Source organism: Cotesia glomerata, linkage group LG7 (assembly GCF_020080835.1).
Source record: "Cotesia glomerata isolate CgM1 linkage group LG7, MPM_Cglom_v2.3, whole genome shotgun sequence".
Lineage (NCBI taxonomy): Eukaryota > Metazoa > Arthropoda > Insecta > Hymenoptera > Braconidae > Cotesia > Cotesia glomerata.
In genome coordinates, this window is record NC_058164.1 from 1,782,719 (window position 1) to 2,232,725 (window position 450,007).

Sequence of the window (450,007 nt, forward strand, 5' to 3'; positions counted from 1 at the left end):
TTGATACTGATCCTCGAAACGAATTGGCCGCTGATTGAACATGATTTTCGTTGGATGGTTGAATTTAAAAAGGGAGAGTAGTAAATAAAATAATAAGAATAAAAAATAAAAAAGTTAAATAGCATATATATATATATATATACATAAAGTGTAGAAAAGAATTAAAAAGAAGACTATAAAGGAAGGAGAAATAAAGTACAGTAGAAATTCCATCTTTTTCTGACCCATGTCGGCGTTGTTTTTTCCCGCTGCCGATCTCTTGTCGAAAGCAAAAGTAACCACAATTCTCTCGGACTTGCTCTTACTCTCTCTTCTATACTGTCCCTTTTAATGGTGATTTTGTGGAGCTGGCAGGGAACAGCGCTCGCTGGATACGGATTCAGAGCTAACATCAGCATCAGCTTCAGCTACACCGGCTGTAAGGATCACCAGCAGAAGCATATAACTTATGCGGATCCTCGGAGAGCCATCACAAGGATTTTGTACCTCCGTCCTCGAATCCTCGCTGCTCTGCAGTCTGAGTCTGTGGTGTGCTCTGGTACTATCTCAACAACGAGATACACAATGCTACAAGACAGCACCACACCTCCAAGGGAATAAATTTACATGGGACACTGTTTAAAAGAGCAATGAGACACTTTGCGGCAATCAGATTCGGTTTTTTTGCTCCCCAAGGCTGCTAGTGATAAAAAAACTCTCCCGAAAAAATCCGAACACATCGAATTACATCGTTGAAAAATTTAAACTCTTAAACAAAGTAATTTGTCTCGTTTAAATTTAAATGATTCCGCCTCTGTCCTCACTCACTCTCCCTTTATTTTAGATGATTTAATACACGATCCTCAGCTTAATCAAATCAGACTCATTACTGGGGTTATGTTCCTTTAATTAACCGTAGCATCCGGGAGGCCTAAGACCATTAACGCCTACTTAACAAGTGTCAAGGGCTGATTTATCTTTTTTATTTATAAATAGTCAACTATATAAGTATAATATAACTACATAAAAAATATATATACGTAGAAATTTTTTTTCTCGAGCTTTGTTAATCAGGATTAGGCCTAGTGTATATTTTATTTATTCGAATCGCCGCATGGGCTTTGTTATGAAAATCACAAACATCTAAGTGAAAAAATTATTGCCAGGAAGAAATGGTTAATGGTTATTTAGGAAGACTACATATGTATATATATATATGTATATGTATATCTGTATGATATATATATATACTTTATACTATAACTAAAGTGGTAAGTTATGTGTCTGGATAAAACTTTTGTCCTGGAAACAACCGACTGACTATAAAATAATAGGACAAAAGCAAGCGGACATTGGTTTAATGAAGAATGACATTAAAATGCAAAAATTTTATCTCCCCTTTGATCAATGCCCGCACGAGTTGAATTCCCTGGATCTGGTGAGGAATATAAACAACGTATTCTCAAATAATATATAACATATATATAGATGTACAAATGTATGAATAAGGAGAAATAAATAAGTGTATCAAATGAATGTTACAGCCGAACAAATTCGGAAAAAAGTTAACTGTAAAATTCACTCGGATTACGGTTAATTTTTATAGTTTCAAACAGTACAGCGAACATCGGGGTGGCAAAAATATAAATATTATAGAAGTTAATGTAGAAAGTGTAAAAGTTACAATTTATAATTTAATATCGAAAATAAGTGATTAGTAGCTGTCACTATAGTAAATAACGACTCTGTTATCTTAAAAAATTACAGTTTCAAACAGTAAAAATTGCCGTTTCGATATATAATCCATTCTATGAGGAGAAACAGAGTCTCAATCTAGAATTTAACATTTGAAACAGTAAAAATTCTACTCCTAAAATATATATTTTATCAGTTGGCAATAGCCTAATCGGCTCGGTACCTGCATTTCGAAAGAGTGGGACCAGGGTTCGATTCCGGCACGCACCAATATTTTTCAATGATTATAAACTAAGAATATGTGCGTTTCATTGCCAGCCTCTGTACCGGTCGGGTTTTCTGTGGTTTTCCCATATAGTTATGGAGGTAAAATGTCATTATAGAAGTACCTCCATACTATTTAAGACCGTAATGCAAATGCAGGTACTGATTATAACGCGTAAGTCGGCCACAGTCGCAGCACATGTGTGTCGGGCATGAAAGAAAAAAATCCCGACATGCAGGGGGGTGGGGACGAAAAAGTGGTTGAGAGTTATATTGACGGGGTTGAGAGACTATATAGCGGAGAAAAAAGTGGAGAGACAATAATTCCCCACCCTCCCTTGTAAAACACTCTACAGTGATACAAGTAAAACCATCCTCAATTATAACCTCAATTATATATTTTATCAGTCCAAGCAAGTCATTATAGTTTGATTTTTAGCGTTGCGTTTAAAATTTACCATTTTACTTTGTAAATATTGACGTTGTTTGTATTGGAAATTTAGTAATTGTATTTTATATTTTTTTTTTTACATATCATGCGATCATTTTTTAGGTACGAAATGATAAATATCAAAGTCAAAATTCTTAATTATTATACTTCAATATTTTCGACATTCACATAGCGAATATTACTGTTTGAAATAGTATTTTCTTCCACACAGAAAGAAAAATTTCTTGACTAGAGAACAAAATTCTTGGCTCAAGAATATTTTCGGGTGCCTGAAGGAAGACCGAACTTGTGTTGGCCGAAGTAAAAATTTTTCTTGAAATTCTATTCTTGGTGGAAGTAATTTTTTCTTAATTCAAATTATCATAAACACTTGAAACAATTCATTTTTGTATTTGATTAAGATTTTTAGATCCTTTAGGGAAGCAGCGCCACTTACTTGAGCTGAGAAAAAAATTTTCTCACCTTGAGAAAAATTTTTTCTTGAATATTTGATACCCATTTTATATTATTTTAGCGTACAATTATACATATTGAATGAAAAAAAAGATTCAATATTTGATCTTTTCACTTGACATGTTAATCAATAAAAATATCAATGAAAATTTACTTCTATCAAGAAGTAAATTTTCTGGAGCAAGAGGCTGAATTTTCTCAGCACAAGAAGATTTTCTTGACTTAAATAAATTTTATTAGATCAAGATAAGTACTTCTTAAAGCAAGTGAATTAATTTTGTTGGAATAAGTGAAATTTCTTGTGTAAAAAAGAAATTTTTTTTTCGCTCAAGAAAATAATTAGGAAGAAAAATATTTTCTTGGCTCAAGTGAACTTTTTTTACTGTGCATGTAAGCTATAAATTGTAGCATTTAAATGATAAATATTATAAAGTGATTGGTAAAATCACGATTTTTCTATTTGAAATGGTAATTTTTAGCAGTTGATCATTACTTGTTATAAATCAACTATTATTTATTACAGTTTACTTTTTTCCGTGAAGAGACTCGGATTAGCGTTTTATTGTTATCAGAAATTAATTCGCTTATATTGACATACGTGATACTGATACAGAGAAAAGTTTAATGATAAAGATGAAATACTGTCTAGTCAAGAGAAAGGTTCGAGAATTCAGGTTTATTTAATAGTTTATACAGTTATTTAGCTAATCTGTCTATTAAACCGAATCGAAAATGGAAATTCCAGGGGGAATAAATTTTTTAAGGTTCTCGAACTTGACGCGTGTTCGCGATCACTTACCACGACAAATGACTTGACACTTACGATGACCTATTTGCAATTCAAACGATAAATGGTATCCCAACACTTCTGTCCTTGTCTGGTTTGTTGTGCGCATTGTCTAAATGTTTCAACAAATAATTTATTTGTTTTGTCTTATTTTATCTAAAGTCCAATTCAATATTCAATATTGGTATGATTGACTTTAATATTAATCTACAGACAAGCATCTGCTTACATGCCATTCACCCAAATTTGATTAGCTCCTTTTCATAACCAATTTAACCGTGAGAATTAAAGATTGTAATTTATATCGGTGTTACGTCAGTGATATTTTTTGCCGTTGCTAATTTTTTACCGTTTTAATCCTAATCTTATCGGTCAATTTATTACGTTTACGAAGTATGTTTTTTATTTCAATAATATTTCGTTTGTATTTGTTGTTTGTGTCTATTTTATTTGTGCCAGCTTTCATTTTTTTTATTTCTTTCGTGTAATCTCTCACGATCCATTAGATTTTTTGTTGTGACATGAAAGGGCAGTAATGAAATAAATTCTCTCGATTTTTTTGGCCAGACTAGACTGAGATTTGATTGAATGGTATCGATATCATTGTCAACCTTTTGACCTTCTATCACATTCATCACATACTTTGTCGTTTCAACAAAAAATTTCGTACCAGCATGAAAGATTAAACAATGTCAAACGTGAGTTGATACTGATAATTTCAGATGAGATTTAGTTATTTTTTTATTTTTTATTTTTATAAATACTTTTTATCAAAATCCCGTAGTAACTATATTCGTTGGATTAGTGTTCATAAAAGTGATAGTAATTAAAAAAAAAAAAAAATACAGTTGAGTCTAAATTATACAAGATATTTATAAGTAAAATTCGTTGACTGTATTCTGTGGAATGTCGAAACAAAAATATCATTCATTAGATTAAAAAATAAACAGCAAAATATATCGTGTTTATCAAAAAAAGTGATGAATTTTTGAATAATATCAATTTTTTATTATTGTGATTGTCATAATTTGAGTAGTAAAATATTATATTAAATTATTCAATTTACTTCAAAACATAGAATGAATTGCATATTAATTTTAGAGAGTAAAAATAAAAATTCTTAGCCATTCAAAATAATTTCAGTAAAATTTTTATATTCTAAACATTTAAATTTACTTAAAAATAAATTTTTAGACATGTAGTCATGTTAGCAAAAAAATTATTAGACAATCTATATAACGAATGTGCTATCACTCATTTTTTAATAAATTTCTATTACCATCTATAGTTCATTAATTATTTATTATTATTATTATATAATTAAATATTTTGTTGAATTAAATTTTTCATAATTTTAAATATTTACTGTATCAGTTTGATTTAATTTTGTAGTTTTATAATTTTTATATAGTTACTCTATATACGTTAATTATTGTATTTTAGAGTTATAACTCGTTATTGTATCTGATTTTTGTAATTGGTTTGAATATTAGAATAATAAATAATAATGATAAAATTTACATAGAAAAAATTCAAATGATTCTTTCATTATTTTTCAAACCTTAAAATCTCATTTTTAAAATTGCGGCGAAAGATTTTTTTTTTAAATCTATAACTAGTTATTATTATAATACCACCTTGTTAATTGTTCAACAATAATTACTAGAGCAGTTAACACTTATAAAAATTTCATTAAATAATTTTTTTTTTCAATTTTCTACAACAGCAACGATAGAAGAAACAAAATAAGTTTCGACGAAATAAACGGAAAATTTTATATTAAAAAATCATAAGAACGATTTTGAAAAATAAATTAGGGAATAATATTTCAAAAAATCCTATAAAAATTGGTATAATGGCACACCTAAAAGAATGTAATAATAAAATACAAAAGGATTTATAACAAACAAGCATTGTACTCATCCTTTTATATTTATTGCACTTTTTTTCGAATGGCTTTCTTTCTGGTCTTTCTTTCGTGCTGGGAGATCCTTTTTGGCGAAGCGACACGAGGCACCGGGCGCCTTGTCGAGGCTCACGCGCCTCACTATTAAATATATAAACATATATACGTGTATATATATTCACAACTCCCAACACATATATAAATATATCTTCGCGACATTAATCACTAAAAAAAGGAACAAATAGTTTTGTGTGAATCGTCACTCACCAGTACAGCATATATCTCGTTTATTTAAACGAGTTTCAAGTTTACTTTTAATGACCTATTTTTGTCTATTACATTCACATAAATTTTTTTCTATTACGTTATCTGTCATTGTAAATTATCTTCGAGCATGAGATATAATTTGCAAAGGGTCAGATAAAAAATAATTTTGACAAGTTCGATCAATGAAATGGGCGATTGCCACCCACACGCATCATGCCATGACTATGATTTTTTATTATGATATTGTATTATATCATTTTACATATATATATATATATATGTAGGGACTATGACTATAGAGTTGAGAGATTGGTTTCATCCATCAAAGTTCCAGGACCCAAAGGGTTCTAAGCCGATGCGAGATGCGGTGATATCTGACAGTGGGATCGTTTCAAGTGTCTACCTCTCTTACGAAAAAAATTAACAACGAAATTATTATAACTCCGAGACACTAACAGCGTGTGAACTTTAGTATTATATATTATCTCTTATCTATACGCTATTTATATTTACACTAAATGTGACATCATCATTTTAAATGTAGACAATTAATTTTAAATAATAATATTATTTCATGCTAATTTTTCCCTCGCTTATATATACTCACCCAGATCGACGTTGTCGCTGTTAATCCACCTACGGATTATTTTACTCTGTTATCAATTAATCACTTCAAACATATATCCTCCGTTCTGAATTTATTGCTCCGATGATACAGATAATCCTTATAAAGGTTTTTGCAACGAAATTGTGCATGTTTAACATTTTTTTGGCAATCAAATCTGAATTTTTATAAGTCCAGCGGACATTAAATAAGATTTCAGAGCTGGAAGTTTAAAGGGGTATCTTAATTTATAAATTTATTGAAATCCAAAAATTTTGTTTTATGTATTTCAAAAGTTTAATTATTTACGAAACTGATATCTTCAGTTTTAATCAACTGATTTGTTTGAAATATTTTCCTCAATAGCCTCTACCATAATTACTTTAAAGTTTTTATTTTTATTATTTTAAAAAAATCAAAAAAAAACAAAATTGGCCTATTTTTTCAAAGATTTTATTTTGTAAAAAAAAATTATTTTTCTTACTACGCCAGTCGAAAGTACTTACGTGGTTTCGGCTGCAATTTCACAGCAGAAAGTCCAAATTTTGTGCCGCGCTGGAATTATTCGTGCGCCATCTATAACAGCGGGCTGAAAGACAATAGTAGCGCGACAATAGTATATTACACCCCTTGGGAAGGAAAATAAGAAAAGCCTCAGATCACATGTAATTGTTGGCCGAGGCGAAGCCGAGGTCAACAAACATGTGATCTGAGGTTTTCTTTTTTACTTCCCAAGGGCTGTATAATATTTTTTTGTCCGAGGAAGGAGGAAAGCGGCAACTTTGTTTAGCGCAGTGAGACCAAAGTTGCCACTTTCCGCCCAGAGGGCAAAAAAAGAGTTTTTTATGTACTGTGGTCACTCGACGCTGTCACTTTGGTGCTTACATATTAACTAAACCTTAAATATGGTTCTTTCAAAGGCCTCAATGTTTTTATTCTAGAAAATATTTCGAGTTAATATATTATTTTGATTAAATTGAATTGATATCCGTGAAAAATTCATATAATGTATTATAAATATAAAAATATGTAAAAACTGTTTCATCGTGATAAGTGTGTAATTTTAGACAAATAATTATTTAATAGTTTTTAAATGAATGGAAAAGTATATAATCTTTGAGAAAAATCTAAAAAAAAGTTTGGAAAATATATATATGTCGGAAAGGCATTATTAGGGGCGTTAGTACAGTCCATTGGATTCGTTTGTTTCATTATTTATTAATTTAGAATAATTAAACTATAACACTGATATAAATTTTGAAATGTAATGTACGCTAACTTGTATAAACAATACTACGATTAATTATCCAAATATAATTAATATACAAGGTAAAAGCGCTGGGGAATAAGACCGAGAACGAATCCGGGGTCAGCAGGATATATTCGATGTCTTTACTTGATCAATGCTCAACGAGAACTACTCGTCTAAGTACCCCAAGTACTTCTGCTCTTAAAAATATTTTGACAGCCCTCATTGTCTGTCGATATCTTTAACTGTATACTTTTTACTTCTATCCTGTGACCTCGGCTACGTTTGGTGACCATTGTCACTCCGGACTCAAGCCCATCGCCATAACCATAAAAATTATAATCGGCTTTAGTCATAAATAATTATTGAATATTCTATGCTTTACAATTTTGCTTAAAACTAACAGACAAACTAAAATATTAGGAATTTCCCTATCTCTAGGAAAACCTAGCTCGATATTATCTCCGACATATATATATATATATATATATAAAAAAGACTGTTCACTGGTAATGAATTTATTCATTTTGTAATTAAATTACATTGAATTAGAAGGTAATTTTAAATAGGCTATTACTCGGAATCATACTGAAGCGAATAAAAAAAAAAAATGGACTCAAAAAGTGAAATTTTTTGGGTGTTATCGTGATCACATACATCATCCGCACATACAGACAACCCAACGTCCGCCGAAATATTTTTTCAAAACGGTTTTTTTTATACTATCTAGAAAAAATAGTGTTTTTTTTAAGTATCTACTGTCATAAAATTTTTTTTTTATTTTTAATGACTAGAAGAGCTAGAGTGATCTCATTTTTGGACCCTCTATTTAACTTATCCGTAACTTTTTTAATTTTCAATTATTCCGTTTAAATACTTTTTAGTACCTATATTCCCAAAATATGAAAGAATGGCAAAAAAAGATATAAAAAATATGTTGTTTTTGTTATTCATGTTTTAAAAAATGTCCTAAATGAATGCTTACAAGAATGCTTTTTTAAAGTTGCAAAACTAAAAAATTCTACTTGAAATAAGGTAAAATTATCCCTGAGGCTTTTAAATATCATATATCCGCTTTTTCTTGTATTGATAATAATTATCGTTATTACGGTGATCACACGTTTACAAGTTTGAAATAGAAATAAAAGTGAGGATAGCAATAAGCGTAAAAGAAAATGTAAATTACTTATACATTTTTATACGAACGCACTTATTTACTCCCGGATAAGAGGAAAGATTGTCGCCTTGGTCTTTAGAGCAAATTTAAATAAAATGTAAAAAAAAGAACACCATGATGATAATGTTAATGATAATGATAATAATCATAATCATAATCAAGGTAATAAAAAAAATGGATTTTTAATGCCTTAAGCGCCGCGTATTCTACCAAGTACCCAGACGAAATAATGGCCGATTATTATCCGGGAATACCTTAACCTATTCCCTCGAAGACACTTTGTATATTCTCGATATTAAGTTGGTTATGTGTTGTTAATAAAAGTTGTACGAGTCAAAAATCAAACGCCCGAGCAAACAAGGTGTATCCGATAAGCAAACACCTTTACCATACCGCTCTATTATTATACTATATAATCCGAGGGTTTCGCGTAAGCTCCACGTGTAAATCGGTCGTTTTATGATGGCGAATCGATTTCTGCATGTGGTACTAAAAAAATATTATCGAAGAACTCGTTACAGAAATTATAAAACGATAATCTACATTTATCAAAGTGTTGTAAGTGTCTGTGTTAGTGGATATGTGTATGAGTATGTGAAGTGGGTTTATGATGATATGAAAAACAAGGTTTGCTGAAAAGGGGTGTAAGCACCTTTGATACATTATATGAAAAAATAAATAAATTTGTTTGATAAAAAGTAGCAAGTGCAGGACAAGAGTTAGTTAAAGTTGTTAGAGAGATAAATAACAGCTGCCTCGTTTATCACAATCAAAAGGCATCATAATGACTAGATTAATCAAGTTAAGACTTAAATCAAGATTGACATTGATTGCTGTATAAAAATAATCATAACAGTAATAATATTTGTACCGTTCGTTTCGGTCAATTTTATTGTTAAGTATGACGTGAATGACGGTTTATAATTGAAATGATCTGTAACTCGACGAATTATCATTTTATCATTTATATTTGCATTCTAAGCTCCTTTTAAAAAATTATTTTGGAGTTTTTATTTATAGGTATCTAGACAAAATACGCTTGTTACTTTTCTGTTAGTTGGTGTAGAAGTCATTTGAATGCCAGCGCAGAATTTTTTTTTATGTAAATAATAATATTTTTCTCGTTGAAATGGTTTTTTTTTACAGCTTACAATTAGACATGAGAAAAATTCGTCCGTAATGTTATGAAACATTTAAAATGCTTTGATAAATTTTCCTTAAGGAAAAATACAAATTTTGTTTTAACACTTATAAATATCATTTCAAGGTCTAATAATAATTTCTGGATTTACTAGTTAAAACGTGTAAGAGTGTAAATTTTTTGCCGGAAGATATCTTTGAGAGAAATCAAGCGATTAGAATGACTTGGTAGTGATTGAAAAAGTTTATCTATGTAGATCTGATTAGATTTGATGTTAATTGATTCAGTAGTTTTAGAATTGTTTGAAGAATGATATCTTGAAAGAAAGAATATGATTTTCGTCTAATTTATATCTATATTTTTAAAAATGAAGAATATCTACTTAATACGCTCTTTCACTGGAAAACTTATATGCGTTAACAATTGGTTTAACACACATGAAGAATGTTTCATATTCAACGCCGTAAACGAACTATACTTATTTGGTCATTTTTTTCACGTTTTATGCTATGTTAAAATCTATAGTTTGCTTACGGCATCAAAGCATAGTATACACTTAATATGTGTTAAAATAACGCATTTGGTTTAGAAGTGGATCTGCACTTTTGCCATATATTAAAGAATCAATTGACGAAATTTCGAGTTTTTGTTTAGTATATTTTGAGTTTTGAGTTTTTTAGATAATTCTTAAGGAAATTTTAAACGTTAATGTTTCCGATAAAAACGAGTAGAAAATTAGGCATCGAAAGAAATTGAAGAACATTCCGCTAGAGGCCCTAGTATTGAAAGTGCATAGTGTTTCTCAAAATTAGGTAAGTATTGTATGGGTCATTATTGATAAAAAAAATGAAATTTGTGATTCTTTGTATACACATTCATGTTATTAGATGACTCTGAATCACAATATTTATACAAATTTATCTTAATTGATAGACTGATAAAATGGAGTCAATAGTGCTCGGAAGACTGATAACCATTGAATTTGCTCTGAAATGTATATGTATATGTTATGTATGTATAAATATAAGTGAAACGATATATTTTTAACGATTTAAAAGCAGTCTGAGATTGAAATCAATTGTTATTGCGCTCCAAAATCAATCAAAAAAGCAAAATATTGCAAAAATGTTCAAAATTTTGAATTTTTTGGTTTTGGAACCTCCAAAATCCAAAAATAACGCCCAACGTGGGGCTCGAACCCACGACCCTGAGATTAAGAGTCTCATGCTCTACCGACTGAGCTAGCCGGGCGACTGAGGCACCCGGGCACTGCGGTTGAACAAATATATAATAAACGAAAAACTTTGGGATTATTGCAATTTTTGAAATTTTTTTGTAAAACCAACCCACCAAAAAAAACTCCAAAATGACAAAATTTTGATTTTGTCAACGAAAATCGACGAAAAAACATCATATACGATGCGACTAGTTTTTCTCTTACTCTCCATATTCATTATATATGATATTTCTAAGTATTTCTTTATTCAAAGTTATCGATTTTTCAAATAAACTTACTTAAATTTCAATTTTTTTGCATTCAACAACAAATTGCTTGGTCACCATCGATGTACAGATTGTCGATCGAACAGAAGAAATGTTTTAAATTAAAATCTTACAGCAATACATAAGACATAAGTCATGGTCTTGAGTTAAAGCAGTAAGCTAAAATTGCTTGAAATTGTAGCGCTTCCATCTATTATTGTAAATGGTATTCCTCTTCCCTACGCCAACATCGTAAAGTGTCTTGGCGTTTGTTTTTCAAGCGATCAGTCATGGAACAATCATGTGTGTTCAGTGAAAAATGTTAATGGGTCCTCACATGACTTGAAGCTGCTGAAAAAAACAACATGTTGAAAATTATATGATAATGATTGCCATTTCCATTTGAGCAATTTGTGTTTATATTTATTTACCTGATAATCATTGCCGTAGAATAATTTCAGAAGCTGTTTATATCTCGATTATGATTATTACAACTGTGAATTACTATATCTTTCTTCGAGATGACATTAGCTTACGTAGGCTTCAAATCAACTGGCAGTAAATAGTTTTATTAGATTCATACTTATATTTTACGACAGAACATCGTAGTCAAATTGTATAATTACCTTGCTCCTTTTTAGCCTTTACCAAGTGAAATAACTGGGATGGAGCTATAAGAGTGACTGTTAAATATAATATTTAAGTTTAAATTGAAGTTCAATTAATAGAATTTACTAATTAGAAAATATATACATGACAAAATATATACAGTATATGAACAACCCTGATAAGTTAAGCTAAATTTATTTAACAACCAAATAAAATAATTTACAATATTCAATATTACACTCATAAATTCGAGTTCCATAATTTTTTAAGTTATAAATTTAAAATTTTACTTTTTAATAATTAAGAATTTAGAATTTACCTTGTTTAATTTAGTTGAATTCCTCAGAAGAATCTCTATTTACTCATTGAAACTCGAAGAAGATTAATATAATTGTAATAGTTGATTTATTTTTTATTTATTAAAACTTCACTCATTCTAAATACAAAGGTCTTATTAAGTTATGAAGTCAATGATTCATAATTTAAAATCGAGTTTGTACAGCAATGTAGACACGTAACTTCTTATCAATGTTCAATGTTCAATGAACAAAAACAATGATGTTTTTTTTTATAGTGAAGAAATTGATTTGTGATTCGTAGAAAAAAAAAAGAAAAAGGGAAAAATATTTTTTCTGTAAATTAAAAAATTTAATAATGAAATTTTAAATTATGTTCAATCGAATAAAGTTGTTGAATAAACTCCAAGTCCTTTGACTTCCCCTTTATTAGATTTCTTTTGGCTCGCGAAGTAGTACGTTATCCTTTGAAGTCTGTTAGACCCTCGTACTTTTCCGAGCCCACCCTAACATAAAGGAATCGAATGTAAATTTAACGTCAATTTAAAGTGAAATAGAAAGACGTTAGCATCAGGTCGTTAGTGTGCGACAAAGAAGTAAAAGCTGCGTATATACAGCGTCAGACTCGAGGGGCAAGTGTATGAGTTAAGATGGAAAAACCTTCGTTGTATAGCAACTCGTCTCATTTCATCCTTTTATTTCGAATCGGATGAAGCGATTCGCTGAATAACCTACCTAGAATTCTTCTTTTAAGAGCAAAAACTTCACAGAGAATTTTTACCTAATGATTAAGCGTATTCGGTTAAGTAAAAACTCGTTATTAAATTAGGCCCGGTGATATTTTGCAAACTGCGAATTTGAAATACCAGCAAAAAAATTTACTATGGATTTTGTTCTTAAATTCATATGTTAAAACAAATTTTTTTTTTTTTTTTTTTTTTTTTTTTTTTTTTTTAATGAATCTATGCAATTTTCTAACAATAATTTATGAAAATTTTTTTGTAACAATAATATCAGAAACTTTCTGCAGAAAAAAAATGATTGCTAGGTCATTTTTCTATATATATTATTAGTTTGGATCAATACGAATTTTACTTTATTTTAGTAATGATTTAGATCAAATTTATAATTGATTACTTTTCTTGATTGTTTTGATTCCTAACAACAAATTAAAAAATATCTTACGCTTCTACTATAAAGTTAGACTCATTAATTTTTTTTTTAAATACTTTTGTAAAAAGATTGAAAATTTTTATAATAAAATCATTTTTGTTTCAAAATACAAATTAAAGAACCGAATCAATCATAAGAAAATAATTTTTTGCACATAAAAATTTGTCTAAAATTTTATTCCATAAAAAACATCAAAACCTTTTAAAAAGGTGCTCAGTGACCGAGTAATTTTTTGGCACTTGAATGTATGTATGAATTCCTCCGCTCATACCTCACGGGTTTTCAGAGACGTAATAGAGACACCATTTGGCACGTAGTCCCAGAAAAAAGGAGTAATGGCCTTTAAAAACAAAAAAATAAAGAGCCCCGTTTGAAATTTGTCTCGTTTTTTCTTCTTAAACCGTAGTGGCTTTTAACGTAATTCTTATCTCAAAGTATTATCAAAGTATCCCAGGATAAATCTGGGGAAAAAAAAACAAATATATTTTATCAGTCCCTTTAAACCCACAAGCCTAATCGATCCAAAGGAATTCTTCTTATTTTCCTTCAATCTATTTTATCAAAATAAAATCCTATTACATTGTTACTTAAAAAATCTAAATTTAATAAAAATAAATATTTTTTTTCTGCTTCCAGATTTGCTGCATACGCAGAAACACCCGAAGAACAGTAATAAAAAATGAATTTAAAAAAATAGCATCACAGTTATGTATAATGCTTGGATAAAAGAACTAGAACATACATGAGCACATGAGCTCATACTATAAAGAAACTTGTTCTGAAAACACTTTGACAGACAACCTTTTGGACGAGGTAAAAAAAGTAAAAAGGTGGATGAAAGGATCACCTAAACAAGGTGCATTGTTATTAGTGATCGATGTTACTGTCATACAAGATGAAATCTCAAAAGATTTAATCTACTCCGGACAAAAATTGTTACAAAACGTACGAAAAATAATACAAATACAAATACGGATAAGAATAACAGCAATAGTAACGATAATAATAACCAACCCTTGGAAGGATTTAAGTGAAAAAAAAAAAAAAAACGGCGTAACGTCAACCAACAATGCAAGAAGCAACTTTCACCATTAAAACTTGTATAACTAGTTCACAAGGGTTATGGTTAAAATCAGTAGTTATGAGAAACGCTCGGATATTAGTTGGATACTGGTTGCAAATAATAAGGACGGTGGTGGCGTGGATACTGGTGCTGTTGGTGCTCCCGGTGGCGTTGGCACACGGTCGATCTTGAGTCTTGAGAGTGCCGACGAGTGTGGTTACTCTTATATATCTTCTCTATACACTACTTATACTTACACTTATCCTTATCCTTCCACTTATACTTATGTACTTGTTCTGTTCGTTGGTTCATCCAACGTCTGCTCTAACGTCGTATTTATCGCTGTCGTTGTACTTATATTTTATACATATATATATTTTACATACATCTGTGTATTAGTGTACTTGTGATCTGTCTGTGCGCCTGACTATGTGCCCCGACACGAGAGTGAACCGACCAAGTGGCCGAGCCAAGCCGAAGAAGACAACCGCGGCACTCGTTCAGTAGTTTCTCGGACGGCGCACCGGCATCATCCGACCTCCAATAATACACCAGAGATAACCCTCTGGTCTTAATTACTATTCATTACCACCTATACATACATATTTAATAAATAAATAAATAAATACATTGATCTATAAATACACTTTTAAATTAAAAAAAAAAAAAATTTATAAAATAAAGAAAAAATATATGTGTGTGTTTCCACCCTTATCACATGGAATTTTTTGATGAGCCAGCTACACGTGACTCCAACTCTGTTCGGAAAAATTTTTCACTCTAAAGAAGAAAAGTTCGAAGGAGCTGAAAGGAGTAATAAATATTTGAATTTAGCGGGAAAAAATAAATTACAAATGAAACGTATGATTTTAAATGGATTGGAGCCGTGTAGTGAATTATGTAAATTAAAATTTTTAATTGGATGTGATTTTAATAAAACAGTGACGTGTGTGTCGAGGTAATAAAGATGATGACTTTATACCGGGACAATGTGGTACACATTACTTGAATTGAGTAAAATAAATAAATAAATAAATTTTTTTAAGTGGTGTTAAGTAATAATTTATTAGTAATAGAAAAATAGTATTTTTAAAAATTAAATTAACGAATTGATGTAAGTAGGGCTGACCGCGAGAATAATCGGGTGGATTTTCAGTAAGGTGGTAAAAAGATATACAAGACCCGTTAAGGCGATCCGTCAGAGTGGGATTGATAGACCGAGAAAACGACCGCGAAATAAAACAAGAGGAAGAAGAAGAAGGAGAAGAAGAAGAGGAAGCTCACGGATAAGTTTCTTCTTATTCTCTATATCTCTATAGAGAAAATAAGAAGTAATAATAAGAGTAAGAATAGTAGAGCACAGCAGGGAGGGAATAGGAATAATCAAAGGTAAACCACTATGAGAAGACACAATAGCTCCACTAGAGCATGAATTCGTTTAATAACTCGCAAGAGGATTTTTATGATTATGATAACGCGGTGGTATCTTCATTATGCTTTTACCAGCGACAGCTGTTTCATTTATTTCCAAACAAAATAATAAAGTGAATATTTGCTTGATAATATTGTTATTATTATTATTATGATTGTTTTTGTTATTATTATTATTATTATTATTATTATTATTACTATTATTATTATTTAGTAGCCTACTGTGTTATTATTACCGGTAATTTTGAGTTTTATTTTATAAATGTATCATGATGGTACAGGATAAAAAAGACAGCGAGGCTAGGTGGATTGCCAGCCGACAGCACGGCTGTCTGATGGAAGAAGCGAGAATAATCGACTTGGTAATCGTTGGTGGTAATTATTATTTGTAGCAAATAATAATAGAGTTAAAAATTCAATAAAAATCTAGTAGCCGCGGAGTAAATAGAAAAATAGCTAAGTAATAGCTGGTGTAATAGTAATAAAGATAATAAGGAAGAAGGAGATTGCAATAAAGAGTTTAGATGAGAGCGTCATGCTTGGTGAGATCGACACGGGCGATCCAAAAGTGGTGAAGTCTCATACCGATAGTTCACGATCCATCTCCAATTCTACTCAACCTTTTTATTACCGAAGAGACTCTATTAGTTTTAGTTTTCACGATAGCAATAACAATAATAATCATTTTAATAGCAATAGTTGTAGTTGTAATAATAGTTGTAATGATGAATTTTCATCCAGTGGACCCTCCGGACGAGGGAGAGACAGAGACAGAAATTGTTATCTTAACCGTAAGTTGTGTAAGAAAAAACTCACCAAGGACAATTTGTATTCTTCAATGGATAACTACTCCATTGATAATGATAATAATGATGATGATGATGATAATGATCAACGAAATTTATTATTAAACAGTGCTGATAGATCCGCGATTTATTGTGAGACGCATTTATGCTACGATGATAAAAAATGTGGAAATGAAGAATCATCATGTAAAAAAAAGTCAGTGTTAACTAGGGTTAGTAATTATTTAACTGAGTCTCCGGTCGAGTCTAGTCAACGCTTCCGTACATTGGGAGATTCCAAAGGAAGAGGCAGTATTGACAGAGAAAAGCTTAGTAGAGTGGAGAATGAATGGTTCGTGAGTTATAAAAGTGACGAGTGTAACTTTAAAGACAATAATATTGATAATTGTAGTTTTAATAATGATTATGATAATGATGATGATGATATTGATAGTAACAGTAGTTTCAAAAGTAACGGTAGCGGTAGAAGTAGTACAAGTTATTACAAATTGAAAGACAAGTGTGACCGTAGAATCCCATGCAGACGGTTTTACATCCAATTTGCGTTTATATTGTTTTTGATTGCATTTGGTGGACAGACGGGTGTCGGAGCGGGCATTGGGATTGGTGTACCTAGATCAAGTGTACTTGGGATTATTACCGTGGGTACGATGTTCGGTGTGACCGGCGTTAAAGCTGCGCCAGTTGACTTGAGTGATGCTGGTATTAGGGCTGAACGCTCTGCTAATTTATCTCATCTCACTGGCACGTCAAGGAAGATACTTATATTTATTAAGAATAAATATCTTCAAATTTTACCCGATGGCACTGTTAATGGGACGGAAAACTTTACTGCTGATTACAGTGAGTCTATTTTTTTCATATTTATTGAGTAAAATAGAAGTTTAATTTTATTTTTAAGAGTTAAAAAAATTTTTTAAATATTATTTTCGCTAAAATTTTTAAGAATTAAAAATTAATTTTCTACAGAAAATAAATAATTTTTAAAAACCGAAATTATTATTTTTATTATTAAATTATCGTAATTTCAATAATAAAAAAATTATAATTTTATTTGCATAAAAATTTTGATATTTAAAAAAATTTTATAATATTTAAAAAAGTCGATATAAAATTTTACTAACAAATTATTTTCTTTAAAAATTTCGGGGATGGTCCATTTAACTCTCGGCCATAAACTTTCATCAACAAATAAAAAATGTTAAAAAACACCAATTTATAAATTTTTATATAAACGATTAATTAAGTAGAAAGTTAATCAACAGCTTAATTAATTTTACCCTTAATAAATATAAAAAATCTGAAAATATGAAACTAATGAGAGGCTAATTATCTCAAAAATAAATTATTAAAAAAGAAATCACAAATGAATAATAACCATATAATTAAAGTTACATCAGAATAAATAAATAAATTAATTAATTACCAAGAGTTTAAAACCTGTAAAGCTGATCGCGTTACCTGTAGATTTAAAAAAGAACTTTTAAGAATCAACAAATTTAACGATTGACGTGTATTCTTGGCGGAGCAGTTGCGATCCAAGAATACACCGACTATCTTGTATTAAACTAGTCCACAGTAGAGTAAGTAACCTTTCCATCAACCTCCCTCATCCTAATTACAGGCGTTAATTCACTCGCCTTCTCACACGTACACGTTTTGTTTAAAAAACAAAAAACAAAAATAAATAGAGCAAAATCAATCAACTAATTACTTGCTATCCTGGCTTGAGACAGCATTCTTCATTCTTTAACTAAAAGATACTAAATAAATGATAAAAATATCTTCCTGCATTTCCAACATTCACAAACGGTTTTTTAATTTTTCTTACACTCCTTTTACATACTCAAGTCGGTTTATTTTATTTTATTTGCCCTTATTATAGTGATGTTCTGCAAATAAAAACTCTCAACACATTGTAAGAGTAATTGCAAAAAGATTATTATGCCTACAGAGCTTGGTAGTGTAAAGGGTTGACGGTGTAAATTACACAAGGGAATTATGCTAAGTGATTGTCTGTCGGTACGCTTTAGCAAGGTTGCTAGAAAATAATGACACTGTATATATTTTAATATGGATTATAAAAGTAGTGGATTATAAAAGACCCAAGTTATATTGGATAAGAACACCTTATTCACTTGGAAGCTTACCAAACGATTCACCGGCTGTTACACTACTTAGTCACCCGTTTACTTTAGCTTAAACGCAATACACAAGTGCTTTAACTAAACTATAGTAACCACAGAGTAACTCAACTTAGCATATTACATAGTAAACTCTGTGTTGTGTATTTTACAAGTGTGTACAGCTGAAATAATCGTATCAGTAAAAGTATAGTAGGAACAGAACGGTAGCGAGTATTATTCAGATCACTTAACTTCATTCCCATATTTAAAACTATTTCAATTGAACTAGAGCTTTGATTTAACTCAAGATTACTTTTTATGATATTAAGTGGAGAGTTTAGTTTAACTTGGTTGAACACGGTCCACGTGCAGACTGATCACCGAGTGAATATAAAAATTTAAACTCTTAGACGGAAGGTATGATGATGATGATAATGGCAGCGGCGGTGATTCGCAATCCTTAGTCCAGTGACGAAGACGACCAGATCGCTTTGGATATCAATCATCGTGGAATCCGGCCTACTTAATTGGCCTCTCCTACCTGGATACATGATTCTTCATTCCTGTACTTATTTAGATTTACTAGCAGTGATCACGTGTCGTTATTTTCTTTAAACGTCTATTGCGACCAACTGATCGCCTTAATTCTCCTCTCATCTCTTCTTTTATACAGTTAATTTTTATTTTTGATGATCTTCGTTATTACTTTGAGTTGTCGGTACTATTTGCTCTGTTTTAATTATCTGTAATGTATTCCGATGATACAAATAGTTTCATTTACTTGATACAGTACATATATATCTATATCTTTATATACTAGAGATGGTTGTTGCTAGTTATTGGTTTTACATACTCTCATACGTATGCAAATTACAAGCGAGAAAACTACGAGATAATTTGATATTTTTTCTTCGGTGAATTTGTAGTTGCAACTTGTTTTTTAAAATTTGTAGTTGTTAAAACTACATTCCTGCTGAGTAAATTATTTTATTTTCTTATAAAGAAAAAAAAAATGTTTTTCCTCATTTTAGATAATTTTTTATCTGGTTATTATTTCAATACCTACTACATCTGATAGGTATTCCCGAGATCGGAAGTATTAATTATACACATTTGGTATATTAATTTATAAATTATAAAATAACATAGTATTTTAGTAATTTAAATTACTGCGTGAAATGTTGATGTATGCTCGAGCATTAATTGAACCAAACGAAAAAGAAGCTTTAAAAATTATGAGTAATTGTGTGTAATTTAAATGGATAAAAATACTTTAAAAAACGTAATAATAATGATGATAAATAAATGAGAAAATTTCGTATGGTGTCGTGTAATCTCGATTGAATATCAAGATAAAGTTACCAGACTTCAATGCGATCTAGCAGAAAGGATAAAATAAAATAAAATAAAATAGAATAAAATAGAATAACTGGAGTTTGTAGTTGTATTGCTCGATTGCTGAATAAGCGGGTATTATAACGCGCGATTAGCTAAGCCGGAACTGCATTGGTAGTTCAAGGGTTATATAGGATCAGAATGAACGCATCACGTACATCGAGACTGCATTCATCGTTCCGCTCCTCCCCATGTTTCCTTGAGTTTTCCTTCAGGCTTTAATCCACCCTTTATACTCTTGATCTTTTTAACTTAGCTGGTGTTTTTTTATTGCTCTTTTCTTCGTAGTTTCTTCAACGTTTACTTCTTCTCGTTTCTATTTATACTTTTAGTATAACTCTATCCTTTAACTCTCTATCCTATCTTCTCATTCTTCTCATCTTGGTTACTGCGATTGATCTACTGCGAATTATATCTAGTCACGCGAATTCTCTGTACTTGATAACATTTTTAAATAATAGTTAGTGCATACTCAACAAATTTAATAAATTTTTTAAAAATAGTAAATATTTACAAGGCTATTTAAATCTCTAACTAATGTAAATACGCTCCGGTTTAATTATTGCTATTAGTGTAAGTAATAATTTTTTATTTGCTTGCAAAATAAAATCAATCCTTGAGTTTATTTAATCTGACTAATAAACTTTTAATTAGTCAAATAAAAAACTATTTGATTTGCAAATAAAAGTTTTGCGAAAAAAATGACTTTTATATTTTAAAATAAAAAAAAAAAAATGTGTGGGCGTACGTCCAAAGATAAAGTAACACGTACTCTGCATATAAACTTGCCATACCATTGAGTATTGACCTACCTCAATGGAGGCACAGGCTGTTGCGTATACTTTTTAAAGTCAAGTGTACTTCTTACATATGTATAAGACTTTTTTATTATTTTATCCGGCAATGTTAATGATTGCGTATTAGAAATTGTTCATTTAAATAAATTATTCATTCAGAATTTTATTGCCGAATCATTTAGAGTTATATGTATTTTGGAGCGAGGAATTCGGGTCAAAATTATCTCGCGATCAATTTAGATGTTTTTTTATTCCTTATTCCTTGCGAGCAAAAGTGAAAATAAAATTTAAAAAAATAATAAGTGGGATTCTTATAAGTGACAGCAAAGTTGAGTTCAAAATTTTGTTTGTTATCCAATCTACAGAGACAAATAGTTACGGAAGGAGAATAAATAAACTTCTGAAGAGTCAAAAACATTTTTCAGAAGAACACTTCTGGATGTTTACCATTAATTTTCTACAAGAACTTTGTCAACTTATTTGAATTATTAATTTCTTTTGTAAAGATGACAATAGTAAAAGAAAATTTATTTTCAATTTCAAAAGAATAGAAAATTGGAGGATTTTTTTGAATTTAGTGATAAAAATATCGGATCTTGTTATCACGTTTATTTTTTTTATAAATATTTGTTTGATTATAATGTATACTCCAATTTTAAATTGTTATTTAAATTTCATTTTTTCTAAGATTATCAATAGTTACTGAAGAAAAAAATACTATTATTATTGTGAAAATTTCATTGGAACAAGAACATATATTCTTGATAATTATCAAGAATATATTTTCTTTTCTGAAGAATTAATCACTAAATTCAAATTTATTTTAACAAATTCTTGAGTTTAAAAATCTATATTTACTCGACAAACATCACTCACAATTGAAGAATAATTCATTTAAAAATACAGGAATAAACTAATTCATATAATTTAATACGTAAATTTTTTCTATGCTTGTATGGGAATTGGAGCTATAATAACATAGAAATTATTATAATTTTAACATAGAAACAATTCCTACAATAACATGCGGGCTTAACGATGTTGTACAGTTATTTTAACTACATCATGCAAAAACAATCGCTGTATTCTTAATATTAGAATACATTCTAAGTATAACAAACAGAAATTTTGACTATTTTATATAATAATTATGCTTATGCTAATTTAATATAAATTTTCGTAAGTTGAAGTCAGAAAAATAATAAATATATTGCTTACTTTTCCCTTCAAATTTAATTAAAAAAAATAAACGCAAAAAAAAATCGAAAAAAAAATTTTCATAAGAAACATAACTGTTTACATCATCTCATACATAAAAATATTTCTCACATATAAAATGAAATTGAAATCAATGGTATTGAATGGAGTGTGCCGAGGTCTTATGCACATATATTTACAATGTATGTAAATCTAATATGATAAATGATAAGTATATTATGTTATTCTGGTGGCTGATAGTTATAGTATCCACGAAGTACGGAAGTAAGTTGCTTTCGCCTGTACTACACTGTTGATTAACCCGACGGTTTATTGTAATTGAAATATCCCGGATGGCCTAGTACGTACTCCATATTAGTCTGCAGATAGAAAGTAAAGGGTCCAAGATAAAAATATAAGCTAAATACTAAAAATACGTGAACGCGGATGCGGTAAAAAAATAAAAGCGCCGGGTAGAGTCGGCCTGGAGTTAAATAAACAAATAAAACAATAAATTTCTTGGCAGAGAATAAAATAAACCTCTTTTAAGAACGTGTCATTTTGCACGTATACGCATCACAAATAATATACAATTGAAGCCTGAGAGTCAATAACCCCGATATCTAGATCAATTGAATAGTAAATATTCTCTCCATCAACGAAGTTGTACTATTGACCCTTAAACTCGAGCTTGAAGTGATGTAACACACTAAATCGCGGCTAAGAAATAATAACTCCGATCATTAATTTTACTACCGACTCATTACACTCCGTCGAATTTATCTTCATTTAGTTTTAGATTCTCCTTTTATTGCCTTTCGACGAACATCATAAACTCAAAGCCATCTTGGTGATTAATCATACTATTAGTGTCTATTTATTAGTTTTTTCTCTTTATTTTTTATCTGTATGTTATGCTATTATCTATTATTAATCTTGACAATCATTGCATCCATGACATTATAGCGCGCATTTGAATGTTAATAGAAAGTTCATTGACAGAGTTCACGGCAGTTTCATTGATAAATATTCTTCGCAGCAGATGAGTCAGTGCCTGTTGGTTATTTAAATTCCATTTTTTCATATGATTGTTTACCGATAGAATTAAAATTTTTACTGTTCCAGTAATTTTTTTTTCGAATTTTAAATTAATTGCTAATTTTGAAAATGAAAATTTTCAAAAATCTTAATAAATTTCAAACCAATATTTCGTTGTATTTTTAGAGAATTATTGAAATTAAACAATGCAAAATCTTGCAACTTTTTACGTAAATCACTTATATTGATTCCTTCCTAAATTAAATTAGTTCATTGATTAAATATTTAATGAAGTTTTTTAATTATAAAAATTTTACTCAATAAAAATTTTTTCTTTGAAAAAATCTTTTGCTTGATTCTAGACAAACAGAAATTTTCATTCAACCTTTTTTTATAGAGTGTGAAACAATTGTCAAGTTAAAAAATTAAAAAACAACAAAATTAATTATTATTAATATTTTTAAAAAAACCTGTATTAAATTTTTATATAAATAAACTTTGTTGAGTAAAAATTTAAACTTTTAAAACTTTTTAAAATAATTTTTTTTTAATTTCCTTTCAACTTTTGTTGATTAAAATTTTACTGTAGAAAAAAATTAACAATTGATTTCAATCCATCTTACAGTATCTTAAATGATTTATGTAAAAAGTTACACGCTTTTTCCATCAAATCTAATCAATAGATAATGAAATACTGAAAAAAGATCCAAAAATTATCATCCAAATTTTTTATTTACGGTATTTCCTGCATCAACAAATTGATTGACATTCTTGTGGTTTCAAGGCTCCCTAATTTCTATGAAATAATTATTCAAAGTGAAAAAATAGTGTTAAGTATACAAAAATAATGAATAAATTCAACGATCACCACAGACAACATTTATAAAAATTCCAAGTATCAACATAACAGATATTTGACAACTTTTAAAAAATTTACGTTTAAATATTTGTGTTACTTTAATCAGTTATTAATAAGACTTGCACAAGTTTAAAAACACTCGCTTACGTCATACGTTTTATTACCGACTTGTAAGTTCAATATAAAAAAAAAAATTGTCTGTTGAATTGTGGAATTTAGTGAGGCATCTGCAAAATTATTGGTAGTAACTGTCTAGTAAACACAAGACAAGAACCGTAAGCTAAAAAATATTTTAAAAAAGTAATATTGTCATGAAGAATTTGAGTGTTTAATTTTTATTATTTATCTCATCTCACTAATTGCCATTAGCGAGTATGTATGTACTTTTATAGAAGACAATGCCATGTACTTTAATGTACTTGAATGCCAAGAATATTTTAAACCTGTAATTCTCATACTCATCATTTTATCTTACCCTCCATTATTAAATGTTAATTGTTATTAATTAAGAATTAAAATCCCAGAATGTGGAGCTTCAAAAAATTTATAATTAATAAATATTTGAATTTACCGTTAAATTGAATTAAAAAAATTATTATAAAATGCATGTAAAGGTTTTTTTTTTATTTTTTAGCCATGTATACTAATATCATTATCATTATAATTATCATTACTACAGGTATTTACGCTCTGTTTTCCTTTCTTTGAGAATGTCTTGAGATGAAAAATTTTTTATAAAATGTACGTAAAAATTTTTTCTATCATTCCTATAGATATTTACGTTATGTTTTCTGTTTTCCTTTCTTTGAGAATGTCTTATATTTTTCTCGGGTTCGTTTGTGTGGTGATCGTTAGATAAACAACTCGGTTGTCCACTTTTTCGTGCCCTTCCGCCCTCAGGTTAACGAGAAAACGGAACATTGGATTTCTTTACGACGGTTTAAGAGTGACTACTGCACGATACTGAAGAATATAATAACGTGTAGGCTGGCTGAGTGTTCTGTAGGCTGATAATGGGTGAAGAAGAGATAGTATTTGTTAGTAGAATAGAAGAAAAGTCATTATGACGCTGAAAGCTCGACTATAAGTCCGAGTCTTACAGTTCATTAGATCTCTAGCACGTATTTAATGAAAGTACGCTAAATGTCACTTTAATACCTGGAAAAGAGTTAACGGCCACCATACGACATAATATAGTAGCTTGGCTTCCATTCGAACCATCAACCATCACAAAGCAGTCGGAATGTCAGTGACACTAAAAATCATTCCCATATAATTTTTTCATTCCATTTTATTTTATATAAATATCATTTTTTTATATTTTTATATTTTAATTAACGATTTACTACAAACAATAATTGTCTCTCTCGTCTATGTCTATGCAATTATAAATTATTATTATTATTATTATCATTATCATTGATAAAAACTTTTCCGTTAAAGAAAAATAAATAACAACTTTCTAAATTAACGTTATTAGAGACACTTTTAAGTTATCATCCATTCGTTCTAGTTAACGAGGAAAATAAAAAATATTTCTGCATGTTTTTTTGTTCAAAAATTTTTTTATTGGAAATTAAATAAAATAATTGAATTTTTTCCGTAGAAAGCCGGATAAATTACATGATCGTTGATTGAATATATACAATAATTTTCTAGTGACCCAGATATGGAAATAATGAATTTTTTATAAACGCCGATGTTTTATTTTATGTAACATATGTGTATAAATATGCATTATATATATCGAGAATGAATTATCAAGAACACCCACGGACACGCGAACTCGGATTCGGACCCTCTTCGAAGGCAAACTCGTTCATTACTAAGATTAAGACATCTCCACGATGGAGGTTTCAAATCAACGATTCTGGCGCCTCTCCTTCTCTTTTTTTTCTGCTCCGATTTATAGATCGATGTTTGCATATTTTATCCTGTTAAAATATGGATTTATGGGTAGATATTGCAGTGTTAAACGTCAAGTGCTAGATCATGGATCATGGGCGTTGTATATCTTTATATATTTATGGATTTTTTTTGTTTATTTTCAGGATTGGCTATCAATTTTGTTTATTTATAGAATATTTAACTGTTTGGTTAGAGGGCAGAATGAAATTAGCCACCGATTTCATTCATATGTGTACATTGTGAGCTATGAATAGCGTGAGAAATTCCTTGCGAAATGTCTATAAGTTGACCGCACAATTAACCGCAGTAAAATTCTAGAAATTAATACGTGGATATACTTTGTGCGTTAAGTAAATTTAATGCAATAAGATGTGAAAATTAACTAATTAACTTTCATTATTCAAATTTTATCATTATTATGATCATTTATTTTTATGAATTCTAAGAAACAGATTAGAATGCTTGTAATATGTCTTGTTTTAATTTTTATTTTTTCTATTAGAGTAAATGAGCGCTAAAATAAGAAAAAAAGGATGAGGAGTTAAAGATTAAATGTGAAAGATAATAGAAAGATTCAATTTTTTTGTTAAATAGTTACAATTTCTCGGTAAAAATAAATTATTTTTGATTATTTCTGTGAATATTGCGAATTTAAATGATAACAGCTAGTGATTAATAAGAAACAAATGAATGATAATTTTATTAAAATCACTTTATGATTTAGTGTATGTCAATAGGTCGCGAAATTTAAATGTTTGAGACTTTTATTTGGAATTTGAAACTTGAAGAATTTTTTGAAGTTAACAAAATTGTTCATTATTTAAGATAAAAAAATTCTTTAAAAATATGAAGATTTTAAATAGAGAGTAACTTAAAAAATTTATATGTATTCGAATGATCAAATTTATGAATTCGCTTAGAGATAAAAAAAAGTTAACGCTGTGTAAATAATTTTATCTGATTTAAAAGTACTTGACTTTGTTCAAATCTGAGGAGACTAAACAAACATTAGTTAGCGTGTCGCTGAATTGGCGCAGTTACTTAGTAAGGCAGTAGAGCTACTGTTTGGAATTTAATGAAATTTGGTATGTTAATAGAATATAGAAATATAAAAATCAAATTAAATTTTTCAAGAGCTAAAGAAAAGATATTGAATTAAAAAAATTTTTGTCTTTTACATTGAGAAATTTTTTTTCTTTTATTAAAAGTACCGTTCAAATTTTGATGAAAATTAAGTAAAATAACATTGAATATTTTTCGTAATTAAAAGTACAAATTCAGAGCATCTAATCATAATTATTAATAAAAAACTATTGAAAATTATTTCTGTCTCTTTTTGAAACTTTGTATTTGAAATTTGACTTTTGCAGTATTGAGAGTACTATACCTTGACAGTGTGACTTTAATACAGAATATTTTTTAAACTAAAAAAAATTAATTAGAGCTAAAAAAAAAACATGTTTTTAATTTTTACAAAAATTAGTTAAAATTTTGTCGACATTAATTTTATTAAAAAAGGTTAAAAAAAAAATTATTTTGTGTATTACAGCAGTAATTCATTAAAAATAATTGTTCAAAAAAAATTGAAATTTAGTGTGCATAATATTTGAAAAGACACTCATAAAATAAAATTTGAATAATCTGAAAAAAGTAACGAAAATAAGTAAAATAAATAAATTATAAACTTAACCTCGAGAAATAATGTGTGTTAAAAAATATTTACTTGAATATAATATTAAATACAAACAAAAGTAAATTCAAGTAGTTGAATAATAATTCTCTCGAGCATTTAGTAAACTATTTTAATGATTATTATACTGGCTGTTAAAACCCGTTTTCGATATTCGTTATACTATGTGTTTCACGGATAATGATAAAATGGCTCATTGAATTTTATAGCTTATACATCAAATTAACCTACGGGCAAACAGTTGATGCAGAACTGATCATCGCTAGCACCATCACCATCACCAGCGTGGATATCACAACAAACTAATAAGCTCTATTGAAATTGAATACACCTGTTTACAGTAATCTGGCTGTTGTAAGCTCTCTCATCTCGATCCCAAGTTTCAATTCACGATAAGAAACTAAATAAGAAGGTGGCCTTTAATCATCAAAGAATTGATAATAACAACTTATCTGACATTATATCGACTCACTATGTATTATAAACCTCGTAGAGCAGATTATCAGTCACTCGAGTAATCACGTTGTCTGCACTTAACGTCAAGTCACTCAGCATCTTTCCACTCAATTTATTTAATAAACTTCTATGAAATTAGTTATTCATTCATAATCGCCTCCTCTCCCTCCCACTCGGGTCTTTACGCGCCGCGGTGTTAATAAAGCGGCAATTCGAGGTTGTCCTAAAATTAATTATCTACAAGTAATCAACTGAACACGATAATTATGTGTGATTGTACGTTTAGTAAACAAGGATATAAATGGTCCGAGTCAATTAATGTGTTCACTTATCTTCGATCACGATAGCGATCAATTTCCCCGATCCTCTCTCTTCATTTCTTATAAATACCGCCGTTAACTCGTTCGACAATTTATATTTTATATTTTATTTTCTTTGCACCGGAGCTTAAACCTGCTGATGACGCCGATGAGTAGCCGAGCGAAATAATATTTTAGATGGTAAAAAAATATAAATAAATATCATCGGATGTAATATAATTTATTATTTTGGACTCCTTTTCTTTTAAAATATTTTAATCTTATATTTTATGCTTAATACTTTCTATTTAATTTATTCAATCAAATTTATGCCCTCGTTCTTCTTCTCGGACACTGTACACCTTTTCCACCGCCAATTATATTAAGGACGGCGTGTACGAATGCTAAATCACCGGGGCGATTATCGACAAGACGGATCGACATAACGAGTAGGTGGATTATACACCGAAAATAAGAAGGAGGAGGAGGAGGAGGAGGCCCACACTGCCGTTGGGGCACCCTCAATTAAATACATATACCTACTGCTCTAATCTCTTTTTTCACAATACAAAGGATTGCCTAATTGATCTTCCGAGTATACTTTCACTCTCATCTCTTTATTTGAGAATTAAAAATTATCTTTCTCCAGGTTTTATTTTTATTCCTGGTGTTAATTATTCCATTTGCCATTTCGCTGATGATAAATTATTTTATTTAAAGATTTATTTCACCAAATATTAACGGAGTATAAGAAAATTATAAATTAAAATAAATATTATTTATGATTATGACAAATAATTTATTGGTAGACAAAATAAATTACTACCTAATTGCAATTAAGTGGCTAATACAGGTGTTAAAAATAGTTAAACTCTTCGCACTTCTATCAACTTAATCAGCCAACGCTATATTATACGTATAGGTATATTAATATATCTTAGGTATTAGCTACTGATAAAATAATAAGTAAAGAGCCCGAGGCGTATCTGACGCATTACGAATGCTCCCATTACACGCAATTCACGCTTCTCACAGGACATTAATTGCATGTCTGCATTATCGGTTCGCCGACACACTCTATGAGAACGAACCGGAATTCAACTGAAAAGTCACAAGCCTCCGGTATTTAAAATCTGTAGACCATCGATTATTAATTAAATTAACTGAGTTGACGACCGTGTTTTGAAGGGTTAATCGGTCTCCCATCTTTTAGTTTTGCAGAAGACTTTATTAATTTACTTTATTTTATTGATATACTACTTTCCTATTTGATACATTGGTTATAATTAGATTATACATTTATTATTTATCCGAACAAAAAAATATTTTATTCATTATTAATTAATTTGACATAAAATTATTCCAATTTTATTATAAAAAAAAACAGTGAATTTAATTGCCTGAAACTCTGCTCATTGTTTCTTTTTTTATATTTTTATAAGAAAGTTATATCATGCCAAATTCATTATAAAGTTGCATTTGTTTAAATTTTAATAATTTTGACAAAATAAAAAAGACTAAAATTATCAAATGCTTTTTTTGTCGAGTGAATTGATTTCCTATTTTTAATTTATTAAAAAATTTTGAGGACTTGGACAAAGAGAACAAAAATTGCCGTTTGGTCCATTATTTACTTATTATTATAACATGCCCATTCGGAAATTCCCGATAAAAAAATCAAAAGTATCATTTAAAGATAAAAATTAAAAATAAAATTTAATCCTTAATTATCGTAAATTAGATAAAAAAAAATGAAACGACTTTAAGACTTAGTCCTTGAACGATTGGCAATTCAAATAAAGCGTATAATCCTTTAGATATTCTGCCTAATTCTTTGATACCTACTTATACATATATATGTATAATGTATGTAGACATGTAGGAATATATATATATTTATCGCAGATAATATTGCATGAATTTTTAAAACGATGGGTTTGTTGGTCTTCAAGTACTACTTTTCATATACGAATTTAACGTCGCCATACCTCATACAAATGACACTGATACGTCCTGTAAATCAACGTTTATTGCGTCCCGCGTTTTAAGAACCACCGTTTCTCCATATACATTTTTTTACCGTAGAATATCTAAGCCTTTGAATTTTTATACTTTATTCTTTTATTTTATTGTGCACATATATATAAATATATGTATATATATTTATTTACTTTTTTTTAACTTTATTTTATACTTCATCTTGTCTTGTCCCAAAACGCTTGACGCCACGCTGGGCTTCATGGTCGCCGAATATTCGTTTATGAATGACGAGGAAAGAAAAAATTTTTTTTAAAAACTACTGCCTAACAAGGAGAAAGAGAAAATAAGATGTCCTGAATTTTTATATATATATACCTATACCTATACCTATACGCACATATTTATACGGTAAGATTTTTTATTTTTTATTTTTATTAAACTTAATTGACGAACCACGAATTTAACGTCAATAATTTCTGCGAGAAATTTTTTATATCGCATCATTAACATATACGTGTCGTCGATTCGATAGTGTTGAATAGAAAAAACTAAAATGTTAATAAAATAATGATAATAAAGGATAAAATACGTGGTAACTAAATGTTTGGACACAACAGTTGCCAATTTAGCAACACAAATTAGTTGCTGAGTCCGCGAAAGATCAGTATCGAGTCGGTCTGTTTGTAAAGTACCGAACCGTGCCACACCTTGCCCAAACTGTTACTTTCTTTCGAGTAAATAAATTTTTTTGCCCATTAATCTCTCATTATCTATCTTTTGCTTCATTCATGTGACAATACTCCCTGATAAACCATTGAAAATTTTACTGAATATATAACAATGAATAATATGCGATGAAGGGCAAAACGTTAAATTTTATTTTTTTTTTTTTTTTTTCGCTAAATGATTTTTTATAAATTTACAACTATGAAAAAAATTACTAAGATCAATTTTTTTGATGACAAAATATTATGTATAAAAAATAAATTTTAAAAAAAGCTAAGGAGCCTAAAGCAAATATTTTTTTATTGTTTAGGGCAAGTTGTAACACCATAAAATTTAGATCTTGAGAACAAAACAAGACACCAAGTTTTACAAGAAGAATTTTTTGTTGTAGAATATTTATTTATGGTTCTGTATCTAATCATTTTGCCCCGGGGATTCCTCTTGTAAAGATATAAAAGTATTAAAACATATTCTATTGTCAGTATAGATATTATTACAAATATTTTACGATTTAGCAGTAAATTTTTTTAGATATAGATAATTTATATTAAATTACTGGTATTAGCGTCTAATTCACTTTTTATTACTTCGTTTCTTTTCGTCACACATTACGTCATTTTTATTCCGTTATTCCCAAAATTACCCAGCTGGCTCATTTCAACCACACACTTGCTGATATTTCTTGAATTTTTTTCAAATTTGCCTTATAGAAAAAAAATGTTAATTCTGAACATGAAAATTTTGATTTCAAACTAGAAGATATATGTAAAAAAAAATCAGATTTTTTATTTAAAGTACTAAAAAATGGAACGAAAAAAAAAAAAATTAAAAATTTTGCAGATACCGGATTTTGAAATAGGATAGCTGCTCTAAAGTATCGAGTTGTGAATTTTACCGATGAGACTAAAAGTCCTGCTGGTAAGAAATCATTGAACTGTTGCCCAATATCATTTCGTTGACATAATTTCATGCCTATCATTTGGCAATTTTTTTCTCTAATGCTTAAATCTCTTCCGTTAGTCAAAAAATAACTATAAAAAATAATGACAAATTAGTGTCATCATAAAAAAATTTGTCAATTCGCTCTACTAAAATCTTTTATTCGAACTTTCTTGAAATATTTATTCATAAAAATTTTGAAAGGCTTATTTTGTATCTTTAAATTTTATTTGTTAAAAATTTTACTCTCGAAATTTTTATAGTAAAAAAATTTATGACCTTTAACGTGATGTCTAAAATTTTATAAACTAATAAAATATAGTAAAAGCTTGTACTAAAAAAATTTATCATCCAGGAAGACTCTCAAACTCCCTACGATTGTGTTGTCCTGTACCATAAATTCAATGTAAAGTTTATCATAAATACAATATAAGGTGAAGAATTCATCGGAGATAATAATGAATAAGTGGGGTTGTTTTATTGTCACTAGAATCCACAATAGGCAATAGTTTTATGATTCAAATGACTGACAAGACAGATGAACTAATTCTCTGAAAAGATCAGGAAGAGAAGTTGTGTGATGGCCGGCAATATAAGAGTAAGACAACTAAAGTTAAGTAGACGTAGTTTCTATTTCGGTGAGGTGAATAAGAAAACAACGCGACCAGTGACATAACCCGCGGGTTAGTGGCCTTCTCGTGACACTACTCTCAATTTAAATTATTTTAAACTAATCATCTAATTAATATTCAAATACCTTCAAATACATTTATACTTATTTATCTTTGTATATAATTATTAAATTTCACGGTACACGATTTTTTATTGTCCATAATTTATACATCTTACTTTTTTTCTCCCATTACACACTTAATACTTATTAATTTATTATATAAGCATAAATATCTGTATAAAATTTCGCACGACTCGTATTAACATATTTTTTGAATTTCAATCTTTCCTACATTAAAAGGCTTTAATTTATTGATTAACTTTTTTAAATTTATTTCAAAAATTTCTATTTTTTTTTTTTTTTTTTTTTCAATTTTAAATATTAAAACTAAAGTCTATTATCTCACGGCAAAATTCCATTAAATTAAATTAAAGGTATATTAAGTCGATTAGTAATAAAAAAATGAAAAAATCCCGTTGGTATTATCATGTAAAAACGGGCAAAGAGTTTGCGTAATTTAACGATAAGTCTAACACGTTAAATCTGTATCAAGGCGCCTTAATTAGCGATTAAGTCTAATGAATATTGCATGAGAACCTTCAACACGTGAGAAATTCGAAATATATTTATATATAATAAATTCATTAAATTCTTAAGCATTATCGTTACTCCTTCGCCGTGCGCGGTATCAACTACTAACTAATATCATTAATTATATTTATTAACAAAAAAAAGGCCAACAATAAAGAATTATAATTGAAAATCAGTCTATATATTCCCTATGTGTTTGAATACTGCCTGGAGACTAAACGATCTCGGAGACTAATTAGACCGGTCGTAGTTTGTTAACAGTTGAGGTCGTTAACTGCAACGCGAACAAAATGTCCAGTTGATTCTCAAGAAGCGTGCCTATACTATATCCTCACTCGCTAGATTTTTCTCAACATATGTTCCGAACAACTCACACATATGTGTCTAATAACTTATGACATATATTAACTTGCTTTGATTACTTGATTAATTCTCGCAATCTATTAATCAACTTTTTTTTTTTTTTTTTTTATTTTTATTTTACAATTATCTTCCAAAGTAGGAAAAAGGACGCGAAATTAACCAATTTAAATTCGGTGTAAAATATTATTTCAAAGTAATGAACGGATAATTGGAAAGTTTTCTAATTAGTTATAATAATATACATAAAAAAAGATTATTTTGAGCTATAATCCTTTTATGCTCTGATGACAGATATATTGACAATTATAATTTATACTGCATTAATTACATTAGATAGTAACTGCTACCATCTTGAGTTAGTAGTATATACAAAACTGATGTAAACGATTTCTTTACCCACAAAGATGTTACTATAGTCATCAGTTATTACAAGATGATGAAAATTTTTTCTATTTTTTTTCCGTGTACTTATCGTAGATGAACAAAAATTTTTGAAAAATTCTTTATATTTTTAGTTTACCATAAAACTAGTTTTCTTTTAATTTCGACATTTTAATCTGTTGATTAAACTTGATTTAATTCATGTTCTTGAAAATTTTCAAGAATATATATTCTTAGCTCAAGAACTTGTTAAATTGATTGAAATAATTTTTACTTAATTTAAATAAAGCTATTCTATCAAATTCATGAAGCCACTAAACAGTTGAACCTAGATGCTCAAGCAGTAATTAATTGGGCCAGAGATAATGGGTTAGAAGTAAATCTACTTAAAACTAAAGCAATGGTAATGGGATCAAATAACAAGGTAAAAGCTCTTATGCGAGAAGGTATTCCGGAGCTAGAAATTGATGGTGTACCTCTCCCATATGTCGAATCAACCAAGTGCCTTGGACTTCATTTTATGTCTAATTTATCGTGGAACTTACACATCTCAAAAACTATAAGTAAAATTAATTCGGCATTATATAGCCTGAAACTCCGTAGAAATATTTACACTTCATCAATTAAAAAATTACTTGTATCGGCAACTATTTTACCATTAATTGATTATTGCTCTATAGTATTATTAAATTCAACTTATGAAAATGACTGTAAGCTCAAACGTTCTTTAAATTCAGCAATACGCTTCATCTTCAACTTAAAGCGAGATGAATATGTCTCGCCTTATAGACGTGAACTGGGATGGCTCTCGATAAAGAGTCGTCGAATTTATTTTACTTGTTGTTACTTTTATAAATTATTAGAAATTGGTAAACCTAGTTATTTGCGAGAATTATTTCAAGAAGACCTTACTGTACCCGTACAAAAAAAATTTTGGTTCATGATGAATTTCCAGATGAACTTCAGATTGTGAAACAAATATGAATTTCATAATGAATTTCACGGCGAATTCCAGCTGAATTTCGTGATGAATTTGAAACAAATTGTGTATGAAACTTACTTTTTATAATCAGTAAAGAAACTTTTGAGTCAATTATATTGGCATTTTTATTTTTATTTACACTCACTTAACATTTATGATTCTTAAGATTCTATTTAGATATTTTTAGAGTAAAACCAATATGCAAAATAATAATTCGAAATTCATCATGAATTACATGGCGAATTCCAGCTGAATTTCATGATGAATTTGAAACAAATTGTATATGAAACTTAATTTTTTTAATCTATGAAAAAATATTCGCAGTCAATTATATTAGAATTTTTAGTTTAATTTATACTGACTCAACATTTACGATTTTAAACTTTTATTCAGATGAATTGTTTGGAGGAAAAGAACACAATATGCAAAAAAATAATTCGAAATTCATCATGAATTACAGGGCGAATTCTAGATGAATTTCATGGTGAATTTGAAACACATTATGTAGTGAAACTTAATTGTTTTAATCCGTAAGAAAATATTCGGAGTCAATTATATTGCAATTTTCAGTTTTATTAACACTGACTCATCATTTACGATTCTTAAACTTCTATCTGGATAAATTTTTTGGAGTAAAAGAACACAAAATGCAAAATAATATTTCGAAATTCATCATGAACTTCGCGGCGAATTCCAGCTGAATTTCATGATGAATTTAAAATATTATTTTGAATATTGTGTTCTTTTACTCCAAAAAAAAAAAAAAATCCAAATAGAAGTTTAAGAATTATAAATTATAAGTCAGTATAAATTAAACTAAAAATTCCAACATAATTGACTGCGAATATTTTTTTATAGATTAAAAAAATTAAGTTTCTTATACAATTTGTTTCAAATTCATCATGAAATTCAGCTGGAATTCGCCGTGAAATTCATTATGAAATTCATATTTGTTTCACAATCTGAAGTTCATCCGGAAATTCACCATGAACCAAAATTTTTTTTGTACGGGTATGACGCTCTGAGAGACTAGCACTTAATAAAAATAATATCCTCTTTAAATTCCCAAATTTCAATACCACTCATTATGAATCTTCTTTCGTAATTACAGTTATACGATTATGGGAAGAACTACCGGAGGATATTATAAATTCATCAAACTTGGAGGTTTTCAAAAATAAAATTTTTGATTATTTATGTAATCTTGATGTTTGATCATAAACTGTTTAATGTTTCTACCTTCGTTTTATTAATCTTCAAACTTTAGTAAACTTTCATTATATAGCTTCTTATAATTTAAAGTTACCTACCTGTCTTTATAGTAACATCAAAGATTCTTAAAATTGTTAGTTAATTCATTACAAATTAAATTTTTATACTCATCATAACGTATTATATATCATTATCACCTATCTAAAAATATTATTAGGTAAAATTAGGAAAACGGTTGACCCTGAAGGCCATCCCTGCAACTTCCCGCTAATTCCATACTTAGGCGCTTAAAATTGCACCAATGACGTTTTTGAGCTCTTCGAGCTCAAAAATACAATTTATGGGTTATTTTGAGCTCTCCGAGCTCAAAGAGATTGCTTTTCTATGCTTTAAAGCACTTCGAGCTCAAAAGTCTGATAGAGATTTGATAAGACACTATTTCTTGAATTTTTAAACCGCAATAACTTTTGAATGAATTAACCGATTTTTACGCAGTTAGAAGCATTCGACGCAGTTTTTCAAGCCTCATAAAGAATCATAAACTTTGAATTGATCGCGCTAGGAATTTTGGAGTTATTCCGAAAAAACACTTTTTTCGGTTTTCTTTCGTTCACGATATCTCTCGAACGAATCAACCAATTTTGACCGGATTGGTGGCGATCGACGTGGTTTTTTGAGGTTAAGAGCTGATTAGTTTTTGGAATTGAACCTTTAAGCCGTTTAAAAGTTATTCCAAAAAAACCACATTTGAAAAAAATTTTTTTTTCAGTTTTTTTAAGATTTCTGAAAATCTATTGATCTGAATCGGTTCAAATAGTTTTCAAAATCTAAGTTTGGTCAAACCCTTTCGAATGGCACCAACCGCGATGAAATCGGTCAAGCCGTTCAAAAGTTATAAGCGGTTCACATACTTTCACACACACACACACACACACACACACACACACACACACACACACACACACACACACACACACACACACACACACACACACACACATACAGACGCCGTGACAACCTCGCGGGGATAGTCAGGGAAGCTTCCTGTGACCTTCAAACGTCGAGATCTGATGAAAACTCGATTTTTGCAAAACGGGGTGAAAACAATAACTTCCCGATTTTTTAAAATCTTCGATTTTCTTAGCGGGAAGTTAAAAATATTCTAAATGTTTATAAGTTAAACTGCACAATAATGTAAAATTGTATGTATATTTACTCTTTGCCATTCGGCAACTGCCTTGGCATAATTTATTAATAAACTAAACTAAACTAAACTATTCTCTTGTTTATCTATTATCCAGAGATAAATATTGATGCTCTTCTCTTCAGAAATTAATAATTAATAATAATATTTGATTGTTATTGAATTTCTCGAACCAAGAAATTGTTAATTGAGTTAAAGTATTTTTTTTTTCAGTGTGAAATTAAAAAATCTGTGGATATTTTTGATATTTTTAGAAATTTCATTTTTATCAAAAAAGTAAAATTTTTTAATCATCATATCAATCAATTCTAATCTCCCTACCGGGATAAAAAAATTAATTTGATTTAAGAGAAAAACATCTTCTACCAAAAAAATTATGTTGAAGAGTTTTATAATTTTGAATCAAGTAGAAGTAAAGTTTATTTGAATCAAGAAAATTTTCTCAGCTCAAGAGTTCTTTAAAAATGATGTTCTTGGTTCAACTTTTTTTTTTTTTCATAAAAGAATCAATGATAAAATTCAATAATTAAAAAATTGTCATTCATAAAAAAAAATAAAAATAAGGATTTAATCTTTTCTCTATTTTTTTTATAATTAGTATAGAAATAACATTAAAAATGACAAATAAATATTAAAAATAACAAAAAATAAGTTATTTTATTGAATATAAAATAAATACTATGATTATACTTTGCTTTTAGACATATTCCAAAGGATTTCCGTATCAAGTGGTCAACTGAAGATCCAAGGAGTCGCGACATGTCTATACCTCTGCATGGATTCCTGTGGTCTTCTTTACGGATCTGTGAGTATTTTAATACTTTACCATAATAAAAGTACCCTTAACAGGAAGTGTAAAATCTTAGAGTAAGAAAAAAGAATGAAACTTGACATAATAACAGTTAAGTTAAGTAGTCAACTTAATTTCAAAATTAATATAAATGGCTCGATAGCACGTAAAGAAAATATCCGCAAGGACGTTTGTTAAAAAAAGGGTGAAAAATAAAAAATGAGGTTATATATAAAACATGATGAAACATGACTTAGTTCGAGTCTAATTGACGCTTTGGACTGCAAGGTGAATGCCAATAAGAATCGTGATTCCTAATCAGACGAAGAGAGCTTGTACAAGAATTACTAGCAGCCATATGTCTCAATGAATTCCCAGAATTTATCCAATCACCTTTTTCAGTTGCGAAAAAAAATAATTAAAATAAATAAATAAATAAATAAAATACGCCTTAGAATTTAATTAAATGTCATTGGCATCGAGAGATCGGGAGCTCAGCTTCCTTGTATCTTTAATTCTTCATTACACGCGGCATTTAATTTATACTCTGCCTCCTATACGGCTCTTTTATAACTTATAACTTCCATGAATTGATCTATACCGCTACCTAAAAGTGTCACTGGCCACATATTTATTATTTTTATTTGCCATGACCTTATAACAACGCTTATTGAGATTTATATTACCACCATACTAAATATAAACTCCCTATGAAAAAAATATCAGCTGAGGGGATAGGATGTAATAAATAGGATATTTTAGTTTAAAAACAGGATTAAAAATAAATAAAAATAAATATCCCGAGTTTTATGAATAAAAAAGTCAAGAATTTTCAAGCAAAACTTTGTAGCGATTTTTGTAATTACAAACGAGTGATGTGGCTTTAGTTAGCTTCACTAGCAGAGTCTTGGATAAAGCAGTATATAATAGGTAAATAAAATTAAAGCGAGATAACGATATGATCGACCAGATGCTTTGGCTGTTGCTACCGGTGAGTTGAAGTTGTCCCGCGACTTCAGAAACTACAACACTCGAGGGTATGAGCTGCTCTCTTATGCTACTTGCTTGTACACACACACAGATGTGCGTGAATAAATGTGTGTGCATAAATGTATCAATGTATTGGCTGCTTGCATAACGCCTGAAGGAAATTCCACGCTAGGCCACACCGTGTGCGTATTGCCTCAAGTCAACTAAACTGTATTATACACAACACCGGAGCAGACGCGAGCCACGCGCGTCGCGTGCACATACGTGCTTCAGTTTCACGGGAAACGGGTATGAGAGATAGTTAATAAGAGGTCACATCACTTTACGTGCAAACTCTATCTATAATATTTTTACACAGCATGTTTTATTACTTAGTTTATTGTTTTTGAAAAATTGGAGGGTGTTTTTGCTCAAAATTTTGGATAAAATTCAAAGGATTTTCTTGTATACTGAGAAAATAAATTTTTTTATTGAGAAAATTTTTTTGACACAAGAACATAATATTCTCCATCATTAAAAACTCGGATTTCAAATCTTGTAACTTTTAACTTATGGTGATTTTTTTTTTTTTTAGATTAAAAATGACTTTATCAATCGCAATTTTAAATTAGAGAAGTCCAGGTTCGATTTTTGGCTTTTTTCTTTTCCCCATATTTTTTCAAAGTTATTCTTTGCTTTCAAAAAATTTTTAGTGTAATTATTCTTAATTTAATACTCGGATACTTAAAATACTCCTAACTTACTAGAACTCAAGAATCGTTGAATTGCACACTGAAAAAAAAATTCTTGACTGGAGGATAAATTTTCTTAGCTCAAGAAAATATCAGGGAAGATTGAAAATTTCTTGAATAAAATCAAAGTTTCTTGAATCAAGAAAATTTCTTCTTGCTCCAAAATAACTTTTGTCTTCCTTAAAATTTTCTTAGTGCAAAAAATTTTTTTTTCTGTGCATGAATTTAAGTTAAGAGAGACAAATTGTTACGATCTTCAGAATATATGAAAATTTCCATTTACTTAATTATTCAAAATTCAATTATTTTAATTTTTAAAAATCAATACAAAAAATTGGTTAGTAATTTTTACACCGAAGGAGAAAAATACTCATTAAAAAAATTTCTTGAACCAAGAACAAATATTCTTAATAATTATCGAGAACATATTATTTTGACTAAAGAATTGATTGAATTAATCAAAATAGTTTTTACTCAATTAAAATAAAAATATCTATATTACATCAAAAAATGAATAAATTTAAATAACTAATTTAAAAAAATTCCTGATCTAAGAAATCCTTGTCTGGACAATAATTTTTCTCTGTCTCACAGTATGTAAGTATGTATGTTAGTATGGCTGATAAATGTAATTCTGACAATCTCGACGATAGACAGTCGTCGGCTGGAAGTCATCTGCTCACTAAAGATACTTGTAGATTATTTTTCCATGAACCAATAATAGTAAGTTAAAGCTCACAGCTCGCTGGCAGCTGGGTAGAACGATTTAGTCCCTCAGGGGTGATTTAGTTGACATTATTCATTGCTGCAATGATCGAGAGTCGAGTTGTACGGATCTACGCCGAGGGACAGATATCGTTTTCTCAAGAATGCGGAATTATTCATCTTTTACTCAAGCTAACATTTATCTTTATTTAGTATTGAGATCCATACAAATGTTATTTTTGTTTATAAAACAAAATGTAGAGTTTGCCGAGAAATTTATATAATTGTTGAATTCTTAGCGGTAAATAAGTAGCTGGTTCTGTTAATAACGACAACTGTAATAACATAATTTTTTAAATACAGTATAGGCGAAAATATTTGATTTAAGTAAATTTAACGAAGGGTAAAAAATTTCTCATTGTTTCGTTGAAATTTTCTCACGGTTGAGTTGCTATGAATTTAAATTGTGAGACTTACACCCACGCATGTTGAACTTGACTTAGATTGAATCGCGATATTCAACATTTACTAGTTAACTCAACTCAAGTCAAAACATATGTATATAAATATAAATATAAATATAAATATGCGCGTGTTATATCGCGATAATAAATTCCAACGTAAATATATATCGTATCCTAATAGCATAAATGTTTTATTTATTATATCGTTAAAGGATCTGTTAGAAAAAAATCTTGATAATAATCCTATATATCGAGAGTATGCTTGTCTTAAAGTTATAAATTAATTCTCTATACCTATATATAATAATATGCCGTCGTAAAATTGCTTCGTAAAAAATTTTCATTCCTTGACGCGACGATAAGAATCAACAATTTTTTTTTTATTTCTAATTTCAAACGCCAACGACTTAATTAAAATTTTTTATTCAATTCCTTCCGTACAATACCGTCTTGAGTTACATTTCGATAAATCATTTTCTTGGAAAAAAAAAAGAAAAAAAAATTGCATCGATTAAATTTGGAATTTCTTCTCTATACTTTGGAATAAAATAATTAATTTTAATAGTCGGACAATTTATCAGAGCGTGAGTTTAGTAATATAAATAGAATCCCCTATTTGATATAATGCAACATAATATGTAATCGCTCAGACAGATGTCAGTTGCAGCATGCCTCTACAAAGTATAAAAATGTATGTAATAATATATCGAGGAAGATGAAAAGTAAACTAGTGCAAAAGTGAACAATAAGAAACTAGAGAATAATTTTGTTTATTTTTCTCATACCGTGATTGATTTCATGTTATTTGAATAATTAAATAGAATAAGAATTTACTGGTTTAGAGTATATAATTAATCTGTCTGCCCTTTTGTAAACAACTTTTAAGAGCAAGTTTTTTATAGTCTCCAAGTTCTTACTTTTCTTCATTTTTTATTCTGTACAAGTTCATTAAAGTTAATTTAACATAATTATAATGCGTGGTTATTCCAATAAACGTATCAATTAATCACAAATGTAACTGATGAAAAATAAATTATTAAAATAAAATAATAATATTGTATAATTCGAAATTTACTTTTTTTTTTATTTTTTAAGAAGAATTGAGATTTTAGATATGAGTTTGCTGGAAGCCACAAGAATCTGTTATAAATTATAAATAGCTTATAAATTCCTATGGTAATTCGTCTAAATAACATAATTTTATGAGAATACATGGAAATTATTTCCCATGGCAACAATTATGGTTTGGAATTCCTATTTATAAGATTCCGAAGATGGGAACTTTATGAAACCTAGAAGCATGCCAAAATACCGTAAGAGTCGGTAAAAAATCTTCATTTAATTTTCTGGGAAATTACCAATTATAAAGGCTAATTATCGTGTAATTATATTCTAATAACTGCACTGTACTTTTGGTAATTTTTAAATATTTTATTCAAGTATCAATTTTGAAAGTAGTAAAATATCTATTGACCGATTATTATTGAGTATTACTACTGAGAGTACAATTAAAAATTATTCTTCTCAACACTGATGATAATTTTTTTTTTCAACTCTCTAAAATTTTTTAATAGAATTTTTATAAAAAATTGAGATAAAGAATTATCAAAAAAAAAAAAAACATTTTTAATAAAAATAAAATTTATTGTTAATAAAACGATAAATTGAAATTTTGTCTTTTTTATTAAGATTTCAATTTTTAAAAAATGATGACAATGCAACCAAATTTGAATTTTCAATACTCAAATTTTTCTTCAGAAAATTAATATTTCTAAATTTTAATTTTTAATTAAAATAATTACCCAAGAATATATAGTGATAGAAGTTGCTCTTTATGCCGACACATTACGAACTTTTTCTCGGCTCATGTGTTACAAAAACAATTGTAACCTCACGGACAAAAAATACAAGACTGATTCCTGTGTTGAGAGGAATCATTACTTTTTACGCAGCAACCACTACCATCCCTTTTTTACTTAACATAAAAGAGTACTGACTACTGTGCGAGATAATAACCAGTCCTATTATTTTTTTCCACGCGGCTTAAGTTTTTTTTCGAGCCTTCACCATATGATAGGATTGACTACCATGCGGGATAATAACCAGCGTTATTTTTTTAGTAGATCGGATGAATAAAATATATTCATTTTTAAATAGACAAAAAGTTATTTTAGTTTCATTCACCAAATTTTAAATACTACGCTTCCTTCTAATTCAATGTGAATGTCAATGGCTGAATAAAGTTAGTTTTTAGCGTATAAATTTACTAATCAAAATATACTAATGCTGACATTCTAATAAATAGTTTACTAGTCTAACAAAATGATCTAGATAAAAATGTGTTACCCTTCAAATTTATGACTCTAAAAAAAAAAAGCTGTTAGAATAATATTAGTCTAATACGAGCGTAATATCTACGCTGGTCTTAAATCAATTGGTGTACTAAATTAGCACCCACTGGCTGATATAAATTTCGTTCTCAGTCTCATATATTCACCATGACTTTAATATACTTTAGGTTGTATACGCCAATTTAATGTACGCCAATTTATATACATTAATACAAATATCATCTATAAATCTTTTTTAGACTTTGTCATTATACAATACAATAATATATATATACAAATTATATTCTTGAAAAAATTTGATGCATAAATATATTTTTTTTATATCTTTTATCAATAATTTTGTCAATAAATTTATTTGTAGATTTTTTGATAAAAATTTTCAAAATTTTGGTATTTCATCTTCACTAAATTTTCACTAATACAAACACTCGATCCTATTTTAAAATCAAAAACGATATTCTATCATCATGATTGTTTTACACATATTTACCACCATTCGTAAGATATAACATCCGAGCGAGTAATTTTAGACTCTAAACAAGGCATTGGATTTCCAAAACATTTTAAATTCGCTTATATAACCACACGTTAATTTCCGTATCCATGTTGACCTCTACAACTCATTCAGTCGCAATAAATGTTATCTGAATACAAGAAAAATGATTCATAGTAAAAAAAAATTCTCTATCATCACTTCAGTCATTGTAATTATTATGATTATAACAAATAACCAGTACTGTACATCTCTATATGTATCTGGTTATTTTATCTTCATGAGATCTCCTGAATGAAAGACTCGTTAAAGTTAACACGTCTGCTCTCTTGTCTCAGTGGTCGTACATCACAAGTTGGTTATTTGGAATTCCCTTAGGTACTTACAAGTAAATAAACAATTGTAAAATTTATGGAAGTAAATAAAAAATGTATTTGTATATTTATTCATAGCGAAAAATAAACAAGCGAAGCTTTCGTCGGGATGTCCGTGTTAAAAGTTTAAGTACATTACATCTTAAAGGTTAAGAAGGTTTGTGAGTCATACGCGTATATTTTAAATGCGATAGGGTGTAATGCCTTTACTCGCCAGAAAATAAAAGCTTATACACATATGTGATGTATAATATAGCAGCAAGCTGAGGCTAAGTATTATAAGTTATAAGTTATAAGGATATGATGGATATGGATACTAACGATATAATTCAAACCGTTGACACGTGCACAAATATTATGATGGACGGTTTAACGTCGCACTCATACCATTGAGACTTGTCTCAGCTCAAAGGCTCAGGAGAATAGTTTTATAATATAATATACTACAGGGTATAAAAAATAAATAAAATTATCCGAGTGAGAGTAAGTGTATAGTGAGGATTAAATGTTGATGTTGATGCTGATGGAAAAAAAAAAAAAATAAATAAAAGGGTTTAGGTTTCGTAAAAGAGAATGCTTTTAAATAATCCCCGTTGATTTTTTTACACGGCTGGTAGGCTGCTATCCTACGGACTCTGACGTTACTTTAAAAGGATAAGGACAAGGATACAGTATCATTGGTATCGGTATCCTTTTGGTTTAGCTTTTAACTTGGTTGCTAAAACCAGCCAGCACGTGACAGTGTGGAAACTTTAACTCTGTGCTAAATAGAATAAATAAAACAAAATATAAGCTGTTTTAATTTTTATAAAAAGCTAGGAGGCTACAGATTGAAATACGAGTCGACACGGTACGGGTGGTAATCTGTTTAACGTACGGTAAACACTGGATGTTAAATTAAAATAAGAGAGAGTGAAAAAAATAAATAATGTAAAATTGGAGCGAACAAAAAAATTTTTGTGCTTAATGAATCAATTTTTAGAAAATTTTTTTCAAAATTTATCGGTATCTTGAATAACTTTGTTTCAGTTTTTTTTGCCGGTATAAATTTATGACGTTATAAGTTAATTCCGAGGATTAAAGGCGTACATGTTTAAATAAAAATGGATAAAGATGTAGATTTTATATCTATAGAAGATAAAAAATAAAGAAATGCGTATTCGGAAGATTCCCATCTGACAATCTTTGGCAAGTCTTTCGACGCTATCGACATCGTATTCTTTCGAACTTTATGATCTCGGCGCGTTTGTATTATCCGATATAATATGCCTTATATGAATAAAAACCGAATCCCGAACAAAATTATTTCGACAGCAGTTTGCCTATTAACACTTAACATCTCACCATTATTTAATACTCTCTAAATCACAAGACAATTTTCTAAATTACTCTAACCGCTAAATTTACAGGAATAATAATTAATATGGATTTTTATTGTTAACCTTCTTTTTTATCAACACGCTTTCCTGTGTATAATAAATTTCATTAGTAGACTTGCTAACACCCTTTATTTTATAAATTCCTCATAGCGCTTTTTTTCAAGTCTCTATTTGGATACACGTCTTAAAGTAGATAAACATTAATTAAGACACAAATCCGCTAAATTAATTTTTTTTTTTTAAAAGTCTTCATTGATATAAAACTTTTTTTTTTTAAAAGAAACATTTTTTATAATTGAGTTAATGATGAATTTTTTTTATCAATTAATTTTTTTTAACTACACTTCTTACAAGATTTTTTAATTAAATTTATAAATAATTTTTTATATTTAATGTATTTTTTTTTTTTTTTTAAGAAATTAACTTTTTTTTTTTTATGAAACGCTTATATTCAAAAAATTTTTTCTATCTCAATTGATGATATATTTTTTTATCATTTAATTATTAAGTTTATAATTAAATTGATAAAAAATTTTTTCTATTTAATGTTGTAATTTTTTACCCAGATTTTCTTAGAAAAATTTTGATCATTATAAAATTAGAATTTTTTAAAATTAAACTTTTGTTTTCTTATCTCTATATTACTAGGGCACTTAGCAAAAAAATGCATTACCTGACCAATAAAATTTATTTATACCGATGGTTACAAGATTAACAAATATAAATTCTAAAATTACACTAGAATATTTCATCTTACTGGTACATTTACCTTAATTTAAGCAAGAGTATAGAAGAGTAGGTATTTAACAATATATCATGTCTGATGAAAGTTACGACTGCCTGGCAGCAGCATCTAAGCAATACGATCACCCACGTGTAGTATAGTTATAAAGTGTGTGGTGCCATGCCAGAGCTACATATACACTGCAGTCAAGAGTAACGTATTATATAGTATACATACAGTATAATATAACATATGTATAGTACATAACAACTAACATAACAGCGAAGACGATGACTGGTGTCCTCATACCTTTTTTTATCCCTTACGTTCGCGTGGCGATTTAATAACCACCAGATAAAAAATTATCCGACATGTCTATAAATTTTTTTTTACAAACATATATCCTCACATTTATAATATATAATAAAAATCTAAATTTTAAATCGGCAACGATTCTTTTGTTCTTCAATTTAAAAGTACTATAGCAGATTAATTTAATATTTTATTTAAACAGAAATGTAATGAATCACTTCTTTGGTTTATGTATATAAAATACCCGGAGGAAATTGACTGACAATGTGTATACGCTTTAGTTTGTACGCTAGTTAAAGTTCTTTATCTTGAACTTGGACATTTCGCTGGTTCCATAAATGTCTTATTGCACGGTTAAATAAATAAAACCTGAAAGTAATAGGACGCGTGACAGCGGAAGAGTCTCGTTAGGGAGTTACGTGATCGATTCAACATCTCGGTTTGTACATATTATCCTACTCCAACTTTATACTACAGGTATTGGTATCTACTTACTCTTCAATCCGGTATAGTACTAAGCTATTTTATACTATACCGTAGAATAAGATGAGAAAACCATTGAATTATATTACAAAGAATTCAGGAAGGAGGAAAAGTGTAGGATTCTCGATTGGCGATACCTAAAAACGATCTATCACCATTACATTGAATTTATTTTATCTCCAACAGCTAAAGCACCAAGAATAAGAAACTAAACTCAAATTATCCTCAGCTAATTTTATTTCTCAGATAATCGGTTAAATATTCAATAAAAAGAGTTTACTGTGGCATTAATATTAACTAGCAACCTGCAGTTCGTATGTGATTGCTGAGAATTGCAAGTTATGAATAAAAAAACTTTGACTTGATGATTTTTTGATATTTTGATTCATATTGTAGGGTAAAAGTACCGATTTTGGCCATCTTAAGACCATTTTTAGCCGATTCAAATTTTAATTTATTTGTAGAAAATTCAACTGAAAAATGATATTTTCGTAGAATTTAAAAATTTTGAAATTTATACAAATAGAATTTATAAAGTTTCATGTTTATAGAATTTATTTAAACAGTAATTTGAATATAAAGTGGCCAAAAAAAGTACACTGGCCACAAACGGTACTTCTACCCTACTTATAATCAACGAACTATTTTAAATTCCTCCAAAAATTTAACATAAAAAATTAATTATAGCCAAAAAATATATGAAATAATGAAAAGGCACAAATTCAAGTCAAGTTTTTCCTGATGGTATTGAAATTTAAATCTTTTTATAACTACTCCAAAAACTTATAGTAAATTAACAATCGCTGAAAAGCATATGAAACCTTAAAAAGGCACACATTCTGGTCGACCTTACTAATTATACTAAATTTAATTAAAAAATTCATTTTATTATACAAATACACCGGAGGCAAAATTTTCCTTATTCTCTTAATTATACACTTAAAAAAGATTAATTTGATTTGAGAAAAAAATTTTTAAACTAAGAAAATAATTTTGGAGAGTTTCATTGTCTTAAATCAAGACAAAAAATTTGTTATCAAGTAAATTTTACTTAAATTAAGAAAATTTTTTTAGTTCAAAAATTTTTCTACTTAAATCCAAACAATGAAGCCCTTAAAAATAATTTTCTTGGTTCAAAATTTTTTCTCTTGAATCAAATTTTTTTTTTTTTTTTCAGTATATATGAGTAATTAAATGAAATAAAATCAATAAGTATTATTACGTGAAAAAAAACATGTTTTTATCATAATAATAATTTATTTTATTTTTATCTGATTCCAGCGGGACTACACCGAGGACTGCGTGTTTAACGAGACCCTTGAAGCACACAATTACAACACATACAGCTCAATACGATGGTCGACACCTCGTAAAACACTTTACGTTGGTTTAAACCGTCACGGACAGCCGCGAAGAGTTCAAGCCCGGGGTCATAATTTAGGCCGGCTTTCAAGTTACGCCCGTGTGATGACTGTCGTGGTATCGCCGGATCGTGTTGAAAATTTGCAAGCAAGAATGATGGGTCTCCAGCACAAAGTACGGCACCATCATGTGAGCCATCAGCAACAACAGTCTCAACATCACCATCACCAGCAGCATCACCAAAATCTACAACAATCGATCTGTCCGAGTTTTCCGACCCAGGAGAAAGACGGCCGCGACAGGTTCCGCTGTAGAAAACGGAGAAAACGGAAAAAACGCAAAAGACGCTGCGAGAAAAATGATAAAGTCGATTCAAACTGTGACACAAACATAAATATTAATTTAAATATCAAGGAAGACAGACCGTGCTCTGATAATGTGACCGAGGACAATATTAATGGGAGCGATGACAGCCCTGCTAAAAGATCATCCTGCGACGATAATTCAACTGCTGTTGATGAATTGTCCAGGCGACAGTTGTTAAATTCGACTGTTGTCCTTAAAAGAAAGTCACGGATAGATTTAGTTAACAAAAATGACGGTAATAATAATAATAATCGTAGTAATAATAATAATAATAATCGCAATAATAAGAAAAAAGAAGGTAAAAATAATAAAAAATTGAATAATTCAAGAAAAGTAATTTTAGTCGACGTTGCGGGCTCGACTCCAGCCACGGAAGTCCAACAGTCTAAAGGACTGGTTTTTAAAGAGAATTTAAGTCCAGCAAAGAAGAAATTTCCAGGAAGATCGATAAGAACAACTGTGCCGGCTCCATCATCGGAGAACTCAAGCGCAACACTGGCTAGTTGGTTCAACGAGCCGACTTCAACAACTCAGTCATCTTGGGAGATTTTCATTAAGCGTAAATCAGCATCAACTCCATCGACACCTGTCACCAATCAAGCCACTAAATCATTTGAGAATCCAAAGATAATTATGGATGAAAAAGAGGACACTGATGATTCAGATGTCGGTAAAGTTGAGGTGAATCCCAGTAGTACGGAAATTTCAAATCTAGATACTAGTCTATCCGCGCTGGAAACTGAAAATTTATTGACCGACGGCTCTAATGAAAGCGAGGATGAGACTCTCGAGGATTACGGGATTTCCCCGGTTGATTATGGCGCCCTGATGACAACCATGGACACCACTCCGCCGGAGAGAACCGAAGACTATGCCAAGACGACCACGCAATCTATTTTAGAGTCTATCGAAGCCAGCCGACCGCTAATTGATTATTTAAATCGGTCTATGATCGATTCCTCGTTCCCGTTTCGGAGACTCGCTATGTGAAAACTCTTGTCGTTTTTTAAGACTTTATGTAAAGTGTATATATTATTATTCTTATTATTAATATTATTATTGCTATTAAAATTATTATCATTATAAAATAATAATAGATACGTAAATAAATCGATGTAATTTATAATTAATTATTGATAAATAATAACGATAAAATATCCCAAATATTTTGCACGTTTTAATAAACTACTAATCAAAATAATAATTATACATATTAATAAATATAATAAATGGGATAAAAGACAACCGAGATTCATTAACTCGCGTTAAGAGAATAATAGAGACTTAAATAATTAAATTTTTTAGATAAAAATAATTAAGTGCGACAGTATGATGATGATGATTATAATTATTACTTTAATGGCAAGAGGCTGATGATAATCTCCTTGCGAATCTCGGATGGTTATATATGTATATGTCCGATTTTATTATAATGTAGCGATTTATTTATTAAAAAAAAAAAAAAATAACTAAAAATAAAAAACATTTTATTTATTTACGTCACAACTAATGTGTGTAGGTATGTGTGTGCATAAATAATCATAAGTGTCTTTGTTTAGGCATTGTGTAATTAAAAAGTAATTTATAATTTTAAAATGCAATGAGAAAAATTATTTATAACTATTAAAAATTTTACAAAGTATTCCTTTCCCCATTGTAAGCATGTTATTGATATATGTATTTTATATTTTAATGTTTTTTTTTTTAAATAATTACTTTAAAAGTCAATAAAGTATGTGTAAATAAAATAGACTTAACACTTAATTGAAAATGTGATTAAGAATATTCTCATGGATCGAAATGATGATGATATAAATATAAATATTTATATATGATATACTTATATATTTAATATCACCAGATCCCACTGCCATTTTAATAGCAACAATGTATTTAATCTCATAGACTGACGAAAAATAAATATATGAACGTTAAACGAGTATTTAATACTAACTTTCAAAATTGCAATGGGGACGTAGGAAATTGTCGACGATTAATAATAATTATTATTATTATAATTTATATTTAACAATAATTAAAAATAATGTAAATAATGTCATGTAAAGTCAACATGTGACTTAAACGCACAAAAAAATTATTATAACTATTTTTTAGTATTAATTAAAATCAATAATTATTATAATATAAAATTTAGATGCCATTTCTTGTGATATTTCATTGAAATACATAGGCTTATAATGGAATTTAAAATTTTAATTAAATATTCAATAATAATTATTAAAAAAAAATAAAATGAAAAAAAAATATATCAACTTCTATTTATTATTCCTTATTCACAATATTCTTTTATAATTATTAATTATAAATTATAACCAAGCGAATAATAATTAATAGAATAAAAATAGAAAACAAAAATGAAGCGGTTATATATAGCTTCATTTATTCTTTGTACAAAAACGATATATTAATTGACTTTAATTATCCGTTCATTGGCCCGATTATAAACTAACAATTAAATCTGTCCATCTGTCAATTATAAACTCATTTCTAATAAATATTTGATGGACATATTGCGATGAGAAAAATATGATACGGTTTTATAGGGTCAGAAAAACATTAAGAAATTATGCCGTCGAATAATTAAATCTGTATCATATATCATATTATAAATATATATCTAAGATCCATTCAGTTTGTTAAGATCGCACAAGAGTCTCACGCGTGGTTTTTATTTTTATTTATTTATTTTTCCCAACCAAGATGAAGTGAAGCAAAAGGACGGCTGGACATCAATAGTGTATGAAGAACCGCAAGAAATAAACTGCTGGAGGAACTTTAATCTGTTGTAGTGCCAGACTTTGCTGTCGGAGTTAAGTTGTATTATTATTTCCAGGCAGGTACAACTACGCAGTATATAAAAGTATCTTTAGATGTACGAGGTCACACTTTGTCTTGATGACATAAAATAGTTGATAGTGATGTGATGAGATCAAAGAGTACACTGGTACAGTACTTTATCTTCTGATCTCTTCTCTATTTAAAGAAAAGTCACTTTAAGCCAATTGAGTATAATACACCACCGGAAATCCCAGATGGTTGAGATCCAGACACTACACCGTTTATCCAGCCAATCCGTACTCAAGACATTGAGATACGTTTTCCGCCATTAAAAGTACTCTATAGTTGTTTGTTTATTTATTTATTTATTTACTTTATTTTTTGTTTACGGCTACTTGTGTAGGTACTCTTTTTGCAAGTAACCCGAGATAAATTTTTCTAAAAGATCTAACAGCCCACAAGGAGAATATCTTACACACACAAGTGGATTCCCCGTTTTATCGCGGTTAACGATTATGAGCAGGACGCGTAAAGTCTCTGGGCTCGTTATGTCCTGCCAGTATACAAGAGAATGTTTCTAACAACTAAACGTAACGAGTTGAGACGCTAACTGAATGGATCGTCAGCCAGGTAACCAACTAACATTACGAATTACCACTTCAACCTTTGCCTTGTCCATTCATTTTTGCTATTATTCCACATTATTTTTTAACTCATGTAATATAATGTATTCTGGTAGCTCAGACAGGCACAATTTTTTTCGCGGGGCTTAAAGCTGTTTTTTGCTTCCTTCCAGCCGGAAATTATCGAGTGTCACTTATCATTTTATAGGTGATTTACATCGAGGTAATATATGAATCCAGACAATTATCCATAGGTACTCGGGTATTATACTGCTCGAGGCGTTAAATTTATATTACCTGAGGTTCAATGCGATTATATTCTTTATAGACATGCTATAGATCATTTATTACGTACCGTAATATGTTATTGATATATAATAAATTTTATAATAACGTAGTTAGAACATCCTTTTTCATACTTTTGTAAGTTTCATACATTACTAAAAAATCTTAAAATTATAAATTACTAATAAAGTTTTATGAAAAATGGTCTCCTGCGGATTTTCTATGAACAATTTTAACATAAAAAATTTATATCCGAAAATGTATTTATTTTACATGCATTATCACCGAAAATGTCCATGAACAATTTTTTATATGCATTAAATATATCGACGGTCTAATTAGCAATTTGTCTAACTCCTTATTTTTTAGAGGGTAATTTTTTAACATTTTGATGTAGCAATAATCCAATTATAAATTATTTGAATGATTCAAACCTAAACATTATATCTCTATGAGATATTAATGATATTAAATGGTTATTTAAAGTGATAATAAATTTTGAACTAATTGTTTTTTTCGTACAAATGAAAGATTCTTTAAAATGAAGTTAGACAATTTGCTAATTAGAACGTCGATATGAAAATTATATTATTTTCGCATGTATTGGATACATCGGCTCATATTATAGAGAGAAGAAATTATTTTTGTGCTTTTAAGCTGGATAAAAAAATTAAGTTAAGTTAAGAGAAAATTTTTGAATCAAGAAGATCATTTAAATAAATTTTACTTAGCTCAAATATTTTTCTACTTCATTTAAAATCATCTATATTATTAAGAAAATAAGAAACATTTAGTTTCTAGGATAGTCATATAATAAAATCGGTTCTTTTTAAATGAAATTTAGTGTCATTGCAAAGACCTTGACTTAAATTTTTGCCTTTCGAAGGTTTTATTTCATTCTCACCGATAGTCAATTTATTGTGAAGTATTTAGGCTGCATTTGAAAATGCTCTATCTCTAGATACATAATTAAGAAATGACCTTTTAATTAACCTTTAAATGACCTTTTATCTTGTAAAATATTGACGTTTTTAAACATATGAGCTCATCTCGATGTTACACTCATCGAAACCTTTCATTTGAGTACCCACATCAATTTTTCATATATTTCATATATTTATATACATGAATATATAAAAAATATATCAAAAATGCATGTGGGTACTTAAATGAAAGCTCTTGATGAGTGTAACATCGGGATGAGCTTATATGTTTAAAAACGTCAATAGTTAAGAAAGTACCGTTCAATTTAACAAATATCTTGTGAACTATTGACATTTTTAACGATATAAGCTCATCCTGATTTTACACTCATCAAGACCTTTCATTTGAGTACCCACATCATTTTTTCATATATTTATGTATATTATATATATGTATATATGAAAAATATATCAAAATGCATGTAGGCACTCAAATGAAAGTTCTTGATGAGTGTAACACCGGAATGAGCTTATATCTTTAAAAACGTCAATATTTAAAAAAGAACAGTGCAATTTAACCAAAGTCATTATTTAATAAAGCAAAATTTTAATTTTTTTATAGTTCACAAGTCACGGCCGTCACATAGTGACTGCAAGGTTGCTATAGTATTAATTTATCCAAAGTGATTTTTTTTTTTGACTCAAATTTTTTTATCAGTTTTTCTTTTCATATATGTTAAAACATAAATTTTTCCATAGAGTTATATAATTTTCTTCTGTGTTTTGAATTTTGTACTTCATTTGATTACACACGTGCAAAGCGTGGGCTCCCTTAAAATATAACTCAAACTATATAGTTTAATGTCCCATACAGTTATAGTAATATAAATATAACAAAAATACTCGTGTAACAACGTAACTTCAGTTACATAACTTGTACTTTATGTCACACTTGTAGACAGTACCTATGCATAAAACAAATCAACTGTCAACAAACGGCCTACCATCTGATTAAACTTCTCATCAAACTGTCAAACCTAGTTACTAACCGCTATTGAGTTTAATTTTAAATCGGTGCAATTCATCTGCAGGCATCTTCCAGATTATGTTTCGAGTATTTTTTAGTAAACCTATTGTATATTATAGTATACATCTAATACGAATGTATATTTAAGACTCGAGCAACGAGCATTCAGTTAATCGCCTGCGGCTCGTAAGCCAATCTTCTAACCGCGTTTTATCCTTATTCTATGTCATGAAATATTATTATTCTAAACTCTTTTCAATTATAATTGAATAATAATTTAATAATAATTTAATAATAATTTAATAATAATTTAATAATTATTAAAGTGTCATTTGACTAGGAAAAATTATTGAGCTATTATTAGTAATTATTTAATGAAGTCAATCTAACTGTAAATAGGTATTCGAACCGATAAATTAAAACGATTTCATAGACTTTAAAATTGTTGAATGTACATATAAAAAAAAAAATATTAATCGAATTTTTAAAGTTTATCAAAGTAATTTTTAATAGTTAAGCACTCTAAGCAAAATAACTGGAAAAATTAGTTTAAAAATAGAGATTTCATAAACTCTCAAAAAATACATAATAAAAAAATTCTTTGTTGAAGATCTAATTTTCCTGACTTAATAAAAAATTTAACAAAATAAAAATTTTATTAGCTGAAGTTAAATTTATCTCAAAATAATTTCATGTTTCCAGAAAAAATTTCAAAATAAGCCTTTTTTTCTTTGTAGATTTTTAAATATTAATAATTAATATTTAGAGTTATATTTTATAAAAATGTTATTTAAAACTGTAATTTTTACAGTTTTAGAATGTATGTCTTAAATTTAAATTAATTCATTGAAAATCAAAGATTAAAGTAAGGATGAAGAAATTGCTATTCGTAAAATTATTATGCTGAGTTATCATCTGATCTGATGACATTAAAATCCTATATTTTAAAATTATTGTTTTTATACTTTAAGTTCCAAGTTTAATATGATTTTTTATTACCTTGTTTATATATAAATAAATTGAATTAATTATAGTGCAATATTATATTATATTATATTATGTACTCACAGAAATTGCTTTCTTGTAAAAACTGTATTTACTATGTAATTGAAATTGCCATTTGGCCTGTGCCTTGGCATTAAATAAACAAAATCTAAAATCTAAATCTTACAAATTTTTTGAAAATAATTTTTATCGGTTTTTAGCTTGGAGCAAGTATTGGATTAGAACTATAAGCTGTATAAATAAATGATTCTGAAATTAAAAGACATTTGATAATTTTTTCGAATTTTTTAATGGATAAATTATAGCAATAAAAAAAAATTCCATATGAAGAAATTGTAAAAAAATATAATTGGATTTTTTTTAATAATTTTTTAAATCTAATTTATTTATTTAAAAAATTCCTAAGATAGTAAAATGTCTGCTAATTTCAGTTTAATAAAAATTAAACTATTTTTTTTCCGTATAATTTTCTTGCATACTCAGATTCCAACAAGTGAATAAGAAATTTAAGAACATACCTTATACTACATTGTAACAAATTGCACAGTAATTAGAATTTCTGTATATATTAAAAAAAAGTTGATAAATAAATAGCCACTAAAAATTTATTAATATCATTACGTAACTAATACTCGTAAGTATCTTATCAGGAGGATGTTTATTCCAGAATTAATCATAAGCACATGTTACATATACTCGAACTTTATAAAAAAAAGTCTAAACAGGTATATTTTGATAACCCGGTTTGCATTCGGAATATTAAAATAAAAGTAAAACTCCATGACGAATAAATATGTAATTTATAACTACATTGTATTCAAATGAGCAACCAAAATATACATATATGTTGCTGTGCTTTGTATATATAATACATATATGTGAGATGAAGAAAGATGCGATCGACTGATTAAGTGAAGCATCCAGCTCGATTTGTTACTTATTTTAGCAGGTACAAGATTCACCATTCACCTATACCAGCATCTAGCATCTTCCATCAATAATTTTATGTCCTGTAGATAAAAAGTGTGGCTGCAGGATTCCGAGTGTAATAAAGAGCTTAACAGGATAACTTACATATATTATTTTATAGCCGTACTACGAGTCTACTCTTCTGACTCCCGGCACATAGAGGTGAGAAATAACAAGTTTTTGTACTATAACATAACAGTAGAAATAAGAAATAGTAAAGTGATGAAAAAAATTAAAATTTTTAAATCCTTAAGGTGAAATTGACGATTAACTGAGATTTTTTTGCAATCGGACGATCATATATCAAAGGCTCGAAGACTCGGTGCGAAAAAGCATGTTCGTTTTAACTAGGAAGCATAAGATACGAGAAGAAATGGAAAAGGGATGCAGCGAATAATTATTTCTGTATTTATAATTATCTTGATAGTCTTCGATTTTTTATTTTTATCTTTTTAGATATTAAATAGATAAGAACTGTTGACTTTGATTTTTTTTAATTGCCAAAGGATAATAAAATAAATTTGTTTATTTCCCACGGTAGCAATAAAGTCATCGAGATTTGATAGTTGATATTAGATAATTAAAATAATTTTATTGGGTTGACTAGTTATCAATGATTGCCGTATTATCGGTATGACTTATAGAACGGTAAAGACTAATAAAAATGACTATATCATATCTACGAAGGGTTTTCTTGTACAAAAATAATTGGCCTTGAAAGTTCATTGTACGGATTATGACTTGTAGATATCTCTGAGTATGCACTTTCTATCGCAATGTAATGGTAATTAATCGACTATTACGTTCGATCGATCAGGACTAGTTTATGTCCACACTCATGGAATGTCCTCTCCGGGAATACAAAATAATAAACCAACCGCCGGCACCCTTCTATTTATCATTTTTTGTTTTTTTTTTTTTTTTTTTTTTTTTACAAGGAAGTACTAACAAATTACCGTAATCATCAAGGTTTTAACTCTTCGCGCGTTGGATAGTTTCCGTTAAAAACTTCGAAAATAGATTAAACACCTAAAAAAATACTAAAACTACAAGGATGAAAAGGATTCACTTGGTTAAAAAAAAATTAGGAAAACGGTTGACCCTAAAGGCCATCCCTGCAACTTCCCGCTAATTCCGTTAATACCTGGCCGCTTTTTTGAGCTCTTCGAGCTCAAAAGTACAATCTGTGTGTTGTTTTAAGCTCTCCGAGCTCAAAAAGATACCTTTTCTATGCTTTTGAGCTCTTTGAGCTCAAAAGTCTGATAGAAATTTCATAGAACACTATTTTTTGAATGTTCATACCGCAATAACTTTTGAATGAATGAACCGATTTTTACGCGGTTGGCGGCATTCTACGTAGTTTTTTAAGCCTTATAAATAATTTCTAAGTTCCAATTGGTCAAACTAGAAATTTCGGAGTAACTCTGAAAAAACACTTTTTTCGGTTTTCTTTCGTTCACGATATCTCTCGAACGAATCAACCGATTTTGACCGGATTGGCGGTGATCAACGTGGCTTTTCACGGTGGGGAGCTAATTAGTTTTGGAATCGATCGGTTGAGCCGTTTAAAAGTTATCCCAAAAAAACCACTTCAGAAAAAATTTTTTTTCCTACTTTTTTTTAGATTTCTCCAAATTTCTCAAAATCTATCGGTCCGAATCGGTTCAAATTAACAGAAAATCTAAGTTTGGCGAAGCCCTTTCGAATGGCACCAACCGCGATGAAATCGGTTCAACCGTTCAAAAGTTATAAGAGGTTTACACACACACACACACACACACACACACACACACACACACACACACACACACACACACACACACACACACACACACACACACACATACAGACATAGTGACACCCTCGCGGGAATAGTCAGGAAAGCTTCCTAGGACCTCAAAACGTCGAGATCTGATGAAAACTCGATTTTCGAAAAACGGGGTAAAACCAAAAACTTCCCGATTTTTTAAAATTTTCAATTTTCTTAGCGGGAAGTTAAAAAAAGTTTTTTTGGACTTAAAAAATTATTTTGGAGAATTTCAATTTTGAATCAAACAAAAAATTTTTTACACAAAAAAAGTCTATTTACACTAAACTAATTAACAAGAAAGATAATTTTAACAAAAAAATTTCACCCAAAATAGTACAAATAGTGATTATAAACTATCAGACATATTGTGTTTTTCTTATCTTTGAAATTTTTTTATAATTTTTTCTTTAAAATTTAATTAAAAATTTTTTTTTTTGTTTTTTTTGATATCTTAAATTTTTTAAATTTCTTAAATTTATCTTCTCTTTGCAGATGCTATGTATTGTATAAAATCATTCATTCTAAACATTCTATACATAAAAATGTAACATATTGTTGTAAATTGCCGAGGACGTTTCTTTACAAATAAATAAATAAATAAAATTGTCTTCATAAACAATTTCTTAAGCAACCAAAAAATTTTATTCTCAACTCTAGAAATAATTTTTTCTATGAATTAAAGAAAATTTTTTTTTAATTTAAATAAATTTTATTTAATTCAAAAACTTTTAAATTTGATTCAAAACTAAAATTTTTCAAAAAAATTTTTTGTTTCCACTTTTTTTTTTTCTCTTTAATCAAGTTAATTTTTCCATCAGTGTAATAATCAAATTAAAAATAAATATAATAATTGAATACGTAATCTTCTATTTATAAACATCAGCATGGGAAATGAAGCTCAAGCTTTATCAGTAATTGCCACGGTGATTAAGAGGTCTTGGGTTCATATCAAGAAATTTGACACAATATAATTTAAATTCCAAGTGATTATGATTATTATTAGTATACTACCAAAATAACTTGATGCCCGATAAAAATATTCCAAGAATATTGAGTTGAATGTTAGTGCATATGAGTAAAATACTCAACTATCGTCATACACTTCTGGTTTATGTTATAATTTAAAAGTTATAATACATAAATGTATGTATGAGCTCAACAGTTCTTTCAAGTGTATTTTTATTCGGTGTTATGTTGTATTCAGTATTGAGGAAACGACAATTAGTACCTATATATCACATATTATCTACATATCTCTCATTTAAATCTATTTATAATCCAAACAAGTTTAAGTAGTGTGAGTACATAACAGTCGATCTTTATAAAGATATTCGGTACGTTCAGTACGCGCGCGCAAACAGTTCACATCGTTTTCCAACAACATTCAGCTCGCTAAGCTATCGTGTCCGTATTGTACCACAAATATGGCGAATATCTCGAGACGTTTATTTAGACCAATTAAAAATTGTTACAGCAACATTGTTACTAAAAATTACACCGTAAAAACAAACGAAAGTATAATTAAATTTATGAAAACAAGTGCGGGATTAATTGCCATTGGTGGCATTGTATTATACGCCGGAAAAAAATATTACAGTGTCAATGTCGTTCATGCAGCTCGGCCACGCAAGGTAACTTTTCTTGTATCCAGTTTGACCGGAAAACATGTTACTTATTTTTATTTTTCGTTGTATCTTATCACAGTTTTAATTTACTATTATCTGAATTTATTAACATAATGCCCATTAATATTGTCTTAATAGCCTACTTACCAAGATATCATTATATTAATTATTGTACAAGTACAAAAAAACGACCCATACAATCTTGTATCAATAATGTTTTGATTTTTCCCTGGTATGCGCGCGCATCGCGCAACATTTTGTGCTCTAATGTAAACTATTTTCGTCTATAAAAACAAAATAGATATTTGTGATAAATTTCAAATAAAAGATAAAAATGATTGAGTATTCTGTAGAGTTTTTGTAAATTAGGGGAAATTAAATAATGTAATTTCTGGTGTAATCTAAATTTTAAATCCATTCAGTCCCTCCATTTACTAGCTATAGTATAGAAGAAATACACGCACATTGTTAAAGTATTTTCGAACATTAATCTTGTATTACTGTGAATAATTTATTTCCTTTTAGCGACAACATTTTTTTTACGAAATTTATCGTGTTTATTAAAAGGATTATTAATCAAACAATAGGCTGTAATATTTCATTAATAGTTAGGAAATTATTTTTGTTTTTTAATTATGGGTTAGATTATAGTTTTTTTTTTTATTCATAGAAATTCCTGGGTGTTATATAATTCTAAATTGATCAATAATCTTTTGACGACTTTCAATACCATTTTTTTCCTCTAACAGTCTTGTTACATCTTTTTAATTTTATAAAAAAAGTTTCAAAGCATTAATACCTCTGATAAAAAATGTATTCCTACTATAACTTCCGAAAATTACAAACATTTATTTGTACACCGAATTATCATTATCATTATTTGCGTTTTTATTTAAGCCATAACAGGTTGTAATTTGTAATTTACTGTATTTTCCTTTTGATGTTTCAACTGCTGGTTATTTCACGCCGCCGGGTGGTCGATAGAAGGAAGTTGTTAATTAGCGTACTGGCTCTGAATTTTCTTTGTCGGTTTACTCAAGTTTTGCATATTTATCATTTAAAATATTCTTTAAAGTTACAAAAGTATCGATCTACAAACATCAAAAGTCGAACGAATCAATATTTAAAAAAAAAAAAAAACTAAATTTATAAATGACGTTATCGAATTAAAATTTTCTCCAAATGTCAATCATCAATAAATCAAGAGTATTATTTATTTGGGTTACGAGCCTTTCACCAATAGAACACGACGATATTATTTTCCCATTAGCGTTTTTAGAGACAGTAACTAAAATTTTATCAGTTTAATTCCATTAAAGCTGAAACATGGGACAGATATTATTAATTATACCATTTCGAAAGAGTACAATTAATTTAAAAGCAATAATTTGTTATTTTTGGTTAATCCGATAGTAAAAAAATTCTAGAATCCCATAAATCTCCGAAAATCTAAATCTAAATTAAAATCCATGATCTTCCTACGCAGACATTAATATAATGTACAATGTTAAGAAAAAGCGACCTCAACTTATCAAATAAAGACACTAACTCAATGAAATGTTGACCAGTGCATCCCACTTGCCACCCAGCTAATGCAGAGATAGTAATGGCGCCTGTCTACTTTATTTTTATTTTATTACTTATACTACTCTAAAGAATTTTTCGAATGACATGGGTAAATTATCACACTCAAGATGCTCATAAACCATCGAGAAAAAAAACCATACATATGTATATATAACATTACAAGTACATAAAATTTGTTGTCGATGGGTTATTGACACTAACAGCATCGCTCACATACAAATTGATTTCAATTAAAGTTCATAACGACTAGAAAAAAAAAAAAAATAATTTAAGCTGAGGCTTTAAAGAGTTTGTTGATACATAAGAGGCTATAATAACGAGTGCCACGTCTTCCACGTGGGTGGGAACGATATAAACCCCCTTGTAGATCGGTTTTCTTTGTCTTGCAAACATTTGTCATTATTTTTATTTTTATTTTAAACTCTCCCTCTCATTTGATTTTATTTTATTTATTCTCAACTCATCATCCACGCGCAAAGTAAAACGAGTGGAGAGGAATTAAATGGAGTGTACGTGTTGCCCTGATTTAAGATCTCAACCGACTCCTAATTGGCCAGTGATATAAATCATCATTTTTACATCAACTTTTATTGTGGATAGAAGCAATTACTATATGCGGAAGGGCTAAAATATAAGATAAATATATGTAATTATAATAACAGAGAAAAAAAATTTGCATCGAGTTTATTCGAGTATATTTTATGTGACATACATATGACCGATAGGGCAACATAAAAATTCATATAAACTTGCCTGATTATTTCATTTTTTTTCATATAAATTATTTTATGTTTTTAACGATTCGATTCGTTAGTTTACAGTTTTATTATTATTACTTTTATTTTTTAGTTTATTATAAGATGTGCGAAAGAACACGCCGTTAAAGATATATGAGACATTTATAGAAATCAATGAATTGAAATACACGATAAATAATAATTATTAAGTGCGATTTAATATGTTAAGTCACGCGTATAACACATTTTAATAATTTATTAAATATTTTATTCAATAATTATAGTTCCTTTTTACAGATACTAGATTTATAAGTAACCGTTGTCAATTTAAAGAAAATCTATCATCGTGCGCTTTTTAATAATAATAAAATAGACGTTATTAATTAAAGATTATTCGAAATTTATCATTGTATCGACTTAATAAAATTGAAATAGTATTTTTTGTGTAGAAAGCAGCGCCACCCAAAGTTATCGTAAATAATATCATCTTTCTTTTTTTACTCCATAGAATCTACGGTCCCTAAAAAGAGGCTAAAAAAATTTTTTTTGTTAAAACGGTTCATTTTCTTTTTTTTTTTTTTTTTTTTTTTTTTTTTTCGAGTATCTAAAACTGCTTAAAATCCGCCGCATCGCTATATATGAAAGGGAATTTATAAAACGTTAAACACGCCGTCGATTCTCTACTGTAATATATATATATGAGCTACAACTTAGTATCTATATACCTTGCTCTGTGATTCATGATTTTTTCGGTTGCCCTTTGCACCGACACTTTTATTCCGCGACTTTTGAATATATATGTTCGTATATATTTATTTCGGATTTTTTGAACTCGATGGGCCCACGCTACTGTATATTTTTATTTATTTCGACTTTTATTATCACTTAAAAATAATTTTTTTCACTTTTTTTCGGTAAAAAATCAAATGGAGTAAATACTAAAATAATTTATGAAAAAATTCGATTTTATTATTATATTTTTGTTCAGTTTGTTTTAATAAATCTTATAATTGATTGAAATATTTTTTAATTAAATCCTAGTGTACTTTATTTTTATATTAAAATTGTTTTAAGTACAGGAAAAAATAATTAAGTAAAGAACAAAAGGATCGTCAGAAGAAAAAGATAAGGGAAAATCGTTTGGAATTTACTTCAAACGGGCTAAAGTGGAATTTTGAATCGGAATGTTTTCTAGTTCGAGACACACGAACATTAGAAAATAACTTTTTACTTTATTTTTAAGAGGGGTAAATACAACACACATTCTTTAGAGTTACAAAGAACTTAATAAAGTCATAAATTCGATAACTAAACATTTATTTTTTCATCAACAAAAGCTGCTAAAGATATCTTCTAAATAAATAAAAAAAAAAAAAAAAATTAATAAAATAATAATTTGATGATTAGTGTCGTTTATAAGTTGATGAAAAATAACAAACAAATAAATAAAAGCAAGGTGCTTTACTATAATTCTCATCACATAATTTAAAAAAGTTTATAGTAGTGACCTGGAGCCACAGGATCTAGTGAATTTAGACATCTTATTCTGCGAACAAAAAAAAGAACCTGAGACACTATCGTGGAGGTCGTGCGGTTCGCCGATGACACACTGCCATCGAGATAAAGTCAAAATATTGTTTAAAATAAAAAAAAAATATATATATTGTATCACTATTTTTCAAACTCAGTTTCTTTTTCTACGGTTTCAAATAAATTTAAGGTAACTTAGTTTTAGATCTTTTGGAAATAATGTGACGTGCGTAGCGATAGTAAAGACCGATTTAATACCGTTCCGCCTTCTATAAAGAACACATGTAATTTGGGGTAAACGATATACATAACACAAGAAAATGAAAGGATGCTGCACGCGATGTATCGTGAAAGACTATAAGTAGACATTTAAATTTTCAATTTTGCCTTTCGCTGAAATTATATATATATGAATGAATGTATATGTATATATTAAATATGTGCGTTATATTCTTCTCAAGTCGTTGACTGTGCCGACCAATTTTCGACTCACTAAATCAGGCAAGCCCGTTTGGTTGGTGCGAAGACTTTGATCATCGCCGTAGATAACACGAGTAAGAGATCAGATATACATTGTTATATATTATTAAATGATGAATATACATAATATACTCTCCAGTACAGTGTTCGATGTATCTAATTTTTGTTTCTATTGAGTTGATTTTTTATTCTTTGGAATAAAAAAACAAAATATTCAAAAATTAAGAAACTAAAAATTAAATTTTTATAACGAGAACAAAAATTTTTAATTTCTTTTTATACATTTTTTTTTGTTCATTTATAAATTCTAATTAAAATTATTTACATTTTTTATAATTTGTTGGGTTAAATAATTTTTTATAAATTTAAATTTGGAGGAAAAATTCATCAAAAATTCAATTTATGATTGAAATTTTATTTTATAATCAATTTTAAAAAACTATAAGCAAAAAAAATTACTTTAAATAAAAAAAATATTTAGGAAGAGTAAAGTTAAGAATAAAAAAAAATTATTTTCAGTTTACAAAAACATTATCAGCTTAAGGTAGTTTGATCGTCGCATTCCGAGGTCAAATTAATAGATATTTTTTTTTTCTTTTTTGCAAGAGATCACTCGAAAAATGGTACAAAATATAAAATTATTTCTAATCAGAATTTAATTGATTAAATTCAATTCATAATTATGGTCAAATAATTATAATAATATAACTATTAAAATATCAACTGACAAGTACTGGGCTGTCACAAAACAATAACAATAACAAAAACAATAACAACTGTTACAGGTTATGTAAGGTCGTTACTTAAAACAGTTGCTCACGGTGTTCATTTATTGTTTAAATTTGCAAATATCACTTCAATATATTAAATCTGCTATAATTTACGTGAACTTTTAATGTATGTTTAATAACAATTTATTTTAATACAAAAAAACTTTATGATTATATTTCAATTTCAAATTCGCCGCGCACCGAGAAGTCGCCATTTTTTCCCTAATAAAGATAGGGGAGTAATGTCTCCGACAAACAACAAAAATAGAAACTAATTTTTTATATTAAAAAATTAATTAAATTAAAACTATGTAGTAAATCGTTATCAAATTTTGATAAAATATGTATGAAACATTGTTCTATCTATTGGAGAGTTTTTTTTATTGGGTCAAATTGGCCGTTTTTTTATAAATCCTCCATTTCCGAAGTTATTGAACAAGGATACTCATGAGAGACCGTGTATTTTTACAAAACTTTAATTAATTATATCTCTTAAACGGTGTGGTAAAAAAATCTGATTTTTTTTCTATAGATGTATTAAATCATAATCTTTTGAATGAATATAAAAAAATATGGTGTCAAGTTGGTCATTTGGAGCCCAAACTACCTTAAGAAAAATTTACAGTAAAAAATTTTGCGTCATTGCGTCAAAAAATTTTGTGTTAAATATTTAACACTTTTCTGTGTTAATTTAACATTTATTGTGTTTAAAATATAAAATATTTAACATAAAAATTTTTAACACAAAATTTTTTGACGCATTGACGCAAAATTTTTTACTGTGTAAATTCGTCCTAAACAAGTCCAGTTTTAAAATAATTTTTTAAATCAATAATGTTTCAGCCAAGAACTCTCATTTTATATAAATTGAATAAAAAAGAAGATTTCGATATAAATTTTCTTGGAGAATTTGGTAGTTAATTTGAAAGAAAGTACCTATCGACACGTCTATTATTCACCAATGAAAATATTTAGATAAACCGTGGCACCATAGTGTTAACCCGACATCAATCATATATTTCTAGGTGAAATAAAATAAACAAAAATTAGTTAGGCGCAAAAAATGGAAAATTTCGTCAACTTCTGTTTTGGGTGGCGCATAGCACACTCAAGTGTTGGTTATTTAAAAAAGAGTGTGGCAATGTCTCTATTATCCGATATATCCGTGAAATTAAAACCATCGCCACGGGTGGTATATAGGTATATAAATTTGTGTAACTTTTTTTCTCCTAAAAAATGTGAACCCCATGGATTTAAGACGCTGAAACGATGGAGTTAATGTTTGAATTATAAATATTCGTGTTTTTTAAGGAAATATCTCATCACAATCTGTGTCAACAGTATAACAAAGTCGTTAAGTAAAAATTATCACACATTAGTTGTTCCATTCTTAAACTTTATAATTTATTATTTTTAATTTATTCAACGTCTAGTTTGTTAAATTCGATCGTAAACGTTTGCTTTAAATTGTTTACAACATTTAAAAACATTTTATTGCCCTTAACTGATATATTGTATTGAAATTTCGATTAGATGTTTTACTATAAAATAAAACCAGAGAAATTAAGTAAACAAGATATTCCCTTGTTATGTGGGCTTTCGTGTTTTCGTAGTAACTTTGTACCGGAAATTCTTTAACACTTCTTCAGATCATGTCACCGGAAAAGTTTATGTCTCTACTGAATACTGAAATGTTCACATTGATCTAAATCGTTTTGGAGCTATAATGTCTAATGTCCCGAGAAATAAAATAAAAATTATAATTATTATTTTTTCTTCCAAGAATACTTCCCATATCTACTTTAAATAATTCAAAAGAAAGTATCTTTTACAATTTTATTTTATTTCTAAAACGGTATTTTTTATTTATTTATAAAATAAACTCAACAGTTGAGTTTAAGTTTTTAGTTATTTTGTTGATTTTATTTTTCAAACTTATTTTAATAGAAATAAATTTGGTGAAAAATAAATGTGAATGGACAAGTTATTACGCTAATAAGAGACGTTAGGGTGAATATTATTATGCTAAATCTCAGACGGAATTTTCGGGCGTCATGTTGATCGTGCTAAAGTGATGTAGAATAACCAGCTTGCAGTCGACGAGGCGCGAAATAAGATAGACAGGTGTAAAGAATTAAAAAAACAGCAAGTGCAATGGGCGAGAAATAAAAGCTGGCTCTGGTATATGAATATCACGTAAAACATGACAATCCTCTATATAACACTAAATATATTCAATTTTCAGCTTACCAATTCATACTTTTTTTTTATTTAATTTTTTTATTCTTTCACTAAAAAATTTCACCCTCCATTCATTATTTTTCGTCACTGCGCCAATTTAAAATAAAATTTCAAGACTTTTATACCGAATTCAACTTTTATGGTCTAATTAGCACAAATTTTACAATCGTAAAATTTAACCGTCATTAACATGATAATTTTATTTTTTGCCTTCTTAAAATACCACATTTTTCGAATTTTATTTAATTGTACCAAACATTTTTTTAAGTAATCTATATTATTAAGAGAATAAGAAAAATTTTGTTTCCAAGATATGATAAAATCGGTTTTTTTTAGTGAAATTTAGTGTCATTACCAAGGTCTTGACTTGAATTTGTGCCTTTTCAAGGTTTTATTTCATTCTCACCGATAGTCAATTTATTACGATAGGTATTTAGGCTGCATTCGAAAATGCTCTATCTCTAGATACATAATTAAGAAATATCCTTTTATCTTGTGAAATATTGACATTTTTAAAGATATAAGCTCACCCCGACATTACACTCATCGAGACCTTTCATTTGAGTACCCACATCAATTTTTCATATATTTATATATATTATATATATATATATATATATATATATATATGTATATATGAAAAATATATCAAAATGCATGTGGGTACTTAAATGAAAGCTCTTGATGAGTGTAACACCGGGATGAGCTTATATCTTTAAAAACGTCAATATTGAAGAAAGTACAGTGCAATTTAACAGATATCTTGTGAACTATTGATAGTTTTAAAGATATAAGTTCACCCTGACATTACACTCATCGAGACCTTTCATTTGAGTACCCACATCAATTTTTTATATATTTTATATATTTATATATATTATATATATGTATGCATGAGCAATATATCAAAAATGCATGTGGGTACTCAAATGAAAGCTTTTGATGAGTGTAGCATCGGGATGAGCTTATATCTTTAAAAACGTCAATATTTAAGAAATTATAGTGCAATTTAACAAAATTCATTATTTAAGAAAGCAAAATTTTTATTTTTTATAGTTCACAAGTCACGGCAGTCACATAATGACTGCAAGGTTGCTAGTTTTCATTAAACATTTTACGCTATACACTGATAAAAAAATTAATTTCATTCAAGGAAAAAAAATCTTAAATAAAAAAAAAATCATACAAATAAATTTTTTCACTCCATTCAAGACAAAAAATTATTTTTTCAATTCAAGATTTTTTTCTCTTGGACCAAGTTAATTTTTTCATAAGCATATGTAACGAATGTATAATAAATGTATAAATTACAAAAGTACACTCTTATCAAGATGTTTAGTTAAATTAATAATCAAAGGTACAGCGTACACAATAATTACAATACATAAAGAATTCCTTTAGAAGGGTAAGGTATATGGTACACGTCTAAGCTAATTTGTAAGCCCACAAACAATTTAATAAAGATATAATTTGAGTAAAGGCTAATAAACCGTATCATCGATGAATCTATGCTTCCAAAAACAAACTTAGGGGCGGAACTAAATATTAACCAATAGATATATCATGCCCTGGAGAGAAAGAGAATATGGTGAAGTTGTCGATTCTCAATTTAGTGGCAGCAAAAAAACCCCAAGAATTTACAGTAAAAAGGGACGAAAAAAAGTTTGATTTTTTAGTTTAAAACAACATTGAATTCTCGTATACTCTTGAGAGAAGAAAAAGTCGACAAGATACAAAACCAGTTATCTCTTTTCCTTGATACATCAATGAGATAACCAAAGAATCACAAAGTTACATACAAATAATAGTAACTAAACGTGTATGGTACGTATGTACTTCACGTAGATGCTAAAATACTTGGATGTATAAACTCGTAAGATTTTACGAGTCGCGGCGCATTGTGCTTTGACGACACACAATCAAGTGTTATTTAAGGAAATGAAACAAGAAAAAAAAAGAGCATGAACACAAGGCACCAACGTAACAACGAGAACACGAGACTCTTTATCAGTGCAAGTGAACCAGGTACAACCCGTACAGTACCTGTACTTATACTTATATACCGAGAACAAGACTCTTGTATACAAGAGCCTGTATAATATGGAATGGGACCAAGTTAGCGATCGCAGACACTCGCGAGACGCCAGTGTCCAGTGTAGCATCTTTGTATTTAACAAATCGCAAATCTTTTATTCACGCTCATTTATTTTTTTTTGAATCTTTTTTTAACATGTCTCGACAAGCCAGAGAGTTTACCAGTTTTCGACGCCTCCGGGTGCGGGAGCGTACGTCCACCCTTTCTCACTCTTAACTTGCTCTACTCATTCTCGTTTAAGCCTCTTTCAGGCCAATCGATAAGGCACTTTACCCTTTTTTATTCACTCTTGTTTTTTAATTTTGTTCCATCATCGATTTACGCCAGAAAAAGCCCACTTGTGATGCAATTTAAACTCTAATTTTTTCATTTTTTTTTATTACACTCTGTATTATTAATTAATTACTTAAATTTCATACTGTCAACACTTAAATGAGTGGAGGCTAAAAGTAATACCAATTAAAAAATTAATAAATGGCGAAATAAATAATTGATAAGAAGATATAATATTTAAATTAATGATACACTTAAAAATGTGTATAATGAAGTTGACATGGTGTCTATTGTCAGCAATAAAAATATTGCCTTCATTATAAATCGCATGTAAGAGACGTTGACAGTTTACAAGTAAATAACATCGTACATTACTCCGATTAAATAAATTAAATATATTCTGATGACATTGCAATTCAATTTTCATCCTTGTGAATCATATAATATATATGTACACATAAGTACTTTCATGCATACGGCTTTAAATTAATGTATCTAGCACTTGGTAACGTGTAAATATATTTTATATTATCATTTAACATTACTCAAGCATCGTCTTTATTACCGAGTTTAAACTTGACGAGCCGCTGAAGTGACTAATGGATCTTGAATGATACTTTTATATTTTATAATCCCCAAGGAAATCTTCATCTTCACTATCTTGTTCATTAATAAAAAATATCTCCAGTTAACTTAAATAAAAACTCAGATAAAAAATTAATAAAAAATCTTTGAGATCAAAGAGCGATTTGCATACACGACAATAAATCTTACTTGGACCTGTGATTATCGGATTACTAAAAATTCCAGCCCTAAAGGCTCCGTATGTATAAATTGTTTTTTTTTTTTATTGTTTTTATTTCTCTTTCTCTTTCTTTAAAAAAAGCTAAACGAGGCAATTGATTGAAATATATATGATACATGTATCGGGTGTGTAATTTAGTGTAACAAAATATTATTAAGTGCTGTGGAGGAATTTTTATAAAGGAATCAATTTAAATAAATCGTTATTATAAATATTTTGAGTTATATTATCGAGTTATCACGTTCACACTTAAATATTTAAAATGAGGCGCGTAAATATATATAAAATATATTCATATATATGTATAGAAGTATGTACATACCCAAGCAAATCCAAGTCATTATTTATAATACCGATGAATAATCTCACACTATACAGAGTAACCACACGCAAAATTTATATTATAATGGCAAATATTATATATTATATTAACGTTTGAATGGAAGATCCCGAATCGCCAAAGGTGCTTTTTTAAATTCATTACCCTCTCAAATATTCAATTATTCTTACTATTTTTGTTTGATTTATCATTACAATAATGAAAAACAAATGGAGTAATAAAAATATACTTGATGTTGTTTTTTATAACTCTAAATTCTCTCTGCAATTTGTTAATTTCACGGCTGATTAGAATACTAAAACTTATTTATTTCGACGGTTATACGGCCAATTAGTCGGACGATAAATTTTAAATTCTTAAAGTATGAAATAGAAATTAATTATTTTTATTTAATAAATTTAATATTTCAAATAAGAATAGAGGTGAAAAATTTACCGTAAATAATACTTTAGTTTTAACAAAACAGTGTACGAATAATAATTACACTAAAAAAAAAAATTAATTTGATTCGAGAGAAAAATTCTTGAACCAAGAAAATAATTTTGAAGAGGGTAATTGTCCTGAATCAAGTAAAATTTCCTTAAATCAAAAAAAATTTATTAGTTCAAGAATTTTTCTACTCAAATCAAGAAGATTAAGTTCCTCAAAATTATATACTTGATTCAAGAACATTTTTTTTCTGTGTATATCATTACTATATTATTTTAGTTATTTTTAGAAAATTTTATTTAGAATAGTATGTAGAAACTTTTAAAAAAAATTTTTTTTTTAGTATTACAAAAATCAAAATTAAAAATTTTTTTATAAGAATACATTTTTTTAAATCACTAATTACGTGTTTTTGTTACAATTTTTCCAATAAACCTGCAACCTATTTTTTAAATTAAAAAAAAAAATCTATTTATAAAATTAAAAATTATTCATTTTTCATTTTTTTATTAAAAATATAAATCGCTTAATTCGCAAAATTAAATTAATATTATTATTATTGCATTAAATCAGATTAAAATTGATGAACTTAAAAGTCACGGAGTATCCTTTGAGCACGTGTTACAAAAAAAACGCGTTAGTAACTTATATATAGCTCGAAAAAGGAATAAAAAGCCTTGGAAGTAGAAGTAAAGTAAATGGATTGAGATTGTTATCCAGGGAACAATTATTTAGAGTCAGTTGTCACCCGTCATTGTTTTGGTGTCCGTTCAATAAAGGTGTAAGTAAAGTGTGATCAAGGTAAGGTATGTTAGGTTGTAAGAGAACCGTAAAAAGTAGCCCATGCAACAGCACCAAAGTCAAGTGAAACAACGCCTGTGTCGGATTGAGAGGGTTGATTTTATCAGCGGCATCAAGCCGTTTAAAGTTATTTCTATAGCACATATATACGTATGTTAATGTATTACACGTACATTCGATTACCATTGATACGATTTCATCTCAGAGATATAATTCAAGTAACGTGGGTGATTAAAAATAAATAACGGACCACCCATGTCAATAATTTCCACTTTAAGAAAATCACTAATATATTATTACCATTATCATTATCGCTATAATTTATTTTTTATCTATTAAAGAACAAGTGTTTTGACTCATCGGGTGACAGTTTTTATTTATTGGACATTCATTTCATTTTTATTCTAGACACCTAAAAATTTTTGAGGCGTTTTAAATATGTCCTTTTTTTTTTTTCACTATTCTGTGAAATTTTTTAATAATTTTCGACCGTTTCCGGGAATTTGAGTGTTTCTGTTAATTCTAAAGTTATTTTTATGAATTGATAGCTGATGGTCTGGTACTCGTAGTAAGAATTGCTATGTATGTATTGGGCATAGAGTGGATTCTACATAAGTTGAAAAGACAAGAGACAAGATACCAATTTATTCATTAGTCGGCGGGGGTTGCTAAAATACACGTGTTATCTTGATATTTAAATTATAAAAAAGAGAAATTATAAATTCGTGGATGTTTTTTATAATAATTAATATATAATAATTTGTCTGTTGTCATAGAAAAAGGAAAAAAATATTTATTGACTTTGGTAATCATAAATAACTCCCATTAACCTTGTGCGACTTCGTTACCAACTGTTGTCTCTTATACCAACGAGTTTTCGGAATATTTTGCATTATTTGTTGGTCGAGTTTTATTATTATATTTGATCTCACCGTGTGGTGTTATGTCTTTTATATGTTATATGTTGGCGCCCCTCGGTGCGCTCGTTAGCTCCCAGAGCGATCGTTTCGACAACCAAACTGGCGCTTCCGTGCGTGTTTAAATTCAATTTCAACGCACGTAACACGTTTACGCGAAAAACACATTAACGAATTTAAAAAAACAAAAAAATCTTTATTATAATTTTTTAAAATAAAACTACTACTATTTTAACTTTGTAAAAATATTTTTTAAAATAAAAAATAAATTAATAAAAAATTAAATACCACAAGGCCGAATGTAGTAATAAAAATTTTTTAGACTTTTATAAATTATTATCGTTAATAAAATTAAATTGGAGCCCGAAATTTAAGATTAAAATTTTTCCTCTAATTTCACCCAAAAAATAATTATTTTTATCTAATAAATTTTTTTATAATAAAATTTAATGTTCCCGTTGGATTTTTTAATAAATTTAATTGTCCATAAATTTTTTTTATTTATTTTATAAAGTGTGTAAAAAGAAGTTTCTTCGCAGTAGGCCCTGTTGAGTTGTCGATAAATCGATCAACGCACATCACTTTAACTTTGACCAATACACTCACACCAATCTCAAAGATCAGCAACCTGAGAAACAAATCCCAGGAATTAAGCGTCCCATCTTGTATTGAGAAGCAGTGGAGGCTAGTAGTCTTAAACTACGACACTTTCTGCCAGGGATCCAGGGACCTTCCTCAGAGCTACTATGAGTTATGCAAACCCTGTAGGTGGCTCCGCCGTGCGGCTTGAAGAAACATTTCCATCCGACAGCGATTTTTCTTATATTCAAACGTACTGTAACAAGACCGCTTGCGAGAAGATTTTTTTTCAAACTTTAAATGGATTATTTATCTATTTTATTAGAATTTATCGAAAATTCCCCGACCTTTCACCTCGAATTTAATAGGTATAATTTTTATTTGACGTTAATCATAAATCATGCATTACATTAAATTTTTTTTAATTACACATAAATCTACTGTTATATAAAAATTTATTATTGTTGCTATTATCCTGTTTCCTTATTTATTATTATTATTACATCGAGTACCGAGATTACTGATTAATAAGAAATTATATATAAACAAAAAGCAATTAAATTTAAATTCTTTACAGCGAGAAGATGATTTTCCCAAGGCGGTTAAATTGACTATGAGAGAACGAAGATTTATCAAATTTGCCTCAGTCGAATTCAATGGCCAGCTTTATATGACACCTCAAGATTTTCTCGACAGTATAATCGAGCCTGAACCAAGACGTAAGTTGTTTTATTGTTTATTTCTCCCGCGATTCATTAAATCTCTTACTCGTGTCATAGTTAACGATAAAATTTATAAAAAAGTAAAACCGTAAACCTTGAAGTAAAAATAATTTTTATATATTTTTAGCTAGATATAAACGAAGAATTCTTGCTAACAAAGATATTGAAATGATTAAAAATACAACGCCTTTATTGCAACGAGGGAATTCTCACATGTTTAGGAATCTCAAAGACAAAGGTAGGTGTTAACAATAACATCCTTTTATAATAAAAAACTCATTAAGTACCAGTTTTTAAGCATAGTCATCAGACATTGATTGTTTATGTAAGATTCTAATTATAAGTCAATTTTATTTGACTTAGATAATCATTTTTTATTATAAATTAACTCATTCATGATTTTTAAAATAAAAATTTTAGTAAAATTATGTTTTTTTTTAATTTAAAAGTCTGACGTTAAAAATTGCTTGATATTAAAATCGAAATTCTTTTAAAAGCTTTAAAAAAAATAATTTCATTTTTATAATAATTTTTGATAAAAATGATAAAAATTATAAAATTTCTCAATTTTTGAATAAAAATATACGAAGTTTTATTTAAAAATGATATTATTAGTAATCTTATCTTTTTCTTTTGACTTCTGAAAGAAATAAAATAACTTAAAATTTGGTCACAGAAATTCAGGACAATAATTTCAAGCTACGTATTGATTCTAGTTGAACGTTTCGTTCTTTTATTAGGACTTCCTCAGCAACTACTTACAAATAAACATAAAAATTGTAACCTTTGTATACAATAATATGTATAAAAAATTTCGTAGTACAATTATACTTTAATCATACTAGGTCACAGTTTAAAATATATTATTGTTGAAACATAAAGTATTAGTATGCATATTATAAAATTTTTTTACAACAATTAACATTTAAAATTTTTCTACCAATTATCACAGAATAATTACACATCAACTAAGAGTTTGTTAATATTACAGCTGATGTCATTAGAAATATATTTAATTATTCTGAGGAAGTCCTAATAAAAGGACGAAACGTTCAACTAGAATCAATCCGTAGTTTGAAATTATTGTCCTGAATTTCTATGACCAAATTTTAAGTTATTTACATTTTGTGGACGTGATTAACATTTTAAGAAGTAAATAATTTTTTACATCAATTAAACATCTTCTAAATTATTAATTTTCACAATACTTTCTTTAAAATCAAACAAAAAATTGAATATCAAGAAAACATAAATCACCGCAGAGTGAATCAGAATACATCCTAATAATTAAACCAAAAAAAAAATCTAGCTTTAAATTACACGTTGTGTAAAACTTTAGAAGGATTGACGACTGCCCCAGTGCTGATTTATTTATTTATAATAAATCATAGACATATACATGATAAATTTATGAGCTAAGACTGTTTATGGTGATTAAATCAACGTAACAACTCGTCAACTAGATTGAAAGTAAGACATATCACATAGACGTACGACATCTGCGAAAGTGATTGATGATTTGATGACCACAAAGAGAATAGAGATCAGTATTAAACATAGACACAGTACATGGAGGACAGTGAAGAGTAAAAGTATATGCGGATATATATCAAAACACATGTCAAGAATCAGCAGAAAATGGATTTTATTTTGTTTAATTTTATTCCATACACGACGACGTGTCATAGAGACATCAAATGTAAATAAACAGGGAGTATAGTATCATATGAGTATGAGATTGGAGGATGGATGTCTATAATTTTATTATTTTATTAAGGTAGATATAGAGCCAGCAGTATAATAATGTAAGTAGAGTGCAACGAGTTTATTGAGCTGGTAGAAAAATCATTGCGGGTAGACGTGATCTTTAAATATGACCTTACTCAGCAATTTATTGCGAGTGTAAGAAATTAACGAGTATTTTTTATTTTTTTTTAGATGGATCGTTTAGTTTAAGATATTCTTTTTGGTTTTAATATATATTATTTTTTGCTCGGTTTCAGGAATAATTTCTTACACCGAGTACCTGTTTCTACTGTCTATACTCACAAGTAAGTATCTCAAGAGTACAGTATTCTATAGTTAATTTATAGCGTAAATTACTGCGCTAAACAAACTTCGAGACACATCGGTTAACGTATTTCCTATACCCTGATATTAAAACCCGTTTGTGTGTACATTTATCTTTGTGAAAAGATCCTTCTTGTGTGTTATAAACGGGCTTATATACTTATACACATCTTTATAATATTTGAATTGTCTTTTTAACTTTATCATATCTTTATTTAGATTTAATGTTTAATAAATATACATTTCATAGTTATTTTTATTATGTATTAGACTTCATAATATCATTATAATTCCCGCGATAAATTTATTTTTCAAATTAGTTTTCTTGTAATAATTAAGATTTCATCGCGACTAGAATTATAAATTTATATATATCAGCATCTATTAAATTACTTGAATTCCGACGGCTGTAGCTTTTGATCAAATTGTCACATCAAAATTCAATAAATTTATTATGTACATTTGATTGTTTTAATTAATATCTTCAAAAAAAGAAATAACTTACTAATTATTGATTAAATTTTTAATTGTAAATATTTTTTTAATTTTAATAAAAAAAAATTGAGGCAGAAAAATTAAAAAAATAATTAAATTGATGCTTTTAAAAATAAACTGATCAAATTTATTGAAAATAAATTTTAAAATAAAACAGCTCGACATTCTATAGAATAAAATTTAATTTTTTCAATATAAACACCGCAATTTACAATTACCGATTTAAATTTAAGTGTAAAAAATAATATTCAATATAAACAAAAAAGAATTTATCATTAAATTTCAATCTAAATATATATATATATATATATATATATATATATATATAAAATTTAATAAATAATTTAAATCTTACAGAACCACAAACTGGATTCCGAATCGCTTTCAATATGTTTGATACCGATGGAAATGAAATAGTCGACAAAGACGAGTTCCTTGTGGTAAGATGAACATAAAAAAAAAAGTTGCACTCAAACGGTTCCTATTTTTAGTGCATTTTATTTAATTTATTTAATTATCATTCAATTAAGACTGAATTTTTATTAATATCCCTTTGAAATCAAAGCTTATATTTTTTTATATTTAGATATTTTATAAAACAAAATTCACGGATACATTACATTCATTATACCAATAAAAGAAACGAACAAATAGTGGGAGGGACCACCATTGACATTAGTCTTTGCATGAAATAAATTTTTTCACAGATGAGGAGGCTGTTCGGTTCCGGAATAAGAAATCGTCAGCTCCACGAGGCAACTGAACGAGTCGTGAGTTGAAGCCGCGGAATTCCAAACGCTTCGCAACGTGAACATAATGATATAATATAATATAATATAAATTTTAAAAAATTTATATAATTAACACTTGCGTATATTTTATCAACATCTAAGTACATTTATATATATAGATTAGATGACGCTACGAAGGAAATCGGATTTTTGCTTTTGAAGATGCTGGAGCCTTATAATTTCTAATCATCTGCTGTTTTTTTACGTGTATGTCCGATTGATCACTTTAATTATAAATTACAACTTTCACTTGTTTAATAATTAAGACTATACGTTTGCTAAATTATAAACAGCTATTAATTGACGTATCAATAATCAACATATTTGATTATTAGTTATTATTGTTAATTACTAACTATTAATTTTCAAATTACCAATTAATGCTTATAGACGAATGTCTGATCAATTTAATTGACACCGATAACAAAAAATTAACAACTATACGCATTAATTAAAATTAATTAATTAATTTTGTATTACTGTTGATTTAAAATTAATTTATAGAAACACTTTGAAATGCATTAGCACTTCACATCCTTTTTCCTTTGTTTTTATAAAATATATTAGCTATCACACAAACATGCTTTATATACTAACATTTGGTTTTTTTATTTGTTTTATTTGTTTTAAACTTAACTACACATATTTATTTTTTTTTTATTTTATTTTGTTTTACTTCACTTGAAATGTAGTTAAGCAACAGCAATATAAAAAGTTTATTTTAATTATGTTTGCTTTATTCAAAAAAATTAGCTGCAAAAACTAGTTACCCCGAGCGAAGAGATGACACTTGCCACGAAAACAATACTGCGAGACAACCATGATAATAATTCATCAAAGAGTCAAAGTATCTCATCAAGTTCATATGTAAGTTCATCAAACACATATCATCAACAAACTCTATCATCTATGTATGCAAATGCAAATTTAACACTTTATTAGTTTATTATAATAGCTGCTAAAATAATTCTGATGGACCAATCCCAACCTTATTGTACTTTATTACTTAAAACCTTTTATATGTATTTAATCCTCTTATTCTATAATTAACTAATTAATTTTATTCCTTAGCTCTAATGCCTCCGTAATAAAATTATTAATTTATTATCAATTAAAACTTAACGCTCATTTATTATTAATGTATTTTTATTTTACGTTTGTGGAATAGATGGAGAAAATTTTTAGTTATGCGTGGAAAGGAAGACACGGTGGTCATGATCAAAATACTAATAAGGATAAAGTTGCCGGCAATGATAATGTTGTTGCTGAGACGCCTAGAGAAGATGAGGTAAATCTATTTTTTTTTTTTTTTTTTTAACTTAAAGTTATTGCTACAAAGTTACTTTTAATTTATTTTTAATGTGTTCTGTTATGATAAATAATTATCTAGGGACTGCAACGAAGGCACGCCGTAGATACGACAATTATGATTCATTTCTTTGGAAAAGACGGGACCAAGGAACTCAAGTATGATGGGTTTAGACAATTTATGGAGAATTTACAGCATGAAGTACTGGAAATTGAGTTTCAAGAATTTTCAAAGGGAAGTGATACTATTTCGGCATTGGACTTTGCTAAAATTTTGCTGCGCTACACGGATTTGGATACTGATGAGTAAGTTTTTTTTCTATTATAATTATTTAGAAAAAAATTTACTATTATTCAAGCCTAATGACGTTATTTTTCATGTTCTAGGTATGACAAATATTTAGGTAGATTATTAGAAAACCCAGAACGTCATGAAGACATTAACTTTCCGGAGTTTAGACTTTTTTATCAGTTTTTAAATTCTTTGGATGACTTTGCAATTGCTATGAGAATGTATACGCTTGCTGATCATCCGATTTCTAAGGGTAATTTTTTTATTTTTTAAAAATATCCAAGTATAAAATTTTGCACGCCTTATAAGCGAAGCGGATGAGGTTGTGCTCTATCTTCGCTTTAAAAAAATCGAGCGATTTTTTTAACTAAAATTGTCTTTATTTATTTTCTATCGCACTTGTAGAACAATAATTACACATAAATGTCATAGAAAAATACTAGTTTCAACACTTCTGACATTTTTAAAAGACATTTTGCTTTTTAAATAAATAAAAAAAATTATTCCGTAGACGTCCGGGTATCAAATGTATGTATGGAAACTGGCGTAGTCACGATAATTGCCGAAAAACTTAACTGATCAAGTCCATTTTTTTTACACGCTTCAGTATGATTTAAAATTTAGTCCTTTTGAAGATCACGGTCTAATTCAATGTAGTTTATTTATAATTAACAATAAACTTAAAATCCACTCATCGTTTGTATATCTATATCTATGTAAATAAGGCTCATTTACAATACATACGCAGTATCTTTTTTTTTCTGGGTGTACAATAGTGCGAAAGATTTAAAAGTATTTTTTTTATTTTATTTAAATCAATTTTATTATGAAAAATGAGATTATGAGGCGTGCACTTTTGGATTTTCCAAACTTTTTAAAATTGAACTTCGTACACGGAAAGAACAAGATGACACTAGATATCATCCCAAATTATACTGAGTGAAAAAAAATTTCAGATAGTAGCTAGTATAATCCAGATTACAATGAGTATAATCCAGATATCACGCAGTATAATCTGGATTTTTTCAGCTACTATTTGAAATTTTTTTTTCACCACAGATATCACTGAGTATAATCGGGGATGATATCCAGTGTTATCTTGTTCTTTCCGTGTATAAACAATTTATTTTTATTTCAAATTCAAATAAAGTTAAATATTTGAAATTTTTGAAATTACAATAATTTTATTATTTTAGACGAATTTCACCGCGCAGTAAGGATTTGTACTGGAACAATTATTCCAATGCATATGATAGAAACAGTATTTGCATTATTTGACACTGATGGTGATGGAGAGCTGTCTTACAAGGAGTTTATCGCGATAATGAAAGATCGCTTGCACCGCGGCTTTAAAGTAAGTATAAAATAAAAAAAAAAGTAAACTAGCTAATATAGCTAAAGTCGAAACGACTAAATAAATTAATATTAATTTTTTTTTAGACTCAACCAAGGGGCGAAGGATGGGAAGCTTTTAAATACTGTTTAAAGCAAGAAATGAAAGCACCCTAAGCAAGATTTATGGACTTGTTTTTTTTTTTTTTTTTTTTTTTAATCTCTTCAATCTCATCAGCGATCATTTTCCGTGCCAAATTTTTTTTTTCGCAATTTAATTAAAATATTTAAATGCAAAACTACTGTAGAAAATTTAAAGTTTTTAATTTTTTGCTAATTTACTTTTAAAGTTTATCATTTATGATGATGTAAATAATTAAACGTATACACAAAATAAAATATATAAATTATGAATATTTATTAACACACTTTTATTGTCAGTCAACAAGTCTTGTTATGTGTGTACTTATCATCCATCTAATTGTCATCTATTAAATAAATTTATTGCGTAAAAAAAAACTCTCACATCCTCACATTACAAGTCTTGAGGAAATTCATAGCATTCCGGTTTAAAGAACGTTGATTTAAACCCAGACAAGCTATTTTAACAATGAATTACATCAATTTTAATAATTAATTTAAATTTAATGACTTTATATAAATTTTATTATTTATTTATTTTTTTGTTTAGTTTAAATTATTAAAGTTCAGAAAAATCTACACCTTACTATAGCACCTGAGTTGTTTTTATGTTAAATTTGTTAATAGATGGCGAAAGGTATAGCCGGAAAAGAGAGAAAGTTAAGTATAATTGAGTTCCCTACAATTGTACCAATCCAGTACCTAGAGTAATTCATATTATGAATTGGAGGGGGTCAATAGTATTGTTGACGATGAGTAAACTAGTCAGTGCAGGTCGGTTCGTCGCAAAATCTGCTTTTCAGTTTCTGTTAAGAATCCACGTGACAAACTTGTACGAATATTTTAATATTCGTAATTATTTTTAATTTGTGTTATATTATTAATGTTAACTCAAAATTTTACTTCTCTCTAGAAGTTTTTTTATTTTTTTTTTAATTTATCAATTGTTAATAGTGTTTTATCGAAGGAATGGGAATGACTAATGTATTCAAATGGTTTAGACGGTAAGAATTTATCAATTAATAAATAAATTTTTTTTTTTGGAGCAAAAAATATTTTTAAATAAAATAAATGTGGATTTAATATTAATATTTAAATAGTAAAAATTTTAAAAAGAAAATTCAAGTAAATAATTAGTTAATAAATTTAACAAAAATAAAATAAAATATATTGAGTGAAAAATAGACGAATCTACCTGAAAAGTGAAACAATATACTAAGTAAAGGAAGTATATAGGCATTAAACGGTAAAAGTGAATGTCATGGTCGTTGGCCAACAATTGTATACTTAAAGTTTAGTTTTTGGGTATTTACGGTTCGTAGAATGAGCACATCTTCAATGCTATTAGGAGCCAAAACTCACTTTCTTGTATAAATCTTAATTTACCTACGGATGAACACTTGTCTACCTAGTAATATCTTTTTCATTGTCTCCAATAATCCAGCTTTACAACTCTAATCCTCTCATTGCCCATCGGCCGACAGCTGGAGGTTTGACTAGATCTGCTAAATATTTCCTTTTTCTTCCGGGGAAATCTCAGAGACCCTAACAAAACTATTTTGGACATTGTAAACTAAAATGTTGACAAATTATCGGTCGATCCGAACGTTTAAACAGTAAAAGAATCGCTTGGTGTTATTTAAACGGCAATAATATAAAACCATTTTATGCTAATGTATATGGGTGATTCTCTGTAAGGATGTTTTTTCCTGTCCCAGGCATTTTTTTTATTAGAAAAATTGTTATTTTGTTACTAAAAAAAATTTATTACGAAAGTAAAAAAACATTTCTATTTAGAGCATTGAAAACTAAAATGAAATAAATTTTGGTTTTTTTGCTATAAATTCGTAAACCACCGAAATGTCAGTCCCCTGGGCTGTCCCATTCCCAAAATTAAAACTTTAAGATTAAATTTTAAGTTATTCGTCAATAATATATAATTTGGTCCATAATGTTTATAAACTTAATTAGTTAACTAACAATCTTCTTCAATAAAAAGTACCGAAAATTAATTTGTTTCATAAAATTCATTAAACCAAAGTTTGTCCCAGGCATTTTAAGATCAGTCCCCTGCCAGAAGTTCAAAGCCAAAAAAAAAAATCCAGCGTGTTATTTTACCTTTTGTAAGGTTTATAAGGATCCAACTAGCCTTGAGTTAATAACCATAGGGCTGTTAACGCTATATCGCCATTTTATTTAGTGTCAAAGCACCGTTTGTGCTGGAAATATGTGTCTAGGCCGCTTCAAAACTCAGTCCCCTGGCAGCTATTTTTATTTATAATTTATTTATAAAATTGAATCCATAAGTCTTAATATTATTCTAATCAATGTAAACATTCATTGAGAACTTAAAAAGTTGAATGCATTGAAATAATTTGCTTTATTTTTCTCAATTTGATAAAAAAAAAAAAACAGTCCCCTGGCAATCAGTCCCCTGTCATGTTATATGGCAAAACATACACAAATATCGAAAAAGCAAAAACTAATTCGGCTATTTATTTATTATAATTAAGCTGATAGTTTTGTAGCCCTAGTTAATTTTTTTTCTAATAAAATCAAAAATAATTTGGTCGGACAATTTTGTACAGATTTAGGACGTCCTTACAGAGAATCACCCATATATTGAATTCTTGCAATAATAATGATAAATAAAATTGATGTTACTCACTCTTACTTGCTGTTTTCAATTCGTTGAAAGTATTTCGAATTTTATAATACAAATCAAACATTGAAGCTTCCGTTTCTGTAAAATTACACAATTAATGTCAGGAAGTGGGTTTTGAATAGACAGGATGATGAAATAAATCGACGAATCCTGTACAATATGCTTGTATACATATACTTACTGTCGATTGAGCAATTGTTGATTTACTAGCTAAAATTCCTCTGCCAATTTTTCCGCTAAAACATTGACAAAAAATATATTTCGTTATTATTACATTAAATATAATATCTATAAACGTGAACATAATTGATAATAAATTTTTTTTTTACCTATCGTAGAGACATGATTCAAAGAGATAGTGGTCGTCAAAGTTTACCATCGAAATTGTCTGGTCTTAATAAGTACGTATTTCTTTTATTTTCTTTTTACTTATTTTTAAGAACTGACTATGAATAAAAACATAAAAGCGTATTATCTAATTCACTGAATAAATAATTAATTCACATCACAAATCACCGGAAATTTATTCGTGAAAAATTGGCACACCTTTTTAGTTAAATTACATTATTTGTTTGTTGATTTAAACATTATCAGGGAAACATCATTGACGATATGCATGATTGATCAGTTTAAACTATTTTTTTTTTTTAATGAAACAATTGATGATTGTCAATTATGATCATCAGGGATAAATTATTCTTTTTAAACAACAATAATTAATGAATGAAACTTTTAGCAATTAAAATTTTTCATAACTCTAAAATTTGAGCAAATAATTCACTATTTTTAATTTTACTTAACAAATAAATTAGTTTTAAAAAATAATAAAAAAAAAAGAAACTAAAATTAGCCGACAGCAAAAAATTTTCATTTTTTTTTATCAATTGAATTTGCAATAAAAAAATATTTTTAAAAAATTGCACGTATAGCTTTTCAAATTTTTTACATGTGCAATTTTTTCTTTTAATTTTTTTTCTAATAATTTTATTAATAAAAAAAATTCTAAAAACTGTCAGCGATTTGCTAACTTTATTTTCATTAAAAAAAAGAAAAATATTTTTGCGAAATTTTTATGAAAATTAATTTAGCATATATTTAATAATGTGAAAAATTCTATAACAAACAAATTACGGCAAAAAAATCATAAAAAAAAATTGCCATGTGAAAATTTTTAAAATAAAAAATGCAAATTTTTAAAAATGATTTTTTGAGACAAATTTTTTTGTTAAATAAAATTAAAAAATTGTTAAGTGACTGCTAACTTTAATGTCATCAATTTTTTGACAATTTATTTGTAAATAAATTGTTTTTAATTCTGAAATGTCTCTTAAGGTAGTTCTTTCCTAACTTATAGTTTATGCTACTGCTGTCTTCGTCACGCGCTAGTGTTGCCTCTCTTACGGGCTATTGCTCACTTACTTCCACGCATGACTTTATTCGTTTACTTTACTAGTTTATCAATGATTTCTCAAAAACTATGTGGTAGGGAATTCCAGAATTTTGTAGGGTAATTATACATGTATTAATCTAAGTAATGTTAGTTTTTCGTGAAATTCTTAAAATGTCTTCAATACAAAAATAATAAAACTCGCGGTTTTCTCTCTCTCTTTTCCCATACCGCCTGTGTAAAAATGTCATTTTTTGCCCTCCGGGCGGAAAGTGGCAACTTTCGTCCCGCTGCGCTAAACTAAGTTGCCGCTTTCCGCCTTCGTCGGACAAAAAAATAGTATACACTCCTCGGGAAGTAAATAAGAAAGCCTCAGATCACATGTTTGTTGACCTCGGCTTCGCCTCGGCCAACAATTACATGTGATCTGAGACATTTCTTACTTTACTTCCCTAGGTGTGTAATATACTATTTCAATTGCAATTATCTTCGGTTAGACGTGGTAAATCGTCTCTAAATTTTAACAGCGTGTGTATTATGTATTTAACTACTTCTATACGGAGTTTGGGAGATTTCTTGAATTTTTGCTTTTTGGGCCTAACTACCTTAAGGGGTTATACGCAGTTGCAAAGCTAAAAAAACAACATTTTTTTATGAATTTTTTCTAGACACAGTTTTTAATTATCAATTACAAGTGATGGTTATTTAAATAGAGCCTACTTTCAAGAATACAATAGCGCGTCAATCATGTAAAAATATAAATGTGCACCGCTCCTGTAGAAGATGTTCTGAACGACCTCTAAAAAAAAGGCGCTTGGCGGTGATCTCCATTTCGGTGGTTTGGATTATCTGAAATAAAAAAATATGGTGAATTCTTTTACAGGATAGATTAATGCAGGTATTGGACGAAGGAATAAGATTCAAAAATTATTACTATTTTTTAACAATTTGGAAAATTGTTTTTCAACAAAAACGAAAAATTTTTTACAAATAGACGCCATTTTGTCAAAAATCAAAATTTTTCTTATTCCTTCGTCCAATACCTGCATTAATCTATCCTGTAAGAGAATTCACCATATTTTTTGATTTCAGATAATCCAAACCACCGAAATGGAGATCACCGCCAAGCGCCTTTTTTTTAGAGGTCGTTCAGATCATCTTCTACAGGAGCGGTGCACATTTATATTTTTACATGATTGACGCGCTATTGTATTCTTGAAAGTAGGCTCTATTTAAATAACCATCACTTGTAATTGATAATTAAAAACTGTGTCTAGAAAAAATTCATAAAAAAATGTTGTTTTTTTAGCTTTGCAACTGCGTATAACCCCTTAAATTATCATAGTTTTTTAATACCAAAAAAATAATTATAAATTTTTAATTATTTTAAAATCTTTTCAATAATTATTTTTGATAATAAAAAAAATACTTTTTATTACTTCATCTCAACAATCAGATTCTACTGTAACGTCAAAAATAATAATAACAATATTAATAAGAAATAATGTTTACTTTTAAATGATCGAATTAAATAATAACAAAAAAATAAATTTTTGGGAAAAAATATAAACAAATAAATATCAAAACACTCTTATCAATAATCTATGATTATCATCAACAAACAAATAAGAGCAAGTGACAAGCATGACAAGAACTTATTTCACGCGTGTGTACGTTAGACGCCATTGATTGAAAATGGAAAACGGCGGGATTGCGAACCCTTTAATACAGACCTATAAAAAAGAAAATTTGTCGCCATCTATGAACCTAGATATCACTTAGTAATTAACCGTTAAAATGTAACATGTGCAAATGTCAAAATGTCTATCGCTCGTAATTATTTATTTAATCATTAAAGTAAATAATTAATAAAATAATAATGTCTGATTTAATTGACGAGCTGATAAATTCAATTGACACTTCATCAGATTATGATTCATCTTCATCTTTATCTTCTTTGCTGTCATATTCTTCCAATGAATATAATTATTGTTATAACAATCGTTTGAGAAAAAAAACTTCACGCCGTCGGACTTATATTATTGGAACGTCGATCCGCGTTAGAAATAAACAGAGTCAGAGGTAAAAAAAAAATTTATGCACCTGATCAATAAATAAATTAATTAAAATTCATGTAAATTTGTGGTTATAATAAAGTTAGCCGACATTTTTTGATTTTGCTTAATTTGTTGAATTAGAACTAAAAATTATTTTTAAGAAATTGCACTTATAGTTTTTGAACTTTTGTACAATTGAAAAATTAAAAAAAAATTTTTTTGTAATCATTTTTTTAATAAAAAAAATTATAAAAATTTTTAGATGTCGGCTAACTTTATTTTCATAAATTTGTAACATAAAAAATTTTATTGGTTAATTATTTTTAACTAATTCAATTTTTTTTTTTTTTTGTTTTCAATAGTGATGCCTACCGTACAGCATTCCAAGCATTTTTGGACCGCCGTCGCAATCCAGCGGATCCAGGATTCATCAACAACACCTCAGAAAAAGGACATACAAATAACACATCAATTTTGTGGAAAAAAAACTACGAAAACACAGCCAAGAATATTGATGAGAGTGAATTTTCATCGGACTTGGTGACTATCTGTGAAATTCCATACGCATCTCCGTCAGAAATATTTGAAATAGGCTGGGTAGCTGGTACCGAGGACCGCAATATTGAAGTGTTATACGCAGAGTGGCATAATATAAAAGTCTCATTACGCAGACATCTCAATGGTGAGTGTAAGAATGCTATAAAAGCTGATATAAAAATTCTCAGTGAAATACGGCATCCAAATATTGTGCTACTGATGGGTACAACGCACACTGTCAATCACAATATCGCTGCTGTTTGTGAACCGATTGATTGTACACTCCACCATTATCTCCACGAGCAGTTTCAACAGATTTCTATCCAAGAGATCGTTAAAAACATAGAACAGCTCGCCGCAGCTTTGAAATACGTCCACATGCGAGGATACGTTCATTCTGCTATTAATTCACACTTTGTCTTCCTGACATCGAATAGAGTTATCAAGCTCGGTGGCTGGGAGCTTGCTGTAGATATTAATAAAGTAAGTTGATTATTTACTTTATGACTATCAATGAATATTCAATGCTTTTATTGATGATGTTGATTTTGCACGACTCATGATGCGAAGCATCAGAGAGTGCTTTACGATCGAAAAATTTCTTTTGCCTCGATTTCGCAACTATTTAATTAATTACACGGTTGATAATCTACGTAGTTTAATTAATTTGCCCACCATTCGATAGATAATTTAATGGAGATTAATTCTGTCACTGGTAAAAATTAATTTAAAATAATAGAACCAGAAAAAAATATCAAAATAGTTAAAAGAAAATTCGTGTCAATCAACTCAATTTTCCGTTTAAAACACGATAACTGGCGTAAAAATTCACGAATTCAATCAGTTTTTTTTATTAGCTTGGAATTCCCTTTGTGGAGATCTCCATTGGAGATGGTTATCTTATTTAATGTTGTTTATTTGTTATTAACGAAAAACTAAAATCACTGAAAGAAATCCACACTCAGTGCACGGAAAAAAGTAAACTGTAATATTCACTCGGATTCCGGTTAATTTTTATAGTTTCAAACAGTAAAGCCGACATCGGGGTGGCAAAAATATAAATATTAAGGTAAAAGCCCCAATAGATGATCACGTACCAGTATATGATCACTCCATGTATTTGTATATCTATATTCACAAATATAGGTATACAAATACATGAAGTGATCATATACTGGTACATGATCATCTATTGGGGCTTTTACCTTACAGAACTTAATGTAGAAAGTATAAAAGCCACAATTTATAATTTAATATCCAAAATAAGTAATTAGTAACTGTCACTATAGTAAATAACGACTGTTCCATCTTAAAAAATTACAGTTTCAAACAGTAAAAATTGCCATTTCAATATATAGTCCATATTATGAGAAGGGAAACTCAGATGAAAGAGAAGGGGGTCTCACTCTGGGAGAATTTAACATTTGAAACAGTAAAAATTATTCTTTTAAAATATACATTTTACCAGTCCAAGCAAGTCAATAATTACAGTTTGATTTTTAGCGTTGTGTTTAAAATTTACCATTTTACTTTGTAAATATTGACGTTGCTTGTATTAGAAATTTACTAACTTTATTTTATACTTTTTACATATCATAAGATCATTTTTTAGTGTACGAAATGATAAATATCAAAATCTGGATTCTTAATTATTATACTTTAACATTTTAGACATTCACATAGCGAATATTACTGTTTGAAATAGTATTTTCTTCCATGTAAAGAGTAAATTGTAACGTTTAAATGGTAAATATTATAAAATAAATAGTAAAATCACGATTTTACTGTTTGAAATGGTAATTTTTAGCAGTTGATTATTACTTTTTATAAATCGACTGTTATTTATTATAGAAATTTAAAAAGTAATATTTAAATAAAAAAAAAAAAAAATTAAATTAAATTAAATTTAAAAAAAATATTCTTTCAGAACATTAAATATTTTTTTTTTATTTATCGAACGAATGAGCATTATGTCGTGCACTTTTGGATTTGCCAAACTTTTGTAATTTAAAAACAAATTAATTCCAGATTACTGTCGATGCACGCAAGTATGAAGATTGCTTGAGAGCTGAGATATTTAGATGGCAAGCACCAGAACTTTTTAACCGTCAGAAACCCACCACGGCTACTGATGTTTATGGACTGGCGCTACTTGTCTGGGAAATGGCTACGATGACTGAACCTTGGGCGGATTTAAATAAAGAAGAGCTTGAACATCAGTATCTTCAATTAAAGCGAGGTATAATGACTCGTAATAATCACTTTCCTCCTCAGCTTCAAAATTTACTGGAATCTGGATTGCAATTGGACGTAAACAAAAGGACACTTGATATGATGAAGATGAGCCGGTATTTGCAGAGACTTGAGATGCAGTATGAAAATCAAAAGCCGCTTTATGTTGATCAGTCTTTGGTTAATACCAATACAATTAATGATTTCAGTTATTTGTCTGAATCTTCAATAATTACTTCCAATACGTCACCAAATATTCTTCGGTCGATATCAATTTCTTCGTATAATCCGCAACAAGTAATTGTTAATCTTAAAACACCTAACTTGCAAAAAATTTCAGTTAATCAGCTAAAATCTCCAGAAATTGAACAAAAAAATTCAGAACAGAAAACTCCTGCGGTAATTCCACAAAAGATTCCAATAGTTCATCAAAGAACTCCGCTGATCCAACAAAAAACTCCACTGACTAAACAAAAAACTCCACTGACCAAGCAAAATATTCCATTGACTAAAAATAATACTCCATTGACCCATCAAAAAACTCCAGTAATTAAAGAAAAAAATTTAACTTCAGTTCAACAAAAAACTCCAGTTCATAAAAATTTTTCAGTTCAACAAACTACTCCGATGTCTAAAAAAAAAGTAGAATCACGCAAACTATTTGAAAATAATGAAAATAGAAATGATAATGTCCAAGATGAATCTTTCAACAGTTCAAGCACTCAAAGTATTGATTGCAATGATAATTCTGAAGTAGTTTTCACCGGTGAATTCCAACGGAGCCCAGTCCTACCACGCAAACCGACTTATAAAGTAAATATAGACAATTCAATACCGAAAGAAACGATAGAAGAGCCTAGGCTTGATCGAGCCAGATTAAAACAAGTTTTAGCCAATCGACGAAACTCATTCTTCACAACTAACATTTCACAAATTAACAATAATCCATTCCAAAGATACCAAGCCACAAAGGCACAAATAATAAACCAGGGAGCCAGCAAAGACTACGAGCCCTATAAACCAGCAAGTCACAAGACCAGCATCGAGCCCAAGATTAATTCGTCCACCGAGCACTCAATTTTGTCTAAAGTAACACCTAGAAAAACTCCCAGGTCGCCTTATTCTTATGTACCACCTCCGATAAGAAACGCTGTAATACAGCCTCAAGTTTTGAACAACAACTCTCAGAGTTTTTTTGAATCGTCACTCTGGAGCAAAGAGAGGTCTCTATGCGCCTCCAGAACTCAGTTTTATGATTCCTTAGAGGAGAATAAAAATTCTTCGCCTTCCAGTAATAAGACATTCACGGTTAAAAATTCCCCTGAGATTATTATGAGCAATAAGAATGGAAACCGAAAGCTGATTGTCAATAAAGGTGGTACTGATGTAACTCTCACCACTAGACCACGTTGTGGATCACTGCAAGTGCTCAAAGATACTTTGGATCGTGTAACTGACTTGGTAAAGTCTTCGACTCATATAAATAATTCGTCATCGCAGTCGCTGACGTCGCCTGAGAATTTCAAAGACTTTGAAAAATACGATGAAGCTCACGATGCTCTGCACTCTCCAGAGTCTGTTTTTGAGGAGCTTTATAAATTGAATGACAATGTTGATGAAGAAATACGTCCGATAGAGAGGTCTGTCAGCGCTGGTACTTTTACAATGGAGATTGAAAAATTTTACAGTAATAGTGACGAAGATTTGAAATGTCAGAAAAATCAACAGGTTGCAGAGAGTTCTGAGCAACGTCCATCTCCAACTTTGGTTGAAGTACAAACTGCTCTTCAGTGCGGAATTCCTATTCGCACTTGCCATGAGTATGTAGGATTTACCAGACATGAAAAGAAAATTGAAAGCGGTAGACTTAAGATCAATGACTCTAACTCTGATAATTTAAAGGAAAAAAATTTTAAGTCTGGTAATGATGACAAGGATAATTTTGAGCTGTTCGGTGATCATTTACAGAAAAATAATGAGTATATGTCTTACTCAGAAATAACTTTATCTCGCAGACGGTCATTACCGCCTGCTTTATGTCAGTTGAGAAATAATGGGAGTAATACTAGAACTGAGTCACCGTTAGCTAAAGAAATTAATAAAAAAATAGACATTGCTGATGGGGCTGTTGAAGACTTTTATATTGACGATGAGTTTACTGAGAATATCCTTGCACCAAATATGCTTCTTTCTTACAGAAACTCAACCACTGACAACGGTATAAGCGGAGAAAATTTTCAAATAGATCAAACTGAGATTATTTAATTAATTAAATTATATTATGTTCTAACAATTAAATGTTTTAAATAATTTTATAAACCATGATTTAAATAAAGAAATTAATACATTTATAAGTCAAATTATAAAAATAATTAAATTAACATGATATTCTATAAATATATACTTGGTAATTAATTTAATAGACTGTATTAATAAATAAGTAGTTGATTTTTATAAGCAGTAATAAAAACATTTTAATAGAAAAGACTCAGATATTTGATTTTAAAATGAATTGTGCACTTTTACATTAAATGTGAATTAATAAATAAACATATTACAATTTTAGTCAATTCGTTAGTGTCAACATTTGGATAATTTTTCTTGATGATAATTGACAATAAGACTGACGATTTTAAAATAAGACAAATACAATTTTTTAAAATTTTTAAGAGATTATCTAAATTGCGAGACCGAAGACGGATACTATGCAATACATTGTTTTATTTTCCCATCGAACTGTACAACTTCCATCGGATGTGTTGTCCCAGAAGCATGAACTTGCAGTATGTAATCCGGCTCCATTTTTTTGCATTATTGTACATGTCACTGGAAATTATACCATGTGTTATTGTGCTTGTACTAATTTTAATAATTATTAACCCTCGTAGTACACACCTCCGAACAGAACTTTAGAGTACACACATGACAATAAAGTCACCCGACATTTAAGATAAGAGACCCAGTTATTGACACTGAACTAGTTATTAATATTTGCAATTTTATTTAACTTAAATAAAACAAATCGACTCTAATAAATTAATAAATATAATTTTTGAATTATAAATTTTAAGATAAATGGTTTTTTAAGAATATTTTATTTTTTTAATTAGAATAAAATTGCAAGTGCCAATCAAATAGGCCAGTGTAAATAACTGGGTGTTTTACCTTAATAACAATTTTGAGAATTTTTTTTATTGAAAAAATTATTACAAAAAAATTTTTTTTTCAATTTCATTTGTAAGAAATTTGAAAAGCTGTAAGTGTAATTTAAAAAAATTTTTTTAGTTCTAATTTAATAAATTAAACAAAATCAAAAATAAAAAATGTCGGCTAACTTTATGAATATAGTACACACGGGGTCAAATTGACTTTCGAAGAATTACATCTTAGAAACTATGCATTTTATTGGAATTCAGGTTTTTATATTTTTGGTAGGTAAAACTGCTCTTTTTAATACAATTATTATTATTCCGAATTAAATAGTTTTTAATGTTGAAAAAATTAATTAAAAACGAATCTATTTTCGAGAAATATTTTAGAATAAAAAAATAATAACACTAAAGTTAGCAGACGCTTTTAATTTTTTTTCAATAATTAAATTAGAACAAAAAAATATTTTTAAAAAATTGCACTTACACCTTTTCAAGTTTTTTACGAATAAAATTTTTTTTTATTTTTTTGTAATCATTTTTTCAATAAAAAAAAATTCTAAAAATTTTTAAATGTCTCCTAACTTAATTTTCATAAAAAAATTCTATGAAAATTAAGTTAGCCTACACTAAAAAATTTTATAACATTAAAGTTAGCTGTCACTTAACCAATTTTTAATTTTATTTAACAATTAAATTAATTCTAAAAAATTGCATATTTAATTTTTTAAAATTTCTACCTGCCAATTTTTTTCCATAATTTATTTGTTAGAAAAATTCTAATAATTGTTAAATGTCTGCTAAATTAATTTTCATAAAAATTTTAAATTTTTTTTTAAATTAAAAATTAGAACTAAAAAACTATTTTTAAAAAATTCCACGGATAATTTTTAAAATTTTCTGCATGTGAAAATTTTAGTTTTAATTTTGTAAAAATTGTTTTTCAATAAAATAAATTATCAAAATTTTCAAATGTCTCCTAACTTAATTTTCATAAAAAAATTCTATGAAAATTAAGTTAGCCAACACTAAAAAATTTTATGACATTAAAGTTAGCTGTCACTTAACCAATTTTTAATTTTATTTAACAATTAAATTAATTCTAAAAAATTATTGTAAAAAATTGCATATTTAATTTTTTAAAATTTCTACATGCCAATTTTTTTCCACAATTTATTTGTTAGAAAAATTCTAATAATTGTTAAATGTCTGCTAAATTAATTTTCATAAAAATTTTAAATTTTTTTTTAAATTAAAAATTAGAACTAAAAAACTATTTTTAAAAAATTCCACGGATAATTTTTAAAATTTTCTGCATGTGAAAATTTTAGTTTTAATTTTGTAAAAATTGTTTTTCAATAAAATAAATTATCAAAATTTTCAAATGTCGGCTAACTTAATTTTCATAAAAAAATTCTGGAGTCAAAATGACCCCCAGTGTACTCTAAGGGTTAAAATAAAATTAAATAGAAAAAAAAATTACCAATATATTTGTAGGGTTTTTGTAATTTAGTTAGACTTCCTAAGCAGCTTTCAACGACGTGAGATGTCCACTGCGCGACTTTATTCTGGTGGTAGGCATCACCACCAATCGCTACTTCGATAGCTTCTTTTATTATTTTACTTACATCATCGACAACAAATTGCGGCTGTAAAAAAAAAATAACAATTAATAATAAATTTATGAGTAAACAAATCATGTAAATGCCATTACTAACCTCTTCTTGCATGTCGTCCATTATGAATCCTTTCTCAATTACTCAAGTGCCTATTTATAAAATTGATTTAATAAATGAATTTTAATTTTTTATAAATATATATTATCTTTTATGTCTATATAAAATTTGACAACAAAATTTAATCCTTTTTTGGTAATCACTATTGTAACAATTTATTCGTTGATTTTTAATTGGTAAAAAATGTTGGAATGTTGATTGTATAAAATAAATTTTTGCTTCTTATAAATAATTAAGTATTTTAATTATTGAAAACTTAAAATATATAAACAATTGTCCTGGTAGATAAAAAAAACAGAGTGGTATTGACACCAGTTGGTATGCTCCTAAAGTCACGAGAAATCACTAGAAAATAACCAAATTTAGAAAGTTGTCCGTGACTTTAAGAAATAACATGTCAAACACGGAGTTTCGTCACGCAATAAAAAAAATTAAACTGACAGCAGACATCTAAAATTTTTAAACAAATAATTTATTATAAAAAAAATTTTTTTATTAAACATGCAGAAATTCTAAAAAATTAAAAATACAATTTCTGAAAATATTTTTTTAGTGTTAATTTATTTTTTAAAAGGAAAAAAATTAAAAATTTTTTAGGAGTCTGCTGATTTCTTCATTATAAAAAAAACCAATTTGTGGAAGCAAGTTTCTCAATATGTCTAATTTATAATCTAATTTAAATAAAATGAATTTTTATTTAATTTATACTTAATGATATTATTCAAACAAAAAGACATAACAAGTAAAAAAATTGACATGTAGAAATTTAAAAAAATTAAAAATGCAATTTTTTAAAAATTATGATATTAAAGTTAGCACTGCAGTCACTTGATAATTTTTTAAATTTATTTAACAGAAAAATTTTTGATAAAAAATTATTTTTTAAAAATGGAATTTTTTATTTTTTTTAATTTTTATAAGTCTATTTTTTCTTTTCTTTTTTTTTGCCATAATTTATCTGTCAAAAAAATTCTAAAAATTAATAAATATCTACTAAATTAATTCTCATTTAAAAATTACTTTTTGGAGCAAATTTGTTTACTAAAAAAATTAAAAATTTGTGAAGCTAAATTTAATGCCATCAAATTTCTATTAAAGTCACAACAGCTCGTATTACAGTAAAAATAAGTAATTAAAATTATTAAACAAAATTTACTTGACAGTACTTACGGCTAAAAGAATCTCTAAAGTAGGCAAGTAAATTTTTTAAACTCGTTAATTACTTATAATTTTATTAATTTTCTTAACAATACCCTAAATAAATTCCGCAAAGTGGAAGAGTGAATTTACTAAATAAGTATAGATATTTAAAAATCGCGCGCAGAAATCAAGCTGAAGGAAGAAAGCAAAAAGGGAGTAAAAGCGCGAAATGAGGCATAAACTGCTCTCAAGTAGTTCAATTTTATAAGTATGGAAGTTTTCTTACCGGTATATTCGCTAATTATGTTAATTATGTCTTCACTAATTTAAAAATTTTTTTTAAATCATTTATAATAATTAATGAATGTATAAATAATAATATGAAATATTTCAAGAATTTATAAAAATTTACCGTGTTAAATTATCGTTCACATTGCTGTTAACTAATAAATTAAGTATTAATAAATTAATAAATAATTATTAAGTATTAATAAATAAATTGTTGGACGTGAACATAATAAAAAATTAATATGACAAAAATAAACTTCACTGATGTAGCTACCATTCCTTAATAATTTTATTATAAAAAAACATTTAACAACCCTGTGAAGAGATTTACTGTCTAAAATTATTCTAAAAAACCATATAACTATTTTTTATATAAACTAATAATTACAGTTAATAATAATACATTGTTAAAAAATCAATACAATGAATTTTGAATATACAAATAATTATCTCAATAAATATATTACAAATATTTGAATAAATAAAATTATTCAATCTAAAAATACGTGTCACTCTTAAAAGTAAAATAAATTAAATATCGTACAGTGCGTTGAAGCTGAGTAAATCTTCGACCTTTTTACCAAGCTATTTATCAATATACATTATAAAAATAATAATAATAAAAAACTTAATTGTTTATTGTTGAGCGTCAAAGACTAATGATAAAATTCAAAAGTCTTAAAATAATAAACAGTTAACAACAAACTCAAGAGCCACTTTGAGCGCTCATTGTCGCGTTATCATGATTCTTGTAAGCGGAAAAGAATGCCAGTGCCTTCATCAGCTGGTAGCTTTTACTGATAGGAATGTTGCTGTCATACAAACTCTTTGATGATTTACAGTCGACGTAGAACCACCAGTTGCATTTGAGAATCGTCTGATCGAAGAGCGTCGATTCAGGACACAGAAAACTTTTCATTATTAAACCTTGATCTGTTAACGCGCATACATGGAATACCATGCAGCCTAGATCTTCATCGGCATACAGCCCAGGAAAATGCTTCTGATCTCCACAGTAAAAACTCGTGTCCGGCAAATCAACTCGGCTTGCGAAATTGTCATCGAAATTTTTGTCATAACTCATTGGGTAATATTCTCGGGGAGCGTTCATTACTTTCGTTGTCCCTGAATTACTGTAACTGCTGGAAAATAATGAACGATCAATTAAATAAAGCCTTTTTAATTAATTATAACTAGCAACCTTGCAGTCACTATGTGACTGCCGTGACTTATAAATTATAAATAAATAAAATTTTGCTTTATTAAATCATGACTTTTGTTAAATTGCATTGTACTTTTTTAACTATTGACATTTTTTAAAATATAAGCTCACCATGATGTTACACTCATCAAGACCTTTTATTTGAGTACCCACATCAATTTTTCATGTATTTATATATATTATATATATGTATATATGAAAAATATATCAAAATGCATGTGGGTACTCAAATGAAAGCTCTTGATGAGTGTAACATCGGAATGAGCTTACATCTTTGAAAACGTCAATAGTTAAGAAAGTACAGTGCAATTTGACATAATTAAGAAAATACCTTGTATCTTGTGAACTATTGATATTTTCAAATATATAAACTCACCCCGGCATTACACTCATCGAGACCTTTTATTTGAGTACCCACATCAATTTTTCATGTATTTATATATATTATATATATGTATATATGAAAAATATATCAAAATGCATGTGGGTACTCAAATGAAAGCTCTTGATGAGTGTAACATCGGAATGAGCTTACATCTTTGAAAACGTCAATAGTTAAGAAAGTACAGTGCAATTTGACATAATTAAGAAAATACCTTGTATCTTGTGAACTATTGATATTTTCAAAGATATAAACTCACCCCGGCATCACACTCATCGAGACCTTTTATTTGAGTACCCACATCAATTTTTCATATATTTATATATATTATATATATGTATATATGAAAAATATATCAAAATGCATGTGGGTACTCAAATAAAAGCTCTTGATGAGTGTAACATCGGAATGAGCTTACATCTTTGAAAACGTCAATAGTTAAGAAAGTACAGTGCAATTTGACATAATTAAGAAAATACCTTGTATCTTGTGAACTATTAATATTTTCAAAGATATAAACTCACCCCGGCATTACACTCGTTGAGACCTTTTATTTGAGTACCCACATCAATTTTTCATATATTTATATATATTATATATATGTATATATGAAAAATATATCAAAATGCATGTGGGTACTCAAATAAAAGCTCTTGATGAGTGTAACATCGGAATGAGCTTACATCTTTGAAAACGTCAATAGTTAAGAAAGTACAGTGCAATTTGACATAATTAAGAAAATACCTTGTATCTTGAGAACTATTGATATTTTCAAAGATATAAACTCACCCCGGCATCACACTCATCGAAACCTTTTATTTGAGTACCCACATCAATTTTTCATATATTTATATATATTATATATATGTATATATGAAAAATATATCAAAATGCATGTGGGTACTCAAATGAAAGCTCTTGATGAGTGTAACATCGGGATGAGCTTATATCTTTAAGAATGTCAATATTTCACAAGATACAAGGTCATTTCTTGATTAAGTATCTAGAGATAGAGCATTTTCGAATGCAGCCTAAATACTTATCATAATAAATTGACTATCGGTGAATCTGATATGATTTATCAATTATATAAGTAATCAATGATATGAGTGACTTAAATTGCAAGACCTTTGTAATGACACTAAATTTCACTAAAAGAACCCGTTTTATCATATAAATATACTAACCACAAAATTTTGCTTATTTTCTTAATAATATAAATTAATAGTACCTTTTAATTGGAGATTGTGTTGTCGTGGTGGTTGTAGTGGTCGTAGTTCCTTGTTGCTTTTCCATCAACTGTTGCTGTCTGAGCAGAATAGCTGCTTCGAGAGCTTCTAATGTTATATTACTAGCTTCTGCAAGAGCCTTCAGAGATGTTCCCATTCCTTGAATCGGTTTTAGTGACGGTAGAGATTGACGTTTTTCATTCTGCTGCTTTGTTGATTCAACAGCTTCTGCTGTGTTTGCTGGATTTAGTGACTGAAGTGTCATTTCATTAACTGATGCCGTCATTTCGTCATTTGGCAATGGAAGCTACCACAAGAAATTCATTTATTAGAATGTCGTCTTTTAAATAATGTTAATTTTATATACTTTTTTATTTTCTTTCATAAAGAATAATTATTGAAGTATATTAACTAATAACATAGTAAATGTGTCAAATAAATAAGAATAATAATAAAAAATATAAATTAGATGTACTTAATGCATAGAATCTTTCTTATAAACATACTTTTATCAAATTTTTAGAATAATAAAATGTTTTTTAATCTTGACCCCGACCTTGATAGGTTGAATTTTTGTCTTTGATATAAAGACTAAATATAAATATTTATGGTAAAATAAATTAGAAAATAAGAATTTTAAGATTATTACACAAGTTATCAAATACGATTAAGTAAATGAAATTATTATTTTTTACCAAAATTAATTTTAATGAAATTAAAAAAATCATTTTTGTGATACTTTATAAAAAAATAAAGTAATTATTTACAAGTGGGGTCCACCTTATTTTTGGCCATGTCTAGGGAAAAAATTAACATTTAAAAATTTTTTTTTATTCTGCTTGTTTTTACGGTGCATTTATGATAACAAATGTCGTGAAAGAAAAAAATAAATATTTCGATAGCTTTTTTGCCTTCAAAAGTTGGAAAAAATTTTGGCTTTCGTGTTTTTGGATAAAATTTCTATTTTATGCTTTTTTGATGTTTTTGATATATATTTGTTTGTAAAGTTCATAAAGAAAATGAACAATTAAAAAAAAAAAGTTGAATATTACAATTTTCTAAAAAATTTATAAATTTTTTTGAAAATTTGTTAAAATTGTGATAATCAACTTTTTTTTTTAACTGTTCATTTTTTTATGTATTTTTCAAAAAAGAAATATATCAATAAAATCAAATAGAAATTTCATTAAAAAAAATGAAAATAAAAATGGTGGACCCCACTTGTAAATAATTACCAAAAATAAAAATCAAAGGGAATCAATATCTTAAAAAAGTAATTAAAAAAAATTCTTTTCGTGCCTATCAGTAAAAAAAAAAATTAATTTTAAACAAGAATATAATAAAAGTTAAAGTTATTTCTTTTAAAATTAACTTTAATTATGAATTATTTATAAATAATTAGGTATTTTACCTGAATAAAATTGTCCTTAGATAATTGGTTATCAGAATCTTGAATGATAGCTGGACTGTGACTAATACGATCAGTCAATTGGGCAGATGATTCAGGCATCGCAATAAAAGGTAACCCACTATTAGAAACAGATACCACACTTGTTAAAGGTTTTGAATTACTTGCTATTTTATTGTTCATGTTAACAATGCTTCCAGCTGGAGGTATAGCAGCAACGATGTGTGGCAAAGGTTGAGCGTACGAAAGATCGTTGACATTCGTTGCTAAGCTCTGCGGTACCTGCAATGATTTCATCAAATAATTAAACGATCGTGTCTAATAAATCACTATAAGAAGAGAGAAGAGATATTTGTAAAGATAATGAGAAAGAGGAAAATTGGTTGATAGAATACTGAGATAAAGCTGCGTCATCTTTAGAAAGTAGTGACATGTTTTATTGACACGAGACGATAGTTAAAACATAACGGACGGGTTATTTAATTTAAGAATTTCATTATACGAGTTTATTACCCTGAGTCGAGTAAGCATACGTCGAAAAATTGGCACGAGCCAATAATTTAATTGACTATTGACTATTGATTACCTGAACACGCTTGTTCTGGAGAGCCAGTGATTGCTGAATGGCCTGCTGACGTTGCAACGCCAGTTTTTGCTGTTGAATAAGAGCCTCTTGCTGCTGTTGTCGTTGCTCTTTTAGCACTTTTAAAGCCAACGCTTCTTGTTGAATTCTCTGCTGCTGGCGCAGCTTAGCTTCGTACTGCGCTCTTTGTTGCAGCTGCTGTTGCTGCAACGCTAATTTTTGTTGCTGTTGTAATTTTTGCTGGCGCACTGCTGCTGCTTCTTGCATTGCCGACAGCGATGGTGCTGGAATTGTTTTCAAGGCCGTCGAGTTTCTTTGAACAACCAGTCGCTGGAGCTCTGGTTGAGCTGCCATTGGACGAGATGCTCCTGGAGGTAATGGTTTGAATGGAGGTACTACTTTCGGGTTTGTTCTCATGTCATCTCGCTTGGTGAACTAGAAAATTTTTCGGTAGTTAGTTTAATTTCATTATCACAACTAGCAACCTTGCAGTCACTATGTGACTGCCGTGACTTGTGAAATATAAATAAATAAAATTTTGCTTTGTTAAATAATGACTTTTGTTAAATTGCACTGTATTTTCTTAACTATTGACGTTTTTAAAGATATAAGCTCATCCCGATGTTACATTCATCAAGAGCTTTCATTTGAGTACCCACATGCATTTTGATATATTTTTCATATATACATATATATAATATATATAAATATATAAAAAATTGATGTGGGTACTCAAATGAAAGGTCTTGATGATTGTAATGTTGGGGTGAGTTTATATCTTTAAAAATGTCAATAGTTCACAAGATACAGGGTCATTTCTTAATTATTGACGTTTTTAAAGATATAAGCTCATCCCGATGTTACATTCATCAAGAGCTTTCATTTGAGTACCCACATGCATTTTGATATATTTTTCATATATACATATATATAATATACATAAATATATGAAAAATTGATGTGGGTACTCAAATGAAAGGTCTTGATGAGTGTAATGTCGGGGTGAGTTTAAATCTTTAAAAATATCAATAGTTCACAAGATACAGGGTCATTTCTTAATTATTGACGTTTTTAAAGATATAAGCTCATCCCGATGTTACATTCATCAAGAGCTTTCATTTGAGTACTCACATGCATTTTGATATATTTTTCATATATACATATATATAATATAATATAAATATATGAAAAATTGATGTGGGTACTCAAATGAAAGGTCTCGATGAGTGTAACATCGGGATGAGCTTATATCTTTAAAAATGTCAATAGTTCATGAGATACAAGGTCATTTTTTAATTATGTATCTAGTAATAGAGCATTTTCGAATGCAGTCTAAATACTTATCATCTTAAATTAATTATTGGTGAGAATATGAAACTAATAAAAGGCACAACTCCAGATCAAGACCTTTCCAACGATACCAAATTTAACCATAAAAACCCATTTTATCATATAAATACACTGGCCACAAAATTATTCTCTTAATAGAATAGATTAAAAAAAAAAATATAATTTTATGATTAAGGCGCGCAGTAGCCCTATCGGATCCGGCCCTTGCTTACCAAAGCATTGGACCGGGTTCGAGTCCGGCGTACACCAATGAATATTTTCAATATTTAAGTGTATTATTCTGCTCAGCCCAAAAAATAAAACGAGTTCCAATCTCAAAAGTTTACCCCCTACCGTAGTCGCTCATGACCTTAGTAGTTTATGCGACTTTAAACAAATTAAAAAAAAAAAAAAAAAAAATTATGATTATTTAATTTTAATATTTTATTCTATTTAATGGAATTGCAATAGAATATTTTTGTACAATATTCTAACAAAAATGAAGAAAAATATATCAATTTTGATTCCTCAATTATTAAATTCTAATTTTTGATAAATTAAAAAATTTACTGGACCAAAAATATTAAAATCAAGTAACTTTTAATTCTATTAAATTTTTTATTTTTTTCAACAATTGATTTTTTTTTACTTAATTCAAGCTCCTATAAAGATTCAATTTAAAGAGTGTGAACATTGTAAATATTTTAAACTTTCATGACCAATATTGAATCTGTTAAAATTTTTTTTAAATAATAAAATAAAAAAAAATTTTTTTCTGACATCTCTTTTAATGCAATTATTTGAATGAATGTATTCATAATTTATTCTATACATAATAATAATAATCTAGAGTTAACTGACCCATAAGACAATGACATAAATTAAAAAAAATAATTTATTGCAAAATTATAAATTTTTATTTGGTAACAAGGTAATTTAATACTTTCATAAATATTACTAAAATAAAAAATTAAATATCTTGGTATCTATAATTTAAACTTGTATTACGAAAAAATTATATTTTTTAACGAGAAAAAAAATGATTGACTGAATAACTAGTATGGTAGGTAAATAATTAGTGTCATGTCAACTTACCCCACTTCCTATACCAACAGTATTTCTTCCATCGGCTTGTACACTACGTCGCTTGCTGCTCTCCAAATTGGATAATGATTCTTGAAATCCGAGTTCATCACCGACAGAAAAGCCTGTAATTTAAAGTTTAATGTCATTCGTCATAACTTATAATATAATTTGTCACACTAATTCATCCAAAGATTGTATTTTTTTTTATTTACTCAATAGAAATAATTGTCGATGTAAGCTCGGGTGATAATTATGAAACTTATTTATACCAATAGCATAAAAGGATAATGTATATTAATATTTATCTATTACTATTATAGTACATATATATATCTTCATATCTTCACATATAATACATGCAAACACTTTAGCGGCAATGAGATATTTTTTACATGCATCTTTTATTGATATTACAGATGAGTTTAAATGTTTTATGAATAATTCATATCAATAAATAATGTAAAAAAGTTTTATTTTTATATTTTAACACAAGAGATGAAAAATATCTAGGTCGAAGAGCTGTATCTGTCGTAATCTTTGTACATAATGTGTAGATATTTTACCTGTTATTAAGAAATATTAAAAAAAAAATTTTCTTTTTATTTATAATAGATAAATATTAGCAAAGTGTTTGCTTGAAAATTAAAAATTATTTTTTATTATACAAAAGTTAATAACCATGCAGAGAATAGATAAATTTGGGTTTATAAAAAGAAGAAATTTTAACAGATTTTTATTGTTGTTAGTAAGCAATAAATTAAAGTTAATATTAAATTGTTATATAAAAATAATAAACTGTTAATTTATAAATTAATTTTTAAAGGACGCAAATTTCCTTAATTACTTCGTTTCTAAAATCACCGAGAATTTGGAAAGTGCCCTCGAATAATTTCCAAGGTCACTTTGAACTTTGAATGACCTTATTTCAGTTATTTACTAAATAAAATCGACGAATTGATATTAATAACAATAGCAAACAAACAGTCAGAAAAAAAAATTCTTAATTCGATGTCGGACACTCACCGAGGCCGACGTAACCTTTGACACCGCCAAGATTTCTTACTCGAAAGAGGGATGATTTTTTGAAGACACAGTTAAGCATGAAACCAAAGTCCGATTCCAGTACACACGTACTTATTGTCTCTCTCCATGTACATCCTAAAACACCAAACCGGCAATACCATTTTTTTTCCTCATTTATTATCAAATTTAATTTATCAAATCTCGTCAATTTTTTTTTTTTATTTTATAATCTGTGCTATGATCTTTTTTATTTTTATTCTTATTATTATTATTTAAAAAAATTATAATTATTATTATTATTATTATTTATTATTCAAATTATTTGTATTAGGAAATAAATTGCAAATCATTTCAATTTATTAATTACACGTCTTGCAATACTATATAATTATTATTATTATTATTGTTATTTCAATTATAATTAGTACTCAAATAATCAATCAACGCGTAGCAATAGCATTTATTAATAATTATCAATAATCGATATATCATTATAAAAATAAGAGAAAGTATATTTTCCCTTTCGTCGTCATAAGGCCACCATATCATAATAATTACGATTATGTGTACTTTAGTAGCAATAACTAACTATTTAGCTATTAAATTATTTAGCAATTTAGCTACTTGTACTTTTGATTCACATGTATGTGTTATTTGTCTATAGTATAAATAAATAAATAATATAAAGAATAAATTTTAACTTTGCATGTAGATAATTATATACTTATAATTTATAATGATGAGTATTACTAAAATTATATTATTGAACTACTCATCAAATCCTGGATGAGTAACATCAATACAATTCAAGCTTAGTCAACTTTTCTCACCGACCACGCGAATTACCGTTATCTTAAATTTATAATTCACGATATTTTTCTATTTAATACTTTAATTTCATTTACTTTCTTGCTTTTTTTCTTTCTATAAATAATTTTCTTTGTACAAATAATTTTTTGCGAGTTATAATTTCCAAAAAAATGATGAAAATTGTAAATCATTGTTTTAAAGACAAGTGAATAAAACATTCACAATAAAATACAGGTGTGCCATTGGCCATAGCCTAGTGACCCACTTGGTGAGATTGTACTCCGATGACCCGCTGACAATCTCGATGACCTGACAATGACCATTGATCGATTTTTTATTTAGATATTATTTTTTGTTAATAACAAATATTAATCAACTTTAAATTTTTTTATCTAAGTTAATTTAATTCAGTTCAAATTTTTTTGAAGAAAGTTAATTGCTTTTATTAAATCAAAAAGTTGACTAGAATAAAATTAAATTTTCTTTTTAAGGTAATTTTAATTAAAAGAAATTAATATCTTTAACTAAGATTGAAATTCCAAAGAAAATATTGGTTATTATTTACAAATGGGATCAATTCTATTTTGAGCTATAACTAGGTAAAAAATTAAAATTTTTTTTTCTACTTTTTATTACGGCGCATTTATAATAAAAAATATCGTGAAAAAAAAATAAAGATTTCGATAGTTTTTTTGCCTTCAAAAGTTGGAAAAAATTTTTGCTCTCATATTTTTGGATAAAATTTCTATTTTATCTTTTTTTATTTTTTTTGTTGAATATTAAAATTTTCTAAAAAATTTATAAATTTTTTTGAAAATTTGTTAAAATTGTGATAATCAATTTTTTTTTTAAATTGTTCATTTTTTGTATGTATTTTTCAAGAAAAAAAATCAATAGTCAAATAAAAATTTCGTTCAAAAAAATGAAAATGAAAATAGTTGACCCCACTTGTAAATATTTACCAATAAATATTCATTTTTTGCATCTCTTCCCTCCACAAAATTTAAATTCTTTAGTACATTTTTTTTTTTTTAATTTCATTATCTAACTTGACAAGTTCGTTCACTTGCAAAAGACATAATTATGGAGAGTAATTCAAATATAAATATATAAAATACTTAATTATAGTAAAAAAAATAATTGTCGAGAATTAGATAAGTGAAATTAAATGTCCGCGGTAAACACAAGGGTCAGTATAAAATAAACACTGAGACAGTTTTCCGCAGATTTTTTTTTAATAACATATCAAATACCTTTCTATTTCACTTGCCAGCATCACGCGATAGTGTAATTATTTTTATAATAAAACTATATCTAATATTTAGGTATTTTATTGAACCAATTTTCATTTGATATTTTTTACTAATATTTTTTATTAATAGATCATTTGTTAAATTGGCATCGTTTGTACCTAATGATTACACCAAAGTTTCAATAATCCATACAACCTATTTTTTACAGCTGAGTTGATCGAATTTTATTTTTTTTATTTTCATATTACCAATACTAGCGATTAATTTCCACTTTCTAGTACTAAATCCTTGTAATCTAGTTTGTAAAATGGACAGTTTTTATTTTATACAAAAGTTTTGCTTTTTCAGCCCGTAAACAATGAAAGTGCGGTTTTATAGATATTTTTGATTTTAAATCTAAAAATTAAAAAATTAAATGAAAATTAATCTAGCAGACATTTGGAAATTTTTAGAAGTCTTGTTAACAAATAAATTACGGCAAAAAAAAAAGAAAAAAAAATTGACATGTAGAAATTTTTATAAATTAAAAATGCATTTTTTTAAAAATAATTTTTCAGAATTAATTTAATTGTTAAATAAAATTAAAAATTGGTCCAGTCACAGCTAACTTTAATGTCATACAATAAAATTAATAGAAGTAATTATTATTTATAATTTATAAGATGATTTAATGTACATGCAACTTCAATAACTAAAGTTGCTTAAATGTTTATATACAGACTATTTAATAAAATAGTAAGATGTGTTAGTGAGAAAAAGTCAGAATATTTTTTAGATAAATAATAATAGTCATGAGAAAAATTTATGATAGATTATAGCACAGAATAAAATATATTTATACTTTTTACAAGAAGAAATATCCCATTATTTTTATATATATTTTTTTACCGTTGATTAAAATTTAAGTTACACTTTTTTTTATTTTTTTATTGAGCATTCAAGGACACATTGATATGCGAACATTCTAGATCTTACGGTACAAAAATTTACTAGATTTCTCATTTTTAAAAATAATAATACAAGTGTAATTGCAACTTAACAATGTTATTTAGTGTGTGACTAAATATTCAAATACAATTTTAAAAGTAACAAAGCTAAACCAACGGTAAAAAAAAAAATTTTTTTTAAATAATTTAAAAATAAAAAAAAATTAATAAATTACATTGAATAATTTTTTACATACCAATTGTCAGGAGCAATAAATAAATCGCGGCAAACTTCATATTTGAAGCTAATCCACGGTTCAATTAAAAATTACAAAATCTTGAATTGGTCGATGAAAAAACTTATGAAATAATAATATAATACTAATTACACAAAAAAATTTACTAATTTAAAATTAAATTTTATTGAAAGTACGTGCGACAGGTATCTCGTGTTCTCGATCACTAATATCGCTCAATGCCCAGTGAGAAGACAAGCACGCGTTGTACTTTGAGACTAAAAAGGCCCCACCAGGCCTCACCAAGTCCCAATCGCGTTTACACACGGTTAATACTTTTATACTTGATAATATTGGTGTTGCATGTACACGATGATGTAGTAAATAAGTAAAGTGCTGCTGACCCACTCAAGTCTTATAAAAACTATAACGGGACAGTGGTGGCATGTATCATATTATAAACTTATTGACTCAGTCTATCATTGAGAAAAATTTATAAAAATTACCCCAGAATACAAAAATACTCCTGACAGTACCCAGAAGCTTAGACACGCTAATAGCGAAGACACTGTTTTTAATTTAAAATAAATTATTTAAACCACAAAAATTGTTTCTCATAGTTATAAAATATATAAATAAATTCCTGACGTAATTTGACTGATAGAATAAAAACTAAAAATTGTATGCGGTTATTATCTAAAAATTTGCTGTGGCAAATGTGAAATGAGATTAAACTTATAATTATAGTATAAAGATTCGAGAGAAAGTACATATTCTGCGATGCATATTAATTTAATAATAATACTTTGATTGAGAACTGAAAAATTAGGGACTTTCTGATATGTATAAAATATAATGACAATTACTTAATAATATTCATTAAAAATGTTTAATTTTAATTGAATACGTTTGTTCTGCTAGAAAGTTTTTTATTGAAAATGTTTTTTTTTACTTACGCATTTACTGGGTTTAGTTTTAACAGTTCATCTTACCACTCATTATATTAAATGATTAATGTGTTACATAAATAATTAAATGAATTATGAAAAAAAAATTGTTCATTGATAAGTCTAATTAATTTACTATTTAAATCAATCGTAAAAATTATTGTTAATTTTTGTAGTCTTCCGTATAAAATAAATTATTTCTTTCGCTTTCCATCCTGAAACAAACAAATAAATAATAAAATTTTAATTATTTAGCAATTATTAGGGCCAGTTTTTCCATCCGAGATAAAATTTTATCCAGGATAAAATTATTATTGCCAGTATATCTATAAACATGAGATATATAGATTAGGGTGGCGCAAAAAAACCGACTATTTTTTTAAGAGCTCTCTCCAAAGGACAGCTTAAAAAAAATTTTTTAAGAGGTCGCTCAAAATTTTTTTAAATTTCAAAAATCGAATTTTTTTTTTTTTTAATTTTTTTTCTCGTTACGTCATAATTTTATAGACAAAAAAAAGGTTTTCCTGAAAATTTCAGTTCAAAATGTGAATTTTCAAAGGTCGCTCATAATTTTTTTTAAATTTATTAGTGACTATTTAATTGGATTAGCATTTTTTGACTCTAAAATGTAAAAAAAAATATGAGCGACCTTTCAAAATTTAAATTTTGATTTGAAACTTTCAGGAACTTATTTTTTTTTGGTCTATAAAATTATGAAATTTTGGAATTTCAAAAAAATTTGGAGTGACCTCTTAAAAATTTTTTTTCGAGCTGTTCTTTGGAGAGGGCTCTTAAAACATCAAAAACTGACATTTTTTCACTCGAGACAAAAAAAAATAGTTGGTTTTTTTGCGCCACCCTAATATATATATATATATATTGACATAGGATAAAATTTTATCTCGAATTGAAAAACTGGCTCTTAATTTAAATAATTGACTAAATTAAAACAGGAGACATACTTTTCCTTTTTTCTTCTTATTCAATGTACAGCAATTACTTTTTTCTTCATTGGTATTTGCTTTAGATTCATCACTATCATTAGTTTTAATTTCGTGTTGAATCGTTGAATCGTTTGTTTGAGAAACTTTAATTTCTTTAAGGTCAGTACATGTAGGGCTGTCGGTAGATTTAATTATTGAGCATAAGTTAACACTAGAATTATCAGTTTTAATATTTTCTAAATTTGTATCACAATTAAATGTGTTTATTGACTGAGACACTGGAAGAGATTCATTACTATTTAATCTTTCATTATTATTATTTGATTTATTTTCATTTTCATTTGTCACAGGTATTAATTCAGTACTTTCTTTTATTTCATTTTCTTTTACCCCACTTTCAATTTTATTTTCCTTTTCTTGGCTTTCTACAACAATTTCTTTAACTTCTTTAACATCCCCATCTTTAATTCCTTTTTCGTCACTACATTCTTTTCCTTGCGCTGTTTCATTATTTTCATTTCCTTCTTCTTTAATTGCTTTTACTTCGACCTCTGGCTTACTGTCCTTGACATAATTTTCATTCGACTGAGAATTAACTTGAACATTATTTGTTGATTCTAAATCGCTTTCATTTTTATCACCAACAGCCTTTTTACCATCATCTTCATTACTTGTCCCAGACTTACCAGTCTCTTCATTAGTCTCAACAATAGTTTCAGATAAATTATCTTGTAAATGCGCCAAGTCATCTTTCAATTGTTGACAGTCTTGTGATAATTCTTCAACTTGTTTTATATCGATTTTATCTAATTTAATATTATGGACACTAGATGCAGCGGGGCCATTTACCGCTCGCAGTTGAGCCAATAATTCCGTACGTTCACGCTGAAAAGCCTTGCATAATTCCTGAAGCAATGATAATTTATGATTTAGCTTGGACATTTCAGTATCTCGATTTTGTTTATCGGTAGCCATTTCCAGCAACGATGCATGACTTTTCTCCCACCGTTGTTTCCATAAACTCGTTTCTTTTTCTAATTTTACGATTTTTTTAGACATCTGCAAAAAAATTTACTCTATTTAATAATCATTTTTTCATTACCAGCTAATCAAAATTAAACTAAATAATTACCTTTTCCATTTCTTCATTGAATCCACTAAACACTTGATTACTTTTAGCTAACGCATTCTGGAAATCATCATATTTTTCAGTGTACATACTAATTTGACTTCTCAATCCAACTTCAGTTGCTTGCAATTCACTTATTCGTACTTGATATTCCGTTAATTTCTATAAAAAAAAAAAACACATTGTTTTACAAATAAGTTCAATTTTATTATTAATCTAATCTTTATTATTAAGAGAATAAGAAAAATTTTGTTTCTAGGATAGTCATATGATAAAATCGGTTTTTTTAGTTAAATTTAGTGTTATTGCAAAGGTCTTGACTTGAATTTGTGTCTTTTCAAGGTTTCATATCATTCTCACCGATAGTCAATTTATTACGATAAGTATTTAGGCTGCATTCGGAAATGCTCTATCTTCAGATACATAATTAAGAAATGACCTTGTATCTTGTGAACTATTGACATTTTTAAATATATAAGCTCATTCCGATGTTACACTCATCGAGACCTTTTATTTGAGTACCCACATCAATTTTTCATATATTTTATATATTTATATATATGAATATATGAAAAATATATCAAAAATGCATGTGGGTACTTAAATGAAAGGTCTCGGTGAGTGTAACATCAGGATGAGCTTATATCTTTAAAAACGTTAATAGTTAAGAAATTACCCAGTATCTTGTGAACTATTGACATTTTTAAAGATATAAGCCCATCCCGACATAACACTCATCGAGACCTTTCATTTGAGTACCCACATCAATTTTTTATATATTTTATATATTTAAGGTAAAAGCCCCAATATATGATCATGTACCAGTATATTTTACCTTATATATATTATATATGAAAAACATATCAAAATGCATGTGATTAGTCAAATGAAAGCTCTTGATGAGTGTAACATCGGGATGAGCTTAGTCCATTCTTATATTATACTCATTGAGACCTTTCATTTGAGTATCCACATCAATTTTTCATATATTTATATATCATATATATGTATATATGAAAAATATATCAAAATGCATGTGGGTACTCAAATGAAAGCTCTGAATGAGTGTAACATCAGGATGAGCTTATATCCTTAAAAATATCATTAGTTAACAAAATGCAATAGTCGTTCCTTAATTTTTAACATTTTCGTAAATATAAGTCCATTCTTATATTATAATCATCGAGACCTTTCATTTAAGTACCCACATCAATTTTTGTATATTTATATATATTATATATATATATATATATATATATATATATATATATATATATATATATATATATATATATATATATATATATATATATATATATATGAAAAATATATCAAAATGCATGTGGGTACTCAAATGAAAGCTCTTGATGAGTGTAAAATCGAGATGAGCTTATATCTTTAAAAACGTTAATAGTTAAGAAAATACAGTGCAATTTAACAAGTCATTATTTAATGAAGCAAAATTTTATCTATTTAATTCTTCTAACCGGTTGAGAAAAATTAATAAAATTTATCTATTTAGTGTTCACAAGTTACGGCAGTCACATAGTGACTGCAAGGTTACTAGTAACAATTTAAATATTATGAAAAAAATTCCACATGAGAAAATTAAAAAAAATGATTATTAGAAATTTTTCAAAGCATTTTTTTTATTGTTATTGATTTATTATAAAAATTAAAAAAATTGATATTTGTTATTAAAATATTAATTTAAAAAAAACTTACCAATAATAATTGTTGTTTTTCTTTCAACAAGCTCTCTTTTTCAGCAACCATTTCCATTTTTGAAGCAGCCATTTTAGCTTCTGCTAGTTCTATTTCTAATTGAGCTTGTTGACGTACTTTTTCCAACTGTTGTTCACTCAACTCAATACGCTCGCGTACAGATTTTATTTTCTCCCGCATTTCCAAATTTTCCTCCCGCATCTTAGTATTTTTCTCCGTGTTCTGATTAGTAAGAGTGCTCATTTCAGCGAAGGCACTCTGAAAAGTAGCCGATATTTCTTTTCTCTTTTCTTCCTCAAGTCGTAACTTGAGATCAATTTCTTCTTTTTGCGCCTTGTTAAGCTTCTGTAATTCTCGGCACAAATTTTCCAAACGCGAGCGTGCCAATACTGCTTTTGAACGTTGCTGCTGACATTGTTCATTCTCCAGTTGCAATTTAGTAGCACGTCCCTCAGACATTTTGTATGCGACCATCAATTTACGATTTGCGTGCATTATTTCAGAGTATTTATTACACACTAATTGCAATTTTTCATCCAGTGAACTATTTGATTTTAATATTTCGGTCAAGTCATTACCGTGGTTCAATGAAGAATCTTTTTTTTTTGGCTTGGTATGTTTTTTACCATGCGTTCCTCCGCCTCCGCTTAACTGTCAGTAAAAAATTAAATTAATAATTATTAAATATACATTTTAATTTATGAAACTGTAATCAACAAACGCTTGACAATTTTTTTATTTATTTAAAAAATAAGTTTATATTTTTTCTAATTTTTATTTATTTATTTATTTACTTACAACCAAACCCAACAATCGTAGCCATTAGCAGGGTTATAATAATAAAATTAGCCGACATTTTCGATTTTTTTATTTTGCTTAATTTATTATGACGTAAAATTTAGCTGTAGCTTCACAATTTTTTAAATTTTCTTCAATAAATAAATTATGGCAAAAAAAAATTATTAAAAAAATGAACTAGTAGAAATTTTAATAAATTAAAAATGCAATTTTTTAAAAATAATTTTTTAGAACAAATTTTTTTGTTAAATCAAATTAAAAAATTGTCAAGTGACAGCTAAATTAAATGTCATTAATTGATTAAATTATAACTAAAAAAATATTTTTTAAAAATTGTACTTATAGTTTTTGAAGTTTTTAACAAATAAATTTTTTTTTTTTTTATTTTTTTTAAATAATTCTTTAATTGAAAAAAATCATCAAAATTTTTAGATGTCGGCTAACTTTATTTTTATAACAGACTTAACAATCTTTATGAACTTAAAATTAGCAGATGTTTGATAACTTTTTTTTTTTAATAAATAAGTAAGAAGAATTTTGTTTTTTAATTGCAGTTGTAATTATTTTTTAGTTCTACGAGTAGAATTTTCTAAAAAGTTTTCATCACAATTTAATAGTCAAATTTGTTAGATTTAATATCATAAAATTATTTTCAATTTTTTTATCAATTTTATAATTTATTTGTTAAAAAAAATTGTAAAAATAATAAAATGTCTATTAATTTCAATAAATTGTTTAATTTTATCAACAATTTAACTTAAAAACAAATTATAAGGTTAAATTTACATTTTAATTTATGAAACTGTGATCAACAAACGCTTGACAGTTTTTTTATTTTATTTAAAAAATCAACCCTCGCGGTTTTGAGAATGCCGTAAAAATACCGTAATTTTTCGGCATTTATGCTCATGCCGTACATTTACCGTTATAATTCAGTAATAATGCGGTTAAACTATAGTTGTTTTGGCCAGTTTTTATCCTGTAGTTATCCAGTATATATACTGCACTTATGATGTACAGTTACCAAAAATATACTATACAATTACCGCATAAATGCCCAAATTTTACCCAAAAAATTCCAAATAATTTCCGTAATAATACAGTAATTTTGCCGAATATTTTCTGACATAATGGACAATTATTAAAGATTTAGTTTTATTTTTAGTTCATTTCTATGTTAGAAATGAATAAAATGAAAAATTTCAAATTTTGCTTTTTATTCTCCATCGCTACTTTGTAAAAACAAATACTATTTTTGAATAAAAAATATGTAGAATATTATTTTTAGTTAGGTATTTAGCAGTAATTAATATAAAATAATACATATGTTAAGTAAATATATTCTAATTTTAATTTCAATTTTTAATTTCTCACTTAGAAAATTGCAAATTTTCTAAAATCGAAAAGTTATATTGTTTCACATATATAATTATATTATTTAATTTTAAATATGCTTATCGTAAGATGGACAGTGTGACTTAATGTATATAGAATAAGCAAAAAAACAGTATGGTTTAATCCGGGTAGCTCAAATAGTAGAGTAGCCGACATATCCCCAGGAGGTTCTGGGTTCGAATCTCAGTCCGAGCGTTATTTAATTTGACACCATTTTTTAAATATGGTTTTAATACAATCATTTTACCGCCTTATCACCGTAAATATGCCGCATTTTCAGCGTAAATATTCTAAATTTTTAGCGTAAATGTATCGCATTTTTACGGTAAATGTTCCGTAATTTTTCGATAAAAAAACTGACCAAAACAACCGAAAAAATACTGCATTAATACTGTATAATTGCGACATTTTTTCGGCATTTACAAAACCGCTAGGGAATTTATATTTTTTCTATTTTTTATGAACTTAAAATTAGCCGATGTTTAATAATTTTTGTTTTTTAAATAAATGAGTGGAGTTTTTTAAAAAGTTTTTATTATAATTTAATTGTCAAAAAAAATTGTCAAATTTGTTAAATTTAAAATCATAAAATTTTCAATTTTTTTATTAAATTTATAATTTATTTGTTGAAAAAAATTCTGAAAATTATAAAAAATCTATTAATTTCAATAAATTGTTTAATTTTATCAACAATTTAACTTAAAAACAAATTATAAGGTTAAATTTACATTTTAATTTATGAAACTGTGATCAACAAACGCTTGACAGTTTTTTTATTTTATTTAAAAAATCAATTTATATTTTTTCTATTTTTTATGAACTTAAAATTAGCCGATGTTTAATAATTTTTGTTTTTTAAATAAATGAGTGGAATTTTTTAAAAAGTTTTTATTATAATTTAATTGTCAAAAAAAATTGTCAAATTTGTTAAATTTAAAATCATAAAATTTTCAATTTTTTTATTAAATTTATAATTTATTTGTTGAAAAAAATTCTGAAAATTATAAGAAATCTATTAATTCCAATAAATTGTTTAATTTTATCAACAATTTAACTTAAAAACAAATTATAAGGTTAATTTAATTATAAATAATAATAACTTACATCTTCATCAGGAATTGATTGTGGATTATTGAGTACAGTATTCAAAACTGCTAAGCTCTCCTTGTCCAGATCCATTGTTTACTATTTCAAGCGTAAATAATAAATAAATATTTAGCAAAAGTTTTATCGTTAACCAAAGTACAATACTATATAACCCATCCGGTGTCTTATTATATATATAGATATACCTATTTATATACCATTTTAGTTCGTAATATCAACACAAGAATTTAAAAAACTTTACTTTGTTGATAATTCATTTTTCTATTTTATTAACAATTGATATTAACTTTTTTTTCTTAACAAAAATTTATATTTGTAATTTTATAAATTAATAAAAATTTTTCATTATATTTTTAGTTAAAAAATTGATTAATTATTTGTTAAAAAAATTAATTTTTTGCAATTGATTGAAAAAATTTTTTAAAATTATTTTTTGTTTAAAATATTAAAAGTTTTTTTATTATTTATAATTTATAAAAAAAAAATGATAAAATAAAAATAATTATTACAAAAATGACTTACCACAATAATCGGTCACTTATGATGATAATAAAGTTCAACAATATTATTTATTATTATAAAATATTTATAATTTATTAAAAAAGAAGATAATTGTTGATAAATTTTAAAAAACTAATGTGAAGAATAATAGTAAAGAACGTAATCGACTAAATGTGAACAAGTGAGGTAAAGAAGCATGAGTTGAAAGCCAAATCCATACAGTTATTTTGGGAATAGGCATATATATTTAAAGTTAGATTCGTCGACGTTGAAAATTTAGTAGGGACAACGCGATCGTCACTACAAAACTAATTTTCAATAATAATATTTAAACGACAATATATGAAAATTATGATATTAAATTTAGATGTCACTTAACAATTTTTTAATTTTTTTTAACAAAAAAATTTGTTCTAAAAAATTATTTTTAAATAATTGTATTTTTAATTTATTAAAATTTCTACTCCATTTTTTAAAATAATTTTTTTTTGCCATAATTTATTTATTAAAGAAAATTTAAAAAATTCTCAAAAAAAGTGACAACTAAATTTAATATGAAAATTAATTTAGCAGTTATTTGATAACTTTAAGAATTTTTTTAACAAATAAATTATAAAAAAAATTGACGTAGAAATTTTAATAAATTAAAAATGCAATTTTTTAAAAATAATTTTTTGGAGCAAATTTGTTAAAGAAAATTAAAAAACTGTCAAGTAACAGCTAATTTTAATTAGCTTATTTAACAATAAATTTTTAATTATATCTTTTAAAATTTATTCCAAATTATTTTTAGACAATTCGTTCTGTTTTTGTATAGAATTTATTAAAATTATAATTATAAACACACTAAAAATATAATCATTATGCAAGTGTGATCTTGACTTATCACATTATTTTAATTCATTTCCTCGATCTTATTATATTCATAAATCTCTATTGTATTTTTATGATAAAATATTCAAAGTTTATTTAAAAAATTTTTTTAATAATTACAATAATCATTTAGTAGATGTAGACATGCATACAGACGATTACTGACATTTTTAATTACGATTCAATGGCCTACTAACAATGCCTCATTCAATATTCTATTCTACATTTAGATTTGTAGAATAATATTTATTTATTTATACTTTATTATTATTATTATTGTTAAATAACTTGAATAATTTATTATTCATAAAATCACCGTGTTGATTTAATCGTTTAAATCTCTGCAAAGAAACAAAGTTACTCTTTTTTACCTTCTAATTTCTAATTATTCTTCAAGTAAAATTGTAAAAAATTTTAAATAAATTTTGAAGTTACTTAAAAAAAAAGTTATAGCTTCTTGTTTTTTAAAACTGAATGTTTTCTAACGAAAAGCTGAAGTAAAACAATTTTGATTTCTAGACTATGTGTACTAAATAAATGAATAATCAAATCCTATTGTATATTGTATATCTAATCTACAATCATAATGATCTCTAAATAATCGTAATAGAATTTATTTACTTATTTATTTAAGTACTTATCGTATTTTTGCTAACTAAAATAATATAACTCTTTAAATTAGAAATTAGAAAAATTTAAGTTTAATATTTAAGTAGAAAAATTAGTATTAAATTTAACTAGATACTAAAAACAAATTGCAATTAATAATTAAATTAAAAAAATTGGAACAATTAAAAATTAATACGATACTTCGCCGTCCATTTTACGGCATCAAATAAATTATATTATTTTGATTAAAAATTTTAATATTCAATTAAAACCCTTACTATCGCTATTTTGTTCTATAGTATTGCTACTAAATAAATATATCCAGCGAACGAGAATTTTAAGCATCGTTTTCAAACTATCGATGCTTATAATGATAGATCTTACGATATATATACTTCAATTAAAAATTAATACACTGAAAAAAAAATTAACTTGATTCGAGAGAAAAATTCTTGAACTAAGAAAATAGTTTTGAAGAGAGAAATTGTCTTAAATCAAGTAAAATTTCCTTAAATCAAGAAAAATTTATTTAGTTTAAGAATTTTTCTACTCAAGTCAAGAAAATTAAGTTTTTCAAAATTATATACTTGATTCAAGAACATTTTTTTTTCTGTGTACAAAATTAATCAAAAAATGAAAGAAGAAAAAAAAATTTTTATTCTTCAAAATCTCAATAAATTGTCTAAAAGTTTTTATTTTTGATAGTGATTTTTTTTTTTTATTATATCGTACAAAACATCTAAAAATGTTTACTTTTATCACAAAAAAAGACAAATAAAGTTAAAAACTAATCACAAAATTTTATCAATAATTTATAACAATTATTATTTTTTGCGCATAATTTTCTAGGAAGAAATCAAAATTTTAAAAACTACTTTTTATCATCAAAAAACTAGATGACCGTGAAAATGAATAATTTCCATATTACTATTATTATTATCTTTCTCATAACGGAAAAAAATTTCCAACATCACCTTAAATTAGCATTTAAAATTTTTAAGATCAATAATTATCTGATTTCCGTGAAATTTATTTGAATTATGATCATATAAAATTCACCTTTTTTTCTTTATAAAAAATATAACAACATTAAATTGCTTAAATTATTCAGTAATATAAATACCACTAATTTTTTTGCAATTAATCCTCTGTAAACAAAATAAATTAAAATTTTAATCACTGAATATTTTGATCGTCAAATTTATCATACAACCCACCTTGAACTATACTTCACTTCTTTGTTTCCTTACATCGAATATTCACACATATACACACATGTATTATAAATTTATATAAAATGAAATGATATGGCCATCAATGATCGGCAATCAGGTGCATATGTAGTCAGGTAACAAACTTGCATTGATGCATGCATGATAAATCAATGCAGCGGCGTCTTACGTGTTGTGCATTATTTAATAGATCCAATATCCAACAGGAACTATTTTTATTCTTTTCATTAAAATTTAAACACATACTTATCATTTATAATAACTTATTATCATTATTATTTTATTTGTATGTATCCAAGGGATGTAAGATATGCGTAGAAACAATTGCGCAGATTAATTTGCAATATTTCGCGTGATGTATAACATAAAATCGAAATATAATAAAACGACCGCGGTGTTAACGCTCGACATCAGTTACGCGCCAACCGTATTCAAGAAATCATGAGATAACGTTTTTACGAAATTTAACTTATCGTAGTGACGTTAATTCTGATTTTTTGAAGTTTCTTTTAAATGATTAATTACATACTTTTTATATCGGCCGGCAATAATTCTCAGTAAAAACTAATCAGCTCTAGTCTCTTTTATTTTTTATTGATGATTTCGCCGGGAGCGATGATCGTAAAAATAAAAAATTTTTTATCTGTGAAACATTAAATTTTAATTGAAAATTTTAAACTTGAAGCGCTTGTTGTTAAATTACAAAGTAAACAAGTGAATCGCTTAAAAAGGAGTTTAGTGTTTTTTGTAAATTTAAAAGTGCGCGGATTTTATTTCTGATGTTTTTTTCTGGAAAAAATTTTTATTCAAGTGTTTGTCATTTTAATTAATGTGAACAGTGTTTTTTAAAATTTATTTTAAATTCAATTAATAGCAATGACAACTACACTAGAGTCATGGAACAACTCATTATTGACATTGGATTCAAATTTAACAACAATGATAACTTTTACCGATGTAACAACTCCGAAAAAACTTACTGCTGTTCAGCAAATTATTCTGACGCTAGTGTTTATATTTGGGATAGTCGGCAATATTTCAGCTTTGATTATACTTTTTTATAAAGATAAGGTAGAGATACATTAGAAACTTTAAATAAAAATTTTTTATAGTTTTTATATAATTTATTTATAGTTATTGCCCTCATAAATCATGATACTGAAATCAGCAGGCATCTGAAAATTTTTTAAACTTTTATTACAAATTCATTATAAAAAAAAAATTTCACTTGGTATTTTTTACAATCTAGACATAGAATTTTTTTATTAAAATTTTTTTATAATAATTTAGCTTATAGAAAAATTAAAAAAATTGACCGAAGTCTGTTAATTGCAGATGATACTAAAATTAGAAGAAATTTAACAATTTTTTATTTATGAATCAATAAAGATTATAATAATACTAAAGTTAGTCGACGTTTTGAATTTTTTGATTGTCTTTCATTTATTAAATTATAACTAAAAGATATTTTTTAAAAATTACACTTATAGTTTTTCAATATTTTTACATATGAAATTTTTTTTTATTATTATGAGATAATTTTTTAAATAAAAAAAATCTAAAAATTTTTAAATGTCGGCTAACTTTATTTTCATAAAATTATAAGTAAAAAAATAGTTTTTAAAAATTGCATTTAGAATTTTTCAAATTTTCTACGTGTCAAGTATTTCCTTTTAATTAATAATAATAATAATGATAATATATTTATTTAGCTAAGTAGCTATTTTTGTTTTACAATTAGTTCTATACAATTTATTAAAACTAGGGGTGTGGAAATATTGTTCGAATCGAATAATTTGAATTTTCGAATTATTCGAAATTCGACGAATAATTCGAAAAGTTTCGAATAATTCGAAAATTTTCGAATAATTCCCGAATATTTCGAACAATTCGCGAATCATCGAAATATCACTGGATCTTCTCTTGTTTCCAATTTGAATTCGATTACATCGTGTATAAAAATATATTTATAAATTTATTTATTTACTAGCTGCTATCCGCCCGCTTCACTAGGCACTTTATAGAATTTTATTTTTAGATCTAGACATGAAATTTAATTGAAGTATTGTTTTGACTTGTACAGATTTTAAATCCCATCGGATTGGCCTGTACCTTTTAACCATGTAATTATTCTAGCTAATATTCATTCCCTGTTTAAAAATATTGATTGAAAAGAATTAAAAATGATTAAATTCGAATTCTTTTCAATAATTTCAATTCTTTTGTTTGTATATATAAATATACAGTTTTCATGGAATGACCGCTTTTCAATTCTTTTCAATCAGTATTTCTAACCAGGGTTGTAACGTTTAATGTACAATCACTGTAACATTCCCGTGGCTTTCTTCCGAAAATGAATAGTAATTGACACGAAAAAAAAATTTGAAATGAGCATTGAAAGTTGTAGTTAAAGTAATTGCAGGTTTCATAAGTGAAGTTGAAATCTGCCTAGCTTAAAGTGCGAAGAATTTTCCGTTAATACAAATTTTTTCCGTGACATCCCACACGACATACCCACACAAATTTTATATATATTTTATATATTTCACAAATATAAAAAATATCATATATATAAAATATATGAAAAAAATCGTGTGCGTACTCAAATGAACGGTTCCGATTAGCTTAACTTCAGGATGAGCTTATATCTTAAAAAATGTCAATAATTAAGAAATACAATTTGTAAAAAATTTTTATAAATTCAATGGTCGATAATAAACATGTTGACAAAAGCGCGCTCGATTTTACAGTTTTCTATATAAAATAGATGTTACGGAAAAAATTTGTATTAACGAAAAATTTGTCGCACTTTAAGCTAGGCAGATTTCAACTTTACTTGTGAGACCTGCAATTACTTTAACTGAAATTTTCAATGCTCATTTTGAATTTTTTTCTTCGTGTCAATTACTATTCATTTTCGGAAGAAAGCCACGGGAATATTACAGTGATTGCACATTAAACGTTACAATGAATATTAGCTAGAATAATTACATGGTTAAAAGGTACAGGCCAATCCGATGGAATTTGAAATCTGTGTAAGTCAAAACAATACTCCAATCAAATTTCATGTCTAGATCTAAAAATACAATTCTATTAAGTGCCCAGTGGAGCGGGCGGGTAACAGCTAGTAAAGAAATAAATTTGTAAACATAATATTTTTATACACGATGTAATGAAATTCAAATTGGAAATAATAGAAGATCCAGTAATATTTCGATGATTCGCGAATTGTTCGAACTATTCGGGAATTATTCGAAAATTTTCGAATTATTCGAAACTGTTCAAATAATTCGAAAATTCGAATTATTCGATTCGAATTTCGAATCGAATATTAATATTCGATTCGGAACGAATAATTCGTAAGTTCGAATTATTCGCACACCCTTAATTAAAACATATTTTTGTTTCGTCATTTGCACTTCACATACTATCTACAATTTATTTACATTTTATCATTTAATTTCTCGAAGTATTCTACATTTTCTTTGATGTAGGGTAGAAGTACCGTTTGCGGCCAGTGTGCCTTTTTTGGCCACTTTATTTTCAAATTATTGTATAAATATTTCTATAAGCGCAAGAGTTTATGGATTTAATTCGTTTAAATGTACTAATTCATAAATTCTATAAAAATTCTACTTGAATAGTTAAATTTTTTACAAATTAACTAAAATATTAAGTGGCCAAAAATGGCCTTAAGATGGCCAAAACCGGTACTTCTACTCTATATTTTCAATAATAATTTAAAAATTTTAATTTTAGTTTCTTCTCTTATTTCCACGGGAGTTTTATTATACAAAACTAAACCCCTGTATGTGATAGTTTTTTCTGCTGTAACTAATTTTGTTTTTTTTTTATTTTTAATTAATTTTTTAACTTCCCGCTAAGAAAATTGAAAATTTTCAAAAATCGGGAAGTTGTTTTTAATAATTTTTTTCAATAAGAAAATCATAAAAATTTTCAGATGTCAACTAATTTAATTTCCATTAATTGCATTATCATTAAGCCATCATAAATTAATATTTATATTTTTTTATTTTTTCTAGAGGAGAAATCATAAGCATTTGTTGATGCTGCGATGCCTGGCCTTTAATGATCTGATCGCTCTTCTGGGCCAATTGGTTCAAATGTACGTAGCGACTTACGCACCTTCAATTGCAACCCAACAATATTTTTGCGCATTAAGAATACTTTGGCGTACTTTCGGGCTTTTTAGCGGCGGGGTTGCGATTGTTATGGCTGTTGAGAGATGGCTAGCTTTGGCGCGTCCGTTTGTTTATCAGAAGGTGAATTAAATAATTTTTAATTTATATTTTAAGTTACAAAATTTATAATTAACTTCGTGAACTACGTGATTTTTATTTATTTTCATTATTATTATTTTTTAAAAATACTTTACTGATATCAGTTAATGTGTTTACTAATTATCAGTAGAGTTCGTGGGTCATTAAAGTGTAAAACAATTTAAAATACATGTATTGTTTTATTGATTTAGAAGCAATGGAACTCCTCAGAATAAACTTAGTTTTTATTTTTTTTTTATTATTATTATTATTAGATTAAATATCGGATATTTTGCTTAGTCTCATTAAGTGGGTTATCATTATCTATTTTTTATAATGAACGGTTGGCCATTAATTATTGACCTATTTGAATAATTGTTTACATCTTATTTACATTTATTATAAATAGACTGTCAATATTTTCTTGCAGATTGATAGCAAAAATTATTATATTTTTTCTTTTAATATAAAGTTGAAAAAATAATTTTTATTTAATAGTTTTTTTCTAAAAATTTTGTACTGCAATAAAAAGTTATTTTTTTTTTTTTATGTAAAAATACATATTGTAATAATAATGTAAATTATTGTTCATTGATAACTTGCCAATGTAAATACTAGTTTTATGTCTTTAAGAAGAAATCATATGCATCCTATAAATGAGTCAGCAACTGTGATAAATATTATTTTTAATGTAGATAATTACACTGTTGAAAATATTATTTAAATTTAGAAATAAAATGTTAGAAATTTTTGCTTTAAAAATGGCTTAATAATTAAAATTTTATTAATTTTTTTTTAACATAGAAACTTTTATAATAATTTCAAAATAAAAAATAAAAACTAAAATTATTATTTCAGCACGTGACTTATCCAAGGATTGTACATTTTATGATAATATTTTGGATAGCTGCCTTAACAGTGACAAGTTTACCACTATTTGGATTTGGATTATATTATGATAATGGGCAGTGTGTTCGTTATCGTGAGGCCAAAATGCCAATAGATATTGCCTATGCGTATCTATCTTTTTCTTTTGGTAAAATATTCATTATATAATTATTATTATTAGATGATGTATATTATTTTTAACTATTATACTGATAGAAAAAAAAATTTCTTTTAAAAAAAAAAAAAAACATTTTTATGAGAAGAAATTAATTTTTAACAATTTTGGGAAAAAAAACAGTTTTTTATCTAAAATTGTTTTTTTTCCGAATCCATGTTTAAAAATGGAATAAAATCTTAAAATCTTAATCACGCCCAGAAAATATAAATAACTTAAAATTTGGTTACAGGAATTCAGGACAATAATTTAAAACTATGTATTGATTCTAGTTGAACGTTTCGTTCTTTTATTAGGACTTCCTCAGCAACTTAATCATACTAGTTCACAGTTTAAAATATATTCTGTGGTAATTGGTAGAGATTTAAGTTGCTAATTGTTGAAAAAATTTTTTATAAAATGCATACTAATGCTTTATGTTTCAACAATAATATATTTTAAACTGTAAAATAGTATGATTTAGTTTCTGAGGAAGTCCTAATAAAAGAACGAAACGTTCAACTAGAATCAGTACATAGTTTGAAATTATTTTCCTGAATTCCTGTGACCAAACTTTAAGTTATTGAATAAAATTTTATTCATTGAAAAAAATTAAAAAAATTCACTCTATGCAAATTTTATATCCATAGATATATACTGAAAAATTGAGATTATTGAAAAAAATTCAAATCTCATGATAGTGAATTTTTTTCAATGAATATTTTTTAACGAGAATCTAGAAAACTTTTTTTCAACAAGAAAGTTATAGTGAGAAAATTTATTATTTCTTCAGCTAAGAATTAAAATTGTCTAAAATTTCCAAAAAATTAATCTATTATCGCAAGAATGTCCACATTTTTTAAAAGAAATTTTTTTGCTTAGTGTAGTATTGATATTTAGTACTTCATTATTGTAATGAATTAATTAATTACATTTTTTTATTAGGAACTTGTCTATGCTTCTCTATTGTTTGGTTTAATTTAGCGGTGACTAAAGTATTAGGTAAGTTTCGCCAGAAAAATAAACTATTAAGAAGATGTTCACGTGCAGCCTCCCACAATAAAGCATTTTCACCTTCAAAAACTTTTTCGCTGGGAGAAGTTGGTTCTACTTGTGAAGAAAGAGCATTTGCTAGATTGATGACTGTTCTTTCTACATCATTTGTAATTTGCTGGATGCCTCACATGGTAATTAAAAAAAAAAAAAAAAATCTGTTATATGGACTATTAATCAATTTAAAGTTCAATCAATTAAGTTTTAGAAAAAATATCGCGACCCAAATGCCAAAAGGGCGTATACCAATTTATACGCCCTTTTGGCTTTGCAGTGCCAAAAAGGCGTATAAATTTTTTTTTTTTTTTACTAATCACTTTATTAACACTTTCTAAGCCTAAATATAGAAAAAAAATTTCCAAAGCCAAAAGGGCGTATGTCTGAAATTATACGCCCTTTTAGCTTTAGGACATTGAAAATTTAGTGACCTAAAGCCAAAAGGGCGCATAATTTTTTTTCCGATTGCTTTGAATTATAAGTTACTAGCTGTTACCCGCCCGCTTCGCTGGGCGCTTTATAAAATTGCATTTTTAGATCTAGACTTGAAATTTAATTAGAGTATTGTTTTGATTTGTACAGATTCCAAATGAGTATTGAAATTTTAGTTAAAGTCACTGCAAGTCTCATAAGTAAAGTTGAAATCTGTCTAGCTTCAATTGCAAAGAATTTTTTTGTTATTTAAAATTTTCTCAGTGACATCAATATTTTATAGAAAATAAATTTAGCATGTTTTTTACGAATTCTATTTAAATAAGTAGCCAAATTTATTTTTCACATACCCAGTGTTTGGAAAATGCATTCATTTTAATCAGATACATTCCCGCGATCCCGCAATAAGAACAATTTATAAGTTATGTAATCAGCAAAAATAATATGTATATAAAATTCTTAATCCGTTGACCGAATTACTGCATGTAATGTTAAGTTTTGGAAACCTAGCAATTACTTTTTTCCCGCTGCTAAAGAGACGTTTGCTGTAAGGAAATTTTTAGTAAATGTTATTAAATCTCAATACCCTTCATGCCTAAATGAAATAATTAGTGAAATTTTCCACCCACGCATCCGCCCACGCGATGGTAGATGGAACTAAATTCTCAAAAAAAAAAAAAACGTAATACCCTTCCGATAAAAAAACAAATGAATTGAAGAAAAATGCTCGTCTTTTGTTTTTATGGGCGGGAAAAATGTTTATCTAAGTTAAATAGAAATAAAATGGTGAACGATTGATGGAATTCAAAAAATAAGTAGCCTATAACCATCTACAATTCATTCCGCGTCGAATGGTCCTAGTCCCATGTCAATATGTTCAGTAGTTTTTGCGTGATTGACGGTCTACGAAACCCACTTTCCCTATATATATATATATATATATATATATATATATATATATATATATATATATATATATATAGATATGTGACTAATTTTTTTGCCCTCTGGGCGAAAAGCGGCAACTTTCGGCCCGCTGCGCTCAACGAAGTTGCCGCTTTTCGCCCAGAGGACAAAAAAATAGTATTCAGCCCTAGGATGGGAAAGTTAGAAATGTCTCAGATCACATGTTATAGTCAACCGAGGCGAAGCTATTTCTATTAAATTACAAATCAGTATTTTTAAAGATTAATATTAAAATTTTAATACAAATTCTGTTTATAATTTTAATTGATAAAGAAAATAGAAACACCAGCTGAAATGAAAAAAGTTTATCAAGGTGCAATGGTGATGGCAATCATTCATGGTTTACTTGAGGTTCTGAAATTTATTTGACTATAATTTATAGTTTTTATAAAATAATTAATTCATTGTTTGACATTACAGTAAAATAACAGACCAATAAACAGTACAATTTAATCATGTAAAGATATTATTATAACATTAACTTTACATTATTAAACTATACTATTTATTGTTTAGTAATTTTTTTCACTATTTGATACTAACCTATTTAACTTTCACGTAACAGTATTTTTAAATAGAACTAAAACTAAAAAATTATTAATTATTAATTTTTTTACACTAAAATCCACTTTACAAGTTTTAAATTCAAAAATAATTATTCATCTATGTTCAACTATCACAATCTACTTGTCTTCATTCACCTGTTGCTATTTATTATAACTAAAGTTAAAAATTGTTAATAATTATCATCAAGTGATTATAACAATTAATATAAATAGTAAAATAATTATTTTATCAATTAATATTAAAAAATAATAGCTCGTAAGATTATTTAGTTTAATTTGAAAAATACCGATACTTTGTATGCTACATAGTTGTAAAGGGCACCACCCATATAGCAATCTTTTTCAAGGCTTGAACAAATCTGGTCTTAATTTCGATAGTTGTTAGTGTCTTTTTTTACCTATGGGTCTTGCTCCAGATACTTGTAGCAAATTCAATTAACAAGCCTTGTACAAGAACTTTGGGCCAGATTATAGCTCAAGTCTTGAGAAAGACTGACACCAGAAGCATGCTAAATATACTTGTGCAAGAGTTGCTCAAGATTTGCTCAAGATGAAATGTTTTCGAATGACCGTTCGCATCATTCTACACCTCCTATATTTACTATAGAATCAGTGGATTTCTGAGAATTACGGATCTTGAGCAAATCTTGAGCAAGTCATGGGTAAGTCTTTGTTGTGAGTTTCTTCCTCACGGTTTTGGAAATGCCGTAAAGATTCGGTATTTATACGATATAAATGCTGTATTTTTACCGTAATACTTCAGTTATTTTAGCCAGTTTTTTTGTCGAATTATTATGAAAAAATTACGAAATAAATTCAGAATATTTATGGCAATACAATAGAAAACTTACGGTATATTTACAGCATTTAAACCGTAAATATACCGCATATTTACTGTATATCTGCGGCATTATTGCAGCAAAAAACCGGAAAAGAAGATCCCTACTTTCTATTACCGGCAAAATACCAAAAATATGCTGCTTTACTACTATTTTTCAATAGCTTGAAATTTTTTTTTATAATATTATAAATTATCGTGAATAATTTTTAAGAGGTTGATAAACTAATTTCTCGATTGTTATTATTATTGATAATTTTTTTTAGTCTAGACCGGGATTCGAACTCAGATCATTTAGTTACGCGCCGAAAGCTCTACCAGTTGAGCTATCAGAGACACTATCCATACTTAATTACTCAGTCACCTAATAACACTCACCGAGTAATAAACACAGCCGTCCATCTTACGGTAGAAAGCATTATATCTTTAATTATATCAGTATAAACGCGGCAAAATTATAGTATATCTTTGGTATTTTTACCGTAGAAATACGATTTTATTATTTTAAAATTATAGTTATATTATAGTTAATACATAGATTTTTTACGGTAAAAGTTCTAGAGTTTTACAGTAATTTTATAGTATTATTTCTGAATTTTGCAGCAAAAGTACGGTAGAAATGCTGCATAACTATAGTAAAAAAACTGGCCAAAATGACCACAGAAATACCGTATTATTTCAGAATTATAACGGTAAATTTACAGTAAACGCATTAATACCGAAAATTTACGGTATTTCAAAAACCGCGAGGGCTGGTACAAAAAATGCGTCAGAAAGTTTTTCAATGCACCTTGCTTTAGACTTGTCTCATATTCTTGCACAAGGTGTCTCGAGCTAGTTATATATAAATCTTGAACCATGTCCATCTGGATTTATTTTTTAGAGTTAAATTTTATATTTCAGAACAAAATTGAAAGTTTTTTTATACGCCCTTTTGGCTTTAGGCTAAACTTTTTCTAAAGCCAAAAGGGCGTATGTATTGAGATATGCCCTTTTGGCATTAGTACATTAAAAAATTTTTTTTGATAAATCTTTACGTGTCGAACAATTCTAAGTTGAATGGCGAAAAAAAAATTTTTATACGCCCTTTTGGCATAAAACCCTATCTAACTGCTGTAATACGCCCTTTTGGAATTTGGGTCGCGATATGTCATTTCTTTATTAAAAGTTGGATTGAAAGATATCCTACGGTGAAATTGATAAAAGGATTAAAGTACCAGTAACTCTATTTTAATTAAAAAAACTCGAGTATTTAATTGACGAGTAATGTATTATTGTCACGTTTTATTGACGTAATTATTGTATTGAGTGCTGATATTTTTAACTGCATAAAAAAAATTTATGTTTTACCGGATGCTTAAATAATAAGTATTCAAAAACAATTTTATATTTAAATGAATTATGATGCACAATTAAAAATAAAACTATGTACAATCATAATTAATAATTACACATCCATTTTTATTGCAGATTACAATACCTGTAGCTCAATATTACTTGAGTTTAAAAGAAACCACGACTGTAATAAAAAAAAGTATTAAAATATTTTTCCAAATAGCCGATGTACTACTTGGTGTCCATTTTACCCTGGATCCATATTTTTACGTACTGCTGCGTATGCCGAAGAATAAATTTTCGCTATTAAAACACTTGTGCAGAATTTGTTGGCCGGCTCGAAGTCGTTCAAGCTCTTCGAGTGGTAAAACATTTAATATTATTTATATTGAAAAAATAATATTTTTTAGATGTTATGAGTAATTAAGATAATTATCTTACTAAACTTTTCGCAAAATATTATTTGTATTATTAACATTTTTTTTTTTCATTCAGACCATCATGATCACAGTGGTGAAGATCCTCCGACTCCAATTACTGAAGTACCACTTACTTCAATTATTGCAGAACATCAAGATTTATTGCACTTAAATACGCTTCCACTGTAAGTCAATATTTCTTTATCTGAAATAGTTTATTTTTTTTTACTTACATTTTTTTTTTTTTTTTTTTTTTTCAATTAAAGAAACTCAAAGTTATTTGTCATAAACGAATGATCAAGATGCTACTGTCTAGTTATTATAATTAAATTATTTATTAATAAGGACTGAGACAAAACGGAAACGTTGAAAAATATCATTTTACTAATTTATGATATTGCGTGCCTAGAGGTAAAAGGGTGTATAGCTAAGGGTTAACAGGGATTTGTACTGAAAGGGCGTATAAAAATTTTTTTTTTTGCTATTCGGTTTGAAATTGTCTGAAACGTAAAAATCTGTGAAAAAAAAAGTCGGTATCCTAAAGCTGAAAGGGCGTATCTCAAGACATACACCCTTTCAGCTTTTAAAAGTATTACTTAAAGATAAAAGGGTGCATAAAAAAAAATGTAGTTTTGATACCAAATTTTAAATATTGATAGAAGGATTTGTTTATAGTTAAAAATATTTATTAATAATTAACAAATCATTTCTTAGAGACCACTTTTTAGTCCTTAATAAATATTTCTTAGTATTTAAAAAGATTTATTAATATTTAATAAATGAATATCAGATTTATTAAATACAAACAAATCATTTTCTCTAATAAATGATTTGTTAACTATTAAAAAATATTTTTTGGTACAAATAAATCCTTTTAACAGTGTAATAGTTTCACAAGACAAGTTATATCAAAATAACAGCCTCATATACAAAGTTTGATATAAAAAAATAGAAAATAAATCAATCAAAAACAAATTATTTAAAAATTAAGTAATTAATTTAAAGTACAAATTGCGTAATTAATTAAATCACGCGTACTTTATTGTTTTTTGAATATATTTTTTTTTTAACTTTAAAAAATTGTATACTTAAGATTTTACGTCGCTACTACCACAGAAAGTTTTTTTTTCACATTTTTAAATTACGAATATGTTCTTTTGTAAACTGGCCGAAAAAAAATTCTACGCACTTTCACTTTTAGATCACCAAAATTTCGAATTCTTAGAAGTAAAAGGACGTATAATTTAAGACATACGCCCTTTTACCTTTGCAATTTTTTTTTTCAATTTTAAGGGTAAAATGTGTCTACTACTCAATTGGCAATAAAAAAAAGCCCATTCGGCAGCCGAAATGGAAGTAGATTTCATAATGAATAAAAAAAAACTACTAGGGCTGTATACAAAAATAAAAAAAAAACGAGTGCAACAGTAAATTTAATAGGTAAACAACGTTCAATAAAGGAAGAAAAAAAATTATTGTACTTCAGTACTTGTCAGTCAGTTTTGTATAAACAAAACGACTGCAAGAGTAAAATTTCTTAAAAATGATCATAAGATGGATATTTTCTGCTTTAGAAAAACATGTAATTATATAAATTGAAGCTTAATTTCTCAGCTTTCAGATGCGTTCTACAGGAATCGAATAACTCGACGCGTTCAAAAGTTATTTGAAAGAGAAGTAGTGAAAGTATCAAATTTTCAAAATTTCAGAATTTTTAAATGCTGTAATTTCTAAACTATTTGACCGATTACGCTCATATTTGAACTTGACCTTTCTAATAGTTTATAGAATAAGTATATTGAGTTTCATTGAGATCCCTTGAGAATTGTCCACGCTATCGTTGTGACAAGCCGCGTTATATCGTATACATACATAAATTTTTGAACCATATGTATTTTCTGACTCAGCTCGTCCTTTGCCCCCTTTTACCTTTAGGCACGCGATATGAAACGCTTTAGTTATTTTAATTAATGACTTATTATCGGCAAATTGGCTCATATAAGGTACTGATTATTAAATCATCATAATTTTAACAAAAGAGAGTAAGACTAAGTAAGAAATTTTAATAAAATTCATTAAAATATCGAAAAAAATTCTTATGATTTTTTTATGCTTATTAATTATTCTTGTGATATTTATGGCTTTATTTAATGAAAAAATATTTTACATATTCTAATGAAATAAATTAAAGATGATTTATTTTTTATTGATAATCCAAATAAAATCAAAATGGTGAATTAATTAATTTAGTATTTTGTTTTGTCTCTCAATAATTATAAAAATACTCAAAAATTAATGTTATAAGTGAAATTCTAGTCATTAAAAAAATTAACACAAATAGTATAATTAAATAAATAAATAATTAAATAGAAAATGATTTTTAGTATCGAAGTAAAAAAAATTATAGTGATATAAATGTGTACTTATTAAAATAGTTCTATACATTAATTAATAATTAAAATTAATATAAGAATAAATAAAAGTTGTAAATAAAAATAATGCACTGGTAAATAATCTTATAACTATAAATATATTTTATTTTTCATTAATTAATTAATAAATAAAATTAATAACGTAAACAATACATAGATCATTTTTGTATTTTATAATTTTTTTAATTATTTTATTTACTGTAACGTCGATTCTATATAATAATTATTTATACGTGTTTATTTTGTATAATTTAAATAATAAAACTGATTATTTAAAATACTGCCAATTTTTTTGAATACACTATTATTTTACAATATATTACGCTTGTAATTAATTTTTAAATATTTATAAATTTGAGATTCGTCTATATTGGCAAGCATTTAGGCTGGTTAATTTAAAAAACAAGTAGTTTTCATGGCAGCTGATTAATCAGCTGACTAATTTGGGTTTGAGTACAGTAATTAAACTGTCAATAATTTATAATTTTATTTATGTGATTACACTGTATGCGTTAACATTCTTCGGCTTTACTCAAAATACACAGCCGTGCAATGATTTAAATAATTGTTAGCGCTTCTTTACTCGATCCTTAACTCGGCGATCGAGCTTAAACTTTTCCAGTTAAGCGATACGGCAGTCGCGTCAACTGATGATGAAAATTTTTAAATTCAAATTCCAAAGCTCGTCATTGAGCTGCTTTTGGTGAAGGTATCAAACTTTCCACAGCAAAAGATGATTCGTTGAGTCTTCACGACCTGCTTGAAGCTCTGCAGAAGCCTGAGGCCCGCGGAAGTCTTCGTAGCCATCACCGCCCGAAATAACCAGCAGCTTTGTACGGATTATGCTGCTAGTTTGTGGTGTTTTACCAATTTTCAATGAATAACGATTTATTTTAGAGTGTGTGTCTACTTTTGTTGGTGACGGTGCTTCTACACATGTAAGAAAACGCACGTGTCCTGTATGACCGTGTGGTATTCCTGGAAATTTATTAAAATTTTTTATTAATTTTGATAATTTTTATTTGTTTTATAATTTAAGATGTTTAATTAAGATATTATTTAAAAAATTAATAATTACGAAATTTCAATTGAACTTTTTTTTAAATTAATCATTGAAAAAATTTTAATACTGCATTTCTTGGAAAATTAAAAAAAATTATTAAATTATAAATAAAAAAAAAATAGATAATTTAACAACTATAATTTTTTATATAAAACTAGCAACCTTGCAGTCACTATGTGACTGCCGTGACTTGTGAACTATAAATAAATAACATTTTGGTTTGTTAAATAATGACTTTTGTTAAATTGCAATGTACTTTCTTAAATATTGACATTTTTAAAGAAATAAGCTCATCCCGATGTTACATTCATCAAGAGCTTTCATTTGAGTACCTACATGCATTTTGATATATTTTTCATGTATACATACATATATATATATATAAATATATGAAAAAATGATGTGGGTACTCAAATGAAAGGTCTCGGTGAGTGTTATGTCGGGATGAGCTTATATCTTTAAAAACGTCAATAGTTCACAAGATACAGGGTTATTTCTTAAATATTAACATTTTTAAAGATTTAAGCTCATCCTGATGTTACACTCATCAAGAGCTTTCTTTTGAGTACCCACATACATTTTGATATATATATATATATATATATATATATATATATATATATATATATATATATATATGAAAAAATGATGTGGGTACTCAAATGAAAGGTCTCGATGAGTGTAATGTCGGGGTGAGCTTATATTTTTAAAAATTTCAATAGTTCACAAGATCAAGGTCATTTCTTAATTATGGATCTAGAGATAGAGCATTTTCGAATGCAGCCTAAATACTTATAATAAATTGAGTATCGGTAAGAATGATGTAAAGCCTTGAAAAGGCACAAATTATTATTATTATTATTTATTTATTTAATTGGCCATGAAGTCGAAACTCCTTGCGGCTTAAAATTAAAATTAAAATTCTAATCAAGATCTTTGCAATGACACTAAATTTTACTAAAAAAACCGATTTTATCATATGACTATCCTGGACACTAAATTTTTCTTATTCTCTTAATAATATAGACAATAAAAATTTTTTTTTAATAAATAGTATATTCAATATATCTCATTTATAATTTTTTTAAAACCTTAGTTTAAATTTTCCAAACAATTTTTGCAACGCAATTAAGAAACACATTCGTTTTACAAATTTTATTTAAAATTGAGTAAAAATTAATAAAATAAATATAAAAATCCAAATATATTAATTTAAAAATTTAGAAGCATGTATTTTAATTTCCATTCGATATTTTCCATGAAATTTAAAGTACAAATGTATTAATTAATTGTGTTACACAAATTGTTTTGAAAATTAAAAAAAAATTTCTAACATTGTAAGGTCACAAGTATAAATATCTAACGGCATATTTCTCATGCTTAGTCTGTTACAAAATTAAACCAACCATTCTATGAAATGTTTGTCACTGAAACTTAAATATTTTTTTAGCAACGCGAAGGTTGATATTTTTTTATTAAATCAAATATTTTGTAACACTAACTATTTTAAATTTCAATTTCTAATTTTAAAAAGAAACATTAACTATAATTAACTATTTTATAATCCAAAAAAAAATTTGAATAATAAATAAGTATCCTAAAATTTTGTTTTGTATTTTCAAATTTTTTTTTATCAGTTATTTAATCTTAATACCATAAATTAAGGAAATAAAAATAATAAACACTATTTACCGGTAACTGATGGAGCTTGAGGTAATCTCTGCGTCGATGCTTTGATATGTGGAATGGGTACTGTCAAAAGCACACCGGCACTAGTTCCTATCCATAAGAGATCGTTGCACGCCAGAAGCGCGGTAACTCGTAAACAGGCTGCTTTATGCTGTCTTATTATGTCATCGCAACCTGCAACAGATTTAATATTTTCGTTAAAATAAATTTCAGCTTACGTTATCTTCTACTTCCTTAAGATAGTAGCACACTAATATAAAGTAAAAGATCCAGTTATTGCCACTGGCCTAGTTATTTGACAATTGCAATTTTATTCTAATCAAAAAAATAAAATGTTCTCAAAAAACCAATTATCTTGAAATTTATAACTAAAAAATTATCTATATTATTAAGAGAATAAGCAAAATTTTATGGCCAGCGTATTTATATGACAAAATGCGTTTTTATGATTAAATTTGGTATCGTTGGAAAAGTCTTGACCTGGAGTTGTGCCTTTTCATGATTTCAAATCATTCTCACCATTAGTCAATTTATGATGATAAGTATTTAGGCTGCATTTGAAAATGCTCTATCACTAGATACATAATTAAGAATTGACCTTGTATCTTGTGAACTATTGAAATTTTTTAAAATATAAGCTCACCCCGACTTTATACTCATCGAGACCTTTCATTTGAGTACCCACATCAATTTTTCATATATTTATATATATATTATATATATGTATATATGAAAAGTATATGAAAATTCATGTGGGTACTCAAATGAAAGCTCTTGATGAGTGTAACATCAGGATGAGCTTATATCTTTAAAAAGGTCAATAGTTAAAAAATTACAGTACAATTTAACAAAAGTCATTATTTAATATAGCAAAATGTTATTTATTTATAGTTAACAAGTCACGGCAGTCACATAGTGATTGCAAGGTTACTAGTATTTATTAATTTTTTTTTTTAATTAATTAATCAATTGCTTAATTAAAATAAAATTGTAAGTGTCAATAACTGCGTCTTTTACCTTAGTACGTTATAATAAGATAATAAACCATTTAAAAAAATTTTTGCCTTTACCGCTGACCCTTATGGTAAATCACAGAATCAATTTTATTGTACAAAAAGTACCAATCAAATTTCAATAAAAATTTAGCTAATAAAAAATATTTTGCATAATTAAAAATAGAGATTTAGCTTATGTAATAATAATAATTAATAAAAAAATTTGATTCTGAAATTAACAGACATGTGTCTGTAATTTTTTGAATTTTTGTAACAACAAAATTATTATAAAACAATTATAATAAAAAAACTTCAGATTTAGAAATTAAAAATATTTACAGGTGCAAATTAAAAAAAAAAATTTTTTCTTTATAATCGATTTGTAATAAAAATAAATAAAATTTTCAGCCCGCTAATTTCAAAATTCAAAAATAATCTCTGTCACTTTTTCTTCACTGCAACGTTACATAATTAAATCTACTACATAAACCCAAGAAGACTTTGTATTTAAAATTTAACACTTGTATTTTTGGTAGTACCTTAAAAACATAAAAAATTCCAAAAAAAAAATCAAAGATTTAATACTTACTGGCAAGCATTTTGGTAACAGCAGGCGCAATATTGACATCCGACAAGCACTCATAAGAAGTAGCATGATACAATTTAAGTACAGCACTATTATGAAGTGAAATCCACACACCAAGAGACCCTGACGAAGCGATACAAGACACCGGACGTGCATTATCACCCCCGACATTGAAGGCATGCTCTATTTCCAATGTCACAATATTTATTATTTTAACAGTATTATGACAGCTACACCAGAGTTTGTTGTTCACCGACACAGGGACCATTTTGGTGACAGGGTACTCAGTAGTGCCGACGGACACGGTCATAGGATCCAAGGTGTTCCAGCCATTCTGATCCCGGCTGTAGACAACAATATCTCCGTTAGACAGCGCGACGAATACCTTGTTGTCCAAATAGATGATCGAGTGAACGCTGCTGCCATGCTGAATTTTAATTTTATTCTTCTTTATTCTAATATTGTCATTGCAATTGTAGACATGTATACAGCCGTCCTCAGTACCCAGCCACATCGTCGGCTGATTAGTGTCCTCGTCAGCACCATCGATGCTAGACAAGTCGCTGTACATTGATCCCGCGGCGGTTTCAATAGCGCGAGTTATTTCGTCTGAGTCTGAGTCATCAGAACTTGAGCTGCTGTCTAGTTGAATGTTTCTTCCGCTCGCATCGGTGTCTTGTATAGAAATACTTATCCCACTTTTGCTTCCCGTTAATGAACTGTCATCCATATTATTATTATTATTATTATTATTATTATTATTATTATTATTATTATTATTAGTTGACTTGAGAGTGCTCGATTTGGAGCCAGGCAATTTTGCCGGAATACCAGCAACGCAAAGAATCCTCGCGTTGCAGACACCATTGCAGGAAGTTACTTGCGGAGGCTCTGGACTTAAGCTCAGTACACACACCTGTCCTACGTATCCATCACTGTTGCATACCCAAACGTCAGAGGAACCTTGGCCGTTGGTAATTGTCGGCGCCGCGCACGTGAACTGTAATCCAGCTCGGGTCTTGCGAATCGGCAGAGGTCCAACAAATTCTGGACACGGCCTCTTATCTGAAGACAGCGCTAACTTTTGCTTCGCTTCATTGAAGCTCTCTTCCCAGCTGGCACGCTTGTCTGGCTTGGTGAAGATTATCGAAATATTCTCCATTCCCGACTGAGTGTTCAGCGTGAATTCCAAACAAGCTAATTGCGAGTGCGCTGTATTGCGATCCGCTAATTGACGCTGGGTTTGAGATAGCATTTCTTTTATTATGTCATCTAACTGATGTTTCGCACCGTGTAAAGTTGCTGTTAGTTCTTGCAGTTGACTTAGTGTTGCGCAGTCTTCACGTAAATGGTCTACTTCACGAGCCATTTTTCTTAAATTTTCGTCTTTGGCTGGAATTTTTAATTAGTTAGATATTTTTTTTTTTGATAATCATTTATGAATAATTATTTTTTTTTTTTTTTTATTACCTTTCATTACTTCTAAGTCGTCTAGAGAAATTCTCATAAGCAGCTTGTACTTGTTAGCTTCAAGAAGTCCAACCAAACTGTTTGGACATGAGCTTCTAAATAATTAAATTTATATTAATTAATATACTGTTTAAAATTAATGGCTTATACTTATAAAAAAAAAAATAAAATTTTTTTTTTTTAGTTTCCTACAAAAATATCTTAAATTGTTATTTTTTATTAGTTCTCTCGGATAATTTAGCTTGATGAATTTTTTTTTTTTAAATCGCTCAGAATTTAAAAAGTTTTTAAAATCTTAAAAAATTTTTTTTGCACTTAATTTTTTTTTCTCATTATCTTTAATGTTGTTGATATTATCATCCATAATTATCAATAATTATTTGTATATCAGGAATGTGGACAAGATAGGATCATAATAACAGAAATAATAATGTAATTTGTTATTATGATCCTATCTCGTCCACATTCCTGATATACAAATAATTATTATTTTTAATGTGAATTTAAAAAATTTTTGTTTCTAGATATTTCAAAAATTTGTTTTAATTTTTAAAAATGCATGATAAATTACATTTCAGATGCCATAAGGACGTATACCGGCAACAAATACTTAAAAGGTTCTAAGAACAAACAGTTAATTAGTTAATAATTAAAAAAAAATTTTTTAATTTTCTAATTTATATCCTCGCATTTATATTCCCGGAGTTCTCAGGAGATTTTAGGCTTTAAAACTCTCGATAAATTTTTTTTTAATGATTATTATATACCAATCGAATTGTTTTCGCATTTCCTACAAGGTTTTTATACCAAACAGTTGATTAGTTTATTATTTTTTTAGAAATTTAGAATTTTCATTGTTACATGCCCGCGTGTCAAGATTAAGTAAGAGAGTAAATTAGATCAGGCTTTAAATTAATTAAAAATTTTGATAAACTTTTTTCTAATGATTATTATATCGTGTTTTAGATGTCATAAGGGTGTATACCGGCAAAAAATACCGGTGAAAACCCATAAATGCGTATAGAAAATTTTTTTTCGGGAATCGACGTATTTTCGTCCAAAATGTGCAGAATTGCAAAAAAAAATTTTATAGGTCCTTATTTTTTTTAATTAAAATACAGTAGTAATAATTATTTTCCTAACTTTTATTAATATCTTGTACTTTGTTTTTATTCTTCAGAAACCCGTGCAAAAAAAATTTTGATTCAAAATTAATTTAAGATTGAAATTCATATTTTTACACAAATATGAATTAGTTTTGAGATCAATCTAAATTTAAAATTGATCTGTAGATAGTAATTAGCATGCCTGTAGAACTTTCGATCTTGCTTAAAAATTTTTATAAAGACTTAAAAATATTTTATACACAAAATTTATCCTAAATATTCTTAAATCTTTATTAAAATTTTGAAGCAGGATCGAAAGTTCTACAGGCATGCTAATTTCTATCTACAGATCAATTTCAAATTTAGATTGATCTCTAAACTAATTCATATTTGTGTCAAAATATGAATTTCAATTTTAAATTCATTTTGGATTAGAATTTTTTTGCACGGAAAGTCAACTGAATAAAAAAAAATATTTTAAATATTCTACAAAAAAATTTTTTTATCAAGCTGATTTTTGGAACAGACTTTTAAAAAATGAAAAATTAATATATTTTCATAGAAAACTTAAAAGTTTTTTTTACGCTACCAAAAAATTTAAATTAATTATAATAAAAAAATTACGTACGTTAATGGCTTTCTTATGGTCCCACTTCTTCGCTTAATACTAGTGATAACCAAAAGATCAGAAAATAAAAAAAGCGCTCTTTCTTTTCGAGTACCTTGGTTGGAAGCTATGGTGACTAAGTCATGACGAATGAACGCTCTATAATAATAATATTAATAACAATTATTCTATCGTAAATATGGAATATTTAGTAATAATATTTGGGTTATCATTAATCTAATAATTAATCAGATAATCAATAATAAAACTAGAAAAATACCTATCATTGGTAACAATTCCGGCTAGACCTTCAACTAATGACTGAACTTCCCTCAAGGTGGTCTGTTGTTGTTCCCACTCAAGAGACTCTCGTTCGGTGCAATTAATCTTGACAACAAGTTCGTGTACCTCCTTCTGAGCGGCAATTAGCAGATCATAATCTGGATGGGATGTGTCGGTGTGTTTCAATAGTCTCTGGATGAGTAATTCGTATCTAGGAATTTTTTGTACTGGCTTTATTAGTAATTGATCCAGCCCGAGTTTTCCTTTGTGTTCGCGCTCCATTGTCTCGAGAAATCTTGCAAATGCTGGTTTCGATTGACAAGTCGCTTTGATGGCTTTCTTAGCGGCCTTCCAATTGTCAAGAAACAAAGTGTATGTTTCTAAGACCGCGGGCTTTGTAAACTGAAAACATGTAATAATATTATTAAAAAAAGAATTAAAAAATTTTTAGATTATTAAAAAAAATCAAAACAAAATTATTTTTTTTTTTAATTTCGTAATAAATTATGAAAAAAAAAATATACTTACCACATCAAGAAAAACGTCACCAATTGTTTGACTAACTTCCCAAGTATCTAATCTTTTTTTAAGTTGTTGTAAAAAAATTTCATGATGACTAAGAATAGCTGGTACCTTTAAAAAATATTATTTATTAAATTGTGAGAATTTTTTAATGAATAATTTAATAAATTAAATAAATTACCTGATAAAATATTTCATCCACGGTTGCTGAGTCTACAAGTCCAGAATTTTCCGAACTTTTTAGAGTTTGCAAATATTTCTGAAAATATCAGAAAAATATTAATAAAAATTAAGAAAACAATTGACCCTAAAGGCTATTCCTGTAACTTCCGGTAATTATTTACTAGTGCGGTGAAACCTATTTTTAGCCATAAACAATAGATAAATTGATGGATCATCATAATTTTTTTTTTACGACGGATTTATAGTGATGATATAAAAAATAGCAAAAAAATAATATTTCAATTAAAAAATCATCTTTGAAAGTTGGAAAAATTTTGGCTCTCATGTTTTTGGATAAAATTTCTATTTTATCTTTTTTTGATATATTTTTTTTGAAAAGTACATAAAAAAACGAACAATTAAAAAAAAAAAAAGTTGAACATTACAATTTTCTAAAAAATTTATAAATTATTTTGAAAATTTGTTAAAATTGTGATAATCAAATTTTTTTTTTAAATTATTTATTTATTCATGTATTTTTCAAAAAAAAAAAAATATATCAATAAAATTAAATAGAAATTTTGTTAAAAAAAATGAAAATTAAAATCGTTGACCCCACTTGTAAATATTTACCCAACTTCGCGGTAATTCCATACCTAAGCGCTTAAAATTGCACTTATAACATCTTCGAGCTCAATAATATAATTTGTGTGTTATTTTGAGCTCTCCGAGCTCAAAAGTTTGATAGATCCTATGATTTACTTTTAAACACAAATTAATCAGACAAATTTTCGGAGTAATTCGAAATAATCATTTTTTTTTCGATTTTTTTTGTCAACGATAACTCACGAACAAATCAACCAATTTTGATCGGCCCGGCAGCGATCGACGTGGTTTTTTATGTTAAGCTCGATTTTCGAAAAACGAAGTAAAACCAATAACTTCCCGATTTTTTTTAATTTTCAATTTTCTTAACGGGAAGTTGAAAAATATCAATTAAATAAATAAAAAGTTATTGACTTACATTGACTAGTATTTGCAACGCCTCTACGTATGATTTTTCAGTATCATAAAGCTCCACCACGACATGCGTTCTTGTATCCTGCAACAAAAAAAAATGTCGACTGATGCAAAAAATTTTATAACAAAAAAACACTTCATTAAACCAATAATTATCGCGTAATTAATCGGTTAACGAGTAGTCACACACATTAATCACTTGATAAGAATAAAAATTTACCAAAGTTTGACGAATAATTGGTTCAGTATCTTGTATTACATCGTAATTAATATTTCGGCGATTATCGAGTGAACTTTTAATAGTAATATCTAACGGAAGTACCGACGTCATTATTCGTTTGAAGATGTTCATTATATGTGGTGGCATTTGATAGAATTTACTTTTTTAATCAATTGATTAATAATTTATTTATCAAAAAATGAATAATTAAATTATTTATTTATCGGTAGATAAATTGAAATATTGAATCAAACACTTGAAGACACCAACTTTAATATATATGATGAAAATGAAGAAATGATAAAAAATTTCATAAGCCGGAGTTACTATCAACCTGTACTGATCCACGTAGACGAACAGAATGATATGATTAATATCATATTACTATAAGCGAATTTGTTCATTAGTTTGGTGGGTATACGTTACAGAGTAGCACGTGCTACACGTGAACGCATAGAATTCACGAGTACATATCCCCACGTGAAATTATTATCCTTTAACCGATTGTGCGCATATCATAAGGGTTAATTATAATACTGCTTTCTTAATTTATTGAATTACTTATGTTTATTATTATTATTATTATCATCATTATTTTATTATTATATTATTACGCCTCATCTCTTATTATCTATTGTTTTTTGTTTGTAAGAGAACAGTGTACTAAAACCAGTTCAATAAACTGCATTATTATTATTATTATTATTATTATTATTATTATTATTATTATTATTATTATTATTATTATTATTACTAGTATTATTTTTGTGGAACACTAAATATATAATAGATAAATAAATGTTACATGATTTAATTCTTAACTTTGTGATAATCATTACATATAAATATTTGCATAATTTAAATGTAACTAAGGAATTTCACACAAATTTCATAACAGCGTTATGAAACGAGTAATTTTTGATGTCCACCAGAATATAGGAATAAATAACTTAAAAAAAATTTATTTACATAATATATTTACTAAGTTTTTAAGTTAAAAAAGTGATCATGATTTTTATTTTATTTCTTCACTTGTGCTTTAGTAAGAAATCATTTTCTTTCTAAAAGTATGTCGCAACCCAAATGCCAAAAGGGTGTATTACAGCAGCTAGATAGGGTTTTATGCCAAAAGGGCGTAAAAAAATTTTTTTTTTCGCCATTCAACTTAGAACTGCTCGAAACGTAAAGATTTGTCAAAAAAAATTTTTCAATGTACCAGTGCCAAAAGGGCATATAAAAAAACTTTCAATTTTGCTCTGAAATATAAAATTTAACTCTAAAATAAAATTTAACGCCCTTTTGGAGTTGGAAATTTATTTTTTTATTTTTAGGCTTAGAAAGTGTTAATAAAGCGATTAGTAAAAAAAAAAAAAAGTTTATACGCCCTTTTGGCACTGCAAAGCCAAAAGAGCGTATAAATTAATATGCGCCGTTTTGGCATTTAGGTCACGATGTATTAAATAAATATAAAGAAAAATTAATTTCTTCACAGCTAGTAGTCTACATATTTTTAAATCAGTCCTTAAGCTGATAACAAAGATAATTATGTCTAACATGAGAAAACTTCAGAAAAAAAGCATTTTAATAGTTTTTTGACATACAAATTTTGAAATTAAAAATTAAAATATCAACTCTAGATTGCAAAGATAAATTTATGGTATTGTATCATAATTCTATTAATGTTTATCAACATAGTATTAAAATCAATAATTATAGGATGAGTCGAAAATATGACTCGATTATCAACAGTATAATTTTCTTAAATCGGAATCAAAATCACGTGCTGAATCTAGGTGAGACTCATCAACATACTATAATTATAAAATCTTGTATTCAGTATGTCTACAAGAAAGAATAATAAACATAGAGCAAACTTAGAATGGAATATAATAAAAATGTAATGTTTATATTCCTGGTCTAGTAGCCTGTGGGCGACACCGGAAATCCTCACCTGAGCCAATACGGATATGACGCTAAATAACATTTCCGGTTAGCACGTTTTAGCATTAGGAGTAATCCGGTGTCCGTTTAGTGCACCGTAAAAGGAGTAAGCAAGTTAAATAGAGAGCATTTGAATTATTATAAGATATTTCTTCATTCATGTGTTGTTACGTTTGAATACTCATCTGCTGACGTCAATGTGTGCTAGCGGTTAGTCTAGAGTAAAGATCAATTCATTCATGTCCCGTGGCTTGTTATTTTCGCGAAAAATGACTTATTTTTTTCTTTGTCTCAGTTATTATTTTGTTTACTAAATCATTATATTTATATTTATATTTATATGAGTACGTCACTATCAGTGCGTATGCGTACGCGTAAAAACCGCTTTTCTTAGCCGGATTCGCTCATTACAAATAAAATCAAGGGTCATGCGTAATTTGGTTCTAAAATAAAAATTTTTCTACTTAAATGTGGTTATTTTTTAACTTAAATCATTGATCTGTATTGTTGTATTCAAAAATTATATCCAGTAAAATCCAAATCTGTTTACGATTCACATTTACAATCATAAACCGCAAAACAATTTCTGACATGTATCACCCGGATATTAATAGACAGATGTTTATATATAAACATATCTATCTATATTCTCAAGATTCTAAAGATTCTTATGTCATATTTACACGGAATAGAAATCATAAAAAATATATAAATAAATTTTATTATTGTTTTTATTTTACCGCATAAATTATTTTATGTTTAATATACTAGAACGTTTTTTTTTATTCTTTCATTTTCTAGCATCTTATTCAGTAGTTTATAAACTACTCAACATTCCACCGGAATGTTTAACGTTTTATAAATAACTTTACTAACTATCAACTATCTGAAATTTTTATAAATATAGATATATAAGAAGCTAGTCTTACGTTTCTGTGAGTAGTAAGCACCCGTGCGGGGTGTTCAGACGACCCGCGAAGAAGCTGGGCCAGTAATTCTGGACTGGGTCCCGGTAAACCTTCTAGCTTACTCGGACTGGAAGTTGCTCTGTGGTGGCACGGTGTCGGTGGTTCCGAGTTACTATTACTTCCTGCACTGTATGACGAATTCGCAGATACTTTTCTCTTTGGTCCAAGACTATCAGACAGTGCTGAATCGGCTATACGTGGCTTAGCCATTTCTGCTTCTAACATTTGTCCGTATGGCCCCCGAAGTGGTCTTTTGCTATATCTAATCATAAATTTTTAAATGTTAATTATAAATACACGGAAAAAAGAAAACAGGAATAGTTACAGGATAAAATGTAAAATCTAAAAAAATTACAGTTTGAAATAAAATTTTTTTAAATTCAATTTTTGAATTTAATTTTCAGACCTTTCAATGTAAATATTACATTCTACAATGTAATTTTTATAAAATCTGTAATAATTACAATCTGATGCTGTAATTTTTCCAGTTTTCATCACGAAGCGCCACGTTGCATTATATACTGTAATTTTTCGAGTTTTCTTTTTTTCGTGTATAATTAACGATCTGCAGCCACTACACTGAGAAAAAAAAGTACTATTGAGGAAATTTTCTTGTCACAACAATATATTTTTTTGTCTCAAGAATTGATCGAATTATTTTTTGTTTAATTCAAGTGAAACTATTCGGTTGTTAATCTATAAAAATTAATGCCAATATTTTATTATCATGATAGATATTGATATTCTTTTGTCAAAAAACCAAAATTTATTTTAAACGATTCTTGAGCCAAGAAATTTTAAAAATTTTTTTAATCTCGATAATTTTGATTTTTCATGATTTTTTGCAATTTTTTTTGAGTTTTTTGCAATTTTTTCAAATTTTGACGGCTCAAGGAGCTACTAAACGTTCAGATTCAGATTCTGTGAATTAAAATACATAAAAATCATACGTGATCTAGGTCCAAAAAATTTTTTTCATTGCTGTGGCTGCAGTTATTCGCAATTTTTTGCCTTTTTTTTTGGGTTGTTTGCATTTTACTCAAAATTTTGAGGGTTTATGGGCAAAACTGACTTCAGATTCGGATTCATTGCGTCGAAATACATAAAGATAGGTAGGTCCGGTCAAAAGTACAGAGCACTTTTTTTTTGTGGGCCGGTGTTATAATTAAAATATTTGAGAAAACAATGTTACCTTCGAGGCACATGACCTTCACAGTCTGAAACATCACTCAAGGTAGCCGGTAAATCATCCTTCTCTTCTCTTTCTTCTTTACTGTTATCGTCTTTTTCGTCTTTTTCTTCACTGCTCTGTGCAGACAATTTGTTTTTGTCATTTTCCGAGGGTTCTGGCCACTGGGTTATGTACACGCCTTTTCTACGTTTACTCGTGTCACCGCGATATCTCCGTACTTTGCCCGTGAGCGCTAACACCTCGGGGGTCTTTTCACTTGGCACTTTAACCGGTTCGTTAACTGTCTGACTCAGTCGCGATTCTTCAGACGGAGGAGTGATTATTACTTGATGTAATTCTAACCGGTCTGTTGATAAGTAATCACTTTTTATCAAACAAAAACTTTCTATCAAGCTAAAACTAAACAAATAAAACAATAAAATACCTTTAGAGTCATTATCATCCGTTTCTTTAGTCTCGACTTTATCCTCCTTATCATCAGCGCAAGGATCCGGTTGCACTGTATTGATAGGCGAGGATTCTCGACACTCTAGCGCCGGAGGTTCAGGACTAGTTAAGGCGCTGGATGTTGCCAGACTATCAGACCCGTCACTCCTAGGTCTCACTTCCTCGCCGAGGGTTTGAGTCGCTCCTAGACCCTCTGTCGAACCTACAGCGCTATCAACGCTCGCTATTGAAGCTCTTGGGCTTTCAGGATTGGGGCTGTTTTGAGACGCAGCACCTGGACTCGTTGCTCCGGATCTTCTTCGTGGCAATGTACTTGCTCTTACATCCTTTAGTTGGACTCGATTTACATTTGATATTGGTTGGGTTCTATGACGATTACCTAATTAAAAACAGACTCTCTTGTATGTAATTAACTTTTACAGTAATATTACACAGAAAAAAAAATTTACTTAAATCAAGTGAATAATTTTGAAAAACTTCATCTTTTTGATTTAAATAGAAAAATTTTTAAACTAAGAAACTTTTTTTTGGTTTAAGCAAATTTTACTTAATTCAAGACAATAAAACTCTTCAAAATTATTTTCTTGGTTCAAAATTTTTTCTCTTAATTAAAGTTAATTTTTTTTAGTGTACTGATAATTAGTTGTTATTACTAAGTATGATTTTTGTTATTTTGTAAAAATAAATTTTCAATAAATGGCAAATATGCACCGAAAAAAAAAAAAAAATTCTTGACTAGAATGTAAATTTTCTTGGCTCAAAAAAATATTAAGGAATGAAAATTTCTTGAATTAAGTCAAAGTTTTTTGAGCGAAGAAAATTTTTTCTTACTCCAAAATAACTTTTATCTTCCTTAAAGTTATCTTGGCGCAAGAAATTTGTTTTTTTCTGTGTGATGATGTAGTATAGATAACAATAATTATGGATAGTAATTACGATAATAAAGGTAATAAAAATGATGAAGAAATAGTTGAAATGAGAAAACTAATAAGAAATAAGAAAAAAATTTATATTAAAAATAAACAAATGATATAAAAAAGTATAAGAAATATATCTTCAATAAATTCCATCTATAATTGAAATAGATTTAAAATATATAAGAAATAAATATATGAAAATATATAAAAAATTTATTTTACACTATAAAATATTTTCGAAATGTTTTTATAAAGTTTAAAATATTTCTTTACATTTTTATCTATATATTTCAATTTCAGTTAAAATATATACGAAAATTGGACAAAATTTAGCATTTGAAAATAAATTTTTCATACATATTTTATGTACTATTTATTTATTCTTAACATATTTTCAACTTTTTGACCTAAAAACCTTGTAGGGAATATAAAAACAATTAGATTTGTATGTAATAATCATTAAAAATTAATTTATCGAGAGTTTTAAAGCTTAATCTGCCTTACTCTGGACACACGGGGATGTAACTTCAAAAATCAAAAATTTCTAAAAAAATAATACCCGATAATGATAATAAAAAAATCAATAAAAATCTGAAAAATCGCAATAATAATAACAATAAAATAAATAGTGATATTGAATTTAAAACCGACAATAAATTTCAATAAAATGAAATTAATCTGATAATGTCAATGGCTCATATACATATTCATGACATTAATGTACCAGATAACAGTAACAATAATAATCCAGTAAAAGATATTTTATTATTGTTTATTAGTAATATAAAATAAAAACTAAAAAAAAAGTTTTGATTGTAAATCTGATTTTACCCAAAAATCAAGTTCACAAGAATCAGACTTGATTGGTAAATAATAAAACGGTTTCAACCCTCACAAACTGAGATAAAAATGGCAATAAAAGAATTTCTGATTGTGATACTCCTGACAGTGTACTAACTAGTGTAAAAGGCAAAGTATTTAATACAAGTGGTGATAATATATAACTATATCTATATATCTATATGTGAGTAGTAGATGTATTGAAGTGACGGGCGCATCGGCTTCAAGGTTTCCACCCAAACACGTCGTATGTGCCAACGTTGTTATTTTGAAAGCGTCTATACTTGATAGTGTCGAGAGGTGAATTTTCATATCTATCATCACGATGGCTACTGACTATTGCGCGACAAATATTTTAATATACAATATTATATAAATACCTGGCAAAATAAATAAATAAACTATAAATTATTAATAATATAGACAAAATTAAACCGATATTTATATTTAAATTTCTACTCTTATAATCATATTTTTATTCAATGAGGTGTAACGATCCACCTCTATCCATCTCTAGCTTAACATAAATTTACACAAAAAAAATGAACTTGATTCGAGAGAAAAATTTTTGAACCAAAAAAAATAATTTTGAAGAGAATAATTGTCTTCAATTTTTAATTAATCTTAATTAATCAAGACAAAAAATTTTTGAATCAAGTAAAATTTCCTTAAATCAAGAAAAATTTATTAGTTAAAGAATTTTTTTACTCAAATCAAGAAAATTAGGTTCTTTAAAAATGAAAATGAAGTTAGCTGACATTTCAAAATTTTAAGAAATTTTTTATTGAAAAAATTTTAATTAAAAAATTAAAAAAAAATTTTACATGTAAAAAACTTAAAAAACTATAAGTGCAATTTTTTAGAAATATATTTTTAGTTGTAATTTAATTAATAAAAAAAATCAAAAATTTTTACACGTCTGCTAACTTCAGTGTCATCTTTAAAATGATATCCTTGATTCAAGAAAATTTTATTTTGTGTATCTCTTTTTTCCCAAAAAAAATGAAAAAAATTAGTAATTAAATTACCTTGATTAAAGTCGACTTGACCAAAGGATGCGCTTCTAAAGGGTACACCAGTTCGATGGAAAGTTAAGAGCGATGTTCGAGGCTCTAATGTGGTCACTGCGTCCCTGGCCTCACTCTCACTGCCGCCAGATACTGATGGATTTGTTATTGTTGTCGTAGACGTTGCTGCTGGTGAGGTTGCAATAGTATTAGCAAAGTCAAAAAGATGATCCGGGCACTTAGCACTATCAACCACCAACGAATCACTGTACTGCCTCAAGTGTTTTGGCTCACTGTAGTACAAGTCCGAAGAAACCCGTCTAACTTGATCATTATTGTCACTACTTTTTTGTCTAATCACACTTCCTGGTGAGGGTTTTGACCACGAAGTCCTTAACGACCAAGCGCTTGGTTTTTCATCGCTGACCGTCACTGGGTTAACTGTAACTGTTGAATACTCGTGGTAATCATCACCATCGACACTTGTACTTCTTTCTAATGTCCTTTCGTGGGTGTTATTTCTTCTATTACTCTCCGCGGTACCAGTCTCAAGTCCCGGGCGGTCTTCATTGTAAATAAAATTACGCGGCGTTGGTCTGTTGGTTATTGACTGAAAGATTTACAATTAATCAATTTATTTATTTACAAGTAATTATTTAAAAATGAAAAATTAAAAACAAACCTGCGGGTACTGATGATAATGATGATGATGGTGATGATGATTGTTGTGATTAGCCTGTTGGGTGGGTAACGACGGTGGAGGAGGCGGTGGAGAAGCGTGAAGACGTGACGGCTTTCGTGGTGGTGGTATTGGTGCGGTGGTACTTTTTATTTTTTCCGTCAATTCGCGAAGACGCTCGGCTTTTTCGCTGCGGGGGCCGGAAGAGGATTTTTTGCCATTTCCTCCTCCGCCCCCACTCCATCTAAATCTGTGCAGGCGGTCCACCGCTGGTATGTTTTGTTCCTGAAAATTAAACAAAAATTTCAAAATAAATAAATCATAAAAATGACACTGAAATTGACAGATATTAAAAATTTTTTTACAATTTTATAGCTATAAAATTATTATAAAAAAAAATTAAATTAAAAAGTTCCACGTGTGAAAATTAATAAAAATTGCTGGTATGTTTTGTTCCTGAAAATTAAAAAAAAATTTCAAAATAAATAAATCATAAAAATGACACTGAAATTGACAGATATTAAAAATTTTTTTAGAATTTTATAGCAATTAAATTATTATAAAAAAAAAATAAAATAAAAAAATTCCACGTGTGAAAATTAATAAAAATTACAAGTGAAATATTTTTTTATTGTAAAAAAAAATTTTTAAAATTGACAGCTTCAGTATTATTAATAAAATATGTAAGATATTAATAGTAAATAAATAAAATTTATTTATATGAATTAACTTTGGATATTTATCGTCTATTTGGTAAGCCCATCCGTAATCCAAAAGTCAGGGATACTTCTTACAGCACACTTCTTAATTTCTTCAGCACAGAGAAGCTATGTCGTGAAAACACATCCTCTTGCTCTTACTCTTTTCTCTCTCGACAGACGATAAAAATAGGCCATCACTTGGTCTCGGCTTAAATACAGACGCGAGTTTAGAGAGCGACGCTAATGTTTAAGCTACGTGGATATGTTGATACCGTACAAGCATTGTCGGCTCACTAGTTTTTATTTTTTAACAGCATCTATACTACTATTAGTTATAGATGTGATTTAAAAGCTTTACAACTAACTAAAATATTTTTTAACAAAAATTTTTATTTTTAGATAGATTTTAAAAAAATAAAAAAAAATAATCTCTGACAAATTGTTGTGAATAATAACAATGACGTTCATTCAGTGTTGTCATCCTTTAATGCCTATTAAAATTATTAAAAAAAAATTTTTTTTTTTTTTTATTTAATAAATAAAATAAATAAATAAATTTTTAGTAAGAAAAAATTTTAATTAATAATTTTTAGTTAATAAATTAATAAATTGTACCTGTAGTTTAAAAGAGTGATGTTTGGTCCAGTGAGCGATTTGTCGCGGCACAGAGACAGAGTTAATTGTCGGAGCAAAAGTACGAGTGGATAGGACGGCGTTTGTTGAATTGGTGGAAGCCTTAGCTGGTTTCGCGGCCGCAGTTGTCGACGACGATGATGATGATGACGAGGATGATTGCAACTGGGAGCCGTGGCTTCCCATTAGCTGCAGCCCCCCGCAGTTATTAATAGCATTTAAGTTTGACGGTAGTCGGTTGGACTGGGTTGTTGTTCTGCTGGTGGGAGGCGGCGAATATTGTCCTCCTACTCTAACTACTCCTCGTGCACGATCGACGGCAGCGTTGCCGATGCTTCCGCCCAAACTAGAAATTCCTCCACCGCTGTTACTGGCACTGTTACTATTGCCGGCGTTACTTCCACTGTTGTTACCTCCACCGCGTTCACCACTTGATGAGCATACACTTGGACTTGGTGATGATACTCCGGACAGTCCTCGCGGCAGAGGGAGCCGCGAACGTGGACCGATGCAACAGCAATCCCCGATACCGCTCAGCCCTGAAATCTTCTCCGACGTCGGCATTTTAACGCTCGTCACTAGACTAGTGTCTGTCAAACGCTCACGAGAGTCACTTTTTCGGCAACAGTACTTTCTTTGACAGCTCTCCGATGAGATGTCTGTTGGTATTGGTGATACGGCTGGTGTTGGTACTCTCTCCTGAAAATATACATATTTTATTAATTATTTACTAGCAACCTTGCAGTCACTATGTGACTGCCGTGATTTGTGAACTATAAATAAATTAAATTTTGCTTTAATAAATAATGACTCTTGTTAAGTTGTACTGTATTTTTTTAACTATTGAAGTTTTTAAAGATATAAGCTCATCTCGATGGTACACTCATCAAGAGCTTTCATTTGAGTACCCACATCAATTTTTCATATATTTTTCATATATACATATATATTTTAAAGATATAAGCTCATACCGATATTACACTCATCAAGAGCTTTCATTTGAGTACCCACATACATTTTTGATATATTTTTCATATATACATATATATAATATATATAAATATATGAAAAATTGATGTGGGTACTCAAATGAAAGGTCTTAATGAGTGTAATGTTGGAGTGAGCTTATATCTTTAAAAATATCAATAGTTCACGAGATATTTGTTAAATTACACTGTACTTTCTTAACTGTTGACGTTTTTAAAGATATAAGCTCATCCCGATTTTACACTCATCAAGAGCTTTCATCTGAGTACCTACATTCATTTTTGATATATTTTTCATATATACTTATATATAATATATATAAATATATGAAAAATTGATGTGGGTACTCAAATGAAAGGTCTCGATGAGTGTAATGTCGGCGTGAGCTTATATCTTTAAAAATGTCAATAGTTCACGAGATACAAGCTCATTTCTTAATTATGTGTCTAGAGATAGAGCTTTTTCGAATGTAGCCTAAATACTTATCATCATAAATTGACTATTGGTGAGAATGGTATGAAACCATGAAAAGGTACAACTCCAGGTCAAGACTCTTCCAACGATACCAAATTTAACCATAAAAACCCATTTTATCATGAAAAAACACTGGCCACAAAATTTTGTTTATTCTCTTAATAATATAGATGATACTAAAGTTAGCTAATGTTTTTGACTTTTTGATTATTTTTCATTTATTTAATTCGAACTAAAAAATAACACTTATAATTTTTTCAGTTTTTTACAAATGAAATTTTTTTATTATATTTTTTTCATAATAATTTCCTTGCTATAAATTTTAAAAAAAATTTTTAATGTCTATCAACTTCAGTGTCATAATTATTTTTTTATTTATCTACTTACACGGATAAAAAGTTTATTTTAATCAAAAAAATTGTAAGGAAGATTGAAATATTTTGGGGGTTCGAAATTTTTTTTTTTTTATTTAAAAAAATTCTTGAAAAAAAAATTTTCTTGGCTCCAGAAAATGTTTATGAAAATAATAAAAAAAAAAATTTTTACTGGCGCCAAGATTATTTTGATCTTGATTAATTTTCTTGATTTAAGTAAACTTTTTTTTTTGTATAAAATCTTGAAGTTAAATAAATTGAAAAATAGTTTCTAGTTCCAATTTTAGCTCAACTTGTCACACGATAATATTTAATTTTAATAATTAAAAATAATTTTTCATCAGAAACTTTGACAAAAATTGAAAAAGAATTTTATGAAGCTAACGTTTTTATTCCTATTTCTATGACACAAATTTAAAGCTCAGAAAGTTCAGAGTATTTTCAAATCCACTCAACGCTGATGTAAATATCGTAAAAATGGAACGATACTTATAATTATTCAATAATAAAATTCTTATTAAAACTAACTTCAAAGCAAGGTGATTAATGTAAATATAAAATTTAAAATTCATCTAGTATTTTTCGTTTGGTTACTGCACCAAATAAATTTTTATTTATAAATCTAGAGTATTTTTTACATCAACACAGACTATTTCTCAAAATTATAATGTACTATTTAAAGCTGAGTCTTTTTTTTTTTTTATTTTTAATCAAAGATACATACCTATAATCGCGATTATCGTCGCACGCGAAAAACAAACATCAGTTTAAATGAAAACAATTGTAATGACTCATAAAAATAGCGCGAAAATTTAATAAAGTTTTTTTTATAAATTTTAAACTTCAATAAATATGTCTTATTATATTAACAGCTAATAATTAACTAAAAAATGTACACTAAAACTTAATTTTACGGTTTGATGATCTTATTAATTTTCGCCGTTTTAAGTAACAAAAAAAAAAAAACAAATTTACTATTCACTAATTAACAGAAAAAATGCAATGAAAATAAAAAAAATTACCTGAGAAAGACGTATTGCATATTTGGTACCACCTAAAACGACGTATGCATTTCCAGTATTTCCGGTCATAGTTCGAGTCGCTCCACCTGTATACCATCCCGCCAATCCACCGCTCTGCCTCTCGTTCTCGCCACCACCATCCCCTTCTCCGCCGACGCGGGGCATTCTTCATCCTTCTTTCAACCTTTAAATTAAAATAAATTTTATTTTATTTAATCTTCTTCAAAAAAAGTTCAGCCGAGCCGGTGAAGAATTCTCACAATTAGACATATAAATTTCAGCGTCTGGGTCTAAATAAATGGGTAAAAATGAAAAATTATTTGTCCGTGATTCAAATTATTTAAAAATAATAATCATCACATGAGTGATTTTAAAACTCTTAGGCTCGGTGAATTTGTGTGTGTTTATATGTCTAAAAATAAATATTCTCCGCGAACCGCGAGTGGACGAGCAATTTAATTGGCCGAATGGAAGAGACAACCATTTATCTGCTGGAATCCCACTGGTTTATAAACACACAGAGGTACCCGAAACACGTGCCAGCAATTTACTGGTCATTCGTCGTTATAATACTCTTCTACTGTGCAAAAGTTATTATTGAGAAATAATACACTTTTTCTTACACTATTATTATTCTTATTTCATTTATCCTATTTAACTTGCTTACATTCGTCTCATCTCATTTTTATCCACTAAACACACAACAAACAACAATATAAATTTAATACAATTAATTTAACTATTTACACGCTTAATAGACTCATTATTGTAGTCATATTGTATTTATAGTTTTTTATTATAATAATAAACTCGTAACAACCTTTTTTTACTCTGTTACTTTAATTGTGTAAGCATAATACCCGCTCGGACGAATATTTCAACACTTAATCATCGGGATATTGTACTTTTTTATTTGTTAAGTGATAAAATCCACGTGTTGAGTTTTGTGCGATAGATTACATACAACTCAACACAATAATACAATCAAAATCTTCAATGTACAACATACTTATATGTATACAATACATAATTAAACATTAATCCCAAGCAAAGTAACACCCAAAAATCTCAGAATTTAACTCTCACAGTAAATCCATTAAAAAAAAAAAAAAGAAAATACTTAAATGTTTTCTGTTTCAAGACCTTGAAATACATTTCGCTTTTAAATACATTACTGCACAGAAAAAAAGGTTCACTTGAGCCAAGAAAATATTTTTCTTCTTAATTATTTTCTTGAGTCAAGAATTTTATTCTCCAGTCAAGAAATTTTTCTTTCTGTGTGCTACACTGATAGAAGGATTTCTTAGTATTTAAGAAGAGTTCTTTGTATTTAAGAAATCATTTCTTAAACATCATTTCTTAGTATTTAAAAAATATTTCTTAGTAGTTAAGAAATGTATATATTTCTTAGTATTTAAGAAATATTTCTTAGTATTAAAAAAATATTTCTTAGTATTTAAGAAATATTTCTTAGTATTTAAGAAATGTATATATTTCTTAGTATTTAAGAAATATTTATTAAATACTAAGAAATATTTTTTTAATGCTAAGAAATACTAAGAAATATTTCTTAAATACAAAGAAATCTTCTTAAATGCTAAGAAATCCTTCTGTCAGTGTATTATTTATTAACAAAATAAAAAACTTATTAAAAAATTAAACACCCAAAAATGAGGTTTAAAAAATAATATTCGTCTGAACTCTAAAAATAAATTAGTATGATTAATAATAGATGTGATTAATGAAAAATCTTTGGAATGGCTCCAAAAATGTGGTGAAATTCAGCAAAGTACACACACGAGACACAATAAGAGACCCTGTGATTTAAAAGAATATAAAATAAAATAAATGTCTTAACTGAGAATAATAAAAACAATTACTATAAAACAGTCAGTAATTAAAAATTAATTAAACTTGATAAGAATCAACCTGGCAGTTGGACAACGCTTAACATTTAAATGTCTATATATAAATCAGTGTTTTTTTAACTCTGTTTATTACACTATCGCGGGCAATGTTAAAGAACATGTGAGCAAGGTCTTTCAAGGCTGCCGATGATAATTATTGTAACTTATAACATAACTAGAGCAATAATTACGCGGTTTTTTTTTTTAAAACGGTAAATTTACACTGAACAATGACGCGTTGAACTGAACAGAGAGAAACTGGGAGTAATAATAATAGTATTACTTAATTGATAGCTAACCGGTGACTGGTAGTCCTATGAGGAGCAGCAGTAGTGTGTCGTGAGTACGAAATTACGGATGGGACGTTCCTCAACGTCAACCTACACGGTAAAACGTGTACCTATATTAGCTGTGTACATACCTAACTCTATAAGAGTGTTCAGCAGTGTTCTGTCATGTATTAGCACAGCTGTGGGCAGCTGTGGGGCCACCTTGGTGAAAGTAACTAACCAAGACAAGACTGTATGATCCAAAGAGTTAAGTCCTCTTATTCTACACTACATTACTCTCTAGCTCAAAAGTTAAACTATTCATTTTATTTTCATGTTAAATCAAGATTAATCTCAATATTACGCTCTTAAAAGACACCTCAATAACTCTAAGTCATTTTCCGAGTATTGCTCCTTTATGATAGACTTTTAAATAATCTGAAGATTATTCGGTGATGTATTGCTCGAATTTTATCTACATTTACAGCAACTAGTACATTAAAAACTCTAAATAGTTAAATTCTAACACAAGACTACAACAGTTTGTTGTGTATGAGCTTGGCGGGAGACAACATATATCAAGCGAAGCATATCACTGCGGTCAATCAGTTATTGCTGTTTTAAGTAAGAAGAGATCTGTCTAATGATATTCTAACAAGACTTGTGTGATTATCATAAGTCGTAATTAATCTATTATTGAATTACTACACTGAAAAAAAAAATTGATTTGAATCAAGAGAAAAATTCTTGAATAATTATTTACAACTTCTATTTGATTTTATTGATATATTTTTTTAAATACATAAAAAAATGAACAATTAAAAAAAAAAGTTGATTATCACAATTTTAACAAAATTTATAAATTTTTTAGAAAATTGTAATGTTCAATTTTTTTTTTTCAATTGATCATTTTTTTTTTTAATGTACTTTTCAACAAAATATGTATTAAAAACATCAAAAAAATATAAAATAGAAATTTTATCCAAAAACACGAGACCCAAAATTTTTTCCAGTTTTTGACGGCAAAAAAGCTATCAAAATTTGTTTTTTCTTTCACGATATTATTTATCATAAATGCGCCGTAAAAACAAGCAGAATAATAAAAAATTTGAAAATGTTTATTTTTTACCTAATTATGGCTAAAAATAGGGTGGACCCCACTTGTAAATAATTACCAATTCTTAAACCAAGAAAATAATTTTGAAGAGTTTCATTATCTTAAATCAAGACGTAAAATTTTTGAATCAAGTAAAATTTACTCAAACCAAGAAAAATTTTTATCTCAAGAATTTTTCTACACTGAAAAAAAAATTAACTTGATTCGAGAGAAAAATTCTTGAATCAAGAAAATAATTTTGAAGAGGGTAATTGTCTTGAATCAAGACGAAAAATTCTTGAATAAAGTAAAATTTCCCCACTGATAGAAGAATTTGTTTGTATTAAAAAACATTTGTTAATAGTTAACAAATCATTTATTAGAGACCACTTTTTAGTATTAAACAAATATTTCTTAGTATTTAAAATGATTTGTTTGTATTTAATAAATCTGATATTCATTTATTAAATATTAATAAATCTTTTTAATTACTAAGAAATATTTGTTAAGGATTAAAAAGTGGTCTCTAATAAATGATTAGTTAAATATTAACAAATATTTTTAACTATAAATAAATCCCTCTATCAGTGCCTAAATTAAGAAAAATTCATTAGTTTAAGAATTTTTCTACTCAAATCAAGAAGATGAAGTTCTTAAAAATTATTTACTTGATTCAAATGAATTTTTTTTTCTGTGCATAATTATAATCTGTGATTTTATTAAATAACTTACTTTCAGCAATAATTGGTCACACGTCGAATAAAATCCGTGTTAAATGATATCTTCTGATCATCTTGATCATTTCAATAACTTTAGTACTCTGTAAATAAATAAATAAGTATGAGTAACAATTTTTTTTTTTATAGAAAAGACACAAGATTGCCGGTATAAAATAAAAAGTAAATATATCGCGTCAAGACAGTAATCATACCGTAATGCTATCACGCACTATCGCATCTTATTTCAACCACGCACACGTTTTTGATACCCGAGTTCGAGTCATGATTGTTATATATATCGTGTATATAATATAGGTGGGGAATGCAGCGGTTACCATTCAATTGGAACGCGCCTTCTTGGCGTACCTTTCTTTTCTCTCTATCACTTAAAACAATCTCAATTGTTTTTATCACTAATTATTTATATTCCACATGTTTGCTTACAAATTATTTGGATTTAATAAAAATAAATTAACAATTACCAAATAAAAAGTCTTGGATTTGTCTCACTAAACTCCATTTGACTGAACTGCTTTATTGAATAAAGTAATTCACATAATAACGTTCAGTTGTGTTGTTGTACTGATTATACTAATCGGTGGTATTCAGCTCTCATTCAATGTACTTAACGGTTATTAAATCGTTGGGGACTATTTTTGGAGGATGGAGTTTCTACCTGGGCCCAATCTCGATGTCAACTGACGTGTGTAAATGTAACCACGTAGTGTATTGCAATAAAAGCTAAGCAAACCAAAGTTAAGGCTGTACGCCAGACAGTACGGGTTTTTTAACCGGACACGATCAACAAGTTGAAGAATAAGAATACTTATAAGAAGAAGAATAAGAATAATAATGATAATTATTAAAATACAAATAAGAAGAAGAAGAAATATAAAAAAGGGGTTACATTAGCTAATTCAGGCTTCGTACGATGAATATTAAAGTTTATTAATATATAACAAAGTATGTTGCATGCACATCGCGTGCATAAGTAGTGTAAGTGTGTATCAAAATATTAAGTTAAGTTGAGTAAATAAAGTAGACAGGCGACACTGATTTTTATGATACTTTATGTTGTCGAGTACTACTGGTTAAAGTTGCAGAGACAAGACACTGGGAAGAATAAACGGGAATAATGTCATCGTTCCAAACTACCAGAGATTAAAATGATAAAAATCACGGTGTCACTGTTTAAAAAAATTTTGGAGTTTTTAAATTAGTTTTAATGGGGATAGTTAGATTATTTTTAAGAAGAAGATGAGGAAGATGATAGTACTATTATCGGTATTGATATTGGAGTAATATTCTAGTACACAGGTGGTTGGTAGCTATTTTAAGGACTCGGGTGAAAATGAGCGCGCAAATTGCACACCGCGAATTAATTATTTAACTTTTTAATTTGTTGATTAAACAACGTTATAAACGAGTGACGTGAGAAGAGCTTCGCGGTTTTAAAACACACCGGTCCCTGTTCAACGACACAATGAAACCAAACTCGTTGTTGCAACGACCACGGGAAAAAGAGAAAGAAAGAGAGAGAGAAAGATAACTGGTTCTGGATGCCAAGAATATGTATATACGTACATTCGAATATATTCTTCATTGTGTTATACGTATATATATGTTTATAAATATTGTGAGAGTAGATCCTCTGGTTCTCCAATTGACTGCAGAGTCATCTAGGCCACTGCTATCAGAACTCGGCGTATTGATGCTGTGATCCAGGATCTCTGATCCAGGCTTTTGATCAATTAATTCGGTTTTGGGAAATAAATTTTTAATTATTTTATTGTGAGTTTTAGGAAAATAGAAAATTGAGTTTTTTATTTTATATTCTGCTTATTTAAATTGTCAGAAATTAAGATTCAAAAATTAATTTTTAAAATGATACTTAAGTCACAGATAGTTGCAAGATTTTTCAAGTAAATAAATAAAATAAATTTAATAATTAAAAAACTTTTTTAAGATTTTTCAGTAAAATTTTTAAATATTTTTTTTATTAAAATTTTTTTTTTTAATTTTTAAATTTTTTATGAAAGTTATTTTTTATGAAATAAATTTAGCCGACATCTAAAAATTTTTATGATTTTTTATTATTAAAAAATTATTACAAAAAAATTTTTTCATTTGTTAAAAACTTCAAAAACTATAAGTGCAATTTTTAAAAAAAATTTTTTAGTAATAATTTCATAAATTAAGTAAAATAAAAAAATCAGAAATGTCAGCTAATGTTAGTATTATTTTTTCTGTCATATCTAGAAATTTAATTATTATAATTTGTCAATATTTACATCTTTTTAGTGTCATAAAATATTAATTTAAATAATGATTTTAAAATCAGCAGAGATTTTAAAATTTCTGAAATTTTGATGAAAAATTATAAATTTAAAATTTCACGTATAAAATTTTTTTTTTTTATTTTTTAGTAATTTGTTATGAAAATCGAAAAATTGTAAAATTTCTGTTGATTTCAGCATCATATTTAAATTTGGCGCGCTAGGTGACAACAGCGCAAGTGCGTTAATCTAGTAACATAGTTACTAAGTGAAAGAACTAAAAGTCTTGGGAACATTTTTGTAAAAAAAGCTGGTAAAATTGTTGTATGTAATCGAATTACTGTGTTGTATTATTAGGGTGCGGTTAAGGTGGGACACATTTTTAAGTTTGTTATTAAAAATTATTATTAGTTTAAATAAAATAATTCTGACAAAATGACCATTTTGGAATCATGTTGGTCTCCAATTATTTGGACAAATAATATTAAAGCAGGGAGTAAAGCAATTGCTTTTTACACTGCGGTAAGCATATTATAACCCAGTGCAATAGAATTTAGTAAACATGTAAACATTATTTTTTAATTTTCAAATTATTTTATTTATATTTATTTATTTTTAGGCAATGAGTATTATATTGATAACACTAATTATTTATCAAATGTTCGGAGGAGATTCTACTCAACTTTACAATCCGCTTTTTGAAGCCGATTCCAGACTTTGTAAGTTATTTTTTTTTAACCGATGACACATTTTTACTCGGTGTCATCAATTAAGGTACATAATGAATTTTTTTTATTATAAAAACATTCTCTAAAAATTTTTAATGTGTCAATATTAAAATTAACATGTAAATTAATTTAGCAGATATTTGATAATTTTTCAAATTATTGTGACAAATAAATTATGTCAAAAAAATAATGTAAAAAAATTGACGTGAAATTTTCAAAAATTTAATTTTGGAACAAATTTGTTAATTGAAGAAAATTAAAAAATTGTCAAGTGACAGCTAAATTTAATGTCATGTAATTAACAGACATCTAAAAATTTTTAGGATTTTTTTTAATGAACAAATTATTACAAAAAAAAAATCAAAAGAAAAATTCTACATGTAGAAAAATTGAAAAACTATAAGTGCAATTTTTTTAACTAATTTAATTAATTAAAAAATTAAAAGAAATGTCAAAAGTTTGCTGATTTCGGTATCAAATAATATTTTTTTTTTTCAAATTAACATTGGATTATTATGCATAAATATAATTTCAATTATTTTTGGAGTAAATAATCAAATAATTATTTTTTTTGTTTAATTTTTTTTTTTTCTAAATTGTGTCAAAAAGGTAATTTAATGCCCTGTATTGAAATTATTTTAAAATTAGCAGACATCTGACAATTGTTAGAATTTTTGTTTATTTATTTACTTATTAATCAACATACGCCTATTGGCAATACACATCAATAAGAATTATTTGAAATTAAATAACATTAATTTAAAAAGATTAATTAGAATTCAATTAAAGAAAAAACGAGAAAAAATCTGTTTAATTTATATGTAAATAAGTTATTGTTTTTTAATATTCAACATAAATGCATTGAATGTGTCATCGTAAAATTTCACTTCACCCTTAGATTATTCACAAGGTTTACTATTCTGTCATGTGGTCGATTCACCACGTCGCTTTTTGTTGACTTAGTTGTTTTCAGCAATCTTTTACGCCTCAACATTATAAAAATAATATTTTTAAAAAAGTTTGGAAAATCCAAAAGTGCACGCCTCATAACGGTCATTCATTTTTTAAGAAAAAAATTAACTGTGTAATTGATTAAAAAAAAAATTATAATTAAGTAATTTCTTACAGAGTATTTTTTATTTTTTTTTTAAATATCGGTGCCTTTATATTTTGTCATATGCGCACGTAGTCTAAAAAATCTAGCTTGATCAAGTTGCGCCATAGTTTTCACGTGACAAATAAGAAAAGTTCGTTTGGCTTTGTACGGTTGTATCGTAGTGAATTTTAATGAAAATTCAATGAAAAAAAAAAAATACGTTAACTAGGCCATTTATATGAAATACGGACCCAGTTCATCGAATTCTTAAACTAATAAAAAAGGTCCGGTCTTGAAATATCAATTTGTTCGGGAGTAATCGTTGGTACATCCGAAATGGGGTGACATCCGGACGTCCACGTAAAATTTTTTTCAAAACGTTTTCTTTTTCAAAATAGCAACATGAAATGATTTTTTTAGAAAGTAAAAAATTGTTTAATTTAAGTGTATTTTCGGTGTACATCTACTTATATCATTGTATAAGTGTAATATGGTTGTGATAGAGGCATTTAAAGATTACAAAATTGCTTGACCTTGACGAGTCGAGTATAAAGCACAACCTCACGCGCTTCGCGCTATGAGGCGTGCAAAATTAGAAAATTCGCACTTATATCTTATAAAAACTTCTAGTTGTAGAATTTTTTTGAAAATTTTTTTTGTTATAATTTAATTCTGAAAATATAAAAAATTGTTAAATTCAGTATCAAATATTGAATATTGTTAAACCATAATTCAATACCGTTTATAACTTACTTTATACATTAAATTATTGTAATAAAAAATAATAATTAAAAAAATTTTCTTTTAGCCCTGCAAGTTGTAGGATCATTATTCATTGCTTTCTTCGTTTTGTTGATTATTTTTGCAAGATTTATTGTGATTGGTATTAATCACCGCGTGAGAGGATGGTTATTACCTTGGCTCGTTGCCTGGTTTATTTTCTGTGCCTTTCAATTAGTATTTGGACTATGGTTATTAGGAGGATATTATATTTATGTAATTATATTATTTATTTTTAATATACAATTAATTTTATAATACATCAAAATTAATCATTGGATGAATTTATTTGTAGCTTCAAGTTGTTTTGCCGACACTGATCAATTGGCTTTGGATGGGATATAACGTAAGTAAATATAATTTGAGCCTCGTATTAAGAACAATTACCAAAATATTAATGAAGAAATATACTGAAATATATTTTATTTATTTTTTTACAGTTTTACTGTTGGCTATGTGTCCTATCGGTTTACAAACTCTTCCAGCAGATACAGTCACCCAATATTGAATTACTGTGGCCGTAAACGAGATTTTTTTACAATAATTTACATGTGACCTTATAACCCAATTTTTTTTACTAATTTTTATTCAAGTATTTAAAGATTAAGTTAAACGATAAGTTTAAAGTGCAAACGTGACAATTTTTTTTAAATTGTTGATAGTGTAAATTTTAACACTATATCTATTTGTTCAGTAACGATCAAAGACTGAAAATAGATTAAATACTATCCGTCCAAATTTGATCTGTTACTTTTTGTAACTTATAAGATAAATTTTCTTACACGTAAAAAATATCATTTACTTTTAAGACGAATGCAAATAATGAAATTTTTATATAAAAAAAAACGCACAGAGATTTTTTTATCGAGATTTTTTGTAATCACTGTTAGAAAAATTATAGGTTAATATTTTTTATAAATAAAATACCGAAAAATTAGTGAGCAATTCTATATTTATTGATAAAATAAAAAAACCTATTTTTTATTTAAAAAAAAAAAAAAACACAAATTTTAGTTTAAAAAAAAATGAATTTCAATTTTAAAAATCTAAAAGCCCACGACTTATAATGCTCATTTAATTATGAACTATTAATAAAATGAAAAAAAGTTTGGAAAATCCAAAAGTGCACGACTCATAATGCTCATTTAATTATGAAATATTAATAAAATAAAGAATGTGAAAAAAATTTATAAAACAGCTAAAATAGCACGATAATGCGCAAGCGCCTTTAGTGAGCTAAATGTTTACAATATAAGTATATAGATATACAGTCTTCTGATGGTTTTTATTTTAATTTATTAATTTCACATAAACGACACTGAATTACTTAGACATTCGCATTCGATGATCTACAATTCTCTCAAAGAATTAAAAAAAAAAATTCAACTCAATTAATGCATTTTTTCGCAAGTTACAGTGTTTTCAGAGTTTCATACATGACGGACAGGAAAATTTTTTGACTTATTTTGATGTTTTTTTCCATTTCTATTGTACTAAATCAATTTTTGAAAAGATTCAAATTAATCTCCATTAAATTATCTTGACAATAGTATGCAAAATATCTCGATTCAGTGAACTAATAAGACTATAATAATAAAAATAGTTGCCGAAATGAGGTGAAAAAATTTTTCGGTCGTAAAGCACTCTCTGATGCTTCGCACCATGAGTTGTCCAAAAAGGAAAAATTGAAAAATTTTTAACTATAATTTTATTTTACTGGAGATTTTAAAAATAATTTTTCGGTTCACAATTGTAATCATTATTCTATGATGCATTTAAAAATAGATTCAGGTGAATATAAATGCATACACTTACATTTTTGATTCATACAAATAGACAATTTAGGGCCACATTGATTGTCGTTGTAACAAAAATCATCTAAAACTTGAAGACATTCAAAACCGTTCTCAGAAACAATTTCTTCTTCACAAATACATTTTTTATTTTTTGAACATTTTGTTTGTCTGAGTTTCTTAGTGCAATCAGAGTCATCCCAACAATCAGATCCTACTGGAGCTAAAGTTCAATATATATTAAATAATTAAGTTAAACTTTTAAAAATAATATTATTTTTGTAGAATGTAATTAATTAACTTACATTTAATGCACTCATTTTTAGATAAAGGTACATAACCAGGTTTACATTGACACTCATTGTAATTACAAATTGAATTGATAGCCGCACATCGTTCATTATTCCAACAAAATTCTCCTAGAGGTGGTTCACATGTGCTGTTATTAATTTCATCATATTGATCTCTACAAACACATATTTTAGATTTTGAGCATTTAGCATGTAAAATGTTTGAACAGTCCTCATTAATCTCACAAAATTTTCCCAATGGATCTAAAAACAATTATTTATTAAAATTATAAAATGAATCGTTTATTTGAGAAACCCCATAAGTCAAAAATACTAAATTTTTCAGGAGAAGCAAAAAACATTTTTCTCGATTAAGTTTGCATTAACATCATGAACCAATGATGAATAATAATAATGTTATTATCCCGAAAAAATATTCGAGCATGAAAAAATTTAATTGGTAATTACTACTATTCATAATAATGATTTGAAGTTGATTAACTTATGGGGTTTCTCACCAAAACAAACAAAATAGTAATAAAATAATTAATTATAACTAATTGTAATTAATTGTAACAAAATATGTATTGGAACTTCAATTAACGAAAATTATAATAAATCATCTATTTTTAAATTCAAATTAGTGAATTGAGAGTCAACAATAAAACAAGATTTTAATTTATCACAATCTAACTTTATATGGCGTTAAGCCATATTAAAGCAAATTTTAAGGGAGTTGGGAAAGAACAGATAGGGGAAAGGGGGGACCTACTCAGTGGGAATTTTTCCGTAATTGAAAAAATAATCAGACAGCCCAGACTGGGAATCGAACCCAGATCTCTCGGTTACGCGCCAAGGGCTCTACCAGTTAAGCTATCCGAGACAAGTACTGACTACTTTATTCAGTCACATATAAACTAAAATTGCAAAAATTATTGAAATCAAAGTATTTAACAGTAAATATGATATATTTTTATCTGGTTTTCATTAATTTCAGAATTTAAATCAGTTAAATCAGAATCAATAATAAAATAACATATTTTTAATTTTAATCTATCAAGCTAATATTGTAAAACTCATTAAAATTCAAGTATTTAACAGTAAATTTAGTTTCTAATTATCTAATAATCAATTATTTTAAAATTAAAGTCAGTGAAATCACATAAAACAATAAAACAATAATTTAATTTAATTTTTTTAAACCCATACTGCGAAAATGATTAAAATTTAAGTATTTTGCATTGAACTGAATTTTTCTTCTCAGAAGTTTTTTTGAAAAAAAAAAAAAAAAAAAAAAAGCAATTTATTTTTGGAATTTTGAAATTGAATGATTTATTCGAAAAACCCCATAAGTCAGTGACTGATAGGGTTTCTCAACTAAACGAGATTTATATCGAATTTATACCGATTGGTTAGTTCTTGAACACGGATTTAATATTTATTGGTGCTGGTATAAGTAAGGGGAAATTCAAAGAACCGAAAAATGCAATAAACCCGATTTCAAAAAAAATATGACTTATGGGGTTTCTCAAATAAACGATTTAAATACTTTTCATACTTTTTACTTCATGTTCAGTTTTACTTACTTGATGTACATTTTTTATTATTATTGGATTCAGGTGCAAATTTATCCTTACATTGACATTTAGAATCTTTACAAATCGAATTATCAACTTCGCAATCTGTATCTTTTTTACAAAATTCGCCTAAAAGCGGCTGACACGTTGCATGATTTCTTTCGGCATAATTATCTTTACAAATACATTTATAATTGTCAGAACATTTTGCATTTTCTACGTCAATACAGTCAAAATCTTTTGTACAACTTCTTCTCAAGGGTACTAAAAAAATAAAAAAATATTAAATCGGATAATTGAGAAAGTAATAAAAAATTAAAAGACGTAAATTTACTTGGTACACATTCCCGATTTGTCTTTGAAACAAATAATGGTTTACATTGGCATTTATTGTCAATACAAGCAGAATTAGAAGCTATGCAAGTTTTATTATTTTCACAAAATGCACCTAAAAATGATGCGCAGGTATAACTATTTATTTGAATATAATTCGGTACGCATTTGCATCTCCCTTTCGCGCATATTGTGTAGTCAACCGCAAAACAATCTGAATTATATTCACAACTGGTATTTAGATTTAATGATTTCGTACCTTTAAATATATTCATCATTGAACCCCATCCTATACTTTTGCATTGATTATCAACGTCACAACATGGACGATAATACAAGGGATTACACTATAAAATAAAAATTTTATTAAAATTTTATTTATTAGAATTAAAATTATTAAAAATTTTTTTTTTTTTTTTAATTTGTTTAAAGTCGCATAAACAACTAAGGTCATGAGCGACTACGGTAGGGGGTAAACTTTTGAGATTGGAACTCGTTTTATTTTTTGGGCTGAGCAGAATAATACACTTAAATATTGAAAATATTCATTGGTGTACGCCGGACTCGAACCCGGTCCAATGCTTTGGTAAGCAAGGGCCCGATCCGATAGGGCTACTGCGCGCCTTTTAAATTATTAAAAATTTCATTTAAATTAAAAAATTACATTATGTGACTGTTGTGACTTGTAAACTATAAATGAATAAAATTTTGCTTTATCAAATAATGACTTTTGTTAAATTACACTGTACTTTGTTAATTATTGACGTTTTTAAAGATATAAGCTCATCTTGATGTTACATTCATCAAGAGCTTTCATTTGAGTACACTGATAGAAAATTTATCTTGACTCAAGAGATATTTTCTTGATCTAAGAATTTATTTTGGAAGACAAATGATTATTTTGCTTTAAGAATTTCTTGTCTTGATTTAGATTTTCTTGACTTAAGAGCTATATTATCTTCAATCGATACATTTAAGTTTTTCAATCAAAATAACATTATCGTTTAAAAAACTTAAAATAATTCATCAAAGTATATTTCAAAAACTAAATAGTCTGTAATTGTTATATAAAAAAAAAGTTATTTCTTGGAAATAAGTAAATTAATGACTCAAAAAAAGCCATTCTTAACACAAATCGGTAACATCTTGAATCAATGTTATCGCCTATCTTGAACCAAGAGACAAAAATTCTTGAAAGAAATATATGTATATCTAGTTTCAAGAGTTCAAGTTTTGAAGAAAAAAAATTTCTTTAATCAAGATTGTTTTTCTACCAGTGTACCCACATGCATTTTGATATATTTTTCATATATGGGTGATTCTCTGTAAGGACGTCTTAAATCTACAAAATTGTCCGACCAAATTATTTTTGATTTTATTAGAAAAAAAATTAACAAAGGCTACAAAACTATCCGCTTAGTCATAATAAATAAACAGCCAAATTAATTTTTGTTTTTTCGATATTTGTGTGTCTTTTGCCAAATAACATGACAGGGGACTGTTTGCCAGGGGATTGTTTTTTTTTTTTTTTTTTTATCAAATTGAGAAAAATCAAGCAAACTATTTCAATGCATTCAACTTTTCAAGTTCTCAATGAATATTTACATTAATTAGAATAATATTAAGACTTATGGATCGAATTTTATAAATAAATTATAAATAAAAATAGTTGCCAGGGGACTGAGTTTTGAAGTGGCCCAGACACATATTTCCAGTACAAACGGTGCTTTGACACTAAATAAAATGCCGATAAAGCGCTAACAGCCCTATAGTTATTAACTTAAGGCTATTTAGATCCTTATAAATCTTACAAAAGCTAAAATAACACGCTGGATTTTTTTTTTTGGCTTTGAACTTCTGGCAGGGGACTGTTCTTAAAATACCTGGGACAAACTTTGGTTTAATGAATTTAATGAAACAAATTAATTTTCAGTACTTTTTATTGAAGAAGATTGTTAGTTGACTAATTAAATTTATAAACATTATGGACCAAATTATATATTATGGACGAATAACTTAAAATTTAATCTTAAAGTTTTAATTTTGGGAATGGGACAGCCCAGGGGACTATTATTTCGGTGGTTTACGAATTTATAGCAAAAAAACCAAAATTTATTTCATGCGCAGATTTATTTGAAATAAATTAAAAATATGTATTTAATGTTAACAAATTTCTTTCATTCAAATATATATTACTTTGAATCAAATACTACTTCGTTTTGGTTTATTTAACTGAATCGACTTATTTATTTCATTCAAATAAAGATTTGTTAACTATTAACAAATCTAACTTTAAGTAAATTGTTATTTCTCGACGTGATTTGTAAAAAGTAAATAATGAGAATTAACTCATTTTACAAATGTGTGTTGTTTAATTTTTATAGAAATAAATAAAATAAAAAAATATATATATATGCTTAGACAAATATATGTATTGGAATAGTTAACTATAATAGACATTAATAATTATGATGCTGAAGTTAGCAGACATCTGTCAATTTTTTAAATTTTTATTACAGATCAACGATAAAAATCATATTTAAAAAAAAAATTTGCACTTGCAATTTTTTTTTAATTTGTAGACGTGGAATTTTTTAATTAAAATTTTATTATTATAAAAGTACTAAAAATTGAAAGATGTCTGTTAATTTATGAAAATTAAGTTAGCCGACATCTAAAAATTTTTAGAATTTTTTTTATTGAAAAAATTGTTACAAAAGAAATTTTTTATTAAAAAACTTCATTCGTAAAAAACTTGAAAAATTATAAATGCAATTTTTAAAAAATATTTTCTAGTTCAAATTTAATAAATAAATTAAAAAATTGAAAATTAAAAACGTCGACTAACTTTAGTATTATTGTTAGTTACAGTATAATTAATAATTCCAAAAGAAGTGCCCATTTAACCCCAAACGTTCGATATGTCTACTTTTACTACTTTCCTAACTTAAAACTAAAAATAATTGCTTTGAGTATTTATATTCAAACATACCATTTATTTATAGTTAACAAATCTGATTTGGTTGAAATATATCATTGTTAGCACCTAAGAAATATTTGATAACTATAAACAAATCTGGATTTCATTCAAATATACTGTAACTTTGTCTCAAATAAATCAATTTATTTGTATCAAATAAATATTTTTTGCCCTCCGGGCGGAAAGTGACAACTTTCGTCCCGCTGCGCTAAACTAAGTTGCTGCTTTCCGCCTTCGTCGGACAAAAAAATAGTATACACTCCACGGGAAGTAAATAAAAAAGCCTCAGATCACATGTTTGTTGACCTCGGCTTCGCCTCGGCCAACAATTACATGTGATCTGAGACATTTCTTACTTTACTTCCCTAGGTGTGTAATATACTATCTTGTGATATTTAAATAAGAGATTTTTCATATAACCTGCATTGAAAATGCGAGTTTCAATGCCTGTTGAGCCAACCGAAACTAGACAATTTCAGACGAATGCGACTGTGCCGGGCAGGAATCAATTATTTCTTCCCGGCGGACAGAAAATGACGATTTTCTGCCCGCGCGATGAAGTTGCAGCTTTATTTTCAATCCTATCAACTGTTTGTTTATTTTATACCTTTATAATTGTCATTCTAACCGTTAACTGTACTGACATATTATAATTCTGTTACTAAGCATAAATAAGAATGACAAAAGAAAACTATTCAATTTACGAATAATGTTTGATAAAAAATAAACCATTACTTTCTATTTTATTATAAGTTTTATAATAAAATGATATTTTCGCTATTCGTCTGAAACTATCTAGTTCTGGTTGGCTCCAGACATTGAAACTAAGATTTTTAATGCAACCTATATGAAAAATATAATGTGTGACGCGGGATGAAACACGATTTCAGACCGAGTGATGCCAGCCCTCGCTTCGCTCGGGCAGGCAACTTCACTCTGGTCTGAAATCGTTTTGTTTCATCCCTAGTCACACAATATACTATATTTATAGTTAACAAGCCTCATTTCATTTAAATGAACTGTTTTCTCAGTGTATATAATGAAAATGGTCTTTGTTTGAGGTTCAATCACGCTTAAATCACTGATCGTATCGACATGAAACTACGACCATTCGATGCAAAATTTTTCCTAGATGGTTTATGACTATTTTTTGAATTCAGACGTTCCTTCATTTTTTTTATTGCTGTTTTACTTTTATGAACATTTTTCCCGCTAATAAAAAAAAAAGACAAGCATTTTCTCTTGATTCTTTTGTTTTCATGGATTTCAACTGGGTATATTAGACGGATTATGTTTTCTTACATTCAGCTAAGAATCTACTCACACATTCCCACGCACCCACTCGCTCACTCCCACCCACTCGAAGGATCATCGAAGGATTCCCAACTATATAGTCACTCATCATAAAATCTCGGGAACCATAGGACTTAGAAACGTGAAACTTAGTAGAAATATTACTTTTGCTATGTAGAGGTATGCTAAGAACGTATTTAAAGAAATTCCTCCCCCAACGGTGATTGCGAGGGCGTTAAAAATAAAAAATTCCCGTTTTTAATCTATAGCTCTTATAGACTCCAAATGTAGTAGGAATCTTCTGTAAGAGATGTAGAAATAGTCTATGAACGAATTTTACGGTAGCTTACCCCGCGGGGGGTTGCGGGGGTGGGTATTAACAATGAAAATTTTTAATTTTGAAGCCATAACTCCTACAGACTCCAAATTTAGCTAGAGTCTTCTATATGTGATGCAGAAATGACCTAAGAGCGGATTTTGCAATAACCCCCACCAATAAAGATTACGGGGGTGGGTGTTAGAATGTTAAATTTCCATTTCCAAACTGTAACCTTTACAGACTCAAAATTCGGTAGGAATCTTTTATTTATAATGTAGAAATCATCTCGAATAGGATCTTACGAAATTCCTCCCTTACATAGTAGTGCGGGGGTGGTAATTATCAAAAAAATTCATATTGTTCAAATACAGTTTCCACAGATATAAAATTTGAAAGAATCTCAAGAGAAACAGGAAATTACAAAGATGACCTACAAGATCAACCGTTTTAAATATTCTTCTTTCTTAATAAATAGATATCAGCTAAAAACGAATTTTGCGATAATTGATTTCATATGTAGGTTATGTCAGAGTGGTGAATAGTATGTAAAAAAATGTTTTTGTTTATATACTAGAACTTCTTGAGACATGAAACTTAGGACATACCTATTAAACTTCCATAAATTCAGTAAAAATTTCTTTACAACAATCGTCTCTTTAGCAGCGGAGAAAAAGTCATTGTAATGTTTTCAAAATTTAACATTACATGTAGTTATTCAGCCAACGCACTAAGAATTTTACATTTATTTTACTTTTGCATATCACATAACCGATGAATTCTTTTATGTTACTTACTAATTTTTTATCTTACTTCAACTAAAACTCAATGCTTATTTCAAATTTTTTTCTTCGTGACAATTATTATCCATTTGTGTAAGAAAGCCACGGAAATGTTATAATGATTGTGCATTGAAAGTTACAATTAATATTAGCTAGAAAAATCACATGGAAAAAAGGTACAGGCTAATTCGATGGAATTTAGAATCTGTACAAGTCAAAATAATATCGATGCTCATAATTCTATCCGTGGGGCATATTTATGTTCATAAAAAAATAAAAAAAATAAAATTTAATTTATTTCCTGTTACAATTTGCCCAGCGAAGCGGACGGGAACGGCTAGTGTAATATATATAAATATTTGAAAAATTGATGTAGGTACTCAAATGAATATGAGTGTAATGTCGGGGTGAGCTTATATCTTTAAAAATGTCAATAGTTCACAAGATTCAAGGTAATTTCTTAATTATGTATCTAGAGATAGAGCATTTTCGAATGCAGCTTAAATACTTATCATAATAAATTGACTATCGGTGAGAATGATATGAAACCTTGAAAAGGCACAAATTTAAATCAAGACATTTGCAATGACACTAAATTACACCAAAAAAACCAATTTTCTCATATGACTATCCTGGACAAAAAATTTTTCTTATTCTCTTAATAATATAGATCTGAACAAAAACAGTTTCACTGTAAAAAAATCGTGCCAAATCCACGTTCATAAGACTATTAGGAAAAAAGAAATTTTTTTTTTCTTTACAAAAAGATATAAAATAAAAAAATTAAAAAATCCAAGTAACCGATATGATTGTATATGATTTTCGAAAATTAAAAAAAATTTTGTTGTAAATTTAAAAATTAAAAAAAAAATTTTAGAACGTATTTAGTGTGCGTGGTTGCAAAATATTTTACTTTTAATGAAATTCGTAAAATCTATTTACTAGGATTTTAATAAAATTGAAATACACAATGACGCACACCAAGTACGTTCAAAATTTTTTTTTTAATTTTTAAATTTACAACAAAATTTTTTTTAATTTTCGAAAATCATATACAATCATATCGGTTACTTGGATTTTTTAATTTTTTTATTTTATATCTTTTTGTAAAGAAAAAAAAAATTTCTTTTTTCTTAATAGTCTTATGAACGTGGATTTGGCACGATTTTTTTACAGTGAAACTGTTTTTGTTCAGATTTTAGTATTTTTTGTAATTATAATAAAAATTTACAATTGGTACCAACTTAAATCTCGCGTTGGCTGCATTTTTTATAGCAAACTATCCCCTTGAAGCTACAGTTTATGTAAAAATAATTCCAGCGCACCCTGGCGGGTATAGATGCAAGCTGTGAGATGTATTTTTTTAACTGTAGTTTCCCATCTATTGGAGGATTACCATGCATTCTCAAATTATTTAGTCTGTGGCATGTCACTTTTTACATCGAAAAAAGTCAGGATCGAAATTTTTGAGCTTGCTATAGTTTACGTTGATAAAATTTAATAATTTCAAGTAGATTAATTGTCATAATTGAATATAATGAACTAATATCAGTAAAATAAAGTATGAATTACTGTTATAATATAAAATTTAGGAACAAAAAGTACCGTAGAATTAAATAAAATTTTGCAACCTCGAAATACCGTTCTGCTTACGGTAAACACACTCGGTAGTCTGGCGCTCCGTTTACAACGGATTTGAACGGAACTTGGCGCCAGATTCTACCGAATCTGTGGATTAAAATTATTTAAAATTTTATTAAATTTAAATTATTAAAAATTTTATTAAAGGTTGGCAATAGCCTAATCGGCTCGGTACCTGCATTTCGAAAGAGTGGGACCAGGGTTCGATTCCGGCGCGCACCAATATTTTTCAATGATTATAAACTAAGAATATATGCGTTTCATTGCCAGCCTCTGTACCGGTCGGGTTTTCTGTGGTTTTCCCATATAGTTATGGAGGTAAAATGTCATTATAGAAGTACCTCCATACTATTTAAGACCGTAATGCAAATGCAGGTACTGATTATAACGCGTAAGTCGGCCACAGTCGCAGCACATGTGTGTCGGGCATGAAAAAATCCCGTCATGCAGGGGGGTGGGGACGAAAAAAGTGGTTGAGAGTTATAATGACGGGGTTGAGAGATTATATTGCGGAGAAAAAAGTGGAGAGACAATAATTCCCCACCCTCCCTTGTAAAACACTCTACAGTGATACAAGTAAAACCATCCTCAATTATAACCTCAATTATTAAAAATTTTATTAAAATTAAAAAATTACAGAGTAGTAAATTTTTTTTGACTAAAAAAATTAAAAAATTACAAAATAGCAAATCATTTGTAGCTAAGATAAATTTTTTATACTTACTTGCTTCCCAAAATTGGCACATTCCTGAATCGAATTAATTATATTTGCATCTGTTACGACGAATAAAAAAAGTAAAATGGCAAAAATCATTTTATTATTTAAATTTGAAAACAATGATAATTTTTAAAAATTGAATTTAAATTATAAAAAAAATAGTTAAGTTTTTAATTCAAAAACAAATTTTTTTTTTTTTTAAATTACTAGTCAATGTACGACTTACGTATAACTTGAGGTGTTACTTATTGGAGAATATAGTGTATGACTTCAAACATCGATAGCGACTTTGAAAAACATCATAGCCGGCGGCTAGCGGATGTCATTAAGGTAGTTGTAGCGTGATAGGCATTTCAACAGAAAATTATGAAATTTTTTTTATTGAAAGATAAATATATTAATAATTCACTACCAAAATTTCAGATCAATTGACCGCACCAATTCAATTTGAATTGTTAAGTGACTAATTAAAATTTAGCACTTTAGCACCATCTACATTATTTATTTTTTATTAATCATTTATTGATTTATTTATGTTGTCATGACATTTAATTCTGTTCATTTATTTTATTATTTATTCGTCATAGAGACATAGTTATCAGTTCAGTTGTTATTAAGAAAAGTTAAGAAGACGACACATTTTGTAATTCTTACTTTAAAATAAATAATATTAAAACGAAAACGAAGTTTAATATTTATCATGAATTCAATTATTTTCGGTAAAACGCAATTTTATAGAAATTACACGGTAATCCGGACTAACGCCATACATCTGAGCTCTCTCTCACGTTTTTGGGTATTGATGGCTCGTGGTTTTGATCGTGCCTCCTTGGCTGTGATCGTTTCTCTCTCACACACATACAATTTAACAGCACTCTCCAGAAGAGTCATCAGTATTCGCCTACATTTGGCAATACGCATTAAACTATTCTCACCAAGAGATAGTTTATTATTCTTATAGCTCAGGTCATATCCTGACTAAATAACAATAGCTCAGGTCCTATTCTGACGAAATAACAATAGCTCAGGTCCTATCCTGACTAAACAACAATTACACATTCACACACATTTATTTCTTGTAATTATCATCGAGGAGGTTTTTTATCTGACCATCAGATTTTTCCTCCTCTGGGACAATAAATTTCTTCCTGTTGTCCCAAACATCGAGTGTAATTTATTTAAAATTCCTATCCATCTACACTAATAATTAAAAACAAAATTTAAAAAACTGAAGCACGAAATCTCGGCGCTTTGACGAGGTTTCGACAAAACATCGTTGAAAATCATCAAAAATAATTGTAAAAAAATCGATTAAATAGATAATTCGATAAAGGTCAAATTTATCATTAAAATTCTTTAAAAAACGATCAAGAAATATCAATTAAATAATTCAATAAAAGTAGAATTTATAAAAAAAGAGATTCAAAAACAGATAATTCAATAATTCTAAAATCACTGAAATTAAAACTATTTATTTAAATGAAAAAATCTCTCAGACATTATTAATTTTATATCAACAGACAAAGAATTCAAAAATTCAAAATTATTTTGTTTTTAAAAAAAACAATCTATTTTATCATTAAATGTCAATCATAGCTTCTTTATTATTAACAGCAGGTTAGGTAGAAAATTTATCTTGTGTCCATTCAGGCGCAACTAATTCAATTACTGCGCAATATTATTTCAGTAAATATTATACAACTTTGTTTAAAACATGAACTTTCAAATAAATTAACTGAAACCCGTGGTAAGATTTATTGAAACAATTAGTCATTCATTTTTTCATTCAACTTTAAAAAAAGTATAATAATATTTGCATAGAAATAATATTTGCTCAAGATTCGCGCGTGAAATTCTTTAAAAAAAGAAGAGACGAAATGTAAATACACTTTATATTGAATGTGTTGCATAATGAAATATCTGGAAGTTAATTAATGTTTAATTGCCACCGCGTTTATCTTTCGTATTAATAAATTAACAAGCAGACAAAAATGAGCTCAATTGGTTAAATGATATCCGTAACATACCATAACATAACATAACTACACGGACATATATAATATATTATATTAACCACAATAATTCTGCGGCGCGGCATTTAAATTTTATCATGTTACTTGATCTCGTTAAATTAACGTCATTGTCGACGTTAAGTAATCGTTTTTTCGGTCTACATTCATTCAAAATCAAGTGATACAATATTAAAGGGTGCTTAAGTACTTAATCATAAAAATAAATTAAAAGGAGTAAAAATAACGTTGAGCCGATATACGAGCGAGAACTTAAACGATCGATTTGTCTTAATGAATGACGCAACAGCCCGACAGGGTCTTAAGAATTTATTTTTCGTTGAATAAATCTTCGGCGGTGTATTTCGTGAACCAGACGGCACTAATTCGATTCCCAAACGAATGGAATGGAACCAGCGACGCAGTACACGCATAAGCAGTAAAGTAACAGCAGCAACCGATCTCATTCGAAAAAAGTTTAAATAAACCTGTGTCCTGTGTCTATTGGTATTGGTTACAGGGACCCGAAACTCTCGAGATAATATTAATCCTGTGAAATATTCCGCTGCACCTGAACAAGAGGCACGTGGTACCTGTGCCGGAGAATTAGCATAAGCCTTTATAGGTATTTATTGATGAAATCTAAGTGCCAGGACCTCTACTCGGTTTTGCCTCTATATTATAAGACCAGACAGTCCCAGAATAGTATTTCTCGCGAAATTTATCCCTCTATAATTATTTTATTGTTGAACCCTCATAAATATAAGCTATCTACAATTATGCGTCTATTATACTCTAGAAATGGATTTATCGACAAAAATAATCTATCGACGATTCAAACTTTAGGTCCTCGTATTATTTCGCATAATAAAATAATTTAAGAGTGTCGCAATCAGCTTAAAAAATAATTCCAAAGAAATATTTAACTTGATTATTTATTTATTTATCTGGTAAGGAATTCTATCGAGGTGTAAAAACACTTTTGTATAGAACCAGTACAAAAAATAACAGTTTTATACTACATACGCTTTTTTTTTTTAATTTATGTCGATAATGCAATGCAAAGAGAAAATAAGTACAAAAATTAATAAAATTTTAGAGAAAAAAATATAAAATTATAAATAATTATTAGAAAAAGAAAGATACAATTAATTTTGCAATACATTTTTTAAGCATATTAGCCATTAAGGTAAGGTTTATTATCCAGTAACTTAACTTTTTTTTAACAATTTTTTATTACTGTGTAATTTTTATAATATAATTTATACACTGATATAAACATTGACTCGACTCAAGAGCCGAACTCTTGAACCAAGAATTCCATTTTGAAGAAAATGATTTTCTTGAGTCAAGAGAATAAATTCTTGACTCAAGAAAATTTTCTTAGACCAAGAATAATAATGATGATAAATGATAAGCGATAAATTAAAAACTTTTGGGGAAGATCTGAATGATTTATGGCGGCGTAAAAGATCCAGGACTGAAGATCCGTTTCACTGCCACAACTATAAAGTTACTACGACAGTTGAAGTCTCTCTGTCATCGTGTTTATGTTGTATTCTTACGCGCATAACATTAGGGCGTCACTCCTATATATAGTATTAGTGAGAACAGTATATATATTTGTTGTAGCAAACTGATGATTTTTTTGTCTATTTTTTTGAAACCCGTACTTGTGGTAACATCTGGCTGCGTCTTAACCGTTGACATCGAGGTCGCCGCGCAATGCGTGGGACAACGAATATGCGGGTATTACAGTAGACTTTATAATTTATAATACAATATGTGTGTTATTTATTATCATTTTGTATTGTGTTTTTAAACCCGCGGATGCTTTCAATCATTATTTTGTTTATGATACATTAATTATAATTTTAAATAATGTTAAGAATCAATAGTCTTACTTAATTAATTCTGTCTGGTATGAATAATTAGGAGGCAAAATTTTATACTACACTGATAGAAGGATTTCTTAGCATTTAAGAAGATTTCTTTGTATTTAAGAAATCATTTCTTAAACATCATTTCTTAACATTTAAAAAATATTTCTTAGTATTTAAGAAATATTTCTTTGTATTTAAGAAATATTTCTTTGTATTTAAGAAATATTTTTTAAATACTAAGAAATGATGTTTAAGAAATGATTTCTTAAATACAAAGAAATCTTTTTAAATACTAAGAAATCCTTCTATCAGTGTATTTAATGTAGAAACTTATACACTGAAAAAAATTAACTTGATTCGAGAGAAAAATTGTTGAACCAAGAAAATAATTTTGAAGAGGGTAATTGTCTTGAATCAAGACGAAAAATTCTTAAATCAAGTAAAATTTCGTTAAATCAAGAAAAATTTGTTAGTTCAAGAATTTTTCCACTCAAATCAAGAAGATTAAGCTTTAAAATTAAATAATTAATTCAAGAACATTTTTTTTCTGTGTATAAAGTATGATTTATAAAAAGAAAAAAATTTTAATTTCGGAGTATGAATGATACATTATTAAATTCGTACATTGGTAAAAACATTAACTTGACTCAAGAGAAAAAATTTAAACCAAAAATACTATTTCGAAGAAAATAATTATCTTGAGTCAAAAAAACATTTTTAAGTTAAGAAATTATTTTTTGGCTTAAGAATTTTTTTTCTCCTGACTCAAGATAATTATTTTCTTCAAAATAGTACTCTTGATTTAAAATTTTTCCTCTTGAGTAAAGTTAACTTTTTTTTATCAGTGCAGGAAGCAGGATGTAGTGGATTTAAATCATCCAGGATTTACATTAGATTCACGTTGAACGTTTCGACTTCTTAGGTAACTACAATAAATATGTAAAAAAAACTTTTGTAATTAACAAACACATTTGTATTTGAAATTTTATTGCAAATATCGGATGGACATTAAAATTAATGTTTGAGAATTTTAAAGCCGATATATTATTGAATTTTTAAATACATATATTTGCATTTTTATGTCCATCTAAATAGAAATAAAAAGATATATTTTTGAAACTTTTGATACACGGAAAAAAAAAAAGAGAAAAATTACATTATATAATGTAACGTGACACTTCATATAAAAAACAGGACAAATTACAGTTTTAGATTGTACACAGAAAAAAAAAATGTTTTTGAATCAAGTATATATTTTTGAAGAGCTCAATATTCTTGATTTGAGTATAAACATTCTTGATTTCAGAAAATTTTTTTTGATATAAGGAAATTTTACTTAATTCAAGAATTTTTTGTCTTGAATCAAGTTAATTTTTTTTTCTGTGTAACTATTACAAATTTTGTAAGAATGAGGTTGTAAAATGTAAATATTACATTGAAAGCTCTGAAAATTAACATTTAAAGTTTGAATTTATAAAAATATTATTTCGAACTGCAATTTTTTTAGTTTTTTATATAAAGCGACGCTTATTACTATTTATAATGTAGTTTTACTATTTTTCTTTTTTTCGGGTATTTACACTTGAAAATTATAAAATGCGCATGATTTTGATATATAAGTTTTTGGATTTTCAAAGCAGTTTATAAAAATTAAATACCTTTTTTGAATTTTCAATAATTACTTCAAAAATTCAAATACTTGCATTAAATTTCATTTTTTTTTTAAATCAAAATTCAGTTCTGTAATTTTAATTATTTTTTTTTAACATTGTATTTAATAAGAAATTTTCAAATTTTTGGTCAAGCTGTTAATAAAAATCTTCGAAAATTATGTTTTTCCCAATTTTTCCTCAATATGTTAATAATCCATTAAAAAATATCCAATACAAAAAATCTTCAAAAATTTTTTTACCAAAAATTTTTCAAAATTTTCAATTAAAGATACTGTAGAAGAGTAACGATCAAGCTCACAAGAATGACATAACGCATAAGTAAGATTCTCATGAAAGACACCATTTGTAGGCTCCCCATTGAGACGTGTGCATCCTGGTAGTTTAAATTGGGACTGCAGCGTTCGAATTCTTTAAAGGAAAAGGAACTCGTTATTTTGAACAAGATCCGTCTACATTGGACTAGTCTTAACTGAACTGACTAGGCTACTTAGTCTTCTGTCTTGAGCTCACGTCCTGCATTTAAAGACGTTAAGACGCCTCCAGTCCTCGAATCCGCAATCCCGAGACCGGAGTTTCTTTCATTTGTACTTTAGCAACTGTTGTGTCTTGCAAGAGCTGAAGAGCGAGCATGTAATGCCGAATAGAACTCTCAAAGACGATGAAAAAAAACACAAACAAAATAAAGGACAGCGGAGACGAAAACCAACCCGGAGAAAGAAAGAAGAGAAGAACCAAGAGGAGACACTGTTGTGTGTTGTGTGTTGTGTGGTTTGTCAATGTAGCTAAACCGAATGGCTCTTATTCTTTGTCGGAGTTGGCGGCGTACTCGCGCGGGTTCCTTCAACTTATATCCTCGGGGATTTTTCATGATGCAAGTGTACGAGGATGTCATTGTCGATCGGTCCACGTTCTCAACTCGGACGCTAGGCTTGCATATTAAGCAATCCCCTCGGATGCTACAGAATGAAAAAGTTTCATGAAATTACAAAAATAAAAAACGAGTTTAGTTATATCAACTCATCGGTATCTCTTTTCATTAAAACTTCGATTGGAGCTCTCCCTCCTGTCTTCTTGAAACAAAAAATTTATCTGCCTTTAAATAATTACAATAACGGTCTGCAAACGAGTTTCATTGAGAGTTTTTACCCCTTAGTAGCAAAAAGTTTTAAATTAATAATAAAACATTTAAAGTTTAATGTTTAATGTTTCCGTAATTTTTTATTAAATTAATTTCACAATAACTAAACCCGGTACGGGCTGAACAGTTAGTTCACGTAAAACCGTTTATGGCTGGTGTTCCTTGTAAAATAGCAAAAAAAGGACAATAGAGAAAGAGGCGCTCGGATGTACATACAATAGTTAAACAGCGTCGTCTCGTAGTACCGTGACGAATCGTGTAAATTGTTAGAGGAGAAATTGGTCCGTGATATCGCAAACGTCTTCAGGTGCAGTTAAATATCTACATGTATATGTATAATCCCTATGGTATCTTATAGCACGGAGAATATTGTGGTATACATAGTAGAGCTTCCCACGTATTATCCACCTAAAACTCTCAAGCTAATTTCTCTCTGTTCTCTTAATGTCCGCGTCTCGACATTTAAACCTCTCGAGTAGACTAAACTTAAGTTAACTATTAACACACTCTACTGTGTATAGAATTAAACATAACCAACTTTGGTGTCCTCTTTTATTTCACGCTAATAAATGTAGTGTAGTGTAGTGGAAAAAAACTTGACAATGGGTTAAGTCCCCTTTATATGCATTCGCAGTCTTAGTCGCGTGTATTGTAAATGTCGTGAAAGCAAGCCCCACTAGTTTGTCGCTATTATTTATTTATTTATTTATATAACACGACACCGACAATTTTTAATTATGCTAATTAAAAGTAGCCATTGTAATTGACCAAAAAAAATTTGAATTAAGCTAAATAATTACTCGAGTTTAATTAATGGCTAATGTTTTGGTACCAGACATGATACATGTTACATGTGTGTCATATTATATATGTATGTATTATTTATACACTGATAGAAAAATTTATTTATTTGAAAACAATTTGATTATTTATTGAATATTACTACTCGGAGAAAATTTTATAGTAGAGTTTATTATCTAGTTATGTTAAAATTTATTAACTGAATTCGATAGTAGTAAATATTATTTAAATAGTTAAATAAACCATCTGAATTGTAGTATTTACCATCCTGATGGTAACTACTACTATTATGATGGTAATCAGTAATAATAACTATTATTAGTTTAATTAGTTACTACTATTATTAAAATCGTAATTCCTAATATAACCTGATGGTTGCAACTACCATCAGTAATAATAATAACTAGTAAAAAAATTTTGAAGGGAATTTAAAATATTTTAATATTTCAAAGAAAAAAATGTACATTAGATAAAATATGGATGTAAATAAAGGATTTAATTAAGTAAATTTATATTATTTTTTCTTTCAGAATTTTTACAATCTGAGATGGTTACAGTTACCATCTTTGATTGTAACAGTTATAATTTATAATAATTACAATTATTATTTTCAATAGTAATCGTTACCATTATTAATAGTAACTATTACAATTGTCAATGATACCACCTATTATTTTGTTATTAATTTATTTTATTACCAGTTTAGATAGTAGGAGCTACTATTTTTGTATAGTAGGTAGTATAATTAATTTTTCTCCGTGTAGATATTTTTTTTTATCGTTAATAAATATTCTTTTGGAAGAAAAATACATTCTTTAAATGTTAATAAATTTTTTAGAGTTAATATGTCTTGTTTACAGTGTGATACGAAGGTCATTCATTTATTAACAAAAAATGTCCTAATTTTTTTTTTAATAAAGATACAATACACTAGTAATTTTCATTGGGAAAAAAATCCATGATTTATTGTTTTTCTAAAACTCAATTGGTGACTTTTGACTTATTAAAATAGTACACTGATAGAAGGATTTATTTGTATTAATAGTTAACAAATCATTTATTAGAGACCACTTTTTAGTATTAAACAAATATTTCTTAGTGTTTAAAATGATTTGTTTGTATTTAATAAATCTGATATTCATTTATTAAATATTAATAAATATTTTTAACTATAAACAAATCCTTCTATCAGCGTAAGTATAAAATTTACATGAAAATTAGTATTTTCAAAATAAATTTACTTAAAATTTAAGTCTAAACAAACATAAAGACTTTACTATTAAACTGGTTACTTCTTACAAATGTAAAAGTTCGCTATAGAATTAGTAAGAAAATGAATTTTTTATTCGTGGAATTTTACTTTACAATTAGTGAAAAATCTATTAATTTAAAAGGTGCGATTTTTAATAATTAATAAATTTGATAACTACTAATTACTACACAGAAAAAAAATTTCTTGCACCAAGAAAATTTTAAGGAAGTCAAAAGTTATTTTGGAGCAAGAAGAAATTTTCTTGACTCAAAAAACTTTGACTTCATTCAAAAAATTTTCAGTCTTCTTTAATATTTTTTTGAGCCAAAAAAATTTACCCTACAGTCAAGAATTTTTTTTTTCAGTGTAATACTAAACTTTAAATAGTTTGAAAAAGTAACTATCAATTAGAAGTATTACATTAAATTCAGTTTCAGAGAGTACAACCATTGTTTAACGATCAATTTTATTTACCTATTTTTTTATAAGTAAACTAGCCGTTCCCGCCCGCCCGCTTCGCTGGGCGAATTATAAAAAGAAATCAATTAAATTTTATATTTCATTTTTATTTTTATTTATTTAAATTTTTATTATTATCCTTTTTTTTTTTTTTATTTTTGTATGAACATAAATATGCCCCGTGGATAGAATTTCAAGCATCGATACTGTTTTGACTTCCACAGATTCCAAATTCCATCGAATTAGCCAGTTCCTTTTGTCCATTTGATTTTTCTAGCAAATATTCATTGTAACATTCGATGTGCAATGACTATAATATTTCCGTGGCTTTCTTACAAAATTTAATAATCATTGATACGAAGAAAAAAAGTTGAAATGAGCATTAAAGTTTTAGTTAAAGTAATTGCAGGTCTCATAAGTGAAGTTGAAATCTGCTTAGCTTAAAGGGCGACAAATTTTCTGTTAACTAAAATTTTCTCCATGACATCAATTTTTCATAAAAAATCAATTTAACATGTTTTTTACGAATTCTATTCCAATAAGTAGCCAAATTTATTTTTCACATATATAGTTTTTGGAAAATGCATTCATTTTAATCTGTTACAATCCCACGATCCCGCAATAAGAACAATTTATAAGTCATGTAATCAGCAAAAATAGCATGTATGTAAAATTCTTAGTCCTTTGACTGAATTACTACATGTAATGTTAAGTTTTAGAAAACTTACAATGACTTTTTTCCCGCTGCTAAAGAGCCGTTTGTTATAAGGAAATTTTTAGTAAATGTTATTGAAACTCAATAAACATGACCTAAATTTGATCTTTCAAAAAGTCCTAGTTTATACACAATAATATTTTTAGTAGATTTCATAGAAATCTCACTGTGTTATTTCATGGAACCAATTATTATAACCAAACACACGATCAGCATATAAATATAAATTTTCAACACTTAGTTCACCAGACAATAATTAGCTTCTTTCTTCAACTTTTTTTTAATGACATTAGATCAATCAAATATTAAGGTTATGTAATAAAAACAAAAGAAAATCGTATTAAAAACAAATGAATGAAAAATGAGTCATTAGTTTTTATTAGTGGGAAAAAATGTATACAAAAATTAATCGTAAAAAAAATGAGAAAGGGTTGATAAAATCCAAAAATAAGTAGCCTATAATCATCTATGAAAAATTCTGCGTTGAATGGTAGCAGTCCCATCCCGATAGCTTCAGTAGTTTTGACGTTAACTTTAGTCAAAGGAACCCTATTTTGCTTATATATGTATATTTTCCACCCACGCGTCTGCCCATGCGTGGGTAGATCAAACTTAATTCTAAAAAAAGAAACGTAATACAAATTATTTCCTTTTATGCTGATAAATAAACAAATGAATTGAAGAAAAATGCTCGTCTTTTGTTTTTATCGGCGGGAAAAAATGTTTATTAAAGTTAAACAGAAATAAAATGGTGAAGGATTGATGGAATTCAAAAAATAAGTAGCCTATAACCATCTACAATTTATTCTGCGTCGAATGGTCCTAGTCCCATGTCAATATGTTCAGTAGTTTTTGCGTGATTGACGGTCTACGAAACCCACTTTCCCTATATATATATATATATAGATTATTAATATACCTGATTTAATAGAATTTTTTTATGAAAGTTATGAAGTTAAAAGAATTGTCAAATTGGAAAAAAAGTTTATTAAGAATTAATAAATATTAACTTTTAATTAATCACATTTGATAAAAATAAATGATTTATTAACTGTAAATAAACATAAATATTTATAAAATAATTGAATAGAAAAAAAAATTTCTAAACAGTTAATAAAGCTAATAAAATATTAAAAATTCCTTCTATCATTGTACAAAATCCCTGAATAAAATGCAGTCGCGATAAAACGCGTTTAAAAACTCGTTGATGTGATGTTGATGCCGATGGGAGTTTGTTTTCCCTTTAGATGTATCAACATCTCGAATTCATTGAGAGCCAGCGGCCCATTGACAACGGACTTATTTCTTAGAGTCATTTCTGAAGGGAACGTAAACGGTGGAACTTGTATATTGCAAGTACTGAAGTATTTAAGTACATGATGTCCGATTGCATTCGTTTGAGTCCAGTTGATGATAAAAGTTGGATCGATCGATCGATTAAAAAAGTAACCAATGCAATGCAATCCAGTGGTACGCCGGGTGAGTCGACAAGGGAGATCTTGAGTTGCTGAGACGTGTCGTCGGATACTCGCTCATTCAATACTGAGGCGTCCAACTTGAGAATTCGAATCATATCTTCTTTTTCTCTTATTTTTGTTTCTTCCTCTTCATCCTTCTCTTTAGATTTACTCACTGTACAGATCGGTATTATATCTGGTTACTCGATTGGTTTTTCTACCTCATCTCGGAGCTTGGACCACTGCAGACTGCAGCGAGCCGATAATTGTAATTATAATTAATTGTTGCGCGTTTTTTAAAAATGAAACAATGTAAACATATTTATACGTAAGTATTGTATGTTTGATGCATATTTGTTTGTTCTTCTTAATGACATTCAATACTCGGTGATAAATAACGAAAGCTCGAAAGGTTCAGTTTCACTCTCATTGGTCATTTTGTTCGTTTCGACGAATAAAGAAATTCAATTTAACGAGATGATGTGACAAAAACTGGTTGCCTGATTATTGTACCGAGATCTCTCGAATTTTTTGAAGTAAAACACCAACGTTACAAAATAAGTAAAAACAATATAAAATAATGACAAAATTGAATTTAAAGTTTAAATCGTGCATTGAATTCTCCGACTACAGCACAACAACCACTCACCATTAACTTTATCTTCCCGTATAATCGGTTAATTTTTTTTTATCCAATAAAATTACAAAGTCAAAGTGTAGAAAAATTTATCGTATTAATTTTAATAGCAAATACATATACGTATGTATGTATATATTTTTTTTTTCAATAATAATAACTTTTTAAAATTAAAACGACGAGAGTATGAACGGAAGTTGAAAAACGGTGTCCAGTTTTTATCTTAAACTCCAATCGATGTTCGAGGAATCAAATGTCGGGTCGTAATTCTTTAAAGAGAATTAAATCGGTAATTCAAAAATAAAAAAATTATTTTTATTGTTAGCTTTAGGGGGTTATATGGGTTTCTTCCGGGAAAAAATGGCATATTTTCAACAACTTTTTTTTTTAACATAAAAAATGAAATATTTTATTCAAACTTTTTACTGTCTTAAAGATACATGTTTAATAAGGGATTACTGCAATTAAAAAAAAAAAATATTAAAAACTCTGCCAATGTGACGTTATTTCCGATGAGCCCTAGGAAAAAAGATGCGTCCGCGTGATCAGCAGAACTCCTAGCAGAATCATTTGAAGTGAAAAAGAAAAATGTGCTTCAGTTAAAACTTCAAACTAGGACTCAGACGAAGGAAAAAAAAATGAAAATTGGATTTTTGCCGGAGGTTTTTATAAATGAAAAATTTGGCTAAAATTTCGCAGTATTTTTTTTTTTTTAAATAGTTGTAATTGAAAAAAAAAAAGTCTTCGTTCAAGACCTCGTAAATTATATCTCGAAGACCTGTCTAAAATTTCATCAAGATCGATTTAGTAATTCCCGAGAAATCTTGACGACCGTTTTTGAAAATATAGTTTTGAAAAAAAAGCGTTTAAAGCTTTGAGTGACAATACAACAGCGCCTTGAGCGCGCAACTTTTTAAAACTGTATCTCCGAAACTATTCGAATCGATTTGAAACTTTAGGACAATATTCTAGAGATGATGTAGAATTTAATAAGGCATTTAAAAAAAATCAATTTTTTGAAACCGTGAAACCTATGTAAGCCCTTAAATTAATTGTTGCGTGATAAGCATTTCAATAGAAAATTATGAAATTTTTTTTATCGAAAGATAAATCTATACTAATAAATGGAGAGCCGGTTTTTTTGTCCGGTTCAGGTAAAGCCCCAATAGATGATCACGTACCAGTATATGATCACTTCCATGTATTTGTATATCTATATTCATAAATATAGGTATACAAATACATGGAGTGATCATATACTGGTACATGATCATCTATTAGCTTTTACCTACTACAAAAACTACTGTACCGATCGAAATAATACTTATACACTGAGAAAAAGTATTTTGCTACTAAGGATATTTTTTTTGATTATCAAAATACTTGGTATTGTGCTACTAAGAATACGTAGTATTTTTTTTTTTTTTTTTTTTTTTTTTTTAATTTCCATTACAGATACAGATCAATATATTTACATGTACATAACTATATTACAATCTGTCCTATAGAGATGCAAAAGCACCTGTGCACAGGACTGGTATAATATTTATTAATTCAAGGTAGCGGATTTATATAAACTAAAGAGATAACAATTATAAGTTACTAGAATATTTAACATTACTGATTAAAGTTTTAAAGTTTAGTGCCAAAATACAATTACTAGCCTTCATATATTTATAATCCATTTCAGTAGATTATTTTTGTTAGATTTCTTATCTCCTTTCAAACACTTTAAATTATTGGGTAGTTTATTAAAGTATTTAATAGCAGTGTATCTAGCACTCTTGCTAGCAATTTTTTTATTTATCTTTGGTAAGGGAATAGATCTATTTCTAGTATTAACACATACATTTTCATACTCAACTTTGCATTCATCATAAAACATTGACAATGAACTGATAATATAGGTTTTACTTATATCGAGTACATTAGACATATTATCGCCTAATTTATTTATTATTTTTCTCTGATTTATCAAAATTGATTTTAGAATATTATTATATGCACTTCCCCACGCCGTTATTCCATAGTTAATAATGCTTTCTATAAGGGCATGATATATTATTTTTAACGTTTTCTTATTCATGAAACTACTTATCCTATGGAACAGAAAAATGAAGTATTTTAATTTTTTTAATAGCTCTTTTATCTGATAGTCCCATTTCATACGACTATCGATAATTAAACCTAGATATTTATAATATTGCACTCGTAGCAACATTTTATTATTGATATTCAGTTCAAATTCATTTGGTACACTGTTAAAATAACAACCAAAAGTTATGAGAGAGGACTTATCAATGTTGAGCGATAATTGATTACTACACAACCATACACGGAAATAAAATTGAAGGAGTTTTTACTAATTTACTATTGTAATTTTTACTAAATAAAAGAGTAACGGTGGACTATACTTCTTATTTAGTAATTTTTACGATCTACTATTGTAAATTTTATCCAACAAATAAGACAAGCAAGAGTCTTAAAAAGTCGAATACTATAGAGCAAATTATACAATATGTGTTTGTGAACTTTACCATTCAACTATTGTAAAAATTCACAGTTGGTTTTTTTAAAAGAAATATTAGGGAGGGAGAGAGATAGAAGGTTAGACTAATTGGTACCTGTACAGTAATCGAAAAAAGAAACCGACATTTTCGTGCTATCTGGGAATCGAACCCAGAACTCTGTGTTGGCAGCCAGAGACTCTCCCTCTACGCTATCTGAGGTAAACTAAGACACATATCCTTTAACATTTACATAAACTCGGAGTCTAGCGCTGTGCACGGCCATCACTCACACTAATTGAGAAACATTCCAATTCAACTATTGTAAAATTTGCTATAGTTCTATTGGAAAGATACAGAGGCAGCACTGGAAATTTTCATCTCTTACTTTTTACAATAGTAATATCGTATTTTTTCATGAATAAATAGTATTTTTTCTTCTAAAATATTTGAAAATTAATAGTAATCAAAGTATAGTCCAGCTTTACAATAGTTGTATCGTAAATTTTCCCAGAAATTTTTTCCCGTGTAGATTTAAATTACTTAGCCAATAATTAAGTTTAGATCTGTCGTCATTCCAATTTTTGCCAGAGCACAGTACCGCAGTGTCATCTGCGTATGAAACAAGGGATCCGTTCGGGATAACTTTGAAAATGTCATTGATATATAGAATAAATAACAGTGGTCCCAGGATAGTACCCTGGGGCACTCCTATTTTAACAAGCATCCTTTCACTTAATTTATCATTTATTTTTACACTTTGATATCTCTCGCTAAGATAACTTCTCATAAGCTCCAAAACACAACCCCTTATTCCATGTGCTTCTAATTTCTCAAGCAAAATTGAATGGTTAACTGTATCAAAGGCTTTTGCCAAATCCAGGCAGTTTGTATCAAGATTTTTGTATACGTATTCAGTAACAAAGCTGATTGCATCGTTGGTACTTCTGCTTTTGACAAAATCGTACTGCCTATCATATATAATTTTATGTTTGTTTACAAAGTTAATTAATCTTTCATATACTATTTTTTCCATTATTTTAGCAACATTGGATATTAATGAAATTGGCCTATAGTTTGATAATCACAATAAGTTTACTGATTATCACAATACCTAGGTATACTGATTATCAGTATACCAATATAACAGACTATTAGATGTTTATAACCTCACTTTACTGGCACAAATAAATTGACTTATAAAACTAACAATACAAATAAAAATTAAAATTAAAAGTGTAATAATAAATTTTTTCAAGCTAATATAACAAATATTAGTTGAATTCTATTTTCACCAGTGCATAAATCAAATAAACTGACTGACAGTGTTAAAACATCGATGGCAGTGACAGCGCATATATTATAGTATTACTGCGTAGAGTACAGGTCTTGAACTGACTTATATTTTGATAATCACAATACGTGGTATTTTGATTATCAAAATACCTGATATCCTGATTATCAAAATACTTTTTTCTCAGTGTACCATAAGATGCAGCGTGTTTCGGAGAAGGTTTTAGTATATGATATGGTGGTGATTACTTATTCGGAACCTATATTTTTTTGACTTAGAAATAATGAATTTTTGTTGTTACTAAGTTTATTCAATTCGATTGTCATTTGTTTAAAATAAATTTTTTAATTCCATTGGTTATATTTACATATTAGGCAGATTTCTTCACATACACGGAAAAAAGAAAACTCGAAAAATTACAGTATAAAATGTAAAATCGATCCCGTCGTGATAAAAACTAAAAAAATTACAGTTTGAAATAACATTTTTCTAAATTCAATTTTTTAATTTAATATTCAGAGCTTTCAATGTAAATATTACATTCTACAATGTAATTTTTATAAAATCTGCAATAATTACATTAGAAACTGTAATTTTTCCAGTTTTCATCACGATGCGCCACGTTGCATTATATACTGTAATTTTTCGAGTTTTCTTTTTTCCGTGTATGAGACCTGCAATTTCTTTAACTGAAACTTTTAATGCTCATTACAAATTTTTTTTTGCATATCAATTATTATTCATTTTTGTAAGAAAGACACGGGAATGTTATAATGATTGCAGATTGAAAGTTACAATGAATATTAGCTGGAATAATTACATGGATAAAAGGTGGATGCCAATTCGATAGAATTGGGAATCTGTGCAAGTCAAAACAATACTCTAATTAAATTTCAAGTCTAGATAGATAGTATTTTAATAATTCACTTAATTTAACAGATAGTATATTAATAATTCACTACCAAATTTCAGATTAATTCACCGCACTGTTTTTGAGTAATTAATTTTCAAAATTGCATCTCTTATACGTATTAGAGGTATAGAGAGATAGTAAAGTTAGTATGAAATTATTTGGCTCACTCGAGTGGTATGGAAGATTTTATACTAAATTTACCATCTCTCTACACAGAAAAAAAAAATTAACTTGATTCAAGAGAAAAATTCTTGAAGCAAAAATATAATTTTGAAGAGGGTAATTGTCTTGAATCAAGACGAAAAATTCTTGAATTAAGTAAAATTTCCTTAAATCAAGAAAAATGTTCTTAAATCAAGAATTTTTCTACTCAAACCAAGAATATTGAGCTCTTCAAAAATATATACTTGATTCAAGAAAATTTTTTTTTCTGTGTATTCTTCTACGTATAAAAGATGCAATTTCGAAAATTAATCTCTCAAAAACAGTTCGGTGAATTGATCTGAAATTTTGGTAGTGAATTATTAATATATTTATCTTTCGATAAAAAAAATTTCATAATTTTCTGTTGAAATACCTATCACGCAACAACTACCTTAACTGTCTTATATATATTCCTGATAGTATATACGTTATATACTATTTAGCTATAATTTATAGCTAAATTTGTCATTAAAGACAAATTTGGGAACTGGGGAAATAAAGGATAAAGGAGGGAGGAGGGACCTTAGTCAGTAGGAATTTTTCGGTAACCGAAAAAATAATTCAAACAGCCCAGACCGGGACTCGAACCCGGATCGTTTGGTTACGCGCCAAAGGCTCTACCAGTTAAGCTATCCGAGACATTGTCCGTAACTACCATTCAGTCACCTAAAAATGCTTGCCGTAAGATGGACGGTGTGACTTAATGTATATAGAATAAGCGAAAGGAAATTTAGTATAGACCGGATAGCTCAAATGGTAGAGTAGCCAACATGTCTTCGGAAGGTTCTGAGTTCGAATCCTAGTCCGAGCTATCTAATAATTTTTTCTCGCATATTCTATAAACTCACATTAAGATGATCCTCTCCACATTCCTTTCTCAATCCTTTCCTACCAATATCCTGTTACGTGAATGTGGAACGCTTCACGTAATAATTACCGTAACTCCTATTCTTTCCCGCTTCACAGCATTATTTATATTTGTAATATATCCGGTCTAAGCCAACAACTACCTTAAATAAGTTACATGAATTCAAATTTTTGCCTTTGAATCAGCAGTTGTAGGTGTTAGAAAGATTTAAGTAACAATTTTAAAACTTTGGTTCGATTAAAAATAGGCATATGTTTATATTTATATTTATATGAAAATAATATGACTAGGTATATACTCATCGCGTTGAAAGAAGAGTCATGTGGGCATATGAGGCACGACGGCGAGTGGAGGAGCCATCAGAAATCCATTAGATCCTTTCACTGTGTGGGCACACTTGCGGGTTATGTCAGTGCAGTTACACCCACACTGTTATCCTTTGGTTGTATACAAACTAGAGTGTGTGTACTTGTTGTCTTGCCATCAAAGTCATCCGTAATGTATTAGCATAAGACATGAACTGTGTCTCTGCTTATTATTGTTTATATAAATGTATATAGTGTATATTATATAGTACAATACAATATAAATGTACAAGTATAAGGAGTTTAGTTTTGTTGGGTTGTATTTTATTGAGGAAGAGTAAATTTACAGAGTACGTGCCAATGGTTAATCTTTTATCTTTATCTGCTAACTGTCATTCCTTTAATTTGCTCACTTCAACAACATCAAACAGTAAACTCACTCTTAAACAACTTTTATCACTTTTAATTTATAAATGTAAACATATTTTATTTTATCGACTCGTTGCAATGCTGGTTTATTTTGTTATTATTAATTAAGGTCTAATTTGTTTCAGTTAATGTCGTGTTTTGTGACCTCTAGATCATCTGATATCAATTCATATCAGATGATTTCTTTTTTTATACATTGTTTTTTTGTTGCGTGATGTGTGATGTGTTTTGCGGTGATAGGAGGTTTGAAGAGTGGACTTTAGAATTTTTATACTTTTTTTTAGATGTGTTGTCTTTAATAAAAATTAGATTTCGCAGAAAGATGAAAATATTAATTAATTTATTTTATAATATTATTGTTGGAGTATGAATCTTTAGATCTTGATATGAAAAAGTGAGGTAAGTTTCTTGAGATAAAATTTAATATAATTCATCATTTCACTGTATTTTTTTTTCTATGGAATTTAATAAGAATAAGTATGAGTTTTATTCTTATGAAGAATTGCAAAAATATTCAACAATAATATTTTCAGAAAATTCATAATAATTTATTCACAAGAACAGAGATTTAAAAAAAAATAAAAAATTAAGATACTGACATGTAAAAAAGTTTACTTAAGAGATATTTCTAATAAAATCAAAAATATCTAATCTAATCATCAAATTTTCATGTTAATAATTATTGAGTTCGTTTAAATATTAGCAAAAAATGCTGATTTTTGCACCGAAAAAAAAAATTGAATTAAATCAAAAGAAAAATTCTTGAACCAAGAAAATAATTTTGAAAAGTTGCATTGTCTTAAATCAAGACGAAAAATTCTTGAATTAAGTATGATTTACTTAAACTAAGAAAAATTTCTTAGTTTAAGAATTTTTTTACTCAAATCAAGAAGATGAAGTTCTTCAAAATTATCTATATTACACAGTAAAAAATTTTTCGTTAAATTTAACACAAAAATTTGTGTTGATGACTTTTTTTACACAATTTGTGTTGAATCAACATACTGAAATGTTAAATTCTACACACTAAAATGTTAAATTCTACACAAACATTTTTACACTTTACACAATGACGAAAAATTTTTTACTGTGTATTAAGAAAATAAAAACAAGGGACGTCAAGATCTGATGAAAACTCGATTTTCGAAAAACGGGGTAATAACTTCCCGATTTTTGAAAATCTTCGATTTTCTTAGCAGGAAGTTAAAAATTTTGTAGCAAGTGTATTTATATGGTAAAATTAGTTTTTTTAGTGAAATTTAATATCATTGCAAAGGTCTTGACTTGAATTTGTGCTTTTTCAAGATTTCATATAATTCTCACTGATATTTAATTTATTATGATAAGTATTTGGGCTGCATTCGAAAATTATCTCTATATATATAATTAAGAAATGACCTTGTATCTTTTGAACTATTGACATTTTTAAGGATATAAGCTCACCCTGACATTACACTCATCGAGACCTTTCATTTGAGTACCCACATCAATTTTTAATATATTATATATATGAATATATGAAAAATATCGACGGTCTAATTAGCAATTTATCTAACTCCTTATTTTTTAGAGGATGATTTTTTAACATTCTGATTTACTAATAATCCAATTATAAATTATTTGAATGATTCAAACCTAAATATTATATCTATATTAGATTTTTTAAAGTGATTTGTTTTTTTAAAGTGATTTTGTTTTTGTGAATTGTTTTTTTCGTACAAATAGAAGATTTTCTAAAATGGAGTTAGACAATTTGCTAATTAGAACGTTGATATATCAAAATGCATGTGGGTACTCAAATGAAAGCTCTTAATGAGTGTATCATCGGGATGAGCTTATATCTTTAAAAATATCAATAATTAAGAAATGACCTCGTATCTTGTGAACTATTGACATTTTTAAAGATATAAGCTCACCCCGACATTACACTCATCGAGACCTTTCATTTGAATACCCACATCAATTTTTCATATATTTATAGATATTATATATATGTATATATGAAAAATATATCAAAAATGCATGTGGGTACTCAAATGAAAGCTCTTGATGAGTGTAACTCCAGGATGAGCTTATATCTTTAAAAATGTCAATATTTAAGAAAGTACATTGCAATTTAACAAAAGTCATCATTTAATAAAGCAAAATTTTATTTACTTATAGTTCACAAGTCACGGCAGTCACATAGTGACTGCAAGGTTGCTAGTTTTAATCAAATTAAATTAATAAAATTTATTATCAAAAATATTACTTCTATGTTTGGAGAAAAGAAATATATTTAAATCTTTATGTTTAAATATACAATGTCGAAAAATACAAGAATACACGGTTGATTATTTTTATTTCATTGCTAAAATACTGTATTGTTCAACTAGAGACTGTATATAGTGACAATAGATCTACCCAATAACTGTTGTAATATTGAAATTTACGAGCATTGTTACACTGAGTCGATTTAACATGGTTGCGAAAAAATGAAAATGTTTAGCCGTAAAAGGCAGCCGTCGGTTCACGTGTATACAGATTGGCGGTGTTGAAATTCAAAGATGAATTACAGCTCGAATGTGATTCATAGTAGCCTATGGTGAAGCCTAAAGTGTCAATGATAAAAAAAAAGATAGAGACTGTTTTGTTGTGCATTAAAAGTATAATATAAAGTAGAGATACGCTTACACGCAAAAGAGGGTGTAGAAAGAGAGAGGGGTCTGTTAAACTCGAAGAAATAAATCGTCTTTCCGGCTTCATTAAGGTGAGGCGCCGAGCGATTCGCTTTATAAATCAATTCGTTCGACATCGACACCGACAAGTTTGCGAGTAACGAGAAGAATGTCCAGTTCACGCCTGTACGCTTGTTTCATGCCAACTTCTAGTTACATTATTCTATTTTATCATCACCCATTCCTCATTCGAATATACATACACTTACATCTGCATGCTCCATTTATATAAAAATAATAATAATAATAATAATAATAATAATAATAAATATATGTCTGAGTATTTTTTTACTTTTGATAAATTAATTGCCGGATTGTCTGAGGGAACACACATTGATGGCTATTCAAGGAAGCTTGTTAGGATATTGACACTCTTGTTGATCGCAAATTAAAAAAATTTATTCTCCAATACAACCTGTTTAATGTGAATCGCCTTGAATTGTCATCACCACAAGAAAATAATAAATATATAATTAAATTTAGCTTACACTAGCAAAAATTTATTTAATTATCATGATTAATAATGCATGCATATTGTAAAAACCTTTCAGTTTTCTTACTTCAACTTTTATTTTATTTTATTTTCATTTTATTCACATAGGAATGATATTACTGTAAAAATCACTATCTTTTACAAGAACCGGATTTTAAAAATGTTTTATCATTATTTGTGGAAAAGAATACAATTTTTTTATAAAAAAATAAAAAAACGTTATTCACGTAACTGGAATAAAAAATTGTGATAAATATTTACGAGTGTGTTCAACCATTTTCATTTTCATTTTTTTGAACGAAATTTTTATTTGATTTCATTGATATATTTTTTTTTGAAAAATACATAAAAAAATAAACAATTAAAAAAAAAAGTTTATCACAATTTTAACAAATTTTCAAAAAAATTTATACATTTTTTAAAAAATTGTGATACGGGGCATTTTATAGTGACTGGTGGAACATTTTACTCTGGAATTCCATCAATTATAAGCTATAATTATGTGACTGAAACTTATACTATAGTAAAATTTATCATATAATATAGAAGAATAACTAATTAACAACATCCCTTTGTCAAAAACCTCCATTACTTTTTAAGTTTCTCGTAATTATCATTTGACTGAGTGTGACTGGCGGGACATCGAAAAATCCTTCTCTCTTACTGCGGTATATTTTAAGTCCAATTTCAGTTCGACCACTAAACTTTTAAAAAATACTTCCCTCTTAATACAAAATTTATCCTACAAACATTGAATATTATGAAGAATTAGACTGATTACCTACGTAGAAACAATTAAAAAAATTTTTTTTATTGCGACTGGTGGGACAGGCATTTGTGACTGGTGGGACAAGTACAAAATGTCTACATGAAGTTGTTTATTAAAAAGACTTTTATATTATTTCAACCTTAGAAACATTATTGTTTATATATTTAACTATAAATTATTTAGGATAATTAAAAGAAACTAATTAAAAAACAAAAATAAAGAATTTAGCATGCTGACAACACGATCTTGATAAACTTAGGTGTTAATTAATAACGAACATAAAAAAATTTGTTCTTAAAACTATAATAATAAATATGTTAATTAAGGTAGTAGTCTGGTAACTTATGCTTATTTCCATGACTTCTTTGGAGGGTGGTTTTTTATAGGAAAATAAAAATAAATTATCTTGAATATTTAGAGTGTTTTTATTTACATATTGAAAATATAAAAAAAAATTTATTTGAAAAAATTTAATAGTTTATTACTATTATTATTGTCACTCGAAGTTGGAACCTCAAAAAAAATGCACGTGGGTGGACCGGGTCCTAACTTTTTGTCTACTGAACCGATTGCTTTCAAATTTTAACAGGCTGTTCTACACACTTATAGTTCACGTCGGTACTAACGATAATTTTTTTCACCCCTAACTTTTTATTTTACAACCCTTTCTTTGCTAAAATAAAAGGACTTTTTTTTTCAAAGTCCGCCATTTTGTTATTTACCCTTGAAATTTAACTTCAGTAGTTCCGACCAGAATGACATGTCTATAGATTAAGAATAATCAAGAATATTTGATTTCAGATAACATCAAGAGCCAAAATCACTCGGGCCACCTACGTGCATTTTTTTTGAGGTTCCAACTTCGAGTGACAATAATAATAGTAATAAACTATTAAATTTTTTCAAATAAATTTTTAACTTTCCGCTAAGAAAATTGAAAATTTTAAAAAATCGGGAAGTTATTGGTTTTACCCCGTTTTTCGAAAATCGAGTTTTCATCAGATCTCGACGTTTTGAGGTCCTAGGAAGCTTTCCTGACTATTCCCGCGAGGGTGTCACTATGTCTGTATGTGTGTGTGTGTGTGTGTGTGTGTGTGTGTGTGTGTGTGTGTGTGTGTGTGTGTGTGTGTGTGTGTGTGTGTGTGTAAGTATGTAAACCTCTTATAACTTTTGAACGGTTGAACCGATTTCATCGCGGTTGGTGCAATTCGAAAGAGCTTTGCCAAACTTAGATTTCCTATTAATTTTAACCGATTCGGACTGATAGATTTTGAGAAATTTTGAGAAATAAAAAAAATAGGAAAAAAAATTTTTTCTTAAGTGGTTTTTTTGGGATAACTTTTAAACGGCTCAACCGATCAATTCCGAAAACTTATCAGCTCCCAACCTTGAGAAACCACGTCGATCACCGTTAATCCGGTCAAAATCGGTTAATTCCTTCGAGAGATATCGTGAACGAAAGAAAAGCGAAAAAAGTGTTTTTTCAGAATTACTCCGAAATTTCTAGTTTGACCAATTGGAACTTAGAAATTATTTATAAGGCTTAAAAAACTACGTAGAATGCCGCCAACCGCGTAAAAATCGGTTCATTCATTCAAAAGTTATTGCGGTATGAACATTCAAAAAATAGTGTTCTATGAAACTTTTATCAGATTTTTGAGCTCAAAGAGCTCAAAAGCATAGAAAAGGTATCTTTTTGAGCTCGGAGAGCTTAAAACAACACACAGATTGTACTTTTGAGCTCGAAGAGCTCAAAAAAGCGGCCAGGTATTAACGGAATTAGCGGGAAGTTGCAGGGATGGCCTTTAGGGTCAACCGTTTTCCTAATTTTTTTTTATATTTTCAATATGTAAATAAAACACTCTAAATATTCAAGATAATTCATTTTTATTTTCCTATAAAAAACCACCCTCCAAAGAAGTCATGAAAATAGGCATAAGTTACCAGATTACTACTTTAATAACAAACATAAAATAAATTTGTTCTTAAAACTATTAAAACAACATTTGACCCGGATACAAATTAGTACGGCTGAAAAGTTACTAGGAGAGAAAAATCGATTTTCTTACTGATTAAAAAAAAATTTCTTTTCTAATTAGTAAAATATAGACTTTTAATAATAAATTAGGACTAAATTAGAATGAACTAGAGAAATTTTAAAATTTTAGTCATTTTCCCATTTTGCATGGAATGCCCGCCCCATATTCAACCTTTTTTTTTAATTGTTCATTTTTTTTAAGTACTTTTCAAAAAAAAAATATCAATAAAAGATAAAATAAAAATAGAAAATATAAATATAAATATAATAAAATAGAAATTTTATCCAAAAACATGAGAGCCAAAATTTTTTCCAACTTTTGAAGGCAAAAAAGCTATCGAAATCTTTATTTTTTTCTTTCACGCCATTTTTTATCATACATGCGCCGTAAAAACAAGCATAATAAAAAAAATTGAAAATGTTTATTTTTCACCTAATTATGACCCAAAATTAGGTGAAAACCTCGACTTGTAAATAATTGACAAAATTGTATTAAATGGAGAAATTTTTTTTTCTATCCAAAGAAAGCTTTCATTATTTGATATTGAAACTACGATTTAAATATTGTAATAATAAAATTAATTATCTAACCATATATTTTCGTACTTATTTGTTTTAACTAATGCTACGAATGATTCATTTAAAAGGATATCTATGAATAGAAATCGACTTTGACCCAAGTTTAAGATTATTTCAAGAAATTCGATAATAATTTCCTTGGATGATGCATCTTAGCTTCTGTAAAACAATATAAATTCATATATATATATATATACATTTTATTTTATATATTTTTTATTTATATGTTTATGATTTACTTACGGGTAAAAAAAGTACGATAACATTTCATTCAACCATCTGGGTAAACCCGATAATCGTCAGTAAGATTTAGTTTACGAGCTAGCTGTTAACTGTTACTTTGGAGTCAGAGGAAGTTGATAAGACATTTATTTGTAATCACAATCAGTAATCACATATATAATAATCGATAAACTTATTTTTTTACAGTTTAGTATAAAATGTATGTATTTATTATTTGAAATTCAAATTACGACCTCTGGCTGCTGAATGTCGGAATAAAACCGTAACATTAAAAGTTAAAAGTGTAATATTAATATAATCTGTAATTTATAGTGAAATTAAAAAATTAAAGAGGTGGAGTGAGTGTTGAAGGAATATTTGTAGAAGTGTATAGATCGTTAGACAGGTTGTTATAAGCTGTCGAGTTTTATGTTATATGCTGTACTGGTTATATCTTATATATTATATATTATACATTACATATTATATTGTAGGAATTAAATTAAATAGAAAATAACACGAGGCATATGTTTCGATAGACTGACGTTTGATATCATGCGTGACGTGGTACTGACTAGTGGGCCATACGCTATATATATGCCATCAGCCATCACATATTACTGTACTCATCACATATTAATATATGATACCGGCCATTCGATCGCAAACTGATGACGATGCCAGATGAGATCTCTACTTGTATTAAACTCTGCACACTCGATATAACAGATAGAGAGGTATCTATCCTATCTCTATACCATGCTAGTCATTGCGTTGACGTATCGGATGACGTAAACGATAAATGATATACCTAGATCGTATGTACGTTTTATGCGGGCCGTTCAAGTATATCTGGTGTAGAAAAAAAGAGGACAGCGGACCCCTACGACAAAATCTCTAATGGGCTAATAATTTTTTTTTTATATTATTTCATGTTAATCTGACCCAATTTTTTGACATTTAAGTCTGATAAAAAAAAAAAAAATGAATTTATTAGTGAAAAAAATTAAGACAAAAATTTTAATTGATTCTGAAATTTATACTGTCTTTTTTGGGGGCTTAAAATTAATTTATCGACTGACTGGTTGTAGAGAAGTCATTGTTCTCGGTCAGATTTTCAACAGTTGACATATTGAGACTACTCTTGAATACACAACTAGTATTATATGTAAAGTATAATCGGAAAGAACTTGGAGCATTCTTAAAATAAATCAAGTTTTTTTAGATAACCCTGAACTTGTTCTACCGATTAAATTTAGAATAATAATAATCTGTTTTAAAGTTAAAATATTAATAATGTCAAATCATCACGTCATTTTCGGGCTTTAATTTATATTAACAGTTTTTACAGGCGTATAATCTTTGAGTTAGATCTGTTTGAAAAGTTGTCTTACTTTTCACTTAATCAATCTGTTTTGATTTTTATCTAACTCAAGTTTCTGTCAAGAATAATCTAAATGAAAATATTTGTCAATTGGTTCATGGAAAAAAAAATAGTTGAAAAATTATCAATACAAGTACAATCTTTGGAGCAAAAAATTGGAAAAATTACAGTTTGATAATTGAATTTTTACAAATTTTATAAGTACATTTTAAAGCTGTGAAATTACACTCAAAATTGTAAAAATTAATACTTAGTATTTCATTTTATACATAGAAAAAAAAATAATTTGAATCAAGACAAAAAATTCTTGAAACAAGTAAAATTTACTTAATTAATTAGTTCAAAAATTTTTCTCTTTAAAATAATTATATTTAACTCAAAAATTTTTTTCTTAAATCATTAATTTTTTTTTTTAACATAAAAATATTATTTTTTAAGTTTTTTTGTTCGGAGCTCTTTTTAATCACTAACAAACTGTAACTTTTTAATTTTAATAAAAGATAATACTTTCAAAAGAAATCAAATTTCAGTCAAATTGAAATAACAATAAAGATTTCTCGGATAACACTAATTATTTTCATAATAATGTATAATTGATGAAAAGTAAATAGACATTGTTTAATTATTAAGTAAATCATCTCTTCCTTTGTTCAGTTAAGAATGAAAATTCCACTTTTTGATTAAACGATAAGCTCGCCGTTTGACCACACTTCAGTAGCAGCTGTTGAGTATGACTAACTCCTGCAGTTATTAATTTCACGGATAATTGGTTAATCATTGTCTGCTCTGCAATACATCTTACTCTACACTATTGCATTTCTTCTCACTCTTATTCACTGTTTAACGCTCCATTTTATTGTAATCAAATCACTAAACTATAAATCATTTGGATAAACAAAAGCAAAATCAGTCAATTAACATCTCATATTTAAATTTCATTATTATTGATCAATTAAACTACAGTTTTACGTTAATGTCCCAACTAATTCGCTCAACGATTTGAAACAACCATGCTGTAATTTTCGATTTCACATAAACTTACGTTATTAGTCACGGTTTTTAGCGACGTTAATAAACGTCATACTGCAGTCTTGTATTCTGAATTTCTTTTCTCAAACCTTGGGAATTTTCTTGCGACAATGAAAACTTAACTGCAAAGACAATAAATAGATAAATAGTCCAGACTTTTTTCTAGACCTATTATTTATAATTTGTCTGTTGATTAAGCGACCCGTCGTCGTAACAAGTAACGCTAAATTTATTTTATAATTACTGTAGGAGCAAAAAAAGATAAAATAAAAAATTTTACTTTTTTGCATTGTGTTTCTACATAATGACCGGATATTGTACTCGTACAGGATATACGTTTGTTGGGCATCTATTGCGTTATATCAATCGACTGGTGTGCTGGTACACACGTACGCATATACATATATAGTAATAATGTCAAACGTGATAATTTTTTTCGTTGCCGGTTGTTTCCACTCGATAAAAATTAACATAAATGTAAGCTAGTTTTTAGGTGGATTGCGAAGAAATTTAATTATTATTATCACATTTGTTCTTATGATTGAATTTACATACTTAAAATTTTACCAATTAGATGAATGACAAAATTCTATTTTTTTTTTTTTTTTGTTAATTTCTAACAAATTTCTAAACAAAAAAAAAAATTAGCTTGATTCACGTCAAAAAATCTTGAACTGAAAAATTATTATTGGTTTGAGTAAATTTTATTGAATCCCGGAAAAAATAGACCTGGAAAAAATTTTTAAGTCATGAAAAATTCATATTATTTCAGATTTATTAAATTATTAATATTATTATAATTTTTATTTGATAATAATTTTGATGAAATAATATGAATTTTTCATAATTTTTTAATTTTTTTCGGGTCTATTTTTTCCGATTACCAGAAAATTCAGCCTCTTGCTCCAAAAAATTTAGTTCTTGATAGAAGTAAATTTTCTTGTCTTGAGAAAATTTCTCTCTTGCTCCAAAAAATTAAATATAAAGATAGAAGTAAATTTTCATTGATTAACATGTCAAATGGGAAGATCAAATAATATTGAATCATTTTTTTTGATTCAATCTGTATAATTGCACGCTAAAATAATATAAAATGGGTATCAAATATTCAAGAGAAAAATTTTCTCAAGGTGAGAAAATTTTTTTCTCCGCTGAAGTAGGTGGCGCTGCTTCCCTAAAGTATCTCAAAATCTTGATCAAATATAAAAATTTACTGTATTAAGTATTTATGATAATTTGAAGTAAGAAAAAAATTACTTCCACCAAGAATAGAATTTCAAGAAAAATTTTTACTTCGGCCAATACAACTTCGGTCTTCCTTCAGGCACCCGAAAATTTTCTTGAGCCAAGAATTTTGTTCTCCAGTCAAGAAATTTTTCTTTCTGTGTAGCTTCAAAAATTTTTCTTTTTGATTTAAATCAAAGAAATTCTTTAAAATAATTTTGTTGGTTCAAGATTTTATTTTTCAAATTTAGTGTAAAAAATTGTCCTTGGTTTCACTAAATTTTTTGATTAAATAATTTTCTTGATTCTGAATTTGATCTATAAATTTTTTTGCTGGAAATTTTCTTAGTTTAAATAAATTTAATTTGATTCAAAATGATCAAACTCTTGAAAATAAAAGTTTTGGTTCAAGATTTTTGCTTGTAAAACAAGTTAATTTTTTTTTTATCAGTCTGGATATTGTAACTTTATAATCATTAATTGAATTAAGTATTAAATATCTGAATTTAAAAAAAATACCGACCATAAGAATGTTAAATATTGGAGCTATAGAGAATGTAATAATTTAATAAAATGTTGAAACAAAATAAAATGTACCATGTATTTCGAGTAAATAATAAAGTTTGGTTGTATATGGATAAATATATATATTGTGGGTATATTATAAGCGCAAGCGGAAATATTACGTAAGAAAACGGTGGTGAGATTATGGTGGTATTAGTAAGTAGTATCGTGAGTTTGTCGAGTTGGTTGGGTGAACATTGGCCACCGCACACGCGCAAGTAATCAACAATGTTTTATGTTAAACGGTCCATGTTAAATAAGAATGAAGCCGCTACAAGAGCTATAGATTTGTATAAGTATATATATCTGTATACATGTATATATACCTCCACAAAGCTTGTCTGATTTTCTGCATCGCCGGATGTGGTCAGTAAGAATGCACGGGATACAACGGGTGAAATCTACAATGAGCTACCGCAATCTCATTGCTATAGAGATACTTTTTAAATAAGACTATCTATAAATTATTGTAATATCTCCTGACTTTTAAGAGATACTAAATACGCTTTACTCTATTTTAGTTCTGGGTCTTTGAACTTTTTCTCTACTGTCATGTTTAATTAATTAAATAGTAACGTTATTTTTTTTTTTAATTATCATTATTAATATCTGTTATTATTTTTTTTTTATTTTAGTAGTTGTTTCTACTCCGGTAAAAATATTACTTTGTTGTTGTAGTCACAGTGGAAAATTTCATTTAATCATTTACAGAGAAGAAAAATAATCAGTATATAACAAGCTGGTGTACCGAGTAGTTATATTATACGGGTTAACCCTTATACTATATGTACTTAGTAGTTAGTCATACTTTGTATCCATCACTGGTATTTTCTCACAGTTATTGTCATTCGTCACTCATTTCACAATTTATTTAATCAACTAGTTAATTGACTTGTATATAATGCTATTCCACAGTCAGTTAAATTATACCGTGAGATGTTAGATTTTTTTATAAATAATAATCACATCAATGGTAACGACTCTTATTTTACTTCCAAGCAGTCATAGCTGTAAAATTTTATGGACTTAAAAATTGAATTATAAATTTTTTTCCAATAATTTTAATTATTTATTTCAAATATTATTTTTTAAAAAATTGATAAAGATTTGAAATTTTTTAAGTTTAAATTGACTTTTAATTTTTTTTTAAGATTTTTTGATAAATATTACATATAATTTTTTTTTATTATTTTTTTGAAGTGAAAATTTATAATCACTTTTCAATAATTGATTTTTTTCCTTTAAAAATTATAATAAAAATTTTTATCAATTAAAAAATATTTTTTTGCTCTAAAAATTAATGACTTTTTACCAAATTTTAAGTTTCTTTTAATTAAAAAATAAAAAAAAATATTTTTAATAAAAAAATAACAGTAGTGTTTAATAACAATCGATAAAATAAAAGTATAATAATAATAACGAAATTAAAAGCTCTGAATAATATATTAGAATTAAATATAAGACGCCTGGTAATGGATAATGGGACAATACACTCAATGCAATGAGCATAACTTGAATCAATGTACATAATGTCGATTTGATTTGATTCTCAATCGATTGAATCGAATCGAATCCACTACTTGATCATGAATAACAACAATACCGCAGTGAGTGGAAAGCGTGATGGTTATTATTCACATGATTGCCCATTAAATAAATTTACATTTATATTTAATGCCTTCCTAAGTTATTTATTCATTAAACATTAAATCAAGGGTTTATACTAATTTTTTTTTTACCATAACAACTATCACTATTATAATTATAATTTGTTAAAGTTTTTAAAAATGTTTGTTTTTATAGCGACACATTAATGACCAGAAAGAATGTGGTAGCAATGCGTCGGCGAGTTTGTAGAGAAATCATCAATGACTCGGATTTACGATCGACTTGTTCTCTGGTGAATAACTGACCGTTTTCTATTGCCAGTGTCGACTGTCTTTGCTAAGGCAATGCTGTGTCTTTTCCGTGATATCCTCGTCCTCATCATCCTGGTCACCGGTCTGGTCGTCTAGTGTCTAGTTACCGACCACCACGAAAGTTTCTACTCTTAGATCGTTAAAAACAGTGCGAGGAAATAAAAGATATTCCAAGTTTTCTATCTAACAACTTCACTTATAAATGTATATATATATTTATAAAATACTAAACTCTTCGACTTAACTCTGATGACAAGTGTTCGCGTTGACCCGATTCTTGCTAACTGCTGCTAACTCTTATTGCCAGTTTAGTTAATAGTTTGTTTGCTTTCATTTGTATTTCCAGCTTACCACTTTCTCAAATTATTATTTATCTTTTATTTGCAATTTGCAATTATCCTTCCTGCTAATTTAATAATCGGTAATCATAAACAATTATTCGTTTATTAATTAATTGATGCCTGTTATTATAACTACCGTGTATTTTCATGGGATTTATATTATTATAATAATTAATACTTGCCAACTCGTGCAAATATTTCGCACAAGATCGTGATTAAGTAAAAAAATGGTTTTGCTATGGTGTTGAAATAAAGCTGAGATTTGCATTTACTAATTTTCACATTATAATATGCACTGAAAAAAAATTAACTTGATTCAAGAGAAAAATTCTTGATCCAAGAATATAATTTTGAAGAGGGTAATTGTCTTGAATCAAGGCGAAAAATTCTTGAATCAAGTAAAATTTTCTTAAATCAAGAATTTTTCTACTTAAATCAAGAATGTTAAGTTCTTCAAAATTATATACTTGATTCAAGAATATTTTTTTTTCTGTGTGGTTACATTTATTTATGCTCGTGTGTCACCGCACACGTTTTACTCGTTGTTCCAACTTTTATACACAGAAAGAAAAATTTCTTGACTGAAGACCAAAATTCTTGGCTCCAGAAAATTTTCGGGTCCCGAAATTGTGTTGATCGAAGTAAAAATTTTTCTTGAAATTCTATTCTTGGTGGAAGTAATTTTTTTCTTACTTCAAATTATCATAAATACTTAATACAGTAAATTTTTATATTTGATCAAGATTTTTAGATATTTTAGGGAAGCAGCGCCACCTACTTCAGCGGAGAAAAAAATTTTCTCATCTTGAGAAAATTTATCTCTTGAATATTTGATACCCATTTTATATTATTTTAGCGTGCAATTATACATATTGGATGAAAAAAAATGATGAAATATTATTTGATCTTTCCATTTGACATGTTAATCAATAAAAATATTAATGAAAATTTACTTCTATCTTTATATTTAATTTTTTGGAGCAAGAGAGAAATTTTCTCAAGACAAGAAAATTTACTTCTATCAAGAACTAAATTTTTTGGAGCAAGAGGCTGAATTTTCTCAAAACAACAAGATTTTCTTGACTTAAATAAATTTTCTTGGATCAAGATACGTATTTCTTAAAGCAAGAGAATTAATTTTGTTGGAATAAGTGAAATTTCTTGTGTCAAAAAAAAATTTTTTTCTCGCTCAAGAAAATAATTAGGAAGAAAAGTATTTTCTTGGCTCAAGTGAACCTTTTTTTCTGTGTAGCTGAAAGCCGTATTCACTCAGTTACATAATGTTCTATTGCGTTAGATTGTAAATGACAATTTACATTACATAAAAATAATGTTTATAATTGTTGATTTTATTGATTTAATTGATTTGCGGAATAGATTACACTTTTCGCATAAAGTGTAAACATTTCAGGAGCTATCATTTCAATTAAATATTACAACATAATCGAATTAATTTTCAACAAGATGACGCTGTATTTTTTTTAAATAAAAAGTATTTTTAATTCATTTTTTCAACAAAAAAATTATTTTTATTCTTGGCATGATATTTTAATTTTTAAGATTGGTAAAAAATTAAAAGAAATTTATTATCATTATTATTCTTTAATATTTATTTTTATCCTAAAGACTGGTTTTTATAAACTTTTTAGATTTTTTCAGTTAATTGACTCTGCAGTCTAATGCAACAATTTTTTCTCCAATTTTCACTTAATATTGTGAGTTCTGGTCTGGGCCGTCCGAATTATTTTTTCAGTCGAATTTATCTTTAATGACAAATTTAGATATGAATTGTGGCTCAATTGTTGATGCCTGGAGGGAAATATAGGCTAACAATATTAAGTAAGAATTGGAGAAAAAATTGTTGCATTAGACTGGATAGCCAATTAACTGAAAAAATCTAAAAAGATTATTATTATTATTATTATTATTATTATTATTATTATTATTATTATTATTATTATTATTATTGGTTAATTTAAATTTAGTTATGAATAGGCGTGATAAAAAACATTATAGATTCATTAAAAGTTCAATGATGACTCACAGTAGTGTATGTTTGACAATATATACTTATGTATGTGTAAAAGAGCCATTAATATGCAAGAGCGAGAGCGGGAAGTAAAGAAACTTTTGAAGGGGATGAATCATGTCTGAAACATCTCGATGACATTTTAAAGAAAAGTCTCTTTTTAACAAAGACAGTGATAAAAAATGATTATTTACTCAACTAACAGAACAATATTTCCATTTTTCTATGAATAAATATTTATTATTATTAATAATTCACATGCTGTGAAGAGGAAGATAATAATTGTAAGAAAAACGAGTAGAATAAAAATTACAATTTATAATCATCGGTTATTATTACAGAGAACTCGGAATTGACTCATCGCTATTGAGAATAAAGCACGTGTAGTGTGCCTTGACGTCTCGCCGTGACCATCTGCAGTATCGGTGTTTTAATTCAATGAGGATCGTTTTTTTTTGTTTTTTATCCATATTTTTAATTAGTCATAGTTAAACTTTTCTTCCTGCCCAGCTGCATTATTCCCCAAACAATGTTTTATTTCTTTATGGTGAAAAGTTTGCATACATTAAAGTAAAAAAAAAAATAAAAATGAACGAGTAATTGGTAGTTTTAATAGACGTATAAATTAGTATGTTTTCATCCACCCGTTTATGCAAATGAAATTAATATAATAGAATATAATAGAAGACGATGATTGATAAATTACTTATAGGACTTAGCTCGTCACCAGACGGCTTATATTAATATTATACAGGAGATTATTTTATTTAGAAGAGATGGAAAGAGGACGGAGAAGATGAAGTAGTTGAATAAGCCGAGTAGAAGTATTTAATTTAATATTTGGATATTTATTAACACCAATATCACACACAGAGCTGGTATTTTATGTGAACCAGGAGAGCCACATACCTAACTGTGCACGATACCAGAGGAGTAGGAAAACTAGGCAGCCTTGAGGGGTCCGGTTGCGAATTCAATCCAGGTATATCCACCATCCTTAAGAATAGCATTCTTTCTTATATATATATTTAAACTCCTGGTCAATCGTGTCATTCATTTGCATATATGTATATATCTGCTATTGCGATCTTCTCTACATCTCAACATCTCAAGTTTATACCCATACAAATAAACAATAACACATACATTTATAGGAATGACGTAAACTAACTGACTAAGTTTTAGTTTTTTTTTGCTATTAGAGTCTTTTGTTTTGTACATTTTTTTTTAATTAGTTCCAAAAATTATTTAAACTATTTTTAAGTCGCTTAATAATTGTATAATTTTTTTTTTTTTTTTACCAAAAAGCTTACTCTAAATTTTGGAGTATTATTATTATATGCTGTTTCATTTGCATAACTTTACAGTTTTTTTTTATTATTAAGATATAAATATTAGTTAGATGTTAGAAAGTAAAATTTTTAAACTTTTTTAAAAAAGTAATAATTATTAAATAAATATTAAATATTTCAAACATTTTTTAACTAGTATAAACATTTAAAAATATTATTGGTTGATTACTAAATTTTGGAGTAATTTTTACTCTAAATATTTACCAGAATTATTATAAAAATAAATTATTCTTGCCATATTTTTTTCTTATTCTACTTTGTCATCTATAAAATAATTTTATTTAAATGTGCTTCTGTTTTCGCTATTAAATGTGAGACGAGACACAAAAAAAAAATTGATATTGTAATATAAAGGATTAGTAAAAAATTAAAAAAAAAATTTGCTTCACAAAATTTTTTACGTAATAAAATATTTGTTTTAATAAGAAAAAACAATTTTGTTTCATACTAAATATTAATAAATAAAAATGTCGTATTTTGAAATTGTATAGTAACGTGATTAGACGAGAATTAATTAATTTACCGGTTGCGCAGATTATAATTTAAAATTGCAAGATGGATTATTGCAACACATCTGTACATTAATAATTAATGTTTTATTATTGATAGAATAGAATAAAATTGTAATAAATTACAACTTAAAAATAATTTGTGTTTTTATTTTTTTAAATTAAAACGAAAAAAATTTTAAAACAATTAATAGTAATATGAGCTAATTTACCACGCGCAGGTATTGTAATACACAGCGGTACTTTTTGTTTATGCTGATAAAATGCCATTGATAAGCGTAATGTGTTACGGCAACTGCGATTATAATAATCAAAAGATGCGCTGTGTTGGCATGTATTCCATTGAATTATTTTTTTTATGGTTATCTTTTTCATTGTAAATTAAATAATAATTAATTGCCGTTTTATTAGCTGTTGGCTGTTTTAGTACATAATAAGAAAAAGATAGTTTGTAAATATGTGTATTTAATATTTCATTAAATGAGTAAAGTAAATAAATATGTTTATGTGTGTAACGCGTATTGAGATGTAAATAAATAATTATACATACATCTAGACACATATTCTTAGAATTAAAAAATTGCACGTCAAGGACACCCAGAAAGTGTTTTATCTCGTCGGAGAATGTCTCAGTGATATAAGATGACGTTATAAGAGCGGTATGATTATCATGACGAGATAAAATAGACGGTTCAATCGTGTTTTGAGACTGTGTATGTAATTTGCTACACAATCTTCTACAGATTTTTATTTTATTTTAATGTATTTCGTGTATAAAGAACCATTCACATCAACTTTCAATGTTTTTAAAACTATTTGAGTCTCAATAGAACTAAATTATTAAATACTGTAAAAAGAAAATCGAGAAAGAACGACCCTCTTGAGCAGGCAATTATTTCCTGACTCAAGCACCGGAAACAAATTTCTCAGATCTATTTTTAAATAATTTTACAATAGTTTAATTTTATTTTTTTTTAATGACCTTTAAAAGTTTATGGACATTTTTTTCTGTTATTAAAACATATTATTCAATTTAAAATAAATCTACACAGAAAAAAAGGTTCACTTGAGCCAAGAAAATATTTTTCTTCCTAATTATTTTCTTGAGCGAAAAAAAAATTTTTTTATGACACAAGAAATTTCACTTATTCCAACAAAATTATTTCTCTTGCTTTAAGAAATATGTTTTTTGATCCAAGAAAATTTATTTAAGTAAAAAAAAATCTTCTTGTTTTGAGAAAATTCAGCCTCTTGCTCCAAAAAATTTAGTTCTTTATAGAAGTAAATTTTCTTGTCTTGAGAAAATTTCTCTCTTGCTTCAAAAAATTAAATATAAAGATAGAAGTAAATTTTCATTAATATTTTTATTGATTAACATGTCAAATGGGAAGATCAAATAATATTGAATTATTTTTTTTCATTCAATATGTATAATTGCACGCTAAAACAATATAAAATGGGTATCAAATATTCTCGAGAAAAATTTTCTCAAGGTGAGAAAATTTTTTTCTCAACTGAAATAGATGGCGCTGCTTCCCTAAAGTATCTAAAAATCTTGATCAAATATAAAAATTTATTGTATCAAGTATTTAAGATAATTTGAATTAAGAAAAAATTACTTCCACCAAGAATAGAATTTTAAGAAAAATTTTTACTTCGGCCAACACAACTTCACTGATAGAAGGATTTATTTGTACCAAAAAATATTTGTTAATAGTTAACAAATCATTTATTTGAGACCACTTTTTAGTATTAAACAAATATTTCTTAGTATTTAAAATGATTTGTTTGTATTTAATAAATCTGATATTCATTCATCAAATATTAATAAATCTTTTTAAATACTAAGAAATATTTATTAAAGACTAAAAAGTGGTCTCTAATAAATGATTTATTAAATATTCACAAATATTCTTAACTATAAACAAATCCTTCTATCAGTGTTCGGTCTTCCTTCAGGTACCCGAAAATTTTCTTGAGCCAAGAATTTTATTCTTCAGTCAAGAAATTTTTCTTTCTGTGTAGTGTTTATAAAAATTCATTTATCATTTAAAAATATTTACCAAACAAAACAATTCATTGTTTCCGAAAATCTCCAGAAAATTTTAAGTTTTTCTCTCATAATAAATTAATATTATTTATAAAAAAATAATTCCCAAAGCCGTTAGGGGGTAAATTGTACTCCAGGTACCTGTTGAGCCTCAAAAATATGTCAAATAAATGAAAAGTTGACGATAAACATATATTTCTTTAAATTTTCAGGGTGCGCTGTTATGCCCTGAGAGATCGTGTCCTACAATTTTAAACACTACCACGTAATTTTGTAAAGTAAATACATTTATTTTCGTCCATAAAAAGTCAAAGGACAGCAATAGATCATTCAGTGCCCAAAATAATTTTTAAATGTCTCTAAATCAAAAAAAAAAAAAAAAAAAAAAAGTAAAAGCAATGAATAAAATTAAATAAAATTTTTCGTTTACTTGAAAAAAGTTCATCGACCTCTTAAAATTCAGATTAAGGGTTGTGGGAAGCAGAACAGAGAACACTAAGAGACTTATGTATTAGTTACAAAATGACAGTAATGATCTTTAAAAGCTTATAGTTTTATTTTGAAGAAAAAAAAAACATTCCAAAGGATTTGGCAGTGTGAAATTTCTTTTTTTTCGTAGGTTACGTGAAGGTAATAGGGATTGTATGAATACACACCAAATATTCTTAAGAAAGGAATAAGTCATTGCGCGATATTATCTCTGTTACAGGAGGAATGAAAAGACCGCAGAGGGACCGCCCGTCGCGACAAGCTCAGGATTTCTCGGGTCCTCAGTCACAGAAACATATTACAGGGTCTTCTTTTTTTATTTGACGGCAAACGTTTGTCTAGTAGTACTCGAGATTAGACATGACAGGGAAGACTCTACTCTGGTAATACTAAACTGTATTTTTTTAAAACTTTATTTCATACTTTAACTTGAACTACTTTAATTTAAAATTTTACAACCACTGTGCGCCCACCCGAGCCAGTTTCCCATTAATGTTGCTTCCTGTAAATATATACTTTCCTTTCTTCCAAGTACCAGTTATACCGTAAATCCCTTAAATGCTCAAAACTGTTCCTAAAACTCGGCTAATCCTCTTTCCATATTTTAATTTTACTTTGAAGAAAAAAAATATCAACATAAATAAAAATAAAAATAAAAAAAACCGAACGTCAATAAAATCTGCTGACAAATTTTAATAGATACCTTATTCGTCAGTAATAGGAATTTAATAGCTCAAAGCTGTCATGATTTATACCCCATATATATTTTATCTTCATCTTCTTACACAAATAACTAGAATAATTACGTCAGTTTATAACCCATAAATCTTACGGCTAAAAAATTGAAAAAAATTTGATTGAAAAATTATAAATATTTTTTTTTGCGCAGATGCATCTCCTGCGAAGTAACTTTAATAGGATGAAGCAGCCGAAAAAGCATATCACTAAATTTAAAGGTAAAAAAAAAACATGATAAGCCCCGCGTTTACTCAACAGTTAAGAAGTAGATGGTTACCCGGTTTGACAGGACGGGCTATTATACGCCGGGTTATATGCGACTCGCGAGACAGTCAGTTGTATTAGGCCGTGGATCCACTGGCATGATATGAGTACCATCATCAGTTCCTTTATATCGTATATATATAATACACATATGTTTGATTTAAATCTTTGGAGAGAATGCTGAGGTATAAATTTTGTTTAAATTTGAACCCTTCATACGAATGTTTGGTTATTTTTTTATTACAAATATTTTTCTTATCATTAAACTTGATTTTTAAAATACTAAACATTAAAATGCACTTTTTATAAAAATAAAATTTCTTATATTTTATATAACAAAAAAATGATGCTGAATTCAGCAGACATCTAACAATTTTTAAAATTTTTATAACAATTCAATGATTACGAAAAAAATTTAGCAAAAAAATTCCACATGTGGAAATTAAAAAAAAATAAGTGCGAATTTTAAAAAATATTTTTTATAATAATTAATTTATATATTCTACTAATTTCAAAAGTTTTTAGAAGTCTGCTAATTTTAATATCATACAAAAAATTTGAATTTCTTACCTCGAATTCTGCATCTTGCTCCATCTTGGTAATAAAAATTGGAGTCAGTAAAAAATTCCTGTGTCAAAAAATTTTATGTAGAAATTTTTTATATTAAATATTTAATACTTTTGTATATTTTAATCCAATCGTATTAAATTGACGCATAAAAATGTTAAACATTTAAGATAAAAAATGTTTACACAATCTTTTTTGATACAATGACGAATTTCTGTGCACAATTAAATTCATAAACTTTAAATCACTATATAGGTCAGTTAAGTAATTTCACAGAAAATTTTTATCAATTGATTTCGTAGAAACTTTTTTAATTTTTAAAAACAAAATTCTTATTTTATAAGTTTTCTTCCTTCAATAATCAATACAATCAAAAACCTTGAACTAAATTTTTCCATCTCGCCTCTGAATAACGAGATACTTTTACAAACTTTATAACTTGTCAATAAATAAATGTTCCTAAAAAACATATTTTTTAAGGAAATCGAGCGCAATAAAAAAAATCTTATCATTTTACGATAAACCAATTTGTTTAAAAGTAACTCACGGTTAAAGGTGAACTTATAATAAGTTCAAATATTTTTTCACTTCTTACATTTATAATCAAATTTATATTCTTCAGATAAAACTAATCATGATACTGAAGTCAGCTGACACTTGTAAATTTTAAAATCTTTTTTATAATAAATCAATAACAATAAAAAAATTTTTTTTAAAATTTCCACTAATTATTTTTAAAAATTTTCTCATGTGAAATATTTTTATTTAATTTTATTGCTAATAAATTGTAAGAAAATTTTGAATTTCTGTCAACTTTGTAATAAACTAATAAATTTTCATAAAATACTGAAATTGAGAACTACTTAATCATTTTTAAGATTTTTTTAACAAATAAATCGGAGCGAGAAAAAATTAGAAAAAAAATTCTATATTAAAAAGTTGGAAAAATATATAATTGCAATTTTTTTTAAATAATTTTCTAGACCTAGTTTATTTGTCAAATAAAATCAGTGTCAATTTTTTATTCACTCAAAAATCACTTCATTGAAACATAATCAAAAATTCCAAGTTTAAAAAATAATACTGAAGTTAGCCGACATTAAAAATTTTTTTTTATTTATTAAATTAGCACAAAAAAAAATATTTTCAAAATTGCACTTAAAATTTTTAAAGTTTTTTACAAATTAAACTTTTTTTTATTTTCTTGTGATAAATTTTTTATGACACTGAAATTAGCTGTCAGCTGTCAATTTTAAGAATTTTTATGACAAATCAATCATAATAAAAAAATGCTTCTTAAAATTTTCACTTGTAATTTTTATTAATTTTCACATGTGTAATTTTTTAATTAAATTTGTTTTTATAATAATTAAATTGCCATAAAATTGTAAAAAAATTTGTAAAGTCTGTCAATTTTATGAAAATTAGGTTATTTAAAAAATTAGTACAAAAAAATAAAAAAAAAAATTTGATTTGTAAAAAACTTGAAAAACTATAAGTGCAATTTTTTAAAAATATTTTTTAGTTATAAATTAATTAATGAAAAAAAAAATTAAAAAATTAAAAATGTCGGCTACCTAACTTTAGTATTATGTCAACTTCATGAAAATTAAGTTAGCTGACATCCAAAAATTTTTATAATTTTTTTTATCTTAAAAAATTATTACAAATAAATAAAAAAATAAATTGACATCTAGAAAATTTGAAAAACTGTCAGTGCAATTTCAAAAAAAAACATTCTTTAGTTCTAATTTAATAAATGAAAAATGTTGGCTAACTTTATTATTATGTAAACTTTATGACTTTAAAGTTAGCAGTCACTTGACTATTTTTTAATTTTTTTTAACAAATAGATTTTTTCCAAATTAATTATTTTTAAATTATTGCATTTTTTATTTTTTAAAATTTCTGCCTGTCAATTTTTTTTCTACTTTTTTTTGTCATAATTTATTTGTAAAAAAAAATTCTTAAAATTATCAAATATCTGCTAAATTTATTTTCATGTAACCTTCTCATAAAAAAAAATTCTAAAAATTTTTGAACGTCAGCTAACAAGAGTGGTTGATAGTTGATTTTCAAACGAGTTTTGCTCATGAATAAGATAAAATTTTGAAAAAAACGCTTCGCTCTTCGATAGATAATTTAATTAGCTATCCAAGAGCGAAGCGCTTTTTTGGAAAATTTTCATTTATTTATCCATAAAATCCGTTTTTAGATTCCATAAGTTGTACAAGTATGACAGAGATACTTTTGTTTGTCCAATAGAGGGCGAGAGAGAAGAAAAATGTAAACCTTTCTTAAGAAATTAATTTTCATGTTTAAAAAAATATTAGTTCACAAACCGAATATCTAAGCGAGTTTATTTCACCTCCAAAAAAAAAAATTAGGAAAACGGTTGACCCTAATGGCCATCCCTGCAACTTCCCGCTAATTCCGTTAATACCTGGCCGCTTTTTTGAGCTCTTCGAGCTCAAAAGTACAATCTGTGTGTTGTTTTAAGCTCTCCGAGCTCAAAAAGATACCTTTTCTATGCTTTTGAGCTCTTTGAGCTCAAAAGTCTGATAGAAGTTTCATAGAACACTATTTTTTGAATGTTCATACCGCAATAACTTTTGAATGAATGAACCGATTTTTACGCGGTTGGCGGCATTCTACGTAGTTTTTTAAGCCTTATAAATAATTTCTAAGTTTCAATTGGTCAAACTAGAAATTTCGGAGTAACTCTGAAAAAACACTTTTTTCGGTTTTCTTTCGTTCACGATATCTCTCGAACGAATCAACCGATTTTGACCGGATTGGCGGCGATCGACGTGGTTTTTCAAGGTTGAGAGCTGATTAGTTTTTGGAATTGATCGGTTGAGCCGTTTAAAAGTTATCCCAAAAAAACCACTTCAGAAAAAATTTTTTTTCCTACTTTTTTTTAGATTTCTCCAAATTTCTCAAGATCTATCGGTCCGAATCGGTTCAAATTAACAGGAAATCTAAGTTTGGCGAAGCCCTTTCGAATGGCACCAACCGCAATGGAATCGGTTCAACCGTTCAAAAGTTATAAGAGGTTTACATACTTACACACATACACACACACATACATACAGACATAGTGACACCCTCGCGGGAATAGTCAGGAAAGCTTCCTAGGACCTCAAAACGTCGAGATCTGATGAAAACTCGATTTTTGAAAAACGGGGTAAAACCAATAACTTCCCGATTTTTGAAAATTTTCAATTTTCTTGGCGGGAAGTTAAAAAACAAATGACATACGACTAAAACCCGCGCACAGTGTATAGTAGTTCGCGTAATTGCCGCCTTACCTAGACGAGCCCTTAAAGGCTTAAGTCGCGTATTGCTCTACTACTATTAGTTCTTATATGCATACAATATTATGCACACTTATATATATTTTACAGTACTGTATAGCATCCAACTTAAGTACAGTAGTGTGTAGCAGTAACATTGGTACAACACATGGCATGTGCGGGACAAGCTCTTGCTCTCAGTCGGCTTTTCTCGCACTACGTGGCTTCGGCAGTTGATCGCGGTGTGCTGTGCTATGTCAGTACTGCTTCGGCCGTCGTGTTATGCGGATGCTGTTATACCATGCGGTTAACCTGTAGAGTGTAATAAACGCGCGCATGCGTTTATATTTTGTTAATTTTTAAATTTATTTTACTGTCCAATAACATAATACTTTTAAATATATTATTAGTGTTTTAAACCGGACTTTTAAATAGTTACATGTCTGTAATAACAACTATAAATATTATTATCGTCATTTCTTCTTTCAGTTTTTTTTAAATCTCAGTTAAGTGAATAAACTTAGTGCAGGATTTGAATTTCGCTAACGGTATTAGTATCACGTGTTGTTTTTTTTTTTTATTTTATGTAACAAATATTTAATAATTCAAAGTATATATGGAAAAAAAAAATTTATGAGTAAAATTTAGTGTGGGCGTGATAACGTGAGAATAAAACACTTGTGCTGAGTTAATGTTTGGTACGTACATTATTAATTGTATTAACCACGTGGATATTGGTTAGTCGCGGATAGCGGATACGCGGTGCACTGTGAAAAGCTTTTATTTTATTTGAAAGGTAAATAAAATATATTATACTATGTATATTAATGTTACTTAACGTTAGGTATGTTATGATAATATTTGATGACATTAAAGTTAACTGTCACTTGACAAATTATAAAAATTAATCACAATAAAGTTAGCTGACATCTAAAAAATTTTATGATTTTTTTTATTAAAGAATTATTACAAAAAAATTTTTAAAACTTCAAAAACTATAAGTGCAATTTTTTAAAAATATTTTTTAGTTATAATTTAATAAATTAAGCAAAATAAAAAAATCAAAAATTTCGGCTAACTTTATTATTATTGAAAATTAATGCAAATAAAGTTAGCTGACATCTAAAAAATTTTATGATTTTTTTTATTAAAGAATTATTACAAAAAAATTTTTAAAAAGTTTGAAAACTTCAAAAACTATAAGTGCAATTTTTTAAAAATATTTTTTAGTTATGATTTAATAAATTAAGCAAAATAAAAAAATCAAAAATGTTGGCTAACTTTATTATTATTGAAAATTAAGTTAGCCGATACTCAACAATTTTTTATTTTTTTTATTAATTAAAAATTATAACTAAAAAACTATTTTTAAAAAATTCCATGTATAATTTTTAAAATTTTCTACATGTGAAAATTTTTGTTTTAATTTTTTAAAAATTATTTTTCAATGAAATAAATTATAAAAATTTTCAAATGTCGGCTAATTTAATTTTCATTGACAAATTTTGAATTTTATTTAACAATTAAATTAATTCTAAAAAATTATTTTAAAAAAATTGCATTTTTAATTTTTTTTAATTTCCACATGTCAATTTTTTTTTCTTATTGTTTTTGCCATTGTATTTGTTAAAAAAAATTCTGAAAATCATTAAATATTTGCTAAATTAATTTTCATTAATACTTGATAAATAGTAATAGTAAAAATATTTATAAAACCGCGGTAAAGTTGTTTGCGATTGTATGATAATATTAAATGCTGACATCATGAATTGTTGGTCATCAGCAACAACATGATCATGATCATCTATTCATCATGTTTTTTAGACCAATTGATTTATATATTTTATTGTTATTATTTATTTCTTCTTCTTCCTTATTTTGTTTTTTGTATTTTGTATTTTAATTTTAATAGTTTTATATACATATGTATATAGTAATTTACAGTTGTTTTAATTTACACAGAAAAATACTTAAAAGACCTTGACATCTTGTCTACCTCTTAGTTGTACATTCGAGAATGCAAATTGCCACTAAGTTTTCTTCTTCCTCACGTTTAAGCACGATTCTGCCATTCACACGACAAATATTTTTTTTCTTTTTTTTTTTTACTCTTTTATCGGGCCCTTTGCTCCAATATTTTTCGCCGATGATAAAAAAGAACGGTATATTATATTATATAAATATGTAACGAGTGTGTGACAAAAACATTTATAACACACTTTTCTCAGGTTGAAAAAATAAAAAAAAATTATACTGAATTTTTAAGAGACATCTGATAATTTTTAGAATTTTTTTTAACAAATAAATTGTAAGAAATAGTTGTTTAAAAAATTATATTAAAGTTAGCTGCCACTACCATTTTTTAATTTTTTTTAACAAAAAAATTATTTTTAAAAAATTGCATTTTTTATTTTTTAAAATGTCTACACGTCAATTTTTTTTGTCATAATTTATTTTTTATAAAATTCTTAAAATTATCAAATATGTGCTAAATTAATTTTCATGAAAAATTTCATCTTTAGAAGCTCTCAAAAATTATAAATGAGATTTTTTAAGAATAATTTTCATGGAAATTAATTTAGCAGATATTTGATAATTTTATAAATTTTTTTAACAAATAAATCATGGCAAAAAAAATTGACATGTAGAAATTTTAATAAATTAAAAATGTAATTTTGTTAAAATAATTTTTCAAAAAAAATGTATTTGTTATAAAAAAATTAAAAAATGGTCAAGACTGCTAACTTTAATGTAATATAATTTTCTATAAAATAACAATTCATAGTTTGATGGAAATATTTCTTTGATGTTTATTTAAATTTTCACAAATAATAATAATAATAATAATAATAATAATAATAATTTTCTATACTTTTATTTTTTAACAAAAATTAAAGAATTATTAAATGTCAAAAAATAAAAATATTTTATCTTCATTAAATTATAAATTATTTAAAAAATATAAAAATTCATAATTTATAATTAAAAAAAAATTAATAATAAAAAGTAGTGTACTGTTGAATTAACCTTTTATTGTTGTGTCAAGTGCGCTTAAATAATATGTATGTACACAATTGCGTTAGGTTAATTTCTTGAATATTAATTCGTAGATAAATGTGTCGCCAGTGAGTCGAAACATTTTTATTTTATTCATTTGTTGTTTGCTCTTTGGCTCTAATTATATCTATGAATTTCAAATGAATATACATGTATTGTATAGATGTCATCTAATTTATAAAACGACTAAATAACTTGTAATAGTCCATGTCCCGGTTGCTAAATAAATTGATTGTAAAAAATTAAAATATATAATGCAATAAATACCTAACAATATAGTTATGCCCGCTGACCATTTTTTCATGATAACGAGTAAGACCTTTTGCTCCATTCTGATTGCTCGTTCACGCCTCGTTGACATATCGATTGATGACTTTCTTATTTCATTGTAATGTCTATCATTATTGTATTGCCGGATTTTTTTTTCACACGCGATTGCTACATTTTTATTTAAAAAAGGTGTAAATAATAATAATAATAATAAATATAATAATAATAAAATGGAGAGTGGAGCATGAAAATAACGTCTTGTGTCTGTAAGTGCTAGACTCAGGGACGTAGTCATGATAGTTTTATTTATTTAATAAATTTTTCAACGGTTGTTAAATTTATTTTAGTTATGGCGCCGATACCGACTAACACTAAGTAAATGCTTCCGTACAAAACTTACCACATATACTTGTGCTCTGTATGTACTTTTATTATTCTACTTTTCTGTTATGTTATAGTTAGTGTACCAAAGTAACTATCGGTATTATTTATATATTTATACGCACCAGAAATTGGTCTTGTTTCTAAGACAGGCCATTGATGTTAAATTTTAGTACTAACTTATTTTAGATTTTAACATCCATGTTCTTTGATATAGCTGTTAAATTTTACATAAGAAAAACTCATCATATTTTTTAAATAATATTTTTTTTTTTTTACTTACGCGGAAAAAAAAGGAAAAGTTACATTGTATAATGTAACGTGGCGCTCCGTATAGAAACCTGGAAGAATTAACTGTTAATAAATGATTTTTAACATCATAGGATTTAATAAATATTTATTAAATGTTAATAAATATTTGTTAACAGTTAACAAATATTTATTAACAGTTAATAAATATTTATTAATGGTTAATGAATATTTATTTAAAATAAAAAGCAAAAATAGCAATTTTCTTTTGACACTTTTTATGACCCTATAGCTGGAATACATGACAATAAATTCACTAAATAAATTAACGTTTTTAATGTTTAAAAATATGAAAGTTAATTATGAGCTGTGATAGAATTTGGTATTTTACAATAAACGTTATTATAATGTAATATAATTAATGCAAATAATTTATGAACTTTAATTTGTATTATAATTTGTTAACTATTAATAAATAATTATTAACTATTAATAAATGCACTTTCCTCCCAAGTAAAGATTTATTGAATGTTAAAAAATATTTATTAAAATTTAATAAATTAAATAATTGTCTTCAAATAAATTAAATTATTAACAGTTAATAAATCCTTTTATCAGCGTACATTGTAAAATGTAAATATTAATTGAAAGCTCTGAAAATTAACATTCAAAGTTTAAATTTGTCATCTAATACTAAAAATTTGAAAATTATAAAACTTCTGCTCCAAAAATTTCTCATATAAATTTTAAATAATTTCTAAGGCTTTTATTTGCAAAAAAGAAAAATGTAAAAATTACATTATAAATAATAATAAGGGTTGTTTCGTATAAAAAACTAGAAAAATTGGAGTTTGAAATAACATTTTTGTAAATTCAAACTTTGAATAATAATTTTCAGAGCTTTCAATTTAATATTTACATTTTACAATGTATTTCTTACAAAGTTTATCACTATTTATAATGTAATTTTTACATTTTTTTTTGCGTGTAGAAGCCTTCGAAATTGTTTAAAATTTATATGAGAAATTTTTGGAGTAGAAGTTTTATAATTTTTTAATTTTAAATTTTAGATAACAAGCTCATTTTATTGTGGTAAATTTTACAAAAAAAAAAATTTTACTGGATTTTAAATTAAAGATGTTTATTCCAAGTCATGTCTAATTATGTTGACAATCATTATTTCTTAGAATTCTCTGACTCATTTTAAAGTGACTCCTGGAAGTTTGGAAACTTTGAGATTAGTTTGTAATTCTGAAAATTTTTCGATAGCTTGAGAATCTTCTTAAAAATTTCAAGAGATTTTGTATTAATTATTTTAAAAAATATTGATAATTTTTAATTTTTTAACACTCCAAATATTACGAATTTTTAAGATAAAATTATTAAACTGATTTTTGATTGATAAAAGAAATTTTTTTTAGAAAATTTCGAAAATTTGACAAATAAGACCAAGGATTAAATTTAAAAAAAAAATAAAATATTCTTAGAAGAACATTTATAAATTTTTTACATAAAAATATCTGTAGATCAAGTCTGTGTTTTTTAAAACTTTTCTTATATCAGTAAGACAAATCATCGTTATATTTTAATGTCTAGTCGAATTAGAATTTCATAAATTCAGATTTCACTGTCACTTTTCCAGGAATTTTTTTATGACGGTCGACAGAATTGAAAACATAAATTTAACGATTGTTTACCGGTGACAGTCAACGAATTTAAACAAGAATTAAACATGTACCTTGCAACAAAATATTCAGTCTTAAATTTTTGCCTTTAGATGTAATATTTGTTTTTTTTTAAATATATTATAAATAAAAATTTTTCAAAAATTTAGTACCTACAAAAAAAGCTTGAAGAAAAAAAAGATAATAAATTAAACAAAACAAAATACTTTAAGTATTTATTAAGAGATAAAAATTCTTTACAAAATTATACTAAATATGTAAATTATAAATTGCGTCAGAGTAATACATGTTTTTAGATACTGAAGATAATAAATTTAAAGAATAAATAGATGTAATTACTTAAGTCCTATATCATAAATAAAAACAAATTTTGAGTGATTTTAATCTTTTTAATTTTTAATTCAAACCGGTAAAATTTTTTTTAGAGTCATAACTAGACAATTTTTAACAGTGACTATGAAAAAAGTTGTAAAATGACAGTTAGATTTATATATAAGTACACAAGCATATTTATAAAGTCTCGAAATAAAGTGTGATGTATAATTAAATGTTAAAGTAAAATTCAGGAGTAATGTATCTTATTAATGACTCTTCTGACATTGTGTTGTCAAAAGCCGAGCCCTCAGCCTTCAGTTGGCTTTCCGCTTTGTTAAAACACGTGACAAACACGTGCGACAACTTGTGTATTTTTATTATTATGCATATCTTTACCCGGTTATAAGTTTTAGGATATTTTTATTAATTTTCTCTGGAAACTATGGACATCTGGCTTTTATTTAACTTCTCTTAAAAGCTACCGTGGTAATAAAACAACCGCTCATAATTTTCATATTCATCCGCTCTGAATATTTATTTATAAATTATGAATATTAAAAATCAATACATATATCTAAATAAAAATAGAATATTTTTCATCCTGATTAGATGAAGACTTACTAACTAGTCCGAAGATGCGTATCGGCTTTTTTAAAAATTAAGTGAGAAAAAACCCGAGATTTTATCAAAAGTATTAAATGACAAAAAAATACAAGGCTTCATTTTTAATTTTTTTTTTATTGACTGACATTTAATTTCTCTCGAAATTATAATTCATGTTTTATAAAACTTCTCACCGTTGAATTAAACGGATGCGCATCAAGGAAAATGAGGTTTAAATTGACTTGATAATTACGTAGGTTCTATATTAAAATAGTGAGGTCATATAAAATTAGACAAATAGAATGGGTCTAAAAAAATGTGTAGTAATAATAAAAAAAGAGTCTAAAAGGCAAGGCCAAGCCGGGAGGTCGGTTCTGTTAAGATTAATACTGATATACATACACATATGAGTATACAGATGGGGTATATATTATACATATATACATATATACATATATGAAGGTATATATCGAAGTATATTGGAATCGACTGCGTGTAAAACCAGTTTAGCAAGCGCACGTCTTTTACACTGGCAACACATCTCGTTGGTAAGCAACCGCGAGGTGTTTTCCCCATTGCCCACAACTAAACGATTCCTGACCCTTGACAACCCGCACATTTTTTTCCCCACAACTTTTCACCTTTTATTTGAATTAAAATCGAAAGTGCTCTACTCGGTATTACGAGACTTACGTCACTTAACTCCGTCGTTTCAATCGCGGCTGCTTATCGTCTGGTATGAATGAAAACAAATTGAAGCTGTCATCTATTATTTTGTTATCATTATTATTATTTACTTGTTATTGCTGTTGACATACATTTTAATAATAATTTTTGAAAAAATGTGCGATTATTATTATTATTATTATTATTTTATACATATTCTTAAGATCGGTGATTTCACAAATTAAAAAGTTAAAAGCCAACTTTCCCGATCCAAATTTTAAACATATTTCAAAATTTATTAATTCATACCACGACGTTTTGTCATGAGCATTCATTACATCCTCAGGTGTAATTACAAATTATTTAATTATACAAATTAATTTTTACGTTAAGTTCCAATGTTAATAATAAGAAAAAATTTTTTTATAAATTATTACCTAATATAATTCAAATTAAGTTTAAAAACATTTTTTTAATTTTATAAACCACGTGTATAACTTTTAATATAATATTCTTATATTGCACTTTGCAAATTTCCATTATTCTAGTCAAAAATATTTTAGTCTTTTTAAATTTCACTTTTGTACCTGCTAATTTTTACAATGAACATGTTTTTATATTTATTATAGTTAATTTATATTATTAATAAACCAAGTAAGATTATTTCATATCGACGGTCTAATTAGCAATTAGTCTAACTCCTTATTTTGTAGAGGGTGATTTTTTAACATTTTGATGTAGCGATAGTTCAATTATAAATTATTTGAATGATTCAAACCAAAATATTATACCTCTAATAAATATTAAATGGTTTTTTAAAGTGATAATAAATTTTTAACTAATTATTTTATCGTAAAACAAATTAAAGATTCTCTAAAATGGAGTTAGACAATTTGCTGATTAGAATATCGATATATTATGCGTTTAGAATTTGAATGACTAAATTGTAACTCATAAGATAACATTGTAATTACAGAATTGCTATTGTTATAATTATTATTATTATTATTACTATTAATAATAATAATAATGATAATAATAATAATAATTTATTATTATTTGAAATAAATAAAAGAGGAATTGAATATCATTTGGCCATGTGCAAGCAGCTTAACCATGAGGAGTAACTCGATGTGACCTGGTGTAACTCTAGACCATACAGATGAACATCCCCATCGAATATTATATCTGTGCTTAACTATGACTATAACTATAACTAAACTAAAATGAGGATCTTTGCTATATTATATTATGCTTAACTCAACTCAACTTCTATTCATTCTTACTCTACTGTTCCATTTTTTGAACGACTGTCTCACTCATGTTCATATAATTTGCCGGTTGTTATGTTATTTTCTTACTTATATTATACTCTATTCCATATATAATATAGTTCTACGCGCTCCGTTTCTTTGTAAGCCTAAACAAACATCACGCCCTGACCATATGCCCAATTTAAAAAAAATTTTAAAGCCTCTTATGTATGCATACACACATCAGGCAGCTAATGTAAGAGCATATAAGATCCGTTATCATTTAACATTATACACTCAGAGAACTCATTTTACTATAGGTTTTTTTTTTCTCTAATAATAAATTAACAAGGTATTTCAAATTTTTTTATTTTCGTAATAATAACTATTAAAAATTTTTTTTAATTTCATTGAACATTATTAAGAGTAATCAAGTCAATTTTTTTTGAAATTTTTATAATGTTTTGCGATAGCGACGACAAGAAAATTTATTATCATGTACTTTAGTAAATTATTTATTTATTGCCCAGATATCAAATCCAGCAAGCCTTGAAGCTGCTAAGTATATTGTAATGCTTGATTTTGAATAACATTTCGCACGGTTGAATGCGAAAAGGTGGGTGTGCTTTATTATCACTAAATTAGAAACATGATGGAGTGTGCTCATTTTAAATCATCACCAATTTCAAACAGCATTTTTACGGTGTAAAAAGAATGTGTGTTGATATAATGTAATGTAATGTGATATATATAACGTACAGAATACAACATAAAAAAAAAATCAATCAGAAAAAAACATTTCAGACGTCAGTTGAATCTCAAGATGTTAGTAGGCACGAAACCTCATGAAAGATTCAATAAATTGACCTGATTCTTTTTTCACTAGCTTCACTTGACATTCCGATTGGATTAAACCGTTTTGAATGTCACACTGTAATTTTTTCTATTTACTAAGAATTGATTCATTGAAGCTCTCATACCGCGGCATCGATTTTTATAATAACATCCATGTTAGTTTTTTTCGAACTAGGAAGGATGAATTGTCAAAATGACAAACGAGCAAAAGCGGTCAATAAAAAAATTTCTTAATGCATTCTTTTAAAATAACATATTTTTTTTTTTTTTACTATATTTAAAGATCTAAAAATAGAACAAATATGAGATTGAACTTAAAACCTTATCAATAGTTGTAGTTTCAAGTTTAAAGACCCTGAAAATAAACAAATATTTATATTTTTAAACTTGAAAATAAAAAAATATCGTGATTTAGAATTATTTTTATTGCAAGATAATTTAGATATTTGAAGCAATTTTAAGCCAAAATTACTTTTAAAAATTTTTAATATTTTTTTTTAGTTATTTCACATTTTAATTGATTAACTAAAAATTGAGTAATAAAAAATAATAATAAGCTTGGTAATTTTGCAATAATAAATTTTAAGATAAATTTTGTATTTTAAATAAAACAAAAAAAAAAAAAAGCTTGAAATGTAATTTTATTATTTTGAATAAAAAAAGTTTCTAATTATTCATAAATAAATTAATATAAATGACTCGTTATTTTTATCACTAAAAAAAAGAAATTCTAGCTCGCATTTAAACAAAAATCTTTTGCTAAAAAATTGCGTAAAATAAAAAATGAAAATTAAAATAGAAAGGTGAAAGAGTTAATTTGTACGAGCGCCAGGCGCTGGAATGGTGAGGTACGTTATCGTGTATTTAATACAGTGCAGTATGATGTGAGTAGTGTAAGCGTTTTGTAATTGCCACTCGTCATTATCGTGCTACTCGACTTGACGCGATGATTACGGGGCATGGACGGAAGTAAATCCAAGGGTGCACGCCCAAGGTAGCTGCAATACCTACTATACCTCTGTACTGTTGACTTCTGCTCAAGTACTTACCTCCAAGTACCATTACCTACATACTCACACTCACACTCACATTTATATTACATTACATTCGCACTCGCACATACACTTACATGAGTAACTGCAAGCATTATTGCGATGCCCAAGACAGACAAGAAAGAACAAACGGTACTTTGTATATCGTGCAGCCAGATTAACACCTTAATGGATAATATCATCGAATTATATTCACCAGTGAATTAAATAGCTGTATCCATACTGTAGAAGTGCTAGCGTAACGCCTGTGTTATGTCAATTGTCTCTCTTATTACAACAACAATAACAAAATAACTGTCTCAACAATAATCTCCTGCTCTTACATGCTGTAAGCTATTTTGTCACACTTATTATCTTTACCTTTTAAATAATTCATACGCTACTAATATAATAAATCGAATTTATTCATGCTTTGATAAAATTAAACAGTTATATGATTTATGATTTACTGAATATTTATTTTTATTAATGAAAGAGTTATTTATCGATAATAAATGGTATTATTTTAATTTCGGTTGATGAACCTGTTATTTTAAATGGAAATAATTGGACACTCATTACGTAAAAACTGCTGAAGATTTTGAGATGTTTACACCATAATTTAGTACACTGATACATAAATCAACTTGATTAAAGAGAAAAAATTTTAAATCAAGCATAAAAATTCCTTGATCAAGTAAAATTTAATTTAACTAAAAACAATTTGTTAGTTTAGTTGATTTTTTTTCTTAAATCAAATTCATTTTTTAATATCGTGTGAAGTACCAAATTTCGAAAATTAAAAAAAATTTTTTTCATGATGGAAAAGTTAACAATTAAAATTAAAATTTTATCGAAATTCACATTTTAAGTTTTAAAATTAAGGTCAATACTGACGAAATTGAGGAAATATTAACTTCTTAGTAGTAAGTATATTGATTATTGCTTGAAAAAATTTTTGTCAAAAAAAAAATTTTTTATCAAAAATAATTTTTTCGAAAAATTTCGAATTTCGATTTTTAGAAAATTTTTCCTGTAAAAATAACTAATTTTGAAGTTATTTAATACATTTATCAGTAGTAAGAACGGGAGAATCAGGAGAAAGAGGTAGCAAGAGTGAGTGAGATAGTGGAAGGTGGTTCCGAAGTCGACGCCAGACGTCGCGCGGTTCCGACTTTTGTCTCTTATGAGAGACTTGTTTCTAAAGTGTTAAATTCGATTTTAATAAACAGTTCAGTATCGCTTCTCGGCCTCATGGCTAAGATCAAAGTGTAGTATCTGTTCTTATCAGCTTAATATCTGGTACGATTCTCATTGAGAATCCAGTATATTAACCTGATTTTTGAAAATAGGTGGAAATCCGGGGCTTGCTCCGGTTCCGCCACGAGTTGCCTGGCATTGCAGTGTCGCCAGAGTCAGCTCAATAATCATTCTAAAACATAAATCCACCCCATTCCTTTATTAAATAATATTGATTTATTATTAATAGTTTATAAAAAAATTCTGAAGAGAAAAATTTAGGTTTGAGAAATTTCGAAAATTTTTCGCTCATGAAAAAATTTCTCCAACTCTTCAAAAATAAATTACTGATTCAAGATCTTCAGAGCAAATTCATTAAATTTCCGTTTCTTAAAACTAAAATTAAATAAAACCCTAAAAAAGTTAATTTATAAAATCACACTTGTGGCGAAATATTACCAGCAATTTTTTTTTTACAATTTTTCAAACAAACAACTAAAAATTTTTATGTTAACCTAATTATTAATAAAATAATTAATTTTTTCCTTTAAGTGTATACACCTTTTCTGTAGAAATCTCGAAAAATCGCAACTTTTATAAGATATAAAAATTAAGTCACTTTTATTTTTATTATGTACTTGAAGTTTCGAACGTTTATAAAACGAAAAATGAAACAAAAAAAAAATTTTTAAAAGCGTGTAAAAAGGGGTCAGATATAGGATCTGACGACCCGGAGGATGGAGGATAGAAACTTTTTCTCACGTAAAAAAAATTTGAAGATTACCTCACTGCGGAACTACCCCTAGGTCCTATCCCGGAGATTAACATTTGAATTTAACTAATTTAACCAGTTAAAATATTTGAAACAAAATTTGTGAACCCATCTTGACGTTTGCAGGGATCACCCAGAGCATTTTAAGGTCTTGTAACCCGCGGGGGGAGGGGGGGGGATTCTTCGGGGGGTCGTCAGATCCTATATCTGACCCCTTTTTACACGCTTTTAAAAATTTTTTTTTTGTTTAATTTTTCGTTTTGTAAACGTTCGAAACTTCGGTAATCGGAAAAAATAGACCGAAAAAAATAGACCCGAAAAAAATTTTTAAATTATGAAAAATTCATATTATTTCATTAAAATTATTATAAAATAAAAATTATAATAATAATAATAATTTAATAAATCTGAAATAATATGAAATATGAATTTTTCATGACTTTAAAATTTTTTCCAGGTCTATTTTTTCCGGGACTCCAAAACTTCAAGTACATCTTTTATTAACTCAAAAAATAGTACATTTCTCAATAGAGTCGTCTGTTTAAAATTAAAAAAGTAAAGTTCACTATTCTTCTATTTTTGTATATTTTCTTTAAATTGGACGGGTTTTGCTAGTATGTAATATAATAATTATTAAAAACATACAGAGTTGTGTATTTTTATTTGGTTAATACATTCTTAATCTTTATCTCAATCAGTAAATCCGTTGTTTATTATTTATTATGTAAATAAAATTACAGTGGGTAATACATATTTTATAATTAATAACGTAATTGAGATGTTATTATAGATAAGGCAAAAATAAAATAATAATAAACTACTATTTATATTTATTAATTAAATATTTTTATTAAAGGATTTATAATAAATGTATTGATAGTTACATAAACTAAATAAGATACTTATCTTTCTCGCGATTCCATTGGTTAAGCTAATTTATTTGGAAACGAGTCATCGTCGCTCGAATATGACAAGTACAACCGAACCGGTCGTGGATTTGCTGACTGAATCGTGTGCATCTTTTATCCATACATACATACATACATACATACATACACATATTCGAGTGTATAGTGATTTCACCGTGGTAACATACTCAGTGTACTTAGCTCTTGTCAAATTGCAGACTCCACGTGCTCACGAGACCGAGAGAACGTTGAGTACGACAGGAGTATCGGAGCTTTAGCTTGTGCTTCGCTGCTCGTGACTTGAGTTAGATGGATATGAATCGGATGTGCGAATTAATTACCAGTACATTGACACTTGTATGGTTTATCTCATTTATATTATATATATTTATATTCTAACACCCCAACTTGTCCGTAGGATTTAAATAGACGTTTTAATTAAAGAATCTCGAGTCGAATAAGCTTCTGCTAATTTTCAGGTATTCAATAAGTCAGCATAGAATTTTTTTTATTTAAAACTAAATTATAAAACACAGCTCACGTCAGTAAACATTTTTTATTTTTTTTATCATTCGGAAAAAAAAAAATTTTTAAGTTTCAAATTAAAATTTTTTTGATGACAATCATGTATTACTTAAAAATTTTCCTATATACGTAGTTAATAATTATCACAGTAAATAATTTAAATAAAAAAATATTAGTTTTTTTTTAGTTCTCATATTTTTTTTATGATACATTTAATTTATTTTAGACATTATTTACGTTTCTAACATTCAAGAATTATTATTTTTTACATTTAGTTTATTTTAAAAATAGAAAAATTTATTATTTTCAGTGATAGATAATTATAATCTAAAAATTGTACTTTTTACTCATTACATCAGTGTTTATTTACTATTGATATTAGTACTTAATACTTGATAAATCTAAGCTACCATATGACATAACAGCAGCTTTTTTTTATTTTAATAAAAATATCAATTTTCTGTAAACATTTTATCTAAAAGTCAATTTTCTCACTAGAAAAAAATACTATAGCAAATACAAGAAACTCTTAAGATTGTAACCGGAAAAATAATTATTTTTTTTAAATTTAGAAATTTACTTAATTAATTAAATAACCAAGAACAATATCTTGAGTGAATTTATTTTTTTTGTTGCTAAAAAATTAAAAAATTTACTTGAATTTTTTTTATCATGTTCCATTTTAATATACGTCAATCACACTTATTTTATCAAAAGATTATGATTATACAGTCATTTGGCTTTGATTTTCAACCTCTTACTGATTGTGCGAAAAAAAAAAACCAACAATTTAATTTCTTAATTTAAAAAATTTCATTATTTTTCAAGTAAATCATATAATTTTCTATTTAATTTTTTTTAAGGTAAAAATATACACTGATAGAAGGATTTTTTTATAGTTAAAAATATTTCTTAATATTTAACAAATCATTTATTAGAGACCACTTTTTAGTCCTTAATAAATATTTCTTAGTATTTAAAAAGATTTATTAATATTTAATAAATAAATATTAGATTTATTAAATACAAACAAATCATTTTAAATACTAAGAAATATTTGTTTAATACTAAAAAGTGGTCTTTAATAAATGATTTGTTAACTATTAACAAATATTTTTTGATACAAATAAATCCTTCTATCAGTGTATAAAAAAAAATTTTAATTTGTAAAAATTCAATGTAATAATTATTTGTGTCTGTAATTAAATAAAAAAAAAATAAATAAATTTCCGCGGACAGTATTTATAAAGCGAATAAAAATCATAATTGATTATTAATTAGACTTTAGCTGATGTGCGACGTATTCATTCCTTGACGGCTTATCGAGTGATAGGTATCTCACGGCGCCGCCTGTGGACTGTTGATAGTGGTTTATCGAAGAGTTAGTGCCAAAGAAGTACAAGACTTGTTCTTAGACCTTAGACGATAAAAATAATACAGAGGCAAAATAAGGAGCGTATAAAGAGTCTAATAAAAAATAAGAAATAATGAAAATAATAAAAATAAAAAAGTGTCGTCTCGGTAATCGTAGTCATGGACTCTAGCTCGAAGAATTTCTTCCATTACATTACATTGGGCTGTGACTCATCGGCATCGGTCTTTTACCCATACGGGCTTACTGTACATAACACGGGCGACAGCGTTTATACGTTTATACATTTAAATTGCGACAAGTTTGCGAGTAAGAGCTGAGCGCATACACAAACTGCGGTTAGATAAAGATAGCTATTGAGATGGAGAACAAGTTAAATGTATAGTAGTAGGAAGCGACTTAGGCGTGGAAATGGCAATAAGATTCAGCGGCAACTTAAGATTCATATCTCTATCCTCGACTTTCTAACTGATGTGCAAATCATCGACTTTTCCTTTGACTTGATTAATTTACAACAAGTTATACCGCCGTTACCATCCAGCTTTACTTGCTCAACTTAATATGTATACATACGTGTAACTCCCCAGTTAAAAATCAAAACGTTTGTCATCATTCAGTTACAGTGGACACAACAAAAAGAGATGTCGTATTACTCTGTACTGTATATCTTCACCGTTCCTATATCCACACTCAACTTTGTATATACATGTATGTATATCTACCTGTCACGTAGGCCGCAGGAATTTGTAGCCCGAGATAACGACGGGAAATATTGTAAATTACTGTCGATATCGATGCCCTCGAGAATAAGAGACAAGTAATATTAAATAAAGTTTGCATTATGTTTAGTTCTGCTCTGGTATGCTACAAGTTACTTGTACTGCCCGTGCCGATGATCAAATATACGCCTGGAGGCTCACTTCTATCCACCTTTGTACCATATATAATAATACTAGTATTATATTATAACCAATACTACATGACTGTTCCGTAAATTCAATCAGGTTACATCCAATTGCGAGATACTGTTTTATAAGTAGATGGCTATTTATATTCTCTGTTCCTACCTCTTTTAATTATTATTATATTGATATTAATTGCTGCATTGAAAAAAAAATTATCTTGAATCAAGAGTTTAATTCTTGAACCAAGAAAATAATTTTTAAGAAGCTCATTGTCTTGAATTAAGACGAGAAATTCTTGAATTAAGTAAATTTTTATTTGTGTGAAAAATTGGAAGGTTTTGATTAGTTAGGCCTTATTAATTAATTAAAGCACTAGCAACCTTGCAGTCACTATGTGACTGCCGTGACTTGTGAACTATAAATAATTAAAATTTTGCTTTATTAAATAATGAATTTTGTTAAATTGCACACAGTAAAAGATTTTTCGTCATTGTGTAAAGTGTAAAAATGTTTGTGTAGAATTTAACATATTAGTGTGTAGAATTTAACATTTTAGTATGTTGCTTCAACACAAATTGTGTAAAAAAAGTCAACAACACAAATTTTTGTGTTAAATTTGACGAAAAATTTTTTACTGTGCACTGTAATTTTGTAACTATTGACGTTTTTAAAAATATAAGCTCATCCCGATGTTACACTCATCAAGAGCTTTCATTTGAGTACCCACATGCATTTAAATGAATTTTTCATATATACATATATATAATATAAATAAATATATGAAAAATTGATGTGGGTACTCAAATGAAAGGTCTCGATGAGTGTAACATCGGAATGAGCTTATATCTTTAAAAATGTCAATAGTTCACAAGATACAGGGTCATTTCTTAATTATATATCTAGAGATAGAGCATTTTCAAATGCACCTTAAATACTTATCATCATAAATTGACTATTGGTGAGAATGATATGAAACGATGAAAAGGCACAACTCCAGAGCAAGACTTTTCCAACGATACCAAATGTAGCCATAAAAATCCATTTTATCACATAAAAATACTGGCCGCAAAATTTTTCTTATTCTCTTAATAATATAGATTATTTTTGTAGAATTAATGGATTGATATATTATATTAAAATTTTTTCCGTTAACTAATAAAAATAAAAAATTAGGATTGGAAAAAAAATGACGACAAAATAATTATTAAAAAAAAAAAATGAACTTTAAGAAAAAAAAAATAAAAAATTAATGATTTTAATTGATATAAAATTTTTTTTCTTACTACCATTATTTTTTTGATTATTATTATTAATTACTATAAAGTTTGCAGGGTTTTAATTTATTTGCGATCCAAATGATAATAACAACCAGCAACTAGTCGATCAATCTGACGTCTAATATAATTATATTAATTAAAATGATTAAATGCTTAGCTTGTTTGACATTAAAATCAATATTCTAACAAGCAAAAAGTAAAAATTAGTTCATATATATTAAATTGATAATTAATAATTAATAATTAATAATTAGTTGCTGTTGGTTGATTTTTTTAGGAGAAGATGAAAATACATCGAGCAGACTCTAGGTAGCGGCAATGGACGTGAGCAGCGTTGGAGACCGGCAAGTCGATGGATCGACATGCACTGCAGTGGTCTCGTGTCTGCAACAGGCACGAGATCGTCAAAAGAAGAAAAATTTAAACAGCAACAACAGCATCAGTCGTGCAGTCGATCGATCGATAATCGCTGAAAGAGAGAATCATCATCTTGGGCAGATCATCAGCACGGGCCTCGCAGCAACTGCACGGAATAAGATTGATCCTTACCAAGAATTGGAACTTTATCTCGCTCGAGTAATTGTAAGTTTTAGATTAATATTTTTAATAAGTAGAAATTTTATTTTTTATTGATAAGGTAGTTTAGGATAATAAAGCCTACACAGAAAAAAAGGTTCACTTGAGCCAAGAAAATTTTTTTCTTCCTAATTATTTTCTTGAGCGATAAAAAAAAATTTTTTTTTGACACAAGAAATATCACTTATTCCAACAAAATTAATTCTCTTGCGTTAAGAAATACATATCTTGATCCAAGAAAATTTATTTAAGTCAAGAAAATTTTGTTGTTTTGAGAAAATTCAGCCTCTTGCTCCAAAAAATTTAGTTCTTTATAGAAGTAAATTTTATTGTCTTGAGAAAATTTCTCTCTTGCTCCAAAAAATTAAATATAAAGATAGAAGTAAATTTTCATTAATATTTTTATTGATTAACATGTCAAATGGGAAGATCAAATAATATTGAATCATTTTTTTTCATTCAATATGTATAATTGCACGCTAAAATAATATAAAATGGATATCAAATATTCTCGAGAAAAATTTTCTCAAGGTAAGAAAATTTTTTTCTCAGCTGAAGTAGGTGGCGCTGCTTCCCTAAAGTATCTAAAAATCTTGATCAAATATAAAAATTTATTGTATCAAGTATTTATGATAATTTGAATTAAGAAAAAATTACTTCCACCAAAAATAGAATTTCAAGAAAAATTTTTACTTCGGCCAACACAATTTCAGTCTTCTTTCAGGCACTCGAAAATTTTCTTGAGCCAAGAATTTTGTTCTCCAGTCAAGAAATTTTTCTTTCTGTGTTGAACTTTATCGCTTTTTTAGTATGTTAAAATGCTAATTTTTAAAGAATGCAAACTAATAAATTCATAAAAATCAAAATTTCTTAAATTAAATAAACTTTATTTAAACCAATGAAAACGTTTAGTTTTTAATTTTTAGGTCAAACTCTTTAAAATAATTTTTTTTCATTAAAAAATTTTTTTCTTGAATTAATTAAATTTTTTTCATCAGGATAAAAACTTATAAATTTAAAAAATTTTACATTTTCAACATTTTAGCGTAAAAATTTTTCCTAGATATTGTTCTCCAGTCAAGAAATTTTTCTTTCTGTGTAGTTAAGAGACATTAGCTAGGCTTTCTTACTTGCCATAGTTAAGTACCTTATTCATCATTACGTCTGAATTAATTCACGCATGAGTTTACTTTTCTATATAACACTGTGGTATTATAATATCGTGAAGAAAACACATTAGGAGAGGTACCGAGAATACTATTTGGCTCGAAAATGATGTGAGTAATATTCGTAAAATAATAAGTACTGCAGTGTAGTGTAATGGAGATTTATGATCTAGAGATCATTTTGAACAATGGACACTTGAGTGTTCGTACGTGGATGAGCAAATATATTCTAACGGGGGCGGTTTATATTTGCAAATGCGTGGCGTAAACATTTTATTTTATTTGGTAGTGTGAGAGAGAAAAATTGAGAGCAGCAGCAGCAGCTCAGTATATATAATAGTAACGAGTAACGACTACTCGGTGTATATGGGTAATATCATATCGTATAGGCAAGAGTTAAGAGTTAAGAGCATGGTAGATGAGAGTAAGGTAGCTTAAGGAGGAAAAGATAGAGGCAGTACAGAGGTTTAGTTATAGAAACGAGTTTAAAGTTGGCCGAGGCTGAAATTGCCTCTGGCGATATGGCCTCCTCCCACTACTTATATACATATTGCGAATGATATTATCCACGTGTCTTGCTACTGCTCTCAGATTTCCATCTTATGCTCCATAGCTTATAAACTTTAAACTCTTGGTGTTTTATCTTTGCTTTATTTTTTTTTCTTCCTTTCTCACGAACTTAAATTCAATAAATAATTAAATATTTCGCCAGGATAAAATTATAGGATCAATTAGATTTAATTTGTTCGTATATTACATCTATTGACTCATGCAGTTTTGATAAGATCTTAAATGTTGTGTTTAGTTCCTTTTAATAGCTAAATCGGGTGAGAGTGAGTCATTTTATTTTAAACTTCTGTTTACTTTAAATTATGTATGTAATTGCCTGAAAATTTTATTGCATGAAATTAAAAATTAAGTCTTGAATACTTTTTAATTTTCAACTTTAATAAATTATAGTAAGAATTTTTTTTTATCTAAAAAACTGTTTTGTTAAATCATAGAAAAAATTGGCTTTTAAAAATTTTTTAATTGAGCAATCTTGAATGTTTTATTAATGTTACATTGATAATAAAAAAACGATGATCACCAAAAATGAATATTCTCATGAGTTTTATCAATTTACAAAAGATAAAAAATATCTCTATGTTTATGGTATGGGTTTTCATCTACACCAGATGAGAATATTTTTCTGGTAATTATTTTTCAGACCGTACTTTTTTTTTTTTTTTTTTTTTTTAAATATAAAAATATATTATGTAGAATATTGAAAAATCATAAAATTACCTTTAAATTTATTAAAAGTCAAATTTTCCAAAAATTAATTTTTTTTTAGAAGAAAAAAATTTATTGTTATTCTAGAAATTTATGTGTAAGAAATTTTAATAGATAACTTAAAAAAATAGTAATTTTTTTATTTTTAAATGAAAAAAAAATTAAAATAAAATTTTTGGAATTTTGTTAGCCAAAAATAAGCAAGTTTTATTTTGTTGTAATTAAAAAAAAATCAATAGTAATTTTTTAAAATCATAGGAAAATTATCATTGAATAAAAATCGTGAATATCAATTCATATAAATAGTAAACTTGAAAAATGAAAACGTAATGAATAATATTTTGCTGAATGAAAGCGTGTGAGCCAGCAAGTCCCACGTTTAATTCCATTCATTTTCTGTATACATTATACCGATATTATATTATTGCACTTAAGTTTATTCTCGGAAGTAAATCCTCGGAAGCGCTGCAGTGACTTGGAATTTAGCATCGACGTAATCGGATCGCGTTCGATCTAAACTTGAACTCTACAAGTGTATTATGTTTTTTTTTTAATTTTATTTGAAAAAAATTCAAGCGGAAAAATTCTAAAAACTACTTTAATTTACAATTAAATAAAATCGGTATCTCCGGCCATAAATTATCGCAGACTACTATGAACGATAAACTTGTGATTATTTAATCACAAACGACATAAATTATCGTACCCATGAGAAAGCCTACACATAAAATAATCAAAAAATATTTTTTATTCAGTTAATTATCTTATTTAAAATTATAATTTCATCCGAGATTAAAAAAGAATTGAGCAATAAAAAATTATTGCTCGTAAAAAAACGCATGGTTTTAAATATAAATAAAAATAAAATAAAATTAATTAATTCTATAGTTGTGTCGAGAGTATAAAAACGTGACACAGTTAACACGAGAGCGTACAAATACATATTCACATTTTATTAACGAGACCTTTTGTGTGAGCTCATAGGGGGTTAAGAAAATGAAAATAAAAGTAAGTAATGATTCAATCGTATCTAGAGAATTGCATTCGCGGTTTCGTTTAATACTCAATTCAACTCTTTTGTGTATTACATATTACATTCTACGGATACTGTCATGTCCCAAGGACACTATCAGCCAGAGAACGTGCTGGCCCATATTTGAGAATAATACCTGACGTTCCCTACATAATATTGTAATGGTCTTTCTTTTCCTTCGGTAATTCTCTTTTATACAACACACGGATTTATAATAAGTAAGCAATAAGCAATAATAATACACATACACATACTTATGCGGAAAAGTATTGAAGTATGCCTACACTTTATTGTCCTATAGTCTTTAAATGCATAAATTAGCTCGACATCATATGTAACATATTAACTATTTCTCACTGCATTTCTTTCATACTTATGGTTCAAAATTTCTCGGTACATAAAATTATACTTCAATTAAACTTACATATAAACTTACTTACATAAATTTTACATCTTAAACATCGTAGATAAGTGAAAATGATTTTTTTGATAGATTTACTTTAATTAAAAATCAAGATTTTTTTTTTTTAAATAAAATAAAAACACACTTCAATCTAAAAAATTTATTTTTTAACATTTCGTGTGAGTAATTTTTTTTTTAATTTGTACAACAAAAAAATCAAAATTTTGTATTTCTTGTTTTCATTAAAGCAATTTCAAAATTTTATCAAATTATTTTATAAGAAATTAAAAAATTGTAATTAAAAAAAAAATTTTCAACATTACTCCAAAAATATTTTAAATCTCATATAAAAGAAAGAAATCAATATTTTACGTAACTAACTTACAAACAATTAAAAATTTGTAATTTTTTATGAGAAAATTTTGATAATGTTGCAAAAATTTTGAAAATTGCGCCAAAAAAAAAAAATAAAATTAAAGCATGTTAATACTGCCATTCTAATACGTTGTATCCCACAAAATTTGATAAATTGACTTTTTTTGAAAAATAGAATCATAATAACATTATGCAAGCTATATTAAAATTTTAAAGGTTAAATAGTTTAATAATTATTTTTAAATAAATATATTTCAATAAATATACAGTAGCGCTCCTAAGTATTTTGACAAATATATTTAATGGTCTAATTAAAAATAAATATGAAACACAATAATAATTTATTTATTTTTTAACAGCTTTTAAATAATCTACAGAATAGTGTCAAAGTGGTCCTTGTTCGTAACAAAGGAAAGTTTAATTTTTAAAATATTAGGAAAATGGTGCACTGATAGAAGGATTTATTTGTATCAAAAAATATTTGTTAATAGTTAACAAATCATTTATTAGAGACCCCTTTTTAGTATTAAACAAATGTTTATTAGTATTTAAAATGATTTGTTTGTATTTAATAAATCTGATATTCATTTATTAAATATTAATAAATCTTTTTAAATACTAAGAAATATTTATTAAGGACTAAAAAGTGGTCTCTAATAAATGATTTGTTAAATATTAACAAATATTATTAACTATAAACAAATCCTTCTATCAGTGTGGCTAAAGTATTTTATTGTTGAAAAAAACTAACGCATAATGTTGTCAAAATACTTTTGAGCGCTACTATATATTTTCATCTGTCAAATCCCATTTAATCAATGTTAAAAATTAATCCGTGTGCTATACAATTTTCTAAATGTGGGTTACGACAGTACACCGATAGGATTTGTTTATAGTTAAAAATATTTGTTAATATTTAACAAATCATTTATTAGAGGCCACTTTTTAGTCCTTAATAAATATTTCTTAGTATTTAAAAAGATTTATTAATATTTAATAAATGAATATCAGATTTATTATATATAAACAAATCATTTTAAATACTAAGAAATATTTGTTTAATTCTAAAAAGTGGTTTCTAATAAATGATTTATTAACTATTAACTTAACAAATATTTTTTAGTACAAATAAATCCTTCTATCAGTGTATCGATGTAATAAATTTTCTAATGTTTTAAGATTTTTTGGCAATCATTAAATTTTTTTTTTCTTACTGATTTGGAGTACTAAATATTTTGGAGATATTTGGAGTACTAAAATACAACCATGTCACCTTCAAGATGCCAAACTTCGCTACCACTACCTATGAACACTTATTTATAATATCGTCTATACGACTTTGGCGAGATATACCACCAGACGTCACCAACCTTAACAACCCTAAAATCTTTTAAATCTAAAGCTTTTGATTTCTTTATAAATCTTGAGTTCAAAAATCAGTAAGCTTACATAAAATAGAAATCAATATTCTTCCACAGTCTCAAATTTTTTACACATTAAATTAAATAATAATGAAAATTATCAGGAACTTGGACCATAAAAATAACTCAGTGTTAAATTTTTTTAAATGTTGCAACGTTTCGTTGTATTTCACAACTTCATCAGGCAAAATTTAAGGTTAACACTGTTTTAACCTTAAATTTTGCCTGATGAAGTTGTGAAATACAACGAAACGTTGCAACATTTAAAAAAATTTAACACTGAGTTATTTTTATGGTCCAAGTTCCTGATAATTTTCATTATTATTTATAAATTATGGATGATAACAGAAGTCATAATTAAATTAAATTTTTAAACTTTAATTTAATTTGTAAATATTTGGATAAGTGTTAAATAAGTATTTATTATTCTTGTGCAATATTTGTAAAAAATTACTAACTATTGTAAATTATACGTGAACTTGCTATCTTAATTTAATAATTAAATTGTATTAAGTTTGCCATTTGGCTTCTGGCTTGGCATTAAAATTAAATAAATAAAATATTTTCGATTTAGCACAAAAAAATAGTTTAGCAAAAAAATGACCGTATTTTTTAAATGTATAAGTAAGAATGCCTACTTGTTATTGTGTTATTGTCTTGAGCCTTTGGATGTATGAGTTGCCAGATATACATGTATATGCAGTGATATAATGCATGTACCAACGAACAACAACAACACAATAACAACAACCAACAACCAACAACCAAAGTAATACTCATATATGTATATATATAGCGACAACAACTAGTAGGACAATGTTATGTACAGTAGAAACGCATCGTTTTTGTATGCAGCCAGATGCGCAGAATAAGTGATGCCAGCCGGGCCTAGTATGAATCCACTCAATACTGCATAGCATGTAATGGTGGTTCTCTTTGGTTCATGTCTGTGCTGCTTACAAAACTCTTTTGCTTGGTAGCACATGTATACGACAAACAACAGAAACAGAAACAGAAACAGAAATGAGAATAATAATAACAGCAGCAGCAACAACGTGGTCTGTCTGATGATGGAAATGCGTCAAGAGAATGGGCATGGGCATATAGAAAAGAGAGTGGTACCGTGGAAAGAAGTACACAAGTTTCAGTGTGAGTGTGTGGGAGTTTAAGTGTAGGACTGCCGAGCATCCGGTTGGGTGTGTCGGATGTTTAGTTTCGTCCGATAGAAACGTCCGGCAAATCTGTCGTTGGCTGCTGCTTGGCTTTATGTCGATGCCCCCACAGACTTTGAGCTTGTGGAATCTCACAATTAGATACCAAACGAAATTAGGTCTATGAGTAATATCGCTACTCGCTTTTAGGGTCATTCTTTCTTAACTCTTCTTTGTTATTTTATGGCCCGTTTCATTTGTTATTAAGGTCTGAGGCGGCTTTTTGTTGCCTGGTTAATTAAATATTTATTTTTTGGGCTGTAAATAGATTTTTGGAAAAATTTACCGACAATACCGGGTTCTTGTCGGCTTAGGAGGATAATCCATCTGTTCAAAATTTTAATTAGTTATTTTTTTTTTTCATTTATAAAATTTAGTTGGAACTTAAAAAAAAATGTTTGGAATTTTAATTTTATTCTTTGATTTTTTTATTAAAATATTCCGGGGTTAAATGTGAATGCTGAAACAAATTTTTTTAAACAAAAAATTTAATTAAAAATATTTGACTGAAGAAGTTTTTACTTTTTAGATCAAAGTTATAATTTTTGTCAGAAAAATTTAAAAAAATCGCGTTTTTTTTTCAATAATTTATAAAAACTTAAAGCCGGAAATTCGATATCAAAAGCTTTGTTATTTTATTTCCTTCTTCATGACATACATATTTTTTTAGCTACCGCTATCTTACAAAACTAAATAATATTAAAGATATGTTATTTTTTTTATATACTATTGATAAAATGTTATTGAATTTTAATGATTTTTTTCCAAATTAGTAACTAAAATTTTTTTTGTAAATAAAAATAATCTATATTATTATTCATTTATAATTAATCTATATTAATTAATAATCTATATTATTAAGAGAATAAGTAAAATTTTGTGGCCTGTGTATTTATATGATAAAATACGTTTTTATGATTAAATATGGTATCGTTGGAAAAGTCTTGACCTGGAGTTGTGCCTTTTCATGGTTTCATATCATTCTTACCAATAGTCAATTTATGATGATAAATATTTAGGCTGCATTCAAAAATGTTCTATCTCTAGATACATAATTAAAGAATGATCTTGTATCTTGTGAACTGTTGACATTTTTAAAGAAATAAACTAATCCCGACCTTACACTCATCGAGACCTTTCATTTGAGTACCCACATCAATTTTTCATATATTTATATATATTATATATGTGTATATATGAAAAATATATCAAAGATGCATGTGGGTACTCAAATGAAAGCTCTTGATAAGTGTAACATCGGGATGAGCTTATATCTTTAAAAACGTCAATAGTTAAGAAAATACAGTGCAATTTAACAAATATCTTGTGAACTATTGACATTTTTAAAGATATAAGCTCACTCCGACATTACACTCATCAAGAGCTTTCATTTGAGTACCCACATTAATTTTTCATATATTTATATATATATATATATATTATATATGTATATATGAAAAATATATCAAAGATGCATGTGGGTACTCAAATGAAAGCTCTTGATGAGTGTAACATCAGGATGAGCTTATATCTTTAAAAACGTCAATATTTAAAAAAGTACAGTGCAATTTAACAAATATCTTGTGAACTATTGACATTTTTAAAGATATAAGCTCACCCTGACATTACACTCATCGAGACCTTTCATTTGAATATCCACATCAATTTTTCATATATTTATATATATTATACATATGTATATATGAAAATTATATCAAAATGCATGTGGGTACTCAAATGAAAGCTCTTGATGAGTGTGACATCGGGATGAGCTTATGTCTTTAAAAACGTCAATAGTTAAGAAAGTACATTGCAATTTAACAAAAGTCATTATTTAATATAGCAAAATTTTATTTATTTATAATTCACAAGTCATGACAGTCACATAGTAACTGCAAGGTTGCTAGTTCTTAATATGCAAAATAAAGTGACTTTTTTCTGAGGTGAAATAAAAAATAATTGCCTAGAGTTATTTAAAAATATCTCAGTTGAAATTAAAATAATAGGTTTGTTTATATTATTCAAACTTAAAACTCGTTATTTAATTTGAAAATATAGTCACGTGTCCGCGGATTGGCTGTAGAGCAGAGCATTTACAATAATTTACATCCCATCGGCATTGCAAATGGAAAAAAAAAAACATTACTCGGAGAAAAATAAAGGACGAGATGTGAAGCTTGAATAAGGAACAAACGTATAGCAGGAAATAAAAAGATATTATTTAAAATGAAAGGAAAGAAAAAAACAAAACAACAAAAAGACAAGATAGTAGTTGATGCAAAGAGGGCGAGAGATCTGCTCTCGGAAATTTATTCGATGGTTTCGCTTAAAGGACGAGTGTTGCATTAATGTGCGCTGGTAATCGACCCCTTTGAGTGGGTATACATGCCGGCTGAATTTCTATCTTGAATCAATGGACAGCATAAGCAGTACAGTGAGCTAAGAGTAGAGGACCAGATATACGTTTAGTCACATTTCCGTCGTCATTTCTCTTACCTCGTGTTTGTGTCTTTACGATTTCAGATTATTCTTCCTGAATAAAGATAATCAAGAAACCGGAGAATTATTTTCCTAGTTATGCTTTAAACAGCTGTCTTTTTCGTATCACCAGCGCGGCTTTTTTTATTATTATTATTTATATTGTGTACAGTGACAATACTTTTGTTGAAGCGTTGACATTGTGGTCGTGTGCATCTGAATTATTCTCAAAGCAGATGTGCAATTCACACAATGTTCTCCCGCTGCGTCTTATACTTTTTCCATTGCATTCCCTTTAATATCTTCATTTATTTTATCATCGCGTTTTATCAATTTATTTATTGCCGACGTAGATTATTTTTTTGTAACAAAAAATTTTTATTGATCGTAAATTTATTACGCCAATTATTCGGCAGTTTAGTTTACAGTGTAGTTAATTAGACGAAGATATATGCAAGGATAAAAATTCGGCGGAGTTCCTTATTTATTTATTTATTTCTTATATATAGACCCAACAGCATTAGCCATTAACAGGGTCATTTTGACAATATATACAGCGATGGTAATCGGAAAAAATAGACCGGGAAAAAATTTTTAAGTTATGAAAAATTCACATTATTTTATAAAAATTATTGTAAAATAAAAATTATAATAATAATAATTATATATCACACCCACAATTTTCCTGAAAAACAAGCACCCCCAGAATGATCGCTTCATTTTTTGTTACAAAAAAAAATTTTTTTTTAAATTTTATTATTATAATTTTTATTTTATAATAATTTTAATGAAATAATATGAATATTTCATAAGTTTAAAATTTTTTCCGAGATTCATAGCGATACAGTATTAACATTATGAAGTGCTATTAAGACATAATTTATATAAGGACATAATCAACACAATTATTCAACAAAAGTACACTCAGCTATAGTATAGATTAAACAATGTTGTAATTTTAATATAAGGGAAAAGATAAGTAAATACTATTGTCTCATAGACAAGAGAATTGACGCTCAAGTACTGGTCGTTATAGTTTGGTTAAATCCAAAGAGGTCAAGAGATTCAGCATTATTTAATATGAGATTACAAATCTGAGCTTATTAATTAAAAATAATCTTAAAATACAAATATAAATATCAAAAAAATAATCTTATTAATTAAAAATAATAGTAAATGTTATAAGAAGGAATTTTCCAATTAATATTCAGCCGCTGATTACTACTATTGGCGAAAGAAACTTAACACCTAATAGGAATTACATTTCAAACTACATAATAATAACTACCTATTTTATTGTAATTATACCGCTAACATAGCAATCGATCTAAATTGATATACATTTAGTTTTAGTGACGTATAATTATTCAATTATTCTATTCAAAGGCTAAGTAGAAATTATTTTAATATTTTTGTGTTGTATTGCATACAATAATTATTGCAGTATAATTAAATGGAAAACACTAGCTTATAACCAAGTACATGATTTTTTAGAAATTATTTGACTAGAAAAAAAAAAGGAAAAATTATTAAACGTCTTTTTAATATAAATTTTTATTAAAAAAAAAATTTTTTATTGCAATCAATTCGTATTTTTTTTGGAGAGACCATTTCTTTTTCGCTCAGTCATCAAATAAGAATTTTTTTTACATACAATTGATGAGTCCAGGACAAAATGAGACATCATGACAATAAATAACATAATTTTCCAAAAAAATTTTTCCTATAGATTTTTCTAGTTACAATAAAGCCTCTAGGAATTAGATTACATAACTATACCCTTAAATTGCTTTTGAAATTTATTCAGATCAAAGTCTTACAAAAGAAACATTTAACTCAAATAAAATTCTGTTATTCAACACAATTGATTGCTCCGCTCATATGAATAGAAAACTCTTATTATTACTATGACCTATCATTTACTTCAAAATACTCGTTTAAAACTCGTTATATTTTATGGTAATTGTTGAGATGTGGGCTTGGTTATTTTTTTAAACTTAAAAATTGAGTTATGTATCTACAAAATTTTTTTTTATTTATAGCGGATTTATCAATCATTTATTAAAAGTTTACAAAATTTTATATTCAATTTTTTTTTCTCAGTTTGAAAATCAAAAATATCTTGTCTAGATTTTTTTAACATCAATTTATACACTGAAAAAAAAAAAATAACTTGATTCAAGAGAAAAATTCTTGAACCAAGAATATAATTTTGAAGAGGGTAATTGTCTCGAATTAAGACGAAAAATTCTTGAATCAAGTAAAATTTCCTTAAATCAAGAAAAGTATTCTTAAATCAAGAATTTTTCTACTCAAATCAAGAATATTAAGTTCTTAAAATTTATGTACTTGATTCAAGAACATTTTTTTTCTGTGTAGAGTACTATAAAATTTTTTCTTTAGAGAGTATTTATTATTGAATAAATTAAAAAACAAGAATTAAAAAAATCACCTATTTTATAATTTAAAGAAATTCGAAACTAAATATCTTAGCAAAAGTAACTGACCGTTAATTAAAATATTAAATTAAAATTCACAGTTGACAGTATAGTAAATTTAATAAAAACTTTTGGGAATTTAATTAGCCTACTACCCTACTCAAGTCTCAAAAATAGACTCGAATATCCTTGATGTAAAACAAGTGAATTTAAGCGTCTCATAAATAATAAATTTAATTGCTTGAATAAATAACAGAAACTGAATAAAATCACGGATACCAATTTTATGAGAATAGAAATGAGCTAATTGATTTCTTTATCCGCGCACGAACAAACTTATCACATGTATAAATATAAATATAAATATAAATATAAATATAAATAAAATGATGTGATTAACAAGAGAAAGCAGCTGAAAAGGAATAGCATCGGAATTGATTGGCAAGAACAATAATTCCATTTAGCTATTACACACAACTCACACACCTGTGTGCTTGCGTAGTTACACCTTGAGTACGTGTGTATTGTTGTGATTACCGTGTGAAAGACAAAGAAAGATAAAGAATAAATTACAGCTGAGGGCAAACACCTTACACACCATGAGGAGGAAAATAACGAGCTCTCTCTTCTCTACCTCAGGCATATCACCCTCGCTTCATTCTCCCGGTTGTCTTCGATATCCACCACACACATACCTACACATTCACACTTATCTTCACATATTTAAACACAATTATATAGATACCCCATATACACAAAACCAACTACTACTCCCATCCGGTGTATTTCGTAATTCTCTTGGCAAACGTGCAAATCGTGCCGCAAATTGATCGTTTGGAAGTACAACCTAACTGGCTAACAGGTAAAGAAATAAGGAGGCATGCTCGTTTAGTCACAGTCGATAGATCCAATACTCTTATTGCGACTTTAATAATATTTCTACTGTTATAATATCATCTCAATAATATTATCTTACATTACATACTCAATTACATCCTCTTTACATAAACTCAAACTCCATTTATCTTTTTTACGCTTTACGTACTTTTATTCTCTTATTTTATTTGCATCATCTAGACTAGACCCTGTAACCCATTTGTTAGAAATTTATTCATGCATTCTATGTCTTTATGATGAAATTTGCTCAGCATTTCGCCATTATATCTTTTGAATAATTGCGTTAAATTTCAAAGGTAATAGTGGTTCAAAAATTGATTTGTAATGAATAATGAGTTATGATAATAAGATTGTGCATAGAATTTTTTATTTGATCTGGTACGGTTGTTCTTTAAATGATCATTTTACAAATCAATAAAATGGGACAATTTGTTCTGATATAGTAATGATTAAAAATATCAAAAATTATGATAGAATTACCATCTATTCACAGAAAAAAAGATTCACTTGAGCCAAGAAAATTTTTTTCTTCCTAATTATTTTCTTAAGCGAAAAAAAAAATTTTTTTTGCTCAAGAAATTTCACATATTCCAACAAAATTAATTCTCTTGCTTTAAGAAATACTTATCTTGATCCAAGAAAATTTATTTAAGTCAAGAAAATCTTGTTTTGAGAAAATTCAGCCTTTTGCTCCAAAAAATTTAGTTCTTGGTAGAAGTAAATTTTCTTGTCTTGAGAAAATTTCTCTCTTGCTCCAAAAAATTAAATATAAAGATAGAAGTAAATTTTCATTGATATTTTTATTGATTAACATGTTAAATGGGAAGATCAAGAAATATTGAATCATTTTTTTTCATTCAATATGTATAATTGCACGCTAAAATAACATAAAATGGGTATCAAATATTCAAGAGAAAAATTTTCTCGAGGTGAGAAAATTTTTTTCTCAGCTGAAGTAGGTGGCGCTGCTTCCCTAAAGTATCTAAAAATCTTGATCTAATATAAAAATTTATTGTATTAAGTATTTATGATAATTTGAATTAAGAAAAAATGACTTCATCCAAAAAAAGAATTTCAAGAAAAAATTTTACTCCGTCCAACACAACTTAGGTCTTCCTTCAGGAACCCGAAAATTTTCTTAAGCCAAGAATTTTATTCTTCGGTCAAGAAATTTTTCTTTTTGTGTTGAACTTTATCGCCTTTTTAGTATGTTAAAATAATAATTATTGAAGAATGCAAATTAATAAATTCATGAAAATAAAAATTTCTTGAATTAAATAAACTTTATTCAAACCAATGAAAACATTTAGTTTTTAATTTTTAGGTGAAACTTTTTAAAATAATTTTTTTTTTATTCAAAAATTTTTTTCTTGAATCAATTAATTTTTTTTGTCAGAATAAAAACTTATAAATTAAAAAAATTTTAGATTTTTAACATTTTAGCGTAAATTTTTTTTCTTAAAATTATTCCAAAAAAGAACAATTAAAAAAAATAAATTTTTCAATTTTTGAAAAACATTTTAAATCAAAAAATTGATTTGTTAAAAAATTATTTATATAATTATTAATTTTTTATCAAATACATAACAGTTTATAAACTACCAATTAAAATGACATACAGCAAAATAAAAATTTATTGCGGAAGTTTTAATTTACACGTGAAACACTTAAACTTTTTTATCCTTTTAATTCAATGACTTATTATACGTATACTATTGTATGGTAATCTAAAATCTATATTCACAGTGAGTAGATGAAAAATTAACAAAAGTCCTCATGCACGGCGCAACCGATCGCGTGTATGTTTATAATAATTTATCCATGTGTGTATGCTGTCGGTAAAGAACAATAACAATGTTCTTCATCGGTACTTTTATCAGAAACCTTTTTAATTTAAATTATTTTTACCGGTTAACTATAAATATAAATATATAATATCGTGTCTCATTTTATTATCCTGAGATAATAAAAAATATTTACCGGTCACAAGGTCATCATAGCAGTATCTAATCAATAATAACAGATAATTTAAATATTTTTACGCTTTCACGAGTTTATAAGTGTGCATGCTGTTTAAGTCTAGAGAATAGAAGTTAAGAAAAGAAGAAGGAAGATAGGAAGTACAACGATTTAATATTCTAATAGCTGATGAGGATCAGGGTCGGCGACCTTTTACTTGAATTACTCTTTGGTGGTGCAATATAGGGATTGATAACAAGTTTGATCCTTAAATTTATTGGAAAAAAGATCCTTAAAATCATTCAGTTATCTTTACATAATTTTTTTGATAAGTAATTTATATTCCGATTAAATGTTTATGTTTGTTCTCAACACATAACAGTACAGAGCTTAAATTATAATAGTTTCATTCGCGTTGGGCACTGAATGTAATGTGAATTATGTAAAAAGTCAAAAAATAAACATAACAGAATGTTAAAATAAAAAAAAGCAGCTCTTAGTGACACGACAGATACACTGCGCACAAAAGCAACATGATCCTTTCGTTGAGGATCCGGTAATGTAATCTTGGTGTAAGTCTGTGTGGGAAGATTTCTCAGCGACGATCATGAGGATCATGAGTGTTTTTCTGCCCATTCAATTATTTATTTATTTATTTATTTATTATTCTTCGTTGTTAAATAATCCCTTATTTGAATTGTCTTTAAATATCCACTTGGTTAAATTTTATATACAAAAAAAATTTTATAGATTTTATTTGGGAAGAAGAAAAATAAAAATTAGCATATTCGTTAAAATTATTTTGATTATTGAGGATTGTCATTGAATTTAATTAGTTGTACACGGTCATACAGTTTTAAAAAAAATAACTTAAATAAAAGAATACAATGTAAGTAATTAAAAATACATTTAATGTATTACATTATTATACGAGGCATTGAGTTAAATTTAAATGCGAAAAGTGAATTGAAGTTGTTACTGTAATTAGTTTTTTATAGTTGTTGCTCTTGACATAAAACTTTAAAATAATAAATGACAGAAGTTTATTTTTGAGGGTAATTGTCATTGAAATTCGCTTAATTTAATTTTTTATGTAAGAAACAAGCTTTGAAATTAAATAAAATAAATTTAATCATGTAGATACGGATGTCACAACATTTTCATCTTCTCAAAATATTGATAATAATGTGAAAATATTTAAACATTAAATTAATCTTTGCTTAGTCATGCAGAAAAATAATTACTCTACGTTGCTAAAATTGAATATATTTTTTTTATGTGTAATATATAATATATCTTTACTTTAAATTCTTAATCATATCTTGAACTTGAATAAATTTTAAACTGATGAAAATTTTTGAAATAATTTATTAAAAAATTTGAAAATTAGTGTTACGTTTATAGTCTTAATTCTAGCGCTGACTGACATACGGGAGCGACGAAGAAATTGTTGATATCGAATGTAGAGCAGTGAAACAAGTAGAGTAGTTGAATGACATGGAGGGGTTCCAACACTCGTGAAAAGATGGCGTTAAAAGTGACATAGGAAAATTTCATTTGAACTTAGTCGATCAAACAGCATTTTATTTTAATTGTTCAATTTAAGTTATTTATTCGTTCTATCTAATTTGTAATTTAAAACATCTGGGGATTTAAATATATCTACTATGATTTATGACTTTTTTTTAGTTTTTTAAAATACTTTATTGATATGTCAGTTTTAGAATATTTATTTCGTGATTTTTACCCTTCCAATTAGATATTTTATAAATTAAGTAACTTTATTTGATTTATTATTCTTATGAAATAACATATATGATTTATATTGATTTTAGGAGAAAAATTTTGTAAAAAATACTTAATTAAATTTATTATATTTTTTTTCAATACTGTAAAATTAATATTAATAATGAATTAATAATAAAAATATTAAATATTTTTTATAATTTTCATTTTTTATCGCATCCAAAATCATAAAATAATACGAAAAAATTGCAGGTAGTTAGAATTAATAAATGAAAAATTCAATAATCATGTTATTGTTTTTGATAATGATATTTTTAACATTAAACTTAAATTTCTTCAGTGGACGTAAATTAAATTTACAATGACACAAATTTTTTCTATTGACTAAAAATTGACTCAAAAACACTCATAAAAAATGTGATAGAATTTATCTTTGATTTATTCAAACGCATTTAATTAACTTAAAATTTTTTAAATTTAAAATACCCAAAATTGTGAGATGTTTTTTTTCGGTCACACAGTAAAAAATTTTGCGTCATTGCGTCAAAAAATTTTGTGTTAAAAATTTTTGTTAAATATTTAACACTTTTTTTGTGTTGATTTAACAGAACAACTGTTTAATTTACACATAAAAGTGTTAAATATTTAACACAACAATTTATAACACTAAGTTTTTTGACGCAAAATTTTTTACTGTGCACTAAAATTTTTAGAAAATATTTTGCACGCCTCAAAAAGAAATCAAAAAGTCATAACCCATTTATTGATAATTAAAACAAGAAAATCTGCAGTAATACCCACACTTGCCCTATAAATTTAAATATTGAATATTTGAACTTATAAAAGACGATCGATTCCCGATCGAAGTAATGAGATAGATATCTAAGTAAAATGAGGTTAAAATGCTTGTCAATAAAAATAAAAATTGAGTTAAAAAATTTCAATGGAATATCTTAAACGTGAAATCGTCGGATCGATCGAATACGAAATAAAACGGCATTCTTTATATTACCGTCGTAAAAGTCACCTCACCTCTTTGATCATCAAGTCTCAACATCGAGTCATTGAGTCTCGGTCTTAGTTTCAGTGTTGGCTTTAACTCGGGAGATCTCGAATGTCGTCCTTAAGATCGTATGATCCTTGATTCCTGTTTGATTCTTCTCCTCGACGACAGTACTGTAAAATACAGAAGCCCGTATAGTATCGCTCTTGTATTGGAAATGTAACTTAAAGTGCAACTGCTGGTCGCTGCATACCTGCGTGCTTGCATGCGTGTCGCATTTCTTGTGTCTCTTTGGTCTCCATTGGTGTCTTGGTGGCTTGAAGGAACGACAAGATACCGTATTAGGGCACGCTACGGCGCTACTGTCGCCAATAGAATTTCCAATGAGCTTATTGATATGAGTTTCGCTCACAATCCCACTAGTTATGAAACATCCAAAACTTTTATTCCAGATAATAAATTTCATTTATTATATTTTATACTTTGTACTTTATTTCACCACCTTGTTCGCTCCAAAAAAAAAAAAAAAAATTACCTTTGAAAGTTTCCCTACCAATAAGTCAATAAATATCATTTTTACTCACAATAAATAACATTTTTATTTTATTTAAAATCAAACAAACAACTCAAGACCAAAGTTAAGAGCCTCGAGATTTATTAACTCGGATAATGATGACCATTATTTCTGTTTGTATTGTTCTTATTACATATAATACAACCACTGACCGTACTACCAATACTCGATTCATTCCATTGTATTGATTTACGTGTTAGCATTGTTTTCACCAATTTTTACAACTTGGTTACTACTATTCGACGTCTACTATACAAAACCAGTGGTATTAGCTTTAAAAACCTGAATAATGTGAGAAAGACAATAGGAATAGGCTTGAGGAGTTTCTTGTGATTCAATATCGCCGACAATGTCAACGCGAAGATAATTGACTATAGTCTCCATTTCACAGATAAATATCTACTTAAATTAAATACATTTCCGTATTCTACTACTATTACAACTTAACCTTTATTACACTTTAAATCATTTTACTTTTATTTCCATACACTTAATACTTTTATTTCTCGTTAATTAAACGACTTACGAAAGAAACTCCCTACACATTTTACACGAACAAAATTAGTCTTATTAAATTTTATTTTTAGAATTTAAAAAAAAAAAAAAAAACAAACGTTGATGGATAATTGGACAATAACTTTTTTATTATATGATCAAAATTTTTTAATAAAAAATTTATTTATTCAGTTATTAAATTCTCGGGAGGTTTTTATTTTTACATCTACATTTCATCTTGTTCTTACTTAATTTTATTTGTTGACATAAAAAGTTGGCCTTCTTTTGCTGGTTAAATTTTTATCAATTTCAAAAATGGAGATACATATTACCAATTAACAAGAATTTGTCATGAATTGAATGATATTTATTAAAAAAAAACTTTTTAATAATTATCATCATTTAAACTTAATGTTCGTTCCAATAAAAATTTTTCTTCAATAAAAAACGTTCTAATTTTTCTAATTAGTTTTTATTATTGCTCTATTTTTTTTTATTATATGACGTAATTCTATTCTCAAGTCTCGCCGCTTTTTCATAAGTACAAAAAAAATTTTCAGATAAGTCTAAAAAGTATTTTTTTTTTTTTTAATTTAAATTGTATCTAATATTATGAATAGTATCACAGATCTTATTATTATGATTATTCGATTGTAAGGATTACTAATCAGTGAGTAATTTCAACGCTCCCTTATTGTGATGTTCTGTGACGGAAGTAGATGTTATCAGTCGGAAAAAATAACTTTTCTTTGAATAACATCACTTTATTAGTCATGAATCATAATATCTATTTAGACACTTTAATGCTTGCTTGTATTCTTAAACAAATTTCAACAGACTATTTTTCTTCTGATGAATAAAACAATTTTTTTGCCCTCCGGGCGGAAAGTGGCAACTTTCGTCCCGCTGCGCTAAACAAAGTTGCCCTTTTCTGCCTTCGTCGAGCAAAAAAATAGTATATTACACCCCTTGGGAAGGAAAATAAGAAAAGCCTCAGATCACATGTAATTGTTGGCCGAGGCGAAGCCGAGGTCAACAAACATGTGATCTGAGGTTTTCTTTTTTACTTCCCAAGGGCTGTATAATATTTTTTTGTCCGAGGAAGGAGGAAAGGGGCAACTTTGTTTAGCGCAGTGAGACCAAAGTTGCCACTTTCCACCCAGAGGGCAAAAATAGTATACACTCCACGGGAAGTAAATAAGAAAGCCTCAGATCACATGTATGTTGACCTCGGCTTCGCCTCGGCCAACAATTACATATGATCTAAGACATTTCTTACTTTACTTCCCTAGGTGTGTAATATACTATTTCGTTATCATGGTAACATTTATAAACTTACAGATATTAATTTTATTTTTAATTTTTTATCAGACTCAATAAAATTTACATTTGAATAAAAACAATACTCAATCATTTTTTTCATGGTTATCTTCTAAATTCTAAACAATTAACTGACAAGACTTTTTTATAAATAGAAAAATTTTTATTATAATCATATTTTTTACTGATAAATTCAATCTTATTTATTTATCATACTCAATAAAATTTGAATATAAATAATAAACAAATTGCTGTAAATTTTTACAAAATCTATAATTTTTTCTCTACAAAGTAATATTTAAATTAAAAAAAAATTTTTTTAATATTACCCATTATTCACCAGTTGACGTTGTTATTAAAATTTCAAGTCCCTTTTTTCCCAGTACATTAATTAATTCCCCCCATTACCAAACTTACGATCTCATTTTTTAGTTATTATGGCGTCATACCTCGTGTTCAATATTTCGTGGTTATAAACTAAGCCCGATTCCCATAAAAAAATCTTAACTACACAGAAAAAAAGGTTGACTTGAGCCAAGAAAATATTTTTTTTCCTAATTATTTTCTTGAGCGAAAAAATTTTTTTTTTTTTGACAAGAAATTTCACTTATTCCAGGAAAATTAGTTCTCTTGCTTTAAAAAATACGTATCTTGATCCAAGAAAATTTATTTAAGTCAAGAAAATCTTATTTTGAGAAAACTCAGCCTCTTGCTCCAAAAAATTAAATATAAAGATAGAAGTAAATTTTCATTAATATTTTTATTGATTAACATGTCAAATGGGAAGATCAAATAATATTGAATCATTTTTTTTCATTCAATATGTATAATTGCACGCTAAAAGAATATAAAATGGGTATCAAATATTCAAGAGAAAAATTTTCTCAAGGTGAGAAAATTTTTTTCTCAGCTGAAGTAGGTTGCGCTGCTTCCTTAAAGTATCTAAAAATCTTGATCAAATATAAAAATTAATTGTATCAAGCATTTATGATAATTTGAGTTAAAAAAAAATTACTTCCACCAAGAATAGAATTTCAAGAAAAATTTTTACTTCGGTCTTCCTTCAGGCACCTGAAAATTTTCTTGAGCCAAAAATTTTGTTCTCAAGAAATTTTTCTTTCCTTGTAAAGAATAAAAAATATTATTCAGATTGTCACAAAAATACCAAAAAAATGACAATAATCAAATTTTCTCTCGGGCCCCCGTTGTTTGCTAGCCCAACAGTTGAGTAAACATTAAATCACAAGGTAAAAAAATATAAATATCAAATGAATGATATCAAACGATTATACAGTTCTTAATATACCTATTATGTATCAACATTATTATTATTATTATTATAAAGTTTAAAAAATTCTTGAACATATACACATACAGACCACGTTCTCAAGGCGTTGGCGAACAAAAGTCCATGAAGGAAACAACATAAAAGCTGTTTCTTTTCCTCCACTACTTGGACATTATATGAGCGTTTAGTCCGATACGATGGAGAAGGAGGATCGAGTAGAGCGTCAGGGAGACCCACATGCGGTTATAATTTAACAGTTCCACCGCGTCGTTTCTCGTGGAATGTAAACATTGTATATGTAGTTACTTCATTGCCACGATACTTAGTACTTAATACCTAATAATGCGATTAATTTATATCTCGAATAAAAAATTTAAAAAAATTGCTGCAAAAAATTCTGCAGTTTTTCATTAAACAGTAAGAAAAAAAAAATATGTAATTAATGAATGTGCCGGTGATCGAAAGCCGAATAATCGATTGCATGTGCCGGTTTGGATAAAAAAGTGAAACTATAAAAATATCGATTACTTTATCTGTTATCGTGATTCACGTGAAAAATAAAAAATTCTGTCAAACTTTATAACGATACATTAATTTATTGCTTATTACTTATGTTGTAATTAAAAAAAAAAAATAATTAATTTAATTGAAATTAATTAATGAATTATGAGAATGAATAATTGACTTTATTATTTTTCTTGTTAATAAATAAATTATAAAACATAAAATAAGTAATTCATAAAATAAAGTATTATGGGATTATAATTGACGGTGGATTGAGGCGTAATTCTTAATAGATGTGTCCAAGTCATTTAATCCCACCTACGCGTGTGAGGCCAGGTGCTCGCTTACGTACATCTATATACATATATGTATGTTATGTTATATTAAATGTATTTTTATTTGTGTATCTATAATAACGACGGTGAATAAACAACTTTTAATTCGATTGATACGTTCAATCCTGGGCAGCTCACCCGATGATGAATGTCGCGAACGTTTATCGCGGACGTCGACCGCCACCGGCCACGCTGGAATTTAAATTATATTGGAGTGAGGAAGCCAGCTATGAAAGAGAGAGAATGTACCTCGTCCAAGGTGCGTCGTACATGATAATATTATTCCGAGAGAAAGGATTTTATTTTTTAAAATAATTTACTTTTGCCTTTTTCATTTTTCATTTTAGCTTGCCTTTTTATTATTATTATTTGCTTATTTATTTATTACATTTTCATTTTTAATCACCCGGTTACGTTCATTCTCTTTCATAATCGCACCGTTATTAAATGATTAATCAACATTAAAATAAACATTACACGAGAGAGTAATAGACGGAGGTTTTGTTACTACTTTTTTTTTTTTCCAAGCTAACAACTACAAATGTCATCGGTCATATGAGCGGCACTTCGCAAATTAACTCAATTAAAAGTTTGACGTTCTTTAAAGATGACATCACTTGCATGCTCAAAGATATTTAGTACTTGTACTTTGTTTTTAATTTTTTTTAAACTTCTAACAAATTAAAAAAAAAAAGAAAAATTATTTTAAAATTTCAAGGAAATACCCGCATTGAAAAATAAAAAAATTTTATTCTATTTATAAACAATGTCCTCGAATAATCAATCGAGGTTGTGAAATCTAAAAACTGCTTTAATTTCCTATCGAACATGTGTGATTTGAAAAGCGGGGCCAAGGATCACTAGTTAGTTTAGTAACCATACCGTTTGTTCTTATTTGTCATCATGGAAAAAAATTATATGATGATAATAATAATAATAATAATAATAAAAATACCAGAAAGGTCTTGTGAAAGTAAATCTATTAAATTTAAATTAAATTTCCTTATCGATATGATTTTATTTTCAGAAAATTTATTTATTATTAAACCGAGTGGTTGATATTCATCATCACGTCGGTAAACCTGGTGATTATAAAGTATTAATTAAAGAGTTGTAGCTATTATGGTGGTCCCCTTCCCTGTTTAAAAAAAAATAACAAAAAACAAAAGTGGCAATTAGACGAGCTTTCGATTTGTCGGCGCTTTCGCGTCCGCTTTAATTGAAACTCGATTATTGTGAGATAAACGGAATAATTATCTTGAGATTGAGTTACTGAATCACTTAAGCTACATGTTAATTACTATTTTGTTTGCACTTTAAGGGATTTTGTAAGCAAAGAGTTTATTATTAAAAGTATCTGATAAAAATTAGTGTTATCGCTTAAAAGTTCATAATTTCTTTATTTATTCAGTTCAAAGCTAAATTTTAAAATTCAAATTGTGAATTTTGATTGTTATATTAAAAATAAAATTTTTTATCATAAAAAAATTTCTTAAATTAAGTGTATCAGACACTGATAAAAAATAAAATTAATTTGAGAGAAGAAAATAATTTTCTTTAATTATTTTTCACTTTTCTAATTTTCAATTAAAATTGATTGAACTTTAAATTGAAGTTAAAATTGAACCATCGATTTATATCTGAATAAATTAACACGATTTGAATGAAATTTCTGTTACAGGAGGAAATTGATGAAATAATAGTCACGTCGCTGCCGTCACAATCTATTCCCGTTAAAAAATTAGAACCAACGATTATCAATAAAAACAACAATAATGATGGTAATAATTCATCAGATGGAATAACTATTGAAGATAATTTAAACGGTGAATCTCTGGACAGAAATCAAGCAAAACAATCGGAGACTCAACTGGCATCTCGAGTTTCCAATAAATTAAATTCGCCGACGAGCAAAACATTATCTGTCGACGTACCGCCATTGATCGCTCATACCCGAGCATTGAATAACATTAACATTGATAAAACAACAACAACAACAACTCCAGTTATTGAATATCGCGATTTGTTGAGTGAATTTGGGTTATTAGATAGCGATGGTACTGAAAGTTGTCCCGACAGTAATAATTCATCGGAATATTACGACAAACAATTATTATCAATTAGCGAAGATAGTATTAGTGACAGTAATGTTAAACAAAGTAGCCATATAATTTCAATAAATAACAATAACAATGAGTCCAAAGATAATTTAACGGGGAAGGGGGAGGGAAGTGCAGAGGTGGAGGCCAAAAAAATAAGCGGTAGTTGGCCGGGTATTGACTATGCTAATAAAATAATAATAAGTAACACTGGTTCCCATAAAACTGATGATAAATTATTGTTATCATCGTCGGGTAACAGTTCTAGTCTACCAGCGAGTCTTGATTGTAGAAAAGATTTTAAAAATTCAGAGATTGTTCAGCCAAATAAATTATCAAATTACGGTTTTGATAAAACTATTAATAGTAAGTGTACAGTTAATGATGTTAAATGTTGTTGTAAACCTCCGCGACAGGTTAATGACACCAATTGTAAAAATAATAACAATAACTCAAGTCCAATGAGTCGTAGATGTAGATCGTCGACGAATTCATTAACAAAATCAAAATTGTCGGCATCAAGAACCGAAGAAGAGACAACGGATGCCGACTACGATGATGTGTTTATCGATGACAAAGTTAATTTACGACTGCAGTTTATTGATACAACAGCTCGTTCAGCCCCAGTGACGCCGACCGATGAAAAAAGTCTCCCGTTTTCGAAATTATTCCGTAAAAAATATCCGCTTAGCTCTAGTTGCAGCAACAACTGCAATCTCAATGCTAGAATGACCGACGCAATTTTGGTCAGAGTATCCTCGCTACCGGATCAAGATCTACTGGACATTACCAATGATAAAAATAACCATCATCATCATCATCATCATCATCATCATCATCATCATCAGGAGTTTAATAGACACCCAATGAAGAAAAAGAGACGTGCTATTTCACCGTTGACACTTAGATCGGATATCACCGCCAAGAGATTATCCGAGTCAGATAAAGATGTCAGTCAAATAAGTCCGGTTCAATTAAAAACCTTTTTTCCGCTAAATAATAACGGACATAATGACGTTGCTGTCGGTTGTGATTTACCAAGCGGGAGGAAAAACTCATCGGATACTAGCATTGAGAGTGGAAAATCGGATAAATTTGTTAAAAATGAATTCAGGAAAGCTCCCAATGATGACAACTCGCGATCTGTATCCGTGAGTATTTATTTTATTCTCCATCAGTATTTTAAAATCCATGAGTTTATTTATTGCATGCCTTAAGCGTGAGCGTACACAAAAAAAAATGTTCTTGAATCAAATATATAATTTTGAAGAACTTAATATTCTTGATTTGAGTAGAAATATTCTTGATTTAAGGAAATTTTACTTGATTCAAGACAATTACCCTCTTCAAAATTATATTCTTGGTTCAAGAATTTTTCTCTTGAATCAAGTTAATTTTTTTTTCAGTGTAAGTATGCTCTACTCTCGCCTAAAAATCAAGATCCCGTGTTTTGTCACAATTAAAAAATTTTTTTTTAAAACTATTTTTATACAATTTAATAAAAAAAGTGCTTTTTAAACGCTCGTAGTGTACATTTTTGCAAATTGCTGTCGGGGTAAACACTATAACTTTAATAAAAATCCATTTTTACACTCTTTTTTTTTTTTTTTATCAATTCATTATTTATTTGTGAACACAGCTACACGGGAAAAAATTTCTGGGAAAATTTACGATACAACTATTGTAAAGCTGGACTATACTTTGATTACTATTAATTTTCAAATATTTTAGAAGAAAAAATACTATTTATTCATGAAAAAATACGATATTACTATTGTAAAAAGTAAGAGATGAAAATTTCCAGTGCTGCCTCTGTATCTTTCCAATAGAACTATAGCAAATTTTACAATAGTTGAATTGGAATGTTTCTCAATTAGTGTGAGTGATGGCCGTGCACAGCGCTAGACTCCGAGTTTATGTAAATGTTAAAGGATATGTGTCTTAGTTTACCTCAGATAGCGTAGAGGGAGAGTCTCTGGCTGCCAACACAGAGTTCTGGGTTCGATTCCCAGATAGCACGAAAATGTCGGTTTCTTTTTTCGATTACTGTACAGGTACCAATTAGTCTAACCTTCTATCTCTCTCCCTCCCTAATATTTCTTTTAAAAAAACCAACTGTGAATTTTTACAATAGTTGAATGGTAAAGTTCACAAACACATATTGTATAATTTGCTCTATAGTATTCGACTTTTTAAGACTCTTGCTTGTCTCATTTGTTGGATAAAATTTACAATAGTAGATCGTAAAAATTACTAAATAAGAAGTATAGTCCACCGTTACTCTTTTATTTAGTAAAAATTACAATAGTAAATTAGTAAAAACTCCTTCAATTTTATTTCCGTGTACAGTACAAAACTGTAGCTTAAAATGGTTTCGTCTGATTATAATAAATTTTTTTTGGTTGGTCTCGAGAGAAATTTTGTTGTCTTTTAGTAGCAATATATTATTTCGACGGTCTAATTAGCAATTTGTCTAACTCCTTATTTTTAAGAGGGTGATTTTTTAACATTTTGATATAGCAATAGTGCAATTATAAATTATTACCTTTAAATTAAACCTTCATTCGATATTAATGATATTAAATGGTTTTTTAAAGTGATAATAAATTTTAAACTAATTGTTTTTTTCGTACAAATGGAAGAGTCTCTAAAATGGAGTTAGACAATTTGCTAATTAGAACGTCGATTTTTTATTCTAAATACAGCTTGAAGGCAGCTCAAACTATATTGAATATCGGTAATGTAGTCTCGAATTTTTTTTTTCTCCGATTCACGTGGAAAAATTCAAATGAACTTGAGTTGAATTATACTTTTACTTTCAATCAATTTTTTTTCTCACTGTGATTAATATGTTATCTACTTTGAAAAATTTACAAATAACACGAGCGTTCACAGAAAAAAAAAAAAAAAAAAAAAAAAAAAAAAACAGGAATAATTACATTATAAAATGTAAAATTGGTCCTGTCGTAATCAAATCTAAAAAAATTACAATTCGAAATAACATTTTTCTAAATTCAATTTTTAAATTTAATTTTCAGAGTTTTCAATGTAAATACTACATTCTATAATGTAATTCTTATAAAATCTGTAATAATTACAATCTGAAGCTGTAATTTTTCGAGTTTTTATCACGAAGCGCCACGTTGCATTCAGCTGCCTAATTTTAAAACACAGTAACTGCAAAATTTTTATATCTGATTTTTTTTACTATTGCTTCACTTCTTATAACTTGTAAACCTTAATTTCAAGTATTTTTTCTTAAAAATATTTATATTTAAGCATTCTCTATTTATAAATCAAATTTTTTATCAATTTGGCGCGCAAACATTTTTTTAATTAGAAAAATTTTTAAAAATCTTAAAATTGTCAGTTATTGTGTTTTGAAATTGGGCAGCCGCATTATATACTGTAATTTTTCGAGTTTTCTTTTTTCCGTGCTTGAGGCATTGCACATTTGGATTTTCCAAACTTTTTATTTGAATTTTGTCGTTTATTTTTAGCTGCCAATATCACTAACGGCATTATTTTCAAGGCTGCGCAATGGCGGGTCTTGCTGCCCTAATAGTCAGCCTATGGAGACGTTTAACTGCTCGAATATGGCCACCCAAACATCCCCAGCGATTTCACGCAGCTCGAGTTTTACGTGGGTCAGCGATTGTGATTCGCCTCGAGGTATTTTAATTCACGATCCAACGAACAGTGTTGTTGAGCTTGATCACCAACTTCAACACCATCACGATCACAATCACCATCACCTTCATCATCACTATCACCGAAACAGTAATCACCAGTGCCAGCTTATAGAGTTAATGAAAAAATATGATTTTTCAGCGGAATCCCACGTTGACGATCATTCTTTGCAAGATGAAAGTGCCCTGGATCTAGCGGCCTCACCTCAAGACACCGTCGACGATGATAACAGGTCATCCTCGTCTTCTCAAGATCTCGTGCAAAGTCTTGATGAAATTTCTTCCGGCAGCACTTCGCCTGATAATACGGATCGCGCTTCGCCACTCGAAAGCGGAATTGGCACTGCCAGCCCTCCAAGGAGTACAGATCGACGTTCAATCAAACGTAAATTTCACAGTCACATTTTGTTTGTTATATTTTATGATTTTATTTGATTAATTGTTAATTATTTTTTACGCAGCGTTGATTAACAACAAATGTTGTCGCAAAGAAACTTGGGAAAGAATACGAAGGCGTCCGTCAAAATTAAATTCACGCTCTGATAAAAATTCTACTGACGTTTGGGTTCGCAGAGAGAGTGTTTACACCCAGACCAGAAATCAAGATAAAGGCTCCCAAGAAGCTGTTGATAGCAGCAGTGGTGTCGATGATACATTGCCGAGGACCAAACTTTCAAGGCCGAAAGATTTAATCATCGGTAATTAGATTGTGTTTTATTTTTAATTGATTTTATTTAAGCTATCAATCATTGTTAACTCTATTTAATGTCAATTATAGACATCAGTAGTTCATTGAGTTCTGGAGAAATGCTTGAAACATTGGAAATTTCGTCTCCGAATTCGCAAATCCAACCCACTGAAGAGCCAGCTGAGAACGCTGATAACCAGGAGACTCAGGTAATTTTTATTTATTTTTTAAAGTAAATCTGATCTCAAGTGATCAATTCTTTTTATAGATTGATATTTGATAAAATTTAATCTACAATTAAATAAAAAATTCGGCAATTGAAATGGAAGTAGATTTCATATGTGAATAGAAAAAAAAAATACTAGGATTGTATAAAACAAAAAAAAACAAAAAAAAAAAAAAACAGTGAAACAGCAATTTTCATAATTGACATAGCGGAATAGGACATAATTTTGAGACTATACGTATAATGTGGTACTCAAATTGAAGCTTATTTAACCCTAGACTGGTCAACGTATGAGCGTGACGCCGCGTTCAATTATATTTTTTTTATTACATTTTCAATATTTACTAAAATTATTCAAAAAAATTTGACTTTGTTCCTTGAACATTTTAGAATATATTAATAATTTTTTCAAATATTTTCGAAAACATTAAACTGCTGAAAAAAAATTTCTTAAAAAAATTTGTGGCAATTCGCGGGGCTTTCCTCATCGCTTGACCAGAGTCATAAGTAGTTTTTTGTCTGCGGCGTTGCCGAAAACACCTCTAATCTCTGCTTGTCAAACGTGTATGAACTGGCAACACTGTACGCTCTAAAAGCATTGCGGCAAATCTCTCATGACTTGATCAAAGTCGTTAGGTCGCGTTTTTTGACCAGTCTAGGGTTAAAAAGCTTTCAGATGCAATTTACAGAGATTCAATAAGTTATCCTATTCAAAAGTTATTCGAGTAAGAAAGTGAAGAAAAATGAATTTTTAAGATTTTGAAAATTTTAAAATTCTGGCATTTCTAAATTACTTGACCGATTAAGCTCATCTTCGAACTTGACTTCGGTATCTATCTGTAGAATAAGTATGCTGAGTTTGGTAAATATCCGTTGTAAATTGGCAACGCTATCGTCGTATAAACTTTTGAACCATATGTATTTTCTGACTCAGCTCGTCAAGTCGGAATATTTCGTCAAGTCGTCAATTTCTATGAAATCTACCAAAAATCTATTACGTAGCAGAGCGTTTTTTTCAAAATTATTCTTTCTCTAGGAGAGAAATATAAAGTTGCAATCGTAGGGACCGGCTGTTAAATTTATTAAAACCAGACTCCATGATTAATTTATTCTACAAATCTCGCAGAATTTCACGGTCCAAATTTCATGTCAAAACATAAATCATGTTAAATAAAAAAGTACCTATCATTATCCTCCACTAGACACAGATAATTATGCACTATGTAATGTGTATAAGTCCATATTATGTATAAATTCTAAAACGTATTTCGAAAGAGTCTGTGTCATAAACAAAACCCGAGATAAACAGAGACACGAAAAAGAACTAAAATAAAAATGTTAATGTGACATTAAAAATAACAAAAAAGTAACTCTGCGATTAATCAGGGGCTTAGGACCCGCGGTGGCACGCCGGACCGATTAGTCTCCAGGTATATTTTATTTATGAATTTATGTTTGTTATTTATTATATATTATGTTATATTAAGCATTAAATATAATATATAATCCAAAGTGCGGCAAAAGACAAGACTTTCGCCTATGAACAACGAGGAAGAGACAGTAGAGACAGAGTTTGAGACCATTAGTTTTTCCTTGATTCACAAGATCCGTCTCTCTTCTCTCTTCTCTCTTCTCTCTTCTCTCTATATGTACTTACACGACGGCATTACTCACGGCCCACGCGAGGTGTGTACATGCACTTCAGTTGCCCGTTGCAAATGCGGGTATTTGTATTTAACTTGCAAGACACACCGTCTACAATCTTTACTCCATACTTGGTTTACATACACGATCGCTAATTTTCTATCGTACTTATATACTTATACTCTCCTTGTATTTATTTTATTTTATTTTATCATCGATAAACAGTAAACATGATAGAGATTTAAATCTGGTTTTTATCGTAACTAAACCTCAATGATTTATTTATACAGAGAGTTTAATATCAACCTTGAATAAATTTCGATCGAAATCCCACACATGTTGCTATCAACAATCTATCCCATGTGTGTGCAAGTTAAGTTTTGTTGGTCTTTGCCGAGCTGACCACTGAAAGAAAACTAAAATATACAAGGTATCAATCAAGTGCCAACACACTGACCACCCTTTGACGTATGCATGACCGGATGTCCGGAGAAATACAGATTACGAGGCAACTAGTACAACCTACTACACATATAATAAGTACAAGTATTCTCTTTTCGTGTTGAGTACTCGCCACTAGTAACGTCTATTCACGCCTGTGTGTGTGTGTGTGTGTGCTTTAAATTCTCACTTCAGTATATATCACTGGTGGTAGTACTGTGTTATAATAAAGGGATAAACGCTCACAAACAGACGTGTAGGTGAGCGATCAAAGCGAATCGATCAGTGAGCTGTGTCGCACATTAATCGGTTGGCATCCCGCGACCCTCCGATAAACCGTTCGTAACATTCTATAACCTGAGTTTACTAATCGAGTGTCCATCAAATAAATGGGTTTACATAATAATTAAACTTTCGATCGCATGTTTCTAAAGTTACTTTTTTTTGTTTATTTGTTTAAATAATATTCTAAATCATTTTGTCGAACAAAACATTCAATTTTCGGTGTTTGTGTTTTTGTTTGCTGAGCTTTGATGAAAAAATAATATTTGGTAAATATTTTTAAAGTTTTATCGGATAGTTTTTAGTTTTAAAAGGAAAGAAAAAAATTTATTTTTATTATATATTATTGAATAAATTTTTGATGAAAAATTTATTAAAGTTTAATTAAAGTTATTAATTTAATTATAAGATTATGACTTTTTTTAATTTCAAGGGAATTTTTAAGATATTAATTTATAAACAGTTTAAAAAAGTTTTTTAATAATTTTTTTGATAATTAATCAAATTTTTACACTAAATTTTTGGATAAAATTAAATTATTAAAATTTTTTATTATCTAATATTGAATAAATTTTTGATGAAAAATTTATTAAAGTTATTAATTTAATTATGTAATTATGATTTTTTTTTTAATTTCAAGTGAATTTTTAAGATATTAATTTATAAACAGTTTAAAAAAGTTTTTTAATAATTTTTTTGATAATTAATCAAATTTTTACACTAAATTTTTGAATAAAATTAAATTAAAATTTTTAATTACTACAAAAAAATTATCACATGTAAATTGAATACGATTGTAAATTGACGATAATTCGCATTGGATTGACAGTAAGCAGGATTTGAGTCAAAGAAGAACTTTATAAACGTTTGAGTAATTTAATCTGGTGTGCGATACACGGGTATACAACATTGAAAGTGTAACCTATTTCTGAAGCTATCGATTAACTGGTTATATTTAGGGACACACTGTGGCCTTGGTTACTTTTTTTTAATATCTAAATACAAAGGAAAAAATATAAATAAAAATAAATATTAATATAACCATAATAATAGCAACCGGGAGGAATGAAAAAAAAAAAAAAAAAGAGAACAATCGGGAAACTGTTGAAGGTCATAATTCAATATCTTCATAGTCTAGAGTAACAGCATTAATATTTTAACTCTGGGTAAAATCCGCCGCTAAATTTTCACGATAAATATTGTATTACTTTACGTTATTTAAAATGAAGTTACTATTTTTCACGTACTTTTATTCCTAACAGCTTCAAAGAGATTTATCAGTTTAATTTGCTTTATTTTACAGATTCCGCCGCTTCACTTCCAGCCCGACTACCAGCTATCTGGTGAGTAATTTAATTTATTTAAAATTACAAGAGTATTATTTATTTTGCGTTCTATAAAAGGAATTAAATATATTTTGTTTATAAAAAAAAAAAAAAAAATGCAATTTCAATTCTACTATACGCGTTATTTGATTTAATCCATCCTGGATTCTATATTTCGCGTTAGCAATAAAAAAAATGAGTTATATTTTATTTGTTAGTTCATTTTATATTGCATAGACATTTCTTTAAAGGTCAAAATGATACCAGTGACGCATAAATTGAGGTAAAAAAAATAAAAACACGGAAATTGAATGTCCAATTTTTAAGTTATAATTGCGAATTACTTAACTACGATAAAATAAACATTTTAAAATTAAAAATAGAGGTCTTGTAATATACTTAAAGCTTTAAATATTCACGGACATTGACTTGGCATTATGCAATATAACTTCCTTGCACGTGGCGAGTAAAAGCTGCTACACAACACAACATTATTACACACATTAGCGTACACAGTAGTGATACAGTTTGATGCGACCCGACCACTTGGTTATTCTAACACGATTTTAAATTAGCATATGCCATTATACTTAACATAAATTATTTTCGAGCTATACCGTGTTTAAATTTATCCCTATTCTATAAAAATCCGTACGGGGGAAGGCCGAAGAAATGGGAGCAACAATGCATTTCTTTTCACTAGAATATCATGGATCTTTTATTTATTATGTACTTACTTTTCAAAGCTCAGGAAATAACTATATCTTTTTACAAAAATACTTACGCAAAAGATCGAGCTAGTTTTACAGAAATTTAATCCTCTGGACTTTAATTTCGTCTTGATATATTAATATTACATATTTTATATCACATAACATCGCTCAGAAAATTATCTCTTACAAACTTAATTACTTTCATGGAATCTAATTAGATTCACCCTTAGTAATCAAACGTTCTTAGCATTATTACCGAAAGTCAAAACGTATAAATATTGAAGATATAAATATTAATTAAAAGTTAATTTTAGTTATTTTTAAATAAATAGTTCATTTCAAGATTTTGATTAACTTTTGAGAATAACAAACTAATTAAAGTTTCGTTTTTAAAGAAACTAAAATTCAATACTTTGGTTAATTATTGCTATGATATTTTTAATTACATATTTTTTTTTGAAACTGTGCTTTGCAGCATTAAGAAGATTTATATCATCCGCGTACAATTAATTTCACAGACAATTATCCTTGAGAAAGAAAGAAGTATCGTGACGTTATTATTCAATTGAAAGACTGAGTGACATATTGTCAAAATATTTATTACAACTTAATAAAACGTTATATTGTAGAAAAAATTTAGTTGATGCTATAAAAAGGCCGTAAAATTTAAGTTGGTACTTACAGCACAGATCTTTATTGGAATCTTTTGATATTGATATAAAGCCTGAATCATAAAAGCTAAACATCTTTTAATATATATTAATTCTACTTCTATTATTCCTTTGTCTGGATTTTCGATTCAACCTTTGAAATAAATTTTGGCATTTATATCGCTGTCATAAAATTAATTATGAAGAATTTAATTAAAGATGTGACGGTATAAATTCATAGAACTAAGAAACTATTTGAAGCTACTCTAAAAATTTTAAATCATATATTGATTATCATCCAAAAAAAATGATGCCATGAAAAAACTCAAATTTAAGTTTTGATCTTTCTGGTAGTGCAAAATTTAATTGAAGAAACTCATTTACTTATTTTTAATTATATACACTAGCGCTCAAAAGTATTTTGACAAATATATTTAATGCTTTAATTAAAAATAAATATGAAACACAATAATCATTTATTTATTTTTAACTTCCCGCTAGGAAAATCGAAGATTTTCAAAAATCGGGAAGTTATTGTTTTCACCCCGTTTTACGAAAATCGAGTTTTCATCGAATCTCGACGTTTCAAGGTCCTAGAAAGTTTCCCTGACTATTCCCGCGATGGTGTCTGTATGTCTGTACAGTCGACGCTCTCTGTATTGGACCTCTCTGTATTTGACCACATTCTTCCTCTGTATTTGACGATTTTACACAGCTCTTATGGACAAGGACGAGTCAAATACAGAGAATGGTCCTGTACGAGCGAGTCAAATACAAAGAGCGTTGACTGTATGTATGTCTGTGTGTGTTTGTGTGTGTGGATGTATGTAAACCTCTTATAACTTTTGAACGGCTTGACCGATTTGATCGCGGTTGATGCCATTCGAAAGGGCTTGACCAAACTTAGATTTTGAATATACTTTGGAATGATTCGAAAAGGTAGATTTTGAGAAATCGCAAAAAAACTACAAAAAAAAATTTTTTCAAAAGTGGTTTTTTTGGAATAACTTTTAAACGGCTTTACCGATCAATTCCAAAAACTAATCAGTTCTTAACATCAAAAAACCACGTCGATCACCGTCAGTCCAGTTAAAATCGGTTGATTCGTTCGTGAGTTATCGTTGGCGAAAGAAAACCGAAAAAAGTGTTTTTTCGGAATTACTCCGAAATTTTTCGCTCTATCAATTTAAACTTGAAGATTCTTTATGAAGCTTAAAAAACTGCGCTGAATTTAATTTGAAAATTAAAAAAATAGTGTTTTATCAGACTTCTATCAAACTTATGAGCTCGTAGAGCTCAAAAACATACAAAAGCTATTTTTTTGAGCTTGGAGAGCTCAAAATAATACACAAATTGTATTTATGAGCTCGAAGAGCTCAAAAACGTCATAAGTGCAATTTCAAGCGTTTAGGTATAGAATTGGCGGGAAGTTGCAGGGATGGCCTTCAGGGTCAACCGTTTTCCTAATTTTTTTAACAGCTTTTGAATAATCTACAGAATAGTGTCAAAGTGGTCCTTGTTTGTAACAAAAGAAAGTTTAATTTTAAAAATATTAGAAAAATGATTGCTCAAAAGTATTTTGACATTGTTGAAAAAAACTAACGCATAATGATGTCAAAATACTTTTGAGCGCTGCTGTAGATTATAATTTGACATTGAATATTTTTTCTAAAAATCTAAAGCTTACAACCTTGACAATTCATGGTTTTTCCAAGATATTTTGAGTCATGATCTAGAAGATTGAAAAAAACTATATTCTTCTAAACGTCAATGGGGTTTTCCCCGTTGATCAAACCGAAATAATTTTTTAACTTGTTGAGGACACACGGGATCCAGTGGATCTCACTCACCAAAACAGTTTTAATTCATTTCCTATGTGATGTATTGATTTATAATTGGCACCAAATTTTAATACAACATTCCCTCTAAATATCTTAATAGTTATTTTTAATTTCTAATAATTTAAAAATACCTAAAAATTGTTTAAAAAAAAAAAACATGAAATTAAATTTTTTTCATAATAAAAGCCGCAGAAATTTTGATTTTTACGATATGGAAAAAAAACCGACGCCATTTATTCGGAAAACGATACATTTTAAGGAAAAAAATCAATATTCGATGAAGTTTGATAAAAATATATTTATTCCGAAGTTTGAAGTTACGAATTTCGGTCAGTCGCTTAAAATAAGAATAAGACATTTAAATATGCAAAATAATAAAGAAAGATTTAGTTTTTTGTCATAAAACTCTTTTATTATAATTATTACAATAAAAAAATAAAATTATCTTTAAGAATGTCAATGAAATCAGTCGTAAATGAGACTCATTTATAAATCTCCTTCTAACGGGTTAAAAGTGAAAAAATCTACGCAAAAAAAATTATTTTGATTCAAGAGAAAAATTGTTGAACTAAGAAAATTATTTTCAAGCTTTTCAAACAAGAAAATTTCTGAGCAAAAAATTTTTTTTTAAATCAAAATAAATTTTATTTTTCAGTTCGATAATAAAAGATTTAATTTATATCTAAGGTAAATACCCCAATAGATGGACAGATATTATTTTTAGAAGCAATTACATTAGTTTTACGAACAAAAATCTTAAATCGTTATATTTTTTTATGTTTACAAGTAGTTCTGAGAGCGAAAAGTAATATTTTTTTAACTTTTTATTTATAATAATAGTTCAAAAAAATTATTTAAATTGGACGTCTCGAGGTTTTGCTCCGAGAGCGCCACCACTAGTAAGCGTGTGACAGATAGCTGGTGGACATTATTTGTTATTATTATTAAAAATAATAAAAAAAGTAAGATTTGTACATATAATTACGCTTATATTTCACAAACAAAGCTAGAAATATAATATTTTAATGATAAAATCGAAAAAAAATAATAGAATTTAGTGTCCATCTATTGGTGACACTTTTATAACCTTTATCCAATAGATAGACATTGAGTTTATATGATGAATTTTCTTATTTTTTTTTTTTTTTTTAATTTTATTGGTGGATCCATGTGAAAATAAGAGTAAATATTATAGCAAACAGATATGTACTGGAAATAAAAGTATTATTATGATTATTGAAGAAATTGAAGAGAAAAAAGAAAACGCTGAATAAAAGAGAAAATTGAGAGAAGGAAATTTAAAAGTAAAAGAGAACAGACCTATTAAAAGGAAGAAGAAGACAACATAACGTTTTTAACGTTGTGTTTTATAAATTTATATTGATAATTTATTAATTATTAGTATTCTTTATATTAATATATTTTGTATGTTACTTTACATGAGAAAGCATCAAGTGTTCAAAATTAATAAAATTACTTTATGATGTATTTTGAAAATTACCATCCGATTTATCACCTTTTCTCTTTAATTTTATCAAGCTTTATTTTTTAGTGGAAAAAATTAGTAAATTAATTATTTCTGATATAAATAATGAATTGAAAATATCGCTTGTAAGTAGTGTCCATCTATTGGTATTGACTGTCCATCTACTGGAGATTTTGTCCATCTACTGGGGTTTTGGACTTTTTCTTACATTTTTCTTTTTTATTAATTACTACAACGTTTTACGAAGTTTTACTTATTTTTTCCTGGTTAATTACATATTTTTACATAAATATAATTTACTTTATCACAACTTATCTGTATATTACTATATTTTTTTTTTAATAGAATACGAGAGTTTGCTTAACCGTCCATCTACTGGGGTATTTACCCTATTTAATGTCGTGATTAAGATGTCAAAAAATAATTTTACAAAAAAAAATATAAATAATAAATGGATAAAAATCTCAGAAAGATTTTTCAAATGAAAAAACAACCCTTAAAGTGGAGTTTTAAGTTTCAAGCTGTAGCTTGATTGCGTAAGACGAGGTAAGATTTTGAGGGTTGTAATTAATGCTGGTAATTAGAGTGGGTAGCAAAATATTATTTATGTTAAATGAATTAATAAAGATATTAATAAATAATGTAATGTTTTATAAAAGATATAAGATAAAAGCTAAAATAATAATGAATAATTATTATAGAGTTAATTATAAATATGAAAGTGAATGGTTTAAACTCGGTCAATAAAGACATAACCAGTGTGTTGTATCTTTTGACGATGACACCCAGGTGTGTTTAAGACAAAAAGCTATTGAGACGCCTGCGCCTGGATTCTCCATGCGCTTCGGTATTCAACGAGGAGGCTTTGAGTTTCCTCCGTACCACCGCTATCACAACCGTCGTCGGATAGTCCCGCAGTTTATACGTAGCATTCACGCGATACGTCCGCTGATTTTTAATTATTATTAAAATCCACATTTTATCGCCCGACCATGTAATTAAACCTTTGATTTATACTTTAATCCCATCAATTATTATTCCATTACTTTCATTCTTTTTAAAACTCAATCTACATTTTTATTTTAACTTTAACATTATCCGCGAGACGTGATGTGATTTTTCAGAGTGATTTTCTATTTTTAATCACTTATTTATTAAAAAAAAATCACGCTATTTTTTTATTAATTCCATTAAAGAATTTTATGTCAAAGTAATTTGAAATAAAAAAAATATTACGCAATACAATAATTATTTTCGTGAACTTGTTGAATATTATTAAATTAAGTGAAAGGTTTAAAAATAAATAAGATAATAAAAGAGGAAGATAAAAAAAGTTGTTTAATTATATATTGTATAAGGTCTGAAAAGTATCACATCAAAGTACTTATTTTAATTCGAGGTGAAGAAATCATTGAGCGAAATAAAATAATTTAAAAGTAAAAAATTAAAACGGTAGCCTCGGGTCTATTATTCTTTAAGTGAGAGATATTTTATAAATTACTTTTATTTTTAGATATATTTTTTTCATCATCTTTATGTACTTTAAAAACTAAAACTTCTGTAAGCGGAATTTCCTTAGAGGCTAAAAGTCTGTTTGATTTTTTTTATAACTTAAATATTAATAACAATAGTTATTGTTATTAATAACTCAGTTGAGTTAAAACTTTCGAGTTTTTCCATTTCACTCATTGTAATAAACAATTTCTCTCAGCTTTTGTGTATTGACGCTGCTCCTTGTTATTGCTTTCACTTAGAGCGCCATTAATTCGAGTAAACGTTGAATAACACTAGTTCCAGTAGTTAAATTGCTATTTTCTAATAGACGAACCGTCACAACTATAGACATTTCACACTCAACACACAAAACACCTTCTCTATTTAACTCATTTTAAATCAAGTATTTAATGACAATAACTTATTTAAATTCAATTTATCATCGAACATTAGAAGATATTTCTTCGTTTTATTTTATTATCATTATTATTATTATTATTATTATTATTATTATATTACAATGATAAATAGATATAATTTGTACAGTAATGCAAATAACGTACATTAAATGGAGTATTAAGTAAAGTTAATTATTCAAATATTTAATCTTGTCAGAAAATTTACTCTATGAACTTAATACACTTATGTATTTAGTTTTCTGATATTACATACCGAGTAATACTATTTATGCTTTAGGATTTATTAATATTGTCATTTTTCATTAGTTTATTTTTATACTTTGAATTATTCATTCATTTATTTATTATTTAATTTACATATTTAATTCATAATATAATAATAATCCCTGGGAAAATATTATTGAGAGCTATAAATAATTTCATTAAGACTTATTGATTTAACTTTTTATACAAATTAAAATTTTGAACCAGAAAATAAAAAAATTTTAATTTCTTAACTACAAAATAATTTTTAACTAAAAAAACTTTAAACAATTATAATTTATCGTCGATCTCTTGACGAAAATTATAAAAATTAAATTACTTCGATTAATTTTTAATACTGAATTATTTCTTCAAAATTATTTATACTTTTATTACCAAGTTTTGCTTATACATTCATCAAAAATCGTTTGATCTCTTATTACATGAAGAAAGAACACTTGACAAAATAAAGCTTTTTATAACACAGTGCTTGAAAAATAAATAAAAATTTCATTAAAAATATATTTTACAATTTATTTTAACTCAAATAAATCATTAACTAATTTTTTTAATAGAAAAAAAAAAAGTAATTATTGACAATTTATTAACCTTATACGATCAAAAAAAAATGTAATTATCTCTATTAAATCATGATTGAACGCGTATTAATTAATGAAATTAATTATTCAATTATTTCTGCTAAACTAGATACAAACCTTGACACAAAATATTACAGGTGGTTTAGTACATAATAAATCACAAGTTATCTACAATATATAGCTTCAAATATTTATAGTAATAAATCTCGAGCTATCATAAATGAGAAAGCATTAATTACAAATACTTGAATTTTTAATTTCTCATTTACATTTAATTAATTACAACTCTTAAGCATCAAATACTTATTAAAAAAATAGACAGTAATAATTCACACTGTAAAATGTGTACTATTTATCATTGCGTTCACATAACTAGTGCATAAAAATTCAAGAAGCGCGACTTCCTGATAAGACAGTGCCTATTTGTGTAATCTTTTTATTTAATACTTCTTTATATTCTCTGGCTTGACTCCAAAAGAGCGGAATACGAAATACCAAATCGCTAAATTTAATAATCGTCAAAAGTGTCGGCAATAAAAATAAATTACCGTTAATTCAATTTCGAGTTTCATTTTACAGAACAATAGTCAATAGTCAAAAGTGTCATTATTACATCAACGGTGATATTGCTGACTTGATTTAAAATTGATCGATTATTTACTACGAACTTTACTGTAAAAGTTGCAAAATTAATTAATTAAATGTCAACATAAATTTTAAATTGCAGTTGAAAAGTTTATGATGAAAATTATTAAAACATTATTCTGATTATTAATTTACTCACTAATATTCATACACAAAATTGTAACTATAATTAGCGTTACCCATCTGCTCGCTCGGTCGTTCATTAAATCCTCGCATTAATATGCGATACGAGCTTATTAGTTTCTCACATACTTACCAAAGTTATCCGATTATTTTTTGCCGTTTTTATTAAATTTTTTTTCTTCTCGCACATTTCATTTTCGCAACTAATTTTCCTCAATTAATAAAAAATATTTAATTAACTAGTACGTCACCTTTCATGGTTAATAATATTCTTTTTTTATTTTAATTATTGATTATAGTCAGTATTAATTCGGATAAATGGTGCCATATAATCTGTGATACAACGATGAACAATGATATAAATTATTTATTTAAAAAAATTATTTAAACATTTAAGAAATAAGTCAGTGATTATTTATTTGACTGTATATTTGAAATAACAAATTAAAAATGTCGACGGAAGATATAAAATCCCGCGCATCACCTGCGCCATCAGCTAACATTGAAGACACATCGGGAATAAATCCTCGAAGAATGTCTTCATTTAAGGAGTACAAATTTTTTCGGAGCTTCAGCGCCAAAGTGGAAAATTGGCCGATGCGAAAAGCAGAAGCTTTATGGCGGCGTATGCGTGAGAGAAAAATTGCAGGTATAATAAAATTATAAATCTTTGATATTTATTTAAAATAAACTCAAATTTTCGTGGAAAATTTTTCTCATGAGAAAAATTTAAACGTTACGAACACAAAATACAAAATTTTCATGAGACGAAAAAATTTTTTATTCAATTATTGTTATAAACAACATTGAAATATACACAGAAAAAAATAATTTTTTGCGCCAAGAAAATTTTAAGGAAGATTATATTTATTTTAGTGCAAAAACAAATTTTCTTGGCTCAAGAAAATTTTAATTCGTCCAAGAAATTTTTAGTCTTCCTTAATATTTTCTTGAGCCAAGAAAATTCATACTCGAATTAATTTTTATTTTCTGTGAAGTGGGAATAATAATAATTAAAAAAATTTTTCAAAGCCGAATTGAGTGTTAAAAGAATAAAATTTAAGATAATAACTCGATTTATCATTTAAGTATTCCCAACATTAACGATAAGGTTCGATAATAAAAAATAACACTATATTCTTTTACTCAATAACTTATTTCGTGATATATATTTAAGATTAAGTAGCTGACGAAAATACATAGTAAAAAATTTTTCGCCATTGTATCAAAAAATTTTGTGTTAAAAATTTTTATGTTAAATATTTAACACTTTTTTGTGTTGATTTAACAGAATAAATGTCAAATTTACACGTAAAAGTGTTAAATATTTAACACAAAATTTTTCGACGCAATGACGCAAAATTTTTTACTGTGTATAATATTCAAGGTCGAATAAAAAAAAAACTTCCTTTAATAATTATAGCGTCTCTTTATAATAAATTGATAAGGGATTCGCTTAGTGTTTATCAGAAAATTTTGAAAGTAGGATTGTAATGATATAAAAAAAAAAAATAGTAAATTATAAAATTAATATTTAAACAAAAAAAAAGTAAAGTAATATTTAAAATCAAATTTAAAAAAAAATATTTTTTTTAGAACATTAAGTAATTTTTTTTTTTATTTATTCAACGAATGAGCATTGTGAGTCGTGCACTTTTAGATTTGCTAAACTTTTTTAATTAATATTTTTAAATTTAAAAAATACTTGTAAAAACAATAATAGTTAAAAATTTTATTTATTTTCTTACAAATAATTATTTGTTCGAGAACAATAACGAATTAATTTTATAAACAATTGATCAATAGAAAATTAAATAAGAATTTTTTACAAATGTTACTTTGGCATTTCTCATTTTTCCAGGATAATTTCGCTAATTAAATCCAAAAAGTGTCATTTAAAATTTGTTATAACTAATAACAAAAATTAATTGAATATTCATTAAATGCAATCCACAGTTTATAAATTACAATCTACATTGTAGAGTTGATATAATTGAATTTTTAATTTCTCAATTACCACAGTTAATTAAACCCATTGAAAATATTCATAACAAAAGTTCGAACAATAAATTTTGCTTAAACAAATAAAAATTGAAAATAAATAATCAATATTTAAAAATAAAAAAAAGATTGACAGTTAGTAAATGTCAATACAAGTAAAAATACTGGCGCTTGTCAAGTATTGGGGTAGTGTATCGAAAGTAAAAATAAAAAGTGCCCAGAATGAAACCACAAACCGAGGCGTTGTGTAAGAAACATGACTCGAGATTTAATGAAATGAAGAGGCGAGATACTTACATGCCACCGTGTCACCTCGAAGGGAGTCTTGAGGTGTTTTTTTTTTCTTTTTACGTTTCAAATGACGCCGACGCTAATGGAGCGATCGAGTACTCTTGGTATTGCGATCTAGTGTTCGCACAATGTCAAGTGGACATCTGTATGTGTCGAGGGAGATGAAAACGAGAAAACAAGTCGACACTTATACTTATAACTTATAACTAACTATCCTACTAGTGTTTATTATTATTATTATTATTATTATTATTATTTTATGTACAGCCATTGAATTGATCTTGGCTGCGGTCTCCTTGCGGGCTACGTCGGATCGCCGTAAAATAAAAAAATAAACGTAACATCTCAGTACAATAAAATTCTCTAAACATGTAATTCAATAAAATGAAAATGAAAATAAATTTTATAACTTATTCTGTCGCATCATATTCAATGACATCAGCTGCGAATTCTCACGTGCATCTTGATTTATGACGCTACAGACTATACAGATATAAGTTATAAGATATAAATAAATAATTCTCACTCTTAAAATAAAATTTTCAAGAGCACAAATTGACCTTATCATTTTATTACTCTTTTTAATGTTGCTACATTTTATTGAATTTTATAGAATAAAATGAATGTGACGTATGAATGAATTTTTGGAGGACACTGAGGAGGACTATTTCAATGAATTCAAATTAAATGTGAAATAGATTTTACCAAACGAAGACCGGGGCAGCCATAGCTTTTATATTTTATAATTTGTATTTCATAGAATCTGAATTATAAAATGTTATATATATTATATATTATACAGAGTGAGTAGGTAGTTTTTGTTGTATAGAAGTTTAATTGTTTCTCAAACAATACTGAAAGCAACGGTTGACTGAGTCCTTCGACGAATGATTTTGTTCAGCCCGGCTTACTTTGAATACCACTTTAGCATTTCCGAGGATGTTATATACTCGATGCCAATGAAAGCTCTGCAATATTCAATAAATTCAAAAATTCTATTAAGCAAATAACAAACTATCAATTTTTATTTTTTTCAATTTTTCATTATTTTGCAAAATTTTATCTGCCTGTTATTTTAACGAGTCAGCGTTTTTTTCTTTCTTATATTAAGAACGCGAGAATAAATATTTTTGTTTATAATAAATAAAACCAATTTGGATTTGTAAATAAATTCAAGCAAAAAATTTTTATACTACTGTAAAATAAACAGAAAAATTGTGATATTTTTTTTTCAAGTCAATAATTTCTAGCGACTTTAAAATTAAAATTAAGACTAATTTTTTTTTTATTGAGTTAATAATTTTTATTTTCTGTAAAGTAGAAATAATAGTAATTAAAAAAATTTTTCAAAACCGAATTGAGTGTTAAAAGCATAAAATTAAAAATAATAACTCGATTTATCGTTCAAGTATTTCCAACAACGATAGGGTTCAATAATAAAAAATAACACAATATTCTTTTATTCAATAACTTATTTCGTTATATATATTTATAATTAAGTTGGTAGCTGACGAAATATTCAGGGTCAAATAAAAAAAACTTCCTTTAATAATTATAAAGTCTCTTTACAATAAATTGAGTAGAGATTCACTTAGTGTTTATCAGAAAATTTTAAAAGTAGAATTGTAATGATATTTAAAAAAAATAGCAAATTGTAAAATTAATATTTAAATAAAAAAAAAAGTAAAGTAATATTTAAAATAAAATTTAAAAAAATATTTTTTTAGACCATTAACTACTTTTTTTTTTATTTATTCAACGAATGAGCATTATGACTTTTGTATGAAATATTTAAAAATTTTTAAAATACTTTTGAAAACAATATAGTTCAAAATTTTGACCTGAGATTTATTTTCTTATAAAAATTTATTTATTCGAGAACAATAACGAATTAATTTTGTGAGTAATTGAACAATTGGATTTGTTAATAAATTCAAGTAAAAAATTTTTATACTAGCGTAAAATAAACAGAAAAATTGTGATATAAAAAAAATAATTTCTAGCGACTTTAAAATTAAAATTGAGGCTAATTTTTTTTATTGTAATATTGTACTGAATAATATTGAAGAACGAGGACAAAAATTGCTACAGAATGACATAATCGAAGCAAAATAAAACCTTTTACAGACTTAGCTCACTTAAAGTCTCATACAATTAGTTGTAAAGAGATTAAAGTATTACGGTGGCTCAAAAGTAAAAGGATTTAAATGTGGATTTTATTTATTTAATACCTATGAGTGTATTAACTTTTGAATCGCAATTGTTGTTTTATTTTTAGGAGAGTGACTAGTAAATTTACTTTCTTTGTAATACTCGTCCTACGACATTTCTTGTGGTCTTCTGTTTGGTATTAGTGTATAATATAAGTACACTAATACGCATATGTGTATTTATTGGCATCACTAGGCCACACTTAAGCTAACCGGCAAGGATTAACCAGTGTAGCGGAGTTCAGCTGTTTAGATTTATAAGAAGGTATTAGCTGTCTAATGGGCCATTCACGTTAAACTCGATAAGGATAATATTAATGAGGCCTTGATTGATATCCATCAACAACTTGATAGCGTCGTCTATTCACTTTAACAACCTACCGTGTCCCAATTAATCGATTACTGTCCAGCTTTCCTTATCCTTATTTATTTTTAATTTAGAGAAATTTCTAATAATGATTTTTCTGCCACTCAAAAGTAAAGAGTTGTTCTGTGCTGTAAAAAATTTATGATCTTTGTTGTTATATAAGTCATTTTTATTGAAATTTTAGAATGTCCACACGGAAAAAAAGGTTCACTTGAGCCAAAAAAATATTTTTCGTCCTAATTATTTTCTTGAGCGAAAAAAAATTTTTTTTGACACAAGAAATTTCACTTATTCCAACAAAATTAATTCTCTTGCTTTAAGAAATACGTATCTTGATCCAAGAAAATTTATTTAAGTCAAGAAAATCTTGTTGTTTTGAGAAAATTCAGCCTCTTGCTCCAAAAAATTTAGTTCTTGATAGAAGTAAATTTTCTTGTCTTAAAAAAATTTCTCTCTTGCTCCAAAAAATTAAATATAAAGATAGAAGTAAATTTTCATAAATATTTTTATTGATTAACATGTCAAATGGGAAGATCAAATAATATTTCATCATTTTTTTTCATTCAATATGTATAATTGTACGCTAAAATAGTATAAAATGGGTATCAAATATTCAAGAAAAAAATTTTCTCAAGGTGAGAAAATTTTTTTCTCAGCTGAAGTAGGTGGCGCTGCTTCCCCAAAGTATCTAAAAATCTTGATCTAATATACAAATTTACTGTATCAAGTATTTATGATAATTTGAATTAAGAAAAAATTACTTCCACCAAAAATAGAATTACAAGAAAAATTTTTACTTCGGCCAACACAACTTCGGTCTTTCTTCAAGCACCCGAAAATTTTCTTGAGCTAAGAATTTTGTTCTCCAGTCAAGAAATTTTTCTTTCTGTGCAATAATGTAAAAATCTATTTTTATACGGTGTTTAATTTTTTAAAATATTTACACTATATTTATTGTCAAAAAAAAAATAATTTTTGAGCGACGGTATAAATTTTTAATTGAAATTTGAAATTCTAATATTGAAAAAAATATTAAAATTTTTTTTATGGCTAAAAAAAATTTTTTATTGAAAATTTTCACAAAAAAAATTATTTACAGTTTGATAAAAAGTTTTTATAATTTAAAAATTAAATTTTTAGGCATTATAATCAAAATTTGTATCAAAGTTTGCAATTTTAATTTAGAAAAAAATTTTAGGTCAATTTTCACGTAAAAAATTTTCCAGTTTCATAAAAAACTGTTATTATTAAAAATACAATTTTTTTTATGATGAATTAGAGATATTTACGGTGGCACGGCAGCCGTCGATCATCCCACTCTAGAACCTGCGTGGCACACGTGCGATCCGATGACGTGCTCATATAGTAGCTTGATGTTATCCCATGGCATGCCCAGATCCCCGAGCTTCTCTCATATCAAGCTTTTATTATTAAATCCTTTTTTTTTTTAATTGTTCTTGATTTCACCTTTTTTATTTTTTGTTAAACGGCTGTGTTGTGGACGTGGGCGATATTTACGGGGCGATCAGTTTGCCCGCGGACCCGTGGATTTATTTGTGGAGCCCCTGGAGTGCTCGTAATAGATTAGAATATAAACCGGCAGGCGCTCGGTTTGGAATCGGTTGCCAAGCTTCCTCCACGATTTACCATCAATTCTCTCAAAAGGCATATTGTAACACACAAAACACACATATTTATATATTCCCCTGGTGTTAATACTCTCATTCATTGTTCTCTGGTGGATTTATTTATTCAATCAACAAATCACTCCATTCATACCCTATATTTAAGTTAACTATTATTTCTACGAGTTTATTTCTTTGCGTAATTCTTTTAAATAATTTTATTATTTAATCTTATTGCGTCTTCAAGCTTCAATTTTTTAATTAAAAGTGAAATAAAAATCCTGACAGTTTATCCAAGGTATCACTCGAGTAATACAATTAAATATCAGAGAATATCTCGTAGTTTAAAATAAAAAAATAACTCATTAAATAATTATTGATTGTAATATTTTTTTTCCATCAAGTAAAAAATTATTCATTAAAGTAAACCGATTATAAAAAATATTTGCTTTTTTTTTAAAAATTTTTTTTCATCAAAGTTCTCTTTAATTATTATTAAGGAAAATGATTTCCTTTTAATTAAAATACAAGTTTTTTAATAGAAACTGCAAATTATATATAAAAAAAAAACCAATAAAAATATAATTAAAAAAAAAGTTAGCTGTTGAAAAGAACACTTGTAAATTTTCCTCCTCAATTAATGTCAGCTTATTTACGTAACATTTCTATTAAATTACAAGAATAAAACCATAAAATGTTGAGGTTTTTTTTAAACAACTTTGCTGTAAATTCTTCAAGTATTTTTTATCTAAAAAAATTTTTAATACTTTTACTTGAATTTTCTAAAAAATTTGTCGAGTTAAAATTATTGAACGGAATTTAATATAAAATAAGGTAATTTTAGTATCGAATATCCGTAAGTAACATTTATGAATATGTAAATATCAAAGTACGAACATTTAATAAATAATATAGAGCAAGTAAGTTTGCAGACTGTCATATAAAAGTTTTCTATCATTTCGAAATGTGGATCCACTGAATCTTTCTTCAATAAAGGCATCTTCTCATATTTATCCTTGAATAGTTGATTCATTTTCATTCAACGTTGAAAGTATTGAAGGATAAATTCTTAAAGGATATACATTTGACTTTTATTAAATTCCTCGAACAGATGTTCGGTAACTACCCTATTAGATAAAATAGGTCAATCTATCAAATTTTGAAGTGATTAAAATAATTTACGGCGAAGCTTAAAAAAGATTCGGAAAAAATTCAAGAAAACATGTTTGAGTTTACGAGCTAACAAAACACTGCAATCTTGAGAGTTGATCATAAAACGTGAAAGCTGACATTTGTCACGTTCAAGATGTTAAGTACGAGGATAAATGTCAAAATGTTAGCTCATAAAAATTGATGCCCTCGCTCAAAAGTGCATTCCGTCTAAACTTACAGGCTTAAGGATAATTTTGTTTAGAGCTTAAATCATACTTTTTCAATTGTTTTTACGTTTAATCTCAGTAAACAGTTATTTATTAGTAATATCATACTTATACATATACATTTACTTACATGTTGGGAATAATTTATGAATACTGTTTATGCAACGGCTGGCGCCTCTTTCCTCTTTCTCGCCTATTTTTGTTATTTCATTTATTATTCTGTAAAACAATTTTCCTTGACGCTGAAATGTGTAATGAAAAAGAAACAACTATTTTTTTTAGCGTATACAACACAACTATCCGCGAACATAACCCACCCGATTTTTCATACTCAAAGTGAGTAGCGAGCGAGCCAGAGTTTCTCCAGTTATTTACATCCAGAGTCTGCCTGTATTTTGTTTCCGAGTTGAGGGAATGGAAGAAGACTCTCACACCCTTACATATGCAGAGTTAACATTTTATTGCCATCGTAAGAATCATTTTATGTTTCAACACACTGTGATGTGGACGAGAAGAGCCGGTACTTTTATTTTTGCCGGCTGATAAACGCTTCGCGGTAGGGATACATGATTATATATTTGGCGATTATCAACACACAAGACGGTAATAAGATTATTTTTAAACTTGGATCTAATGTAAACACGGAAATGTTTTTTAATATTAAAAATATAAATAATAATATAATTGATAGAGATAAATTGGAGTACTTTGTTTTAATAATCGGTGACGAAAAATTAAAGGCGTATCATAAAATCTTGTTTACCTTCGACGCATCCGGTGCTTTTCTGTACAATGATTACCATAATTATCAGAATTATATGGTTTAACTAATTATATAGTTTGTCGATGCATATTTGTATTTTCGGTCTTGTTTATTTTATTTTATTTTATCCTGTAAAAATAAAAAATAAGTATTTAATTACGAAATTGAATTCACCACTTTATTTACATTTTAAGTATATTATTTTCGGTAAATATTATTATTTACCCGAGTTTTAAATTTATACACACAAAAACGTGAGAAAAAATTATATATCAATCCTCATGAATTTTTTTTTTTAAGAAAAGAAAAAAATTGCTTTAAAATAATGATGTTTTTGAACCAGAAAATCCGCGACAGCTTTATAGGTCAAACAGTTTTTGTAAACTTTTAATTTATAGTAATAATAATAATATTTTATAAAGTTTCGTAATCGTTAAATTAAATTTCCTCTAATAAATAATCCTGGGAAAAAATAAATTCGTAAGAATTTTATATAGAATACTGGGACTGGGGCAAATTGAATCATCTTTTAAAGAGTTGTACTTTTTATATTTGTGTTTACAAATTCTCACTTACGATATAAAGAAAAATAGGGAAAATGGGTCACTTGGGGTAAACAGACAATTCTTTAATTTGATAATTATGCAGCTGTATGGTTTTTGTTATTTTTAGTTTTTATTTTCTTTTCTCCTGAATCAATGAAAAATAAAGATATATTCTTTCACAAAGTAAAAAAAATCGAATAATGATTTGCTTTTTTTTAATTTTAAAATTCATTTTTCTCTGCAAAAAATTGCTAATTTAATTTCACATATTTACTTAGTACGTCTCTCATTACTATTTGTGATTTATTATTTATCAATAGCCACATTAGACCATTAAATGTTTATCAGATCGGCCCAACAATATACCAATAGACGTCATAAAGATGACGCAGATAAATGTTGATGCATCTCGATTCTTTGTCCCGAGGGCGCATAAATACACACTTAAACAAAATACATCTACATGTACATTAAATAATACAAACAAATACAACTGCGCTTTTATATCGAAGGTTTCGATTACCGGCCTTAAAAATACTAAATGTATTTAAACCAGCTATTTCCGTTACATTTGAATTTCCTTTGATGTTAAATACACTCATCGAATTACGTATTGATGAAAGGAAGCAATAAGTTCCGAGTTCGCTCTGCTCGGTAAAGAGGTTAAATTAAATAATAATAAAAATCAATTTTTTCTGAAGTTCTATTAATTTATAAAACAATAAATGATAAAAAAATTCACAACTAATCTTTGGAAGAAATAAATGGTCACGCTCAGGGATCGAACCAGGATCCTTCGACGTCGCATCACTTGCGCTAAGCCTAATCAACCTCCCAATTATTTTTTCACAAATTTCCTAGTAAAGCAAGAATATTTATTAATAAAATTAGTATAATTACTAGCAACCTTGCAGTCACTATGTGACTGCTGTGACTTTTGAACTATAAATAAATAAAATTTTGTTTTATTAAATAATGAATTTTGTTAAATTGCACTGTAATTTTTTAACTATTAACGTTTTTAAAAATATAAGCTCATCCCGATAATACACTCATCAAAAGCTTTCATTTGAGTACCCACATCCATTTTGATATATTTTTCATATATACATATATATATAATATATATGAAATATATGAAAAATTGATGTAGATACTCATATGAAAGGTCTCGATGAGTGTAATGTCGGAGTCAGCTTATATCTTTAAAAATGTCAATGGTTCACAAAATATTTGTTAAAACGCCCTGTACTTTCTTAAGTATTGAGGTTTTTAAAGATATAAGCTCATCCCGATGTTACATTCATCAAGAGCTTTCATTTGAGTACCCACATGCATTTTTGATATATTTTTCATATATCCATATACATAATATATACAAATATATAAAAAATTGATGTGGGTACTCAAATGAAAAGTCTCGATGAGTGTAACATCGGGATAAGCTTATATCTTTAAAGCTGTCAATAGTTCACAAGATACAAGGTCATTTCTTAATTATGTTAAATTGCACTGTACTTTTTTAACTACTGATATTTTTAAAGATATAAGCTCATCGCGATGTTACACTTATCAAGAGCTTTCATTTGAGTACCCACATGCATTTTGCCATATTTTGCATATATATACATATATATAATACATATAAATATATGAAAAATTGATGTGGGTACTTAAATGAAAGGTCTTGATGAGTGTAATATCGGAATGAGCTTATATCTTTAAAAATGTCAATAGTTTACGAAATACAAGGTCATCTCTTAATTATGTATCTAGAAATAGAGCATTTTCGAATGCAGCCTGAAACATCATCATAAATTGACGATTGGTGAGAATAATATGAAACCTTGAAAAAGCACTTATTCAAGTCGACTTTTTCAACGATACCAAATCAAACCATAAAACCCCATTTTATCATATAAATACACTGGCCACAAAATTTTGCTCATTCTCTTAACAATACAGATAATAAAAATTTCGTTTTAGAAATAAATAATGATAAAATCAAAGGTGAAGGAATTGAAGTTACTGGTGACCGGTGATAAAATAAATGCACTGAAATTAAAACTAAAGTCTGTTGCCATTAGCATACATTTTAAATAGAGATGTTAAGGATTAATCCTTAGTTGTATCTGTTATCTTCTTTGGTCTTTGGTCGCTGGTCTCCAGCAGACATCTTTCCCACACAGTTGGTTACATATTAAATGCAAATGTATATTTATGTATGTGTATATCTCGGATATACATATATAGAAGAAAGGCAACGCGAATAATGGCCGTACCCAGATTTCTTATCACGTTAATTGAACGTCCGGCAACTCGTTTCACATGCTGTCTTTGTAGTATACTTTTGCATTAAGCTCGGTCTTGTGCTCAGCTCCATTGGCAGGTTTGCTGACGTGACAAATGGACTTGGGGCTCGAAGAAATTAGGCTTTCTCGCCTTTTGCTTTACCACTCGTAAATTTTTCAACGTCTTATTGGAAATTCACAGTAACCTACTCCCGCAGAATCTCTTCTTATACATACACAAATATATCTTGTATATTTATATTTATATTTATATACATATGTAAGTGTATTTAAATCTCACGCCTATCCATCTTGTACAATAGACAGTTATTTATTTACTTTTTTTTATTTTAGGCCAGACCACTTGGATCCGTTTAAAAATCTACGAGACAATTAAAAATATTTACCCTCCGGCAATCAATTATCTCCTTGATATATTTTATTATAAAATTTAGATTTGTTAGCCGTTAACTGTAATATTTATTTATTATACTTGACTATTTATATTTACACAAGGGAATCCATCAGACAGCATAGCAGTCTCTTGATACCTGAGATCTCCGATCCAGACAGTATTGCTGTATGGTACTGTTGTATTACCTCTCACGGGGCTTTGCTAAAAAAATATAAATGGCAGTTATTGCCACTTGAGTTACCCATCAGCCATCACCATCAGGAAGTCCTATTTTATTTATTTATGTATACATTGATGCTTACGGGATAAATTTTCATTCACATTATAAAATAATAAACCGCTTATGTTGTACATTAGTTAATCTTATATTCATTCACATACCAAGAAAGCTAAGCATCTATTTTAACTCCATAAATAATTCCTCTTATTTTACATTATAATGTTTATCAATTATAATTATTTTTAACTTTTATTACGTGCAAAAATTTAATTATAAATTTAAATATAAGAAAAAAGTTATTGTGAATTTTTAATTGATAATAATAATCTATATTATTAAGAGAATAAGCAAAATTTTGTAGCCATTGTATTTATATGATAAAATGGGTTTTTATGGTTAAAGTTGGTATCGCTGGAAAATAGTCAATTTATGATGATGAGTATTAAGGCTGCATTCGAAAATGCTCTATCTCTAGATGAATAATTATGAAATGATCTTGTATCTCGTGAACTATTGACATTTTTAAAGATATAAGTTCATCCCGATGTTACACTCATCAAGACCTTTCATTTAAGTACCCACATCGATTTTTCATATATTTATATATATATATATATATATATGTATATATGAAAAATATATCAAAAATGCATGTAGGTACTCAAATGAAAGCTCCTAATGAGTGTAACATCGGGATGAACTTATATCTTTAAAAACGTCAATAGTTAAAAAATTACAGTGCAATTTAACAAAAGTCATTATTTAATAAAGCAAAATTTTATTTATTTATAGTTCACAAGTCACGGCAGTTACATAGTGACTGCAAGGTTGCAATTTTTTAAATATTTCAACAAAAAAATTTTTAATATTTATAAATGTAAAAAATAATTATTATTTTTAATAATAATTCTCATTATACAACTAGAAAAAATTTTCTTGAGAATGGTAGCGATAAAAATTTCTTCACACGAAAAGTGACTTCATATTTTTCCGGATTTTAAGTAAACAACTAAATGATTCAACTGGTATTAAAAAAATTTTTTTTACATAACATCAATAAATTCTTCAAACTAAAATATATGCTCTGATAATTGAGCGATTTAATTTTTTTAACACAGTTATATTTTCGTTAACAAAACTATAATTTTCTCGCAGTAAAAGTCAGCAATAATTTTAAACAAAAAATAATAATAACAATATTTACAGTAACTAAAAACTTTTCACCCCTATTTCCCAGAATAATTTAATTTAATAGGCAATTAAAATTATTATATATAAAAATCTATAGAAGTAAAAATAAATTAAAAAAAGAAAGATAGCGCAAAAATAGCTTGATTGCACTTGATCACGATTGGAGCTGTTAGCATCGTGGTTTGAGATAAAAAAACGAGGTATCCTGCGTCATAACGTTAATGAATTTGTATTGTATACATACACAAATACATATATAATATATATCTATATATATTAGTAGTATTACAGAGAAACAGAGCAAAGTAGAACAGTAGTAGTGTAGAGTTAGTGATATGGGTTCGACGAACTGGCACACGCGCAAATCGTACCAGCTAAAATGTTATTTTCAACTTTGCCTAGAAGTGTACTTTTACCCCTTTTTCCTTTCCACTTCCCCTCAATTATCCTCTCTCTCTCTCTGTTAAAGTATCAGTCGGTACTAAATTAATCTCACTTGAATTTTAAAATCAGACGATAAAACTTTTTCTCTTTGGATACCGAAATAAATGAAGTTACCAAAATTGAAATAAAAATAAAGCAATTATAAACATCGATTTAACCTCTGAGTTTAAAATAATCGGTTTGTATCCAAACAATCACTTACTCGCTCATATAATCACGTATTCCTCTGGTGTATATAGTATATAGTAAATCCTCTATCGGCCTCTTTGGAGATCAAACCTCCTCTTCTTTTTGTTTTTATTTTTTATCCTTTTATTTCTTTAATTTTTTTTTATCCACTTTTTAGTCGGCATGACGTTTGAAAAATAAATTTTCGAGGAGTACACTTTGGTGCGTGCGTTGTTTACGTGAATAAAACGTACGCTCTATTGCACGAACGCTGATGACGAGTAAGTCGTTTTCTCGAGAACTACGTGGTGGGTAAAAAATTTAAGGAAAAAAAACAGAGACTGGAGAATAAGAGCAACAAGTTGAGAAGAAGAGAAATGGAAGAACAAAATTTAAATGTTAAGTAGTGTATAGAGTAAGAGATGGACCGATGTGAGTTTAAAAGAGAGAAAGATTAAATGAGCCGAGTAGAGAATTATTATTATTATTATTATTACGATTTTTTATTATATATTATATACGAGTGTTAACAACTATTTTGATGATATATTTATTAAGGTATCAAATGAAAGAGATGAGAGACGCCGTAATAATGCTATCGTTAACCCATTAACCATTAACCCATTGTGGCCCATTTCATTTGAGCTGATAAAAACCAATAAATGTTTATGTATATAATAAATAAAAGGAACGATACTAAAACCGATATACGATATAGGATATACGATATACGATATACTTGTTTAGTTGGCTTAGCTGGTGTTGATTCGACTGCAGACTATCGACGTCAATTACCGACTTAAACTTGGATCTAAAGCGTTTTAGTATACATATAGTTCTGCAGCGGTTACCGCGAATAAGAAGCTTCAAATTTAGAATGTTGTAAATATAAGTACAAGTATGCATACAGCATGGATAGAACTTCTTAGAACTGAGTTTAAACAAACCAAGTTACGAAAAAATGATTAAATAAATTAAGTAATAAAATAATAAAAGCAAAAAAGCGCAATTAAATTGCAATGCACTAAATTGACTGACATTGCGTGGTGGCACGAATAAAATGTTGCTCGAGTTTCTATTCTCGATATCTGGTCATCAGAATTCTTACGGCTTTTTTTAGTGCATAAAATAAAAAAGGTAAAATTACTTAGGTGAAACAGAAATTAAAAAAACTCGGTTAAACTTTTAACGAGAAAAAAACAAGTTTATTCTATTTCGAGGCACAAAAGAGTTTGCTTTTTGTTGAAACTTCTTTTTTTGTAAACATTTATATTGAAAATCGATAGTTGTACAAAGATGATGCTGGGAAATTTATAATGGAGATATGTATATACCGTTCGGAAAATGCACCGACGCATGTTGAATCACTGTGAGCAAACATTGTGCTTGTCAACAGGGATCTTTACCTATCTCTTATAGGCTTCAGTACACAGAAAATAAGTATTAAAGCACTTTTACATTATATATGTGTCGAAAGTGATATATTTAATGTACTTTTGGTGGGTTATGAGGTTTTAATGGTGTTGAAGTTTAGTTTATTGGGTAAGTTTATAATTGAGTTTTTTTGAGAAAATAGTTAGGAATAATTTTATATTTTGAAATTTTTTGTACTTCAATAATTTGCAAATACTATTTTGCTTGTGTTATTAATAATAGTATAACTGACTAGCCACCTTGCAGTCACTATGTGACTGCCGTGGTTTGTGAAATAAAAAAAAATTAGAATTTTGCTTTATGAAATAATGACTTTTGTTAAATTGCACTGTACTTTCTTAATTATTGACATTTTTAAAGATATAAGCTCATCCCAATGTTACACTTATCAAGACCTTTCATTTGAATACCCACATGGCATTTTTCATATATTTTATATATATGGTATTTGTGAAATATATAAATATATAAAATATATGGAAAATTGATGTGGGTACTCAAATGAAAGGTCTCGATGAGTGTAATGTCGGGATGAGCTTATATCTTTAAAAATGTCAATAGTTCACGAGATATTTCTTAAATTGCACTGTACTTTCTTAACTATTGACGTTTTTGAAGATATAAGCTCATCCCGATGTTTCACTCATCAAAAGCTTTCATTTGAGTACCCACATGCTTTTCGATATATTTTTCATATATACATGTATATAATAGATATAAATATATGAAAAATTGATGTGGATACTTAAATGAAAGGTCTTGATGAGTGTATCATCGGGATGAGCTTGTATCTTTAAATTAAACATGTTAATAGTTCACAAGATACAAGGTCATTTCTTAATTATGTATCTAGAGATAGAGCATTTTCAAATGCATTCTAGATACTTATCATAATAAATTGACTATCGGTGAGGACGAAATGAAACCTTGAAAGGCACAAATTCAAATCAAGACATTTGCAATGACACTAAATATCACTAAAAAAATTGATTTTATCATATGACTATCCTGAAAACAAAATTTTTCTCATTCTTTTAATAATATAAATTATTTCAATCGTGAGGAGGACTTTTTATGTAAATCATTACGAATCTATTTATAATTCATATTTAATGTTTCAGCAACTTTATTGCAACTTCTACAGTAACTAAAATATTTTGATTTTATATAAATTCTTGTCTCATTTTTAAATAATTTTTTTTTTATATTTTTTGAGTAAGTAAAATTATCAATTTTTACTCCAAAAATTCACCGAGACATAAATTTTTTTTGTTCCCTTTTGAATTAAAAAAATTTTCTTAAAGCTAAAAGCGCATATATCTTGAACTTCGACTTTTTGAAGTTAGTGATTTAAAAAAAAAAAAAATTTAATAAAATTTGTCACGCAATATAAAAAACATTAAATGATAAGTTGTTTTTTGATTCGCTGAAAAAAAAAAATAGAATTAACTGTTTATTTTTATTATTTTTCATAACACTTGTGTTCCTAGAATGGTAAATTGACTTGGCCGTTTCTAAGAGAAGATTTTAATGAGCTGCTAAACGTTGCCGCTAGCAAACGTTGCGTAGGTAGAGAGACGGGATGCATTTGCATCCTGGCTACCGACTCAACTCTGTACTGCTGAGATTGTGAATCCAGTATTATCGTCATACTCAATACACAGCACACTCTTACCTTCTTACTTTCATACATACATACATATAAATACGATAGGAGCAAGTATTAGAGGTGTGTATAAATTTTAAGTTCGAACTCCCGTGTATTTATTCAAATAAAAATATCCGGTGGGTTAATATATCTTTAACTTCAAATGTAGATAAGTAAGCTCGTGTGGGACAGTTAAACACGCAACCTTAACCAGGAAATATCTTCTGGGGACTCGCGGGTGTCTGGGTGGTGTTTTAACAAGTCAACGACATGTTCAACCCGATTCAATGATTCAATACACCAACCATTCAGTAGCTAATGTAGTCTACTCTAATGTAACCAATAGGCTTCTTATACATTCTTATATGTTAACTTTATTACGGAATACATCGGAAATAAAAGTAAAAATCTTGCCTTACAAAACCAACATAACATCATACACGCTCGAGATTAATATGTAAGTCAGAACAAAATTATACCGCCAAGAAACATTCAACGCTCAACACTCAATAAATTTTCGTTCCATTTAGAAAAAAGTTAAACACTTTTTTGTAACACTTCTTTTGTGCTCGCTTTAGTTTTTATTCTTATTCGGGCGAGACTTTAACTGATGATTTTACACCAGATTATCCGTTACTTGGTATACAAGCTGGATAAACAAATCTTCTCATGACTTAACTGTTACTGTTTCAATTTTAGTCCTCTTTTTACAACGCTTAACAGTTACTTTGTTTATGGATCACTGATTTATTATTTTATTCATTTATTACAATTATATTTATAATTAAACTGCAAGGAGTGATATTAAAAATTTGATACAAATAAAATTATTCGTCATAGTTTTAGATATAAATTAAAAAAAAAATTAGTAAGGAATTTTTTTTTTCTGAACAAATTAAATTTTTTACAATTAAATTTTTATATGGAAGTATTTTTAATATTAAAAATAATCATATCATATCATTATTAGTTTGTTTACCTTCACACACCGAAAACTACTTAACAGTGATAATAGTCATTGCGAAACTCGGGTGTTTATCTTTACGAGAATATTACGGTTCATTCAAACAAGAACAGACTCCTGTTTTAGTATCATTGTCTCCCGACTATGCCCAAAAATATTTTTATTTACAATTTAATCTTCATTATTATTTCAAGTTTATATCGCTTCAATAAAATCAAAATTTCTTCAAATATTTTAGATAAGTCTTATCGATATTTTTTTTATATAACTTTATCCTTAATTATTTTTATCCTTCAAATAAATTTTTAAAGTAAAAAATTTTCAGTTTTATTGAAAAAAAATATTTTAGATCTCTCAATAGTTTTTAAAACTTTATAAGAAAATTTTCAGTTATTTACAATTTAATCTTCATTCTTATTTCAAGTTTATATCGCTTTAATAATATCAAAATTTCTTTAAATATTTTAAATGACTTTTATCGATATTTTTTTTTACACAACTTTATACTTTGAATAAATTTTTAAAGTAAAAAATTTTCATTTTTATTGAAAAAAATTTTCATTTTTATTGAAAAAAATTTGACATGAAAATTTTTTAGATCTCACGATAGTTTTTAAAATTTTATCGGAAAATTTCCAATGATTGTTATCAAAAACCCAACTCAAATTGTAATAACGTAAGATGAATATTCTATTATGATTATTGTCATTATTATTATTATGAATAGATATTCAAATGATTTAACTTTTGACTGGGGTTGAAGAAGAGGCTTGGAAAAGGCGTGGCCCTTTGAAAAGTACAAAAGATCTATACAGTCTGAATGACAGGTTGTCAAGAGTTTTGAAAAGGCCAATCAACTTTTCCAAACCATTAATAAACAATATGAATAACAATAAAAAATTTAATAATCAACAAAACTTATTGCCTCCCATAAAACTAAATTAAATTAATTTTTTATTGAAATTTTTTTTAATGTTTGCTACAAAGAAACATCTCATCAGAATGCATGATCGATAATAACAGACAGCATACATAAATTCTGATGAATAGCGAGCCTTCTTCGCGTACTTTGTGCACAATCTACACACTGTGTAGTCCAACAACAGCAGCACCAGAAGCACCATACTAGTAACTTCTAGATTTTTTGCGATTCGACGTTCGCACGGTTAACTGATTAAAGAAATAAAAATAAAAAAAAGTCAATGAATCAAAATAAAAAAAGCTCTTTTTAAAAAGTTTTGTTTAATTTTTACGTGATCAAGGACAAAGCAATCGACGATACATTAATCGAGGCATGGATAAGTCCCGTGACTAACCCAAGGATCTTTTAACATATAAAAGGATACTTTATCTCGTTATAACCCTCCCACGCTTAAAAAGTCACATCGGGCTGGTATTGTGCGTTTGTGTTAGTAAGAGTGCAAGCACATCAGTAAATGACCTTTCAGAAAATTCTAAACTTTTTGTCTCTTCTGTTTCTTATTCAACCTACGACATTGTCTTGTTTTCATTTTTGTTATTTACTTTCTTTTCATTGAGGACAGTACACTGGACTAGGATTAAATGGGACAATGGGCGTTATTCACAATTTATCATTTTTAATGTTTTATATTATAAAAAATTCATTTAATTATAATTAACAAAGTTTTTGCCTAAAAGTGCTTCCTAAATTTAATCAATCTCTACTTAGTTCTCAGTTTAATGCTTGTCAAGTGTAAATACTTTCTGATATGGCCATATGTGGCTTGATCTGATCATATATGGCCATATCAGGCTATGTATGACAATAAAAAAGTTTTTTATTATAAATTGTTATTTTTTCTACACAGAAAAAATAAACTTCTTGCACCAAGAAAATTTTAAGGAAGACAAAAGTTATTTTGGAGCAAGAAGAAATTTTCTTGGCTAAAGAAACTTTGACCATTCAAGAAATTTTCAATCTTCCTTAATATTTTCTTGAGCCAAGAAAATTTACCTTCCAGTCAAGAATTTTTTCTTCAGTGTAAAAATGTGATGATACTGAAATTAAGAGACATCTGATAATTTTTAGAATTTTTTTAACAAAAAAATTATAGCAAAAAACTTTTATTTAAAAACTTCATCTTTAAAAGCTCTGAAAAATTATGAATGAGATTTTTATAAATAATTTTCTATGTCTGGTTTATTTTTAAAGAAGAATCAAAAAATTGTCAAGTGTCTCCTAACTTCAGTCTCATAAAATATGAGGTTTATTTAAATCAACACTAATAAATTTACACTGAAAAAAAATTTACTGAATTTAAGGAATAAAGATTCTGTTGTCTTGAATTAAGACTAAAAATTCTCGAACAAAGTTGAATTTACTTGAACCAAAAAGAATTTTTTTTTTTTTTTTTTTTTTTTTTTTTTATTTATTATTATTTAGAGTCGGTTTTAACTGCTGTGGTCATATCGCCGATTTTTAACTGTTGGGAGTGGTACGTTGGGTCTTTTTGGGTTGTGTAAATCTTAACCTACGCGGCAAGGGCCGAATATCAACCAAGTTGGTTTCTAAGACCAGCTTGGGATTCGAACCCACGCCTGGCCGGTAAGTTAGTCCGAGTTCTCTATAGGCCATGCACCTTCGACGACTCGGCTAACGTCACCGGTTCAAAAAGAATTTCTTTATTGCAGAATTTTTAAAATTTATTCAAGAAAATTGAAGTCTTCAAAATGATTTTTTTTGGTTTTTTTTATTGAATCAAATTAATTTTTTTTTTTCAGTGGAATCTTTTGAAAAGAGTCAAAAAAATTTTTTTTGACTTAATTAAAAAATGACTTTTATTTTAGAACTTAACTCTCTTGTTAGAGAACGATTTAGCGAACATACGCCCTCTGTCGAAGATTTTCAACACTATCTTCAATCGAAAAAATATATATGGTCATATCAAGACATATTAAGCCATATATGGCCAATTTTCATATCAGACTTATCAGAAAACTCTTTTACTAAGTAGTAAACAAAAATTTTTAAAAAATTTGTTCAAATTTGACTTAATTGTAAATAATTTTTCTTCTCACTCACGACGTAATCTTACTTTTCTCTATTATACTAAAATCACTCAAACTTTATTGAACCTAATATGAATATATATTTTCCTGTCAAGACAGATGCTATCATAAGACAACATCCTATTCGAATAATCTTTCTCAGCACCGAGGCTACCCTCAATTCTCTTCACTATCTATCCGACTTTCTTATCAATTTATTTTTCTATTTTCACCACCTTCAGTCCCTAAGGACCCCTAAAATTTTTGAATTTCTCGACTTATTTATTCACGTACATATTTAAAGTCTGGATTCACTCGGGGTTTCTTCTTATCACTGTCACTTTCATCTCTTTAATAATACATTTTACTCCAAAAACTTTTTCACTTAGTTTTATATTTTTATCTCAATAAAAATTACAGTAAGACAAAATCTCAAATATTTACAAACTTTTTTTAAACAAATCCTCGTATTTAGAAACAACCGTGCAATAAAATAAAAATTAAAGCAGTCAATAAATTTGTGAAGGTTTAAAAATACATATTTTTTGCTCGACTATACTACTTTAATTCTCATTCGCTTTTCGGGAACTTCGATAACATCATTACGTAGAGACTTTATTTTTCGACTACCAAGGACGTGTGAATTTTCGGCACTGGATACATTGCAAGTATTAGGTCAGGGTTTTTGAATAACTAATGGCAAACAGTCCTTATATAAATAATGATTGATGAGGATATCTGTCGACTCGTATTGTCGTACTATTTATTATATAACTTACATTTTTTTGACAGTCATGGACTGATCAATCATCTCTTGAGTATCTCGGAGATTAGAGTAAAAAATAATAAAACTCGAAAAAAATATTCAAGGTAATATTGAGGATAAAAATGAACAAAAAATTGGGAATTCCTCATAAAAATAATTTATAACAAAAATATATTTTCAATAGCTAATTTTTTGTTTATTTTTATATATACTTTATACATCTTAATAATAAAAAGATACTAAAAATATTATTTAGTTCAAAATAAATTAAAAAATTTTTTTATACATATATACTTTTTATACATTTTTAAGATACATTTTTAATATATTCCAATTATAATTAAAATTTATAAAATAAAATATATTCGAAAATCGCTCAAAAGTTAGCTATTGAAAATATATTTTTTATAGTACTATTATTTACTTAATTACTAGCAACTTTTCAGTCGCTATGTGACTGCCGTGACTTGTAAACTATAAATAAATAAAATTTTGCTTTATTAAATAATGACTTTCGATAAATTGCACTGTACTTTCTTGAAACTGACGTTTTTAAAGATATAAGCTCATCTCGAAGTTACATTCATCAAGAGCTTTCACTTGAGTACCCACATACATTTTTGATATATTTTTCATAAATACATATACATAATATATATGAAATATATGAAAAATTTATGTGGGTACTCAAATGAAAGGTCTCGATGAGTGTAATGTCGGGATGAGCTTATATCTTTAAAAATTTCAATAGTTCACGAGATACAAGGTCATTTCTCAATTATTGATATTTTTAAAGATATAAGCTCATCCCGATGTTACACTCATCAAGAGTTTTCATTTGAGTACCCACATGCATTTCTAATATATTTTTCATATATACATATATATAATATATATATGAAATATACGAAAAATTGATGTGGGTACTCAAATGAAAGGTCTCGATGAGTGTAATGTCGGGGTGAGCTTATATCTTTAAAAATGTGAATAGTTCTCAAGATACAAGGTAATTTCTTAATTATATATCTAAAGATAAAGCATTTTCGAATGCAGCCTAAATACTTATCATAATAAATTCACTATCGGTAAGAATGATATGAAACTTTGAAAAAGTACAAATTCAAATCAAGACCTTTGCAATAACACCAAAAAAACCGATTTTACCACATGATTAACCTGAACACAAAATTTTTCTTATTCTCTTAATAATATAGATAATAAATTTTTTCCATAGAAGTCTCGAAAAAAATTGGAACTTTCAAAGCATAAAAACAATTATATGCAAAACCCGAAAAAACTAAAGATTGAATAATTCGATTTCCAGTTCTTCGAACTAAATCAAATATACGAGAATTTTTTTATCAGTGACTTAGATTCCAATCTTGGGTTCTTGTGTCTTGTCACAAAAGTATCTCCAGTGAAGTAGAGTTGAATAAAGTCAAAGTCGTTGAATGCAAGAGAAGCTAAGCCGTAGTCCAGTCTGTATATTTCAGTCTGTTTAACGACAAAAGAATATAGCGTGACACGGGTTTATGTCGAATGATAAAAAACAAAAGTTTAGTTTAGTATTTTTTTTTACGTTATTCTTTTTGTTTTTGGAGTCGTTCTTTAGTATAGGCTGGCTAGGTTTTGCGTCCAGATATTATATCGCTGGGTACACATGCAGTTGTCACATAACTGCGACGAGTTACAACTCAAGTGGTACACTAGGGAGCTAGGGAGGATAGTGTAGGGCGATACTGGGATACTGGAGCTGGAGATGGAGACGGAGATGAAGCTGAGTAGAGCCCAAGTCCGAGTTCGAGTGAATGAGTGACTGGGCAGAAGACAAAGGACCAAACAAATAAATAAATAAATAATAAAACGTAGACGGGGTTGGGAGATAAAAGAATAACATCCCGAGGACCGGTTACGTGCAATGTCGACGGTATCGTCCGCGTCTTTGTCGTACTCAGTACAGTATCATCGGGCCAGTTTTATTCATTATTTATTCTTTGTAAGGCTGAACCACGGTACCACCCTTCTACCTCGGCAGGTTACAAGGAACATGATACACTTTTTGTAGCTCTCGTATGTGGTAAACCCTCGTCATATATATTCAAACATCAAACAACATTTATTTTTATCATATTTGTAATTCCCTTTTCTTTCGCTTCCGTTTTGCTCCATGTAAATATCTTTTCTTTATAATTTATAATAAAATCCTTTACTCAAAATTCATTTTTATTGCTTTTAAATTTTCGTACATTGTCAATAAGTTCAGAAGACCAAAAGGTCTTTTAATAACAGCAAAGATTTGACGAAAAATATTTTTAAAGATTAAATAAATATTTTGTTCAAAAAATTAACAAAAAATTCGATGCAATCTGAATTAATACATTTAATTTTTATGTAACTGAGTGGATGGAGATTTTGACTATGGGTGTGTTGACACAACGAGCGAAAGAGGTACGCCAACGCACGAGTTAAGTGCCAAAAGTCTTGTCCACTGAGTTTATTTATAATTAAACGTTATTGACTAATGAATCGATGTAAAAAATTTTTTTTTAAGTAGTAATAAACATCAGTCTTATTTCTACATTATAAAAGAAATATTGATAAGCTGTTCTTTGGTGAGAGGATCGATTGAAAATGGCTTAGACGATTTGAATAGTATTTTTTTTACACTAAAAAATTTTTCGTCGTTGTGTAAAGTATAAAAATTTTTGTCTAGAATATTACACTCGAGTGTGTAGAATTTAACATTTTCATTTGTTGATTTAACCCACTAGAATGTGGAATTAATATTAGTTCGTGTAAAAACAGTCAGTAACACAAATATTTGTGTTGAATTTGATGAAAATTTTTTTACTGTGTGTTTTTTTAATTATACGAATTGGGTTTTTATGTTTAAAATAATTGGAAAATTAGTTAATGCCGTAAAATGGACGGCGAAGTTTCTTAGATGGTCCACCTTTGCAAGCATGGAATGCGAGTATTATCCATACATGCCTGTAAATTAAAATGAAATTAATTTAAAAGAAATTAATTAATTTGAAATAAATTAATTAATCTAAAAAAATAAATTAATTTTAAATAAATTAATTAGTTCAAAAAATCAATTAATTGATCAAAATAATTAATTAATTTAAAATTAATTTATTAATTTAAAATTAATTAATTAATTTAAAAAATTAATTAAAAAAATTAATTAAAATAATTAATTTAAAATAATTAATTTAAAAAATTAATTTTAAAAAACTTCTAATCTAAAAATACAATTTTTTTTTTATATTCTTTTTTTGTTTTATTTATTGTTGGAAAATTCGGGACAAAACTGCTGTTTTTTATGGTATTTTTGTATAAATTCAAGACCATTATTCATAATTCAAAGGACAGATATAGAATATTCTAAAAAATTGCAAAAATCATAATTTTTGTGATTTGTTTTTAATTAAAAAAAAAATCTTGATAATCTTGAAAACAATTTGGAATATTTTTCTACAAAAAACTCATTCAAGTCTTAATAATAAAATTATTACACTTATTTTGATTTTTACTTCCTGGCGATATTAATTCTTTAATTATCAGACGACACATGTAGCCCAGACAAATTAATTTGATTGCTGATTGGCAATAAAGTGATTAATTTTATATGAGTATTATCTCTTTGACAGTTAAGAAAAGCTACTCAAGCAAATAGCAGGCTAATTTAACTTGGAAAACTATTTGATGTAGGCGTTAAGAAATTCTTTATAAACAATTTAAATTACATTTTCTTTTTTTTTTTTTCATTAAAAGTTATTTCCCAACAAATATGAAGTTAATCGAATAGCTTGATGCTATAAAACAAAAATTGACTGATATTTTTACGCATGACCTTTTGAATTTAAAAATAAACGAGTATAAATTGATGTACAAATTTAAAAATATTGAAGTAAACAATAGGATTATTGAAATAAATTGCGTACCGTAATTGATGTAATTTTCAGCCATAAAATTTCCTCGCTGTATGACGTATATCATAAGAAATGAATCGATAATTTGGAAATTAGTGTGAATAATTGAAAATGTAAAACTTATGCTTAATGATGTTACTTCCTTGGTGGTTACTTCGGTACTGAAGTTCGTAACCTCTTTATACCCTTGCCTTAAAAGTCTTTCGTTATTGGCTTATTGTTCGCCAATAGCTTTACAAGAAATAATTGAATATTTAATGAATTATTAAATAGGGTCATGAACCCTGCTAACTTTACTACTAAAGCTTATTAAAATTAAGGGCTTCTATTATTCTGTATACACTTTATAAACTTCAGATAAATTTAAAAAATTCACATTTAATTTTTTGTGAAAACTTTTTTAATGAATTCCACAATTAAGAATAAAAGTCTTTAATATTTTTTAGTTTGTTATTTGAAAGATTTTATTTATATCTTATCTAAACACGTAAATAAATATTTATCACACATTAATACAAAAAAAAAAAATCGACTTATTTTAAATAAAACTTCGCCTACATTGTAATAAAATTTTTTATTAACATTTAATATATTTTTATTATTATCTGGAGATCAGCCAAACAAACGTTTCATTAAATAGCAATAAAATTTTATTGGTAGCAAGTAAATTTATCTAAAAAAATTATACTGTAAATTTGTCTGCAATAATTATGATGGCAATTTTAAAATGATTAATGATCGGTAATTAATTATTATCAAAAAAATTAAAGAATCATATTTAATATAGGAACAATGCAAAGGTATTTAAAATCTTCTTAAACAATGCAAACTAATAATTACTGAAAAGAAAGTACAATAATATTTTTTCAAGGATATTTAATTTTGTAACTCATTTAAAAATGTCTTAAATTTTGAAATTATCCATTATGGATTTTTGTAATCATTAATAAATCGTATCATTAAAAAATTAAAAGAAAGAATATTATTAATTGCTGTTCGGTATAATTTATTTTGAAATTTAAAAGATAAAAAATAAAAATGAAAGAGTAGACAATTAGGCAAACAAATTTATTGCCATTAGCAACTAGTGTTTAACTAAATAAATCTTGTAATGCAATGAAAGTCTTTACTCGTACAAGTAAAAATGTCAAGGCCGTTTATTTCTAACGGACAATCGATAAAACACCTGATGGAAATAGCTACATGATTTTTCAATTAATTTAATAATTAACAAACAGAATAACAAATAAATAATAGTAATAATAACAGAGACCACCGTAATGAATATACAGACAATTTAATAAAACTTATATGTTTGCTTTGAATAAATAAAACGATAAACTAACGATTGAATTTTTAATTATTCCAGAAATCGAAGCCCAGGAAGCGTGCAAATGGTTACGAGCCGCCGGTTTTCCGCAATATGCACAGATGTATGAAGGTCAGTTATCTTTATTACGTTTATCAATTTACCTTTAATAATATTTTGAGCAAACAATCATTCGTTTATTTATCTTTTTCTTTAAGTCGATAAATAATTACATTATACAATCGACATGTTTGTTTTCTTATGTAACCCATGGAAATAAGATGTAATAATAATCGCTTTAACTCTATAATTGTATTTTCGTTTTGAAACGATTATTTTTAATTTTAATGATCGACTAAAAAAAAACTAAAAAATTACTATCGGGAATGAAAATCTTAAATTTTTACACTCTACTTGTTATGATTAGTATCGTTCTTTTTTTATCTGATTTTAGTGGGATAAAAGTTTTGAAATAGAGAAAGAAAATTTAAATATTCAAAGATAAGACTAAAACATAAACAGTAGTCAGAAGTTTGATAAATTCTAAAATTATAATTAAAATTTTGAAATAGAAAAAAAAATAAAATATTCAAATAAAAAAAAAGGTCTTTCGGCAGCCGAAATGGAAGTAGATTTCATAATGAATGGTAAAAAAAAACTACTAGGTTTGTTTATAAAAAAAAAAAAATAAAAAACTACTGCAACAGCAAATTTCTTAATTGGCATAGTGGAAAAAGACATAATTTTGAGACTACGCATATAATATGGTACTCAAATTGAAGCTTATTTAAAGAGCTTCCAGATGCAATTTACAGAGATTCAATAAATTATCCCATAAAAAAGTTATTCGAGTAAGTAAATGCATAAATATGAATTTTTAAGATTTTGAAAATTTTGAAATCCTGGCATTTCAAAATTACTTAACCGATTAAGCTCATCTTCGAACTTAACTTCAGTATTTATCTGTAGAAGAAGTATGTTGAGTTTGGTGGAGATCCGTTGCTAATTGTAGACACTATCGCTCTGACAAGTCGCGTTATATCCCATATATATATATATATATATAAATATCCCCCATGAAAAAAAAATATAAAAAAAATATATGTCGAAGTATATAAAAAATATATTTTAAATATATTAACAATCTATAAAAAGTATGTATAGTAAATATATTATTAATAACTAACTTTTGGCCGATTTTCATATATATTTTAAATATATTTTAGATATATTCAAAATATATAAAAAATACACAACTAAAAATATAAAAAAAATATATTTTGAATACATAAAATATATATGAAAATCGGCCAAAAGTTAGTTATTAAAAATATATTTAATATACATATTTTATATATATATATATGTATTTATATATTTTTTATAGTATATAATAAATTTAAAATATATTTTTTATGTATTTCGACATATATTGCACGACTCATGATGCGAAGCATCACAGAGTGCTTTACTATCGAAAAAATTTTTTTTGCCCTATTTCGGCAACTATTTTTATTATTATAGTCTTGTTAGTTCACGGAATCAAGATATTTTGCATACTATTGTCAAGATAATTTAATAGAGATTAATGAGACACTTTTCAAAAATTGATTTAGTGCAATAGAAACAGAAAAAACATCTAAATAGGTTAAAAAATTTTCCTGTTCGTCATATATGAAATTCTGAAAACACTGTAACTTGTAGAAAAAATGCATAAATTGAGTTGAATTTTTTTTTTTTTTTAATTCTTTGAGAGAGTTGTAGGTCACCGAATGCGAATAGCTAAGTAATTCAGTGTCGTTTATGTACAATTAATAAAATAAAACAAAAACCAGAAGACTGTGTATCTATATATATTGTGTACATTTATCCCACTAGAGGCGCTTGGGCATTATCGTGCTATTTTATCTGTTTTATATATTTTTTTTCTCACATTCTTTACTTTATTAAAATTTCATAATTAAATGAGCATTATGAGTCGTGCACTTTTGGATTATCCAAACTTTTTTCTGAATCAGTTTGATGAACTGAGTCGAAATATATCAAAATTTTTCAAAAGTTCCGTCATGAAGATCAATGCAATAGTTAGATTTCTATGAAATCTACTAAAAAATGAAGATCCGGGTGTAATATAAGAAGAAAATGTTGAATTACAAAATGTGAAAGAGATTTTCCACGAAAGAGTTAATTCGCGACGTAAACTCGTACAAAGATACCTTGAGTTAACTTTTCAGTGCTGACTATTTCTCGATATTGCTTGTTTGTGGTGTGGCGGCGTATAACATTTAGACTAAACTCTCTAGTCTCTATACTAGTCGAGTTTTCCTCTTACTCGCAAAAGCAAAATCCGTCTTACGATTCTATCCGTCCACTATATTTGTATTTCCTACTGTCCATTAAATACAGACTTTAAAATAATGTCATGTCTAGTGTGCGCGGTTGATCTCTTAACTAGAAACGTTTTGCGAGTATCAGCTGTTGATATTTTTTATTTTGTAGACATCACTTTTCGCCCTAAGTCTGCATCTACCTCTACTTCTACTTCTACTTTCGTTTTAACTTATTCGTCTACTGGGCGAGCGTGTGCTTATACTTCTTATTATACATTCTCTGATGTAACAGATGTGTTTTAATTAGTTATTCCAAGTAATTCGTATATGATGTATCGCGAGATTTAAATTATTACAGTAGACTATAAACATAACTATAAATATGTTTAATATATATTTATATTCGAAAATTGCTTTCGTAGAAAGAGCTTTCGTACAATAACGGTTCGGTATTTATGACATTGAGACAAATCGACAATTAGATAAATGGTTTAATCCACTGGAGTACCAATTAAATTTGACATGCTAAACAATCTGATTTAAATCAGTTTGAAGGATACCATTTATTAAACAAGTATAGCTGATATTCAATTCAATTTTTTACTGCTATAAATATTTATATTTTTTTTTAAGAGTTATTTCTGCAATTTTTCAGTCATTTTATTGCTTGAAAAAATTTTTTTTAATTTTTAAAAATGTGGAATTTAATTTTTCACGTAAAATTATTTCCAAAATCTTTATTTAATATTTTTTCAATTTATAAACAGAAAAAAAGGTTGACTTGAGCCAAGAAAATATTTTTCTTCCTAATTAATTTCTTGAGTGAAAAAAAAATTTTTTGACACAAGAAATTTAACTTATTACAAGAAAATTAATTCTCTTGCTTTGAGAAATACATATCTTTATCCAAGAAAATTTATTTAAGTCAAGAAAATCTTCTTGTTTTGAGAAAATTCAGCCTCTTGCTCCAAAAAATTTTGTTCTTGATAGAAGTAAATTTTCTTGCCTTAAGAAATTTTCTCTCTTGCTCCAAAAAATTAAATATCTCGATAGAAGTAAATTTTCATAAATATTTTTATTAACTAACATATCAAATTGGAAAATCAAATATTATTGAATCATTTTTTTTCATTCAATATGTATAATTGCACGCTAAAATAGTATAAAACAGGTATCAAATATTCAAGAGAAAAATTTTTTTAAGGTGTGAAAACTTTTTTCTCAGCTGAAGTAGGTGGCGCTGCTTCCCTAAAGTATCTAAAAATCTTGATCAAATATAAAAATTTATTGTATCAAGTATTTATGATAATTTGATTAAAAAAAAAATTACTTCCACCAAGAATAGAATTTCAAGAAAAATTTTTACTTCGGCCAACACAATTCTTGAGCCAAGAATTTTGTTCTCCAGTCAAGAAATTTTTCTTTCTGTGCAAAGAGAAAAATTAAAAACATAAAAATTTTTATTAAAAATTTCAGAATTTAATTTTATAAAATACTTTCCAAGATCTTACAATGTTCTAATTAATAGATTCAGTTATAAAAAAGCTCAACGCTGAATAACAAACATTTCCGTTTAAAATTGATTAATGTTGTTTTTACCACCGCAATATATCGGACTACGTTTTGTCCAAGAAACATATACAATTAAACTAGGTGAAGGTTTCTAGATCTGTGATATTCTACAAAACATAATTATATACACGTTATTTTATTTTCTCATCTCCACTCTACTCTATTTCCGTTAACTTATTTAATGTTCTTTCAATCTAACCAGTTTTTGTTTGCCCTTCGTTTTTCAAATCAACAAATCATATCGTATTGTATCATAAAAAAATACGATTAATTTCAACATACTAAATACTAAAACACTAAAAATAACAAACAAAAAAATATCCAGAGCATTAAACTGAAATTTTCCGGTAGTAAAATTTACTCCGAAAGTTGCCAATAAACTAGAAAAATCGGGGACGCGAAAAGAGATTAGGCGATTCGTCGAACCGAGTATATATGTAGGAAGAGATAAAGCAAAAGATCAGATGCAGAACAAGAAGACCAGAAACAAAACGAAGAAGAAGAAAAAAAGAAGAAGGAGTAGTAGCAGCAGACGTTCGTCCGACAATAAATCTTGCTCTTTGAGTGGAGACCAACTGTCTACAGTTTTTGTTTCTATTCTCGTATATACGTTTTATCCACGCATTTATACATCTATTGAGCTCCCAAGTAGATCAGCATAAAGTAGAGTTTAAATGAGATAGTTGGAGCTGTATATGAGTATTAATATCTCGCCAAAATTTTGAATTAGCTCATTTTCATTTTAGTTAATAAATTTTTTTGTAATACTCGACCTCGGCACCAAGTTTTGCGTGCAAACCACTTAAATTATTAAGTTGTGTCTGACGTAAAAGCTCCCGTCTAACCACCAACTATTTTGTGGTTCGTGAGTAGGAATATCGAAACGGCATTGAAAAAGTTGCGATAACGGGCTTAAAAAGCCACTGACATAGGTAATCAGGTCAATGACGATCCGATTCTCGTTTTCTTATTGTCGCTATTTTTATTCTAAGCTCACTTACCTTGTTATAATTTTAACAACGCGGATTACTTCCAATCACGTCAAACAATTTTTTAACTTTTACGTTTATTAATAACTTAAAGACACACTTGCCAATAAGTACTGAAATTTTTTTTTTCATTTGCTATATACACTGATAGAAGGATTTAGTACGAAGTACTAAACTGATTTAGTAACAAAATTTTTATTCATTTATTTGGGAGAAACAAATATTTTGTACCCATCAATATTATTTGTTACAGTTTAATAAATGATTTCTTTATATGAACAAAGCCTTATTACATGGAAATAAATGTTTAATTCCACCAAATAATATTTAGTAACAGGTACTAAGTATTTCTTTGGCAAGTATTGTCAGTAGATGGCTATGTTTTCATTTCAATGTTTATCTGATGCATAACCTATTCACTAAGATTATTTTATTCAGCTCGATTTTGGGAGATTTATTAAACCTTTAAAAACACACATACTCCCAATAAATGTCTTCTATTTATGTCTTTTCTCAGTGTTTAGTTTACATTTTTTAATTTGTCTATTATTGAAATGTTAAAAACTTGTTTAATTTTAAATTTTATAAATGTCGCAAACAAAAAAATATAATTTAATGAGATTCTTTTCTTTATAATACCTTATATTTTTACTTAAGGGATTATATCTACTTGTAATTTTTAAAAAATCGAATTTTTTTCTGCATATTTTGAATGTACGTATATTTGAGAATATCGTCCGAAAATTTCACATTGATCCGGCAAATAATTTCGGAGAAATTAGCGTATTTGTAAAGATTTTTTAACTTAGTTTAAATCGTTCCCAAAATTTCAAACGCGTTTTTCTCGAAACGATGTTTTCAAAGTCGGTGAGGAAAATTTTTCCGAAACAGTTGGACCGATCGGCTTGAAATTTTCACACGATCTTCTTAGATACTTGTATCAGGTAATGATCGAAGGAATAAGATTTCTGGTAATAATTTAAATTTTTAAGCCACTTTAAACTGTAAATTTTCTTGAAAAAAACGATTTTTTTCTTCGGGAAGCCGCCATTTTGTCAAAAATCAAAATTTTGACTATTCCATCGATCATTTTCTGTATTCATGTATCCTAAAAATAAATCTTTTGTTTTTTTTTATTTCTGATAATTTGGATCAGAGATATCTTCCTCACCGCTAGACACCTTTTTGTGGAGGTCTTATAGGAGATCTACTACAGGAACAACGGAACCCAATATTTTTGTAAATACATCGCAAATTCTTAAAATAAACTAAATTCGCTATATGTACATTTATTCTATGTATTTATTTAATAAAAAGCCTCTTCACAAAAAATTCACAAAAAACACGTTTTTTCGGACTTACAAGTGGATATAATCCCTTAAAATTATTTATTTTTATTTATTTTAAGTTAAAAAGTTAGGTCACACGCTGAAATTAGTTAAAAAATTAATTTCTTTGATACCAATAAACGATTTATTGAGTCCCGATAAATAATTTGTTAAATACTACTAAATATTTATTTGGTGGAACTAAATGGGCTTTAATAAATGATTTAATACCTATTATTAAATATTTGGTAATAAAAGGTTTGTTACTATTTCATTTAGTATCTGTTACTAAATCTTATTAAATAGAACTAAATCCTTCTATCAGTGCACTGACCAAAGATACTCTTCTATAAGTAACTTACGCTCATACGTAAGTTAAAATCTCGAGATTTTCCGCTCGCTTCCCAATATTTAAAAAGAAACGTAGAGTATCGCCTAAAGCAGATGGGAAGGTTTTATAATTTTTGACTTTGAAATAAAAGTACGGCGAATAAAAGTCAAACAAACAAGATCTTGGTTAAATGTCAACAAATTTATACTATACTTCTCAGCCTTTGGTTTTAAATTATATTTGAAACAAAATTAACTAAAAAATATAAAAAATAAATAACAGAGGAGGACTTCAGTAAAAGGAGAATATCATGCACTGAAACTAAAACTAGAAATGTCAACTTCTGCGAATATAGAGTCTTATAAGTATGAAAATAAGCGAATAAGGTTAATATTATTTTGGAAAGTAGTTTTCAGTATTCATAGCTTATTTCTAAAGAGAGAACATTCTTTTCATACTCGTATTCGCGTAGGTAAAATTTATAAAAAAAAACGTATGATATAATAACACTCACGGAAGTAATATTAATGGTTATAAAAAACTCGGTATATTTTTTTAACTAAAATAATATTTAAACTTTAAAAATATTAATATGTTAAGTGTGAGATGTAAGAAGTTGTTTTATGTATTTCGGACCGAGAAAAGTTTCGGCAGAGAAAAGTGTAGTATATGGATTTTAGAAACTACGCGTTGGTCTTTTAGCTTACGAGAGCATCTTACGATAAAACGAAAACAAAGTAATAATAACTGGCAGGCTATTCTTATCTAATACACTTTAATAATAGCTACGGTTTCTTCAAATAACACTAGTAAATTATTACAACTGGGCAACTTACCAAATTGTCAATGACCATCACTTTCTAATCACGCAAAATTACATATAAGGGAGCACGCAGTATAGTACGTCAGAGCGTTATTTGTTTCAATTTAAAAAAATTAATGATTATTTTTCTGTCATTAATCATTTTTTTACGCTTCACTTTATTTTGGACACTTACTACACAAATTTTTTTTTTATTAAAAAAATAAATTAGGAATTTTTTAAATAAATTTTGGGAGTACGTGAGAACTTTTTGTCCCGGTTTTCTCTATTGTTAGAAATTGTAGGCGTGATTATAGAATAATGATGACAATTGGGATGATGATGATGAAGGAAAAAAAGTGAAACGTGTCCTAAAAATCAAATCGTAATTTAAATATTAATCCAAAAGCTTTAAATATAGAGTAACAAAGTAGCACACGAATGTTTTTCACGTATGATTATTTATAAAAGAACCCAAAAAAAGATATTGTTTAGTGGATGTGCTGTTGACGATGAGCCAAAAGAAAGACAGAGAGAAAGAGAGAACAATCAGCATCATCATCATCATGTCGTAATACAAAACACACCTATAGTTGAACTCAATTTGATTGTACTCCTTTTTTTTACAACTTTTTAAAAAGTACTCTCTTTATATTATTACACAATCTGAAAGCTTTATTCCGCGAAAAATTTAAGACCGTGACATTAAAATTCCGGGGAAAAGTTTTAAATCGGTGAATAAAAAAAAAAAAATAAAAACGATCAAGAGGGAGTTTTATTAAATTGATGATGTAAAAAAGCAAATAGATTCCATACCGTGAAATAAATTGATTTTAAAAATATAAAAGTGCCTACGTGACTTGGTAATCATAATAAATTTTAAAATACGGACGAAATTACCTCATCGAGTTTTTTTAAATTCAAAATGTTGTAAAATTTAACTATATATATATCGTTATTTTATATACATACATATATAATAATGAAAAAAAAAAATCATTGTTCCTGGTTGCGTTTTCTGGGTCCTCGGGGCATCTTGCGATGCAAGTTAAGTAAAGACTAATACAAGCTAAGAAGTGTAGAAGAAGAATAAGGAGTAAACGCTGAAAAAGAAGAAGAAGAAAGAGATAATGCAGAAAACGCAGGGCATGCACCCATTAGTTGTCTCTCTTGCTCCCAAACGGACTTAACATAAGTACACACGTGTTATCTCTTACTCACAACTACACCGCGGGTATTGCCCCCCTCCACGAGGATTTAACCGCGACAACTTCCCCACTTACTCAATAAATCCCCACTTAAAAACCTCGTTCTCTTGTATATGCCTGCTCACGCTTCAAGACCGCTAGTTTAACGTCGACCCACGCCGACCACTACTTATTACTACTTACAATCTTTAAAACACACGATAATTAACTCATTTTTAAGTAACACCAACGGTTTATTAAACGAGCTTTCGTTAAACGCGGCTGCGTTTTTTTAACTCGAAGATTAATCGGACCAAAAAATTTTCTTGGTAATTTATTTACAAACAACGAAATTGCTCAGACTATTTGAATAAACTCAACAATGTGTCACAGTGCAAGCTAACAAATGTGTCAGTACAAGCCGAGTAATTTGTGAGTGATAATTTAAAAAATAAAAAATATAAATATAAATTGCTGTGTCAAGGACCTCGCGTTACCGTACATAGGTGTGACAAGTCAACATACCATCTTCGCATCACATCTCGTCCAACGGAAAGTAGACATCTATATGTATTACATATTACGTACTCACACATTTACATTTACATGCTCATATTTATGCTGGATGCTTCGAAGATAATTGAGAGAGCATTTCCGCTGATAAACTTCCGGGCTCGCCGGTGCATAACCTATCATAATAATAATAATAAGAAATATAGTATAATACTGTATTCAGCCATCAGTCCAACAATCTGTTCGCACATACGGTCAATGGACATGTGTTACACCTGGAACAGAAGCTACGAAATGTGTAATATTGATACAACGTTGTTATAAATTTATTCAATATGAAAGGCTAGTATTTCAATACTTTTTTAACTTACATAGTAAAAAATTTTGTGTTAAAAATTTTTATGTTAAATATTTAACAATTTTTTGTGTTAAATTAACACTTTTTTGTGTCAATTTAACACTTTTTTGTGTTAATTTAACACAATAAATGTTAAATTTACACATAAAAATGTTAAATATTTAACACAGAATTTTTTGACGAAATGACACAAAATTTTTTACTGTATACGCTATTTTTTAATTAAAAATTAAGCAGTAGAATCTTTAGACCAAAAAAAATTATTGTCAATTTTTTTTAATATCTCAAATAGTACACAGTAAAAAATTTTGCGTCAATACATCAAAAAATTTTGTGTTAAAACTTTTTATATTAAATATTTAACCCTTTTTGTGTTAATTTAACACTTTTCTGTGTTAATTTAACACAATAAATGTTAAATTTACACATAAAAGTGTTGAATATTTAACAAAAAATTTTGAACAAAATTTTTTGACGCTATGACGCAAAATTTTTTACTGTGTAATTTTGAGCTGATAAAGTTGAAATTTTAGTGTTTAAACAACAAATATTATCAATTAAACTTTAAGATTAGAATTTTATTATTCAAAATCTGATTATTTTTTAGTTTTTTTTAACACATACATTTTCATTGTAAAAATATATATTTAAATTGCATTTTTGATTTTTTTAATTTTGGAAAATTGAATTTTTTGAATAAATTTTTTAATTTATTAGTTATGAAAAATCTTGAATCATTATTAAATTTCTAATAATTTCAGCTTGATTATTTTTTAATAACCATATTATTATTATTTAAAAACAATAATTTTTTTGCTAAATAAAAAATGAAAGATGTAAGATGTAAATAATGAAAAATAGACTTGTAAAAGAGGTAGATAAGGATGGTTTTGAGTAAGAGAGCACTAATTTAACCTGACAATCATAATTCGCGTAGTTTCATACCGATCACAACACAACAGCTTGCCATTTTAGTCCACCGATCACATCCTGGATCGAGAGAACTCGTTAAATCGGTGAGCTTGTAGATGTAAGCTTGACATATGCATACATGTGCTATGTATGTGTGTATTATTATTATATGAGTAATGTATAAAGAAACGGCTGAACTATGAGCTGAATACATTAATGCGTGTATATTTGTCCATGCAACAGAGTATTATAGTATAATACTAAACGCATGAATTTATAACTCGCCCTCAGCTGAGTACGTTTCGGCCACACACGTACTCATATAAATATTTAATAAAAATAAAGAAAAACACATCAAGCAATTAGATTGAACGGTATAACGAGTCAACTCAGTAATATTTGAAATGAAGTCATCCGGTTGTCAAACGATACCAATGCATACCTTATACGATCGACGTAGGTGTAATTACACTCGAAGAAAGTCATGACTACATATTTTGTGTGCGTGACTAATTTGTCCACTTTGCGGTTCATACATACGCGAAACATTTGAGATGTTTGTGTGTATATTTAAAACTGTTGGACAGTAAATTTGTATTTGTATTTGTGTTTGTTTCAGTGATGATGGCTGCGCGTAACACCGTCGTTACGAGTTAGTTATGTCATCATTTTTTTGGTTGTTGAATTATTTAATTTTTTTTTATTCGAGTAAATTTTTTTGTGTGTGAATTTTAAAATGATATTTCAGATTTTCACATTCTAAAAAGATCCCAACGTACCATTCCCAATAGTTAAAGTCGGCGATATGGAAGCAGTTAAAACCGACTCTAAATAATAATTAATTTAAAAAAAAAAAATCCCGTGCAAAAAAAATTCTGATTCAAAATGAATTTAAGATTGAAATTTATATTTTGACACAAATATGAATTAGTTTTGAGATTAATCCAAATTTAAAATTAATTTATAGATAGAAATTAGCACGTCTGTAAAACTTTCGATCTGTTTCAGAATTTTAATAAAGACTTAAGAATATTTTATATATAAAATTAATCCTAAAAATTTTTAAGTCTTTATTAAAACTATGAAGCAGGATTGAAAGTTCTATAGACGTGCTAATTTCTATTTACAAATCAGTTTCAAATTTTGATTGATCTCAAAACTAATTCATAGTTGTGTCAAAATATGAATTTCAATTTTAAATTCATTTTTAATCAGAATTTTTGTTTCTATACAGGATGATATTTTTTTAAACTTTCTGATAATTTTATTTCAAAATTGTAATTTTTCAGTCTTTTGCTCAAACCTCTTAACTATAAAAATTCACACAATAGATTGAAATTACTCAACAGATTCTTTTCGTAGAGATATGTAAATTATATCACGCTGCCGATAAATAATTCCTGATTGAATGCACACCTATGAAAAATAACAAACGGTATAATCTGAATAGCTACTAATTGACCCAGTTAGTAACTTGACGCGGTGCGGATCGGTATCATTCATGAAAGACAATAGTGATAACAGCTGAGAGTATTTGTATGGAGCTAGAGTTGGATCTGATTAATCGAGACAGCTTGGCTTCTTTCTCACTCTCAGTCAGGATTTATGGATTAGTGGCTACTGCCGAGTACGAACCGTTATTGATCCAAATCCTTCTCATATACATTACCTGAACAGTGTACAGCGTACATATAACGATAATGTGTATGGTGTATAAATAAGTATAAATAAATAAACAAAAAGCATTGGCCACACCAACTTGCAGTGAGCATTACCATTCAGCCGTATAGTACTGACGACGATTTATCCAGCGATCTATCAAAAAATGTATACGACAGTGTTAAAAATAAAGTTAAAAAGTTTGGAAAATCCAAAAGTGCACAACTCATAATGCTCATTTAATTATGAAATATAAAAAAAAAAAAAAAAAACTTAAGTCGTTCAAAATTAATTGACGAAAAAACAGCTGTAGTAGGAAGGTACTGCACAAGCGCCCCTGGTGGAATAAAATGTACATAATATCTATAGATATAGATATATCACCATCCATGTTAATTTTACATGGATATATATAGATATACAGTCTTGTAGTTTTCGTTTTTTATTGATTGTAATTAAACGACACTGAATTAATTAACCATTTGCATTCAGTGATCTACAATCGTCGATTAGAATTTAAAAAAAAAAATTTAACTCAAATAATTGATTTTTTCACAAGTTACAGTGTTTCCGGGGTTTCATACATGACGGACAGGAAAATTTTTTGACCTATTTTGATGTTTTTTTCCGTTTCTATTGTAGTAAATCAATTTTTAGAAAGTATGGAATTAATCTCCATTAAATTATCTCGACAATAGTATGCAAAATATCTTGATTCCATGAACTAACAAGACTATAATACTAAAAATAGTTGCTAAAATGAGGCGAAAAAAATTTTTCGATCGTAAAGCACTCTCTGATGCTTCGCATCATGAGTCGTGCAAAATGACCAGCTGATGTGGCCTTCAGATTTGTCCCAAGTCGGGGTCACTTTAAATGGAGTAGACATGAGCAGAGGACTTGTATTCAATTCGGATAGTTTATCTTTCGAAAACATCAACTGTGTAGAAATTTTATTCCCGGTAGTCCACTGCATAATGTTAATTGATTAGTCATACTTATCATTGTTTAGATATCGCTTTATTGATAATAATTCAATATTCACTGTTATTCTAATTCTAATTCTGATACGCTCATTATTATTCATTATTTTTTATTATCTTTGTTTAATTTATCTTGATCTATAAATTAACTCTCTGTTTTTGTTTGAAATAAAAAAACAAACAAATTTTTAACAATGAAATTTAAATTATGTTTTTGTTTAAATAAAAAATTACTGGATACTAATATTGCTTTGTTATTTTAGAATTAGATCATTTTTATGACGTACAACGCGTACACGGAGAGAAAAATGTGGAAATCGTTCCTATAATTTTAATGAAATGATTTCCTATACACAGAAAAAAAAATTACTTGAATCAAGTAAATAATTTTGAAGAACTTTATCTTCTTGATTTGAGTAGAAAAATTTTTAAACTAAGAAATTTTTCCTGATTTAAGTAAATTTTACTTGATTCAAGAATTTTTCGTCTTGATTCAAGAAAATGAAACTTTCCAAAATTATTTTCTTGGTTGATGAATTCTTCACTTTATTCAAGCAAATTTTTTTTTCCGTGTACCATTTTAGAAGCGATTACTTAGATTATGAGAATTGTACCCATAATTTTTGGAAAATGTTACTATAATTATGGGAATGGTTCCTATAATTATAGGAACGATACCTATAATTATAACTGTATTATCGGAATGATTCCTATAATATTATGGAAACCATTCCCATAATATTATAGTGATGATGCCTATAATATTGAAGTAATTTTTTTTCACACAACTGTGGTATATAATTAATTATTTTTAACTAAATATATTTTTTTTTTTTTGATTAAATGATTCTTTTTTTATAATATGTAAATTAATAAAAAAGTTATCGAAATAATATTTATCATTATTATTAATATTATCTAACACAATAATAACTGAGTTGGAATAAACAATTTCAGATTAAGTACACACGTGAATAAAAATTATACAAAAAAAAATTTTTTCACTTTAGTGAAAGATCAATTTTTATTTACAAAAAAAAGTTTATTAGCAAAAAAACATATAATAATTACCTTATATTTTTGAAGTGATTGCTTCATTATTATGAAAATAAACATTTTTCTATTATTATGTGCGTCATTCCCATAATATTATACTAACCATTCCTATAATATTATAGGAGCCATTCCTTTAATAGTATAGGAACTATTCCTATAATATTGTAGGAACCATTCCCATAATATATTGAAGCTATTCCATCATTGTATAGGAACGTTTCCAATAAACTATGGGTATGGTTCCCATAATAAGCATAGGATTGATACCTATAATGATCATTTTGTTATAGGAACCATTCCTATAATTTTTGGCAAGGTTCCTATAAATTTCTCTCCGCATATACCGGATGCTAATATGGCTTTGTTATTTTAGAATTAGATAATTTTTATGACGTACAACGCGTAGGATTAAGTAATACTTCATTTTTTCCGGTATTAGAATTTTAAAAGACTTTTTTATTATGAAAATAATGTTTTCACATATTACACAAATAGAATTAATAAATTATGGATAAAAAGTATAAAAAATATTTAATAGTCCCTGAAAAATATTATTAACTTATGATTTTATGTCACTGATCGAGAGAAGATAGCGCAAACCACGATTTCGTGATCTTACTATTTAGAAATCTTAATTTAATGGGTTTTAACTAATTTTTGTAATTTAAAAGTAGAAATTTTTTTAACTTAAAAAGTATTTTTTGTATTTGTCGTAAGAAAACTAAAATATTGTATTTCTGAAATTCAAATTCAATATTTGTATAAGATATTTTCTTTCTTTTCAAATTTTTCAAAGGAACTCTCTTGAGTCGTGTCATAAAATTCCTTTCACGGCGCTCACTGGGACTTGTGACGTCAGAGGATCTTGAAGCAGCGGATAGTGTTAGCTAACAATAAGAGATAACACCCCCGAAGAGGTCACAGACCTGATTATCGTCAGCTTTTGAGATACACAAACCTATTTTAGATCTCTATTGTTAAAATCTAGTATTATTATCATTTATCATGAACGCTAACAATATTATTGAGCGTTCATTTTTTTTTCTATGTATAATTACATAAAGTGGGAAAAGTTTTTAGATATTAAGTAATTTTAACAACACTATATTCCATTAGAAACTACTTTTTAAAATCACATCTGTTCTGACGTCAATTGTAGTTATTATTAACTTTTAAAACTAAACTTTTGCTAAAAAAAAATTTTTTTTTTTTGTAATTAAATTCTAAGAACTCTTGGAACACTTACAGCAAGGTTTTTTATCTCAATTAATATTATTTTTTAGTATTAAAAAGATTTCAACCTAAAATTTAGTATTTTTTTACAGATTCACTGAAAAGAAAAAAAAATAATAATAAACGATTCAAGAGAAAAATTTTTAAACTAAGAAAATTATTTTTAAAAATTAGATTATTTTAAATTAAGAAGAATTATTCTTGAACAAAGTAAAATTTAATAACACCATGCAATATTTATCAGTTCAAATTTTTTTTTTCACTTAAATCAAAATGAAGCTTTTTAAAATTATTTTTTTAGTTCGAAAATTTTTCTTTTGAATCAAGTTAATTTTTTTCAAGTCCTAAATTTTTGCAAATAATTTTTAAATAAATTCAATCTTTTTTAATTACTTTTGAATTTGAATTATTTCAATTTTCTTACCAAGAGTTTTTAAACTAAGAAATTGCTCATTGTTTAATTAAATTTTATTTGATCCAAGAATTTTTTGTAATTCAAGTTGATTAAATTTACAAAGATGATTTTCTTGATTTATAATTTTTGATCTTGAATGAAATTAATTTTTTAATTAATGTATTTATTGATCACTAATCTGTTAACCCCCATGAAAAAAAAAAATATAAGAAAAATATGTGTCAAAATATATAAAAAATCTATTTTAAATATATTAAAAATCCATAAAAAATATGTATAGTAAATATATTTTTAATAACTAACTTTTGGCCGATTTTCATATATATTTTAAATATATTCTAGATATATTCAAAATATATCTTAAAATACATAAAAAATATAAAAAAAATATATTTTGAATATATCTAAAATATATTTGAAATATATAAAATATATATAAAAATCGGCCAAAAATTAGCTATTAAAAATATATTTACTATACATTTTATAGATTTTTATTATATTTAAAATATATTTTTTATGTATTTTGACATAGATTTTTTTATATTTTTTTTTTCATGGCGGAAATTACCAATTTTAATATTGTAAGCGAAATATTTAGACTCGAGAATTTTTCGAACATTCAAAAATGACATATGTCAAAAATGTATCTCAGTACAGAAAAGAAATAAAGAAAGTTTAAAATAATTTATTTAAAATAATGTTCCGTATTGCTATTATTATTGTTTATGATTTATGATATATTGTTGGTGTTACAAAGTTAAAAATGTAAATTATATGTGTTTACGTGTTTATTTGCATTACAGATTACCAATTTCCAATTGACGTGTCTGGTGTGGCCAAGGATCATCCGTTTCTTGAAGCAGACTCACTTCAGAGTTTGTATCGGAGGCTTGACGCACTCAACCGATGTGCAAACATGAAGCTTGATACCCATCACACCCACCATCACCATCATAGTAATCATCATCATAATACAAGCCACAGCAAAACCGTAAGTATCCACATCTCCCAGTGATGCATTAATAAAAATCAAAATATATATTATCTCAATGGCGCTTCACTTTATACATATAAATATATAAATAATATATACCTACATCATACATCCAGAAGAGATAGAAGAAGCACTAGCCAGCTTCTACCGAACATTAGTGCTTTATGAATAAAAATAAAACCGGCTAACCCAATATTTTTATTTATACTCAGCTACTTTTTGTTTTCTTTTTATCAAAATAATTTTTACGAAATTTAAAACATCAAGCTTGGTCCAATTACTCAACAGCATGCGTGTCGTTGCTCAAAAACGTGTCACGCAATTAGATAGAAAAATAATAAATTTACGTTAAAATTGTGAAAATATTTTAGTGACAGAAAATAAACAAATAATAAATAATGCAAGTTAGCATTTAGCGTGCGGTGAATTATTTTTTTCGCTTATTTTAATGCAAGTGAGAGGATGTCGTCAGTTTGTGCACGTGCCGAGTAGTATATATATGTAATTTATAATTTACATTCACTTCCACGAATTCTGTCTTCTGATGAACGCTAACTAAAATTTATTGTTTTGCATCAACCAGATACTTTTTTTGTGGTCACATTTAGACAGGATAAAAGTTATCTAAATATATTTGAATATTGATTGATATAAATGCACTCTAAAAAAAATTTAAAGATTATTTTAAATTACAACTATTGATTGAAACAAAATAAAATAATTTTTTTATATACAAGCACAGAAAAAAAAAAAGGAAAAAATTACAGTTTCAAATTATAATTTTTACAAATTCTGTAAGAATTAAAATAGTTCACTCGGGACATATAGTTGGTGCTATTTCTTTCCTTTTCACTCGCTAGCGCTGCCTTTCTCACGAGTTTATCTCTTATTTGCTTTTTCTAATGGTTATTTTTGTTTAACTGGCCAGTTTATTACCAATTTATAAAAAACTACAGTAACCGTGCAAAAAAAATTTTGAATCAAAATGAATTTAAGATTGAAATTCATATTTTGACACAAATATGAATTAGTTTTGAGATCGATCCAAATTTGAAATTGATTTGTAGATACACTGAAAAAAAAAATACTTTTACTAAGAAAATTTTCCTGTTACAAGAATTTATGTTCTTGAAAATTTTCAAGAATATATATTCTTAGCTCAAGAAATTGTTAAATTGATTGAAACAATTTTTTCTTAATTTAAATAAAGCTATTCTTTTGTTTATCTATTATCCAAAGATAAATATTGATGTTCTTCTCTTCAGAAATTAATAATTAATAATAATAGAATATTCGATCGTCAGCGAATTTCTTGAACCAAGAAATTGTTAATTGATTAAAAGTATTTTTTTTTCTCAGTATAGAAATTAGCACGCCTGTAAAACTTTTGATCCTGCTTCAGAATTTTAATAAAGACTTAAGAATATTTTATATATAAAATTTATCCTAAATATTCTGGATTGGTCTTAAAACTAATTTATATTAGTGTCAAAATATAAATTTCAATCTTAAATTCATTTTGAATCAGAACTTTTTTTTGCACGGGTAGCGCTCAAAAGTATTTTGACAACATTATGCGTTAGTTCTTTTCAACAATGTCAAAATATAATACTTTGGAGCCACCATTTTCCTAATATTTTAAAAATTAAACTCTTTTGTTACGAACAAGGACCACTTTGACACTATTCTGTAGATTATTCAAAAGCTGTTAAAAAATAAATAAATGATTATAGTGTTTCATATTTATTTTCAGTTAAACCATTAAATATATTCGTCAAAATACTTTTGAGCGCTACTTTACATGGTCAAAATTTTCAAAATTTCTTTGGATTATTTTAAGTATATTATTCTAACAGGTAGTTTTTTTAAACAATCTTAAAATCCTTTCAATGCAATAACCATTAATATTTGTGTTTGTTTCACTCTCCACCCATACTATCTGTGCTAAAATGTCATTTTTAATTACAATTATCCCATTTCTGGTATGGTCAATTGATTTTAAATTTCAACAGCACATTTAATGCGTATTCTATTACTCATATTTCAAATTTCCAAAACTTCTTAAAATTTTGCATTTATGACGGAACTATCTTAAATTAAAAAAAAAAAATGTAAAATTATATTCGAAACTGTGAAAACTAATATTTAAAATTAAATTTATAAAATTGTTATTTCAATCTGTAATTTTTCTATTTTTTTTTTTTTTCATCCGTAAGCATATAAGTAATTTTTTATAATTAATCGATAATGAAAACTATAAATTTTGAAGCGAGAGTAAATTATAATATAAGTATAACCTTTGCGCTGAAGACATGCCATAATTATTTATTCGTTGAGGAACAAAACGTAAACTTTTGGCCGCTTTCACACCTTTTATAACGAATAACAAAAAATAAGTAATAAATCATTGGATAGATCCTTTTATTTGATAGATCGTCTCCTATCATAGTAAACTTTCATCTCTATAAAAGGTATTCAGCTGTCTATATATGTAGATATAAACGTATAAACACACGTGTCTCTTTTAAAACCACTACTGTAATTCTCGATACTAGTGCTAGTAAACTCTGGTCTACACACTACGCGTTCAATGACGCATACGATTTAATACTTTTACTCAATACAACAAATACGTTTTACTTTGTTGATATAGTTCAGCGTATAACAGTTCCGGTTCTCATCTCCGATCTCTCGGAACCTTTTATTTTTATTTTATTATATTAACCTTTTCTCTGACAATATTTTTTCTTCACACATCACACCTTGATTATTTTACCATTTTATTAAAAATATTTTCTATTGCTCGTGTGAAATTTTCTCCTAACCAAATAATTAAATTGTCTTCTGTTAAAATTTTAAAACCTTCTTTTATTACATAAAAGTATTATATTTTATGACACGAAAAATATAAAATTTAATGCATTAAATTATTCGATCAAAGGTACTTTCGATCTTGAGATTTTAAACAGAACCATGACCATAAGATGACCCTCGAGCACATCTGCCTTTCACTCTTGGAAAATTTTGTCCAACACTTTCTTTCCTCATTACATTGTATTTGCCCAAAAAAGATTAATGTATCAGCGTACGGGTAACTTATAATCATACATACCTACCATTTTTTTATTATCATCATTATTGTTAATGTTATTATGATTTTTACAAACTTTATTATCAACGTGTATCGCGTTATTTTTTATTTCACAACGCCGCTATTTTTTTAACGCTTTACTTCAAATATATATTAATATTTTTTCGGCGAAATTTCTTCAAGGGTTCAAAACTGTTTATAAAAATAATTGTTTTCTTACAGTTACAGGCCATAATTACAACCTTAAAAGCTACTTGTTATCGTACGTAATTTCTTATGTAAGGCGTGGGAATTATTACAGTTTAAATTTTATGTTGCTTGAAAAGATTTAAGGATTGTTATTTTTAGAAATCTGTTAGCCTTCAGAAAAAAATCAGAAGTAAGAAATCGGGAGTATAAAATTATTTAAATTTAAATGAATCATAAGTTAGAAGTTAGAATTTATTTATTTTTATAAGATTAAGATTTATATGTCGAATTTTTTACAGCCAAAGAATTACACAATACATCTGTGATTCATAATGTTATGAATAAGATTTTAGAGTATTAAAACACCATTAAATTTTTTTAATGATTCATTTTGTGTACATTTTTTAGATAGAAGTAATATTCTCGTGGCGACAAATTTTTGATGTTATTTTTTTTTTCATTGAATAGTTTTTTATAATAGAGGTACAAAAAAAAATTATAGCGTAATATTATAAAATTATCAAATCAATAGTTTTAATAAAAATAATCATTTCACCGAAAAAACATAAAAAAATTATTTTGTAGAATTTTTTTTTAATCAAGATGAAAACTAAGTGATTTTTCATAATTATTTTTTTGATTCAAAAATTTTTTTTTTCTATCAGATTAATTTTTTTTTAATAAATACTGTATTAAAATACCATCAAATTTTTTAATGGTTCATTTTGCGTACAATTTTTAGGCATAAGTAATATTCTCGTGGTGAAAAATTATTGTATTTTTGATTTTATTTTTTTTTCCATTGAATAGTTTTTTATTATAGAGGTACGAAAAAAAATTAAGTGTAATGTGATAAAATTATTAAATCGATAGTTTTGATAAAAATTATCATTTTACCAAAAAAAAAAAAAATTGATTTAATTAAACTAAGAAATTTTTCATAATTATTTTCTTAGTTGAAAAACTTTTTTTTTCAATCAGAATAATTTTTTTTACACTGATAAAAGGATTTAGTTCTATTTAATACGATTTAGTAACAAACCTTTCATTACCAAATATTTAGTAATAGGTACGAAATCATTTATTAAAGCCCATTTAGTTCCACCAAAAAAATATTTAGTAGTATTTAACAAATTATTTATTGGGACTCAATAAATCGTTTATTGGTATCAAAGAAATTAATTTTTTTAACTAATTTTAGCGTGTAACCTAACTTTTTAACTTAAAATAAATCTAAATAATTAAAATAAATAATTTTAGTTAAAAATATAAGGTATTATAAAGAAAAGAATCTCATTAAATTATATTTTTTTGTTTGAGACATTTATAGAATTTAAAATTAAAGTTTTTAACATATCAATAATAGACATATTGAAAAATTAAAACTAAACCACTGAGAAAAGACATAAATAGAAGATATTTATTGGGAGTATGTGTGTTTTTAAAGGTTTAATAAATCTCCCAAAATCGAGCTGAATAAAATAATCTAAGTTAGTGAATAGGTTTTGTATCACATAAACATTGGAATTAAAGCATGGAAATAAATATTTATTTCCATGTAATAAGGCTTTGTTCATATAAAGAAATCATTTATTGAACAGTAACAAATAGTACACTGATAGAAGGATTTGTTTATCGTTAAAAATATTTGTTAATATTTAACAAATCATTTATTAGAGAGCACTTTTTAGTCCTTAATAAATATTTCTTAGTATTTAAAAAGATTTATTAATATTTAATAAATGAATAGGAGATTTATTAAATACAAACAAATCATTTTAAATACTAAGAAATATTTGTTTAATACTAAAAAGTGCTCTCTAATAAATGATTTGTTAAATATTAACAAATAGTTTTAACTATAAACAAATCCTTCTATCAGTGTATTAAAGGGTACAAAATATTTGTTTCTCCCAAATAAATGAATACAAATTTTGTTACTAAATTAGTTTAGTACTCCGTACTAAATTTTTTTATCAGTGTAATAATATAGTAATTATTTACAAGATGTGTTTATTCTCACGTAAAAAAATCCTGATAAATCCACGCAGCGTGGATTTATAAGGACTTTTTTATGTGTGAATAGACATGTATGTCCTTATTTACAACAAAATTGCAAAAATCAGCCGGTATTTTGTGACCGCTAAAAAAGATAAAGTGACCCAATTTGTCCCTTTAAATTGAACGATACGAAAATAATATCAGTAGGTTGATTAAATTCTTGTCCCTTCTCATTCCGTTAAACATAAAAGAAAGACATGTCGACTACATATGCGTATTACAATACCGTAGGCTGTAATTACTTAGCCGTTGGCAGCAGTAATGCGTGTAAAAGTAGGAAACTGGTCTCCAGCATGTCTACCAGTAAGTCTACCCAACTCGTACACATATCACAACTCACAACCAAAGCTTTTACTTCACTTACATACACATATATACATTACACATAACTTAACAAGTACGACAGACTGCGCGGTACGATTTCAAGCACCTGCATTATACTTACATACTTTTATTTAATATATATCTGTATCTATATCTATATAATACCGATCACGATCATTTATTTGCCGATACAAACGATACGAGTTTAAACCCGGTATCAATGAGGACGGCCATATAAAAACTGCTAAATGTGTATCGTCAGTATAATATTTCAGATCATTTAAAATCTCCCGCAAAAAAAGTTACAAACGATTAAATATTTTTTATTATTTTATTATTTAAAAATTTTTTTACGCAATAAAAACACATCAACTGTGATTATATATATTTTTAATGGGTATAATAAATATATTTGATTAATTGTAGAGGCTAAATAGCAAAAAGATGAGGTGGTAGCGAATGATTAGCCGTTACAAGTTTTCAACTTGCTTATTGTTTTTTTTTAATTTATCTTTATTATTATTATTAATATTATTCCTTCCACGGTTTGTATGTCACACCGTTATAATGATCGTACCCTTGCCAGATTGCATCTAGTTTTCGAGGACGATTGATAGTCATGAATTCGCCTTGACGCTATATACTACATTCGTGATGTCTGATAATTTTTATTTTTATTTTCTTTTTTCGCTATTCCTTCTCTTTAGTCACCGTGTTAATATTTTATACTATCATCGTCAATAAAAAAAAATTTCACGAGATAAAATGAACCGTCTATAAATAACAAACTTACTAAATAAATTTTTATTTGCACAGACAAAAATAAATAACAAATTACTCATAATAAATAATAATTTTTGGTCTTTAATTTATCAAATAAATACAATTTCTGTTAATTAAATTTTCAAATAAAAAAAAATTTATTTTTTTCTCTTGACAATTTTTATGAATAAATTAAAAAAAAAATTTTTTTTAAGTCACATCTTAGAATCTATATTATTAAGAGAATAAGAGAAATTTTGTGTTCAGGATAGTCATATGATAAAATTGGTTTTTTTTAGTGAAATTTAGTGTCATTGCAAAGGTCTTGATTTGAATTTATGCCTTTTCAAGGTTTCATTTCATTCTCGCCGATAGTCAATTTATTATGATAAGTATGTAGGCAGCGTTCAAAAATGCTCTATCTCTAGATACATAATTAAGAAATGATCTTGTATCTAGCGAACTATTGAAATTTTTAAAGATATAAGCTCACTCTGACATTACACTCATCGAGACCTTTAATTTGAGTACCCACATCAATTTTCATATATTTATATATATCATATATATGTATATATAAAAATATATCAAAAATGCATGTGGGTACTCAAATGAAAGCTCTTGATGAGTGTAACATCGGTATGAGCTTATATCTTTAAAAACGTCAATAGTTAAGAAAGTACAGTGCAATTTAACAAATATCTTGTGGAATATTGACATTTTTAAAGATATAAGCTCATCCCGATGTTACACTCATCGTAACCTTTCATTTGAGTACCCACATCAATTTTCATATATTTATATATATATCATATATATGTATATATAAAAATATATCAAAAATGCATGTGGGTACTCAAATGAAAGCTCTTGATGAGTGTAACATCGGTATGAGCTTATATCTTTAAAAACGTCAACATTTAAGAAAGTACAGTGTAATTTAACAAATATCTCGTGAACTATTGACACTTTTAAAGATATAAGCTCACTCTAACATTACACTCATCCAGACCTTTTATTTGAATACCCACATCAATTTTTCATATATTTATATATATTATATATATGTATATATGAAAAATATATCAAAAATGCATGTGGGTACTCAAATGAAAGCTCTTGATGAGTGTAACGTCGGGATGAGCTTACATTTTTAAAAACGTCGGTATTTAAGAAATTACAATGTAATTTAACAAAATTAATTATTTAATAAAGCAAAATTTTATTTATTTATAGTTAACAAGTCACGGCAGTCACATATTGACTGCAATGTTGCTAGTAATCACTTAAAAAAATTCTACAATTTTCTTCTGAACAATTTAAACAATTAAAGTAAAAAATTTTCTACACTCGATTAAATCCCCTTTCTCTTATTAGCAAAACGCATTAATAATACTGATTATTATTGTTATCAAAATAAATAATAATAATTATAAAAAAATAGCTAGTGTAAAAAATAGGTATTTAATTTCACAATCTTTAATAAGAGATCTCTTAATCGTACGTTGCTACCAGTTTTCCCGATGGCAATGATAATCTCGTGCAATTATATATGATATATAAATTGAGGTGAGTTTATAAACATGGACATACAAACGCTTTCCACACGTCTACGTTGATCTATCGCATCATACATACCACACGTGAAATAAAGTTACCGTGGATTAAATAAAACGTGCACATAAGTGTACATATGTATTATATATATCCACACGATGATTTCTCCTCGTCGATCTTGAGTAGCAACTTAGTAAAAACAAAATTTCTCCAACCAGTCCAGACTGCGTGGCATCTGTCTATATTTTTTTCCTCAACTGGCGAATAACCACAATATTTAATAACCCTTTTCATTATATTACTTTCATTTAATAACCCCAACAATTACAGAGTTATTTATTGCTTATCATTTGAATATAAACAACTTTTTAATTCAACGAAATAAATGATAATTAATCTTGCATAACTCCCTATTTTTTCATTAAATCATCCAGTGTAATATATTATCTGGTTTTTTAAAATAATAAAATACTTTTCCTTCGAGCAACTCAATGATTAACTGCCGGTACATAAAAGTGATTGGGATTTATGAGGAGTAAATGGGTGGACTATTAGTGGCCTAACTAAATGTCGTTTCAAGTAAATCTATGTAGTGGGTAATATATATACTGTTATTGCAGTCTACTGTTCATATCAAGTTAAATAACAAAATAATGCATTCAAGTAATATAAAAGTATAAACTGGCTATTGAAACCGGAGGTACATTCAGCCAATTAACGGACGTTGATATAATGCTACAATAATCATATGCAATTACATACGTTTTAGATAGTTAAAAAGACTATTTTAGTTACGCGGTATTTTCATTTTATTTAATCAAATTTTTATGAAAATTAAGTTAGCTATCTAAAAATTTTTAGAATTTTTTTTTTCTTGAAAAAATCATTACAGAAAAATAAAAAAAAAATTTCATTTACAAAAAAAATATGTAAAACTATAAATGCAATTTTAAAAAAATATTTTTTAATTATAATTAAATAAATGAAAAATAATCAAAAAATTAAATTAGCACAAAAAAAATATTTTTAAAATTACACTTAAAGTTTTTTTATAAATTAAATGTTTTTTTTTCTTTGTGATAAATTTTTTCATGAAAAAAAATTAAAAAAAAAATATTTTTTAGTTCTAAATTGATAAATGAAAAATAATTAAAAAATTAAAAACGTCGGCTAACTTTCGTATTATCAAATTTTTATTTTTCTAAAACTAAAAATTATTTATCCTGTTTAAAAAAAATAATTCAACACTTTGATATTCTCAGAGGCTATTTTAACCATTATTTATGTTCGATTTGATACTCAATTCTCTGTTTGATATTTATACGGCTTCGTAACTAAAGAGCTCACGACATGATAACCCATCAAACCTAATACCTGTCAATGTTGATTTTCAGGGTATTATTAGTCTTGTCACGCAACCCGCCGATGCTATACGGGTTAGATTAGTATAAAGAGAATTCGAATTTCTGAATGTTCTCGTAATCACTTTGGAAGATATTCCGGTTATTCCAATATATGTTGGTCAAGTGTTAGATGTATGTATTGAGTATGGTTTGAGGAGGTGTTATGTCCAGACGGAGACTTAAAAAATTTATTTACCGATTTTTTTTCTTTGAAACCAAGTTAATATAATTCGTTTGAAAAATTTCATTGTCTTGCATTGAATGAAAAATTTTTTACAGAAAAATTTACTTGCTAAATTAAATTAAATTCTTTTTAATAATATTTATAATTCAATTTTTCTTCTTAAAAAAAAAAGATAATGTAAATTTTTTTATCAGCTATTTTTTTTATTTTTTTGTAGCAAATTATAAATTTACTGCGCGTGCGAAGGAATATGTATCGATCATTAAGTGATCAATACGTAGATACTTTAAGTTGTTCTATAACTAATACTTAGTTTTAGTTTTCGATTTCAAAGTTAGCCAATTCAGAAAATTATGTTAAAATATTTTAGACTTTTTAAATTTTTATATTGTAAGTTTCAATAAAAAAAAAAAATTAGTTTGAATGGAAAAAAAAATTCTTGAACCAAAAAAATTATTTTTAAAAATACAATAATTTTTTTATTATTTAATAAAATGAAAAAAAAAAAATATAGTACCAATTTTAGCTGAAAAAACTAATCAACAAGTGTTTATTACATCTTAAGCATTTAATGGGTGTATATAAATGTAAATAATGTATGCGTTAAAAAGAGGACAACTATGTGAAGTGTATGATGAAGGAGGTCTTACAAAGTGACTATACATTAATATATGAAGGCGGATGCGATCTTACGACAGTAGATCCGACGATATGAGAAAATCCACTTTGCTTCTCGGTGGGCCTTGTGCAGTGTGTAGTATGCACATTGCGTGAATTTTTTTGCTCTTATCATCCACGCAATAACCGGTCGTTGGTTTAATACAAACCGGGTGCATGCCGGATGCATTCCGTTCATGGACTCATTGCTCAGAGGGCGGTGCTTCTAGCTAGACTTTCCGGCACTAACTCTGCTACTATTAATGCTAATACCAATACAACTCCGATCCTCCATCCTCCTCCTTCTCCTCCACCTGCTTAGTTAACTAAACAGAACAACTCAATATTAATTATACCTTACTATATAGTTACATTATATTTATTAATAATAATATTAGTCTTCCTCCTTCGTAAAATAGGATTTCACTCAATCTTATAATTTATAATTAATTAATAACATTATCTTTACTTAAAAAAATTTTTATAATTACGAATTATCGATAAAAAAAAATGGATTATAGATTTTTAGATATTTTTCATTACAATATTTACAATTTGGACTATTAGTTTTAAAATAAATTAAAAGAATTATAATTTAATAATAAATGTCACGGAACAATTATATAAAACCAACAAATTATCCAAAAATTTAATATAAAAAATTGAGTATCATCAAAAAATATACTTACTCTCATCTATATTATTAAGAGAATAAGCAATATTTTGTGGCCAGTGTATTTATATGATAAAATGGGTTTTTATCGTTAAATTTGGTATCGTTGAAAAAGTCTTGACCTGGAGTTGTGCCTTTTCAAGGTTTCATATCATTCTCAACGGTAGTTAATTTATTATGATAAGTATTTAGGCTGCATTCAAAAATGGTCTATCTCTAGATACATAATTAAGAAATTACTTTGTATCTTGTGAACTGTTGACATTTTTAAAGATATAAGCTCACCCCGACATTACACTAATCAAGACCTTTCATTTGAGTACCCACATCAATTTTTCATATACTTATATACATTATATATATGTATATATGAAAAATATATCAAAATGCATGTGGATACTCAAATGAAAGCTCTTGATGAATGTAACATCGGGATGAGCTTATATCTTTAAAAACGTAAATATTTAAGAAAGTACAGTGCAATTTAACAAATATCTTGTAAATTATTGACATTTTTTAAGATATAAGCTCACCCCGACATTACACTCATCGAGATTTTTCATTTGAGTACTCACATCAATTTTTCATATATTTTATATATTATATATATGTATATATGAAAAATATATCAAAAATGCATGTAGGTACTCAAATGAAAGCTCTTGATGAGTGTAACATCAGGATGGGCTTATATCTTTGAAAACATCAATAATTAAGAAGTTACAGTGCAATTTAACAAATATCTTGTGAACTATTGAGATTTTTAAAGATATAAGCTCATCCCGATATTACACTCATCAAGACCTTTCATTGAAGTACCCACATCAATTTTTCATATATATTTCATATATTTATATATATTATATATGAAAAATATGTCAAAATGCATGTGGGTACTCAAATGAAAGCTCTTGATGAGTGTAACATCGGGATGAGCTTATATCTTTAAAAACATCAATAATCAAAAAAGTACAGTGCAATTTAAGAAAAGTCATTATGTTAAATGAACCAAAATTTTATTTATTTATAGTTTACCAGTCACAGCAGTCACATAGTGACTGCAAGGTTGCTAGTAATTATGAATGAAAAATATATGAAACGTTGAAAAGGTAAAAATTCAGGTTAATATCTTCCCAGTGTTATTAAATTTAACTAAAAGAAAAAAAAAACATTTTATAATATAAATACTCTGGAAGCAAAATTGTCCTTATTCTTCTAATTATATGAATTACAAGTTTGTTAATTAGCTGAAAATTGAAGTTTGAAGTTTGAATTGCTTAATGTTTCGATTGATAAATTAAATGTGGAGTTATTGTCGGTAATAAGTAATAAGTGGTGCATTACAAGTAATGAAATTACGGAAACGAGAGTGAGAGAAGATAATGTAGAGCAATAATGATGTTGAATAAGACAAGATAACGAGGTTCGGTTGGTACTTTTTGTAGGTGAATCAAGGGCAAATGAAGAAATCGAGGCGTTTGTACAATAAGACTTTGAGCGTCTTAGTCGGGTATTGGTATCGGTATCGGGATAAGATCATTTATACAGTTGCATTACTCAAAAGTACTGCAAGTATGTATTTATGTATGTATGTATGTGTGTATGAGTGTGGGTAAAAGAAGTGAGTCGATTTCTCGAACTTAACTCGTTTGATCGATCTTCTGGGAAAGTGGACGTCTACCCCAAAATAATTTACAATTAAATAAAAGTACACGATATATAAAAAAGGTTTTATCAAAAATTATCACGTTCGATGAAAGAATTACGAGTTAATGTACCGTAGAAAGTATGTAATATTAAATGAGATAACAAAAAAATAATAACGATTTAATAATAAAAATTTATCTCAGATTCCCTTTATCGAGTTTTGCCGAAAATACCCATACCATCGAGACTGTAGTTAAGTATTAAGCGCACGGATGAATTAAAAGCATCAAAGAAAGCCGTTAAAGTCTTACGCGCCAATTACAGAGCATCGTTGTCGATCTCAATGACACGTAGATTCGCGTGGTGCTCAAGAGCGACTCTGGTACCAAGTGAAACGTTAATTAAATAAATTAAAACGTCCTGGTGTAGTCAAGCAAGTAATTGACGATCTTATATCTTATTTCGTGTAAATGTATATTATATAGAGATCTCTTTCACAAAGTTTAAGTCTTGATGTCTTTGATATATAATGATAAATAAATAATGTACTATATACTATATACAGTGCAGATAAAAGTGTATTGAATGAAAATGTCTTCGTTGTCATATCATATTTTCCTGGCATTAGTTAATACACACCCGTCAATTCCTCTAAACTTTCATTTTAAATGTTAACAACTTAATTGATCATTAGATATTTTCTCTATAAATCAATTGCAACATTGTAGGCTAGGTAATTATTATCGGAGGTGAGGCAAGCGAAACTGTCATTCTGAGTTTAGAATCCAAGCGAAATGTCATTTTTTTTTTTTTTTTTTCGAGGGCATGACTGTAATTATTTTAAACAGATTGATCGCTTGGTATTAATTAAAATTTTTTATTGTGTTTAGTGAAGCAAGAAATTAAAAATTTTTTTTTAATCTAGTTTTACTTGCAAAAAAGAATTTTTTAAAACTTTGATTAGTTTTAAAATTGTATCAAGTTTGATTTTTCTATTTTTGAAAAATAATAATTAGCAACCTTGCAGTTACTATGTAACTGCCGTGACTTGTGAACTGTAAATAAATAAAATTTTGCTTTATTAAATAATAATTTTTGTTAAATTGCACTGTACTTTCTTAATTATTGACGTTCTTAATGATATAAGCTCATCCCGATGTTATACTCATCATGAGCTTTCATTTGAGTACCCACATGCATTTTGATATATTTTTCATATATACATATATATAATATATATAAATATATGAAAAATTGATGTGGGTACTCAAATGAAAGGTCTCGATGATTGTAATGTCGGGGTGAGCTTATACCTTTAAAAATGTCAACATTTCACAAGATATTTGTTAAATTGCATTGTAATTTCTTAACTATTAACGTTTTTAAAGGTATAAGCTCATCCCGATGTTACACTCATCAAGAGCTTTCATTTGAGTACCCACATGCATTTTTGATATATTTTTCATATATACATATATGTAATATATATAAATATATGAAAAATTGATATGGGTATTCAAATGAAAGGTCTCGATCAGTGTAATGTCAGAGTGAGCTCATATTTTTAAAAATGTCAGTAGTTCACAAGATACGAGGTCATTTCTTAATTATTGATATTTTTAAAGACATAAGCTCATCCCGATGTTATATTTGATGTTTATACTCATCAAGAGCTTTCATTTGAGTACCCACATGTATTTTTATATATTTTTCATATGTACATATATATATATAATATATATAAATATATGAAAAATTGACGTGGGTACTCAAATGAAAGGTCTCGATGAGTGTAATGTCGGGGTGAGCTTATATCTTTAAAAATGTCAATAGTTCACAAGATACAAGGTCATTTTTTAATTAATAAATTGACTATAGGTGAGAATGAAATGAAACCATGAAAAGGCACAAATTCAAGTCAAGACCTGTTCAATGATGCTAAATTTCACTAAAAAAAAAACGATTTTATCATATGACTATCCTGGCCACGAAATTTTTCTTATTTTCTTAATAATATAGATTATAACTTTTATCTAAAAGTTCATGTTTTTTTTTTATTTAAATTGCAATTAAGACATGCCTTTCTTAATTCATCTATGATCATTATTACTATTTTTTCCAACCCCCATATTTTTAACACATTAATTAGCGAATCTTTAGTAAGAATTTTAATGAAATATTTCAACCTTTTGAAGCTACAATAAAAATACCTTAATTAATTAACAAAAAAAAGATCTAACTAATTAAATTAAATTAAATTAAATAACTAACAGTAAAATAAAATTTTCTTCAGTGAACTTTAAAAGCGGTCATTTTTCCACGTCTTTAATTAATGATAAAAAAAATTAATAACAATAAAAATACTTGAGTACAATCGTCTGTTAACGGTAGAAAAATAAAATGAGGATAGTAGGGCTAAGGGTGACGAGCTTATAATGGTGTTCTTGACTATGCTAGTTCCCTGTATGTTTTTTATATCGGCGAAAAAAAAGATCGCAATGCGACTACAAAGCTAGATGTCTTTTGAAAGACGTCACGAGTCTGGTGTGTGTGGTTTAAAAAAGTAATAATCGCTTTCGTATTATTAAAGTAGACTTTCCGTGTTGAGAAACGATTGGCATGGCTGAAAGTAGGAGATAAAAAAGAGAGAGAAAGAGTACGCGCGATATATACACAAGCGAACAACCACTGTACATGTACACAGAGAAACTAGGTCCATTGTCACACGAGGTCAGGTCATACAGCCCCATACATTAGCTTCTCTCGTGACAAAGGCGTCAAGTTTCGTAACAAAACTTGTAAGGAGTTTTCGAAAGCCGCCCACCCACCAACAAATCTACGGACCCTACTCAGGACTATGTTCCTATGTTACGTTCCTTTCAGTCTGCTCTATCCTGTCTCTCTGCTTCATACTTCACTGTTCAGTTATTATATTTATATACTCTAAACTTTGTACTTATATCTAACCACATACTGGGGTAATAAAGTCTAGCCGGCTCGTTTAGTTCTTGTTAATCATTTGTGAATTGTGTCGATTTCTTTCTTAGCTCTTATCCATCATCTCAATTTTATTTTTATCTTTATCTCGATTCTTATTTTCATTCACGCCATTACAGCTTTGTTATTAATGTCATAATAAATAAATAAATAAATAAATAAATATTTATCTGAGTGTATGTCGGTACCTGATAATTATGTCGTTAATATTCTCGATTCAAAGTGTTATAAGTACTGATAACCTCAAGTAAAGGTATTCTGGGGGTTAGATAATTTATTGTATATTGTGCGAATAATTTTACAGGATAAAAATTATTTTTTTTTAAAGCGAGAAATAAACAACGGTGTTTTGAAAATTTTATTAAAGTTTTACTGAAATTTCTCATAGAAAATTTTGTGCAAATTTTCAAATTAATCAAAGTCTTTTCAGTAAAAATAACTAAAAAATTTTACTTCATAGATACATACAAATCAAGCTAATATTAAAAATAAAATAAAAGTATCTTTAATACAATAACAATAAAAATTTATAACATTAAATTTTAGATTTTTTTAAATTAAAAAAATTGCTCTTAATAATTAATAAAAAGTAAAACTATTCAATTGCATTATATTTTAATTAAGGACGTTCCTAGACAAGAAAAAGATACCAATAGGTTATGGATACTGGTTTCTTTCTCACTCACTAGTGCTGCCTCTCTTTACAGACTATCGCTCACTTACTTCCACTCACGTAAAATATCGCGTCACTAACTTCAAACATTTTTATAAAAAAATGAAAACCGCTCGTTTATGTTATTTTTGATAAAAAATACTTGTTATATCTTCAATTAATGATTCTCAGTTTTTTAAAACAGTTTTAAGAAAAGTACGATTGATATTTAATAAAACGTTCACTTGAACGTCGGTCAGCATAAGGTTTATATGTAAAATATACAAATTTTAAATGCTAATATTTCAAAATTTAGTGCCTCAAGGACTATTTAAAAAAAATTCCTGCGTATAGAGGATACTTATGAGTATAAGTACTCAAAATTTCAATAAAATTTTAAGAAAATGGTTTTTTCTCGGTACGTCCTTAACCCGTAGGGTCACACTTCTTAAAAATAACGTCGTGGTCACACTGGGTCTAGTTAACTCCATGCTCGGAAAAAATTGTTGCTACTTGCGTTCTTTTCAATATTTTCACTCGAGCCGTACATGAGTAATTCTTAATACTTTTGTTGAATGACTCAATCGTTTTTCAATTTTTTTTAATTGTTTAATTATAAAAAAAAATGCGAGAAAGTCAAATTTCGAAAAATTTGACTTTTTTTACTTAAAACTTCATTTCTTAAGATAAATGAAAATGACCTCCGGGGTTCTACTCCGGATATCGCATACTTTGAAAAAAAAGTGGTGTCATGTCGAGCTTTTCAAAAAGTATATTGATTTATGCAATTGAAATCGTAAATTTCCATAGATCTCAAAAAATCTTCAAACAATATTAGATGGTGCCACAGATACCATTTTGAATGATATCTTCGAAGCAAGAGCAACTCAAAAATTGCCTGGGGTCATCTAGACCCATAATGACCATTACGGGTTAAGGCGAGAAATATAAAACGAAGTTTTGAAAGTTTGATTAAAGTTTTACCGACAATGCTCATAGAAAATTTTGTGCAAATTTTCAAAATCAAATTCCTTCCAGTAAAAATAACTTTGAAAAATTCTATTACCTAAATACACACAGATCAAACTAATATTAAAAATAAAAATAAAAACATGTTAACAGCCGAGACCAGTGATTGCAGTTTCAATCGGCTTAGCGAAACGAATGGAAATTTTGAAAAAACGTTCTTAGAGATAATAGATAATTTAATAAACTATTTCACCACAAAGCGTTTTTTTTTTCAAAAATTTCATTCGTTTTGTGAAACCAATCAAAACTGCAATTGCTCTGCTGTTGGGAGTGTGACAGAGATAGTTCCGTTGAACTCCGTGAGAAAAAAATAGTCTCGCCTGTTAATACAATAACAATAAAAATTTATAACATCAAATTTTATAATTTTTTAAATTATAGCAACTGCTCTTAATAATTAATAAAAAGTAAAACTATTCAATTGCATTATATTTCAATTAATAGTTGTTTAAAAAGAAAAAAAAGGTGTAAAACATAAATATTATTATTATTTTAGACACATAGTCCTATAATAAGTGTACACTGTTATATCGTTATATATTATAAATAAACAAATAAATAAAATTTATTGCACGATTATTTATATTCCGCTTTGTCTGTTGCAGAGTGGCGGCGGAGGCGGAGGAAGAGACGGTGGAGGAGATGACTCAGACGAGGATACCCAGTGCGCTTTGAGCGAGAATTGGACCTTCGAAAAGAAAACGCGAAGATGGTCACGAATCTGCGATATAAGTCAAGCAAATGTCGAGCGATTGCAAGCGATAGCCGCGGGGCAGCTTCCCTGTCCGGATGATTCACTGGAAGACCGTCTGGAGACCGACGACCCCGAGGAAACAATGATAGTCCACGGAAGTGTCAGATTCGAGACCATCTCCAGCACCCCTAATTCCGACGACATGAGTCCCAAGTTCCGTAGAACCGGATCCGAGCGTCTCCGCGACGGAGCCAAGGCATTTTTGCGCCGCGTCGAGTCTCTTAAATCGCGACGTCGCAAGCGGCAAAACCGCGAGGGAGTTGTGATCAGCGGTCCCCAAGTTCTGGACGTGATTTCGATGCAGCAGAAAATGAAAGACCTCAATTGCGTGGACGTTTCTCCCACAGGACTCGCTCCCCTGTCTTTTGGCGAAGGATTTTTGCTGCCGTCTCCAAACCCACCGTCTTCACCAGTAACTTTACCGAACTCGCCGTACCACTTGCCGAGCAACTTGATGACCAACACGAGCAGTCCTTTCGGGGACGACTCGTCCAGTTACTGCTCAGACGGTTCTCAAAGCGGGGGCCCGACAAACACCCACACCATCACGAGCTCCTCGACAACTGGATCAACCAGAACAAAGTTCAACAAAGCCAAGAGATTCCTCTATCGCGGCGGCGGAATGAAGGAAGATCAAGGCGCTTTGAGCGATTCCGAGTGCCAGCCCTCGAACTGGCGACACAAGTACCTGAAGGATGCCAACAGCAATCACACTAAAGTACTCGAGTACTTGACCAGTCAGTCGCCAGCTCCTGTTGGAGCAACGACTCACTCTCCGTCGATTAGCACCCGAGGCGGCAGTCTCAATCTCGGCAAAGATTCTCAGCGGTATCGTGAAAAAATTACTGGCCAGTCGAAGCTCCACGACAAGGAGCTCAAGGCCGTTGCTCTGAAACGCGAGGATAAATTCCACAGGAGCTTCCGCCATGCCCACGATGACCTGGTGATCGATCGGAAGCAGCAGGCGATGTTGATAAAACACCACCAGCAACATCAGCAGCAACAAGTTACCGTTTATCGGGAAAAATCTCGGTCAAGGAGTTCCGAACTCGCGGCCAGCCAGGAGAGCAGCTCGACGATGGCCAGTCGGGATTCTGACCCAGAGGATGAGTCACCCAGGCACAAGGGGACTGTTGTTAGGTGGCACAGTTTCCAGCGCGGGTCCCTCTATCCTGAACCGCTGGATCCACTTTGTCCGCGCGCTATGGCCTCCATGTCTTGCGGGCAGCTTCTTGTTCTGAGAAAACTTGCTCTACTTAAGCTGACCGCCTGCATGGAGCGCTACTGTCCCACTCATCGGACTGGCTGGAATTGGGAACTGCCGAAGTTTATCAGGAAAATAAAAACTCCTGATTATAAAGACAAAACTGTGTTTGGTGTTCCGCTTTTACTGTCCCTACAGAGGACTGGCCAGGCGCTGCCCAAGTGCATTCAAATTGCGCTGAGGTGGCTCAGGGCAAACGCGCTTGATCAGGTTGGAATTTTCCGCAAGAGCGGAGTTCGTTCGAGGATTCAGAAGCTCAAAGCTATGACGGAGATACAGGGGGATAATATTAATTTTGATGGCCAACAGGCGTTCGATGTCGCGGATCTTGTTAAACAGTACTTCCGTGAACTGCCTGAAGCTTTGTTGACTAATAAATTGTCCGAGACGTTCATTGCTATTTTTCAACATGTACCGGTTGATCTGAGACCGGACGCGGTGCAATCGGTTCTGCTGCTACTGCCGGATGAACATAGAGAGGCCCTGGAAACTCTTCTGGATTTTTTGAATCATGTGGCTAGTAATTCACCGTATAATCAAATGACTGCGTCTAATTTGGCGGTTTGTCTTGCTCCAAGCTTGTTTCATCTTAATCATAATAACTCCAATAGTAATAATCGGTCGTCCAGTGTATCACCGAGAAGGAGGAAGACTGTTGGGATTCCAGATCAACGGGAATTGTCGGAAAATAAAGCGGCACATGATTGTCTTCTTTATTTGGTTAAAATGCATCGTGAATTGTTCATGGTATGTTTTTATTATTATTATTATAAATTACTAACAGTACTTTTTTTTTCTATAAATTTGATATTTTTTTTACTAAATTCAACTAAATAAAATTTATTTAAAATTTATCGGCAGTTTTTATATAAATTAAATTTTACTATCAAGTAAATTTTTATAAATTTAAATTAAAAATTTTTTTTTTTGATCAACTTGAATTTTTTTAAATCTTAGAATTTTTACACTGCAAAAAATTAATTCAATTAAAGAGAAAAACTATTTAAACGAAAAAATCATTTTGAATCAGACAAATTTTTTAATAAAAAAAACTATATTTAAACCAAGAAAAATTTTTTCTTGAAAATAATTTTTTTTGTTGAAAAAAAATTTTTTTTAATTATGTTAATTGTTTTTTTAACTGTAAACAATTTTCAAAAATAATATAACTTTTTAAATAATTCAAACTAGCAACCTTGCAGTCACTATGTGACTGCCGGGACTTGTGAAATATGAATAAATAAAATTTTGCTTTATTAAGTAATGACTTTTGTTAAATTGCACTGTACTTTCTTAACTATTGGCGTTTTTAAAGATATAAGCTCATCCCGATGTTATACTTATCAAGAGCTTTCATTTGAATACCCACATGCGTTTTTGATATATTTTTCATATATACATATATATAATATATATAAATATATGAAAAATTGATGTGGGTATTCAAATGAAAGGTCTCGATGAGTATAATGTCGAGATGAGCTTATATCTTCAAGAATATCATTAGTTGACAAGATAGCAAAGTTAGTTCTTAATAATTCAAATTTTATGATTAATTTTTCTCATAGATGTACAAATAATAATTAATCCATTTCTTTTATTATATGTTAAGGTTTCATCGGATATGTTGACACAGTGTCACTTTAATTACATGGAAGAGAGCGTTCCCGTTGGCTTAGAAGAATTGGGCTCTGAAATGAAACAAGACTGGCGTGGTTACATGTATGCCTGTACAACTGCTTTGCTGAAAGAAGCACGTGAAAAGTAAGAAATAACAATAATACACTAAAAAAAAAAATTACCTTCAATTCCTTCAATTGAAAAATTTTTCTTGGCTTAAGTAAATTTTACTCAAACCAAGAATTATTCACTTGAATCAACTTAAATTTTTTTAATATAAAAATAATGATATAAATTATTGATTATTTATTATTGACAAAAAAAATCAATTACAGAAGCCGTGGTTGGGTAACAGTAAGCAATCCAGCAGACAGCAGCGTCGAAATGGCGTACAAAAAAGTAGGAGACGGCCACCCTTTGCGCTTATGGCGAGTATCAACGGAAGTAGAAGCACCTCCTCATGAATTACTCCACCGAGTATTACGCGAACGTCACATCTGGGATCCTCAATTACTGAAGTACCGTATGGTGAAAAAACTGGACGCTAATGCGGAGATATTCCAGTACGCAGCGGGTAACATGAGTCCATTACCGGCGCGAGATTACTGTGTCCTGAGAACCTGGAGAACGGATTTACCAAAGGACGCCTGTGTAATTGTTGAAACATCGGTCCAGCACCCAGACGCCCCGGTGATGCTGGGAGGGACTCGCGGAATAGTCCTGGCGTCACGTTATCTCATTGAGAAGAGCGGAAGTGGAAAATCACGTATCATGCATTTGTCACGAGTCGACACTAAGGGTCGGACGCCCGAGTGGTATAATAAAAGCTACGGTCACATTGCCGCTCTTTATTTAAGTAAAATACGTAATTCATTCAAGCACTCATCCGATGGCCCCGAAAGTAAAGTCTGAGATAGGGCCTCCGTACAATGCTCGTCATTGTACGGATCTCAAGAATCAAGCATCTCTGATCATTCTTCTTCTTCAAGAGATGATATGGATTATCTAACAGTTCCTCTTACGATTGATGAGGAATAAACAAAAAATAAAATTGGTTAAGAATTATCATTGTATCTTTATGAATTATAAATTATAAATAACCAACAACATGGAAAGAAAAAGATGACACTGGATATCATCCTAGATTATACTGAGTGAAAAAAAATTTCAGATAGTAGGTAGTATAATCCAGATTGTAATGAGTATAATCCAGATATCACGCAGTATAATCTGGATTTTTTTAGCTACTATCTGAAATTTTTTTTCACCACAGATATCACTGAGTATAATCCGGATTACAATGAATATAATCCAGATATCACGCTGTATAATCTGGATTTTTCTAGCTATCATCTGAAATTTTTTTTGAAAAAAAAAAAAGGTATATTTCTAATGTATACAAATCTCAAGTCTGTTAATAACAACAACAAATTGATAACAATTAGCAAATAGCTAATTGCTAACTTACTACGAATTACTACAGATATCACTGAGTATAATCCAGATATCACGCAGTATAATCTGGATTTTTTTTTAACTACCATCTAAAATTTTTTTTCACCACAGATCTTACTGAGTATAATCTGGGATAATATCCAGTGTCATCTTGTTCTTTCCGTAAAACAGAGTATATTATATTATATCTAATAATAATTATAATATATTATGTTTATCATTGTATCTATAAAAAAAATGTGAATCTCAATGTCAATTTTTCCATGTCGACTTTAAATCCGTTTTACTTATTACTTATTTATTTTTATTTATACGGATTTTATTATGAGTATTTAATGTCAAAAAAAAAATTATTCGACTCGGTTAAACAAGATTATGTTTATTTTTTTCTACTGTAATAAAATGTAACTTAACTGAAGAAAATTTTCATCAGAACAAATTTTTAGCAAAAGATCAAAATCTACAAAAATTTTTAAAATATTTGAGTTTAAAAATTTGGAAGTACAGATAAAATTTAAGTAAGATCTGAATATCGTAAAATCCTGTATGAATGTTGGTAATTGTATCAACAATAATGTATATTTTTTATTAATATTAAGATTTTTTATATTATTTTTCTTGGACCAAATACAAACTTTTTTTATATTTAAATTTAAATGTTTAAAATAATTAATTAAGATATTAACTATTGAAGAATATTTTTGTTTGTAGAGCGTAAGAGAATTGTGAATATGTGTTGTCTATATAAGACATAAATATATATATTTTTGTGTGTACAAACGAATAAATGATTGATAAGTTCCGTAAAATAATAATTATTGAGTGATTGATGCAGTTTATTTGTCTGCCTATTGGTAGAGCCAATAGCTTTACCAAATGTTAAAGAAAGTATTCAAACTACATTGAAAAATGTTTTTAAACAAAAATAAAATTATAAAGAAAATAAATTTTATTGATTCTGCGAGTTAGTAGGTAATAAAATGCACTGCATTAATTTATCGGTACCTGGAAAGTAAAACATTGAAATGATTCATCACAAAGCCTCTAATAAATATTAATGCCTTTGAGCATACTCCTAAATAATAATAATAATGAAACAATTATATAAATATATATACTTATCAATGTATTTCAAGTTAATACTAGTCATCAAATAATTATTAAAAATGCCTATGCAAGTGTATAAAATTTTTAAGTGTTCCAATTATGTCGTATTTAAACTATTGAAGTAAATCTGTATGTAAAATGTGTTAAATTAAATGATAAACAACAATATGTACTATTTTTGTGTTTACAGTGCGTCAGTGGCATTAAAGACATGATAAAAGATCAATAATAATAATAATAATAATAATAATAATAATAATAATAATAATAATAATAAATAACTCTATACATGTATTATATTTGTCATGTCAAAAATATAACATACATCTATATTCTTGTAATCAATATCTTATCGATTGTAAATATGTATCATATTAAAATGACGAATATATATAAAAATATATTATATTGATTAAAAAATATTTTGTTTTATTTTTTTTATCTTATTTTATAAGCTAAGAAGTTAAAAATAAGCTGGATATGAAAAATATTATTGTTGACTTTTTTTTTATTGATTCAAATATAATTTATTTTTAAAAATTTTTTACCAATGTCAAAATTATTAAAATTCTTCTCAATATTTTACTTGTTTAAATAAGCTAAAAATGAAATATTAAAATTTGATAAATATTTTGAACATTTTTAAAAACAAATTAATAGATAATTTTAGAAAAATTTAAAATTTTGAATTTGCATTTATTTTATTAAAAATCGCTTATAAAATTTTTAAATAATTTTTAATTAAAAAAGATCTATAATTTATTATAAAAATTCTAATTTTAATAAAATATTTTAAAAAATACTTGTTAAAGTAAATTAAAAATGAAATATTCAAATTTAATAAATATTTTGAACATTTTTAATAAATAAATTAATAAATAATTCATTGAAAAAATTAAAAATTTTGAATTTGCATTTATTTTATTAAAAATCGTTTATAAAATTTTTAATTAAAAAAGATCTATAATTTATTATAAAAATTAAAATTCTAATTTTAATAAAATCTTTTTAGATAAATATTTTAAAAAATACTTGTTAAAGTAAATTAAAAATGAAATATTCAAATTTAATAAATATTTTGAACATTTTTAGAAAACAAATTAATAAATAATTCTTTGAAGAAAAATTAAAAATTTTGAATTTGCCTTTATTTTATTAAAAATTGCTTATAAAATTTTTAAATAATTTTTAATGAATAAAAAAAAATCTATAATTTATTACAAAAATTAAAATTCTAGTTTTAATAAAATCATATTAAATAAATATTTTAAAAAATATTTGTTTAAATAAATTAAAAATGAAATATTCAAATTTAATAAATATTTTGAACATTTTTAAAGAACAAATTAATAAATAATTCATCTTAAAAAAATTAAAAATTTTGACTTTGCATTTATTTTATTAAAAAAAAAATCGCTTATAAAATTTTTAAATAATTTTTAATGAACAAAAACAAAAAGTTGATAATTTATTATAAAAATTAAAATTCTAGTTTTAATAAAATTTTTATCCCAATTTTCAACTTGATGTAATTAATTCAACATTATTAAATCAATGTACGGTTGTCAAGGAAACTGTTTAACTTAGTTACCACCTTTTCAAACAAATTTAACCCCTGAAACTCTGAGACTTACTTTTTCTTATTGAATAAATAACAGTAAAAAATTTTTATATTAAAAATAATAGAAAAAAATGGTCCGCTTACATGTTAAAAAAGGAAATGAAAGTCAATTTCTGTATGATACCACCGTTGATACACTTGTTGACGATGTTATTCAAGAAATAACTGTTATTTACAACGGTCGGCTAAAGATAAACCGGATTGCCTATGGTACGTATCCACGCTATTTCTTCTCTTACACAAATATCAGTACAATTTGATAATTGATAAATGATAATCAATATTATTATTAATAAAATTATTTATAAATTCATATTTATAGAAATGGAAGAACTTGCAAAACATGGTACAATGTTGCCGTCTGATATGATGGGATTAACGGATGAACAAGTGATCGAGTTAAAATTAAAAGACGAGTGGGCTGATAAGTGCTCGCCTATGGGTGGTTGGACGTTCAATAAAGACGTTATGGGTAAAAAAAAAAAAAAATTTTATAATAAGGAATGATAAGAAGATTATTTTTAGAAAAATTATAAACTGTAAAAATTAATTTAATAGGCCGTCGCAATGGTCGCCAGCCGAATGAAAAAATGCAAGAAGTTCTGAAAAAAGCTTGTAAGGATGCGCAAGCTATGATAACTAAGGTAATTATTATTATAATGGATGATTGCAATAATGAAAATTAAAAAAATAATAACTAGCAACTTTGCAGTCACTATGTGACTGCCGTGACTTGTGAAATATAAATAATTAAAGTTTTGCTTCATTAAATAATGATTATTGTTAAATTACACTGTACTTTCTTAAATATTGAAGTTTTTAAAGGTATAAGCTCATCATGATGTTAGACTCATCGAGAGCTTTCATTTGAGTACCCACATGCATTTTTATATATTTTTCATATATACATATATATAATATATATAAATATATGAAAAATTGATGTGGGTACTCAAATGAAAGGTCTCGATGAATGTAATGTCAAGGTGAGCTTATATCTTTAAAAATGTCAATAGTTCACAAGATACAAGGTCATTTCTTAATTATGACATTTTTTAAGATATAAACTTATTTTGATGTTACACTCTTCGAGACCTTTTATTCAAGTACCCACATGGCATTTTTTATATATTTTATATATATGGTATTTGTGAAATATATAAATATATAAAATATATGAAAAATTTATGTGGGTACTCAAATGAAAGGTCTCGATGAGTTTTACGTCGGAGTGAGCTTATATCTTTAAAAATGTCAATAGTTCACAAGATACAAGGTCATTTCTTAATTAATGACATTTTTTAAAATATAAACTCATTTCAATGTTACACTCTTCGAGACCTTTCATTCAAGTACCCACATGGCATTTTTTATATATTTTATATATAAGGTATTTGAGAAATATATAAATATATAAAATATATGAAAAATTGATGTGAGTACTCAAAGGAAAGGTCTCGATGAATGTCGGGGTGAGCTTATATCTTTAAAAATATTAATAGTTTACAAGATATTTGTTAAATTGCACTGTACTTTCTTAAATATTGACATTTTTAAAGATATAAGCTCATCCCGATGTTACACTCATCAAGACCTTTCATTTGAGTACCCACATGCATTTTGATATATTTTTCATATATAATATATATAAATATATAAAATATATGAAAAACTGATGTGAGTACTCAAAGGAAAGGTCTCGATAAATGTAATATCGGGGTGAGCTAATATCTTTAAAAATATTAATAGTTTACAAGATATTTGTTAAATTGCACTGTACTTTCTTAAATATTGACATTTTTAAAGATATAAGCTCATCCCAATGTTACACTCATCAAGACCTTTCATTTGAATACCCACATGGCATTTTGATATATTTTTCATATATAATATATATAAATATATAAAATATATGAAAAATTGATGTGGTTACTCAAATGAACGGTTTCGATGAGTGTAATGTCGGGGTGAGCTTACATCTTTAAAAATGTCAATATTTCACAAGATACAAGGTCATTTCTTAATTAATGACATTTTTTAAAATATAAACTCATTTCAATGTTACACTCTTCGAGACCTTTCATTCAAGTACCCACATGGCATTTTATATATAAGGTATTCGGAGAAATATATAAATATATAAATATATGAAAAATTGATGTGGATACTCAAATGAAAGGTCTTGATGAGTGTATCATCGGGATGAGCTTATATCTTTAAATTAAAAATGTCAATAGTTCACAAGATACAAGGTCATTTCTTAATTATGTATCTAGAGATAGAGAATTTTCGAATGCAGCCTAAATACTTATCATAATAAATTGACTATCGGTGAGAATTAAGTGAAAATGCACAAATTTTCAAGTCAAGACTGCAATGAAACTAAATTTCACTAAAAAAATCGATTTTATCATATGACTATTCTGGAAACAAAATTTTTCTTATTTTCTTAATAATATAGATAAACAATATTTATTAATATTGACTCGGCAGAAACTTGTTGCTGAAGATAAGCTGATGAGTTTAAAAATAGTTAATGAAGCGTTGGATCTACTAAGAGGTGCTTCAATGATAGTTTATCCGATGGGCTTACCACCTCACGATGTTATCCGCAAGGAATTCGAAAACACTGAACATTTAACGGGAACCCAGGAATCGCTTGAGGTAATCCGGGTATCCGTAATTCCGGCAATCTTATCTGGATAAGCCCGGATAAATAAACATCTTTAAACATCTTATAAATATAAATATAAGTATGTAAATATTTATCTAGGTGATGGACGTACAAATGACTCAGCTGTGGTTCTCCGGCAAGGAAATGATACGAGGAAAAAAGCTCAAGGATTATTTGGGCGGCAATGAGAAGACTAAAATCGTCGTCAAGCTGCAGAAACGCGGAACTGGTATGCCAGCTCGCGAGCCGCTGATGAATGATGATGAGCGCAAGGAATTTATGATGCATGCTTATCAACGCCAGGAACAGCTTAAGGTAAGCTTTTTTTTATCTGTGCTGTTGATACTGAAGCAGTTGGTTGACAGGAATTTTTTACAGTATATCCTAGATGTTTTTTTTTAATTAGAATTTTATTAATTAAATTTTAATTGATTGAAATTTAAAGTTAAAAAAATATTGATTAATTTTTTGCTGAATTTAAAATAATTATTTTAAGATTTTTGACAATAAATTTTCTTTTTTTATACGAATAATTATTTATTGTAATTTCTATGCAAAATTAATAGATAGTTTATTAAAAAATTTATAGAATTTTCAAAACTAAATCAACAGATTTTTAAATTTAAAAATCTATATTATTAAAAATATAAGAAAAATATTGTGTCCAGGATAGTCATATGATAAAATCGGTTTTTTTAGTAAAATTTAGTGTAATAGCAAAGGTCTTGATTTCAATTTGTGCCTTTTCAAGGTTTCATTTCATTCTCACCGATGGTCAATTTATTATGATAAGTATTTAGGCTGCACTCGAAAACGCTTTATCTCTAGATACATAATTAAGAAATGACCTTGTATCTTGTGAACTGTTGACATTTTTAAAGATATAAGTTCACCTTGATGTTACATTCATCGAGACCTTTCAGTTGAGTACCCGCATCAATTTTTCATATATTTATATATATTATATATGTATATATGAAAAATATATCAAAAATGCATGTGGGTACTCAAATGAAAGCTTTTGATGAGTGTAACATCGGGATGAGTTTGTATCTTTGAAAATATCTATAATTAAGAATTAACCTTGTATTTTGTAAAATATTGACATTTTTAAAGATATAACTTCATCCCGAGGTTACACTCATCGAGACCTTTCATCTGAGTACCCACATCAATTTTTCATATATTTATATATATTTTATATATGTATTTATGAAAAATATATCAAAAATGCATGTGGGTACTCAAATAAAAGCTTTTGATGAATGAAACATCTGGATGAGCTTACATCTTTAAAAATATCAATCATTAAGAAATGACCTTGTACCTTGTGAAATATTGACATTTTTAAAGATATAAGCTCACGCCGACATTACATTCATCGAGATCTTTCATTTGAGTACTCACATTAATTTTTCATATATTTATATATATTATATATATGTATATATGAAAAATATATCAAAATGCATGTGGGTACTTAAATGAAAGGTTTTGATGATTGTAACATCGGGATGAGCTTATATCTTTAAAAACGTCAATATTTAAGAAAGTACAGTGCAATTTTATTTAATAAAGCAAAATTTTATTTATTTATAGTTCACAAGTCACGGCAGTCACATAGTGACTGCAAGGTTGCTAGTATTTTTTTAATTTTTGAAATTTCTATATAAAATTTTTAATAAAATTAAAAAATTCAAAACTTTTAGTAATTTTAAAAATAACATTTTTTAATTAATTTTCATCCCTACTATTAATTAATGAATATGAAAATTTAGAATGAATTAAGTAATACATAATTCATAACTTATAATTTTTAAAAAACTTACTTAAAAAACTCCAGAAACTCCCGAAAGAATCCAACTTTTATACCATCAAGAATAAATTCAACTTTTAAAGTTTTAATAAAATTTAAAAAAGTTTCTAAGGGAAAGAGAAATTTTCCATGGTAACAAAATAAAAAAAGTTAATGAATGAAAAGTACAAGTTTAGTTTACTTATATATAAACACGGTATAGCTTAACATATAATTACATATGATTAATGTGAGTTGAAATTCAAACAACAAGAAAATAAAACAAAAGTTTCGTGAGTAAAATGAATAAAATAAGTTTGCGAAAAACAAGAGTAAGGAAACACAAGAGCAGCATCGATTATTTAATATTTTTTCCACAGTAAAGTAGCACGCTTTTTATCGATCCCACTGTCCTGAAAAGACTTTTATATCTAGAATAGTAGATTACGAGAACATGTTACACGATATGCGATATACGATTTTTAATTTATGAGCTTCCCTATTAGACTATTAATAACACACAATAAATATTTACATTGTTTGTTTGAATTTTTATTAGCGTCGCAGAAATAATTACAAGTATTAAACAGTACAGCAATCCATGTTTTACAGTACAATAATTATTTTTATTAATTACAAACAAATAAAACCCTAAAAATAGTGAAGTAATATTAATATTATATATTTAAATAAAATAGCAGACACACCCGGTATATAAATAATTTATTTTACTCAGAGTTTTCTACTACTTTCATTGATAATTTTTTACAGTGGCAATTTTTTATTAAAAAATTAATTGTTAATTCTCCACAAGTCTGTTGATTTCGATTGAATTTGTACGTTTGTTTACTGAAAAATTAAATTAAGTGGCAGGTGTTGAGATCGATTTGATACGAGGCCTCGTTAGACCATGCGTGATACATTTATTCTTTATTATTTTAGTTTCATTACATGCTTAGTATATAATATTCACTTAGAGCTGAATGTATGAACAAATTTATATACACGTATACATGAAATACAGTAACACATTAAACAAATGGAAGAAGGCACGTAGATTATAGTGATTATTTTTAATTAATTACTTTTTTAAGGCGATACTTCACTGTTCGTGCTTTGAAAGTTTTAATATTTTTTTTAATCAATACACAAATTTTTTATAGATGACAATTTTTTTTATTTCACTCTTTTTTTCCATTAGAATATTTTTTTTTAAATTGTTATTACTTTGAAATTCAATTAAAATTGTAATTGTTATATGATAATTAATTTAGCAGATATTTAATAATTTTTAGAATTTTTTTTAACAAATAAATTGTGGCAAGAAAAATGAGAAAAAAATATTCAAATTTAAAAAAATTATAAATGCAATTTTTTAAAAATAATTTTTCAGAAAAAATTTGTTTATTATTTTTATTTTACTCTTTTCTTCAATTGGAAAATTTTTTTAAAAATTATCATTACTTTGAAATTCAATTAAAATTGTAATTTTTATTTGATAATTAATTTAGCAGATATTTAATAATTTTTAGAATTTTTTTCACAAATAAATTATGGCAAGAATGAGAAAAAAATATTGAAATTTAAAAAAATTATAAATGCAATTTTTTTAAAACAATTTTTCAGAGAAAATTTGTTTATTAAATAAAATTAAAAAATTATCAAGTGTCTGCTAACTTTAATGTCATAATTTTTATTGCTTAAAATTTTCAGTGCCAAAATTTAAAAATTACATTCAATTTAAAAATTTAAAAATATTTTTATATTTTCACTAAAAAGCTAAAAAAAAATTTTGTAAACTTTTTAATAATAAATTTTTCAAATTACAAACAGTGATTGCCTTAAATTTAAAATAATTTCCTCACGTAAAAATAAAATGAATTTTTGAACAAAAAATGAAAAGTATGAAAGTGATTTTTATTTAACAATATTAATAAATTATTTATATAGACATTTAAAAATACTTAACAATATAAATCTTATGTATTAAAACAATTGAACTTATAATTTTTTTTTTAATTTCTTTATTGGAATGTCAGCAATAGGCCACAGAAAAATTAATGTTTCTCTTTAAAAATCTAACTTATTATCTTAATCTTAAATGTTGTTAATATTATCATCCATAATTATCAATAATAATTTGTATATCAGGAATGTGGACAAGATAGGATCATAATAACAAATTACATTATTATTTCTGCGACTTTTCGGTCATTTATTAGACTTTCCTCAGGCATCTGAAAATTACAGATGTTAATAACCAACAATGTTTTGTATGTGGGCTAACCGTCGCTATGCAATAACAATTTTATACGTGTCGTGTTTTACTTTATTTCTGGAATATTAATATTAAGAATTAATAAATCTACCAATTTTGTTAATTTTGTGATGATTTATATGACAAAGGCAACTGTGAAATGTACACGAAGAGGAAAGAATAGAACTTATTCCTATGTAGAATGGTAACCATTACCATGATTACATAGTAACGGAAAATTTTGTGAGAATCCTATGTAGATTTTGCGAGCAAAAATCTTAGAAATTGTGATAAAAATATGAACAATCACTCATTCGATGCGGAATTGAATTCTGAAAATAATGTTGTTTTTTTATTTTTTTGATGAAAATTTCAATTTGTTATTAACAAAAAATATAACCAAAGTAAAAAATCTCAGTCCCTTAAAGAGTTCAGATTTATTTTTTAAACACTATTTTTTTACATTTAAATTAATATTCTATACTAATGTAATACTGTAAAAATACCAAATATCGTCAATTTAATAAGTTATTTATTTATTTTGTAAATGCTGAAATCTACCTTGAGTAGTATAGCATTATTTAATTATAATATTTATCGAGTTTTTTTAATTAATTTTAAGCTTGTTTGACTATGTATCTTCTTTGAGATGAATAAAAATTACGGCTGCCCAATTTCAAAACACAGTAACTAACATTTCAACATTTTTTTCAATTTTTCTTATTAAAAAAAAGTTTGCCCGCCAAATTGATAAAAAATTTGATTTATGAATAGAAAATACTTGAATATAAATATTTTTAAGAAAAAATACTTGAAATTAAGGTCTAAAAGTTAGAAAAAATGCAGCAATACTAGAAAAAATCAGGTATAAAAATTTTACAGTTAAGGTAAAAGCCCCAATAGATGATCATGTACCAGTATATGATCACTCCATGTATTTGTATACCTATATTTGTGAATATAGATATACAAATACATGGAGTGATCATATACTGGTACGTGATCATCTATTGGGGCTTTTACCTTACTGTGTTTTAAAATTGGGCAGCCGATTATTTTTTTCAAAAAAAAAAAAAAATCTCAGTTTTTCGTAAATAGCTCAATAATTATTGGTGTTATCAAAAATCGGAAAAAAGATTCTTAAAGAAGAGAAAATTTCTGAAAAAAGCCTCGACTTTCGAAACTCTAGCTTGAAAAACAATAATTTTTATTTAATATTGAAAATAGGGTTCCGCGCGACTTTTGTCACACAGCCGCGCTGATGCTGAAATACGACGGCAGTTGCGCAGAACCCTATTTTGAATATTAAATAAGAATTATTGTTTTTTAAGCAAGAGTTTCGGAAGTCGAGAATTTTTTCATAAATTTTCTCCTCTTTAAGGATCTTTATTCCGATTTTTTTATCACCAATAGTTATTGAGTTATTTACGAAAAACTGAGATTTTTTATTTTGGTGATGTTTTTTGTTAATAAAAAATTGAAATTTTCATCAAAAGAATAAAAAAACAAAAACATTATTTTAAAAATTCAATTCCGCATCGAATGAGTGATTGTTCATATTTTTATCACAACTTCTAAGATTTTTATTAGCAAATTTACACAGCGTTCTCACAAAAATTTCCGTTACTATGTAACATGGTAATGGTTACCATTCTAACATAGGAATAAGTTTTATTCTTTTTTCTCCGTGTAAGATAGTGATTGTTGGAATTCGTATTATAGTAAATATTGTAATTGTAGCAATTGTTATGTTATTTTGTTGGTTATTAACATGTTTAATTTTCAGATGCCTGAGGAAGGTCTAATAAATGGCCGAAACGTCGCAGAAAGAATAATGTAATTTGTTATTATGATCCTATCTTGTCCACATTCTTAATCTTAAATTTGATTGAATTGTAAAGATTAAAATTTTTATTACAATTGTGATTCGCTGAGATAAAATTTTAATAGAGTCAATTAAATATTTACGATAAAAATCTGTCCCAATTATAGTTTCGAATTCAATAATGCGAAAATATTACCGTACAAAATGTTGATGGCTCGAATGATTTAATATTATTACTGTCTTACTTATTATTATTTTTTTAAATATTAACGTTAATTTAATAATGACATTAAATGGTAGTAAAATGCAATTTTAAAAAAATCGGTACATCAAAAAGCTGTACAATCGAGCATATCTTCAACATTTATACTTATTAGAAGATATATGGATGTAATTCATATACATAAATATCCACTGACCGGAATAAGAAATAAAAATCGATCGATGTGAAATATTGGACAAGGTAAACTTGTGTAAAGACTTTTTCAATTTTCTTTAACTTATTTTTTCGCTCTCTCTCTTTCTCACTCTCGCTTTCGCTTTTTAATTTCCTTGCTCGGTGTATTGCTATTGATATTTACTTTTCTTTGATAATATTTTTTTAATTGCTGCGAATAGAATAAAAAAGGCATCACGGTTACGTAAATATCAAAGCTAAGCTTATTGGCCCCAGGGAACTTAAATGTTTGTATTTTTATAATTATATTTTTATTATTTATTATCATTATTATTAATGAAAAAAATTAAGTAAGAACCGTAGAATTTATTTCAAATTAAATACAAAAAATTTCTCATACAATAAATATATATTTTACACTAAATGTTTTGCATTTATCAGTAAACATTTTTTATCTTTAAATTAACTTTATGACTCGAGTTATTTTATAAATAACAAAAAGTACTTGACTTGAAAACACGCAAAATTAAAAATAATGATAATGGCAAAACTCACTAAAATAAAAACTAATGAAATATTTATTTGACAACTCACGTTATACATTTCTTCCTCAATAACTCTAGTGAAACATCGCGTCTAATTTTTGTGATAAATGAGGAAGACATTACTCGATTTAATGCGATACAAATATAGTTCTAATAATTACTATATTACTATAACTATTATTAATATTATTTATTATTCAAATATCATACTAGTGAAAAATACTTCTAAATGTGAAAGTGCATTATTTAAATCTCTTCTTCCTTCCCTCCCTCACAAACACTAAAATTAGGGAGAAAAGTTTTATAAACACTACTATAATTTATTATTAACAAAATTATCATTCAATAACTTTTAATTAATAAAAAAATATTATAAATTTACAACTTAAATTATTTTGTATCTGAGTATTTCAACGGATTAAAAATCTTTTTTATAAAAAATTAATATATTTTATTTGAGAGATGAATTATTTTAAATGTTATTAATTTAGTTTTCATTCATTAATTTGATGATTCGATTTTTAATTTAATGATCAATATTTGTCGCTCTTTTATTTTTCAAACTTGCAAAGTATTTATTTTAATGAAGCGGGAGTAAATAAACTGCGTAATTAATAAAACTAATTCAATATTATTACACAACTATTCGGTTTTTTATCCGAATTGGTTTTTAAATAATAAAAAATATCACATATTGCTGAAAGTGAGGAAGCAATTGAAAATTTTGGACATTCTTGCTCTTGACATTGAACGTCTCATATTAGTGTTCCAATTTATCTACTTATAATTACAATTAATAAAAACCATTATTACCAAAAAATCAAAGAAAGAAGAAAAAAATTTTTTTCTTGAAAATTTTAGCTTCTACACTGAAAGAAGGATTTATTTGTATTAAATAATATTTGTTAATAGTTAACAAATAATGTATTAGAGACCACTTTTGAGTATTAAACAAATATTTCTTAATATTTAAAATTATTTGTTTGTACTTAGTAAATCTGATATTCATTTATTAAATATTAATAAATCTTTTAAATACTAAGAAATATTTGTTAAGGACTAAAAAATGGTTTGTTAAATATTTACAAATATTTTTAACTATAAACAAATCCTTTTATCAGTGTATACAGAAAAAAATGTACTTGAATCAAGTAAATAATTTGGAAGAATTTTATCTTAATTTAAGTAGAAAAATTCTTAAACTAAGAAATTTTTTTTGGTTTAAGTAAATTTTACTTGATTCAAGAATTTTTCGTTTTAATCCACACAGTAAAAATTTTTGCGTCATTGCGTCGAAAAATTTTTATGTTAAATATTTAACACTTTTTATGTTGATTTAACAGAATAAATATTAAATTTGCACATAAAAGTGTTAAATATTTAACACAAAAAATTTTAACACTAAGTTTTTGACGCAATGACGCAAAATTTTTACTGTGCAAGACAATAAAACGTCAAAATTATTTAAGAATTTTTCTCTTGACTCAAGTTAATTTTCTTTTCTGTTTATGAACTGCTCGACAATACTTTATCCAGATAAAAATTCTCAGAGGTTAAATTAACTTCCTTTGATATTAATTTTTCCTTATTTTTTAAAAAGAAAAGAGCAAACCTTCAACCACCGACATTTAATTATAAAATAGAAAGAATTGTTTTAATAGTTAACCTGTCATTTATTATTATTAAATGTCAGCGGCGTACACTCGTACTAAGTTTCGTTGGTAATCGATTATTAATTTTGTTGTTATATCGCGTACAATTTATATATAGAGAGAGTAATAGAAGCCGACAAAGCAAAATGCCAATAGGTCAAGTAAAACAAGGGCCTATAGCTTCGTTAATCGATAATTGGTTTTAAATTTCTTTAAGTTAAGATTCTTAAAAGTTTCATTATGCTATATATAGATAATTATCTTCAAGTTTAAAGTCTGTCGATAAGTCAACTCAAGTTTCAACTTGAGACTTTCTGAATATAATGGATGAGTTTTTATTTAAAAATGGGCAAAACATTTGTTTACGTATTTACGTATTTAACAAGAATCTTCGGCGTCTGTGTCAATCAACGGGAGCTTTTCGTACATCGACGGGTTTATATTAAGTTTTAATTGCTAAAGAGCCATACTACGTATCTCTGTTGCTGTTGAATTGGCTTGAGTTGTCGATCCAGAGCTTGCTTGTACTAGCCCTTCGTCTTCACCCTCACGTACTTGTCGCTCAGTGCAGTATCTGCATCGCATTTTAGTGTCATCACCGACTTGCACTGACCGCGTTATTATCACGAGTGTCAGGAAACTTATTATGAATAATACTGATGGCACTATCGTTGCTATCAATAGTTCTGTTCGTGTTTTATTCAAGTCGAAACGTGCTACCACAAACGATGAATCGTTCTGTAATTTATAAATTTATTTGTTATTTAAAATTCATTTATATTCTGCACTGAGAAAAAAAAGTACTACTCTTGAGAAAATTTTCTTGTCATAAAAATTTATATCGACGTTCTAATTAGCAAATTGTCTAACTCCATTTTAAAGAATCTTCTATTTGTACGAAAAAAACAATTAGTTCAAAATTTATTATCACTTTAAAAAACCATTTAATATCATTATTATCTAATAGAGATATAATATTTAGGTTTAAATCATTCAAATAATTTATAATTGGATTATTGCTACATTAAAATGTTAAAAAATCACCCTATAAAAAATAAGGAGTTAGACAAATTGCTAATTAGACCATCGATATTTTTGTTAATTTTCAAGAATATATTTTCTTGTCTCAAGAATTGATCGAATTAATCGAAGTATTTTTTGTTTAATTCAAGTGAACCTATTCATTTATTAATCTATCAAAATTAATGCCAATATTTTATTATCATGATAGATATTGATATTTTTTTTGTCAAAAAACCAAAATTCATTTTAAGTTAAACGATTTTTGAGCCAAGAAATTTTTTTTTTTGGACAAAAATTATTTATAAAAAAAAATCAGCTACAGAAAATTTAGGAAAATTTTTCTATTACAAAATTTGAAATTTTTGAACCAACTTTAATTTTTTTGTGAAAAATTTCGAATAAAAAATTAAGAAAAATATTTTTTTTACGTTTTTTTAAATGTTGGATTAAAATAAAATTTAAAGTTCTTAAAAAAATTTGAAACATTGAAATTTTCAGGTAGAAAAGGAGTAAAAATTTTTAAAAAATAAACTTTGACAGTAAGATAAGATTTTTCTTTCTTTTAAAGTCAAAGGAATCCCAGTAAACTTTTTTTGCCTTTGTCGACTTAATACAACTTTAACTTTCTAACTCGGAAGATGATTAATAATCTAAACTTTACACTGAGAAAATATTTCTATTAAGAAAATTTTCTTATGGAAGTCTGAGAAAATATGAGCGTGACAGAAATTTTCAGTTTAAAATTTAATTCTTACAGAATTTGTAAAAATTATAATCTGAAAATGTAATTTATCCATTTTGTTTAGGCGGCACGTTAGAGTATAAAAAATATAATTTTTGTATTATTATTTTTTTTGTGTATAAGTAAGAAAGTTGATACTCCCAAAAATTGGTTAGCATATTAAAAATATTGTGTGTGCGTTTGTTCTACACACACGGAAAAAAGAAAAATCGAAAGATTACAGTATATAATGCAACGTGGCGCTTCGTGATGAAAACTAGAAAAATTACAGTTTCAGATTGTAATTATTACAGATTTTATAAGAATTACATTGTAGAATGTAATATTTACATTGAAAGCTCTGAATATTAAATTAAAAAATTGAATTTAGAAAAATGTTATTTCAAACTGTAATTTTTCTAGTTCTGATTACGACGGGACCGATTTTACATTTTATATTGTAATTTTTCGAATTTTATTTTTTCCGGGCAGTAAAAAATTTTGTGTCATTGCGTCAAAAAACTTAGTGTTAAATATTTAACACTTTTATGTGTAAATTTAACATTTATTCTATTAAATCAACACAAAAAAGTGTTAAATATTTAACATAAAAATTTTTAACACAAAATTTTTTGACGCAATAACGCAAAATTTCTTACGGTGTAAAGAGAAAAATTTAAGTTAAATAGAATTCAAATTATCCCTATCCCTAAATAAGTTTGTTTGTTACGCTTTCACGCGAAAACTACTTAACTGATCATCATAAAACTTTGTACACATATTCTTGGAGGTATTAGAAGTAATATAGGATACTTTTCATAAAAAAAAAATTTGTTTTTTACGAAATATAAAAAAATTGTTTGAAAAGATTCATTTCTATTGTAATGATCTCTGATATTTATTTAATGGCTTAAATGCGAGCGAAGCCGGGGATAAAAGCTAGTATTTCTTATACGAACAAATATATATCACAAGTCACGTAATTAATTTTGTAACCGTCGAAACCTATCCCCATACTCATCAAAATTTATCATTCCCCTACACCCTCATATTTCCGCGCTGATAAAACTCATAAATAAATACTTCAAGTATAAAAATTTGAAAAATTACCCTTTTATGAAAACAAGGATATCGGCTCTGTGCAGTTTGATTATCTCCATCGCGTCCGTGAGTTTGCAAAAAATCACGACACTCGCCTCGAAGAGTGTTGACGCAGCCCTCGAGGTTGATATAGAGCCTGGAAGTATTGTAGATGGTAAGTGAGCGCTGAGAGGGTAGGTACGCGTTCGTCGGATCGACAGGCTTCCCCAGGCTCTTATCGTAGAGGTTCAAGAAGGTCGTCAAATTAATCCAGGGCCCTGGCATCGAGGCTGAATCCACCAGTGTGCCATTCACGCAGTCTTCCGTCCTGGAACGGAGAAAGGAAAGGGAAATTCACTCATCCGTTTCCATTTTAATTACACACTCCCACACTTCCGCCCACTTCTGTTCCACTTTTACTTTTTCCTTCATTACTTAGCCATTATATTTTTCACAGAACAAATTAAACTCCCGCAATTAACGTTTTTATTCACCTCGCTGAAAATGGAAATTATATAAGACTCATTTAATTGTCGAGGAAATTATTTTTTTTATTCTTTCCTTATCGTCCTTTTTAGTTTTTATTGGATCGCTAAAAGTAGAACTCGTTTATGTCTGGGTAAACATTATTCCAACGTGTATGGAATGGATGTAATCGATCGTCTATGACTAAGCTTGTTTACTTTTTAAGAGGAGTGCTTCTACTCGATGACGTGATAACAACTACCAATAATTTACTTATAAAATTATTTTTATCTCCATTTTATTCTTGATGTTAATACCGATAGTCAAAGTCTACTTTTATTTCAATTTTGCAAAAATTTTTAATTTTTAATTATAGTTAAAAGCTATTAGAAAAATTAAAAAATTCTGAAGACACAAAATAAAAGTATCCCAAGCACGCAAAGGATCATTGAAACTTTTTTGTTTGAAATTAAATTATTTATCATTTTTATTCTGAAGTCTACAATTTCACATCCTTATTTTTTATCCTTACAATTTATCCTTATTTTTTATCAACACGCTTTTATTAGGTCGACCTGTATCTATCTATCTGTCTATCTGATCGTCAAAATCTTTCAACGTCATCGCTGCCGACCTTATTGTAGCTGTAAATTTGAAAATTTGCATACGTATCAAGGACCAATGACAATACAATTTTTTTATAATTTTGTCCTAATTTCTGATCAAGAAAATTAAGATAAAAAAGTGACTAATTTTGAAGGAGAAATATATACCCTTTATAAAATGACAGTAAATATTGTCGTTTCAATTAAGAAAATTATTACATTCTGTTTTAATTATATTAAAAAATTTTTAAAGAAATTGTCGTTTAAAAAATTAAAAAAAAAACGGTTTAATAGCGAGCCAGACTAAAAAGTATAAAATTATTTCGGATAAGTTTAAAATGAAAATAGAGTGATTAAAAACGATTAATTTTATTGTAAAAAAGAGCATAAGGTTCTTTCTAATTTATTTTTATAATAATTTTACTTTTACAAGTATCTATCATTAAAATAAAAAAAATTTGATCAATCATTTCACACTTTTTTACAATAAATATTGTTGTTTTAAGTAAGAACATTATTAAATTCTGTTTTAACTATATTAAGAAATTTTAAAAGAATTTATAGTTTGAAAAACTAAAAATAAAGACGCTTTAATAGCGAGCCTGACTAAAAAGTAGAAAATAATTTTGAATGAGTTTAAAATAAAAATAGAGTGATTAAAAACGATTAATTTTATTATAAAAAAGAGCATGAAGTGCTTTTTAACCTTTTTTTATAATAATTTTACTTTTACAAGTATCTATCATTAAAATAATAAAAAAAATTGGATCAATTATTTCACACTTTTTTACAATAAAATTAATTTTTTTTTTATTTTAAACTTATTAAAAATCATTCAAAATTATTTTCTATTTTTAACTTTTTTAGACTTTATTTTATTTTGTGAGCTTTTTTGCTTACATTTAATACTCCAAGTTAAGTAAATAAATGATAAAAGTATAGTATGAATATTTTATATCTATATCTAAAAAATTGCACACAAAAAATGGGCAATTTTATTTAAAACATACACTAAAACATTTTCCATGTACAGTGTGCAGTGACAGCAAATCGCTTCCTCAATTTCAAGAATCGATTTATTTCTCGTACGTCCGCGATGTGATTATCATCAACAATTTAAACCAATCATTAAACTGGCATGAAATTATTTCTCCGAATAAGCTGAGGTCATAAATTGGAATATTTTAATAGATCAAACCAATAATTCATGTTTTTTAAATAAATAAATAAATGATTAATTTAAAGCTTCAATAACCATAAATATATCGCAAGAAATATTTGTGCAAAAATTATATATTTCACTAAAAGCTTCTCAGTCTCTCGGGTTACAAAGTAAATCATTGACAAATGCACGGCACTTAAGCCCAACATTACCTCCGGTGGCCTCGGTGTGCATCGATTTTATCTTTTTTTAAATGTATTCATAATAAATTCACCACGCAAAAGGGTAATTATAATAATAATTATAATATAATAGGTAATATTAAAATAATTATACATAAAAAAAATTAACTTGATTCAAGAGAAAAATTCGTGAACCAATGAAATCATTTTCAAGAGCTTCATCGTCTTGATTTAAATAAATTTTACTTGATTCAAAAATTTTTCTTTTCACATAAAGAAAAATTTCTTGACTGGAGAACAAAATTCTTGGCTCAAGAAAATTTTCGGGGTCCAGAAGGAAGACCAAAGTTGTGTTGGCCGAAGTAAAAATTTTTCTTGAAATTCTATTTTTGGTGGAAGTAATTTTTTCTTAATTCAAATTATCATAAATACTTGATACAATAAATTTTTATATTTGATCAAGATTTTTAGATACTTTAGGGAAGCAGCGCCACCTACTTTAGCTGAGAAAAAAATTTTCTCACCTTGAGAAAATTTTTCTCTTGAATATTTGATACCCATTTTATATTATTTTAGCGTGCAATTATACATATTGAATGAAAAAAAATGATTCAATATTATTTGATCTTCCTATTTGACATTTTAATCAATAAAAATATTAACGAAAATTTACTTCTATCTTTATATTTAATTTTTTGGAGCAAGAGAGAAATTTTCTTAAGACAAGAAAATTTACTTCTATCAAGAACTAAATTTTTTGGAGCAAGAGGCTGAATTTTCTCAAAAAAAGAAGATTTTCTTGACTTAAATAAATTGTCTTGGTTCAAGATACGTATTTCTTAAAGCAAGAGAATTAATTGTTGGACTAAGTGAAATTTCTTGTGCCAAAAAAAAAATTTCTTTTTCGCTCAAGAAAATAATTAGGAAAAATATTTTCTTGGCTCAAGTGAACCTTTTTTTCTGTGTTGAATTAAATTAATAAAAAAAAAAAATTTATACCTGATAATATTTCCGTCAGAGTTGACAGCAAAACAGCTGGCGAAAATAGCCGTATCATTGCTTACATCTTCCCAAATTTTAACAGGACTATCTAGCCTCGTCCCGTGTAAATTTCCATTAGCCTTATTGAGTGCTAATGCACGAGAGCATTTCGCTGTAATGATGCTGTCATCTTGTATCAGATAAACATTAATATTATTTGAATTAATCCTGGGACAGTAGCGATCGCAGGAGAAGGGACGTTTTATTTTGGTGCATCTAGAGTTTTGACAGTCGAAAAACCCGTTTAGTTTCATGTTATCTTTCTCGCTGTCAACAATAATCCCGTCGGCTTTGTGGTGACACAACACCAGCTCGCTCATATTGGCACAATGGCCTAGACTGCAATTGAATACGCCTGTTAGAGATCCGCACTCGCTCCCATTGTTGCAATTGTATCTTTTCAATTTCAGAAGATTTACCTGACAAAATAATCATTTGTTTTCAAGTCATGCCCATTATTTTTTCTCTCACAAAAAATAAAACAAGATCAAGGGATTCAGACATAAATTTGAGCCAAAATGGGCGTACAAATTTATTTTAACTCAAATCCTCCGGTTTAAATTTATGTCTGATTCCTTTATATATTTATCATTCGCTTCGTTTATTTTATAGGTCAATTGAAATTTTTCATAACAAGAAACGTCGAGCAATTAGATTGCTCAGACGTATCTTGTTGTGAGTTTTGTCTTTATATACTTATACAGTAAACTTTTGTATAATTGTGAAAGAGCAAGTGTTTTATCGGTGGAACAGAAATTCTAGAGCGAATAAGAGACCGTCAAAGAGTCGACGGTTGCCGTGGAAACCGAGGGATGCCCTTCTGGCATTTAAACATCCCTGTATTTGTGGATATAAATTTTCCAACGTGACCTTCATTTTTTTTTTTTTTTTTTTTTTTTATTATTTATCAATAGGCTCCCGTATCTCTCGATAAAAGAAAACTATCTTATCTTTCACAAATTAATAGCGAAGAAATTCATTTAATACTGTGAGATAAAATAAAAAAGTTTAACATAACGTAAACTTTCTGAAAACCATTGTTCATTTTTTTACTCATACACTGAGAAAAAAAAATACTTTATTAAGAAAATTTTCTTGATACAAAAATTCATGTTCTTAAAAATTTTTAAGATTATAAACTATCAGACATATTATGTTTTTCTTATCTTTGAAATTTTTTTATAATTTTTTCTTTCAAATTTAGTTGAAAAAAAAAAAATTTCTTTTTGTTTTTTTTAATATCTTAAATTTATCTTCTCTTTGCAGATGCTATATATTGTATAAAATCATTTATTATAAACATTCTATACATAAAAATGTAACATATTGTTGTAAATTGCCGAGGGCGTTTCTTTACAAATAAATATATATTCTTAGCTCAAGAACTTGTTAAATTGATTGAAATAATTTTTACTTAATTTAAATAAAGCTATTCTCTTGTTTATCTATTATTCAAAGATAAATATTAATACTCTTCTCTTCAGAAATTATTAATTAATAATTATAGAATACTTGATCGTCATCGAATTTCTTGAACCAAGAAATTGTTAATTGAGTAAAAGTGTTTTTTTTCTTAGTGTAAACTGATAAAAAAAAATTCTTAGCTTCAAAAAATTTTTGCTTGATTTAAGATCAAGATTATTTTTTAAATAATTTTTTTTTTGGCTTAAGATTTTTTTTTTTAAATAAAGTTAATTTTTTCATTAGCTTTTTTTTATTAAGAGAAATTTATTGACATAAAAATATTTTTTCTCAATAATTATTAAAAATATATTTTTTCCTTTGAATAATTGGTTGAATTAATTAAAATAGTTTTTGGTTAAAATTACTATAAAACTATTGATATTTTTATTATTTTTTTTAGAAATGAATAAATTAAATTTATTGAAATTTTTAAGCCAAGAAATTTTTGGTCCAAACAATATTTTTTTTTTTATTATCAGTGTAAAATTTTTGAACATAAATTGAAAAAAAGTTTGAAGTATTTTTCAATTGGAAAACTTACTTGTGGACATGAAACGGTAGCAAACTTAGTACAGTTTTCTAGGATTAAATCAGTGCCATTGCGTCTCACAGTAGCATGAATTTGCGGACAAAATCCCGTCGTTTTGGTCAAACACCATTCTCCACAACTTGCCCAAGCACAATAATTTACTAGTGTAGCATTAACTGTTTGGCACATTACGGGTTCAGGATCGATACCTGCGTTAAATGCCCTGAAATTATAAATTATCCATTGTTATCATTATTTTCTTCCCTTTTCCTTCAAATTTATGAACAAAATAAATTTTGAACTGAGCGAAAATTAAAAGAAAACAATTTCTCTGTGGAATATAAAATAAGACTTGAAAATTCTTTGTAATAGAATTACAAATTTCAAACATTTAAATTCTACTTAATCCCAAAGTGAGTAAGATGTTAATTTAATACCGTGACGCAACACTTTTTACCGTTAAGCTCGCAATCAATTCTTGGAAGAAATTTATTAGTATTGAAATTTAAAATAAATTGTTACTACAGTTTGTGAAATATGTAGAGTTTGAAAGATTAAAAGTTTTTAATTAAAATTCAACAGTTTTTGAACTTTTAATATAATTAGAGTTGCTTTAACTACTTATTTAAAGTGAAAGTTATTATTAATAAATCTAATAAGGTAAAAGACCCAATACCGGAATGACGAAGGGTACATGACTGGTTTTTATTACTTAGAAAATATTCAAATGGTTCATTAGTAATAATAATTCATCCAATCATGTAGAATAAACATGTAGTTACACGAAAATAATTAAATTTATCAATTTTGTCGAATTTAATATTAAAAAAAACATGTTTTTTGAAAAAGTCTAAAAGACCCAGTATCGGAACACCTTAAATGCCTAGTCCCAATACCGGAATATGGTTGACCCAATACCGGAACGATAAATAAAACTAATTTTTTTAATCTAGAGTCCGCTTTTCGTAAGCTGAAGTAATTAAATAATTAATTAACAAATCATAATACTTTAAGTGAATTTTTCTGAATTTATAAAACTAATTTATAAAATGTTATCTTCGACTTAACTTTCGGCATCCTACTACTACCTATAAAAAATTAAGCAGTTAATTCAGAACTCAAATGACATGTGTGCATAGTGAAACTAACAATAATTATTTAATATTAAAAATAATAAAATTACTTTCTGTATTAAATGTTATTTCACAAAAACTTTTGTTATTGTGCTTGATGTAAACAATCAACATAGTATATCGTAAATGTTAATAAATAATATCAATATGACTGACTGTTCCGATACTGGGTATTAGCTCATTTCGGGTGTACCAATAGACGAACAGTAAATTTTAAATAACAATAGGATCTTTTTTGTATTATCAATTAATTGCATCAAATTCTTAGTATTTGTATTAATATATAAAAAAAAAAAATTTTAGTGAAAAGTATTTCCATTAGGTTTCTATGAGCTTAAGATCATCGAGTGATTTCTTAGCAAAACCATTAAGAGACCTTGATAAGTCAGAAATCTAAGACTATTGACATCATTAACATTTTTTTCAATATTTCCAATATAATTTAAAGTTTCATTCATATTTTATTATGTAAAAAAAAGATTGAGGTTTCTAATAAAGAAAAGTTTGTTTAATTTGATTGAGTACGAGATAAAATATAAAATAATAATTGTCAAATCGTTCCGGTATTGGGTCTTTTACCTTATATTATTTAATTTTAATTTAAAGATTAAAAGTTTTAATTTTGAGGGAAAAACATTTTTTTTATGAATTAATATTATTATTCGAAACAAAAAAATATGTGAGTAAAGAGAAATTTTTCGCGTTTTTATGTAAATAAAAAAGAAATGTAATACTGAAAATTCTTTCAATGTTTTAAACTGAATTTCATTTTTAAAAATCGTAACAATTTTTTAATTTGTTTAAATAAAATATTCAAAATTTTACACATAAAAAGTTTTTTTTTTTTAATTTAAAAAAAATGCACAATATTAAAATTTGATTAACAAAAGAACATTAATCTTAAAAAAAATTAAGATCTTATTAATAAAATACAAATGTATACACGGAAAAAAGAAAAATAGAAAAATTACATTATATAATGTAACGTGGCGCTCCGTGTAAAAAATTGGAAAAATTAAAGTTTCAGATTGTAATTATTATAGATTTTGTAAGAATTACAGTGTAAAATGTAATATTTACATTGAAAGCTGAGGAGCTTCGAACTGAGGAGCTGATTTTCAAAAGGGTATCTTTTCATATTTTAAAAGAGCACACGTAGAAAAAAATTTTGTTAAAATAACCGCAGATATGTTCTAGTAACAAATGAGGAGCTGATTTTCAAAAGGGTATCTTTTCGTATTTTAAAAGAGCAGTTTTTTGAACTTTTAAATATTAATTACTTTGAGAATTACAAAGATTTCTAAATGAAAATCGAATTGTAGCTTTATAACCGATAGCACTTTATAGCTAAATTAAAAAAGTCCAATAAAAATATTTATAATTGAAGATAACCAGTTTTTTGTCTCGATTAATCAAAAATGAAAAGATACTCTTTTGAAACTCAACTCCTCAACTGTAATTTTTCTAGTTTTAAATACGACGGTACACTGATAAAAAAATTGACTTGACTCAAGAGCCAAACTCTTGAACCAAGAATTATATTTTAAAGAAAATGTATTAATTCTCTTGATTAAAGAGAATAGATTAGATAATAAATCTAAATTTATTCTCTTGACTTGAGAAAATCATTTTCTTCAAAATGGAATTCTTGGTTCAAGAGTTTGGCTCTTGAGTCAAGTCAATTTTTTTATCAGTGTACACTTACTATTTATAATGTAACTTTTCGATTTTTCTTTTTTCCGTATAAAGAATTAAAAACATAAATCGATAAATTTCAAAGTATAATTATTATATCAGATAAAAAAATAAAAAATTACCTGTGGGACGGCATGTATATAGCAACAGTAAGATAAACCAAAGAAACACAACTAATGACAATAGTAAACTGGCAAAAACAAATACCACCACAAATTCGTCGGTCTTGTTCTGGTATCGAACGTGATTTAAACTTTCGTCCCATATTTTAAAGTTTTTATATAGACATGTAAAATTACTTCCAATTGACCTTATTGAACACCAAATCGTGCGTTGTACTCACATGCCAATTTCAATAAAAAATTCCAATTTTTTTTAGTAATTCAATAATTTAACATCACATTTATATGACTCTGAGGATATACTGTGCTAAATTATCAACTCAACAAATGTTACCTTGCCAGCCAAGAATATATCTATATTTCTCTAGAGAATCATCTCTCATCTATAATTCAAATGAACATTCGTACGAACGAATGACACGCGTACTCAAGTATTCATAAGTTGTTGACATGTTCACAGTTAATTTTAAAATGACTTATTTCAATTAATTTTAACTTTTTAGATCAATGAAAAACGCTCGCGTGTTGATTTATCATAAATCAATAAATGTAATAAATTTATTTTTGTATCATAAATTCGCGATTCACTTTAAAGGAGACATTAATATTGCTTTTTATTACTTCATTTAATTATTATTCATCGCTCATTTAAATACTTAAAAAAAATGATATGAATATTAATATTAAAAATAAAAAAAATGAAAATTATAACAAAAAGTATGTGAGGGAGGGAGAAAGGTGCTTAGAAAAATAATCAGATTATTTTATCTGGTTTAAGTTTACAGTTGGTTTTAAAAAAATAATTTTTTAGTGATTAATAAATATTTAACTAAAACTTTTTAAATATCCACAATTGCACATGACACTGATCTCATTTCCGTCCATTTTTGACGTTTACTGTACATCACACAACCGACGTGACGGTATTTTTTTTTGTTCTTTATCTTTGGTGCCAAAATTTTAAGCGTTAATACAATTATTACTTATAAACAACGAAAATTTTAATTATCGAGGAAAAAATGTCAGCGCAAGCTGACGGTCCGATAATTTTAAACGACTGGTCCTGCTGCCGGTTGTTTGAAAACAGAGCTGATTTCTGGGATGTGCGTATCACCGTGCAGCCGGTTTAATTGTAAATATACGAGTGCGTGCGCGAGCGCAAGAGCTTTCAGTCGGGGCGAGCTTGCGCGGAGCTTTCGATGTGCTCCGCGCTAGAATGGAATTCTAGCTGATACGAGTTTACTTAACTAGACGGTACTATTACTATTGTATACTATAGATATTTTATTTTGGATTTAATACAGCATCTGAGTTCAACTACCCCCGAATATGGTTCAGAGGTCAACTCTCGAGTTTAAGGGCACTCGCGGAAGATAGCGCGCTGATAACATTTTTTATTTTTTTTCATCAATCCACTGATGCTTGTATAATATTTATTTTATTACCGCCGGGGGTTCAGGGTAGGGATATAAATTCTGTATATCGCTTGAGTATTATAAGCTTGTTTATTATTTATGGTTTTACCAGAATTTTTAGGTCTCCAGTCGTTTGAATTTATATTATTCATAAATCTTTTCGAAGTAACATTTTTTAGTTAAAAATAAATTAGAATAACTTGTAATTTTTTAAAGAAACTAATTCTTTTTAATTTGAAAAAGTAATTTTGTAGATTTTTCTATTTCCTACAAGAGTATTTTTTTAAAACAAAATTATGATTCATTTTAATTCTTTATATTTATCAATATTATCAAAAATAATTTACTATCATTTCTGAAAAAGTCAAATTTAAAAAAATATATTTGGATAAATTTTTTTATTTTTTATACAAGTATTTTTTCTGAGTTTAATAACTTTAGCTTCTTAAAAATTGGATGAAATTTTAATTTATCATTTTTTAATTAATTAATTTATTTATTTATTTATTTACATAAAGACCCAACAGCAGTAGCCAATAACAAGGTCACTGTAGAGAATAACTTTAACGTCCTTTTACAAGATTATATTACATATAAAAGAAAAGGTATAAACAATAATGTTTTAATGCACTTGCATTTTGAGAAGATGAAAAGAAAAGAAAAAAAAAAGAAAAGGAAAAGAAAAACTGAAAAATTTGTGTTTTTTAGACATCTGTTTGAATTTGAAATCTTAGCCAAAAGAATTAATACAAAGTATTTATTAAGAGAATGTCGAATGGTGACTAGCTGGCTTAATATTATTGTTTAAAGTGCAAAAAAACTCTACTATTTTTATTTTTCATTTAATAAAATTGAATTGATAGGTAACATTTGGTGGCTGTAAAATATGGAAACTATACATGTCTCCGTAGTATAAAATATATAATTTCTGACTAGTTTCATATCAAAAACTAATCTCTTCCTCTAGCAGCCTCACATATTGGTGGTTGCTATAGAATTTTTTCCGGTGTACAACTAATTTTTTTATCCTTTTTCTTAATTAATTAAATAATTTTTAATTAATAAACAATATACCTTACTGCAAATTTCTCAGCCTTGTGTAGCACATTATCATGTCTACATTATTTTATTTAATACTTAAGTTGTTTGTTAGTCTTAACTATAGAATAATTTGACACGCAAAATCGTGAAGCGTTCCACATTTTTATAAATATAAATAATACTGTGAAGCGGGAAATAATAGGAGTTACGGTAATTATTACGTGAAGCGTTCCATATTCACGTAACAGGATATTGGTAGGAAAGGATTGAGAAAGGAATGTGGAGAGGATCATCTTAATGTGAGTTTATAGAATATGCGAGAAAAAATTATTAGATAGCTCGGACTGGGATTTGAACCCAGAACCTTCCGAAGACATGTCGGCTACTCTACTATTTGAGCTATCCGGTCTATACTTAAATACCAAAAAATCATTTCTTTACTTATGATTGTAAATAATTTTTTGAGTATTTTCGCTGATCCGCTTACAGTCATAAAATGTATACCTAAGTTATCTAACCCTCTGTTATCTAGTTTATCTCCATCTTAATCTTTTCATCACTAAATAAAGCTGAAAATATTTCGTCCATCCAGGTAAAAAGCCTTGCACCCATACCCCCTTCCCTGCTTAGTTCCCAAAGTGCATGGCTTGCCTATCCCGCCTTCTAATTACTTTTCTGCTCAACTATTCGTTGCCGAATTTTCCTACTATTAATTTTTCCCTTGTAGTTGTAACGCCTAGTTCTTACTTTTACATTTCAAAATTTTTTTATTTTTTTCTAATTTAGTTACCTTACACACTTTGTAACGCACAATTTAGTGGTAAAAAATATAAGTTTTAATTTTATAATAAATATCATAACTCGCGTTAAACTAATCGCCGGTTAAAACAGAATTTTTTAAGTTAAAAAAAATCATCGGCTGAACTATTAGTGCGTTTTCCCAAATTCGTAGACCCAAAATCTAATAATAATAAAACGGGACTAATTATACTATTAGTGCTGACGGATCGTTGACAGTTAAATAGTTGATAGTTGAAATAAATTTACCTATAAAAGATCAGTTATAATATTAAAAATAATTATATAAATAAGGTTTGTGATATTCAATATATAAATTTTTGTAATTATATATATTGAACTAAAGAACAAAAATAAGTGCTAACGAAATAATTGTAAATTAACGTCAAACTATGGAAAAATTTAATAATACTTTTAAAGTAGTGCCAAATAAATGTGATAAAAAATGTTGTAAATATAAAAAAATTTTTATTTCAATTCTTTTCGTTAGAATTGAAAAAGGTGATCTTGAAACAGTAAAAGAACTAATGAACCATGGTGTTGACGTAATTGACCAACAAAAAGAAAAGTTGACTCCACTTCACGTGGCCGCAAAATTTGGCCACGACTCAATTATCAACTTCTTAATCGAAAATGGCGCTTTCATAAATTCTACTATAAAAGGATCTCCACTGAATGGATTTACACCGCTTCACTTGGCTGTTCTACATAATCATTTAAATAGTGCTAAGCTTCTTCTAGAAAAAGGTGCAAGTGTTTCGTCAAAGATTTACTATATTTGTCGTCCAATTCACCTCGCAGTCAACAATAATAACGTCGGAATGGTGGGTTTACTCTGTCATTACGGAGCAGACGTCAATGATAGATTTCCCAACAGCTTTTTTAAAACATTCAATCACGGAAAGCATTGGAGTTTATGGCAGGGTCATAATCTTCCATTGTTGCACTATGCAATTCTTAGAGAATCTGAACCAATGATTAATTTTTTACTCAGTTTGAAGGCGGATATTCATGCTAAAACTAAATTGGGAAAAACAACGCTAATGCAAGCTGTCGAAATAAATAGTGTTCCATTAGTTAATTTTTTAGTAAATTTATGCCATGTTAATGTTAACGATCGTGATAAATTTGGACAACCTGTCTTACATTTCACAGTGGTTAATGGTAACCGAAAATCATCGATGTACAGTAAACAAGAAACCGTTAATTATCCGAACAAGTTGAGAATAATAAAAATTTTGATGGACGAAGGGGTTGATGTCAATGCCCAATTCCCGGAAGATACAAGTCGTTCTTCAGTTATTCATTACATGATTAAATACGGCTTCTGTGATGGAGTCAAAATTATACTGAATTCTCCTGAATTTAATTTCAATGAAATTGATGTAAAGAGCTTTGCAAGTGCTCACATTTTTAGAATACGTTTAGCACCCGATCTTGAAAGGGATTTTTATTACATGACTTTTCTTAAAAGACAATTTGAAATGATAATTTATCATATAATTACCAAAGCAATCGATTTACAATCCCTTGGATTACTTGTCAATAAAAATTTAATATTAAAGCAGCCATTTCATCCTTGGGTCACAATACAGGAACATACGGAGAGGATCGATTCATGGAGAGCTAGGCTTAGCGAACAGATAAATTATGCAAAAAACAAGAAGATTGAGGGTAGAAATATCTCGGTTTGGGAGTTATTGACTTGTAATAGGATCAAACTGTTAGAATTAATGTCTAATGAAATTATTAGAAATTTTGATCCTACTCAAGATCAAGAATTATTACAGACTTATGATTATTGCAATTTGCTGATAAAACGATTGAATTGGGCCAAGGGTAAGAAAATTTGTTTAGATGAAGCTACCGAAGTTCTTTCTACTGTGTTGATTGATCATTTGCCTTATGATTGCTGCAAAAAAATCGCTATGTGGATGGTAATCGATAATTAGTTTTTACAAGCTCCGTGCACAGAAAAAAAAATTAACTTGATTCAAGAGAAAAATTCTTGAACCAAGAATATAATTTTGAAGAGGGTAATTGTCTTGAATCAAGACGAAAAATTCTTGAATTAAGTAAAATTTTCTTAAATCAAGAAAAATGTTCTTAAATCAAGAATTTTTCAACTCAAACCAAGAATATTAAGCTCTTCAAAAATATATACTTGATTCAAGAACATTTTTTTTCTGTGTAACTTTTAATTTTTTAATTTTATACAATATTTTAAGAAAAAGATTCATATATTTTAAAAATTATTTTGGTAATTATTTATGAGTGGGGTCTACCATTTTAATTTTCATTTTATTGAACGAAATTTTTTTTTGAAAATTTTGATATATTTTTTTTTTGCAAAATACATCAAAAGATGAACAATTAAAAAAAAATTGATTACCACAACTTTAACAAATTTTACAAATTTTTGAAAAAATTTATAAATTTTTTAGAAAATTGTGATAGGGTAGAAGTACCGATTGTGGCCACTGTACCGTTTATGGCCATTTATTGTTCAAATAAACGATAGAAATGAATTTATATTAATAACCCATTACAAACTCAATTTGTTTTAATATAAATTTTTTAAAACTCAACAAAAATATGGTTATAAAATTATAATTTTTTATAAATTAATTCAAATGTTAACTGGCCAAAATGGTGCTAAGATGGCCAAAAACGGTACTTTTATCCTATTCAACTTTTTTTTTTTTTTTTTAAATTGTTCGTTTTTTTATGTAAGGTAAAAGCCCCAATAGATGATCACGTACCAGTATATGATCACTCCATGTATCTGTATATCTATATTCACAAATATAGGTATACAAATACATGGAGTGATCAAATACTGGTACATGATCATCTATTGGGGCTTTTACCTTACTTAGAAAAAAAATATATCAAAAAAAAAAATAAAATAGAAATTTTATCCAAAAACATGAGAGCCAAAATTCTTTCCGGTTTTTGAAAGCAAAAAAGCTATCGAAATATTAATTTTTTGATATTTTCGATATCACCACCATAAATCCGCTGTAAAAACAAGCAGAATAAAAAAAATTAAAAAATGTTAATTTTTAACTTAAATATGGCCAAAAATAGGTTTCATCCACTTGTAAATAATTACCATTAATTTTTGTTTTTTAATTATTTTTAAATAAAAATTGTAAAATTAATTTTAACAATGGTAAAATGCTAATAATTAATAATTAAACACATTTTATAAATTTTTCATTTTGTGTAATATCAAAAAATAATTTTATAATTCTTTAGAATTTAATTAAATTTGTAATTTTTATAGTAAAAAATATTCTAAAAATTATGCTAGCAGTAATTGAATAAAATATAAAAATTTTAATAAAAATATATTATCCAAATTTTTGTGTTAATTTTATTTAAATAAATATAAAAATTGTTTTTAAATATTCAACACTTGCCATAATTTCTATAATTAATATTGCTCTAAATTTTTCTGTATTTACGAAATTGAAAACTTGAATTTAATTTGGTCTTAGGAAGAGAAGGTAAGTGAATAATTAAGCAATAAAATATAATTGCAGTTTGCCATGATTCAAAACAGAGAAAAAATGTGATAATATATTTAATAAAATTATCGTACAATAAGTTATTTACATTAATTAATTTTTAAAACATAATGAAATATTTACAGCTTATTTTAAAAATCACAAACAAATCACGATAAAAGCTGCGAATGTTACAGTTATTTATATCTTAATGTGCTTGAGGCAGTAGTTTCGGGTGCCTCAGGAGCACTTTTGCGTTTCAAGGCTGATTTAATATCAAGTACGACCAGAAACAAGATTGACTTTATTATTTCGTCTATAATTCTAGTTAAAAAACTAGAATCATAAACAATTATTGAATTTTGTCAAACTTGTCTCCAATAATTGCGCGTTACTCATAAAAATATTATTAATTTACTTATAAACTATTGCTTATGAACTAATATTTATAATAATAATTATCAATTTCTTAAATATTTAATATTACATTCTATACATGCGATTAAATCTTTCACTCTAATTTCACTTTTTACCTCGAAAATATTTATTTATTTAAATTTTATTTATCTCGAAATATCAGACAGATCTCGGTCTTAATGCGAGCGAGTTCTTGGCACTAATAAAAAAAATATAATTAATATATTGAGAATTGATAGTTAGTAATACAACATTGATAATTAAAATTTATAATCTAAAGATTAGTTGGAGTTAAAATTTTTGGAGTTAAATACATTGATAATAGATTGTCGGCAACGTCTAGTATTGTAAGTTAGGCAGGACAATTATTTTTAAAATTTAAAGAAATCAATACATGAACCATGCGATATTTTTAAAAAATTAATAAATTTTATTATTATAATTTCTTAAGTAAAAGTAAAAGTTTCAAAGTTTACTATAAGTTGAGTGAAAAGGGTAGTAATTAAATTACTAATTGTGATGAGCGATACGACTATAAAATAATATAGTTATAGTTTTAATTTTTTTTTTTATCGTTGACTATGTTAGTTAGTACATAATTAGCTCATTATGACTGATGTATTTTTCCGTCTATACTTTAAGGCCCTTTAAAGGCTCTTTTAAGATTCACAACCATTCTAGATGTTTAGGACACACATGCTTTCAGAACTTATTCGAAACGATCTGCTCTTCACAAACTATTTTTTTACTTTTTTTTTCTTTTTAAATTGTTGTTCAATTTTAATTTTTTTTTTTTTTTATTGATAAAACGGCAAAATAAGTACCTTAAAAATTATTTGCTTTAAAAATTTTTTGATTTTTTATATCAATCTTATTCATAATAATTAATTATAATAAATTAATAAATTCAAAAAAAAATAATTAAAAATATCACATATATTCAATAAATAGTCCATAAATTTTTTCTTAAAATAAATCCAATGTAAAAAATTCAAAATTTTCCGGAGCTTCAAATTTTTTATTGAAAGATTTTTTTATCCATAAAATTTTTATTTTTATTTTTCTTACATGATTAAAATCTTTCAAGAAACCCCTAAAAATTTTTTTTTAAAATAAATCCAATGTAAAAAAAATTCAAAATTTAACGGAGCTTCAAATATTTTATTAAAAGATTTTTTTTCCATGAAATTTTAATTTTTATTTTTCTTACGTGATTAAAATCTTTCAAGAAAAACTAAAAATTTTTTTAAAAAATAAATTCAATGTAAAAAAATTCAAAATTTTACGGAAATTTTTATTAAAAGATTTTTTTATCCATGAAATTTTAATTTTAATTTTTCTTACATGATCAAAATCTTTCAAGAAACCCCTAAAAATTTTTTTTAAAAATAAACCCAATGTAAAAAAATTCAAAATTTAACGGAGCTTCAAATTTTTTATTGAAAGATTTTTTTATCCATGAAATTTTCATCCTTATTTTTCTTACATAATTAAAATCTTTCAAGAGACCCCTAAAAATTTTTTTTTAAATAAAAAAAAAACTCACTATGCGTCTCAATTTTAAAAATATGTTTGCGAAAAGAAGTTCGATACGACAAGCACAGAAAACATTTGACACGTCCCTTTAAAAAATTGAAAATAATAAAAAAACAAATTTATTACAATTTAAATACATATTTCTACGATTACGTATATTATATATATATTTATACATATCTATATAATATTTATATAACACGCGGTCCATAAATTACAATAAATATTTATGATCCGCCGTATGTACAAAAGTTGTAACAATTATACATATATACCCCTTTAATTTAATTAAATTTAATTATTAATATCATTAATTATTCACAGGCGAAATTTTAATTTTATTCCTAGCTTATTGTAATTAATTAATTAATTAATTTGCTTAATAAAGATAAAAAGGTGAGCTTCGAAAAATTTGGAAATAATTGAATATAATAAATGTATAATCAGTAATACTTAATTGAAAAAGAAAGAAGACCAAATTTGATTATTTATATAAATGGCCTTAAAAACTTTATTTAAAATTATTTAGCATTAAACGCGTTAAACGATTGCGTATTAATTTACTGGCAGACGATCGAGTCTTTTAAATCTTTACAACTATTATCATTAAAATTTACATCATTTATTATTTAAAAATAAAAAACCTATCAACAATTATAAATAAATTCTATTAATTAACAATTAAATAACTAAACTCTAATTGCTTGATAATTAGCAATTATTGGCCAATTAGATAAATTAATTTTAAATAAATTTGATTGGCTTCTTTTGAAAGTACTATTATTAATTTGGTATTTGTTGTTTTTATTATTATCGTTACTTTTATTGCTGTTATCACTTTGGGTCACTCCCGCGCTGGGGGGTGAGCCCTCGGTAACAATCAGTACTCCTCTTCGTCTTCCTCGAATTCGTCTTCCGCTAGAATGCTGCAATAAAGGGGTACAACTAATTATTGCATTGAAGTATTTCGTTCTTTATAAATTTTTCTACCACTGAATTACATCGATTTATTTATCTCAGCGGCTTTTATCTAAAATATCTACTGAGTTAGATTAAATCGATCGATGTAATTCAGCAGAACAATAGTTGTTGTTTTTCTTCGAAGGTTATCTTCCAATTTTTTTATGAATTGTAAGTAACTTACTCCTCTTTTCTCGAATATTTATCGATCAAATTGCGACCTGGGCCTCCGCAGCTCTTCATTGGTGTGCAATGCCAATAAAATAACACAGCCAAGGATATTACGAATATTAATATCGGTATCACTATCGCTAGTACCAAGTGCCTCAGGTTTTGATTCCATGAATATCTGTAACAGTAAAGTCGTTTTTTTTTTTTTTTTTTTTTTTTTAATTATTAGGTCATGCTTACTCTGTACTAGACAAAAAATTTATAATGAAAACTCGATTATTGGAGTTAATAATTGACAGTAAAAAAATTATTTTCAAAGTAACAGAGTAATTTTACACTTTTTGTAGAAAAAATTTGGAAATTTTCACAAGAAAAAATATTCAATTTTCTCAAAAAAAAAATTTTTTTCTTGGGCCCACTTCTTTTTTTATTACGATTTTTAATAAAAAAAAAATTAATTAAGCGTAAGTGTCAAAAAAATTTAGTATTTAATGTATTATGTACTTAATTCAGTACTTAATATATTTCTTATGATACTAAAGACATACACTTTTTATGCTATAGTATGAAGGTTTAATTTCTTTTATTATTATCCAAGTTTGGTCGATATGAAGTACAAAGCATAAAACGGTTAATAATAATTTTTTGTTAAATAAACCTTGAAAACTTGTATACTGAGAAAAAAAATGGTAAATATTTACAAGTGGTGTCAACTATTTTAATTTTCATTTTTTTGAACGAAATTTCCATTTGATTTTATTGATATATTTTTTTTAATACATAAAAAAATGAACACTTAAAAAAAAAAAGAAAAAGTTGACAAATCACAATTTTAACAAATTTTCAAAAAAATTTATAAATTTTTTAGAAAATTTTGATATTCAACTTCTTTTTTTTTTTTTAAATTGTTCGTTTTTTTATGTACTTTTCAAAAAAAAGATAAAATAGAAATTTTTATCCAAAAACATGAGAGCCAAAATTTTTTCCAACTTTTGAGGGCAAAAAAGCCATCAAAATTTTTACTTTTTTCTTTCACGACATTTTTTATAATAAATACACCGTAAAAACAAGCAGAATAAAAAAAAATTTGAAAATTGTAACCTTTCATCTATTTATAGCCCAAAATGGGATTGACCCCACTTGTAAATACTTTAACAAAAAAATTAACTTGATTAAAGAGAAAAACTATAAAATTTACTTAAATCAAGAAAATTTTCTCAGTACAAAATTTTTTCTCTTGAATAAAATTAATTTTTTTTAATTTTGTAAGTAAATAAAATTAATGATTTTTTGGGTTGAAATTCTGCAATTTAATTTGTTATATATTTAAAGTATATAAAGACACAATGCTTTATAATTACCCGCTCTTTAAATAAACAAAAGTGTTCTCTAAATTTCAACGACAAATAAAATAAAAGTATAAAAAAATAACCAATTAAAAATCTTCACAAGTTATTATTGATCATTGATTGAAAACAACGATTAAACTCTACAGACAGAATAATTCGAATTGAGTCCTATTGGAATCCCATCGGAATTCTATTGTTTTCGGTAGAATTGAATCAAGTGCTTGAATCAATTTAATTAAGATGCATTGTTCGGATTTATTCTAAAGAAATTCGATGTCTTTTTTTTTAATTATCTTTTTTAGAAAATTTTGAAGCTTAGTAGAAAATAATTACCGAGAAACAACAGTCCCAGGGTACGTCCTACTGTAGAAGCAAGGAATTATTTTCCCCATATTACTGCGTCCAAATTCTTTCGCAAACACCGAGCAATTAACTCGAGGAGGGTATCCGCATCCTTCGGTGTTTATGTAAAATTTCGTGTCAGTAACATCCCACGCTACGGAACCCAGTGGCTTGGTTATAAATTCGTCATAGGGCATTCGGGAGTAATTAACTCGCAATTGGTGACACCTCGTCGCTGCGCTTGTGCAACCTAAAAATTTATAAAACGTAATTAAGTATTTCATTCAAGACCATAATAATAACAATAATTTTTGCTAAAATTTTTAAGATAGAAAATTTAGAGAAAAAATTAATTCTATTTTTATAGGACATAAAAACAATTTTTATTGTCAATAAAAATTGTTTTGACTCATAAAATTTTTTTAAATAAATTATAAAATTTTTGGTAATTATTTACAAGTGGGGTTCACTTTAATTTTTGGCCATATTTAGGTAAAAAAATTAATATCTTTCAATTTTTTTTTATTCTGCTTGTTTTTACGGCTCATTTATGATAAAAAATGTCGTGAAAGGAAAAAATGAAGATTTCGATAGCTTTTTTGCCTTCAAAAGTTGGAAAAAATTTTGGCCCTCATGTTTTTGGATAAAATTTCTATTTTATATTTTTTTGATAGATTTTTTTTAAAGTACATAAAAAAACGAACAATTTAACAGAAAAAAGTTTAATATTATAACTTTCTAAATAATTTATAAATTTTTTTGAAAAATTTTTAAAATTGTGATAATTAATTTTTTTTTTTTTTAATTGTTCATTTTTTTTGTATTTTTTGAAAAAAAATATATCAATAAAATCAAATAGAAATTTCGTTCCAAAAAATGAAAATTAAAATGGTGGACCCCACTTATAAATAATTATAAAATTTTTGTACAGAAAATTAGAAACTGAAAGGAAAAAAATCTTTTAAAAGAAGTTAAAAATTTGTTACAATTTGAAAAACTAATTCAAGCTGTATTTTTTACATAATTTATAAAATTTGCTAATCTACTGACAAAAAAAAATAGTAATAAAAATCACCTTCTCTGCAACTCGCCCAGGAGCAATTTTTAAGTCCCTCAGCATAAACATGTTCGCTAACGACACAGGCAACAGGATGAGGTGAAAAATCGGCAAGTATCGTGGTGATGGCGGGTTCTACGACAAAAGGTATTAAAAAAAGGAACCCAAAAACCGCGAGTATCGCCATTGTACCGAGAAACAGCGAAGTATAAAATTTAGCTTTTTCCAAGAGCGTTAAAATTTGAATAGCCGGCAAATCGGTGGCTCCTCCAGCGCCAACTCCGTTCGTTGTTGAATTGGGGTCGTCGATAATACTGGACTTATCATCCTCCTGCGCCCCCATAATCACCGTTGACTCGTCGGAATCAATGATTGATCTTTTTTTTGGGTCGATAAGACCCAACGATTTCCGTTTCAATTTATTTAGCTTCTCCAGCTTTCGTCCTTGACTCACACTTGCTCTTTTTTTTCGTCGACCGCGACTTATTGCTCGTAACCCCTCCTAAATATTTATCAGCCGTCGCGGGTCTGTAATTTATTTATTTTATTTTATCCGATAAAAAACAAATATCATTGAAAATAAATAAATAATCAATAAATTATTTAAAAGTAAAAATACAACTACAATTATTTATTTATAAAAATACTTGATGTAAAAATTAATTATTTGAGTCGGTCTCCTGCCAGTCACGCGCTAACCACTAACAAGCCAATAAAAATACTATCAGTGTCCTAAAATAAATAATACCGATGATTATTATTATTATTATTATTTCCTATCTAGTCCATCAGTGTGTTCAGTGTTTGTCTAATCGATTTATATTTTATTTATTTATTTATTTATTTATTAAATATATTATTTGCGTGAGAAAATTGTTAGTTATTTATAAAGAATTTAAACTCTCAGCTGCATTGACGTGAAAGCGTGTCTATTTAGCGTTTTATTTTTAAAAAATCCTTCACGTCCTTTCGTTAATCTCCATCCGCTGAACACGTGGCAACTTTTCCAAAATATTTTTTGTTAAATCGGTCGAAATTTATTTTTTTCCTTTTTTATTTTTAAATTTTAATCATTTATTTATTTTGATATATTTTTATTTGTTATTAAATCCTCTTTCATAATTATTAATATTTTATGGCAGTGCAAATAATATCCTGCACTAAAATCTGATTAATAAAAAATTTATAATAATTTATTTCATGTTTTGTTTCTTTGTTTATCAATTCAATATTAGATTTTTTAATAAAGATAATTTGAATCACGCGTTCCCCTCCCACTCCCTCTCACTCTCTTGCACTCTTTCAATAGTGCCCGCGTAGGGAGAAAATCGATTGGCGAGCCGGGCTCTCCTCCAAGAGGGGAATGCCTGTAATTTAAAAACAAAAAAATATTCCATCAATTTTAAAAACAAAAATAATTTCTTCATTAAGGAAGTTCGAGCGTAACTATAGATACAGGAATGGTCTTTTGTTTGTTTGAAAGGGGACACTTGGAGCTATTAAAAAAAAAATTTTGGGAAAAAATTTTAAAAAATTTAAAAAAATGCCAAATTTGTTAAATTTTGAATTTTTGAAAATCGTCAAAAATGACGGTCGACAATAAATTTTCGGCTCAAATTTTTTTTTATACTACCTTGTACTAATCTTAAAAGATCCTGAAATTTTTGAAACTTGCTTTTGAAAGTGCAAGTTTCATTTAGTGGCATAATGATGAGAAAAAAAACATTTAAAAAAAAAATTTTTTTTTTTTTAACAAATTTCAAAGATTCATATTTTTGAAAAAACAAAAAAAAACCGTTCCAAAAATTTCAGGATCTTTTAAGATTAGTACGAGGTAGTATAAGAAATATTTGAGTCGAAAATTTATTATCGACCGTCATTTTTGACGATTTTCAAAAATTCAAAATTTGATAAATTTGGTATTTTTCCCAAAATATTTTTTTTAATAGCTCCAAGTGTCCCCTTTCAAACAAACAAAAGACCATTCCTGTATCTATACTAGCATTCGAGATATTACAAAATCAAAATTGAAAAACTGAAAAAATCGCAAAATTTTGAATTTGCAGATCTTTTGAAAAAAAATTTTTTATTTTTTTTTCCTTTGGCAGAACTTCTTTATATAATGAAAGAAAACTTCTGACCAAAATTTCTCCAAATCAAAAGGGGTTGATTCCAACTATTGGTTGATTTGACATGGAATGATCCATCTAAGTAACTAAACAATGAATCTTTTTAAAATTTTGAGATTAAATAAACGACCTATTTACTTATACGTATACTTAATTTCAAATCTCAAAATTATAAATTATTTTTTACATTAGATTCGCTCGAACCTCTTTAAAAAAAAAAACATGATTTTTAAATCTTACGTGACGGATCTCAGAGCGCCATAACAGAGTCTCCTCCCCCAGCGTCAGCCAAGTTGCCTGACATACTTTTATCAAGCTCACTCTTGGCAATAGGAATCCCCTTGAACCGCATTTTGGCGTCGTCGCCCACGACAACAGTCCTCTGGCACAGGATCAATGTCAAGCAACTTACAACAAACAGGACACTTGGAAACACCAACGCAACAATGAATTCTTTCCAAGTGGTTTCCAGATCAAATTTACTGACGACTATTTCCGTCCTGTCCTTAGCAAAGAAGCAAGGGAACCTAGCCCGAGCGTTGTGATCCGATCCGTCTTTTCCAAACTCGTGCAAAAACTCCTTACACTCGTCCCTAAGAGTATTAACACACCCCTCAAGATTAATCATCAGCCGGCTTTCATTAGCGATAATCAACGTATGTTCCGGCGGGAGCGCAAAATTCGGGTCGTCTAACGGCTTAGATGCGTACAAACTTAAGTAGGACAAGTAGGTAAAGTTAGTAAGGTCAGTGAGCATCGTCTTTTCTAACACCGAGCCATTTATACAGTCCACCGCTTCAACCCCCGAGCTGCTGTTGTAAATTCCGTAGCAAGAAGCCATCAAAACATCTCCCCGATTTTCGTTCCAAATTTCTCTACTGCTTTCGACATCAATCGCACGCTCACATTGGCTCAGATAAACTTTATCTCCACTGATCAGGATCATGTTCTTGTTGCGGGTTGGGATGTCAACGCACCGGCGGTCGCAATTGTAAGGCGTTCTAATCCTTTCACAAGTTCCGCGGTTGCAATTAAACAAACCGTCTATTGCAATACAAGTGATCTTCCCTCGTCTTCCTGAACACTTTAAAGGCGGATCGGTGTCGCGGAAATTGCACTCGAAGGCGTCGGTAATGTTGATGCAAATCCCTGCGGTGCAGTTAAAAGTTCCCGTCAAGTTCCGGCACTCGTCGGCGATACATTTAGACTTTTTAGCGTTTTCCTGGTCGATACCGTAGCACGTTTTGTTGGTAATATTCGTGCAATTCCCAAGGAGAATCGTCGAGCCGTTGTTCCTCAAGTTAACGTGAATTTGGGTGCACGGGCCAGATGTTTTTGAGAGACACCACTCACCACAGCTGCCCCAGGAACAATTGTCCGCGTTTACGGTTCTTATTGTGGTGCACATCGCAGGAACTGGAGATATTCCCGAGGAAAAAGCTCGGGTGCTTGGCATATAAATCGCTACTGTTAGATAAACTAATGCCACTGATGAGAGGACTGCTGTCATCTGACATATGCAGATGGTGCCACATATCCGACCATCTTGAGGTGGGATCACCAGGTCTTCCACTGGTGTCGGTTTTCCCATACTGAGACAACGTTTTTAATCACTTCTTAGGATATCACCATCACTGTTTTTTATTGTTTGTTTTTGGGAATTATTATTTATTTATTTTTTTTTTTTATTGATTAGGTGAATTTGTAGAGAATTATCGAAGTAAGGTTACGATTAAATACGATTTAAATATCCACGAGCCTCACCGGTCACATTACATTGAAAAGAGTTTGCGACGACGGTGCCACGGACGTTTTTGCCTTACCAGAAACAACTAATGAATGTATGGAAATTTTAAAATGCGCAATCGCGACCTGCACCAACATCGATCTGCGGATGCGCGTGATCCTCGACTCTAGATAATACTCACGGTTAAATCAATAATCGAGCCTGCGCTCTTATTACTTTTAGCTTTTTTATACCACGAGCTTTGCCGCAATGACGTCATTTTGGATTAAATCATTGGCTATTTCACAATAATGCTTTTTCATTGATAATTCTCCAGATCTACTTTATTTTATGTTATTTATTTTTTTTTATCTATTTAATTATAAAACTAATTAAATTTCTTCCTCGAAATAAATTTATTTATTTAAAAGTAATTAGCTTTGAAGTTTTAATTCCGGGGAAAAATAAAAAAAAAATAGAGTATTACGTGCAGAAAAAATGAGGACTGTAGTAGAGCACGAAACTCGGTTTTTATCGAACAAAACTCGTACTCATACTTTACTTTTATGTTTTAATATTACAAAGTAGACAGCGTGGCGCCGGTATTGTGCACTGAAATAGTTTGCAGTTGCAATTATGCGTGTCGCGTGTACACGCTCACTTTATCATACTCCAAATCGTTTTTAAATTATAATTTTCATAAATTTTTATTATTTTCATTAACTTTTAGTTATAAATTACATTATATTATATTTTTTATTTTTTTTTTCTTCAACGCGCATAATAATTACCCAATTTAATGTAATTGTTATCTCTCATGCTCTTTTGATGTATTTAAATAGATAAATCGATTTATTGGTTTTGTTTTATTCTTCTGACCTTTTAAATAATATTTAGGTCATAAAAATATTTTATTGGAAATTTTAATCTATTGACATAAATTTTATTTTTATTTAAATTTATTTGCAAAATAAAATTTTATGTTTATTTTATTCCTTATAATTAAAAAAAATTCTAAATGATTACAAAAATTGACTATAAAAGTCTTAAACGCTAATAAAACTTGCCACGTGACAGCTCCTCGATATAATAAGAGTTAGAGCTGATACTTGTATGTAAATCGATGTACTTCCGGTCACTACCACTCAACGACACTTGTATACGCTCCAATTATGTCAATCAATTACTATTTCACGGCTATACACTATTTAAAGACATAATACTGTCCACACATTGTAACAATCATCCCCTCTCGAGTTCTATTTAAATCCTTCATTCTATTTTTTTTTTTTTAACCAAAATAACGCAGCCATTGAACCGGCTCAAATAATAAATTCATAATATATTTTTTAATAATTAATTTTCACCTAAAAAAAAACAATAATACCACAAAAAACTAAATTAGTGAAAGATTGTTTACATGAGCTTTTATGATAAGAATTACAACCGCGTGCCCACATGTCACATGTTTAGATTTTTATTTCAAACTAAAAAAGTTAAATTTATAAAATCTTTATCGACTTATTGACAAGTTTGATAATTAATAAATAAATATTGATAGCTACTTACGTAATTTAGAAGGAGTTGTTAACTCGTTCACCGAAAAATGCTTACTTAACGCAGTAAAGCTTCATTCAGCCAAACAAATATGGCGGTTGCAGGGCTGAAAGCAGCGCCACCTCGAATTTGCCGTATCTCACTACTAAATCAATATCATGTTATCACTATACATATATTCATTTTTTATCATTATAAGCATAACTATGACTATTACTAAAAACCCTCGGGGAGGTTTTTAAAAGTGTCTTATGGGTACTTTTAACCTCTGTCAAGCCTCGTTCTTGTCAACATAACTTCTATTCGTTTCTACTTGAATTTACTTTATCACAGTTTTATTACTGTAGAATGGAACAATGCCTTTCATCTTTAACCGAGGTCTGACTGAAGCCTGGATACTCTACTTACTACTTACTACTCACTACGATCCGAGTCATTTCATTAAATATCAAACATTAACTAATTTGTTGGATCTGATTTTTTAAAAAAGATATTATTATTATTATTATCTATATTATTAAAAGAATAAGCAAAATTTTGTGGAGTGTATTTATATGATAAAATTGGTTTTTGTAGTTAAATTTGGTATCGTTGGAAAAGTCTCAACCTGGAGTTGTGCCTTTTAATGGTTTCATATCATTCTCACCAATAGTCAATTTATTATGATAAGTATTTAAGCTGCATTCGAAAATGCTCTATCTCTAGATACATAATTAAGAAATGACCTTGTATCTTGTGAAATATTGACATTTTCAAAGATATAAGCTCATCCCGATGTTACATTCATCAAGATCTTTCATTTGAGTACTCACATCAATTTTTCATATATTTATATATATTATATATATGTATATATGAAAAATATATCAAAATGCATGTGGGTACTCAAATGAAAGCTCTTGATGAGTGTAACATTGGGATGGGCTTATATCTTTAAAAACGCTAATAATTAAGAAAGTACAGTGCAATTTAACAAATATCTTGTGAACTATTGACATTTTTAAAGATATAAGTTCACCCCAACATTACACTCATCGAGATCTTTCATTTGAGTACCCACATCAATTTTCTATATATTTATATATATTATATATATATATAAATGAAATATATATTGTATATGTATATATGAAAAATATATCAAAAATGCATGTGAGTACTCAAATGAAAGCTCTTGATGAGTGTAACATCGAGATGAGCTTATATCTTTAAAAACGTAAATATTTAAGAAAGTATCGTGCAATTTAACAAAAGTCATTACTAAATAAAGCTAAATTTTATTTATCTATAGTTTACAAGTCATGGCAGTTACATAGTGACTGCAAAGTTGCTAGTTATTATCATTATTATTTTTATTTGAATATTATTTACTTAACAAACAAATTTAGGGTAGACTTTAAAAATCTAAAATTCGTATAAAAACATTTTATTGCTTGAATTAACTTGTATTGAGTAAATAAAGATAAAGATAGAGGTCAGCGAAGCTTTCGTGACAGAATTAAGGATTTGAATAAACAAAAACTAATCAGTGTCATTTGCTGTTTTACGACGTTGGAAATTTGTCTTCGAACTCATTTAGTCATCCTTTGACCCATTTAATATACTGGCGGCTTGCCAAAAGCCTCCTGGCTTTCTTACCTATTTTTTTTTTCTATTTATCAAATTGGAAGCCAACGGAAATTAATTGCCCTTCGATCTTGTTAATATTTTTATCGATTCAAATGCAAAAAGTAGTTTTACATTTTTGGCAATCAGACTTATCCTTTTTTTTTTTTTTTTTTTTTGATAAATCGGAGATTCGACTAAGGTAGAGATAATTAAAAATATTGAACGAATTGGTATAAATATGAATACGAGTATTGGAAAAAAAGATGATACTTCGGGAGCACTTGGCGTGAGCCACAACCCTCGTTACACACCAACAATCTGGCAGTGTCTCGAGAAGGCCAAGTGCCATTGAGTTTGAATACGCTGGAGACTGAGTATGGATGGATCTCGAGAGATCTTGAGAAGACTTCAGGTGGTTCGTTAGGACGTTGGGGACTTAATTGTTGTTTGTATCGACGGGTTACTTTTTTTAACTCTAAGCTTTGTCATTATCGAACGTTCGGCTCATTAAAAAGCTCCGGGGAACCGATAATTAATTTGGTAATTTGACAAATTGCTGATAAATCGTTATTATTATTACTATTATTACATATGTTTTGGAAAGTAGCTAAGGTTAGACACGCGGTTGCTAATAGTGTACATATTAAATAAGAATATTAATTTATTGTTGATAATAATTGCCATATATTCAAATGACAATTATTTTTTCGTTAATCCTTAGTTACATGGACTTTGAGATACTATTTAATTTACGGAGAATAATTTTCCATGTGACTGTAATACAGCGCATGTTTATTTGGACTTTGATGTCTATATGAATTTATTCGAAGGTATTTGTTTATTTATTTATTGTAAATTGAATTTATTTCATTTCTATCTATTATTTTTTTGTAAAGAATTTTTTATAAATAATTTTTTATGGAAATTTTATTTATGTACTGTAAATTAGTTTTTATGGAATTTAATTTTTATAAAAAATTATGATGTATTCAGTAATTTATATAGTCTGAGATTGTAAAATAATTGAAAAAATTTTTGTATTCATAATTGTTTTATCTGGATATTGTTTACATGTGAATGATGGTTTGTTGTTAATTTACAGACGCCTGATGAAGTTGAGATTATCAACGAAACGTTGCGGAATTTGATATAATTTAGACATCAAATAAATTACGGATCTTAAATAACCTGAGCATTTATTTATTTACTAGCTGTTACTCGCCCGCTCCGCTGGGCGCTTTATAGAATTGCATTTTCAGATCTAGACTTGAAATTTAATTAGAGTATTGTTTTGACTTGCACAGATTCCCAATTCTATCGAATTGGCATGCACCTTTTATCCATGTAATTATTCTAGCTAATATTCATTGTAACTTACAATGTGCAATCATTATAACATTCCCGTGTCTTTCTTACAAAAATTAATAATAATTGATATGAAAAAAAAAATTTGTAATGAGCATTGAAAGTTTCAGTTAAAGAAATTGCAGGTCTCATAAGTGAAGAAATCTGCCTAGTATGTAAACCCGTACAAAAAAAATTTTGGTTCATGATGAATTTCCGGATGAACTTCAGATTGTGAAACAAATATGAATTTCATGATAAATTTCATCTTGAATTTCAGATGAAGTTCATGATGAATTTCATAATGAATTTCATCGTAAATTCCAGCTGAATTTCATGATGAATTTGAAACAAATCGTCTATGAAACTTAATTTTTATTAATCTGTAAAAAAATATTCGCAGTCAATTATATTGAAATTTTTAGTTTTATTTATACTGACTCAACATTTACGATTCTATAACTTCTATTTAGATTAATTTTTTGAAGAGGAAGAACACAATATGAAAAATAATATTTCGAAATTCATCACGAATTTCAGGGCGAATTCCAGCTGAATTTCATGATGAATTTGAAAGAAATCATATGTACAATTTAATTTTTCTAATATATAAAAGAATATTCGGAGTCAATTACATTGGAATTATTAGTTTTATTTATACTGACAAAATTTATGATTCTATAACTTCTATTTGGATAAATTTTTTGGAGTAAAAGAACACAATATGCAAAATAATATTCCGAAATTCATCATAAATTACAGGGTGAATTCCAGCTGAATTTCATGGTCGAAATTTAATTTTGCATATTGTCTACTTTTACTTCAAAAAATTTATCCAAATATAAGTTCAAAAATCGTAAATATTGAGTCAGTATAAATAAAACTAAAAATTCCAATTGACTGCGAATATTTTTTTACAGATTAAAAAAATTAAGTTTCATATACGATTTATTTCAAATTCATTATGAAATTCATATTTGTTTCACAATCTGAAGTTCATCCAGAAATTCATCATGAACCAAATTTTTTTTGTACGGGAATATAATCAATAGAATTAAAAAATTTATTTTAAAAAAATGACAATCGAATAGAATAAATTTAGTTACAATAAAAATTCATTATGTCTAAGTCAAAAAAATATAGGTTCCGGATAAGTAATCACCACCATATCATATACTAAAACCTTCTCCGAAACACGCTGTATCTTATGGTATAAGTATTATTCCGAACGGTTCAGTAGTTTTCGCAGTATAACCGGACAAAAAAACCGGCTCTCCATTTACTAGTATAGATTTATTGGCTGAGATCTGAATATTACCTTCATTACTATTATCATTATTATTAATAATTGAGGCTTGCGTGTCTACAAATTTTATAGAAAAAACGTTTATTTATCAAGAAACTGGTGGAATAAAGCATGATACCCGAAATAAGACACCTACTTCGGCGTAGTGCCAATCTCGATCCCTAAGATTTCCCCAGAGCATAGAAATAATTTTTTTTGTATCTTATTTCTTGTCAGCAGCTTTAGAATTTTACTTTTATATTTATTAGAAGCTATTTATTTTTATTGGATTGTTTTATTGATATTTTCAATATAAAAATATTTTATTGTTATTATTATACTTATTTTTGTTTGTTTATGTAAGTCTGAAGAAAAGTTTTGCCCTATTTTATTTATTTCATGACTATTTGAACGAAAAATATAATACATAAATTATTTTCATATTTTCTTTAGCTCAATAATAATTTGGTATTTTAATTACAAAAATAATTATTTAGATTACTAATATTACTAATAATATTTAACTTAATGTTATTCATATAAGTAAGAATAATAATAATATTATAATTGATCAAAGTAAATATTATTCAACTCTGAAATCTAGACGGGAAAGGAAACAAACTTCAGAAACTAACAATTGAAATAATAAAGCCCTCAAAAAGTTCTGTGAGATATTTACACATTCAATACACCGATTTTTTTAATATTTCTCAAAGAATCAAACAGTTTTAAGTTTTTTAAGGAGTTAAATTTTTTATGGTCAGACTAAGTATCCATTTATAAACCTTTTTTTTATATTTATACGCAAATTGTTGAATAATTTTTAATTCATTTTCAAATTTACAAAAATAGGCTACAATTTTGATAAAAATAATTACATTTTAATATATTTTTCCAGTTTTCTTATCAAACTTGTTTCAAAAATATCAAAAAATAAAAATATATATTCTTTACATATTGCCTAATTAGCAATTGGTCTAACTTCTTATTTTTTAGAGGGTGATTTTTTAACATTTTGATGTAACAATAGTCTAATTATAAATTATTTGAATGATACAATGAAAAATATTATAACTTTATTAGATATCAAATTTTTTTTTAAAGTTATAATAAATTTTGAACTAATTGTTTTTTCGTACAAATGGAAGATTCTCTAAAATGAAGTTCAAATTAACAAAAATAGGCTACAATTTTGATAAAAACAATTACATTTTTACATATTTTTCCAGTTTTCTTATCAAACTTGTTTCAAAAATATCAAAAAATAAAAACATTATTTCCATATCGACGGTCTAATTAGCAATTGGTCTAACTTCTTATTTTTTAGAGGATGATTTTTTAACATTTTGATGTAGCAATAGTCTAATTATAAATTATTTGAATAATCCAAACTAAAATATTATAACTCTATTAGATATCAAATTGTTTTTTAAAGTTATAATAAATTTTGAACTAATTGTTTTTTCGTACAAATGGAAGATTCTCTAAAATGAAGTTCAACAATTTGTAAATTAGAACGTCAATATACAGAAAAAGTTGCTGGCTCAATAAAATATTTATAAAAAAAAATTTATCTTCAAAGTAAAATTTTCTTATCTGAAAAAATTTCTTCTTACTCTAAAAAAAATTTCAGTCTTTTTTTAAATTTTCTTGTTACAAGTGAACTTTTTGTATGCATATTTTAATATTTTTAAAAATTTATCTACACTGAGAAAAAAAATACTTTTATTCAGAAAATTTTCTTGATACAAGAATTTATGTTCTTAGCTCAAGAAGTTGTTAAATTGATTGAAATAATTTTTACTTAATTTAAATAAAGCTATTCTTTTGTTTATCTATTATCCAAAGATAAATATTGGATGTTCTTCTCTTCAGAAATTAATAATTAATAATAATAGTATATTTGATCGTCGGCGAGTTTCTTGAACCGAGAAATTGTTAATTGAGTAAAAGTATTTTTTTTTTTCAGTGTAATTTCCACTTAACGCAAATAAATTATTATTCTGACTGATTATGATAATCATCCCTATATTTGCATCCAATCCAGAAGTAGTAGACCATAATATGTAATACAATTTAGCCATTTACTTTGATCCTGACGATAAATTTATTTGGTTGCCTCCAGCAACCAGTACATAATAATTATCGAATTAATCCGCGGTTTCTATTCAGCCTTTAATTCTAAAAATATTCAAAATTAATTAACAACAAAAATAACCGGTTATAAAAATGACAATTAAAATCAACCTAACGAAATAATGAGTGAATTTTGATTTAACGATCAGCGGTGTACATTTACAAGCAATTTAATAATAACAGTACATAAATATTTTTTCAGTTATTATTTGTGCGAACCATGAAAGATGAAATGTAGGTTTACGATTGTACTAAATCTCAGTAAATGATTTATATTTATACATAAATATATATGTGTAGAGTGTGTAGCTTACAGTAGAAACAATATATTGTGCTGTAGGTTGTTCTCACTCATATCTCATCGCCTTATAAAATGTCTATGTGTGACGAGAACGCCCTGGAAGTGTGGCGGTCGATGCTACTGGATGCCGTCGTCATGGCGCTGCAATCGCCCAGAAAATAAGCTCGCCCAAAAGCCCAAAGCTGCCTTGGACTGCAGTAGCCCGGCATCCGCCGACGCACCGTGTGTACCGTGAGCAACCCCTCGTGGCCTGCCATGGTACGCTGACAACGGTGTTAGGCAACCACTGTAATCATCCCTCTAAAGAACAAACCAAACAAACAACACACTTACAGACATTACAGTACCACCCTCTACTCTTCTCACTTTATTTTTAATTAATTTATAATTTATTATTTAACAGATTCTATTCACTTTATTATACTCTACTCTTATAGTCTTTATTTCATTTAATAACTATTTTAATTAAATTGAATTAATTAATTAATTAATTATTTTAACAAAAAAGCCCGCGCCACCGAGTGATTCCGCGGAATTAATGTGTCAAGTATGAGGACACTAATTGGTAAGATCATGACTCTGGAGCAATAAATATCCTCGGAGCTTGAGAAAGTAGAATAAGTGAAGGTGGCGATACTTGTTTAGTGTTAACCAACCCGTTATAAAGTAGTCGTGCTAATTGTCAGATCAGACAAATGTGCTTAGTCGATCTGCTTAGTGTTAGATAAAATATGTGAAGAGCCCTGAGGGCTGTTTTGTGGTGTGCTCCGAGGACTACCAAGTTTAAGATACAAAATAACAAAATAAATACTGTTATGATGATGCGGGGGAACAGGAAGAGGGTAAGTTACTTTTTCTTCTTGAAGTACAATAAAGACTTCAGTGACATTAATCCTACTGATACAAAGAATCTTTTAAACTTGGATGTCTGTTTTATACGACACTGGAATTTACAGGCATTTGATCATTTTTAGAAATTATTATGATTATAAATTCAACAATACTAAAGTTAGCCGACGATTTTAATTTTTTTTTAATAATTAAATTTAGAACAAAAAATTATTTTTAAAAAATTGCACTTACAGTTTTTAGTTTTTTACAAGTGAAAATTTTTTTTTAGATTTTTGTAATAATTTTTTCAATAAAAAAAAATTCTAAAAATTTTTAAATGTCGACTAACTTAATTTTCATAATTTAATAATACTAAAGTTAGCCGATGATTTTAATTTTTTTTTAATAATTAAATTTAGAACAAAAAATTATTTTTAAAAAATTGCACTTACAGTTTTTAAAGTTTTTTACAAGTGAAAATTTTTTTTTAGATTTTTGTAATAATTTTTTCAATAAAAAAAAATTATAAAAATTTTTAAATGGCTAACTTAATTTTCATATAAATTTAGCAGATATTCAATAATTGTTTTTAACAAATAAATTATGGCAAAAAAAATTGATGTAGAAATTTTAAAAAATTAAAAATGCAACTTTTTGGAACAAATTTTTTTTTTTAAATTAAAAAATTCTCTAACTGCTAACTTTAATGTCATAAATTATTGTAAAAGATAATTTAAACTATTAATGAAAATTAAGTTAGTCGACATTTAAAAATTTTTAGAATTAAAAAAATGATTAAAAAAATTTTTTTTTTAATTTCACTTGTAAAAAATTTTAAAAACTGTAGGTGCAATTTTTGAAAAATATTTTTTTGTTCTAATTTAACTATTAAAAAAAAATCAAAATATTAAAATCGTCAGCTAATTTTAATATTATAAACTATTAAAATCTTTTTAGTACTCTTCTATTTTTTTTAAATAAAAATAATGGTTAAGTTTATCCTTAAAATTTTAACAATATTAGAATTAAGACACTTGATAATATTGAGAATTTTTTTAATATAAAAATTATGTAAGAAAATTATAAAAATTTTTTAAACAAAAAAAAAATGGTCAAGTGTCTAACTTTTATCGCATCTAATCCAAATTTTCAGGAATAACAAACTTTTAAAGGCTTAATTAAAAAACTTGTCTTCAGTGCTAATGAGAATGCCTAACGTTATTGATTAATAAGTATGTTTGTATATTAAAGTTTTATTTATCGAGTTATAAATTGTTCCTTTACCCTTAAATCCGGTAGACAAATTCTAATCAGGCATTTAGTATCTTAGGGGATTTGAATTGATGAATATCATGGGTCTTTATTTAGACGGGTAAGATTAGACCGGCTTACATTGTACTGTATTAGGTGGATAAAAACCCGCGGCATTTGCTCGTATCGGTATGCTGTAAAAATAAACTGGTTATAAAATTAGAATAATCGATAAATTATTGAGTTATTTTATAAATTAATAATTAAAGTTTGCCTGTAACTATCCAGCTTTATACTATTATTATTAACTTTTTTTTTTTTTATCATCGCGTGCTGCACTCACGTGTCCCGGAGAATTTAATGTCCTGTCCGGTAAATCGTGGATTTGATAGTGCCCTCGATTGCCCGTATCTGCTAATGAGTGTCGAAGTTTCTTGAATTTGCTACAGCTGCTATCAATTATTTATAATATATCCTACTATTTTTATTTTAACATCTAAAATAAATAATAATGATAAATTTATTCATGTACAATACATGTATAAGGTATAAAATATAATATACAATATATATACTTAATTCTCGATATGTAAAGGCATCGATTTAGTTAACCCTGAAGAACGGGTCGATATCAGTTGACGCAACTATAAAAATATACAATATTTATATGAATTGTTTATTTGAGAAATCCCATAAGTCAAATTTTTTTTTAAAATTGAGTTTTTTCCATTTTTCGGTTCTTTGAATTTTCCCTCACGTATACCAGTACCAAAAAATCAAAATTGTTATTAACTTAGAAAAGCGCGATACGATGAAAATTAAGTTTTTCAAAGCTCCCTAATTGATTAATTATAATTAATTCACTCATTCTTTTTAAATGTAGCTTCAAAAATATTCTATAATTAAATCATTCAAGAATAAAGATATTTACGAATAGAGTTATGTAAGAATAGAGATATTTACAAATAGAGTTATTTAATAATAAAGACAATTGATAATATTTTTTATTTATTTACTTAAAAATATTTTGATGCCAAGGCATTGGCCGAATGGCAAACTTACAATGGTGGTTTATTTAAAGTACACGTAAGAGGTTTAATATTTAATTTATCTTATAATTGTAGTTTTAACAAGTAGAATAAAGAAAGAGTTACAACTGAATTAATAATAACAGTCACTAACTCTTATTTAATACAAAAATAGATTCAAAATTAGAATATGAATATTTTAAAGAGTAGTTCAAAATATAAATCAGAAAATTAACAATATAAATTGTATAATTCATATAATTTAAATATAATTCATATAATTTACAATATAAATTATATAATTCATATAAATCATAAAAATCAAATAAATATAAATTTAATTAATAGACAAATTTAGAATAAAAGTTAATTTACGAATAGAGTTATTTAAGAATAGAAATTTTTACAAAAAGAGTTATTTAGAAATAGTTATTATTTAGGAATAGAGATATTTAAGAATAGAGTTATTTAAGAATAGAGATATTTCGAAATAGTGTTATTTAGGAATTTAACTATTTAGTATAGAGATATTTATGAATAGAGAAGTAAAGAGTAGAGTTATTATCTTGCCAATCCGTATTAACCCTTTATGGGGTTCTTTGAATAAACATTCAATCTTAAAATTAAAAAAAAAAGTGTCTTTTTGTTTTTTTTTTTTTTTTTTTTCAAAAAAAAAAACTTTTTGAGTAGAAAAAATTCAATGCAAAATACTTCAATTTTAATCATTTTTGCAATATTAATTTAAGAAAATTAAATGAAATTATTTTTTATTGTTTGATGTGATTTCTCTGACTTTAATTTTAAAATAATTAATTATCAGATAATTAAAAACTAAATTCACTTTTAAATACTTGTATTTCAATGAATTTTACAATATTTGCTTAATAGATTAAAATTAAAAATATGTAGTTTTATTTTTGACTCTGATTTTGTTTTATTGTTGACTCCCAGTTCACTAATTTGAATTTAAAAATAAATCATTATTTATTTTAATTTTGGTTAATTGTAGTTCTAATATATATTTTGTACTTTATTTTATGAATATAATTAATGATCGACGGAGAAAAATTGATAAATTAATGATTTTATTACTATTTTGTTCGTTTTGGTGACAAACCCCAAAAGTCAATCAATTCTAAATCATTATTATTAATAGTAGTAATTAACAATTAAATTTTTTCATGCTCGAATCTATTTTAGGGATGCTGACATTATTATTATTATTTTTTTTTATATATATTTTTTACAATTGTAAATTGACTATATTTACAATTGTTATTGGCTATCTAGTCTATTGCACAATTATTATTATTATTATTCATTGGTTAATGATGTTAATGCAAACTTAACCCAGAAAAATGATTTTTGTTTTTCCTGAAAAATTTAATATTTTTATTGACTTATGGCGTTTCTAAATAAACGATTCATATAACATTAAAGTTAGCTGTCACTTGACAAGTTTTTAATTTTATTTAACAAAAAAGTTTGTTCCGAAAATTTATTTTAAAAAAATAGCATTTTTTATTTTTTTCAATTTCTACATTAGAATGCGTCAAAATTTAATCTTCGAAAGCAACCTTTTAAAATTGAAATTTTGAGTTTCGCTTTTAACAGGAGCTGTATTTGGGCATTTCCTGATATATTTTGGTGTGTCACAATTTATTTGATATTCACAGAATTTTTTAACAGAGTTTCGTTTGGCCAAATTTTGAAATTTTTTAATTCCAGAAAAATTGCTTCCACAAAACTCCTGTTAAACAATTATGTGAGCATCAAATAAATCCTGACACATCAGAATATCTCAGAAAATGCCCAAACCTAACTCCTGCTAAAAGCGGAACTCAAAATTCTAATTTTAAAAGCTTGCTTTTAGAGATTAAATTTTGACGCACTCTATTCTACATGTAAATTTTTTAAATAATTTTTTTCGGGCCATAATTTATTTGTTAAAAAAATTTTTTAAATTATCAAATATTTGCTAAATTAATTTTCATACGATTAATATATTAATTCAAGTTGAAATTATTTTAAAATAAAAAAATAAAAACTTCCACAGATTAATCAGATGTCGGGCGTTTGACGTTCGTTATAACTAAAATTAGGAATAAATATCGACGAGTGTTAAGAAGCATCAGCCGCAACCACTGCCCCCGTTCACCAAGATGGCGGACGAAAAAGACCAGACGTTTTTAGAGAAGCTGCTGTTCTACACAACCGCGTTCTTCATCCTCCTTGGCACCTTCAGCCTCTTCGCCTTCCTCTTCTTGGTCCCCTTCGTCATCGACCCCGCCTTCACCACGATCTTTATGGATTTTGACACACGACCGGCCGAGTGTGTCACCATAGATGTTGAGTCACGTAGAGGTGAACAATCTCATTCACTCACTCACTCACTTACTAAAAATCTACACACATACATATATTAATATTAATATAATATAAAACAAATACACAATTTAATAAGAATAAGAACCAGATTGTTGTCATTGTTCGTACTGAGCCCCTCTGTAAAAAGTTCTGTGCATGTCAGCTTTCGAACCAGCAATGTCAGTGTTTGCTTTCGTTCTCCCTGTAATTGATAAGATCTTTCTTCAGATCGAAAATTATCAACCCTGTTTGTAGTTATGTGTGTTGTTTTTGACTTTTGCGTCCAATGTTATTGTTGTTGATTAACAAAGTTGTCTTTAAAAGTGATTTTAAAATGTGTCCTTTTGCAAATCTTATTTGTTGATTCCATATTTTTCTTCCTGCTTTTATGATATCACGAGTACCTAAACTAAAAAAAATAAATTAAATTTATTCAAAAGAAAAATTTTTGAACCAAGGAAATAATTTTGAAGAGTTTGATTATTTTAAATAAAAAAAAAAAATGATTCAATTATTTTTTGTCTTAATTTAAAACGATGAAACTCTTTAAAATTATTTTTCTTTTGTTAAAGAATTTTTCTCTTGAATAAATTTAATTTTTTTTCAGTGTACGCTGTTATTTACTGACATCAAGTACACAGAAAAAAAGGATATCTTGCCTCAAGAACATTTTTATGAAAACATTTTCTTGAGTAAATTATTTTCTTGATCAATATTTTGTTTCAAAAGTCTTAAATAATTTAATAAAGTAAAGTCATATGTTACTAATGTATCAATAAATTCAAAACTTTATATAAATGCTGTATAACTAAGTGGTATCACAATTTTTTAAGAGAGCGGAACGATCAAGGTTCGAGTCCGGTCTTGTGTATATTTTCACCATTTTTAAAATTAATAAATAAACGCTCGTCGGTTTTTCACATCCATCAATATTGTAAGGACATCATAAATTATATAATTAATTACAATATTAAATTAATTAATTTAAACACTATAATGAACTTAACTATTGCTGTAAATTAATTGCAAGGTTAATTTAACAAAATTAAAAAATGTGTATATATATCTCGATTAGCTAAATATTATAGTCTGCAGTATAATACATTATGATCAAGACAATAATTATTAGCGTGAACTCGTACAGCTATTAAATCATCAATTATCATAATTTAAATAAATTTAAAGTTATTTATTGCTATGATGACTGATGATGTAATGGTTGTACGAGGATACACTCATAATTATTGTTTTAATTATTACATACTGTTGTAGACTATAATAATTAACTAATCAAGATAGATACATTTTTTAACTTTATTAAATGAACCTCACAATTAATTTAATATTGCAATTATGTGTATAATTTCTGTTGTCCTTACAATACTAATGAAGGTGGAAAACCACCAAAACATTTCGGCTGCCCAATTTTAAAACACAGTAACTGCAAAATTTTTATACCTGATTTTTCTTTAGTATTGCTGCATTTTTTATAACCTTTAGACCTTAATTTCAAGAATTTTTCTTAAAAGTATCTATATTTAAGTATTTTCTGTTCATAAATCAAATTTGTCATCAATTTGGCGGGCAAACTTTTTTTTAATAAGAAAAATTGAAAAAAATTTTTAAATGTTAGTTACTGTGTTTTGAAATTGGGCAGCCGATTTACGAAGATGTAAATAAATACTAAAATAAAAAAAAAATATTCTCTCAACCGAAAGAGTGTTTATTTAAATATATAATGGATATGAATGGAAACTTGGATAATTTAAAATTAATAAGTCCTATACTTTTTAGTGAAAATGTTTTTCAACATAATTTAAAAATAAATTTTTTCCTAGTTAAAATTTTTTAATATTAAAAATTCAAATAGTTTTTTTTTTTTTAGTAAAAGAAGAAGAAATTTTTAAAGACCAAAATGTTCTTGATTTAAGTTAACTTTTTTTTCTGTGTACTTGATTTTCTGCTGTAAATTATTTAAGTCGTGTATCAATCAAAAAGTTCGAATAATAAATGAGTAGCTTGGCACAATGAACTTTTTACCAGTTGAAATAAATATATAAGCTGAGTAGAGAGTGGCCATTGATTTTCGATAGATTATTTAATATCGCTCTTGACAAATATATCTGGGCATTTGTGCTCGCAATTTTTGGCATCGAAAAGCTATTTATTGACAAATATCAATACAATGTAAGCTCTTGAACGAGCAAAATATCTCTTCAACCCTATTCACTTGAAAGGTTGAGTAGCAATGATAGAAATAAAAAAATTAGACAGAGAAATATGTAAAATAATATGATATATATTATTTGAAGCGAGTTATTTCTTTGGAAAGTTGACAGACAATAATTCAATATCTCGTGATATCGTCCACGTGGTCAATGTGTACGCCTGCGTAAATATTTCCAAGCATGCATGTGTTTTGAATGTGTTTGGGCGTGTGTGGATTTGTTGTTCGTATTGGTGTTAATGTTGACGGAAGTAAATAGTTTAACTGAAATTGAGCGTTGTCTTGTGTGTTATATAATGATGAGTCCAGGTGCTAGCAACTGCTCGTGGACCTCGTGTAGAGAAGGTTGTACCAAGGAACTTTACGATTGTACGCAAATACGCGTTAATTACAAACTACCAGTTAATGAAACTCAGTTAGATGGGACCGACAGGGAGGGCAGGGCGGGAGGAGGTGTCGAGGGCGACGAGGCCGGGTACAAGTCGAGATATGAACGTTCACCGAGGGATTACAATAATTACATCGAGGATTTTGACGACGAGTTTGATGAAGATGATATTGATAATAGACTGCCAAAACCTTTTCCTACAGGTATTGTGCATATTTTTTTTTTTTTTTTTTTATATGATGAATAAGATTTTTTCCATCTATTATGCAATTTTTTATGACACTGAAGTTGACAGACATTGGAAATTTTTTTAGAATTTTAAAACAATGAAATTATTATAAAATAAATTAAATAAAAAAATTCCACATGTGAAAATTAAAAAAAAAACTATGTCGAAATTTTTAGAAGCATTTTTTTTATTGCAATTTATTGGTTATAGAATTTAAAAAAATTGATAGCTGTCAGCTAACTTCAGTATCATAATTTTTTCTATACATAACTTGTGTTTCAACAAAATTTTCATAAATTTTTGGTAAAAACTCCAAAATTTTTTTTTAAGTTAAATTTTTTATTTTTATTTATTTAATAAAAATTATATTTTTGAATAATCACAAATATAATTTTCAGTCAAAAAATATATAAAAAAATCAATATATACAACATAGATTTAAAGCATTAAGAGCTTTAACAATTTTGACTAAAATACTTAATTTTTTAAAGCTTTAGTTTATTCAAATTATAAATTATTTGGAATACTTAGAGAGACTCGTACAAAAAAAATTCTGATTCAAAATGAATTGAAAATTGAAATTCATATTTTGACACAAATATTAATTGGTTTTAAGATCAATCCAAATTTAAAATTGATTTGTAGATAGAAATAAGCACACCAGAAGAATTTTAATAAAGACAAGAATATTTAGGATAAATTTTATAAATAAAATATTCTTGTTATTATTAAAATTTTGAAGCAGGATCGAAAGTTCTACCGGCTACAGGCTTGCTAATTTCTATCTACAAATTAATTTTTTAATTTAGATTGATCTCAAAACCAATTCATGTTTGTGTCAAAAATGAATTTCAATCTTAAATTCATTTTAAATCAGAATTTTTTTTTTTGCATGGGGAATAACGTGATACCTTACAGTAAAAAACACTCTAACAAATTCGTAATTAAACTCCTAATTTTTTTTATACTTAAAATAGGGTAGCAGTACTGTTTTTGGCCACCTTAGAACCGTTTTTGGCCAGTTAATATTTGAATTAATTTATAAAAAATTATAATATTATAACCATATTTTTGTTGAGTTTTAAAAAATTTATATTAAAATAAATTGAGTTTGTAATGGTTTATTAATATAAATTTATTTTTATCGTTTATTTGAACAATAAATGTCCATAAAATATACAGTGGCCACAAACGGTACTTCTACCCTATACGAATTTAAATTTTTTCTAACGAAATTTTTAGATTTATAAAAAAATTAAATTGATTTAAAAGAAAAATATCATTGTGAAGAGTTTAATTATTTTAAATCAAGCAAAAAAAATTATTGAAGTAAGAAATTTTTGGTTCAAGTAAATTTTATTAAATTTAAGAATTTTTCTACTTGATCAAAAATAAAAAAATTCTTAAAAATAAAGTTCTTGATTGAAAATTTTTTTTAACAACTTTCAATGTCTATAAATTTTCGATCTATTTAAATTGTTATTGGCTCAAAATTTTTTTATCTCAAATCAAGTTAATTTTTTATTAATGTAAAAATTTTCTTTTCAATAACTTCCAATGTCTATAAATTTTTCCATCCATGTAATTTATTATCGCCTCTATAAATTACCTCATTACGCCCTGGTTTACAAAACACATTAATGAGAAAAACTTGTCCTGTCATAAACATAAGAAAATTTTAAATTAAAACGAGTCTCTACTAAAAACTTTAATAAAAGTTATAAACTCTCTAAAACAAAGTCTTGTAAAGTAGAGCGTAACATATTTGAGTAAATAAGTAAATTATTAACGAAAAATTATGATAAATAATAGACTAAAAAAATATCGATAAAATTTGATCGATAATTCAATTTTTAACATAAAAGCTCAGAGGTATTCCGATAATTTGCTTTTTAAAATTACAGCCAACCAAAATTATATTATCTAAAATAAATTCTATCCCAGTAAATAAAACTTTCTATAATTTTATGGTAAATTAAATTAAATTATAAAATTTTGAATTATATATTTTATGAATTTTACAAATATCTATCGAGTGAATTCAGGTCATCGATTTTCCGGAGTGATTTAAAATTCAACGATATATATTTTTAAAATTGACAATCAGTATAAAACGTTGATAATTTTAGCAAGAAGAATTAAATAAATATTTATTAATAAAATGTAACCTTTTGCAGGTCTGATGGGCAACGATTCCGAGTGGTATTTCACTGGTGCTAAATTATTTCCCAATGTAAAAGGCTGTGGATACCCTCCAATACTCAATTGCAGTATTTTTTACAAACAGTACACTAAAATAGGACATAATTTTAGTTGTTACTATTCTAAAATAGATCCTGGGATCGTATTGAGTGACCTTGATATGTGGCAGGTCTCTATTAAATATTACATTACTTAATTCACCTCTTTCCTATAAGAGAGCCTTTACATATCATATATTAATATTAATATTATAAAATATTTTCTCTGCCTAAAAAAAAACGATCAGTATTGCCCGTATCATTTAAATAAATAACGTCAACCACAGGAGCGATCACCTCTTCAATACTCTTGCTCAAAAAATCAGCCATTGAATTTTTCAGGAAAGAGCTTTAACGTGAGAAAAATAAAATCTGATGGACATTTATTGAGGTAAAAAATAAATGGTCTTGGGCTTAAACTTGCGGAAACATTGTAACCGAGACGATTTCAATTGTCGGTGGACAATGCCGTGCCGATGTTGAATAGAGCGGACGGCTAAGTCGGAAACCATCATCTCTCTGATAAAGTACCGTCAAAGAAAATTTTTTATTTTTATTATTATTATTATCATTTCTTCATAAGTTTACAGCACCTCTTTACTATTTTCCGATCTGAATCCAATTCCGCTTATGGTTTTTCTTTAAAACGTCAATCAATTGACAATTACTATTATCCACTGTCCTGGTTTTAATATTAACATAAATTTACGATATCTTTTTTTTCACAATTTATTTTTATTATTAGGTAGTAATAAATATAAATAAACTCTTGGCAATCGTTAAAACTTTTAAACTCGCGAACATTGTCCATAAAAACTAATAGTATAAACTCAAGAGTATTGATTATTTTTTGCACAAAATTTTATTTGCTAAAACGATAAACGTAAAATATGAAAATGTACGTTTTGAAAGGAAATGAGGCTCTAGAATTTTTATTAACTGCACGGAAAAAAGTAAACTGTAATAAATAATAGTCGATTTATAATAAGTAATGATCAACTGGAAAAATTACCATTTCAAACAGTAAAATCGTGATTTTAACAATCAGTTTACAATATTTATCATTTAAATGCTACAATTTATTATTTACATGAAAGAAACGGTTCACTTGAGCCAAGAAAATATTTTTCTTCCTAATTATTTTCTTGAGCGAAAAAAATTTTTTTTTTGACACAAGAAATTTCACTTATTCCAACAAAATTAATTCTCTTGTTTTAAGAAATACGTATCTTGATACAAGAAAATTTATTTGTCAAGAAAATCTTGTTGTTTTGAAAAAATTCAGCCTCTTGCTCCAAAAAATTTAGTTCTTGATCGAAGTAAATTTTCTTGTCTTGAGAAAATTTCTCTCTTGCTCTAAAAAATTAAATATAAAGATAGAAGTAAATTTTCATAAAATTTCATATTTTTATTGATTAACATGTCAAATGGAAAGATCAAATAATATTGAATCATTTTTAACTTCCCGCTAAGAAAATTGAAAATTTTCAAAAATCGGGAAGTTATTGGTTTCACCCCGTTTTTCGAAAATTGATTTTTCAATGGATGTTGACGTTTTGAGGTCCTGGGAAGCCTCCCCGAATGTTTGCATGATGATGTCCGTACGTCTGTATGTGTGTGTGTGTGTGTGTGTGTGTGTGTGTACGGCCGTATGTAAACCTCTCATAACTTTCGAACTGCTTGACCGATTTCATCGCGGTTGGCACCATTCGAAAGGGCTTGAATAAACTTAGATTTTGAGCATAATTTGGATCGATTTGAACCAGTAGATTTTGAGAATTCTCAAAAAAACTGCAAAAAAAAATTTTTTGAAATGTGGTTTTTTTGGAATAACTTTTATACGGCTTGACCAATCAATTCTAAAAACTAATCAGCTCTTAACATAAAAAAAACACGTCGATTGCCGCTAGCACGGTCGAAATCGATTAATTCCTTCGTGAGTTATCGTTAACGAAAAAAATCGTTTTTTGGGAATTACTTTGAAATTCCTTGTTTGATCAATTTAAACTTAAAAGTTCTTTATGAGTCTTTAAAAAACTGCGTTTAATGCCACCAACCACGAAAAAATCGGTTCATTGATTCAAAAGTTATTGCGGTTTAAAAATTCGAAAAATAGTGTTTCATTCAACTTCTAGCAGATTTATGAGCTCAGAGAGCTCAAAATAATACGAAAATTATATTTTTGAGCTCGAAGAGCTCAAAAACGTAATAAGTGTAGGTTTGTGCGCTTAAGTATGAAATGAGCGGGAAGTTGCAGGGATGGCCTTTCGGGTCAACCGTTTTCCTAACTTTTTTTCATTCAATATGTATAATTGCACGCTAAAATAATATAAAATCGGTATCAAATAATCAAGAGAAAAATTTTCTCAAGGTGAGAAAATTTTTTTCTCAGCTGAAGTAGGCGACGCTGCTTCCGTAAAGTATCTAAAAATCTTGATCAAATATAAAAATTTATTGTATCAAGTATTTATGATAATTCGAATTAAGAAAAAATTACTTCCACCAAGAATAGAATTTCAAGAAAAATTTTTACTTCGGCCAAAACAACTTCGGTCTTCCTTCCGGCACCCGAAAATTTTCTTGAACCAAGCATTTTGTTCTCCAGTCAAGAAATTTTTCTTTCTATCTAATAATTAAGAATTTTGACTTTGATATTTATCATTTCGTACCTAAAAAATGATCGCATGAAATGTAATAAATATAAACTACAGTTACTAAATTTTCTATACAAGCAATGTCAATATTTACAAAGTACAAATGGTAAATTTTAAACGCAACGCTAAAAATCAAACTATAATTATTAATTTGCTTGGACTGGTAAAATATATATTTTAAAAGTAGAATTTTTACTGTTTCAAATGTTAAATTTTCCTAGTTTGAGACCTTCCCCTTCTTTTCATAGCATAGACTATATATTGAAACGGCAATTTTTACTGTTTGAAACTGTAATTTTTTAAGATAAAAGAGTCGTTATTTTACTATAGCGGCAGCTACTAATCACATTTTCGATATTAAATTATAAATTGTGGCTTTTACACTTATACATTAAGTTCTATAATATTTACATTTGTGCCACCCCGATGTCCGCTGTACTATTTGAAACTACAAAAATTAACCGGAATCCAAGTGAATTTTACAGTTTACTTTTTTCCGTGTACAAAAATCAATTATTTACTTATAAGTCAGAATAACTGATTGATTGATAAATGATTGATAAATGTGTAATGATGTGATGATGATAGTGCATTATTATTTACTTTTTACTTTTTACTTTTTATATTTTATATATGATTATATATTTATACCATATACTTTTTGTATTAAATAATTGTATCTGTGATGGCCGCAAGGAGCCTAGACTCCATGGCCAAATAACAATAAATAAATAAATGTCTTGCGCTGAAAGTTTGTGTTCTGCCGAGGGTGAGGATGATCGCGATATTTCGGTCTTAGTGAACACAACTTACCGCATCTGCAAAGGGATGTTTGAATTTCAGTCGTTGTTTAAGGGAAGTTTGAACATGCATCTATTCTCTCTATTTTGCCGGTAGACTTTATAGAAAGCTACAATATAACTTTCTTCACGCTAAACAGGTTAGGAATTTGAACTTTCTACAAAGGGTTGATGGAAATTAATCCACTCATGCGCTAACCGCAAACAATTGGAAAATTCTAACTTTACCTTTCGGATCTAATTTGGTTAAATAAATTTTCACAAATAATTCGTACAAACAATAATTGTGTTAACAAATGCGATTACATTAATAAGTAGCTTATTTTCTACAAATAAATAAATTGTGTGTTATTTATAAAATTACTTGAGACAGCAAGTGTTTTTTATAAACTCAAGACCTTTTCTGATTATGCAAAAGTAGAGCTTGACCTATTTTGGCCTGGAATAAATTTAGTTGTAGCTTCACAAGTTATATTTAAATACTATTTGGCTTAGCAGATTGAATAAATAAATACTTTTTAAAATTCTAACTTTTTAACGATACGTGAGTTTTAAAACTTCAAACCGCTGATTCAGCAAATTACCCTTTACAGATATTTTCAAAAACTTGAGTTTAAATATGTATGAAATTTTATTGCTCACATGAATTAAATATATGTAAAAAAAATGCCATTCGGCCACACCGAAATGGAAGATAGATTTTACTAAATGAAATTCTTGATAGAATGACGTACATACGTCGATTGTACTACACATTGCCTAAATATGGTTCAATTGCACTTTTAACTTTAAAAAAATTACTAAAAATGGTCATAATGTCAATGTTATAAACGTCAAATTGACGATGATTTAATGAGCTTTCACATGAATTTATCAAAAATTAGCAATTTCTTTTCAATCGAAAGTCATTCATCTATGAAGTTACCGAAAACCTGATTTTCACTATTTTGATAATTTTGAGAAGCTACCATTTTTAGTAGATTTCATAGAAATCTAACTATTGCATTAGTCCTCATGACGGAACTTTTGAAAAATTTTGCTATATTTCGACTCAGCTCGTCAAGCGGATTCAGAAAATGCATATGGTTCCAAAGTTTATACATATATATGTATTTAGGGTGTGCCAAAAAGTAACTTCCGTGGAGAACCTTTTAAAATTGGAATTTTGAGTTCCGCTTTTAACAGGGGTTGCGTTTGGGCATTTCCTGAGATATTTTGGTGTGAGACGATGTATTTGATTTTCATAGAATTTTTTAACAGAAGCTTAGTTTGGGCATTTCCGGTGAAAATTCAAAATTTGGCCGGAAGTACCCAATTAAGTCTCCTGTTAAAAAATTCTATGAAAATCAAATACATTGTCTCACACCAAAATATCTCAGGAAATGCCCAAACGCAGCCCCTGTTAAAAGCGGAACTCAAAATTCCAATTTTAAAAGGTTCTCCACGGAAGTTACATTTTGGCACACCCTAATATATATATATATACGATATAATCGGCATTTTCTCTTCTCTAACTTCCGTAATTCTATACGGATCTCAATAAAATGTAACATACTTATTCTTAGGACGATTTCCGAGGTTAAGTTCTAAGATGAGCCAAATCTGTCGATTAGTTTAGAAATGAGAGCAATTCAAAAATTTTCAAAAATCGCAAAAAATGTTCACTTTTACCTTATTTCCGTGCAATAACAATGGAACACGACATCCTATCGGATTTCTGTAAATTGCATTTGAAAGCTTATTTAATAAGCTTCAATTTGTGTACTTATTTATTTCTCCAAATTAAATAGTTTAGGAATAATAGCAATTCAAAAATTTTCAAAAATCGCAAAAATTTTCACTTTTACCGTATTTTCGTGCAATTACAATTGAAGGCGATATCTCATCAAAATTCTATAAATGGCATCTGAAAGCTTATTAAAGAAGCTTTAATTAGTGTACCTCACTATCAGTCTAGGCCAAAAATCACCTGCTTTCTCAGACAGATTTAATGAAATTTTACTTTTGCATTCGTTTTGACGTCATTGTTGTTTAATCAAACAGAAATTCATTTTTTTTTTTCGTACGCAACCCTAGTAGTATTTTTATTATTCATCATGAAATCTATTTCCATTCTGGCTGCCGAATGGCTTTTTTAAACTTATTGACGAATTTCGCTCATTTTAGGGCTCATGCAAGCTAATTGTCCAAGGAATCTATATACTAAATTTTGTTAGGATCTGTTAAGAATTCTTGATAGAATGACGTACATAAGTCGGTTGTATTATACATTGCCTAAAAATGGTTCAATTGCACTCTTAACTTTGATAAAATAACTAAAAATGGTCAAAATGTCAATGTTATAAACGTCAAATTGAAGGTAATTTCATGAGCTTTCACATGAATTTATCAAAAATTAGCTATTTCTGTTCAATCAAAAGTTATACATCAATGAAGTGACCAAAAACGTGATTTTCACTATTTTGATAATTTTAAATGGCCGCCATTTCTAAAGTAATTGTTCGATTTTGCTCATCTTCGAACTCGTTCAAGGTAATTACCTAAAGAATATGTGTACCGAGTTTCATCTAAATCCGTTGAGAATTGTAGACGCTATCGTGTCCACAAGTCGCGTTATATATAGGGGACGGACGGGCAAGACGGAGAGGGCGGGTAAAATGAATAATCGTTTTAAATCGCTGGTCGGTCGATAGAAACATTTTAGACAGCAATCTATCAATCTATTATGTAACTACACTTACCGTTATCGATAAAGCATTGGTTTTGCATACTTGTGGGAATTTTTTTTATAAATATTGAAATTTAGGAAAAAAAAAAAATTTTTAATCGTAAGTATACAGTACTTAGTTTAATGTTGTTAAGGACGATGCAGATTTGATTTTTTTTCTTCATATTCAGGACGCGGTTGATATTTTTGCGACGATTGTTTTGATTGAAATGTATTTTCCAATCAGTATTCGTTTTACGCGACCTGAGTATTCATTTTGCCCGCCCTGGTAGGGCAAAACGGATAATGTTGACTTTTTTAATTTCGAAGAAGAATTTCTTTGTTATTATTTTTATTTTACTTTAATTATAAACTTCAATTACCCAAAAAATTATTAGCCAAAGTTAAGAATGGATATGATTGTAATATATATTTGTTATTTCATTTTCAAATTAACATATCCGTTTTGCCCGTCCTTCCCCTACATAAATGTATAAACTTTTGAACCAATGCTAATTTTGAGCCTTACTCGTCTACATAAGAGATAAAATGACAAAATTCCGAGTGAATTCCGACACAAGGGTCAATGCAATAGATAGATTTCTACGAAATCTACCTAAAAAGATATTTATGTAAATCCTTAAAAAATTGAAGCTTCAATTCCTTCTTTTTATTTTTATTTACGTTTAGTTTTTCACTTTACTGTAATTGTTACTCGCGAAAATTCATGGAGCGTATTTTTTTTTTCGCGAAAGTAAATACTCGGTGTTTTAATTCAATTTTTTTTTTGTGAAAAGATGAAAGAAATCTTTGTATTCACCGCATAGGCTTTATTACAGTGCAAAAAAACAGAATAATGATGATGATGATAAAAGAAAAAGATGTTTTAGAAACACGCTAAGTTTAACAAAATGCTCAATGCCTTTGGAAGGACTGAATAGAAAATACTGAGATAAAAAAGCAAAAAATAATAAAAATTGCGGAAATGCTGAGTATTGAAGTCGTGATAAAATTGACGTAAATATTTAAATGAAGATAAATACTCATCAGTTGAAATGAGAATTTAGCTGTATTATTTGAACTGTGTGTGTGTGTGTCGATAAATGTATGAAATATGACTAAATAAAGGGTTAATCTCCAGGTTTATATGAACCTAGTGCTTGCGATGGCAATACCAATACCGTCTTTCATTATTTCGGTGATATATCTCACCTTCGCCTACTTCAAAATTTACAACGAAGACGAACAGAATTTGGTGGACAAAAACAGCGAGGGAGGCGATAGCGGCGTGGTGGGTGACAATGAGAATGCCACGCCGTTTCCGCCCACGAGTGGTGCCGTCACCCCCGGAAGCGAGGCCTTCAGAGAAGACCTCGCGAGTTTCGGGCACCAGCTAAAGGTCGCGATGGCTGACGAGGTCAGCAGAGAGAGTCTTGATGGGATACCCAACTCTGTTTCTACTCAGGGGTAAGACCGCTTTTATCAATAAATATTTTTGTTTCGACGGAATTTCGTTAATCAATATTAACCCATTTTTTACTATGACAATAAATTTTTAAAAATATGTTGTAGTCTCATAAATTGATTTACAAAAAAAAAAATAATAAAAATACATTTTTTCAACACTTGATAATTTTATTTCATTTATATTTATTTTTTATTTAGAAATTAATTTTAATTTATTAATTTTTTAACAAAAAAAAATATCAATTTTTTTTTACTAGAATTAAGTGAAAATCACTTTAATTAATTTGAACAATTCTTCAAACAAGAAAAAATATTTACAACAAAATTTGTAATATTTAATATCAAGAATATATTTTTTAGTAATAAAAAAAATTTGGTAATTATTTACAAGTAGGTCAACCCTATTTTGGACCATAACTAGGTAAAAAATTAACATTTTCATTTTTTTTTATTCTGCTTGGTTTTACAGCGAATTTATGATAAAAATGTCGTGAAAAGAAAAACTAAAGATTTCGATTGCTTTTTTGCCTTCAAAATTTGGAAAAATTTTTGCTCTCATGATTTTGGATAAAATTTCTATTTTATCTTTTTTTGGTGTTTTTGATATATTTTTTTTTGCAAAGTACATAAAAAAACGAACAATTAAAAAAAAAAAAATTGATAAATTTTTTTGAAAATTTGTTAAAATTGTAGTAATAAACTTTTGTTTTTTTCAATTGTTCATTTTTTTATGTATTTTTCAATAAAAATATATCAAAATTAAAAAAAAAAAAATTTCGTTCAAAAAAACAAAAATTAAAATGGTTGACCCTACTTGTAAATAATTACCAAAAATTTTTTTATAAAAGTATTTTTCTCTCAAGGTGTAGTAAGACAGAATCCATTATTAAAAAACGAATTTGAAATTACAGTTATTATCACTTTAATTGATTCCATATCTGTTTTTATACTCACAAAAAGTAGCCAAAGCATTTAAGCTATTAAACAGCGAAGCTACTTGACATTAAACTAGGCCAATATTTTATATTACTATATAGCAAACATTTTTTCTTCACAATTTATTATTAGAATTACTCGAACGTCTAAAATTTAATAAAATGTAATAAAATCTATTACCAGAATCGCTATAAAATAGCTTGTAAATGGGCAAACTATTGCCAAATTTTTCTTCGAGTACCACTTGAATCTTGAAATATTTTCACTTCAGTAATTCCGTTCACGAAGCGGAAAATCCAGAAATTTTTTTTTCTTAAATATCTTTACTTTTCATAAATGGTTTTAAGATTTTTGTTTTTGGAATTATTTTTAGTACTAAAAAATATTCCAAATTTTGTAGAATTTTTATCTGCTTTCACATTGAAAAAAAAATTAACTTGAATCAAAAGAAAAATTCTTGAACCAAGGAAATAATTTTTAAGAGTTTCATACCCTTGAATCAAGATGAAAAATTATTGAATCAAGTAAAATTTACTTAAACCAAGAAGAATTTCTTAGTTTAAGAATTTTTCTACTCAAATCAAAAAAATGAAATTCTTCAAAATTATTTACTTGCTTCAAGTAAATTTTTGTTTTTTTTTTTGCGCAGGAGCTTTAAAATGATACTAAGTACTGTAACTATGTCGATAATTTTCTGAAATATTTCACAAGTTTCTCAAGTTGAAGTATGTAAATTCCAAGTACATAACTATTATTACAACAAAAAAAAACATTTTATATAAATTATTATTATCGTTATCTCATAATAATAATAATTTTGACATTTAATCTGAAAAGTATATAGGTTTAATATAATCCATTTATATAAATTTATCGAAGCTATAGACTTGTGATATCGCGAGTATTAAGTCTGAAGTATTTTAGTTTATTGGAAAATCTTTAGCGTACTATTTTCTCCGAATGCAATTTACTCAAGTTTAACGTTTACACGAGGACGGTGTATTTCAGTGGAGGTGATGATGATAGAGGTAGAGAATCAGTTTAGTATATACGTATATACATCCATATAAATATAAATAGTCGAGGTGAACTTTTAGCAGAATATTGGATGCTTGGAAATTTGCAAACCAACTCGATAATGCATTCATTCGTATTTAGTACATTCGATATTTGATTTAATATTTTTAAAATAGTTAAATATTTAGCGCGAAACAGAGCCTTGGCCCTAAGAATAGAGGAAATTGTGTTAACAAATATAAATAATGCTGTGAAGCGGGAAAGAATAGGAGTTACGGTAATTATTACGTGAAGCATTCCACATTCACGTAACAGAATATTGGTAGGAAAGGATTGAGAAAGGAATGTGGAGAGGATCATCTTAATGTGAGTTTATAGAATATGCGAGAAAAAATTATTTGATAGCTCCGACTGGGATTCGAACCCAGAACCTTCCGAAGACATGTCGGCTACTCTACCATTTGAGCTATCCGGTCTATACTAAATTTCCATTCGCTTATTCTATATACATGAAGCCACACTGTCCATCTTACGGCAAGCATTTTTACAAATATAAATAATTCTGTGATGCGGGAAAGAATAGGAGTTACGGTAATTATTACGTGAAGCGTTCCACATTCACGTAACAGGATATTGGTAGGAAAGGATTGAGAAAGGAATGTGGAGAGGATCATCTTAATGTGAGTTTATAGAATATGCGAGAAAAAAGTTGTTACGGACAATGTCTCGGATAGCTTAACTGGTAGAGCCTTTGGCGCGTAACCAAACGATCCGGGTTCGAGTCCCGGTTTGGGCTTTCTGAATTATTTTTTCGGTTACCGAAAAATTCCTACTAAGTAAGGTCCACCCTCCCTCCTTTATCCTTTATTTCCCCAGCCCCCAAATTTGTCTTTAATGACAAATTTAGCTATAAATTATGGTGTGTATAATTATGGTGTGTAGAGAATCAGTTTAGTATATACGTATATACATCCATATGAATATAAATAGTCGAGGTGAACTTTTAGCAGAATATTGGATGCTTGGAAATTTGCAAACCAACTCGATAATTCATTCATTCGTATTTAGTACGTTCGATATTTGATTTAATATTTTTAAAATAGTTAAATATTTAGCGCGAAATAGAGCCTTGGCCCTAAGAATAGAGGAAATTGTGTTAATTGTAATTATCGGAGAACGCTGATGACTGAGTTAAGTACAAAGGGAGGAAAGAGTGAATCTAATAAGAAATAGCGGGAGATATTGAAGTTGAGCGAATAGGGAAACTAAGAAGCAAGTTTAACAATTATGTAAGTCTCACGGGCACCATTTGGAGGCAATTTGCCTCTGGTGATGTCTGTGACATAACACGTTACATAAATTTGTATTATGTGCACTACATTTCACAAATTGATGCTGGTTATTGATGATATCAATAATCAATTGACCTAAATTCTACGAATAGTCTTGTTAACGATTCCGCATCATTATTTTTAACTTTATTACTTAATCGGCTTATTGTCAAATGTTATAATTTAGCGTTACTATACTCTCAAATGTTAATTTTAAATATACTTTATATTTTTATATATATTTTTTTTTTACAATTGTAAATTGACTATGTTTACAATTGTTATTGGCTATCTAGTCTATTGCACAATTTTTCTCTAATTATTTATAATAATTTTTTGTTAGCCTGTATTCCCTCCAGGCATAAACAATTTTTTTCATTCTTATTTTTAAATTTGTCATTAGTAGATAAATTCAACTGAAAAAATAATTCGGACGGCCCAGACCAGGAATCGAACCTGGATCTTTTGGTATCGCGCCAACTGCTCTTCCCTTTTTTTTTTTTATTCAAGCGTTTATTTATTTAAATCATTGATACATAGATATAAACATAATACACAGGTATAAACGTAAGACCTGTTACTTAAAATAAATTGTCTACCTGGCCCATACGGGCTCTCATAGAGGATAACATAAATGATATTTCTTAATACCTGATAAGCCTCAGGGGCTGTACATAGTGAAGTAAATAATATAGTTTTTCTTATTCTTATTGTGTTAAATACATAAAGTGTTAATAAATGATTTATACAAGTTAGCCTAAAAAAGAAACTTGATTTTGATAAAAAAGGCTTACGTTATTAGAATAGTACATGAAAGACATTAAATCAACAACAATTAAAATTAAAAAATATAACATAATAATAGAATAGAACAAGAAGACAAAAAGAAAGAGGAAGCTATTAAAAGAGAACAACAAAACAATTAAAGAAAAAGAACTTGTGATTAGGTGAGCCACCAATACTCTTTGCGGGAATGAGGTACTGCTCTTCCCTTAAGCTATCCGAGACACTGTCCAGAATTACCATTCAGTTACCTCTTAATGACAAACTCAATTCTGAATATAGTATGATGTTAATTTCCTTGACCTTCTGTCTATACATTTTTAACGCCTGATGATTTACAATTTTACAGTATTTTTATTTCTAAAGACTAGTTTGTATTTTTATATATATTTTTTTTACAATTGTAAATTGACTGCTTTATATTTAGCAGTAATAATACTTTATACTATTACTATTTTAATTATAGTTCAAAAATTCATCAAAAACCAAAATATATTACACAAATTATACCTCCTTGACTTTTAAAAATTTGTTTAGAGAATTAAGGCATGTAAAATTTTTTTATTGTTGTTTTTGGATTAAAAAAATTTTGTTAATCGTCTGATTTATATTTATAATAATATGCTTACGATAAAAATCAATTTTCACTAGAAAGAACTTTAATGACTTTTTTGTAAATTTTAAAAAATTGTTTTCATTTGATGAAATTCTACAAGAAAAAAAAAACTAGTTCTATTTTTTGAATGTAGAAAAAAATTCTTTACTCAAGAAAAATAATTAAGACTAGCGACCTTGTAATCACTATGTGACTGCCGTGACTTGTGAACTATAAATAAATAAAATTTTGCTTTATTAAATAATGACTTTTGTTAAATTGCACTGTACTTTCTTAATTATTGACGTTTTTAAAGATATAAGTTCATCTTGATATTACACTCATCAAGAGCTTTCATTTGAGTACCCACATGCATTTTGACATATTTTTCATATATACATATATATAAATATATGAAATATATAAAAAATTGATGTGGGTATTCAAATGAAAGGTCTCGATGAGTGTAATGTCGGGGTGAGTTTATATCTTTAAAAATGTCAATAGTTCTTAAGATATTTGTTAAATTGGATTTTACTTTCTTAACTATTGACATTTTTAAAGATATAAGCTCATCCCGATGTTACACTCATCAAGAGCTTTCATTTAAGTACCCACATGCATTTTGATATATTTTTCATATATACATATATATAAATACATAAAATATATGAAAAATTGATGTGGGTATTCAAATGAAAGGTCTCGAATAGTGTAACATCGAGATGAGCTTACATCTTTAAAAATGTCAATAGTTTACGAGATATAAGGTCATTTCTTAATTATGTATCTAGATATAGAGCATTTTCGAATGCAGCTCTAAAAAAACCGATTTTATGATATGACTATCCTAGACACAACATTTTTCTTATTCTCTTAATAATATAGATGACAATAATTATCTTGAACGAAATAAAATTTTCTCGTAAAAAAAATTTTTTTTTAAGAAAAATTTTACTTGCACCAAAATTTTTTTGATATTCTTTATTAATTTTTTAGGCTCAAGTAAACTTTTTTTTCTGTGTAACTTAAAAAACTTACTCTCCAAATTTAAAACTTATTTTTAATTGAAAGAAATATTTTACTCATATATTAATCAAAATGAAAGTTGTTTTCGCGTAAGCTTTCAGCTCAATAATTAGACACTTATTTTCCATTAAACTAATTTGTTTTCTTCTACTTCTAAAGTCGTTAAAGATGTGACTAATATTGGCTTAATTGCAATCGATCGAAAATCAGAAATTACTCTCAAATTTTCAACAAACTTATGATTTAAAAACTGAGCTATAAGATTGTGAAATATTATGATTAAATAAGTTTTGACATACATTCCATAAGTCAAAAGTTTACTTATGACTTTTAATTAGTACATTTGAAATAAATTTCTCTTATTTTCAATTATAACTTTAAAAATTTAATACTTCGGATACTTAAAATTAAAAATAAAAAATAAAATTCTTAGATTATTAACTTGACAGTTTATAAACTTTTAAAAAATAAATTAAGGAATTATTATAAAGATAAAAATATTTTTATAATGATTGTATTTGATCGAGCTTAAAGTATAAACTTGTCAGCTCATCAGATTATTAAACATAAATAAATTTAGCGACAAAAGTATTGAGGTTTAAATATTAAGCTTATTATACTTTATGACCTTCTCACCAATGTCTTACACATTTAATCCAATAATAAAAAAATAAACGGTTTACTTACACACCTGTGCATTAGAAGTACTAAAAAGTAATACAAGACAAAGCGTTTATTTTTATCGATCGGTAACCCTACACAATAAACCACTCTGCTGGTTTGTGTTTAAATATTTACAAATTTAATAAAGCTCATATAACTCAATTTCACCCCACAACCAGAATAACAACCTGTGCAAATCGGGCGTTTATATCCTAAATGTAAGCAAATGCACCAGGAAAACTTTACAAGGACATCAACCATCGATTTAAAACCCGCACGAACTCTCCATAACTCACCTCAATCTACTTATTTTAAACATAAATACTTTTGTATATAATATTGCTAAGCGATATTCATATTTTCGTAGGTCTATTATATAAATCAGGCTGTCGATTTTCTGATAATTTTTTTTCTTATTTGTGCATTAAACGTTTTTATTTTTGTTTATCTGTTTAAAAATTGATATTTTATTTTTATTTTGTTTATTACATGTAACACACTCTTATTCATGCTGTAAGAGCAACAGCTCTTTCTGTGAGAATTAATTTATATTATTAAGAGAATAAGCAAAAGTTTATGGCCAGTGTATTTATGTGATAAAATGGGTTTTTATGGTTAAATTTGGTATCGTTGGAAAAGTCATGACCTGGAGTTGTGCTTTTTCAAGGTTTCATTCTCACCAATAGTCAATTTATGATGAGAAGTATTCAGGCTGCATTTAAAAATGCTCTATATCTAGATATATAATTAAAAAATGACGTATCTTGTGAACTATTGACATTTTTAAAGATATAAGCTCATCCCGATGTTACACTCATCAAGACCTTTCATTTGAGTACCCACATCAATTTGTCATATATTTATATATATTATATATATATTATATATGAAAAATATATCAAAATGCATGTGGGTACTCAAATGAAAGCTCTTGATGAGTGTAACATCGGGATGAGTTAATATATTTAAAAACGTCAATAATTAAGAAATGATCTTGTATCTTGTGAACTATTGACATTTTTAAAGATATAAGCTCATCTCGATGTTATACTAATCGAGACCTTTCATTTGAGTACCCACATCAATTTTTCATATATTTTATATATATTATATATATGTATATATGAAAAATATGTCAAAATGCATGTGGGTACTCAAATGAAAGGTCTTGATGAGTGTGACATCGAGATGAGCTTATATCTTTAAAAATGTCAATAATTAAGAAATTGCCTCGTATCTTGTGAACTATTAACATTTTTACAGACATAAGATCATCCCGATGTTACACTCATCAAGACCTTTCATTTAAGTACCCACATCAATTTTTCATATATTTTATATATTCATATATATTATATATATGTATATATGAAAAATATATCAAAAATGCATGTAGGTACTCAAATGAAAGCTCTTGATGAGTGTAACATCGGGATGAGCTTATTTCTTTAAATATGTCAATAATTAAAAAGTGACCTTGTATATCGTGAACTATTGACATTTTTTAAGATATAAGCTTATCCCGATGTTACATTCATCAAGACCTTTTATTTGAGTACCCACAACACTTTTTCATATATTTATATATATTATATATATATATATATGAAAAATATATCAAAATGCATGTGGGTACTCAAATAAAAGCTCTTGATTAGTGTAACATCGAGATGAACTCATATCTTTAAAAATGTCAATAATTAAGAAATTGCCTCGTATCTTGTGTACTATTGACATTTTTAAAGATATAAGCTCATCCCGATGTTACACTCATCAAAAGCTTCCATTTGAGTACCCACATGCATTTTCATATATTTTTCATATATACATATATGTAATATATATAAATATATGAAAAATTGATGTGGGTACTCAAATGAAAGGTCTCGATGAGTGTTACATCGGGATGAGCTTATATCTTTAAAAATGTCAATAGTTAAAAAAGTACAGTGCAATTTAACAAAAGTCATTATTTAATAAAGCTAAATTTCATTTATTTATAGTTCACAAGTCACAGCAGTCACATAGTGACTGCAAGGTTGCTAGTTAAATTAATCATTTATTTGTACAGCGGACCAGAAGCTTAATTTTCTTAATTAAAAAATTTTTTTAATATTTTTTTATATTTTTAAAAATTTACTTTTGATATTTTTTAATTTTGATTAAATAGAAAAAATTTAAAAATCAATTTTTTATAAATATTTTTATTCAATAAATTTTTTTTTTTTCATTTCAAGGACTTATTGAAAAATTTTATGAAAAAATTTTTATGGATAATTTTTACGATTTAAATATTTAAAAAGTTATAAATTAATTATTTTTTTTTTAATTATAAAATAATCATACACAGCTATCGTGTAATAGGTCAAATACTAATGTGTAATTGCACTGCATGCAGAGTAAAACAATGAAAAATAAAAAAAAGCATGATTGACTTCTGACAAACTCTAAAAATGAGGTTGTTATTCCAGTTTATTAAAGGAGTAAAGTAAAAGAATGAAAAAATAAATAATAAGAGGCATTTAACATTGAGACAGGTGAACTTAATTGCTTTACCTTTAGCACTTGATCGTGATATTGCAATCGGTGTAACTCTGTCCTAGTCTATACTTGCAGGAGCATTAATAGCCATTCTCATGTTCATGTTCTACTGACATTGTGCTCTCATTGTTCTATGCATGTTATACTAGCATAGATTCCAATCACGAATATACACTATGTATGTTTACCATCAGTTATAATACTTCTTCCTCTACTTATTATTTTCACATCAGTTAAATATTTAGGTCAATTATCAAGTGATCCTCTTAATAAAATTATTTTACTTGCTATTAATATTTTATTAACGGAGCTTTTATTCATGTCAATATTTAATTTAGCTGATTAAATGTACTACAAGTATATAAACAAATAGATACGAATGTTCGGCAATAACTATTGCAGATACTCCTTTTAGATTTTTAACTTTCTTAATTAATATCAGAGATTTTATTCTAAAATCATTTTTCAAAAATAAATTCTTTAGATTTTTTTTTTTATATTTATCTAGATTGAAAATTAATTAATGAAGAATTTCCTTTAAATTTATTTTAGTCAATTTAAGTACACCCTCATAGTATCAAACTTTTTTCTTTTATTTAAAAAAATTTTCTTATATATTTAGTATAAATTGAAAAAAAAAAAAAAAAAAACATAATATTAAAAAAATTACCTTAAAGGCAAAAATCATTTGAAAAAATTGTTACGTTAAAGATTCAGGTATTTTTTTTCAAATTACGTAAAATTATATTATTTTATAAGTAATTTTAACAAATGAACACTTCGAATTTTTAAACGATGATAAAAAATAATTGAAAGTAAAATTTTGACTTTAAATTAAGGATTGGAGTAGTATTTTCAAAAATTTTATTTTTTTAATTATTTTTTAAATACATTCCATAATAAAATGTTATATAATTAAATACATGCCATAATTTATAGCTAAATTTGTCATTAAAGACAAATTTGGGAACTGGGAAATAAAGGATAAAGGGGAGGAGGGACCTTACTCAGTAGGAATTTTTCGGTAACCGAAAAAATAATTCAGACAGCCCAGACCGGGACTCGAACCCGGATCATTTGGTTACGCGCCAAAGGCTCTACCAGTTAAGCTATCCGAGACATTGTCCGTAACTACCATTCCGTCACCTAATAAGACCTACCGAGTAATAAACACCACCGTCCATCTGAATTCTATTTTAGATTACCCAATTTTTATTTTTTTTTATCAAAAGTGATCAAAAAAATAAAATTTATAAAAATACAATTACTACAGTTAATTCTTCAAGACATAAGGTTCAATTTATCACGAATTTTAAAAATTCATCAGTGAATTTTTACTATATTGAAAGTCACAGATGATTTTTAGAAATAAAAAACGTAAATAAACTATAATAAAGAAAATTTACAAAAAAATTCCACGCGTAGAAATTTTAAAAATATTTTTTTAGCATTAGTTTATTTTTCCAACAAAACTAAAAAATAGATAGTTTGTTAATCTATATTATGAAGTAGAGAATAAGCAAAATTTTGTGGCCAGTGTATTTATATGATAAAATGAGTTTTTATGGTTAAATTTGGTATCGTTGAAAAAGTATTGACCTGGAGTTGTGTCTTTTTATGGTTTCATATCATTCTCACCAGAAATGACCTTGTATCTCGCGAACTATTGTTATTTTTAAAGATATAAGCTCATCCCGATGTTACACTCATGAAGAGCTTTCATTTGAGTACCCACATGCATTTTTGATATATTTTTCATATATACATATACATAATATATATTTTAAAGATATAAGCTCATTCCGATGTTACACTTATCAAGAGCTTTCATTTGAGTACCCACATGCATTTTGATATATTTTTCATATATATAAATATTAGGGTGGCGCAAAAAAACCGATTATTTTTTTTTTTTGAGTCTCGAGTGAAAAAATGTTAGTTTTTGATGTTTTAAGAGCCCTCACCAAAGGACAGCTCAAAAAAAATTTTTTAAGAGGTCACTCCAAATTTTTTAAAATTTTAAAAATCGTCAAAAATCGAATTTTTTTTTTAAATTTTTTTTCTCGTTACGGTATAATTTTATAGACCAAAAAAAAAATGTTTCTGAAAGTTTCAGTTCAAAATTTAAATTTTGAATGGTCGCTCATAATTTTTTTTTTTTTTCCTTTAATTAGTCATATCGCCGACTTTAAGTGTTGGGAGTGGTACGTTGGGGTCTTTTTGGTTTGAAAAAATCTTAACGCGGCAAGGTCAAATCTCAACCAAGCTGGTTTCTAAGACCAGCTTGGGATTCAAACCCACGCCTGGCAGTTGATTAAATGAAATTGATAAATTAAAAAAAAATTATATTTTCTATGTTGTGCTTGATTTTTAGTTCATCTCGTGATGTATTTTTATCGATTATTGTACTAAATAAAAAAAAAAAAAAAATGCATGGAATTTTAATTTGAATAGTAAAAGGTCGCTCGAAAAAATCTAAACTAATGCACTGATAAATTGAAAAAAATTATGAGCGACCTTTCAAAATTCAAATTTTGAACTGAAATTTTCAGAAACTTATTTTTTTTTGGTCTATAAAATTATATCGTAACGAGAAAAAAAATTAAAAAATAAAAATTCGATTTTTGACGATTTTTGAAATTTAAAAAAATTTGGAGTGACATCTTAAAAATTTTTTTTTAAGCTGTCCTTTGGAGAGAGCTCTTAAAACATTAAAAACTAACATTTTTTCACTCGAGACTCAAAAAAAAAAATAGTCGGTTTTTTTGCGCCACCCTAATAAATATATAATATATATAAATATATGAAAAATTGATGTGGGTACTCAAATGAAAGGTCTCGATGAGTGTAATGTCGGGTTGAACTTATATCTTTAAAAATGTCAATATTTTACAAGATACAAGGTCATTTCTTAATTGTTGATATTTTTAAATACATAAGCTCATCCCGATGTTACACTTATCAAGAGCTTTTATTTGAGTACCCACATGCATTTTGATATATTTTTTATGTATTACATATATATATATAATATATATAAATATATGGAAAATTGATGTGGGTACTCAAATGAAAGCTCTTGATGAGTGTAATATCGAGATGAGTTTATGTCTTAAAAAATGTCATTAAGTAAGAAATGACCTTGTATCTCGTGAACTATTGACATTTTTAAAGATATAAGCTCATCCCGATGTTACACTCATTAAGACCTTTCATTTAAGTACCCACATCAATTTTTCATATATTTATATATATTATATATATGTATAAATGAAAAATATATCAAAAATGCATGTGGGTACTCAAATGAAAGCTCTTGATGAGTGTAACATCAAAATGAGCTTATATCTTCAAAACGTCAATAATTAAGAAAGTACAGTGCAATTTAACAATAGTCACTATTTAATAAAGCAAAATTTTATTTATTTATAGTTCACAAGTCACGGCAGTCACATAGTGACTGCAAGATTGCTAGCCTTAGTATAATTTATTAAACAAAAATAATTTACGACTGAATTAATTCTATAGAATAATTTATTATTCAAATTCAATAAATTGAACTAATTTTCCATTTATTAGCTATTATTTTTTATAAATATTTTTTCAAGTCAAGAATTAAAAATTATGTAAATTTGTCTAATTAAAAATAAAACAAGTACCTTGACTTAATTAAAAAAATTACATATTCATCAAATATATAATTTAATATTAAAAAAAATTTTTTTTTCATTGAAAACAAGGAACTTGAGCAAGATGATGACGACGAGTATCTTAACTCCGGTTGGGCCGACAGCGGCAGTTTGAAACGACAATTTCAAGGATTGAACAACATTTCATGGAAGCCCAAATAGATAAAAAAAAAAAAAGTATATACAATACAATACAATAAAAAGCAGCCGATTCAAATCCGCGGACAGTGAAGAGGATCAACAAAATACTTGGCACAAGTATAATTTATTGTTTCCTTTGTACGAAGATACTTATCGCGGTGATAAAGATTTAATCGGAAACCACTTTATTGTATTCTACACATTACGGAGTGAACCAGAAAAAAACTTAACTTCTGTATCGGGGAAATAAAAAGATTTAGCGCATATAATAAAAATAATAATAAGTTATCCTCCGTTATCTGTCTGTTAATCATACGGGTAAATATGAGAAACATATTGGACTTTCAACGAATTTTTTCAAAGTTATGAACGATTACAATAAAGACAAGGTGATATTCGTTGAGTTTGAGGAGTTAAATAGGATTTGACGTTAATAATTGTTTAAATAAATAAAATCAACTCTGGTTCACTCTGATATTAAATTTTATAAGAGTGTATGATTTGCAGTACTGAAAATCACATTTAATAAATGCTATATAAAAAATAAAATCTAAATAATTAAGTGCATAAATGATAAATAATGTTAAAAATTATTAAATAAAAAAATTTAATAATTCGCTTGTTGTGGGATCATATGCATTCATTCAGCGTTGCATCTTAGTATCAGATAGGTAATAAATTTATCAATTAAAAATCGCTCCACGCCAACAAAATTTATGGATAATTAAATTTAAATAAATAAAACAATATATAAGACTAAAAAAAAATTAACGGCAAATATTGATGTAATGCTCATTACTTGAAACATTAAAAAAAAAACAGTCCATTATTTTATTTTATTTAATTATTCTGATGCAAAAAAAAGTAAACAAATTACCTAATTGACTTTCCCAGCCGTCCAATTAATTAATCAGGCTGTCATTTTTAAATCACTCGTGTACATTTGTGTGATTTGGTAAAATTAATACGCGTAAATGTTTTTTATTTTTATTTTTAATTGAAAAATAAAATTATTTTGTAATGAGCATTGTTTAGAACAATAAAAAAATTTTATTTTTTTGACATTAAATTATTTAACAATGCTCAAAAATAAAAAATCAGTATTGCAAATTTTTTAATTTTATTATTATGAATTTTATAAAATTAACACAATGTAATTGAGTGCTTGAGAATTTATAAATTTGCCTGGACGCACATAATAATTACACAATCATATTATACACTTGACACATGCTATCATAAATAAATAAATAAATAAATAAAAAAAATAAAATAAAGAAAACTAAATTGTTTTTATGAATTAAGAACAAGTTGTCTGTGATCTACAATAATTGAAATAAAAATAAATAAAAGAAATAAACAAATGTATAAAAAAAAAGTATTGAGGAGTTTAAAACAAATAATGTATAAAAATAATTATAAAAATGTTAGCGAAACAATTACTGGATTGGACGTACAAGTTTTTAAAAAAATGCTTACTTAATGCGAGATTGCAACGCATGTTTTAAACATATACATATAAATATATAAATATATATATATATATATATATATATATATATATATATATATATATATATATATATATATATATATATATATATAAATAAATATAATTAAGCATTGCATACAATAAATGTGCCGGTGAGTTTAAAAAAAAAAATTGCCACGGCTATTTTCTGTTTATTTGCAATGTAAAATAATTTTAAAAATTAATAACGCCGTAAAAAAAAAAAAAAACGAATTTGGTAATTAAAATAAAGGCAGATACTTTGTCGGTTTAAAATAAGTAATTGAGTAAAATATAAATAAATATAGTAATTTTTTTAGATAAATAGAAGCTCAAAACACCAAATCATTCCTTCCACCCGCTCCGGCCGTGTATTTATTGACTACTGTACCGCGTCTCATGTCGATTTATTGAATAATTAATGCACTTACTGTACTGTACATCATAAATTTAAAAAACTAAAAGAAAATAAATAAATCACCGCCAATTATTTCATAACGTTATTAAATGTTTACAATAATTTTTGTACTGTTTAGCACACAACTCACGTAATAATGTATATTTCAATTAAAATATATATTATTTACTTAATTATAATATTTAATATTTATGTAAAATATATATAAATATATATTATTAAGTTTATTACTTGTCATTGACGTAAAGATTTTTATTTAGAGTGAATGGTGTATATGATGGCTTTCTGCGGTTAATTAATAAAAAATAATGTTGTCAAAGCTTTGATATTATTCGTTTATATTTATTCTGTATTTCATTTATAACTTAATATATTATACATTATGTTATTTGATAATACTTTTATTTATTATTCATCTTCTAATGTTCCTTTGAATTCGTCGAGTTCGTCTTTCTGCAACAGATATATTTTTTTTTTTTATTGTTTTTATCCTTAAGTTGGTGATATAAATATAAGAGATGAAGATTAAATCAGAAAATGAACGATATGTTGTCATCTTTAATTCAGGACTCTAGCCAGAATTCATCACGTAAAATTGGTATTTTTTTTTTTTTATTGTTAAGGAGGTCCTTTCGCCATCAATGTTAAATAAAAAATATTAGATTATGCATAAAATTAATTTTTATCTAATAGTTAAAGTCTTTATTTATCTACTAGTGAATTTTAATTTATTCTTCATCGTGGAAATTTTTGAAAAAAAAAAATTTTTAAAAATGTTAGTATTTTTTCCGAGTCTTACGAGAAAGTCAGACCTTAACAACTTTCTTGAATTATGGCATTAACCACCGCTTAGATAGAGTAAAAAAAAAACTCAAAGTAAGGTTTTCGAAATATTCAGGTTTCATTTTTTGCAATAAAATATATAGATTGCTGTGAAATTTATGGAGAAATTATAATTATAAAATCACAGAAAATTTTTAAGTAACCTACATTAAAATGGCATCAGAACATTTGGCAACGTTGTGTAGCGCGCGAGCTTCAGACTATTCAATAAATCCAAATTAAACTTTAAGGAAGTTCGAGCGAATCTAATGTAAAAAATAATTTCCAACTTTGAGCTTTGAAATTAAGTATACGTATAAATAAATACGTAATTTATTTAATCCCAAATTTTAAAAAAGATTCACCGTTTAGTTACTTAGATAAGGTAAAAGCCCCAATTATTGACGGGGGTCTAAATATTGACACCCTAAATTATTTTTAAATATATTAAATGATCTGTAATAAGAATAACGATCAAATAAATTTTTATTAAATTCTAACTAATTAAAAAATTGAAAAAAATCACATTCAGTTCAAAATATTAAATATTAATTATTAAAAAAAATAAAGTTAGCACCAGTTCATCAAATCAGCTTACGAGCGTCTATTTTCTTAACAACTTTGGTTAGAAAAGGATTTTTTTAACTGCCGAGTTTAAATTAATTTTTTCATGTAATTATATGGTCTATTTTTTTTTAATTAACAATATATGAAATATTTATAAAATTAAATAATCGAAATTAATTGTATGCTTTATGATATTTAAATAATGGGAGTCAATAACTAGTTCATAATTTTTATGGTGAATCCCATATTGACAGCCAGTCGACAGCGCTATGACGCCTTTTTTAAGTATAAAATACGTTATATACGCGATTATATTCAAGGCTTTTAACTGTCAAATAACTCTGCGTGTTTTAGTGTTAAATAAGTTTTTAAACAAATTGTTATATTTTTCATAATAATTATTCATTCATAGAAATTATTATTAATTAACTTTAATAATATTGATTACTTTATATCAAGTTTTTGATAAATAACAATATAACCAAATGATTCGACGCATGTGCAGTAGGGGCGTCAATAATTGGGGTTACGGTACGTCAATAATTAGATCAATCAGTTTTTTAACCCGTCAATAATTGGTGTATCCAGATCATATATTTAATTATTTAAAATTAATTAGTAAATATCACTGATTATCATTTTAAAAAAAGAAATTGATTAGTTAAAACATTACTGAAGACATTACCACAAACAAAATTCATCGATATTTATATTTGATTGCTTAAAAAAAATGAAATCATAACTTTGTCTCTTATAGCGTCAATAATTGGGGCTTTTACCTTATTAAATTTAAAAAATCACATATTTTATCTCCTTATACACGGGCTCTTATGGCGGACAGACTTTTGTCGAGACTTTAATTATTTTTTTCAATATTAACCTCCCAACTTTATACTATACACTTATATTTTTAAATACTTATGCGTCTTAGATTTATTTGTAATTATTTTAATCATCACTCTGAATTATTGCTTTAAATTGATATTAAATTAAATTATATTTTAGAATTATAAGATCTTTCTGTCTATCACTAAAAAGCTGTATGTGAACGTTTCATTAATTAATAATTAATTTGTACTTAGTTTTACTATAATACGTAAAAATGTAAATCAATGTATTATTATTGCTGATGGTCCTGAGGGAGCTTAGGCTCTAGGAACAATAAAATTTATTATCTATCTATCTATCTATCTGCACAAGAAACTTGGATTATTGCAAAATATATAAACAATTTAATAATAATACATTACCGATATGATTTTTGAAATATTTAATGTCAAATTTAATGTTTTTAACTCGTTTATCGTCAGCCATTTATTCGAATAAAGATTTGACAACATCGCGTTAACAGCTTAGAAAAAACAAAAGGATAGAAACATAGTTACAGAGAGAGAAATGTTTAACTCTTATACTCATCCATGTCTCAGTTATGGGTATAATCAAACGCGCTATTGTCAAATCTGTTTATTTATTCCGGCAAGTAATAAATACCAAAGTTATTTAAGTACTTTACTTTATTAAGGGGGGAAATACGTGTAGAAAGACGTTTTTATGCTGATTTTTTATTAATTTTTTTAAGGCATGAAAATTAATGTTATTTATTGAAACTATCAGGTTATTTTATACATATATTTATATTTTTCCGTATTTTACGACAATATAACTCAAAAAATAGCAGATATATCAGCTGATACACATCGTAGGTTGTCTTCCGACTTAGCAGTTGGTGTGCACTATGGAAACCACAATTTTTATCTGAAATCAATGACACAGAAAAATTACTTTTCTTTATACAATTACGCTGAGTATGAACCTCCATCATAAGCGATATCATTATTTAAACTATTTTTTTTTTAATAAACAATGTATGGAAAAATGGTGAAAAATCACGACTTAATTTCACAGCCCTCTAAAAAATGCAAATTTTTATTTTTTTTTTTTGGAATTGAGGTTCATATAGAATATATACATACAAAAAAAGTAATTTTTCTGTGCCGAGTGACTTCAGATAAAAATTGTGGCTTCCATACTGCACACCAACTGCCAAGTCGGATGACAACCTACGATGTGTATCAGCTGATATTTCCGCTAATTTTTAAGTTATATTGTTGTTTAATACGAAAAAATCCTCATAAATATATGTATAAAATAACCTGATAGTTTCAATAAATAATATTAATTTTTTATATCTTAAAAAAATTAATGAAAATCAGCATGAAAACGGCCTTCTACACGTATTTTCCCCCTTAAATAAGTAAACATCAATTATTAAATTGTTTAAGTTATTTTAAATTAAAATAAAGAATTTTGACAAATATTGGGAAAACTAAAATTAAAAAAAAATTTTAACATTATTTTGACTCATTAGTTACGCTCGAATTTCCTTAATGCGCTTATGTTTTTCATACATACTTATTAGTTAATTTATTGTTAAGAAATTTTCATAATTCATAATTGAAAAATAAAACAATAATTAAAAAATACTAGCATTCCTGCCATGAGACATTAGAATGTTATGGTTTTTTGACTAAAAATTTTTAATTAATTTATTTATTTACACTGACTGTAAAAAATTAAACATGGTTAAGGTTATATTGTGCAAATAATAATGTAAACAACCGAAATACAGCGTTGCCAAATCACGGACAGGTTACTAACAACTGATTTACAAGAAATTAATTTTTGTATTTAACTATTTTTTTTTAATTTTCAAAATTTCAACGATTAATGCCTCATATACTATTTATTTTTTAATTTCAGGAATTTTTATTTTAATTTATCGAATATTGACTACTACAGCTGTTTTGACTCAACTGGAGCGAAAGGACTTCCTTAAGGAAATTTATTTAAAAATTTTTCTTACCAGTGAAATTACACTTGAGACTGAATAATTGGCTTTGAATTCGTTCAAAAAGTTGAATCTGTAAAAAAAAAATAAAATTTTATTAAGCTCATGTTATTTAATTGGAAAATGCAATTTTTGTGTGATTATATGATCAGAATTTTTTGACATCAAATGTTTGTCAGAAAAGGTAAGGGTAGACTAGACATTCATCATTTATTTTATCTATAATAATTTAATTAGTGATATTTACGTAAATTTGATAATTAATTTTTTAAAATTGAAATTCGATTGCAAATAAAAAATTCATTGAATCAAAATTTTTTCATGTTCGATATCTAATTAATGATTTATCAAAAAAAATATAGTCCAGTGAATTGAAAATTAATTTGGAATAATTCTTACCAATGCATCTTCAGTGGAAATTGAATAATTGAATGTTGATCCTCGAACTTGAAACTCGAAACTAAAAAAATTTTTTTTATTAATTTTATGTTAAAATTAAAAAAAAAAAAATTTGGGTAAAATAAAAATATATTCAGATTTAATTTTTAAATCAAATAAAAATCAGCAATAATGTCACCTCTGCGTTCTTCATTCATTATAAAAAAGTATCTTGACTTTGATAAAAAGTGAAAATGTAATTTTTTTTTTGGAATAAGAAAATCGAATCATTTTATCAAAAGATTCAACTCATAAGAAATATTTAAATAATGAATCAGAAATACATTTCAAGTTCAACTACAGGCAAAATTTTCAGTTTTATTTATTATAGAAATTAATAACTATATAAAATTTAAAATTTATGCTCACAAATTCAATGAAACAGCCGATGATTCCTCCTCAGCTGTCGAATATCTCTTCTTTTAATTGAGAGCTGCAAAAAATTTGTTACCTTAATAGAAAGTAATTTTTAAAAAGTGAATTTTTTAATTTTTATAAAAAAAAATCAGTGAAAATTTTGACATCAATGTCAATCAGTCCCGAAAGATGTAAGCATCATATTCAAATAGATCAACATATTAATAAAAACTAGCAACCTTCCAGTCACTATGTGACTGCCGTGAAATATGAAAAATTCAAGTTTTGTTTTATTAAATAATAACTTTCGTTAAATTGCACTGTACTTTTTTAACTATTGTAGTTTTTAAAAATATAAGCTCATCCCGACGTTACACTCATCAAGAACTTTCATTTGAGTACCCACATGAATTTTTGATATATTTTTCATATATTTATATATATAATATATATAAATATATAAAATATATGAAAAATTGATGTGGGTACTCAAATGAAAGGCCTCGATGAGTGTAATGTCAGGGTGAGCTTATATCTTTAAAAATGTTAATAATTCATAAGATACATTTCTTAATTATTGACATTTTTAAAGATATAAGCTCATCCCGATGTTACACTCATCAAGAGCTTTCATTTGAGTACCCACAAGCATTTTTGATATATTTTTCATATATACATATATATAATATATATATAAATATATAAAATATATGAAAAATTGATGTGGGTACTCAAATGAAAGGTCTCGATGAGTGTAATGCCAGGACGAGCTTATATCTTTAAAAATGTTAATAGTTCACAAGATACAAGGTTATTTCTTAATTATTGACATTTTTAAAGATATAAGCTCATCTTGACATTACACTCATCAAGAGCTTTCATTTGAGTACCCACATGCATTTTTGATATATTTTTCATATATACATATATATATAATATATATAGATATATAGAACATATGAAAAATTGATGTGGGTACTCAAATGAAAGCTCTTAATGAGTGTAACATTGGGATGAGCTTATATCTTTAAAAATGTCAATAGTTCTCAAAATACAAGGTCATTTCTTAATTAAGTATCTAGAGATAATAAATTTTCGAATGCAGCCTAAATACTGATCATCATAAATTGATTATCGGTGAGAATGATATGAAATCTTGAAAAGGCACAAATTCAAATCAAGATCTTTGCAATGACATTAAATTATATTAAAAAAACCGATTTTGTCATATGATCCCTATCCTGGACACAAAATTTTTCTTATTCTCTTAATAATATAGATTTAGTTAATTTTACGAAAAGATCACTTATAGTCTTTTAATTTTATTGATATTTAAAAAAAATTTTTATTTATAGTTTAAAAACAAAATATCCCAACTAATTATTAGTAATTAAATTTTGATAAGTCACTTACCAACTCTGTGCCTTCAAAGTAAATCCGCTCATCCATTTTTATTTTTATTGGCCTCAAGCTAAAAAGAAAAATAAATCTGATTAATATTCAATTGGATACAGAACAAAACTTTTATTTGAAAATATAAAAAATCAGTTTGAAAAGTGACATCAAAGTTAATCAGTCCCGAAAGATGTAGGCATCATATAAAAATTCAATAAAACTATTTTTATCAAATTTACTATTGTATAAACTTACCAAACAAAAATATCTAAAAGTTCCTACTTCATTGTTGAAGCTCTGATTTTTCTCTGTAACGTCACTATCTACCTCGTTGTCGTTATTGATCTGCATAATAAAAATACTTTGTTAAATACTAAAAATAACAGCTCGCATATGAATTGTTAAAGATAACATATAAAATTTATTCAGTACACGTTGGGATAATTGAACATCAATATTTTCAGACCCGAAAGATAGAATCATCATATTAAATTTTATAAATTATTTTTTAAGAAGATCCTTTCGCCATCAATGTTAAATAAAAAATATTAGATCATGCATAAAATTAATTACTATCTAATAGTTAAAGTCCTTATGTATCTACTAGTGAATTTTAATTTATTCTTCACCGTGGAAATTTTTGAAAAAAAAATTTCTAAAAATGTTAGTATTTTTTCCGAGTCTTACGAGAAAGTCAGACCTTAATAACTTTCTCGAATTATGGCATTAACCACCGATTAGATGAGGTAAAAAAAAAAACTCAAAATAAGGTTTTCGAAATATTCAGGTTCGATTTTTTGCAATAAAATATATAGGTTGCTGTGGAATTTATGGAGAAATTATAATTATAAAATCACAGAAAATTTTTAAGTAACCTACATTTAAATGGCATCAGAACATTTGGCAACGTTGTGTAGCGCGCGAGCTTCAGACCATTCAATAAATTCAAACTAAACTTTAACGCGCTTATGTTTTTCATACATAAGGTAAAAGCCCCACTAGATGATCACGTAACAGTATATGATCACTCCGTGTATTTGTATATCTATATTCACAAATATAGGTATACTGGTACATGATCATCTATTGGGGCTTTTAGCTTACTTATTAATTAATTTATTGTTAACAAATTTTCATAATTCATAATTGAAAAATAAAACAATAATTAAAAAATACTAGCATTCCTGCCATGAGACATTAGAATGTTATGGTTTTGTGACTAAACATTTTTAATTAATTTATTTATTTACTTTGACTGAAAAAAGTTAAACATGGTTAAGGAAGTATAGGACGTACAGTCCATTCACTGAGTTTCATCTCAAAATGCATATATATAGCTATACTATAGTACGTGACTTAAGGATTAATTTTGTTCGAGACTGTACCTTCAGAAAACTTAACAAGTTTTTACTAGTGATTTAATGAAATTTAGCTTACCGGAATAATCTTTTATGCATTAAATAACTATATTATTATCAAATAATTGATAATTTATTTTTAATTTGAATAAAATAATAAGTTTTTTAATTTTAAATATTTTTTAAAAAGTTTGTGTTTTTGATGTGTACGTGTGTATTATGTTTACAAGTAATGCTATTAGAAATATCAAAATATTAAAGAATTAAAATATTGATTATTTAATTATGTTATGTTTTATAATAAATAATAACAATTTTATAATATTTTTCTTAACCTATTTGATATTTCTTTTAACCTATTTCATTGAAGCTTTAAATTTCCCGCGCGATCCACCATGTACGACGTTGCCGTCAAGATAACCCACATTTGCCATGGCTGACTATTTTTTTAAAATTCAGATTTTTCAAACTCAATTATTTTTATAAGTACCCTTAACTTAATTTTATTTTTTCAATAATTTTTGAAAAATTTTTTTTTTCTTACAATGAGTTTTTCGAAGCTTTCTCATTATTTTTTCATCATGAAATCCTAACGTAAAATTGAGATGAAATGTATGTGGCATCAAACTATTCGTAACGTGATTGGTCGAATATATCATAAGCATGAAAATATATGCAAATGCTATAGTCAGGCGCGCGCTTGCGCGCGCAAATTCAAATTCTAGTTTATTAAAACAAGGGTAGGTGTGAGATTTGGTATGTCATTACAATATTAAATGACCTGTTTTGAATCTTGTTTTATAAATAAACTATCAACCCTAGGTCTCTGAAATTTTAACACAACACGTATTAAATATATTTCTATCGATCCTAAAAATTTTAAATTGATCTCATTATTACGACTTAACTCCCATACCTCCTTAAGGTTATATTGTGCAAATAAAAACATCCGAAATAAAGCGTTGCCAAATCACGGACAGGTTACTAACAACTGATTTACAAGAAATTAATTTTTGTATTTAACTATTTCTTTTTTAATTTTTAAAATTTCAACGATTAATGCCTCATATACTATTTATTTTTTAATTTTAGGAATTTTTATTTTAATTTATCGAATATTGGCTACTACAGTTGTTGTGACTCAACTAGAGCGAAAGGACTTCCTTTACTATAAATTTGTTAATTTAATAAAATAAATATTCATCACTTACGAAATTATGAATTCAGTGGATTTGAAGCGCTGACAGTAAAATATTGATCTTGACACAAAACATCTGGTATGTTAAATAAATTCCATGTCTCAATAAACTGCTATAGCTGTGACCTGAAATTGAGTAAAAAAAAATTACAACATGTACGCTATAAATAAATTTTTTTTTCCAAAATAATTTACTCAATACAAACTTAAACTCGTTTGAATTTATTGATTAAAAAATAAAATATTAATGATAATTTAATGGAATATGTATGGCTGAGAAAACCAATTACCAAACAATATGGCTTCTTATTTATGAGGGCAAGAGAAAAGTATCAATTGTACGAATACAAAAAAAAAAGGAAAATAAATAAGAATATCAGATGAAATAAACGTGATTTGTTATTAAGTACGACGTAGAAGCGGTATTAAAGAAGAGAATATTGCCAGTGGCAATCTGATACTGGTAGAAAGTATAGATTTATATTCAAAGATACTAAATCATCCCCATTCCCTTTTTAATTTAAATACCATACTTTTGAATGAATAAACAATTTAATTGCCTAGCACAGCTCAGATTTTTAAAAAATAAACCGCGACAACCATCAGATAATAAATCGTGTATCAGCATATATATATTTAGGTTGTCTTCGGTAACAATTCAAGCTCTGAGCTGCTGTTAAATCCAACAAAAATTCGTTAGTTTTCTCGTTATATTGTTGGTGAGATATAGATAGGTTTTTTCATACTTATTTTTTTATGAATGCTTCATTGTAATGATTAATTATAGATATACCTACATTGTGGATAATTTTCAATTCTCCATAACTGCAGACAGTAAAAAGGTAAATAATACATTTATTATTAGCAAAATGTTATTTTGCGTTGAGACATTTTTTTTTTTTTTCCATTAAAGGTGCCATTTACATTACCTCAATTTCTTTTTTTTTTTTTTTTTTTCAATTTAATTAAGTGAAAAAAATCATACTATAAAAAAAATATTGCAAATAAAAGTTAGGAACTTGTATTGCTAATTTTATAATAAATTAAAATTAATCGCGATTTTTTTTTTTTTTTTTTTTTTAAATAAAAAATATTAAGTTATTTTTTATGAACGTTCAAAAAAATTTAATTTTACTGGGGAAAAAAAAAAAAAATAATAATTAAAATTTTTCAACTTGACTCAGAAAAATAAAAATAAAAAATAAATATCAAGTTTGAATTAATTCTGCTTGATAATTAAAAATAAAAAATTAATGTTCCTGAAGATAAAAATAAAATCCTGTAAAAAATATATACATATGGGTGATTCTCTGTAAGGATGTTTTTTGCTGTCCCGGGCATTTTTTTATAAGAAAAATTGTTATTTCGTTACTAAAAAAAATTTATTATGAAAGTAAAAAAATATTTCTTTTTGGAGCATTGAAAACTAAAATGAAATAAATTTTAGTTTTTTTGCTATAAATTCGTAAACCGCTGAAATAGTCTTTTGGACTGTCCCTTTCCCAAAATTGAAACTTTAAAATTAAATTTTAAGCTATTCGTCCATAATATATAATTTTGTCTATAATGTTTATAAACTTAATTAGTTAACTAACAATCTTCTTCAATAAAAAGTACCGAAAATTAATTTGTTTCATTAAATTCATTAAACCAAAGTTTGTCCCAGGCATTTTAAGAACAGTCCCCTGCCAGAAGTTCAAAGCCAAAAAAAAAAAGTCCAGCGTGTTATTTTACCTTTTGTAAGGTTTATAAGGATCTAACTAGCCTTGAGTTAATAACCATGGGGCTGTTAGCGCTTTATCGCCATTTTATTTAGTGTCAAAACATCGTTTGTGCTGGAAATATGTGTCTGGGCCACTTCAAAAATCAGTCCCCTGGCAACTATTTTTATTTATAATTTATTTATAAAATTGGATCCATAAGTCTTAATATTATTCTAATTAATGTAAACATTCATTGAGAACTTGAAAAGTTGAATGCATTGAAATAGTTTGCTTGATTTTTCTCAATTTGATAAAAAAAAACAGTCCCCTGTCATGCTATATGGCAAAAGATACACAAATATCGAAAAAGCAAAAATTAAATCGGCTGCTTATTTATTAAGATTAAGCTGATAGTTTTGTAGCCCTTGTTAATTTTTTTTTTCTAATAAAATCAAAAATAATTTGGTTGGACAATTTTGTACAGATTTAAGACGTTCTTAAAGAAAATCACCCATATAATAATAAATAAATAATAATTAAAAAAAAAAAAAAAAAGAAAGTGTAATTAAAAATTTTTAACGTGACTCAGAAAAATAAAAATAAATATCAAGTTTGAATTAATTCTTCTTGATAAATAAAAATTAAAAATAAATGTTACTGAAGATAAAAATAAAAAAATAAATTCCTGTAAAAAAATATATACATATATTATAAAATATTTAAATTCCCCCCCAAATATATAATTATTTATTAAATGTTTGAGAAAAGTTTTTTTTATTGTTGTTGATAAAAATAGTCACAAAAGATCCATCCCACTGGAATTCAATTGAATAGTAAAACATTTTTGCAAAACTACTCACCTCATAGTGGACTAGTGGAATTCATTGACTAGTGGATTCAAGAAAGAAAGATAATCTTGTGATTGCTGTTCCATCCGCCGTTAAAGAATGTTGTAATAAAATTCTCAAAATTGATATTGTAGAAGATACTGTAATATCTGAATGTCTCTTTTTCCAAAGCTAAGTTGTGATATTTTTTTTCAAAGTCAATTACAAGAATTGAAGACTGTTTATCAAGAGATCTAATAAAATCATGAGTATATTGATAGAAAAAAAATTTTTTTATATTCATTTGCTTTTTAAATTTTATTGATAAATTGTTTCAAGCAAGTTAATAATAATTAGCGTGAGACAAATTCACATCTAGTGTGAAGACAAGGAAATTAAAAATAATTGAATAAGATACTAACTATTTAGTTATATCGCTATCAGTACTGTAATTATCATCTATTATTTTTTAAATCATATTATTTTCATAAAAATTTACATGTAAATATACATAATGTATAGTTCATGTATTAATAAGTAGTGCAGATAATTTTAAGAAAGTTTTCCAATCAAAATTATGATGAAAAAAATATGATTTCAATTTTTAACAATCGTGTGTCACGATTTTTTAGATACTTACAGACTAACCATGAAAAAATTTTATTATCCAGAGTTTACACGATAATAAAATTATTAAATATTTTTATTCGATTAATTAGTACTAATTTTTCAAGACAGTAATAATAATAATATTAATTAAATTGTTCAATCAATTCAGAATCAAGATAATTTGATGAATGTCAAATAAACTTTCTTTTAAACCACCATAAAGAATTATTTTACACCCTAAATAAATATCGACACAAAAAAAATCAAACCCTTTCTCTGAGCTTCAAAAAACATCTACATGGAATTAAGTTTATTGAGTAATAATATTGTCAATTTAATAATTTATTTTTTATAGATAAGTTGACTAGCTATCAAACAAACATTTATCTAATTATCTCAACAGCAATTGATTGAAATTTAAACGATAATTACTTGATATAAATTTTATTAATTACTATATAATTAAAAGGATTAAATACAAAAAAAAAATATGCTTGCATTCCTATTACAACCCAGGAATCTTCACAATTAATTATATTTTCTTTAGCATATATCAAAGTAATCCCTTTAATTATAACTGTATTTATTTTTTTAATTTTTTTTTTTGTTTTTAAGTAGATATTATTGGAAACACGTTCCACGGAAGAATTAATAAACGTGCTCATGCACTATTAATTACTCATTATCGAATGAATAAATTAAGACTTAACTATAAAGACAATCTAAATAATATTGTTAGTAATTTAATTAATATTTGTTAGTAAAAATGAATGACTAAGTCAAACAAATAGTGTAAAATTTAAATCAATGAGTCCCTAAATTATATACTGGATAAAATTTCCTCATTAAAATTTAAACGAATCAAGACTGATAATTACGTGAGGAAATAGCGGGCTAGCATAAATTAAATTAAATTTTTCAATAAGTCTAATTGAAAAACAAAAAAAAAACACAATATGATGATGATAGTAATAATGCAGTCATGATAATAAAAATTATCAATTTTAAATTGTTCTAACACACAGATAGGTAATACTGAAAATTAATATAAATTCAAACAGAATTTTTCCTTTTTCATATTTCGCTTGACATTTTTTCAAAGTTATTGCTGATTAGTCAGTTATTATTTATCTAATTATTTAATAATTATAGTGATGTTTGTTTTCTAATAACGTCGACGCTTATTTGGAAAATCTTCCTGGCGATTACGGTCATTGCCACCACCTTGCCAACGACCACCGCCGACGCCGTTATTACCACGATTATTACCACCAACACCGCCACCCATGTTGTTCATATCAACCCGCATATCCATAAGATCCATTATTGGTCCACGATCATCGTAACCCCCGCTACCGTGATTCGTGCGATCCATATTATTATACGCGTCCATGAACGATTTAGGATCCTGATTATTTACATTTATTTTTTTTTTATAATTTAATTAAATTAATTTTTAAGTTATCAAGTCGAGTACATATGTATATAATATACAACATACGAAGAATACGGTTTATTCAAATTGTTTGAATTGATTAACCGTAACACCACGTACGACGTTTATATTGAAACGCATAACAGTGGATTTGATTTGTATTGCAGATTATTGGGATGTTAACCATTAATAGTTTTATAATGGTTTTGTTCATTAAAGGTGACCATCCATCACACAGCAGCAGATCATCGTCAATATCACATAGAAAAGAAAGGGGAAAAAATAATGTTAGAGATTGTTTTCCGTCATAACTTTTTTTTTTTTTTTTTTTTTTTTTTTTTTTTTAAGATAATTATATAAAACGCGAATCTATTTTATAGAAACCCTATTTTAGGTTTTATCTATAAGGTTTCAATTTATATCAGATTGCTAAATCGCTAGTGGATAAATTCGTTGAATTTATCGCTATTGTTATACATTTTTCCGATAAAAATGCCCAACACCTTGGCAATTTTTTTTACTTAAGTAAGACAATGCTCGTCATGAACGATAACACTTATCTTGTTAACCAGGTAATTTAAATTATTATAATTAGGGTAGAAGTACTGTTTGTGGCCACTGTACCATTTATGGCAATTTGGCGTTACAGATGCCATAAGAGCGTATAATAAAAATTCTATATTTTTTTTTCAAGTCAAAAAAAAAAATTTTTTTTTGGGAATCAACTTATTTTTGAATGAAACGTGCAGAAATGCAGAAAAAAATTTTCTTCAAACTAAAAATTTTTTTGGACTTAGAAAAAAAAAACAAAATTTGTATTATACGCCCTTATGACATCCGAAGTGGGTTCCGAGAGCTATAAAGGCGTATAATTTTTTTTTTTTTTTTTTTTGCATTTCTGTACATTTTGGACGAAAATTGTTCAAATAAACGATAGAAAAGAATTTATATTAATAAATAATTATAAACTCAATTTGTTTCAATATAAACTAGGAATTTAAATTGCGCGCATTAATTTTTTAACCAATAAGGAGTCGGGGACCACATTTTTGCGATAATTCGATACTTAGTTAACTTCACACTTATTTTTATTTCATCTATTTTAATTTAGAGGATTTTTTAAAACTCAACAAAAATATGGTTATAATTTTTTATAAATTAATTCAAATGTTCGGCTGCCCAATTTCAAAACACAGTAACTAATATTTCAAAATTTTTTCCAATTTTTCTTGTTAAAAAAAAAGTTTACCCGCCAAATTGATGAAAAATTTGATTTATGAATAGAAAATACTTGAATATAAATATTTTTAAGAAAAAATACTTGAAATTAAGGTCTAAAAGTTATAAAAAATGCAGCAATACTAAAAAAAAAAAATCAGGTATAAAAATTTTGCAGTTACTGTGTTTTAAAATTGGGCAGCCGTGTTAACTGGCCAAAAATGATGCTAAGGTCGCAAAAAACGGTACTTCTACCCAATATATATAATTATATTTAATATTAAAAAATAAATTATTCTAAGCAGCTAAAAGACTTGATCAGGGTCTTTTTGTCCACTAAAAAATAATTTAAACTTTTAATAATTTAATAAAAAGTACGGCGCGTTTTCTTATAATTAATTAATATAGTTGGGCATTTTTTCGTCTGTATAATTAGACAAAATTATTTGAAAACCTGAATGAAATAATTAAGTATCAGGTGTTATTTTTTTTATATAAAAATAATTGCACTCAAAGATATAAAACAGAGTCTTTTGCCTGCACACACATGGAGAAATCAATCGTGACATATTTTAATTATTTTTATTTTTTTTTAGTTATAACATCTTAATGTTAAATACTATTATATTAATTACAAGATGCCTATTGACACCAAACGAATTAAACTTCTTGCGCGAGTTAATTCATTGTGAAATAAACGGAATTATGTTTAAGATAAAAATAAAATTATAACGTAGCCTTATAACTACGGAGGAATATGTACAGACTGTAAGTCGTGTACTGATATATTTAATTAAAGAGATATTAATCTCTTTGATTTGATAAATTTTCTTAGATACTTTTTCCCTCCCAAATAATTATATTTTAATAAGCTTCAGCAGTTTTATTTTTTGTAATCGACTGTCCGAAATACAAAATTTATTCCAAGACAGTCGATTTAGTTCCAAATAATTTTTGAATAAAGTAATTTATCAATATCGGTGCAAGTAGCTTGCACACTACGGTATTTGGTGATGAAAAAAATACTCAATTTTGTTCAAGTTTTTTTTATCGAACGATATCAATTAAGCGAACGTATCGCAAGTTAAATTATAAACGTCAGTCGATAACTCCATGCGGTTGTGTTTTATACGAAATAAAAATTTTAATTAGTAATTTTAATAAACGAAAGATTATTTAATTTTATATAAGCTTGTTGAAAGTTTAAAAGTTGAATAGTGAACTTTATTGCAGGCATAAGAACTCTGTTAGCATCAATATTCATCAGAAATGTAAGAGTAAACGCGTGTTTTTTAACGACGGACAAATTTATATTTTCATCATGCAAAAATAATATCGAACAAAAATAATCACGCGCTAAGGTAAAGTACCCAGTACTTGAACAATTTTAAAAATGGTCCTAGTACTTGAACAGTTTGGAAATTCTTATATTATTAAAAAACTCCGGCCGTAAACATTAATATTTAATGTATATTAAGATAACTTGATGTCTTAGTTAATGATACAAGAAATATTTTTTAATGTTAAAGCTAAATATTATATTTTATTTAATATCTAATGACGGGATCATTCAAACTGTCGATTAGTATCCATTTTTGAATGAAAATGATACTCACCACCACAATAGAAAAATGACGAAATAACCCAAAATATTTGAGCATTCAATAAAGAAAACTTAACCAATCAAAAATATAGATCATTTTGCAAAATATTCTGTTGTTAATAAGGTGTTTTAATTATTTTTTTTATATTTAAGGTAAAAGCTCCAATATATGATCATGTACCAGTATATGATCACTCTATGTATTTGTATACCTATATTTGCAAATATAGATATACAAATACATGGAGTGATCATATACTGGTACATGATCATATACTGGGGCTTTTACCTTAATTTAGCTGTTCAAGTATACCTCCCAATTTCAAATGTAGGACCCAAAAGTTGAACGACATAGCGCCGTGTGTTCAAGTATACCGTCTCTCATTTTTACGTGACTGTAGTACTTGAACTGTCTAACTCAATGTTAAATAAATATTTTAAGTGTTATAAAAATACATTCAATCGTATAGTAACAAAAATATTATACAAATAAAGTAAGTAAAAAAACTATAAACAAAATTTATCATTTTTAGGGCGAATATTAGTGTTTGAGAAATAAAAAAAAAATTACACGTTTTAACCTCACATTGTAAACAAAAAGTAAAAATATATTTGAATGTTTCTTAATGTAAAGGACTTAAATGTATGTTTAATGCTAATTTTATAATATAATTTAGCAGATATTTGATAATTTTAAGAATTCTTTTAACAAGTACTTAAATGTATGTTTAATGTTAATTTTATAATATAATTTAGCAGATATTTGATAATTTTAAGAATTCTTTTAACAAGTAAATTATGGTAAAAAAAATTGACATTTAGAAATTTAAAAAAATTAAAAATGCAATTTTTTTAAAATAATTTTTTTGAACAAATTTATTTATTCGTTAAAAAAAAAATTAAAAAATAGTCAAGTGACTGCTAACTTTAATGTCATATATAATAAATACTTATTTTTGGGCCTAAAATCTTTTATTTTTATTTTAACACAAAGTGTCTAAAGCCATACTAAATAATTGTTCAAGTTCTGGTACAGAGGTGTTCAAGTACTGCAGCCTGTCACAGTTTAATGTTCAACTACTGGGGCTCTTGAAGGATTTTTTTAAATAATTAAAAAAAATTATTTTCTTTATGTAATACCGATTTTTTTTTTTTTTTTAATATATTTAGAATTGAATATAATTTATTGAGTCACTTTGATTTAGTCAGTTATGATGAAATTTACGTGCTAAAATCGTGGTCAAATACAATACACTGTCAAATCTGTTCAAGTACTGGGTACTTTACCTTATTTTTAGCGATAAAATATTTCGATAAATCATCGGATTGAAAACAACAAGACTGATGAATTTTTTCAATTTCTGAATATGAAATTTTCGCTCTAAATTTTTATGATGAAATCCATTTTCGAATGATACGAGTTATGAGAGTTAGAATGACTAGATTAGCAATCAATGTTCGAGGAAAAAATAAATTTGTTAAATAAGTTGATTAAAAAGAATACGTTACCACTGGCATATTGTTTCCTCCTATAACAAAAAGAAAATCATATTAATTTAGCATTATAATTAATTTATTCGGAAATTTTTCATGTTGAATAATCTGCATCAATATTAAATAAAAAAAAATGATTAAATCAGAAAAACTTACCATCGGGTCCATTGTAGGGATCACGGTCGTTAGCACCAGCGGTGTCATAGTTTTTTCCACCACCACCACCACCGCCGCCGCCACCACCACCACCACCACCTCCACGCATGGCTTGTTCCTGTGAAAATAAAATAAAAATTTAGCAAGAAAATTTTATTTCAAGGGGATAGGTATCGATTTTAGCGCGGTAAGTAGAGAGCAGTAAATTTTTTTCAATTTATAGATATACATTTAACATTGGCTAATGGCGGCATTTATTTTTCTTATAATTAATACACTTTAATTAGTCAGGCAAGTGTAAATTTTTTTGAATTAAATTTATCACTAATATATTTACTTTCATTCATAAGTTTTTTAAGGGGCACAACCAGTGTGAAATTTTCAAAAATCCGATTTTTTTTTTCATATTTCGATAGATTATACCTTTAAAAATAACATTAAAATTTTTAATCGATATCTCAAAAGGTTTTTGAGTTACATCCATTTAAAGAGTAGCCGCTCGGTAGTAAGAATAGGATCATTTTATCTTTAAACGCGTTTTTCTCGAAACAGCATTTTTCGAATTTGCTGGAGTGATTACTCGAAGACAAATGATCCGATCATTACCAAATTTTTTTTTGCATGCTCTATATATAGTTCTCCATGCGACTACACTCCAGTTTTTTGATCTGATCAAAAATCGAATTTTGGCAGGCCAAAAACGACCAAAATTTTGGGTAAAATTCAATTTTTTTTTTTTTAAACGCCGCCATTTTGTCAATTTTCAATATTTTTTTCCGACCGTGGGTCATTGTACGGACAATATCTTCTAGTTTAACGAAAATTTTTTTTTCCGTTTTATCCACGGAGAAAGCCGTAATCACTCCAGAAGTGGAGGACTTTTTTTTAGTGCCGTAGGAGATCGTGAGTAACTCGGAAAATTTTTAATATTTTTCTTCAAAAATTTTACTGTATATTCTTAAAATATGTATTAATATACCCTTAAAATTTTAAATTAACACAAAAATGTATCAATGTTTGAAGGTTAACCCTATAAGATCAATGTTGAACTGCTTAACTGGTGACACGACAAAATCTCCCCTCTTAAATCTAATTTGAAATTATAATATTATTATCCCTGATAGTTGTGATGATCTATTTCGTATAAATATACACAAAAATAATGATAAGAAGGCACAACGAGATTTTGAAGCGTATTTTATCGGAGAGATTTTGTCGTGAAACCACTCAACTTCAAAGTCAATTATTTATTTCAATAATCGGGTAATCTCCTTCAAATTTTCGGAATTTATTCAGACATATTTAAGCTTCATATTAAAAAAAAAAAAAAAAAAAAAAATCAAGCTTTCAATAAAAAGTTGCCTTAGTGCTCGTACTACCTTAACAACTATTAATTTCAATAATTAATTACAAACCTGCATAAAGAGATTATTTTCTTGCTGACGTCTATGTAATTCTTCTTCTTGCCGACGAATGCGCATCGCCATTTCTTCTTGCTGACGACGCTGGACTTCTTCCTCACGCGAACGGCGCTCTTGGGCTTGTCTTTCTTTCATTTCCCATTCGCGTTTTTGTCGTTCACGATCAGCCTCACGAAGACGCAATTCTACAGAACAAACGGTAAAAAATATTTAAATAACTAAGTATAAAATAAAAACTAATTTTATTTAAATTGTAAAATTGTACCCAAAGGTTTGGCACACGTAAAGCAATTTAATTACAATCGTGCTTCCTATTTGGGCTTTCTTTTACTCTACCCTGATTAAGTATACATTTGGCACTTGATGATTATAAATTCAATCACTCAAGCGTGGCGGCAGGGATGAAATTAAATTACTAAAATAAAATGAAACTTACGTTCTCGAAGTAACTCAGTTTCATGTTCGTATCTAGCGAATTCCATTTGAGCCTCAAGCTTCTCTTCTTCCATGGCCATTTCGCGTTTTAGAGCTTTCTCCTTTTGTTTGTACAACTCGTGCAATTGTTTCCACCTGGTACCGTACTCATGTTCAAAGCTACCTTGCTGAGCAAAGCGTGGTCCAATTTCACGGGCCTTGAAAAATTCGGGATTCTTGCGCTGAATATTTTTGTCTGGGTAACCGTCAATGTCGTCTTGCTGTTCGAGTGATTCAACGACAACCGGTCTCAATGATCTATGAAAGACGAATAAATTATAATTAAAAAAACTAATCTCTAGGTGATATAAAAAATTAATCAATAATTAATTTTTCTTTTTTAATAAAAATGTATCCGAACTTTTGGCACACAGTAAAGCGTAAAATTTATCTAACTATGCTTCCTAATTCGGACTTCAATTAATATTCCCCTAATCAAATGAATATTTGGCACTTGTACAATCAAACAAATTAAACAAGCGTGGCGTCGGGGTCGTAAGGTAAAAGACCCAGCTATTGACACTGGCCTAGTTGTTTGACATTTGTAATTTTACTTCAATTAAAAAAATAAAATGTTCTCAAAAAAACAATTATGTTGAAATTAATAATTCAAAAATTTTATTTATTAAAGAAGTTCGAGCGTAACTAAATGAGTCAAAATAATGTTAAAATTTTTTTTTAATTTTAGTCTTCCCAATATTCATCAAAATTCTTTATTTTAATTTAAACAATTTAATAATTGACGATTTTTACTTATTTAAGAAAGCAAAGTAATAAAATGACTTTGGTATTTATTACTTGCCGGAATAAATAAACAGATTTGGCAATAGCGCGCTTGATTATACCCATAACAGAGACGTGGATGAGTGTGTGAGTTAAGCATTTCTCTCTCTGTAACTATATTTCTATCCTTTTCTTTTTTCTCAGCTGTTGACGCGATGTTGTCATATCTTTATTCGAATAAATAGCTGACGATAAACGAGTTACAAACATAAAATTTAATTTGAAATATTTCAAAAATTACATCGGTAATGTATTATTATTAAATTGTTTTTATATTTTGCAATAATCCAAGTTTCTTGTATACAGGGTGTCCCAAAAGTCACGGACGCCATTGTAGCATCTGATGAAAAAAATAATTCTGAGACGAAAAATCCTTAGCCATTTTTCAATTAACCGCATAGATAATTAATTATTAATTAAAAATAACGTCTCTTTATTTGTTAGAAAGAGAGAGAGAGCGCCAGTGTCCAGTAAAATATGTGTCAAACAAAGACACAACTAACTGTATGACTAACTAGTTTCTATAGCTAACGTAGTCACACATATTTACTTACACATTCACACGTGCAAGCGTCTTCGTTGGAACGCACTTGACTTGACACTAGTGCTCTCTCTCTCTAACGCATAAAAGGACGTTATTTTAATTAATAATTAATTATCTATGCGTCTGATTAAAAAATGGCTAAGGACTTTTCGTCTCAGAATTATTTTGTTTATCAGATGCTACAATGGCGTCCGTTACTTCTGGGACACTCTGTATAGTTTTTTATCCGTTAAAGTTAGGAGGTTAAGATCGAAAAAAATAATTAAAGTCTCGACAAAAGTTTATCCGCCATAAGAGCCCGTGTATAAGGAGATAAAATATGTGATTTTTAAAATTTAATATCTAAGTAACTAAACGGTGGATCTTTTTAAATTTTGGGATTAGATAAATGACATATTTATTTATACGTATACTTAATTTCAAAGCTCAAAGTTGGAAATTATTTTTTACATTAGATTCGCTCGAACCTCCTTAATTTATTCGAACTGATTTGTTTGTTTTAATTAAAATAAAATTGCAAGTGTCAATAATTGGGTCTTTTAACTTGAAAAATAAATCAATTATAAACTTACGCAGTGAGGAAATAGCAGCCTTCGTTACATTTTCTTAGAGCCATTAAAGCCGATGGTTTTCGGACATATTCGACAATTCCTTCACCCATGCTCTTTCCTCTGTCATCAACGATTACAATCGCCCGCTCTATTTCGCCAAAAACACTGAATGACTTCTCCAAAAGCTCGTTGGACACCCAAGGCGTTAGATTTTTTACTTTTATAGCTGAAGAGTGAGGAGAGAATCTTACTCTAATTGGACGGCCTTTACGCATTGTTCCATCTAATTCGTGCTTCGCTTTTTCGGCGTTTATTCTGTAATCCTGTAAGAAAAAAATTTTCCTTTTTATTTTCACTGTTCTATGATGAATAATAAAATATATTAAAATTTTTTTAAAATCATAACATTTAAAAAAATGCAGCCTAGGAGTATTATCACTAAAGCTCAGACGGTAATTTTTATAATCATTTAGAAAAGTATTAATAATAATTATTATTAGCTATATAACTTGGTAAAATATGTAATTAAATATTTAAAAAATTTACCATTCTCAGAAAAGCGAAATTCTTCTCTTTATTGACGAAGAGCTCTGATATTTCACCGTAAGGACTGAACATATTTTTAATTTCTTCTTCAGAGATATCATTGGTGAGGTTTCCAACGTAGAGTCGATTGCGGCCACTGAATTTTTTCTCAGCAGTATCTTGGGGTGGAAGATCGTGGGTTGGACCATTGAGACTCATTATTCTTTCCATTAAGCGGTCCTGAGATAATAAAATTGAAAAATAATGATAAGAATACGTTCAACTTTAATCAAGTAAACAATTTTATTTATAATAATATAAGAAGAATTGATAATTACTTCTTGTGATCGGTTTCCCATGTTTCTGTCACCACCACCGCCTCCGCCACGACCACCTCGTCCGCCTCCGCGACCACCACCACCGCCGCGTCCGCCACCTCCTCTACCACCGCCACCGCCGCCACCACCACCACCACCATCATGATCTTGGGGCCCAGCACCCATTAAGCCTGCTCCTCCCATGTTATCTTGCATATTTTGATCATCCATCATGGAATCACTCATTTTCATCTGAAAAAAAAAATTATTTATTAATGAACAAGTTCAAAAACTAAAATTGGAAAAATTTTTTCAATTAAAAAAAAATCATTTCAAACTCAAAAGTTTTTAAGTAAATTATTGTAGAAAAATATTAAATAATTTTTATAATTTTTCAAGAAATAAATTAGTGCAAAGAAAAATTAGAAAAAAGATTAACATGTAGAAATTTTTATAAATCAAAAATGCAATTTTTGAAAAATAATTTTTTTGGAGAAATTTTTTTGTCAAATAAAATTAAAGAATTTTGAAGTGGCTGTTAACTTTAATGTCATAAAAAAAATGCAATTTATTGCATTTTGTATGCTAAATTGTAGAAAATTAAAGTTAGCAGCCACTTCACAATTCTTTAATTTTATTCAACAAAAAAATTTCTTTCAAAAAATTATTTTTAAAAAATTGCATTCTTAATTTTTTTTTAATTTCTACGTCAATTTTTTTTCTAATTTTTATTTTGGACTAACTTATTTCATAATACGAAAGTGAACCGACATTTTAAATTTTTTTTTATGAAAATTAATTTAGCAGATATTTGATAATATTAAGAATTTTTTTCACAAATAAATTATGGCAAAAAAAGTAGAAAAAAAAATTGACATGTAAAAATGTAAAAAAATAAAAAATGTAATGATTTAAAAATAATTTTTCGGAAAAATCCATTTGTTAAAAAAATTGAAAAATTGTTAAGTGAATTTAGCAGTCTACAAGTTAGCCTTTGAGGTAATTTTTTTTTTTTTAATACTTAAATTAGAAAAAAAAAATATTTTTTAAAAAATACACTTACAGTTTTTCAAATTTTTTACAAATGCAAAATTTTTTTTTTTTTGCAATAACTTTTTCATTAAAAAAAAATTCTAAAAATTTTTAGGTTTCAGTTAACTCAAGTTACATATTGATTTATTAAAAAATTCTAAAAATTATTGAATATCTGCTATATACTTATTATAATTTCAATTTTTTTTTTACATGTGCAAATTATTTAAATTAAGTTTAAAAAAAAAAACTAAATTGCATATTAAATAAAAAAAAAAAAAAAATGTGTTTATTGTAACAATTATGTTAAAAATAAATTTATTGAATTAAATTGTCAGCCATCCCGTGTAAAGACCGCGTGGTAAAGAAAATGGCGCCGAAAATGGACGCGCTGAACAACGAATTTTTTCCAACTTCCAAATTACTATAAAAAACAAAAAATATAAAATAAAAATTACCTGCATATCATTATTATTTCTTTGACCACCACCTCCACGGCCACTAGAAAATCTAGAGCCTTTTCTACCACGTCCTCCACCACGGTTTCCACCGCCTCCACCTCCGCCACCTTGGTTTTGTCCTGGCCGTTGATTATTTTCATTGCTGTTTTCCTGCGACGGATTTGTGGTATCCGGTTTATTTTCACCGTCCATAACGCTAATTATTGATTACTGATATTCCGAAGTATAAAATTTAATTCTAACAAAGCAATTGCTTCATAAGCACCAAGCGGCTTATGAAGTGATAAAAAAAACTTTTTATAATCGGATAATCACCTTGAACCGTGAATGTTAAGAAATGAACGACGAACTAACTCATCCGGGTGACAACGGTCAAAGAGACCGTGGAAAGGGAAAGCTAATGCTGTATAGAGGGTAAAATTCCCACTCTTCGCACCGCGTCATTGCAATGCATCCTGGGATTCTTGCCAGCCAATCAACTTCCATCACGTTGACACGTCATTGGTTTAATTCTGCGTCGTGGATATTTATCGCACCTGCGCATATTTTTAACATCACACACTAGCGCCAAAATTTTAAGCGTAAATTTCTGTTACGACTGTCGGTAATTTGTGATAACTTTCGTATCGATATCAACCCGGGAAATATTATATTTTTTGATTAAAAAACATGATATTAAAATTTTTATTAAAATTAAAATTAGCCGACACGCAACAATTTTTTATTTTTTTTATTAATTAAATTAGGATAATATTATTTAAATTAGAATATAATTTTTTTAATTTTGTAGATGTGAAAAGTTTTCTTTTAATTTTTTAAAAATTATTTTTCAATAAAATAAATTATATAAATTTTAAAGTGTCGGCTAATTTAATTTTCATTTAAAAAACTATTATTTTAGTGTGAATAAAAGCGTATCCGAACAAAAACAGTT

General features: G+C 27.3%; 16 protein-coding genes, 2 long non-coding RNA genes and 2 other non-coding genes across 47 annotated transcripts; 9 read left to right on the top strand and 11 right to left on the bottom strand.

Annotated features, from left to right (window-relative positions):
• The first annotated feature begins 9,048 nt into the window (after positions 1-9,048).
• On the top strand, positions 9,049-51,279 carry LOC123268490 (putative uncharacterized protein DDB_G0282133). 3 transcript variants are annotated; one of them, XM_044733609.1, is made up of 4 exons: positions 9,049-9,193; positions 14,170-17,676; positions 38,351-38,454; positions 48,727-51,279. In XM_044733609.1, the coding sequence occupies exons 2-4, from the start codon at positions 16,563-16,565 to the stop codon at positions 50,161-50,163; spliced, it is 2,655 nt and encodes an 884-aa protein (XP_044589544.1). In that variant the 5' UTR covers positions 9,049-9,193; positions 14,170-16,562; the 3' UTR covers positions 50,164-51,279. The 3 variants fall into 3 exon arrangements, with proteins under 3 accessions (XP_044589544.1, XP_044589543.1, XP_044589545.1); XM_044733608.1 differs by lacking the exon at positions 9,049-9,193 and adding an exon at positions 10,332-10,785; XM_044733610.1 differs by lacking the exon at positions 9,049-9,193 and adding an exon at positions 10,959-10,979.
• Positions 11,152-11,224, bottom strand: Trnak-cuu. The gene has a single exon. It is a non-coding gene; the product is annotated as a tRNA-Lys (tRNA).
• On the bottom strand, positions 11,327-13,233 carry LOC123268554. The gene is made up of 4 exons (XR_006510248.1): positions 12,384-13,233; positions 12,082-12,138; positions 11,887-12,007; positions 11,327-11,806 (listed from the first exon to the last, which is right to left on the bottom strand). It is a non-coding gene; the product is annotated as an uncharacterized LOC123268554 (long non-coding RNA).
• An 8,593-nt stretch (positions 51,280-59,872) lies between the features above and the next one.
• Positions 59,873-81,244, top strand: LOC123268509 (calcium uptake protein 3, mitochondrial). 3 transcript variants are annotated; one of them, XM_044733655.1, is made up of 12 exons: positions 59,873-60,245; positions 74,401-74,542; positions 74,673-74,783; positions 76,549-76,596; positions 77,468-77,550; positions 77,818-77,880; positions 78,655-78,768; positions 79,070-79,189; positions 79,292-79,515; positions 79,597-79,754; positions 80,698-80,855; positions 80,942-81,244. In XM_044733655.1, the coding sequence occupies exons 1-12, from the start codon at positions 60,039-60,041 to the stop codon at positions 81,008-81,010; spliced, it is 1,497 nt and encodes a 498-aa protein (XP_044589590.1). In that variant the 5' UTR covers positions 59,873-60,038; the 3' UTR covers positions 81,011-81,244. The 3 variants fall into 3 exon arrangements, with proteins under 3 accessions (XP_044589590.1, XP_044589591.1, XP_044589592.1); XM_044733656.1 differs by lacking the exon at positions 77,818-77,880 and having other exon boundaries at positions 59,883-60,245; XM_044733657.1 differs by lacking the exons at positions 77,818-77,880; positions 78,655-78,768 and having other exon boundaries at positions 59,893-60,245.
• Positions 81,245-81,705: 461 nt separating this feature from the next.
• LOC123268485 (probable serine/threonine-protein kinase DDB_G0288147) lies at positions 81,706-92,290 on the top strand. 6 transcript variants are annotated; one of them, XM_044733596.1, is made up of 5 exons: positions 81,706-81,748; positions 81,929-81,978; positions 83,978-84,040; positions 87,446-88,103; positions 89,649-92,175. In XM_044733596.1, exons 2-5 carry the CDS (start codon positions 81,944-81,946, stop codon positions 92,115-92,117), a joined length of 3,225 nt encoding a protein of 1,074 aa, XP_044589531.1. In that variant the 5' UTR covers positions 81,706-81,748; positions 81,929-81,943; the 3' UTR covers positions 92,118-92,175. The 6 variants fall into 6 exon arrangements, with proteins under 6 accessions (XP_044589531.1, XP_044589530.1, XP_044589532.1 ...); XM_044733595.1 differs by having other exon boundaries at positions 81,735-81,806; XM_044733597.1 differs by lacking the exons at positions 81,706-81,748; positions 81,929-81,978 and adding an exon at positions 82,124-82,288.
• Positions 92,291-92,459: 169 nt separating this feature from the next.
• On the bottom strand, positions 92,460-95,060 carry LOC123268550 (dynein light chain Tctex-type). Its single transcript, XM_044733720.1, has 3 exons — positions 94,720-95,060; positions 94,485-94,650; positions 92,460-92,678 (listed from the first exon to the last, which is right to left on the bottom strand). The coding sequence occupies exons 1-3, from the start codon at positions 94,738-94,740 to the stop codon at positions 92,530-92,532; spliced, it is 336 nt and encodes a 111-aa protein (XP_044589655.1). The 5' UTR covers positions 94,741-95,060; the 3' UTR covers positions 92,460-92,529.
• A 1,573-nt stretch (positions 95,061-96,633) lies between these two features.
• Positions 96,634-108,256, bottom strand: LOC123268505 (transcription activator MSS11). Of its 3 annotated transcripts, none has more exons than XM_044733649.1 (7): positions 107,674-108,256; positions 104,428-104,562; positions 103,414-103,526; positions 100,993-101,424; positions 100,410-100,688; positions 99,001-99,305; positions 96,634-97,304 (listed from the first exon to the last, which is right to left on the bottom strand). In XM_044733649.1, exons 1-7 carry the CDS (start codon positions 107,711-107,713, stop codon positions 96,872-96,874), a joined length of 1,737 nt encoding a protein of 578 aa, XP_044589584.1. In that variant the 5' UTR covers positions 107,714-108,256; the 3' UTR covers positions 96,634-96,871. The 3 variants fall into 3 exon arrangements, with proteins under 3 accessions (XP_044589584.1, XP_044589583.1, XP_044589586.1); XM_044733648.1 differs by having other exon boundaries at positions 96,641-97,307; positions 107,674-108,249; XM_044733651.1 differs by lacking the exon at positions 104,428-104,562 and having other exon boundaries at positions 96,643-97,307; positions 107,674-108,246.
• Positions 108,257-108,564: 308 nt separating this feature from the next.
• LOC123268498 (alpha-taxilin-like) lies at positions 108,565-116,365 on the bottom strand. Its single transcript, XM_044733636.1, has 6 exons — positions 116,220-116,365; positions 115,695-115,775; positions 112,398-113,048; positions 110,676-110,834; positions 109,562-110,602; positions 108,565-108,814 (listed from the first exon to the last, which is right to left on the bottom strand). Exons 2-6 carry the CDS (start codon positions 115,767-115,769, stop codon positions 108,794-108,796), a joined length of 1,947 nt encoding a protein of 648 aa, XP_044589571.1. The 5' UTR covers positions 115,770-115,775; positions 116,220-116,365; the 3' UTR covers positions 108,565-108,793.
• A 2,584-nt stretch (positions 116,366-118,949) lies between these two features.
• Positions 118,950-131,904, top strand: LOC123268515 (prostaglandin E2 receptor EP2 subtype). Of its 3 annotated transcripts, XR_006510243.1 has the most exons (8): positions 118,960-119,983; positions 122,956-123,195; positions 124,051-124,228; positions 125,180-125,421; positions 129,557-129,785; positions 129,917-130,025; positions 130,107-130,233; positions 131,782-131,904. XR_006510243.1 is itself a non-coding variant. In XM_044733665.1 (7 exons), the coding sequence occupies exons 1-7, from the start codon at positions 119,789-119,791 to the stop codon at positions 130,135-130,137; spliced, it is 1,224 nt and encodes a 407-aa protein (XP_044589600.1). In that variant the 5' UTR covers positions 118,959-119,788; the 3' UTR covers positions 130,138-130,496. The 3 variants fall into 3 exon arrangements, 2 of the variants coding, with proteins under 2 accessions (XP_044589602.1, XP_044589600.1); XM_044733665.1 differs by lacking the exon at positions 131,782-131,904 and having other exon boundaries at positions 118,959-119,983; positions 130,107-130,496; XM_044733667.1 differs by lacking the exons at positions 130,107-130,233; positions 131,782-131,904 and having other exon boundaries at positions 118,950-119,983; positions 129,557-129,840; positions 129,917-130,005.
• An 866-nt stretch (positions 131,905-132,770) lies between these two features.
• Positions 132,771-175,084, bottom strand: LOC123268479 (rho guanine nucleotide exchange factor 17). 9 transcript variants are annotated; one of them, XM_044733576.1, is made up of 18 exons: positions 158,650-159,699; positions 158,181-158,268; positions 154,177-154,360; positions 151,302-152,018; positions 149,989-150,270; positions 149,328-149,916; positions 146,520-146,921; positions 146,096-146,441; positions 144,865-145,165; positions 141,779-141,856; positions 140,774-140,851; positions 140,599-140,703; positions 140,069-140,472; positions 139,810-139,947; positions 138,076-138,170; positions 136,609-137,997; positions 135,028-135,204; positions 132,771-133,250 (listed from the first exon to the last, which is right to left on the bottom strand). In XM_044733576.1, the coding sequence occupies exons 3-18, from the start codon at positions 154,339-154,341 to the stop codon at positions 132,985-132,987; spliced, it is 5,532 nt and encodes a 1,843-aa protein (XP_044589511.1). In that variant the 5' UTR covers positions 154,342-154,360; positions 158,181-158,268; positions 158,650-159,699; the 3' UTR covers positions 132,771-132,984. The 9 variants fall into 9 exon arrangements, with proteins under 9 accessions (XP_044589511.1, XP_044589510.1, XP_044589508.1 ...); XM_044733575.1 differs by having other exon boundaries at positions 135,028-135,198; positions 146,096-146,921; positions 158,650-159,702; XM_044733573.1 differs by having other exon boundaries at positions 135,028-135,201; positions 146,096-146,921; positions 158,650-159,702.
• Positions 160,611-163,648, top strand: LOC123268543. Its single transcript, XM_044733711.1, has 5 exons — positions 160,611-160,965; positions 161,063-161,162; positions 163,076-163,263; positions 163,343-163,393; positions 163,488-163,648. Exons 1-5 carry the CDS (start codon positions 160,879-160,881, stop codon positions 163,569-163,571), a joined length of 510 nt encoding a protein of 169 aa, XP_044589646.1. The 5' UTR covers positions 160,611-160,878; the 3' UTR covers positions 163,572-163,648.
• A 25,567-nt stretch (positions 175,085-200,651) lies between the features above and the next one.
• LOC123268478 (rho GTPase-activating protein 7) lies at positions 200,652-342,013 on the top strand. 4 transcript variants are annotated; one of them, XM_044733565.1, is made up of 14 exons: positions 200,652-200,869; positions 213,243-213,405; positions 235,528-235,832; positions 259,429-260,997; positions 263,347-263,518; positions 263,678-263,920; positions 263,997-264,233; positions 264,314-264,432; positions 268,120-268,159; positions 303,393-303,464; positions 319,807-319,994; positions 337,829-339,988; positions 340,854-341,005; positions 341,197-342,013. In XM_044733565.1, the coding sequence occupies exons 3-14, from the start codon at positions 235,569-235,571 to the stop codon at positions 341,771-341,773; spliced, it is 5,793 nt and encodes a 1,930-aa protein (XP_044589500.1). In that variant the 5' UTR covers positions 200,652-200,869; positions 213,243-213,405; positions 235,528-235,568; the 3' UTR covers positions 341,774-342,013. The 4 variants fall into 4 exon arrangements, with proteins under 4 accessions (XP_044589500.1, XP_044589499.1, XP_044589497.1 ...); XM_044733564.1 differs by lacking the exon at positions 200,652-200,869 and adding an exon at positions 212,941-213,163; XM_044733562.1 differs by lacking the exons at positions 200,652-200,869; positions 213,243-213,405 and adding an exon at positions 218,123-218,683.
• On the top strand, positions 229,491-229,681 carry LOC123270002. Its single transcript, XR_006510523.1, has one exon. It is a non-coding gene; the product is annotated as a U2 spliceosomal RNA (small nuclear RNA).
• On the bottom strand, positions 229,539-232,063 carry LOC123268558. Its single transcript, XR_006510253.1, has 3 exons — positions 232,051-232,063; positions 230,739-230,745; positions 229,539-229,684 (listed from the first exon to the last, which is right to left on the bottom strand). It is a non-coding gene; the product is annotated as an uncharacterized LOC123268558 (long non-coding RNA).
• A 3,102-nt stretch (positions 342,014-345,115) lies between the features above and the next one.
• LOC123268969 (cilia- and flagella-associated protein 298) lies at positions 345,116-353,072 on the top strand. The gene is made up of 6 exons (XM_044734435.1): positions 345,116-345,254; positions 345,367-345,516; positions 345,603-345,688; positions 347,538-347,708; positions 347,818-348,033; positions 352,998-353,072. Exons 1-6 carry the CDS (start codon positions 345,116-345,118, stop codon positions 353,070-353,072), a joined length of 837 nt encoding a protein of 278 aa, XP_044590370.1.
• Positions 353,073-355,966: 2,894 nt separating this feature from the next.
• Positions 355,967-368,544, bottom strand: LOC123268511. Its single transcript, XM_044733661.1, has 5 exons — positions 367,412-368,544; positions 364,474-364,684; positions 362,427-362,887; positions 359,044-359,341; positions 355,967-356,927 (listed from the first exon to the last, which is right to left on the bottom strand). Exons 1-5 carry the CDS (start codon positions 367,552-367,554, stop codon positions 356,646-356,648), a joined length of 1,395 nt encoding a protein of 464 aa, XP_044589596.1. The 5' UTR covers positions 367,555-368,544; the 3' UTR covers positions 355,967-356,645.
• Positions 368,545-376,517: 7,973 nt separating this feature from the next.
• Positions 376,518-385,550, bottom strand: LOC123268523 (protein tipE). 2 transcript variants are annotated; one of them, XM_044733679.1, is made up of 5 exons: positions 385,434-385,550; positions 380,028-380,537; positions 378,944-379,202; positions 377,275-377,439; positions 376,518-377,075 (listed from the first exon to the last, which is right to left on the bottom strand). In XM_044733679.1, the coding sequence occupies exons 2-5, from the start codon at positions 380,350-380,352 to the stop codon at positions 376,820-376,822; spliced, it is 1,005 nt and encodes a 334-aa protein (XP_044589614.1). In that variant the 5' UTR covers positions 380,353-380,537; positions 385,434-385,550; the 3' UTR covers positions 376,518-376,819. The 2 variants fall into 2 exon arrangements, with proteins under 2 accessions (XP_044589614.1, XP_044589615.1); XM_044733680.1 differs by having other exon boundaries at positions 376,974-377,056; positions 385,434-385,549.
• On the bottom strand, positions 380,420-384,203 carry LOC123268512. Its single transcript, XM_044733662.1, has 2 exons — positions 382,379-384,203; positions 380,420-381,376 (listed from the first exon to the last, which is right to left on the bottom strand). The coding sequence occupies exon 1, from the start codon at positions 383,727-383,729 to the stop codon at positions 382,389-382,391; it is 1,341 nt and encodes a 446-aa protein (XP_044589597.1). The 5' UTR covers positions 383,730-384,203; the 3' UTR covers positions 380,420-381,376; positions 382,379-382,388.
• A 6,715-nt stretch (positions 385,551-392,265) lies between the features above and the next one.
• Positions 392,266-424,002, top strand: LOC123268520 (protein tipE). 2 transcript variants are annotated; one of them, XM_044733673.1, is made up of 7 exons: positions 392,266-392,383; positions 392,604-392,937; positions 397,262-397,569; positions 400,109-400,390; positions 402,594-402,787; positions 409,959-410,284; positions 422,920-424,002. In XM_044733673.1, the coding sequence occupies exons 3-7, from the start codon at positions 397,368-397,370 to the stop codon at positions 422,981-422,983; spliced, it is 1,068 nt and encodes a 355-aa protein (XP_044589608.1). In that variant the 5' UTR covers positions 392,266-392,383; positions 392,604-392,937; positions 397,262-397,367; the 3' UTR covers positions 422,984-424,002. The 2 variants fall into 2 exon arrangements, with proteins under 2 accessions (XP_044589608.1, XP_044589609.1); XM_044733674.1 differs by lacking the exon at positions 392,266-392,383 and having other exon boundaries at positions 392,587-392,937.
• Positions 424,003-425,258: 1,256 nt separating this feature from the next.
• Positions 425,259-449,458, bottom strand: LOC123268503 (protein no-on-transient A-like). Of its 2 annotated transcripts, XM_044733645.1 has the most exons (16): positions 449,071-449,458; positions 447,602-447,832; positions 447,285-447,503; positions 446,760-447,061; positions 444,823-445,118; positions 444,381-444,571; positions 442,966-443,083; positions 442,825-442,844; positions 436,484-438,467; positions 433,934-434,046; positions 431,620-431,709; positions 431,383-431,440; positions 429,982-430,045; positions 429,574-429,634; positions 429,190-429,247; positions 425,259-425,390 (listed from the first exon to the last, which is right to left on the bottom strand). In XM_044733645.1, exons 1-9 carry the CDS (start codon positions 449,263-449,265, stop codon positions 438,225-438,227), a joined length of 1,815 nt encoding a protein of 604 aa, XP_044589580.1. In that variant the 5' UTR covers positions 449,266-449,458; the 3' UTR covers positions 425,259-425,390; positions 429,190-429,247; positions 429,574-429,634; positions 429,982-430,045; positions 431,383-431,440; positions 431,620-431,709; positions 433,934-434,046; positions 436,484-438,224. The 2 variants fall into 2 exon arrangements, with proteins under 2 accessions (XP_044589580.1, XP_044589581.1); XM_044733646.1 differs by lacking the exon at positions 436,484-438,467.
• Positions 449,459-450,007: the final 549 nt, after the last annotated feature.

Bases quoted from the DNA above. Each gene is read 5' to 3' on its own strand.
- LOC123268490 (XM_044733609.1), top strand. From the start codon at position 16,563: ATGCTTGGTGAGATCGACACGGGCGATCCAAAAGTGGTGAAGTCTCAT. The intron at 17,677-38,350 runs GTGAGTCTATTT...CTTTGCTTTTAG, and splicing joins AAACTTTACTGCTGATTACA to ACATATTCCAAAGGATTTCC. The intron at 38,455-48,726 runs GTGAGTATTTTA...ATCTGATTCCAG, and splicing joins GTGGTCTTCTTTACGGATCT to CGGGACTACACCGAGGACTG.
- LOC123268509 (XM_044733655.1), top strand. From the start codon at position 60,039: ATGGCGAATATCTCGAGACGTTTATTTAGACCAATTAAAAATTGTTAC. The intron at 60,246-74,400 runs GTAACTTTTCTT...AATTCTTTACAG, and splicing joins ATGCAGCTCGGCCACGCAAG to CGAGAAGATGATTTTCCCAA. The intron at 76,597-77,467 runs GTAAGTATCTCA...TAAATCTTACAG, and splicing joins TCTACTGTCTATACTCACAA to AACCACAAACTGGATTCCGA.
- LOC123268485 (XM_044733591.1), top strand. From the start codon at position 86,906: ATGTCTGATTTAATTGACGAGCTGATAAATTCAATTGACACTTCATCA. The intron at 87,109-87,445 runs GTAAAAAAAAAA...TGTTTTCAATAG, and splicing joins AGAAATAAACAGAGTCAGAG to TGATGCCTACCGTACAGCAT. The intron at 88,104-89,648 runs GTAAGTTGATTA...AATTAATTCCAG, and splicing joins TTGCTGTAGATATTAATAAA to ATTACTGTCGATGCACGCAA.
- LOC123268550 (XM_044733720.1), bottom strand. From the start codon at position 94,740: ATGGACGACATGCAAGAAGAG. The intron at 94,651-94,719 runs GTTAGTAATGGC...TTTTTTTTACAG, and splicing joins TGGACGACATGCAAGAAGAG to CCGCAATTTGTTGTCGATGA. The intron at 92,679-94,484 runs GTAATTTTTTTT...TATAATTTCCAG, and splicing joins AAAACCCTACAAATATATTG to TGACATGTACAATAATGCAA.
- LOC123268505 (XM_044733648.1), bottom strand. From the start codon at position 107,713: ATGAAGTTTGCCGCGATTTATTTATTGCTCCTGACAATTG. The intron at 100,689-100,992 runs GTAATCAATAGT...AAATCATTGCAG, and splicing joins TCCAGAACAAGCGTGTTCAG to GTACCGCAGAGCTTAGCAAC. The intron at 99,306-100,409 runs GTAAAATACCTA...TTCTTGTGGTAG, and splicing joins CTAAGGACAATTTTATTCAG to CTTCCATTGCCAAATGACGA.
- LOC123268498 (XM_044733636.1), bottom strand. From the start codon at position 115,769: ATGGATCTGGACAAGGAGAGCTTAGCAGTTTTGAATACTGTACTCAAT. The intron at 113,049-115,694 runs GTAAGTTATTAT...TTTTACTGACAG, and splicing joins AATCAATTCCTGATGAAGAT to TTAAGCGGAGGCGGAGGAAC. The intron at 108,815-109,561 runs GTATGTCTCCTG...TGTTTGTTTCAG, and splicing joins ATAAGAAGAAAAAAGGAAAA to GATGGAAAGCGAAAGAAATA.
- LOC123268515 (XM_044733665.1), top strand. From the start codon at position 119,789: ATGACAACTACACTAGAGTCATGGAACAACTCATTATTGACATTGGAT. The intron at 119,984-122,955 runs GTAGAGATACAT...TATTTTTTCTAG, and splicing joins TACTTTTTTATAAAGATAAG to AGGAGAAATCATAAGCATTT. The intron at 124,229-125,179 runs GTAAAATATTCA...TTTTTTTATTAG, and splicing joins GTATCTATCTTTTTCTTTTG to GAACTTGTCTATGCTTCTCT.
- LOC123268479 (XM_044733570.1), bottom strand. From the start codon at position 154,341: ATGCCCCGCGTCGGCGGAGAAGGGGATGGTGGTGGCGAGAACGAGAGG. The intron at 140,473-140,598 runs GTAAGTATATTT...ACATGTTTTCAG, and splicing joins GTGACGTTTTTCTTGATGTG to TTTACAAAGCCCGCGGTCTT. The intron at 135,205-136,608 runs GTAAGTATTAAA...ATATTAAATCTG, and splicing joins TGTTACCAAAATGCTTGCCA to TTGCAGGTTGCGATGACATA.
- LOC123268543 (XM_044733711.1), top strand. From the start codon at position 160,879: ATGACCATTTTGGAATCATGTTGGTCTCCAATTATTTGGACAAATAAT. The intron at 161,163-163,075 runs GTAAGTTATTTT...ATTTTCTTTTAG, and splicing joins TGAAGCCGATTCCAGACTTT to CCCTGCAAGTTGTAGGATCA. The intron at 163,394-163,487 runs GTAAGTAAATAT...ATTTTTTTACAG, and splicing joins GGCTTTGGATGGGATATAAC to TTTTACTGTTGGCTATGTGT.
- LOC123268478 (XM_044733565.1), top strand. From the start codon at position 235,569: ATGGACGTGAGCAGCGTTGGAGACCGGCAAGTCGATGGATCGACATGC. The intron at 263,921-263,996 runs GTAAATTTCACA...TTTTTTACGCAG, and splicing joins AGATCGACGTTCAATCAAAC to CGTTGATTAACAACAAATGT. The intron at 339,989-340,853 runs GTATGTTTTTAT...TTATATGTTAAG, and splicing joins TGCATCGTGAATTGTTCATG to GTTTCATCGGATATGTTGAC.
- LOC123268969 (XM_044734435.1), top strand. From the start codon at position 345,116: ATGGTCCGCTTACATGTTAAAAAAGGAAATGAAAGTCAATTTCTGTAT. The intron at 345,689-347,537 runs GTAATTATTATT...TTGACTCGGCAG, and splicing joins CGCAAGCTATGATAACTAAG to AAACTTGTTGCTGAAGATAA. The intron at 348,034-352,997 runs GTAAGCTTTTTT...TATTGAAAATAG, and splicing joins AACGCCAGGAACAGCTTAAG to GGTTCCGCGCGACTTTTGTC.
- LOC123268511 (XM_044733661.1), bottom strand. From the start codon at position 367,554: ATGGGACGAAAGTTTAAATCACGTTCGATACCAGAACAAGACCGACGA. The intron at 364,685-367,411 runs GTAATTTTTTAT...TTATAATTTCAG, and splicing joins ATATACATGCCGTCCCACAG to GGCATTTAACGCAGGTATCG. The intron at 362,888-364,473 runs GTAAGTTTTCCA...TTATTTTGTCAG, and splicing joins CTACCGTTTCATGTCCACAA to GTAAATCTTCTGAAATTGAA.
- LOC123268523 (XM_044733679.1), bottom strand. From the start codon at position 380,352: ATGGGGGCGCAGGAGGATGATAAGTCCAGTATTATCGACGACCCCAAT. The intron at 379,203-380,027 runs GTGATTTTTATT...ATAAATTTTTAG, and splicing joins CTGGGCGAGTTGCAGAGAAG to GTTGCACAAGCGCAGCGACG. The intron at 377,076-377,274 runs GTAAGTTACTTA...TGCAATAATTAG, and splicing joins AAATATTCGAGAAAAGAGGA to TTGTACCCCTTTATTGCAGC.
- LOC123268512 (XM_044733662.1), bottom strand. From the start codon at position 383,729: ATGGGAAAACCGACACCAGTGGAAGACCTGGTGATCCCACCTCAAGAT.
- LOC123268520 (XM_044733673.1), top strand. From the start codon at position 397,368: ATGGCGGACGAAAAAGACCAGACGTTTTTAGAGAAGCTGCTGTTCTAC. The intron at 400,391-402,593 runs GTATTGTGCATA...AACCTTTTGCAG, and splicing joins GCCAAAACCTTTTCCTACAG to GTCTGATGGGCAACGATTCC. The intron at 410,285-422,919 runs GTAAGACCGCTT...ATTGAAAACAAG, and splicing joins AACTCTGTTTCTACTCAGGG to GAACTTGAGCAAGATGATGA.
- LOC123268503 (XM_044733645.1), bottom strand. From the start codon at position 449,265: ATGGACGGTGAAAATAAACCGGATACCACAAATCCGTCGCAGGAAAAC. The intron at 444,572-444,822 runs GTAAGTTTCATT...TTTGTTCTGTAG, and splicing joins AACTGAGTTACTTCGAGAAC to AATTGCGTCTTCGTGAGGCT. The intron at 443,084-444,380 runs GTTTGTAATTAA...TTATTTTCACAG, and splicing joins AAAATAATCTCTTTATGCAG to GAACAAGCCATGCGTGGAGG.